Source organism: Ranitomeya imitator, chromosome 3 (assembly GCF_032444005.1).
Source record: "Ranitomeya imitator isolate aRanImi1 chromosome 3, aRanImi1.pri, whole genome shotgun sequence".
NCBI lineage: Eukaryota > Metazoa > Chordata > Amphibia > Anura > Dendrobatidae > Ranitomeya > Ranitomeya imitator.
In genome coordinates this window covers 606,004,080-606,580,795 of record NC_091284.1, presented here as the reverse complement: position 1 = coordinate 606,580,795, position 576,716 = coordinate 606,004,080, and the positions used below count along the sequence as shown (strand labels likewise).

The 576,716-nt window shown below is 43.7% G+C and overlaps 1 protein-coding gene and 1 long non-coding RNA gene across 3 annotated transcripts; both read left to right on the top strand.

Annotated features, from left to right (window-relative positions):
• Positions 1 to 94,398: 94,398 nt before the first annotated feature.
• Positions 94,399 to 102,967, top strand: LOC138671698 (uncharacterized). Its single transcript, XM_069759856.1, has 5 exons — positions 94,399 to 94,577; positions 95,041 to 95,150; positions 95,538 to 95,684; positions 96,156 to 96,441; positions 102,926 to 102,967. Exons 1-5 carry the CDS (start codon positions 94,461 to 94,463, stop codon positions 102,965 to 102,967), a joined length of 702 nt encoding a protein of 233 aa, XP_069615957.1. The 5' UTR covers positions 94,399 to 94,460.
• A 956-nt stretch (positions 102,968 to 103,923) lies between these two features.
• On the top strand, positions 103,924 to 498,576 carry LOC138672231 (uncharacterized). Of its 2 annotated transcripts, none has more exons than XR_011319658.1 (3): positions 103,924 to 104,149; positions 392,015 to 392,086; positions 498,423 to 498,576. It is a non-coding gene; the product is annotated as an uncharacterized lncRNA (long non-coding RNA). The 2 variants fall into 2 exon arrangements; XR_011319657.1 differs by lacking the exon at positions 498,423 to 498,576 and adding an exon at positions 434,554 to 434,845.
• Positions 498,577 to 576,716: the final 78,140 nt, after the last annotated feature.

Below are 576,716 nucleotides of genomic sequence, written 5' to 3'. Positions count from 1 at the left end.
CCACAACGTTTAGCATAATCCAAATCCATCAGATTCAGGGCAGCGCCTGAATCCACAAACGCCATGACAGAATATGATGACAAAGAGCACATTAAGGTAATGGACAAAAGGAATTTGGACTGTACAGTACCAATAACGGCAGAGCTATCGAACCGCCTAGTGCGTTTAGGACAATTAGAAATAGCATGAGTAGAATCACCACAATAGAAACACAGTCTGTTCAGACGTCTGTGTTCGTGCCGTTCTACTTTAGTCATAGTCCTGTCGCACTGCATAGGCTCAGGCTTACTCTCAGACAATACCGCCAGATGGTGCACAGATTTACGCTCGCGCAAGCGACGACCGATCTGAATGGCCAAGGACATAGACTCATTCAAACCAGCAGGCATAGGAAATCCCACCATTACATCCTTAAGAGCTTCAGAGAGACCCTTTCTGAACAAAGCCGCTAGTGCAGATTCATTCCACAGAGTGAGTACTGACCATTTTCTAAATTTCTGACAATATACTTCTACATCATCCTGACCCTGGCATAAAGCCAGCAGATTTTTCTCAGCTTGATCCACTGAATTAGGCTCATCGTAAAGCAATCCCAGCGCCTGGAAAAATGCATCAACATTACTCAATGCAGAATCTCCTGGTGCAAGAGAAAACGCCCAGTCCTGTGGGTCGCCGCGCAAAAAAGAAATAATAATCAAAACCTGTTGAATAGGATTACCAGAAGAATGAGGTTTCAAGGCCAAAAATAGCTTACAATTATTTCTGAAGCTCAGGAACTTAGTTCTGTCACCAAAAAACAAATCAGGAATCGGAATTCTTGGTTCTAGCATCGATTTCTGATCAATAGTATCTTGAATCTTTTGTACATTTACAACGAGATTATCCATTGAGGAGCACAGAGCCTGAATATCCATGTCCACAGCTGTGTCCTGAAGCACTCTAATGTCTAGGGGAAAAAAAAGACTGAAGACAGAGCTAAGAAAAAAAAATGATGTCAGGATTTCTTTTTTCCCTCTATTGGAAATCATTGAATGGCTCCTTGTACTGTTATGGCTGGCAATCAGGCAACACAGCGTGCAGTAATCAGCGCACATACAGAGATCTGGCAATAACCAAAAACAATAGGACGAGCTCTGAGACGTGGAATCTCTGTAGACTGCAGTACCTGATCTATCCTCACACAACTGGAAGCAGCAGTGGATTGCGCCTATCAACTACCTATGCAACTCGGCACTGCCTGAGGAGCTGACTAGCCTGAAGATAGAAATACAAGCCTGACTTACCTCAGAGAAATACCCCAAAGGAATAGGCAGCCCCCACATATAATGACTGTTAGCAAGATGAAAAGACAAACGTAGGAATGAAATAGATTCAGCAAAGTGAGGCCCGATATTCTAGACAGAGCGAGGATAGCAAAGAGAACTATGCAGTCTACAAAAAACCCTAAAACGAAAACCACGCAAAGGGGCAAAAAGACCCACCGTGCCGAACTAACAGCACGGCGGTGCACCCCTTTGCTTCTCAGAGCTTCCAGCAAAAGATAATAACAAGCTGGACAGAAAAAACAGAAAACAAACTAGAAGCACTTATCTAGCAGAGCAGCAGGCCCAAGGAAAGATGCAGTAGCTCAGATCCAACACTGGAACATTGACAAGGAGCAAGGAAGACAGACTCAGGTGGAGCTAAATAGCAAGGCAGCCAACGAGCTCACCAAAACACCTGAGGGAGGAAGCCCAGAGACTGCAATACCACTTGTGACCACAGAAGTGAACTCAGCCACAGAATTCACAACACCCATGCTGTGACTTCTCGCTTAGCATGGCCACTTAACTGCATCATCAGGAGACTAACACGCTGAACTTCACCCACAGGGAACATGTCAAAATGGGCCAGCATCTTTTCTCTGAAATCGTCAAGGGTATTAGGCTCACCTTCATACATTGGAAGCCATGGGCCACCCGGGGTATATGGCATCAGCACCGGCATGATGGGCGCCACTCCTTGCACCGCTGCGCTGCCGGACTCTCTATTGACACTCTGTCTTTCAGCTGCATTAGCGTTGCCGAGTGCTGCGGCGTCTCCGTGCTGCGACATACTGTGCCCCCTTAGTTAATCTGGACCCTTCCGGTCCTCCGCTTCCGTCGGGATAGTGTAGATTCGTTCCGCTGTGCAGCAGGATCGATTTTCCCCTTGCTCTGATGTCAGAGCGCTCAGCTTGGTGCCGCCCACAATGACACGCCCCCTGCTGCTCCCACCCACCGCGCTCTGTAATGGCGGATTCTGAAGTTTTTCAGTTAGACTGGGGCTCAGGTGATGGCGTAGCTCAATTAACAGTCTCGTGCCTAACGGTTATGAAGTGATTACCTCAGGGGATGGCGGCCATCTTTACTCCATTATAACCAATGGGGAAAAGTCACTTTCAATAGTTTTCAATGGGGAATGGATTTTTCTTTAATAAAGTCAATTTTCAAGATTTTTCATCCCAGTTTTCACAGTTTTGGGCTCCAATCACGGCACACAATACCCGGTATACGGGCTGGCTAGATCCTGTTCGTGACGCCAATTGTGACGCCCAGGAGACCGAGATACCCAGCACCGGACCAATGGAGTCTGTCTCTTGAGGGGGATGTCACGGGTGGCTTGACCCGGTGCTGTGGCCTCAGGCAATGCACAGTGTAAGGGGTATCATGAGGGGACAGGCACTTACTTGATCAGCAGCAGGTTCTCCCAGCGGTGACGATCTCGATCCTGGATAGATGGCTATTGTCCAAATGAAAGACTGAGGCACTGAAACGTTTAACCAGTTTACTTTAACATAAAAGGATTTACAACCAGTCCTGTCACCGGAGTCTGTATGGGAACTCTGAGTTACTTTGACCTTGCCGGGGTCTTCGCCTCTTATTGTGCGCAATTTCTGTGTGGCCCTGCTGCTGTATGTGAACTGGCTGCCGGCCCAATCTGTCCCCTCCGGGTCCTGGTTCGACGGGCAACCCGAGTCCTTTTATCGGTTTACCCCCTCTGGGAGTACCGCTGAACTCTGTGTCTGTTGCTGCATCCGACCCTAGTGAAGCTGATATCACCTCACGTTTTTCCGGTTGCTGTATTATATATAATGAATACAGCCACGGATCCGGTATCCGTCTTTGCGCCTGTTCTGGGTAGTGATTAATGCTACCCGGTTCTCACAATGTCCTTTTTCTCTATCCCTCTTCTCCTCAGGCCGGTGATTTAGGCCTGGTAACAGTCACAGGGCTGTTAGAGATTCAACTGTATGACCTCTCACTATCAGCTCCTTGGCCCAACTGCCCTTTCTTCTCTCAGACCAGAATGGATCAAGGGGAGTCTCTGGAGCTCCCCCTTCTGGCCGGAGGTGGTAGTGCAGTCTTGCTATTTTAGTATTTGTACTTACTGTCAGTAACTATTTTTGTGGCAAATACCCCTAGGGGTGCCACACTGTCATTGAGTGTCCCTATAGAATAGTGTCAGTAAATATCCTCCATTAATAATATCAGCCATACACTACTAAAGTTCCTCATATTTCTTACAGATATTCCATTCTAATAATGCATGCCATTAAAGAGGGGGTGTAATATAAGGGTGTCAGTGTTAGAATCTGATTATTTTGTGACTATTCGCCATTTTCAAGTGGTATTCTGGCTGCTGGTCTTTTCCCTCTGGTGCTGGGTTTGTCTTGGGTCAGGATATTGTATCACTCTTTATTAACCAGCACCTGCCTCCCAGTCCTTGCTGGACAACAGTGTTAATCAGCTTTAGTTCTGGCTTGGTGCTTTGCTTTGATTTCTGTGTGTATAATTTGTGCAGTGCTGGTACCTCTGGTTCTGCTAGTCTTAGTTTCGGTTTTCAGTTGGTATCTGCAGCCTTCTCTGTGTTTTCTGTTAGGAGGTGACCCGTTTTTGTACCCAGTCCTTAGATCTTTTAGAGAACCCTTCCCCCTATCTATAGGTCTTCGCTTAAGTATAACCTAGGATCGTCGGTGGGTCTATTCGCAAGGAATGGGTAGCCCACTCCATCGTAGGGTATCAGCCTAGTCATAATGCATGGTCAGTTTTCCCCCTTCTACCCTAGTCCTGTGTTGCAGTTCCATAACAGTCAGCTTCTGCTGGACATGTAGTACTAGTCTCCACCATTATGTTGTTGTCCATATATCTTTCTACCTCTTTTTAAATGAGTTTTTGTAAGATTTCCCTAATAAAGCCATTTATTTATTTGATATGTAAGTTGTTTTTGGTTACGCACCAGTTCAGACTAGATCTCTGTTCAGTCAGTTTATCATTATTTGCTATGTACATTTTTTTTTTCTGACTTGAACACCCCGCCCTTCACCATACTGTGATTTTTAATTACATCCAAACACAGTTGGTTCCGACCTTCCTATAAATGCAGGCTTTACCATGATATTAGCCAGAGGTAAGTGTTCACACTAGGTAGTCAGATCTGGGACCCATCCGATCCATGAGATTACCTTGACATTGGTGGATGGGCTCACATTTTTTGACCAAATATTGTGCTAAGCATCTCATGTGTTTTTTCACAGCTTTCACAAGCCATTATGCTATTCACATTTCATGCATTACACATTCCCTTGCTTTAGTGCAATTGAGTGCAGCCATTTATCTATTTGCTATGTACCTAATATATACGAGTGGTATAAACCGACCCGAGTATAAGCTGACCCCCTAATTTTGCCACAAAAAACTGGGAAAACTTAATGACTCGAGTATAAGCATAGGGTGGGAAATACAGCAGCTACTGGTAAATTTAAAAAATAAAAATAGATACCAATAAAAGTAAAATTAATTGAGACATCAGTAGGTTAAGTGTTTTTGAGTATCCATATTGAATCAGGAGCCCCATAAAATGTTCCATACAGTTCATGATGGGCCCCATAAGATGCTCCATATTAAAATAGGTCCCATAAATAGTGCTCCATATACAAATGTGCCACTAATAATGCTCCATGCAGTTCATTATGGCCCCATAAGATGCTCCATATACAAATCTGCCCCATATAATGCTCCATGCAGTTCATTATGGCCCCATAAGATGCTCCATATACAAATGTGCCACATATAATGCTTCATACAGTTCATTATGGCCCCATAAGATGCTCCATTTACAAATATGCCCCATATAATGCTCCACGCAGTTCATTGTGGCCCCATTGATGCTCCATATACAATATGCCCAATAAAATGCTCCATACAGTTAATTATGGCCCCATAAGATGCTCCATACACAATATGCCCCATATAATGCTCCATGCAGTTCATTATGGCCCCATAAGATTCTCCATATACAAATATGCCCCATATAATGCTCCTCGCAGTTCATTTTGGCCCCATAGATGCTCCATATACAATATGCCCCATATAATGCTCCATGCAGTTCATTATGGCCCCATAGATGCTCCTTATACAAATATGCCCCATATAATGCTCCATACAGTTCATTATGGCCTCATAGATGCTCCATATACAAATATGGCCCATATAATGCTCCATTCAGTTCATTATGGCCCCATAGATGCTCCATATACAAATATGCCCCATATAATGCTCCATACAGTTCAGTATGGCCCCATAGACACTCCATATAACAATGTGCCACATACAATGCTGCTGCTGCAATAAAGAAAATGACATACTCACCTCTCGTTGCTGCTCCTCAGCGTCCTGTCTCTCCGCACTGACTGTTAAGGCAGAGGGCGGCGTGCACACTAATATGTCATCGTGCCCTGTGACCTGAACAGTCACTGCAGAGGACATGGAAGACGGAGCAGCGCCGATGCTGGAACGAGGGACAGGTGAATATTTAATACTCACCTGCTCCCGCGCCGTCCCTGGCAGCTTCTCCCGGACACATGGTCTCCGGCGCCCGCAGCTTCTTCCTCTGTTCAGCGGTCACTGGTACCGCTAATTACAGTAATGAATATGCGGCTCCACCCCTATGGGAGTGGAGTCCATATTCATTACTTTAATGAGCGGTACCACAGGACCGCTGAACAGGGGAAGAAGCTGCCGGCGCCGGAGACCATGGGACATGCAGGGACCGGGTCAGGAGTGCCAGGAGCAGGTGAGTATGTGACCGTCGTCATTTTCCCTCACCCGCCGACCCCCCCCCTGCCTTCCATGACTCGAGTATAATCAGAGAGGGGCACTTTCAGCCCATTTTTTGTGGGCTGAAAATCTCGGCTTATATTCGAGTATATACGGTTAGTTGTTTTTGGTTATGCACCAGTTCAGACTAGTTCTCTGTTCAGTCAGTTTATCATTACTTGCTATGAACTATTTTTTTCTGACTTGAACACCCCGCCCTTCACCATGCTGTGATTTTTAATTACATCCAAACACATTTGGTTCTGACCTTCCTATAAATGCAGGCTTTACCTTGATATTAGCCAGAGGTAAGTGTTCACACTAGGTAGTCAGATCTGGGACCCATCCGATCCATGAGATTACCTTGACATTGGTGGATGGGCTCACATTTTTTGGCCAAATTATGTGCTAAGCATCTCATTTGTTTTTTTTCATAGATTTCACAAGCCATTATGCTATTCACATTTAATGTATTACACATTCCCTTGCTTTAGTACAATTGAGTGCAGCCATTTATCTATTTGCTATCTTTTTAAATGAGTTTTTATAGAAGTTCCCTAATGAACCAATAAATAGATGGGCAAAAATAATGAACCAATATATAGACAGGCAAAAGTAAATCAGTAGGTGCAATGGATTAAGCAGAAATTAAATGCACCCTTTTTTTACTAGTTTAAGTGTGGCTCTTAATAGAAACTAGAGTTTTAGTTAATACACTGGTGCAATTATTGGACATATTGCACCAGATGAATAAGAGTATATCAGAGCACTTTGACTCTGTTTCGTCAAGACTTCCTTGAGCAACTCCGGTTGTGTTGTATTCAGGTGCTCCTAATTCATTAAGAGGCACTCTCCTCCATCATGAATTAGACGAGCTAAGGCATCACACACCTTGTGCCCATTCCTCCTTAGCAACTCCACCCATTTTGGGAAAGATGGTGAAACTGGCATAAAAACAACAAAAGTCACCAAAGTTTAACCAACTCCACATTGCGCAAAAAGTATAGTGACTTTTCAAAGCGATTTATGCATGTCTCTGAAATAATTACTTTAATGAATCAGGGCCTCTGTGTTATCTGATGTGCCATCTGTATGTTCCCAATGCTGCTAAAAATACAAAAGTTCTGGCATCTGGATTTATTCATCTAGTTATATTCAATGTTTGGATATACTGTATCCTAACACTTACAGTGGCTGCTGTTTTCTTTTGCATATCGATAGATTGATTACAACTAAGAGATAAAGTGATTGTGCATAGCACTGACATCATCCTTATAGAAAAATAATTCAACATTTGCAAATGAATAAGTACATTTTATATTCCATAACCAGTATATCCAACTTAGTTAATCTATTTATATAATTGCCTTAAATTGTCTGTCATCCACTTCTGTCTGGACGTCCTTGAATCCCACAATCCACAGCGCCGCACCAGAAGTACGCCGACTGCCATATTGGAATACCCAAGTGATGGGTATTCCAATATGGCACCCGATGGTGGTCCCAGGCCCTTGTGCAGTACCACCAGCGGGTCATCACCAGACCTTCCGGGTCGGTGGGGGAGTGGGAGCGGCAGCTGTCCATTATACTCATCTGCCCCCGGTGCGTCTCTGCATATCCCTGCTTCTCCGGCGCCGGCAGCTTCTTCCTGTGTTCAGCAGTACGATGTGACCACTGAACATAGGAAGAAGCTGCCGGCTCCCGAAGATCATCTGTCAGTGAAAAGCTGCCAGGGACTGTGCCGGGAGCTGGTGAGTATAACGAGGGAGGGTGAGCACTCCAATATTTACCTGTCCCCGTTCCACCGCAGCGCGCTTCTCCATTTTCCGCTTCCTCTGGCTGTGACGTTCAGGTCAGGGGGCGCGATGATGTGTTTAGTGTGCGTGCTGCCCTCTGCCTGAACAGTCACTGCAGAAGACGCTGAAGACGGACCTGCGGTGGAACGGGGACAGGTGAATATCGCAAGTGGTGAGTATGTCATTTTTTTTATCGCAGTAGCAGCATATGGGGCACATGTTACTATGGAGCATCTTATGGGGCCATAATCAACCATTATGCAGCATTATACGGGGCACATGTTACTATGGAGCATCTTATGGGGCCATAATCAACCATTATGCAGCATTATACGGGGCACATTTTCTATGCAGCATCATATGGGGTCATAATCAACCTTTATGCAGCATTATGTGAGGCACATTTTCTATGGAGCATCTTATGGGGCTATAATTAACCTTTATGCAGCATTATATGGGGCACATTTTCTATGCAGCATCTTATGGGGCCATAATAAACCATTATGTAGCATTATATGGGGCACATTTTCTATGGAGCATCTTATGGGGCCTTAATCAACTTTTATGCAGCATTATATGGGGCTTGGGGACGAGAAAATCTCAGTGCTGCAAAGCCTGCCCCCATCGGGACGTCACAACCCTCCCGATGCGATAGCATTGGGCCTCCATCTAGTGTTATAAAAGTTGAAGGTGAAACATCCCATTATAAAGAACTTTGCAGTCTCATAAATGGCATTATTAGGTGATAAGATTTTCTATGACAAGTGATATAGAAGAGAAATGTAAAGCTAATAATGTTTGCAAATTAAAAATGCAAATTGCCTCTTCTGAGAAAAAGAGGACTTAAACTCTATAGCGCCACCTGTTGGAAGTAGCGATCCTACAAGTCACAATCAACCCTTTAACGAGTCATATGACTTAGGATCGCTACTTTCAACAGGTGGCGCTATAGAGTTTAAGTCCTATTTTTCTCAGAAGAGGCAATTTGCATATTTAATTTCCCAGAGGATCATTGCACGGCGAATAAGCCTCCTTACCTTGACAAGCCAGCTGGTATGTCACTCTCCTTAAGGAGAAACGTTACCCTTTAGACTGCAAATTAAAAATACATTTTTATTACTTACAGATTCTTGACTCATGTTACAATTGTATTTTTATAATATTAGCTGTTAGCTCAATAATTGAAAATAAATATACACTGTATGTACAATAACTTATATGTATATATTTTGTAAACCAAGGGTCGAGACCAAATAACTGACAGTTATAGCCATTTAAAGTACAGCTTTCTTGCTACCATGAAACGGATGTTAAATAGGGAACACCAGCCGTGGCTTTTGTAGCTTCCGGGTATCGCTCTGTTCTCATGATCTTAAGTCCACTTATGTTTTGTGTTTTTCTTTAGAGGTCACAAAACTTTGATCAATAATGAGTGATAAGGGGCTTCTCTTGTGCCTTCTGGACAACTGTGTGTGTGCTGCCATTCTCTTGGGTAAGTGTCAAAAAGGCATTTTATGATGAATGATAGATTAATTTATTGCATGGTACTAAATGTAATATTTACTGAAAACAAGAAACTTTATTGATTATTGCTATACAGTCGTTCTTAAATTCATGTCGATGCTAGCATTCATGTCAATGCTAATGTTTCTGGCCAATCTAAGAAAAAAATATAGCAGAGGTCAGATCTACCAAACCTTCTCTTTTTTATTTTAGTTGCCATTTTTATTTATTAAAAAGCCTTGTGTCATGCCTATAGATACACCTTTTTGTGGAGCTATAGACATGACAAACTCTACAAATACAATTTTACATTTCTGACAGCTCCCATGTTTTAAGAACCATTCTGGGTACTGAGTAAGTTTTAAGTGGGTTTAAAGTACAGGATCTGAAGGTCCTTTATCGTACACTTAGAGGTAAAGATTAAAAATATTTATTGACAGATTCAGTCTCTCGCATCAATACATGGCACTGCTGCCGGCACTCAGGACCGGAGTGTTCAGCTGCATTGAAATACATGCAGCCGCAAACTCCGGTCCCGAGTTCCGGTGGCAGTGCCGGGACTTGATGTGAGAGAATCGCATGAGTTTCTCACATTGAACTCGCAAGTGTGACCCTAGCCTGAGAAATAGTCTTGGGACAGTATTTCAGAAATAAAGGGAATACATCCTTTTCACAATGACATTACAGCTTGTCTGGTTACAGGACATTGGGCCAATGAGAAGAATTTAGTTTTAAGTGCCCTTTCCCATTCTGTACAGAGCAGTGCTTTAAATTTACAGAAATAACACACAAGGAAAATTAAAAGTAATATAAACAAATAAAGAAACAAAGAAAACACACCTTAAAGGGAACCTGACAGGTCCCTCATGCCCCCAAATCACCAGCATTTGTATATTCCTTTATAAATTCACAGTCTAGCAGCCTCTTTATACTGCTTGAAACTTTAACAGATTTTTAGAAAAAGTGTTTCTGAAGTCTGTTGTTAATATGCAAATTAAAGGGAACCTGTCACCCCGTTTTTTCAGATTGAGATAAAAATACTGTTAAATAGGGCCTGCGCTGTGCGTTACAATAGTGTATGTAGTGTACCCTGATTCCCCACCTATGTTGCGAAATACATTACCAAAGTCGCCGTTTTCGCCCGTCAATCAGGCTGGTCAGGTCAGGTGGGCGTGGTGACATCGCTGTTTCTTCCCCAGCTTTCCGTTGGTGGCGTAGTGGTGTGCGCATGTCCAAGTGCCGAATCCACTGTGCGCAGGTGAAGTAAAACCGCGCGATCTGCGCTATTACCCTTGTCATCGGTGGGGGCGGCCATCTTCCTGAGGCCGTGCATGCGCAGATGGAGTGCTCTGCTGCACGGGGCTTCAGGAAAATGGCCACGGGATGCCGCGCATGCGCAGATGGAGATCGCGGTGGCCATTTTCCTGAAGCCAAGATGCAAACTCGGCTTCGGGCATCAATTGCATCAATTGCAATAAAGTAGAACTGGTATAGCAGGGACCAACACTTCTTCCACAACAGCCAACTCAGCAGATGAAGACTGTAACAGGCAAGGTGGTGGAACCACTGTGCCATATGCTTCTGAAAGCCTGGAGGGGCGTAACTAGGTGGCCTACCAAATCCCAAATCGGATAAGTGGCAGCAGGCAAAAACTGCGACTCAAGGAGGGACAAGGAGGTGGCACCAGGTGCTACTCCATGGCTGACCCACAGAAGGTGGCAGCTGACCCACTACAGTGGGTAGACTGCTATGGCCAGAAGGAGGGAGGAAGAATGCAGGCAGGCACTGTAGGAACTCTGGAACCATGGGTGCAGATGGGACCAGCTGGGGAACAGAAATGCAATGGCAGGTGAGGGTTGAACTGGGTGTTAGACAGATGGGCACTGGCAGGTACAATCTGGACCAGCTGATGGACAGAAGAGTCCAGACAGGTAAGAGCAGACGGGTACAGGGTAGACAAGCAGATGGGTGGACCTGGGGAACCTGACAACTAGCAAGCATGCAAGGCAAACAAACAGGTTGAGAATACCTTAGGTTGACATGAGCATTCCCTTTAAGAGTGAGGGAGCACGTGCGCACCCTAAGTTTTGCATGGTCCTACAACTGAACCTTGGTGGACACCAATACATAGGGGGTGAGATGAGGTGGTGTGTGAGTGGGAAACACTGAATGTCATGTCTGTTAGGTAAGAGAAGATCCAACATAGCACTGTAAGTCTGTAATGTCAACAGATCAGAAAGTCTGTAGTAAGAGGAAATGGGCCATTGTTTCAAAGGCAAATGTCAGGTCCAGGAGGAGGAGGACAAACTTGCGTCACTTTCATTTGGTGGTTAGTAGGTCGTCAGTGACTTTAGTCAGGGCAGTTTCACTGGAATGGTGCGGTCCAAAGCCAGATTGTAAGCAGTCAAGGAGGGAGCAAGAGGAGAGGTAGGAGGACAGTTCAAAATGGATGTGTTGTTCCAGTACTTTGGTGGCATAGAGAAGAAATGATATGATATAGGATGATAGCTAGACACAGAGGATTGGTCAAGGGTGGGCTTTTTGAGGATGGGTGTGATCAAGGTATGTTTCAATCATGAGGGAAGACACCAGTTGTCAGTGACAGGTTGAAGAGGTGGATTTGGCCTGGGATGAAGATTGTGGTAAGGTTTGGAAAGAAGTGGAACGTTATTGTGTCAAGTTCACAGGGGGTGAGGCAAAGTCTTCAGCTGAGATGAGAAGATAGGGAGAGGAGATGGTGGATGCAGGAGTGAATTGAAAGCACTGAAAAGCTGTTTAGGGTTATGGGACAGGTATGATAAGAGGGATGAGAAGACGGTTTGTTTTGCTGCAGTGAGCAATTGTGCAGCATTTTACAACTTCTGTTACTGGATGGGCTACTCCACTCCCTTTCTTTGGCAGCCGTAAAGCTGGCAAGCTCTGCATCAAGTGGCTTCTGCTCCTTTCTCTACCTTAACATCACACACAGTACAGTCATCACAGTGCTGGCACCCCAATTACCCTTGTTTTTCCCCACATCACAACTCTCCAACTGCCCAAATGACTGCTGTGAACCACAGAAGGCTAATCTGCATATCTGTTTACACATTGTTTGCCATCTGCATCAGAAGTATACTTCAAAGATTCACAGACTGAAGAGGAGGAAGTAATCTGCACCAATGGTCAAATTTTTTCTCAGTTTGATCCATGGCAAGACGAAATTGGGTCTGAGGACAATCTAAACCCTTGTCAACAAACATTAATCCCGTTAGTCGAAGGTGATCGAAGGTGATCCATTCATGAGGAGACTCATATACTTGAGGCGCCCATGGACTGTATTGTGCTGTCAGGGCAGGAATAGGAGGAAAGTGACTCTCAGGGTGAGGATTGGGAGAACAGAGAGAATGACGATTAGGTTGTAGATCACACTTGGTGTAAACCCACAGGCATTCAGTTGAGTAGCTCAGCAGAGAAGAAGGAGATTATTTATGTACTGTAGACACTGAGTTATGCCACCACGACAACCAATGCATCCTGAGCCCAACACTGGCAGTGGACAGCAGCATTTGCAGTTCTGCAGTTGCCTAGCTTGGGTCTTTTTTCAGACTGAAAAAAATCTGAAAAATCTGTTACCTTTTCTTAAAAACTACATCGTAGATTAAAAAAATGAAATGATTTCAGTACTAATTGCATGTACTGCACATGCGCAATCAAAATGCATTAATCTGGGAATGTTAATGTGCTAAAATGCACCCCATCAACCGCATTTTCTGATTCCTCTTCCGCCATCACCGTGGCAAGTGTTGTCACACAGGTCTACAGTCGCAGAACCTCCACTTGTTTACCCTCGACAGGGTACCCTCTACTTGGGGTTGCTGACAGCCTGTCAGCTGATATGAAAGTGGACATGCCTGCTGTTTTTACTGAACTTAATTACCAAGCACACCCCATCTTTCTCAATCCACCGTAATTTCTCCATCTGCACTTCTCTCACAGTCCAGCAGCTTGTCATGTTCACCCTACTCCACCCTGTGTCAGCACAGCAGTGAGACCTCATTTGTGCAGTTGTGCTCAATTAAAAGCTTCTTTCTTTCTACACATGGCAAAGCTAACAGCTTGAATTTCACCATCTTCAATCTACTACTACTAATAACCTTTATTTATATATCGCAAACAAATTCCGCATAGCTTTACAAGTCAGCAGTTCATATAAAGCAGTCAATATTTACCAAGTTTAAGATAATCAAACAATTAAAGCAAAAATAATGGTGACTCTACTTTTCAGAGCTTACAATCTACAATTAAGGGGTTGACACAAATTACAGGTGCTTATTTACAATGATGGTACAAGCATCTTGAGGAAATGGGGGGTAGATAGAGGCTGCATGAGGCTTTTGGGTACGGTTGAGTTTGATGGTGAATTGTGTTCAGAGAAGTAGAGAATAGGCTAAATATTAAAAGAACATTGATTAGGGAACGTGATAGGCCGCCCAAAATAGATTTGTTTTTAGGGAGCACTTAAAATGTCTAAGTTGTGGTTATACTCCTAATTTCATGGGGGGTAAAGGGTAAAAGTTGAGTTGAACAGAACCAGACAAAGACAGAGTTTGAAAGTTGTTAGAGGCCACAAGAAGTTCCCAGAGATAGAAGCAGGAAGGTGGGGCTGTTGAAGTCTCCCTGGATAAGGGTTGGCAATTCTGAGGACATGAAGTGTGGCAGCAACACATAAAAGAGGTCATGGAAGTGAGTAGGTGAGACTGGGGGCTGGTATATGTCTGCTACTCTGAGGGAGAGGGGATGGAACACCCTGATAGTGTGAACCTTAAAAGAAGAGTGGCGTCCAATCGGCCTGTATTCAATTATTTGGTTAAAAACAGGATTGTTGTTCGAAGCAAGGAGTGTAGGGGTATCGTGGAGTTAGCAGTGATAGTACAGCATGATATACACATATTCCATATGTTCTAATCTGAAGGTGGATAAGTCATACGATCACTATTACTTTTCTTAGAACTAATTATTGTGAACAACCTGCAGCTTCCTCGGATGATCTTCTCCCAATTGTGTCATTGTCTGGATAATTGGGGCCAGCTGAGAGCTATGTGCTACAAAGATCATAGCGCTTGTTTTTGAATGACTCATGGCCTGTGATCGCTGTGATTATGGCATAGCCACGGAAATGCAGCCTTTCTGCATTGTGGATACAGTTTATGAAAGCTGATGGCTGTCGCAGTCCCCCAGTACCAATTGCCCAATCACCATTACTTCTCTAAGAAAAACGTGCCTGCGCTACAGCTAGTCGCAGACAACATCACCCATTCCCTGAAAAATTTTGTCTGCTAGGGTGTAGTTCAACACCTGACACCTGGACAAGCAAGCATGGATAGGGGAGATACATTTCGATGACTGGGCACTGGGTGACTCTGGTTGCTGTGAGGTCAGTCGGGGAAGGGGCTGCTCCAAATGTCTTGCAATCCCCAAGGTTTGCAAAGTGCTTGGGGATGGAGAAATACACCACTTCACACCATAAGATGGATAACTAAACTACTAGAGAACAGGGGATCGAGAACTAAGCTACTAAACTGCTAGGGCTGTAGAACTAAAGCACTACACACCATAAGATGGATAACTAAACTACTAGACAACAGAGGTTAGGGAATTAAACTACTAAACAGCTATGAATGCAGGACAAAACAAATTAACACCAGAACCTGGAGAACTATAATAATATATGACAGAGGTTGGTTAACTAAACTACTAAACAGCTATGATTGCAGAAGGAAAGAAATGCACACCAACATATGGAGAACTCAACTAATAGACAACGGAGGTTCGAGAACTAAACTACCAAACAGATTGGGTTGGAGAACCAAACAAGCACATACTAGGTGATGGAGACGTAAAGCAGACATTAAGTCTTAAAATCCCCAGGGCTTGCAGAGGAAACCTCTGTGTAACAATTCTTCCAGTGCTTCTGCCTCCTCCACCTCTTCTAGGGCCTCTACCCGCGCCCTCTACCTCTGCCTTAATGAAACACATATTCCAACAATGTAGAGAGAATTTCCCCCAGCTCCTTACTATGCAGCCAGGGTCACCGCAATCAGGCAGTGTTTACATTAATATGTTTTAGAGATCCCAGTCATACAGATCAACAGTTGGGGACAGCTATCAATGCCTAGTTTGAGCAATGGCTGTCTACACTTAACCAGGAGCCAGGGAAGGCCGTGCGCAATAATGGTGCAAACCTGGTGTCGGCCCTATGCTGGGCCAACCTTACACACATGCCTTGTATGGCTCGCATCCTCAACCTGTTGGTACAGCAATTCCTCTTCCACTGTCTTAGCCTGGATGCACTGCTGCAGAAACTACTGCTGTTGTGGGCTCACTTCCACCATTTTACTTCAGTTAGTAAAGAGATCTTTCGGACTACCAGTTATCCGGTTGATATTTGATATGACCACATTGTGGAATCAAACTCTGCATATAGTGCAGTGACTTTGGCAGCAGCAGTGAGGCCTAGTGCAGTATGGTGCAATTCAGACTTGCGTAGTGGACACAGATGAAGGACCTCTGTACCCTTCTTCACATTTTTTTATGGTTATTATGATGATTAGTGGTGACAATTATGGAAACAGGAACACATGGGCTACTTGCACAGTGAACAAGTCTGTATGATCATGTTCACACACCACCAAGAAACCTGAAGACACAAAAGAGAATAGTAAAACCAAAAACACTCAGTTTGAAAAAATGTTGCAGTAATCCGCAAGTGCTAGTAAAAAATGTAAAAAACAGGGTATTTGGTTGATACGTTTTTTGCAAAAAATGTATACTAAGCTGCTCTACCAATCTTCACGGTATACCCTTATCAGAGCAGTCCTAACTAATGTATGCAATCCCTATCTGATGTATTTAAAAACCTGATCATCTGTATATAACCTGTGTGAACAGGGTTTTCAAACTGAGTGTTTTTGGTTTTACTATTCTCTTTTGTGTCCTTAGTGGTGACAATGTCATCATCAGCATCACTATCACTGTTATTTACATGCTGGAGTACACTTTTAATAGTCTGGGTGAGAAAGTGGTGGTGGTGGTGGTGGTCTCAGTGGAAGAGGAGGAAGCAGAGGAGGATTCCATTAGTGTTAACAATATCTATTATTTCAGGTCTGTCATCTCGCAGGTGGTTGCCTTGGGAGGAACAAATGGAGAAAGAGCATGAAAAGGACAAGAAGGAAGAGGAGAGGAAGATGATAAAGATCCCCTCTATATTGTACATCGTGATCAGGAAGGGATGGAGAAAGAAAACCTGAGTGTTATCCCACCATCAACACAATGTAGAATTGGACCTCATGAAAGAGATCCACCCATGAGCGCCTTCTTACAGCACTATCTGCAACATGATTGTTACCCGTATAGTTATGATTCAAAATAGTGCTGACTACTGGGTTAGCTGTGTGTTCTATCCACAATACAAAAGTACATTTTGCCAGTTGCTCCCCCCGAAAAGCGACGCACCCATGCTGCAGTATCAAATCATACTGGAAAACAATCATGGCAGCTCACGCGACCAATCACAAGCCACGACGTCATCGAAGGTCCTTAACGCGCTCATTCTTCGGAAAGAAAGCAAGGCGGTTGCAGCGGTGACGACCAGGGCGCGTCAGAGGGTAAGTATATCAATATTTTTTATTTTTATTCTTTATTTTACACATTAATCCTAATCCCGATACCGATTCCCGATATCACAAAAATATCGGAACTCGGTATCGGAATTCCGATACCGCAAATATCGGCCGATACCCGATACTTGCGGTATCGGAATGCTCAACACTACTAGTAACAGAAGTTGTCAGTTGTCTTTGGATAGGACATCACATGGCTGGATTACTAGCGCTTTCAGAAACATTAACACCTACCCCACATACATCTTAAACCCCAAGTCTAATCCCCCCTCCACAACGACTTCTCTTTTTCCCAGTCATGTTGCTCAGATAGTATGCTAGGAGCACACTATTAGCAACTAAAAATTAGATTTTTTACTCTCACAACCTCTGAAAACAGCTGAATTTCAGCAGCACAAAATGAGGTGAAATATGGCATGATGAATTGCGTTACTCACAAAAGAAAGAATTGTTTCAATGGGGATGAAGCCTGTATGACATAGAAGATCTGCTAAAAAAATTAAAAGTGAGATGTCCTGTCTGTGAATGAGGCCTGTATAACATTTACTACATGCTCCAAACAATTTCAAAGTGAGATTCCCCTACTGTATCACGTTAGTAACAGAAAAACTTTGGGGGGCTTGTCGATGAGGCCTTAATAACATTGACTAGATGCTCAAAACTATTTCAAACTAAGATCTCCTCTTCTGTATCAAATTAGTAACATAAAAAAATAGTTTTTAGTGTGGATGAGGCCTGTAAAATCTAAAATATTGTCTGTGGCGTTGGAATGCCCTCTTTCCTACAGTTGCTGCTGGAAAGGTGCAGGTTTACCTGAAAAGATGGCCAACGTGTCGTTAGATGAACTGATCAGGAAAAAGGGCATGCTGACTGTGGGAATGGGAATGTACAACAGGATCAATAAGGGTGGCTATGGGAAGTTTGAGATCCAGGATCCAGGTTACAATGATTAGTTGTTCACCCAACACCAATTACCAGATAGCGTTTGATGCTCGTCAAAAGATAAGTGTAAGGCGAATCTCCAGCTAGCCTTAAAAGATGCCCATGAGAAATTGGATGCCAAAGATGCACATAATATAGAAGAAAGGCTCAAAACAATTTCAAACTCAGATCTCTGCTGTTGTATCATGTATGTAAAAAAATAAAAAATGAATGTGCACTGCTCTGCACACAGAGCAATTTCAATGCCACCAAATGACAAGGTTTGATATAGCTGTATCATGTTTAGCAACAGAAAAATAAAATATTTTTAATGTGCGTGGGTCTGCAGACAGCTTCATATCACCGCTATAAAATGACAACTTGGGATATGGCAGGTTGCATCATGTTTTGCAAAAGAAAAAATTATGAATTTTTTAAAATGTGTGTTATGCCTGAAGACAGCTTTATATTATCACTACAAAATTACAACATGGAATACGGCTGGCTGTATGACGTTTAACAACAGAAACAAAATATATATATTTTTATGTCCATTAGGTATGCAGACAGCTTCATATCACCACCACAAAATGACAAAGTGGGACACATCAGCCTGTATCATGTTTTGCAACAGAATGTTTTTTAATGTGCATGAGCTATGCACACTGTGGAATTTCCCTGCCACTAAATAACAAGGTGAGATATGGCATTGTGAATCACTCTAGCAGCTGCACCAAAAAAATATTTCTTCATGCACAACAGCTCAATTCACAGAACAGTGTCACAACACCACTAAATGACAAAGTGGGATATGGTATGCTATTTCACATTTAGCTAGTGAAAAAATAATTTAGAACGCTATAATTGTGCATGGCGCACAATAGAAGCAGCGTACAACACTCGTGTATGACATGTGCCCTGCTGTCTTTGTCTGTGGACCTCAGTAATGGCAAAAAATGTTTGAAGATAGATTTCACAGCCACACAGGACATTATCTAGCTAAACTATCTGAGTAAGAAACAACCGCCTAGCTAGGTACCTAAAATCTAGCTGCTAGTGCTGCCAGCATCAGGAACAGTCTTTCTACACTGTTAAAGTGTCAAAATGGTGCTAAAAGAAGATGTCCACTTTTTAAATGGAGAAAGACATGTGATTTCAGCAGCTATTGACAAAAGCTGTTGTGTCAGGATATTGTGGATGTTTCCTGCTCCCTGATTAGCGAGCCGCAATGTGCACACAATAATTTAGGAAAAAATAAATAAAATGTTTACAAGCACACCACACCTCTGAGCTCTGCAAACCCAAACCCCTCATCAAACACATGCCTTACACTCATGATGCACCACCATTATCATAGCAAAAGTGCTGAAAGTTCTTTTGTGACAATGCAAATATTGTCCCACACTTTTTATAGAATATTTCCGATTTTTCCCGATTTTATACAATTTTGCTTGTATTTCCGATCACGAATCCAAATGTGCCATATTGGTGCCAAATTCATGTTTATCGATCATTTTCCGAACAAATTTGCTCATCGCTAGTAATTGTGCCTCTGAAGCCAGGTGTGCCCCTCCTGGCTTCAGAGGTGCACGGCCCATGTCCTGAAGCACAGAAGTAGCGTGATCTTTGACTCCTCCATTGACATCAGGCTTCTTCTCTGCTACAAGACAGGCACAGTGCACGTCTGAAGCCAGGAAGCGCACTGCTGACCTCTAAGACATGGCAACTCTGATGACCAGTATGGGTACTGACTTTACCTCTGTTCAGTATCACTATCAGAGCGTAGCTGGAGCCGCCAACTCTAATGAGCAGTAACATCAGTACCTGGTGACTGTGAATAGCAGTAACATTACTTATCGCAATTCACAGTCTCCGTGGCCGGATTCGTGGGAAAGCTGGACTACATTGGACCTGCATGGGAACATTTTTTTGTAATAACTTAGTGAACAAGGGACATTGTCTTGTCTTGTGTTTTTTCTCCTTCTATATTTTCAGGTATCCATTTGTGGACTATATCAGATTCAGTGGACTATGGCAAATTCCTTTTACTATGGTGAACCTGCATGTTTTTTTGTTTGTTTTTAATAAATGGGTAAACCAGGGAAACTGTCAGAGATTGCTTTTTTCAAATAGACATAAAACTTTGTGTGTGTCTTTATTTTTTATTACTGGGTTTGTAATGGGGGAATCTGCCAAATAGCTCTCCATTGGTGACACCAATTCTTGATGCCAGCTGTGCTACCGCACCATGGAAATCGGAAGAAGGAGGCAACATGCCAAACTTGGCACATCTCCTGTCAAGTGTTGTTTCTGAGGTGGCTGCAGGCTGGTATTTTTAGACTGGGAAGGTCCCAATAACCATGGATCTTCTCAGTCTGATAATATCAGCTCACATCTGTTTGCTTTACCTTTGCTCTTTATTAAAAATAGGGTGGTTGCCACGTCATTTTTTAAAATTATTTATTTATTATCCTATATACTCGAGTATAAGCCGACCCGAGTATAAGCCGAGACCCGTAATTTTGCCACAAAAAACTGGGAAAACTTAATGACTCGAGCATAAGCCTAGGGTGACAAATACAGCAGCTACCGGTAAATGTCAAAAATACAAATAGATACCATTAAAAGTAAAATTAATTGAGACATCAGTAGGTTAAGTGTTTTTGAATACCCATATTGAATCAGGAGCCCCATATAATGCTCCATAAAGTTTGATGGGCCCCATAAGATGCTCCATATTAAAATATGCCCCATGTAATGCTACACAAATGCAGATTATGGCCCCATAAGATGCTCCATACAGACATTTGCCCCATATAATGCTGCACAAACATTGATTATGCCCCATAAGATGCTCCATGTAGACATTTGCCCCATATAAAGCTGCACAAATATTGATTATGCCCCATAAGATGCTCCATGTAGACATTTGCCCCATATAAAGCTGCACAAACATTGATTATGCCCCATAATATGCTTCATGTAGACATTTGCTCCATATAAAGCTGCAAAAACATTGATTATGGCCCCATAAGATGCTCCATGTAGACATTTATACCATATGTTGTTGCTATAATTAAAAAAAAAATTACATACTCACCTCTCGTCGCTCAGGCCCCCGGCACTTGCTATATTCACCTGCTCCCCGTTTCACTGCTGCGAGCCGCCGCTGTGTCTTCCCCATCAACTGCACTGACTGTTCAGGCAGAGGGCAGCGCGCACACTAATCGAGTCATCGCAGCCTCTTACCTGAGCATCAGCGCAGAGGACGCGGAAGACAGAGCGGCGGCCGGAAGTGGTTGAACGGGAAGCAGGTGAAAATCGCGCACTGCGTTATACTCACCTGCTCCTGGCTCAGTCCCTGGTTCCCCGGTGCCGGCAGCTTCGTCCTATATTGAGCAGGCACATGGTACTGCTCATTACAGTAATTAATATGCGGCTCCACCCCTATGGGAGTGGAGTGGGGTCCATACGCATTAGTGTAATGAGCGGTGCCATGTGACCGCTCACTACAGGAAGAAGCTGCTGGCGCCGGGGAACCAGGGACTGCGCCAGGAGCAGGTGAGTATGATTACTGTTAAGACCTGGTGGTCAGGACAATAATGGACCTGGTGGTTAAGAGCACACGGAATGACCTGATAGTTACTGATAATAAGGACGAGCTCTGGGACGTGGGAACTCTGCTGACCGCAATCCCTAATCCTATCAAACACACTAGAAATAGCCGTTGATTGCGCCTAACGCTCCCTATGCAACTCGGCACAGCCTAAGAAACTAGCTAGCCCTGAAGATAGAAAAATAAAGCCTACCTTGCCTCAGAGAAATTCCCCAAAGGAAAAGGCAGCCCCCCACATATAATGACTGTGAGTAAGATGAAAATACAAACACAGAGATGAAATAGATTAAGCAAAGTGAGGCCCGACTTACTGAACAGACCGAGGATAGGAAAGGTTACTTTGCGGTCAGCACAAAAACCTACAAAAAGACCACGCAGAGGGCGCAAAAAGACCCTCCACACCGACTCACGGTGCGGAGGTGCTCCCTCTGCGTCCCAGAGCTTCCAGCAAGCAAGACCACAATAAAAATAGCAAGCTGGACAGAAAAATAGCAAACCAAAGAAATACAAGCTGGAACTTAGCTTCTGCTGGGAAGACTGGTCACAAGAACGATCCAGGAGTGAACTAGACCAATACTGGAACATTGACAGGTGGCGTGGAGCAAAGATCTAAGTGGAGTTAAATAGAACAGCCAGCTAACGAATTAACCTCGTCACCTGCGGAAGGAAACTCAGAAACACCCACCAGAGGAAGTCCATGGACAGAACCAGCCGAAGTACCATTCATGACCACAGGAGGGAGCCTGACAACAGAATTCACAAAAGTACCCCCCCCCCTTGAGGAGGTGTCACCGAACCCTCACCAGAACCCCCAGGCCGACCAGGATGAGCCAAATGAAAGGCACGAACCAGATCGGCAGCATGAACATCAGAGGCAAAAACCCAGGAATTATCTTCCTGACCATAACCCTTCCACTTGACCAGGTACTGGAGTTTCCGTCTCGAAACACGAGAATCCAAAATCTTCTCCAACACATACTCCAACTCCCCCTCAACCAACACCGGGGCAGGAGGATCAACGGATGGAACCACAGGCGCCACGTATCTCCGCAATAACGACCTATGGAACACATTATGGATGGCAAAAGAAGCAGGAAGGGCCAAACGAAATGACACAGGATTGATAACCTCAGAAATCTTATACGGACCAATGAAACGAGGCTTAAACTTCGGAGAGGAAACCTTCATAGGAACATAACGAGATGACAACCAAACCAAATCCCCAACACGAAGTCGGGGACCCACACAGCGCCGGCGGTTAGCGAAACGTTGAGCCTTCTCCTGGAACAATGTCAAATTGTCCACCACATGAGTCCAAATCTGCTGCAACCTATCCACCACAGTATCTACACCAGGACAGTCCGAAGACTCAACCTGCCCTGAAGAGAAACGAGGATGGAAACCAGAATTGCAGAAAAACGGCGAAACCAAAGTAGCCGAGCTGGCCCGATTATTAAGGGCGAACTCAGCCAACGGCAAAAAAGACACCCAATCATCCTGATCAGCAGAAACAAAGCATCTCAGATATGTTTCCAAAGTTTGATTAGTTCGTGCGGTTTGGCCATTTGACTGAGGATGGAAAGCCGAGGAAAAAGACAAATCAATGCCCATCCTTGCACAAAATGATCGCCAAAACCTCGAAACAAACTGGGAACCTCTGTCAGAAATGATGTTCTCCGGAATACCATGTAAACGAACCACATGCTGGAAAAATAATGGCACCAAATCAGAGGAGGAAGGCAATTTAGACAAAGGTACCAAATGGACCATCTTAGAAAAGCGATCACAAACCACCCAAATGACCGACATCTTTTGAGAGACGGGGAGATCCGAAATAAAATCCATAGAAACATGCGTCCAGGGCCTCTTCGGGACCGGCAAGGGCGAAAGCAACCCACTGGCACGAGAACAGCAGGGCTTAGCCCGAGCACAAGTCCCACAGGACTGCACAAAAGAACGCACATCCCGTGACAAAGATGGCCACCAAAAGGATCTAGCCACCAAATCTTTGGTACAAAAGATTCCAGGATGACCAGCCAACACCGAACAATGAACCTCAGAGATAACTCTACTAGTCCATCTATCAGGGACAAACAGTTTCTCCGCTGGGCAACGGTCAGGTCTATCAGCCTGAAATTTTTGCAGCACCCGCCGCAAATCAGGGGAGATGGCAGACAAAATTACCCCCTCTTTGAGAATACCTGCCGGCTCAGGAGCACCCGGAGAGTCAGGCACAAAACTCCTTGACAGGGAATCAGCCTTCACATTCTTAGAGCCCGGAAGGTACGAAACCACAAAATCAAAACGGGAGAAAAATAAGGACCATCGAGCCTGTCTCGGATTCAACCGTTTGGCAGACTCAAGATAAGTCAAATTCTTGTGATCTGTCAAGACCACCACGCGATGCTTGGCTCCTTCAAGCCAATGACGCCACTCCTTGAATGCCCACTTCATGGCCAACAACTCACGATTACCAACATCATAATTACGCTCAGCAGGCGAAAACTTTCTAGAAAAGAAAGCACATGGCTTCATCACCGAGCCATCAGAGCTTCTTTGTGACAAAACAGCCCCTGCTCCAATCTCAGAAGCATCAACCTCAACCTGAAATGGGAGCGAAACGTCTGGCTGGCACAACACAGGGGCAGAAGAAAAACGATGCTTCAACTCCTGAAAAGCCTCTACAGCTGCAGAAGACCAATTGACCACATCAGCACCCTTCTTGGTCAAATCAGTCAACGGTTTAGCAACAGTAGAAAAATTAGCGATGCAGCGCCGATAAAAATTAGCAAAGCCCAGGAACTTTTGCAAGCTCTTCACAGATGTCGGCTGAGTCCAATCGTAAATGGCCTGGACTTTAACAGGGTCCATCTCGATAGTAGAAGGGGAAAAAATGAACCCCAAAAATGAAACCTTCTGAACTCCAAAGAGACACTTTGACCCCTTCACAAACAAGGAATTCACACGAAGGACCTGGAACACCATTCTGACCTGCTTCACCTGAGACTCCCAATTATCCGAAAAGATCAAAATATCATCCAAATACACAATCAGGAATTTATCCAGGTACTCTCGGAAGATGTCATGCATAAAGGACTGAAATACTGATGGAGCATTGGAAGGCCCGAATGGCATAACCAGGTACTCAAAATGGCCCTCGGGCGTATTAAATGCTGTTTTCCATTCATCGCCTTGTTTAATACGCACAAGATTATACGCCCCTCGAAGATCTATCTTGGTGAACCAACTAGCCCTTTTAATACGAGCAAACAAATCAGACAGCAACGGCAAAGGATACTGAAATTTGACTGTAATTTTATTAAGAAGGCGGTAATCAATACAAGGTCTCAAAGAACCATCCTTCTTGGCCACAAAAAAGAACCCTGCTCCTAACGGTGATGACGACGGGCGAATATGGCCTTTCTCCAAGGATTCCTTTATATAACTCCACATAGCGGTGTGTTCTGGCACAGATAAATTGAACAGTCGGCCCTTAGGAAACTTACTACCAGGAATCAAATTAATTGCACAATCGCAATCCCTATGATGAGGTAGGGCACTGGCTTTGGGCTCATCAAATACATCCCGATAATCCGCCAAAAACTCTGGAACTTCAGAAGGAGTGGAAGACGAAATAGACAAAAATGGAACATCACCATGTACCCCCTGGCAACCCCAGCTGGACACAGACATAGATTTCCAGTCCAATACTGGATTATGAACCTGTAGCCATGGCAACCCCAAAACGACCATATCATGCAGATTATGCAACACCAGAAAGCGGATATCCTCCTGATGTGCAGGAGCCATGCACATGGTCAATTGGGTCCAGTATTGAGGCTTATTCTTGGCCAAAGGCATAGCATCAATTCCTCTCAATGGAATAGGATACTGCAAGGGCTCCAAGAAAAAACCACAGCGCCTAGCATACTCCAAGTCCATCAAATTCAGGGCAGCGCCTGAATCCACAAATGCCATAACAGAATAGGATGACAAAGAGCAAATCAGAGTAACAGACAATAGAAATTTAGACTGTACTGTACCAATGGTGGCAGACCTAGCGAACCGCTTAGTGCGCTTTGGACAATCGGAGATAGCATGAGTGGAATCACCACAGTAAAAACATAGCCCATTCCGACGTCTGTGTTCTTGCCGTTCAGCTCTGGTCAAAGTCCTATCACATTGCATAGGCTCAGGCCCATGCTCAGAGAGTACCGCCAAATGGTGCACAGCTTTACGCTCACGCAAGCGTCGATCGATCTGAATGGCCAAGGACATAGACTCATTCAGACCAGCAGGCATGGGAAATCCCACCATGACATCCTTAAGGGCTTCAGAGAGACCCTTTCTGAAGAATGCTGCCAGGGCACATTCATTCCACTGAGTGAGCACAGACCACTTTCTAAACTTCTGACAATATATCTCCGCTTCATCCTGACCCTGACACAGAGCCAGCAAGATTTTCTCTGCCTGATCCACTGAATTAGGTTCGTCATAAAGCAATCCAAGCGCCAGGAAAAACGCATCAACATCACGCAATGCCGGATCTCCTGGCGCAAGGGAAAATGCCCAGTCTTGAGGGTCACCACGTAACAAAGAAATAATGATCTTTACTTGTTGAACAGGGTCACCTGAGGAGCGAGGTTTCAAGGCAAGAAACAATTTACAATTATTTTTGAAATTCAAGAACTTAGATCTATCACCAAACAACAAATCAGGAATTGGAATCCTAGGCTCTGACATCGAATTCTGAACCACAAAATCTTGAATGTTTTGTACCCTTGTAGTGAGATTATCCATCCAAGAGGACAGACCTTGAATGTCCATGTTTACACCTGTATCCTGAACCACCCAGAGGTAAAGGGGAAAATAGAGACAAAACACACTGCAAAGAAAAAAAATGGTCTCAGAACTTCTCTTATCTGTTATGAAAGGCAATTCAGTACCACAATGGACATAGCGGTCAGAGCACATACAGTGATCTGACAATAACTCAAAATCATAGAACGAGCTCTGAGACGTGGGAACTCTGCTGACCGCAATCCCTAATCCTCTCCAAACAACACTAGAGGCAGCCGTGGATTGCGCCTAACTCTGCCTATGCAACTCGGCACAGCCTGAGAAACTAACTAACCTGAAGATAGAAAATAAGCCTACCTTGCCTCAGAGAAATACCCCAAAGGAAAAGGCAGGCCCCCACATATAATGACTGTGAGTAAGATGAAAAGACAAACGTAGGGATGAAATAGATTCAGCAAAGTGAGGCCCGACTTTCTTAACAGAGCGAGGATAGGAAAGATAACTTTGCGGTCTACACAAAACCCTAAAGAATACCACGCAAAGGGGGCAAAAAGACCCTCCGTACCGAACTAACGGCACGGAGGTACACCCTTTGCGTCCCAGAGCTTCCAGCAAAACAATTAGACAAGCTGGACAGAAAAAATAGTAAACAAATAGCAAAGAAGAACTTAGCTATGCAGAGCAGCAGGCCACAGGAATGATCCAGGGAAAAACAAGTCCAACACTGGAACATTGACAGGAAGCCAGGATCAAAGCATTAGGTGGAGTTAAGTAGAGCAGTACCTAACGACCTCACCACATCACCTGAGGTAGGAAACTCAGAAGCTGCAATACCACTTTCCTCCACCAACAGAAGCTCACAGAGAGAATCAGCCGAAGTACCACTTGTGACCACAGGAGGGAGCTCTGCCACAGAATTCACAACAGTACCCCCCCCCCCCCTTGAGGAGGGGTCACCGAACCCTCACCAGAGCCCCCAGGCCGACCAAGATGAGCCACATGAAAGGCACGAACAAGATCGGGAGCATGGACATCAGAGGCAAAGACCCAGGAATTATCTTCCTGAGCATAACCCTTCCACTTAACAAGATACTGGAGTTTCCGTCTTGAAATACGAGAATCCAAAAATCTTCTCCACAATATACTCCAACTCCCCCTCCACCAAAACCGGGGCAGGAGGGTCAACAGATAGAACCATAGGTGACACGTATCTCCGCAACAATGACCTATGGAATACATTATGTATGGAAAAGGAATCTGGAAGGGTCAAACGAAAAGACACAGGATTAAGAACCTCAGAAATCCTATACGGACCAATGAAACGAGGTTTAAACTTAGGAGAGGAAACCTTCATAGGAATATGACGAGAAGATAACCAAACCAGATCCCCAACACGAAGTCGGGGACCCACACTGCGTCTGCGATTAGCAAAACTTTGAGCCCTCTCCTGGGACAAGGTCAAATTGTCCACTACATGAGTCCAAATCTGCTGCAACCTGTCCACCACAGTATCCACACCAGGACAGTCCGAAGACTCAACCTGTCCTGAAGAGAAACGAGGATGGAACCCAGAGTTGCAGAAAAATGGCGAAACAAAGGTAGCCGAGCTGGCCCGGTTATTAAGGGCGAACTCAGCCAAAGGCAAAAAGGACACCCAGTCATCCTGATCAGCAGAAACAAAACATCTCAGATATGTTTCCAAGGTCTGATTGGTTCGTTCGGTCTGGCCATTAGTCTGAGGATGGAAAGCCGAGGAAAAAGACAAGTCAATGCCCATCCTACCACAAAAGGCTCGCCAAAACCTCGAAACAAACTGGGAATCTCTGTCAGAAACGATATTCTCTGGAATACCATGTAAACGAACCACATGCTGGAAGAACAATGGCACCAAATCAGAGGAGGAAGGCAATTTAGACAAGGGTACCAGATGGACCATCTTAGAAAAGCGATCACACACCACCCAAATGACTGACATCTTTTGAGAAACGGGAAGATCTGAAATAAAATCCATAGAGATATGTGTCCAAGGTCTCTTCGGGACCGGCAAGGGCAAAAGCAACCCACTGGCACGAGAACAGCAGGGCTTAGCCCGAGCACAAATCCCACAGGACTGCACAAAAGTACGCACATCCCGCGACAGAGATGGCCACCAAAAGGATCTAGCCACTAACTCTCTGGTACCAAAGATTCCAGGATGACCAGCCAACACCGAACAATGAACCTCAGAGATAACTTTATTCGTCCACCTATCAGGGACAAACAGTTTCTCCGCTGGACAACGATCAGGTTTATTAGCCTGAAATTTTTGCAGCACCCGCCGCAAATCAGGGGAGATGGCAGACACAATTACTCCCTCCTTGAGGATACCCGCCGGCTCAGACAAACCCGGAGAGTCGGGCACAAAACTCCTAGACAGAGCATCCGCCTTCACATTTTTAGAGCCCGGAAGGTACGAAATCACAAAGTCAAAACGGGCAAAAAACAGCGACCAACGAGCCTGTCTAGGATTCAACCGCTTGGCAGACTCAAGATAAGTCAAGTTCTTATGATCAGTCAATACCACCACGCGATGCTTAGCTCCTTCAAGCCAATGACGCCACTCCTCGAATGCCCACTTCATGGCCAGCAACTCTCGGTTGCCCACATCATAATTTCGCTCAGCAGGCGAAAACTTCCTGGAAAAAAAAGCGCATGGTTTCATCACTGAGCAATCAGAACCTCTCTGCGACAAAACAGCCCCTGTTCCAATCTCAGAAGCATCAACCTCGACCTGGAACGGAAGAGAAACATCTGGTTGACACAACACAGGGGCAGAAGAAAAACGACGCTTCAACTCTTGAAATGCTTCCACTGCAGCAGAAGACCAATTGACCACATCAGCACCCTTCTTGGTCAAATCGGTCAATGGTTTAGCAATACTAGAAAAATTGCAGATGAAGCGACGATAAAAATTAGCAAAGCCCAGGAACTTTTGCAGACTTTTCAGAGACGTCGGCTGAGTCCAATCATGGATGTCTTGGACCTTAACAGGATCCATCTCGATAGTAGAAGGGGAAAAGATGAACCCCAAAAATGAAACCTTCTGCACACCAAAGAGACACTTTGATCCCTTCACAAACAAAGAATTAGCACGCAGGACCTGAAAAACCGTTCTGACCTGCTTCACATGAGACTCCCAATCATCCGAGAAGATCAAAATGTCATCCAAGTACACAATCAGGAATTTATCCAGGTACTCTCGGAAGATGTCATGCATAAAGGACTGAAACACTGATGGAGCATTGGCAAGTCCGAATGGCATCACTAGATACTCCAAATGACCCTCGGGCGTATTAAATGCAGTTTTCCATTCATCGCCTTGCTTAATTCGCACCAGATTATACGCACCACGAAGATCTATCTTGGTGAACCAACTAGCCCCCTTAATCCGAGCAAACAGATCAGATAACAATGGCAAGGGGTACTGAAATTTAACCGTGATCTTATTAAGAAGGCTGTAATCTATACAAAGTTTCAGCGAACCATCCTTCTTGGCTACAAAAAAGAACCCTGCTCCTAATGGCGACGATGACGGGCGAATATGCCCCTTCTCCAGGGATTCCTTCACATAACTGCGCATAGCGGTGTGCTCAGGCACGGATAAATTAAACAGTCGACCTTTTGGGAATTTACTACCAGGAATCAAATTGATAGCACAATCACAATCCCTATGCGGAGGTAGGGTATCGGACTTGGGCTCATCAAATACATCCCGGTAATCATACAAGAACTCCAGGACCTCAGAAGGGGTGGATGACGAAATTGACAGAAATGGAACATCACCATGTACCCCCTGACAACCCCAGCTGGACATCGACATGGATTTCCAATCCAATACTGGATTATGGACTTGTAGCCATGGCAACCCCAACACGACCACATCATGCAGATTATGCAACACCAGAAAGCGAATATCCTCCTCATGTGCAGGAGCCATGCACATGGTCAGCTGGGTCCAGTACTGAGGCTTATTCTTGGCCAAAGGTGTAGCATCAATTCCTCTCAATGGAATAGGACACTGCAAGGGCTCCAAAAAAAAACCACAACGCTTAGCATACTCCAAGTCCATCAAATTCAGGGCAGCGCCTGAATCCACAAATGCCATGACAGAATACGATGACAAAGAGCAGATCAAGGTAACGGACAGAAGAAATTTTGACTGTACCGTACCAATGATGGCAGACCTAGCGAACCGCTTAGAGCGCTTAGGACAATCAGAGATGGCATGAGTGGAATCACCACGGTAGAAACACAGACCATTCAGACGTCTGTGTTCTTGCTGTTCAACTCTGGTCAAAGTCCTATCGCACTGCATAGGCTTAGGTTTAACCTCAGGTAATACCGCCAAATGGTGCACAGATTTACGCTCACGCAAGCGTCGACCGATCTGAATGGCCAAAGACATAGATTCATTCAGACCAGCAGGCATAGGAAATCCCACCATGACATCCTTAAGGGCTTCAGAGAGACCCTTTCTGAAAATCGCTGCGAGCGCAGCTTCATTCCATTGAGTGAGTACGAACCACTTTCTAAATTTCTGACAATATACCTCTATCTCATCCTGACCCTGACACAAAGCCAGCAAATTTTTCTCTGCCTGATGCACTGAATTAGGCTCATCGTACAGCAATCCGAGCGCCAGGAAAAACGCATCAATATTACTTAATGCAGGATCTCCTGGCGCAAGGGAAAATGCCCAGTCTTGAGAGTCGCCACGCAAAAAAGAAATAATAATTCTCACTTGTTGAGCTGGGTCACCAGAGGAGTGAGGTTTCAAGGCCAGAAACAGTTTGCAATTATTTTTGAAATTCACAAACTTGACTCTATCACCATAAAATAAATCAGGAATAGGAATTCTTGGTTCAAACATAGGCTTCTGAACCACCAAATCTTGAATCTTTTGTACATTTATAACGAGATTATCCATTGAAGAGCACAGACCCTGAATGTCCATGTCCACACCTGTGTCCTGAACCACCCAAATGTCTAGGGGGAAAAAAAGGCAAAACACAGTGCAAAGAAAAAAAAATGGTCTCAGAACTTCTTTTTTCCCCTCTATTGAGAATCATTAGTACTTTGGGCTTCCTGTACTGTTATGAAAGGCAATTCAGTACCACAATGGACATAGCGGTCAGAGCACATACAGTGATCTGACAATAACTCAAAATCATAGAACGAGCTCTGAGACGTGGGAACTCTGCAGACCGCAATCCCTAATCCTCTCCAAACAACACTAGAGGCAGCCGTGGATTGCGCCTAACTCTGCCTATGCAACTCGGCACAGCCTGAGAAACTAACTAGCCTGAAGATAGAAAATAAGCCTACCTTGCCTCAGAGAAATACCCCAAAGGAAAAGGCAGCCCCCCACATATAATGACTGTGAGTAAGATGAAAAGACAAACGTAGGGATGAAATAGATTCAGCAAAGTGAGGCCCGACTTTCTTAACAGAGCGAGGATAGGAAAGATAACTTTGCGGTCTACACAAAACCCTAAAGAATACCACACAAAGGGGGCAAAAAGACCCTCCGTACCGAACTAACGGCACGGAGGTACACCCTTTGCGTCCCAGAGCTTCCAGCAAAACAATTAGACAAGCTGGACAGAAAAAATTAGTAAACAAATAGCAAAGAAGAACTTAGCTATGCAGAGCAGCAGGCCACAGGAATGATCCAGGGAAAAACAAGTCCAACACTGGAACATTGACAGGAAGCCAGGATCAAAGCATTAGGTGGAGTTAAGTAGAGCAGTACCTAACGACCTCACCACATCACCTGAGGTAGGAAACTCAGAAGCCGCAATACCACTTTCCTCCACCAACAGAAGCTCACAGAGAGAATCAGCCGAAGTACCACTTGTGACCACAGGAGGGAGCTCTGCCACAGAATTCACAACACTTATCCCTCTATTGAGATGCATTAGTACTTTGGGCCACCTGTACTGATAAGACCTGGTGGTCAGGACAATAATGGACCTGGTGGTTAAGAGCACACGGAATGACCTGATAGTTACTGATAATAAGGACGAGCTCTGGGACGTGGGAACTCTGCTGATCGCAATCCCTAATCCTATCAAACACACTAGAAATAGCCGTGGATTGCGCCTAACGCTCCCTATGCAACTCGGCACAGCCTAAGAAACTAGCTAGCCCTGAAGATAGAAAAATAAAGCCTACCTTGCCTCAGAGAAATTCCCCAAAGGAAAAGGCAGCCCCCCACATATAATGACTGTGAGTAAGATGAAAATACAAACACAGAGATGAAATAGATTAAGCAAAGTGAGACCCGACTTACTGAACAGACCGAGGATAGGAAAGGTTACTTTGCGGTCAGCACAAAAACCTACAAAAAGACCATGCAGAGGGCGCAAAAAGTCCCTCCACACCGACTCACGGTGCGGAGGTGCTCCCTCTGCGTCCCAGAGCTTCCAGCAAGCAAGACCACAATAAAAATAGCAAGCTGGACAGAAAAATAGCAAACCAAAGAAATACAAGCTGGAACTTAGCTTCTGCTGGGAAGACTGGTCACAAGAACGATCCAGGAGTGAACTAGACCAATACTGGAACATTGACAGGTGGCGTGGAGCAAAGATCTAAGTGGAGTTAAATAGAACAGCCAGCTAACGAATTAACCTCGTCACCTGCGGAAGGAAACTCAGAAACACCCACCAGAGGAAGTCCATGGACAGAACCAGCCGAAGTACCATTCATGACTAGGGTTGAGCGAAACGGGTCGTTCATTTTAAAAGTCGCCGACTTTTGGCAAAGTCGGGTTTCATGAAACCCGATCCGACCCCTGTGCGGGGTCGGCCATGCGGTACGCGACTTTCGCGCCAAAGTCGCGTTTCAATGACGCGAAAAGCACCATTTCTCAGCCAATGAAGGTAAACGCAGAGTGTGGGCAGCGTGATGACATAGGTCCTGGTCCCCACCATCTTAGAGAAGGGCATTGCAGTGATTGGCTTACTGTCTGCGGCGTCACAGGGGCTATAAAGGGGCGTTCCCGCCGACCGCCATGTTACTGCTGCTGATCTGAGCTTAGGGAGAGGTTGCTGCCGCTTCGTCAGAAGCAGGGATAGCGTTAGGCAGGGTCCATTAACCACCAAACCGCTTGTGCTGTAGCGATTTGCACTGTCCAACACCACCTTCGGTGTGCAGGGACAGTGGAAGCTACATTTTTTTTTTTTTTTCCTCAGCGCTGTAGCTCATTGGGCTGCCCTAGAAGGCTCCCTGATAGCTGCATTGCTGTGTGTACGCCGCTGTGCAAACCAACTGCTTTTTTCAAAGCACAAATCCTCTTGTTCCTTCCTTTCTGCACAGCTATCTTTTTGGTTTGTACACACTTTTTATTTAATTTGTGCATCAGTCCACTCCTTATTGCTGCCTGCCATACCTGGCTGAGATTACTGCAGGGAGATAGTAATTGAAGGACAGTTCCTTTTTTTTTTTTTTTTTTTTTTGTGGGAGATTAAGATTGGCATTTCTGCTAGAGTGCCATCCCTGTCTGTGCCATCTCTCACTCAGTGGGCCATAGAAAGCCTATTTATTTTTTTGCTTAATTTGGGTTCTAAAATCTACCTGAAAAAATCACTACATCAATCAGTGGGAGAAAAATATTGGCCTCAGGGCTTGTGTGCCACTCCTGACTCCTGTGTGTGCCATCTCTCAGTCAGTGGGCCATAGAAAGCCTATTTATTTTTTTGCTTGATTTGGGTTCTAAAATCTACCTGAAAAAAATCACTACATCAATCAGTGGGAGAAAAATATTGGCCTCAGGGCTTGTGTGCCACTCCTGACTCCTGTGTGCATCATCACTCACTCAGTGGGCCATAGAAACTGAAAGCCCATTTTTTTTTTTGCTTTATTTGGGTTCTAAATTCTACCTGAAAAAATCAATAAATCAATTAGTGGGAGATTAATATTGGCCTCTGGGCTTGTGTGCCACTCCTGACTCCTGTGTGCGTCATCTCTCACTCAGTGGGCCATAGAAAGCCTATTTTTTGTTTTATTTGGTTTCTAAATTCTTCCTGAAAAAATCATTTTTTTTTATTATTTTTTTTTTCTAAAGTCTCCCTGAAAAAAAAAAAAAAAAACAAATCAGTGGGAGATTAATATTGCCCTTTCTGCTTGTGTGCCAGTCTTGACTCCTGGGTGTGCCATCTCTCTCTCTCTCTCCAATTGTGGGCCATAGAAAGCCTATTATTTTTTTTGCTTGATTTGGGTTCCAAAATCTACCTGAAAAAATCACTACATCAATCATTGGGAGAAAAATATTGGCCTCTGGGCTTGTGTGCCACTCCTGACTCCTTTGTGTGGCATCTCTCACTCAGTGGGGCATAGAAAGCCTTTGTTTTTTTGTTTTTTTTTTATTTGGTTTCTAAATTGTCATTGGAAAAATCATTTTATGTTATTTGGTTTCTAAATTCTTCCTGAAAAAAATCATTTTATTTTATTTTGTTTCTAAAGTCTCCCTGAAAAAAAAAATAAAAAATAAAAAAAAACAGTGGGAGATTAATATTAACATTTGTGCTTCAGTGACAGTCCTGCGTGTGTGGCATCTCTCTCATTTGGTGCCACCAAAAACAGAGTGTGTAACACTGTGCCTGATTTTCGTTGTGGTCTCACCCACCTGTAAAGGGGTAGCTAAATCATACTGAAGTTATAGCTCACCGTGTAAGTTGTGTGACAGCAATAAATACCGTTAGTTTGGTTACGTTTTTAAAACAATGAGGAAGTCTGGTGGAAGAGGTCGTGGCCGGGGGCGTTCATTGTCAGCTGGTAATGAGGGTAGTGGTAGTGGTGGAGCATCAGGTGGTCGTGGGAAAAAAAATATTGCACCTAAGTCTGGAGCTGTGGAGCCAGGTTCGTCGTCTGGCTACACAAGGCCTCGAACGCTCCCTTTTCTGGGAGTAGGAAAACCGCTTTTAAAGCCAGAGCAGCAAGAGCAAGTTTTGGCTTATCTTGCTGACTCTGCCTCTAGCTCTTTTGCCTCCTCTCGTGAAACTGGTAAATGTAAAAGCAGCGCGTCGTTAGTGGATGTTCACGGTCAGGGACAAGTCGCTTCCTTGTCCTCTTCAGCAAAAACAACAACAGAGAAGAATGCAGCAGGCGACACAACGGGTTACTCCATGGAGCTCTTTACACATACCGTCCCTGGCTTAGAAAGTGAAGCAGTTAACAGTCCATGCCCATTACAAGTTGAATCTGACATGGAGTGCACTGATGCACAGCCACAGCCAGACTACTATGCTGGTCCTTTGACTCAGACCACAACATTGCCCTCGCAGGGTAATGATCAAGAATCAGACCCTGATGAGACTATGTTGCCCCATCACGAACGCTATACCACCGACCGACACGGTGACACAGACGAAGTTGCACACGAGCTACAAGAAGAGGTAATAGATGACCCAGTTCTTGACCCTGATTGGCAGCCATTGGGGGAACAGGGTGCAGGCGGCAGCAGTTCTGAAGCGGAGGAGGAGGGGCCGCAGCAGGCATCAACATCGCAACAGGTTCCATCTGCCGGGCCCGTATCTTGCCCAAAACGCGTGGCAAAGCCAAAACCTGTTGGAGGACAGCGTGGCCATCCGGTTAAAGCTCAGTCTGCAATGCCTGAAAAGGTATCCGATGCTAGAAAGAGTGCAGTCTGGCATTTTTTTAAACAACATCCAATTGATCAGCGCAAAGTCATCTGTCAAAAATGTTCAACTACCTTAAGCAGAGGGCAGAATCTGAAAAGTCTCAATACAAGTTGCATGCATAGACATTTAACCACCATGCATTTGCAAGCTTGGACTAACTACCAAACGTCCCTTAAGGTTGTAGCACCCTCGGCCAATGAAGCTAGTCATCAACGCAACATCCCTTCCGGCAGTGTAGGGCCACCATTTTCCGCACCACCTGCAGTATCTGTGCAGGTTTCTTTGCCAGGCCAAAGCAGTCAGGGTCAGGGAATCACCAGTTTCGTAGTAGGAAACACTGCATCTAGGGCACCGGCTGCAACAATACCATCTCCCACCGTCTCTCAGTCTGCCATGTCCACCGGCACCCCCGCTAGTTCCACGATCTCCAGCTCTCCAGTCCAGCTCACCCTACATGAGACTATGGTTAGAAAAAGGAAGTACTTAGCCTCGCATCCGCGTACACAGGGTTTGAACGCCCACATAGCTAGACTAATCTCGTTAGAGATGATGCCCTACCGGTTAGTTGAAAGCGAAGCTTTCAAAGCCCTGATGGACTACGCTGTACCACGCTACGAGCTACCCAGTCGACACTTTTTTTTCCAGAAAAGCCATCCCAGCCCTCCACCAGCATGTTAAAGAGCGCATCGTCCATGCACTCAGGCAATCTGTGAGCACAAAGGTGCACCTGACAACAGATGCATGGACCAGTAGGCATGGCCAGGGACGTTACGTGTCCATCACGGCACACTGGGTGAATGTTGTGGATGCAGGGTCCACAGGGGACAGCAAGTTTGGGACAGTTCTGCCTAGCCCACGGTCTAGGAAACAGTTGGCTGTAGCCGTTCGCACCCCCTCCTCCTCCTCCTCGTCCTCCTGCAGAAGCGAGAGCTCGTCCACAGACCGCAGCTGCCACTGTTGCACACCAGGTCTCCCATTATGGGGCAGCTACTGGCAAACGTCAGCAGGCTGTATTGGCTATGAAGTGTTTGGGCGACAACAGACACACCGCGGAAGTTCTGTCCGAGTTCTTGCAGACAGAAACGCAGTCGTGGCTGGGCACTGTAGATCTTGAGGCAGGCAAGGTAGTGAGTGATAACGGAAGGAATTTCATGGCTGCCATCTCCCTTTCCCAACTGAAACACATTCCTTGCCTGGCTCACACCTTAAACCTGGTGGTGCAGTGCTTCCTGAAAAGTTATCCGGGGTTATCCGACCTGCTCCTCAAAGTGCGTGGACTTTGCTCACATATCCGCCGTTCGCCCGTACACTCCTGCCGTATGCAGACCTATCAGCGTTCTTTGAACCTTCCCCAGCATCGCCTAATCATAGACGTTGCAACAAGGTGGAACTCAACACTGCACATGCTTCAGAGACTGTGCGAACAGAGGCGGGCTGTTATGTTTTTGTGGGAGGATACACATACACGGGCAGGCAGTAGGATGGCAGACATGGAGTTTTCAGGTGTGCAGTGGTCGAAGATTCAAGACATGTGTCAAGTCCTTCAGTGTTTTGAGGAATGCACACGGCTGGTTAGTGCAGACAACGCCATAATAAGCATGAGCATCCCCCTAATGCGTCTGCTGATGCAAAGTTTGACGCACATAAAGGATCAGGCGTCTGCAGCTGAGGAAGAGGAAAGCCTTGATGACAGTCAGCCATTGTCTGGCCAGGGCAGTGTACAGGACAAGGTAGCGGGCGAAGAGGAGGAGGAGGACTAGGAGGATGATGGGGATGATTATATTTTTAATGAGGAAGCTTTTCCGGGGCCACTGGAAATTGTTGGCGCGGCAAGGCCGGGTTCTGGTTTTTGGAGGGACACAAGTGACGTGGATTTGCCTGAAACTGCCCCTCAACCAAGCACAACCGCAGATTTGAGAACTGGAACTTTGGCCCACATGGCGGATTATGCCTTACGTATCCTCAAAAGGGACACACGCATTACTAAAATGATGAACGATGACGATTACTGGTTGGCCTGCCTCCTTGATCCTCGCTATAAAGGCAAATTGCAAAATATAATGCCACATGACAACTTGGAAATAATATTAGCAACCAAACAATCAACTCTTGTTGACCGTTTGCTTCTGGCATTCCCTGCACACAGCGCCCGTGATCGTTCTCACACGAGCTGCAGGGGCCAGCAGACCAGAGGTGTTAGAGGGGCAGAAATCAGAAGTGGCGCTGGCCAGAGGGGTTTTCTGACCAGGTTGTGGAGTGATTTTGCTATGACCGCAGACAGGACAGGTACTGCAGCATCAATTCAAAGTGACAGGAGACAACATTTGTCCAGTATGGTTACAAACTATTTTTCATCCCTTATCGACGTTCTCCCTCAACCGTCATTCCCATTTGATTACTGGGCATCCAAATTAGACACCTGGCCAGAATTGGCAGAATATGCATTGCAGGAGCTTGCTTGCCCAGCAACTAGTGTCCTATCAGAAAGAGTATTCAGTGCTGCAGGTTCAATACTAACAGAAAAAAGGACTCGTCTGGCTACCCAAAATGTAGATGATCTAACCTTCATTAAAATGAACCACAACTGGATTTCGAAATCTTTTGCCCCACCTTGCCCGGCTGACACCTAGCTTTCCTATGAAAAGGTCTTGCCTGTGGACTATTCTGAATGACTTTCCCAATCTCGTAATTTTCTGCACCTGATTGTCCAGCATACGACATGTTTACACCTCACTAAATGGCCAAACTCCCCACACGGGGCCGTGGTATCGCCACTTGGCGCCAGCACCCGTGAGAGTGCTGTTTTTTTTCTGAAGAGGTGGGTGTGCCCGCTTTTGGTCGACGGCACTGCCACTGGGTCCCTTATATTACAATAAAGTGTCTCTGGCGGTGGTGGTGCGCACCCAACGTCAGACACACCATTGTAATATGAGGGGCCCTGGGCCTGTACCACCGGCCACAAGACAGTTCCCCCCCCCAGCTCAAACAGTGCTCTACCACTTGCAAAATTATCTCTCACAGCTCCACCAATGTTTAGTCTAGGCGCTGACATCCTTCAATGCCTGGCACTGACAATACCATTGTTTTGACATTTTTGTTATGTTAGGCCTTCGAAGCCTGTCTGCGGTCCCTCCTTCCACTAGGCCTCCACTGACCATTGTACTGCTGCCCGTGTACCCCTGGAACCAATTTTAAATTGCCAACAGCCCTTTTTTTTATGTTAGGCCTTCGAAGCCTGTCTGCGGTCCCTCCTTCCACTAGGCCTCCACTGACCATTGTACTGCTGCCCTTGTACCACTGGAACCAATTTTAAATTGCCAACAGCCCTATTTTTTATGTTAGGCATTCGAAGCCTGTCTGCGGTCCCTCCTTCCACTAGGCCTCCACTGACCATTGTACTGCTGCCCTTGTACCACTGGAACCAATTTTAAATTGCCAACAGCCCTATTTTTTTATGTTAGGCCTTCGAAGCCTGTCTGCGGTCCCTCCTTCCACTAGGCCTCCACTGACCATTGTACTGCTGCCCGTGTACCCCTGGAACCAATTTTAAATTGCCAACAGCCCTATTTTTTTATGTTAGGCCTTCGAAGCCTGTCTGCGGTCCCTCCTTCCACTAGGCCTCCACTGACCATTGTACTGCTGCCCTTGTACCACTGGAACCAATTTTAAATTGCTAACAGCCCTATTTTTTTATGTTAGGCCTTCGAAGCCTGTCTGCGGTCCCTCCTTCCACTAGGCCTCCACTGACCACACCACTGCTGCCTGTGTACCCCTGGAACCAATTTAAAATTGCCGACAGCCAGCCCAATTTTATTATGTTAGGCCTTCGAAGCATGTCTGCGGTCCGTTCTTTCTACTACTACTACACTGACCAGGCCACTGCTGCCCGTGTTCCCCTGGAACCAATTTAAAATTGCCTACAGGCATCTGTTATTATGTTAGGCCTTCGATGCCTGTTTGCGGTCACTCCTTCCACTAGGCCTCCACTGACCACACCACTGCTGCCCTTGTACCAATGGAACCAATTTTAAATTGCCAACAGCCCTATATTTTTATGTTAGGCCTTCGAAGCCTGTCTGCGGTCCCTCCTTCCACTAGGTCTCCACTGACCACACCACTGCTGCCCGTGTACCCCTGGAACCAATTTAAAGTTGCCGACAGCCAGCCCAATTTTATTATGTTAGGCCTTCGAAGCCTGTCTGCGGTCCGTTCTTTCTACTACTACTACACTGACCAGGCCACTGCTGCCCGTGTTCCCCTGGAACCAATTTAAAATTGCCTACAGCCATCTGTTATTATGTTAGGCCTTCGATGCCTATTTGCGGTCACTCCTTCAACTAGGCCTCCACTGACCACACCACTGCTGCCCGTGTACCCTTGGAACCAATTTAAAATTGCCTACAGCCAGCCCAATTTTTTTATTTTAGGCCTTCGATGCCTGTCTGCGGTCCGTTCTTTCTACTACTACTACACTGACCAGGCCACTGCTGCCCGTGTTCCCCTGGAACCAATTTAAAATTGCCTACAGCCATGTGTTATTATGTTAGGCCTTCGATGCCTGTCTGCGGTCACTCCTTCCACTAGGCCTCCACTGACCACACCACTGCTGCCCGTGTACCCCTGGAACCAATTTAAAATTGCCTACAGCCAGCCCAATTTTATTATGTTAGGCCTTCGAAGCCTGTCTGCGGTCCGTTCTTTCTACTACTACTACACTGACCAGGCCACTGCTGCCCGTGTTCCCCTGGAACCAATTTAAAATTGCCTACAGCCATGTGTTATTATGTTAGGCCTTCGATGCCTGTCTGCGGTCACTCCTTCCACTAGGCCTCCACTGACCACACCACTGCTGCCCGTGTGCCCCTGGAACCAATTTAAAATTGCCTACAGCCAGCCCAATTTTTTTATGTTAGGCCTTCGAAGCCTGTCTGCGGTCCGTTCTTTCCACTACTACTACACTGACCAGGCCACTGCTGCCCGTGTTCCCCTGGAACCAATTTAAAATTGCCTACAGCCATCTGTTATTATGTTAGGCCTTCGATGCCTGTTTGCGGTCACTCCTTCCACTAGGCCTCCACTGACCACACCACTGCTGCCCGTGTACCCCTGGAACCAATTTAAAATTGCCTACAGCCATCTGTTATTATGTTAGGCCTTCGATGCCTGTCTGCGGTCACTCCTTCCACTAGGCCTCCACTGACCACACCACTGCTGCCCGTGTACCCCTGGAACCAATTTAAAATTGCCTACAGCCATCTGTTATTATGTTAGGCCTTCGATGCCTGTCTGCGGTCACTCCTTCCACTAGGCCTCCACTGACCACACCACTGCTGCCCGTGTACCCCTGGAACCAATTTAAAATTGCCTACAGCCATCTGTTATTATGTTAGGCCTTCGAAGCCTGTCTGCGGTCCTTCCTTCCAATAGTTCTCCACTGACCAGACCAATGCTGGCCGTGTACCCCTGGAACCCAGCTGAAAGTGCATGTAGCCTCCTTTTTTTCTTTGTTTTATATTTAGAAAGCCCAGATGAACTACGCTGTGCAACGGTTCAAGCTACCCAGTCGACATTTCTTTTGCGAAAAAAGCCATCCCAGCCCTCCAGCGGCATGAAAAAGTCTGCATTGTCATAGCACTCAGGCAATCAAACAGTAGAAAGGTGCACCTCACAAGAGACGCATGGACCAGTAGGCATGTCCACAAAAAGTTACGTGTCCATTACGGCGCACTGGGTTAATGTGTTGGATGCATGGTCCACAGGGGACAGCCTACAAAGTCTGTCTGCAGTCCCTAATTTGAATTTTCCTCCGCTGACCACACCACTGCTGCCCGTGTACCCCTGGAACCAATTTTACAGTGTCTACAGCCTAATTTTGTTATGTTAGGCCTACTACGCCTGTCTGCGGTCCCTCCTTCCAATACTCGTCCACTGACCACACCACTGCTGCCCGTGGACCCCTGGAACCTATTTTTAATTGCATAGAGCATCCTTTTTTTAATAGTAGGCGTACAAAGTCTGTCTGCGGTCCACTATTGAAATTGTCCTCCACTGCCCAGAGCACTGCTGCTTGTGTACCCCTGTAACTTTTTTAAGCTGCAGTGAGCCACATTTTTGGTTTAAGTCCTACTACCTGTGTCTGTCTGCGCCACTCAATTCAGCTGTGTTCCTTTAAAAAAAGCTGAGCGTCAATAGTCGTGTTTTCAGCCTCTAGGAATTTTAAAACTGCATTGGGGGTACAACTTTGGAAGGGCCTACTAACGGTGTCTGCCTCCCCAAGGTGTGCCCCAGGTTTCCTCGCCATTGCTTCGATCTTAATGCTCTCGTTTAGTAGTTGTTGGAAACTACACTGCATTAGGCCTACAAATTGGGTATGGGGTGTAGAGAGATGGTGTGTTCCACTCCAAGGTGTTCCCCAGGTTTCCTCTCCATTGCTTCGATCTTCATGCTCTCGTTTAGTAGTTGTTAGAAACTACACTGCATTAGGCCTACAAATTGGGTATGGGGTGTAGAGAGATGGTGTGTTCCACTCCAAGGTGTTCCCCAGGTTTCCTCTCCATTGCTTCGATCTTCATGCTCTCGTTTAGTAGTTGTTGGAAACTACACTGCATTAGGCCTACAAATTGGGTATGGGGTGTAGAGAGATGGTGTGTTCCACTCCAAGGTGTTCCCCAGGTTTCCTCGCCAATGCTTCGATCTTCATGCTCTCGTTTAGTAGTTGTTGGAAACTACACTGCATTAGGCCTACAAATTGGGTATGGGGTGTAGAGAGATGGTGTGTTCCACTTCAAGGTGTTCCCTAGGTTTCCTCTCCATTGCTTCGATCTTCATGCTCTCGTTTAGTAGTTGTTGGAAACTACACTGCATTAGGCCTACAAATTGGGTATGGGGTGTAGAGAGATGGTGTGTTACACTCCAAGGTGTTCCCCAGGTTTCCTCTCCATTGCTTCGATCTTCATGCTCTTGTTTACTAGTTGTTGGAAACTACACGGCATTAGACCTACAAATTGGGTATGGGGTGTAGAGAGATGGTGTGTTCCACTCCAAGGTGTTCCCCAGGTTTCCTCGCCAATGCTTCGATCTTCATGCTCTCGTTTAGTAGTTGTTGGAAACTACACTGCATTAGGCCTACAAATTGGGTATGGGGTGTAGAGAGATGGTGTGTTCCACTCCAAGGTGTTCCCCAGGTTTCCTCGCCAATGCTTCCATCTTCATGCTCTCGTTTAGTAGTTGTTGGAAACTACACTGCATTAGGCCTACAAATTGGGTATGGGGTGTAGAGAGATGGTGTGTTCCACTCCAAGGTGTTCTCCAGGTTGCCTTTCCTGAGCTTCGATCTTCCGGCTCTCGTTTAGTAGTTGTTGGAAACTACACTGCATTAGGCCTACAAATTGGGTATGGGGTGTAGAGAGATGGTGTGTTCCACTTCAAGGTGTTCCCTAGGTTTCCTCTCCATTGCTTCGATCTTCATGCTCTCGTTTAGTAGTTGTTGGAAACTACACTGCATTAGGCTTACAAATTGGGTATGGGGTGTAGAGAGATGGTGTGTTACACTCCAAGGTGTTCCCCAGGTTTCCTCTCCATTGCTTCGATCTTCATGCTCTTGTTTACTAGTTGTTGGAAACTACACTGCATTAGACCTACAAATTGGGTATGGGGTGTAGAGAGATGGTGTGTTCCACTCCAAGGTGTTCCCCAGGTTTCCTCGCCAATGCTTCGATCTTCATGCTCTCGTTTAGTAGTTGTTGGAAACTACACTGCATTAGGCCTACAAATTGGGTATGGGGTGTAGAGAGATGGTGTGTTCCACTCCAAGGTGTTCCCCAGGTTTCCTCGCCAATGCTTCCATCTTCATGCTCTCGTTTAGTAGTTGTTGGAAACTACGCTGCATTAGGCCTACAAATTGGGTATGGGGTGTAGAGAGATGGTGTGTTCCACTCCAAGGTGTTCTCCAGGTTGCCTTTCCTGAGCTTCGATCTTCTGGCTCTCGTTTAGTAGTTGTTGGAAACTACGCTGCATTAGGCCTACAAATTGGGTATGGGGTGTAGAGAGATGGTTTGTTCCACTCCAAGGTGTTCCCCAGGTTTCCTCTCCATTGCTTCGATCTTCATGCTCTCGTTTAGTAGTTGTTGGAAACTACACTGCATTAGGCCTACAAATTGGGTATGGGGTGTAGAGAGATGGTGTGTTCCACTCCAAGGTGTTCCCCAGGCTTCCTGTCCATTGCTTCGATCTTCATGCTCTCGTTTAGTAGTTGTTGGAAACTACACTGCATTAGGCCTACAAATTGGGTATGGGGTGTAGAGAGATGGTGTGTTACACTCCAAGGTGTTCTCCAGGTTGCCTTTCCTGAACTTCTATCTTCAGGCTCTCATTAAATTGTGGTTAAATGGAACAACTGCATTTGGCGTACTAGTTGGTTTGGGGCCTACTATCGGTGTCTGCCACTCCTTGCTGTTCTCCTGGTTTCCTGTCCTGAAATTCCATTTTCAGGCTCTCGTTAAGTAGTTGTTAATGTTAGACTGCATTTGGCCTACTAGTTGGGTTGGGGCCTACTATCGGTGTCTGCCACTCCTTGCTGTTCTCCTCCACTGAACAAAGCTGTGCCGCCGGTTTACTACGGTTGCCAATTTTGCACTGCATTTCGACTACTTACTGATTTGGGCCTACTCTCTGTGTCAGCCTCTCATTCCAGTTGTCCTCCACTGCAATGCCCCCTGGTTAGACCTGTGTTACCAATTTTGAACTGCATTTAGCCAACTTTATTCTTTGGGCCTATATCTGTGTTTCCTCCTCATCCTGCCCATTGCCCAGCCAGTGATAGATGAGTCTGCTGGTACATTGACCCATAACGCAAAATTTCCCGTGCACGCTACACAGCAAGATTGTGACCCTGCTGAAAGTCAGGTTCCTCTTCCCGCATACCATACCACCTTACACGGGGACAAAGAGGAAGGTGCAGATGAAAGTGCAGGTTCCTTCATCAGGTGGGGAGAGGAATACTAGTTGGCGACGTCACTGGCACAGGGCCTCTCATAGTACGCAAAAGTGTTGCTGCCGGTGGGAGACGCCCCCGCCGTGCAAACACACCGCTGTACTTTGAGGGGCCCTGTGCCAGTGCCAATGCCAACGAGTGGGCCCCCCCTGCTTGCTCAGGATCACAGCACTTGCAAAGTTGAAATACTTACCTCTCCCTGCTCCACTGCCGTGACGTGGTCCAGATTTACTGGGCCCACTAATTATTTGAACCAGCCCTACCCCCACAACTTTAGCCAAATGACCCCCAATTTCAAATGCCTTCCAATTATTATTAGCTAAATTACGATTGACAAGCTTCTGTAACAAGAATGGATGTTTTTGCCATTAAAATGGGCAGTGTAGGTGTTTTCCTGGCCTCCACTCACTGCCGACTATGCTCCCCCATTGACTTGCATTGGGTTTCATGTTTCGGGCGATACCCGACTTTTCGCCATAATCGGCCGATTCCACTCGACTCGACTTCTAAGATAGTCGGGTTTCGCGAAACACGACTCGACTCTAAAAAGGTCAAGGTCGCTCAACCCTATTCATGACCACAGGAGGGAGCCCGACAACAGAATTCACAACAGATTACACAGCTACTGCTCCACCTCCCCTGCCGACCCCTGGGTATGACTCGAGTATAAGCCGAGATGGGCAATTTCAGCCTAAAAGAATGGGCTGAAATTCTCGGCTTATACTTGAGTATATACGGTATGTATCTATCTATCTATTCTGAGGGTCCAAGCTGTGTTTTTATTGTAATTGTATTTATTTAACCCCTTCACCCTGAAGCCTGTTTTCAACTTCCTGACCAGGCCATTTTTTTCAAATCTGACCACTGTCATTTTATGAGGTCATCACTCTGAAACGCTTCAACGGATCCTGGTGATTCTGAGATTGTTTTCTCGTGACATATTGTAATTTATGATAGTGGTAAAATTTCTTTGATTTGGCTTGCGTTTATTTGTGAAAAAAATGGAAATTTGGCAAAAATGTTCAAAATGTTGCTATTTTTAAACTTTTAGTTTTTATGCCCTTAAATTAGAGAGTCATATCATTCAAAATAGTTAATAAATAACATTACCATATGTCTACTTTACATTAGCACAATTTTGGAAAAAAAATTTTGTTAGGAAGTTATAAGGGTTAAAAATTGACCAGCGATTTCTCATTTTTACAACAAAATTTGCAAAACCATTTTTTTTAGGGACCACCTCACACTTGAAGTGACTTTGAGGGGTCTATATGACAGAAAATGCCCCAAAGAGACACCATTCTAAAAACTGCACCCATCAAGGTACTCAAAACTACATTCAAAGTGTTTATTAACCCTTTAGGTGCTTCACAGGAATTTTTGGAATGTTTAGAAAAAATTGAACATTTAACTTTTTATCACAAAATTTTTACTTCAGATCCAATTTGTTTTATTTTACCAAGGGTAACAGGAGAAATTGGACCACAAAAGTCATTGTACAATTTGTTCTGAGTACGCTGAGTAATATGTTGGGGTAAACCATCGTTCGGGCACATGGCAGAGCTTGGAACGGAAGGAGCGCCATTTGACTTTTCAATGCAAAATTTGCTGGATTTGAGATCGGATACCATGTCGCGTTTGGAGAGCCCCTGATGTGCCTAAACAGTGGAAACCCCCACAAGTGACACCATTTTGGAAAGTAGACCACCTAAGGAACTAATCTATATGTGTGGTGAGTAGGCTTGAGCGAAACGGATCGGACAAATTCAAAAGTCGCCGACTTTTGGCAAAGTCGGGTTTCATGAAACCCGACCCGATCCTAGTGTGGGATCGGCCATGCGGTCGGCGATCTTCGCGCCAAAGTCGCGTTTCGTATGATGCATTTGGCGCCATTTTTTCAGCCAATGAAGGAGCGTGGGCAGAGTGATGACATAGGTCTTAGGGGTGTGGACGCCTATCACCATCTCGTCGCTTGTGCGCTGTAGCGATCTGCAATGTGTAACACCAGCTTTTCTGTTCAGGGACGGAGGGGGGAGCGAGAGAGAAAGAGAGAGAGAGAGAGAGAAAAAAAAAAAATAGATTTCCCATTGACTTTGCATTGGGTTTCGTGTTTCGGTCGATCCCCGACTTTTCGCCATAATCGGCCGATTTCACTCGACTCGACTTTTGAGATAGTCGGGTTTCGCGAAACCCGACTCGACCCTAAAAAAGTAAAAGTCGCTCAACCCTAGTGGTGAGCACTTTGAACCTCCAAGTGCTTCACAGAAGTTTATAATGTAGAGCCATAAAAAAATCATATTTTTTCACAAAAAAATGATATTTTTGCCCCAAATTTTTTATTTTCCCATGGGTAACAGGACAAATTGGACCCCAAAAGTTGCTGTGCAATTTGTCCTGAGTACGTTGATACCCCGTGTGTGGGGGTAAACCACTGTTTGGGCGCACGGCAGAGTTCGGAAGGGAAGGAGTGCCGTTTGACTTTTCAATGCAAAATTGGCTGGAATTGAGATCAGACACCATGTCGCGTTCGGAGAGCCCCTGATGTGCCTAAACAGTGGAAACCCCCAAAAGTGAGACCATTTTGGAAATTAGACCTTCTAGGGAACTAATCTAGATGTGTGGTGAACACTTTGAACACCCAAGTACTTCCCAGAAGTTTATAATATAGAGCCGTAAAAAAAAGTCATTTTTTTCACAAAAATGATTTTTCGCCCCAAATTGTTTATTTTCCCAAGAGTAACAAGACAAATTGGACCCCAAAAGTTGTTAATCAATTTGCCCTGAGTACGCTGATACCTGATATATGTGGGTAAACCACTGTTTGAGCGCATGGCAGAGCTCGGAAGGGAAGGAGCGCCGTTTGACTTTTCAATGCAAAATTGGCTGGAATTGAGATCGGAACCCATGTTGTGTTTGTAGAGCCCCGATGTGCCTAAACAGTAAAAAAAAAAACACAAGTGACCCCATTTTGGACAGAAGACTGCTTAAGGAACTAATCTGGATGTGTGGTGAGCACTTTTAACCCCAATTGTTTCACTAAAGTTTAGAATGTAAAGCCATGAAAATTAAAAAATCATTTTTTCTTTCCACAAAATGATCTTTTAGCCCACAATTTTTTTCCCAAGGGTAACAGGAGAAATTGGACTGCTAAAGTTGTTGTCCAAATTCTCCTGAGTACGCTGATACCCCATATGATTGGGGGAACCACTGCTTGGGCGCACGGCAGAGCTCGGAAGGGAAGGAGTGCCGTTTGGAATGCAGACTTAGATGGACTGGTCTGCAGGCGTCACTTTGCATTGGCAGAGCCCCTGATGTGCCTAAACAGTGGAAACCCCCACAAATGACCCCATTTTGGACAGATGACCCCAAAAGGAACTTATCTAGATGTGTCGTGAGCACTTTGAACCCCTAAGTGTTTCGCTAAAGTTTATAACGCAGAGCCGTGAAAATAAAAAATATATTTTTTCCACGAAAATGATATTTTAGCCCACAAATTTTTATTTTTACAAGGGTAACAGGACAAATTGTACCATAAAAGTTGTTGTCCAGTTTGTCCTGAGTATGCTGATACCCCATATGTGGGGGGAACCACGGCAGAGCTCAGAAGGGAAGTAGCGCCGTTTGGAATGCAGACTTAGATGGATTGGTCTGCAGGCGTCACGTTTTATTTGCAGAGCCCCTTATGTACCTAACCAGTAGAAACCCCCCACAAGTGACCCCATATTGGAAACTAGACCCCCAAGGAACTTTTCTAGATGTGTTGTGAGAACTTTGAGCCCCCAAGAGTTTCACTACAGTTTATAACGCAGAGCCATGAAAATAAAAAATCTTTTTTTCCCCACAAAAATGATTTTTGAGCCCCTGGTTTTGTATTTCCGAAGGGTAACAGTGCATAGCACTGTGTCAGATCAGCGAACTGACAGGCAGTGCAGGAGGCTTTCCGGCGCCTGCTCTGTGCAGGTGCCAGCTAGCCACCTCACTTCATGAACCGGAAGGAGTCCAGTGGCCATCTTGGATCCGTGGACTCCTTCCAGATCACCAGAACAGCGTGATCACATCGCGTTGCTCCAGTGGGAGAGCTCAGGGAGCCCCCATCCCTGCGTGATGCCTCTCTATTTCGCTGTCACTATTTACAGTGGCATCAGAGGGGTTAAATGCCCACGATCGGCGCTTGCATGTCAGTGTTACATGGAGGGTGGCAGGTCCTTATGTCCTTTTTTCTAAGCACTCGTGCACTTTATCTCCCAGGCAGGCAAGTCCCCTGATGAATCGGCCTGCGAAGAAACGCGTCGGGACATTCCAATAGGGAGAGTGCAGGGCATGATATTGTCCAGGGGTAGCTGTGGACTGCCTTTGTAAGGGCGGGAATCTGGGATTGTAGGTTTATGAATAGCCCCTCAGGGATTGACAGGGCATTGTCTCCCGACATCACTGATACATGGACTTTTCCACTCCAGTGAATTGTGGGCTTCACCTACTTCATCTATGGCAATTGGTGAGATCATTCCTATTTTAAATACTTTTGTTGTTGCATGATGTCCACTTTTGTTGCCTTATCCCCTCCCGCCTGTTTTATAATCTGTCTTTGATACCTGTACAAACAAGTTTACCTGGCTAAACATTTTTTGCACCCATGTGTGCTTATGTTAATAACTAGAGGTATCTTGGTAGCGTGGGACAGCACACCGTATGTGTTACGGCTGTTCTCATGAACACTCAATTTTGGTATCACCCATAAATGGTGTTTTATCATACAGGCTACACCATTTAGTACCAGTTTATTTCTTTGGGGTGACATTATTTGTTTTTTGTCGTTGTTATGTTTTAATTCCTACTACAGCTATGTTCCTCTAATATTGGTGGGATTTGTTGGATATTTTCCAATTAGATTTATTTAGATTTGCTTTTTTCGCGTTCCTTTGAGATATGACAACAGATGAATGGTCCGTGTTCCATCCTATTTTTTTCTCACACCCATTGACTTACATTGACAAGTCTAATCCGATATACATAGTCAATCGCAGGCTGCTGGGATTTTTTCCTGATGCCTATTAGGCTTAAGAAAAAATACAAAACCAAAGAAAAGACAATGTGTGCATATACTGCACACCAATAGAGAAACTATGAAGACGCTGGATCATGTAATGAATGTTAAAAAACCACGACTTTTATTATGAACAATCTAAAATACATATAAATAACATGACATACTGGTGAAACGTTACAATAAACAAATGTATTTCGTAAGTCCACTGCCACCAATGCCTTATTACATGCCACGTCATCACATCACCCCCAGACGTTTAAATCAGTACCTACGAGCCAATTTTTGCGCATTAAGCGCATTTGTTCTGATGATTACATTTTTGAGCAACAGGCTAAGATCCTCAAGAATAACCTCCAACAACGAGGATATAATCATAAAGTAATACGGGCAGGCTATAGAAGGGCTAAATTTGCGTCACGGGATACACTTTTGGCGCAAACTAGACACAAGTCCCCTAACAAACATCAGGAGCACTTACCGGTTCGATTTATAACTTCCTTCAATTCTGAGTGGAGGGAGATATCTAGTGTCTTGAGGAAGTACTGGCCAGTACTATTGGCAGATGCAGATGTGGCCTCACATATTTCTGAGTATCCGTCCGTGACGTGGCGTAGGTCTAAGAACCTAAAAGATATGTTAACTAGAAGTCACTATGTGGCACCACAAAGGTCATTTTTTTCTGAAAGGATTGGACAAAGATGGGGATCATTCCAATGTGGGGATTGCTCTGCATGTCCTTTCATGGAGAGAACCTCCACATTTGGGAACAGTAGTGGTGATAGGGTGTTCTCTGTTACCCATTTTATCAATTGTAGGACTAACAATGTGATCTACCATGCCACATGTACGTGTAATTTAATTTACATCGGTATGACTACACGTGAATTACGTGTATGGGTCTTAGAACACGTACGGGACATCAAAAATGGGGCCACGGCAGTGGACATAGAGGCTTTGAAAACCATACCCAAGCACTTCCGAACACATAACAACAGTAACCCCAAGGATTTCAAAGTGCGAGGGATTGACCGGGTGCAATTAGGCATCAGGGGGGGCAATTACAAGAAGGAGTTATTAAAAAAGGAAACTCGATGGACAGTTGTGCTGGACACTCTGGCCTCCAAAGGGTTGAATGAATATATTAGCTTCAAATCCTTCCTAGGCTAGCGCGAATTTTATTATGTCTATTTTTGTTTTGTTGTTTATATGTTTTTTATCTCTAGGTCCATGTCCCTGTTTTCTCTTCCTCACCTTTCCCCTGTTATCTTTATCTCTATGCCCATGGTGACTCATGTGCACCACTGGCGCCAGTGGTTAAAGATATAATAAACTGTGAATAACTACAACTCTTTTTCTAATTTTTGCTACAGTTGTTCTCGATACTCCCTGGTGTCTGTGGGCAAGTCTAAACCTCATCGGGGGCTATCCCATAATTATGGACGACAGGAGGGCCATTTTTGGACACTTAAGGCAGATTTAAGGATGAATGAAGAAGGCTTCTAAGATCATAACATGTTGCGTCGTAATATGAGAAATGTATGATTTGTGATCTGATTTCTATCATGTAGTATTATGTGCCCTATGTCATTCATGTCTTTATGGGTGTCCTGCAGTCTAGTAGCGGGTATGTGAGGGTGTATTTATATTCAGCCTGTATGGCATTACGTTCATATAGTATTCTCCTGTTATTATCCCCTCCTTATCCCACATAACTATATCCGGGTATAGGTTTAGCTTTGGGTGGACAGATAATCTACTCACCATAGGTTAGTATTCTCTATTTATTATTATTATTATTTATTTATATAGCACCATTGATTCCATGGTGCTGTACATGAGAAGGGGTTACATACAAGTTACAAATATCACATACAGTAAACAAACTAACAATGACGGACTGATACAGAGGGGCGAGGACCCTGCCCTTGCGGGCTTACGTTCTACAGGATTATGGGGAAGGAGACAGTAGGTTGAGGGTTGCAGGAGCTCCGGTGTTGGTGAGGCGGTAGCTCCGGTGTTGGTGAGGCGGTAGCTCCGGTGTTGGTGAGGCGGTAGCTCCGATGTCGGTGAGGCAGTAGCTCCGGTGTTGGTGAGGCGGTAGCTCCGGTGTTGGTGAGGCGGTAGCTTCGTTGGTGATGAGGCAGCAGCGGTGTCAGTGCAGGCTGTAGGCTTTCCTGAAGAGATGAGTTTTCAGGTTCCGTCTGAAGGATCCGACTGTGGTTGATAGTCGGACGTGTTGGGGCAGAGAGTTCCAGAGGATGGGGGATATTCGGGAGAAGTCTTGGAGGCGATTGGATGAGGAGCGAATAAGTGTGGAGGAGAGAAGGAGGTCTTGGAAGGACCGGAGGTCACGCGAGGGAAGATATCGAGAGATTAGTTCAGAGATATATGGAGGAGACAGGTTGTGGATGGCTTTGTAGGTCAGTATTAGCAATTTGAACTGGATACGCTGAGGGAATGGGAGCCAGTGAAGAGATTTGCAGAGGGGGGAAGCGGAGGAGTAGCGAGGAGAGAGATGGATTAGTCGGGCAGCAGAGTTAAGGATGGACTGGAGAGGTGCAAGGGTGTTAGCAGGGAGGCCACAGAAAAGGATGTTGCAGTAGTCAAGGCGGGAAATGATGAGGGCGTGCACAAGCATTTTAGTAGATTGGGGGTTGAGGAAAGGACGGATCCTGGAGATATTTATATTCTCTATTGAGGGGAGGGTTATTGTTTCGGTGGTTTTATGTTTTATGTTTATGTTTTATGTTTTATGATATTTATATTCTCTATTGAGGGGAGGGTTATTGTTTCGGTGGTTTTATGTTTTATGTATGGTTGGTATATACTCAGTCATTGGTCTTTGATCGGCACCTGTGCGCGCACGGCGGGCATGCGCTGTTGTGCCGCCGTGGGGAAGCGCTCTTGTGCTGTGCTGCGTCTCCTTGGTTACGTGTCCGGTCATGTGACCGGAACACGTGACCGGGTGACGCGCACATTGAGCGCGGTCCCCTAGGTGACGCCGCAACATGGCGCCGATGCGCCGCTATACAGGTGCTCCACATTTACACATTAGTGGTCATGATATAAGGGATTCAGTGGACATGGTATCTTACCTCCTGACAAAGCTGCTGTCGTAGCGAAACGCGCGTCGAGGTGCGCTCAGTCTGTGTGACCCCTCTCTCCCTGGTTCAAGCATGACCGCAGGTAGATATCACTCCTAACTGTTACCCATTATATCCCTGTTCGTGTTCGCACTTGCTATGGGACACTAATGGAGTGTAGTTACACGTATACTGGGGTCCTGCCTTACATGTAGTTATATCAGGGAATGGCCAGTATGTCATGACTATGTATATTGTACAGTATTTGGTATTTGACATGTGCCATTAAGTAGGGGTGCTATCAGTCTGTAGCTTCTGCTCCGATCCTGCATTTGTTTATTGTAACGTTTCACCAGTATGTCATGTTATTTATATGTATTTTAGATTGTTCATAATAAAAGTCGTGGTTTTTTAACATTCATTACATGATCCAGCGTCTTCATAGTTTCTCTATTGGTGTGCAGTATCTGCTTATGAAGGGATCCGGTTATTGGATATGAGGGTGTGTTGTAATGTGTGCATATACCCTAATGAAAATAAATAAGTAAAAATGCAAGTGCATTAAATAACATGGGGCATTTAGTAAACACTCTTATTGATCAAAAAAGCATAAAGCTTTTCCACCTCGATAAGGTATACCCAATTAGAACAGTACCTACACTCTCAATTGTTAAAACCTACCTGTTAGGACTGGCGGAACGCACCAAGACAGGTGACAAAGATGCGTTCGCAGTCCGGGGTCCACCGTGCAGGTGAGAACCTGCTGCTAGCAATTTGCAGACTATATAGCGGTACACTAAAGTAAACACGCGTGGATTAAACCTCACCCAGCGTGAGGAAAGCGATCCTGTTAATTCACAGGACCGCAATACCGCACTAGAGTGCGAGCAAGTGGCCAGCGGACTTAACCCCAGAAGGGATTGAAGCCCGATTAGGCCCTTGCTGGCACAACACCGCAACTGGGTGTGTAGAGAACCTTCAGAAATATAAGCGCACAAGTGCGCGAGCGATGCCGCACTAACGGACGCCACTAACCACCCAGACTTGGGTATGGAAAGCGCAAGGCAGGCGCACGGCGCCGTACTGGCAGGCACAGCTACAGGACGCTGTGATGTGTGTTTAGTGTAGTAAGCAAAGTCGGGCGCTAGATAGCAGCCGTACACCTTCCGCGAACAGACATTCAATAGGGAAGGGGTAACCAAGAACGACTTGCACTCACACATACACACATATCAATTGTAAGACAATACTAGCGCATGGCCGTGCGGTCATGCGCAGTTTATATAGCTGCAGCACAGGAAATGGCTATAGAACTTTTGCCCTTCTAGGACCTGCCAAGAGGACCAATGGAATGTGCCGCAGAGCCTGAGCACATGACCCTCGATCTCCAACGGGAGATCTTGCCCTGGGCATGCTCAGTGTGTGCAGATAAGGACTTAGTCCCAGAGAAGTCCGCTCGCTGCTGACCAGAATAGGCTTCAAAGGCAGAAGCTGGAGAAGCAGCAATAACTCTTCTCACAGAGTCAGACTGAGCGAGACGCTGGGATCGACGTCCCTGCTGAGCAGACTCCACTGCGGCTGGAGGGGAATGGGAGACCGCAGCGGAGACGGATCGAGATTCCCCCTGTGCAGCAGAGGAAACTCGACTCCTAACATTACCCCCCCTCCTAGGGCCCCCCCCTCCTTGGGCCTCGCTACGCTCGAAGGCAGCAATGAGCTGTGGAGCCCGAATGTTTTCAGCAGGCTCCCAAGACCTGTCCTCTGGACCATAACCCTTCCAATCCACCAAATAAAACTTTTTGCCGCGTACCACCTTGCACCCCAAAATAGCGTTCACCTCGTAATCGTCCGTAGACGAACCCGATGTCCCGGCAGATGACTCGGAAAACCGGGACATGTATACGGGTTTCAAGAGGGACACATGAAAGGTGTCGGTGATACCCAAGCGTGGAGGAAGAGCCAGGCGGTAGACCACGGGATTAACCTGCTCGAGGACCTTGAATGGGCCCAAGTAGCGAGGAGCAAACTTAGTGGACTCAACTCGCAGCCTGATGTTACGGGCGGAGAGCCACACCAAGTCGCCAGGAGCAAAGGCCGGGGCAGGGCGCCGATGTGCATCGGCGGAGGACCTCATTCTCTCCTTCGAGGCCCGAATGGCATCCTGAGTGCGGTCCCAAATGTCCCGTGCCTCCACTGCCCAGTCTGCCACCCTGGAGTCAGCAGAGGACACGGGCATAGGCACAGGAACCCGCGGATGCTGGCCGTAATTAAGGAGGAAAGGAGTCTGACCGGTGGAATCGGCAACAGCGTTATTAAGGGCGAACTCTGCCCATGGTAATAAAGATGCCCAGTCATCCTGCCTGGCAGAAACAAAATGTCGCAGATATGTGACCAGAGTCTGATTGGCCCTCTCTACCAACCCATTCGTCTCGGGATGATATGCGGAAGAGAGATTTAACTCAATGCTGAGAAGACGACAAAGCTCTCTCCAGAACCGAGACGCAAACTGGGGACCCCGGTCACTGACAATTTTGTCTGGCATGCCGTGTAGGCGGAAGATGTGTCTTATGAACAACGCTGCCAAGGCCCGTGCAGAAGGTAACCGTGGGAGCGGCACCAAGTGCACCATTTTCGAGAAATGATCGGTAATTACCCAAATGACGGTACAGCCGCGAGACTTGGGCAAACCCACTACAAAGTCCATCCCGACCATCTCCCAGGGCCTGTCTGCCACCGGCAAGGGATAGAGTAACCCAGACGGCCGTTGTCGAGGAGACTTATTTTTGGCGCATGAGACACACACCAGAACGTAATCCCTGACATCTCGCAGCATATGCGGCCACCAGTACGTCCTCGCCAGCAGCTCAGATGTCCTTTTAGTCCCAAAGTGTCCACCCACCCTGGAGGAATGAGCCCAAGAGAGAACCTCCGGTCGCAAATTTATGGGCACAAAAGTCTTGCCCGGAGGCACAGACTCAAGCGACACCGGAGCCACGGTTCTCAAGCTCTCCGAAGGAACAATAAGCCGAGGCTCTCCTTCCTCCTCCTCAGATGACACAACAGAGCGAGAAAGAGCATCAGCTCGAATGTTCTTCTCCCCAGCGACATAATGGAGGGTGAAGTGGAATCGGGAGAAGAATAAGGACCATCTGGCCTGGCGAGAATTTAGCCTCTGGGCTGTTTGCAAATATAGCAAATTTTTATGGTCTGTAAATACTTGAAAGGGAAAACGAGCCCCCTCCAAGAGATGTCTCCACTCAGAGAAAGCCAATTTCATCGCTAGCAACTCCCTGTCCCCGATGGAATAATTCCTCTCCGCTGGTGTGAAGGTCTTGGAGAAGAAAAAGCACGGATGCTTCCGACCTTGAGCATCCTTCTGGAAGAGGACTGCTCCAGCACCAACGGAAGAGGCATCCACCTCCATTATAAACGGCTTATCGACATCGGGACGATGTAGGATGGGAGCGCTAGCAAAATGAGACTTAGTAGAAGAAAAGGCCCTGGAGACCTCTTCAGACCACACTTTGGGATTTGCTCCCTTCTTGGTGAGGGCTACCAAGGGAGCTACCAAAGTTGAGAAATGAGGGATGAACTGGCGGTAATAATTAATGAACCCCATAAAGCGCTGCACCGCTTTAAGTGAATGGGGTTCTTGCCAGTCCATCACAGCCTGTAGTTTGGCAGGATCCATAGCCAATCCTTGGGCAGAGATGATATAGCCCAGGAAAGGTAAAGACTCCTGCTCAAACACACACTTCTCCAACTTTGCGTAAAGAGAGTTTGCCCGTAAGAGGTCGAAGACTCTGCCAACATCTCTCCGGTGGGAGTCAATATCTGGAGAGAAGATGAGAATATCATCCAGATAGACTACGACCGAGGTGGAAAGCATATCCCGGAAGATGTCGTTGACAAAGTCTTGGAAAACGGCTGGGGCATTACAGAGCCCGAAGGGCATCACCAGATACTCATAATGCCCATCTCTGGTGTTAAACGCCGTCTTCCATTCGTCCCCCTCACGAATGCGAATCAGGTTATAAGCTCCCCGCAGGTCTAATTTGGTAAATACCTTAGCTCCCCGTAGCCTATCAAAAAGCTCAGAAATCAGGGGCAGCGGGTACTTATTTTTAACGGTGATGGCGTTAAGACCCCTGTAGTCTATGCAAGGACGCAACTCTCCATTCTTCTTCTGTACGAAGAAGAACCCTGCCCCAGCTGGTGACACTGACTTCCTAATAAATCCTCTTGCCAAATTCTCCTGGATGTATTGGGACATAGCCTCCGTTTCCGGGAGAGAGAGGGGATAGACACGTCCCCGAGGAGGTTCTGCTCCAGGCAAGAGATCTATAGGACAGTCATAGGGACGGTGAGGCGGAAGGGTCTCCGCGGCTTTTTTGGAAAAGACGTCTGCATAAGACCAATAGTGTTTGGGGAGAGTAGAGAGATCTGCGGGTATCTCAGTGGTGGAAACCTGAACGCACTCTTTCACACATCTGCCCTTGCAGGATTCACTCCAACCCAATATCCTCCCAGAGGTCCACTCAATATGTGGGGAGTGGAAACGAAGCCAGGGCATTCCCAGCAGAATCTCATCCATTCCCTCGGGAAGGACAAGAAGGGAAATAGTCTCCTGGTGGGATGGGGACATGGCTAACGTGAAAGGGACAGTCTGATGTGTGATCTGTAATGGAAGTGTCGACCCATTCACCACTCTCACGGTTACTGGTTTGGCTAGCATAGCCAGAGGTATTGCGTGGCGCTGAGCAAAAGCAGAAGACATAAAATTTCCCTCTGCTCCTGAATCCACACAAAGCTCTACTGTAAGAGTGGATGTGCCTAACAGGATTGTCCCTTTAAAGGACAATTTTGAGGAAAATGCCGCGGTGTCCAGTGAACCTCCTCCAATGGACACTAGACGCGATCGTTTTCCCGACCGCCGTGGACATTTATTAGCGAAATGTCCCGGTTGCTGGCAATTTTTACATAGCACAGGTACTCGGGCGGTCTGAGACCTAGATCCCGCTCGAGAAACCTCCATGGCCTCATGGGAGTCGGACGCCATAACAGGAGATTCTAGAGGTTTGGCAAAGATGGGAGCCAGCCGAAACCTCTGCCTACACTGGGTCCGCTCCAACCTCCGCTCGTTAAAACGGAGATCGATGCGGGTAGCTATAGTAATAAGCTCCTCCAGTGTGGCGGGAATCTCCCTGGTGGCCAAGGCGTCCTTCACATGATCTGCCAGTCCTTTCCAGAACACCGGAATAAGGACTTTATCCGGCCATTCCAGCTCAGAAGCTAGAGTCCGGAATAGGATGGCAAACTGGCTGACCATGGACGAAGCCTGAGTAATTGCCAACAATTGGAGCGCGGTATCGTGGGTGACACGAGGTCCCAGAAAGACCTGCCTCAGAGCGTCTAGGAAGATAGGAGCACTCTGCACCACACGATCACCACGTTCCCAAAGCGGCGTTGCCCACTCCAACGCCCTGCCCGACAAGAGAGATATAATGAATCCCACTTTCGCCCGTTCCGTAGGAAAACGTGCAGCCAGCAGCTCGAGATGTATGGAGCACTGGCTCACGAATCCCCGACATGGCTTACTGTCACCAGCAAACTTGTCTGGAAGCGGGAGACGGGATAAGGTCGGAGCAGGGGTAGCAGCGGACAAACTGGCTGCAGCTGCACTTGCAGCCTGAACAGCGACAGCAGTAACGTCCACAGCTGAGGTTGTGCGCTCGAGAGCCGCCAACCTACCCTCCAGCTGCTGGATGTACTGCTGTAGACGCTGACCGTCTGCCATTTACTAGCCAGACCCTGGCGCTAGTATTATGTTAGGACTGGCGGAACGCACCAAGACAGGTGACAAAGATGCGTTCGCAGTCCGGGGTCCACCGTGCAGGTGAGAACCTGCTGCTAGCAATTTGCAGACTATATAGCGGTACACTAAAGTAAACACGCGTGGGTTAAACCTCACCCAGCGTGAGGAAAGCGATCCTGTTAATTCACAGGACCGCAATACCGCACTAGAGTGCGAGCAAGTGGCCAGCGGACTTAACCCCAGAAGGGATTGAAGCCCGATTAGGCCCTTGCTGGCACAACACCGCAACTGGGTGTGTAGAGAACCTTCAGAAATATAAGCGCACAAGTGCGCGAGCGATGCCGCACTAACGGACGCCACTAACCACCCAGACTTGGGTATGGAAAGCGCAAGGCAGGCGCACGGCGCCGTACTGGCAGGCACAGCTACAGGACGCTGTGATGTGTGTTTAGTGTAGTAAGCAAAGTCGGGCGCTAGATAGCAGCCGTACACCTTCCGCGAACAGACATTCAATAGGGAAGGGGTAACCAAGAACGACTTGCACTCACACATACACACATATCAATTGTAAGACAATACTAGCGCATGGCCGTGCGGTCATGCGCAGTTTATATAGCTGCAGCACAGGAAATGGCTATAGAACTTTTGCCCTTCTAGGACCTGCCAAGAGGACCAATGGAATGTGCCGCAGAGCCTGAGCACATGACCCTCGATCTCCAACGGGAGATCTTGCCCTGGGCATGCTCAGTGTGTGCAGATAAGGACTTAGTCCCAGAGAAGTCCGCTCGCTGCTGACCAGAATAGGCTTCAAAGGCAGAAGCTGGAGAAGCAGCAATAACTCTTCTCACAGAGTCAGACTGAGCGAGACGCTGGGATCGACGTCCCTGCTGAGCAGACTCCACTGCGGCTGGAGGGGAATGGGAGACCGCAGCGGAGACGGATCGAGATTCCCCCTGTGCAGCAGAGGAAACTCGACTCCTAACACCTACCTAGTGTGAACAGTGGCAGAGAGTCACGGGGTCCCAACCGGACATTCAGCTTTGGAGGGACTATATATGAACTGGCCAGCTCAGTGAAAAAGGGGGCCACACCTTATTTGTACTGAATACAAAAATACTGAAGAAAAACAGAAAACTGAGCCGGAGTATGACTTCAAAACAAAGCTGGGGGTCCGGATGGGACCCCGTGACTCTCTACCACTGTACATACTAGGTAGAGTTTAACATTAGAGAGTGTAGGTACTGTCCCAATTGGGAATACCTTGTTGCAGTGGGGCAGCTTTATAATAATAATAATAATCTTTATTTTTATATAGCGCTAACATATTCCGCAGCGCTTTACAGTTTGCACACATTATCATCACTGTCCCCGATGGGGCTCACAATCTAAATATCCTATCAGTATGTCTTTGGAATGTGGGAGGAAACCGGAGTACCCGGCGAAAACCCACGCAAACACAGAGAGAACATACAAACTCTTTGCAGATGTTGTCCTGGGTGGGATTAGAACCCAGGACTCCAGCGCTGCAAGGCTGCAGTGCTAACCACTGCGCCACCGTGCTGCTTTTTTTTAATCAAAAACAGTGTTTACTAAATACCCTATGTTATTTAATGTACTTGCTTTATTACTTATTTATTTTCATTAGGGTATATGCACACATTGTATTTTCTTTGGTTTTGTCTTTTTCCAGTGCAAGTGTGAACATGTGTAACATCCCTGCCAGCATCACTGCATGGCTTCTCATCTCCCATCAGACTGATATACTGACTTACTCATCACTCTGGGCCATGCTGTGAGTTCTGCCCTCCGCCTGCTCCGTGCTGTATACCATGTGTCCTCTGCTTGGTGTGTGCATACTTCCTGGCTGTATGCTTAGGGCTACAGCATTTCCTGAGTCTTAATGAGACAGTGTGCACCTTGCTAATGTGTCCCCAGCCTATTGCCAAGAGGTACTGGGTACTTAATCATCCCCACCAATAAGAAGATGCCTGAGCAACATTCTCTCTCTGTCTGTGTTCTGCTACTGAGGTGCCAGGTCCTGTCCTGTTACTGCTTTCCTCTTTGCCATCATGGGGGCTGTATACCCAGGCCTGAATCCTTCATCCTGAACTTGTTCCAGTGTGTGACCTTGTCTGAACAAAGTCCTTAGGCTGAACCTGTTTGTATCCTTGTCTGAAGCCTTTCCTACCTTCCTGTGTCTATCCCTGTGTCTGCTCCCTTTTTGCCTCTGCGGCTCTGCTCTGCTCCCATCCCACATCCTGAGGCTCTGCTCTACTCCCGTCTACCTGCCAGTACATCATCTGTGCTCGCCAGTACTTGCCAATCTAAACCTCACCAATCTACAGTACTTGCCTGCACCTGTCATTAGTGTCCTGTCCCCCTGTGGGATCAGCTGCTACTTCCAGACTCTGCCCTGGAGAGGAACCTGGCAGCTACCTGCTGCACAAGTCTGACCTCACCACTAGAGGCTCCAGTGAACACCAGGGTAGCTGCTTAGTCATGCCCCTCCAGGGTTAGTCTGGTTTGTGGCACAGTGGAGCAACTATCCTTGCTCGCACAATCCAGTCTGGGCGCGAGCATTACAGTTTGCTCAGGCCATGGTCCACACTGAGTCACATGGCTTTTTGCTCCCAGAGCGGGATAAACTTTTTTATGTAGTATAATGCACCCCCATAGAAGTATAATGAACCCCACAGTATAAAGCACCCCCTTGTCATATACAGTATAGTATAATTCATCCCCATAGTATTATGCACCCCCTTGTCATATATAGTATAATGCACCCCCATAGTAGTATAATGTACCCCATAGTATAATGCACCCTCTTGTCATATATAGTATAATGCATCCCCATAGTATAATGCACCCTCATAGTACAATGCACCCCCTTATCATACATAGTATAATGCACCCCTATAGTATAATGCACCCTCATAGTATAATGCAACCACATAGTAGTATATTGCACCCCATAGTATAAGGCACCCCCATATTATAATGCACCACCTTGTTATATATAGTATAATGCAACCCCATAGTATAATGCACCTTCTTGTCATATATAGTATGATGCACGCCCATAGTATAATGCACCCCATAGTATAATGCACTCTCTTGTCATATATAGTGAAATGCACCCTCAAAATATAATGCACTCCATAGTATAATGCACCCCCTTGTCATATATAGTATAATGCACCAACATAGTAGTATAATGTACCCCATAGTATAATGCACCCTCTTGTCATATATAGTATAATGCATCCCCATAGTATAATGCACCCTCATAGTACAATGCACCCCCTTGTCATACATAGTATAACGCACCCCTATAGTATAATGCACCCTCATAGTATAATGCAACCCCATAGTAGTATATTGCACCCCATAGTATAATGCACCCCCATATTATAATGCACCACCTTGTTATATATAGTATAATGCACCCCCATAGCATAATGCACCTTCTTGTCATATATAGTATGATGCACCCCATATTATAATGCACCCCTTGTCATATATAGTATATTGCACCCCTATAATATTATGCACCCCCATAGTAGTATAATGCACCCCCTTGTCATATATAGTGTAATGCACCCCATAGTATAATGCACCCCCTTGTCATATATAGTATAATGCACTGTTAGGGCTGGTGGAAAGCACTGAGTAAATATTGATGTTATTATTGGTGAGTTCGCAGCCCGGGGTCCACCGTGCAGGAGGAGAACCTGCTGCTAGCAAATGGCACTATATGGCGGTAAAAGCGAGCTCTGCTACTTCACAGACTCACCATGATAGAAATGCACTGTGTCCTCTTAAGCTCACAGCAGTACACAGCTAACTGCTGAGCTGATAGCAGTCAGTGGTCATGCAGTCAGAGAAGCACACAAACAATTAAACAATTCCTCACCGGAGGTGCTGGTATTCTAGTGGCTTATTTCAGCCGGGCCCTGAATACATGCAAACAAACTCCTCATCGGAGGTGCCGGTATTCTAGTGGCTTATTTCAGACGAGCCCTGACCACATTTCAGCTACATTTGAGCTCCAAATGGCACTCTTTACCTTCTAGCTGCATCAAAACAGTAATACTTGACCAACTAGAGAATTTCCATGCTCAAAAGGAATTACAAAAAAATTGTACCATTTTTTCTTCTATTATAACTTTTTTAAATGAAAAAATTGCGGCTTAAACTGCATTTTAAAGGGAAAAATTAAATTTTTTATTGACTCATTTCAATGTCTTAGATCAAATGATTCACCTGAAGGTTTACAGTCTTACTAAACATTAAATAATAATACTATTAACCACCGCGCTAAACGAGGCTAGAATATCGCTATACTTACTTATAATATAGCTGTTTCTGTGTTGTGTGGGGATCCTTATGCATAGAAGGGTGCACCCAGTTATAGTAGTTTACTGAAAGGTAAATATACAAAAGAACAATATATTATTTTATTTCATTTGGACCATGCAAATTTATTTATCAGGGGTGTAGATAGAATGCACTTACTCCTTTTGAGAGGCTGTACAATCTACACCTGAGGTGTTCCTATATGGGTTTGAATGTTTCTCTTTTCACAATGTGGTAAGTTAATACTGAAAAGTAAATTGTATAGAAAAAACAATATGTTATTTGGAACGTCCAAATGAGTAATCAAGGGAATTACCAAGGATATTAATTGGATCCACTTACTCTTTTTATAAAAATGTATAGGTTGCACCTGAAGTGTTCCTATGTGGGATTTCTTTTTTCTTTTACTTTCTTTCCACTGTGTGGCAGACTGATACTGATACATGAAAAAAAAAAAAGGGTAGAGCTCTGAATCATTCAGTGCTGCGATAGTTACAGTGGTGTTAATGACCATAAACGGGCACTCACCATATCCTGCTTGGAAGGATTCCTGTGATGAAGGTGACCAGGTAATCCGCTGGATGCGGTGCCGATTGTACCGCTAACTCTGCTTGGTGAGTTATAGTGCGGTTCAGTGCCAGAGGCTGAGGCTGACGAAGAGGGGAGCCACCCCTCGAAATGCGTTGGCAGCTTGTCTCTCTCGCGCACCCGTCCCTGCTTGTTGTGACGTCACACTAGCTCCGCCCCCTTTTCGGCGCCGCTTCCTCAGCGTCTGCTTCCGGCCGGAGCACGCGAGGTGCTGGTGCCCCCCTTCCACTTACTGGGACGTTACTGTCCAAGTTCCTCAGCCTCAGCCTCTGGCACTGAACCGCACTATAACTCACCAAGCAAAGTTAGCGGTACAATCGGCACCGCATCCAGCGGATTACCTGGTCACCTTCATCGCAGGAATCCTTCCAAGCAGGATATGGTGAGTGCCCGTTTATGGTCATTAACACCACTGTAACTATCGCAGCACTGAATGATTCAGAGTGCTGCTTGCAGCATAGCTCTACCCTTTTTTTTTTTCTTCGTGTATCAGTATCAGTCTGCCACACAGTGGAAAGAAAGTAAAAGAAAAAATAAATCCCACATAGGAACACTTCAGGTGCAACCTATACATTTTTATAAAAAGAGTACCGTAAGTGGATTCAATTAATATCCTTGGTAATTCCCTTGATTACTCATTTGGACGTTCCAAATAGCATATTGTTTTTTCTATACAATTTACTTTTCAGTATTAACTTACCACATTGTGAAAAGATAAACATTCAAACACATATAGGAACACCTCAGGTGTAGATTGTACAGCCTCTCAAAAGGAGTACCGTATACCGTATATACTCGAGTATAAGCCGACCTGAGTATAAGCCGACCCCCCTAATTTTGCCACAAAAAAACTGGGAAAACTTATTGACTCGAGTATAAGCCTAGGGTGGAAATACAGCAGCTACCGCTGAATTTCAATAATAAAAATAGATCATTATTTCCCCATAACTGTGCCATATAGTGCTCTGCACCGTTCATTATTGCCCTATAGCTCTGCCCCATATAGTGCTCTTGCACCGTTCATATTGCCCCATAGAAAGCTCTGCCCCATATAGTGCTCTTGCACCGTTCATATTGCCCCATAGAAAGCTCTGCCCCATATAGTGCTCTTGCACCGTTCATACTGCCCCATAGAAAGCTCTGCCCCATAGAGTGCTCTTGCACCGTTCATACTGCCCCATAGAAGGCTCTGCCCCATATAGTGCTCTTGGACCGTTCATACTGCCCCATAGAAAGCTCTGCCCCATATAGTGCTCTTGCACCGTTCATACTGCCCCATAGAAAGCTCTGCCCCATATAGTGCTCTTGCACCGTTCATACTGCCCCATAGAAAGCTCTGCCCCTTATAGTGCTCTTGGACCGTTCATACTGCCCCATAGAAAGCTCTGCCCCATATAGTGCTCTTGCACCGTTCATACTGCCCCATAGAAAGCTCTGCCCCATATAGTGCTCTTGCACCGTTCATACTGCCCCATAGAAAGCTCTGCCCCATATAGTGCTCTTGCACCGTTCATACTGCCCCATAGAAAGCTCTGCCCCATATAGTGCTCTTGCACCGTTCATACTGCCCCATAGAAAGCTCTGCCCCATATAGTGCTCTTGCACCGTTCATACTGCCCCATAGAAAGCTCTGCCCCATATAGTGCTCTTGCACCGTTCATACTGCCCCATAGAAAGCTCTGCCCCATATAGTGCTCTTGCACCGTTCATACTGCCCCATAGAAAGCTCTGCCCCATATAGTGCTCTTGCACCGTTCATACTGCCCCATAGAAAGCTCTGCCCCATATAGTGCTCTTGCACCGTTCATACTGCCCCATAGAAAGCTCTGCCCCATATAGTGCTCTTGCACCGTTCATACTGCCCCATAGAAAGCTCTGCCCCATATAGTGCTCTTGCACCGTTCATATTGCCCCATAGAAAGCTCTGCCCCATATAGTGCTCTTGCACCGTTCATACTGCCCCATAGAAAGCTCTGCCCCATATAGTGCTCTTGCACCGTTCATACTGCCCCATAGAAAGCTCTGCCCCATATAGTGCTCTTGCACCGTTCATACTGCCCCATAGAAAGCTCTGCCCCATATAGTGCTCTTGCACCGTTCATACTGCCCCATAGAAAGCTCTGCCCCATATAGTGCTCTTGCACCGTTCATACTGCCCCATAGAAAGCTCTGCCCCATATAGTGCTCTTGCACCGTTCATTATTGCCCCATAGAAAGCTCTGCCATTGTCGCTGCTGCTGCTGCAGTAAAAAAAAAAAACACATACTCACCTCTCTTGCTTGCAGCTCCCGGCGTCTCGTTCCGGCGTCTTGTCCCGGCGTCTCCGCTCTGACTGATCAGGCAGAGAGCGCCGCGCACACTATATGCGTCATCGCGCCCTCTGACCTGACCAGTCAGAGCGCAGACGCCGGGAAGATGGAGCGGCGCCGGGAAGATGGAGCGGCGCCCGGCGGCTGGAACGGGGACAGGTGAATATTACATACTTACCTGCTCCTGGCGTCCGGCTCCTTCTCCCGGACAGCTGTCTTCGGTGCCGCAGCTTCTTTCTCTATCAGCGGTCAACGTTACCGCTGATTAGAGAAATGAATAGGCGGCTCCACCCCTATGGGAGGTGGAGCCGCCTATTCATTTCTCTAATGAGCGGTCACACGTGACCGCTGATAGAGGAAGAACTGCAGCACCGAAGACCATGGGACGGCAGGGGGAGCGCCAGGATCGCTGGGACTAGGTAAGTATGCCTCAGCGCCCTCACCCCCTCACCCGCCGACCCCACCGCCGACCGTGACTCGAGTATAAGCCGAGAGGGGCACTTTCAGCCCAAAAATTTGGGCTGAAAATCCCGGCTTATACTCGATATATACGGTAAGTGCATTCTATCTACACCCCTGATAAATAAATTTGCATGGTCCAAATGAAATAAAATAAAATAATATATTGTTCTTTTGTATATTTACCTTTCAGTAAACTACTATAACTGGGTGCACCCTTCTATGCATAAAGATCCCCACACAACACAGAAACAGCTATATTATAAGTAAGTATAGCGATATTCTAGCCTCGTTTAGCGCGGTGGTTAATAGTATTATTATTTAGTGGATTTATTTTTTCAACAGAGTTTTGCACAGAACCTGTTTTAACCACCTGCAGCTTTTGTGGCCCCTCCATCTTATCCTTCCAGGTCATTAAGCGCCAGTGTATATACATTCTTACTAAACATTATTTTGAATGCCAGATTTTTTAATGGTGTAATGTCTAGTTTTTTTTATACATAACCCCCTCAAAGACACTTGAGAACTAAATCGGCCCTTGACAAATACATTTTTGAATGTCTTAAAAATAAAAGAAATTGCTACTAAACTTATAAGACATCTAACATACCCACCACCCCTAAAAAATAAAAAAATAATCCAACATATAGTAGACCTAAGGGAAATGTGAATGAATAACTATTTTGTGTGGTATGACTATTTGTTTTATGTTATAACACATTAAAATTTGGAAATATATATTTTTTTAAATTATGTTTTTAATTTTGTAAACAAAAAACTCATCAACCTGAATTTATTTTTAATGTAAAGTGCAATGTGTAATGAAAAAATGGTCTGAGAACCACTGGAAATTTAAGACATTCCAAAGTTACAGTGACGAGCAAAAGGGTAACCATATTTTGAACTTTTGACTTTCAGGTTCTACATCTCACCATCCACTACTGCTTCGAATGTGAGGCTACCACCAATTTTTAGACAATCATCTTGGCTAGCTCGTGCATAAATTTGGCTTGCAACTATTTAGCAAATTATTAGTTTTGCAGATTCTTGTCATGTCACTGCATTGTTAGGCTGGTTGCACATTTGCGTTTTTTTTAAAAAAAACGCATGGTACAAAAACGCATGTAAACGCATGTAAACGCTGCTTTTTTTTTACGCACGCGTTTAACGCGTGTGTCAAAAAACGCAGCGTTTACACGCGTTTACATGCGTTTTTGCATGCGTTTGCGTTTTTTTTGGGGATTTTCAAAAAAAAAAAAAAAAAGGTTACCAGACACAACCAATGGGAATAGAGAGGGCATACATGATTGGCAATCAATATATAGACCCTAGGGGAACAGAAATTTTCAGAGCTTGCTCCTGTTTCCGGTGTCATGATGGATCTTTCAATGGCGAACTATTATTTCAAACTGGAGTTCAGCTTCAAGATTTTCCTTGCCTGTGTTTTTGCTTGGGAGCAAGACCGAAACCGCCAAAGATGGAGAAGGAGACAGCGTCGGCATTTTTGGAGGCACCCCATCATTGAAGTGCGTGAGACCCGTGGAGCATATCACACACTCTATGCGGAGCTGAATGCCAACCCGGAGAAATTTCAGGATTACACCAGAGTGTCTCAGGATTCTTTCCGGGATTTACTGTCTCGTGTAGAAGGTTCCATACGGCGACAGGACACACGGCTCCGTAGAGCAATTCCACCCGAGGAACGTCTGTTAGTGACATTACGGTACGTTCCAAAACTAAACCAATGACAGTCCAAATTTTTGGTTATGACATGTATTTTGGGTTGTTTTTTTTTACCTTTTTCTTATTTAAAAACACCATTAAGAGCAGATTTTAATTTTTTTTTTGTTTCCTTTTCTTCTAGATTTCTGGCCACAGGAGAGAGTTTATCTTCCCTGCACTTCCAATACCGCCTTGGAATCTCAACCCTGTCCGGAATTGTTGTGGACACCTGTCGTGCGTTATGGAATGTACTCCGTGAGGAGTTTATACCCGTACCCACCGTGGACATGTGGCGGGAAATATCAAAAACATTTTTGAACGTGTGTGATTTTCCAAACTGTTTAGGGGCGGTGGACGGGAAGCACATCCGCATTGTTAAACCTGCCAGAACCGGATCTGAGTTTTTTAATTATAAAAAATATTTTTCGGTAGTGCTCATGGCAATAGCGGATGCGGAGTGTCGCTTCATCGCCGTGGACATTGGAGCTTTTGGCCGTGGCAATGATTCCCAGACATTCAAGAGCTCGGATATGGGCCGTCAGGTATATGGCAACAATTTTAATTTTCCCCCTCCACAGCCTCTCCCCAACACTCAAGGCCCACCGCTGCCATTTGTTATGGTTGGAGATGAGGCCTTCCAGATGTGTGAAAATCTCCTGAAGCCCTATTCTAGTAGGGACTTGGACCACACACGCAGAATATACAACTACAGACTGACCAGGGCCAGAAGAACTGTAGAGTGCAGCTTTGGCATTCTGGTTGCTAAATGGCGCATTCTTGCAACAGCCATCAATCTAAAAGTGGAAACTGTGGACGAGGTGGTCAAAGCCTGTGTGGTTCTACACAATTATATAATGGCTAAGGAGCGACCCCACATTGAAATTGATGAACCAGTTTCACACCCATTGCCAGATTTTCAGCATCACCCGATGCAGTCAACTGCAGCCGTTGGTCTTATGCGGGACCAATTTGCGGCCTATTTTGTGTCCGATATTGGACGGGTTTCATGGCAGGACAATGTTGTTTAAATGTCCTGTTGTATGTTAATGTTTACCAATTATTAAATACTGATACAAATTTTTCTAATTAATAAACTTTTTTGTGTTCACCAGGTCTCCTGTCTTTTTCCTCTCTAAAAAAAGGTTGAACAAAGATGGGCAGTAGATATGTATATCATAATTTGTAATCCAAAACCAGGAGTGGGTGATAGTTGATGAGGTAATAATTAGATTTTTTTAATCATAATTGACCTCTGTTGCACTCCCTATTTTGGTTTACAAAGAATGATATAAACACGCATACTTATAATAATGTAACCAGATTTAAATTTATTCATTGGTAATCTTCTTGACGTCATTGCGTCAAGACTGGCACGCTCTCTATACCCGTCAAGTAAAGTGTAAGAAATAATGAATTCATGATGAACATATACATGATCATGAATTCAAAATTTCTTACACCTGCCCAGGTGAGGATAGATAGTTAGCGTGTGCCAACCATTGTCCCATCAGTTTGACAAAAATTGTCACATAATGTGCTATATAGAATATGTTGAATATACAAGTCAGTAATCAACTAAACAGGTCAGGTGTCTATTTTGACATCTGACCGGTTCAGTTGAGTTCTGAACTTGATTGCCACCATTTTTTCTTTGGACAGTGACACAACACTAGTTAAAAATTAAAAATAAGAGTATGGAAATAACTGCTATTTTTTTGGCCAACTCATATACTAAAGAAACACATATAGATGTTGTCTGGTATTTTATACTACTGGAGATATGTGTAGGCCAAAAGAATAAGTGTGTGACGAACTTTATTGGTGTGTATTGAGAGCGGTGAAAGACACAATAAACCAAACATAATTGTTGCAAATAATCTTTTTTTTTTATTGAGGAAAAACAACAATTTATTTTTTGGTACCGCGCCGGGTTGAACCACGCCGGCTTGGGGTTGAGTGACGTAACTGGGGGGTATTCAGAACTGAAGCCTGGCTCACCGTGGAGAAGGCAGAGGTGGCAGGAGAATGGGCAAGAAAACTTGAAGGGTCTGGAAGTTCGGGGATGGGGCTTAAAACGTGAGGGGCTTGAGACACACTGGAAGGTTGAGACACATCGGTAGGTGATGGGGAGGAATAATCAAAGTTTTCTGTTTTTTATGAGTTTTGCCAGTTTTACGTTGGGTTTTCCGGGTTGGGGGAAGTCTTCTGGGGCTAGGTTGTAAAGTGTAGGCGGGAGACACGTCAGGACCCAGCTCCACAATTAAACAGTCAGTCTCCATTGTGGAGCGCTCGGCAATGTCTGAGTCCAATGGGGGAAAAGATAAAGTCCCGCCTGGGTCCTGGTGCCTCGTTGGGGGGGGGAAACAAAAACCCTCCCAGGATCCTGGTGCCTCGTTGGGGGGGGGGAACATAACACCCTCCCAGGTTCCTGGTGCATCGTTGGGGGGGGAACATAAAGCCATGGATGGGTCCTGCTGCATCGGGGTGGGCTGCATCGGGGTGGGTCCTGTCCGGAAAGGTATGGCTTGGTCGTGCTGCATCATGGGGGGCCCGGTGCGATACGCCATGGATGGGTCCTGCTGCATCGGGGGGTGTCCTGCCCGGAAAGCAATGCCTCGGTCCTGCTGCATCGGGGTTGGTCCGGTCCGATATGCCAGGCCTCGGTCCTGCTGCATCGGGGGTGGGCCGGTCCGATATTGCATGGATGGGTCCTGCTGCATCGGGAGGGTGCCGGGCCGATAAGCCACACCAGGGTCCTGCGTCATCGTGGTGTGAGCGGAGGAGGTCCAAGCCGGAGCAGCGGTCGTCACGGTGGTGGCGGTGGGATGTCCAACAGCACTCGTCATTGTGTTGGCGCTGTAGTGGAGTACACCTGTAGAGGGAATAGAGGTGGCCGTGCAGTGGTATGCAGCAGAGGTAGGAATAGTGTTTACTTGTGACAGTGACGGCACAGTTGGATATGCCGCCACATTACGACTCTGACTCTGCTGCATAGCCTGCACAAAAGCAACATTGCAGGCCTGCATCACACTCAGCTGGAGATCAGGGCTAAGGTGTTCCGACATGCCCTGTTCGATTTGATTAAAAAAATGATGAGCTGGCTTCTGGAGGTCGGCTTTCACTTGATCAACGCTTTTGGCGACATCCTGGATGCGGCACTCTAACAGGTTATGGGACACATCCATTCTGTCACCTAAAGCCTTGATAGCTTCATGTAAAACCGAGCTCAAGTGCAAAAACTCGGGCATGAGGGACCTATCCGAAGCCCTCTGTCGCTGCCGGGATGAGCCCGCAAAAATGGGTGCAGCGAAAGAGGACTGCGAAAGGGGAAGACCTGATGGGCCAGCCCCCTGGTCTCCAGTGAGTGTGGAAGACCCACCTGGTGCTGCGCTGCTGGATGGCTGGGACGGGTCCGTGGCTGCCGGCTGAAGGACCGCTCCAGAACCTGTGGCGACAGTCGTGCAGTGTGTGCTGTGAAAAAAGAAAACAGAAAATTAATACCAAACTATAACAAGACGGTACATCCTGTGGAATTAAAAATGACAGATTATGTCTATGCAATACAACCGGAGGCATGTGAGAAATACTTACGTTCTCATGAGAAGGACCGGTCTCAGGAAGACCAACACACGGTGGTATTTGTAGAGCCGGTGCCTTGCTCCGGAACCACTAGCTGCACTCTTCTCTGCACGCAGGTCCTTGTTGAAGCGGTCCTTCATGGAACGCCAACGTGTCCTTACTTTGTCCACTGTGAAATAACAATAAAATATAATGGTCAGAATAAGGACTTTTGGCCGTGCTCTCGTGACTGTGTGTGATGACAGAAACTACGAAAAGTTTCTTTCATCACACACAGTCAAGAGAGCATGGCCAAGGTCTGTTGCTTCACACTACCGTGCAATACTTACCAAATGCATTACGGACCCGTGGCGGGGAATTCTCCCAGCCATCCCACAACGCTTGGGCCACCTCACTCCACAAACGACGGAGAGCACTATTGACGGCGTGCTGTTGATCCCAGCTGTCCCACAACGGGACTCGCTCCTGGACCAGACTGATCAGCAGGTCATTATCAATCCGGTCGTCGTCCCGTTGTGAAACCTAAAATTAAAAGAAAATCATTTAAGTTTGCTCAACCACATTTGGAAAAAATAAGACACGAAGATGAGAAAGGGCAGGAATATGAAAGACAACTTTCAGAAAAGGATGATACAAGAAAAATGTAAAGAAAAGCAAGGGTACAGAAAAGGAAAGAATATTACAATAAGGACAGTCTGCCTGGTATACATACCCGCTGCCGTCTTCCACCTGGACCTTGACTCCGCTGCTCAGTACCTCTCTGTCCCTCAGTTGAAGTGCTCTATAAAATTAAAAAAAAAAAATTGCCTCATGTGTCGATGTGACAGTCAATACTTACCAAGCTGACGGACAAAAAAATTACCTCGCTCACGTGATCCACTTCTGATTGCCGTGGCTGGAACTCCTCATCAGATGAAGAAACCGGAGAAGACATTCTGATGCGTGTTGAAAGAAAAAAATTGAAGAAATTAGGACATGTAGATCCAAAAAATTGAAAATGAATGCATTGGCTAGGATATACTCACATTGCTCTGTGTCTTGTCCAACAATGCGTCCGGGCAGGGTGCTGTCTTCTTTGGAGTCTGATGAGAAGTGACCAGAAACTTCCCCCAACCTTCCTTTTATAACCCTGCTGCTATGGGGAGGCTTATCAGTGTCTAGACATTCTTATCTACAGTTAATTCAATGGTGCCAAAAAAAACGCGTGCGTCAAAAAAACGCATGCAAACGCATGTCCAAAAAAACGCATGCGTCCCCATTGACTCCAATGCATTTTTTTGTCCAAAAAAAAACGCATGTAAACGCATGCGTTTTTTTTGGGGAAAAAAACGCCCCTCAAAATACTACAAGTTGCATTTTAGAAAATGAACGCATGCAGTAAAAAAACGCATGCGTTCACAAACGCGTGCAAACGCGTACACCAAAAAACGCATGCGTTTTCAATGTTAAATATAGGGAAAAAAAACGCATGCGTTTTTTTGGTAAAAAACGCATGCAGACAAAAACGCAACTGTGAAACCACCCTTACTGTTTTGCTCCTGGTGGTGGAAAAATCTTTTTCTTCCTGCATACAACAAATTACAATCTGTGTTCACATTCCCTAATAGCTCAGTGTGATATTAGGTTGATTCCCAAGTGACAGGTCATTGATTGAAATCAAGATGAAGCCATGAAGAGGATTTCCCAAGAAAAGAGAAACAACATCATCCAGCATATCAATAGTGGTCTCTCGGCCAAGAAAATTGCCAAACTGCACCACATGTGAGTGCCATAACAGTTGGAAGAACATGAAATGAAGTCTGTTCATTCATTCACAAGCAAAAAAATTAATGTTCTGGCAAAATAACAGAGTCACTAAGTCAGCTCATGACAAGTTCTATCAGTTCTGGCTCAACAAACATAGCAGTGGGGGTGGCTCGTGTGTTTTGTAATAGTGATATCACAGATGTTCATGCAAGCACTGTGCGATGCATGTTACAGAAGTCTTGAAAAAAGTTGAAGAAACCTGAACTTCAATATCATTATAACAAGAGTCAGCTAGAGTTTGCAAAAAAGTACAAAAAGTGGACAGTAGATTAGAAATAGGCGATTTTGTGCAATGAGATGAAAGTCAAAAGAATAAGATCTGATAAATGCAAATTGGTCTGGAAGAAACAAGGGAAAAATAGGATAACAGATTTTGAAATTGAAGGAACTGTACAGTTCAGTTGAGGAAGCCTCATGATATGGGGTTGTTTACAGCCAAAGGCCTTATATACTTGACCAGTATTGATGGTGGTCTTATTGCTGAGCTATGTGGGTGTATCCTAGAAGACAAATTACTTCCTTCACTCCAGTTCTATGGGTATGAAAAAGACAACATATTCCTGCAGGACCACGACCTGAAGCATACGTCAAGACTGGTGAAGAAATGGTTCAATAACAATGAAGTAGAGGTGCTAGATTGGCCACCGCCATCCCCAGACCTCAACCCAATCAAATAGTTGTGAGTAGTGTTGAGCGATACCTTCCGATATTCAGAAATATTGGTATCGGATTGGATTGGCCGATATTCAAAAAATATCAGATATCGCCGATACCGATACCTGATATCAATGCAAGCCAATGGGACAAAAATATCGGAATTAAAATAAACCCTTTCTTTCCTTGTAGGTTAATTCTACATGAAGGAAAACAACTAAGAATAATGTAGGATGTATTGGGGGAGGTGGAGGAAACATTAAATGCATAGAGGTTTAGCCCAATCAAATGGAATAGCAGGAATTAATTTTTTTTTAAGACGTTTGGAGTTACAAAGATATTGACTATGTTAAGATTTTTTATATTTTGTCAGATATTTATGTTTCACTAATTCCATGCTCTTTAGGATCTTGAACTTGAAAATGTAGCAGAAGGTACAAGAGAGCTGAGGAACTGCCAAGAACCAGTTGACGGTACTGGAACCTGGATGGCTACCCAAAGGTCCAAGAGCCAATGGAACTACCGAAGACCAGCTGACGGTACTGGAACCCGGTTAATAAGCAGGAGGTACCCATGCCAGAAAGCACTACCAAGGACCACCTGACGTTGGTGGAACTCGGATACCCAGAAGGAGGCACCTAAGCCAAAGGCTCTGCCTGGAACCAGCTGACGGTACTGGAACCAGGATGGGGAGCAGAAGGTACAAGAGCAAAAGACACTGCCGAGAACCAGCTGATGGTACTGGAACCCGGATGGGTAGCAGAAGGTACAAGAGCCAATGGATATACCGAGGACCAGCTGACATTATTGGAACCCGGTTACTAAGCAGGAGGTACCCATGCCAGAAAGCACTACCAAGGACCACCAGACGTTGGTGGAACTAGGATACCCAGAAGGAGGCACCTATGCCAAAGGAACCAGCTGACGGTACTGGAACCAGGGGGATCTATTCAAGATTGTCTTCCTAAGAACCAGCTAATGGTGCTGGAATTCAGATAGGCAGCAGAAGGTCCACAGGAAAAAAAAATTGCTAAGCCGCAAGCCGGCCGTAGTTACCGAAAACCCACAGTCCTACAGGGGGAGCTTGTTCTATTGGCTCTACGGAACCAGCCTTGATTGCCAGTTCCCACAGCCCACATAGGAAGCACCTAAACTGCAGGCAACATAGAGTCGGCTAACCCGACTACAACACGACAGGACAACGTATTGGAGGCAAAGTGACCTTGACACTACCCGGAAACAGCTGCCGTGCTCTAACCAGGCTAGGCAGGAGGGAGTACCCGTGCCAAAGACACTGCCGAGAACCAGCTGACGGTACTGGTACCCCGGATGCGCTGCCGAAGGTAAAAGAGCCAATGGAACTACCGAGGACCAGCTGACATTACTGGATCCCGGTTACTAAGCAGGAAGTACCCATGCAAGAAAGCACTACCAAGGACCACCTGACGTTGGTGGAACTCGGACACCCAGAAAGAGGCACCTAAGCCAAAGGCTCTGCCCGAAACCAGCTGACGGTACTGGAACTAGGATGGCTACCCGAAGGTCCAAGAGCCAATGGAATTACCGAGGACCAGCTGATGGTACTGGAACTCGGTTAATAAGCAGGAGGTACCCGTGCCAGAAAGCACTTCCATGGACCACCTGACGTTGGTGGAACTCAGATACCCAGAAGGAGGCACCTAAGCCAATGGCTCTGCCCAGAACCAGCTGACGGTACTGGAACCAGGAAGACCTATTTAAGATTGTTTTCCTAAGAACCAGCTAATGCTGCTGGAACTCAGATAGACAGCAGAAGGTCCACAGGAAAAAAAATTGCTAGGCCGCGAGCCAGCCGTAGTTACCGAAAACCCACAGTCCTACAGGGGGTGCTTGTCCTGTTGGCACTACGGAATCAGCCTTGATTGACAGTTCCCACAGCCCACATAGGAAGCACCTAAACTGCAGGCACCATAGAGTCGGCTAACCCGACCGCAACACGACAGGACAACGTATTGGAGACAAAGTAACCTTGACACTACCCAGAAACAGCTGGCATGCTGGAACCAGGCTAGGCAGGAGGGAGAACCCGTGCCAAAGACACTTCTGAGCAGCAACTGGCGGTGTTGGAGCCCAGGGGTTACATGAGAAACAGAGTTTAGGCTGAGGCCTAATTGGAGCAAATTGAAAGGGAAACTTTAACCCCCCCAGGCGTTTGCAACTAAAAGAGCCACCTTGTGCAGCAGTAATGCTGCACAAGGAAAAGATGGCTCTTTTAATTATGCTCCTTGCAGCCGCTGTGCTAAACACTTATAAAATCCCAGATGCGGGACTTTCCTTCTGAATGAGATGCAGCACAGCCGTCATTCATACCCACTTGGCGCCGGGCGCAACCTCCTGAGCGTTGTTTGTTTCTGTCCCAGAGCCTGCTCTATTATGTTATCCCTTGGCCATGCGCAGTTAGCGCTGCCCATCTTCTGACATCATTTGATGTCAGGCTGACTGCGCCTCTGTGCCTGCGCTGCTCAAGATCCTGCCCCGCAGTGTCTTCTGATTTATTCCCACTGCGGGGCCGGTATTCATGTGCATGCGCAGTGCATATCTTCGCCTCTCACTCATCTACTTCCGCCTTCTTCAAACTGTGTGGCGTCAGCTGATCCCTAATCACATGCCACGGCCGTGATGCTGCACAGTCTGAAGAAGGCGGAAGGAGATGAGTGAGAGGTGAAGATATGCACTGCGCATGAATCCCAGCCCCGCAGTGTGAATAAATCAGAAGACACTGCGGGGCAGGATCTTGAGCAGCGCAGGCACAGAGGCGCAGTCAGCCTGACATCAAATGATGTCAGAAGATGGGCAGTGCTAACTACGCATGGCCAAGGGAAAACATAACAGTACAGGCTCTGGGACAGAAACAAACCATGGTCTGGAGGCAGTGCACGGCACCAAGGGGGTATGAATGACGGCTGTGCCACGTCTGATAAGGAAGGAAGTCCCGCCTATGGGACTTTCACGGTATGAGGGGGCACATTTTATAAGTGTTTAGTTCAGCGTGTGCAAGGAGAATAACTAAAATAGCCACCTTGTCCAAATGCAGCATTAGTGCTGCACAAGGTGGCTCTTTCAGTTACAAATTCCTGGGGGGACAGGTTCCCTTTAATTTCTGTAGTAGTGTGAGTGTGGAGGGAGCAGGAGCAATTGCTAGGTACACAGCTGGGGATCAGCTGACGTTACTGAACCCCAATAACACGGCAGCAAGTGTTGACTGTGCAGACGGCACTTCCGAGCTCCAACTGGCGGTGTTGGAGCCCAGGTCAATGCAAGAAACTGGCAGGAGAACTTGCCACACACACAGCAGGGGAGCAGCTGGCATTACTGAACCCCAATGACAGAAGAGCAACTGTTGACTGTGCGGACAGCACTTCCGGGCAGCAACTGGCGGCATTACTGAACCCCAATAACAGAGGAGCAACTGATGACTGTACGGACAGCACTTCCTGGCAGCAACTGGTGGTGTTGGAACCCAGGGTCAATGCAAGAAACTGGCAAGAGAACTTGACACATACACAGCAGGGGAGCAGCTAGCGTTACTGAACTCCAATAACAGAGGAGCAACTGATGACTGTGCGGTCAGCACTTCCGGGCAGCAACTGGCAGTGTTGGAGCCCAGGGTCAATGCAAGAAGCAGAGTGTAGGCCGAGGCCTAATTGGAGCAAATTTAATATCTGTTGGAGTCTTAGTGTGGAGGGAGCAGGAGAACTTGCCACACACACGGCAGGGGAGCAGCTGGCGTTACTGAACCCCAATAGCAGAGGAGCAACTGGTGACAGTGTGGACAGCACTTCCGGGCAGCAACTTGCAGTGTTGGAGCCCAGGGTCAATGCAAGAAACTGACAGGAGCACTTGCCACACACACACAGCAGGAGAGCAGCTGGCGTTACTGAACCCCAATAACAGAGGAGCAACTGTTGACTGTGCGGACAGCACTTCCGGGCAGCAACTGGCAGTGCTGGAGCCCAGGATCAATGCTAGAAGCAGAGTGTAGGCCGGGGCCTAATTGGAGCAAATTTAATATCTGGTGTAGTCTTAGTGTGGAGGGAGCAGGAGAACTTGCCGCACACACAGCAGGGGAACAGCTGGCGTTACTGGACCCCAATAACAGAGGAGCAACTGTTGACTGTGCGGACAGCATTTCTGGGCAGCAACTGGCGGTGTTGGAGCCCACGGTCAATGCAAGAAACTGGCAGGAGAACTTGCCGCACACACAGCAGGGGATCAGCTGGCGTTACTTAACCCCAATAACAGAGGAGCAACTGTTGACTGTGCGGACAGCACTTCTGGGCAGCAACTGGTGATATTGGAGCCCAGGGTCAATGCTAGAAGCAGAGTGTAGGCCGAGGCCTAATTGGAGCAAATTTAATATCTGTTGGAGTCTTAGTGTGGAGGGAGCAGGAGAACTTGCCACACACACAGCAGGGGAACCAGCTGGTGTAACCGAACCCCAATAGCAGAGGAGCAACTGGTGACTGTGTGGACAGCACTTCCGGGCAGCAACTGGCAGTGTTGGAGCCCAGGGTCAATGCAAGAAACTGGCAGGAGATCTTGCCGCACACACAGCAGGGGAGCAGCTGGCGTTACTGAACCCTAATGACAGAGGAACAACTGTTGACTGTGTGGACAGCACTTCCGGGCAGCATCTGGCGGTGTTGGAGCCCAGGGTCAATGCTAGAAGCAGAGTGTAGGCCGAGGCCTAATTGAAGCAAATTTAATATCTGTTGGAGTCTTAGTGTGGAGGGAGCAGGAGAACTTGCCACACACACAGCAGGGGAACCAGCTGGTGTTACCGAACCCCAATAGCAGAGGAGCAACTGGTGACTGTGTGGACAGCACATCCGGGCAGCAACTGGCAGTGTTGGAGCCCAGGGTCAATGCAAGAAACTGGCAGGAGAACTTGCCGCACACACAGCAGGGGAGCAGCTGGCGTTACTGAACCCTAATGACAGAGGAGCAACTGTTGACTGTGTGGACAGCACTTCCGGGCAGCATCTGGCGGTGTTGGAGCCCAGGGTCAATGCTAGAAGCAGAGTGTAGGCCGAGGCCTAATTGGAGCAAATTTAATATCTGTTATAGTCTTAGTGTGGAGGGAGCAGGAGAACTTGCCGCACACACAGCAAGGGAACAGCTGGTGTTACTGAACCCCAATAACAGAGGAGCAACTGTTGACTGTGCGGACAGCACTTCCGGGCAACAACTGGCGGTGTTGGAGCCCAGGGAATCCAGGGGAAGTAGAGTGTAGGCCGAGGCCTAATTGGAGCAATTTGAAAGGGAACTTTTAATGCCCCCAGGTCTTTGTAACTGAAAGAGCCTCTTTGTGCAGCAGTAATGCTGCACAATGAAAAGGTGGCCCTTTCAGTTATGCTCCTTGCACACACTAAACTAAACACTTAATAAAATGTGTCCCCTCATACCGTGAAAGTCCTGGAGGAGGGACTTTCCTTCCAAATCAGACAGGGCACAGCTGTCATTCATACCCCCTTGGCACCATGCGCCGCCTCCTGAGCATTGTTTGAATCTCTCCCAGAGCCTGTGCTGTTAGGTTATCCCTTGGGCATGCGCAGTTAGTGCTGCCCGTCTTCTAACATCATTTGTTGTCAGGCTGACTGCACCTGTGCAGGCGTGCTGCCCGAGATCGCGCCCTGCGGTGTCTTCTGATTTATTCACACAGTGGGACTGGGATTGATGTCCATGCGCAGTGCATATCTTCGCCTCTCACTCATCTCCTTCCGCCTTCTTCAGACTAGCGGCGTCACGGCGTTGCATGTGATTAGGGATCAGCTGACACCTAATTGGAGCAGGACGGAGCAGGAGAAATTGCCGGATACACAGCAGGGGATCAGCTGATGTTATTGAAACCTAATAACACTGGGTCATGTGTTGACTGTGCAGACGGCACTTCTGAGCAGCATATGGCGGTGTTGGAGCCAAGGGATTGCAGTTCAGGTGGTAGAAACATGAACACGACAGGAGACCTGGATACTGTTGCCAACCAAGTATTTATTCTGGAAGAGGAGTGCCAAATTCCTGTGAGATCCAGGCCTTTTCAGAAAAGTAAGCCGGTCAACGTTATCGGAGGATAGTCGCATGCGACGGTCTGTTAGTACACCACCTGCAGCACTAAAGACGCGTTCCGATAATACACTAGCCAGCACCTCCAATGCATACTGGCTAAGCTCTGGCCATGTATCCAGCTTAGAGACCCAAAACTTGAAGAGGGAAGTACACTGGGAGTACACTGAGAGGGCAAGACATCTAGTCTGTAACCATCTGACGGAAACATTGCCTCCTGCTGACTGGAGCCATCTGTGATGGTGTAGACATTTGTAGCGGGCACACAAAAGTTTGCCACAGATGGGCCATACTGGTCTTGCCTTGTGCTGAGGCACTGCTTCCGCTCCCTCTTTGTGCAGATCTTTCTCCACTGCCTCGACGCACCGAGCTGCTTCGTAAAGCACTAGCAGCACTGCTCTCAGTTGGACTGGAGAAGATGATAGAATGCACCAGTGTGTCTTGGTACTCCCGCATTTTACACTCCCGATTTAATGGTGTTATGAGGCTTTGTAAGTTGTTCCAGTAAAAAGAGATTGTTAGATACATAATCATGCTGAGTTACCCAAAAAGATAATAAAAACAGAATCATAGGGTAACTCAATGCATGTATATCCAGACATAAAGTCAGGAAACCAACTGCCAACCATATGGTAAACAACAAACCGCACTAGCAGCCAAAACTTCCCATAAAAATAGCTTTATTAATACAAAAATACATACTTAAAAGCTGAGAAACAGGTCATTGGACAACAGGGAAACACAGGACACGCACTACATGCCGGTACATATGCCCACAGGCTCAGAGCAGCATAGCTGCGGCGGCATTACTATAATATATTAGGTATTAATCATACATTGTGGGGCCCATACATAATAATAAACAATCTAGAAAATCAGTGCCCCCAACAGTGCATATAGTAACACGACATAGCAACATCAGTGTATAACAAGTGTAGTCTACCTGATACCGCACACAGACCAGCGCTCCTGAGCACACCAGTTGGTTTCCTGACTTTATGTCTGGATATACATGCATTGAGTTACCCTATGATTCTGTTTTTATTATCTTTTTGGGTAACTCTGCATGATTATGTATCTAACAATCTCTTTTTACATTACTATAGCTGTGTTCTGCACAGGGTCCTTGGTTGTTGATACGATGGACTACCGGGCGAGAGAACGTACCTGGCTTACTCAGCTGGATCAGGTTTTTGGTTCAGGGGAATCTGATGCACAGCAGACTGTTGATCACAGCTGGGACAACAAATTTGTCGATATTAAATCCTTATTGTTCAAGAGATCTAGACTCTGGTGGAACAAACTTTTTTTGGAGAAATATAATGCCAGTAATATGATCCCGAGGGGACTGAGGGTACGTGTTATCCCCACATTTCCAGTCGAGGATCAACAATTTATTGAGAAGTGGGAGGAGGCATGCAATGCATGTTCTAAGATATTTTTGCAGTTATTAATTAACCAGAATACTGCTAATATTGAGACACTTGATAAATCTATTGATGAAGTCCATAAAGATATACGTACGGGGTGTCCGTCCAATTTAATAGAACAATTTGAACTGGATCTGAATAAACAGTTGGACCAGCTGGTTAAGAAGATTCAAGATAATCAGATCATTAAATTCGACAGAGACAGGAAGGACTATCAGAATAAGAGGGTATATTTATGGAGAAATATGAAAAATTCCAGTATACAGAAGGCATCATCCTCCACATCTATTTCTTCCTTGAGTGGTTTTTCAGAGACATCTATTTCTTCTGCTACCTCATTGGGTGTGAATACTTCTCAGAGATTGCGTGATCATACATACCATCCCTACAGGAGACGTCCCTCTGTTTGGTGCGGGTGGCAGAGACAATAAGGTGATTAACCTTAGTAGGCATACTCTCACTGAGGTGGATGTTTCTATTCTTAGCAGAGGTCTGTCCTTCTCTCCCACACCGGGGTATGATGTTTTCTCCACAGTGAAGGATTTACACATCTTTGCTAGATCATTGTTATTTAAAAGACATTTTTATAATGATGAATTCCAACGTCTTTTCCCCACAGAAGAGGAACAGGAAGCGGTAAGAATTTTGGAGGAACTGGCGCTTGAGCACGAAAATAAAGGAGGTAAGATCCCTCCATGTATTCGGCCACGTTCTCAGAAGTTCCCCCCTTTTTCATCATGTCCCAGTATCGATCTGTTTGTGCGGGTGGTGACGGAGGACTTACAGAAAATTCCCAAATTTATGGGTGGTGGCAATTTGACTGGGGAAGAAAGAGTTCGTCTTAGGGCTCTTCAGAACCTCCCCGATGTAGTGCTGAAGCCAGCCGATAAGGGGGGCAACGTCGTGGTCTGGCCTACATCGATGTACGAGGATGAGGCGTTTCGCCAATTGAATAATGTTGTAAATTACAAAAAACTTACATATAATCCTCTATCTGCATTCGTTATGAAATTGGAGATTATTTTGAAAAGAGCCATTGACCACGATGTTGTCTCCAAGGATCTGGCTTCGGCACTACAAGTGAGGGAACCCACCATTTCCACGTTATACTTGCTACCCAAAATTCATAAAGGCGTTATCCCGCCACCCGGCAGGCCGATCGTATCTGGGAGGGGGAATTTTCTCGAAAAAGTGAATAAATGGATCGATTTTTACTTACAGCCCTTAGTATGTAATCTCCCTTCCTTCCTCAAGGATACTGGGGACTTACTGCGCAGGGTCGATGGTCTGTGTTTTGAGGGTGACACTCTTTTGACTTCCGTGGATGTTGAGTCCCTCTACACTAACATTCGTCATTCTGATGGCCTTCGTGCAGTGAGTTATTTTCTAAGCATGTCCAATTTGTCATTACCACTGAGGGACCTCATCCTGGAGTTACTTGAGTTCACCCTCACTCATAATTTTTTTGTCTTTAAAGGATCCTTCTACCTACAGCTCCAGGGCACGGCCATGGGGGCGGCTTTCGCACCCGCCTACGCTAACCTGTTCCTGGGGCTGTGGGAGAGGGATCTTTTCCTGTCGGACAAACAGGGATCAATGGAGCGTGTCCTTTTATGGACACGCTACATTGATGATATCTTCTTCGTCTGGCAGGGCACGGCCATCGACCTTGCTCAGTTTGTATCATCTTTGAATGACAATGATCTAAATATACGTCTTACCCCGGTGTGGGATAGTGAGAGGATAGGCTTCCTTGATGTAACTATCAACAGGGATGAGTTTGGCCTCCTACAGACTGATATCTTTAGGAAATTGACGGCCACTAATACTTTGTTGCATGCCTCATCCTGCCACCCGCGTCATGTGGTCAGAGCTGTCCCTGTGGGTCAGTTCCTCTGCCTTTGTCGTATCTGTTCCACTGATGTGGACTTTGAGACGAGGGCGGGGGAGCTGAAATCACGCTTTCTCGCTAGAGGATATAGTCATCGGAGTGTAAAGCGCGCATATCACCGTGCTAAACACTCTCCACGTAATAACCTGCTATACAATTGTACATCTAGACAACCCAAAGGTGGCAACAAGGTTAGGTTCGTGACATCGTATAGTCCCCAACATGTGAGGATACGTACAGCGCTTAGCAATGCTTGGCCCATATTAAAAGTTGATCCCATTATTGGAAAATTTCTTCCAGATAGCCCCGCAATTTCTTTCCGACGGGCCAAAAATCTCCGGGATTATCTTACACAAAGTCATTATGTGAGTAAACCGGTTCCTACATTTCTGGACTCCATGCGCCCTGGGGGTGGATGTGTTTCGTGCGGGAGATGTGTAGCCTGTCCTAATGTTGAGAAATGTACCTCGTTTGTTGATTCAGAGGGTTCTAGGACATTTTATATCAAACAAAATATATCGTGTCTCTCTAGGTACGTAATTTATTATGCAACGTGCCCATGTGGGCTTATTTATATTGGGCTGACGACGCGTCAGCTTAAGGTACGTATCAGAGAGCACGTTCTTGGGATTTTGGCGGCTGCCACCTGCACGGACACGTCCACCCTGAAGACAATGCCACGACATTTCAGGGAATTCCACCAGTGCAATGCCTCTGGACTCAAATTCCGGGGCATTGATCTCTTGAACATTAATATCAGAGGGGGTAATCTCAGCCAACGTCTAGCCCAGATGGAGACTAGATGGATCTGGACTCTCCAGACCATCAGTCCTAAAGGGCTTAATGAGAATATCTCCTTTGTATCCTATCTGTGATCGGCTGTCCTGTGCATTTCCGTGAGATGTGCATTGCATGTCGGTTTTTGTTTTTAATACTTTTATTCTTTGTTAATATTTAGATATTTATCTGGTTGGAGGATGTATTCGTGAGATGGAGGTTGGATCTTGTCATCATGGACATATTGGCTTTTTTCGTCTTTCATATGGAGCCCATTGTGTTTAGCACTCAAGATTTATGGACTGATGTTATTTGCAATCGTTTCGCTTGGACTCTATTGTTACAGCTATATTCTCTTAGCCATATGTTCGTGTATGTATAGCCCATTTCTTTCTATTACGGTGCATTCGTATGTTGGAGTTGTATATTAATATGCGTATATATAAGTAAGTTCTGTTTACCATTTACCGTGTTTCCTATATTATCTATGTCCTCCCTCTATCCGCGGTAATCGTGTGCTGCTGTTCTTTTCCTATGGTACTCCCCTATTCCCCTATGTTCTGTGTCTGTATTTGGACTGGCTGCCAGTCTCTTTGCCCAGAACCAATATGGCCGCGGCCGCCTCGCGCATGCGCACTATGGTGTGTTATGCGGCCCAGCGTTCCCATGGCTATGCGGTGAGCGATCACGTGGGGCCCCACGTGCTTCCTCCCGGCTGGTGATGCGGACGCTGTGCGCGGCTCTAGTGGCAATGGGCGGCGCGTCCTATGACGCACTATACCGGACACTTCCGGTTTTAGTTATATATAAGAACGGATGTTTGTGCATCTTCCACGCCCCCTGAGGAAGGAGCGGTGAGCTCCGAAACGTACGTCAAAAGGGTGTGCTCAGGAGCGCTGGTCTGTGTGCGGTATCAGGTAGTCTACACTTGTTATACACTGATGTTGCTATGTCATGTTACTATATGCACTGTTGGGGGCACTGATTTTCTAGATTGTTTATTATTATGTATGGGCCCCACAATGTATGATTTATACCTAATATATTATAGTAATGCCGCCGCAGCTATGCTGCTCTGAGCCTGTGGGCATATGTACCGGCATGTAGTGCGTGTCCTGTGTTTCCCTGTTGTCCAATGACCTGTTTCTCAGCTTTTAAGTATGTATTTTTGTATTAATAAAGCTATTTTTATGGGAAGTTTTGGCTGCTAGTGCGGTTTGTTGTTTACCAAGTTGTTCCAGTAGCACGGATCTAGGAGGGTGTATACCCAATAATCAGCCGTGTTGAGAATGTGGGCGATGCGGTGGTCGTTTCTCAGGCACTGCAGCATGAAATCAACCATGTGCTGCAGACTGCCAACTGGCCAAGAAACGCTGTCCCCTGCTTGAGGCGTGATCTCTGTCTGTTCTACATCACCCCACCCTCGCTCTACATACTGACTACTGGAAAAAAAAACACAAAATTGAGCTTAACTTAAGTTGGTACACATGCAGAGGTTAAATGCATGTTCACATTGGCCACAAAACATTAAAACCTACAAGAGAAAAAAGTAAACAAAAAACCTGATGTAACAAAGTAAAAAAGCAAAAGTGCATTTAAATAACAGAGTTTTTAGTAATACTGTTTTTTGATAAAAAAAATAGCACAGAAGCCATCCCACCTCGTCACGGTAACTCTGATCGGGACAGTCCTACACTGTCTAATATTAAAACCTTACCATGTGTCAATCTTGACCTCAGTGTGAATAAGGGCAGACGAAAGGACTGGGCCCAACCAGTGAAACACTAGACTGGGGAAGCCTTATATAGTCTCTAGCTCAGAAACAGAGAGGCCACACCCCGGGTTGCACAGAATGCAACAATACAGAGAAAAAAAAACACAACATTGAGCTTAACTTAAGTTGGTACACATGCAGAGGTTAAATGCATGTTCACATTGGCCACAAAACATTAAAACCTACAAGAAAAAAAAGTAAACGAAAACCCTGATGTAACTAAGTAAAAAAGCAAAAGTGCATTGTGCAGTTTCACCTGTCTTTCACTAGGGGGACTTGTCAGGGAGTCACAAAAACATTGAACTTTAGGAAGGCAAAGTTTGAACAGCTTAGAGATGCCCTTAATCTGGTAGACTGGGACAATATCCTCAGAAATGAGAATACAGATAATAAATGGGAAATGTTTAAGAACATCCTAAATAGGCAGTGTAAGCGGTTTATACCTTGTGGGAATAAAAGGACTAGAAATAGGAAAAACCCAATGTGGCTAAACAAAGAAGTAAGACAGGCAATTAACAGTAAAAAGAAAGCATTTGCACTACTAAAGCAGGATGGCACCATTGAAGCTCTAAAAAACTATAGGGAGAAAAATACTTTATCTAAAAAACTAATTAAAGCTGCCAAAAAGGAAACAGAGAAGCACATTGCTAAGGAGAGTAAAACTAATCCCAAACTGTTCTTCAACTATATCAATAGTAAAAGAATAAAAACTGAAAATGTAGGCCCCTTAAAAAATAGTGAGGAAAGAATGGTTGTAGATGACGAGGAAAAAGCTAACATATTAAACACCTTCTTCTCCACGGTATTCACGGTGGAAAATGAAATGCTAGGTGAAATCCCAAGAAACAATGAAAACCCTATATTAAGGGTCACCAATCTAACCCAAGAAGAGGTGCGAAACCGGCTAAATAAGATTAAAATAGATAAATCTCTGGGTCCGGATGGCATACACCCACGAGTACTAAGAGAACTAAGTAATGTAATAGATAAACCATTATTTCTTATTTTTAGGGACTCTATAGCGACAGGGTCTGTTCCGCAGGACTGGCGCATAGCAAATGTGGTGCCAATATTCAAAAAGGGCTCTAAAAGTGAACCTGGAAATTATAGGCCAGTAAGTCTAACCTCTATTGTTGGTAAAATATTTGAAGGGTTTCTGAGGGATGTTATTCTGGATTATCTCAATGAGAATAACTGTTTAACTCCATATTAGCATGGGTTTATGAGAAATCGCTCCTGTCAAACCAATCTAATCAGTTTTTATGAAGAGGTAAGCTATAGACTGGACCACGGTGAGTCATTGGACGTGGTATATCTCGATTTTTCCAAAGCGTTTGATACCGTGCCGCACAAGAGGTTGGTACACAAAATGAGAATGCTTGGTCTGGGGGAAAATGTGTGTAAATGGGTTAGTAACTGGCTTAGTGATAGAAAGCAGAGGGTGGTTATAAATGGTATAGTCTCTAACTGGGTCGCTGTGACCAGTGGGGTACCGCAGGGGTCAGTATTGGGACCTGTTCTCTTCAACATATTCATTAATGATCTGGTAGAAGGTTTACACAGTAAAATATCGATATTTGCAGATGATACAAAACTATGTAAAGCAGTTAATACAAGAGAAGATAGTATTCTGCTACAGATGGATCTGGATAAGTTGGAAACTTGGGCTGAAAGGTGGCAGATGAGGTTTAACAATGATAAATGTAAGGTTATACACATGGGAAGAGGGAATCAATATCACCATTACACACTGAACGGGAAACCACTGGGTAAATCTGACAGGGAGAAGGACTTGGGGATCCTAGTTAATGATAAACTTACCTGGAGCAGCCAGTGCCAGGCAGCAGCTGCCAAGGCAAACAGGATCATGGGGTGCATTAAAAGAGGTCTGGATACACATGATGAGAGCATTATACTGCCTCTGTACAAATCCCTAGTTAGACCGCACATGGAGTACTGTGTCCAGTTTTGGGCACCGGTGCTCAGGAAGGATATAATGGAACTAGAGAGAGTACAAAGGAGGGCAACAAAATTAATAAAGGGGATGGGAGAACTACAATACCCAGATAGATTAGCGAAATTAGGATTATTTAGTCTAGAAAAAAGACGACTGAGGGGTGATCTAATAACCATGTATAAGTATATAAGGGGACAATACAAATATCTCGCTGAGGATCTGTTTATACCAAGGAAGGTGACGGGCACAAGGGGGCATTCTTTGCGTCTGGAGGAGAGAAGGTTTTTCCACCAACATAGAAGAGGATTCTTTACTGTTAGGGCAGTGAGAATCTGGAATTGCTTGCCTGAGGAGGTGGTGATGGCGAACTCAGTCGAGGGGTTCAAGAGAGGCCTGGATGTCTTCCTGGAGCAGAACAATATTGTATCATACAATTATTAGGTTCTGTAGAAGGACGTAGATCTGGAGATTTATTATGATGGAATATAGGCTGAACTGGATGGACAAATGTCTTTTTTCGGCCTTACTAACTATGTTACTATGTTACTATGCATTTAAATAACAGAGTTTTTAGTAATACTGTTGTTAGGGGTCGAGTTCCTGCCTCTGCAGAGGGGGAATCTCGGGCCATCTCCGCTGCGGTCTCCCATTCTTCTCCTGCCGCAGTGGAGCTTGCTCAGCGGAGACGTCGATCCCAGCGTCTCGCTCAGTCTGACTCTGTGCTTAGAGTTACTGCTGCATTTCCTGCTTTTCCCATTGAAGTCAGTGCTGGGCAGCGGCGAGCGGACGCTTCTAGGACTAAATCCTGCTTTGCACTCTGAGCATGCCCAGGGCGAGATCTCTCAGTGGAGATCCAGGGTCACATGCTCAGGTGCTGCAGCACTCCATTGGTCCTTCTTTGGAAGGTCCTAAACATGCTGCAGCTATTTAAGCCTCGCATGGCCGCACGGCCATGCGCTAGTATTGTCTTTTGTAAATGTGTGTGTGTTGTGAGTGAAAGTCTTTCTTTAAAATCCCCTCCCTATTGTATGACTGCTCGCGGAAGGTGGGTGATTGCTACCTAGCGCCCGACTTAGCCATCAGCACGGTACACACATTACAGCGTCTTATTGCTGTGACCGCCAGTGCGGCGCCGTGCGCTTTCTCTGCGCTTTCCTAACCCAAGCCTGGGTGGATAGTGGCGTCCGCCAGTGCGGCACCGCACGCACTCTCGTGCCTCTAAAATATATTCTCTTGGTGCGGTACCGCGGCCCTGTGACTCAACAGGGTTCGCTTCCTTCACACTGGGTGAAGTTAACCCAAGTGTGTATTCATATTGTACCGCCATCTCGTCCATCTCTACTAGCAGCAGGGTTTTCACCTGCACGGTGGACCTCGGACGGCGAACGCACCTAATACCTTTACACCTTATACTTGGTGCGTTCCGCCAGTCCTAACACAAAAATAGCACAAAAGCCATCCCACCTCGTCATGGTAACTCTGGGATGGCTTTTGTGCTATTTTTTGATCAAAAAACAGTATTACTAAAAACTCTGTTATTTAAACGCACTTTTGCTTTTTTACTTAGTTACATCAGGGTTTTCGCTTACTTTTTTCTCTTGTAGGTTTTAATGTTTTGTGGCCAATGTGAACATGCATTTAACCTCTGCATGTGTACCAACTTAAGTTAAGCTCAATTTTGTGTTTTTTTTTCTCTGTATTATTGCATTCTGTGCAACCCGGGGTGTGGTCTCCCTGTTTCTGAGCTAGAGACTATATAAGGCTTCCCCAGTCTAGTGTTTCACTGGTTGGGCCCAGTCCTTTCGTCTGCCCTCATTCACACTGAGGTCAACATTGACACATGGTAAGGTTTTAATATTAGACAGTGTAGGACTGTCCCGATCAGAGTTACCGTGACGAGGTGGGATGGCTTTTGTGCTATTTTTTTTAATCAAAAAACAGTATTCCTAAAAACTCTGTTATTTAAATACACTTTTGCTTTTTTACTTAGTTACATCAGGGTTTTCGTTTACTTTTTTCTCTTGTAGGTTTTAATACTGACTACTGGAGCATTGTGTAACTCCCTCCTCTGGACAGATGTCTTCCTCCTCCATTGACTCCTCCTCATCCTCCTCACAAAGTGTCCCCTGCCTAGGCCTTTGTGAGGAACCATGTTGCGCAGACTGTCCAGAAGCAGATGGCATTTGTGACTCCTCATCCTCCACCTCTTCCACAACCTCATCCCTTAGCGCTTGCAGTGTTCTTTCAAGCAGGCAAATAAGGGGGACAGTCATGCTGACTAGTGCATCATCTGCACTCGCCATCCGCGTGGAATCATCGAAGGCACGCAAAACCTGGCAGATGTCCTTCATAGTGGCCCACTCAGTGGTTGTGAAGTCTGAACGGCGCGCAGTGTCACACACTACGATGCCTGGCTGGAGATTCGCTGGCACAAACCACACATCGCTCTCCTGCTTGATGGCATTCCAGTGCTCCTGCGCTGTGTGGCTTCGATTCCCCAAAGAAATTAATTTCAGTACAGCCTGTTGACGTTTGGCTATGGCTGTGCTCATATCGGTCGTAACAGGTAAGCGTTCATGGGTCCATGTGGACTGTGACGGCTCCTGCAGCGATGATTTAGAGGAACTGGAGTATGAGGAGGAGGCAATGTGTACAGACTGGATTCCTGCAATCCTTGGAGTTGGCAAAACACGTACAGCGCCACTCGCAAGATCTGTACCTGGCTCCACAACAATGACCCAATGGGCAGTGAGGGAAAGGTATCGTCCCTGTCCATGGTGACTGGTCCACGTATCGGTGGTGAGGTGGACCTTGCTACTGACGGCGTTTAGTAGCGCATATTTAATGTTTCCCTCCACATGCTTTTGCAGGGCAGGGACGGCTTGCCTGCTGAAATAAAAGTGGCTGGGCACATTCTATCGTAGGACTGCCAATGCCATCAAGTTACGGAAGGTGTCAGTCTCCACCAGCTTGAATTACAGCATTTCAAGGGACAGTAGTTTTGCAATGCCAGAATTCAGAGCCTGTGCTCGGGGGTGGTTTGCTGAGAATGGCCTCCTTTTCTCCCATGCCTATACTACCGATGGCTATAGACTGGGCTGGGAGTGTGAGGATGACTGGGAACATGGTGCTGTGGGTGGAATTACGCTGGATCTCTGGACAACAATGCCAGAGGTTCTTCCATGGCGATCCTGTGAGGAAGCCGAACCAGCTGTGTGTGAGCTGGAGGAAGAGGCTACATCACGAGCTGAAGAGGTGGTAGGTGCCGCTGTTGGTTGGCCTAGGTCTTCAGTGTGATTTTGTAACTCCACCACGTGATTGGTCCGCACATGTTTCCACATATTTGTGGTATTGAGGTTGCTGACTCTTTTCCCTCTTTTGACTTTCTGATGACACAGCTTGCATTTGACAAAGCAAATGTCATCTGCAACTGTGTCAAAAAAGGACCAGGCACGGCAAGTCTTGGGAGCACCCGTTTTGGCTTTTGGAAGAGGCACGCTCTTAATGGGTGCCGAAGTGGAGGCTACAGGCAACACAGTCTTCCCCCTCCCTCTCCCTCTTTGGGTCGTTCGGGGAATCGCTTCCTCAGAGCTGCTCCCACCACCTTCCTGTACCTCACGCCATGATGGGTCAAGGACCTCATCATCTACACTAACCTTTTCCAACAACTCCTTCTCCTGGGTAGTCTTGGCAGCACAGTACGCACCAGAAAGTGCCACCTGAGTCTCATCATCAGATTCCTACTGAGGTGCGCTAACTGAAGGCACTAGCCCACCCACCTCTTCAGATTCAGAGAGACAAAGCTGTTGGGCATCATTGCATACTGCGTCTTCTTCTATTTCTCGAATGCTGCTTGGCTGGCCCCCTCTTTCCAAGCCAAGATATTCAGTGAACAGAAATAGAGATGGCTCCTGTCCTGGGCTCTCTGACTGCCTCGGCAATTTGGCAGGTGGTGAAGAGACAGATTGGTGCTCTTCAGTGCTCTGTGCCTGAAAGGATGTGGCACTAATTGAAGTCGATGCGTTAGCTGCCATCCATCCGACAACGGCTTCAATTTGTTCATCCTGGAGCAGCGGGGTACAGCGATCTCCTACAAAGCTGTTCATGAAGGACTGTTCCCTGCTGAAACTGGGGGATGATTAGTCATGGGTGCCCGCAGCAGGCACAGAATCCCCACATCGTCTCCCTGCTCCACCCCCATGACCACGTGCCTTACTCCCTGCCTTCTTCTTCTTGGTAGACTGATAAAGATAGGCAGAAAAGTACTAAGGGCTTAGTGTGCTTATTCCTGACAGCTCCTAACAGGTATAAGAAACACAAATATTCTAAAGTGTGGACTAGACTTTGATATGAGCTAATGTGGCCTACACAACTGTAAAGTGGAGTGTTTGGTGAACTTTATTAAATTTTTGTTTTTTTCACCGAACAGACTACAGAGTGAGCTGCACTCACACACAGACCGTGCAGACAGCCGTGAACGGCGCTGCAAGGCCAAAAAAGCTCCTCTATGTAATCCTATATAGTGTTTTTCCACAATCTAGCAGGATACGGATGGAAACCCACTAATAGGATAAATTTGAAAAAATGTGCAGCAGGCAGCACTAATTGAAAAAAGATCAATGGAACAGTGTGAGGCAGTGACGCACCCTGAGCTGACTACAACTGGCTGCAGCGGCAGAACAGACTATAGAGTGAGCTGTACTTACACACAGTCCGTGCAGACAGCTGTGAACGGCGCTGCAAGGCCTAAAAAAGCTCCTCTATTTACTCCTATATAGTGTTTTTCCACAATCCCAAAATATTAGGTTAATTTTTGCTGTCACAGATTTTCTATAGCATTTCTGCACAAAAAGAAACTAAATTAGAGCACTTGTGGTTTTTCATTGCGGTTTTGAGTGTTTTTTGCATGGATTTTTATCACCTTTTTGAGCTATGGTTCTTGTCCCCTTTTGGTAAATCATGCTTTACATAAAATTGCTTTAACTTTTAAACTTTCAGCTACCGTATATACTCGAGTATAAGCCGAGATTTTCAGCCCAGTTTTTCAGGCTGAAAGTGCCCCTCTCGGCTTATACTCGAGTCATTGTCCCAGGGGTTCAGCGGGGAGGGGGAGTGGCAGGAGTGGCGGCTGTCACATCATACTCACCCCCTCCTGATGCGGTCTCTGCACTTCCCTGCTTCTTAGATGTTTTTGGGAGCCCGCAGATCTTCCTGTGTTCAGTGGTCATATGGTACAGCTCATTAAAGTAATGAATATGGACGTGTTTCCACTCCCATAGGTGTGGAGCACATATTCATTACTTTAATGAGTGGTACCACATGACCCCTGAACACAGAAACAAGATGCTGGCACTGAAGAAACCATCAGAGAAGCAGAGACCGCACCAGGAGGGAGTATGATGACGGGGGAGGGTGAGCCATGCGATATTCACCTGTCCCCATTCCACCACCGGGCAGTGTCTTCCGCATCCTCTGGCTGTGATTTTCAGGTCAGAGGGCATGGTGACGTATTTAGTGCACGCCCTCTGCCTGAACAGTCACAGCTAGAAGACCTGGAAGACAGAGCAGTGTAAGGTGGTGGAATGGGGACAGGTGAATATTGCATGTGCCGGGGCCTGAGCCTGAGCCAGCGGTGACACCTGCACCAGCCCCCATAGCGTGCCAGTGTCTCCACCTGTTCAGGACACCGGCACCTCTCCCCCAGCAACGAGAGGTGAGTATGTAATTTTTTTTAATTGTGGCAGCATATGGGGCATATCATTCTATGGAGCATCTTATGGGGCCATCAACCTTTATGGAGCAGCATATGGGGCACATTATTCTATGGAGCATCATATGGGGCCCATCATGAACTTTATGCGTTTTTTGATGCGGTTTTTAGTGCGTTTTTTGATGCAGTTTTCTCTGCAGATTGTCTGTGTTTGACACAAATAAAGCTTACTGCAGTGGGGGGGAAAAAAAAAATGATGTCATTTCCTTTTCCAACCCTTTTCTTCTTCCATCCTCCATTTTGGAACTTACACATCAAAATGAGTGGACGTGCTGAGCGTCGGCCAGATGACAGCCCACGGATCCAGCTCCGCACGCCACACCGGATTGCGATCCTGGGGTTGATGCTTCTAATTCTGAATCGACATGCACGTCAGGTAAGCAGATGTCTGTTTGTTTTATATATTGGGTTATGGGTACATGTCCACGTTCTGGAAACGCTGTATGTTTGGCGCTGCGTGTGGCCGCAGAGCCAAACATGTAGCGTCCACATGTAACAGTATAGTGGAGGTGATGTCATGAAATCACGTGTCCACTTTGTGTCATCCGTCAGCCCTGCGACTCCGGACATGCTGCGCATCTTTTATGATCACAGCATGTCCGTGTTCCTTGTTGTGAAACTGCGGCTCCGCAAGGAATAAAACAGGGCCCTATGCGTCGGGTGTGATGATGCTGGATTTGTACAATGAACACATCTGGCATCATTGCGTCCCAGAATGGGGTGGGCCTTCCTGAATGTGGACACGTACCCTTACATAATCCGCATTGTTTTCCAGGCATGTTTGATATATTTTTCTAATTGTTGTGTTTACAAAATATTTTTTAATTTTTTTATTTTAGAGGCAGCGGCGGCAGAGAAGACGTGCGCAGAAACGAATGTGGGTGCACCCGCTTGTAGCAGACCGAACTGAGAAGGGGCACTTTTATGTGCTGTACAATGATTTGAGGAGGTAAGTAGAAATATATTGAATGACTAAGGCTACGTTCAGATTAGCGTTGCGCGCCGCTGCGTCGGCGACGTTAAGCACGACGCACGAAAATGCGTTTTGCGACGCGTGCGTCGTTTTTTGACGAAAATCGGACGCAAGAAAAATGCAACTTGTTGCATTTTCTTGCGTCCGACGCTAGCGTCAAAAACGACGCACGTGTCGGAAAACGCAACAAGAAAAACGCATGCGTCCCCCATGTTAAACATAGGGGCGCATGACGCGTGCGTCGCCGCTGCGTTTCCCGACGCAGCGTCGGGAAACGCTAATCTGAACGTAGCCAAATTTACATTTTTTTGCTAGCAATACTTGTGAAGTAACCCTTTTTTGTGTTTCTTTTTCAATTTTCAGATATCCTGAAAAATTTATATCGTTTTGTCGGTTACCAATTATTGCATTTGACAGACTGCTCACCATCCTGGCACCCCATTTAACACTGCAAGACACAGTGATGAGGAAGTCCATCTCTGCAGAGGAAAGGCTGCTCATCACCTTGCGGTAAGTAACAATTTTTGGGGGGGAATGTCGTTAGGTCTCTATTTTACACGTCTCTGTGTCCAGTATATGTGATTAAACCCACCCAGTCCTCCTGTTGGACAGGGGGCACACATACACACACACACGTGAGATACGGGCGAGTGTTGCATGGTAATCACCGGCCCTGCTGCCTGCACTCTGGAGCGGAGTGTGCACCCACATACCAATACATGGAGCCGCACGCTCCACAACGGAGTGCATGCAGCAGGTCCGGGGATTACCATGCAACACTCGGTCATATCTCGCATGCGTGTGTGCACAAGTCCCATCAGGCCTTTTATTAATGTTTTTAACACCCTTTGTGTTGTGCTGGGTTTTAATACCATCATTATTGAATGGTGCTGGACGCATATTATAGCGGCCTTAACGTGTGACATGTTGTAATTACCTTTTTATGTGACATTTCTAATTTTCTTTTTTGTTTCTTTCCAGATTTTTGGCCACAGGAGAGAGCTATACATCCCTGCACCTCCAATTTAGAGTTGGTAAATCTACCATCTCTAACATTGTGAGGTGTACATGTACCGTCATCTGGCAGAAGTTGCAGCCCATGGTGATGCCTTCCCCAACCGAGGAGACTTGGCTGCAGGTTGCAGCAGGCTTTCAGTCTGTTGCCAATTTCCCAAACTGCATAGGTGCAGTCGATGGTAAACATGTAAGGGTTCAGCAGCCACCACGATCAGGATCACGCTTCTTTAATTATAAGAAGTATTTTTCAGTGGTCCTGATGGTGGTGGCTGATGCCCATTACAAATTTGTTGCCATTGACGTTGGTGCCTATGGTAGTACTGGGGATTCTCGGGTGTTGCGAACGTCACAGATTGGGATGCAAATTCTTCGAGATGGCGGCACGCTCCCAGCCCCAAGACCTTTGCCGGGTTCCACACATCCAGTGCCCTTTGTGATGGTATCGGATGAGGCGTTTCCCTTAACGACAACCCTGCTGCGCCCATACCCACGAAGGGGACTGGATGCCTGACGGAGGATTTTTAATTATCGGCTGAGTCGTGCACGCAGATATGTGGAATGCACCTTTGGGATCATGACTAGTCAGTGGAGGATCTTTCACACTGCCATTCAGTTGGACACAGACACCGTTGATGCTGTGATAAAGGCTTGCTGTGTACTCCACAACTATGCTCGTGAGTACAACACTGACGTAGATGTGGAGTACCAGCAGCCAGTATTTAATCCAGTTGACAACGGGGGTCTGGGCAGGCCGTCCAACTCTGGTGTGCGTGTGAGAGAATCCTTCACTGACTACTTCATGAGTCCAGAAGGTGCCGTGCACTGGCAATACTCCTGTGCTGGTGTTGAGCAGCCTGACCAGCAGAGAAGGATGCATCTACACTGACCCCCCCAAAAAAGTTGCCGACATCGCTGCTAACAGTTTTGAAAACATCCCGAAGAATGATAAACGACAGCAACCAACCCAAAATTTTTTTAAAAAAAAATTTTTCTTCATGTTACCCAAAAAAGTTTAAAAAAATTGGTTGTAATATAAATAAAAAATCTATTTTGATTTAATTTGGTTTTTTTTTTTTATGTCAAAAAAATGGTTGGTGTTTTCAGAAATTAACAGCAGTATGAGGTATACAATTGTTAACACATCAACCCATAAACCACTAATCGATAGCCCATAAACCCAGGACAGCGGCCTTGTCCCCATTGTCTAAAAAAGAGAATATTTTGTGTGAAATAAAATTTATTTTAAAGAACACAAATTCTTGGTAATTTTTACAAAAGATTTTTCAATTTGAAAAAAAAAAAAAAAACAGCCCCTTTCAAATCCAACAGGCAACTGGAGCTGCAAACAAAAGCACAACTTAGTGCAACTGAAAACTTTTGCCCACGTTCAATTAAGAAATGTATATTCGGGAGAATAGAGGAAATTTGTTCCCTCAGATTGATACGGTGCTCCCCCCAGATGCTGCGAACTGCCTCTGTCTCCAGAACTTCCTTGGCTGTGGGCCAAATACTGGGGTCTTGTAGCTGTTTCAGGTGTTCTGTGTCGGGGCCTGAAAAGTCCCAACACCCCCATCAGAACCTCATTGTAGGGAGAAATCGGAGCAGGGTCCTCCAGAGCAGTGAGGGACATCTGGACCATAGACATGAAAAGAGATTGTCTATCCGGTGGCAGGGAGCGTGTTTTTCTGGCGACAGTTTGTGCAAAGGAGTCGCAATGGTCATCGGTACTTGTTTTTTTTAATAAATCTAATGTGTCACAAGCAATTTGGACAGTTTGGTCATCTTGGTTCTTCTTGGTTTTTTTTTTTTTTCTCTGCTGCCACCGGATAGACAGCTCTCTTCTCCACTCTCACAGCTTCTGCGGAATCAGATGCTTCAGCAGCTGCTGAAGTAGATGTTGATGCAGCAGCTGCTGAAGTGGATGCTGATTCAGCAGAAGCTGTGGGAGTGGAGGGAGAGATGGTCCCTCCCACTCCAGAGGAACTGCCTGCTCCATCCTCTGTGTCGCTGTCCTCCAAATCAGCTACCGACATGTTTCCTTCCGTCCTGTTGGGGAAAAAAAAAACATTAATTTTTCGCACAACATATTATATATAAATAATCTTGTGGAGTGGATTTTAACTTACTTTCTCAATGTCCTGCTGGTCACAAGAAACTGCAGCTCTTCACTAAACGGGAATTTAGTTTTGCTTGGCGAAGAGCCACTCTTTGAGCATTCATTGAGGAATTTAGTAAAACGTTCTCTGATGGAGCGCCAACGTTGCCTCACATCTTTATCTACCAAAAAAAGGTTACAAAAAACAACAACAATTTTTTAGAGATCTAAACAAATTATATTTTTAATATACTCAAGGTTTACTAAATAAATGTAATTAAAATTACCGATTTTCTGCTGTGTAGCCCCAGGATATTTGTCCCAATCCGGGATCAGGTCGCGCACTATTTTTGTCCAGGCTAGCTCCCTGAAGTACTTGTCCTTATAGGACTCATCGGATGGGTCCCACAAGGCCGGATAATCACGAACCTACAATAAATACAATAGTGTCATCTCATAATCTATAGCACGACCAAGTAATGTTACACAAATGCTTGAAATATATCAAAGTAACCCCTAATAAATGAACACAAGCACAAACTGAAAACACAAACACCAATAAAAACGTTCGTGTGCAGTTGTTTTACTACTAGCTCTGGCGCCGTCAATCCTGAGCGGTGCGTGCGCCAATCAAAAACATTAAGTAAAAAACCCACTATAAACTGAAATAGTTAGGGTAGGGTTAGGGCTCATAACCCTAAGCACCCTACCCCTAAAGGGATCCTAACCCTAACCCTACCCCTACCCCTAAAGGGATCCTAACCCTAACCCTAACCCTACCCCTAAATGGATCCTAACCCTAACCCTAAAGGGATCCTAACCCTAACCCTACCCCTAAAGGGATCCTAACCCTACCCCTAACCCTAAAGGGATCCTAACCCTAACCCTACCCCTAAAGGGATCCTAACCCTACCCCTAACCCTAAAGGGATCCTAACCCTACCCCTAACCCTACCCCTAAAGGGATCCTAACCCTAACCCTAACCCTACCCCTAAATGGATCCTAACCCTAACCCTAAAGGGATCCTAACCCTAACCCTACCCCTAAAGGGATCCTAACCCTACCCCTAACCCTAAAGGGATCCTAACCCTAACCCTACCCCTAAAGGGATCCTAACCCTACCCCTAACCCTAAAGGGATCCTAACCCTACCCCTAACCCTACCCCTAAAGGGATCCTAACCCTAACCCTACCCCTAAATGGATCCTAACCCTAAAGGGATCCTAACCCTACCCCTAAAGGGATCCTAACCCTACCCCTAACCCTAAAGGGATCCTAACCCTAACCCTACCCCTAAAGGGATCCTAACCCTACCCCTAACCCTAAAGGGATCCTAACCCTACCCCTAACCCTACCCCTAAAGGGATCCTAACCCTAACTCTAAAGGGATCCTAGGGTTAATGATAGGGTTGCTATTGTAAGGTGGCATTAAGCACGGTTAATAATGGAGAGGCGTCAATAAGACGCCTATCCATTATTAATCCTATTAAGGGTTACTATAATATATGTGGACCCCCTAAAAAAAATACATAGGGTCCCCCTATATTTTTAGTCCAGAAAGGCTAGGCAGACAGCCGAGGGCCAATATTTGAGGCCCGGGAAGGGGTTAAAATACCCATGGCTGTTCCCAGGCTATGAATATTAACCCACAGCTGTCTGCGTAGCCTTTCTGGCACTAAAATATAGGGGGCCCCGAAAAAAGAAAAAGTGTTGGGGTCCCCCTATATTTTTAGGCCAGAAAGGCTAGGCAGACAGCCGTGGGCCAATATTTGAGGCCCGGGAAGGGGTTAAAATACCCCTGGCTGTTCCCAGGCCATGAATATAAGCCCACAGCTGTCTGTGTAGCCTTTCTGGCACTGAAATATAGGGGGCCCCGAAAAAAAAAAGTGTTGGGGTCCCCCTATATTTTTAGGCCAGAAAGGCTACGCAGACAGCCGTGGGCTTATATTCATAGCCTAGGAAAGGGGCCATGGATATTTGCCCCCCCCTGGCTACAAATATAAGCCCGCAGCCGCCCCGAAAAAAGGCGCATCAAAAAGATGCGCCAATTCCGGCACTTAGCCCCTCTCTTCCCACTCCCGTGTAGCGGTGGGATATGGGGTAATGAGGAGTTAATGCCACCTTGCTATTGTAAGGTGGCATTAAGCCCGGTTAATAATGGAAAGGCGTCAATGAGACGCCTATCCATTATTAAGCCAATGAAAGGGTTAAAAAAAAACACAAAGACTAGAAAAAAATATTTTAATGAAATAAAGACACACACTTTTTGACCATTTTTTATTTTACGCTTAATCCGTCCTGAAGACCCTCGACCTGAAAAAAAGGCAAAACAAAAAAACAAATTCATAATCCCTGGCCCTGTCCGCAGAAATCCATCGAGGGTCCCACGAAAATCTTCCATGGAGAACAGACACATCCAGAGATGTGTCTGCTCTCCACGGCTGCAGCAACACACTGACAGGAGCCATAGTTCCTGTCGGTGTGTCACTGCGCATGCGCGAGCGAATTTACCGGCGGTCATTGACCCCGGCACTCTCGCTTAACGGCAGTGCTGCGTGGGAAACTTCAACGCAGCTGTACTGCCGTTAACCGAGACGCCGGCGCCATTGAGCTCCGGAACAGTACGCGATACACTGCTAGGAGCTTCGCTCCTGGCAGTATATCGCCGGAGAGCAGCCGATCGTCGTGGGACAATCGTTTTATGGATTCTGCGGACAGGGAGTATGGATTTGGTTTATTATTTTTGGATTTTTTCATGGAGGATCGAGGGCTTCGCCTACAAGTGTGGTGTTGGTGAGTATATACTCTATGTTATGTGTTGTATGTACTGTACTGTGTGTCATGTTTGTGTATTGTGTGTTTGTGTTTGGTGTAAACTTTACTATTGTGCTTAGTCGCCGGACACAGGGACAACTCTCCCATCCTAATACCGGATGGGAGTAGTAGTCCCATACGGCGACTTAGCACAATGGAGGCACTACCGTCGCATGGGGACACACAGACATACCAGATCAATCAGACGCCCGACATCGATCCCCATACGACGGTATGCCTCCATGATGACAGTCTCTTCGGGAACGACACTCCGCCCACGCACTTCCGCCCACGGACTTCCTCCCGCTTCCCCGCACTTCCTGCTGCAGCGGTTCTGCACATCAAACCGCAGTAAAACCCGCAGATATATTTTTGATCTGCGGGTTTTACTGCGGTTTTGACCTCACAATGGAGGTCTATGGGTGCAGAACCGCTGCGGTTTACGAAAAAGAAGTGACATGCTCCTTCTTTTTTCCCGCAGCTATTCTGTGCGGCTTTTTAAGGGAAATTCAGGATCATGTGCACAGCGGTTCCTGTTTTCCATAGGGTTACATTGTAATGTACCCTGCATGAAAAACAGCTGCAGAACCGCAGCGGCAAAACCGCTGCGGTTCCGCAGTAAAAAACGCACTGTGTGAACATGGAACCTACTGATGTCTCAAATCATTTTACTTTTATTGGTATCTATTTTTAGTTTTGAAATTTACCAGTAGCTTCTGCATTTCCCACCCTAGGCTTATACTTGAGTCAATAAGTTTTCCCATTTTTTTGTGGCAAAATTAGGGGGGTCGCCTTATACTCGGGTCGGCTTATACTCAAATATATACGGTACTTAGCTTTGATAAAACTTTTTAGATAAAGTCTTGTGCAGATTATATGCACTTTTACTGTCTTTCTGCTGCGCTACTCTTATAAGGCAATAGCCAGCCAAATTAATATTTGTCGTAAAAGCATAAACAATTGTTAAAAAAAAAAAAAGAATGCCAGACATATATAAAAAATATAACTTTTTTGAATGAAATATAAATTAGTAAAAAATAAATACATACATAGAATAAGAAAAACCAAGGACATTAGACATTACAGTCATGGACAATTGCACTTACAGAGTGGGTAAAAAACATTACAGTGAGATAGCCAAGATACACACTAAATATAATGGCTCTATATAATATAGTAAATATAAATGGCTGAAGGAAGATAGGGAAATAAGTCAAATATTACTTTTTAGTAAACCTGCATCACAAGAAAGATAATACAAAAAAATGCAAATATAACAGAGAAACTCGTTAATAACAAGGGCTAACAAAATGGATATTTACCACTAGAGATATTGACATGTTGCAGATTGAAAGTGAGTTTACGCAGTGTTAAAGAAAAGCAAAGTGGGCATGAGATTTGGAGAAATCCCACACTCTATGTTTGAACTATAATATGCTGCGTTATTTTAGTAGCAAAAATCCGTGACATCACAAATGCACCAAATACTCATTGTGGGAACTCAGCCTAAAGCTCCTCCTAAAAGAAAATGTTATCTAACCTCAATAAAGTTCATTTATTGCTTCCTTAATGATAAGTATATCAAGGCTATATCAGATTCCTCTTGAGAGGTTATAATAAGTCAAGAATCTTGAGCAAAACTGTGATGCATATTGTGAATTATGACTGAAGTATGAAATTAAACCAAGTATCTTTTAAGTCACTTACAAGTGTTGGATTTGATGTACTCATGTATATGTATACTTATATATGTTAAAAAAATACCTTGACAAGTATTTAAATAGCAATATTACAATTTTTATAGTAACTATGCTAAATACATGTAGTGCAACGAAGAACTTAAAGAAGTACATAGAAAGAAGTTCTGAGACCCTCTTTGTTTGTACCTTTTTTACATCCTCTTCTGATCCAACATCGTTGTCTTACTGCTCAAAGTGATTTCAGTCTCATGCACAAGAATCTAAAAGAAAAAGAAAAAAATGAATCGCACAAAACAAATAAAACCCCCAAAATCTAAATAATATTTTTAGATATAAATACCTAAAATACTTGTTACATTTTAGCATATTAAATTCTATTTCTAAACAAAAATACAGCATAAAAAGAAGAAAACGGATAGATGGATACGGGAGGAATGTCACTTTGTGTGAATATAGCAGCGGCATTTTATCCCTCATACACATAAAACATATATGCCCTAGAGTTCCATGATTTAGAGCATTGACAGACGTTTCTTTTCAAGAAAAAATGACCTAACAAATTGCAGTGTTTATTTGATTCTAATATTTTTTTGTTTTTTTAGAAACTTCACTACATTGTTCAATCTAAAAATCTAATTTCATTGACAGGAAAGTATACTGCACGAGCTGGAAAGCTCATATTCACAAGGCAAACAAAGCATCATTTTTTAATGAATCTTCTGAATACATCGTTTGCAGCAGCTTGCCTAGACCTGCTTGTCATAATGGTTTCTTCAAACGTTCTTTAAAGCTTGTGATGTTCAAGGCCCTAGCCTTCCCCCTCACTTGCTTGTTTTTTTTATCTGTCACAGTTGTCAACTAAAATAGAGCACCTAGCCTTTGTTTCAAGATAGTACCTGATCAATATCATCAATCCGCTTTACTCCCATTCCTTCTCGCTCTCCCTCTCTCTCTCTTACACACTCTCTCTCCCTCTCTATAGCTGTATCCATTTCCTCCTGGCAAAAAGGGACTTTATGAATAAATGATACTGAAATGCTGAGGGTTCAGATACTAAATAATGAATTTCACCACCAAAAACACAACAACTTCTCCAATCATAAAATACTGCTCCTTCTATATTGATTGTGCTTTGGCAACCAGATGCAGTACTAGGCTTTACTCTGCAAGGTGTTTAAATAGCAATACAGGTTTACCCGGGATTTATCATATGTGGAAATATGTATTATCTAAGAGGGCTGCCTGCTAATAGATGGTATGCTATTTCTTTCCGATGATTAACCCTTTGCCTTGAGTGAAGAGCCACTGTGGCACTGTCTCGATGGGAACTCTTCTCCATGGGACATTACAGTAAGTGTGTCATCTCTTCTGTACCGGCTAAAATCTGCTGTTTGTAGAGAGAACTATTGTGCAGCAAACGTAGGGTAGGTAATAATGCAAGTCGTTGTTAGTAGGATGCTTGTGCTGTTGTACTTGTGGCTCACCAAGACTAGTAGTAGGTCAAGGATTGGTAACATTTGTTGTGTACGTGATGTAACTCGCTTCTCGTTTTCCCTCCTAAATGGTCTCTCCTGGAGCATTTCTGATGTGCCAGTGCCAGTGTCGCTATTCTAAGATGCACTTGGGGTCAGGGGGTAGAATCCTGGCAAGTGATAAGGAGAAAAAAAAACTGCCTGCTATCAACTTCCAAGCTAAAGTGTGTGACTGATATACTCAGGGTCTTTAGATGCTTTAATCCTTATTAGTGTCACAGAGGCTTCATTTTTAATTAGGAACTATGAGACTGACTTAGAGCTGATGAGGAATGTTTGTGTCCAAACTTCAAGGTTCCTTGCTATTTTAATACCAATGAGGTTAATAATCTGTATATTTTATGTCACTCGGGAAATCATGTTATTTAATTATTAATGCCACGATGCATTTTTTTTCTCTTATCTATCAAATATCAAAAATCGTATCCTCATTGTAAACAGAATTGCCATTTTATTGCAACATCAACTTTATAAGTAAGATAGGTGCATTCTTTCGCAGGAAAGAAAATCCAAATACAGAAAATAAACAATTTGTATACATATTTCACTTAAGAAGGGCAAATGTAAGACTTTGTAATAAAGACTAAACAGAACTAAAAAGTTAAGGAAAATAATCAAAATGGAAAATTAAGTATGGGTACTGTGGAAAAAGAGCTTGACATCTAGGGATTAGGAATGAAAAATGCAAAGGATTAAATATGTATTCATTTAGTGAGGATTGACTCAATGGAAAATTATATATTACAATTAACAATAATAATAATATATTTTAATACATATCTCAAAATCTCTGTATTTTTTTACTTTTTGAAAAATAGTCAGAGCTGTACTGTTTTTTAGGCCCGCCATCGATAATGACCAAAAGGTAAGTAAAAGTCTCTCCTAAGATCAATATTCAGAATGTTAATTTTTATTGGTATTTAACTTCCTAATTGAACAGTTGCAACATATAGAAAAACACAGCTGAGAATAAACCCATTCCTCCTTGCAATCTCATACTTGGAAATACAAACAGTAAGGAAACTGAGAGGGTTGTAGGATGCTGCCCACGTGTACTTAAAATGTACGATGCATAATAATAAATATATCATGTCTACTCTCTGGGTGATTCAACCCTACAATGGCACAATTAAGGTTCTCCTCGGGTACTGAAATGCATGTGATTGACATGTGCTGACAGTACAGAACAGCTATATTGGCTACTGTCTAGTATATAAGGGCTACCAGGAAAACAATAAATACTTTCACTCTTGTAAGTGACAGCACTGATTTGACTATTAATATCTGGTGGAATGAAAAGTATCACTAATTTTAATTAAAGATACTGAAATAATAGGGTTGCTTATGTCTTACACTTGCAAAGATGCTTGTAAAATCTGTAGGAAATAATAATGATAATAATAATAATAATGATCTCTTTATTTAAAAGGCGCCAACATATTCCGCAGCGCTTTACAGTTTTGCACACAGTTTTATACGTATTTGTAAATGTCATATTTAAAAGAAGCTTAAAATATAATTATTTTTTGGAAATACATTTAAAGGGTAAAAAATATTAAAATATGAATTTTCAAATAATAATATGTATTCTAATAATAACTTTCAATAATATAACATGACATATATGTATTATTTCTCTATACCACTTATAGAACGTGTCTTGAATTACTTGGCGAGAGTCAGCTCTTAAGTCATGTGGCTTCAATAACAATGCAGATAATTTATTTGTTAAATGTGCCATAAAAGTCGTACAAAATACATATAATGACAGATAAATAGACATGTGGATGTATTGATAGACAGGTGCTATGTATGAATGGAGAAATTCTATAGACAAGAGTACCTGATGTACCGTAAATCAGATTTTATCGTATGCTAGGGCATCTAATAGGTAAGGGTGATATCAGGTAGGCATATCTGTAATAATTCTGAAATAACAGCTAGCACTCTGCTAAGAATTTATAGTTTCTATATAAGAAACAAATGCATCATCTAATTGATATACTGTTTTACAAGGAATAAAACTGGGGGGCAATCATAAGAAAACGTTGGTTTGAAAGTCTTACAGAAACACCATGGCGTTACCGGCATTATTAAAATAATTTTTCATTTTGATGAAATCATGTATAACCATTAAGAAATAATGTCTGCTATCCCATTCTGCTTTCTGTGAACACAGACATACACACGCGGGCACAGGCAGACTTCAGCCCAGGTTACTGGGTAAACTATTAATGTTTCATACTAATCAAGGATACTGGGAAATAGAGCTGACAGGTGCTTTCTACTCTGCTTATTCCTGTCTTCCTGCATTAGGTAGAACTAGTTGAAAAAATACAGCTTACACATTGGCTTTGTCTCATTGTTTATTGGGAAGAAGATACTGTATGTTGGGTATTTTCTTTAAACAGAATGTAATTTTATATTAACATACAAAGCATAGAAGTATATTTTTAGTGTGTATTGTGGCACATCTTATAACAAAATATTGAATAGAAAAACTAACGTTCTACACAATGCTTAGCAAATACTTTGTATCATTTATAAAAACTAGTGAACTGCGCTGTTAACAGACAATGAATTCACATTACAAACATTCAGTGGCTTCAGTACTGTACTGTATTTCATTTCCAAAGATCTGAGCATAGAGATGACCATGAATCTTTGGAGCAACTTTAACCCCTTTAGCACCTTGGGATTTCCCATTTTTGCATTTTTGTTTTTTTTACTCCCCTTCTTCCCAGAGCCATAGCTTTTTCATTTTTCCATCAATATGGCCATGTGAGGGCTTGTGTTTTTGTGTGACGAGTTGTACTTTGGAACAAAACCACTGATTTTATCACATAGTCTACTGGAAAATGGGAAAATAATTTCAGGTGCGGTGAAATTGCAAAGAAAGTGCTAAATGCTAAAATTGACCTGCCATTATGATTCTCCAGGTCGTTACGAGTTCACAGTTACCAAACATGTATAGGTTCTTTTATATTTAAGTGGTGAAAAAAATTCAAAAATTGGTTTAAAAAAAAGGCATGATTTTCCAAGACCCATCTCCATTTTTTGCAGATCTGAGGTTGAGTGAGGGCTTATGTTTTGTGCGCTAAGCTGATGTTTTTATTGATACCATTTTGTGTAGATATCATCTTTTGATCGCCCATTATTGCATTTTATTGCAATGTACCGGCAATCAATAAATTGTAATTCTGGCCTTTGGTGTAAATATGATGTTTGGAGGGCCTATTATTGCATTTTATTGTAATGTTATAGTAAGCAAACAACATAATTCAGAATTTTAGATTTTTTTTCTCGTTTGGTTCTTTACCAATTGGATTAATTATTTTTATATTTTGATAGATGGGGAGTTTCTGAACCCGGTGATACCAAATATGTGTATCTTTGAATTTTTTAATTCTTTTACTGTTAATGGGCAATAGGGAAGTTATTTAAAATTTTATATCTTTGTATTTAAAAAAAAATGTTTTACTCGCATTAACAGTCTCCATAGGAGACTTGAAGCTGCAATCTTTTGATCGCTTGTGCTACACATAGGGCTTCAGAAATACTTATCTGCTATGAACGCCAGCCACTGGATGGCATTCATAGCAGATCGGCAATGTCAACCAAAGGGGTCTCCTGCAGACCCCAGGTTTTCATGCCAACTCATAGGTGCCCCACGATCATGCGACATGGGTGTCAATGGGCAGAGCTAGGGATGTGCTTCTGGCGTGGGCATGTTAAATGCTGCTGTCAGAGATTGACTGTGGTATTCAACATGTTAACAGCCCTGGGTGGATCGCGATTCCACCCTCGGTTGTTAGGGTCACATGACAGCTGATTGGATCAGCTGTCATGTGCCTGAAAATATGTGGGCTCAGCGGCGGAGCCCGCATCAAAGAGGGGAGGCGATCTATGACATACCTATATGTCATAGGTCATAAATGGTTTAACCTTAGTCCACAGAGTCAGTTCCTTTAGGGCCCAAATCAACCTACAAGGATGCTTCTATCACCATTACTATGAGCAGTTTAGAGGAAGCACGCAAGTTGATTTTTGATGAGTTGTGCTTGTCTTTGTTTGTAGGGCAGCCAATGTAATAATAAGTTGGGTATGCAGGAGCAGGGAAAGCTTCAAATGCTCACTTCTGAGCAGGGCTGCATACACATTAAAGAAGCATCCGCATCAATGTTTTTATCCTCTTAATATATTGAAGTCATCTTATTATATGGTACTGTGTATTTACAATTAGTTACTTTGCCTTTCTACCCAGCTAATTCTTCTGTTTTCCTTTCTAAGCTCTATGCAGAAACAGGGAGTCATTATTCCCTGTATGAGTCATACAGTGAGTCACTGCAAAATTTCATGACATGGGCAGGAGCAGAGCAGCTTGGTCAGGAGTTGAAAAAGGTGAAGATAAATGCAGGGACAAGAGACTTCATGCTTCTACATAGAGTAGAGCAAAGCAAATCATTTACTGGATAGAAAGCCAGCCAAAATGACCAATTGTAAGTACACAGTGCTATATAATATGATGACAGCAATATATTAAGAGTAGTGATGAGTAGTGTTGAGCATTCCGATACCGCAAGTATCAGGTATCGGCCGATACTTGCGGTATCGGAATTCCGATACCGAGATCCGATACTTTTGTGGTATCGGGTATCGGTATCGGATCCATAGTGAGGTGTAAAATAAAGAATTAAAATAAAAAATATTGATATATTCACCTCTCCGGCGGCCCCTGGACATCACCGCGGGTAACCGGCAGGCTTCTTTGTTTAAAATGAGCGCGTTTAGGACCTGAGGAATGACGTCGCGCCGCCCATGTGACCGCGACGCGACCAATCAGAAGCCGCGATGTCATTCCTCAGGCCCTAAATTCCTAGAATGAGCGTGTTTAGGACCTGAGGAATGACGTCGCGGCTTCTGATTGGTCGCGTCCCGCCCATGTGTATTAGGCAAGTTGTATTTTGATCACATGATACTTTTTAAATATGTTGTCCTACTCCAAGCTGCTCAGGCCTGAGAGCCAACTACTAGTTAAGTAAATCAGGTAATGTGCATCTCTGTAATGAGGAGGGGTTTTGTCTAATGACATCAAAACCCTATATAAGGTGTACTTAATTATTAGGCAACTTGCTTTCCATTGGCAATATGGGTCAGAAGAAAGATTTGACAGGCTCTGAAAAGTCCAAAATTGTGAGATGTCTTGCAGAGGGATGCAGCAGTCTTGAAATTGCCAAACTTTTGAAGCGTGATCACCGAACAATCAAGCGTTTCATGACAAATAGCCAACAGGGTCGCAAGAAGCATTTTGGGCAAAAAAGGCGCAAAATAACTACCCATGAATTGAGGAAAATCAAGCATGAAGCTGCCAAGATGTCATTTGCCACCAGTTTTGCCATATTTCAGAGGTGCAACATTACTGGAGTAACAAAAAGCACAAGGTGTGCAATACTCAGGGATATGGCCAAAGTAAGGAAGGCTGAAAAACGACCACCTTTGCACAAGAAACATAAGATAAAACGTCAAGACTGAGCCAAGAAATATCTTAAGACTGACTTTTCAAAGGTTTTATGAACTGATGAAATGAGAGTGACTCTTGATGGGCCAGATGGATGGGCCAGAGGCTGGATCAGTAAAGGGCAGAGAGCTCCACTCCGACTGACGCCAGCAAGGTGGAGGTGGGGTACTGGTATGGGCTCGTATCATCAAAGATGAACTTGTGGGACCTTTTCGGGTTGAGGATGGAGTGAAGCTCAACTCCCAGACCTACTGCCAGTTTCTGGAAGACTTCTTCAAGCAGTGGTACAGGATGAAGTCGATATCGTTCAAGAAAAACATGATTTTCATGCAGAACAATGCTCCATCACATGCCTCCAACTACTCCACAGCATGGCTGGCCAGTAAAGGTCTCAAAGAAGAAAAAATAATGACATGGCCCCCTTGTTCACCTGATCTGAACCCCATAGAGAACCTGTGGTCCCTAATAAAATGTGAGATCTACAGGGAGGAAAAACAGTCCACCTCTCGGAACAGTGTCTGGGAGGCTGTGGTGGCTGCTGCACGCAATGTTGATCGTAAACAGATCAAGAAACTGACAGAATCTATGGATGGAAGGCTGGTGAGTGTCATCAAAAAGAAAGGTGGCTATATTGGTAACTAATTTTTGGGGGTTTTGTTTTTGCATGTCAGAAATGTTTATTTCAAAATTTTGTGCAGTTATATTGGTTTACCTGGTGAAAATAAACAAGTGAGATGGGAATATATTTGGTTTTTATTATGTTGCTTAATAATTCTGCACAGTAATAGTTACCTGCACAAACAGATATCCTCCTAAGATAGCCAAATCTAAAAAAAGCACTCCAACTTCCAAAAATATTAAGCTTTGATATTTATGAGTCTTTTGTGTTGATTGAGAACATAGTTGCTGATCAATAGTAAAAATAATCCTCTAAAATACAACTTGCCTAGTAATTCTGCACATAGTGTAGAGCCTGTTAGATTTTCAACACCAACCAATCCCCAAACTGCCACCATGTATTTACTGACCCCCTTTATATATTTCCTCATAAGCACGCTTTTGTTCTCTTCTAGTTTTTTATTCCTTGTTGATTTATAGATTGTTGCAGTATGGTAATTAGTGGGTGAGTAGTTGTTTGGGGGGGTTGTTTTCCATGGAATAATCTTCCCAGTTATCATTTTATTACAACCCTGAGCAGCATCATTGCTTGCTCTTTGCATATCTCTGCCGTCCTTGCCATGCACAGATTAGTCTAGGGAAAACAATGCCCGCGAAGGCCTAGATCAGGGGTCCCCAACTCCAGGCCTCGAGGGCCGCCAACAGTGCAGGTTTTCAGGATTTCTTTAGTATTGCATCGGTGGTAATGTGATCATCTGCACAGGTGATGATTCCAACCCCTGTGCAATACTAAGGAAATCCTGAAAACCTGCACTGTTGGCGGCCCTCGAGGCCTGGAGTTGGGGACCACTGGCCTAGATACAGCTGGATCCTGGTTATCCCCATTTGGGAGTATCCCACTCCACAGGCTAGACCCCTTTGACCTATATCCATTAAACATAGCGTAAATGTCTGATGAAGGGTTTTCACCTTAAATGTTTGTGTAGTACTGTACTTACTGCGGTGTTACCAATGGACATGAAATATTGAAAATAAATCCTTTTTGTATCATTTCTAAATATCTTTATGTGTGCAGCTCCTTCACTCTGTCTATAAGTCTATGGGAGCTCAGTGGTTGGCTCCAGAGGAACTAGCACCCGTCTTAAGCTAACGTTACGTAACTGAATGTGCCACCTACCTGTTTCACCCTACACCAGCTGAATCTCAGGAAGGAGAACCTTTTAGAACATCTCACTCCTCCAACCAGTACTGTGTTCTGTATTTATAAGGGGCAACTACCTCCACATAGCTCTTTTCAGATGAGCATCTGGTTTAATTAAAGGGAACCTGTCACCCCGTTTTTTGAGATTGAGCTATAAATACTGTTAAATAGGGCCTGCGCTGTGTGTTCCTATAGTGTATGTAGTGTACCCCGATTCCCCATGTATGCTGAGAAATAACTTACCAAAGTCGCCGTTTTCGCCTGTCAATCAGGCTGGTCAGGTCGGGAGGGCGTGGTGACATCGCTGGTTCTTCCTCAGCTTTACGTTGGTGGCGTAGTGGCGTAGTGGTGAAGACACAGCGCGCGATCTGCGCTGTAATCCCTTGCATCGGTGGGGGCGGCCATCTTCCTGGGGCCGCGCGTGCGCAGATCGAGTGCTCTGCTGCACGGGGCTTCAGGAAAATGGCCGCGGGATGCCGCGCGTGCGCATTAGAGATCGCGGCGGCCATTTTCCCAAAGCCGAGTTTGCATCTCGGCTTTGGGAAAATGGCCGCCGCGATCTCTAATGCGCACGCGCGGCATCCCGCGGCCATTTTCCTGAAGCCCCGTGCAGCAGAGCACTCGATCTGCGCACGCGCGGCCCAAGGAAGATGGCCACCCCCACCGATGCAAGGGATTACAGCGCAGATCGCGCGCTGCTTGTTCACCACTACGCCACTACGCCACCAACGTAAAGCTGAGGAAGAACCACCGATGTCACCACGCCCTCCCGACCTGACCAGCCTGATTGACAGGCGAAAACGGCGACTTTGGTAAGTTATTTCTCAGCATACATGGGGAATCGGGGTACACTACATACACTATAGGAACACACAGCGCAGGCCCTATTTAACAGTATTTATAGCTCAATCTCAAAAAACGGGGTGACAGGTTCCCTTTAAAATCCCAAGTCATATTATAGGACTTACCTGGTTGTTACTTGTAGGTGGCAAGCAATTGGCATAGGAATAGAATATGAATAACTAAAATTATCTATTTTTATGAGAGCAACGTGACTATAATGGAGGCACTGTGGCTATCATAAGACTTGGAGGCTGTTATTTGGGTACTATGAATCTTAGCAGCTTTCATTCCTGTATGGTAATAGACATGACAAGATTATAATTAAAGGGATCCTGGAAGAATATAATTTATACCTGGATGGATCTAATTTAATCCTGATAGAATTTCTTTAGGCTGCAGTTTTCCAATAACACAGAAAAATGCAATTATTAAAGGAAATCTATCACCATGCTTTTGCTACCTCATCTGAAAGCAGAATGATGTGGGAGCAGAGACATTGATTCCAGCAATGTATCAGCTTATTTTACTGCCTGCTGCAATTTTTATAAAATCACTGTTTTAGCTGCTGCATATCTATCAGTTCTCTGGCTGCTATGCTCTGCATATCATTAATGTCAGTCAGTGGTGGGCGTGGAGTTATACAGAGCTCAGAAATATGGAGGACTACATGGCAGAAGGTTTTCTAGTCCTGTAATGATAATCTTCTGCAGACAAAACAGTGATTTTATCAAAACTACAGCACGAAGCTGAAAAAGTGATACATCACTGGAATCTGGGTTTATGCTCATTCATTATGCTGACAAAAGCCATATGACAGATTCTCTTGAACACATTTTCACTGAAATGGTAACAAAAACACTGCGATTTTGCGGCAAAAGCTATATATTTTTGTTCTGATATTAGAAGCTATTAGAAAACCTCAATGGAGAAGCGAACTGCAGCCACAACATGCTCCCTAAAAATTTCGAGTATGACCTTAAAGGCAAGTTAACAATTAAACAGTTCTATTTTTATTAGGCTCAATAAAACTACATGATTTGAGTTTCCAGACAATTGAGCTAATGCCAGTTTTGCTGCATTTTTGGAGTATTATGCCTCGGGTGCAGCTGGAACCACATTAGACCACCCATTTGTCAGATTCAGTAAAGACCAGTTCCTGTACATACTATTTAGTTTTCCACTGTTTGTATTTTGGGATTATAAAAGCAAAAATGGAAAAAAGAATTGGTTATGGCAGGCATTGTAGCAGGGTGACATTTTGCATGCCACATGTGGCTGTATAGTGAATATAAATGTAAATAAAATTTTAGAACACTATATTGCAATACATTTTTGGTTAATATATTGAGGAATTATATAAAATGTAAAGTCAAAAGATTTCTGTATAATTATGCACAAAAAAACAATACCAATCTGTAACATAACACTGCCTAATATTAGGGGTATGTTCACACGCTGCAGATTACTCTGCAGATTTTTTCCGGACTGTTTTTAGTAAATCCACAGGTAAACTGCACTGCGGATTTCCTGAAGAATTACCGCGGATTTACCGCATTTTTTTGCGGATTTCGTGTGGATTCCACCTGCGGTTTTACACCTGTGGATTCCTGTTATTGAGCAGGTGTGAAATCCGCACAAAGAATTGATATGCTGCGGAATAAACAACGCTACGATTCAACTTTTTTTTTCCGCAGTATGTGCACTGCAGATTTTGCTTTCCATAGGTTTATATAGTACTGTAAACTCATGGAAAACTCATGGCAGCAAAATCCGCAACGTGTGCACATACCCTTAAAGAACTAGGTAGGCCTAGTAGCTAGAAAGTAGCTTAAACACTAAAATCATATATTGTCTCACCAAAATATACTGTTTCAATAGAGATGATCTATTATATTAGTTAATACGGGCTTTTCATTGGACAGAGAGAAAATAGTTGGTTTTCTGTTCATCTTTCATATATTTTTTAATTATCTACATTTTATCTGGATATTCTTAATTAGGATTATATTTTTAGCTGGATTGATTCATTTTTCAGTCTACCAGAAATAAAATATGGGAAATATGCTTTCCAAGAATCTGTCTTAATATGTAAAAAGTGATACTTGCAATGGGCTGTTTGGGGCAATAGATTTAATGGGAAACTACTAACAAAGCAATTCAATAAAATAAGTTTTAATATATTTCCAAATTGGATTTTTCCATAATAAAGATATCTAACTATTTTAGGGTTTTACCAACCAAGACGTTCTAAATGCCTTAAATGTTTATATTTATGTTAATATTTTTTGGTCTTTTTTCACACAAGTATTTGTAACCCATTTATTGCTATTAAAGGATACAGTATACAATAACAGTTTTAGCCTAAAATACTGATATTGTTTGTATGTTTATCCATTCTCAGCATCTGCTTTGTGAAACTTAAAAATTTACTAATGGTGACAGCAATATACGTGCTTAAAGATGAAGAACGTCTTATGCTGTCAAGTCTTATGGCAAACCAACATTCTTTGCTTTACTGCTTTACTTTCACCTTCATATCATGACAGTGTACTTTATCTTGTCACAGCTGGCAGATTGCAGTACAATATAGTAAGAAAAATACAGTACAAAACTAAAAATGCAACAGTATAACAAAAGAGTGACATTTTACAATAGATAAATAATACAAGTGTTGTTTTTTTTATATTAGATTATATAATGGGCTTTATAGCTATTTATGAATGATAGTGAATCTACATACAAGTCATGTCTAAAAAATCTAAAAATGGAGACATAGTTATTATGTATTTTAGACACTTTTATTCACTGGTGGATATAGACAGAATAGGGCCCCTGTGCAACAACACTATATGGGTCTTTTAAAGTCCAAAAGCTCATTCTAATGCACAATTCCACATGTTTTGTAGGTGGAAATGGGGCCCCTTACCCCCTTAATCTCCTATGAACCTACACAGGTTGCACCATTAGATTGTCTACCCCTGCTTTTATACCTATTATATACTACCTTTAAAATTGTCTGACAAAATAAAATATATTTTTTTCTGCATAGTACTGGGATGTTTTTACAGTAATTATGAGGATGTGAAGGAAGTGTGAGAAGTTCTTTAACATGTTTAGCAAGTTGTACACAATTTAACATGTCACATGGAAGATACATTTTCACTAGTGATAAGCGAATTTGTTCGGAAAATAATCGCCAAGCATAAAATCAGCACAAATATGGCACATTCAGATTTGTGATCGGAAACAAGAGCTACTTTTATAAAATCGGAAAAAAAGGTAACGTTCAGTAAAAAATGCGGCAAAATATTTGCATTGCCACAAAAGTATTTTCAACATTTTAGCAACGATAATGGTGGTGAATCATGAGCGTTTCGCACTTGTTTTATGAGGGGAGAGGGCTTGCAGAGCTCTGACGCGGCGTTCTTGTTAACAGTAATTTTGTTTTTTACTAACTTTATGTGTGCACATTGAGGCTAGCCAGTTAAGGCGCCGGAAACACCCAAATGTCCTGACACAACGGTTTGTATCATTGGGTGCTGAAATCACACGTCCCTCTCTATATAAAGAATGGACATCTTGTCATTTTCACACTGTAACAGTGTAGAGAGGCTCCTCCTGATGCTGGCACTGTTGGCAGCAAGATTTTAGCTTGTTAACTAGGCTGTTGTATATCAATCAGACAGTGTCCGGTGTGGCTGTTAAATTTGCTTTCCAGCATTTTTTTGCCATTACTGAGGTCCACAGGCAAAGCCAGCAGGACTCATGTCCTACAAGAGTGTTATGCACTGCTTCTGTAGTGCTCCATGCATAAGTATAGTGTTCTAAATCTTATTTTTTCTCTAGCTAAATGTGAAATAGCCTGCTTTATCCCACCTTATCATTTAGTGCTATGGTGATATGAACTTGTCTGCAGGCCTAACGCGCATTAAAAAAATATATCATTTTTTCTTTTGCTGAATGTGATACAGCTCGCCGTATCCCACATTGTTATTTTGTGGCGGTGACATGAACCTGTCTGCAGACCTAACACACAATAAAATATTTAATTTTTCTGTTGATAAACATGATACAGCCCACTATATCCAACCTTTTCATTTAGTAGTATTGAAATTGTTCTGTGTGCAGAGCTGTTGCACATTAAAATTAATCTATTTTATTTTTTTACAAATGTGATACAGCAGCTGAGATCTGAGTGTTGATTTTAACCTATCTTTTAGACTATGTGCATCGTTAGCATCCAATTTCTCACAGCCATCTTTAATGCCTAGCTTTAGACACGCATCTGTTACACCTATCTTCTGATGAGCATCAAATGCTTTCTGGTAATTGGCGTTGGATAAATGAGTAATCATTGTAGCCTGGATCGTGGATCTCATACCTCTCATAGCCACCCTGTTATTGATCCTGTTGTCTGATCCCATTCCCGCCGTCATCATGGCCCTTTTACCGATCAGACCATGTAACGACATGTCGGCCATATTTCTGCTGCAAACCTGCTCCTTACCATCAGCAAATATAGGAAAGAGGGCGTTCCAATGCCACAGACAATCTAGAAGATTGAATGTGGCATTGGAACGCCCTTTTTCCTCCATTCCTACAGGCCTCATACTCACTATTGAAATTGTTTGAGCAACTAGTCTATGTTATACAGGCCTCATCGAAAGGCTCAAAAAATTATTCTGTTACTAGCGCAATACAGTAGGGGACATATCACGTACAAATTGTTTGGAACATGTACTCAAAGTTATACAGACCTCATCCACAACAAAAAAACAAAACAAAAGTCTGTTACTAATGGCAAAAAGTAGGGGACATCTCACTTTGAAAATTTTTGGAGCAGATCTTCTTTGTCATACAGGCCTCATCCACACTAGAACAATTATTTCTACTGTGAGTAATGTGATTCATCACGCCATATTTCACGTTCTAATTTTGTGCTGTTGAAATTCAGCTGTGTGCAGAGGTTGAACAGAGTAAAACTTTAATTTTTAGTTGATAACAGTGTGCTCCTAGCACACAATCTGAGCAACATGACTGGGAAAAAGTGAGGTCATAGTGGAAGGGGGATTAGGCTCAGTGTTTGAGGTGTATGTGGGGTAGGTGTTAGGGTATGTGCACATGTTGCGGATTCGTATGCGGATTTTTCAGTGCAGAATGTGAAAAATCCACAGGTAAGAAGCCCTGCGTTTTACCTGCGAATTTACTGTGGATTTACCCCGGATTTTGTGCGGTTTCCACATGCGTTTTAACACCTGCAGATTCCAATTATGGAGCAGGTGTAAAACGCTGTGGAATTCGCACAAAGAATTGAATTGAAAATAATCCGCAGCCAAATCCGCAACATGTGCACATACCCTTTGTGTTTCTGAAAGCACTAGTGAACCACTAACGTGACGTCCTATCCAAAGATGTTTTTTGATGTTGTAGTTTTTAGTGTGCTGTATTGTTCTCACGTGATTGCAGTCTCTGATATATTTAGTGGGGCTTATGGGCCTTTTGATCACAGTAATTTGTGGAAATGTGAACAGTCCTGCTTGGGTGTCCATCTGCTGGGTTGGTGTAGAGGAAAACCTTTGGATCTCTATTCTAATATTTATACTGTGCTACAACTGATGCCATTTTGTTAGTGTCTGCCATTATTTTTTAATTGTGAACAATCCTGGTTGGGTGTCCATCTGCTGGGTTCGGTGGAGTGGAAGACCTGTCAATCCCTATTAGACTATTTCTACTGTGGTGAAATTGATGTCACTTTGTTGGTGTGTGCAAATACATTTTTTTTAATGTGTAGATCCCGGGTTGGGTCTCTTTCATGTGCGTTGCCTGTAGCAGTAGGCCTCCGATACTGGCAGTCCTTCACTGTCTTTGAGTCAACTATCAGTGTTACTATCATTACATTTTTCAGACAATAGTTCTCTATGAAACTGATATGTTTTCCAACTGAGTGTGGCTGAGCATCACTTTCAATTTTTTGGGTGGGTTTATCACTTATATAGAGCCAATAATTCAACATTCGCTTTACAGACATTACTGGCATCGTCACCATTGAAACTCACAATCTAAATTTACTATCTGTATGTTTTTGTAGTGTGGGTAGAAAATTAATTACTGGGAGTAAAGCCAGGCAAACATGGGTAGAACATACAAACTTTGCAAAGCTGCTAAAGTTTTTGCGTTGACACATGAACATTTCTGTGGTTGGAAGGCTATCACTGAAATGCAAACTGTGTGCCTCACAGCTGTGTTGGTGAAAGCCACTGTGAAGATTGTCTTCTAGCATGTTTTGATAATGCAGCATGGGCGTGTCCCTTTCCGAGGTGGGAGGGAATCAACTGGCAAAATTTGTTTTGTAATGTGGATGCACCGATGCAGCACACTGGCAACCCAGTAGTCAACACTATTTGGAATCATAATTATACGGGTAACAATCATGTTGCAGATAGTGCTGCAAGAAGACGCTCATGGGTCGGTCTCATTTATGAGGTCCAACTCCACAGTGGGTTGGTGCAGCGATAACACTCAAGCTTTATTCCTCCATCCCCTCCTGACAAACACAGAAAACATAGAGGGAATCATTATCGTCTTCTCCTAACTGTTGTACGTTGATCACCAAGGATACCAAGGAAGGTGACGGGCACAAGGGGGCATTCTTTGCGTCTGGAGGAGAGAAGGTTTTTCCACCAACATAGAAGAGGATTCTTTACTGTTAGGGCAGTGAGAATCTGGAATTGCTTGCCTGAGGAGGTAGTGATGGCAAACTCAGTCGAGGGGTTCAAGAGAGGCCTGGATGTCTTCCTGGAGCAGAACAATATTGTATCATGTTACCTCTTCCTTCTCATCCATTTCATGATCCTTCTCCATTTGTTCCTCCCATGGCTAACTTCCGTGAGATGACAGACCTGAACTTATAAATATTGTTAATCAACCGTTACACCGATGCCTCTACCCTGTGCCAGTCATTACACTGGCTACCCATCCACTCCAGAATCCAGTACAAAACTACTACCCTCATCCACAAAGCACTCCATTGCTCAGCACCACCCTACATCTCCTCCCTGGTATCAGTCTACCACCCTACCCGTGCCCTCCGCTCCGCTAATGACCTCAGGTTAGAATCCTCAATAATCAGAACCTCCCACTCCCGTCGCCAAGACTTTACACGTGCTGCGCCGATTCTTTGGAATGCACTACCTAGGTTAATACGATTAATCCCCAAACCCCACAGTTTTAAGCGTACCCTAAAACCTCATTTGTGCAGACTGGCCTACCGCCTCAATGCATTAACCTAACGATCCCTGTGTGGCCTATTAATAATAAAAAAATAAAAAATAAAAAAAAAGGTTCCTCGCATCATGTTCTCATACACTTTATGCAGTATTAGCCCTCTGTGTCTGCACTGCTACATACTGGTTCATGCAGCTTTACATGAACACCTGAGCCTTACACTATAGCTGGTCCGAATAACTAAAGCAATTGTTACCATCCACCTCTCGTGTCTCCCCTTTTCCCCACAGTTTGTAAGCTTGCGAGCAGGGCCCTCACTCCTCCTGGTATCTGTTTTGAACTGTATTTGTGTTATGCTGTAATGTCTATTGTCTGTACAAGTCCCCTCTATAATTTGTAAAGCGCTGCGGAATATGTTGGCGCTATATAAATAAAAATTATTATTATAATTATTATTATAATCCTAAAGGTGTCCTCCTCTGCTTCCTCCTCTTCCCCAGGACTACCATCACCACTTCCTACCCTATACTATTTAAACTGTGTTCCAGCATGTAGATGACAGTAATAGGGATGCTGATGATGGCATCATCACCGCTAACCATCTAAGTAGCCATTAAGAAAATGTGCAGAAGGTTGCAGAGGTCCTTCATCTGTATCCACTACGCAAGTGTGAATTGCACCACGTCCGTACTACGTTGTGCCAGGCTATGAAAAATATCATACTGCACCAGGTTTCGGCGCTGTTACCAGAGTCGCTGCAACATGTGCAGAGTTTAATTCCACAGTGTGGTCATATTGAATATCAACCGATTAACCCGTAGTCCGAAAGATGTCTATACCAACTGAAGTGGAATAGTGGAAGTCAGCACGACAGTGGTTTCTGCAGCAGCACAATTAGGCTGGGACAGTGGCGGAGTAATTGCTGTACCATCAGGTTGAGAATGCAAGTCATACAAGGCACGTGTGTAAGGTTGGCCTGGCATAGGGCCGCCACCATGTTTGCACCATCATTGCGCACGGCCTTCCCTAGCTCCAGTTTTAGGGGAGACAGCCATTGCTGAAATTCGGCAAGGAGTGCTGTCCACAACTGTTGATCTGTATGACTGCGATCTCCAAGGCATAATTGTTGTGAATTCTGCTCTTGGGTTCCCTCCAGTGGTTGTAGGTGGGAATGCAGTTGTCTCTGAGTCACAGACCTGGCCAGGTGTATCGGATGATTACAATTCTGACTGGGATATTTAAGTGGGCAGGATCCTTTAGCCCTTGCCAGTAGTCAATGTTCCTTGTGAAGTGTTGGATCACTTTCTGGCTTCTCCTGCTCGCTGCCAATTTCAGCAAAGATAAGTGTTTGGTTTTTGTTTCTGTGGCACACTGTTGGTGTGCTTGTTTCAGTTTTATTCCTGCTCTGATTGTAGGATTCATTGGAGTTGCAGATTTACGCTCCTACATCTTTAGTAAGATGTAGGAAGTTTTTGTATATTCTGCTGTGGATGTTTTGAAGGGTTTTTATAGTGACCGCACAGAACTCTGTCCTATCCTGTCCTGTCTATCTAGAGTGGCCTCCTGTGCTAATCCTGTTTTTCTGCCTGTGTATGTTTTTCCTCTCTGACTCACCGCCAATATTTGTGGGGGGCTGTCTATTCTTTGGGGATTTTCTCTGAGGCAAGATAGTATTCCTATTTCCATCTTTAGGGGTATTTAGTTCTCCGGCTGTGACGAGATGTCTAGGTGTGTTAGGTACAATCCACGGCTACTTCTAGTTGCGGTGTTAAGTTCAGGATTGCGGTCAGTACAGTGGCCACTTTCTCCAGTGAAAGTTCTCATGCAGCTCCTAGGTCACCGGATCATAACACATAATAATGTAAACACTGCCTGATTATGTTGAACCCTAGCTGCGCAGTGCAGAGGTGGGGGAAGGATACATACTGCATGATTGGAATGTGTGTTTAATTAAGGCAGAAGTTGAGAGCACAAGTGGAGTGCCTATAGGAGGTGGAGGAGACAGAAGCACTGCAGGAACTGTTACATACAGAGGTTTGTTCCTTAAACCCTGGGTATTCCAAGACTTAGTAGCATAGCAACATAGTTAGCAAGGCCGAAAAAAGAAATTTGTCCATCCATTTCAGCCTATATTCTGTCAGAATAATTCCCCAGATCTACATCCTTCTAAAGAACCTAATAATAATAACTGTAAGATAGTAACATAGGTGTCTAGTGACACCTTGGTGCCTCCTGCTTTAGTTCTCCATCCCCTGGTGTGTACTAGTTTAGTTCTCCAACCCTAGCTATTTAGTAGTTTAGTTCTCCAACTCCTGTTGTCTATTAGCTTAATTCTCCATGTTTTGTTGTTAAATTCATCAGTTCTGCATTCATAGTTGTTTAGTTCTACAACCCTTGCTGTCTATTAGTTTAGTTATCCGTCGTATGGTGTGTAGTGGTTTATTTCTCCATTCCCAAGCACCGTGCAAGCCTTGGGGATTACACGACTTGTGGAGCAGCCCCTTCCCCGACTGCCTCGCAGCCACCAGAGTCACCCAGTGCCCAGTCATCGAGATGTAACTCCCCTGTCCATGGTTGCTCATCCAGGTGTCAGGTGTTGAAATACATCCAGGCAGACAGAATTTTTCAGGGAGATGTTGTCTGCAACTTGCTACTGTACCGCAGGCATGTCTTTCTTAGAGAAGTAACGGTGACTGGGCAACTGGTACTGGGAGACTGCGACGGCCATCAGCTTTTAGAAACTGTCTGTATCCACAATGCGGAAATGCTCCATTTCCATGGCCAACAGATTGGAGTGGCTATGCAATAATCACAGAGATCACTGGCCATGAGTCGAACAAAAACAAGAGGTGTGATTTTTATAGCGAATAGATCTCAGCTGGCCAGACAACGACATAATTGGGCAAAAAATCATCTGAGGAGGCAGCAAGCTTTTCACAATACTTAGTTCTCAGAAAAGTAACAGTGTGTGCACGGCTTATCCTCGTCCAGATTAAAACATATGGAATATATGTTTGTCCCGCCGTATGATCACTGCTAACTCCACAATAACCCTACACTCCTCGCTGCCAACAACAATCTTGTTTTTAACCCAATAAATAAATTCAGGCTGGTTGGATGCCATTCTTCTTTTTGAGGTTCACACCATCAAGGAGTTCGATATCCTTTTTGAGGATAGGTGTGATGGATGCTGATCTCTCCTTCAAACCACATATCCAAGCCCTTTCCTCTTCCTGCCAACTTCAACTCAAAAATATTTCACTAATCCGTACATTCCTCAACCAAGAATCTGCAAAAACCCTAGTGCATGCCCTCATCATCTCTCGCCTTGACTACTGCAATCTCCTGCTCTGTGGCCTCCCCTCTAACACTCTCGCACCCCTCCAATCTATTCTAAACTCTGCTGCCCGACTAATTCACCTGTCCCCATTGCCCAGAGACTCCAGTACAAAATCCTAACCATGATGTACAAAGCCATCCACAACCTGTCTCCTCCATACATCTGTGACCTCGTCTCCCGGTACTTACCTACATGCAACCTCCGATCCTCACAAGATCTCCTTCTCTACTCCCCTCTTATCTCCTCTTCCCACAATCGTAAACAAGATTTCTCTCGCGTATCACACCTACTTTGGAACCCTCTACCACAACACATCAGACTCTCGCCTACCATCAAAAAGAACCTGAAGACCCACCTCTTCCGACAAGCCTACAACCTGCAGTAACCATCGATCGACCAAACCGCTGCATGACCAGCTCTATCCTCACCTACTGTATGGAATAAATGGCGCTATAACAATAAATAATAATAATAATAGAGCGGCAGAGTCATCCGCATTGTGTAAGGAACTTATATCTGTGAGAGGGAGGAGGGATTCAGAGAATGAATGTAGGTCGTGTAGGTCAAGATGTTTAAGATTTCTGCGAGGATGTGAAAGTTTGTGGCGTGGGGATTGTAGACATAGAGTGGAGAGGGAAGAGAATGTGAGAAGGTTGTGGTCAGAGAGAGGAAGAGGTGAGTTAGAGAGGTTAGATAGGGAGCAGAGGCGGGTGAAGATGAGGTCCATCTTTGTGGGTGGCTGTAGAAGACCATTGAGTGAGGCCGAAGGAGGAAGTGAGAGATATAAGTTTAGTGGCAGCTGAGAGGGAAGTGTCAATGGGGATGTTGAAGTCGCCCATGATGATAGTGGGGATGTCCACGGAAAGGAAATGAAGTAGCCAGGTGGTGAAGAGGTCAAACAAGGTGGTGGCTGGCCCTGGGGGACAGTAAATGACAGCCAGTTGGAGGTTTGAGGGGGAGTAGATGCGCACAGATTGAACCTCAAAGGAAGAGAGGGTAACAGAGGGTGGCAGTGGGATTGGGGTGAAAGAGCAGTTATCTGACAGGAGAAAACCAACTCCTCTGCCATGTTTGCTGCTGGGGCAGGGTGTGTGAGAAAGGTGGAAGCTACCGTAAGAGAGTGCAGTAGGGGAGGCTGTGTCAGAAGGGGTGAGCCAGGTTTCGGTGATGGCGAGGAAGGAAAGTTTGGTAGTAACAAAAAGATCATGGATGTAAGAAAGCTTGTTGCGGACAGAGCAAGCGTTCCACAGAGCTCCTGTTAGTGGGACTGGGGAAGCGGGGACTGGGTGGAAGGGTATAAGGTTAGAGAAGTTACGGAACTTTGTGATAGAGCATGGATGGGAGGTAGAAATGACTGTGGGAATGTGGTGAGGAGGACCAGGATTTGGAGAGATTTCACCAGCAGTGAAAAGGAGCAGAGAAAGTGTTAGCAGGTGGGAGCAGGAGAGGGCATGAGGGGCCTGTCTGTGTTTGGAGGCAGAGGATTGCAGGTTAAGGAACAGTTCTGAGGAGGAGGTGAGATAGATGGGGAGGATTGAAGCAGAGATAAACAGTTCCTTACTTGGTGTGGGGATTAGGTGAGATAGCATAAAGTGAAGGATTATAGGGGTGAGAGTGAAAATAAACAGAAACATTGTTTACAGCGACTGGCCAGTTCCCTTCAGGTTCAATTCAGGTTTTAATTCTACTGTAATCTTCACACTTCTAGGACACACTTATAGGAATCACACAGCAGACTGAAGTCTATGCAGACTTGAGCTATGCAATATAAGTACAACTAAGTGCATTCAGGTGTGAAGCAGAGAGGAGTGGTCTCTGCTCATCATGGTCAGAGAATTAAGAGTGGACCAGATGCATACAATCAAGCCTGAGTAAACAAAGTCATAAATAACACAGGTGGGGTAAAGCTGGGGTTAGCTGAAAGGCATACCATGTGAATGCTAGGTGCAGAGGCGAGTCTATGTGCAAAGCTGGGTAATGCACTATGTGCACTTCATAGACAGACAGCAGGAGAGCTGGGTGGATGAACATACCATGTGAATGCTAGGTGCAGAGGCGAGTCTATGTGCAAAGCTGGGTGATGTACTATGTGCACTTCATAGACAGACAGCAGGAGAGCAGGAGAGCTGGGTGGATGAACATACCATGTGAATGCTAGGTGCAGAGGTGAGTCTATGTGCAAAGCTGGGTGATGTACTATGTGCACTTCAGACAGCAGGAGAGCATATGAATTAGTGATTCCACCACTTTGCCAGTTACAGTCTCCATCCACTGGGTTGGCTGTAGTGAAAGATGTGTCAGTCCCCGCTATACTACTTCTACTCTATTGCAATTGATGACACTTTGTAAATGTTTAGACTTCTGGTTGGGTCTCCATCATGCGTGCTGCCTTTAGCAGTAGTCCTCTAAGACCATCAGGTCTCCACTTCCTTGGAGTCAACTACCAGTGTTAATATCAGATTTTTCTAACAATAGTAGTCTGCGATATTCATATGATATTTGTGCCACCTGAGTATGGCTGAGTATGAAAGCAGGTTGCCCTGTTGCATGTGTTATCAGGGCTCCCAGCACTGGAGGCCTACACCGATTCCTTACCTACCTCGTCTTACTGTGACGTTCAATTGAAAGCTGTAAATGCTGTCCCAGACCCGATACCTCATGCCCGGCTGATTGCTGCAGTGCCATGCTACAATTAGTATTGTGGGTGAATTGAGGCCACTTTCCTGGTGTCTGCCCCTAATTTGATGTGTTTTGGCAGCATTTAGGGCTGTTATTAGGTGTTTTGCATGCATTTGTTTTTGCCTCCTATTGATATGAATGATGTTCGGTTATGTTAATTGACAAATTAATCTGCGAATATTGCAAATTTGGCGATAGTAATCTGAACCGAACATTGAAAAATTCACCCATGTCTAATTTTCATCACTTTGCAGACTGGCTAAAATATCCCTTAGCACTATTAAGTGAGCTAAAAATAGCATGACTGATCCTGATACAATTAAAAGTTTGAGATAGCACCAACACTCTGGTTGTCTGGTTCAGACACTTTTCTGCTTCTTCTTGAAATCAGTTTGGGTGTATTGGTCACAGTGAGGAAGCATCTTCAATCATTTCTTCATAACAGTTTGCAGGACCACATCTTGGGAATTCTAACAGTCACTTTCATTAACAATTATGGACAAATAATCAGTAGATTTGATTTTCAGTACCATCTCTATTTCGATGACACCCAATTCTACACCTCTACTCCTGACATTGCTCCTGTATAATTACAAAACACCAGTGACCGTCCTTCCGCTGTCTCTAACATCATGTCCTCCCTCTATCTGAAAACTTGAACCTGTCAAAACCTTTACTCCTTGTGCTTCCTCCCTTCGCTAACCTACCTATGCAATATATTTCCATTTCCATGTGTGGTTTTGCCATTACTCCACAGCAGCATGCCCGCTGCCTTGGGCTCATACTTGATTCAGATCTTTTCTTCACTCTTCACAACCAATCACTTGCCCATTCATGTCATTTACACCTTGAAAACAATTCTAGAATTTAACATTTTCTTACCTATGACTCTGAAAAAACTCTTACTAATACTCTTATTCATTCTTATTTGGACTATTAAAACTCTCTACTAATTGGTCTCCCTCTCACTAAACTCTCCCCTCTGTAATCCATCCTGAATGCAGCATCCAGGATCATATTCCGGGCCATCTGCTACTTTGATGCCTCTACCTTGTGCCAGTCATTGCATTGGCTTCCTATCCAATAAAGAGTTTAATATACAGTAAACGTATTTTCACCCACAAGGTGCTCCACACTTCAACACCAACTTACATCTCCACCCTCGTCTCAATCTACCACCCTACCCGTGCCCTCCGTTCTGTTAATGACCTAAGATTAGCATCCTCAATAATCTGAACCTCCCATTCCTGTCTCCAATACTTCTTGTGAGCTGCATCAATTATTTGTAATGCACTACCCAGGACACTTTGATAAATTCCCAATACACACAGTTTTAAGTGGGCCCTTAAAACGCATTTCTTTAGACTGCCTTATTGCCTCAACATGCTTATCTAACTATCCCTGTTTTGCCCATAAAATTTTTTCTTCAAAACCAGGACCCTTGCATCATCTGTTTTCACATCCTTCATGCACTTAATAGCCCTCTGTGTCCATACACATATTGGTTGGTGGGGCATTGTCCTTGATGGCCATCCTGCATATCCCCCCACATGGGTTAGCACTGTATGCACCTATCCTGAAAATTCTTTGTACTTTAAGAAAGAAGTTCTACTATATATTCTTTCTCCTTTCCTTTGATTCTTTGTCTCTCCCTATAGAAAATTCATCATCTAATTACCTTCTGCCCATTTCTTCTCTTTTGTATGCACATTCTTGGCACTGTCTGCAATATTTAGAATTATGTTCATATATCCAACACATGAGCAGAAGTGGTGCATTGAAGTTTATCACTAGTGTTGAGCATTCCGATACTGCAAATATCGGGTATCGGCCGATATTCGCTGTATCGGATTTCCGATACTGAGTTCCGATACTTTTAAGATATTGAATACCGGAATCGGAAGTTCCTATAGTGCAATTATGCACTATAATGGAGTGTGGGCGGTGCGTGGACAGAGATTGCGTGTCTGTGTTTGCGGGTGGGGTCTGTACTTGACCGTGGGAGGTCTGTGTGGGTCAGCCGGGGGTCTGTATGGGCCTGCTGGGGGTCTGTGCAGGCCAGTCGGGGGTCTGTACGGGCCTGCTGTGGGTCTCTGCTGGCTGCCTGGTGTCTGTGCAGGCCTGCCGGGGGTCTGTATGGGCCTGCCGGGGGTCTGTATAGGCCTGCCGGAAGTCTGTGCGGCCTGCCGGGGGTCTGTGCGGGCCTGCCGGGGGTCTGTGTTGGCTGCTGGGGGTCTGTGCGAGCCTGCCGGGGGTCTGTACATGCCTGCCGGGGGTTGTGTGTGTGTGCAGGCATCGTCCGATGGGACTACAAGTCCCATTGGGCGATGCTTGCTACAATGACAGTGATTGACACATTAGCCAATGATGGGACAGTAGTAGTCCCATCATCCGGCTAATGTGTTGAATGTAAAAAAAAGCAAAAACACAAACATACACACTACATACAACATACTACATGCATACAACATACATACTACGTACATACTACATACATACATACTACATACATACATACTACATACACACATACTACATACATACTACATACATGTTACATACATACACACATACATACAACATACATACATACTACATACATGTTACATACATACACACATACATACAACATACATACATGCATACATACATACATACATACAACATACATGGCCTCCCCGCAAACTCTCTTGCACCACTCCAGTCGGTCCTCAACTCTGTTGCCTGGCTAATCCATCTCTCTCCTCGCTACTCCCCTGCTTCTCCCCTCTGCAAATCCCTCCACTGGCTCCCAATTCCCCAATGAATCCAGTTCAAACTACTAACACTGATCTACAAAGCCATCCACAACCTGTCCCCTCCCTATATCTCTGAACTAATCTCCCAATATCTTCCCTCACGTAATCTCCGATCCTCCCAAGACCTCCTACTCTCCTCCACACTTAGTTGTTCCTCACACAACCACCTCCAAGATTTCTCCTGAATATCCCCCATCCTCTGGAATTCCATGCCTCAACACGTCCGACTATCCACCACCCTTCAGACGGAACCTGAAAACCTATCTCTTCAAGAAAGCCTACAGCCTGGAATAACCATTCTGCCGCCTCGCCATCGCCAGAGCTGCCACCTTGCCATAGCCACTGCCTCGCCATCGCCAGAGCCACCGCCTCGCCATCGCCTCGCTCCTGCCTTCTGCCTCTTCTCCACTATCCCATAGAATGTAAGTCCGCAAGGACAGGGTCCTCTCTACCAGTACCTGTCTGGTCTGTACCAGTCTTTCACTGTAAACTTGTTTACTGTAAACGATATCTATAACTCTGTATGTAACACCTTTCTTATGTACAGCACCATGGAATTAATGGTGCTATATAAATAAATAATAATAATAAATACATAATTCATACATGCTACATACATACTACATACATACTACATACATACTACATACTGTACATACATACATACAACATACATACAACATACTACATACAGTACATACTACATACAATGGCAAAAAAAGAGAAGGAAAGCACTACCGGACAGCTGTTATACGTCAAATCCAAATATCTCTAACCCTTTCCAATCCACACTAAGCCGTATTACTATAGCCCCATAAATCCTTCGGGTGCAGCTCAAAAAATGCAAGTCCATAAAACATTCTTTAACCTAAGAATCCTCCCTGTTTCCTGTTAATGTCAGGACCCGTTGAAGTGCTAGTTACCCACGAAATGGCCGTCGTCCGTCTGTCTCCACTGTTCTCCCTGCTGGATTTTTTGTATGTCCGAATAAAAGATTGATGCTTTTTACTCCGGTGAGTGCGCTCTACTTTCTTCTATCAGACTGTTTTACATACTGCATACATACTACATACATACAACATACATACAGCATACATACAACATACTAAATACATACTACATACATGCAACATACTGCATACATACTACATATATACAGTACAGACCAAAATTTGGACACACCTTCTCATTTAAAGATTTTTCTGTATTTTCATGACTATGAAAATTGTACATTCACACTGAAGGCATCAAAACTATGAATTAACACATGTGGAATTATATACGTAACAAAAAAAGTGTGAAACAACTGAAAATATGTCTCATATTCCAGGTTCTTCAAAGTAGCCACCTTTTGCTTTGATCACTGCTTTGCACACTCTTGCCATTCTCTTGATGAGCTTCAAGAGGTAGTCCCCGGGAATGGTTTTCATTTCACAGGTGTGCCCTGTCCGGTTTAATAAGTGGGATTTCTTGCCTTATAAATGGGGTTGGGACTATCAGCTGTGTTGTGCAGAAGTCTGGTGGATACACAGCTGATAGTCCTACTGAATAGATTGTTAGAATTTATGTTATGGCAAGAAAAAAGCAGCTAAGTAAAGAAAAATGAGTGGCCATCATTACTTTAAGAAATGAAGGTCAGTCAGTCTGAAAAATTGGGAAAACTTTGAAAGTGTCCCCAAGTGCAGTGGCAAAAATCATCAAGCGCTACAAAGAAACTGGCTTCAGGAAAGGAAGACCAAGAGTCACCTCTGCTTCTGAGGATAAGTTTATCCGAGTCACCAGCCTCAGAAATCGCAGGTTAACAGCAGCTCAGATTAGAGACCAGGTCAATGCCACACAGAGTTCTAGCAGCAGACAAATCTTTACAACTGTTAAGAGGAGACTTTGTGCAGCAGGCCTTCATGGTAAAACAGCTGCTAGGAAACCACTGCTAAGGGCAGGCAACAAGCAGAAGATACTTGTTTGGGCTAAAGAACACAAGGTATGGACATTAGACCAGTGGAAATCTGTGCTTTGGTCTGATGAGTCCAAATTTGAGATCTTTGGTTCCAACCCCCATGTCTTTGTGTGAGGCAGAAAAGGTGAACGGATGGACTCTACATGTCTGGTTCCCACCGTGAAGCATGGAGGAGGAGATGTGATGGTGTGCGGGTGCTTTGCTGGTGACACTGTTTGGGATTTATTCACAATTAAAGGCATACTAAACCAGCATGACTACCACAGCATCTTGCAGCGGCATGCTATTCCATTATTAATTTTTCAACAGGACAGTGACCCCAAACACACCTCCAGGCTGTGTAAGGGCTATTTGACCAAGAAGGAGAGTGATGGCGAGCTATGCCAGATGACCTGGACTCCACAATCTCCAGACCTGAACCCAATCGAGATGGTTTGGGGTGAGCTGGACCGCAGAGTGAAGGCAAAAGGGCCAACAAGTGCTAAGCATCTCTGGGAACTCTTTCATGATAGTTGGAAGACCATTCCCGGTGACTACCTCTTGAAGCTCATCAAGAGAATGCCAAGAGTGTGCAAAGCAGTCATCAAAGCAAAAGGTGGCTACTTTGAAGAACCTAGAATATAAGACATAATTTCAGTTGTTTCACACTTTTTTGTTACGTATATACTTCCACATGTGTTAATTCATAGTTTTGATGCCTTCAGTGTGAGTGTACAATTTTAATAGTCATGAAAATACAGAAAAATCTTTAAATGAGAAGGTGTGTCAAAACTTTTGCCAAACTTTTGGTCTGTACTGTACATACAACATGCATACTACATACATACTACATACAATAAATTCATACATTACATACATACATATAGACAAACAGTACATATAACATAGAGTACATACTCACCATCACTTGTCACTTTGTTCCCCGAAGCCAGTGTCATCTGTAAATAAGTTTAAATTCACAAACAACCAATATAATCCCTGATCCTCAGAAATCCACGAGTGTCCCATGATGTAGTCCCATCGGATGATGCCTGCACACAAACACAAAGACCCCCGAGAGGCCCACACAGACCCCCGGCAGGCTGCACAGACCCCGGCAAGCCGCACAGACCCCCGAGAGGCCCGTACAGACCCCTGCCAGGCCCACACAGACCCCCAGCAGCCCGGACAGATCCCCGAGAGGCCCATACAGACCCCCATCAGGCCCGCACAGACCCCCCACGGTCCCACACAGACACGCAGTCTCCGCCCACACACCGCCCACACTCTTTCCCCCTCCGGAACTGGATGTGCAAGGAAAGAAAGGGTTTATTTTCATTCCGATATTTGTGTCCCATTGACTTGCATTGGTTTCCGGTATCGGTATCGGCGATATCCAATATTTTTTGGAAATCGGCCGATCCAATCCAATCCCGATATTTCCCAATATCGGAAGGTATCACTCAACACTATTTATCACTATAAGATGTTGTATGGTATATATTGATCCAATAGGGAGATTGTACTAAAATTCTGTGCATGAACATATCTGGGTGAATTGTCACTGGTATAAACCTGATAAAATAAAGTTTTCAAGATAAATATTCATGGATATAATTATCAGCAGCGCATCCAGTGACACTTCACCCGGATATGTTCATTTTCTAAGTCCATTGGACTGGTGTCGTGCAGCAGCTGATAGACGCATTTGATACATGTTGCTTTGTTGCAACACCACCAGGTGAGCGAATCCATGTTAGTTTCTGTGTTGTTTTCACATTTAAAACCGTATTGTGAGCTCTTCCCTTTCCCTGTTTCCCTTACTATTAAAATTCTGTGCAGGCACTTTGCATTTGCTGGATGTTACCTTCAGGTTATTTTTTGTATCCTCACCTTACACTATTTTGAAATACTATATTTGTCCTTTTAGATCATGAATCATTCATGATTCAATCAAAATTTATACTGTTTCATCAATATCTTTAGTGTCTTCGACATTTATAGCATAGGGCTATATACTCTATTCTATGTAAGCTGTACATATTGGTTGGTGACCGATTCATGCAGCTTGATGTGAACACCCTGTTTATTATATTAATGGTGGACTGTACAATACAACCAATTGTTACCATCCACCTTTCGTGTCTCCCCTATTTAGATTGTAAGCTTGCGAGCAGGACCCTCACGCCCCTTGGTATCTGTTAATTTATGTGATTATTATTATTCTGTAATGTATTTTATTGTCTGCACAAGTCACCTCTAAAATGTAAAGTGCTGCGGAATGAGATGGAGCTATAAAAATAAAATTATTATTATTATTATTATTAACACAGTCTCAAAGTGTCTCCCGACTTTATACTTTTTTTGACATATTTATATTGGATGGCCCATTTGGCTCCCACCAGAAAAAGGGTGAATAATAATATACCTCTCTCTGGATCTGTTTCCATAGGTGAAAAATGAACTGACCTGTTGTGCCAGTATGACTTATTCTATGTAATTTGAGTACATTATAAAGCTGTTGGGAGGCTGCCACTGACATTTTTATTGTTTCATTTACTCTCTGTCTCCAAACATCCAATACTACGCTATAACTACTGTTTTTTCGTGGCAATTCACATAATTACAGTACATTCTCGAGTATAAGCCGACCCGAGTAAAAGCCGAGACCCCTAATTTTGCCACAAAAACTGAGAAAACTTATTGACTCGAGTATAAGCCTAGGGTGGGAAATGCAGCAGCTAATGGTAAATTTAAAAAATAAAAATAGATACCAATAAAAGTAAAATTGATTGAGACATCAGTATGTTAAATGTTTTTGAATATCCATATTGAATCAGGAGCCCCATAAGATGCTCCATACATAATACACCCCATATAATGCCCCATAAAGTTCATGATTGACCCCATAAGAAGCTCCATACAAAATACGCCCCATATAATGCTAAACAAAGGTTAATAAAGGCCCCATAAGATGCTCCACATTAAAATATATCCCCATATAATGCTGCACAAAGGTTAATGATGGCCCCATAAGATGCTCCATATAATAATATGTCAACCGATAGGTGCTAAACAAAGCAACCAAATGGTTCCTAATGTTAGCAAAATCAGGCAGTAGGAAAAATGACTCTGTCCTGTAATATAATTCAGCAGTGGATCCCAGAATAATAAAGAGGGGATTTTTTAAAGTGGATAAATATAATTTTATTAAATATTATCAATACAAAAATAGAACAACAGCATAACCGGAACAATAGGTATTCAATGGAAAAACAGCTAAAATGTAATCAATATTAGCAGGAGAAACTGCATAAGTGATAACGATAAGAGAAAAAAGAAAAGAAAAGACGTGTCCCAGCGGACGCAGCGGCAGACATACTATAAAGAAAACAATCAGGAGATACAATAGTCAGCTGATCGTAAGTGCTGGAAGGTGATGACGTTTGTCCTCCCTCCCATCTCTGACGCCGCACGCCGGGCCGCCCCGTCACGGGGCGGGGTATCGTGCGCGGAAGTGCGCCGACTTGCCAATCAGACCCCTATCCCTGCAGATAAATACTTGGAACTCATAGCCTTTCTTTACGCCTCCTGACGAAGCCATGGGCGGCGAAACGCGCGTCGAGGCAGCACGTGTCTAACGGACTCAGCGGCATAGCAGGATCACCATGTCCCAAGGTAAAAATATTATATTATGTTATTGTTAGGGCCAGACCCTGGGCTTAAACAAACTATCTATATGAGTCAGAGGCTATTGTTGGGCCACACTAGGCCACTGTGCAAAGTCAAAATATGCCCGTTATCTATGGACAACATTTATATTTGGAGGTCTTCTACTTAGCGGAGGGCCCAGCACGCTACACTTAGCCCAGGATTGTGAGACTTAGAATTCTACCCATTGCCAGTGCTATATCGTTTCCACTGTCGCGCTGTGCTAGATAATCACCTGTCATTGTGTATACTGGCGATTGACCACAACAGCGATATATAGCCCCTTATACATCATTGATAGCCAGGAGTCGGATATTTATCCCCAGCACTTACGATCAGCTGACTATTGTATCTCCTGATTGTTTTCTTTATAGTATGTCTGCCGCTGCGTCCGCTGGGACACGTCTTTTCTTTTCTTTTTTCTCTTATCGTTATCACTTATGCAGTTTCTCCTGCTAATATTGATTACATTTTAGCTGTTTTTCCATTGAATACCTATTGTTCCGGTTATGCTGTTGTTCTATTTTTGTATTGATAATATTTAATAAAATTATATTTATCCACTTAAAAAAATCGCCCCTTTATTATTCTGGGATCCACTGCTGAATTATATTACAGGACAGAGTCATTTTTCCTACTGCCTGATTTTGCTAACATTAGGATCCATTTGGTTGCTTTGTTTAGTACCTATCGGTTGAAATGATAGGCCCAAGGGGTTAATTTCCGGGTTTTTTTGCGGCGGAAAAACTTTTTAGGTTATATATAATAATATGTCCCTTGTAATGCTTCATAAAGGTTGATTGCCCTATAAGATGCTCCATAGAATAATATGCCCCATATGCTGCTCCATAAAGGTTGATGGCCCCATAAGATGCTCCATAGCATAATATGCCCCATATGCTGCTTCATAAAGGTTGATGGTCCCATAAGATGCTCCATAGTATAATATGCCCATATGCTGCTGCTGCGATTAAAAAAAAATGACATACTCACCTCTCATCGCTGGACGCCGAGTGCCGGACACTGGCGCGCTATGGGGGTCAGGTGCTGGTGTCACCACTGGCTCAGGCACTCGACACTTGCGCTATTAACCTCTCCCCGTTCCACCGCCACGCAATGCTGTTTTTTCTGGGTCTCAGCAGTGACTGTTCAGGCAGAGGGCGTGCACTAAACACATCTTCACTCCCTATGACCTGAACGTCACAGCCAGAGGACGTGGAAGACACAGCGCTGCGATGGAATTGGGACAGGTGAATATCGCATGGCTCACCTTCCCCCGTCCTACTCATCCCATCCTGGCACCGTCTCTCTTCAAGTCCCTGCTTCTCTGATGGTCTCCTGAGCGCGCCAGCAGCTTGCTTGTTCCTGTGTTCAGCAGTCACATGGTACCGCTCATTAAAGTAATGAATATGCACGCCACGCCTATTGGAGTATAGTCGCATCCATATTAATTACTTTAATGAGCGGTACCACGTGACTGCTGAACACTGGAAGAGCTGCAGGCACCAGAGACCATATGAGAAGCAGGGAGGTGTAGAGACTGCGCCGGGAGGGTGAGCATGATGTGACAGCCCCTCGCCGACCCCTGTAACAATGACTCGAGTATAAGCCAAGAGTGAAACTTTCAGTCTAAAAAAATGGGCTGAAAATCTCAGCTTATACTCGAGTATATACGGTAAATCATTTTTATTCTTTCTTCATACGGCTTACAATCTACATGAAGTATCATCCACACACTGATTTCTTCCTGCTTGCAGCCTCTATTTATATGATGCTGAAAATCCATCTATAGACAGGGAATAACTTGGCAGATATACAAAGTAGATAGAAAAGCAGCCTCAGTTCACACTACCCCTTAAAGTACCTTACTAGGGATAAGCGGACCCATGAAAGTTTGGATTCTAGTACCCAACAAGGACTATACCCGAACTTGAACGTGAACGTGAACACCATGGAAAACAATAGGGACCCGGACTTTTGAGCTGGAAAATTTTCTCTCTCTCTCTGCAACCAAATTCCCCTGGAAGTTCAAACATTGCAACAATCTTCCAGGAAAAGTCTGTGTTCAGCGCTTAGCCATACACTTATTGTCCTGTATAAACCCCAAACTTTTAAGTACCTATCTATATACCTTACCATTGTGTAAAATAAGAAGGTTCTTTTTGTGAGAACAAAGAGCGGAACTCAAACAAGCATGGTTTCTACATGGAAGAAATGTGAATTTATTCATTGTATATATTTCTAAGAACTCAATTACTCAAAATACCAGCAATGATTATTATGTCATTTATAGTACTCATGCAGGCTAGCATTCTGTTATTGAGAAGTGAAACTTCATCAACTGCAGAAAAGAAAAAGTGGGATTATCAACAAAACTGTCAGGGAAGTTTGATAAAAATAAATAAATAACATAAATTATTTAAGTGCAGTTGTAGCAGAAACTTGAAAGAATTTTCTTTTTCTACATTTGATACATCATACTGCCAATGTAGAAGTCACTCTGAATTTCTAACTAGTATGTCTCTGTCATAAGCAAAGTTGACAGATCCCATTGAAAATTCAGTTTTATTGCATTTGCATAAAAGCAAGTCAAAGTTAAACTAACAAACTATTACTAGAAATCATCCCAATATCTCAGTATTTCTCTTTTTACCCTCTTTATTTGAGAGAGTGAGCCGTTAAATTTTTAAAGTGTATAGTATTTGTCTATTTGATGATGAGGTACGTGTGTGAAAACCTCATTGATGCATCAGGCTGTGTATTGTGTTATGTTTTACAATGATGAAATTATTTATTTATATAATATTTTAACAAAGATTAAGTTTCACACCCACAGTTAACAAAATATGTCATTCTAATTGATTACATTTAAAATTACACTGTTTACATAAGAATTCACTGAAAAAAGGACATGCATCTATAAAAGGCAGAAAAAAAAGGCAGCCATACTTGTAATACCATGACCAGATTCAAATGCACTACATGACGCAACAGGCAACCATGATAAAGGCGGGGGCAGCACAGGTGCAAAATACTAATGAAACACCCACTTAATAACCCACCAAACCACCATGGGATGGCTGCCTAGTATTCTAAATTCTAAACTGTATTGCATAGCGTGTCATTCATACCATTACATGTGATGTATTTCTGCCGAGACAACAGTCTATTACCAGCACCCCTACTATTAGATCAGGCGGGCTGACCATTACCAAATGTACACTCCATAAGACAGGCACCCTTCAATGGTGACTGGATAATGAGGGGTGTTTGTCCTGTGGGGCGTACGTATGGTACTGATCAGTCCACCTGATCTACTAATACAAGAGTTAAGGTAATAGGCTGTTATCAGGGAAAGAGCCTAGAAAATAAAATGTAAAAAATGAAGAAATTTAACTGTGCATATCTGTTTTTGTAGGCCTTCTTTACTAGTCCAATTTAACAGCCATACAACTATATGACCGCCTGCAGTCACATTTTTCTTTCTGTGTGTATGCCTACTGACATAGCATTTCTTATTACATTCCTTTTGGCAAGAGTTGAATAATTGGGTTTCCAAAAAATTGTCAGACGTTAATTATAGTGTTGCACAAAATGTATGGAAAAGAAAAAATGGTAATGGTAAATCATTCCAAGGCTAAAAATGTAGGCTCCTTTAAAAGCAGAAAAAGCACAACCACCACCACTGGCACATGATGTTCTGGCACAAGTGCTACCAAATGCTGGCCACAATTTGTCTGCATTCCTTCTAATACAAAACAATCTGGAACACTTACTTCACTGTGTCCTTTCCTTTTTTCCTTCTCTACTTGTGCAGTCGCGACTCTGAGGAAGGTCATTTGAGACCAAAACGTCTATTTTTTGTACTTGTTTATATGGACTTCAATTAAAATCAAGAAATATATTTATTTTTGAGTGCCAAGTTTTCTCATATACTGACAGTAACTCAGTCACTTCCCCTAACTCTTACTCCTCCCACTGTGGACTAGCCCATTATTACCTCTATCTTAACCTACCCTATCATCACTATCTATCAAGTACTTTACATTACTAGCAAAACACAGGAACATATTACATTTCACATGGCACATTACATTACGATATATTCAAAGACGCAAAAAAATTGCTCACACTACATAATACACATAACGCAATTGGTGTCTTCAGGGGTAGGAACGCAGCAGCACAGTCCACCATCCTTATACAGATAGGGTAGGCAGAGTCAGGGAACCACCTGGGGTGCTACCTCAATGTATTATTATTAATAACTAATTGTGTCTGTCTGTGTTTAGCTTGGTGATAACCAGATCACCTGCACACAGGTGAGAATTGTCAGTGAGTCAGCAACATAGTTCACTGGCAGTCACTGATTTCGAGCACTGAGCATAACATACAAGTGCTGGGGCAAAGCACTTTCTCTTCTTATAGAGAGAGCCCATTGAATTTGAAGAGTTAGTTTAGGTCAGAGGATGACTTTCTCGTCAGGCTCTTTTCTCTCTTGCTCATTCATTATTTCATTCCCTTTCCCCAAATGTTCCAATACGATTGCACTGTTACGCAAGGCCTGTGAGGGGACTCTTTGCAGGGTTGAAGGACTAACTGCAGGTTACTTGCTTATTTAAACCTGTCACCCCCTCCACCAGCTGCTTTAAATAAAGACTGCAATAGCAGTTTGAAAACCTGTACACCTCCCAAATACAATCCCCCTTCCTGTCTTGGAGATGTTGCCGAACCTCTCTCTTTTCTAAATGAGCTTTCTAAAATATGACCACAATTCCCCAAATACAGTGAACACTAACAAGCAAACAACAAAGTAAAGTCCCCCATACACAATAGATGGCTGGTAGCTGAATGATGGTTCCACTGATTGCCTAACAGCTATCTCTCCGGACTCCTCCATACATAGGAGCGCTCGGCCGACGTTAGTACAATGTGTATATCGGAATTGAGAGAGAAGTATAAAGAATTAGATTACATACAATTTCTATGAAAAGCTGGGTATTACAGGCATTACTTTGATCTGTGCCTGTTATCAGCTCTCTCTATTAGAGATCAGGTTCAGGATTAGATATAGTGTTTCAGCAGATAGTATCACAAATGATAGTCTTCGGCTATGAGCACACATTGAGTATTTGGTGAGTTTTTAAGCTCAGTATTTTTAAGCCAAAACCAGGAGTGGGTGGAAAAATACTTTTCCTCTGATTGTTCCACTCCTGGTTCTGGCTTACAAATGCTGAGGTAAAAAACTCATATACTCAGGATACTCTTTTTCATTTATTTGTCCTACCAATATATCTTTTGCTGCATGGACATTCAATAAAGTATATTACCCCAGTTGTGCTACATGCTATGTTGTCCCGAATAGTAAGCTTTTAGTCCTCTTTGCAAAATGTTGTTATTTTTTTGGGGGGGACAATTGGTGACAGACTTTACATTTATTGCACAGGAAGAAGCCAGCATTAGTTGGAATAATATATCATTCTTTATATATTCACCAGCAGATTGCATCCGCTGTTCATAGCTCCAGACCACATGTTGCAGAGACCAAAGCAACAGGGAAATGGGGAGAGGTATTTTGTTTTTCGTCAACGCGTACATTATACTGCTTGCAGGGCATTGTGGGAGCCATTATAATATTTGGAGAACTATGTATCAGGCCATTATCCTGTGTGGGAGGACTGAGTCGAGGCCATCAAACTGTGTGTGGGGGTCTATGGGGTCATTGTGGGTGCATCATACTTGTTTGAGTCACTGAGTATACATTGCGGGGGGGGGAGCAGGTACTGAAGGATACATAATACTGTATGTGGAGAGCACTATGGTAGAATTCACTGTGGTGCGACACTGTTTGGTAGGCACTTTTATTAGCATTATACTTTATTGGAGCCATAAAAGGGGTATCTTAGTGCTTGGGAACACTAAAGGACTTGAATAGAAACATTATTTTGTAAGGGCTGCAAAGTTGAGAGATATGTTCTTTGAGCCAACCAAATGTTTTTTGTTTGTTTTGTAGGGGTTGGTAACACAATTTGGACTATTGCTATTGGGCTCCCATTATTTCTATTTACCCCCTTGCCTTTTACTAGCCACATTCCACCTGAATCAGAGCCTGACTGCACAGGTATATCTTTTAGTGAGATGCTGTGGAAGTGTCAAAAAAGTGTGCCTAGGTCCCAAAAGTAGAAATCCAGCGGGGATAAAAGTTCCCTATTCTGCCAATGAACGAGGATCTTAGAAGTTGGTCTCCTAATGATTAATAATCCTGTGGTTATGTCATAACTTGTTTTCACCAAAGAAGCCCTTTAAGTGCATCTCTAACACTGCCATACAGTATCTCATGGGAAAGAGAAAAAACAACAACTTCTCCTTATTAGTAGCAGTGAGAACCAGTTATCTACAGACACATAATCCACCATAAGAAGCCAAAATACCAATAATAACATAAGAAGGGACAGCGGAAGAGCCATACCATATATTACCACCATATAGTGACCAAATAATACTACCATACTATTCATTAAGAAAAACTGATGTATTAAGATTAATATTATCATCAGTTACAGTAAAACACAGGAGCTCTGTAGATAGGATATAATGTATAGTACAAGTGTTCAGGTAAATACATGGATTCATCCTAGATGTCTTCATATGTCACAGTGGGCCATTGATTATCCTGTACAGGTGCAATCATCTTTACCTCTCTTAGCTTGACAACCTGGCTTCCTGATGATCCATTGATTTGATGAAACACTTTGAGGTGTAAGAATTGGAGACAGACACCATGACTACACATCCAATATAACAAGTTGTTTATCCTTCATGATGTGCACATATACCCTGTATAGAATAGTACCTAAGCTGTCTAGATTAGTGATGTATCCATGTCTTCATGTCTACCAGGGAATATTAGGGCAAGTGAGAGTCAGCCTCGCTGAATTTCCAGGGTAAAAATATGTTGTTTATCTTTGTTATGACCTGAGTTATTGATTTATTCTAACAAATTGATTCATGATATCTGCATTTTGGATTTTATTTTGTTCTGGCTACCTATAGCATCTAGTTGATATCCTTATAATATTACAGACTGCTATACTGAGTGAATCAATATGAATATCAACCAAATATCTATTAACTGTTTACTAGCACAGTGCTCAGGGTTAGGTAATCATTTTAAAGCATAAATTCATGTTTTAAAGAGTTTTTTCAATGTACACCACTGAATACTCCCCCATTCCAAAATAATTTTCTAATATACCTAAATATGGATAGGAAAATTATAGAATAAAAACAAATATAAAATAATCATCTTAAACCAGGAGGCAAGCAAAACCAAAAGAGAAAGAACACCAGGATCCCTAAAATGTAACTTTTAATATATAAAGCTAAAAACTGTTCCAAATTTGGAGACAAGCAGCAAAATACAAGTATATAGATACCAATTTACATATAGATACCATAGGAAAAAATAACAAAGATGTGTCCTATTGGGCCCTATAAAAGTACTAGGTTAACCCCTGCCTGATAGTGGAGGTTGGCACCCTAAGTTTCAGCGGTAGGCAGTATCAACTGCATATATTGTGATCATGCTTTGACCCTAATAGGGGCAATTAGATTTTTTGAGCTGTTATCTCAGTGTGATCCTTAGTGCTATTATGTCTGAGGGTGACACCTTGTCTGGTGCATTCATGTGGAGTCTGACCGGTGACCCAATGGGGATAGCAAATTCCGTTCTTTTCCAGTAGATATCATTAATCAGTTGTAATATATCTTATATCAATAGATATTATTGTAATTATTGGTCCTTTAAAGAAAAGGGAAGAAAAAGAGATACACAATACAGATTTTTTTTGCTCCCTTTTGACAAATGTTGTAGAACAAATGAGACTAGTACATAATTTTTTGCACTTTATTTGCCAATAGATCTATGCAGACATTATGCTAAAAGGGACATTATTGCCCATCTGGGAGGAAAATACGGCTTATTTAGTAATGAACACAGCCTCTCCATTTATTATTTAATTTTTTTCATTTTTTCTATTTTTTCTTTCTTCGTTTTCTTTGTTTTTTTTTTCACTTGGGCAATGGGTGTATTGGGACATAATTTTATTGATTATAGGGATTCATAGGGATAGGAGGGCGAGCCGCTGGAGTGGGGGCGCCTACCGCAGAAACTTAGGGTGCCAACCTCCACTGTCAGGCAGGGGTTAACCTAGTACGTTTATAAGGCCCAATAGGACACATCTTTGTTATTTTTCCCTATGGTATCTATATGCAAATTGGCATCTACATACTTGTATTTTGCTGCTTGTCTCCAAATTTAGAACTGTTTTTAGCTTTAAATATTAAAAGTTACATTTTAGGGATCCTGGTGTTCTTTCTCTTTTGGTTTTGTTTGGAGATATAGGATCTCGATAGATTTGTTTTTGGTTGTCATAAACCAGGAGGCAGCAGTCCAAGTAGAGGAGGAGGAGGAGGTTAAGGAGGAGATGGTATTGTAGGTGGAAGAGGCGGAGGAGGAGGTAGCCAACCTTGTTTTCAGATTATTTTTTTGTGGGGGGCTGTTTTTTTTAGGGAAATGGCTTACAGCAAAAGAGAAAAAATAATCTTGAATCAAAAGGCAGAGGTCCAAGTAGAGATGGAGGTTGAGGAGGTGGGTGGACGTGGCAGTGTAGGTGGAACAAGCAGAGGAGGAGTTAGCCAACACTTGTTTTTTGTTGTATTCGTGGAGGCCCCAAAACATTGTGAAAGGAAAATAGAATGAACAAACTGCAGTGAAGTATAACAATGGATTGGTATGGCTGGTCTACTTTTCTAGTCAGAAAAAGGTACAGACAAGTCCTGTTGGATCCACACCTGGTTTATTTTATAAATGTGAGCTTGCCTACATTGGCTGTGGACAGGCTAAAGCAAATCTGTGATCACATCCCCTGCTGTTCTGAGCACATGCTCTGACAAAACACTTGCTACTGGGCAGGCGAGCACCTTTAAGGCATAAAAGGCAAGCTTAGCCCATGTATTAAATTTGGAGACCCACAAGTTAAATGGGTAGAACCATCAATCAATAAATGGAGACGTGTGGGCACATACTGTTCTACCATGTTGTAGAAACTCTGACTCCTGCTTATACAGACAGATTCAGATGGTGGTGCTGGATGGTGTGGCATGCTGAGGAAGGATTTCCATGTTTTGACAATGCTAACCCTCTTTTCCAAGGCGGTGCTGGTTCCCCAGCTGCTTTGGCAACTTCCTTCTCCTGCTATGCCTTGTTCTTCAACTGAGCACCCGAATGGTTCCTGTTCTTCCGTATCTTCCTCTTGTGCCACCACTTTATTCATCATCACCTGAAGCATTTTTTCATGCAGGCATAGAAGTGGGATCGTTGGGTCATGTTGATGGACTACTCGAAGCAGCTCAATGTGGCACACATGTCCCACATGGAAGCCGACTTATTGATCGTGAATAGAGATGAGTGAACTTTGGAAAATGTTCGCCAATCTCGATTTCGGTGCATAGCACATTCAGATTCATCTTTGGTTTCCTGAGCATTTTTCCTCAAAGTCGGCAAACTTCGGTCACAGTTCAGTAAATGATCATGTTTCCAATAATGTTTTTGTTTTGACTTTGTCTAGGATAGTGGTGCTGTATGATGAGCAGGGTGAACATGTTTTATGAGGGGAGGGGTGTGTCTAGGTCAGAGGAGTGGTAGAGTTTAATTTTTTTTCTCCTGTTCTGTAATAACTTAATTTGTTTACATTCTGGCAGCCAATCAGGGTGCAGAAGTGATCCACAATGTCATGACACAAGGTTTTGTGTGATTGGCTGCGGAAGTCCCATGTCCCTGTTGATATAAAAAGGGGAAATCTTCTTTTGCTGTCTCCGTTTTCTCAGTGTAACAGCGACCACTAGAGTTGAGCGACCTTGACCTTTTTAGAGTCGAGCCGGGTTTCGCGAAACCCGACTATCTCAAAAGTCGGGTCGAGTGAAATCGGCCGATTATGACGTAAAGTCGGGATCGACCGAAACACGAAACCCAATGCAAGTCAATGGGGCAGCATAGTCGGCAGTGAGTGGGGGCCAGGAAAACACCTAGAGTGCCCATTTTAATGTCAAAACCATCCATTCTTCTTAATGAAGCTTGTCAAGCGTAATTTACCTTATAATAATTGGAAGGCATTTGAAATTGGGGGTCATTTGGCTAAAGTTGTGGTGGGTAGGGCTGGTTCAAGTAATTAGTGGGCCCAGGAAATCTGGACCACGTCACGGCAGTGGAGCAGGGAGAGGTAAGTATTTCAACTTTGCAAGTGCTGTGAACCTGAGCAAGCAGGGGGGGCCCACTCGTTGGCATTGGCACTGGCACAGGGCCCCTCAAAGTACAGCGGTGTGTTTGCACGGCGGGGGCGCCTCCCACCGGCAGCAACACTTTTGCGTACCATGAGAGGCCCTGTGCCAGTGACATCGCCAACTAGTATTCCTCCCCCCACCTGATGAAGGAACCTGCACTTTCATCTGCACCTTCCTGTTTGTCCCCGTGTAAGGTGGTATGGTATGCGGGAAGGGGGACCTGACTTTCAGCAGGGTCACAATCTTGCAGTGTAGCGTGCACGGGAAATGTTGCGTTATGGGTCAATGTACCAGCAGACTCATCTATCACTGGCTGGGCAATGGGCAGGATGAGGAGGAAACACAGATATAGGCCCAAAGAATAAAGTGGGCTAAATGCAGTTCAAAATTGGTAACACAGGACTAATCAGGGGGCATTGCAGTGGAGGACAACTGGAATGAGAGGCTGACACAGAGAGTAGGCCCAAATCAGTAAGTAGTCGAAATGCAGTTCAAAATTGGCAACAGTAGTAAACAGGCGGCACAGCTTTGTTCAGTGGAGGAGAACAGCAAGGAGTGGCAGACACCGATAGTAGGCCCCAACCCAACTAGTAGGGCAAATGCAGTCAAACATTAACAACTACTTAACGAGCGCCTGAAAACGGAATTTCAGGACAGGAAACCAGGAGAACAGCAAGGAGCGGCAGACACCGATAGTAGGCCCCAAACCAACTAGTACGCCAAATGCAGTTGTTCCGTTTAACCACAATTTAATGAGAGCCTGAAGATAGAAGTTCAGGAAAGGCAACCTGGAGAACACCTTGGAGTGGAACACACCATCTCTCTACACCCCATACCCAATTTGTAGGCCTAATGCAGCGTAGTTTCCAACAACTACTAAACGAGAGCATGATGATCGAAGCATTGGCGAGGAAACCTGGGGAACACCTTGGAGTGGAACACACCATCTCTCTACAGTGGAACACACCATCTCTCTACACCCCATACCCAATTTGTAGGCCTAATGCAGCGTAGTTTCCAACAACTACTAAACGAGAGCCGGAAGATCGAAGCAATGGAGAGGAAACCTGGGGAACACCTTGGAGTGTAACACACCATCTCTCTACACCCCATACCCAATTTGTAGGCCTAATGCAGCGTAGTTTCCAACAACTACTAAACAAGAGCCGGAAGATCGAAGCTCAGGAAAGGCAACCTGGAGAACACCTTGGAGTGGAACACACCATCTCTCTACACCCCATACCCAATTTGTAGGCCCAATGCAGCGTAGTTTCCAACAACTACTAAACGAGAGCCGGAAGATCGAAGCAATGGAGAGGAAACCTGGGGAACACCTTGGAGTGTAACACACCATCTCTCTACACCCCATACCCAATTTGTAGGCCTAATGCAGCGTAGTTTCCAACAACTACTAAACGAGAGCCGGAAGATCGAAGAAATGGAGAGGAAACCTGGGGAACACCTTGGAGTGTAACACACCATCTCTCTACACCCCATACCCAATTTGTAGGCCTAATGCAGCGTAGTTTCCAACAACTACTAAACGAGAGCCGGAAGATCGAAGCTCAGGAAAGGCAACCTGGAGAACACCTTGGAGTGGAACACACCATCTCTCTACACCCCATACCCAATTTGTAGGCCTAATGCAGCGTAGTTTCCAACAACTACTAAACGAGAGCCGGAAGATCGAAGCAATGGAGAGGAAACCTGGGGAACACCTTGGAGTGTAACACACCATCTCTCTACACCCCATACCCAATTTGTAGGCCTAATGCAGCGTAGTTTCCAACAACTACTAAACGAGAGCCGGAAGATCGAAGCAATGGAGAGGAAACCTGGGGAACACCTTGGAGTGTAACACACCATCTCTCTACACCCCATACCCAATTTGTAGGCCTAATGCAGCGTAGTTTCCAACAACTACTAAACGAGAGCCGGAAGATCGAAGCAATGGAGACGAAACCTGGGGAACACCTTGGAGTGGAACACACCATCTCTCTACAGTGGAACACACCATCTCTCTACACCCCATACCCAATTTGTAGGCCTAATGCAGCGTAGTTTCCAACAACTACTAAACGAGAGCCGGAAGATCGAAGCTCAGGAAAGGCAACCTGGAGAACACCTTGGAGTGGAACACACCATCTCTCTACACCCCATACCCAATTTGTAGGCCCAATGCAGCGTAGTTTCCAACAACTACTAAACGAGAGCTGGAAGATCGAAGCAATGGAGAGGAAACCTGGGGAACACTTTGGAGTGTAACACACCATCTCTCTACACCCCATACCCAATTTGTAGGCCTAATGCAGCGTAGTTTCCAACAACTACTAAACGAGAGCCGGAAGATCGAAGCAATGGAGAGGAAACCTGGGGAACACCTTGGAGTGGAACACACCATCTCTCTACAGTGGAACACACCATCTCTCTACACCCCATACCCAATTTGTAGGCCTAATGCAGCGTAGTTTCCAACAACTACTAAACGAGAGCCGGAAGATCGAAGCTCAGGAAAGGCAACCTGGGGAACACCTTGGAGTGGAACACACCATCTCTCTACACCCCATACCCAATTTGTAGGCCCAATGCAGCGTAGTTTCCAACAACTACTAAACGAGAGCCGGAAGATCGAAGCTCAGGAAAGGCAACCTGGGGAACACCTTGGAGTGTAACAAACCCTCTCTCTACACCACGGAAGGGCTGATTCTTAGGAAGGAAGGCTGTCGGAAAGAAGCAGGGCGCGTCCGAGGGTGATTATATTCTTATTAGGTATATACTCACCCTCGGACGTGCCCTGCTTCTTTATTTGTAATGAATGTTTATTTGCAATGTGGTTTTGACTTACTCTATTTTTTTGGTAAATAATGATTTTATTATTTTCATTGTTTTGCATCTTCTTGGCAATAATATAAAGAAGACGCGACAGGACAACACTCGGTGGATGCCATATCTGTGTTTAAAATTGAAAAAACCTTTCAGTTAACTACTTGCAGGAGAAAGTTATTGTAGCTGGTGGCCATTTTTAGTACTGTACCAGATTTTTGTTGTATGTGTTTGTTTTTAATGTTAAAATGTCTGCATTTGATATCTCTCCAGTATTTTCTTTTTTATAAGCAAAATACTTATTTTTATATTTTCTGATGTTGGTTCCAGGGGTACACGGGCAGCAGTGGTGTGGTCAGTGGAGGCCTAGTGGAAGGAGTGACCGCAGACAGGCATCGAAGGCCTAAAATAATAACACATGGCTGTAGGCAATTTTAAATTGGTTACAGGGGTACACGGGCAGCAGTGGTGTGGTCAGTGGAGGCCTAGTGGAAGGAGTGACCGCAGACAGGCATCGAAGGCCTAAAATAATAACACATGGCTGTAGGCAATTTTAAATTGGTTCCAGGGGTACACGGGCAGCAGTGGTGTGGTCAGTGGAGGCCTAGTGGAAGGAGTGACCACAGACAGGCATCGAAGGCCTAAAATAATAACACATGGCTGTAGGCAATTTTAAATTGGTTACAGGGGTACACGGGCAGCAGTGGTGTGGTCAGTGGAGGCCTAGTGGAAGGAGTGACCGCAGACAGGCATCGAAGGCCTAAAATAATAACACATGGCTGTAGGCAATTTTAAATTGGTTCCAGGGGTACACGGGCAGCAGTGGTGTGGTCAGTGGAGGCCTAGTGGAAGGAGTCACCGCAGACAGGCATCGAAGGACTAATATAATAACACATGGCTGTAGGCAATTTTAATTTGGTTACAGGGGTACACGGGCAGCAGTGGTGTGGTCAGTGGAGGCCTAGTGGAAGGAGTGACCACAGACAGGCATCGAAGGCCTAACATAACAAAAATGTCAATACAATGGTATTGTCAGTGGCAGGCATTGAAGGATGTCAGCGCATAGACTAAACATTGGTGGAGCTGTGAGATAATTTTGCAAGTGGTAGAGCACTGTTTGAGCTGGGGTGGGGGGAAACTGTCTTGTGGCCGGCGGTACAGGCCCAGGGCCCCTCATATTACAACGGTGTGTCTGACGTTGGGTGCGCACCACCACCGCTAGAGACACTTTATTGTACTAGGAGGGACCCAGTGGCAGTGCCGTCGACCAAAAGCGGGCTCACCCACCTCTTCAGACAAACTGCACTCTCACGGGTGCTGTCGCCAAGTGTCGATACCACGGCCCCGTGTGGGGAGTTTGGCCATTTAGTGAGGTGTAAACATGTCGTATGCTGGACAATCAGGTGCAGAAAATTACGAGATTGGAAAAGGCATTCAGAATAGTCCACAGGCAAGACCTTTTCATAGGAAAGCTAGGTGTCAGCCGGGCAAGGTGGGGCAAAAGATTTCGAAATCCAGTTGTGGTTCATTTTAATGAAGGTTAGATCATCTACATTTTGGGTAGCCAGACGAGTCCTTTTTTCTGTTAGTATTGAACCTGCAGCACTGAATACTCTTTCTGATAGGACACTAGCTGCCGGGCAAGCAAGCTCCTGCAATGCATATTCTGCCAATTCTGGCCAGGTGTCTAATTTTGATGCCCAGTAATCAAATGGGAATGACGGTTGAGGGAGAACATCGATAAGGGATGAAAAATAGTTTGTAACCATACTGGACAAATGTTGTCTCCTGTCACTTTGAATTGATGCTGCAGTACCTGTCCTGTCTGCGGTCATAGCAAAATCACTCCACAACCTGGTCAGAAAACCCCTCTGGCCAACGCCACTTCTGATTTCTGCCCCTCTAACTCCTCTGGTCTGCTGGCCCCTGCAGCTCGTGTGAGAACGATCACGGGCGCTGTGTGCAGGGAATGCCAGAAGCAAACGGTCAACAAGAGTTGATTGTTTGGTTGCTAATATTAGTTCCAAGTTCTCATGTGGCATTATATTTTGCAATTTGCCTTTATAGCGAGGATCAAGGAGGCAGGCCAACCAGTAATCGTCATCATTCATCATTTTAGTTATGCGTGTGTCCCTTTTGAGGATACGTAAGGCATAATCCGCCATGTGGGCCAAAGTTCCAGTTCTCAAATCTGCGGTTGTGCTTGGTTGAGGGGCAGTTTCAGGCAAATCCACGTCACTTGTGTCCCTCAAAAAACCAGAACCCGGCCTTGCCGCGCCACCAATTTCCAGTGGCCCCGGAAAAGCTTCCTCATTAAAAATATAATCATCCCCATCATCCTCCTCGTCCTCCTCCTCCTCTTCGCCCGCTACCTCGTCCTGTACACTGCCCTGGCCAGACAATGGCTGACTGTCATCAAGGCTTTCCTCTTCCTCAGCTGCAGACGCCTGATCCTTTATGTGCGTCAAACTTTGCATCAGCAGACGCATTAGGGGGATGCTCATGCTTATTATGGCGTTGTCTGCACTAACCAGCCGTGTGCATTCCTCAAAACACTGAAGGACTTGACACATGTCTTGAATCTTCGACCACTTCACACCTGACAACTCCATGTCTGCCATCCTACTGCCTGCCCGTGTATGTGTATCCTCCCACAAAAACATAACAGCCCGCCTCTGTTCACACAGTCTCTGAAGCATGTGCAGTGTTGAGTTCCACCTTGTTGCAACGTCTATGATTAGGCGATGCTGGGGAAGGTTCAAAGAACGCTGATAGGTCTGCATACGGCTGGAGTGTACGGGCGAACGGCGGATATGTGAGCAAAGTCCACGCACTTTGAGGAGCAGGTCGGATAACCCCGGATAACTTTTCAGGAAGCACTGCACCACCAGGTTTAAGGTGTGAGCCAGGCAAGGAATGTGTTTCAGTTGGGAAAGGGAGATGGCAGCCATGAAATTCCTTCCGTTATCACTCACTACCTTGCCTGCCTCAAGATCTACAGTGCCCAGCCACGACTGCGTTTCTTTCTGCAAGAACTCGGACAGAACTTCCGCGGTGTGTCTGTTGTCGCCCAAACACTTCATAGCCAATACAGCCTGCTGACGTTTGCCAGTAGCTGCCCCATAATGGGAGACCTGGTGTGCAACAGTGGCAGCTGCGGATGGAGTGGTTGTGCGACTGCGGTCTGTGGACGAGCTCTCGCTTCTGCAGGAGGACGAAGAGGAGGAGGAGGGGGTGCGAACGGCTACAGCCAATTGTTTCCTAGACCGTGGGCTAGGCGGAACTGTCCCAAACTTGCTGTCCCCTGTGGACCCTGCATCCACCACATTTACCCAGTGTGCCGTGATGGACACGTAACGTCCCTGGCCATGCCTACTGGTCCATGCATCTGTTGTCAGGTGCACCTTTGTGCTCACAGATTGCCTGAGTGCATGGACGATGCGCTCTTTAACATACTGGTGGAGGGCTGGGATGGCATTTCTGGAAAAAAAGTGTCGACTGGGTAGCTCGTAGCGTGGTACAGCGTAGTCCATCAGGGCTTTGAAAGCTTCGCTTTCAACTAACCGGTAGGGCATCATCTCTAACGAGATTAGTCTAGCTATGTGTGCGTTCAAACCCTGTGTATGCGGATGCGAGGCTAAGTACTTCCTTTTTCTAACCATAGTCTCATGTAGGGTGAGCTGGACTGGAGAGCTGGAGATCGTGGAACTAGCGGGGGTGCCGGTGGACATGGCAGACTGAGAGACGGTGGGAGATGGTATTGTTGCCACCGGTGCCCTAGATGCAGTGTTTCCTACTACGAAACTGGTGATTCCCTGACCCTGACGGCTTTGGCCTGGCAAAGAAACCTGCACAGATACTGCAGGTGGTGCGGAAAATGGTGGCCCTACACTGCCGGAAGGGATGTTGCGTTGCTGACTAGCTTCATTGGCCGAGGGTGCTACAACCTTAAGGGACGTTTGGTAGTTAGTCCAGGCTTGCAAATGCATGGTGGTTAAATGTCTATGCATGCAACTTGTATTGAGACTTTTCAGATTCTGTCCTCTGCTTAAGGTAGTTGAACATTTTTGACAGATGACTTTGCGCTGATCAATTGGATGTTGTTTAAAATAATGCCAGACTGCACTCTTTCTAGCATCGGATACCTTTTCAGGCATTGCAGACTGAGCTTTAACCGGATGGCCACGCTGTCCTCCAACAGGTTTTAGCTTTGCCACGCGTTTTGGGCAAGATACGGGCCCGGCAGATGGAACCTGTTGCGATGTTGATGCCTGCTGCGGCCCCTCCTCCTCCGCTTCAGAACTGCTGCCGCCTGCACCCTGTTCCCCCAATGGCTGCCAATCGGGGTCAAGAACTGGGTCATCTATTACCTCTTCTTGTAGCTCGTGTGCAACTTCGTCTGTGTCACCGTGTCGGTCGGTGGTATAGCGTTCGTGATGGGGCAACATAGTCTCATCAGGGTCTGATTCTTGATCAGCACCCTGCGAGGGCAATGTTGTGGTCTGAGTCAAAGGACCAGCATAGTAGTCTGGCTGTGGCTGTGCATCAGTGCACTCCATGTCAGATTCAACTTGTAATGGGCATGGACTGTTAACTGCTTCACTTTCTAAGCCAGGGACGGTATGTGTAAAGAGCTCCATGGAGTAACCCGTTGTGTCGCCTGCTGCATTCTTCTCTGTTGTTGTTTTTGCTGAAGAGGACAAGGAAGCGACTTGTCCCTGACCGTGAACATCCACTAACGACGCGCTGCTTTGACATTTACCAGTTTCACGAGAGGAGGCAAAAGAGCTAGAGGCTGAGCAAGCAAGATAAGCCAAAACTTGCTCTTGCTGCTTCGGCTTTAAAAGCGGTTTTCCTACTCCCAGAAAAAGGGAGCGTTCGAGGCCTTGTGTAGCCAGACGACGAACCTGGCTCCACAGCTCCAGACTTAGGTGCAATATTTTTTTTCCCACGACCAGCTGATGCTCCACCACTACCACTACCCTCATTACCAGCTGACAATGAACGCCCCCGGCCACGACCTCTTCCACCATACTTCCTCATTGTTTTAAAAACATAAACAAACTAACGGTATTTGTTGCTGTCACACAAATTACACGGTGAGCTATAACTTCAGTATGATTTAGCTACCCCTTTACAGGTGAGTGAGACCACAACGAAAATCAGGCACAATGTTACACACTCTGTTGTTGGTGGCAACAAATGAGAGAGATGCCACACACGCAGGACTGTCACTGAAGCACAAATGTAAATATTAATCTCCCACTGATTTGATTTTTTTTTTTTTTTTCAGGGAGACTTTAGGAAAAAAAAAATAGAATAAAATGATTTTTTCAGGAAGAATTTAGAAACCAAAGAAAATAAAATGATTTTTTCAGGGAGAATTTAGAAAACAAATAAAACAAAAAAAGGCTTTCTATGGCCCACTGAGTGAGAGATGACGCACACAGGAGTCAGGAGTGGCACACAAGCCCAGAGGCCAATATTTATCTCCCACTGATTGATGTAGTGATTTTTTCAGGTAGATTTTGGAACCCAAATCAAGCTAAAAAAAATTATAGGCTTTCTATGGCCCACAATTGGAGAGAGAGAGAGAGATGGCACACCCAGGAGTCAAGACTGGCACACAAGCAGAAAGGGCAATATTAATCTCCCACTGATTTGTTTTTTTTTTTGTTTTTTTCAGGGAGACTTTAGGAAAAAAAAATAGAATAAAATGATTTTTTCAGGAAGAATTTAGAAACCAAATAAAATAAAATGATTTTTTCAGGGAGAATTTAGAAAACAAATAAAACAAAAAAAGGCTTTCTATGGCCCACTGAGTGAGAGATGACGCACACAGGAGTCAGGAGTGGCACACAAGCCCAGAGGCCAATATTTATCTCCCACTGATTGATGTAGTGATTTTTTCAGGTAGATTTTGGAACCCAAATCAAGCTAAAAAAATAATAGGCTTTCTATGGCCCACAATTGGAGAGAGAGAGAGAGAGATGGCACACCCAGGAGTCAAGACTGGCACACAAGCAGAAAGGGCAATATTAATCTCCCACTGATTTGTTTTTTTTTTTTTTTTTTCAGGGAGACTTTAGGAAAAAAAAATAGAATAAAATGATTTTTTCAGGAAGAATTTAGAAACCAAATAAAATAAAATGATTTTTTCAGGGAGAATTTAGAAAACAAATAAAACAAAAAAAGGCTTTCTATGGCCCACTGAGTGAGAGATGACGCACACAGGAGTCAGGAGTGGCACACAAGCCCAGAGGCCAATATTTATCTCCCACTTTTTTTTTTTTGTTCCAGGGAAAATTTATAAACCCAATAAAAAAAATAATAAATAGGCTTTCTATGGCCCACTATCTGAGAGACAGAGAGAGATGGCACGCTTAGGACTGGCACACAAGCCCAAAGGCCAATATTAATCTCCCTTTTTTTTTTAAGGGAGAATTTATAAAACCAAAAAAAAATAAATAAATAGGCTTTCTATGGCCCACTATTTGTGAGAGAGATGGCACGCTCAGGACTGGCACACAAGCTCAGAGGCCAATATTAATCTCCCACTTTTTTTTTTTTCCAGGGAAAATTTATAAACCCAATAAAAAAATAAATAAATAGGCTTTCTATGGCCCACTATCTGAGAGAGAGAGATGGCACGCTTAGGACTGGCACACAAGCCCAAAGGCCAATATTAATCTCCCACTGATTGATTTATTGATTTTTTCAGGTAGAATTTAGAACCCAAATAAAGCAAAAAAAAAAAAAAAATGGGCTTTCTATGGCCCACTGAGTGAGTGATGATGCACACAGGAGTCAGGAGTGGCACACAAGCCCTGAGGCCAATATTTTTCTCCCACTGATTGATGTAGTGATTTTTTCAGGTAGATTTTAGAACCAAAATCAAGCAAAAAAATAAATAGGCTTTCTATGGCCCACTGAGTGAGTGATGATGCACACAGGAGTCAAGAGTGGCACACAAGCCCTGAGGCCAATATTTTTCTCCCACTGATTGATGTAGTGATTTTTTCAGGTAGATTTTATAACCCAAATCAAGCAAACAAATAAATAGGCTTTCTATGGCCCACTGAGTGAGAGATGACAAAGACAGGGATGGCACTCTAGCAGAAATGTCAATCTTAATCTCCCACAAAAAAAAAAAAAAAAAACAGGGAGTGTCCTTCAATTACTATCTCCCTGCAGTAATCTCAGCCAGGTATGGCAGGCAGCAATATGGAGTGGACTGATGCACAAATTAAATAAAAAGTGTGTACAAACCAAAAAGATAGCTGTGCAGAAAGGAAGGAACAAGAGGATTTGTGCTTTGAAAAAAGCAGTTGGTTTGCACAGCGGCGTACACACAGCAATGCAGCTATCAGGGAGCCTTCTAGGGCAGTCCAATGAGCTACAGCGCTGAGGGGGAAAAAAAAAAAAATGTAGCTTCCACTGTCCCTGCACACCGAAGGTGGTGTTGGGCAGTGGAAATCGCTACAGCACAAGCGGTTTGGTGGTTAATGGACCCTGCCTAACGCTATCCCTGCTTCTGACGAAGCGGCAGCAACCTCTCCCTAAGCTCAGATCAGCAGCAGTAACATGGCGGTCGGCGGGAACTCCCCTTTATAGCCCCTGTGACGCCGCAGACAGCAAGCCAATCACTGCAATGCCCTTCTCTAAGATGGTGGGGACCAGGACCTATGTCATCACGCTGCCCACACTCTGCGTTTACCTTCATTGGCTGAGAAATGGCGCTTTTCGCGTCATTGAAACGCGACTTTGGCGCGAAAGTCGCGTACCGCATGGCCGACCCCGCACAGGGGTCGGATCGGGTTTCATGAAACCCGACTTTGCCAAAAGTCGGCGACTTTTGAAAATGAACGACCCGTTTCGCTCAACCCTAGCGACCACTCCTGCTGCTGCTGAAAGTGAGTCAGTTAGCTAGCTAGGATCCTGTCCTGTGAGAATCAATCTTCTAGCATCTGACTAGATTGTGCTAAAACTGTGTTGCAATAAGGAGGCCCCATTTGCTAATCCAATTAATTTGGGCAAAAACTATGTGAGGAATTAGTAGGCCCCGCTTCCTCTTAATAATCATTAGGCCTAATATAGGGGTTCAGCCAGGAGAGGAGGCCCTATTTGCTAATGCAAATCGTTTGGATAAAACTGTGTTGCAGTGGAGAATCAGTAGGCCCCATTTGCTTATAACAATCAATAGGTAAAAGAGTGTTGTTAAGGCACACTACAGTATCTAAGAAAAAAAATAGTGATTGTTCATTTAGTGACACGTGACTGAAAGATCTGGACCTATGTTTGTGAAACAGCAGGTTAAAAGAGGAGATGGGAACATACAACATGAGTGGGAAAAAGTGAGGTTGTGGTGGAATGGGGAATAGGCTCAGTGTTCAATATGTATGTGGGTTAGGTCTTAATGGTAATGAAGCTCAAATGAACAAAAACCATCTCGTCCCATCCAGAGACCACTGAAAACAATTGATACTGGATGAGCTACTCCACTTCCTTTCTTTGACAGCCACACAGCGGTACAACTTGTAGATGAGGGTCAGAAAGAGCATGCACTCCAGTGGATGGCAAGCACTGCATCAAGGTACTTCTCCTCCTCATCCTCCACCTTAACATCACACATAGTACAATCCTCAGAGGCGGCACACCAATCACCCTTGTTTCCCCCTGCGTCACAAATTTCCAAAAGTCCAACGGACTGAGGGGAACCACAGATGGGCCAGACTGCAGAGCTGTTCACACATTCTGTTTCTTGGAATTCAGAGTTCTGCTCCAAAGAATCACAGAATCCAGAGGAGGAAAGCATCTGTACAGATGCCCAAAATATTTTCATGTTGGATCCAGTGCCTGGCAAAATAGAGTCCACGCACAATCCAGACCCTCCTCACCACACATTAACCACCTTGGGTGGAGGTGATCCTACTGAGACTCAGATAACAGAGGTGCATGAAGAATGTATGACAGTGTCAGAGCTGGAAGAGGAGGAGGTTGACTCTCAGGGTGAGGAGTGGGAGAACAGAGAGTATGACAATGAAACTGTAGATCCCACTTGGTGTGAACCCAGAAGTACACAGCTAAGTAGATCAGCAGAGGAGGTGGAGGAGGAAGATAAAGAAATTATGTTGCGGCTTCCCGACAGACACAGAGTAATACAACCATGGCATGCACTGCATTCTCTGCCACAACTCTGTGCATGACCAGCATTGGTAGCAATTCTGCAGTTGGAAGGGGGTGGCAAGGGTTGTCTAGCCTGGGCTTTTTTTGAGACTGCAAAGGTTAACCCAACTTACATTATCTGCAAAATAATCCTCAGTAGCAGCAAAAATTGCTATAATTTGACAACTACATGCATGAACTAGCACATGCACGATCAACATGCCTTAGTCTGGGCATCTCACTGTGCTAAAATGCGGACTGACGGGCCTCACAAATCACCGGCCATTCCATCAACCACATCTGCTGCTTCTTCCTCCTCCATCACCATATCAACTGTTCTCACACAGGTCTCTGGCAGCAGAAACTCCACTTGTTCACCCCCTACAGTCGGGGTGAGGGAGAGCCCGTCAGCTGTTAAGGAAGTGGGCATGTCTGATGTTTTTGTGTCATTTATCACAACACACCTTTTCCAGTCCACCCTAACATCTCCTCCTGCACCTCACTCACAGTCCAGCAGTTTGTCATGTTCACCCCACTCCACCTCTCTCAGCACAGCAGCCAGCCCTTGGTCCCGCAGTTGTGGTCAAGTAAAAGAATGTTTCATCCTACTGGCTAAAACTAAGAGCTTGAACTCCACCATCTCCAATCTGATGGACATGGAAATGCTGCCTTTCTGCCGGTGGATACAGTCGGCTTCTGAAAGTTGGCTGCCATTGCAGTCCTCCAGTACCAGTTGCTATTACTTCTCTAAAAAAGATGTTCCTGCATGTTTCAGTCAACATCAGCCCTTCTCTGAAAAAATCTGTCTGCCAGGGTGCATTTTACCACTGACAACTGGATGACCAGACATGGCCAGGGGCACTACATCTCACTGACCAGGCACTGGGGGACTCTGGAAGCTGTGGGGGCAGGCGGTCAAGGTGCTGCTTTTCAAGTCTTGTTATCCCAAAGGTTTGCGGGACAAACCTCTGCATCTTACACTTCCTTCATTGCTTCTGGGTCCTCCACCTTTTCTATGGCCTCCACCTGCACCCTCAGCCTCTCTCTTAATGGGACAAGTGTTAATAATAATAATAATAATAATAATAATAATAATAATAGGATGGTGCAGGTATCTCAATATCAATGCCATCAGGGGGATTTTGGACCCTTTAGCATTTTGGTCTTCCAAAATTGAAGAGCGGCCTGAGCTTGTTTGTCACACCTTGAAGGTTTTGGCATGCCCGGCAGCTGTTCTTTCAGAGAGTATCTTCAGCGCTGCTGGTGGTGTTTTGACATAGAGGAGCTTCCAGCTGTCCCATAAAAGTGTAAACCGCCTAACTTTCATCAAAATTAACAAGTCATGGATCTCCAATGACTTTTGCACCCCAGTCGCAGACTGGGCAGACTAGGCGATGGTGTCATTTTTAATGTCATTCATTGATCTTCCATTATAGCAGTCTGTGACACCTTTGTCTTGACATCTGTGCCTGCTGTTGCTACTGCTGCTGATGTTACAAACATTTTTTTGAAATGTGGAGACTCCTGCATGTATTTTACCTGTTGAAGTAGGGCTCGCTGAGAGACAGGCCTGCACTTACTTTCACTCAACTATTTGTGTTACTATTAGTGATGGGTGAACCCCCTGATGGTTGGGATTGGCGGGTTCGCCCGAGGTTTTTTTGCAAAGTTCGAGCTTGGGGCCGGTTATGATTTGAACTTGCGTCCGAACCCCGAACTTGGACTTTACAGATTTGGATTGGGGAGGGGGGGCTGTAAAACAAAGAATAAAATTAATAATAAACATTACAATTATACTTACCGGTCCAGCGACGCGTCCTCCTGTCCTGCTGTCTCCCGACCACATCTGCTTCCGGGGCGCTCATTAACTTCCATAGGTATTCACTGCACTCGAATAAAACAAACACAGCCAATATATGGACACACCCAGAGAAAGTGACCACGACAAGGATATAAAAAAAATTGCCTTTATTATATCTGATTGGCAAGTAAAATAATACAACAATTGTGCGCATAAAAACGAGAATATAGTTACATAATTAATTATAATTGTTTTAATAAAATATATAAAGACTGACCCAATTATATATATGAAATTCAAAATCTAGGTTAGTGGAGCCCCCCAAAAAAAAATTTATAAAGACTATATAGTTATAAAAATTAGAGAAGACTTGGCAATATTCATCTGCAAGATGGAAAAAATGTGCAAATTGCGATATGTAAAGTGCGGGATCTCAGGTATTTACCGGTATATATATCAACCTCATATAATGTAGATCGTATTATGCCTCACATATGCCTTAATCTGTGGTATAAGTAATATATGAAGTAAAAACTAAAGTGCAAAGTGTCAAGAGGCAAGAAAATATATTGTATATAAGCCAAAAAATGTGCAACAATTAAATGCTAAATTTATAATAAACCAATATAAGGTGCATTGTGCAAAATACCAAATATTAGGAACTAGTGTAAAATAACAGAATACTGAAACCAATACTGTGCAAATATGGCAAAATTAAGAGCTGCTAATATATATGCCCTAAATATAGAGCCAATACCACAAGGCTGGATATCCACTAGTGCAAAAAACTATACTGTGCAAATATAGCAAATGAAGGCTGTCAATATATATGGGGAAGATCTAGGTCTAATAACGATACCTCAACACCAAGTTTCACATATATTGTGCAAATATCGCAAAAAGTGCCAAGGTGTAGTGCCAATACCGCAACACCTGATGTCCACAAGTGCCTAAATTGTGCTGTGCACCACAATATGTAGCGTGCTCCACAGAAGATGCAACAGGAGTCCCGCAGCAAGATAGGCAATTCACTGCACTCGGCAGTCTTTGACGCGAGGATGTGTAGCTGGACAGGTAAATATAATTATAATGTTTATTATTCATTTTATGCTACAGGCCCTCGACCCGATCTGTAACATGGGTTTCCCATGGAAACCCGTGTTCGGGACCTTGTGACCAAAAATTATGGCTTCAGTACGGGTCCAGAACTTTACAGTTCAGGTTCGCCCATCTCTAGTTACTATCCTTAAATTTTTGAACCAATAGAACTCTATTAAACTTATGTTTGTGCCTTCCAAGTCTGGCTGGGAAAAGGAACAGTTTGAGCCTTTGCATGAGGCATCAGAGCTTTCTTAACCACCAGGTCTTAATTGAAACGTAAATTCAAAGCTCTAAATGCCGGCACAGACCCTGATACACCATGCATGGCTCATGGCTGACTTCTTCTCTGCCATTCTACTGTGGGCCAATTGATCAGTCAACTACCTGTGTTACTTTCCTTACATTTTTCTACCAATAGTACTCTATGAAACTGATGAGCTGGTGCATGAGGTATCAGGGCTCCCACCAAGGACCAAAGACCAACAGGTCTTAACTGAATCTTCAATTCAAAGCTCTAAATGCTGGCCCAGACCCTGGAAAAAATTTGGAAAATTGGAGGTGTTGCATGAGGTATCAGGGCTCCAAGCCAAGAAGGCTTATACCACTCCTTTAACAACCAGGTCCTCATTGAAACTTCAATTCAAAGCTGTAAAAGCTGACCCAGACCCTGATACTTCATGTATGGCCCATGGCTGACTGCTGCTGTGCCATTAGCAAATTTCTACTGTGGATCAAGTGATGCCACTTTTCATGGTGTCTGCCACCAATTTTTTTGTTTTGGAAGCTTATTGTCACCCCTTAAGGTGTTGTGTATATGTTTTGTTTGTCCTGCCATTGAATTTAATAGGGTTTGGGTACTTGCGGGGAACATCCGGACGTTTGACGAACTGAACTGAAACTGAACCTTGAAAGGTTCACTCATCTCTAGTTGTGAAGTGGTGTTGTTCCACAGAGTAGCTCAAACGTGTGTGCTGCAACTCAAACTTCACTATTCCTGCTGCTGCCACAGTCTCTCCAGCATATGCAAGTTGGATTCCTCCTTGTATGTACCTCGCATTTGAGGAGGTGAGCGGGAAGGCAGAAGGGACCCTGCAGTGCAGACAGACAAACAGCAGCAGGTGAGAATGTCGAAAGAGCACAGATGTCCTGCACGTTTAGCAGCAGCTCTGATACATCAAGGTAAGTTTTAAGGCAGTTCTGCACCACAAAATTCAGCACATGTACCAGGCAAGGAATGTATTTCAAAATAGTAAGACCCAGAGCTGCTATCAGATTTCTCCCATTTTTGCACACCAACAGGCTGGGCTTGAGGTTCAGCGGCAACAACCACTGGCAAGGTGGATGGCCCACAGAACCACAGCCAGGTGAGTCATCAAAAATCAGAAGTGATTGCTGCATAGAGTCTTAGAGCTCAGACTGCTTGACTGATTTGAAAGGTGATGAGGTGGAAGCCAGATGACAATGGCCTGCAGGTGCCAACTCTCCACTTTCAGCAGGGATCAAGTGGAAGATATTGAAAAGGAACTGAAGGCACCCTCATCCATCCATCAAATCTAAAACCTCCTAAACATGTTCGGGTCTCATCATTTGTCCGGGCCTATGAAATTATGCAGAATGTTCTGTTTCTTGCCTGCATCAGAGGAAGGTGTTTCATTTGGGTTCGTAGCAGGCACATAACAACCACATCCTCTCCCTGCAGCAACTACACCACCACTACCTGCAGCACCATGACCATGTCACTTATTTGATGCTCTCACCACAAAAAAGTGCACTGTAGAAAATAGAAAGTGCCCAGCAGATTATTACCCTGTTAGGGTACTCTGCACCAAGCTGTTATGGCACTCTAAATCAAGCTGTTTTGACACTGCACAAAGCTGTTAGGGCATGCTTCACTAGACTTTTATAGTAGTCTTCTCCAGGCAGTTATGGCACTGTGCACCTAACTGTTAAGGCACTGTGCACTAGGCTGTTAGAGCATGCTGCACCAGGCTGTTAGAGCACGCTCAATTAGGCGCTTAGGGCAGGATGCACCAGGCTTTCATGGCACACTACACCATGCTATTATTGCATTGTGCTCTAGGATGTTATGGAAGGCTGCACCAGGCTATTTTGGCACTGTACACCAGGCTCTTATGGCACTATGGTGCACCAGGCTGTTAGGGCACCCTGCACCAGGCTGTTAGGGCACGGTGCACCGGGCTTTTTGTGAGCACTCTACTCCTGTCTCAGAGTAAAATGGTGGCACAACCCATGATCTGGAGTTTATACAGGCCGATTCATTTGTTGCGCCGGCCAATCATAGCCAAGCCAATACTTGGCATGGCTGTGATGGCTCCAGGAACACCCACAGCCTAAAAACTGGTTGTGCTTTGCAGCCTTTCAACAAACTTTATTCGGCACCGATCCCGAGCTATAAAATGGATATTTGGAAAAAAGTCTGTGTTCAGAATTTGACATTGGAAAATAGGTACATGTTCGCTCATCCCTAATGACTTCCTTTGTGAACCTATCACATGTTTAACTATACCCCTCTGTGGTCCCAATGAAGTATAATATCCCCCTTGTGAACAACATATAGCATAATTTCCTATTCTGTGACCCTGATAAAATATAATATCCCCCATTCTTACACCTATAAAGAATAATATTCCACTCTGTGGCCCACATACAGTGTGTGGCATAGCGACTGATCATGTGATTAATGGGCGGTATGTATCGCAGAGGTGGGTGGCCCTGTGATGGAAGCCTGGGTATGTTTTGCGTAGCAGATCTACTGCTGAGGGATTTGTTTTACATTGGAAAGGCTTCCAGGTGATTGGAGAGCTGGGTGGGTCCAGTCACCTACAAACCCACCCAAAGGGATGTGTCTGAATACCTAAGATGGTTGTGTGTTTGAGGACTTGTGGGGATGTCACGATCACCTGACTAGCCATGTGATAGATACCTGGGTGTGGTTACACCTATGTAATGGAGGTGTGTTTGGCACATGGGGGCGAGTGCTGGCTAGTCTGAGCCAGAGCAAGGAGGTCTGTGAGATGCCTCCAGAGTGGACGGTCTGATAACCGTGTGTGATACTGACCGGGGTCAATGAGAGACGTCTGTGGGATACCTCTGAGGATAAGAGGTATCCAGGAACCTGTATGGAACCAACAGGTAAGGCTAGGTTCACATTGCGTTAGGGCAGTCCGTCTAGCGCATAGCGCTACGGACTGCGCTAACGCAATGTCACAAAAGGATCATGTTAGCCGATCCCGCTAGCGCAGATCCCCGATCTGCACTAGCGAGGAACAGACCACGAATGCTGCAAGCAGCGTTCGCGGTCCGTCACTCAAATTACGCCACATCGCTAGCGCACACCCAATGTGGGCATGCGCTAGCTATGCGTTCGCCATTACAAGCAATGGCAGCATTAATGGACTTCGTTACACCGCATTATGCCACGGTGTAATGTATTCCGTTAAACGTACCACCATAACGCAATGGGAGCCAAGCCTAACGGAAAGGGATCCTTGTTATACTGACCAGGGTCAGAGAGAGAGAGAGAGAGAGAGACTGTGATTACTCTATGGGATACCTCTGAGGATAAGAGACATCCGGGAACCTGTGTGATGGTCTCCAACAGGTAATGGACTGTAATCCGTGTTATGCTGACCGGGACCAGTGAGGGACTGTGGTTCCACTGTAAAGCTGAATATGTACAGATGGTGTTCAGGTTGTTGCAAACTGCCAAGTTCATGAGGTTGTTGTTTTTGCTGATGTGGAAATAAACCTAAGAGACTGTTTTTGTAAGAAAATCGTGCCTGAGTGCGTTTATTCCGTTGCCAAGTGAGTGTTCCCCGAGACATGCAGTAATTGTTATCTTACAAGTGTAATGTCCCCTTTGTGGCCACCATAAAATATAACGTCTTCCTTTGTGGTCCTTCTATTTAAAAATTAACACCCTCTGTGACCCCCATGCAGTATCATGTCTCTCAATCTGGTCTCCATACAGTATTATGTTTCACATTGTGGCTTCTATACCGTATAATGTACCCTATTATGACCACAAATATAATAATAAAGTCCCCCACTGTGGCCAACATATAGTATAATGTCACATTCTGTTTTGCCTATACATTAATAAAGTTCCACTTTGTTGTCCTATACATTATAATGCCCCACATTATGGTCACCAATATAATAATACTGTTTTCATATGTAGCCTTCATGAAATATAATGTCCCCCATTTAGGCCCCCATACAGTATAATGTGCCTTCCTTTCTGTGGTAATATTGGCAATGATACAGTATATTGTATACTGTATATGATACAGTATATTTTTTAGCCATACAATATAATGTTTCCCTTTCTGATCACCAAATAATATAATGTCCTCCATTAACCCCTTAGTGACAGAGCCAATTTGGTACTTAATGACCAGGCCAATTTTTGCAATTCTGACCACTGTCACTTTATGAGGTTATAACTCTGGAACGCTTCAACGGATCCCGCTGATTCTGAGATTGTTTTTTCGTGACATATTGTACTTCATGTTAGTGGTAACATTTCTTCGATATTACTTGCGATTATTTATGAAAAAAACGGAAATATGGCGAAAATTTTTAAAATTTTGCAGTTTTCAAACTTTGTATTTTTATGCCCTTAAATCAGAGAGATATGTCATAAAAAATAGTTAATAAATAACATTTCCCACATGTCTACTTTACATCAGCACAATTTTGGAAACAAATTTTTTTTTTGTTAGGGAGTTATAAGGGTTAAAAGTTGACCAGCAATTTCTCATTTTTACAACACCATTTTTTTTTAGGGACCACATCACATTTGAAGTCATTTTGAGGGGTCTATATGATAGAAAATAATGAAGTGTGACACCATTCTAAAAACTACACCCCTCAAGGTTCTCAAAACCACATTCAAGAAGTTTATTAACCCTTTACGTGCTTCACAGGAACTGAAACAATGTGGAAGGAAAAAATGAACATTTAACTTTTTTTTGCAAACATCTTAATTCAGAACCATTTTTTTTATTTTCACAAGTGTAAAAACAGAAATGTAACCATAAATTTTGTTATGCAATTTCTCCTGAATACGCCAATACCCCATATGTGGGGGTAAACCACTGTTAGGGAGCACCGCAGAACTTAGAAGTGAAGGAGCGCCGTTTGACTTTTTCAATGCAGAATTGGCTGGAATTGAGATCGGACACCATGTCACATTTAGAGAGCCCCTGATGTACCTAAACAGTGGAAACTCCCCACAAGTGACACCATTTTGGAAACTAGACCCCTTAAGGAACTTATCTAGATGTGTGGTGAGCACTTTGAACCCCCAAGTGCTTCACAGAAGTTTATAACGTAGAGCCGTGAAAATAAAAAATCGCTTTTGTTTACACAAAAATGATCTTTTTGCCCACAAATTCTTATTTTCACAAGGGTAACAGGAGAAATTAGACCACAAAAGTTGTTGTGCAATTTCTCCTGAGTACGCTGATACCCAATATGTGGGGGTAAACAACTGTTAGGGCGCACCGCAGAGCTTGGAAGAGAAGGAGTGCCGTTTTACTTTTTCAATGTAGAATTGGCTGGAATTGAGATTGGACGCCATGTCGCGTTTGGAGAGCCCCTGATGTGCCTAAACAGTGGAAACCCCCCACAAGTGACACCATTTTGGAAACTAGACCCCTTAAGGAACTTATCTAGATGTGTGGCGAGCACTTTGAACCCCCATGTGCTTCACAGAAGTTTATAACGTAGAGCCGTGAAAAAAAAAAATTGCATTTTTTCTACAAAAATGATCTTTTTGCCCACAAATTTTTATTTTCACAAGGGTAACAGGAGAAATTAGACCACAAAAGTTGTTGTGCAATTTCTCCTGAGTACGTCGATACCCAATATGTGGGGGTAAACCACTGTTTGGGCGCACCGCAGAGCTTGGAAGAGAAAGAGTGCCGTTTTACTTTTTCAATGTAGAATTGGCTGGAATTGAGATCGGACGCCATGTCGCGTTTGGAGAGCCCCTGATGTGCCTAAACAGTAGAAATCCTCCACAAGTGACCTCATTTTGGAAACTAGACCCCCCATGGAACTTATCTAGATGTGTGGTGAGAACCTTGAATGCCCAAGTGCTTCACAGAAGTTTATAATGCAGAGCCGTGAAAATAAAAAATATTTTTTTTTTCCACAAAAAAGATTTTTTAGCCACCAAATTTTTATTTTCACAAGGGTAACAAGAGAAACTGGACCCCAAAAGTTGTTGTCCAATTTGTCCTGAGTATGCTGGTACCCCATATGTGGGGGTAAACCACTGTTTGGGCGCACGGCAGAGCTCGGAAGGAAGGAGCGCCGTTTTGGAATGCAGACTTTGATAGAATGGTCTGCGGGTATTATGTTGCGTTTGCAGAGCCCCTGATGTACCTAACCAGTAGAAACCCTCCACAAGTGACCCCATTTTGGAAACTAGACCCCCCAAGGAACTTATCTAGATGTGTGGTGAGAACTTTGAATGCCTAAGTGCTTCACAGAAGTTTAGAATGCAGAGTCGTGAAAATAAAAAATATTTTTTTTTCCACAAAAAAGATATTGTAGCCCCCAAGTTTTTATTTTCACAAGGGTAACAGGAGAAATTGGACTGCAATAGTTGTTGTCCAATTTATCCCGAGTACGCTGATGCGCCATATGTGGCGGTAAACCACTGTTTGGGCGCACGGCAGAGCTCGGAAGGGAAGGAGCGCCTTTTTGGAATGCAGACTTTGATAGAATGGTCTGTGGGCATTATGTTGCGATTGCAGAGCCCCTGATGTACCTAAACTGTAGTAACCCCCCACAAGTGACCCCATTTTGGAAACTAGACCCCCCAGGGAACTTATCTAGATGTGTGGTGAGAACTTTGAATGCCCAAGTGCTTCACAGAAGTTTAGGATGCAGAGTCGTGAAAATAAAAAATATTTTTTTTTTCACAAAAAAGATTTTGTAGCCCCCAAGTTTTTATTTTCACAAGGGTAACAAGAGAAATTGGACCCCAGAAGTTGTTGTCCAATTTATCCCGAGTACGCTGATGCCCCATATGTGGGGGTAACCCACTGTTTGGGCGCACGGCAGAGCTCAGAAGGGAGGGAGCACCATTTGACTTTTTGAGCGCAAAATTGGCTGTCGTGTTTGGAGACCCCCTGATGTACCTAAACAGTGGAAACCCCCCAATTCTAGCTCCAACCCTAACCCCAACACACCCCTAACCCTAATCCCAACCTCATCCATAATCCTAATCACTAACCCTAACCATAATCACAACCCTTACCCCAAAACAACCCTAATGTCAACCCTAACCATAACCCTAATCAAAACCCTAAATCCAACACACCCCTAATCCTAATCTCAACCCTAACCTCAAACCTAACCCTAATCCCAATACACCCCTAATCACAACCCTAACCTTAACCCTAATCCCAAACCTAACCCTAATCCCAAGCGTAACCCTAATGCCAACCCTAACCCTAATACGAACCCTAATCCAAACCCTAACCCTAATCCCAGCTCTAACCCTAACTTTAGCCCCAACCCTAGCCCTAACTTTAGCCCCAACCCTAACCCTAGCCCTAGGGCTACTTTCACACTTGCGTCGTTTGGCATTCCGTCGCAATCCGTCATTTTGGACAAGAAACGGATCCTGCAAATGTGCCCGCAGGATGCGTTTTTTGCCCATAGACTTGTATTGCCGACGGATCGTGACGGATGGCCACACGTCGCGTCCGTCGTGCACTGGATCAGTTGTGTTTTGGCGGAGCGTCGGCACAAAAAAACGTTCAATGAAACGTTTTTTTGTACGTCGCATCCGCCATTTCTGACCGCGCATGCGTGGCCGTAACTCCGCCCCCTCCTCCCCAGGACATAGATTGGGCAGCGGATGTGTTGAAAAACTACAGCTGCTGCCCACGTTGTGCACAATTTTCACAACGTGCGTCGGTATGTCGGGCCGACGCATTGCGACGGCCCCGTACCGACGTAAGTGTGAAAGAAGCCTAACCCTAAGTTTAGCCCCAACCCTAACCCTAAATTTAGCCCCAACCCTAACCCTAAATTTAGCCCCAACCCTAGCCCTACCCCTAACCTAACCCTACCCCTAACCTAACCCTACCCCTAACCCTACCCCTAACCCTACCCCTAACCTAACCCTAACCTAACACTAACCCTACCCCTAACCCTAACCTAACCCTACCCCTAACCCTACCCCTAACCTAACCCTACCCCTAACCTAACCCTAACCCTACCTCTAACCCTACCCCTAACCTAACCCTAACCTAACACTAACCCTAACCCTAACCTAACCCTACCCCTAACCCTACCCCTAACCTAACCCTACCCCTAACCTAACCCTAACCCTACCCCTAACCCTACCCCTAACCTAACCCTAACCTAACCCTAACCCTACCCCTAACCCTACCCCTAACCCTACCCCTAACCCTACCCCTAACCTAACCCTACCCCTAACCCTACCCCTAACCTAACCCTAACCCTACCCCTAACCCTACCCCTAACCTAACCCTACCCCTAACCCTACCCCTAACCCTACCCCTAACCCTACCCCTAACCTAACCCTAACCTAACCCTACCCCTAACCCTAACCCTACCCCTAACCCTACCCCTAATTTTAGCCCCAACTGCTGTTCTCCTGCCGGCCGGCAGATGGAGACAGATGGCGGGCGCACTGGGCATGCGTCCGCCATGTTCTGCTGCCGGCGGCCAGGAGGAGCAGCAAGAGGATCCAGGGACCTAGGTGAGTATGCTAGGGTCCCCGAATCCCCCTATTTCTCTGTCCTCTGATGTGCGATCACATCAGAGGACAGAGAATTACACTTTACTTTTTTTTTTTTTTTTTTTTTTTTTGCGGTCGCCGGTAGACAGTTAATTACCGGCGATCGCAAAACAGGGGTCGGTAATACCGACCCCGATCGTGCTCTTTGGGGTCTCGGCTACCCCCGGCAGCCGAGACCCCAAAGATTCTCCCGGTGCCGGCCGGCGGGCGCACTGCGCATGCGCCCGCCATTTTGAAGATGGCGGCACCCACCGGGAGACACGAGGAGCATCGGGGGAGCTAGGTGAGTATTGCGGGGCCTCCTGGGACCCCTTTTCTCTGTCCTCCGATGTGCGATCACATCGGAGGACAGAGAAATTAAAAAGAGATCGCTTTTTTTTTTTTTTTTTTGCGATCGCCGGTAAACGGTTAATTACCGGCGATCGCAAATGCGGGGTGGGTTAAAAAACCCCCGAATCATGTTCTCTGGGGTCTCGGCTACCCTCGGCAGCCGAGACCCCGAAGAAAATCGGCCTCTGGGGGGCGCTATGGACTTTTTCCACAGCGCCGTTAATTAACGACGCTGTGGTTTAAGTACCCTTAGCGGCCGCCGTTAAGAGGCGTATCGGCGGTCGCTAAGGGGTTAAGGACCATATATTGCAATGATATCCCCCATTGTAGCCCTATATTTTAGGAATTCTCTCCACTCTCATACAGTATAATGACCCCCATTATGCTCCAAAACACTATAATGTTCCTCTCTGTAGCCAGCATACAATGTAATGTCAACTTTTGTGGCTCGCATACAGCATAAATTCCAATTCTGTGACCTCAAATACAGTAAATTGTCCCCCTCTGTAGCCTTATACAGTGTAATGTACTACATTCTTTTGTGCATCTGTCACGACTGTTGTTGGGTATCCCAGGACCAGGGGCTCTTTCACTGTTCCTAACGCTAGGGTCGCCCTAGCTTAATCCCTGGATTACTTCTGATGTTCCTTGCCCGAGCTTGTGAATTTGCCTTTAGTCTTTGCCCTTCCCCCACCCAGGAAGGAGCGGAGTAGTAGTATATGGCAATACACCAACCAGACTAACAAGGTAATACAAACAGGGATAAAGAAAAATACAAACCATACAAATATACTCACACAAACAACAGAGGTAAACTCGGGGAGTGGAGAATGGGGAAAACCAAAGTAGAAGAAGGAGAGGATTAACACACAACCTAAACCATGCAACAGTTTCAGAAAAATCCACCAAAACGCCTTCTGCAACAACAACAAACCACCATCTCCTAAACCATACAGCAGTGAAACTACCTTTGGCAATGAGTGCTTAAAAGAGTTCAAAATATATAGGAGAAGGGAACAGCTAATATTGAACAGCTGGGAGCCTTAATGCAGGAAAGCTTCCAAGAGCTCTCAACTAAGTGGATTAATGCCTGCACTGCTAAAATAATCCTGTACCATTTAATATGAAGGTCAAGTCCTTCTAATCAGTATCAGTGTAGGCGTAGGAGAAACCAGACACTGCGGTCTTCTGGCTCCTCTCTGTCATGGTAAACTCATGACAGCATCCTTTTTTGGCCCCTCATACAGTATAATGTCCCCCTCTGTGGCTCTTCTACAGTAAAATGTCCCCTCTGTGACTCTCATTCCAAAATAAGGTTCCCCTTTGTGTTTTTTAACATAGTAATTATGACCAAATTCTGGTCCCATATAGTATAAGGTCCTCCATACTGTCCCACATACAGTATAATGTCCCCTTATGTGGCCCTCTTATAGTATAGTGGCCCCCACATGGTATCATAGCTCCTTTTTGGCCTCCATATAGTATAATGTCTCCCTTTCTCATTAACATATTATATAATGTCCCACCTTGTGTCCCCCATTCAGTATAAATGTTCGCCTCTTTGGCGCTTTTATCTGACAATTAAAAATAAACATGAATTTACTATCTCGTTCCCATGATAAGTGGTTCTTTCTTCCACCTCTGCCACATCTCACAAGCAGTGACGTCATTGTGCTTGTCTGCAATGTCACCAGGTACCACTCTCCAGAGAGGGTATACTGTAGCCTAGGTATTGTATATACTTTTCAATCAGATGTGCATTTGATGATACATATTCACATGAAATTAGAGCTATTATTACAGGGCGTCCTCCATCTTGGGCTCTGGTGTTGTCACACCCTTTGCGACTGCAATGGTATCAATCAAAATATAAGCGCAGCGTGCAAATTTATCAAGCCTTCCCACAGCTCCATTGATGAAAAAAAAAAACATTATGAACAAAAACCACATTTTTGTTCAAAGTCTAGATTTTTTTTTGTGCATTTAAATATATATATATATATATATATATATATATATATATATATATATATATATATCCCCTCTGTGACCTTAGACGTACTATCCCGTCGAGGTGCCCTGGGCTTATCTGACCCTGGACGGGATAGTACGTCATAGCCGATCGGCCGCGCTCACGGGGGGAGCGCGGCCGATCGCGGCCGGGTGTCAGCTGCTTATCGCAGCTGACATCCGGCACTATGTGCCAGGAGCGGTCACGGACCGCCCCCGGCACATTAACCCCTGGCACACCGCGATCAAAGATGATCGCGATGTGCCGGCGGTGCAGGGAAGCACCGCGCAGGGAGGGGGCTCCCTGCGGGCTTCCCTAAGACCCCCGGAGCAACGCGATGTGATCGCGTTGCTGCGAGGGTCTCGCCTCCCTCCCTGCTCCCTCCAGCCCCGGATCCAAGATGGCCGCGGATCCGGGTCCTGCAGGGAGGGAGGTGGCTTCACAGAGCCTGCTCAGAGCAGGCACTGTGAAGCCTGCAGCGCTGCATATCAGATCAGTGATCTGACAGAGTGCTGTGCAAACTGTCAGATCACTGATCTGTGATGTCCCCCCCTGGGACAAAGTAAAAAAGTTAAAAAAAATTTTTCCAAATGTGTAAAAAAAAAAAAAAATATTCCAAAGTAATGAAAAAAAAAAAAAAATATTATTCCCATAAATACATTTCTTCATCTAAATAAAAAAAAAAAACCAATAAAAGTACACATATTTAGTATCGCCGCGTCCGTAACGACCCGACCTATAAAACTGTCCCACTAGTTAACCCCTTCAGTAAACACCGTAAGAAAAAAAAAAAAAAAACGAGGCAAAAAACAACGCTTTATTATCATACCGCCGAACAAAAAGTGGAATAACACGCGATCAAAAGGACAGATATAAATAACCATGGTACCAATGAAAACGTCATATTGTCTCGCAAAAAACGAGCCGCCATACAGCATCATCAGCAAAAAAATAAAAAAGTTATAGTCCTGAGAATAAAGCGATGCAAAAATAATTATTTTTTCTGTAAAATAGTTTTTATCGTATAAAAGCGCCAAACCATAAAAAAATGATATAAATGAGGTATCGCTGTAATCGTACTGACCCGAAGAATAAAACTGATTTATCAATTTTACCAAACGCGGAACGGTATAAACGCCTCCCCCAATAGAAATTCATGAATAGCTGGCTTTTGGTCAATTTTCCTCACAAAAATCGGAATAAAAAGCGATCAAAAAATGTCACGTGCCTAAAAATGTTTTCAATAAAAACGTCAACTCGTCCCGCAAAAAACAAGATCTCACATGACTCTGTGGACTCAAATATGGAAAAATTATAGCTCTCAAAATGTGGTAACGCAAAAAATATTTAAAAAACTCGCTATAAAAGTAAATCAAACCCCCCTTCATCACCCCCTTTAGTTAGGGAAAAATTAAAAAAAATGTATTTATTTCCATTTTCCCATTAGGGCTAGGGTTAGGGCTAGGGCTAAGGTTAGGGCTAGGGTTAGGGCTAGGGTTAGGGCTAGGGCTAGGGCTAGGGTTAGGGCTAGGGCTAGGGTTAGGGTTAGGGCTAGGGTTAGGGCTAGGGCTAGGGTTAGGGCTAGGGTTAGGGCTAGGGTTAGGGTTAGGGTTAGGGCTAGGGTTAGGCCTAGGGCTAGGGTTAGGGCTAGGGTTAGGGCTAGGGTTAGGGTTAGGGTTAGGGCTAGGGTTAGGGCTAGGGTTAGGATTAGGGTTGGGGCTACAGTTAGGGTTGGGGCTAAAGTTAGGGTTAGGGTTTAGATTACATTTACAGTTGGGAATAGGGTTGGGATTAGGGTTAGGGGTGTGTCAGGGTTAGAGGTGTGGTTAGGGTTACCGTTGGAATTAGGGTTAGGGGTGTGTTTAGATTAGGGTTTCAGTTATAATTGGGGGGTTTCCACTGTTTCGGCACATCAGGGGCTCTCCAAACACGACATGGCGTCCGATCTCAATTCCAGCCAATTCTGCGTTGAAAAAGTAAAACAGTGCTCCTTCCCTTCCGAGCTCTCCTGTGTGCCCAAACAGGGGTTTACCCCAACATATGGGGTATCAGCGTACTCAGGACAAATTGGACAACAACTTTTGTGGACCAATTTCTCCTGTTACCCTTGGGAAGATACAAAACTGGGGGCTAAAAAATAATTTTTGTGGGAAAACAAAAAGATTTTTTATTTTCACGGCTCTGCGTTATAAACTGTAGTGAAACACTTGGGGGTTCAAAGTTCTCACAACACATCTAGATAAGTTCATTGAGGGGTCTAGTTTCCAATATGGGGTCACTTGTGGGGGGTTTCCACTGTTTAGGTACATTAGGGGCTCTGCAAACGCAATGTGACGCCTGCAGACCATTCCATCTAAGTCTGCATTCCAAATGGCGCTCCTTCCCTTCCGAGCCCTCCCATGCGCCCAAACGGTGGTTCCCCCCCACATATGGGGTATCAGCGTACTCAGGACAAATTGGACAACAACTTTTGGGGTCCAATTTCTCCTGTTACCCTAGGGAAAATACAAAACTGGGGGCTAAAAAATAATTTTTGTGGGAAAAAAATGTTGTTTTATTTTTATGGCTCTGCATTATAAACTTCTGTGAAGCCCTTGGTGGGTCAAAGTGCTCACCACACATCCAGATAAGTTCCTTAGGGGGTCTACTTTCCAAAATGGTGTCACTTGTGGGGGGTTTCAATGTTTAGGCACATCAGTGGCTCTCCAAACGCAACATGGCGTCCCATCTCAATTCCTGTCAATTTTGCATTGAAAAGTCAAACGGCGCTCCTTCCCTTCCGAGCTCTCCCATGCGCCCAAACAGTGGTTTACTGCCACATATGGGGTATCAGCGTACTCAGGACAAATTGGACAACAACTTTTGGGGTCCATTTTCTCCTGTTACCCTTGGTAAAATAAAACAAATTGGAGCTGAAGTAAATTTTTTGTGTAAAAAAGTTAAATGTTCATTTTTATTTAAACATTCCAAAAATTCCTATTAAACACCTGAAGGGTTAATAAACTTCTTGAATGTGGTTTTGAGCACCTTGAGGGGTGCAGTTTTTAGAATGGTGTCACACTTGGGCATTTTCTATCATATAGACCCCTCAAAATGACTTCAAATGAGACGTGGTCCCAAAAAAAAAATGGTGTTGTAAAAATGAGAAATTGCTGGTCAACTTTTAACCCTTATAACTCCCTAACAAAAAAAAAAATTGGTTCCAAAATTATGCTGATGTAAAGGAGACATGTGGGAAATGTTACTTATTAAGTATTTTGTGTGACATATCTCTGTGATTTAATTGCATAAAAATTCAAAGTTTGAAAATTGCAAAATATTCAAAATTTTCGCCAAATTTCCGTTTTTTTCACAAATAAACGCAGGTACTATCAAAGAAATTTTACCACTATCATGAAGTACAATATGTCACGAGAAAACAGTGTCAGAATCACCGGGATCCGTTGAAGCGTTTCGGAGTTATAACCTCATAAAGGGACAGTGGTCAGAATTGTAAAAATTGGCCTGGTCATTGACGTGCAAACCACCCTTGGGGGTAAAGGGGTTAAATATATATATATATATATATATATATATATATATATATATATATATATATATATAATGTTTTAATATAATAAAATAAATATAAATAAAAATATGTCTTTTAGGGAAGGGGAGTAAAGAATGAAAAGTGCAAAAACTGAACATTTCCTGGTTGTAAAGGGGCTTAGCAAACATTATTTTGTGTGATTTCTGTGATAAGTATGCTTGCTACAAAGTGAAAAGAAACTCATTCCGTACTTCTCCCAGGGGTTGTATGACAATGCAAGATGTCAGAATGACACTACAGAATTTGTATGCTGTTATCTTAGAGATACATGATCTGCATAAGAGCTGAAGAAACAAAGTGGTACAAAGTTTTTCCAATTGCAAAGTTGCTTTATATTTATTTTAGATTTATTCAGACAGTGAAAATGTTTGTAAAGGTGGAAATAGATTATAAGCACACACTTTAGTGCCTAAATGCGGAGAGCATACTTTCTGTATGGGACTTGCTTGTATGTAGTGACTCAATAATTCACTATCTTTAGTGTATTAGATCAGCATTATACGCTAGGTCAGTTCATTAAGGTTAATTTGTCCAAAAATATTAGAATCATTAATTTCTGGCACACAGCTAATGACTGCTCCGAGCCAGTGTCTTGTTTCATCATTAGTGTCAGTAAGATTATAACTCACACCCAACTGTTTTTACACTATGTAAAAGAATCAATTGATGCGGTGGTTGACAAGGCGCTGTTTTGCATTTTGTCATCTTCCTAATGTACATGGCTTAAAGGCATTGGAATCTATAATGCAGGACAGTTTTCTAGAAGGCATGAAATAGGCTGAAGCTGCAAGGGCCATTTTCATAAAATATTAATGAAATTGTAAAATACACTGGGGTTGAAGGCTTGTCTGCTAAATACAAGGTAAAATCTATTCTGCTTTCTGATGACTGTAATTAGCAGTCCTAATTAAAAATGCAAACCTTGTATTTATTTGAAAGCATGAATCTTAGCTCGTGCAGTGTTTATTTCCTTTAAAAAGTATTTTATTTTCCAACACTAATTGAACAGGATTCTATCTGGTTTGACAGCCACAGATGGCTGGAGCCGGTTTATACATCCAGTCTCTCCAGACTGCTCCACTTCTAAGTCATAAAACATCTTTAAAAACACGTATGTACTCTGGATAAGCGATTAACTCTGTGTCATCCACCAAGAATTCCACCATCTTCGTTGATGGCTCTCTCCTGTCTCTTTTGTAGAGCGTATGCTGCGTGAATCTTAAATAATTAATACAAAATGACTTGTGTAAAGCAGCATATGAGCAGCCAAAATGTGTCCCTGTATTCATTTCCTACAGGAATTAGTGCAAATATGGAAGGAAACGTTCACAGCCATCCATTAGTTCAAATAAAAAGCAATATTTTATGACCTGATCCATTAACATGTAGGCATTTGAAAACATGTCTGTCTCTACAGGAAACAAATGACTACAATATTGTCCCATTCACAAGAAAAATCACTTTATAAAGAATATAAATAAATGAGGATATGGGTAAATAAAGGAGATCGGTGTTACCCATGTTTTATATAAAGGGAAACTCTAAGATCAGTAGAACAGTAATATATTTGTTGTCTCTTAAAGGGGTTGTCCAACACAAGGACAACCCCTTCTCAATCTGAATGTTTGCCCCGTTAAAATAAAAACACCTATCGCCAATTCCCGTGCCATCTCTGCTAAAGCGGTGTCAGCACTCGTGTTCCCAGGACTCACGCTAGGTTGTTACGTGACATTAGCCCTGCTCCCAATCACTGCTGGCTTCACCATCCCCTCCTTCGGATGCATAAGTAGTCAAGAGGAAGTTAGCAGCCTGATTTGGCGCATGGTTCATGTGCCATAACAACCTCATTTAAGCCCCAGGAACGCGAGTACCCACACAGCTGGAATGTTGGGGTGAGTGTAGGTGTTTTTATTTTAACGGAGGCAAACATTCAGATTGAGAAGGGATTGTCCTAATAGTAGACAAACCCTTTAAAAATGAATTAGATGTGAGCACTGAAAAGCTGCAATATACTGTACATTACCCACTAATGATCATTAGAGATGAGAAAATCTTTTAAAATTTGAATTCATCAGTTTTGACCAATTTCTTCCCCCAAAAATGATGATTTTCAGCAAATAAATTTGCTACAAGTCTCAATACTACAAAGCTTATATTTGCGTGAAAAAGTTATGTACCTGTATATTTTGAGCACTTTAACCCCTATCTGACCTCGGACGGGATAGTACGTCCGAGGTCAGATCCCCTGCTTTGATGCAGGGCTCCGCGGTGAGCCCGCATCAAAGCCGGGACATGTCAGCTGTTTTGAACAGCTGACATGTGCCCGCAATAGGTGCGGGCAGAATCGCGATCTGCCCGCACCTATTAACTAGTTAAATGCCGCTGTCAATCGCAGACAGCGGCATTTAACTACCGCATCCGGCCGGGCGGCCGGAAATGACGTCATCGCCGACCCCCGTCACATGATCGGGGTCGGCGATGCGTCTCCATTGTAACCATAGAGGTCCTTGAGACCTCTATGATTACTGATCACCGGTGGCTGTGAGCACCACCCTGTGGTCGGCGCTCACAGCACACCTCAATTTCTGCTACATAGCAGCGATCAACAGATCGCTGCTATGTAGCAGAGCCGATCGCGTTGTGCCTGCTTCTAGCCTCCCATGGAGGCTATTGAAGCATGGCAAAAGTAAAAAAAAAAGTAAAAAAAAATGTGAAAAAAATAAAAAAATATAAAAGTTTAAATCACCCCCCTTTCGCCCCAATCAAAATAAATCAATAAAAAAAAAATCAAATCTACACATATTTGGTATCACCGCGCTCAGAATCGCCCGATCTATCAATTAAAAAAAAGCATTAACCTGATCGCTAAATGGCATAGCGAGAAAAAAATTCGAAACGCCAGAATTACGTTTTTCAGGTTGCCGCGACATTGCATTAAAATGCAATAACGGGCGATCAAAAGAACGTATCTGCACCAAAATGCTATCATTAAAAACGTCATCTCGGCACGCAAACAATAAGCCCTCAACCGACCCCAGATCACGAAAAATGGAGACGCTACGAGTATCGGAAAATGGCGCAATTTTTTTTTTTTTTTTTTTTTAGCAAAGTTTGGAATTTTTTTTCACCACTTAGATAAAAAATAACCTAGTCATGTTAGGTGTCTATGAACTCGTACTGACCTGGAGAATCATAATGTCAAGTCAGTTTTAGCATTTAGCGAACCTAGCAAAAAGGCCAAACAAAAAACAAGTGTGGGATTGCACTTTTTTTGCAATTTCACCGCACTTGGAATTTTTTTCCCATTTTCTAGTACACGACATGCTAAAACCAATGATGTCGTTCAAAAGTACAACTCGTCCCGCAAAAAATAAGCCCTCACATGGCCAAATTCACGGAAAAATAAAAAAGTTATGGCTCTGGGAAGGAGGGGAGTGAAAAACGAACACGGAAAAATGAAAAATCCCAGGGTCATGAAGGGGTTAAAGCAAACATAGCCTTAATAATGTCAAAATGAACTCAACATATTTTGCTAGGAGAAAATGGATGGCAACTAGTGGCAATAAACGGCACGTCTAAGTACACTGTAGTAATAAACTTTTTGGGCTATATAAATTGAAAAAATGGTAAAAAATGTTTCATTTTTGGAAGCAGAAGTCTACTTAGCTGGTGTGTATACACAGGCTGTGCAAGCAAAAGCTGTGGCTTTCTCACACAGGGTGGTGTTAAAATTCTTTGCTAAATGAAGATTCAATATCTGTTTCACAAACTGTTCAAAAATAAATTTGATTAAATAACTATCAAGGCTTTTTATTAAGCTATTCAAAAATTATTTCTTTTTCAGAAACAAGCTAGCTGTTTTCAAAGTGAAGGAGCAATGGCTTCACAACAGGATGTGAAAAAGTGATCCATAGTTTGTAAGCTGTTTAATGTTTATGTATAGTCAAGAGAGTACTAATCTAAGAGGCAGTGTATGTGTGTGTGTGTATATACATATATATATATATATATCTATATATATATAGATATATATATATCTATATCTATATAGATATAGATATATATATATATATATATATATATAGATATATATCTATATATATATAGATATATATATATCTATATATATAGATATATATATATCTAGATATATATATATCTATATATATAGATATATATATATATATATATATATATATATATATATATATATATATATATATCTATATATATAGATATATATTGTGGTGCAGTGACCAATGTTACAGGCAGGGGGCGCTGTGTGTGCACTTCAAGATGCACTTGGAGGCATAGTTGTGATGAGACAAAGTCCGGCAGAATTGTAGATGGCCGGTATGTGTGTCGCAGAGGAGGACACTCTGCGCTGTCAGTCTAAAGTTATGTTATGGTCTGGGACCTGTAGTCCCACATGTAAATGTGTAAGTTCTAATGGGAGATTGGCAGGGCTAGTCATGAGAGATGGGAGGGTCAGACTAGCCACACACACCCACACTCCCACCCAGGGGAGTGGTTACAGGTATGTAATGTGACCAGGGTGTGGGTCACATGGTTCCTGTGTTTGGATCTGAATGGTGCAAGTGCAAGGCCCTGGAAGCCTGTGTTGGATAATCCTGGGATTTCCTGAATAGCACATGGTGGGACTTTGCTACTGGTGGCCTGGGTATTGGACGGTCCCAACTGGGGATGGATGTCCTGAATAGTACCCGGACTGGCCATCCCTGAATAGCACGAGGTGAGGACCGGGATCTGCAGAGCCGGTGACGGCTACTGTTTGGGGAAGCTGCGGTCCTTCGGTGGCTCTGGACTAACTGATGTGTGCCGGCCAGGCAAGTTGGTGGACCCCGTAAGGCAGCTTTCCCGGAGGACTGACAAGGAGTCAGCAGGTGGAGTGGGAGCTCCCGTCAGGTACCTTCATAAACTGTAGGTGCTTGTTGTATCATGGAATGTATTGCAATTTATACATTATATGTATATATACTTCTCAAAAAAATAAAGGGAACACTTAAACAGCAGAATATAACTCCAAGTAAATCAAACTTCTGTGAAATCAAACTGTCCACTTAGGAAGCGACACTGTTTGACAATCAATTTCACATGATGTTGTGCAAATGGAATAGGCAACAGATGGAAATTATTGGCAATTATCAATACACACTCAATAAGGGAGTGGTTCTGCAGGTGGGGACCACAGACCACATCTCAGTACCAATGCTTTCTGGCTGATGTTTTGCTCACCTTTGAATGTTGGTTGGGATTTCACTCTTGCGGTAGCATGATACGAACTCTACAACCCACACAAGTGGCTCAGGTAGTGCAGCTTATCCAGGATGGCACATCAATGTGAGCTGTGGCAAGAAGTTTTGCTGTGTCTGTCAGCGTAGTGTCCAGAGGCTGGAGGCGCCACCAGGAGACAGGCCAGTACACCAGGAGACGTGGAGGGGGCTATAGGAGGGCAATAACCCAGCAGCAGGACCGCTACCTCAGCCTTTGTGCAAGGAGGAACAGGAGGAGCACTGCCAGAGCCCTGCAAAATGACCTCCAGCAGGCCACAAATGTGCATGCGTCTGCACAAATGGTTAGAAACCGACTCCATGAGGCTGGTCTGAGTGCCTGACGTCCACAGATGGGGGTTGTGCTCACAGCCCAACACCGTGCAGGACGCTTGACATTTGCCACAGAACACCAGGATTGGCAAATTTTCCACTGGTGCCCTGTGCACTTCACAGATGAAAGCAGGTTCACACTGAGCACATGTGACAGATGTGACAGAGTTTAGAGACACTGTGGAGAGCGATCTGCTTCCAGCAACATCCTTCAGCATAACCAGTTTGGCAGTGGGACAGTAATGGTGTGGGGTGGCATTTCTTTGGAGGGAGGCACACCCCTTCATGTGCTAGCCTGAGGTACCCTGACTGCCAGTAGGTACCAGGATGAGATCCTCAAACCCATTGTGAGACCATATCCAGGTGCAGTGGGCCTTGAGTTCCTTCTGATTCATGAGAATGCTAGCCTCATGTGGCTGAAGTGTGTCAGCAGTTCTTGCATGCTGAATGCATTGATGCTATGGAATGGCCTGCCCATTCCCCAGCACGGAATCCAATCAAGAACATCTGGGACATCATGGACACCAATGACACATTGCACTACAGACTGTCCAGGAGTTGACTGAAGCTTTATTCCAGATCTGGGAGGAGATCCCTCAGGATAACATGCACCGCCTCTTCAGGACAATGCCCAGGCATTGTAGGGTGGTCATACAGGCACGTGAAGGCCACACACACACTACTGAGCATCATTTCCTTGTCTTGGGCATTTCCACTGAAGTTGGATCAGACTGTAATTTGATTTTCCACTTTGATTTTAAGTATCATTCCAAATTTACACCTCTGTGGGATATTAATTTAGATTTTAATTGACCATTTTCATGTTCTATTGTTCTCAAAACATTCCACTATGTAGTGAATAGTTGCAACTGTAATTTTTCATTCATTGATATCTAGGATGTGTTATTTTAGTGTTCCCTTTATTTTTTTGAGTAGGTTATATACAACACACTAGATGTGCTTGCATCTAGCAGCAGTGGTAGCAGCTGAAGCTCCACAATATAGAAATATTATGGGTCAGGCAAGGAAATGTCTGGTAGTCTGGGCCAGTCCAGGGCCAACAATGGCAGATCAGGCAGCAGCAGTACAGTACAACACTTTAAAGCACAGTGTGCAGCCAGGAGATGTGTGGTTAGCGTGCCTAAGCAGTGACACTGGCAGCAGCAGTCGTAAAGTATAAATATGTGATAGCGCACACAAGGACATATTTGGCAGTGTAGGAACAGCAATGACATCTTCAGCACTACATTATTATTATTTTTATTATTATTATTATTTATTGTTATTGCGCCATTTATTCCATGGCGCTTTACATGTGAGGAGGGGTATACATAATAAAAACAAGTACAATAATCTTAACCCCTTAGCGACCGCCGATACGCCTTTTAACGGCGGCCGCTAAGGGTACTTAAACCACAGCGCCGTTAATTAACGGCGCTGTGGAAAAAGTGAATAGCGCCCCTCAGAGTCGGATTTTTAGCCGAGACCCCAGAGAACATGATTCGGGGGGTTTGTCACCGACCCCGCATTTGCGATCGCCGGTAATTAACCGTTTACCGGCGATCGCAAAAAAAAAAAAAAAACGTGATTTCTTTTTAATTTCTCTGTCCTCCGATGTGATCGCACATCAGAGGACAGAGAAAGGGGGTCCCAGATAGCCCCCCGATACTCACCTATCTCCCCCAGTGCTCCTCGTGGCTCCGGTGGGCGCCGCCATCTTCAAAATGGCGGGCGCATGTGCAGTGCGCCCGCCGGCCGGCCTCGGGAGAATCTTTGGGGTCTCGGCTACCGGGGGTAGCCGAGACCCCAAAAACATGATCGGGTTAGGGCTAGGGCTAGGGTTAGGGCTAGGATTAGGGCTAGGGTTAGGGTTAGGGCTAGGGTTAGGGCTAGGGTTAGGATTAGGGCTAGGATTAGGGTTAGGGCTAAATTTAGGGTTAGGGTTGGGGCTAAATTTAGGGTTAGGTTTGGCGCTAAATTTAGGGTTAGGCTTCTTTCACACTTACGTCGGTACGGGGCCGTCGCAATGCATCGGCCCGACATACCGACGCACGTTCTGAAAATTGTGCACAACGTGGGCAGCGGATGTAGTATTTCAACGCATCCGCTGCCCAATCTATGTCCTGGGGAGGAGGGGGCGGAGTTACGGCCACGCATGCGCGGTCAGAAATGGCGGATGTGACGTACAAAAAAACGTTACATTGAACGGTTTTTTGTGCTGACGGTCCGCCAAAACACTGATCCAGTGCACGACGGACGCGACGTGTGGCCATCCGTCACGATCCGTCGGCAATACAAGTCTATGGGCAAAAAATGCATCCTGCGGGCACATTTGCAGGATCCGTTTCTTGTCCAAAACGACAGATTGCGACGGATGCCAAACGACGCAAGTGTGAAAGTGGCCTTAGGGCTAGGGTTAGGGTTGGGGCTAAAGTTAGGGTTAGAGTTGGGATTAGGGTTAGGGTTTGGATTAGGGTTAGTATTAGGGTTAGGGTTGGCATTAGGGTTACGCTTGGGATTAGGGTTAGGTTTGGGATTAGGGTTAAGGTTAGGGTTGTGATTAGGGGTGTATTGGGATTAGGGCTAGGTTTGAGGTTAGGGTTGAGATTAGGATTAGGGGTGTGTTGGATTTAGGGTTTTGATTAGAGTTATGGTTAGGGTTGACATTAGGGTTGTTTTGGCGTAAGGGTTGTGATTATCGTTAGGGTTAGTGATTAGGATTATGGATCAGGTTCGGATTAGGGTTAGGGGTGTGTTGGGGTTAGGGTTGGAGCTAGAATTGGGGGGTTTCCACTGTTTAGGTACATCAGGGAGTCTCCAAACACGACAGCCAATTTTGCGCTCAAAAAGTCAAATGGTGCTCCCTCCCTTCTGAGCTCTGCCGTACGCCCAAACAGTGAGTTACCCCCACATATGGGGCATCAGCGTACTCGGGATAAATTAGACAACAACGTCTGGGGTCCAATTTCTCCTGTTACCCTTGTGAAAATAAAAACTTGGAGGCTACAAAATCTTTTCTGTGGAAAAAAAAATATTTTTTATTTTTTTGACTCTGCATTATAAACTTCTGTGAAGCACTTGGGCATTCAAAGTTCTCACCACACATCTATATAAGTTCCTTGAGGGGTCTCGTTTCCAAAACGGGGTCAGTTGTGGGGGGTTACTACTGTTTAGGTTCATCAGGGGCTCTGCAAACGCAACATAACGCCCACAGACCATTCTATCTAAATCTGCATTCCAAAACGGCGCTCCTTCCCTTCCGAGCTCTGCCGTGCGCCCAAACAGTGGTTTACCCCCACATATGGGGCATCAGCATACTCAGGATAAATTGGACAACAACTTTAGTGGTCCAATTTCTCCTGTTACCCTTGTGAAAATAAAAACTTGGGGGCTAAAAAATCTTTTTTTGTGGAAACAAAAATTTTTTTTATTTTCACTACTCTGCATTCTAAACTTCTGTGAAGCACTTGGGCAATCAAAGTTCTCACCACACATCTAGATAAGTTCCATGGGGGGTCTCGTTTCCAAAATGGGGTCACTTGTGGGGGATTTCTACTGTTTAGGCACATCATTGGCTCTCCAAACGCGACATGGCGTCCGATCTCAATTCCAGCCAATTCTACATTGAAAAAGTAAAACGGCACTCCTTCTCTTCCAAGCTCTGCGGTGCGCCCAAACAGTGGTTTACCCCCACATATTGGGTATCGACGTACTCAGGAGAAATCGCACAACAACTTTTGTGGTCTAATTTCTCCTGTTACCCTTGTGAAAATAGAAATTTGGGGGCAAAAAGATCATTTTTGTGTAAACAAAAGCGATTTTTTATTTTCACGGCTCTACGTTATAAACTTCCGTGAAGCACTTGGGGGTTCAAAGTGCTCACCACACATCTAGATAAGTTCCTTAAGGGGTCTAGTTTCCAAAATGGGGTCACTTGTGGGGAGTTTCCACTGTTTAGGTACATCAGGGGCTCGCTAAACGTGACATGGCGTCCGATCTCAATTCCTGCCAATTCTGCATGGAAAAAGTCAAACGGCGCTCCTTCACTTCCAAGTTCTGCGGTGCGCCCAAAAAGTAGTTTACCCCCACAAATGGGGTATTGGCGTATTATCCCCTTCATGACCCAGCCTATTTTGACCTTAAAAACCTTGCCGTTTTTGCAATTCTGGCCAGTGTCCCTTTATGAGGTAATAACTCAGGAACGCTTCAACGGATCCTAGCGGTTCTGAGATTGTTTTTTCGTGACATGTTGGGCTTCATGTTAGTGGTAAATTTAGGTCAATAAATTCTGCGTTTATTTGTGATAAAAACGGAAATTTGGCGAAAATTTTGAAAATTTCGCAATTTTCACATTTTGAATTTTTATTCTGTTAAACCAGAGAGTTATGTGACACAAAATAGTTAATAAATAACATTTCCCACATGTATACTTTACATCAGCACAATTTTGGAAACAAATTTTTTTTTTTGCTAGGAAGTTATAAGGGTTAAAATTTGACCAGCTATTTCTCTTTTTTACAACGAAATTTACAAAACCATTTTTTTTAGGGACCACCTCACATTTGAAGTCAGTTTGAGGGGTCTATATGGCTGAATATACCCAAAATTGACACCATTCTAAAAAATGCACCCCTCAAGGTACTCAAAACCACATTCAAGAAGTTTATTAACCCTTCAGGTGTTTCACAGCAGCAGAAGCAACATGGAAGGAAAAAATGAACATTTAACTTTTTAGTCACAAAAATGATCGTTTAGCAACAATTTTTTTATTTTCCCAATGGTAAAAGGAGAAACTGAACCACAAAAGTTGTTGTCCAATTTGTTCTGAGTACACTGATACTTCATATGTTGGGGTAAACCACTGTTTGGGCGCACGGCAGGGCTTGGAATGGAATTAGCGCCATTTGACTTTTTGAATGAAAAATTATCTCCAATTGTTAGCGGACACCATGTCGCGTTTGGAGAGCCCCTGTGTGCCTAAACATTGGAGATCCCCCACAAGTGACCCCATTTTGGAAACTACACCCCCCAAGGAACTTATCTAGATGCCTAGTGAGCACTTTAAACCACCAGGTGCTTCACAAATTGATCTGTAAAAATGAAAAAGTACTTTTTTTTCACAAAAAAATTCTTTTCGCCTCAATTTTTTCATTTTCACATGGGCAATAGGATAAAATGGATCACAAAATTTGTTGGGCAATTTCTCCCAAGTACGCCGATACCTCATATGTGGGGGTAAACCACTGTTTGGGCACACGGCAGGGCTCGGAAGGGAAGGTCCGCCATTTGACTTTTTGAATGGAAAATTAGCTCCAATTGTTAGCGGACACCATGTCGCGTTTGGAGAGCCCCTGTGTGGCTAAACATTGGAGCTCCCCCACAAGTGACCCCATTTTGGAAACTAGACCCCCCAAGGAACTTATCTAGATGTGTGGTGAGGACTTTGAACCCCCAAGTGCTTCACATAAGTTTATAACGCAGAGCCATGAAAATAAAAAATAAAAATTATTTTCTCAAAAATGATCTTTTAGCCTGCAATTTTTTATTTTCCCAAAGGTAACAGGAGAAATTTCACACCAAAAGTTGTTGTCCAGTTTCTCCTGAGTACACTGATACCCCATGTGTGGGGGTAAACCACTGTTTGGGCACACGCCGGGGCTCGGAAGTGAAGTAGTGACGTTTTGAAATGCAGACTTTGATGGAATGCTCTGCGGGAGTCACGTTGCGTTTGCAGAGCCCCTGGTGTGCCTAAACAGTAGAAACCCCCCACAAGTGACCCCATTTTAGAAACTAGACCCCCCAAGGAACTTATCTAGATATGTGGTGAGCACTTTGAACCCCCAAGTGCTTCACAGAAGTTTACAACGCAGAGCCGTGAAAATAATAATTACGTTTTCTTTCCTCAAAAATAATTATTTAGCCCAGAATTTTTTATTTTCCCAAGGGTTACAGGAGAAATTGGACCCCAGTAATTGTTGCACAGTTTATCCTGAGTATGCTGGTACCCCATATGTGGGGGTAAACCACTGTTTGGGCACACGTCGGGGCTCGGAATTGAGGGAGCACCATTTGAGTTTTTGAATACAAGATTGGCTGGAATCAATGGTGGCGCCATGTTGCGTTTGGAGACCCCTGATGTGCCTAAACAGTGGAAACCCCTCAATTCTAACTCCAACAATAACCCCCCCACACCCGTAACCCTAATCCCAACTGTAGCCATAACCCTAATCACAACCCTAACCACAACCCTAATTCCAACCCTAACCCTAAGGCTATGTGCCCACGTTGCGGATTCGTGTGAGATTTTTCAGCATCATTTTTGAAAAATCCGCGGGTAAAAGGCACTGTGTTTTACCTGCAGATTTTCCGCGGATTTCCAGTGTTTTTTGTGCGGATTTCATCTGCAGATTCCGCACGGTATTTTCCGCACCATGGGCACAGCGGATTTGGTTTTCCATAGGTTTACTTGGTACTGTAAACCTGATGAAACACTGCTGCGAATCCGCAGCGGACAATCCGCTGCGGATCCGCAGCCAAATCCGCACCGTGTGCGCATGGCTTAATTCTAAAGGTATATACACACGCTGCGGAAAACGCTGCGGATCCGCAGCAGTTTCCCATGAGTTTACAGTTCAGTGTAAACCTATGGGAAACAAAAATCGCTGTACACATGCTGCAGAAAAACTGCACGGAAACGCAGCGGTTTACATTCCGCAGCATGTCTCTTCTTTCTGCGGATTCCGCAGCGGTTTTACAACTGCTCCAATAGAAAACCGCAGTTGTAAAACCGCAGTGAAATGCGCAGAAAAAACATGATAAATCCGCAGCGGTTTAGCACTTCGGATTTATCAAATCCGCAGCGGTAAAATCCGCAGAGGACCAGAATACGTGTGCACATACCAAAACCCTAACCCTAGCTCTAACCCTAGCTCTAACCCTAGCCCTAACCCTAACCCTAACCCTAGCCCTAGCCCTAGCCCTACCCCTAGCCCTACCCCTACCCCTAACCCTAGCCCTAGCCCTAACCCTAACCCTATTCTAACATTAGTGGAAAAAAAAAATCTATATTTATTTATTGTCCCTACCTATGGGCGTGACAAAGGGGGGGGGTCATTTATCATTTTTTTTATTTTGATCACTGGGATAGATTATATCTCAGTGATCAAAATGCACTTTGAACGAATCTGCCGGCCGGCAGATTCGGCGGGCGCACTGCGCATGCGCCCGCCATTTTGGAAGATGGCGGCGCCCAGGGAGAAGACGGACGGACCCCGGCAGGATCGGTAAGTATGATGGGGGGGATCGGAGCATGGGGGGTGGATCGGAACGCGGGAGGGGTGGAACGGAGCACGGGGGCCGTGGAACGGAGCACGGGGGGTGGAACGGAGCACGGGGGGGTGGAACGGAGCACGGGGGGTGGATCGGAGCGCGGGGGGGTGATTGGAGCACGGGGGGGTGATTGGAGCACGGGGGTGAGCGGACAAGAGCACGGGGGGAGCGGAGCACAGGACGGAGGGGAGCGGGGCAGTGTACCGGGCAGATCGGAGGGCTGGGGGGGCGATCGGTGGGGTGGGGTGGGGGCACATTAGTATTTCCAGCCATGGCCGATGATATTGCAGCATCGGCCATGGCTGGATTGTAATATTTCACCCGTTATAATAGGGGAAATATTACAAATCGCTCTGATTGGCAGTTTCACTTTCAACAGCCAATCAGAGCGATCGTAGCCACGGGGCTAAACTACCACTCCCCCTGTCCCTGCAGATTGGGTGAAATTGGAGTTAACCCTTTCACCCGATCTGCAGGGACGCGATCTTTCCATGACGCCACATAGGCGTCATGGGTTGGATTGGCACCTACTTTCATGACGCCTACGTGGCATCATGGGTCGGGAAGGGGTTAAGGAGAAATTGCATAACAAAATGTATGGTTACATTTCTGTTTTTACACATGTGAAAATAAAAAAAAATGGTTCTGAATTAAGATGTTTGCAAAAAAAAAGTTAAATGTTCATTTTTTTCCTTCCACATTGTTTCAGTTCCTGTGAAGCACGTAAAGGGTTAATAAAGTTCTTGAATGTGGTTTTGAGAACCTTGAGGGGTGTAGTTTTTAGAATAGTGTCACACATGGTTATTTTCTATCATATAGACCCCTCAAAATGACTTCAAATGTGATGTGGTCCCTAAAAAAGAATGGTGTTGTAAAAATGAGAAATTGCTGGTTAACTTTTAACCCTTATAACTCCCTAACAAAAAAAAATTTTGTTTCCAAAATTGTGCTGATGTAAAGTAGACATGTGGGAAATGTTATTTATTAACTATTTTTCGTGACATATCTCTCTGATTTAAGGGCATAAAAATACAAACTTTGAAAATTGCAAAATTTTAAAAATTTTCGCCATATTTCCGTTTTTTCCATAAATAATCGCAAGTAATATCGAAGAAATGTTACCACTAACATGAAGTACAATATGTCACGAAAAAACAATCTCAGAATCAGCGGGATCCGTTAAAGCGTTCCAGAGTTATAACCTCATAAAGTGACAGTGGTCAGAATTGTAAAAATTGGCTCGGTCATTAAGTACCAAATTGGCTCTGTCACTAAGGGGTTAAACAATACAAGTCATAACTGGTACAGGAGGAGTGAGGACCCTGCCCGCGAAGGATCACAATCTACAAGGGATAGGTGAGAATACAGTAGGTGAGGATAGAGCTAGTCATGCAGCGGTTTGGTCGATCGGTGGTTACTGCAGGTTGTAGGCTTGTCTGAAGAGGTGGTCCTTCAGGTTCTTTTTGATGGTTTCGATGGTAGGCGAGAGTCTGTGTTGTGGTAGAGGGTTCCAGAGTAGGGGAGATACGCAAGAGAAATCTTGTATACGATTGTTGGAAGAGGAGATAAGAGAGGAGTAGAGAAGGAGATCTTGTGAGGATCGGAGGTTGCGTGTAGGTAAGTACCGGGAGACGAGATCACAGATGTATGGAGGAGACAGGTTGTGGATGGCTTTGTACGTCATGGTTAGGGTTTTGTAGTGGAGTCTCTGGGCAATGGGGAGCTAGTGAAGGGATTGACAGAGGGGAGAGGCCGGGGAATAGCGGGGGGGACAGGTGGATTAGTCGGGCAGCAGAGTTTAGAATAGATTGGAGGGGTGCGAGAGTGTTAGAGGGGAGGCCACAGAGCAGGAGGTTGCAGTAGTCAAGGCGAGAGATGATGAGGGCATGGACTAGGGTTTTGCAGATTCTTGGTTGAGGAATGAACGGATTTGTGAAATATTTTTGAGTTGAAGTCGGCAGGAAGTGGAAAGGGCTTGGATCACATTATCACATATTATCACATATCACAATATAGGTGATATGATGGTTAGAGAGTAGAGGCCTGGCTATTTGTGGTCTTTTGGTGCTATTTGCAGTAGAACCATGTAGGAGACAGTCAATGGAGCGGCAAGAAAACAGATGGTATTATTATTATGGTACGGATGAGCTGATTATTGACATCAACCATAGGTGAATAAACGTTGGCAGTGATCCATGTCTAACTCATTTTGACAAATTCAAGACTTTTTGAGTATAACCTATCATGTTTGGTTGTGACAAAGCCACCCGACATATCAAATACCATCTCTGCCAGTACACTGGAGCATTGACGTTAGCTTTTAGCAAACTGGCCTGTTCTTGCCAGTGTTCCAATCTGTTGAGCCAGAAGACCATTGTTTTAGGTCCCAGAGTAGCTGCTGGAGAAAGAAGACAGTGTAGGAACAATTGGTTAAGCAGGTGTGTATCTGCTTGCAAAAGATTGTCAGCTTGGTGCAGTGGCAAATTAAACCTTATCCAAGTAATGCACAAATATGGACTTGTGGCGCCCCTGAGGATCCAGTCACCACAGAGGTACTGCACCTCATCCAGAGGTGTGGGACTCTGCTCTCGGGTAAGGAGAGGACACTACCCAGGACCCACACACTTGCATCCAACATCACATCACTTTAGCCGGGCAAGATGGACAGACCCTAGAGAAAGGGGCGGGATCTCATTCAGGCAAGAAGAGTAGTGACAGTTGGAGGGAAAGTGGTCAGACGGCGAGAGGAAGTAGATGGAGAGAAACGTGCAGAAAGGAGCTCCTAGAGAGAGGGAGCTAGAGAAGAGTGAAGCTACAGAGAGAAGAGAAAGAAGAAGTCCTAGGGGCACGGGTAGTGAGGAATCCACCTGTGGGGCCCATATCCAAGCTGACTATAGTTGGGTGGAGGGACCAGGTCGCAGTGGGAGAACCGGCCCCCAAGATTAGTGGAGAACTACAAGGATCAGCTAGCAAGCCGGAGGCTGTGGTATCTGTATGTGCCACAGCCACATCCACACATATTCACTAAAAAGGAAGCCACATAGGACCAAAGGGACTAGAAAGACCCGACAAGATCTGGGGCTGCTGGTTTGGGACACTGTGTGTGAAGACTCATGGCAGGAGATTTGGGAGCCAGCCTAGATAGACAGCCAGGAAAGGAACATAAGAACAGGGTCCTGGCAAAGTGCACTCCAAATTACCTGATAGCTGGCTGGACCACAGACCTGGAGAAAGCATAAAGGACTGTGAGTAAAGCTGAGGAAACTGCACCTTGCTGTGCCCTCAGAATTATTTCTGCGTCACCTGCCCTGCATCACAACACCCACTATCACATTTTACACCATAACTGCAGTTGGGCCTAGCTCCACTCGTGGAGAGCTGTACCAACTCTGCTGCATCACCATCTGCCCCAGAGGACCTGAACTGCAGCGTCAGCCACCATCTAATTGCCAAATACTACGGGTGGCATCACAAACAATTCCCCCTTTCCCATAAACTTTATTTCCCCTTTAATTTCAAATTAATTTTTATTGGATGCCCAGGGCCACGGACTGGGTCACTGCTGCTGTAACACATTAAGAATCGGTCCAGTACCGAGTATCCCCATGGCCCTGGCGGTCACTCCAGACTTCCTTTTGGAGGCTGTAGCAATTCCCTCATTTTGCTTTTTAAGTGAGAGTTTATTGCATGGCTATGCTCATCAACATGACTGAGTGACTGAGGGCCTAGAAGTTCACTTTTTGCTCCGTGCTACAATAATAATAATAATTTTTATTTATATAGCGCCAACAAATTCCGCAGCACTTTACAATTAAGCGGGACATGTACAGACAATAAATTCAGTACAAGTTAAGACAATTTAAACAGTGACATTAGGGGTGAGGTCCCTGCTCGCAAGCTTACAATCTACAAGGAAATGGGGGGACACAATAGGTGAAAAGTGCTTGTTATTTCAGGACTGGCAATTATAATAAATAGGGATTTTCATATAAAGCTGCACGATCCAGTCATCAGCCCGTGTATTTAAGTGCATTAGTCAAGTATCAAGTGCAGTTATGTGCATGGAGGGTGTGGAGACAGATGAATAGTAGGGTGCAGATTCACATGCAGATAATATTTGGAAGGAGGGAACAGGACAAAATTAGTTTACTGAGTAGTTGATTTGGTAGGCTTGTTTGAAGAGATGGGTTTTTAAAGCGCGCTTGAATAGGTCGGGGCTAGGTATCAGTCTGATCGTCTGGGGAAGTGCATTCCAGAGAGCTGGCGCAGCACGAGAGAAGTCTTGAAGACGGAGGTGCGGGGTTCGGATTACGGGGGATGTTAGTCTTAGGTCATTTGTAGAACGGAGGGCACGTGTAGGGCGATAGACGGAGATGAGAGAGGAAATACAAGGGGCGGTCATCATGAGTAGCGTTGTCGTTGTTGTCATCAATTTCACTCTGTCAAGCTCCTCCTCCCCTTCATGTGCCAATTCAACAACTTAACTTCCTACCTACTTCTCCTCCTCTTCCTCCATCTTCCTCATATCTTACACCCTGTAACATGGATTATGATAGTCTTGGCAAAAGCCTAATACTGCAAAGTGTTCTACCAACAAATTTCACAGGACCCAAAAGATCATTAAATACTCTATTTATACATAAATTGAGCATTTTGGTAAAAAAAATACATTTAATGGAATAACAGGATTTTTGGTTACTAAGTTACAACAATTTTACCATTCTACTCTTCCCTGCATCTTGTACAAGGTCTAACTGGTGTAAGTCACCACAATAAATGCCATTTAAAATATCTCATACACTCCTAAGATTCTGGTAAAACAGAAACCTAAAGAAAATTGTCTACTTTGTATATGACCATAAGTTTCTCTTGATAAAGTATTATGTAGGGTCTGTGGGAGGTTGACTCATTCAGCTGCTCTCAGAGCTAGACACAGGAGCACTTGGTATTAAAGTCTGTGGCTGAATTATTGATTCATAAGCACAAGTGAAAATAAAAAGTTCGTACAAAAGTCCCTTCCACCGTGTCTCCAGCCTTTTGGAATGCCACGCACTTCAGCTCCCACTGGAGCTTGAGCCTAGAGACTTCCTTGTCTCCAAACACATAGCAGAAAAAATAAACAGTAGCTGGACATTTAACTCCCCAACCACACTCTTGAGGTGGAGATAAGGTGAATAGGCATTCCGCCGATCTCTTGCACCTACTTGCAAAAAATAAAACTCTTATAATGGTTGATTAACCACAAATAACATGCTAGAGATAAACTTCTGGGTTTCCCATCACGGAAGATAGCAACCTTCGTGACACATACAGTATCTCCCTTCACATACAGCGCCAGTGACCCCTGTCACAGGTCTTATATAGACCTTTCACCTCTTTATTTGCTGAAGTAAGAGGAAGATGGTTAAGCATATGCAAAGAAAGACAAAGTTTAGGTAGGACCAAATTCGGCTTTGTTATATTTAACAATAATATTATGGCCATGTCTCCAAGCATATTTTACCTCCCTAGCCACACGAAACAGAGAAGCAATGAATTCTCAGTTAAGAATGAAAAAAGTATCCTTTTTTAACTTGTTTGTGTACCCTTAACAAGGTACACTTTCCAGCAACTCCACAGCATGAATATACAACACAAATATCTAGTTCTGTGTCTAGCATTCGTAGCAGAAACTGCCCACTATAGAATAGAATGGGGTAGGCAAGAAGATGCAGTCCCAGTAGCAGCAGTACAGTATAGCAGTATACTATAAAAGTATACTATAAGCAGTATAAAATATAGTGGGCAACAGGAAGTATGTAGCTAGTGTGGCACCCCAGAGTCCGGTTGCCACGGTGACATTGCCTCCCTCTGAAGGGTGATGTCACTCCTGGAAGCAGGAAGAGGTCCCCATGCCAGGTAATACACAGCATGCAACACAATTCCTGCTCCAGACCAGAAAGGGGAGCTCAAGACCCGACTTCTGGGGAGCTGCTCTCTCTGGTTGGGAGAAGGAGTCAGAGTAGTCTGTGAGGGAGTTTGTGTGAGGAGAGGAGAGGAGAAAGAAGAGCAGAGACAAAGACTCTGGGGAATTGCAGCTGGGTCAGAGCTGACCCTGGAGCGAAGCGCTGACAAGAAGGATGCCAGAGTCCTTGGCTGTGCAGGTGCTTTACACCCCAACAGCCAAATCTGGAGGGCAGGGGACTGTAAGCTCACTGGCCACACCGAACACCCGGGGGCACCACAGTAGACCAAGAGCCCGGGGCTGCCAGTGAAAAGGCAGTGTCCGTAATAGGCTCATGCTGTCTGCCATACAGGACAAACATGCACGAGAGAGCCGCAACTTAGCTACAGGCAGCATGAATCCGAAAAGGGAGAGCAGCAGGAAGGCCTCCAGTCCCACCTGGTAAGGAGGACCCCCTGAATGCTTCCAGGCAGGCTACCTGGACTCTTTCTGTCATCAGTAACTTGTACCCCGGATTGCATGTTCATCTACCCAGAAGTAAAGGAAAAAAAACTGTATTTTTCTGCATCCCTTGCTTATTCTCTGCACCCCAACATTCACCACCACCTGAACCGCCTGTTTTATCTGCCCTGGGGCCGCGCACTACCCATGGGGAGCTGTACCATCTTTGCTGCATCACCATCGGCCCCAGTGGACCTGAACCGCATCGTCGGCCATCCATTGCCAAACACCATGGGTGGAGTCACGATTCAATCCCAAATAACTTTTCCCCTTGAAATTTATTACACGTCCAGGGCCACGGAGTTGGGTCACGGCCAAGTAACTTCCCCAAAGAACTGCCTGACCCGATTCCGAGTACCCCACGGCCCTGGTGGCATCGCACTAACATGGTTATGTAGTGAAATAGCCAGAAGCCGTATAGTAAAAATATATCAAGGGGCATGTAAAAAGATGTCTGGCATTGTAAGGTCAGCAAAGGCAGCCCTGGCAGAAGTACAGTAAAAGTGAAATGATGGACAAGGCATAAATGCATGGCTGGGTATGAGTGATCAGCAATGGAGGCAGCAGAACAGTATAGAATGCAACATATACGTAGACAAAAGGTATGGCAGATCTAATCATTGGCATAAGCTGTGAGCCAATGTAAGCATTTCCACACTTGCAGAACATAGCCTGGAGCACTTGGAAAAGAACAAATTTGTGGTCTCTTGGGAGCGCTGAAGATGAGGCCAGAAGGATTGAATAGATTTAAATAGCGGTAAGTCCATAGCAGCTCCAGCTGAGAGCGAAGAAACTTGCAGGTACTAAAGAACGCAGTCAAGGGAGCGCCTGAGAAATATTGCAGGGGATTATTCCTTTATTCCACGACGAGTTTCGACGGCTACAACCATCTTCATCAGGTGGCAGGTTGTTGCAGTGGCACATAAAGGATCATCTTCATAATGTTAAATATACTGTAGTTGTTGCTGCTGCTATATGTTGTAGACCTAACACTGGAAAAGGTGGGGGAGTATTGTCTCTGTGGGGAGCAGAGAGGGGTCTCCTGATAAGCCATGCATTCAGCTGATATCCACTCTGTGAAAGCTTTTGCCGAACAAGGAGTACAAGTTATTCTGGTAATACACCGATTTTGACTCCCTTTCCGAAGCCGGATAAAAAATCTCTAATTTTGCTTTTATAATGAGAACATTAAAGCATGGCTGTGCAATAGTAATGGTACTCGTGTCATCTTAATGTAATTCCAAAAATACAGTCTTCCATGCCTGCCAGCACAACCGAGGACCCCATTGGTTCACTTTTCACACCACACTGTGATGGTTGGTCATCATGACCAGCAGTGTCATTTTTATTGTCAATTTGAATGTCAACTTTGTCCCCTGACTGTGCCAACTCAATATCCCATACTGCATCCATCTGCTGCTGCTTTTTCTTCTCCTCCAAGACATGTTGCTGCATGTGACATGGAACTTGAGTCCCCATAGCAGCAATGAACATGTGCAAGATTCTGTTCTTCCTTCATTGCTTTTAGCATTCTGGTACTTCTTTCAAGATAGATATGATGACAATATTGATGACATAGTCCTACTGAAAAATTGTGTTGTCCCTTCTAAAGGCCCTTTTTTCGGCCTTACTAACTATGTTACTATATACAATTAGGTTCTGTAGAAGGACGTAGATCTGGGGATTTATTATGATGGAATATAGGCTGAACTGGATGGACAAATGTCTTTTTTCGGCCTTACTAACTATGTTACTATGTTATTATGTTAAGGTAGCTACCAATGATGGATCTCAAAGTAACCTAAACTGCAGTTTGGTCACTGCATGATATATCACTTCACCGTTTTACACTGTTGATACAAACATATGCATCATTGAATTCCAATGGGTTGCTATGTCACAAATAAGGTGGAGCTGTGGCAGACCAGTCTGTTTTTGAAAAGACAGGAAGGCATGTTTAGCCACATAATATTTCAACAAGATTAAGTGCATGACTCAATACTATAGATGCTACTGCGCATGTGCCATATCTGGCGCCATTTTGTTGTAGTGTAATTTTTTTTTCTCACTACAGCAACAAGGAGCCGGCAGAGGCGCTTGTGCAGTAGCATATATATCTCCTACCGAGAGATGCTACTGCGCAAGCGCTGCTGCCGGAGCCATTTTGTAGTAGCGTACATTTTTGGGGCTGCAGCAAAAAGGAGGCGGTGGCGCTTGCGCAGTAGCATCTATCGGAACATGATAGATGCTAATGCACAGGCACACCTGACGGCGCCATATTGATGGTGATTTTTTTTTTTTTTAAACACAGGAATTTAATAGGTACTAACCGATAAGAGAAAGTGCGCAGGGGCCGCCATTTTGATTAATTTACATGCTTTTTTTCAAATACATATTGTAAGATTACGCTACCTGAGTGTGTTGGGGGGACACTCTCTTGGCAGCAGGATAAACACTTCAGGCACGATATCTCACACATATCAGTCTTATTTGGTTTATTACACATCATAAACCACATGACGTAGAGTCCATTGTGTTACACAGTTCATAGAACATCACAAGCACCAACAGTCTGTATAGTACTTGATGGGAGCTCCTGCTCCGCCTGCTGACTCCTTGTCAGTCCACTCCTCTGGGTAAGCTGCCTCACAGGGATCACCAACTTGCCTGGCCGGCACACATTAGTCAGTCCAGACCCACCGAAGGACTGTAGCTTCCCCATACAGTAGGTGTCACTGGCTCTGCAGATCCCGGTCCTCACCTCGTGCTATTCAGGGATCCGGTCCTACTCCCAGGACCTCCCAACACCCAGGTTACACAGGATCACACAGGTGGCCAGTCTGGGTACTATTCAGGACGTCCATAGCCAGCTGGGACCGTCCAATACCCAGGCCACCAGTAGCAAAGTCCCACCATGTGCTATTCAGGATTCCTCCTCCCAGGAAATCCAATACATACGTCAGGACCTTCAGACCAACCATGTGACCCACACCCTGGTCACATTATATACCCTGAAACCACACCCCTGGGTAGGAGTGTGGATTTGTGGCTAGTTTGTCCCGCCCATCTCACACAACTAGCCTAGTAAGTCACCCTTGCCTATTATACAACACTACACCAACTGTTGAGGGACTACAGGTCCCAGAATAACCACATTACATCAGACTTACCACGCAGACTCCCTCTGCGACACATACCGTCCACCAATCACATGACCAGTCATTGTTTCAACACAATTATGTCTCCAAGTGCATCTTGAAGTGCACACGCAGCGCCCCCTGGCTGCAACATTGGTCACTGCACCACAATATATACATATTTTCATTACACAAACTAGGGGGCAGGTCACTGAGGGATCAGTGACCTGTCAGCAGTCTGCATTATGAATATATAATTAGAGCACCAAATACATGAACCTAGCTTTAGGGCACGAGAATCTCATTAACACAAAACTGAAAGTAAAGAATAAGAAACAACAACAGGATGGATTTCATCAACCAATGTATCATTTTATTCAGTATAACGGAGCCGACCTGACACCGTGTGTAGGTTACTGTGCACAACCATGCTGACAGGTTCCCTTTAATAAATGAGTGAATGTTAAAGAACATGTTCAATGTGAGTTGAGCAATGTATTCCAATTAGATAGGATGCTTCTGGATCTCCTCCCTCTGCTGGTGAATTGGGCATCTGGGACAGTGAATCAGCATTTGCGATCTAATGTCCAGCTCGATACTTGATGGTAAACTCGTAGTTGGACAATCCATCACTGCTCCAATGCACCTAATTTTGCCGTCTCCAGGTGAATCAGCAGATTGTTGTCCATGAAAACAGTGAACTTTGCTGAAGCCAGGTATTGCTTGAATCGCTCTGTTACCGCCCAGACAATTGCGAGGAACTCCAGCTAATAGGAACTGTAGTTTTCGGGGTTCCTTTCAGTGGGACGAAGATTCCTGCTGGCTTAGGCAATCACTCTTTCTATGCCTTTCTGTACTTGGGACACCACGGCTCCTAATCCCACATTGCTGGCATCTGTATAGAGCACAAACAGTTGGTCATAGTCATGGTAGACGAGGACTTCATCTCCCTTGAGAGCCAACTTCAACTGAGCAAAGGATAATTCCAGCCTGTCATTCCACTCGAATGGAATACTCTTACTCTTCGCCTTCTTGGATTGGCCCACTAACAGGTCTTGCAGGGGTGCAGCTATCTTAGTGAAGTCCTTGATAAATCTTTGGTAGTAACCTACCAACCTGAGGACCTGCCGGACTTTGTGGATGTTGCTGGCTTTCAGCCAGTCCCTGATCATGGTGACTTTGTCAGGGTCGGGTGCCACACCTTTGGCGCTTACCACATGGCCCAGGTACTGCACTTTGGGCTTTAACAGGTGGCACTTGGACTGCTATACTTTCAGGCCAAAGTTAGACAGAGCTTCAAACACCTCAGCCAGGTGCTTCAAGTGGTCTTCATAGGTCTTGGAGAAGACAATGATATCATCCAGGTACAACAGAATGGTTTCAAAGTTCTTGTGCACAAGACAGCACTGCATCTTCCTCTGGAATGTCCCAGGTGCGTTGCACAGTCCAAACGGCATGTAGTTGAATTCTGAGAGGCCCATTGGTGTCATGAAGGTGGTCTTCTCTTTATCCGCCTCTGCCACGGGAACCTGCCAATACCCACTATTGAGATCTAAGGTGGAGTAATAGCACATTTCAGAGTAGCTAAGGACTCTTCAATTCTGGGTAATGGGTAAGCATCCTTATGTGTAATGCTGTTAATCTGTCTGTAGTCCACACACATCCTCATTGTACCATCCTTCTTTCTAACGAGGACTAATGGAGCTGCCCAGGGGCTACAACTGTCTCTGATTACCCCAGCCTCCTTCATCTCTTGTAACATACTCTTGGCACATTGGTAGTGAGCTGGAGGTACAGGCCGGTACCTCTCTTTAATTGGTGGATGATCTCCAGTGGGGATATGATGTTGAACCCCTTTTACCAGCCCAAAGTCTAGTGGGTGTTTGATGAATACCCATTCATGCTCTTGGACCACCCGGTAGGCCCCATGCATTTGGTGTAAAGGAGTGGAATCAGTGCCTACGTGTAACTTTTGACATCATTCCTCCAACTGTCCTGCAGAGCCATTGTCCTCCACCTGGTGGGACGGGACCAAGGGTTCTGTTGCTTGTATTGCATTGTTACTAACAGTAAATAGTTTAGCAAGTGTGGCATATCTGGGTAAATGGACTTCTTTCTCCCCACAATTAAGGACACATACAGGTACCCTCCCCTTGCAGACATCAACCGCCCCTCAGGTTGTCAGAATGCTACTCTCGGAATACACAAGTTCTACTAGGGCCTGATAGTCTTTACCTCTGATGCTTATTGCTGCCCAACACCAGATTAACATTTCACTCCTGGGGGGTATTGCAATGGGGATCGGATCACTCACTGTGAAGCTGCCAACTTCTCCACCAGACAGTTCTACCTGTTGTCTGTGCATCAGGGCTCTGATTTCTATCTGTAGGACACACTGCTCACTGGAACCAGCAGTTTCGGCCACCAGTTGTACCAAGACAATGACCTTGCCAAGACAGTTTTCTATGACATTAGTACCTAAGGTCATCATAGGGTTACATTCTCGACGGTCAATATCTACAATCACCAGTCCTTGAGTTTTCAATTCTACCCGCCCCACATTAATGGTCACCTTCTTATACCCCACTTGTGGCAAAGGCTGACCATTGCTGGCTACTATTGTCATGTCATTATCTGGGCCACGAGTAATATCAGAGTCAGCCCAGTACTGTTTCTACAGAATGTAAGGCATAGTCATCACCTGAGAGCCGGTGTCCAGTAAAGCGTTCATCGGGATACCGTTGATCACAATGTGGAGGACCGGTCGTCCTCCGACCTACTTGGCTCAACAGCTTTGTGGACCTCCTGGTTGTCTTACTCCTGGGGGTTGGCCCTCTGCCCCAGGGGTCGCTCATTAAATGGCAGAACCTTGCGATGTGCCACGCCTGGTTGCAGCGGTGACAAATGGGTCATCAGTCCGGATTATAAGCAGTTGTTGTCTTTTCCTCTGGTCGGTGGGATCCTCTTCTGCCATGGCCAGTGGACATCATAGTCTGGAAGCCAGCTGGATCTTTTCCTTTTGGGGACTCTTGTAGTGACTACATGGTTTTGGCTAGTGCAGCTATGCTTTTAGACAGTTCCTGAACTTGGAGGCGCAGTCCTGCAGAGGGGTCATCATATAAAGTCTGTGCATCAGTCTCAATAGGGACCTGATGGAAGGATGCTTCTTCCTGATAGTAGTTGATTGCTGGGTGCCTAGGGGACGCTATGCAGCTGGGATTAGGCTCATGCAGCACCCGGATGGCCCTGTCCTTGAATTGTCCAGGTCAGAGTTTTTCAGGGCCAGGATGTGCAGTTGCGTCCGGTGGGTGCCAGACAAAAGTCCTACAAAAATTGCTCCTTTAACAGTTTTTCCCCATCCTGCACGCTGTTCGGGTCAACTTGTTTAACAGCTCGCAGCGCCTCCTGGAGATTGAGGGCATAGTCAATTACAGTGGGGCAAAAAAGTATTTAGTCAGTCAGCAATAGTGCAAGTTCCACCACTTAAAAAGATGAGAGGCGTCTGTAATTTACATCATAGGTAGACCTCAACTATGGGAGACAAACTGAGAAAAAAAAATCCAGAAAATCACATTGTCTGTTTTTTTAACATTTTATTTGCATATTATGGTGGAAAATAAGTATTTGGTCAGAAACAAAATTTCATCTCAATACTTAGTAATATATCCTTTGTTGGCAATGACAGAGGTCAAACGTTTTCTGTAAGTCTTCACAAGGTTGCCACACACTGTTGTTGGTATGTTGGCCCATTCCTCCATGCAGATCTCCTCTAGAGCAGTGATGTTTTTGGCTTTTCGCTTGGCAACACGGACTTTCAACTCCCTCCAAAGGTTTTCTATAGGGTTGAGATCTGGAGACTGGCTAGGCCACTCCAGGACCTTGAAATGCTTCTTACGAAGCCACTCCTTCATTGCCATGGCGGTGTGCTTTGGATCATTGTCATGTTGAAAGACCCAGCCACGTTTCATCTTCAATGCCCTTGCTGATGGAAGGAGGTTTGCACTCAAAATCTCACGATACATGGCCCCATTCATTCTTTCATGTACCCGGATCAGTCGTCCTGGCCCCTTTGCAGAGAAACAGCCCCAAAGCATGATGTTTCCACCAACATGCTTTACAGTAGGTATGGTGTTTGATGGATGCAACTCAGTATTCTTTTTCCTCCAAACACGACAAGTTGTGTTTCTACCAAACAGTTCCAGTTTGGTTTCATCAGACTATAGGACATTCTCCCAAAACTCCTCTGGATCATCCAAATGCTCTCTAGCAAACTTCAGACGGGCCCGGACATGTACTGGCTTAAGCAGTGGGACACGTCTGGCACTGCAGGATCTGAGTCCATGGTGGCGTAGTGTGTTACTTATGGTAGGCCTTGTTACATTGGTCCCAGCTCTCTGCAGTTCATTCACTAGGTCCCCCCGCGTGGTTCTAGGATTTTTGCTCACCGTTCTTGTGATCATTCTGACCCCACGGGGTGGGATTTTGCGTGGAGCCCCAGATCGAGGGAGATTATCAGTGGTCTTGTATGTCTTCCATTTTCTAATTATTGCTCCCACTGTTGATTTCTTCACTCCAAGCTGGTTGGCTATTGCAGATTCAGTCTTCCCAGCCTGGTGCAGGGCTACAATTTTGTTTCTGGTGTCCTTTGACAGCTCTTTGGTCTTCACCATAGTGGAGTTTGGAGTCAGACTGTTTGAGGGTGTGCACAGGTGTCTTTTTATACTGATAACAAGTTTAAACAGGTGCCATTACTACAGGTAATGAGTGGAGGAAAGAGGAGACTCTTAAAGAAGAAGTTACAGGTCTGTGAGAGCCAGAAATCTTGATTGTTTGTTTCTGACCAAATACTTATTTTCCACCATAATATGCAAAAAAAATGATAAAAAAAACAGACAATGTGATTTTCTGGATTTTTTTTCTCAGTTTGTCTCCCATAGTTAGGTCTACCTATGATGTAAATTACAGACGCCTCTCATCTTTTTAAGTGGTGGAACTTGCACTATTGCTGACTGACTAAATACTTTTTTGCCCCACTGTATATTGTCCTGTGCCTGTTGTTTGCACCCGAAAAACCTCATCTTTATTTCTGCAGCAGTGCAGGTGTCAAAAGTGTTTTTCAGTTTGGCTAATATTTGCTCAACAGTTCCTTTTTCATTATCGAGCCAGGACTATACTTCTCTTTGTGCTGCACCAATTAATTGGCCAGTTAGGATGCTGACTTTTTGTTGTTCCGACAGGGGGTACACCTGAAATAAGCTGCAGAGTCTTTCTTTAAAGTCACTGAGGGGGTGGGACTCCCTTGAATATTGTGGCAATTATGCCGCTCCCGGTATATAGGACATGGATAATGGCATTATGGGAGCTGCAGCTGCGGCTGGTTCCAGCCAGTTTATGGGCATTGCGGCCACCGTGGGGTCTGGTGGCATCATGGGGGCTGCGGCTGCCGCCGGTGCTGCGCCTTCACCCGGGCAGGACATATCCCTTCCCCTGTGCTAACCACAGCCAGGCCTGTCATCTGGTTACCGTCGTCTGCAGCTGTCTCGCCGGTGCTCTGTTCGGTGCTCCTTCCGGTTCTCCTGCCGGGGCTCCTGGTTTCTTCTCTTGCGTTTGGCTGAGCATGGAGCGCATTGTCCTTCGTGCACTTTCTTCAGGCTCCGCCAATGATGGCATGACCCTCTTTTCCTGTGCTCCTCGCAGAGCTCTTTATGGCGGCCGTTTTTTGGTGGCAATTTTGAAAATTTCATCACGCACACCGTGTGACGCAGTTATGGCGATGTTTTAAAGGCGATGTTTTAAAAGCTTAATAAAGTCTCTGGCACGCAATTTAATAAAGTATCTCTTTTATGTACATTCTCTTAGGCGCACAAGACCCATTTTAATGGGTCGGTCCATCCTGTTCGTGATGCCAAAATGGAATGCCAGCCAGGGCTGTTGATACTCGGTACCAGGTCCGGTCCTTAAAGGGATGTGTCATGGTGGCGGTGACCCGGTCCATGGCCATGGGTGCCCATATTAAAGGGACAATCTTTAAAGGGGTTAGTTGAATAATAAAAGTTCGAGACATCACCTGTGGTATTTGGTCAGGGGTGACTGACGCTGCTTAAAGAGGTCCACTGGGGTGATGCTATGGCAGCAGGGATGGTATGGCTTCCCACAGGTAAAGCTGGGCCCCCAGGGATCCCAGTGTAATAGATGAAGATGGTGATAGGTGGTGTAGTAAGAAACGGAGGACACAGGGTTGCAGTCTCTTTACCTCTTTACTTCGTTCAAGGCAGCCACAGTCTAGGGTACCGGATCACAAATGCTGGTGTGGTCTGGCCAGCTAGGAAACGAATTTCGAATCCCTCTAATCGGAATCTGGAATCGGAAGCCTTCTTTCTAACACTGTGGTGTTGTAGTCCCTTGCTATCTTAGGCCTCACACAAGGTCCTCACGTTTTCTCTCTGTCCTCTTTGTTGGTAGGACACTACCCATATGACAGGTAGCTTGAGCCTTTTTACAGGATCTCTGTCACGACCTGGGCTCTATTTGCTATTGTGTCCTCTGGCGTTAGTGGTTGACAGGTATCTTGCAATCAGCTGTCCGCTGGTGTCTGCCGTGGGGCATGAAGTTATCCCCACAACCTCTGTCTTCTTGCTACCGGTGTCTGCGCTCAGCATGGAGGAAGCCCAGTCGCAGTTTCTCTCTCCAGCTCTTCACTCTCCAGTGCATCTTTTCCCTCTCAGTCTCCTACAGACTGCACTGCTTTATTTTCCCAGCTTTCCTTCCTCTCACCTCGCTCACCTCTCACCAACTGTCTAACTCCAACTGCCAAGCAACTGCTTAGCAACTGACTCCTCCTCCCGACCAGAGAGAGCAGCTCCCCTGAAGTCCGGTGTAGAGCTCCCCCTTCTATCCTGGGGTCAGAACAGTGTTGTATGTGCTGAATACCTGTCAAAGGGACATCACTCTCACTGTGAGGAAAGCAATGCCACAGTAACAACCGTTTACCTGGGGTGTTACACTACTGTTCACATGCGGTAACACAGAGGACAGCATGTGAGCCAGCACCTGTGACCGGCAGCAAAAAGGTTAACTTTTCTGGGTCACCTACAGGGTGCGATTTTTATCTTGGCTGCTTATCAAAAATGAATTGGACTCTGTGGTGTTATTTTTTAAATTATTTAAAGAATTTTAAAAATGCTCTGGGCACCTCTATTTTTGATAACCAGCCCGCAGCTGTCAGTGTTACCTGTGCTTGTTATCAAAAATAGAGGGAACCCAACGTCTTTTTTATATTAGTTTTTTTACATGATTTGTCAGACAATCACAGCCATGCCAATACTTTACATGGCTGTGAAGGGGCCGGAAGTGCTGCAGTCTTTCACCAAGCTTTGTTCGGGCTTCTAAACCCAAAGAGTAAAATGGACTTCTGTGAGAAGTTAGATGTTTGCCAAACTTGTTCAGCAAACAGTTTGACTAAAGTACCTGAACCCCATTAAAATTAATGGGAGGCCAAACCAAATATATACATAACACCTTAAGGGGTGACAAAAAGCTTACCAAACAGCTAAAATTAGGGGCAGACACAATTAAAAGTGGCATCAATTGACCCACAGTAGAAATTTGCAAATGGCTCAGTAGCAGTCAGCCATGGGCCATGCATGAAGTATCAGGATCTGGTCCAGCATTTACAGCTTTGAATTTAAGTTTCAATGAGGACCTGGTGGTTAAAGGAGTGGTGTAAGCCTTCTTAGTTTGGAGCCCTGATACCTCATTCTACACCTCCAATTTTTTTTCCTGCCACATTCAGATTGCACAACCATCAGTTTCATATGGTATTATTGGTAGAAAAATGTCAGGATAGTAACATAGGTAGTTGAGTGCTCAATTGACCAACAGTAGAACCTTTTATAATGGCAAAGAAGCAGTCAGCCATGGGACATGCATGAGGTATGAGTGTCTGGGTCAGCATTCACTGCTTTAAAATGAAGTTTCAATGTGGACTTGATGGTTAAGGGAGTAGTGTAAGTAGTCAGCTGGGAGCCCTGATACCACACTCAGATGGCACAAACATCAGTTTCATGTAGTATTATTAGTAGAAAAATGTAAGGAAAGTAACAGGAGTAGTTGAGTGAAAGTGCAGGCCTGTCTGTCTGGGAGCCCTACTTCTGCAGCAACACACATGAAGGCGAACCAACTTGAATTCTCCACATTAAAAAAAAAATATTGTCACAGAGTATAAACAGTATAATAGACCTCTGACACACCTTCTACTACATGCAACCTACCTGATGGAGACCCAACTTAGAGTCTCCACATTTCAAAAAATTATTTCACACATCACTAAAGTGGCATAAATTTCCACTTAGCCGAAAGTGGGAACATTGTTTTCAGGAAGCCTTCCTGTAAGTCTCTTCAAAGGGGTATTGGGATGCGTCTAAATTTTGAGCAGACTTTGCATTCACTGCATAGGCAAACAGTATGGGAGAACCACTTCCTAATAATGGGAACATTGTTTTCAGGAGGCCCTCCTGTACATCTCTCAAAGGTGTATTGGGGTACGTCCTAATTTTTGCCAGACCTGCCACTCACTGCATACACAATAGCAATGTAGGAGACCCACTGTTTAATAATGGGAACAACAAAGCACAGCCGGCTGATGGATCTCTAAGAGGGGCGACTTCTGGTCCTTTAAGAATAGTAAAGGCCACCTGATGTCCTTATAAAAATAGGCTTTGTGACTTTCAAAGTCCCTCCTTCTTAAATGTAACAGGATGTGATTGGTAATGTGTCACATACCACATGGCCAGATAAGGTTGTAAAATGTTAAAATGACATTTCCCAGGGAATGTATTTGTCTTGGTTCAAAGCAATGCTAAAGTTCAAAGATGCATCAAAAACGCTACGTGTGAACATAGCCCAAGGAGTGGAGGAGCATTTTTGTTTTTGGTTATTTATTTTGTCTTATACACAAGTAATTACCTTGGAAATGATGTTCCTCAACATATTTCCCAGTCATTTGCAGACTGCCGAGGGGGCCGTCGGAAAAATGCTAGAGTTTCCCCTTGACTTACATTGGGCTCGTTGCTCGGGTCGAGCACCTGAGCATTCCAATTTGCTCAACCCGAGCAACGAGCACCCGAGCATTTTAGTGCTCGCCCATCACTATTGCTAATCCATAGAGTATTACATGTTCTTAGGTATATTTTATTGGTATATATAACACTACAAAAAAGCAGTGAGAAATTTGTCTTGATTCAACTGGTTGGATGAGGGCTTATTTTTTGCGTGCTGAGCTGACGTTTTTATTGATACCATTTTGGTGCAGATAAAAAAATATAATTTTGCATTTTGACTTTTTTTCTTGCTACGCCATTTAGTAATCAGGTTAATCCTATTTTTTTTATTGATAGATCGGGTGATTCTGAATGCGGCGATACCAAATATGTGTACAAATATGGTTGTTCAAAAATTGATTACACTGGTCTACAAAAAAAAAAAATTCTGGCATGGACTTTAAGAACAGTTTTAGACTAATTTGAGGGTGCTGAATTCAAATCTGATCTTATAATTTCTCTATCACATCATGTTTTTGCGCTACAGGTATATAGCCCATTTTCAAGAATTCCATGATAAATACAGTTAGGGCCAGAAATATTTGGACAGTGACACAAGTTTTGTTATTTTAGCTGTTTACAAAAACATGTTCAGAAATACAATTATATATATAATATGGGCTGAAAGTGCACACTCCCAGCTGCAATATGATAGTTTCCACATCCAAATCGGAGAAAGGGTTTAGGAATCATAGCTCTGTAATGCATAGCGTCCTCTTTTTCAAACGACCAAAAGTAATTGGACAATGGACTCTAAGGGCTGCAATTAACTCTGAAGGCGTCTCCCTCATTAACCTGTAATCAATGAAGTAGTTAAAAGGTCAGGGGTGGATTCCAGGTGTGTGGTATTGCATTTGGAAGCTGTTGCTGTGAGCAGACAACATGCGGTCAAAGGAACTCTCAATTGAGGTGAAGCAGAACATCCTGAGGCTGAAAAAAAAGAAAAAATCCATCAGAGAGATAGCAGACATGCTTGGAGTAGCAAAATCAACAGTTGGGTACATTCTGAGAAAAAAGGAATTGACTGGTGAGCTTGGGAACTCAAAAAAGGCCTGGGCGTCCACGGATGACAACAGTGGTGGATGATCGCCGCATACTTAATTTGGTGAAGAAGAACCCGTTCACAACATCAACTGAAGTCCAGAACACTCTCAGTGAAGTAGGTGTATCTGTCTCTAAGTCAACAGTAAAGAGAAGACTCCATGACAGTAAATACAAAGGGTTCACATCTAGATGCAAACCATTCATCAATACCAAAAATAGACAGGCCAGAGTTAAATTTGCAGAAAAACACCTCAAGAAGCCAGCTCAGTTCTGGAAAAGTATTCTATGGACAGATGAGACAAAGATCAGCCTGTACCAGAATGATGGGAAAAAAAAAGTTTGGAGAAGAAAGGGAACGGCACATGATCCAAGGCACACCACATCCTCTGTAAAACATGGTGGAGGCAACGTGATGGCATGGGCATGCATGGCTTTCAATGGCACTGGGTCACTTGTGTTTATTGATGACATAAGAGCAGACAAGAGTAGCCGGATGAATTCTGAAGTGTACCGGGATATACTTTCAGCCCAGATTCAGCCAAATGCTGCAAAGTTGATTGGACGGCGCTTCATAGTACAGATGGACAATGACCCCAAGCATACAGCCAAAGCTACCCAGGAGTTCATGAGGGCCAAAAAGTGGCACATTCTGCAATGGCCAAGTCAATCTCCAGATCTAAACCCAATTGAGCATGCATTTCACTTGCTCAAATCCAGACTTAAGACGGAAAGACCCACAAACAAGCAAGACCTGAAGGCTGAGGCTGTAAAGGCCTGGCAAAGCATTAAGAAGGAGGAAACCCAGCGTTTGGTGATGTCCATGGGTTCCAGACTTAAGGCAGTGATTGCCTCCAAAGGATTTGCAACAAAATATTGAAAATAAAAATATTTTGTTTGGGTTATGTTTATTTGTCCAATTACTTTTGACCTCCTAAAATGTGGAGTGTTTGTAAAGAAATGTGTACAATTCCTACATTTTCTATCAGATATTTTTGTTCAACCCTTCAAATTAAACGTTACAATCTGCACTTGAATTCTGTTGTAGAGGTTTCATTTCAAATCCAATGTGGTGGCATGCAGAGCCCAACTTGCGAAAATTGTGTCACTGTCCAAATATTTCTGGCCCTAACTGTATATGTAGTGTATGAAAAGTGCCGGTTTATACGGTTCACTAAGGTAAATTTAGTTTTCATTTAGTCTCCCAATAAATGTGAGAATATCTTTGTTTTCTTTGAACATGCATAATTCCCATTTGTTATGATAACACCCTTGTTTTCTGTGCTACTGGACAGTAGAGCTAGAGCAGAGCATTGGGTGAAAACTGAATGGCCTCAGCAACAGAGTTTGGCATCTGGCGATAAGAATGTCATCCATGATCCTCTAGTGAATAAGAAGAACATTGTCTTTCCTCCCTTACACATAAAACTTGGATTGATGAAGCAGTTCGTCAAAGCTCTCAATCACAGTGGAGAATGCTTTAACTATATATGTTCACCTTTTCCTGGTCTTAGTGAAGAGAAGAAAAAGGCTGGAATGTTTATGTACCTCAAATAAGAGCACTTATAAGAGACCCAAATTTTAACACATCAATGGATGAGACAGAAGGAAGAGCTTGGAATGCATTTTGTAATGTGGTGCAGAATTTTCTAGGGAATAAGAAAGCAGACAACTATTAAGAGATCGTGGAAGAGCTACTAATGAGTCTGCGAAATCTTGGATGTAGAATGAGTATCAAGATTCACTATTTACACAGCCATTTGGACTTTTTTCCAGAGAACCCTGGGGATGTGAGCGAAGAAAAACGAGGGGAGTGTTTTCATCAGGACAATAAAACAATGGAAGAACGGTATGAAGGCCGGTGGGACTCACATATGATGGCTGACTATTGCTGGAGCTTGATGAGAGACAACACAGAAGCTGTACATCACAGATCAGCCAAGAAAAGAAAGTTCAAATAACTGCCATTTGTCATCCATCTGTGTGCTATATATATATATATATATATATGTGTGTATTTTTATATTTTGTAGTTTAATTCTGCAAGTATATTTGATTTGCTGTACATGGACTTTGTAATCTTTGTTGTTCCTTGATTAAAAATATACAATGTAGTATCGAAAATCATGTGTTTTTATCATAAAACATTAGATAGGAGTAATTTTCATCAAAAATTGAAAATCTCGAAATCCTGATGTGATAGCCATAAACGGAGTTATCAGCAGCCATAATTGACTTAAAATATGTTTTAAAACCTTTTGCCAGAAAAATTGCGTTGACCAGTGTTATTATCATATATACTGTAGAACTTGGTTTGTGTGAAATTTAATTGGTCTGAAATAAAAACAAAAATTTGCCTGCTGCAGGTGTACAATTTTGGCTCCTCGTTACTAGGTCCCTAGCAGCCATTATTTCTCCAGGTGAGACATCCCTGCCCTGTAACAGCTCTTGTCTAGGAACATTACCTGTGCCCTTACCAACATGGTCACTCGGATTATCCACTTAACAATCCACACATGGAGAAGTGCTTGTGGCCAGGGATGCTACATTTCACTAATGGCACAATGGGTGAACATTTTTGATGCTGGGGCTGAATCTTACCCTGGCAGGTACATGTGCTACGGACGCCAAGGATTGCTGGCCCTACTTGTATCAGGGTTTCCTCTACCTCCTACACCAGTTCCTACACCTGCTCCTGCTCCTCCTCATCCTTCATCTCTGATGTTCTGTCATATCAGCTGGAAGCTGGAAGATCTGCAGCACTGCTCCAGAAGACAAAACGCACACCATGGCAGAGTTGTTAAAAGTAATAATAGTCCAGACAGATCAGTGGCTCTTGCCGCTTAGCCTACAACTAGGCATGGTCGTGTGTGATAATGGCCATAACCTGGAGGCGGCTGTGAAGCCTGGCAAGCTCATACACATAACATGCTTGACCCACATGCTCAACTTGGTAGTTCAGCAGTTTCTGAAACTACCCAGATTTGCCAGAGATTCTGGTCAAGATACGCCCTGTCAGCACCCATTTCCACAAGTCAGCAACAGCTGCTGACACTCTGGCAGTGCTGCACAGAGCGTGCAACGTCACCTTGCGCTGAAACTCCACACTGCTGACAAGGCTTTGTGAGGAGCAGAGGCCAGTTGTGGAATAGCAGCTCCAACACCCCCAGTCGGTATTTTGGTCAGCATCTGCACATAACAACTGAAGCATGGATGTATGACATTTGTGCAGTTTTCCAAGACTTTGAGGACTCCACAAAGATGGTGAGCAGCGATGACGACATCATCAGTGCAATGATCTCGCTTCTGTGCCTACTGAAACAGTTGCTGCTGACAATTAAACATATAGGTTTAAGGGCCAATTTCATGACACCCTCTCAGTGTCCAGGCACTGATGACTGGGTATTTTTGACAATGAGGGAATTTTTTTAACCCCTTCATGACCGAAGCTTTTTTCGTTTATGCGTTTTCATTTTTCGCTCTCCTCCTTCCCAGAGCCATAACTTTTTTACTTTTCTGTCAATATGACCATGTGGGGGCTTATTATTTGTGGGACAAGTTATACTTTTGAACAACACCATTGGTTTTAGCATGTCGTGCACTCGAAAACAGGATAAAAATTCCAAGTGCGGTGAAATTGCAAAAATAAATTCTAAAACTGACCTGCCGTTATGATTCTCCAAGTCATCATGAGTTCATATGTTTATGGAAAAACAGCCACACACATGAAGCTTGAAAGTTTATGCAAAGAATTTTCTTTTATTTGTGCGTACAGTCATCACCAGGTGCTCAATAGTATATGAAGGAATTGACAGACAATGACTTTAGGTTAACGTTTCGACCAAGGGTGGTCTTTGTCAAAACCTCTCTGAAAGAACAAATAAGTAGTATAAATATATGATACTAACATGCTGTACACAGATATATATACAAGTGGTAGTATCAACAAGATATCGAACCCCTATACCCCTATAACAATGAATAACCTCATATATACAATTATATACAACCTTGTATACCACAATATAGCGGTATGCTAGAGGGACCCCACACGGAGTCTCTGGAGATACATTTCTTAGAGAAACAGGAAAAAGCAGGACAATCATGAAGACGGACGCCACCCTGCATTAAGATACAAAATTACAAGTCCATATTCACAACTACATTCTTCCTATTGTTTTGGTTTATGGAAGGCCCTCAGAAAACTAGAAGGAAGACCAGCATAATCATATACAAAAGAGACCCCTATGTTTCATTAAGGAACCATGGAGACGGACGCCTTCCCACATTAAGATACCAAAATACATATCCATATATACAACTACATTATGAGTTCATAGATACCAAATATTTCTAGGTTCTTTCTTATCTATGTGGTGGGAGAAAATTCCAAAGTTTGCTAAAAAAAAAAAAAAAAACAGAGACCCGTAGCGTCTCAATTTTTCGTGATCTCAGGTTGGGTGATGACTTATTTTTTGTGTGCTGAGCTGACGTTTTTAATGATGCAATTTTTGTGCAGATATGATCTTTTTATCACCCATTATTGCATTTTAATGCAATGTCTCGGCGACCAAAAAAACTTAATTCTGGCGTTTTGTTTTTTTCTTACTACCCCGTTTAGCAATCAGGTTAGTCCTTATTTTTATTGATAGATAGGGTGATTCTGAATGTAGCGATACCAAATATTTGTAGGTTTGACTTTATTTTTATTGTTTTATTTTGAATGGGGCAAAAGGGGGGTGATTTAAACATTTATATATATTTTTATTATTTCACATTTTTAATCACTTTTTTTTTACCTTTGACATGCTTCAATAGCCTTCATTAGAGTGCTCTGCTACATAGAGGCAATGCTTGGTAAGCCCTATGTAGCAGAATTACTGCATTCCTATAAGCGCTGACCTCAGGGTGGCGCTGATAGCAATCTGACATCAACAACCATAGAGGCCTCTGGTTCTCATGCCGACGCACCGCTGACCCCTGATCACGTGACAGGGTCAGCGGTGTGGTATTTCCGGCCCGATGGCCGGAAGCGGGTGTTTAACAAGTTAATAGGTCCGGGCGGATAGCGATTCTACCCGCGCCTATTGCGGGCACATGTCAGCTGTTAAAAACAGCTGACATGTCGCAGCTTTGGGGTGGGCTCACTGCCGGAGCCCACTTCAAAGCGGGGCTTCTGACGTTGGACATACTATCCCATCCAACATCCAACATCAGAAAGGGGTTAAGGAAGGTCAAGCAATACTTGGCTGACCAACCAGCATACTCACTAATTCCTTCAGCTATTGGGTCTCAAAGCTGTACACCTGGCATAAGCTGTCCCTCTATGCCTTGAAGCTGTTGTGCTGCCCTGCTGCTGGAATCTTGTCTAATTGGGTTTTTATTGCCACCGGGGAGTCACGTGGAGTCATAACAGACAGGCATTTTCAACTGTCAACAGAAAGTACTGACAGGCTCACTCTGGTAAAAATAAACAAAACTTGGATTAGACCCGACTTTTCCATGCTACTAGATAACAGCATCCCACAAAGTGTTTGTAATCTTTAATATTTGATTGAGGCTCCCCAGGTGTTCCTTCAAGGTTCTATGGATGAACGGATGACCCTCCTTTTAATTTTTTCCAGTCTTTACATTGCGCGCAAAGCCTTTATGAGTGTAAAAGTGCCACAACTTCACTTTCCTAATTTTTTCTATGAGGCGCTCCAGTTGGTGCCTTGAAGGGTGTATTGATGACCCTGCATGTAATGTTTGGCAGGCTTTACACTGTGCACAGAGCTTTTATGAGTGTTGAAGTACCAGAACTACACTTTCTTAATATTTGAATGAAGTACTACAGTTGTTGCTTTGAAGGGTGCATGGATGGTCCTGCTTGTAATTTTTGGCAGGCTTTACACTGTGTGCAGAGCTTTTATGAGTGTAGAAGTGCCACAACTACACTTTGCTCACAATATTTGAATGAGGTACTACAGTTGTTGCCTTAAAGAGAGTATGGATGACCTTTCTTGCAATTTTTGGTTGGCTTTGCACTGTGTGCAAAGCTTTAATGAATGTATTCCTGAGTCTGGTTGTTTTTTTTTTTTAAAGACTCTGCCGATAACCGCAAAAAAGCTCATTTGCACCACCTGCAAGGCCAGCATCAGCAGGGCTAGCAAAAGTACCAGGCTGACCACCACCAGCATGATCAGGCACATGGCAAAGCACTCGACTTTGTGGGCTGAACCTCATGGTCCAGGAATAGTGTCAGCGGGTGACACCATTGCTTCTTCCGCTGTTGTGCATGAAGGCCAATCCCCTGTCTGTGGTGCATGCGAAGATACCTCTTGCCCTGCACCTGTCATTGCACACACTCAACTAGCACCATCAGCAACCACGTCCACGTCCTTGTCCCAGTGCAGCATTAAGTTGTCCATACCCCAATTCTTGGAACGCAAGCTCAAATACACAGCCAACACCCCACAGGACACACTATTAAATTCACACATTTCGCAACTGCTTGCTCTTGAAATGTTACATTTTAGGCTCACGGAGACAGAAACTTTCCACAACCTGATGGGGTGGCCATCCCTCGGTACTCGGTCCCCAGCCACCACTATTTCTCCCAGTGTGATGTCCCCGCATTACACAAGAACATGGCCCACATTTGTTGTGCCCTCAACATTGTAGTTACGGGGAAAGTCCACCTAACCACGAACACGTGGACAAGTGCTTGTGGGCATGGACGGTACATCTCACTGATGGCACACTGGGTTAAAATAGTGGAAGACAGGACCCAGTTGGACCTTCAAATTGAACACATCCTCCCTATGCCGAGGATTGCGGGCCCTAGATCAATCAGGGTTGCCCCACAGTCTACAGCTCCTGCATCTCATCCTCCTCCTCCTCTTCAGCCTCCTTCTCCGAAATGACCACATCAGTCACTAGCTGGAAGCACCACAGCACTGTCTCAGGCAAGCATCAACAGGCTGTACTGAAGCTAATATGCTTAGGTGACAAACCACACAATGCTGAAGAGTTGTGGACAGCTCTTAAAGAGCAGGCAGATCTGTGGCTGACACTGCTGAACCTACAGCCAGGCATAGTCGTGTGTGACAATGGCCGGAACCTGGTGGCAGCTATGAGGTAAGGCAAGCTCACACACATACCATGCCAGGCCCATGTGCTTTACCTAGTTGTTCAGCAGTTTCTCAAAACCTACCCAGATCTGCTTGTCAAAATATGCTGCCTCTGTGCCCATTTTAAAGAGTCAGCTACAGCTTGAGACGCCCTTGCCGTACTTCAGCAGCGTTGGCACCTTCTGGCTCACTGACTGGTGTGTGATGTCCACACGCCTTAGAACTCTACATTGCAAATGGTGGAAAGGATTTGTGAGCAGAAGAGGGCAGTTGCTGACTACCAGCATCAACAAGGCCATCGGTATTCAGTTCAGACTCCACACATAAGACCTCAGGAGTGGACATGGATGTCAGACATATGTACCATCTTCCAAAACTTTGAGTATTCTACCAAGATGGTGAGCGGCGATGATGTCCTAATTAGCATCACCATCCCACTTCTCCATATTCTGAAACACTCTGCACAATCAAAGAGATCGCATTGCAGGCAGAGCACAATGAGATGGAGCAAGGAACCATACAGGGTGATTACACACAGCCCATCCTTATCTCATCTCAATGTGGATTGGGTGACATACCGTCTTTTCAGTGTGTATGGCCTGAGGATAGGGAGGAGTAGAAGGAGGAGTGCATGGTCAGCCATCCTCTTGGTGAGCACATAGAAGTCTTGCCTTTTACCAGTCTGGCATGCATTGCTGAGTTTATGTTACGCTGCCTTTCCCGTGACCCTCGCATTCTCAAAATTTTGGGTGACAGTCATTACTGGTTGGTGACACTTCTAGGAGTGTCAAGGAGAACTTTCTATCTCTTATTCCCGAAGTGGACAGGCCTATTAAAATGGAGTATTACCAGAATGCTCTTGTTGCGGAATTATTAAAAAATTCCCATCTGAAAACACTGGCGGCAGAGGTCTCAGTTTATTGGACAACCAAGGAGTATTGGCGAGAGAGACACAACTCCAATCCAGCAGAGGCAGGGGAACATTGACAAAGTTCAGGGAGAGTTATCTCAGACCCTCCCATCGCAGAAGCCCTGAGGCGTCGGGTACTTTCACAAGGATTGCAAAATTTGGAAAGATGCTGAGGGAGTACCTTGCTGACCGTACCAATGTCCTCCATGACTCCTCTGTGCCTTATAATTATTTGGTATCCAAGCTGGACACGTGGCATGAACTAGCTCTCTACGCCTTAGAGGTCCTGGCCTGCCCTGCTGCTAACGTTTTGTTTTAGTGCTGCTGATGGAATTATAACTGATAAGTGCATCTGCCTGCCAACTGATAATGTTGACAGGTTGACTCTTCTAAAAAAGAGCAATTGCTGGATTGGGCCAGACTTATCAACACCACCGAATGATAGCAGCGTAACATAAACTCAAATCCAGTGTCTTTTTTTAGGAGGTCAATTCCCATGCACCTCCTCAGACCCACACATTTGTATTTTAAATACACCAAAAAGGTCTCATATCTGCGTGCGCCAAGTTTGGTCATTGTAGGCCGGTTTACTTATTTTTTGCCTGTCTGATCCTCAAATTCTATACAGCACTATCTGGCCTATCAAACCAAATAAAAGGCCACATATTTTCCGGTGTGGTATTTCCGTTTTCAGCTTCCAGCTCACCGACTGTTGTGTGATGTCCCCATGCGCTGGAACTCTACGCTGCATAAATTGGAAAGGATTTCTGAGCAGAAGAGGGCCGTTGTTGACTACCAACATGAACAAGGCCATCGAATTTCAGGTCAGACTCGACACATAAGACCTCAGGAGTGGACATGGATGTCAGACATATGTAACATCCTCCAAAACTTTGAGGACTGCACCAAGATGGTGAGCGGCGATGACGCCATAATTAGCATCATCATCCCGCTTCTCAGCATTCTGAAAAACCCTCTGCTCACAATCAAAGATGATGCGTTGCAGGCGGAGCATGAGGACATGGAGCAAGGAAACATACAGGGGGATTACACTCTGCCCAGCCTCATGTCTTCTCAACACGTATTGGTAGGCAATGAGGAGGAAGAAGAACAGGAGCTACTTTCATGCGCTATAGACAGTACTACAAACACATCTGTATTAGCTTCTGTTCAGTGGTGATGGCCTGAGGACAGGGAGGAGGATGAGGAAGAGGAGGACAGCATAGTCAGTCATCCTGTTGGTGAGGACACAGAAGTTTTGCCTGTTAGTAGTCTGGCACGCTTGGCTAACTTTATGTTGCGCTGCATTTCACGTGACCCTCGCATTATCAAAATTTTGGGTGACTCTTTTTACTGGTTGGTGACACTTCTAGACCAACGCTACAATGAGAACTTTCAATCTCTTCTGCCTGAGGCAGAGAGGTTTGCTAAAATGTTGCAGTACCAGAGGGCCCTTGTAGCGGAATTACTTAGAAAATTCCCATGTGAGAACGCTGGCAGCAGACGTCATTTTGTTGTACAACCAAGTAGTCCAAGCGAGAGAGACAGAAGTACAATCCAGCTCGGGCATGGGAACAATGGCCTAGTTCTGGGACAGTTTTCTCAGACCCTCCCATCGTGGTGGCACAGAGGCAAGGGGTGCTGTCACAAGAAGTGCAATGTTTATGAAGATGGTGAGGGAGTACCTTGAAGATAGCACAAACATCCTCCGTGATTCCTCTGTGCCTTTTAATTATTGGGTATCCAAGCTGGACACGTGGCATGAACTGGCTCTCTATGCCTTGGAGGTCCTGGCCTGCCCTGCTGCTAGCGTTCTGTCAGAGAGGGCTTTTAGTGCTGCTGGTGGAATTATACCAGATAAGCGCATCTGCTTTGAACTGAAAATGCTGACAGGTTGACTCTTATAAAAATGAGCAAGGGCTGGATGGGGAAAGACTTCTGTACACCACCAAGTGAAAACAGCGAAACATAACCTCAAATACATTCTCTCTTTGGGGAGGTGTATTCTCATGCACCTCTTCACAATCACGCATGGGTATAGGCTACAATATTTGGTCTGTTTGTTGTTATCCTCCTCCTTTTCCTCATCCTCATCATCCAGAACCATTAGATCACCAGGGTTAACTTGCTCTGTACTGTTATAGGCCAGTGAATTTAGGGAAAGGGGGCTGTGATGCCACTATTTTAATCAGTCCAAAAAGGACCCCACATTGGGGAATTGGGTATAACATTCCATTGGACCTACCTCTTAACTCTGTCACCTGCAATGTGTCCTTTAGCTGCAACTAGATCACCAGGGTGAACGTGCTCTGTACAGTGCATTTTGGGCAAGGGGGCTATGATGGCATTATTTTAATCAGTCCAAAAAGGACCCCACATTGGGGAATTGGGCATGACACTCCAATGGGCCTACCTCTTAACTCTGTTTCTTGCAATGCGTCCTTTAACTGCCACTTGATCACCAGGGTGAACTTGCTCTGTACTGTGCATTTTGGGCAAGGGGGCTGTGGTGGCTCTCTTTTATTCTTTAAAAACAGGATTCCACATTGAGGAAATGGGCAAGACATTCCATTGGGGCTACTTCTTATCTTGGTCTCCTGCAATATGTCCTGTACCTGCCAGTTGACCACCAGGGTGAACGTGCTCTGTACTGTGCATTTATGGCAAGGGGGCTGTGATGGTATTCTTTTTTTTTTTTTCAAAAAAGGATCCCACATTGGGGAAATGGGCATGACATTCCATTGGGGCTACTTCTTATCTCGGTCTCCTGCAATATGTCCTGTACCTGCCAGTTGATCACCAGGGTGAACATGCTCTGTACTGTGAATTTTGGGCAAGGGGGCTGTGATTGTACTCTTTTATTTTTTTTTTAAAAAAAAGGATCCCACATTGGGGAATTGGGCATGACAATACTTTGAGCCTACTTCTTAACTCGGTCTCCTGTAATCTGTTCTGTACCTGCCAGTAGATCACCAGGGTGAACATGCTTTGTACTGTTATAGGCTGATGATGTTTGGGCAAGGGGCCTGCAATGGCATTAGTCTATTTTTAAAAAGGTACTCCCATTGGGGAATTGTTTGGCAGATAATGCACTGCATTACAAGTCTCAGAGACACACAACACTACACTGAGCCTAGTCTTAACTCTGTCTCCTGCAATGTCTCTTGAATAACTGCCACTAGATCCTCAGGGTGAACGTGCTTTGTACTGTTATAGGCTGGTGAAGTTTGGGCAAGGGGAGCTGTGATGGCACTATTATATTTTTTAAAAAAGGTACCCAACATTGGTGAAACCACATCCTTGTTGGCAAACACTTCCTAACATTTGTGTACCTTAAAGAGCTCACTTGTTGCCTGGTTGCTAACATTGGACACAATACACTTCATATAAATTTGATAAAGCAATGCTGTTAGTTTGGCTCAGTAGTTCATTAAAATTAATTCTTTGCCCACTATATTAGTTTCTCTCCATGAGAGCCTTAACTTTGGCTGCCTCAAATGTACAAATGGCGAATAAACAAATGGCGATTTGTAACCAAGATTAAAATACTGTATACCCAATGCATTAAGACAATCACATAGCAGCATTTCTTGTAAAACATTTACAGATGTGACAGACAATGCTCATAGTGACACAATATTGATAAATGTTTGTTTATTCACTTCACAAACAGTTCTAAGACTCTATATGTTTTCTGTTTGTCATTGTAAAACATTAAGGTTTACTAAAACTATGGATGTACATTGACGTATTTCCCAGCAAAACCCGTTTTGGTTTCGTTTTCATGTGTTTTTTGTGGCATCGGGAAAAATGGCATGAATCTGGGGAAAAAATGATTAAAGCTGTGAACTAGGAGTCAGGAATGCTTCCAGGGGCGATCCCCATGATGTTCCTGTGTCATTTGAGCAGTGTTTCCATCATTTTTCAGATGTTTTTAGACCTTAAAAGGACCCCCGGGAAGGATCACGGTAAAAATACTCGGGTCTCCCATAGACTTACATTGGGCTCGTTGTTCTGGCCGAGTACACGAGTATTCCAATTTGCTCGACCCGAGCAACGAGCACCCGAGCATTTTAGTGCTCGGCCATCACTAATGCCTAGGCACCTAAATTCTTGGCTGGCCCCTTCACAGGAAAATTCATTCTCATAGAGTTTCAGGCAGCGACAGTGACAAAGATGGATCATTGTTTTGTATTTTTTTTAATTAAAAGAAACAGTAATTTGACACTGTGCTGTTTTTACAAGGGCTGCTGATTACTACCAGCTACCATCCTTTCTACATTGCGATCTGTTTGGTATTGGTATTTGTGTTAAAGAGTTTGAAAGGGTTTGGATACAGTCCTAAGAGACCTCAGAGTGTTACACCTCACTTTTCAGTGTAATTGGAGACTGCAATATTTTTGATTCACGGAAAATCGTTTCACTGCAAATCAAATTGTTTTGAAAAACTTGTCATAACCCAAATTCAAATTCCAAAAGATTTGCCGCTCTCTACCATTAAATAGTAACATTCTCATAGGAAAACCCCCTCTAGGGAAGTCTGCTACCTGCCTTTAGTCATACAGTATGTTACATAATGTACATTGAACACTAATATACAATGAACTATTAGAGTCTAATTGCTTTTATGTTAAAATTAGCAGAATAATTATCAAGTGTTTTTACAACCCTGCTAACTACAAGAAGTAGATTATGTGTGTTTGTTCTGCATTTGGTGTATGTACTTTAGTTACTTGGTATTCAGTAAACTATAAAATCACAAAGCAAACATGAAGTAAATATTTATACATTTCATCTGTGTAGCTTTTAAAAATAAATGTTTGTTTAAATGATTAAATAATAATAATTCAGCTTCTTCATTTCAGAAGGCACAGATTGTTAAAAAGGATTATGAGAGTAAACTATTTGGACAGTCAGATGGTGACAATAAGAGGAAAATTGTTTAGTAAATGTTTTATTTCTTGATTCTAAAGCTCCTATATGCTGAATTCACACGTGCAGTCTGATGTTCATCTACATCGCTGCTGGGGATGATGACATTTTCTACTTTTCTGGAGCATATTTTAGCAATAAGTTGGTGTGGCTTTGTCTACGGAATTGCCTCTCTTCTCTACTAAAAGGAGTCATACTCGGCATATTATGAATATGACATTCCTCTGTGTGGTTTTCGTGTCATAGCAAAGAGAACTGCCACAACATACTTACGGGAGCTTAACTAGAGATAAATGTTTCAAGTCAGTTTTCCATTTAGCTGCCGTTGCCATAATTTATCAAAGTCTCACATGATGATTGATCCATTTAATAAGTAAATTACCTCTTCGAAGAGGAAGACTCCTTGTACTCTAGTGCCACCTATTAGAAGCAGCTATCCTAAAAGTAAATATTGTCTGGCCTAAACCTTTTTTTTTTAACCCTAGCTAACCACATGGAAATTGTACCAACTTTTTAAAAAATAGCCAGGTTAGCATAAAATGGCAAAAAGTCACAAATATCTTCAAAACATTTTCACGTTTTTTGCAAAGCCCATGATAAATATCGCCACTAGTTTTATTGTCAGTTTCTGCCCGGGTGGATAGAAAAATAAAAGGACAAATACACAAGAAAGTCATTCTTTTCTTCCTTTAAAATTAAATCCATGCTTTAGCCTAAACAAAAGTAAAACTGCATTAGAACTCTAAATAGCTTTTTTTTATTATTATTATTTATTGAATTTGTCATTATTTTATGTTAGAAGCAAACACCCATGTTCAGAATTTATAGTTCGATTTCTTGTGTGGAGACTCCCTTTCATATATGAATAAAGCCTCATGGAGTTGGCGGTTATATTTTAACCTTCATTTTCAAAATTCCTGCAAGGTTATGTTTTATGTTAGCTTTTTTTAGGCAGCGGTGGTTAGTCCTATTTTTGCCCTAGCTTTCTCACCTGGTGACCACAATCAATGAAAGTTCTTGTTACACTGATCAGCTCCATCCTATGATTTCTCTATTATGCATAGCGTATAGATACTCAGATGTATTTCGGCTTAAGATGAACAATAGACTTTTACAGTTTTATTATGCACCATATTAACATCAGAAAATATAGTGACGTTTGCTCACTTATTCACATCCTTCTAAGGCAGCTGCAAGTATATGTCAGACGCTAATAACTATTTACATAGCATTCATTGCCATTATTTATATACATAAAATCAAGAGCACTGAGTGCTCCAATAATCCTTAACCATTTTACCTCATCTACTATGATCATAGTGTGCTGTTTACAGTGCAACTGGAATGACCCTCCAATAAATGGCGCGGGATTACCGAGGCCTATGGCAAACAGCCTCTTATTATATGCATGACATGATTTCCATAGTACATTCAATGGCTCTTTGCCTTCTGTGACACATGGAGCTCGTTTAAATTTCAGACCAAAATTTCCCTAGGTATTTCATAACTTTAAAAGGAGAACTGTGTGCAAAGTAAATTGCTGCCTAAAATTGGTATTCTTGGTATTTAATATTAATTTACATACCGTCTTTATAAATAACCACGTTTATTTTATTTTTACAGCAGTCCTGATTTTTTTCTCTATATAGAAATTTATTATAATTCACTATACCCTCTGTATTCAGAGTGAGGAAAACGGCTGTCTCTATGACTTATTATATAAATAACGCTCTTGTTTGCAAGTATATACTTAAATCGCATATTTAGATATTTTATATGTGTATTATATTTTAATTTTGTTATAATTTAAATGTGTCTTGTTGTTGTGAATAATAATAATAATTGAACAATGCAAGATTTTTTTTTTTTTTTTATAATAAATCGTAATATGGAATATTGAAAAAAATGTCAAAAATTAAAATATTTAACATAAAGACTTAGTGTAAACAATGGGTGATGATTTGATGACACATTCCCTTTAAAGAGGACTTGTTGCCAGAACAAAATGACCAGTCCTTTCTTTTAATTTGTTCATCCTGCTACCTTGAGTGTACTTTTTTTTTTTTTTTTAATTCAGCCATATACAGTTATGCTCAAAAGTTTACATACCCCGGGAACAATTTTTGCTTTCTTGGCCTTTTTTCAGAGAACATGAATGATAACACCAAAACTTTTTCTCCACTCATGGACAGTGGTTGGGTGAAGCCATTTATTGTCAAACTACTGTGGTTTCTCTTTTTAAATCATAATGACAACCCAAAACATCCAAATGACCCTGATCAAAAGTTCACATACCCCGTTTCTTAATACCATGTATTAGATGGCATCAGATGGTAAAGCTGCCCACTCTTCTTGGCAAAAAGCCTGCAGGGTAATTTCCTGGACTGTCTAGCATGAACTGCGTGCTTGAGATCTCTCCAGAGTGTTGTTTTTGGTGTTATCACTCATATTCCCTGAAAAAAAGGCCAAGAATGCAAAAATTCTGCAGGGGCATGTACACTTTTGAGCATAACTATAGGTCCAGAGATATTGACCTTTTTTATATAAAGCTAATTTTTATTGTCTTTACGAGGGGACGTTGTTCACAGGATTTTTGGAGCTAGTGTCGTTAGGATTCTTTGCACCACCACATTATGAGCAAAGTCTCCTTGGAACATAAGAATTAGCACTAGATACAAAAGCCCAGTCTCTAGAACTGTATGGTGGATTTGAAAAAGAAATAATGGTATACTCAGAAATGCAATGGGAAAAAAAAAAGGAAAAGCTAGTTACATTGACATGGTGATAGGTCATTTTAAAACAGAATTCTTCCAAAAAATTATCAAACCCAATAAACTCCTAGACTAGAGTATGCACATTATTACCACCTTTCTACTTACTTCTACTTTCTAATCCCCATGTCAGGCACAAGTCTTCTTTCTTAGCCGAAGATTAGAAGCTGTCTCCTACAACTCTAGTTTACAGAAACTATAAATCCAACAGGTACACACTTAAATCATACATTTGGCCATTTAATCCAAAGAAAGGGACAATAGATGTCAATATAATTGAGTTCCATGTGATAGACAAAGTGGCCATAAACCTACATTGTATATATGGAAACACAAGTGTACCCATTTACATGTATATAAAAAAATTTCCCTTTCCCATAATATGATGCACAAAGCATGGTTACCAAGAAAAAATTTTCTTCAACGCTCATTTTGCTCTTATCAATCTCACTTCTTGAGGGGGTATGATATACTAAATTATCTCATCTCTTTAAATGTCATGAACTGTGATCCTGTGATTGTATAAAAGCAAATGAGATCTGTTCTTGTTGGCACATGTACACCAACTGTTTTCATATGTGGAGCATTCCTGCTACACTGACGAGCAAAAGGGTAACAATGTTTTTAACTTTTGCGTTTCTGGCTCCATATCTTACCATTCACTACTGCTTAAAACATGATACTACCATCATTTTGCAAACAATCATCTTCTCTATCTCATACATAAATTTGACTTGCAACTATTTTGCATATGAAAGGCAATGCAGATTCTTGTCAAGTTACTGCATTGTTAATGTTTTGCTCCTAAAAATATAAATTTAAATTTTTATAATTTTGTTAGGCTTTTGTAAATCCTCCTTTGGCAATAAGTACTGCCTAAATCCTTCTGGGCATGCTATCAATCAGATTAAGCATGCCTCAACTGAAATCTCATCTCAGGTCTCTTGTACAAGTTCATAAAGTTGGTGCATACAACTGCATATACAGCTTTTTCTTTAACTCTACATGCAAGTATATGATTGGCTTAAGGTCTGGGGGACTGCTAGGGCCAAACCAACACCTCTACTTCACTGTCATTGAACCATTTCATTACCAATCTCAATGTATGACAAGGGCTGTCACATTGTAGAAGGATCATCTTCATTCTCATTTGCACAAGGAAAGACAAGAAGCAACGGGATGAAACTGAATGGGAGGAGACACAGATTAGATATTAAAAAAAACTTTTCAACAGGGTGATCAATGAGTTGAACAGGCTGCCACGAGAGGTGGTGAGTTTTCCTTCCTTGGAAGTCTTCAAACAGAGGCTGGAGAGACATCTGTCTGAGAGGATTTAGTGAATCCTGTTTTGAGCAGGGGGTTGGACCAGATGACCCAGGAGGTCCCTTCCAACTCTACCATTCTATGATTCTATGATTCTATGTACAGCATGCTTTGGGTTGTTGTCCTGCTGGAACACCATGTCATCTTTTTCATACCCATAGTACTTGAGTGTACAAAGCAAATCATAATGTATGATGCTCACATGTAGCTCAGCATTGAGACTACCATCAATCCTGGTCAAGTATCCAATTTCACAGAATCCGTGAAAATAAAGTTTCTTTGTTCACAAACTTGTATCTAGAGGATACTAACTTCAGCACAAACCATATGGGTTTGAATCTCAACGCGTTTCTGGAGACTAAGCTCCCTTAATCATGACAATCAACCATGTCATGATTAAGAGAGCTTAGTCTCCTGAAACGCATTAAGATTCACACCCATATGGTTTGTGCTGAAGTTTGTATCTTCAATGTTACAAGTTTGTGAATAAAGAAACTTAATTTTCATGGATTCGGTGAAGCTGGACATTTTTCTTCTTTTGGATCCTATATCCCTGGACACAGCAGATCCGTGCTCCCGAAGTTAAGCTTAAACATCCCAGGTGATCTGGTTTCTATTTCTTCTCTTCAAGTATCCAATGCCTTTAGCTGTGAGACAACCCCATATCATCAGGCTTTCTCCTGTCATGGTCTGCTGAGTTTCTGTCATGGTCTGCCGAGTTTCTGGGATTAGGTGATTTTAGGTTAAACCTGGATGGCCTCACTCTGGGATTCTGGGAGGCTTTTACAGTCTCATTGTGGGGCCATTCCCTGTCACTTATAATGTCAGGAACACCGCACTGCACTTGCTCACTGCCAGTGCGCGTGTCCTGAGTAAAACAAACTGTGCCCAAATATACCTGTGGAGCGGGGCAGCAGTGGTGAAGATGTGTGCTTTAGACAAACAGGACCTGAAGCATGTGACTGTTGGGGGCGTGGCCTAAGCTGTGGAGAGCTAATAGCTGAAGGAAAACTCCTAGAAAGGTAACTACGGGACAAAGTTACCCAGAGATTAGACAGAACGGTTAGTCAGGACATGGCCAAGGGGTCATACACAGAGAGGGCAGCGCAGTACAAGAGAAGCAGGCAGAGAGTAGTCAGGAAGTAGCCAAGGGGTCATACACTGAAAGGGCACCACAGTAAAAGAAGGGCAGACAAAACTCATAACAGGGACACAGCCAAATCAGAACCAGACAGACATAATGTAGCGCAGGCACAAAGCACAACAGGGTCAAACATACTCAGCCAAGGGTCAGAATATAAGCAACAGGGAATGGCCCCACAATGAGTCTATAGGAAGCCTCCCAGAATCTCAGAGTGAGGCCATCCAGATTCACCTGTTAATCCTTGTGTACCTGACAAATTTTCAGCAAATACAAAAATTACATTTTTATCAATAAAAAGTAATATTTCCATGTCTCAATGTTATAAAATTTTGTGAGGCACTCATGGGTTCAAAATACTCACTACACCCCTAGAAGAGTTCCTTAGGCAGTGAATTTTCCAATATGGGATCACCTGGGGGGTGTTTCTGCTGTTCTGACACCTCAAGGGCTCAGTTAATGGAGCCCACAATCTATTTAAATGAAATCTACGTTCTAAAAGCCAAGTTGTACTCTTTCCAATCTGATATCTGCCTTGTGCTCAAACAGTAGTGTACAACCACATCTGGGGTACTGTCACATTTAAAAGAAATTGCATAACAAATTGTGGGGTACAATTTTTTTCGATTACCCCTAAATTTGGTGCTAAAACAATATTTTAGCAGAAAAAAATATTTTTTTTTGTCCTCACATTTACATGTTACAAAGTTTTATGAATCACCTGTAGGGTAAATGTTATGGCTGCGACTGTTAGGTGTCAAGTTCCCGCCTCTGCACAGGGGGAATCTCGAACCATCTCTGCTGCGGTTTCCCATTCTTCTCCAGCCGCAGTGGAGTCTGCTCAACGGAGACGTTGGTCCCAGCGTCTTGCTCAGTCTCACTCTGTGCATAGAGTTACTGCTGCTTTGCCTGCTTCTGCCATTGAAGCCAGTGCTGGGCAGCGGCGAGCAGACGCTTTTGGGACTAAGTCCTGCTTTTTCCCCTTCTGAGAATGCCCAGGGCAAGATCTTCCGTTGGAGATCGAGGATCACATGCTCAGATACTGCAGCAGATCCAATTGGTCCTCCAGGAAGGTCCTGAAGATGCTCAACCTCTGTGGCAGCCTCCCATTGGCCCTTCTGGGAAGGTCATGTACACGCTGCAGCTATATAAGGTTCGCATGACCGCACGGCCATGCGCTAGTGTACATTTGTAAACATGTGTGTGTTGTGAGTGAAAGTCATTCTTTAACATCCCCTCCCTATTGGACGACTGCTTGCGGAAGGTGGATGATTGCTATCTAGCACCCGACTTAGCCACCAGCACGTAACACACCATACAGCGTCTAATTGCTGTGACCGCCAGTGCGGCGCCGTGCGCTTTCACAGTGTTCTCCTGACCCAAGCCTGGATGGTTAGTGGCGTCCGCCAGTGCGGCACCGCATGCACGCTCGTGCATCTTTAATTATTATTTTGGTTACGCTGACACCCCATTAGCGGTATCGAGTGCAAGTAGTCTAGATGGACTCGGATCCCAAGTCTTGGGACGGAGCTCGGTGACTCCTTGCTTGCGCTCTTGTGTGCGGTACCGCGGCCCTGTGACTTAACAGGGTTCGCTTCCTTCACACAGGGTGAAGTTAACCCGTGTGTGTATTCACATTGTACCGCCATATAGTCCGTCATTACTTGGCAGCAGGTTCCATGTCTGCACGGTGGACCCCGGGCTGCGAATGCACCTTATTCTACCTATCTTATTATTTGGTGCGTTCCGCTAGCCCTAACAGCGACCGCAGACATGGCTGAGCTGACGCCTCCACATTGCCTGACCATGATGACGTGGGCGAGCGTCCCAAAAAGGAATGCTATGTGGACCCACTGGACCACATAGAGTAACCTGGACCTACCCAGACTAGGGAAGGGCAGCGAGCAGGGTCTGTGGCAGCTGAGCATGTGAACAAGATGTCGATATGCAGAACTATGTGAAACAACACCGTGAGCACAACTACTAAGTGGTGCTATAGTTAGGCTCCCACGCCATATACTAAATTAACATAGAACTTAGCACTCAGCTTGGAATGCTTGAACAGAAGAACTTTATTTTGCAGTATACTCAAAACGTTTCGGTTCAACATGAACCTTCTTCAGTTACCACAAAATGCAAAAGGTGCAAATAAACGCAAGATTCCGGTTCGATACCTCTCTATAGCACTGCTACATCTAGCATTATATTTTCCATTGGCTGCAGTGATACATCACTTCTGGCCGTGGCCTTTCATCCATTGGCTGCGGGTCGATTTGTCCCACCTCTTCCCCCTTTTAGACTCTGCACAGAGTCCACATCCCCAGACAAGCGGTGGACTCCGCGTCTGGTGTTATACACGCCTGCACCTTATTCTCCTAAAGGTAAATTAACTCCCTCTTGCACGGTTAGCAAACCAACCTTTACTACACCCGCTTACCATCACTATTTTCATACTTTTATAGTACCTCTCTCCGCATATCACGGCTGCATCATAAGTAACATACCCAGTTATATGTCTCTCTCCCTCGTCCACTACCTTACCCTCTGGTATCCCCATTGTTCTCTACAGTCCCCTACATAGATTTATTCTAGCCCGTTAACTTCCGGGCACATTCATCATATGAATCCCGTATACGGTATGTTCCCTAGAAACCTCCGTCACACTGACACATACCCACCACTGGTCCTGCACTTCCTCTCCCCCCTACACCCACATTTGATTGTTGCACAGATTTTGGCCTGTATTCCCTGTCAGATTTATTTCTGCTACATATTTTGTATGATTACATTGAATTTGACCGACCTCTTTTTTTTCTTTTTTTTTTCTTCTTGTATATACTTTTGTTGCTTTGTTTCTTGCGTTTATTTGCACTTTTTGCATTTTGTAGTAACTGAAGAAGGTTCATGTTGAACCGAAACGTTTTGAGTATACTGCAAAATAAAATTCTTCTGTTCAAGCTTCCCAAGTTGAGTGCTAATTTCTATGTTAATTTTGATATGCAGAAATAGACTACACCGCACAACTTCAGGTATGAAGAAACAAAGTTTACTTAAATGAAAGTACAGTACATAACAAAACATAATGATGTCAGGATCCCGATTCCACATGTCTAGGAAGGATACACGTCTCAGACGATGGCAGGAGTCATCACGGGTTGATGCAGTCCAGGATCATCTGGCACGGGCTTACTAGAACGGCCTCTCTCTCAGGCGTAGCACAGGCTCTGCAGTAGAACATCAGACACGATCCCAGAAGGACATCATCACAGGGTGGACCTCAGGACACAGGCAGGACATCAGGGCACAGGCAGGACATCAGGACACAGGCAAGACATCAGGACATTGGACACTGGATAGACATCTAGGACACTGGCGTGGCAGCCCAGATCATCGGCTGGGACACTGGCGTGGCAGCCCAGGGCATCAGGACATCGGACACAGGAAGGACATCAGTACAAAAGCAGGACATCAGGTTATAGGACACAGGATACACATCTGGGACACTGGCGTGGCAGCAAAGGTCATTGGCTGGGACACTGGCTTGACAGCCCAGGGCATCAGGACATCGGGCACAGGAGGGACATCTGGACAAAAGCAGGACATCAGAAACATAACACAAAGGACACAGTTCAGACAGGATCAGGTACTGGAAATGCAGCCTCCAGGACAGGTGGATCTGGGTACTGTGCCCCCAGAACAGGTGGAAAACACAAAACACACACTGACTGGATATGCAGCCTCCAGGATAGGCGGATCTGGGTTCTCTGCCCCCAGAACAGGCGGAAAAAAACAAGATACAAATGGATCTGGGTATTCTGCCCCCAGTGTAGGCAGGATCTGGGTAATGTGCCCCCAGAACAGGTGGTAGACAGGTATCAGCTCTCCCAGAACAGACTGCAGACAGAACGGGAGCTGCATACCTAACTCACTAGACAAGACACAGAAACACAATGCAATGCTCTGGCCACGCCCAACATGAAAGAGGTAGTTTATATAGGAGCTGCTCCTCAGCAATAGGCTGAGGAAGCAACACAGATGCACACTCAAACCCTAATAAAAGCAGGGTAGGTGTGGCCGTGTACACCCTAAGCAGAAACAGAAACCATTACAGCACAGGAACTGTGGCTTCGGGCACCTTGCAGCGACTGCTAGCCTGGACACACGTGGAAGGTCATGCACCAGCTGCAGAGGACCTCGCAAGCCGTGGCTAGCTTCCACAGTGGCAGCCAGAGACCACACATGCGAGTGGCCATGCAGCAGAGCAAAAACATCACAGCACATGTACAGCTATGCAGTGGTGACAGGGAACTGAGCAGCGTCCATACAGGTAACAGACAACAGTATCCCTGCACATTAGGGGGGAGAGAAGCAAGGGTAAAAGCAGAGACATGCAGAGTAACGCCGAAGAAACAAGGTATAAACTCAGCGGCGTTACAGTAAAAATGTTCATTACACCCTCAGATGAATTCCTTGAGGTGTCTAGCCTTCAAAATGGACTCACTTTTGGGGAGCTTCTGCTGTTTTCTCATGTCAGAGGCTCTACAAATGCGACATGGCACTCACAATCTATTCCAGACAAATCACTCGTTCCTTTCCTAGCCCTGCCATGTGCCCAAACGGAAGTTTTTGACCTCATATGGAGAATCATCGAACTTAGGAAAAATTGTGTAACAAATTATGGGGTCCGCTTTCTACTAAAAGGAGCTAAAACAACATTTTTGTGAAAAAAACAAGAATTTTCAATATCACAACCTAATGTTATCAAATTTTTTCTTACATGTGGATTCAAAATGCTCAATATTCCCCTGATTAAAATTCTTGAAGGGTGTAGTTTCCAAAATGGGGTAACTTGTCTGGGTTTTTACTGTTTAGGCACATCAGGTGCTCTCCAAACCCGACAAGATGCCCACAGAATATTCCATCAAAGTTTGCATTAAAAAGTCACTACTTCCTTTCTGAGCCCTGACATTTGCCCAAACAATAGCTTTCCCCCACTTATGGGATATCAACGTACTCAGAGGAAATTGTACAACAAATTTTAGGGTCCATTTCCTCCTGTTTCTCTTGTAAAAATAAAAATTTGGGGGTAAAAGAACATCTTTGTGGGTAAATGTGATTTTTTTTTATTTTCACGAAACTTTTGTGAAGCACCTGGGGGTTCAAGGTGCTCACCACATATCTAGATACATTCCATGAGGGGTCTAGTTTGGAAAATTGGGTCACTTGTGGGGGTTTCCACTGTTTAGGCACATCAGGGCCTCTCCAAATGTGATTCCAGACATTTTTGAGTTGAAAAATCAAACGGTTTTTCTTCCCTTCCGAGTCCTTCTGTGTGCCCAAACAGAAGATTTCTCCCACATATGGGGAATTGGCGTACTCAAGAGAAAATGCACAACACATTTTCTGGTCCATTTTCTCCTGTTTCCCCTGTTAAAATAAAAAAATGAGGCTAAAGTAAAATTTTTGTGAAACAAGTAAAATGTTCATTTTTCCTTCCATATTGCTTAAATTACCGTATATACTCGAGTATAATCCGACCCGAGTATAAGCCGACCCCCCTAATTTTGCCACAAAAAACTGGGAAAACTTATTGACTCGAGTATAAGCCTAGGGTGGAAATGCAGCATTTACCAGTGAACTTCAAAAATAAAAATAGATCATTCTTGCCCCATAGCTGTGCCATATAGTGCTCTGCATGTTCATTATTGCCCCACACACAGCTGTGCCATATAGTGCTCTGCACCGCTCACATTTACCCATAGCTCTGCCATATAGTGCTCTGCACCGTTCATATTTCCCCATAGCTGTGCCATATAGTGCTCTGCACCGTTCATATTGCCCCATAGCTCTGCCATATAGTGCTCTGCACCGTTCATATTTCCCCATAGCTCTGCCATAGAGTGCTCTGCACCGTTCATATTTCCCCATAGCTCTGCCACATAGTGCTCTGCACCGTTCATATTGCCCCATAGCTCTGCCATATAGTGCTCTGCACCGTTCATATTTCCCCATAGCTGTGCCATATAGTGCTCTGCACCATTCATATTTCCCCATAGCTGTGCCATATAGTGCTTTGCACCTATCATATTTCCCCATAGCTCTGCCATAAAGTGCTCTGCACCGTTCATATTTCCCCATAGCTGTGCCCCATATAGTGCTCTGCACCGTTCATATTTCCCCATAGATGCTCCACATAAATCTCTGCCATTGCTGCTTCTGCTGCTGCTGCTGCAATAAAAAAAAAGCCATACTCACCTTTCTTGCTTGCAGCTCCCGGCGTCTCGTCCCGGCGTCTCTCCGCTCTGACTGATCAGGCAGAGGGCGGCGCGCACACTATATGCGTCATCGCGCCCTCTGACCTGCACAGTCAGTGCGGAGAGACGCCGGGAAGATGGAGCGGCGCCGGCAAGATGGAGCGACGCCCGGCGGCTGGAACGTGGACAGGTAAATATGCGATACTAACCTGCTCCCGGCGTCCGGCTCCTTCTCCCGGACAGCTGGTCTTCGGTGCCGCAGCTTCATCCTCTATCAGCGGTCACCGTTACCGCTGATTAGAGAAATGAATATGTGGCTCCACCCCTATGGGAGGTGGAGCCGCTTATTCATTTCTCTAATGAGCGGTCCCACGTGACCGCTGAACAGTGGAAGAACTGCAGCACCAAAGACCGTGGGACAGGTGGGGAGCGCCAGGATCGCTGGAAGCAGGTAAGCATGCCTCAGCGCCCTCTCCCCCTCACCCGCCGACCCTGCCACCCACCTTGACTCGAGTATAAGCCGAGAGGGGCACTTTCAGCCCACAAATTTGGGCTGAAAATCTCGGCTTATACTCGAGTATATACGGTAAGTACCTGAAGGGTTAGTAAACTTCTTTAATATGGTTTTGAGGACTTGAAATTGTGCAGTTTTATAATGGTGTCACTTTGGGGTATTTTCTGTCATCTAGGCCCCCAAAGTCACTTCAAATGTGATGTGGTCCCTAAAAAATTATTTTGTAAATTTTTGTTTGAAAAATTAGAAATTACTGATCAATTTCTAACTGTTTCAAAAATTATGTAGATGTAAAGTAGATATGTGGTAAACTGTTTTTTGTGGTATAACTATCTGATTTAATGACATAAGAATTAAAAGTTTGAAAATTGCAAAATCTTTTATATGTTCACAAATAAACACAAGTCATATTGCACAAATTTTACCGCTATTATGAAGTACAATACATCACAAGAAAACATTCTCAGAATGACTGGGATCCATTGAAGCGTTCCAGAGTTATTACTACATAAAATGGCTATGGTCAGATTTTTAACCCCTTTACCCTCAAGGGTGGTTTGCACGTTAATGACCGGGACAATTTTTACAATTCTGACCACTGTCCCTTTATGAGGTTATAACTCTGGAACGCTTCAACGGATCCCAGTGATTCTGACATTGTTTTCTCGTGACATATTGTACTTCATGACAATGGTAAAAATTCTTTGATAGTACCTGCGTTTATTTGTGAAAAAAACGGAAATTTGGCGAAAATTATGAAAATTTCGCAATTTTCCAAATTTGAATTTTTATGCAATTAAATCACAGAGATATGTCACACAAAATACTTAATAAGTAACATTTCCCACATGTCTACTTTACATCAGCACAATTTTGGAACCAAAATTTGTTTTTGTTAGGGAGTTATAAGGGTTAAAAGTTGACCAGCAATTTCTCATTTCTACAACACCATTTTTTTTTAGGGACCACATCTCATTTGAAGTCATTTTGAGGGGTCTATATGATAGAAAATACCCAAGTGTGACACCATTCTAAAAACTACACCCCTCGAGGTGCTCAAAACCATATTCAAGAAGTTTATTAACCCTTTTGGTGCTTCACAGGAATTTTTTGAATGTTTAAATAAAAATGAACATTTAACTTTTTTTCACAAAAAATTTAATTTAGCTCCAATTTGTTTTATTTTACCAAGGGTAACAGGAGAAAATGGACCCCAAACATTGTTGTACAGTTTGTCCTGAGTACGCCAATACCCCAAATGTGGGGGTAAACCACTGTTTGGGCGCATGGCAGAGCTCGGAAGCGAAGGAGCGCCATTTGACTTTTCAATGCAAAATTCGCTGGAATTGAGATGGGACGCCATGTTTCGTTTGGAGAGCCCCTGATGTGCCTAAACATTGAAACCTCCCATGAGTGACACCATTTTGGAAAGTAGACCCCCTAAGGAACTTATCTAGAGGTGTGGTGAGCACTTTGACCCACCAAGTGCTTCACAGAAGTTTATAATGTAGAACCGTAAAAATAAAAAATCATATTTTTTCACAAAAATTATCTTTTCGCCCCCAACTATTTATTTTCCCAAGGGTAAGAGAAGAAATTGGACCCCAAAAGTTGTTGTACAATTTGTCCTGAGTACGCTGATACACCATATGTGGGGGGAACCACTGTTTGGGCACATGGGAGGGCTCGGAAGGGAAGGAGTGCCATTTGAATGCAGACTTAGATGGAATGGTCTGCAGATGTCACATTGCGTTTGCAGAGCCCCTAATGTACCTAAACAGTAGAAACCCCCACAAGTGACACCATTTTGGAAAGTATACCACCTTAGGAACTTATCTAGATGTGTGCTGAGCACTTTGACCCACCAAGGGCTTCACAGAAGTTTATAATGGAGAGCCGTAAAAATAAAACAAAAATTTTTCCCACAAAAATTATTTTTTAGCCCCCAGTTTTGTATTTTCCCGAGGGTAACATGAGAAATTGGACCCCACAATTTGTTGTACAATTTGTCCTGAGTGCACTGATACCCCATATGTGGGGGGAACCACTGTTTGGGCGCATGGGAGGGCTCGGAAGGGAAGGAGCTCCATTTGGAATGAGGACTTAGATGGAATGGTCTGCAGGTGTCACATTGCATTTGCAGAGCCCCTGATGTGCCTAAACATTGAAACCCCCCACAAGTGACACCATTTTGGAAACTAGACCCCCTAAGGAACTCATCTAGATGTGTTGTGATAGCTTTGAGCCCCCAAGTGTTTCACTACAGTTTGTAACGCAGAGCCGTGAAAATTTAAAAAAAAAATCTTTCCCCCCAAAATTATTATTTAGCCCCCAGTTTTGTATTTTCCCGAGGGTAAGAGGAGAAATTCGACCCCAAAAGTTGTTGTCCAATTTGTCCTGAGTACGCTGATACCCCGTATGTTGGGGGGAACCACCGTTTGAGCGCATCGCAGAGCTCAGAAGGGAAGGAGCACCATTTGGAATGCAGACTTAGATGGAATGGTCTGCAGGCGTCACATTGCGTTTGCAGAACCCCTAATGTACCTAAACAGTAGAAACCCCCCACAAGTGACCCCATATTGGAAACTAGACCCCCCCCAGGGAACTAATCTAGATGTGTTGTGAGAACTTTGAACCCCCAAGTGTTTCACTACAGTTTATAACGCAGAGCCGTAAAAATAAAAAATCTTTTTTTTCCCACAAAAATTATTTTTTAGCCCCCAGTTTTGTATTTTCCCAAGTGTAACAGGAGAAATTGGACCCCAAAAGTTGTTGTCCTATTTGTCCTGAGTACGCTGATACCCCATATGTTGGGGTAAACCCCTGTTTGGGCACACGGGAGAGCTCGGAAGGGAAGAAGCACTGTTTTACTTTTTCAACGCAGAATTGGCTGGAATTGAGATCGGACGCCATGTCGCGTTTGGAGAGCCCTAGCCCTAACCCTAACCCTAGCCCTAACCCTGACCCTAGCCCTAACCCTAACCCTAGCCCTAACCCTAGCCCTAACCCTAGCCCTAACCCTAGCTCTAGCCCTAACATTAACCCTAGCCCTAACCCTAACCCTAACCCTAGCCCTAACCCTAACCCTAGCCCTAACCCTAGCCCTAACCCTAGCCCTAGCCCTAACCCTAGCCCTAACCCTAACCCTAGCCCTAATGGGAAAATGGAATACATTTTTTTAATTTTTCCCTAACTAAGGGGGTGATGAAGGGGGGTTTGATTTACTTTTATAGCGAGTTTTTTAGTGGATTTTTATGATTGGCAGCCGTCACACACAGAAAGACGCTTTTTATTGCAAAAAATATTTTTTGTGTTACCACATTTTGAGAGCTATAATTTTTCCATATTTTGGTCCACAGAGTCATGTGAGGTCTTGTTTTTTGCGGGACGAGTTGACGTTTTTAGTGGTAACATTTTCGGGCACTTGACATTTTTTGATCGCTTTTTATTCCGATTTTTGTGAGGAAGAATGACCAAAAACCAGCTATTCATGAATTTCTTTTGGGGGAGGCGTTTATACCGTTCCGCATTTGGTAAAATTGATAAAGCAGCTTTATTCTTCGGGTCAGTACGATTACAGTGACACCTCATTTATATCATTTTTTAATGTTTTGGCGCTTTTATACGATAAAAACTATTTTACAGAAAAAATAATTATTTTTGCATCGTTTTATTCTCAGGACTATAACTTTTTTATTTTTTTGCTGATGATGCTGTATGGCAGCTCGTTTTTTGCGGGACAAGATGACGTTTTCAGAGGTACCATGGTTATTTACATCTGTCTTTTTGATCACGTGTTATTCCACTTTTTGTTTGGCGGTATGATAATAAAGCGTTGTTTTTTTGCCTCGTTGTTTTTTGCCGCGTTGCTGCGGGGGGCTCAGGGAAGCCCGCAGGGAGCCCCCTCCCTGCGCGATGCTTCCCTGCACCGCCGGCACATCGCGATCATCTTTGATCGTGGTGTGCCAGGGGTTAATGTGTCGGGGGCGGTCCGTGACCGCTCCTGGCACATAGTGCCGGATGTCAGCTGCGATAGGCAGCTGACACCCAGCCGCGATCGGCGGCGCTCCCCCCGTGAGCGCCGCCGATCGCGCTGGACGTACTATCCCGTCCATGGTCATGGGGGCCCACCCCACCTCGACGGGATAGTACGTCCGATGTCAGAAAGGGGTTAAAAAATTGCCCTGGTCATTAAGGTCAAAAATGGTTTTGGCACTAAGTGGTTAAAACCTTAATGATCTAGGTGATAAAGTGGTTTGTAAACTTATTTCAGGTCATCCTCTTTGTTCATACCCTTTTGGGCATATTGACCTCATTAATTGGTTACGGTAATTTAACAATTTCCTTTCTAAAGTGCACAGCTTTGAAGCATTAATGTGAATTATTATTGGGTCAATTGGGTCTGTAGATGACTCTCTGTTAACTTTGGAACTGAGGACATTTGATTGGCAGTTGCCGCCAGGAGAACATCATTTAGAGCAGAATTGGGCGCAACCAGACAGTAGAATTTTTTTTAAATGGTATTAAATACTCATAAAGCAATTGCACACCAATAAAGTTTAAAAGCTGAAAAAAAATTAATTACTTCTGGTGGTAAAAAAGACAAAATAAATTCTCTACTTCAGTTAAATGATATTTATAACTTTTTAGAGCAATTATAGCCTTCAGAAACAGTAAATGGAAATTATAAGTGCTGTGTCTAACACCAAGTATATATAATGGGTAAATTTGGCCATCCTAGGACCCAGATGGCATGTTTAACATGACTAGTGGGCAAGTCTGGCCAACATAATGCCCAGATGGCATGAAAAATATTTCTGAAAAATAGCATCTTGCTGCTTAGCTGGTTGCCTTCAGAGGCACGCTGATGGCTTTGGCATTCATTCATATTTACAACACTTGTTAAGTTGCTTTAGGGCTGCATGAATTGTCTAATCTTCTGAAATGCCTCTTGCCTTTGGCTCAACTTTGATCTGAAGAACTTTGTCCACAATCTGTTCCTACGAAATTTTTTCCTGTGATCTTAGATTTACTCTATTAAAAGAAAAATACGTGAAACATTTTCTTTCTGTGAAATCAAACAATCACTTTACCCATCAATGAGATGAAACTATACTTTGGAAAAGACTTTGTTTAGATTAACCCTTTAATGTACTAAATATATGAGCAGTTCACTTTTCATTGAACAAAATGCAGACCATGGATTTTCTAGAAAATTCAAGTGAGCCTATCATAAAAAAAAAAAAAGTTCCTCATATCATGTTCTCATACACTTTATACAGTTAATAGCCCTCTGTGTCTGTACTGTTACATTCTTAGGCAGTTAACTGGTTCATGCAGCCTTACATGAACACCTGAGCCTTACACTATGGCTGGTCCGAATAACTAAAGCAATTGTTACCATCCACCTCTCGTGTCTCCCCTTTTCCTCATAGTTTGTAAGCTTGCGAGCAGGGCCCTCATTCCTCTTGGTATCTATTTTGAACTGTGATTTCTGTTATGCTGTAATGTCTATTGTTTGTACAAGTCCCCTCTATAATTTGTAAAGCGCCGCGGAATATGTTGGCGCTATATAAATAAAATTATTATTATTATTATTATAGTGTGCGCTTTGATGACACAAGTGGCACAGAAAAAGTACATGCTAAGATGCTCACTTATCCTGATGTATATTTCTGAGCTACCCAGACTATTTGTATACAGTGGCATGTAAAAATTTGGGCACCCCTGGTCAAAATTACTGTTATTGTGAACAGTTAAACAAGATGAAGATTAAATTATCTCCATAAGGTCTAAGGTTGAAGGAAACACATTTATTTTGTATTTTAGGTAAAAAATATATATTTTCATCTTTCACATTTTAAAAATTACAAAATGGAAAATGGGCCGATGATAAAGTTTGGCCACCCTTGGAGATTTGTGTGCTCAGATAAATTTTACCAAAGTTTCAGACCATAATTAACCTGTTAGGGTATGACTTATTCACTATCATCATTAGGAAAGGCCAGGTGATGCAAGTTTCTCAGCTTTAGAAAAACCCAGCCTCCACTAATCTTGTGCACAAAAAAAACAGCCATGGGTTCTTCTAAGCAACTGCCTAGAACTCTGAAAATTAAAATGATGGCGGCCCATAAATCAGGAGAAGGCTATAAGAAGATAGTAGAGTGTTTTCAAGTTGCCCTTTTCTCAGTTTGAAATGTAATTCAGAAATGGTAGTTAACAGGAACTATGGCAGTCAAGATAAGGTCTGGAAGACCAAGCTAACTTTCAGTGTGAGCTGCTTGTAGGACTGTTAGAGAGGCAATTCAAAACCCCAGCTTTATTGCAAAAGACGTTCAGAAAGATTTAGCAGACTCTTGAAATGCGGTACATTGTTTTACTGTTCAAAGACACCTGCATAAATATGGCCTTCATAGAAGAGGTATCAGGAGAAAACCTTTCCTGCATCCTCACCTTAAAATTCAGCACCAGAAGTATGCAAAAGAATATGTACACAAGCCTGATGCACTATGGAAACAAGTCCTATGGACCGATGAGGATAAAATATAACTCTTTGGTCACAGGATTTTAGGAAAAGAACATCTCTCCAACAATTAGCATGGGGTAGATCATTCATCATTTGGGGCTGTGTTGCAGTCAATGGTACGGGGAACATTTTACAGGTAGAGGGGAGGATGGATTCAAAGAAATTTCAGCAAATTCTTGATGCAAACAGAACACCATTAATCTGAAATTGAAAAGAGGATGGCTTCCATAAATGGATAATGATGATCCAAAACAAATGTCAAAATCCATAATAGACTACCTCAAAAGGTGCAAGTTGAAAGTTTTACAATGTCCCTCACTGTCTCCTCATATAAAGATCATTGAAAATCTGTGTCTAGATCTCAAATTAGATTGTCTTAAAATAACCACTTATGACAAAGAAGTGACACAAAACTATGGTACCACATATTATTATTATTTATTTATATAGCACCATTGATTCCATGGTGCTGTACATGCGAAGGGGTTACATACAAATTAAAGATATCACTTACAGTAACCAAACTAACAATTACAGACTGAGACAGAGGGGCGAGGACCCTGCCCTTGCGGGCTTACATTCTACAGAATGGTGGGGATGGAGACAATAGGTTGAGGGTTGCATGAGCTCCGGTCTTGGTGAGGCGGTAGCTTCCGTAGTGGTGAGGAGGAAGCGGGGTCAGTGCAGGCTGTAGGCTTTCCTGAAGAGGGGGGTTTTCAGGATCCATGTGAAGGATCCGAATGTGGTTGATAGTCAGATATGTTGGGGCAAATAATTCCAGAGGAAGGGGGATATTTGGGAGAAGTCTTGGAGGTGGTTGGGTGAGGAGCGAATAAGTGTGGAAGAGAAAAGGAAGTCTTGGGAGGACCGGAGATTACATGAGAGAAAATATCGGGAGATTAGTTAAGAGATATATGGAGGAGACAGGTTATGGATGGCTTGTAGGTTAGTATTAGTAGTTTGAACTGGATACGCTGAGGGAATGGGAGCCAGTGAAGAGATTTGCAGAGGGGGGAAGTGGAGGAGTAGCGAGGAGATAGATGAATTAGTCAGGCAGCAGAGTTAAGGATGGACTGGAGAGGTGCAAGGGTGTTAGCAGGGAGGCCACAGAAAAGGATGTTGCAGTAGTCAAGGCAGGAGATGATGAGGGCATGCACAATCATTTTAGTAGACTGACGGTTGAGGTAAGGAATAGGATGGATTCTGGAGATATTTTTGAGCTGGAGGCGACAGAAGGTGGAAAGAGCTTGGATGTGCGGTTTGAAGGACAGGGCAGAGTCAAGGGTTACTTCAAGGCAGCAGACTTCCAGGGAAAGCGTGATGTCGTTAATTGTGATAGATAGGTCAGGTAAGGAAGATCTATGAGATGGAGGAAAGATGATGAGTTCAGATTTGTCCACATTAGATTTGAGGAAGCGAGAAGAGAAAAAAGAGGATATGCTGATAGATGCTCCGGGATTCTGGGCAGTAAAGAGGTGACATCTGGGCCAGAAAGGTAGATCTGAATGTCATCCACATAAAGGTAGTACTGGAATCCATGGGACTTTAAGAGTTGTCCCAGGCCAAGTGTATAGATTGAGAAGAGTAAGGGTCCTAGAACAGAGCCTTGGAGGACTCCAACAGAGAGAGGGTGGGATGAGGAGGTAGTGTGGGAGTGGGAGACGCTAAATGTTCGGTTTGAAAGGTATGAGGAGATCCTGGATAGGGCAAGGTCATTGATGCCAAAGGAGGAGAGGATCTGTAGTAGGGGGCAGTGGTCAACTGTGTCAAAAGCAGAGAACAGGTCTAGAAGGAGGAGTACAGAGTATTGTCCGTTAGCTTTGACTGTAAGTAGGTCACTAGTCATTTTGGTCAGGGCTGTCTTAGTTGAGTGATAGGGCGGAAACCAGATTGTAGTTTGTCAAAGAGCAAGTTAGATGAGAAGTGGGAGGAAAGTTCAGCATGGATGTGCTGTTCCAGGAATTTGGAAGCGAATGAGAGCAACGATATTGGGCGATAGCTGGACATAGCAGTTGGATCGAGGGTTGGCTTTTTAAGGATAGGCACGATTGAGTCAAGTTTGAAAGCAGAAGGGAAGGTGCCAGAAGTTAGTGATAGGTTGAAGAGGTGGGTTAAGAATGGGATAAGAGTGATGGTAAGGTTGGGGAGGAGGTGGGATGAGGTCGAGCGCACAGGTGGTGAGATGCAATTTGGAGAGGAGACAGTTAAGTGATGTTGGATAGGGAGGTTATTGGGTGCTCGTGCATGCCAATGCTCGGTAAAAAATGGTTTTCAGGGGAGTTGCAAATGGAATAAGTGGGACAAAGTGAATAAATCACAGGGCCCTACAGTGGCAGGGCTGCCTTTTCTAAGGTATGTCCAATAGTGTCACTGCCCCCATGTATATGGATGATTGGGGAGGAAAAGCATAGGGAGATCTAATTCATACATCAGTGGTGTAAAGTAACCTACAGACAATGGCAGGTTGGCAGCGTTACACTGATTAAAACAATACCTGGAGGGAAGAAATCCATCTTGTGGTTCTTGTGTAATCAGTGTTAGAAGTTTGCAGCTTAATACTTGGTGGCAAAACCCTTGTTGGCAAGCACAGCAATCAGATGTTTTTTTGTAGTTGATGATGAGGTTTGCGCACATGTCAGGAGCAATTTTGGTCCACTCCTGTTTGCAGATCATCTCTAAATCATTAAGATTTTGAGGTTGTCGCTTGGCAACTCGGAGCTTCAACTCCCTCCATAGGTTTTCTATGGGATTAAGGTCTGGAGACTGGCTAGGCCACTCCATGACTTTAATGTGCTTCTTTTTGAGCCACTCTTTCTTGCCTTGGCTGTATGTTTTGGTCATTATCTTGCTGGAAGACACATCCATGACCCATTTTTAATGTCCTGGCAGACGGAAGGAGGTTGTCACTCAGGATTTTACGGTACATGGCTTCATCCATTCTCCCATTGATGCGGTGAAGTAGTCCTGTGCCCTTAGCAGAGAAACACCCCCAAAACATGTTTCCACCTCCTTGCTTGATAGTGGGGATGGTGTTCTTTGGGTCATAGGCAGAATTTCTCTTCTTTCAAACACAGCGAATTGAGCTAATGCCAATGACCTCAATTTTTGTCTCATCTGACCACAACACCTTCTCTCACTCACAGAATCATCCAGATTTTCATTGGCAAATGTGTAACCAATGGTTTTCTTGGTGACTGTGGTCCCAGCTGCCTTGAGATCATTAACAAGTTCCCCTGTGTAGTTTTAGGCTGATCTCTCGCCTTCCTCATGATCAAGGATACCCCACAAGGTGAGATTTTGCATGGTGCCCCAGATCAATGTCGATTGATAATCATTTTGTATTTCTTCCATTTTCTTACTATTGCACCAACAGTTATCTCTTTCTCACCCAGCGCATTATTTATAGTTTTGTAGCCCATTCCAGCTTTGTGCAGGTCTAAGATCTTGTCCAAGACATCCTTACAAAGCTCTTTGGTCTTGCCCATGTTGTAGAGGTTAGAGTGTGACTGATTAATTGAGTCATTGGACAGGAGTCTTTTATAAAAGTGACTATGTAATACAGCAGTCTTTAATGCAGATAATAAGTTGATTAGGATCGTGTAAGAGATAGAACTCTTAATGGTTGATAGGGGATCAAATACTTATTTCTCACTGCAAAATGCAAATACATTTATACAATTTATACAATATTGATTTTCTGTATTTTACTTTTGATATTCTATCTCTCAATGTTTAAATTAACCTACCCTTAAAATTATAGACTTTTTATGTCTTTGTCAGTGGGCAAACTTACAAAATCAGCAAGGGATCAAATACTTATTTCCCCCACTGTATGACACATATCTCCCTTCCAGGACCTGTCCTGCTGCCACCTTATAGATGCAGGAGAAGTTGATCAGAATGATATATAGGATTGTTGGAAAAGATTCTACTTATAGGTAATTCAGACATCTATTTTCCTAAGAAAAACAGAGCACTTATTTTGATCAGAGCTTGATCAGAGTGTGGTCCAAGCATCATCCATTTATCTCGTATGTGGAGAAAAAAAGAACATTTTTCCACATTGTCATTTTTGACAGTCCGTGGAAAAATGTTATCCAACTGCGGTCCAATATTTTTCACGGACCCATAGACTTGCATAGCTGATTTAGATTCGATTCTTGGATCAAAATCGAACATATCTCTGATTTTCAGCACACCAATCTGTCAGCGAAAAATCACGGATATATCAATATGTGTTAGGTACACAGAATGCAAAAAAGCAACAGTGGCAAGAAGTGTGTACATACATCAAAGTTAACTTATGAAATAAGTGTGCAAAAAAACAAGCTTGTGACATGAATATTTTGTGAGGTAGACTGTCACACATTCAAATGTCTTTATCATATTATACTTCCCTTTTTTGTATTTTTAATACACAAAAAGTAGCAGCAACAAGCCGCAGCATTGGTGTGGCATGTTAAATTTAATTAATAAACGAGTTTGCAAAAAGGCAATAGTTTGTAACACTCACACTTTGTGAGGAAGACAGTCATAAAGTTAATGACTGTATTTTTTTACTTCTTTTTTGTATTTTTTTTAACACAATTCCCACTTTCCAAAATGGAACATTCAAGAAATTCTATGTACGTGGTGTGCCCAAAATGACAACACGGCAACAGGCCTCAGTATTAGTATTTCATGTATTTGATTAATAACAGCAGAAATCTATAATTTTTTGACATACACACTTTTTGAGGCAATCAAAGTTATTTTTTTCTGCAATATTGAAGGCCTACTTCTAAATGAATAATGAAAAATAAAAGTAAAATTTAAATGCTTTGCACTGTAATCTTTATGTTCAGCTATTGCCAGCTGTCTATCAATTTCATTCCAGTATTATTCTTTTTTCTTCAGATACTATACACTAAGCTTCTTAAGTACTGTGAATTTTGTCACTGCTTTATGGCTTTCTCTCCTTACTTCAAATGGGTGGCACTAGAGTTCTAGTCCTCTTCCTCTCTGAAGAGACAATTTGCATATTTCTCAGAGAAGCATTGCGGCTTTAAGTCTCCTCACCTTGACATGCTTATCATGTCACTCTACGCAAGGAGAAATGATACTTCTTGGATCCCGGTCAGACGCCTCTCACATAGCCAAACCAGATCTCTGCTTCGCACTGATGGAGGGCAGTACCCCGAAACACAGTGTCTTCAAATTGAGATTCTGGTTTGGCTATTATTCTAAGTCATGTGACAAGGCTCAGTAAAGGGTCGACACTGACTGTTAGGATTGCTACTTCCAATAGGTGGCACTAGAGTTCTAGTCCTCTTCCTCTCTGAAGAGACAATTTGCATATCTCCTTACCTCTGTATCTAAACTGTGAGCTGTGATGTTCTCTAACTATCTGGATTCAGTCCAAGATGGCTGCTGCATTCCATGCCTCTATTTTTATACTGGCTCTGATTGCCCTTCATATTGACTGTGCAATGCCACACAGTGTGATAGCTGGAAAGGCATTATGGGGAAGCCCATTTGGCTGCACCCGAGGACAAGTAAGCCATCTCTAAGCTAATGCAACCTTCTGCAATGTAGTATAATTATAATGACTATTTAGGGGATTTGAAAAACTCTTAAAAATTATTTACACATTCTGTGTGCTTCAAATCAATTTGCTGACTTTTACATGTGATCACTAAAGCTAATTAGCAGTCCTGATTCTGCAAATTTTGGTGTCTTTATGCCAGTTTCATCCAGCTCCACTGAGATGGATGGAGCTGGGGTTTGACAGGGCGTGGTGACCGCCGCTTGGCAAATTCATGAAAAGGAGCGGCATCCACTAAGCCACAAATCTTACTTCAGCAGGGGCTTGAGTAGGATTTGCAGTGATGTGCACACAGAGGTGCATGCCGCTCGTTCAACTCTCCTGATTCATGAAGAGTCACACATCTCTTCATGAATCAGGAGCATCTCACTCCATCATGCCCCCAATCACGAATGGTGTGAACAACACAGTTTTGATGAATTGGGCCCAATATCTCTTTCAGTTCAGCTAGAACGTGAAGACTTCAGTTGATTAGTGGCTGCTTTTCTTGTAGGTCAATATATATATATATATACATGTATATATATACATACAGTGGGGCAAAAAAGTATTTAGTCAGTCAGCAATAGTGCAAGTTCCACCACTTAAAAAGATGAGAGGCGTCTGTAATTTACATCATAGGTAGACCTCAACTATGGGAGACAAACTGAGAAAAAAAAATCCAGAAAATCACATTGTCTGTTTTTTTAACATTTTATTTGCATATTATGGTGGAAAATAAGTATTTGGTCAGAAACAAAATTTCATCTCAATACTTTGTAATATATTCTTTGTTGGCAATGACGGAGGTCAAACGTTTTCTGTAAGTCTTCACAAGGTTGCCACACACTGTTGTGGGTATGTTGGCCCATTCCTCCATGCAGATCTCCTCTAGAGCAGTGATGTTTTTGGCTTTTCGCTTGGCAACACGGACTTTCAACTCCCTCCAAAGGTTTTCTATAGGGTTGAGATCTTGAGACTGGCTAGGCCACTCCAGGACCTTGAAATGCTTCTTACGAAGCCACTCCTTCGTTGCCCTGGCGGTGTGCTTTGGATCATTATCATGTTGAAAGACCCAGCCATGTTTCATCTTCAATGCCCTTTCTGATGGAAGGAGGTTTGCACTCAAAATCTCACGATATATGGCCCCATTCATTCTTTCATGTACCCGGATCAGTCGTCCTGGCCCCTTTGCAGAGAAACAGCCCCAAAGCATGATGTTTCCACCACCATGCTTTACAGTAGGTATGGTGTTTGATGGATGCAACTCAGTATTCTTTTTCCTCCAAACACGACAAGTTGTGTTTCTACCAAACAGTTCCAGTTTGGTTTCATCAGACCATAGGACATTCTCCCAAAACTCCTCTGGATCATCCAAATGCTCTCTAGCAAACTTCAGACGGGCCCGGACATGTACTGGCTTAAGCAGTGGGACACGTCTGGCACTGCAGGATCTGAGTCCATGGTGGCGTAGTGTGTTACTTATGGTAGGCCTTGTTACATTGGTCCCAGCTCTCTGCAGTTCATTCACTAGGACCCCCGCGTGGTTCTGGGATTTTTGCTCACCGTTCTTGTGATCATTCTGACCCCACGGGGAGGGATTTTGCGTGGAGCCCCAGATCGAGGGAGATTATCAGTGGTCTTGTATGTCTTCCATTTTCTAATTATTGCTCCCACTGATGATTTCTTCACTCCAAGCTGGTTGGCTATTGCAGATTCAGTCTTCCCAGCCTGGTGCAGGGCTACAATTTTGTTTCTGGTGTCCTTTGACAGCTCTTTGGTCTTCACCATAGTGGAGTTGGAGTCAGACTGTTTGAGGGTGTGCACAGGTGTCTTTTTATACTGATAACAAGTTTAAACAGGTGCCATTACTACAGGTAATGAGTGGAGGAAAGAGGAGACTCTTAAAAAAGAAGTTACAGGTCTGTGAGAGCCAGAAATCTTGATTGTTTGTTTCTGACCAAATACTTATTTTCCACCATAATATGCAAATAAAATGATAAAAAAACAGACAATGTGATTTTCTGGATTTTTTTTTCTCAGTTTGTCTCCCATAGTTGAGGTCTACCTATGATGTAAATTACAGACGCCTCTCATCTTTTTAAGTGGTGGAACTTGCACTATTGCTGACTGACTAAATACTTTTTTGCCCCACTGTATATATATATATATATATATATATATATATATATATATATATATATATATATATATATTTTACCCCTATGAGCAGCTTTTTAATACGAAAAAGTGTTGGACTTGAGCAATGAGCTAGAAATAAAGGAAGCTATTTATATTCTTAAAAATACTGTCATTCCTTTGAGTAATATATTAACGGTAACTGTGACCTCATCTGCACTCATTATTACTTCCATAATTTTAGCAAGCTGAGAGGTGTACATGTTTCAATATTTCTATCAGTACTTTGTAAGAAATGTCACAATGAGGGAAATATTATCTCTTGTTTTCCCATGGCATGTCATCTCTATTAGATTTTGTCAACTGTGTCAGTTTGAGATCTTTAACCAACCATTACTGAAAAGCATATGTTAATTGTGGCAGAGATCATGAGCAGGTCAATTAGAATGCTAAGCCTGAAACAGACTGGAACATTCAGCTGGAGGGAAAATTGAAGGCAGGTGTTGGCCAGCACTGTCCTGGCAGGCACTCCAAGCATCCAGGGTAGAGCTCATTTCATGTTTCATTCACTAAATTAGCATTTAAAATCCATTCCTAATAGACCATATAGTGAGTTTTTGTTAATGAGGATTCTGATTACGCGAAACAAAGTAATTGCTAATTAGCAGACCTACCTCATTCTCAGGCCAGAGGAAACGCTTCTAGATATAAAATATAGCCTTCCACTTAATGCACAGCAAAGCCCTATTTAATTTCGTATAATGACTATCATGTCACATCATACTTACATATTTTGAAGTGTGTTATTTTTCATAATAATGTGCACATAAAATGGGTGAAAGATTTTCAATTATTTTATCTGCATGTGATCAACATGACAAGAATGACATTGCTTAATTGAGCAGATCTGATTATATGCATATACAAGTTATGTGATCACGGTTAATCAAGCCTGAACGTATTTCCTAAGGGTTTAAATTGAAATTGTTAATCTCATATGATGGTGATTACTGCAGTATTAACAGATATTTACAGTGCTTATGACATACAGTACACACACATACAGTCATGATCAAAAGTATTGACACCCCTGCAATTCTCTCAGATAATACTCATTTTCTTCCTGAAAATGATTGCAAACACAAATTATTTGGTATTATTATCTTCATTTAATTTGTCTTAAATGAAAAAAAACACAAAAGAGAATGAAGCAAAAAGCAAAACATTGATCATTTCACACAAAACTCCAAAAATGGGCCACACAAAAGTATTGGCACCCTCAGCCTAATACTTGGTTGCACAACCTTTAGCCAAAATAACTGCGACCAACCACTTCCGGTAACCATCAATGAGTTTCTTACAATGCTCTGCTGGAATTTTAGACCATTCTTCTTTGGCAAACTGCTCCAGGTCCCTGATATTTGAAGGGTGCCTTCTCCAAACTGCCATTTTTAGATCTCTCCACAGGTGATCTATGGGATTCAGGTCTGGACTCATTTCTGGCCACCTTAGAAGTCTCCAGTGCTTTCTCTCAAACCATTTTCTAGTGCTTTTTGAAGTGTGTTTTGGGTCATTGTCCTGCTGGAAGACCCATGACCTCTGAGGGAGACCAAGCTTTTTCACACTAGGCCCTACATTATGCTGCAAAATTTGTTGGTAGTCTTCAGACTTCATAATGCGATGCACACGGTCAAAACATCAGGGAACCTCCGCCATGTTTGACTGTAGGGACCGTGTTCTTTTCTTTGAATGCCTTTTTTTTTCTCCTGTAAACTCTATGCTGATGTCTTTGCCCAAAAAGCTCTACTTTTGTCTCATCTGACCAGAGAACATTCTTCCAAAATGTTTTAGGCATTTTCAGGTAAGTTCTGGCAAACTCCAGCCTGGCTTTTTAGGTCTCAGGGTAAGAAGTGGGGTCTTCCTGGGTCTCCTACCATACAGTCCCTTTTCATTCAGATGCTGACGGATAGTACGGGTTGACACTGTTGTACCCTTGGACTGCAGGGCAGCTTGAACTTGTTTGGATGTTAGTCGAGGTTCTTTATCCAACATCCGCACAATCTTGCGTTGAAATCTCTTGTCAATTTTTCTTTTCCGTCCACATCTAGGGAGGTTAGCCACAGTGCCATGGGCTTTAAACTTCTTGATGACACTGCGCACGGTAAACACAGGAACATTCAGGTCTTTGGAGATGGACTTGTAGCCTTGAGATTGCTCATGCTTCCTCACAATTTGGTTTCTCAAGTCATCATACAGTTCTTTGGTCTTCTTTCTTTTCTGCATGCTCAATGTGGTACACACAAGGACACAGGACAGAGGTTGAGTCAACTTTAATCCATGTCAACTGGCTGCAAGTGTGATTTAGTTATTGCCAACACCTGTTAGGTGCCACAGGTAAGTTACAGGTGCTGTTAATTACACAAATTAGAGAAGCATCACATGATTTTTCGAACAGTGCCAATACTTTTGTCCACCCCCTTTTTTATGTTTGGTGTGGAATTATATCCAATTTGGCTTTAGGACAATTCTTTTTGTGTTTTTTCATTTAAGACAAATTAAATGAAAATAATAATATCAAATAATTTGTGTTTGCAATCATTTTCAGGAAGAAAATGAGTATTATCTGACAGACTTGCAGGGGTGTCAATACTTTTGGCCATGACTGTATACATTCAACACACATTACGCTTACGTTACGCATGAGGGTACCCGTTACACGTGGGGGAACACATTACACACATATATATTCTGGAAACATGCATCTACACATTATACACACATACTAACATTTATGTTGCATATATACTACATACTTCCTCATAATGTATGTTTATAAGTGTAGAGGTGCACCCTAATTCTAGTTGGTATAGTGGGTACATCTTAGGACAAAATTGTTTTTTTACTAAAGAAAAGACTGGAGATGAGCAAGCACTAAAATGCTTGGATGCTCGTTACTAGAATCGAGCAATTCTGAATGCTCATTTTAAGTAATGAGTATAATGAGAGTCAATGGGAAAGCCAAGCATTTTTCCAGCAGAGCCTGCAAATACACACATAGTCAAAATTGTTGGTACCCCTAGTTTAATGACAGAAAAACTCACAATAGTCACAGAAATAACTTGAATCAAAAGAAATAATAAATACGGCCAGGTTAATATTTGCGGTTGAGTCTGCAGCGTCTCACCCGCAAACGCATGGCAAAACGCATGCAAGTGCATAATAACGCTGCGTTTTTTATCAACTTACATATGATGGTAAAAATTCAATGTTTGCATGCTTTTGCATGCGTTTTTGCATGCGTTTGCGTTTTTTTATGCGCATGTATTCAATAGGAAAAAAGATTTTCCAGGAGAATTTCCTTGACACAAGCTAAGCCCAGTGGGCATGTCTTATGGGATTTCTGTATATAGACCCTTGTGCAAACACACAAGTGAATGCATGTCTTTGTGTTTCTATGCATTCCCATAGATTGTAATGCATTGATTTGACACACTCCTTCCGCAAGCGTCAGCATGCGTATGATGGCGGAAATTTGCTGCCTCAAAAATTCTAACATGATGCGTTAGCCGCGCCCAGATGCACACCGCAAAAATATGCATGCACGTGGGTGAACGCATGCTAATGCACGCACCTGCGCCTACAATGTTAAAGATATGGAATCAAGGCACATGCGGATGTATGCGTCAGAAATGCTAGGGACACAACTGCAAATGTGAAACCAGCCTAAAAGATCTATGAAAAAGAACAATTGAAAGTCAGACATTGCTTTTCAACCATGCTTGCACAGAATTTAAAAAAAATAAAACTAATGAAATAGACCTGGACAGAAATTATGATACCCCTGAAAATAATGGACAAAAGGGACATGTTAAATCACGGTGTGTCAACTAATTAGCATCACAGATGTCTACAATCTGGGAATCAGTGAGTGGTCTGTATATAGGGCTACAGATACTCACTGTGCTGTGTGGTGATATGGTGTGCATCACACTCAACATGAACCTGAGGAAGCGAAGGAAAGAGTTGTCTCCAGAGATTAGAAAGAAAATTATAGACAAACATGTTAAAGGTAAAAGTTATAAGACCATCTCATCTCCAAGCAGCTTGATGTTCCTGTGATTACAGTTGTACATATTATTCAGAAATTTAAGATCTAAGTAATTGTAGCCAATCAACCTGGATGTGGCTGCAGGAGGAAAATTGATGACAAATCAAAGAGAGGGATAATGTGAATGGTAACAAAAGAGCCCAGAGAAACCTTTAAACAGATTAAAGGTGAACTTCAAGTTCAAGGAACATTAGTGTCAGATTGCACCATCCGTCATTGTATGAGCCAATGTGGACTAATGTACATGTGAGACGACCAAGAAGGACAACATTGTTGAAAAAAAATCATAGAAAAGCCAGACTGGAATTTGCCAAAATACATGTTAACAAACCACAAAGCTTCTAGGAGAATGTCCTATGGACAGATGAGACAAATATGGAACTTTTTGGCAAGGCACATCAGCTCTATGTTCATAGATGGAAACATGATGCATATCAAGAAAAGAACACTATCCCTACTGTGAAACATGGAGGAGGCTCTGCTATGCTCTGGGGCTTCTCAGCATCTGGCACAGGGTGTTTAAAATCTATGCAGGGTACAATGAAATCTGCAGGGTAGAGAGAAAAGTGCTGCCCGGTGTCAGAAAGCTTGGTCTCAGTCAAAGGTCATGGGTCTTGCAACAGGATAATGACACAAAACATACAGTTAAAAACACCCCAAAATGGCAAAGAGGAAAATATTGGAATATTCTGAAGTATCCTTCTATAAGCCCTTACCTAATTCCTGTTGAGCATCTTTGGAAAGAGATGAAACATGCCATCTGGAAAAGGCATCCTTCAAACATGAGACAACTGGAGCAGTTTGCTCTTGAGAAGTGAGCCAAAATACCTGTCAAGGAGGTGCAGAAGCCTCATTGACAGATACAGGTATCGTTTGATTACAGTGACTACCTCAAAGGTTGAGCAACAAGATATTAAGTTAAGGGTACCATCATTTCTGTCGAGGCCTATTTCATGAGTTTAATTTTTTTTAAATTCTGTGGAAGCATAGTTGAAAAGCAATGTCTGACTTTCAATTGTTCATTTTCATAGATTTTTTATTTATTACTTTTGTCAGATTTAAGTTATTTCTGTGACCATTGTGGGTTTTTCTGTCATTAAACAAGGGGTACCAACAATTTTGACCCTGAGTGTAAGTCTGGGGGGCAGTGAAAATATTGAATTGGATGGAAAAAGTGCTGAATGGAAGAAGAAAAACTTGGGGAAGACCCATGGAAGCATCTCTGGCTGCTAGATCGCTGCTGAAAACAATAGTGTCACATTTTTATTCCATTTTAACCCCATTCCAACATCGGGCGTAATAGTACGCCAATATTGGACTCCCACTGTTTGGTGCAGGCTCCAGCACTGAGCCTGCACCTTTCTGGGAATATGACAGCTGATTTATATAGCTGGCATATGCCTGCAACCGCCCAGGGTGGAATCGCGATCCACCCGCTGCAGTTAACTCATTAAATGCCACTGTCAATCTCTGATAGCGGCATTAAACTCGCACTTCCAGCAAGCGTTCTGGAAATCTCGCCCATCGGTGACACCGTCACATGATCGCGAGTCACTAATGGGTTGGCATGCCATCCAGAGGTCTCCAGCAGACGTCTATGGTTGTCATAGCCAGATTGCTATGAGCGCCGCCCGGTGGCCGGTGCCCATAGCAAGTGAGCATTTCTGCTTCATATAGGCGATCTGATCTTGACCTGTATGTAGCATAACTGATCAAAGTATCAAAGCACTGCAGCTTCTTTTTTCCAATGGAGACTATTGAAGTATGTAAAAAGTTAAAAAAGTTTTAAAAAATATAAAAAAAATAAAAAAAATATAAAAGTTCAAATCACCCCCCTTTCGCCTCATTCAAAATAAAACAATAAAAAAACAAATTTACCCATATTTGGCATCGTTGAGTTCAGAATCGTCCAATCTATCAATATAAAAAAAGAATTAACCCGATCATTAAAAGGCGTAACAAGAAAAAAAGTCAAAACGCAAGAATTACTTTTTTTGGTGGCATTAAAATGCAATAAAAATCGTATCTGCACGAAAATGGTTTCATTAAAAACATCAGCTCGGTGAGCAAAAACTAAGCCCTCACCCAACACTATGAGTATCAGAAAATAGCACAATTTTTTTTAACTTTTTTAAAACAAACTTTGGAATTTTTTTTCACCACTTAAATAAAAAGAACCGAGACATGTTTGGTGTCTATGAACTCATAATGATCTGGAGAATCATAATGGCAGGTCAGTTTTAGCATTTACGGAACATGGTAAAAGAAAAAAACAACTGTGAGATTGCACTTTTATGAAATTTCACCGCACTTGGAATTTTTTTTCCCGTTTTCCAGTACATGATATGTTAAAACCAATTGTGTTGTTCAAAAGTACAACTCGTCCCACAAAAAACAAGACCTCACATGGCCATTTTGACCAAAAAATAAAAAGGTTATTTTTATGGGAAGAAGGGGAGCAAAAAATTTAAATGCAAAAAGCAAAATTCCTCTGGTCGCTAATGGGTTAAGATTAAGCAACAACCACAGATCAACCAATCACTATATGCCAAATAATAAAATCAAATATAAAATAAAACTTGAATATTAGTGCCAGTGACTAGCGTCCTGTGGAGAAAGAATGTGGAAACCACCACCGTACCAAGGAGGAACAACCACAGCCAATATAGGATAGTCCAAGAAAACCACCAAGCAGGGATAAGATATAAAAATGCCTTTATTTATACATGGTTGGCAATATATAATAAAAGAAATAATAATATATCAACAAGTGTGCGCACAACAGGACAATAATTGTAATGAATAAAATCAGTATGAGCAATGGTACAGGCTGACCCTAAAAGATTTTTTTGTGTTTTTTTTTTCAAAATAACAGGCTATTGCACCCCCCATGAAATATAGCACAATGATTGCATATGCCCAAAAAAATATATACACCCCTTGGTATAATATGTGCAAAATGTAGCATAAATAATAACCATATGTGCAAACCTACAAGAGGAAAGCTTCAGTATATAGAAAATGGCTGATATAATCTGCCAAAAAGTGTATAAATCAGAAAAAAGTGCAATGTGCAGAAATATAACACGTGGAAACTATAGTAACCACAATACGTGCATAAACCACGGTTACAACTGTTTAAGCTGGATCACAAAATACAAAAAAGTGCCTAAAAAGAAATTAATTATAGTTGGACAGTGTACATAGTACCAAGGTTTGTGTAATGATAGACATAGGTTGCCACTATATAATGCAGCCTTATAGCCACTATACGAACTGGATATATTCTTGACCCACTAGTGGGGATCAGATACTAGTCTAGCCAGCCACTAGTCTAGTCTAGCCACTATGGCTCAATGCAGGGGGATGTATCAATATTATAATATACCTGTAAGAGTAGGGTCAGCCAGGTCCCAGTAAGGCGCACCCCGACGCGCGTTTCGGATTACTATCCTTCGTCAGGGGGTGGCCACTGTGTCAAATTTACAGCCTTTTATGTCATTCCTAACCAGAGCTAATGGGTTAAGGACTAACAATAATACATTCAAAATCGACAAGAAATTTGAGGTTACAAGACAAAGAAATATTTTTTCCTGTATAATGATTTGTACCTAAAGATAATTAAAAAAGGATTTAAAAAAATACAATTTAAGTAAATCAAAATAGATTTTTTTATTTAAAAAAAATTGGAAATTTTAGTGTAATTAATGAAGTAAGCAAAAAGTGCCAAAAATTTGGGACTCAGATGCACCCTGTATTAGACATAAAGGAGGGCCTCATTCACATTCTGTTCAAATTGTCATGTAGTGGTATTCCTAGGCGTATAAAGGCTATGCACTAAGTGTAAATCCTACCAAAAAATTAAAAGTAGGGTCCTTCATACAACCTTGAATGCACCGACGGTAGTGCCTCAATCAAATATTGTGAACAAAGCGTAGTTGCAGTACTCCTACACTCAAAAAAATTCTGTACAGTGCAAAGCCTGCCCAAAATTAGAAACAGGATCATCCATATACCATTGAAGGCACAAACTGTACTACCTAATTTAAATATTGTGAGCAAACTATAGTTGTGGTAGTCCTTCACTCATAAAAATTCTGCACAGTGCAAAGCCTGACCAAAATTAGAATATATGTCATCCATACAACCTTGAAAGCACCAACTGTAGTACCTCATTGAAAAATTGTGAGCAAAGTATAGTTGTGGTACTCCTCCACGCATAAAAGTTATGCAGAGTGCAAAGCCTGCCAAAAAATTAGAAATATTGTCATGCATACAATCTTGAAGGAACCAACTGTAGTACCTTATTCAAATACGGTGAGCAAAGTATAGTTGTTGTGGTAGTCCTTCACTCATACAAGTTCTGCACAGTGCAAAGCCTGCAAAAAATTACAGGCAGGGTCATCAACACACCCTTGAAGGCAACAACTGGACGGCCTCATTAAAATATTAAGAAAGTATACACCTGAAGAAGGCCAATTTTGTTTTGTATTTCAAACCAACAAAATTTCACACAAAGCAGGTTCTACAGCATATATGATGAAGTCAATTTTTTTACTGAAATTATTTGTGAACTCTAGCAGGCCAAGCGGTTTTTAAAAATATTAACCCACCATAATTTCACACAAAGCACGTTAAACTGTATGAATGAATCATTGAATCTATGAAAAGTTTTGGAAGCTTTTTTGTAGTTTAATATACCAATGAAATGTAACAAAAACCACATTAAAATGTATAGATGAATCATTGACTCAATAAAAACATTTTGAAGGTTTTTTGGAGTTTATTATATCACAGAAATGTAACAGAAAGCACGTAATACTCTATGGATGACTAACTGAATCCATTAAAAGTTTTGGAAGGATTTTTGTTAGAGTTTAATATACTAGTGAAATGTAACAAGAACCATGTTAGCGTGCATGGATGAATCATTGAATGGATGAAATATTTATTCAAAGTTTTTCTTTAATTTTTATATTTCAACAAAATGTGACAGAAAGCACGAGATACTGTGTGGATCAGTAATTGAGTCAAGAAAAAAATATTTTTTTAGTTTTATATGACATCGAAAGTATGCAAAACTGTATGGATGAGTAATTGAATGCAGAACATTTTCACTTCTTTTTTGCGGTGTTATATACCAACAAAATGTACCATAGAGCAGGGAATACAGTATGGATCAGTAATTGATTCCAGACAAACCCCAAAACATGTAAAACTCTATGGATAAGCAATATAATAACGATAAATTTTTGAAATTTTTTTGAAGAGTTAGATACCACCTAAATAATAACCCAAGAACACGTAATACTGTATGGAAAAACAATATAATACTGAAAAAAATTTGATTAGATACCATTGAAATCTACAATACTATATAGCTGAGCATTATAATATTGAAAAAATGAAGCAACTTGTTTTGAGGATTAGATACCACCGATATCTACCCAAGAACATGTAAAACTCTACGGTTGAGCAACATAATAGCGATACAATATATTGATGGAAAATTTTTGAACAATTTTTGGGATGGTTAGATACCACCAAAATGTACCCAAGAAGACATAATATTCTATGGATGAGCAGTGCAATACCAATTAAATTTGTTAACAATTTTTATGAGGGTTAGATACCACCAAAATCTACCCAAGAACATGTAATACTCTGTGAGTGAGCAATATAATCCTGATTAATGTTTGAGCAATTTTTAAGAGGGTAAGATACCTATGAAATGTATCCAAGAAGACATAATACTCTTTGGATGAGCAAAATAATACCAATATCTTTTTGAACAATGTTTTGGAAGCCAATAAATAGTAATACAATTGGCGCACAGTAAAATGGAGCAAATCTCACAATATCAATGGGGGTGCAAGCCAAGTTGACAAAAAGCAGAAAATGGCAAAAGAAAAAAAGAAGTCACTATTCACACCACCCAATATCATTTAATCGGGATAAGACCAATTTTGATCAACGCACTGTTTTTAATTGGAAGCATTTGGGCAATCAATGCCGGGGACCCAAAAACAGGCATAATCCTACTATATCCACACGGAATACATCTGCGACTGAAGAATATACTTTGAGCGATTTTTTATCTTCCGCCGAAAGTGAGACAGAGCCAGGACCAGGCGCGGCCGCAGGAAACGTAGGACTGTTTACTCGAATAACCAGGAGCAAGAGCCACAGACTCTCACACTACAACCCACGGAAGAAACATTGCAAGTAATTCAGCCATGTTCTCAGACCAACTGTGGGTATAACATGCCTCATGAGAGTGATAATTTCCAAATTGTAAACCTATCCCAGCATAAATTGTCATCTATGGAAATTTCTTTCCTCAGTAGGAGTCTCACTTTTTCACCGACTCAACAATTGGACAAATTCATGCTGATTAAGGACCTTTTTCTCTTTTGTAGGCAAATTCTTTTACAGGTGTTACATAATCAGAAACAGGCAGCATTCTTTTCTACGTTTACAAATCAAACTGATCAAGCAGTTTTTCAAGACCTGATGGCTCTTCTATGTGAGAGTGAACCAGACACAGGTAGGCCATGTTTTCCTCATAAGAACAAATCTTTGGTCTGTCCATCTTTTTCCATTATACCAGCAATACGCATCTTTTTGGAGATGGTCAAAAGAGACATTGAGGCACTACCCACAGGGGTCAGGTCTACGATCAACCTTACATTACTTGAAAGACGCGCCCTGTCTGGCTTAAGACACTGAATTTCTAATCAGAGAAGCAGACAAGGGGGGTAATGTGGTTTTATGGCCTGGTGGGCTTTACCTGGAGGTAACTCATAGACAACTAAATAACCAACAATTCTATTGCAAATTACCTTCCGACCCCACTGGGGTGTATGCTACCAAACTAAGGGCTCTTATCGACAAGGCCTTTGATTTGGGTATCATAAATGTGGGAGAGCGAAATTTCATCTGGATTGAACAACCGATTGTTTCAACGTTCTACATGCTACCCAAAATTCATAAAGATCTGAAGAAGCCGCCAGGGTGGCCAATTGTATCCAGTATTGGTAGCTTATGCGAAAAAGTATGCATCTACATTGATTTTTCTTGCAGCCCTTAGTGTTGAAACTACCATCCTACATCAGGGATTCTTCACATTTTATCAGATCTCTCAAGGGTATCACCCTATCATCGGAGGAATTCATGGTCACGTGCGATGTGGAATCGCTTTATTCCAACATCAACCATGATGATGGAATGCAGGCGGTCCTTTTCTTTCTTGACCAACAACTCAATTCGGATAGATTGCATGACTTATTTATTGTTGATCTGCTATCTTTCGTTCTTAAACACAATTTCTTCATTTTTGATAGGGCATTTTATCTGCAAGTATCAGGTGTGGCCATGGGGGCGTGATGTGCACCGGCGTTCTCTAATTTATTCTTAGGATGGTGGGAGTCAACAGTCGTCTATACCTCTACCTGGTTTCAACGTAAGGTACAAAATTGGTCGCGCTTTATAGACGACATTTTCTTCATTTGGTCTGGCTCTCCTAAAGAGTGTTTGGTATTTTTGGACTCTCTCAACCAAAATGCTGTGAACATCTTCCTAACCCATTCTTTTTCATCTTCCACAGTTAATTTTTTGGACCTTCAGGTTAAGTGTCAAGAAGGCATGGTGTCCACATGCCTATTTCGGAAACCAACAGCGACAAACAGTTTGTTGGAATGCCAAAGTTTCCATACAACACACATCAAGCATGGTGTTCCGGTGGGGAAATTTCTGAGGGTTAGACGTAACTGCACTAGTGACCAAGACTTCCAACAAGAGGTGCTAGATCTCACCAACAGGCTCAGGAGGAGAAATTACCCCAGGAAATGTATCTCTCGGGCCTACCAGTGGGCTAAGGCAGAAACACAGGATTCTCTTCTTATTCCAAGCATGAAGAATTCTGATAATCATGTTCGCTTCATCACGAGTTTTAACACCAATTGGACACAGGTAAGAAACATCTTACAAGAACACTGGAGAATTTTGACCACTGATCTACAGAACTCCCGGGTTTTTAGTAAGTGGCCACTTTTGACCGTGAGGAGAGCCACGAATTTAAGGGACATCCTCTCGAGGAGCCACTATACGAGGCCCTCATATAGGCTTAATTGAGGTATTATCTTGAAGGGCTCATTCCCATGTGGAGATTGCAATATTTGCCAATACATGCATCCTACACGTGATGTATTTTGCAATCTAGTTGATCAAACTCAGCACAATCTGAAGACCTATATCAATTGCAAAATGAACGTCATTTATGCCATCATTTGTCCTTGCTCTCTTGTACAGGTCCTTCTCAAAAAATTAGCATATAGTGTTAAATTTCATTATTTACCATAATGTAATGATTACAATTAAACTTTCATATATTATAGATTCATTATCCACCAACTGAAATTTGTCAGGTCTTTTATTGTTTTAATACTGATGATTTTGGCATACAACTCCTGATAACCCAAAAAACCTGTCTCAATAAATTAGCATATTTCATCCATCCAATCAAATGAAAGTGTTTTTTAATAACAAACAAAAAAACCAACAAATAATAATGTTCAGTTATGCACTCAATACTTGGTCGGGAATCCTTTGGCAGAAATGACTGCTTCAATGCGGCGTGGCATGGAGGCAATCAGCCTGTGACACTGCTGAGATGTTATGGAGGCCCAGGATGCTTCTATAGCGGCCTTAAGCTCATCCAGAGTGTTGGGTCTTGCGTCTCTCAACTTTCTCTTCACAATATCCCACAGATTCTCTATGGGGTTCAGGTCAGGAGAGTTGGCAGGCCAATTGAGCACAGTAATACCATGGTCAGTAAACCATTTACCAGTGGTTTTGGCACTGTGAGCAGGTGCCAGGTCGTGCTGAAAAATGAAATCTTCATCTCCATAAAGCATTTCAGCCGATGGAAGCATGAAGTGCTCCAAAATCTCCTGATAGCTAGCTGCATTGACCCTGCCCTTGATGAAACACAGTGGACCAACACCAGCAGCTGACATGGCACCCCACACCATCACTGACTGTCGGTACTTGACACTGGACTTCAGGCATTTTGGCATTTCCTTCTCCTCAGTCTTCCTCCAGACTCTGGCACCTTGATTTCCGAATGACATGCAAAATTTGCTTTCATCAGAAAAAAGTACTTGGCTCAAAAGTGGCTTTACCTGGGGAATGCGGCACGTGTAGCCAATTTCCTGCACACGCCTGTGCACGGTGGCTCTGGATGTTTCCACACCAGACTCAGTCCACTGCTTCCTCAGGTTCCCCAAGGTCTGGAATCGGTCCTTCTCCACAATCTTCCTCAGGGTCCGGTCTCCTCTTCTCGTTGTACAGCGTTTTCTGCCACATTGTTTCCTTCCAACAGACTTACCATTGAGGTGCCTTGATACAGCACTCTGGGAACAGCCTATTTGTTGAGAAATTTCTTTCTGGGTCTTACCCTCTTGCTTGAGGGTGTCAATGATGGCCTTCTTGACATCTGTCAGGTCGCTAGTCTTACCCATGATGGGGGTTTTGAGTAATGAACCAGGCAGGGAGTTTATAAAAGCCTCAGGTATCTTTTGCATGTGTTTAGAGTTAATTAGTTGATTCAGAAGATTAGGGTAATAGGTCGTTTAGAGAACCTTTTCTTGATATGCTAATTTATTGAGACAGGTTTTTTGGGTTATCAGGAGTTGTATGCCAAAATCATCATTATTAAAACAATAAAAGACCTGACAAATTTCAGTTGGTGGATAATGAATCTATAATATATGAAAGTTTAATTGTAATCATTACATTATGGTAAATAATAAAATTTAACACTATATGCTAATTTTTTGAGAAGGACCTGTATATAGGTCAGATGTCACAGGAACTACGACGAAGGATCCAGGGACATTTTTCTACCATCATACAGCTGCCACTGATAGTCGTAAAGGTAAGATGCTTACGACAGTGGCTTCCCATTTTTTCACCCATCATGCAGGTAGCTATTACAACACCAGAATAATTGGATTAGAACACATAAGGGGTTCTACCTCTGGTAGAGGTGGCTCTCTACAAAAGAAACTTTTACAGGCTGAATCCCATTGGATTTTTTGCTGCAATCCATGGCTCCGCAGGGGATTAATGAAGACCTTCTATTCACAGGTTTCTTGGGCTGATGTATTCTCGGAATATGCCGGGTTTCACCATAGAGAACTTTGGACATGTCTGGCCTTTTGAAGAACTATCTCCGATGTTTGGATTTCCTTTGTTTTGCCCTGATGAGAACCAACACATTTACCTGAGGGTCTACGCATCATAAGGACATTTGGCTTGCCTTGGCCTTACCTGTGGCTGTGGTACTTTACATCTGGTACCCTGGTGGATACTCTGGGAATTACGGTTATACAATATGGACTATTTTCAAATTTGCATTGGCCTTGGCGTTACCTGTGTCTGCGGTACTTCACATCTGGTCCCTTGAGGGTACTCTGGGAACTTCATCTATACAAGCTGGACTATTCTCAAATGTGTATTGCCTTGGCTTTACCTGTGTCCACGGTACTTCACTTTACATCTGGCACCTTGAGAGTACTCTGGGAATTTCATTTACACAAGATGGACTATTCTTAAATGTGCATTTATCTTGCATTCTGATTATTATGTCCTTTTTTTTTCTTGCATGACTTGTATTTTTTCCTTTTAGGTATATCCTCCTGTGCCCTCCTAACATTGTGGGCTTATAGTACTCATTTGACACATTGGCATTATAGTATTTTTTGGTTTCTAGTTCGCCTGCCTTGGGCTTCAGTTTTTAATGTTTTTTTTTTTTTCACGCCGTCTAGCTTTACATTCGGGTACCTTGACACAATGGTGCCTGTCTTTGCAGGCATACTGCATACCTATATATAAGGTAATTGGAACTTATTATAGTACTTCTTGCTTTTTGGCTATGCCAGTCTGACTGCCTTGTGTTTTTACATTTTTTGTACCCTCTATAGCTCTGCACATGGACATCTTCATTTAGTGGAGCCTGACCTCTCAGGCAGACTCCATACTTTTGTGCAGGATTATGGGTGCAAATAAATATAAGTACCAACTGGTTAATTTTCTAGATAGTTTTCATTATACAGTAGCCTGGGGGCCATCCTTTTCTTTCCTCTCCCTCCCCCCCCCCCCCCCCCTCTTTTTTGCCTTGTGGGTTTTGGCTCTAAATATATATATATATATATATATATATATATATATATATATATACAGTTAAGTCCATATATATTTGGACAGAGAACAAATTTTTCTAATTTTGGTTATAGACATTACCACAGTGAATCTTAAACAAAACAATTCAGATGTAGATGAAGTTCCGACTTTCAGCTTTCATTTGAGGGTATCCACATCAAAATCGGATGAAGGGTTTAGGAGTTTCAGCTCCTTAACATGTGCCACCCTGTTTTTAAAGGGACCAAAAGTAATTGGACAATTGACTCCAAGGCTATTTCATGGACAGGTGTGGGCAATCCCTTCGTTATGTCATTCTCAATGAAGCAGATAAAAGACCTGGAGTTGATTTGAGGTGTGGTGCTTGCATTTGGAAGGTTTTGCTGTGAAGTAAACATGCGGTCAAAGGAGCTCTCCATGCAGGTGAAACAAGCCATTCTTAAGCTGCGAAAACAGAAAAAACCCATCCGAGAAATTGCTACAATATTAGGAGTGGCAAAATCTACAGTTTGGTACATCCTGAGAAAGAAAGCAAGCACTGGTGAACTCATCAATGCAAAAAGGCCTGGGCGCCCATGGAAGACAACAGTGGTGGATGATCGCAGAATAATCTCCAGGGTGAAGAGAAACCCCTTCACAACAGCCGACCAAGTGACCAACACTCTCCATGTGGTCGGCGTATCAATATCCAAATCTACCATAAAGAGAAGACTGCATGAAAGTAAATACAGAGGGTTCACTGCACGGTGCAAGCCACTCATAAGCATCAAGAATAAAAAGGCTAGACTGGACTTTGCTAAAAAACATCTAAAAAAGCCAGCACAGTTCTGGAAGAACATTTTTTGGACAGATGAAACCAAGATCAACCTCTACCAGAATGATGGAAAGAGAAAAGTATGGAGAAGGCGTGGTACAGCTCATGATCCAAAGCATACCACATCATCTGTAAAACATGGCGGAGGCAGTGTGATGGCTTGGGCATGCATAGTTGCCAGTGGCACTGGGTCACTAATGTTTATTGATGATGTGACACAGGACAGAAGCAGCCCAATGAATTCTGAGGTATTCAGAGACATACTGTATGCTCAGATCCAGCCAAATGCAGCCAAACTGATTGGTCATCATTTCATACTACAGATGTACAATGACCCAAAACATAAAGCCAAAGCAACCCAGGAAATTATTGAAGCAAAGAAGTGGAATATTCCTGAATGGCCAAGTCAGTCACCTGATCTCAACCCAATTGAGCATGCATTTCACTTGTTAAAGACTAAACTTCAGACAGAAAGGCCCACAAACAAACAGCAACTGAAAACCACTGCAGTGAAGGCCTGGCAGAGCATCAAAAAGGAGGAAACACAGCGTCTGGTGATGTCCATGAGTTCAAGACTTTGGGCAGTCATTGCCAACAAAGGGTTTTCAACCAAGTACTAGAAATGAACTTTTTTATTTAAAATTATTTAATCTGTCCAATTACTTTTGGTCCCTTTAAAAACAGGGTGGCACATGTTAAGGAGCTGAAACTCTTAAACCCTTCATCCAATTTTAATGTGGATACCCTCAAATGAAAGCTGAAAGTCTGAACTTCAACTGCATCTGAATTGTTTTGTTTAAAATTCATTGTGGTAATGTCTATAACCAAAATTAGAAAAATGTTGTCTCTGTCCAAATATATATTATTATTATTATTATTTTATTATTATATATTTTTATAGCGCCATTTATTCCATGGCCCTTTACATGTGAATACGGGGCAAATATAGACAAATACATTAAACATAAGCAGATAACAAGGCACACGAGTACATAAGGAGGGAGGACCCTGCCCGCGAGGGCTCACAGTCTGCAGGGGGTGGGTGAGGATACACTAGGAGAGGGAAGAGCTGGCTGTGCGGCTGTTCAGTAGGTTGAGGATCACTGCAGGCTGTAGGCTTGTCGGAAGAAATGAGTCTTCAGGTTCTTTTTGAAGGTTTCTATGGTAGGCGCAAGTCTGATGTGTTGGGGTAGAGAGTTCCAGAGTATGGGGGAAGCATATATGGACTTAACTGTATATATATATACATATATTTTTTTTTCCCTCTCTTGCACTTGTCATGTTCCATCTTGGTTCTCTAGTGTTCTTAGCTTCCATGTATTATTCACCTCTGTGTTCTTGCTGTCCTGACTCCCGGGAGCTGCGTACGCGCTATACTTTTTGTCTCGTGCGGCACGCTGATCATTTGAACAGCACGTGCGCATTAGACACATTTCAGCAGAGACGTCTGCTCGCATTACTCCACTAGAAGCCGCCACCTCCGCTTCCCGGCTTGCCAGCCACACACACCAGGCGTCACTTAGCATTAAGAATACAGGTATTTATACATCTTGTTGGTAGCTCTTTACCCACTTCCCCTGACGAAGATGTCCTTGTATCAGCGATACGCATTGTGAGTCCACTCCTCCACTTCCCGCTCCTGTGTCTGGCTGCCAGCATGGTAGTTCTCTTTAGGAGACTTGCCTTTTTCAGCAGTACTTTTACTTACCTGACAGGTTGGATCTTACTTTTGGATCTTAAGCACCTGTCCCCCATGTGGATCTCTACCACATTATTGTAGTTATTGGATTCAAGGTGTTTTGGGTACATTTCTTTGACTCAGTGCTGCGTATTATTCACCTCGTGGGTGTGCTGGTAGTATTATATATTTGCATACCTCCATGGGTGTATTTTCTCTGGTTGCCATTACTTATTGTTTTAGTGTATAACACTGTGTATTGCTATTTTTCACACAGGTAGGGGGGGTTCATGTGGTGGAGTGTTGCATTGTTTTTAAATGGTTTTAAAATTTTGTTACCAATAAAGTTTGCTGTTTTATATTATATGATATTGGGTGGTGTGCATACCTTATAAGTGACTTCTTTTGCCAATGTTTTTGAAGGTTACATACCGCCAAATCTGCCGAATAACATGTAATACTCAACGGATGAGCAATATAATACCGATACATTTTAGAACTATTTTTGGGAAGGTTAGATACCACCAAAATGTACCCAATAATATGTAATGCAATATAATACTGATAAATTTGTGATATTTTTTTAGGGATTGTGGCAAAACACTCTGGGATCGCCTTTGCTGGGGTCAAAGGTCACGTGGTTTGTGCATTGAATCTGAGGCGTACAGCAGGTTTCTGAGCAGGCTGACCTCAGATTAGATTTATTAACGTGAAAGCAACACAAAAAACAAAACATAAAAATATATCCTAGCCTGTCCGGCACTAACTAAACAAATACGTTGCTATCTCAACAACTGGGGGGCTTCTCCCACCCAGCTAACATCACACAATTCTTAAGCAGAGCTCTCACTCACGTTTGTCCCACACAGGCAGGCAATCTGTGTGCCCCAGGCAGACACTGGAAACACCCAGCTGGTCATCTTTTATTCCTGCAATCATTAACCCATTAGCACCCTGAAGATACTGAGTGGCCTAATTCACATAGGACAAACACCTGGGCGAGATATACCTGCCTCCAACTACCACACCAGCATGAGTCTTACATATCCCCCCCCCCTTGCTCAGACCACTCCGGTCGAGCAAGAACACTTTTGAAACAGTGCACTCGGGATAGGGCATCGGCGTTCCCCATCTGCACCCCAGGTCGGTGCTCCACCGTAAAAGAGTAAACCTGCAGGGCAAGGAACCACCGGGTTACCCGACAATTACGGTCCTTGTGGAGGTGCATCCACTTGAGAGGGGCATGGTCTGTGACCAGCCTAAACTTCCTACCAGCCAGGTAATACTTGAGGGAGTCGAGAGCCCATTTAATGGCTAGGCACTCTTTTTCAACCACCGCATACCTCTGTTCATGTACATTCAGTTTCCGACTGAGATAGAGGACCGGGTGTTCGACTCCGTCCCTCACCTGGGAAAGTACAGCTCCGACACCAGTATCAGAGGCATCAGTTTGTACCACAAACTCGCTGCTGAAATCAGGAGTCACTAGTACGGGCTGAGAGCACAAAGCCCGTTTCAGGCTGTGGAAGGCCTCTTCAGCAGCTGAGGTCCATTTTACCATGACGGAACCCTTCCCCTTGGTAAGATCCGTCAAGGGAGTAGCCATGGCTGCAAAATTGGGTATGAACCGGCGATAATAGCCGGCAATCCCCAGGAAAGCCTGCACTTGTTTCTTGTTCACTGGTTGTGGCCAGCCCTGAATTGCCTGTATTTTGTCAATCTGGGGTTTAACCACTCCTCGGCCAATCACGTAGCCCAAGTATCGGGCTTCTTCAAGCCCGATGTGGCATTTCTTGGGGTTTGCTGTTAAACCTGCATCTCGCAGGTCATCAATCACCGCTTGTACCTTCTGGAGATGAGTTTCCCAGTCCATGCTGTAAATTACGATGTCATCCAGGTAGGCAGAAGCGTACTGTCTGTGAGGCCTCAAGACTCGATCCATCAATCTCTGGAACGTTGCGGGAGCTCCGTGAAGTCCAAACGGCATATAGACATACTGGAACAGACCTTCCGGTGTAGCAAATGCCATCTTCTCTCTGGCCGCCTTGGCCAGAGGAATCTGCCAGTACCCCTTTGTTAAATCCAGGGTCGTAATGTATCGGGCTTTACCAAGCCGGTCGATCAACTCATCGACCCGGGGCATAGGGTACGCATCAAATTTAGAAACTGCATTCAGTTTCCTAAAGTCATTACAAAACCAGATGGAGCCATCCGGTTTAGGTATCAACACAATTGGACTGGACCAGGCGCTGTGCGACTCCTCAATGACTCCTAAGTCCAACATTGCCATCACTTCCCGGGAGACGGCTTCACGGCGTGCTTCCGGAATCCGGTAAGGCTTCACATGAACAGTGACACCAGGCTCTGTGACAATCTCATGTTTCACCAACTTAGTCCGGCCAGGTTTTTCGGAGAAAAACTGTCGGTTCTGTAACAAAAATTGCTTAACCTCAGATTTTTGTCGTTCTGAGAGAGTCTCAGCAACCTGCACCTCTGGTACAGTAGGTGAACAAACCGGACGGGGCAGATCCGCCGTTAGGGCAGAGCGGTCTTTCCAGGATTTTATCAGATTCACATGGTAAATCTGTTCCGGTTTTCTCTTACCCGGCTGGTACACTTTATAGTTCACTTCACCAACTCTTTCTCGGACCTCAAATGGGCCCTGCCATTTCGCCAGGAATTTACTATCCACCGTAGGGATTAGGACCAACACCCTATCGCTGGGTGCAAATGTACGGACCTTAGCGCCTCTATCATAACTTTGCCTCTGGGCTCCCTGGGCCTGTAACATATGGTCCCTAACAATGGGCATGACAGCGGCAATACGATCCTGCATTTGTGTTACATGGTCGATCACCGTTTTAAAGGGAGTGACTTGACCTTCCCAGGTTTCTTTTGCGACGTCCAGCAGTCCCCAGGGACGACGGGCGTACAACAGTTCGAAAGGCGAAAACCCTGTGGAAGACTGGGGAACTTCCCTAATGGCAAACAGCAAATAGGGTAACAAGTAATCCCAGTTCTTCCCATCTTTGTCTATCGCCTTCCGGAGCATCTGTTTTAAGGTTTTGTTGAAGCGCTCAACCAGGCCATCTGTTTGAGGGTGATAGACAGACGTACGCAACGGGTCTATTTGTAAGAGCCTGCAGAGCTCCTTCATTACCCTCGACATAAAGGGAGTCCCCTGGTCGGTGAGTATCTGTTTTGGAATTCCCACCCGACTAAACACTTGTACCAATTCCTTGGCGATCGTCTTGGTAGCTGTGTTACGCAAAGGGACGGCTTCCGGGTAACGAGTGGCATAGTCCACGATGACGAGGATATGTTGGTGCCCACGTGCGGATCGGGGAAGGGGCCCAACCAAATCCATCCCAATTCTCTCAAAAGGGACCCCGATGATAGGAAGGGGTACCATAGGGCTACGGAACTGAGATTTAGGGGCCGCGATTTGGCACTCTGGACAGGACTCACAATAGTTACGCACATCACAATGTATTCCAGGCCACACAAAACAATGCAATATCCTTTCTGTGGTTTTCTGTACCCCCAGATGTCCCCCCATTATATGTCCGTGGGCCAAATCCAGTACCTTCCGCTGATAAGGTTTGGGTACCACTAACCGTTGCACTGTGTCTTCCCCTTTTTTTTCTACCTGGTAGAGCAAATCATTTTCAAGAACCATATACGGGTACGCTAGCCTAGTGTCAGGTTCTACGGGTACCCCATCTATCATTTTTACATTTTTCCTAGCCGGAGTCAGGGTAGGATCTTTCATTTGCTCGCTGTGGAAGTCATCCACCTGGACTCCCAAATCTGGCAGGCAGGGTGCCGGATGGCTGTCTGCCTCCGCCTCTTGCTGAGGTTCCTCAGTTTCCTCTGTTTACCCCACCATGACGGAGAAGGGGTACTGAAGGTTAGATTCACTAACCTCCCCAGCAACATCTTCCTGTGGGGTCTCCTCTAGGGACTCGGGACCTCCAGATGGCATGGGAGAAGATTCACGGGTACAGCTACCGTGAAGGAGCAAATGATTCTCCCACAACTGCCAGAAATAGGGAAAATCCCTGCCCAGGATTACATCCTGTAACAATGCGGGAACGAGTCCCACTTTGTGCTGCACTGACCCATAGGGAGTAGAAATCCATATGACCGCTGTTAAGTACGAGCGGGTGTCACCATGCACACACGTCACAGAAAACTTGTCAGACGGACCAGACGGAAGTGCCACCAGACTAGCTTTCACCAGAGTCACCACACTTCCGGAGTCTAGTAATGCCACAACATTTTTCCCATCAACAGATAATTCACACAGGTGTTTCACTGTATCATTTTGACCCGCATTCACACTCACTAGCTGTGTAACCAAAGACATGCGATTTCTAGAGTCTGTAACGTCGCACTGCATGGGTTCAGCGGTAACAGGACAGTTCGCAGAAACATGACCCTTCTCATGGCAGCGGAAACACCTAACAGGTCCCCTACTGAGACCACCGTCCAATACTCTTGGTCTCGGAGTGCGAGCAGTCCCGGACTCCTCCCCCACAGTTTTAAGCGATTTTCCTTCACCCGTGGTCCCTGGAACAGTCTTACCGGTTCCACGAGGAGGAGGCACAGACCGGGGGTTGGCGGTGTCATCGGGAAGTCCTTCTGCCACGGAATAACGCTCGACCAACTCCACAAGTTGATCCGCTGTCGTGGGATTTCCTTGGCTTACCCACCTTTTCAGTGCTGGGGGTAGTACTCTCAGGTACTTGTCCAGGACAACCCGCTGGATTATTTCGGGTATTGTCAGTACCTCGGGTTGCAGCCATTTCTTTGTCAAGTAGATCAGGTCGAACATCTGAGACCGCGCCGGTTTATCTTGCTGGTATGTCCACTGATGTACCCTCTGTGCACGGACAGCCGTCGTCACACCCAGCCGGGCCAGAATCTCAGCTTTCAGCTTCTCAAAGTCCTGAGCGACCTCCGGGTCCAAATCGTGGTAAGCTTTTTGGGCCTCGCCGGAGAGAAACGGGGCAATCAAATTGGCCCATCGTGCCTTCGGCCACTTCTCTCTCAATGCCGTCCGCTCAAACGTTGTCAGGTATGCCTCGACGTCATCTTCTGCAGTCAGCTTTTGCCTGTATCGACTCACATGGATCCTTCTGGACTCTGCTTCCGGGTCAGCGTCAGGCATGCTCACCAGGCGCTGCGCCACCTGTTGGAGAAGTTGGCGGTCTGCAACCGTCATGTCCAGTAACTCCTTCAGCTGTGCGGCCATCAAGCGATTAGCTTCGTGCTGTGCGGCAGTGGCCTGCTGCTGTACGGCAGTGGACTGTACTAAGGCTTTCACCACGTCTTCCATGCTGTCGCCTGTGCCACGGTATGCCCGCGTTCTCCACCACAATGTGACAAAACACTCTGGGATCGCCTTTGCTGGGGTCAAAGGTCACGTGGTTTGTGCATTGAATCTGAGGCGTACAGCAGGTTTCTGAGCAGGCTGACCTCAGATTAGATTTATTAACGTGAAAGCAACACAAAAAACAAAACATAAAAATAAATCCTAGCCTGTCCGGCACTAACTAAACAAATACGTTGCTATCTCAACAACTGGGGGGCTTCTCCCACCCAGCTAACATCACACAATTTTTAAGCAGAGCTCTCACTCACGTTTGTCCCACACAGGCAGGCAATCTGTGTGCCCCAGGCAGACACTGGAAACACCCAGCTGGTCATCTTTTATTCCTGCAATCATTAACCCATTAGCACCCTGAAGATACTGAGTGGCCTAATTCACATAGGACAAACACCTGGGCGAGATATACCTGCCTCCAACTACCACACCAGCATGAGTCTTACAGGATATATACAACAAAATGTACCCCAGAACACATCATTCTCGATGAATGACTAATATAATCCAGATACATTTTCAAACGCTTTTTTAGAGTGTTATATACCACCAAAATGTACCACAGAGCACGTAATACTTTATGGATGAGTAATTGAATCCAGATACATGTTTAAACTCTTTTTTTGGAGGGTTAGATATCACAGAAATGTACATAACACCACAGAATTACACCAATGACAGCACGCTGTTGAGGGGATGATAGTAGCAATGACTCAAGACGCCTCAAGGAGCCTCTCCCAGGCCCATTCATTCTCAAAGAGGGACTCATCCTGCTCCCTTCTTTCTGAGATGAAACCCACTGCATACCCAAGATGTTGCCCCCTCATTTTGAGGTACTTGACCTTGGTTTCAGCCATCAGTTCTTCCAGCCTTCGAGGTAATTGTTCTGTTTCAACTGCCCAATGGTTGAACGAGATGTGATGACGGGTCCCAAACTCTTCAATGGACAACCTGCTCTGCTAGCGGTAATAAGAAATGACCATCCCTGGGATGCCAACTATTGGTACCGTGCTACTAGCGGGCTCTATAATATTTCTCTAGACCTGGTCCAGTTCACCTCCTTGTCTCTTTCAATCAACCTAGGCCCTGCAGTCCGCTCACCAATTCCTGGATCCTGTCTCTTCCATCCACAGTCCACTAGAACCCCAGTAGTAAAGGATACAGCCTGGCTTTTGGCCTTGCTGGTTCTGGGAAATGAGCCGGAACTGGGCAACAGGCTCCTGTCACCTCTGCTGTTGCACGAGCTTCCTCTGGCTTAAATATATATAAATACATACATATCATATGGTTGATAACATCAAAACTTTTTCTCCACTCATGCTTAGTGGTTGGGTGAAGCCATTTATTGTCAAACTACTGTGGTTTCTCTTTTTAAATCATAATGACAATCCAAAACATCCAAATGATCCTGATCAAAAGTTCACAGACACTGGTGATTTTGGCCTGATAACATACACAGAAATTGACACAAATGGGTTTGAATGGCTACTAAAGTAACATCCTCACCTGTGACCTGATTGCTTGTAATCAGTGTGTGTGCATAATAGCTGAGTGAGTTTCTGGGATCCAGACAGACTCTTTCATTTTTCATCCAGCCACTGATGTTTCTGGATTGTTAGTCACTGGGAAAGCAAAAGAATTGTCAATGGATCTACAGGAAAAGGTAGTTGAATTGTATAAAACAGGAAAGGGATACAAAAAGATATCCAAAGAATTGATAATGCCAGTCAGCAGCATTCAAGCTGTGATTAACAACTGGAAAATCAAGGGATCTGTAAACACAAAACCACGGTCAGGTAGACCAACAAAAATGTTGTCCACAACTGCAAGGAAAATAGTTCAGGATGCAAAGAAAAACCCACAAATAACATCAGCTGAAATACAGGACTCTCTGAAAACTAGCGGTGTGGCGGCTGTTTCAAGATGCACAATAAGGAGGCACTTGAAGAAAAATGGGCTGCATGGTCATGCAGTAACCACCGATCGACCAAACTGCTGCATAACCAGCTCTACCCTCACCTACTGTATTCTCACCCATCCCTTGTAGATTGTGAGCCTTCGCGGGCAGGGTCCTCATTCCTCCTGTACCAGTTATGACTTGTATTGTTTAAGATTATTGTACTTGTTTTTGTTATGTATACCCCTCCTCACATGTAAAGTGCCATGGAATAAATGGCGCTATAACAATAAATAATAATAATAATAAAGAAAGCGATTACTGCACAAATGCCACAAAGTACTGTATCTCTCCTACAATATGAAAAACAGCACAGAGACAAGCCTCAAAACTTCAGGAACAAGGTAATTTGGAGTGATGAGACCAAAATTAAACTTTTTGGCCACAGCCATAAACATTACATTTGGAGAGAGATCAACACCATTCTTACTGTAAAGCACGGAGGTGGATCGTTGATGTTTTGGGGATGTGTGAGCTACAAAGGCACAGGAAACTTGGTCAAAGTTGAAGGTAAGATGAATGCAGCATGCTATCAGCAAATACTGGTGTCAAATTTGCACTCATCAGCCCGAAAGCTGCGTATGGGACGTACTTGGACATTGCAAAATGACAATGATCTAAAACACAAGGCCAAGTCGACCTGTCATTGGTTAAAGCAGAACAAAATGAAGGTTCTTGAGAGGCCATCTCAGTTTCCTGACCTTAATATCATTGCGCCACTCTGGGGAGATCTCAAGCACGCAGTTCATGCTAGACAGCCCAGTAATTTACAAGAACTGGAGGCTTTTTTTGTCAAGAAGAGTGGGCAGCTTTACAATCAGAGAAAATAAAGAACCTCATCCACAACTACCACAAAAGACTTCAAATTGTCATTGATGTTAGAGGGGGCAAAACACGGTATTAAGAAATGGGGTATGTGAACTTTTGATCAGGGTCATTTGGATGTTTTGGGTTGTCATTATGATTTACAAAGAGAACCCACAGTAGATTGACAATAAATGGCTTCATCCAACCACCAACCATGAGTGGGGAAAAAGTTTTGGTGTTATCATTCATATTCTCTGAAAAAAGGCCAAGAAAGCAAAAATTATTCCGGGGTATGAAAACTTTTGATCACAACTGTATATCACAGAAATGTACACCAGAGCACAGAATACTCTATGAATGAGTAATTTCATCCAGAAAAAAATTCAAGACTTTTTTACAGTGTTATATAACACCAAAATATAACACAAAGCACATAATACTTGATCAATTACACAATATATTCAATTTTTTTACACAAAAAAATACTGCAAGGAACTGCACAGCCTTAATCCTTGTATACAGACTGTATTCTGCCACTGTCTCTGGTCCTGCCACTCTCTTTCCCTCCCTAGACTAAATCAGAATGTATGTGATACAAACAGCAAACGATTAGAAGGGATCTCATTATGATAGCTCTGCTTCAACACCAGTATCAACACTACAGGAGTCTGATTCGTTATACTGTGCACCCACACCTGGAAAAGCTCTCTCTCCCTCCAATATGAACTGTCACAGAGCTGTGAAATGGCATCAATATGCCAAGTCGGGCAGCACACATGATGTTATATGGCAGCCAGTCTCAGTATTGCCACTACTAAGTTGGCTACAGCATTGCAGTAACTCGCACGCAATCCCGCATGCTTATTGGCTGTGTAATATTTAGGACAGGGATTAGAGTTTCAAATAGAGCACTGTCCAATGCTCTCTGATAAATGGGCACATCCAAGCACCCAGATACTTGAGTGATATCCTGGTATCACTGAGCATGTTCACTCATCCCTAACCAAGACCTGTTTTTCCACCATAAAGGGATCATATAGTGATTAATACCAGTTTTGCAGACCATATAATGAACAACATTATAGGTTATAGATAGTGACTTGAAGAATATATAATTTCTGACTGAAGTTGTTTTTGCCCAATATCGCCAGTCATGACTGATCTGCAAAGCTCACAACTCAGACACATTTCACTTTACACATTTGTAGTCCCATTCCCATCTACGTCCAATCAATACAATCTTGCTATCACCCAGTTCTAAGCATGCTGCTGTCCCATTTGCCCCAATTACTGAACTTGCAGTATGACACGATGCTCTCAACTACTTAAGAAATAGTGGCATCATTGCTATATTTAACCCCAAAATATAATAACAAAAGACAACAAAAACAATAGTGCCCAGTAGATAATGCTCCCAAAAATGATATTGTGTCCTATTTAATATTGCCCCACAGAGTAGTTATGGTCTTATTAGTGCCTCTAAACAGTAATTCCACTGTCACAAACTAATAACGCCCTCTTTATGCCTCCACAGTGCCCTATACTTCTCTGTTAAATGTAATTTTGCCCCACTATTTTAAAAAGTAATACTTAACCTCTTAAAAGCGATAATTTCCCTTAGCAGTAATAGTGTAATTTCACAAAATAATAATGTCCCCTTAGTACTCTATTAACAAGTAATAATGCACTATTAGTTCCTACTTTAAAAGTAATGCCCTTTTACAAACAATTATGTTCCTTGAATGCCCAGCGAAGAATTAAATATGCCACTTTTGTGGGTTATAGGGTGTAAAAGTATTGTTACATTTTGAAACTAAACAATCCCTTATTTCAAAGTTAGAAATTTTATTCAATTACCCTCAACCTACTGTCTCCTTCCCCATAATCCAGTAGAATGTAAGCCCGCAAGGGCAGGGTCCTCGCTACTCTGTATCAGTCTGTCATTGTTAGTTTGTCTACTGTAAGTTATATCTGTAATTTGTATGTAACCCCTTCTCATGTACAGCACCATGGAATCAATGGTGCTATATAAATAATAATAATAATTATTATTATTATTATTTAAAAACATACTCAAAAGTACAGCAATCCAAAAAGTATGACCAAAAGGTAATGGGCCTGGAAATAAAGGGTTAATGTCACAAGGGGCAATTGGGGAAAATAGAGACAACATATCTGTGATGACACTGAGTTTATTCTTAATTAATGAAAGTTGCATTATTCAAAAAGGCCCACGAACATGAGTTACTGTTCATATGAGACTGAAGGTTGACTCTTGTTGTAGGTTGCAATGATTGTTGATTTGTTGAATGTCTGCTGATTACCTATTGTATTAGTCCATGCAGCTTATTGTCCTGCTATCCTTGAGGTACAATTGGTGCAGGTCAGTGCAGCCTGTTGGTCTGCAAACATTACAGGACAACATATGCAGGTTAATTTACCCCAATTCTGTGGAAAAATGTCTGAATAAGAGTTGTGAACTATAAAAGAAGATCTACCTATGTTTTCAGTCAGACTCTAGAGGACAGAATCCAAGGCATAATGGCTGCAACTGGAGAAATACAAATTTGATCCACTGCCTATCACTGAGCCCATGGAGATGTTTGTAGAACCCAGCCTGGGACAATGATACCACTTAGCCACATAGCAATGGACTCTCTTAGCATCCTAAGCTTGCCGGGACCTCCCCTCTGTGGATGCCTGCCAAAAATGGAATGCCACTGGTTTGTTTAGTTGGCCCTGGAAGCCCCAAAGTTGCAGAAGTTCAAATTTGTGGTCAGCTGTTATTTGCACAAACTTATGCACTTGATAAGACTGCACTATATGTTGTTGTCTGTTGGTGGATCAATAAAGTATTGCCACACTGTTTTACCCTCATCCTGTGTTGTCTGATTAGCACTCTACACAAAGGAAAGGAAAACGAGCCTTCAGTGGGACGAGCCCTGTTCCACCTTTCTAGACAGCCAGGCCAGCGGATGAGAGCACGCACTGACCCTCATGTCTCCACAATAGCAATTCAAATTAATACTCTAATAAGTCCCTAAGAAATTATCCCTTATTGGACCATGGAAGCTGGCACCCAAATCAGTAATTACGTTACTAGGCGATGGTTTTTCTTTATATCAGCCCTAAACAGGCCATACTAACTAATGCATAACAATAAACTGCACAAATAAAAGGGGATGAATTTATACATTTGCTGTATTTCATTCTCCCAAGATTTTAGAATTTCAACACATTTCTCCCTAAGGATAAGCAGGATTCATCAGGAGGCCAAGTTTCAATGATGAGCCAACTCACCCATATTGATCTGTGAAGCAAAGAAGTTGCAGAGTACATGTAAATTGGCATTCTGCTTAATGCCTCTGAGGTTTAAAAGCTCCCTGATTTAGAAGTATAATTTCCGGTACATCTTGTCCAGCGCCACCTATCATTAGTGCTTGTAGCAGCCCGACATCGCATGCATTCTAGCAGGATGCCATGTCTATTCCAGCCCAGAACAACACTTTCGGTGCTCCATATCCACATATCCAGCATTTCTTCAAATTCAAAGTGTGCAGTGAGAGGCTCTGGCATGCGTGTCAATGCATGCTTTCAAGCACAAAAGTAAAATTCCTATGTATGAAAACTCCCTCATCTGTTAGTATCTAGGGCAACATTCATGCTTGATAATGAAATCACATATCCCCATTATTTGCCACAAAATAATAACAGAAAAAAATTGTGGCTATTTATAGTTTATACATGGTGATTCACTTGCTACATTACCCCGAAAAATATTTGTAACTTCTAAAAGAGGCGGTATGCCTTACTGAAATTTGGACTGAACATACTTTGGCTCATGAAAAGTGAGAGTGCAATGAACCTGAGCAACAGTGACAAGAAAGATATCTGTGCCAAGTTGTCTCACCGACTTGACGCCCAGCCAGTAGTTTCAACTGCAAGATTGACTTGCTGCATGCCTTTCATTGGTAGCTTATGTGTGGTGTTTGCCAGGGGCGTACATAGAAATCATGGGGCCCATAGCAAAAGTCTGAATGGGCCCCCTCAAAAAAAAAACAAATCACCAGTCCAGCTTACCGTATTGTGTCTCCACAGAGTCTCAGCTCCTCATGCTCCGCCTCCAACAGCCGGTAGCTGCCCTTACATGTGCAAGTACTTTCTGGCTGAAAAGCTACGACAGCCAGGAGGCGTGGTGTCCTTATGCAAATCCAGCCAGAGAGAGTGCTACCGGAAGCAGTGCAGGACTAGAAAAGAGGTGTTAGGAGGAGCCAGGTACATGGTGGCGCACACATTTACTTAAAGGCACACGGCACAGCACAGCGCAGAGGCGGACACAGACAGCTTGGAGCCCCTGTGTCTGGGCCCCCTCCTTTTATAGCGACAAAGCTACATATATATCCGCACACACATACATGTTTATATATTAAATATTCTCCTTTATTATGTACTAGATTGTGGCCCGATTCTAACGCATCGGGTATTCTAGAATATGCATGTCCCCGTAGTATATGGACAATGATGATTCCAGAATTCGCGGCAGACTGTGCCCGTTGCTGATTTGTTGAGGCAACCTTTATGACATCATCATCTCCATGGCAACCATTATGACATCTACGTCGATACTGTGCCCGTCGCTGATTGGTCGAGGCGAATTCGCGGCAGACTGTGCCCGTCGCTGTTTGGTCGAGGCAACCTTTATGACATCATTGTCGCCATGCTGTGCCCGTCGGCCTCGACCAATCAGAGACACGGGATTTCCAGGACAGACAGACAGAAAAACCCTTAGACAGTTATATATATAGGCATTGCTGTCCCTTATACACTGCCCTCTCTCTTTTTATATGAACAGCACCATCCCTTATATATTGGATTATATAGAGCCCTGTTTTTTATTACATACTGTCCTCTCTTGTTAGATATATAATGTCCCAGGTAGCAAAAGAAAAAAGCAGGATGCACTCACCAATCTTTAAAGTAGCATATTTTATTGAGTCTTCACAATTAAAACTTCATGGCCGGGGGAGAAGAAAAGGAGCTCGTGCGAGCAGGGGAGACGACGGCCGTTTCGCGCGGTCCTTGCGCTTCAACGGGTCTGTAGCTACATCACCCACCAGGCAGATGCGCTTCCACACAACTCCACCAGAGCTGCCTTATGGGAACTCGGCTCTTTCTCCTCTCCTCTCCTCTTTGGCATAAGTGAGGTTTTGATAAAGACCCGCTGGGGTCGAAACGTTACCCGAATTGAATAGTCCGCCACCCATTTACCTCCTAAAAAAGCACCTGGTGATGTTTATTGTATATGTTAATAAAGAAACTACATAGTTTGCTGAACTTTCAACCATTTGAGTGCGGCTGATTTTTCCTATACTTGGACTATTTTGTCCATGCCTGCACCAACCCAGTGACAGTGTGCACATCTTTTTCCTGGATATACTAGCTCTAATCTAGGGAAACCTTAGTCTATTCTTAACTCCAGGGTAACTCCTGAAGATGGAAATGCCAGGTTTTCGTACCTCCTTGTGCAGCTATGAAATCTTACTCAGCTCCCACATTCCCCCACAGGAAAGAAAGAGGCAGGAGTAAAAGGCACAATTAAACAACAGGCACATAGTATAAAATACGAATAGAAGGTGGGAGCACAGTAACGAGGCAGAAAATCAACACGAAGGAACACCAAACAGAAGAAGGAAGAGGTATTCACAACAACAGCGTAGAGCAATCTCAAAATGACAATAGCGATTCTTCAGAACACTTTCTCCAATTCAACAATGGAACAGAATGAAGATTCTATTGCTCACTTGGAGGGAAGCCAGACACAGGTTTGCATAATGGCAGGGTGTGGTTCCAATGAGCAGCACATCCAATAGACCACGAGGAACTCTAAACCCATTCCAAGCAACAAGAAAACTGTTGGCTCATGAATGACCATGACGATTTAAAGAGGACCTGCGCAAATTGCAACAATATTCTAATCTCAGGTGTACCAAAGGCCCCAGCAGAATCTGGCACATGCATGACATAAATGTACAGTTCATATTTAAGTATGATAGATCATCTCTTTTAGACGTTACAGCATTTTTTCCAGGTATAATAGTGGCTGAATCACTCTATATGAATATAAAGATTATCTAATAAGGTATACAGAATGACATTTATGAATTTTATTATGTGTGTACTGTATATAAGGAGAAAATAAACTCCTAGAGATTGTAAACTATTGCAAATTAGTGAGAAACTGGGTAAGGTAAAATATGCCCTTCGAAAAGATGAATTCATACAAATGACAGATCAATAGCTTCTGTCAGCTCTCCTGCTCTCCTGCTGTCTGTCTATGAAGTGCACATAGTACATCATCCAGCTTTGCACATAGACTCGCCTCTGCACCTAGCATTCACATGGTATGTTCATCCACCCAGCTCTCCTGTTCTCCTGTTGTCTGTCTATGAAGTGCACATAGTACATCACCCAGCTTTGCACATAGACTTGCCTCTGCACCTAGCATTCACATGGTTTGCCTTTCAGCTAACCCCAGCTTACCCCAGCGTTATTTATGACGTTGTTTACTCAGGCTTGATTGTATGCATCTGGTCCACTCTTAATTCTCTGACCATGATGAGCAGAGACCACTCCTCTCTGCTTCACACCAGAATGCACTTAGTTGTACTTATATTGCATAGCTCAAGTCTGCATAGACTTCAGTCTGCAGTGTGATTCCTATCAGTGTGTCCTAGAAGTGTGAAGATTAAAGTAGAATTAAAACCTGAATTGAACTTGAAGGTAACTGGCCAGTCACTGTAAACAATGTTTCTGTTTATTTTCACTCTCACCCCTATAATCCTTCACTTTCTGCTACCTCCCCTAATCCCCACAGCAAGTAAGGAACTGTTTATCTCTGCTTCAATCCTCCCCATCCATCTCACCTCCTCAGAACTGTTCCTTAACATACAATCCTCTGTCTCCAAGCACAGCCACCTTCAGCCCTCTCCTGCTCCCACCTGCTAACACTTCTCTGCTCCTTCTCACTGCTGGTAATATCTCTCCAAACCCTGGTCCTCCTCACCACATTCCCACAGTCATTTCTACCTCCCATCCACGCTCTATCACAAACTTCCGTAACCTCTCGAACCTTATACCCATTCACCCAGCCCCTGCTTCCCCAGTCCCACTAACAGGGGCTCTGTGGAACGCTCGCTCTGTCTGCAACAAGCTTTCCTACATCCATGATCTTTTTGTTACTACCAAACTTTCCTTCCTCGCCATCACCGAAACCTGGCTCACCCCTTCTGACACAGCCTCCCCTGCTGCACTCTCTTACGGTGGCTTCCACCTTTCTCACACACCCCGCCCCAGCAACAAACATGGTGGAGGAGTTAGTTTTCTTCTTTAAGATAACTGCTCCTTCACCCCAATCCCACTGCCACCCTCTGTTACCCTCCCTTCCTTTGAGGTGCACTCTGTGCGCATCTACTCCCCCTCCAACCTCCAACTGGCTGTCATTTACCACCCCCCAGGGCCAGCCACCACCTTCTTTGACCACTTCACCACCTGGCTACTTCATTTCCTTTCCGCGGACATCCCCACTATCATCATGGGCGACTTCAACATCCCCATTGACACTTCCCTCTCAGCTGCCACTAAACTTCTATCTCTCACTTCCTCCTTCGGCCTCACTCAATGGTCTTCTACAGCCCACAAAGATGGTCACACACTGGACCTCATCTTCACCCACCTCTGCTCCCTATCTAACCTCTCTAACTCACCTCTTCCTCTCTCTGACCACAACCTTCTCACATTCTCTTCCCCCTTCACTTCATGTCTACAATCGCCACCCCACAAACTTTCACACCCTCGCAGAAATCTTAAACATCTTGACCTACATTCATTCTCTGAATCCCTCCTCCCTCTCAAAGATATAAGTTCCTTACACAATGCGAATGACGCTCCCGCTCTATATAACACCACAATAGCTGTAGCTTTGGAATCTGCTGCCCCACTTACACATACCAAAGCTCGCAAAATCAACAGACAGCCCTGGCACACCAGCCTGACCAAAGAACTGAGGCGAGCTTCTAGGGCTGCTGAGCGCAGATGGAAAAGATCCCACTCCAACGAGCACTTTATCGCATTCAAACAGTCCCTCACTACTTTCAAGACCACACTCGCAACAGCTAAACAAACCTACTTCTCATCTCTCATATCCCCCCTGTCTCACAACCCTAAACAGTTATTCAACACCTTCAATTCTCTCTTCCGTCCGCCAGCACCTCCTCCCTCTCCACTTATCTCAGCTGAAGACTTTGCCTCATTTTTCAAGCAGAATATTGATAAAATCAGAGACAGTTTTGGTCAACAACCCCCAGAGCCCTTCCTCCCAACTTCCCAGCGCTCCGCCTCCAAAACCAACTTCTCCACCATTACAGAAGATCAACTCTCCACTCTACTCTCAAGATCGCATCTCATCACCTGTGCACTTGACTCGCTCCCATCCCACTTCATCCCAAACCTCACCACAGTCTTCATCCCAACCCTAACCCATCTCTTCAACCTATCACTAACAACTGGTGTTTTCCCCTCAAGCTTTAAATATGCCTCCATCACACCTATCCTCAAAAAGCCTTCTCTTGACCCATCCTCTGTATCTAGCTATCGCCCTATATCACTTCTCCCCTATGCCTCCAAACTAATGGAACAACACGTCTACCTTGAACTGTCCTCCCATCTCTCTTCTTGCTCCCTCTTTGACCGCTTACAATCTGGCTTCTGGTCACACCATTCCACTGAAACTGCCCTAACTAAGGTCACCAATGACCTCTTAACCGCCAAGAGCAAGCAACACTACTCTGTCCTCCTCCTCCTCGACCTGTCGGCTGCCTTTGACACAGTGGACCATTCCCTATTATTACAGACCCTCTCATCCCTTGGGATCACAGACTTGGCCCTATCCTGGATCTCATCATACCTAACCGACCGGACATTCAGCATCTCCCACTCACACACTACCTCCTCACCTCGCCCACTATCTGTTGGAGTCCCACAAGGTTCAGTCCTAGGGCCCCTGCTCTTCTCCATTTACACCTTTGGCCTGGGACAGCTCATAGAATCTCTGTAATGTCCGCTGACATCAAGATCAGGGGCTAGTATAGGAGAGGTGTCTATCAGATACCCCCATTACTAATCCAATAGTCAAAAGAAAAAAACCCACACAAAAAGCCCTTTATTTGTAAAAAACACTCCCTGACAAATTTCCTCTTTGTTTCATTTATTAAAAAAAGAAATCCACAGGCGTAATCCAAATGGAAATCCCACGACGGTTCCCGTCTTCTTCCTCCAGTCTATAGAGCTCCATTCAGAGAATGCAGCTCCATAAACTGCCGGGTCTTGCTCTGTACTATTCAAAACTCTGCTTTTGTGAACTGACGTGACATCAGTAAGGTCACTTCAGTTCATAGTGGCTGGTTCTCACACTGCACAGCATTAGTGCCAGACTGATGAACAACTGCTCATCAGTCATGCACTAGCACTTTAATCTGCGAGACTTGGCCGCTGTGAACTAAGGTGACAGCAGTAAGATCAGTAAGGACATTTCAACAAATGACACTCTGATCAATCTCTGATCAGAGTGTGAGCATAGTGTGCTTGAATTCTCTTGGATGCGGAGAAAATGGGGAAAAATGTCTTCATCTTTAACTTTCTGTGAGGCCATAGAAATTGGATTGCACTCAGATGACATCCCATGCACTCACTGACTTGCATAGCCAAGTGCGATCTCAACATTGGATCAAACACAGGCATGCAATGAGTTATCATGAGGGGGCAGCACTTGTGTCACTCATTGCTTCTATCATCACCCCCTAATAAAAGTTCATGTTAGGGCACTGCTGGAAGCTATGGGGTGGCACTGGTATCACTCACTGCTTCTATTTATACTCCTGATGTTGTCTTCTTTCACAGAAGCTACTGCAATGGTGGAGATAGAATCAGAGAGCTGTCGCAGCACTGACATCTGCCACAGCATCCATTACCCAGCATCTAGGAAGTCTTCAGAGGGGGCAGCAATGCAAAAAACTAATAAGTAACTGCAGAGCTTTCCCAGATGATGTTGTATCCCGGGGGGAGCAAAGGACACTGCAGAGAACTGAGTGCAGCCTCAGCCTCCTGTGACATCACATTTGAGACTCCTTTCAAATGAAAAACCACAGGAAGTACAGTAAAAAAGCACATTTAGAGATACGTTAAATAGGTAGAAGTATAGGATGTTGTGCAATAAAGCAAAATTACAAAAGTGGTTATGGTGTAAGTATAGATAGTTAGAAAATACATTTTAGATGCTGGGCCACCCTTTTATGTACATAGACAAGACAAATTGTCCTGTGTAAAGCACTGAACCAGAAGCACAGCAGTAGAGACCTACGACTAGCATGGCAGTCAAAGGATTGAGGGGCACAAGAGCTACTGTAATCAAAATATACTAGGAAATTGGTAACTTATTTAGCCATAATTTTTATAGGATAGATTTGGCCTCTCAAATAGTGGCAATAATAGAACTGGCCCACATATCCCACAAATACACTACCATTCAAAAGTTTAGGGTCACTTAGAAATGTCCTTATTTTTTTAAAGAAAAGCACAGTTTTTTCCAATGAAGCTAATATTAAATGATTAAGAAATATACTCTATACATTGTTAATGTGGCAAATGACTATTCTAGCTGCAAACATCTGGTTTATAATACAATATCTTCATAGGTGTATAGAGGCCTATTTCCAACAACCATCACTCCAGTGTTCTTATGCTACATTGTATTGGCTAACTGTGTAAGAAGGCTAATGGATGGTTAGAATACCCTTGTGCAAGTATGTTAGCACAGCTGAAAACAGTTTGGCTGATTAGAGAACCTATAAACCTGATGTTCCTTTGACCTAGTTGAGAATCTGGAGCATTACATTTGTTGGTTCCATTAAACTCTCAAAATGGCCAGAAAAAAAGAACTTTCATATGAAACTCAACAGTCTATTCTTGTTCTTAGAAATGAAGGCTAATCCATGCTACAAATTGCCAAGAAACTGAAGATTTCCTACAGCGGTGTGTACTATTCCCTTCAGAAGAGAGCACAAACAGACTCTAATCAGAGTAGAAAGAGTACACAACTGAGCACCAAGATAAGTACATTAGAGTATGAAGTTTGAGAAATCGACGCCTCACAGATCCATAACTGGCAGCTACATTAAATAGTACATGCAAACTTCCAGTGTCAACGTCTGCAGTGTAGAGGCGACTCCGTGATGCTGGCCTTCAGAGCAGAGAGGCAAAGGAAAAGCCATATCTGAGACTGGTTAATAAAAGGAAAAGATTAATATGGGCAAAAGAACACAGACATTGGCCAGAGGAAGATTGGAAAAAAGTGTTATGGATAGACGAATCCAAGTTTGAGGTGTTTGGATCACACAGAAGAACATTTGTGAGACGTAGAACAAATGAAAAGATGCTGGAAGAAGCCTGACGCCATCTTTCAAGCATGGTGGAGGTGATGTGAATGTCTGGGATTGCTTTGGTGCTGGTAAAGTGGGAGACTTGCACAAGGTAAAAGGGTTGTTGAATAAGGAAGGCCATCACTCCATTTTGCAACGCCATGCCATACCCTGTGGACAGAGCTTGATTGGAGCCAATTTCATCCTACAACAGGACAATGACCCAAAGCACACCTCCACATTATGTAAGAACTATTTAGGGAAGAAGCAGACAGCTGGTATTCTATCTGTAATGGAGTGGCCAGGGCAGTCACCAGAACTCAACCCCATTGAGCTGTTGTGGGAGCAGCTTGACTGTGTGGTACGCAAAAAGTGCCCATCAAGCCAAACCAACTTGTGGGAGGGGCTTCTGGAAGCATGGGGTGAAATTTCTCCAGATTACCTCATCAAATTAAATGCTAGAATGCTAAAAGGTCTGCAATGCTGTAATTGCTTCAAAGGGAGCATACTTTGACGAAAAAATTTCTTGAAGGAGAAAATTGTTATTTAAAACAAAAATCTTTTTTCGAACCTTGTCAATGTCTGGACTAGATTTTCAACTCATTTGATTAATAAAAGCATGCATTTTCATGGAAAACACAAAATTGTCCAGGTGACCCTAAACTTTTGAACGGTAGTGTATATATGTAATAGGATAATAAGATGAGTATGATCCGAACACAGTGGAGTAAAAACAATATCCCTTATTAAAGACCTACTGTAAATTAGCTAGTTACCTAAAGAGATAAAATAAACTAAGCTTGATAGTGAAGCTTATAATTATTTACACTATGGTCAGCTACAGTCTGGCCCCAGAGCAGTTTGACAGCTAAAGTTGTAGAATACTGCTGGTGGCAGTGATTACGTAAGATATTATGTGATTCCTATACTCCATGTAAGGTAAGGGCTCATGTGTTTGCATTTGCTTTACAATAATTTAAAGGGGTTATCCAGGACAATTTTTTTCCTATGGGTCTTATTAACGAACAGGTTGGTAGTTGATAACTACTGTCTGTTGTGCTTAGCACTGATCTCTGCTGGCACACAGTGATCATAAACTCCTCCTACTAGCGATAGAACGGCTTAAGGCTGACATCATATCTACAGTGCAGTGGATTCTTTTCTGCTCTGCTCTGTTGACAGTGCATCTCTGACAATGTCTTGCTGATTGACAGCCAGCTTCCCACTGCCTGTCAGGAGCCAGCTGTCAATCACTATGACATCTACAGTCATGGCCAAAATTTTTGAGAATGACACCAAAATTATATTTTCACATGATCTGCTGCCCTCTGGTTTTTGTTAGTGTTTGTCTGATATTTATATCACATACAGAAATATAATTGCAATCATATTATGAGTACCAATAGGTTATATTGACAGTTAGAATGAGTTAATGCAGCAAGTCAATATTTGCAGTGTTGACTAGTGTTGAGCGATACCGTCCGATACTTGAAAGTATCGGTATCGGATAGTATCGGCCGATACCCGAAAAATATCGGATATCGCCGATACCGATATCCGATACCAATACAAGTCAATGGGACATCAAGTATCGGAAGGTATTCTCATGGTTCCCAGGGTCTGAAGGAGAGGAAACTCTCCTTCAGGCCCTGGGATCCATAGGGATGTGTAAAATAAAGAATTAAAATAAAAAATATTGATATATTTACCTCTCCGGCGGCCCCTGAACTCAGCGCGGGTAACCGGCAGGCTTCTTTGTTCAAAATCAGCGCTTTTAGGACCTGAGAAACACGTCCCGGCTTCTGATTGGTCGCGGGCCGCCCATGTGACCGGCACGCGACCAATCACAAGCCGCGACGTCACCGCAAGCTATTAGCGCGCTCTTTTTTGAAAAATGAGCGCGTTAATGACTTTCAAAGACGTAACGGCTTGTGATTGGTCACGGCCACGCGACCAATCACAAGCCGCGACGTCACCGCAAGCTATTAACGCGCTCATTTTTAAAAATGAGCGCGTTAATAGCTGCAGTGGCGTCGCGGCTTGTGATTGGTCGCAGCTACGCGACCAATCACAAGCCGCTACGTCTTTGAAAGCCATTAACGCGCTCATTTTTAAAAATGAGCGCGTTAATAGCTTGCGGTGACGTCGCGGCTTGTGATTGGTCGCGGCTACGCGACCAATCACAAGCCGCTACGTATTTGAAAGCCATTAACGCGCTCATTTTTAAAAATGAGCGCGTTAATAGCTTGCGGTGACGTCGCGGCTTGTGATTGGTCGCGTGGCCGCGACCAATCACAAGCCGCTACGTCTTTGAAAGTCATTAACGCGCTCATTTTTCAAAAAAGAGCGCGCTAATAGCTTGCGGTGATGTCGCGGCTTGTGATTGGTCGCGTGCCGGTCACATGGGCGGCCCGCGACCAATCAGAAGCCGGGACGTGATTCTCAGGTCCTAAAAGCGCTGATTTTGAACAAAGAAGCCTGCCGGTTACCCGCGCTGAGTTCAGGGGCCGCCGGAGAGGTAAATATATCAATATTTTTTATTTTAATTCTTTATTTTACACATCTCTATGTATCCGATACCGATACCCGATACCACAAAAGTATCGGATCTCGGTATCGGAATTCCGATACCGCAAGTATCGGCCGATACCCGATACTTGCGGTATCGGAATGCTCAACACTAGTGTTGACCCTTCTTCTTCAAGACCTCTGCAATTCTCCCTGGCATGCTCTCAATCAACTTCTGGACCAAATCCTGACTGATAGCAGTCCATTCTTGCATAATCAATGCTTGCATTTTGCCAGAATTTGTTGGTTTTTATTTGTCCACCCGTCTCTTGATGATTGACCACAAGTTCTCAATGGGATTAAGTTCTGGGGAGTTTCCAGGCCATGGACCCAAAATCTCTATGTTTTGTTCCATGAGCCATTTAGTTATCACCTTAGCTTTATGGCAAGGTGCTCCATAATGCTGGACAAGGCATTGTTGGGCGTCAAACTGCTCTTGGACGGTTGGGAGAAGTTGCTCTTGGAGGACATTCTGGTACCATTCTTTATTCATGGCTGTGTTTTTAGGCAAGACTGTGAGTGAGCTGATTCCCTTGCCTGAGAAGCAACCCCACACATGAATGGTTTCAGTATGCTTTACAGTTGGCATGAGACAAGACTGGTGGTAGCGCTCACCTCTTCTTCTCCGAATAAGCTGTTTTCCAGATGTCCCAAACAATCGAAAAGGGGATTGATCAGAGAAAATGACTTTGCCCCAGTCCTCAGCAGTCCATTCCCTGTACCTTTTGCAGAATATCAGTCGGTCCCTGATGTTTTTTCTGGAGAGAAGTGGCTTCTTTGCTGCCCTCCTTGAAACCAGGCCTTGCTCAAAGAGTCTCCGCCTCACAGTGCGTGCAGAAGCACTCACACCAGCCTGCTGCCATTCCTGAGCAAGCTCGGCACTGCTGGTAGTCTGATCCCGCAGATGAAACAGTTTTAAGATATGGTCCTGGCGCTTGCTGGTCTTTCTTGGGCGCCCTGGAGCCTTTTTGACAACAATGGAAGCTCTCTCCTTGAAGTTCTTGATGATGCGATAGATTGTTGACTAAGGTGCAATCTTTGTAGCTGCAATACTCTTCCCTGTTAGACCATTTTTGTGCAGTGCAATGATGGCTGCACGTGCTTCTTTAGAAATAACCATGGTTAACTGAAGAGAAACAATGATACCAAGCACCAGCCTCCTTTTAAAGTGTCCAGTGACGTCATTCTTACATAATCATGACTGATTGATCGCCAGCCCTGTCCTCATCAACACCCACACCTCTGTTAATGGATCAATCACTAAAACGATGTTAGCTGCTCCTTTTAAGGCAGGACTGCAATGATGTTGAAATGTGTTTTGGGGGTTAAAGTTCATTTTCTGGGCAAATATTGACTTTGCAAGTACAGTAATTGTTGTTTAGCTGATCACTCTGATATTCAGGAATATATGCAAATTGCCATTAGAAAAAATGAAGCAGTAGACTTCGGAAAAATTAATATTTGTCTCATTCTCAAAATTTTTGGCCATGACTGTACAGTCACGCAACACTGACAGAGCAACCCGGAAGAATAAGATCTGCTCTGTTGGTGTGGAGTAGTTGAGTCTCTTGCAGGAGCAATCTATGACTGCTCTGAGCCAGTGCCAACTAGAACAGGAAGATGGTTGCCTCTGTTAGGCTGGTTTCAGACTTGCATTCGGCAGGGGTGCGGATGAAAGCCTTCTTCCTCCGTTAAGCCCTGCCCATTGCCACACCTCTTCCTTCAGCTCTGCCTACGTCTGCATACATCCTACATACCCTATCTTTAACATTGGGTATGCAGGCCATGCGTATCTCTGCAGATGCCTCCACATGGGTCATTTTGATGCTGCGCTGACCTGCGCCAAACGCAACATGTTGCATTTTGCTGCTGTCAGTGCTGCTTCAAAAAGATGCACGCAGAGGCATTCGCATACATCCGCAATGTTAGGTGTCGAGTTCCCGCTGCTGTACAGGGGGGAATCTCGAAACATCTCCTCTGTGGTCTCTAATTCTCCTCCAGCCGCAGTGGAGCCTGCTCCGCAGAGACATCGGTCCCAGCATCTGGCTCAAGCTGATACTGTACAGCTGGTTAGTGCTGTCCTTCCGGGCTCAGCCATTGCAACCAGTACTGATCAGCGGTGAGCAGGTGTCCCTGGGACTAAGTCCTGCTTTTCTTCTTCTGAGCATGCCCAAGGGACAACCTCTCATTGGAGGTCGGGGTCACATGCTCAGTTCCTGTAGCAGCTCCTATTGGACTACTAGGAAGGTCCTGGAGAGCTTCCGCTATAAAAGGTTCGCATGCCCACACGGCAATGCGCTAGTATAAACTTATTATTGCGTGTGTGGATGTATGCCTGTCGATGGATAAAAGCTCCGAATCATTCCCATCCCTAGTGTTGTTGACTGTTCGTGAATGCTGGAAGCTACCTAGCACATGACAGTGCTATCCCACATAGCTAGCACATGTGTTATGACCTGGTGGTTAGGACAAAAATGGACCTGGTGGTTAAGAGCACACGGAATGACCTGATAGTTACTAATAATATAGGACGAGCTCTGAGACGTGGGAACTCTGCTGACCGCAATCCCTAATCCTATCACACACACTAGAAATAGCCGTGGATTGCTCCTAACGCTCCCTATGCAACTCGTCACAGCCTAAGAAACTAGCTAGCCCTGAAGATAGAAAAATAAAGCCTACCTTGCCTCAGAGAAATTCCCCAAAGGAAAAGGCAGCCCCCCACATATAATGACTGTGAGTAAAGATGAAAATTACAAACACAGAGATGAAATAGATTTAGCAAAGTGAGGCCCGACTTACTGAACAGACTGAGGATAGGAAAGGCAACTTTGCGGTCAGCACAAAAAACTACAAAAGACCACGCAGAGGGCACAAAAAGACCCTCCGCACCGACTCACGGTGCGGAGGCGCTCCCTCTGCGTCCCAGAGCTTCCAGCAAGCAAGACAAAAATCAAAATAGCAAGCTGGACAGAAAAACAGCAAACAAGAGAAAAAAAACAAGCAGGAACTTAGCTTCTGCTGGGAAGACAGGTCACAAGAACGATCCAGGAGTGAACAAGACCAATACTGGAACATTGACAGCTGGCATGGGGCAAAGATCTAAGTGGAGTTAAATAGAGCAGCCCACTAACGACTTAGCCTCGTCACCTGTGGAAGGAAACTCAGAAACACCCACAGCCACCAGAGGAAGTCCATGGACAGAACCAGCCGAAGTACCATTCATGACCACAGGAGGGAGCCCGACAACAGAATTCACAACAGTACCCCCCCCTTGAGGAGGGGTCACCGAACCCTCACCAGAGCCCCCAGGCCGACCAGGATGAGCCAAATGAAAGGCACGAACCAGATCGGCAGCATGAACATCAGAAGCAAAAACCCAGGAATTATCTTCCTGACCATAACCCTTCCACTTGACCAGTTACTGGAGTTTCCGTCTCGAAATACGAGAATCCAAAATCTTCTCCACCACATACTCCAACTCCCCCTCAACCAACACCGGGGCAGGAGGATCAACGGATGGAACCACAGGCGCCACGTATCTCCGCAATAACGACCTATGGAACACATTATGGATGGCAAAAGAAGCTGGGAGGGCCAAACGAAATGACACAGGATTGATAACCTCAGAAATCTTATACGGACCAATGAAACGAGGCTTAAACTTAAGAGAGGAAACCTTCATAGAAACATAACGAGACGACAACCAAACCAAATCCCCAACACGAAGTCGGGGACCCACACACGGCCGGCGGTTAGCGAAACGTTGAGCCTTCTCCTGGGATAATGTCAAATTGTCCACCACATGAGTCCACATCTGCTGCATCCTATCCACCACAGTATCTACACCAGGACAGTCCGAAGACTCAACCTGCCCTGAAGAGAAATGAGGATGGAGACCAGAATTGCAGAAAAACGGCGAAACCAAAGTAGCCAAGCTGGCCCGATTATGAAGGGCGAACTCAGCCAACGGCAAAAAGGACACCCAATATCCTGATCAGCAGAAACAAAGCATCTCAGATATGTTTCCAAAGTCTGATTAGTTCGTTCGGTTTGGCCATTTGTCTGAGGATGGAAAGCCGAGGAAAAAGACAAATCAATGCCCATCCTAGCACAAAAGGATTGCCAAAACCTCGAAACAAACTGGGAACCTCTGTCAGAAACGATGTTCTCCAGGATACCATGTAACCGAACCACATGCTGGAAAAATAATGGCACCAAATCAGAGGAGGAAGGCAATTTAGACAAGGGTACCAAATGGACCAGCTTAGAAAAGCGATCACAAACCACCCAAATGACCGACATCTTTTGAGAGATGGGGAGATCCGAAATAAAATCCATAGAAATATGCGTCCAGGGTCTCTTCGGGACCGGCAAGGGCAAAAGCAACACACTGGCACGAGAACAGCAGGGCTTAGCCCGAGCACAAGTCCCACAGGACTGCACAAAAGAACGCACATCCTGTGACAAAGACGGCCACCAAAAGGATCTAGCCACCAAATCTCTGGTACCAAAGATTCCAGGATGCCCAGCCAACACTGAACAATGAATCTCAGAGATAACTCTACTAGTCCATCTATCAGGGACAAACAGTTTCTCCGCTGGGCAACGGTCAGGTCTATCAGCCTGAAATTTTTGCAGAACCCGCCGCAAATCAGGGGAGATGGCAGACAAAATTACCCCCTCTTTGAGAATACCCGCCGGCTCAGGAACACCCGGAGAGTAAGGCACAAAACTCCTTGACAGGGCATCAGCCTTCACATTCTTAGAGCCCGGAAGGTACGAAACCACAAAATCAAAACGGGAGAAAAATAACGACCATCGAGCCTGTCTCGGATTCAACCATTTGGCAGACTCAAGATAAGTCAAATTCTTGTGATCTGTCAAGACCACCACGTGATGCTTGGCTCCTTCAAGCCAATGACGCCACTCCTCGAATGCCCACTTCATGGCCAACAACTCTCGATTACCAACATCATAATTGCGCTCAGCAGGCGAAAACTTTCTAGAAAAGAAAGCACATGGCTTCATCACCGAGCCATCAGAACTTCTTTGCGACAAAACAGCCTCTGCTCCAATCTCAGAAGCATCAACCTCAACCTGAAACGGGAGCGAAACATCTGGCTGGCACAACACAGGGGCAGAAGAAAAACGACACTTCAACTCCTGAAAAGCCTCTACAGCTGCAGAAGACCAATTGACCAAATCCGCACCCTTCTTGGTCAAATCAGTCAACGGTTTAGCAACACTAGAAAAATTAGCGATGAAGCGCCGATAAAAATTAGCAAAGCCCAGGAACCTTTGCAGGCTCTTCACAGATGTCGGCTGAGTCCAATCGTAAATGGCCTGGACTTTAACAGGGTCCATCTCAATAGTAGAAGGGGAAAAAATTAACTCCAAAAATGAAACCTTCTGAACTCCAAAGGGACACTTTGACCCCTTCACAAACAAGGAATTCGCACGAAGGACCTGGAACACCATTCTGACCTGCTTCACATGAGTCTCCCAATCATCCAAAAAGACCAAAATATCATCCAAATAAACAATCAGGAATTTATCCAGGTACTCTCGGAAGATGTCATGCATAAAGGACTGAAATACTGATGGAGCATTGGAAAGTCCGAATGGCATAACCAGGTACTCAAAATGGCCCTCGGGCGTATTAAATGCTGTTTTCCATTCATCGCCCTGTTTAATACGCACAAGATTATACGCCCCTCGAAGATCTATCTTGGTGAACCAACCAGCCCCTTTAATACGAGCAAACAAATCAGACAGCAACGACAAAGGATACTGAAATTTGACTGTAATTTTATTAAGAAGGCGGTAATCAATACAAGGTCTCAAAGAACCATCCTTCTTGGCCACAAAAAAGAACCCTGCTCCTAACGGTGATGACGACGGGCGAATATGGCCTTTCTCCAAGGATTCCGTTATATAACTCCGCATAGCAGCGTGCTCTGGCACAGATAAATTGAACAATCGGCCCTTAGGAAACTTACTACCAGGAATCAAATTAATTGCACAATCGCAATCCCTATGAGGAGGTAGGGCACTGGCTTTGGGCTCATCAAATACATCCCGATAATCCGACAAAAACTCTGGAACTTCAGAAGGAGTGGAAGATGAAACTGACAAAAATGGAACATCACCATGTACCCCCTGGCAACCCCAGCTGGACACAGACATAGATTTCCAGTCCAATACTGGATTATGAACTTGTAGCCATGGCAACCCCAAAACGACCACATCATGCAGATTATGCAACACCAAAAAGCGGATATCCTCCTGATGTGCAGGAGCCATGCACATGGTCAATTGGGTCCAGTACTGAGGCTTATTCTTGGCCAAAGGCATAGCATCAATTCCTCTCAATGGAATAGGATACTGCAAGGGATCCAAGAAAAAACCACAGCGCCTAGCATACTCCAAGTCCATCAAATTCAGGGCAGCGCCTGAATCCACAAATGCCATAACAGAATAGGATGACAAAGAGCAAATCAGAGTATTGGACAATAGAAATATAGACTGTACCGTACCAATGGTGGCAGACCTATCGAACCGCTTAGTGCGCTTAGGACAATCGGAGATAGCATGAGTGGAATCACCACAGTAAAAACATAGCCCATTCCGACATCTGTGTTCTTGCCGTTCAGCTCTGGTCAAAGTCCTATCACATTGCATAGGCTCAGGCCCATGCTCAGATAGTACCGCCAAATGGTGCACAGCTTTACGCTCACGCAAGCGTCGATCGATCTGAATGGCCAAAGACATAGACTCATTCAGACCAGCAGGCATGGGAAATCCCACCATGACGTCCTTAAGGGCTTCAGAGAGACCCTTTCTGAAGATTGCTGCCAGGGCACATTCATTCCACTGGGTGAGCACAGACTACTTTCTAAACTTCTGACAATATATCTCCGCTTAATCCTGACCCTGACACAGAGCCAGCAAGATTTTCTCTGCCTGATCCACTGAATTAGGTTCGTCATAAAGCAATCCAAGCGCCAGGAAAAACGCATCAACATCACGCAATGCTGGATCTCCTGGCGCAAGGGAAAATGCCCAGTCTTGAGGGTCACCACGTAACAAAGAAATAATGATCTTTACTTGTTGAACAGGGTCACCTGAGGAGCGAGGTTTCAAGGCAAGAAACAATTTACAATTATTTTTGAAATTCAAGAACTTAGATCTATCACCAAAAAACAAATCAGGAATAGGAATCCTAGGCTCTAACATCGGATTCTGAACCACAAAATCTTGAATGTTTTGAACCCTTGTAGTGAGATTATCCATCCAAGAGGACAGACCTTGAATGTCAATGTTTACACCTGTGTCCTGAACCACCCAGAGGTAAAGGGGAAAAGAGAGACAAAACACACTGCAAAGAAAAAAATGGTCTCAGAACTTCTCTTATCCCTCTATTGAGATGCATTAATACTTTGGGCCAGCTGTACTGTTATGACCTGGTGGTAGGACAATAATGGACTTGGTGGTTAAGAGCACACAGAATGACCTGATAGTTACTAATAATATAGGACGAGCTCTGAGACGTGGGAACTCTGCTGAACGCAATCCCTAATCCTATCACACACACTAGAAATAGCCGTGGATTGCTCCTAACGCTCCCTATGCAACTCGTCACAGCCTAAGAAACTAGCTAGCCCTGAAGATAGAAAAATAAAGCCTACCTTGCCTCAGAGAAATTCCCCAAAGGAAAAGGCAGCCCCCCACATATAATGACTGTGAGTAAAGATGAAAATTACAAACACAGAGATGAAATAGATTTAGCAAAGTGAGGCCCGACTTACTGAACAGACTGAGGATAGGAAAGGCAACTTTGCGGTCAGCACAAAAAACTACAAAAGACCACACAGAGGGCGCAAAAAGACCCTCCGCACCGACTCACAGTGCGGAGGCGCTCCCTCTGCGTCCCAGAGCTTCCAGCAAGCAATACAAAAATCAAAATAGCAAGCTGGACAGAAAAACAGCAAACAAGAGAAAAAAAACAAGCAGGAACTTAGCTTCTGCTGGGAAGACAGGTCACAAGAACGATTCAGGAGTGAACAAGACCAATACTGGAACATTGACAGCTGGCATGGGGCAAAGATCTAAGTGGAGTTAAATAGAGCAGCCCACTAACGACTTAGCCTCGTCACCTGTGGAAGGAAACTCAGAAACACCCACAGCCACCAGAGGAAGTCCATGGACAGAAGCAGCCGAAGTACCATTCATGACCACAGGAGGGAGCCCGACAACAGAATTCACAACACACATGATACAACGTCTGATAGCAGTGACCGTCAGTGCGGTGCTGTGCACTATTAGAGCGCTTTCCTGGCCCAAGTCTGGGTGGTTAGTGGCGTCCGCCAGAGTGGCACTGCAGGCACTATTGTGCAGTAAATTATTAGTTTTATATTAGTTCTATTAATCTCTAACACCCCAGTAGTGGTGTCGAGCGCAAGAGGTCTAGAGAAACTCTTTCCCTGTGTCTTGGGACAGAGTTCTGTGACTCTTTGCTTGCGCTCTTTGAGCGGTACTGCGGCCATGTGATGCAGCAGGGTTCGCTTCCTTCATACCGGGTGAGGTTAACCCGTGTGTGTATCCACATTACACCACCATGTAGTCTGTCATTACTCATCAGCAGGTTCCATCTCTGCACGGTGGACCCCGGGCTGCGAACACACCTTATACCATCCTTATTATTATTTGGTGCGTTCCGCTAGCCCTAACACGCATGGCCTGCGTACCCAATGTTAAAGATAGGGTAAGCAGGATGCATGCAGACGTAGGTGGAGCAGAAGGAAGAGGTGTGGAAGTGGGCGGGGTTTAACAGAGGAAGAAGGCTGCCATCCACAACCCTGCTGAATGCTAGTGTGAAAATAGCTTTAGTTGCTGTTAGTTTTTAGGCTCACAGTAAAAAAAATAGTCCTGGACAACCCCTGCAATGAAATTTCAGCCTTTAAAGAGTGGAGCAAGCCTGCTTGGTTTGCATGCATTACAGAAACTTTATGTAGTTTGTATTTGCCATAGACTATGTGCCTTTTATTCCATTTAATGCATCAGCAATGTTATTTGTTCTGATTTACATCTCCTCAGCTGAGTATTACATAAAACTGCAATAGTGAGAGATGCTTATCTGGTATTCCTCTTTAGATCGTGCAATGCTTTCCCTTCTGACATTGAAAGTTATCAATATGAGCACAAATCTGTAGACTCATATGCATATGTCCCTGCATATGTCCCTGCAACTATACCCACTTGTTTCTCAGGAAGAAGACACAATGAATGTTATAATTTTAATGGGGAGGGCTTGCAAGGGCAATGACATTGCATACTAAGTCATAGTATAGCTGTTATTATTTATACATGAGCAAAGATTACAAATGCAGGCTCTAGCTCAGATCTCTCGCCCCCTGGATCTGTGAAACCTGTCACTCAGTCTCCTGCGGTGTGTCTTCCTGTCTCTGAGCCATTGGACCACCTGCTGCCATGACTCTCATCTACTGCATAGCCTGAAGGCCTCGATGATAACAGCATTGATTCCAATGTACATCTAATTACTTCTCATAATCTATTCATTTCACAATAGTGCAGTGTAACATCTGTCACATCATAAACTCTTTAGTATCCATATCAAACCACTAAAACACACTAGCCTGCCAATTGGAAGCCACCTAGCTTAGCTTTTATATGTGTAAAACTGGCAAGTCTGTTTTGGTGGGGGGGAAACCTTAACTGAATTTCCCCAGTGACCAATGAAACTGAGCCATGAAAGAAGTTTTAAGATTTAATATGAGCGAACCGGATTACAGTTGTGCGTAGACGAGCTAAATGAAATATATTGGTTAATGAAATAAACTCCAAGCCAGCATGCTAGCACTTATGTCAGGTTAACAGACATCTTCTACCTCCGCTCAGTCTGCTTGATTAATTTACAAAATCAATTATTGCAGTGGTTATTGCATTACAACAAAATATCGCAGAAAATACTTTGTCACCGTGTAGGTTTTATTTTACCAGAGGGTAAACACGCTGTTACCGCTTCTTTGTAAGAAGAATTGCGTTCTATGAGGCCGCACACAAGGCTTACTTCTTAGCATTTTACACGTATTGTATCTGACCCAGTAGGATTGGCTTTTCTTTTTTTTTCTTTGCTTGCATCGAATAAAACTTATGATTAAGCACCATGTAGTAAGCATTAAACAAACTGCAAAAAAGCTGAATGCCGAGCGCTTATGACAGCTGTTTCAAGAAGTATTAAACTATTTATTTTGGAAGCTTAACTTTACATTTGGATAAACTGCATTAAGCAGTCATACAGCCATAGTGCATATTAACAATACTACTCTGTTTTATTGTGGTGTCATATTGATGACCATTACATGCTGCCGTTCTATTGTAGGCATGAGCGTGTTTTCACTATGTGTCATTCGCTTTGTATGGGATTTCCTTCTGATATCATATGTATGAATATTCAATTAGCAATATACTTGTTCATACATAATGAGCTCAAGCTGTACTGCATGCATAATATAACCCCCAGTAATGGGATTGCAGGCTCTGTGACCGCTACAACAGTTTACTGTGTCAACACTAAAATGTGGATTATTTTAATTTATGTTCTATAGCCATTTTTTTTAGCCTAAGGTGACAGTTTTTGCTATGTTTATTTGCAGATTTAATGTTGCATAATATTTAGCATTTATTCAACTGGATAAGCTTAAATACGATCAAGTTTTATATTAAATGAGTAAAGTAGAGCTCCACCAGAAACTAGCTCCAAATTACCATACATGTACTGTAACGTACAAAATAACCAACAGTTTAATGTTTTTTTTTAAACAATAGTAAACCTGAAAATATGAAACTATTCAATAAGAGAGTATCTTTTGAAATTCAAATTTACCAAATTTTCCCCCAAAATTTGATTTGCTGCAAATAAACTAGCGTGAATCTCTATATCAGAAATCTTGTAATTGCTCGGAAAATACATATGAGAGAAAGGAGAGAGAAAATCCTGCTGACCATAAGAGCTTACACTCTACTGGAGAAAAAAGAGGGAGAGAGAGGAACTCACTGCTCAAAAGAGCTTACACTCTACAGGAGAAAAAGAGAGATGACCTTGCTGATCATAAAGGTACCGTCACATTAAGCGACGCTGCAGCGATCTAGACAACGATCCCGATCGCTGCAGCGTCGCTGTGTGGTCGCTGGAGAGCATAGTAACCCAATGTTTACCCTGGTTACCAGCGTAAACGTAAAAAAAAACAAACACTACATACTTACATTCCGGCGTCTGTCCTCTCCGGCGCTCTGCTTCCTGCACTAAGCGCCGGCCGGAAAGCAGAGCACAGCGGTGACGTCACCGCTGTGATTTCCGGCCACTGCGCTTACACAGTGCAGAGAAGCAGAACGCCGGAGAGGACAGACGCCGGAATGTAAGTATGTAGTGTGCGCTTAGTAATCCGATGTTTACCCTGGTTACCAGTGAAGACATCGCTGAATCGACGTCACACACGCCGATTCAACGATGTCTGCGGGAGGTACAATGACAAAATAAAATTCTGGACTTTCTGCGCCGACCAACGATGGCACAGCAGGATCCTGATCGCTGCTGCCTGTCAAACTGAACGATATCGCTAGCCAGGACGCTGCAACGTCACGGATCGCTAGCGATATCGTTCAGTGTGACGGTACCTTAAGAGCTTTCACTCTACTCTACATGAGAGAAAGGATCCAGCTAATCATAAGAGCTGACACACTACAGGAGAGATAGAAAGTACCCCACTGACCATAAGAGCTTTTATAGAACATTTTGTAGGACAGAGAGAGATAATCTTGCTGACCAAAAGAGCTTACACTGTACAGGCAAGAGAGAGAGGACCCTGCTAATCATAAGAGCTTACACTCTACAGTAGAGAGGGAGAAAGAGGGGGACCTCACTGCTCATAAGAGTTTTCACTCTACAGGAGAGGGCATCACTTATCATAAGAGATTACACTCTATAGGAGAGCTACAGAGGACCTTGATGACCATAAGAGCTGACATTCTATAGGACAAAGAGAGAGAACCTTGCATTTGTTAGTACCCTTAAGCCCCCGTCACACATAGCGAGATCGCTAGTGAGATCGCTGCTGAGTCACAAGTTTTGTGACGCAACAGCGATCTCAGTAGCGATCTCGCTATGTGTGACACGTACCAGCGATCAGGCCCCTGCTGTGAGATCGCTGGTTGTGTCGGAATGGCCTGGGCCTTTTTTTGATCGTTGAGGTCCCGCTGACATCGCTGAATCGGCGTGTGTGACGCCGATTCAGCGATGTCTTCGCTGGTAACCAGGGTAAACATCGGGTTACTAAGCGCAGGGCCGCGCTTAGTAACCCGATGTTTACCCTGGTTACCATCCTAAAAGTAAAAAAACAAACGCTACATACTTACCTATCGCTGTCTGTCTTCGGCGCTCTGCTTCTCTGGTCTGGCTGTGAGCGCCGGTCAGCCGGAAAGCAGAGCGGTGACGTCACCTCTCTGCTTTCCGGCTGCCTGCCGCTCACAGCCAGACCAGAGAAGCAGAGCACCGAGGACAGAGCGATAGGTAAGTATGTAGCGTTTGTTTTTTTTTTACTTTAACGATGGTAACCAGGGTAAACATCGGGTTACTAAGCGCGGCCCTGCGCTTAGTTACCCGATGTTTACCCTGGTTACCGGCATCGTTGGTCGCTGGAGAGCTGTCTGTGTGACAGCTCTCCAGTGACCAAACAGCGACGCTGCAGCGATCCGGATCATTGTCGGTATCGCTGCAGCGTCGCTTAATGTGAAGGGGCCTTAACAGTGTAGTTCAGAGAAGAGTGACCAGAATGGTGACCGGTCTGCAAACCATGTCCTATGAGGAACGGTTACAGGATTTAGGTATGTTTAGCTTGCAAAAAAAAGAAGACTGAGAGGAGACTTAATAGCTGTCTACAAATATCTCAAGGGCTTTCACATTGTAGAAGGATCATCTTTATTCTCATTTGCACAAGGAAAGACTAGAAGTAATGAGATGAAACTGAATGGGAGGAGACACATTTGAAATTAGAAAAAACTTTTTGACAGTCAGTGTGATCAATGAGTGGAACAGGCTGCCACGAGACGTGATGAGTTCTCCTTCCATGGAAGTCTTCAAACAGAGGCTGGACAGACATCTGTCTGGGATGACTTAATGAATCCTGCTTTGAGCAGGGGGTTGGACCAGATGACTCAGGAGGTCCCTTCCAACTCTACCATTCTATGATTCTATAATTCTATGTATCAAATATTTCCCCACTGTAGGCCTCAGAATAAATTTGGGTACACATATAAAAAGAGTCATAATCCTAAACTGGTAAAGCCCATGGTCCAGAAAAAAATTGAAGAAGGGATTGCAATACATCATGGAAGACACATAGAGGATTATTATACATAGAGGATTATTATTACTCATTATATCACCATTTATTCTATGGCACATTACATGTGAAAAGGAATATACATAATAAAAACAAGTGCAATAACCTTAAACAATACAAGTCACCGACTGGTACAAGAGGAGAGAGGGCACACTGTTTACAAGGGATGGGTGAGGTTACAGTAGGTGAGGATAGAGCTGGTTGTGCAGTGGTATGGAGGTACGAGAGTTATTGCAAATTGTAGGCTTGTTGGAAGAGATAGGTCTTGAGATTCTTTTTGAAGGTTTCCATGGAAAGCGAGAGTCTGATATGTTGGGGTAGAGAGTTCCAGAGTAGGGGAATGCTTGGGAAAAATCTTGTATGCGATTGTGGGAAGAGGAAAAGGGAGTAGAGAAGGAGATCTTGTGAGGATCGGAGATTGCGTGCAGGTAAGTACTGGGAAACTAGGTCACAGATGTTTGAAGGAGACAGGTTGTGGATGGTTTTACATGTCATGGTTAGGGTTTTAAACTGCAATGCAGGAGCCAGTGAAGGGATTGAGAGAAAGGAGAGGCTGGTGAATAGCAAGAGGACAGGTGGATTAGTCAGGCAGCAGAGATTAGGATAGATTGGAGGGGTGCAAAAGTGTTAGAAGGGAGGCCGCAGAGCAGAAAGTTGCAATAGTCAAAGCGGGAGATGATGATGTACTAGTGTTTTTGCAGATTCTTGATTCAGGAATGTGCGGATTCAGGAAATATTTTTCAGTGTAAGTCTGCAGGAAGTGGGAAGGGCTTGGATATGTGGTTTGAGGGAGGTTACCCTGAGGTAGCAAGCTCACAGGACAGGGGAGAGCAAGCAGTCAATGACTTTGAGGGATAGTTCTTTTTGGGGGTGTTGAGTGATGTGAGGGAAAGATGATGAATTCTGTTTTATCCATGTTAAGTTTTAGAAACCTAGCAGAGAAGTAAAATGAAATAGTGGACAGACATTGTGGGATTCCGGTTGATAAGGAAGTGATATCGAGTCCAGAAAGGCAGAGGTAAATGATTTCAGAATACATTTTTAGAATTCTAAAAACAGTGGAATTCCTACAATGGTAAAGTGTATGCACTATGTGCAAGAGCTTCCAAAAAATTAGAAGGAGGGACTGCAATACCCCTTGGAAGACAGGTATTGGAGGGCCTGAGAAAAGTTTTTTTTTTCTCATTATTAACCCTTTCATCTCCGAGGCTGTTTTCACCTTCATGTCCAGGACATTTTTTTAAATTCTGACCAGTGTCTGGAATGCTTAAACGGACCCCACTGACTCTGGGACTTTTTTTTTTTGTGACATTGTACTTTATGATAGTAGTGAATATTTCTCAGATTTGACTTGTGTTTATTGGTTAAAAATTCATAAATAGGGCAAAAATTTAGCAATTTTCAGAGAGAGAGTTATGTCACACAAAAAGGTAACAAAAACCATTTCCCACATGTAAACTTCATATCAGCACAATTTTTGAAACATACATATATTTTTTTTAGGACGTCAGAAGAGTTAGAATTTGATCATCGATTTCTCATTTTTTCAACAAAATTTACTAAAAAATTTTTTAGGGACCACATCACAGTGGAAGTGACGTTAAGGAGTCTATATGACAGAAAATACACAAAAGTGACACAATTGTAAAAACTGCACCCCTTACTGTGATCAAAACCATATTGAAGAACTTTATTAACCCTTCAGGTGCTTTACAGGAACTGAAGTAATGTGAAAGGAAAAAATGTACATTACTTACTTTTTTCCACAAAAATTTTATTTAGATCCCAAAAATTTTTTCACAAGATTAACCATAGAAAATCATCCACAAAATTTGTTGTGCAATTTCTCCTGAGCTTGCCGATATCCTGTATATAGAGAAAACTACTGTTTGGACACACGGCAAGGCTCTGAAGGGAAGAAGCTCCTTTTAACTTTTTGAAAGCAGCATTTGCTGAAATCATTAGCGGACACCATATCGCATTTGGAGAGCCCCTGATGTGCCTAAACAATGGAAACTGCCCACAAGTGATGCCATTTTGGAAACTGAACACCTCAAGGAACTTATCTAGATGCGTAGTGAGCACCTTGAACTCCCAGGTGCTTAACAGAAGTTTATGACGCTGAGCCGTGAAAATAAAAAATCTAAATTTTCCCACAAAAATGTTCTTTTAGCCGCATATTTTTTTATTTTCACAATGGTTAAAAAGAGAAAATGGACAGAAAAACTTATTGTGCAATTTCACTTGAGTACGCAGATACCCTATATGAGGAAAACTGCTGTTTGGTCAAGACCAAAGAGCTGTCTAAGGACACAGGTGACAAAATTGGAGACCTGCACAAGGTTTCGACATGCTGCTGGACAATAGTCAATCAGCTTGGTGATGAGGCAACAGCTGTTGGCACAATTACCAGAATATGGAAGAAACACAAGATAACTGTCAATCCCAGTCATTGTCTGCAGGTGTCATGTCATGTTTGGAGAGCCACTGATGTATCTAAACAGTGAAAATCACCAAACGTTACACAATGTTGGAAGCTAGACCCCATCAAAGAATTTATCTAGACATGTGGTGAGCTCCTTGACTCAACAGGAACTTCACAGAATTTTACTACATTGATCTGAGACAGCTCTGACCAAAATTACTAATGACTAGTGTTGAGCATTCCGATACTGCAAGTATCGGGTATCGGCCGATATTTGCTGTATCGGAATTCCGATACCAAGTTCCGATATTTTAGTGATATCGGAAATCGGAATCGGAGTGTGCGGTGCGTGTGGTTCCCAGGGTCTGGAGGAGAGGAAACTATCCTTCAGGCCCTGGGATCCATATTAATGTAAAAAATAAAGAATAAAAATTAAAAATATGGCTATACTCACCCCTCCGGAGAACCCTGACTGTCACCGCTGCAAGCGTCCGCCTCCGTTCCTGAGAATGTAGTGAGTGAAGGACCTTCGATGACGTCGCGGTCAGGTGAGCGGTCACGTGAGCGATCAGGTGACCATGACATCATCGAAGGTCCTTCACTCTCTGCAATTCTCATGAATGGAGGCGGACGCTTGCAGCGGTGACAGCCAGGGTTCGTCGGAGGGGTGAGTATAGCCATATTTTTTATTTTTATTCTTTATTTTTTACATTAATATGGATCCCAGGGCCTGAAGGAGAGTTTCCTCTCCTCCAGACCCTGGGAACCATACAGGATACCTTCCGATATTTGTGTCCCATTGACTTGTATTGGTAACGGGTATCGGTATCGGCGAGATCCGATATTTTGCCGGTATCGGTTGATAACATCCGATACCGATGCTTTCAAATATCGGAAGGTATCGCTCAACACTACTAATGACCTACTTACAGCTAAAGCTAAAGGACAAAATTCTGTACTCCTCCTTCTTGACCTGTCCTCTGCTTTCGACACAGTTGACCACTGCCTCTTACTACAGATCCTCTCCTCCTTTGGCATCAAAGACCTCGCCCTATCCTGGATCTCCTTATACCTTTCTAACCACACATTCAGCATCTCCCACTCCCACACTACCTCCTCATCCCACCCTCACTCTGTTGGAGTCCCCCAAGGCTCTGTTCTAGGACCCCATTCTTCTCAATCTATACACTTGGCCCCATGAATTCCAGTACCACCTTTATGCTGATGACAGTCAGAACTACCTTTCTGGCCCAGATGTCACCTCTCTGCTGTCCAGAATCCAGGAATGTCGATCAGCCATATCCTCCTTCTTCTCCTCTTGCTTCCTCAAACTCAAAGTGGACCTCATCATCTTTCCTCCATCTCATAGATCTTCCTTATCTGACCTATCTATTGCAATTAACGACATCATACTTTCCCTTGTACCAGAAGTCTGCTGCCTCGGAGTAACCCTTGACTCTGCCCTGTCCTTCAACCGCACATCCAAACTCTTTCCACCTCCTGTTGCCTCCAGCTCAAAAATATCTCCAGAATCCATCCTTTCCTAAGCTGTCAATCTACTAAAATGCTTGTGCATGCCCTCATCATCTCCTGCCTTGACTACTGCAACATCCTTTTCTGTGGCCTCCCTGCTAACACCCTTGCACCTCTCCAGTCCATCCTTAACTCTGTTGCCCGACTAATTCATCTCTCTCCTCGCTACTCCTCCGCTTCCCTCCTCTGCAAATCTCTTCACTGGCTCCCAGGGAAAGGTGTTGGTTCCCTCTGTATGTAGTGAGGGTAAGAGTTTGGCGACACAGGGGGATGCCTCTGCTGTCGGTTCCTCAAAGAGTTCACCATCCTGTGGCAAACGCATGCATGGAAATAAATATTCAAGTCCGAACATTTGTGTGAATGAGTATGTGTGGATGTCCACCAAAAACATTCTGGTGGAAGTATGCTTCGGGGACCTGGAGTTCTAGGGTGATCGGGCCATATCAGGTGTTGGCCAGTCTCAGCCCGGGGACTTTGCAGCTGGAGTTACCCCCCAGTAATGCACGTACACAACGCATTGCACAGGTCGGCGCTCTGGAGATTTGTGACTCCAGAGCCTTCGTTATTGCCATCTCCGTTGGGCTGCATTTGCTGTAAACCAGAGGATCAGATGAATGCAGAAGTGAACTTTAGTAGATAGAGGCATCCTCACCGTATGTCATTTCCAGTGAGCTCCAGTGCTAAGGGTCCAGAGGCTCACATTGAAAGGGGGGTACTGTCACAATCCATTTTTGGATTTGTGGCAGCTCTGGTTCCACTCTGTTTTAAATGCAGCAGGAGTTAATGTCAGTTTCTCCCTTGCTGGCAATCTGCTGCAACTGCAGAGGTGCTGGGTCAGCTTATGTGGGTAGTGACCACTCCCACCATCCTTTAAATGGTCACTTGATGCATCAACTGACTGTTGGTGATAGAGTTTCTCTATGAAGACCAGCTGTGCAGTTACAGCTCAATGGTGTCAGATATTTCTGGAGTTTTGGAGTCCTGTTTATGTCTTATCTGTGGCGTGGTGCTTGGCAGTGGAGTCTGGAAGCTAAGTGTTGTGTTTATTCCTTGTCCCTCTCTTGTTTGTCACTGTCCCCAGTGTTTGTGACTATTTGCAGTGGTGAGACTAGCACTCTTGCCGGCCAGTGCACTAGCCAGGGCAGTGTGAATTGACAGCAAGGGACAAGGTTCCTGATAGCGGTGGGGGGAAGGACCCACATAGGGCATTAGGGGAGTGCAGGGACAGACTCAGGGAATGAGGGATGTTCACCACCTGAACTCAAACCTATCGGTAGGGCCTTTGTCTGCCCTATACCATCCCATTGTATGTGTGTCATGCCATCCACTGACCGACTCCCTGTGGGGTCATTATATATTCCATGACAAAAGCATAGTTTTTTGCCAAGTTTTTTATTTTTTTATTATATGGTGCTCACTGAAGAGGTTAAATAATGGGACAGTTTATTAGGACAGGTCATTCTGGATGCGGCGATACCAAAAATGTGTACTTTTTTACATAAATAAATGCATTTGATTAATTAATATTTTTTTTCTGTGACTTTTATTTTATGTTTTTTACAGTTTTTAATACACTGCTCAAAAAATAAAGGGAACACTTAAACAACAGAATATAACTCCAAGTAAATCAAACTTTTGTGAAATCAAACTGTCCACTTAGGAAGCAACACTGTTTGACAATCAATTTCACATGTTGTTGTGCAAATGGAATAGACAACAGATGGAAATTAGCAAAAACGAAGAACCAATGGAGTTATAGTCCAAAAACAAGTTTTATTCTCAGCAATACTTGGCAACCATAGCCAGAAATATACAAAAAACATGATTTAATTAAACATAACATATGACTAAAAAGGGAAGTGAATGGTAGCAATAGATGGAATTAAACACCACGTAGGTAATCCTGGTACCAATAAAGTATTAATAAAGTGCATAGTGCCATATAATAATTGGGAACAAGGTCCTAATAGAAAATTGGTATCCCTATAAATCTTTGCTTCACGGCTCTATTTACATATAGGTAGCCCTGCGCATAAGCTACGTGACCACTATGTCCGGTCATTCACCACCAGCCAAAGAGAAGCCAAAAAGGAAAACACCATAAAGATTAATCATTAAACCTTACCCAGAGTTGGTAACCAGGATGACCCACGTGGTGGCCCCAGATGGAAATTATTGGCAATTATCAAGACACACTCCATGGGCTCCCCAGAGGTAGCCTGACTGCCATTATGTACCGAGATGAGATCCTCAGACCCCTTGTGAGACCATATGTTGGGGCGGTTGGCCCTGGTTTCCTCCTAATGCAGGACAATTCTACACCTCATGTGGCTGGAGTGTGTCAGCAGTTCCTGCAAGATGAAGGCATTGAAGCTATGGACTGGCCTGCCCGTTCCCCAGACCTGATCCAATTGAACACATCTCGGACATCATGTCTCGCTCCAATCACCATTGTCACATTGCACCACAGACTGTACAAAAGTTGATGGATGCTTTAGTCCAGGTCTGGGAGGAGATCCCTCAGTAGTCTTATCAAGAGCATGAATAGGCATTGTAGGGAGGTCATACAGGCACGTGGAGGCCACACCCACTGCTGAGGATCATTTCCTTGTGTTGAGGCATTTGCACTGAAGTTGGATCAGCCTGTAACTTAATTTTCCATTTTGATTTTGAGCATCATTCCAACTCCAGACCTCCGTGGGATATTAGTTGTGATTTACGTTGATCATTTTTAGGTTTTATTGTTGTCAACACATTCGACTATGCAATGAATAAAGATTTACAACTGGAATATTTCATTCAGTGATATCTAGGATGTTAGAGTTCCCCTATTTTTTTGAGCAGTGTATTTTTAAAAAAACTTTTTTACATTGACCCATGATGGGACATCAACTTTGCTTGCCCTGATCGCTGATCTAATGCAGAGCATTAAATTTATTCATCGCAGGCAGGGAGGAGGCCTGTCCCTTTGTGACCTCACGTTCATCTTTCGACGCAGAGTCACCATGGAGACCATTGTCAAAGACACAGAAGTGGGATGGTTCAGCTGAGTATGGTGTTATTGCGGCTCACCATCTTGGTTGACTCCTCAAAATTTTGGAGAATCTCACAGATATAAGACATTTATGCCCACTTTTTGGTTGTTATGTGCAGAGGTTGACTGGAATACAGACGGGCATGTTGTAGCTGGTGTTCAACTACTGCACTCTGGTACTCACAAAATCTTGCCAAAATATGCAATGTGGAGTTCCAGCGCATTGTCATTTTGTACACCAGTTGATGAACTGGCACATGCAAGCGCTGCTGCAGCACTGCAAGACTGGAGGCAGCTGTTTCTAACTTGCTGAAATGGGTGCACTCATGGCATACATTCACACATAGCTCAGGCAAATCTGGTAAGGTTTTTGCAAACTACTAAGTTGAGCACATGAACCAGGCATAGTACGTGTGCAAATTTGCTAAGCATAAGAGCCACTACCAGGTTACGGCCATTATAACACATGACCATGCCTGGTTATAGGTACAGTGTCTAGTCTGGTCTTTTATACCATTCAACAACTGGGCGCAGGTGTGCTGTTTGTAGCCTAAACAAAGTTTCAGCAGAGCCTGTTGTCACTTCACCGAGGCAGTGCTGCAGTTCTTCCAGCTTGTGACTGATATAGCTGACAATTCAGAGAGGGGAAATTAGGAGGAAGTTGTGGTTGCGGAAAGCCTCAGTATTCACAACCATAAACGGCAATATTTCTATGGTAAACTGTCTGGAAAAGTGTCCGTTTTGTTCCTGTGCTGAGGCAATGAAGTGGACATGGTTGCTGATGGTACTTGTGAAGATCCAAAGACAGGTGCAGGGCAGGAAGCATCGGTGCCTGCGTTCTTATCAGGGGATTGACAAACACTTAGCAGAGGGGAAGAGGCACTGGTGTCACCAGCAGACACTGATTGTGGACTCAAGTATCCGTCCCACCTTGTCGAGTGCTTGGATGACGTGCCTGAGCAAGCTGGTTTTTATCAGGCTGGTAGTAGTCAGGCTCCTGCTCATCTTGGTACAGCTCAGGTTGCAAATGACTATTTTCAGACTGGGGAACACCTAACCTTTGGCTTGCAATCTTGCCGTGTGTGGGTGCTATGTTTTACAGTTGCCCACCTTCTCCCTTTGGAAACCCCACTGCTTCTGCCTGCCTGTTGCGGTGCTGCTAACCCCTCCCACTCTGCGCTGCTGTGCTCGCTCTGCATGGCACCTTCCATGGTTGGATTAGTAATTTCATTGTCTACAACCTTGTCTTAATATTCCACATTTTGGACCTCCTCCTGACTTTTTGACTTAGCAGTGTGACTTTTTGGCAACTGTGTCTCATCATCTTGAGACATCTCTTGAGACTCTACCTCTTGAGACACTAATTGCCATTTCCTACCTTCACCCTATCACCTTCTTCTGACTGGCTCCTGAAAAATGTGGTAATCACTATACACCATCTACTCATGTCTCTCTTGAAATGTGCAGAGCGAGAGGCTGGACATGATGGGAGGAAGGAGAATCAGGATCAGGATTATGTGGTCCTGATTCTTGGCTAGTGAGATTGGACCATATGGAAGACGGGTTGGTGCTGCCAAACATACTGGTAATATTATAATATAATTATCTGCAATCCAACTGACCACCAGTTCACACAGTTCTGGCTTCAAGAGTGGTTTCTCGTGCTCCCTTGCAAAGTGGAACTGGAAGCTAGATCTCATGGATGAGAGTATTTATTCGGCTCCCACAGCAAACACTGTTTTACCTGTCTCCCAGCCTCAGCCTCTGTATGGACCATGAGCAGCACGTTTACTTCCCCATCCCTTACCGCATGCTTTGCGCATTTTAAATTAGGTATGCAGCTAAGAGCGATATTAATAGGGACCAGAATAAAATAGATGTAGCACTGATAAAGACTGTTGTTTTTTGTTTCTGCATCAAGGCTTATAAAGTACTACTAGCCCGTCTCCATCAGCAAGCCCTACAACTAATAGTTCAGATAACAGTGGTATTAAATAGAATAGATGTAGGCCTTATAAGGAAGGTCTGTTGGTTTTTGGTTTCTGCACCAGAGCCTGCAGTGCACTACTAGCCATTCTTGAGCAGCATGCCCTACACTAAATAATTCAGCTTACAGCAGTATTGAATAGAATACTGTAGGTGTAGGCCTTATAAGGATTTTATGTTTTTGTCTTCTGCAGCAATGCCTGTAATGCACTGCTATCCCATCTCCAGCAGCGATCTATCCCTACCCTAAATAGTACAGCCAGCAGCAGATAGATAGAATAGATGTCCTGAAATGGACTCTTTGGTTGTAGGCTTTTCACCAGCAAGACCTGTAACGCTCACTTTCCCTTCTCCAGCAGCTTTGCATTCTTACACTGAATAGTACAGCTAACAGTGGTATTGAACAGAATCGATGAATCCCTGAAAAGGACTGTTTGGTTATAGGTTTTTCACCAGCAAGGCTTATAACTAGAGATGAGCGAATATGTTCAGAAAATGATCTCCAAACATAAATTTGGCACAAATATGGCACATTCAGATTTGGAATCGGTAACACAAGCATTTTTCTTAAAATCTGAAAAAGTAGCAGATCTCCTAGACTCGTAATGCCCAAACAATAAGTGCATGGGCTGATAAACATTTCCCCATGGGGGGTACATTTAAAAAAATATATTTTATGGGGATCATAGACACCCTTGCCAAAAAATTGACAGTCTGTAGCAGCACGGAACATGTTAACCCTAGTGATCTAGTGGCAGTGGATGTTGAGACGTGGAGGAAGGCCTCATTAAAAACTTGGCCCTATTTAATGGAGCAGGCCTCCTAGACTCATAATGCCCAGTATGGACTGACAAATATTTCCCCCTGAGGGAGTAAAATTTGTTTTGGTTTCAAATTAGTAGCGGGCATCATAAAGCCACCCTTGCACAATAACTGAGTGTCTTTTGCATCACGGAATATATTCACCCTGGTGTTCTAGTGGTTGTGGATGATGAGGATGAGCATAAGGAGAAGGATAATACCAAATAGACCAAATAAGGAAGCATATACCCATGTGTGGATGTGAAGAGGTGCATGGGAATACAGCACCACAAAAAAGACAATGTATTTGAGGTTATGTTTCTCTGTTTTCATTCGGTGGCGTACAGAAGTCTTGCCCAATCCCAATTTTTATAAGATTCAGCCTGTTAGCATTTTCAGTTGACAGACGGATGCGCTTATCAGTTATAATTCCAACAGTGGCACTAAAAACCCGCTCTGACAGAACGCTAGCTGCAGGGCAGGCCAGGACCTCCAAGGTGTGGAGGGCCAGTTCATGCCATGTGTCCAGCTTGGATACCCAATAATTAAAAGGCACAGAGGAATCACGGAGGACATTTGGACGATCTGAAAGGTACTCCCTCCGCATCTTCCCAAACATAGCACTTCTTGTGTCAGCACCCCTTGCCTTTGTGCCGGCATGATGGGAGGGTCTGAGAAAACTGTCCCAGAACTTTGCCATTGTTCCCCTGCCTGTGCTGGATTGTACTTCTGTCTCTCTCGCTTGTACTCCTTGGTTGTACAACAAACTCTGATGTCTTCTGCCAACATTCTCAGATGGGAATTTTTTTAGTAATTCAACTACAAGTATGACAGCTGTGCTTGTAGTACCGTCTATAGCGCAAGAAAGTAGCTTCTGTTCTTCCTCCTCCTCTTCCTCATTGTCTACCAAACCACGTTGGGACAACATGAGGCTGGGCTGAATGTAATCCCCCTGTATGGTTCCTTGGTCCATGTCCTAGTGCTCTGCCTGCAATGCATCCTCTTTAATTGTGAGCAGACAGGTTTTCAGAATACTGAGAAGCAGGATGATGATGATGCTAATTATGGCATCATCGCCGCTCACCATCTTGGTGCAGTACTTAAAGTTTTTGAGGATTGTACATATGTCTGACATCCATGTCCACTCCTGAGGTCTTATGGAATGCAAATTATGAATCGGAGCCAATTAGTAGTAGTGTGAGTGCTACAAAGATCTAAATAATAGAAGGAGAGACATGAGAAATTACAACAGTATTAGTGAAAGACTGAGAACCTGGCTCACCCCGTCTGACTCAGCCTCTCCAGTTGCACTTTAATATGGCGGATTCCACCTCTCTCACACCCCTCGCAAACTGAGATGGGCTTCCAGGGTCGCTGAGCAGAGATGGAAGAGATCCCACTCTGCCGAGCACTTCATCGCATACAGGCAGTCCCTCGCCAGCTTCAAGTCCACACTCACTGCCGCAAAACAAACTTATTTCTGATCTCTCATATCCTCCCTGTCTCACAACCCAAAAGGGCTTTTTAACACTTTCGATTCTCTATTCCATCCCCCAGCACCTCCTCCCTCCCTCCTCCTTTCTGCTGAAGACTTTGCTTCTTTCTTTAAACAGAAGTTCGATACGATCAGAGAAAGCTTTGGCCTCCAGTGCCCAATGCCCCTCTAAGCTGCTCAACCCTGTTCGTCCAAAACCAGCTTCTCCACCATGACAGAAGATCAGCTCTCCACCCTTATGTTTAGATCACATCTCACCACTTGCATGCTTGATCCACTCCCATCCCACCTCATCCCTAACCTCACCACAGTCTTCATCCCAACCCTAACACACCTCTCCAACCTCTCACTCACAACTGGTGTCTTCCCCTCATCCTTCAAACATACCAAGATTACACCCGTCCTCAAAAAGCCCTCTCTCGACCCATCCTCTGCGTCTAGCTATTGCCCGATATCTCTTCTCCCTTATGCCTCAAAACTACTGGAACAGCATGTCCATCTTGAACTGTCCTCCCACCTCTCCTCCTGCTCCCTCTTTGACCGGTTACAGTCGGGATTCCTACCCCATCCCTCAACTGAGACTGCCCTAACTATAGTCACCAATGACCTACTAACCGCCAAGAGCAAGTGACACTACTCTGTCCTCCTTCTCCTGGACCTGTCCTCTTCCTTCAACACTGTGGACCATTCCCTCCTGCTACAGATTATCTCATCTCTTGGCATCACAGACTTGGCCCTATCCTGGATCTCGTCATATCTAACAGACCAAACTTTCAGTGTCTCCCTCTCCCACACCACCTTCTCACCTTGCCCCTTGTCGGTGTCCCTCAAGGCTCAGTTCTGTGACCCCCTACTCTTCTCCATCTACACCTTCGGCCTGGGACAGCTCATAGAATCCCATGGTTTGCAGTATCAACTCTACGCCTATGACACCCAGATCTACCTATCCGTACCTGACCTCACCTCCTTACTCACCAAAATCCCACATTGTCTGTCTGCTATCTCGGCCTTCTTTTCTGCTCACTTTCAAAATCTGAACATGGACAAAACAGAATTCATCATTGCCCCATCTCACTCTACCCCTCCACCCGACCTATCCATCAATGTCAATGGCTGCTCACTTTCCCCAGTCCCACATGCTGGGTGCCTCGGGGTGATCCTCAAATCTGGCCTCTCTTTCAAGCCACATATCTAAGCCCTTGCCTTCTTCTGCCATCTCAAGCTCAAAAATATTTCCCGGATCCAGGCATTCCTCTACAACGAAACCACAAAAACACTAGTGCATGCCCTTATCATCTCACACCTTGACTACTGCAACCTCCTACTGTCTGGCCTCCCCTCTAGCACTCTGGCACCACTTCAGTCCATCTTACACTCTGCTGCCCGACTAATCTTCCTATCTCCCCGCTATTCCCCAGCCTTTCCCCTATGCCAAACCCTTCACTGGCTTCCTATCGTCCAAAGGCTACAGTTCAAAACCCTTACTATGACATACAAAGCCATCCACAACCAGTCTAATCTATACATGTGCAACATGGTCTTCTGGCACTTACCTACACACAACCTTCGATCCTCACAAGATCCCCTTCTCTACTCCCCTCTTATCTTTTCTTCCCACAACTGCATCCAAGACATCTCCCGTGCTTCCCCCACACTCTGGAACTCTCTACCCAACACATCAGACTCTCGCCTTCCATAGAAACCTTTAAAAAGAACCTGAAGACTCACCTCTTCCGACAAGCCTACAGCCTGCAGTGATCCTCAACCTACTGAAGCGCCGGACGACCAGCTCTACCCTCTCCTCGCATATAGTAACATAGTAACATAGTTAGTAAGGCCGAAAAAATACATTTGTCCATCCAGTTCAGCCTATATTCCATCATAATAAATCCCCAGATCTACGTCCTTCTACAGAACCTAATAATTGTATGATACAATATTGTTCTGCTCCAGGAAGACATCCATGCCTCTCTTGAACCCCTCGACTGAGTTCACCATCACCACCTCCTCAGGCAAGCAATTCCAGATTCTTACCGCCCTAACAGCAAAGAATCCTCTTCTATGTTGGTGGAAAAAACTTCTCTCCTCCAGACGCAAAGAATGCCCTCTTGTGCCCGTCAACTTCCTTGGTATAAACAGATCCTCAACGAGATATTTGTATTGTCCCCTTATATACTTATACATGGTTATTAGATCGCCCCTCAGTCGTCTTTTTTCTAGACTAAATAATCCTAATTTCGCTAATCTATCTGGGTATTGTAGTTCTCCCATCCCCTTTAATAATTTTGTTGTCCTCCTTTGTACTCTCTCTAGTTCCATTATATCCTTCTTGAGCACCGGTGCCCAAAACTGGACACAGTACTCCATGTGCGGTCTAACTAGGGATTTGTACAGAGGCAGTATAATGCTCTCTGTTGTGAATTCTGTGGCAGAGCTCCCTCCTGTGGTCACAAGTGGTACTTCGGCTGGTTCTCTCTGTGAGCTTCCGTTGGTGGAGGAAAGTGGTACTGCGGCTTCTGAGTTTCCTTCCTCAGGTGATGTGGTGAAGTCGTTAGGTGCTGCTCTATTTAACTCCACCTAGTGCTTTGATCCTGGCCTCCAGTCAATGTTCTAGTATTGGACCTGTTTCCTCCTGGATCGTTCCTGTGGCCTGCTGCTCTGCATAGCTAAGTTCCTCTTTGCTATTTGTTTGCTGTTTTTTTCTGTCCAGCTTGTCAATTTGTTTTTTACTGCTTGCTGGAAGCTCTGGGACGCAGAGGGTGTACCTCCGTGCCGTTAGTTCGGTACGGAGGGTCTTTTTGCCCCCTTTGCGTGGTTTTTGTAGGGTTTTGAGTTGACCGCAAAGTTACCTTTCCTATCCTCGCTCTGTTCAGAAAGTTGGGCCTCACTTTGCTAAATCTATTTCATCTCTACGTTTGTCTTTTCATCTTAACTCACAGTCATTATATGTGGGGGCTGCCTTTTCCTTTGGGGTATTTCTCTGAGGCAAGGTAGGCTTATTTTCTATCTTCAGGCTAGCTAGTTTCTCAGGCCGTGCCGAGTTGCATAGGGAGCGTTAGGCGCAATCCATGGCTGCCTTTAGTGTGTTTGGAGAGGATTAGGGATTGCGGTCAACAGAGTTCCCACGTCTCAGAGCTCGTTCTTGTTTTTTGGGTTATTGCCAGGTCACTGTATGTGCGCTGACCTCTATGTCCAATGTGGTACTGAATTACCTTTCATAAAAGCTCTCATCATGTGTATCCAGACCTCTCTTAATGCACCCCATGATCCTGTTTGCCTTGGCAGCTGCTGCCTGGCACTGGCTGCTCCAGGTAAGTTTATCATTAACTAGGATCCCCAAGTCCTTCTCCCTGTCAGATTTACCCAGTGGTTTCCCGTTCAATGTGTAATGGTGATATTGATTCCTTCTTCCCATGTGTATAACCTTACATTTATCATTGATAAACCTCATCTGCCACCTTTCAGCCCAAGTTTCCAACTTATCCAGATCCATCTGTAGCAGAATACTATCTTCTCTTGTATTAACTGCTTTACATAGTTTTGTATCATCTGCAAATATCGATATTTTACTGTATAAACCTTCTACCAGATCATTAATGAATATGTTGAAGAGAACAGGTCCCAATACCGACCCCTGCGGTACCCCACTGGTCACAGTGACCCAGTTAGAGACTATACCATTTATAACCACCCTCTGCTTTCTATCACTAAGCCAGTTACTAACCCATTTACACACATTTTCCCCCAGACCAAGCATTCTCATTTTGTGTACCAACCTCTTGTGCGGCACGGTATCAAACGCTTTGGAAAAATCGAGATATACCACGTCCAATGACTCACCCTGGTCCAGCCTATAGCTTACCTCTTCATAAAAACTGATTAGATTGGTTTGACAGGAGCGATTTCTCATAAACCCATGCTGATATGGAGTTAAACAGTTATTCTCATTGAGAAAATCCAGAATAACATCTTTCAGAAACCCTTCAAATATTTTACCAACAATAGAGGTTAGACTTACTGGCCTATAATATCCAGGTTCATTTTTAGAGCCCTTTTTGAATATTGGCACCACATTTGCTATGCGCCAGTCCTGCGGAACAGACCCCGTCGCTATAGAGTCCCTAAAAATAAGAAATAATGGTTTATCTATTACATTACTTAGTTGTCTTAGTACTCGTGGGTGTATGCCATCCGGACCCGGAGATTTATCCATTTTAATCTTATTTAGCCGGTTTTGCACCTCTTCTTGGGTTAGATTTGTGACCCTTAATATAGGGTTTTCATTGTTTCACCTAGCATTTCATTTTCCACCGTGAATACCGTGGCGAAGAAGGTGTTTAATATGTTAGCTTTTTCCTCGTCATCTACAACCATTCTTTCCTCACTATTTTTTAAGGGGCCTACATTTTCAGTTTTTATTCTTTTACTATTGATATAGTTGAAGAACAGTTTGGGATTAGTTTTACTCTCCTTAGCAATGTGCTTCTCTGTTTCCTTTTTGGCAGCTTTAATTAGTTTTTTAGATAAAGTATTTTTCTCCCTACAGTTTTTTAGAGCTTCAATGGTGCCATCCTGCTTTAGTAGTGCAAATGCTTTCTTTTTACTGTTAATTGCCTGTCTTACTTCTTTGTTTAGCCACATTGGGTTTTTCCTATTTCTAGTCCTTTTATTCCCACAAGGTATAAACCGCTTACAGTGCCTATTTAGGATGTTCTTAAACATTTTCCATTTATTATCTGTATCCTTATTTCTGAGGATATTGTCCCAGTCTACCAGATTAAGGGCATCTCTAAGCTGGTCAAACTTTGCCTTCCTAAAGTTCAGTGTTTTTGTGACTCCCTGACAAGTCCCCCTAGTGAAAGACAGGTGAAACTGTACAATATTGTGGTCGCTATTTCCTAGATGCCCGACCACCTGCAGATTTGTTATTCTGTCAGGTCTATTAGACAGTATTAGGTCTAAAAGTGCTGCTCCTCTGGTTGGATTCTGCACCAATTGTGAAAGATAATTTTTCTTGGTTATTAGCAGAAACCTGTTGCCTTTATGGGTTTCACAGGTTTCTGTTTCCCAGTTAATATCCTGGTAGTTAAAGTCCCCCATAACCAGGACCTCATAATGGGTTGCAGCTTCATCTATCTGCTTTAGAAGTAGACTTTCCATGAATTCTGTTATATTTGGGGGTTTGTAACAGACCCCAATGAGAATTTTGTTACCATTTTTCCCTCCATGAATTTCGACCCATATGGACTCGACATCCTCATTCCCTTCGCTAATATCCTCCCTTAAAGGGGACTTTAGACAAGACTTTACATAGAGACAAACCCCTCCTCCTCTCCGATTTTTACGATCCTTTCTAAACAGACTGTAACCCTGTAAGTTAACTGCCCAGTCATAGCTTTCATCTAACCATGTCTCGGTTATTCCCACTATGTCAAAGTTACCTGTAGATATTTCTGCTTCTAGTTCTTCCATCTTGTTTGTCAGGCTTCTGGCGTTTGCGAGCATGCAGTTTAGAGGATTTGGTTTTGTTCCAATCTCCTTGCTGTGGATTGTTTTAGAAATGTTCTTTCCTCCCTTCTGAGTATGTTTTCCTGGTTCTTCTTTGTTCGAGTCTAATGTTTTTCTTCCCGTCCCCTCTTCTCCTAGTTTAACGCCCTCCTGATGAGTGTAGCGAGATTTCTGGCGAATGTGTGTTTCCCACGTTTGTTGAGGTGTAGTCCGTCTCTGGCAAGGAGTCCATCGTATAAGTAATTCACACCGTGGTCCAGGAATCCGAATCCTTGTTGTCTGCACCATCGTCTTAGCCAGTTGTTCGCATCAAGGATCCTGTTCCATCTCCTGGTGCCATGCCCATCTACTGGAAGGATAGAAGAAAAAACTACCTGTGCATCCAGTTCCTTTACGTTCTTCCCCAACTCTTCAAAGTCCTTGTAGATTGTCGGTAGGTCCTTCCTTGCCGTGTCATTGGTGCCAACATGTATCAGAAGAAATGGGTGGACGTCCTTGAAGCTGAAGAGCTTCGGTATCCTATCGGTCACAGCCTTGATCATCGCACCTGGAAGGCAGCATACTTCTCTTGCGGTTATGTCCGGTCTGCAGATGGCTGCTTCTGTGCCTCTCAGTAGTGAGTCTCCCACCACCACCACTCTTCGTTGCTTCTTGGCTGTACTTTTTGCTGTCACTTGTTGCTGTGTGCCCTTTTCTTTTTTGCTTGCTGGTATTGCTTCATCCTTAGGTGTGCCATCTTCATCCTCTACAAAGATTTGATATCGGTTCTACAAAGATTTGATATCCTCACTTATCCTCTACAGACTGCAAGCCCTCGCGGGCAGGGTCCTCCTTCCTTCTGTACCTGTTAGTGCCTTGTTTTTTGCTCATGTTTATTGTATTTGTCTAAATTTGCCCCCTTTTCACATGTAAAGTGCCATGGAATAAATGGTGCTATTAAAATTTATAATCATAATAATAATAATAATTCATCAAAACTTTTATGCTAGCATGCTGGCATAAAATAAAATTGCGCTAAAATTTGTGACTTCTGGCATTCTCAAGCTATTTTTGCCAATTACGACAAAGAGGGCCTCTCTGTTGAAGGTTGGATGGAATGGATATGTAGTGGTCCGCTTTATCAAATTCATGACAAGCAGCAGCATTCACTATCACTATCACTAAGCAGGGACTGGACATCTTGTCATCAAGTTCGAAGTGAACAATGCCAGTCTTGATATATCGGGCCCTCGGTGTGCTTCAGCAGTGATAAGGTATAACTGGCATCTGTCCTGTAGCATTTCAATTACACAATTTTCCATTGTTCCTGCTCTAAAAAGCAACAAGCCACTCAGCTCAATATTTTTTTCAGAAAACAAAGACAACAGATATCAGTGTCTGTCAAAGGAAGTGGACCGCTAATCACAAGAGACTGTACTGAGTTTTCGCATTTCTTGTGCATTCACTTTTGAGGAGTGTTAGTTTGCAAGGGTTAATCACCATTTACTGTATTGGTAAAGATTTGTGATGTAATATATTATCTGGCCAGGAGAGGACAACAGCAAGAGGCCGAAGTTGGAGTGCTGGGGTTTTGGTAATTGAAGGGCAGTTGGATGCAGTCAAAGGTAAGTCTGAATGGAAGGGAAGCTGCACATCCCTGGAGAAAGTTTGGATAGAGCAGTGCGACTCTAGATCTGTTGTTGGAGATTTTTGATGTAATATATTATCTGGCTAGTAGAGGGCAGCAGCAAGAGGCTGGAGTTGGAGCTCTGGGGCTTTGGTGGTTGGAAGGTGACTGGATGGAGTCAAAGGTAAGTCGGAGTGGAAGGGATAGCCGTGCATCCTTGGGGAAAGTCTGGATAGAGTGGTGCGACTCTAGATCTGTTGTTGGTGACTCCAGGGCTGGTTTTTTGGCTTAACATGAGCCGGCTTGGTGAGGACAACCAAGCACACAACATCTTGGGCTAGGCCACATGAGGCCTTATATCTAAGAACTTAGATTGGAGAGATCAGCATTCCACAAGAGTTGCAATATGGTGTTTCTAACTCTAAGGATTTAGGGAAAACCTGCATTGGAGAGATCGGCATTCCCTAAAAGCTTCAAGATGGCATTTCTGATTATTCAGGACTCAGCCCAACAAGAACCCTTCTACTTCAGTCTCAGGACATATTAGTACCATCACACAACTGAATATATGATAGATAATATATATAAATTTCATTATAGAGGTCCAGTTAGTTAGGAGAAAAAGCCTCTTCTGTTGGAAACACTTTCAACACTGCTTACATTCGGCGAATACTAAAGTACTAGCACAACAATGCTATTTTATTGATTTATGCATAGAACGGGTTAATTGGGTTGAATTTTGCTTGCATATTACTGTTAATTCTGTTTAAGTGTACCCAGGGCCGTATTTGCCACTAAGCACTTGAGGGCATGTGCCTAGGGCGGGACGATGCGGGGGGCGGCACCTGAGCAAGGGGTTTTTTTTATTTAAGTTCTCGGTCACATCCATACCGACCGCCCCCCAGCCCCCTCCCTCCGGCCGAAACAACCCACCCTCCTTGAAGACGTCATACTCACCCTGCTCCAGCGATGCCTGCTGGTCTCAACGTCTGTAGCTCGTCCTGAGTGAGCGGTCACGTGGTACCGCTCATTAAGATCATGAATATGTGCATATATTCATGACCTTAATGAGCGGTATCACCTGACCGCTCACTCAGGAAGAAGGTGCTGCGCCGAGAGTCGGACTTGGGACAGAGACAGAGGGATGTTCAGCGCAGCCGCGTGGTGTGGGAAAGGTGAGTATGAGGGACGGGGGGATGAAGGAGGACAGTAAGCCAAGCCATGCAAGATGGGAGCAGGAGCGTTGAGAGATGAGCCATGCATACAGGAGGGGAATATGAGCCATGCATCCAGGAGGGGGGGAATATGAGCCAAGCATACAGGAGGGGGGATATGAGCCATGCATACAGGAGGGGGGAATATGAGCCATGCATACAGGGGGAATATGAGCCATGCATACAGGAGGGGGAGAGGGGAATATGAGCCATGCATAGAGGAAGGGGGAATAAGAGCCATGCATACAGGAAGGGGGGAATATGAGCCATGCATACAGGAGAGGGGGAATATGAGCCATGCATACAGGAGGGGGGAGATGAGCCATGCATACAGGAGGGGGGATATAAGCCATGCATATGGGATGGGAGGGAGATGAGCCATGCATACAGGAGGGGGGATATGAGCCATGCATACAGGATTGGGGGAGATGAGCCATGCATACAAGATGGGAGGGGGGCATTATACAGTACTGAGCATCATGTGGGGTTATTATACAGTATGGAGCATCCTGTGTGGCCATTATACACTATGGAGCATCATGTGTGGCCATTATACAGTATGGAGCATCATGTGTGGCCATAATACACTATGGAGCATAATGTGCGGCCATTATACAGTATGGAGCATCATGTGTGGCCATTATACAGTATTGAGCATCATGTGGGGCCATAATACAGTATTGAACATCATGTGAGGTCATTATTCAGCATGGAGCATCATGTGTGGCCATTATATAGTATGGAGCATCATGTGTGTCAAATAGCTATTATACAGTATTGAGCACCATGTGTGGCCATTATACAGTATGGAACATCATGTGTGGCCATTATACTGTATGGAGCATCATGTGTGGCCATTATACAGTATGGAGCATCATGTGTGGCCATTATAAACTATGGAGCATCATGTGTCGCCATTATACAGTATTGAACATCATATGGGATCATTATACAGTATGGACAACTGTGTGTGGCCATTACACAGTATGGAGCATCATGTGTGGCCATTATACAGTATGGAGCATCATGTGTGGCCATTATACACTATGGAGCATCATGTGTGGCCATTATACAGTATTGAGCATCATGTGGGATCATTATACAGTATGGAGAACTGTGTGCGGCCATTATACAGTATGGAGCACTGTGTGGCCATTATACAGTATGAAGCATCATGTGTGGCCATTATACAGTATTGAGCATTATGTGTGGCCATTATACAGTATGGAGCATCATGTGTGGCCATTATACAGTATGCAGCATCATGTGGGGCCATTATACAGTATGAAGCATCATGTGTGGCCATTATACAGTATTGAGCATCATGTGTGGCCATTATACAGTATGTAGCATTTTTTTTGGGGCTATAATTATTGTATATGAAACAGTGTGATCAGCAGTGCTAAATGGGTGTGGTTGGGACTTGGATATGGATGTAACTAGTTGTGAAATGGGTGTGGTCAGAGGCATAGCCTAAAATTTGCCGTGGCGCACTATGTGCACCGCAAACTTTACACCTCTTTCCATTCTTCAAAAGTTGGGAGGTATGGTACCGCATTTTCCAGATCACGGCAAGTGCCGCAAATCCCATAGGGAATGAATGAAGCCAAACGCAGTGTTGCCGTAAGTGATCCGTTACGCGGCAGGTGCAGAAAAACTGCCGTCTTGCTGCAAAAGGCTACTTTCACACGAGCGATTTTTGCCAAGGTCACTGCCGATAGTGTCATACTCACCAAAGGGGGAGGCAGCGCTAAAAGTGCCTAGGGCAGCAGAAACTCTAAATACGGCCCTGAGTGTACCTGCGTACACCCGTAGTCTGTAAGGCTAGGTTCACACTAGCGTTGCGCCGCCCTGCGTCGGTGACGCAACGCGCGACGCACGTAAAAACGTTTTGCGACGCGTGCGTCGTTTTTGACGAAAATCGGACGCACAGAAAATGCTACAATGTAGCGTTTTCTTGCGTCCGACGCTAGCGTCGGAAACGACGCACGTGGCGAAAAACGCCACCAAAACGACGCACGCGTCCCCTATGTTAAACATAGGGGCGCGTCGCCGCTGCGTCGCCGCTGCGTCGCCGGCGCGTCGCCGGCGCAACAGCGACGCACATTGGCGGAACGCCAATGTGAACGTAGCCTAATACTTATTGATATTCACATTTTTTATATATATTTGTATATATCTTTTTTATTAGACCACTGAATGTCAAATTGTAGACCAAAACATCTCTTCCTTATGTCTGGTAATACTACAAATAAAATGGTGTTATTGAGAGTAGCTGCTGTCTTTGTATTTGTTACTTATACACTGTATACCTACCATCCTTTCCATTGTTTTATAAACTAATTAGTAAATATTCATATTACAGTATATTATCTAATCTTTGTGCATGTCTGCTGATTGTTGCTGTCCCCCTCATCCTGTGGCCGACCCTTGTCCACGTTTCATATGGTGCTGCGAGCAGGGTGCAGCATCATAATGCAGAACGTGACCGGGGATGGTAATGTCATACAACCCGCAGTGTTTGCAGGACCACCTGTCCCAGTTATGCTCCCGCCGACTCAAAATCTGACAATGATAACATGCCAATCGAAGAATGGGCTGATCGTATGCAAAATACATACAAACTATATAACCTTGCTGAGGAGCTGCACTCTGACGTAATGCAGCACGCGCTAGAGGAAGATGCCTGGGAAACAGTGAAGCGGCTTTCCACATCAACATGAAATACATTTCTTTGTCTAGGGAGGTAGTCATTATAGTACATCAAAATGTCAGACAGAAACCTGTCCGAGAATCTTAATAGTACAGATGCCTGTGATAATGTTCAGTAGGAAACTCTCCTTCTATGACCTAGAGATAGCTTGACAGGACATAGTACAGGCTATCTCCAAGTCACAGGAGTCACACTACATATGGCAAGACAGGGTAGCTAACAGTGTGAACACCTCTTCTTACCTTAGCACCCCTAGTATCTTCAGTGTTACATCAGAAAGACAGGGAAGATAGCAGTGTTAGCAGTTTGATATCACTTCAGCATCCCTGGTATCTCTAGTGTTAAATCAGATAGACAAGGGAGATAGCAGTGTGAGCAGCCTCTTCTTACCTCAAAACCCTTGGTATCTCTAGCATTATATTGGATAGACAGGATGGACAGCAGTGTTAGCAGCCTATTATTTTCTCAGCACATTATATCTGCTCTTAGATATTAGATCAGAATATCCACTGGGAGTCCATTTTCATAAAGATGATGAGCTGTAGGGAGGGTGGAATGCTCCTAAACTTATTAAGATTATAGAACAAATTTAGTGTAACAAGACGGTGCTCATTTTATTGTTCTATAGTGATTACGTCCCTAGGCAAAACAAGTTTGATTTGCTAATTAAAAGGTATCATTAGTTTTTTTATTGGTTTCTATTGCCTTTAAGCCTGGTAGTCATCTACTGTAAGATAATACCTAGAACTCCCTATAAGCATGCTTGTCATTGCATCCTTTTGCACAAACATTTCACAGTGAATGTAAGAGCAGTATGCCCTGCAATCAATTCTATATGAGCACTTCAATTATATACACTCTTTCATTCAGTCTGAACAATGCAGAAACCCTTTAACCCCTTTCTGACCTTGGACAGAATATTATGTCCGAGGTCAGTACCCCTGCTTTGATGCGGGCTCCGGTGGTGAGCCCGAGTCAAAGCCGGGACATGTCAGCTGTTTTGAACAGCTGACATGTGCCCACAATAGGCACATGTGGAATCGCGTTCCACCCTCAACTATTAACTAGTTAAATACCGCTGTTAAACTCTGACAGCGACATTTAACAAGCGCTTCCAGCCATACGGCCGGAAATGCGTGCTCCGGTGACCCCCGTCACATGATCGGGGGTCATTGGTGCATTGGCATAACAACCAGAGGTCTGTTGCAAACCTCTATGGTTGTTTATGCCAGATTGCTGTGAGAGCCACCCTGTGGTCGGAGCTCATGGCAATGCTGTAATTTAGCTACATAGGGGCGATCTGAGAATGACTCCTATGTAGCAGAGCCGATCAGGCTATGCCAGCTTCTAGCCTCCCATGGAGGCTATTGAAGCATGGCAAAAGTAAAAAAAAAAAAAATTATAAAAAAATAAAAAAATATAAAAGTTGAAATCACCCCCCTTTTGCTCCATTCAAAATAAAACAATAAAAAAAATCAAACCTACACATATTTGGTATTACCGTGTTCAGAATAGCCTGATTTATCAATAAAAAAAAAGGATTAACTTGATCGCTTAACGGCGTAGTGAGAAAAAAATTCAAAGTGCCAGAATTACGTTTTCTTGGTCGCCACGACAATGCATTACACTGTGTTCCAAATTATTATGCAAATTGGACTTAAGTGTCATAAAGATTTAATTGTTGTGTTTTTCAAATAAACTCTTGGATGGTTTGTGTCTCAGGGCTCAATGGATCACTGAAATCAATCTTAAGCACATGTGATAATTAGTTTTCCAGGTGATTCTAATTAAAGGAAAACTACTTAAAAATTATGTTCCACATTATTAGGCAGGCCACAGGTTTCATGTAATACGTGAACTAAAAAGGATCTCTCTGCTGCTGAAAAGCATTAAATAGTGCAATGCCTTGGACAAGGTATGAAAACATTAGATATTCCACAAAAACTTAAAGAGTGGTCATCATACTGTGAAGAGATTTGTGACTGAAACAGAGCACAGACAGAGTTCTTGCAGATAAAGGCATAATGAGGAAGGTTTCTGCCAGACAAATTCATGGGATTAAGAGAGCCGCTGCCAAAATACCATTACAAAGCAGTAAACAGTTATTTGAAGCTGCTGGTGCCTCTGGAGTCCCTCGAACCTCAAGGTGTAGGATCCTTCAAAGGCTTGCTGTGGTGCAACCTAATATTCAGCCACCCTTAAACAGTGTTCACAAGCAGAAATGGTCAAAGTGGGCCCAGACCTACATGAACACTAATTTCCAAATAGTCTTGTTTACTGATGAGTGTCAAGCAACCCTGGATGGTCCAGATGGATGGAGTAGTGGATGGCTGGTGGATTGCCACCATGTCCCAACAAGGCTGCGACATCAGCAAGGAGGTGGAGGAGTCACATTGTGGGCCAGAATCACGGGGAAACAGCTGGTAGGATGGTTTAAGGTTCCTGAAGGTGTGAAAATGACCTCTGCAAAGTATTTAGAGTTTCTGACTGACAACTTTCTTCCATTGTCTAAAAAGCAGAAACGTGCATTCAGGAGCAAAATCATCTTCATGCATGACAATGCACCATCTCATGCTCCAAAGAATACCTCTGAGTCATTGACTGCTATGGGCATAATAGGAGATAAACTCATGGTGTGGCCACCATCTTCTCCTGACCTCAACCGTACAGAGAACCTTTGGAGTATCATCAAGCAAAAGATCTATGAGGGTGGGAGGCAGTTCACATCAAAACAGCTGCTCTAGGAGGCTATTCTGACTTCATGCAAAGAAATACAAGCAGAAACTCCCCAAAAACTCACAAATTCAATGGATGCAAGAATTGATTGTGAAGGTGATATCAAAGAAGGGGTCTTATGTTAACATGTAACTTGGCCTGTTAGGAGGTTTTAGAGTTAAATAGCTGTTTTGTTCAGTGAATGTGACCTCCTAATGCTGCAAATTCCACAAATGAGCATTTTCAGTTCTTTAAAACATATCAAATGTTTAGAAATTCTACTGTGCCTAATAATTTTGAACAGTGCATTTTGAGTTTTTATTTATTTTGGAGATTATACTGTTATCATTGGGAGGTTTCTTCAATAAAATTCGATGTATAATCTAACGGGTGATGACTTTTATTAGACTGACTGTCATTTGCACTGACCATTTAGGAAAATCCGAGAAAAATATCATTTGCATAATAGTTTGGAACACAGTGTAAAATGAAATAACTGGCGATCAAAAAAACATATCTGCACTGAAATGGAATAATTAAAAACGTCAGCTCGGCAAGCAAAAAATAGGCATCATCTAACCCGAGATCACAAAAAATGGAGATGCTACTGGTCTCGGAAAAATGCTCAATTTTTTTTTTACCACTTAAAAATAACCAGACATGTTTGGTGTCTATGAACTCGCAATGGCCTGGAGAATCATAATAGTAGATCAGTTATAGCATTTAGTGAACCTAGCAAAGAAGCCAAACAAAAAACAAGTGTGGGATTGCACTTTTTTTTGCAATTTCACCGCACTTGGATTTTTTTCCCATTTTCTAGTACACGACATGGTGAAACGAATGGTGTCATTCAAAAGTACAACTCATCCCACAAATAATAAGCCCTCACATGGCCAAATTCACAGAAAAATAAAAAGTTATGGCTCCAGGAAGGAGGGGAGTGAAAAACGAAAATGCAAAACCAAAAAAAGCTCTGATGGTTAAGGGGTTAAGTCCCAGGTAATTTTGTTCTTTCATTTAAAGTCACACATAGCATAGTGTAAAGCTTTTAAACACAGTATAAACTTGTAACGTGGCTAGGTAAGTGATAGTCTGGCAGCTATAAAAATGGTTACCAGGGGCAGGCTTAGAGCAAGCCACTCCATTTACCAGATCCCAGGGATTGTCCTGGCCTTTAGCCTATAACACCTATACAGGGATCTGGACTTACCTTAATTGGAGCCCCAGAGTCAGCTGCTATTCGGTGGTGCAGGCTGGCAGGAGTGGTCAGATAATTGAGTCAGAACCAGGAGAACAGAGAAGGTACAAAACCTTACGCAGTAGTCAGTAAACAGGCCAAAGTCAAAACACGGAACAAATACACTAAACAGGAGACAAGACTAGTGTTGAGCATTCTGATACTATAGGATTGCATAGAGGAGCTTTTTTTGGCCTTGCAGCGCTGTTCACGGCGTTATGCACGGTCTCTGTGTGAGTGCAGCTCATTCTGTAGTCTGTTCTACCGTCACAGCCAGTTGTAGTCAGCTCAGGGTGCATCACTGCCTCATACCATTCCATTGTCTGTTTCTCAATTAGTGCAGCCTGCTGCACATTTGTTAAAATTTATCCTATTAGTGGCTTTCCATTCGTATCCTGCTAGATTTTGGAAAAACACTATATAGGAGTACATAGAGGAGCTTTCTTGGCCATGCAGCGCCGTTCACGGCTGTCTGCACGGTCTGTGTGTGAGTGCAGCTCACTCTGTAGTCTGTTCTGCAAAAAAAAAAATACAGTTCACCAAACACACCACTTTACAGTTGTGTAGGCCACATTAGCTCACATAAAAGTCTAGTCCACACTTTTGAAAATTAGTGTTTCTAATACCTGTTAGGAGCTGCTCAGGAATAAGCACACTAAGCCCTTAGTACTTTTCTGCTTATCTTTATCAGTCTACCAAGATAAAGAAGGCAGGGAGTAAGGCACGTGGGTGTGGGCCTGGGCGTGGAGCAGGGAGAGGATGTGGGGATTCTGTGCCTGCTGCGGGCACCCATGACTCATCATCACCCAGTTTCAGCAGGGAACAGTCCTTCATGCGTAGCTTTGTAGGAGATCGCCATACCCTGCTGCTGCGGGAAGAACAAATCGAAGCCGTTGTCAGATGGATGGCAGCTAACACATCAACTTCAATTAGTGCCACATCCTCTCAGGCACAGAGCACTGGAGAGCACCCATCTGTCTCTTCACCACCTGCCAAATTGCCCAGGCAGTCAGAGAGCCCAGGACAGGAGCCATCTCTACTTCTGTTCTCTGAATCTCTTGGCTTGGAAAGAGAGGACCAGCCAAGCAGCATTGGAGAAATGGAAGAAGAGGCAGTATGCAGTGATGCCCAACAGCTTTGTCTCTCTGATTCTGAAGAGGTGGGTGGGCCAGTGCCTCCGGTCAGCACACCTCAGTACGCATCTGATGATGAGACTCAGGTGCCACTTTCAGGTGCGTACTGTGCTGCCGAGACTACACAGGAGAAATAGTTGCTGGAAGAGGGTGGTGTAGATGATGAGGTCCTTGACCCATCATGGCGTGAGGTACAGGAAGGTGGTGGGAGCAGCTCTGAGGAAGAGATTCCCCGAAGGGCCCAAAAAGGAGGGAGAGGGAGGGGGCAGACTGGGTTGCCTGTAGCCTCCACTTCAGCACCCATTAGGAGCATGCCTCTTCCAAAACCTAAAACGGGCGCTCCCGAGACTTGCAGTGCCTGGTCCTTTTTTGACACAGTTGCAGATGACATTTGCTTTGTCAAATGCAAGCTGTGTCATCAGAAAGTCAAAAGAGGGAAAAGTGTCAGCAACCTCAATACCACAAATATGTGGAAACATGTGCGGACCAAGCACGTGGTGGAATTACAAAAGCACACTGAAGAACTAGGCCAACCTACAGCGGCACCTACCACCTCTTCAGTTCATGTTGTAGCCTCTTCCTCCATCTCACACACAGCTGGTTCGGCTTCCTCCCAGGATCGCCATGGAAGAACCTCTGGCTCTGTTGTCCAGAGACCCAGTGTATTTCCACCCACAGCAACACGTTCCCAGTCATCCTCACACTCCCAGCCCACTCTACAGCCATCGGTAGCAGAGGCATGGGAGAAAAGGCGACCATTCTTGGCAAACCACCCCCGAGCACAGGCTCTGAATGCTGGCATTGCAAAACTACTGTCCCTTGAAATGCTGTCATTCAGGCTGGTGGAGACTGACACCTTCCGTAACTTGATGGCATTGGCAGTCCCACAAAACAACGTGCCCAGCCGCTTTTATTTCAGCAGGCAAGCCGTCCCTGCCCTGCAAAAGAATGTGGAGGGAAACATTAAACATGTGCTACTAAATGCTGTCAGTAGCAAGGTCCACCTCACCACCGATGCATGGACCAGTCACCATGGACAGGGACGATACCTGTCCCTCACTGCCCATTGCGTCAATGTTGTGGAGCCGGGTACAGATCTTGTGAGTGGAGCTGTACGTGTTCTGCCAACTCCAAGGATTGCAGGAATCCAGTCCGTACACATTGCCTCCTCCTCATACTCCAGTTCCACAGAATCATCACTGCAGGAGCCGTCACGGTCTACCTCCACCTTGACCTGTGAACGCTTACCTGTTACGACCGATATGAGCACAGCCGTGGCCAAACGTCAACAGGCCGTACTGAAATTAATTACTTTGGGGAATCAAAGCCACACAGTGCAGGAGCTCTGGAATGCCATCAAGCAGGAGAGCGACGTGTGGTTTGTGCCAGCGAATCTCCAGCCAGGCATGGTAGTGTGTGTCAATGTCCGAAATCTGGTGGCAGCTCTGGCCCTAGGCAACCTCACTCACATCCTATGTCTGGCACATGTGCTCAACTTGGTCGTGCAGAGTTTTTTGAGGGACTATCCGGATCTTGATGCACTGCTGCACAAGGTCCGCCTAGAGTGTGCTCACTTGCGGCGTTCCAGCATGGCAAGATCGCGCATTGCAGCTTTGCAGCGCCGATTCCACCTTCTGGAACATTGCATCATATGTGACCTACCAACCAGGTGGAATTCAACATTACATATGTTGGAGCGGTTGTGTGAGCAGCAGCCAGCAGCAATGGAGTACCAGCTGCATCAGGCGCAAAGAAGCCGCACTGCACGCCGTTCAGACTTCACAGCTGAGAAGTTGATGGAAAAAATGATGCTGCTGTGGATGATGAACAAGAAAGTGTGGTAGAAGTTAAAAAGAAGGTGAACAGCATGGAAGAAGTGAAACATAAATATCTGACAAAATATAAAAAATCTTCACATAGTCAATATCTTTGTAACTCCAAACATCTTAAAAAAAATAATTCCTGCTATTCCATTTGATTAGGTTGAACCTCTATGCCTTTAATGTCTCCACCACCTCCCCAAATACATCCTACATTATTCTTAGTTGTTTTCCTTCATGTAGAATTAACCTATAAGGAAAGAAAGGGTTTATTTTAATTCCGATATTTTGGTCCCATTGACTTGCATTGGTATCTGGTATCGGTATCGGCGATATCCGATATTTTTTGGATATCAGCCGGTCCAATCCGATACCGATACTTCTGGATATCAGAAGGTATCGCTCAACACTAGACAAGTTATAACCATAGGTGAACTAGGCTATATCTGACAGCTTCCAGCAATATTCTGAATGCTTTGGTAGTGCTGGGTGCTTTCCAATAGCCTGCTCAGACAAGAAGACCGTATGTTGCTTAGACACGCAGACCATATTTCCTACTTGCTCAGAAGAATCAGTAATAGATCAATTTGCATGTTTACACTTCCATTGTTCTCGGAAGCACATGCCCTGTTTACACAGAATGATGTGCTGCCAAGAACAATGAATTTTAAGCCTGGTTAAAAATAATTTCACCTGACAAATGAACATTTTGCTAATTTATCAGGTGACTGTCATCCTGTGTCCCCTGCCCAATTGTCAGGAAATGATCAACCAGTTTATTTCCAGCTTTAGTTGGGATCATTTTGTCTACCCTTCATTTTATCTTTTCCTTCCTTTTTCTGCTTTCTTTCTTTCTTTCTTTCTTTCCAGGGCCGCGCTTAGTAACCCGATGTTTACCCTGGTTACCGTTGTAAATGTAAAAAAACAAACACTACATACTTACATTCCCAGTGTCTGGTCAGGTCCCTCGCCTTCAGCTTCCAGCACTGACTGAGTGCTGGCCGTAAAGTACAGCGGTGACGTCGCTGCTGTGCTGTGCTTTACGGCTGGCCGGCGCTCACCAGTCAGTGCAGGAAGCTGACGGCGAGGGACCTGACCAGACACCGGGAATGTAAGTATGTAGTGTTTGTTTTTTTACATTTACAACGGTAACCAGAGTAAACATCGGGTTACTAAGCGTGGCCCTGAGCTTAGTAACCCGATGTTTACCCTGGTTACCAGTGACAACATCGCTGAATCGGCGTCACACACGCCAATTCAGCAATGTCAGCGGGAGATCCAGCGACAAAATAAAGTGCTGGACTTTCCCCAGCGACCAACGATCTCCCAGCAGGGGCCTGATCGTTGGTCGCTGTCACACATAACGATTTAATTAACGATATTGTTGCTACGTCACAAAAAGCAATGATATCGTTAACGATATCGTTATGTGTGACGGTACCCTTATTCTGAAGAACCGTGTAAAAGTGTATAATTTTAAAATAAATAGTCTTGATGACCTCTGTAAAGTATCTATGACTTGAAGAGATAAACTAGATTTTGATGATGTTAACAGATTAACACATGGGAGTTTCTAAACTTATAGAAAATCGGTAAGTCTGAAAAATAGCAATCATTACACCGACACACAATTACACTGGTTACCCATCCACTCCAGAATCCTGTACAAACTTATTACCCTAACCCACAAAGCACTCCATGGCTCAGCACCACCCTACATCTCCTCCCTCGTCTCAGTCTACCACCCTACCCGTGCTCTCCATTCTGCTAATGACCTGAGGTTAACTTCCTCAATAATCAGAAACTCCCACTCCCGTCTCCAAGATTTTTCACGTGCTGCGCCAATTTTTTGGAATGCTCAGGTTAATTTGATTAATTCCCAATACCCACAGCTTTAAGCTTGCCATAAAAACGCAATTGTTCAGACTGGCCTACCTCCTCAATACATTAATCTAACTATCCCTGTGTTGCCTATTCAAAACCAGATTCCTCATATCATGTTCTCACATGCTTTATGATTTAATGGCCCTCTGTGTCTGTACTGTTACATGCTTAGGCTGATAACTGGTTCATGCAGCATTACATGAACACTCGATTTCTTACATTGTGGCTGGTCCAAACAACGAAAGCAATTGTTACCATCCACCTTTTGTGTCTCCCCTTTTCCTCATAGATTGTAAGCTTACGAGCAGGGCCCTCATTCCTCTTGGTATCTGTTTTGATCTATGTGCTTATTGTTATGCTGTAATGTCTATTGTCTTTACAAGTCCCCTCTAAAATGAAAAGTGCTGCGGAATATGTTGGTGCTATAGAAATAAAATTATTATTGTTATTATTACATTTCAAATATACGTTTTTGTCATAGTCACTTGAGTACTTTTCTCATTTTCAATATATTTGTTGACTGTATTATATCATATTGGATTGTACGCTCATCTCTGTTTTTGTCATGGTTTGTTTTCAAAGATGGTTTCATAGAAATGTCAGTGTGTGTATATGACTGGATGAGTATTTCCACTGCTGTGAATGCATTAGATAAGGCTGATAAGGGTGTTTATAGAGCAGCCGTTTCAATATAACAGGGTGCATGACAGGGAAGAACAGCATTTTTCACTTTGCCAGGATAAAATACAGCACTTTCATGCTTTAACACATAAGCTTGCAACCACAAAAGCTTCACCCTGGTTTTTAAGAGCTTCTGTGGGCTGTCAGGCACCGTTACTGTGAATGAAGTCTGACAGTTTTGAGCTAAGCAAGAAAATGCATTTTATTGTTTAAAAGCATCCTTAACATTTACTCCTTAGACAAGATTTAAGACTGTTTTTCTTAATTAACTTTCTAAAAAGGAAACACCAGTCATATCGATGAAAGGTAAATTCCTAGGATTGATTTTTATTCACTCACCCTCGATGAAAGTTGGATCCTCTATTTTCAATTTTTCACTTCTTTCAAAGATACTTCTAGTATCCAATCATGATGAATTGTTGAAGTTTGTAAGCTACTTTTTCCTTGTTCTGAGAGCATGGTGTTAGCAGTGTGCATGAACTGCTATCTATGAAAGAAGAAAGCACCAACATTGTTGAATTCTCCACTTGTATGGACTTACTACATGGTCATGGTTTCTTCTCATTTATTAAGATCTACTCTTCCATTTCTCATTCCCTGGTAGCCTCTATGTTATCCCCGTACTATTCCGTCCATGTGGGGTGGGCCTTAATTCCCACGGACGGAAGAGTACGTCCAGCGCGATCGGCCGCGCTCCCGGGGGGAGCGCGGCCGATCGCGGCCGGGTGTCAGCTGCCTATCACAGCTGACATCCGGCACTATGTGCCAGGAGCGGTTATGGACCGCTCCCGGCACATTAACCCCCAGCACACCACAATCAAACATGATCGTGGTGTGCCGGCGGTGCAGGGAAGCATCGTGCAGGGAGGAGGCTCCCTGCCGGCTTACCTGAGACCCCCGCAGCAACGCGATGTGATCGCATTGCTGCGAGGGTCTCTTACCTTCCTCCCTGCAGCAAGGCCCGGATCCAAAATGGCCACGGCATCCGGGTCCTGCAGGGAGGGAGGTGGCTTACCAAGTGCCTGCTCAGAGCAGGCGCTTGGTAAGCCTGCAGCGCTGCAAGTCAGATCGCTGATCTGACAGAGTGCTGTGCAAACTGTCAGACCAGCGAACTGTGATGTCCCCCCCTGGGACAAAGTAAAAAAGTAAAAAAAAAAAAAAAATGTCCACATGTGTTAAAAAAATAAAAAATAAATAATTCCTAAATAAAGAAAAAAAAATATTATTCCCATAAATACTTTTTTTTATCTAAATTTAAAAAAAAACAATAAAAGTACACATACAGCATCATCAGCAAAAAAAAATAAAAAAGTTATAGTCCTGAGAATAAAGCGATGCAAAAATAATTCTTTTTTCTATAAAATAGTTTTTATCATATAAAAGCGCCAAAACATAAAAAAATGATATAAATGAGGTATCGCTCTAATCGTACTAACCCGAAGAATAAAAATGCTTTATCAATTTTACCAAACGCGGAACGGTATAAACGCCTCCCCCAAAAGAAATTTATGAATAGCTGGTTTTTGGTCATTCTGCCTCACAAAAATCGGAATAAAAAGCGATCAAAAAATGTCACGTGCCCGAAAATAATACCAATAGAAACGTCAACTCATCCCGCAAAAAAACAAGACCTCAGATGACTCTGTGGACTCAAATATGGAAAAATTATAGCTCTCAAAATGTGGTAACACAAAAAATATTTTTTGCAATAAAAAGCGTCTTTCAGTGTGTGACGGCTGCCAATCATAAAAATCCGCTAAAAAACCCGCTATAAAAGTAAATCAAACCCCCCTTCATCACCCCCTTAGTTAGGGAAAAATTAAAAAAATGTATTTATTTCCATTTTCCCATTAGGGTTAGGGCTAGGGTTAGGGTTAGGGCTAGGGTTAGGGTTAGGGTTAAGGCTAGGGTTAGGGCTAGGGTTAGGGCTAGGGTTAGGGCTAGGGTTAGGGCTAGGGTCAGGGCTAGGGTTAGGGTTGGGGCTTGGGTTAAGGCTACAGTTAGGGTTGGGGCTAAAGTTAGGGTTAGGGTTTGAATTATATTTACGGTTGGGAATAGGGTTGGGATTAGGGTTAGGGGTGTGTCTGGGTTAGAGGTGTGGTTAGGGTTACTGTTGGTATTAGGGTTAGGGGTGTGTTTGCATTAGGGTTTCAGTTATAATTGGGGGGTTCCAACTGTTTAGGCACATCAGGGGCTCTCCAAACGGGACATGGCGTCCGATCTCAATGCCAGCCAATTCTGCGTTGAAAAAGTAAAACAGTGCTCCTTCCCTTCCGAGCTCTCTCGTGTGCCCAAACAGGGGTTTACCCCAACATATGATGTATCAGCGTACTCAGGACAAATAGGACAACAACGTTTGGGGTCCAATTTCTCCTGTTACCCTTTTGAAAATACAAAACTGGCGCTAAAAAATAATGTTTGTGGGAAAAAAAATATTTTTTTTTATTTCTGCGTTATAAACTGTAGTGAAACACTTGGGGGCTCAAAGTTCTCACAACACATCTAGATAAGTTCCTTGGGGGGTCTAGTTTCCAATATGGGGTCACTTGTGGGGGGTTTCTACTGTTTAGGTACATTAGGGGCTCTGCAAAAGCAATGTGACGCCTGCAGACCATTCCATCTAAGTCTGCATTCCAAATGGAACTCCTTCCCTTCCGAGCCCTCCCATGCGCCCAAACGGTAGTTCCCCCCCACATATGTGGTATCAGCGTACTCAGGACAAATTGGAAAACAACTTTTGGGGTCCAATTTCTCTTGTTACCCTTGGGAAAATACAAAACTGCGGGCTAAAAAATTATTTTGGGGGGAAATTTTTTTTTTTTATTGTCACGGCTCTGCGTTATAAATTGTAGTGAAACACTTGGGGGCTCAAAGTTCTCACAACACATCTAGATAAGTTCCTTGGGGGGTCTAGTTTCCAATATGAGGTCACTTGTGGGGGTTTCTACTGTTTAGGTACATTAGAGGCTCTGCAAACGCAATGTGACGCCTGCAGACCAATCCATCTTAGTCTGCATTCCAAATGATGCTCCTTCCCTTCCAAGCTCTGCCATGCACTCAAACGGTGGTTCCCCCCACATATTGGGTCTCAGCTGTTATGACCTGGTGGTTAGGAGCACCCGGAATGACCTGATAGTTAAAACTCACACAGGACAAGCTCTGGGATGTGGGAGCTCTGCTGACCGCAATCCCTAATCCTATCACACACACTAGAAATAGCCGTGGAGCACTCCTGACACTCCCTAGGCGCCTTGTCACAGCCTAAGAGCTAGCTAGCCCTAGAGATAGAAAATAAAGCCTACCTTGCCTCAGAGAAATTCCCCAAAGGAAAAGGCAGCCCCCCACATATATTGACTGTGAGTAAAGATGAAAGTCACAAACGCAGAAATGAAACAGGTTTCAGCAAAGGGAGGCCAGACTTACTAAATAGACAGAGGATAGGAAAGGTAGCTTTGCGATCAGCACAAAAAACTACAAAAGGCCACGCAGAGTGTGCAAAAAGACCAGAGCTTCCAGCTAGCAAGACAAAATCATGATATCCAGCTGGACAAGAAAACAATGAACGAATTAGATACTATCAGGAACTTAACTTCTGCTGGAGTAGACTGTTGTGAATTCTGTGGCAGAGCTCCCTCCTGTGGTCACAAGTGGTACTTCAGCTGATTCTCTCTGTGAGCTTCCGTTGGTGGAGGAAAGTGGTACTGCGGCTTCTGAGTTTCCTTCCTCAGGTGATGTGGTGTAGTCGTTAGGTGCTGCTCTATTTAACTCCACCTAGTGCCTTGATCCTGGCCTCCAGTCAATGTTCTAGTATTGGACTTGTTTCCTCCTGGATCGTTCCTGTGGCCTGCTGCTCTGCATAGCTAAGTTCTGCTTTGCTATTTTGTTTGCTGTTTTTTTCTGTCCAGCTTGTCTATTTGTTTTTTTCTGCTTGCTGGAAGCTCTGGGACGCAGAGGGTGTACCTCTGTGCCGTTAGTTCGGTACGGAGGGTCTTTTTGCCCCCTTTGCGTGGTTTTTGTAGGGTTTTGTGTTGACCGCATAGTTACCTTTCCTATCCTCGCTCTGTTCAGAAAGTCGGGCCTCACTTTGCTAAATCTATTTCATCTCTACGTTTGTCTTTTCATCTTAACTCACAGTCATTACATTTGGGGGCTGCCTTTTCCTTTGGGGTATTTCTCTGAGGCAAGGTAGGCTTATTTTATTATCTTCAGGCTAGCTAGTTTCTCAGGCTGTGCCGAGTTGCATAGGGAGCGTTAGTCGCAATCCACGGCTGCCTCTAGTGTGGTTGGAGAGGATTAGGGATTGCGGTCAGCAGAGTTCCCACGTCTCAGAGCTCGTTCTATGTTTTTTGGTTATTGTCAGGTCACTGTATGTGCTCTGACCTCTATGTCCATTGTGGTACTGAATTACCTTTTCATAACAGTACTGGAGGCCCAAAGTACTAATGATTCTCAATAGAGGGAAAAAAGAAGTTCTGAGACCATTTTTTTTTCTCTGCACTGTGTTTTGCCTTTTTTTTCCCCTAGACAATTGGGTGGTTCAGGACACAGGTGTAGCGATGGACATTAAAGGTCTGTCTTCATGTGTGGATCAGCTCACGGCAAGAGTACAAAATATTCAAGACTTTGTGGTTCAGAATTCTATGTTAGAACCGAGAATTGCTATTCCTGATTTGTTTTTTGGAGATAGAACTAAATATCTGAGTTTCAAAAATAATTGTAAACTATTTCTAGCTTTGAAACCTCGCTCCTCTGGTGACCCAGTTCAACAAGATAGGATCATTATTTCTTTTTTACGTGGCGACCCTCAGGACTGGGCATTTTCTCTTGCGTCAGGAGATCCTGCATTAAGTAATATCGATGCGTTTTTCCTGGCTCTCGGATTGCTGTACGATGAACCTAATTCAGTGGATCAGGCAGAGAAAAATTTGCTGGCTCTGTGTCAGGGTCAGGATGAGATAGAGGTATATTGTCAGAAATTTAGAAAGTGGTCCGTACTCACTCAATGGAATGAAGGTGCGCTCGCAGCTATTTTCAGAAAGGTCTCTCTGAAGCCCTTAAGGATGTCATGGTGGGATTTCCTATGCCTGCTGGTCTGAATGAGTCTATGTCTTTGGCCATTCAGATCGGTCGACGCTTGCGTGAGCGTAATTCTGTGCACCATTTGGCGGTATTACCTGAGCTTAAACCTGAGCCTATGCAGTGCAATAGGACTTTGACCAGAGTTGAACGGCAAGAACACAGACGTCTGAATGGGCTGTGTTTCTACTGTGGTGATTCCACTCATGCTATCTCTGATTGTCCTAAGCGCACTAAGCGGTTCGCTAGGTCTGCCACCATTGGTACGGTACAGTCAAAATTTCTTCTGTCCGTTACCTTGATCTGCTCTTTGTCATCGTATGCTGTCATGGCATTTGTGGATTCATGCGCTGCCCTGAATTTGATGGACTTGGAGTATGCTAGGCGTTGTGGGTTTTTCTTGGAGCCCATGCAGTGTCCTATTCCATTGAGAGGAATTGATGCTACGCCTTTGGCCAAGAATAAGCCTCAGTACTGGACCCAGCTGACCATGTGCATGGCTCCTGCACATCAGGAGGTTATTCGCTTTCTGGTGTTGCATAATCTGCATGATGTGGTCGTGTTGGGGTTGCCATGGCTACAAGTCCATAATCCAGTATTAGATTGGAAATCCATGTCTGTGTCCAGCTGGGGTTGTCAGGGGGTACATGGTGATGTTCCATTTCTGACTATTTCGTCATCCACCCCTTCTGAGGTTCCAGAGTTCTTGTCTGATTACCGGGATGTATTTGATGAGCCCAAGTCCGATACCCTACCTCCGCATAGGGATTGTGATTGTGCTATCGATTTGATTCCTGGTAGTAAATTCCCAAAAGGTCGACTGTTTAATTTGTCTGTGCCTGAGGACGCCGCTATGCGGAGTTATGTGAAGGAGTCCTTGGAGAAGGGGCATATTCGCCCGTCATCGTCGCCATTGGGAGCAGGGTTCTTTTTTGTAGCCAAGAAGGATGGTTCACTGAGACCTTGTATTGATTACCGCCTTTTAAATAAGATCACGGTTAAATTTCAGTACCCCTTGCCGTTGTTATCTGATTTGTTTGCTCGGATTAAAGGGGCTAGTTGGTTCACCAAGATAGATCTTCGTGGTGCGTATAATCTTGTGCGTATTAAGCGAGGCGATGAATGGAAAACTGCATTTAATACGCGCGAGGGCCATTTTGAGTATCTAGTAATGCCATTCGGACTTGCCAATGCTCCATCAGTGTTTCAGTCCTTTATGCATGACATCTTCCGAGAGTACCTGGATAAATTCCTGATTGTGTACTTGGATGACATTTTGATCTTCTCGGATGATTGGGAGTCTCATGTGAAGCAGGTCAGAACGGTGTTTCAGGTCCTGCGTGCTAATTCTTTGTTTGTGAAGGGATCAAAGTGTCTCTTTGGTGTTCAGAAGGTTTTATTTTTGGGGTTCATCTTTTCCCCTTCTACTATCGAGATGGACCCTGTTAAGTACCAAGCCATCCATGATTGGACTCAGCCGACATCTCTGAAAAGTCTGCAAAAGTTCCTGGGCTTTGCTAATTTTTATCGTCACTTCATCAATAATTTTTCTAGTATTGCTAAACCATTGACCGATTTGACCAAGAAGGGTGCTGATGTGGTCAATTGGTCTTCTGCTGCTGTGGAAGCTTTTCAAGAGTTGAAGCGTCGTTTTTCTTCTGCCCCTGTGTTGTGTCAACCAGATGTTTCGCTTCCATTCCAGGTCGAGGTTGATGCTTCTGAGATTGGAGCAGGGGCTGTTTTGTCGCAGAGAAGTTCTGATTGCTCGGTGATGAAACCATGCGTCTTCTTTTCCAGGAAGTTTTCGCCTGCTGAGCGAAATTATGATGTGGGCAATCGAGAATTGCTGGCCATGAAGTGGGCATTCGAGGAGTGGCGTCATTGGCTTGAAGGAGCTAAGCATCGCGTGGTGGTCTTGACTGATCATAAGAACTTGACTTATCTCGAGTCTGCCAAGCGGTTAAATCCTAGACAGGCTCGTTGGTCGCTGTTTTTTGCCCGTTTTGACTTTGTGATTTCGTACCTTCCGGGCTCTAAAAATGTGAAGGCGGATGCTCTGTCTAGGAGTTTTGTGCCCGACTCTCCGGGTTTTTCTGAGCCGGCGGGTATCCTCAAAGAGGGAGTAATTTTGTCTGCCATCTCCCCTGATTTGCGGCGGGTGCTGCAAAAATTTCAGGCTAATAAACCTGATCTTTGCCCAGCGGAGAAGCTGTTTGTCCCTGATAGGTGGATGAATAAAGTTATCTCTGAGGTTCATTGTTCGGTGTTGGCTGGTCATCCTGGAATCTTTGGTACCAGAGAGTTAGTGGCTAGATCCTTTTGGTGGCCATCTCTGTCGCGGGATGTGCGTTCTTTTGTGCAGTCCTGTGGGATTTGTGCTCGGGCTAAGCCCTGCTGTTCTCGTGCCAGTGGGTTGCTTTTGCCCTTGCCGGTCCCGAAGAGGCCTTGGACACATATCTCTATGGATTTTATTTCAGATCTTCCCGTCTCTCAAAAGATGTCAGTCATTTGGGTGGTCTGTGATCGCTTTTCTAAGATGGTCCATTTGGTACCCTTGTCTAAATTACCTTCCTCCTCTGATTTGGTGCCATTGTTCTTCCAGCATGTGGTTCGTTTACATGGCATTCCAGAGAATATCGTTTCTGACAGAGGATCCCAGTTTGTTTCGAGGTTTTGGCGAGCCTTTTGTGGTAGGATGGGCATTGACTTGTCTTTTTCCTCGGCTTTCCATACTCAGACTAATGGCCAGACCGAACGAACCAATCAGACCTTGGAAACATATCTGAGATGCTTTGTTTCTGCTGATCAGGATGACTGGGTGTCCTTTTTGCCTTTGGCTGAGTTCGCCCTTAATAATCGGGCCAGCTCGGCTACCTTGGTTTCGCCGTTTTTCTGCAACTCTGGGTTCCATCCTCGTTTCTCTTCAGGGCAGGTTGAGTCTTCGGACTGTCCTGGTGTGGATACTGTGGTGGACAGGTTGCAGCAGATTTGGACTCATGTAGTGGACAATTTGACCTTGTCCCAGGAGAAGGCTCAACGTTTCGCTAATCGCAGACGCTGTGTAGGTCCCCGACTTCGTGTTGGGGATTCGGTTTGGTTATCTTCTCGTCATATTCCTATGAAGGTTTCCTCTCCTAAGTTTAAACCTCGTTTCATTGGTCCGTATAGGATTTCTGAGGTTTTTTATCCTGTGTCTTTTCGTCTGACCCTTCCAGATTCTTTTTCCATACATAACGTATTCCATAGGTCATTGTTGCGGAGATACGTGGCACCTATGGTTCCATCTGTTGATCCTCCTGCCCCGGTTTTGGTGGAGGGGGAGTTGGAGTATATTGTGGAGAAGATTTTGGATTCTCGTGTTTCAAGACGGAAACTCCAGTATCTGGTTAAGTGGAAGGGTTATGCTCAGGAAGATAATTCCTGGGTCTTTGCCTCTGATGTCCATGCCCCTGATCTTGTTCGTGCCTTTCATGTGGCTCATCCTGGTCGTCCTGGGGGCTCTGGTGAGGGATCGGTGACCCCTCCTCAAGGGGGGGTACTGTTGTGAATTCTGTGGCAGAGCTCCCTCCTGTGGTCACAAGTGGTACTTCAGCTGATTCTCTCTGTGAGCTTCCGTTGGTGGAGGAAAGTGGTACTGCGGCTTCTGAGTTTCCTTCCTCAGGTGATGTGGTGAAGTCGATAGGTGCTGCTCTATTTAACTCCACCTAGTGCCTTGATCCTGGCCTCCAGTCAATGTTCTAGTATTGGACCTGTTTCCTCCTTGATCGTTCCTGTGGCCTGCTGCTCTGCATAGCTAAGTTCTGCTTTGCTATTTTGTTTGCTGTTTTTTTCTGTCCAGCTTGTCTATTTGTTTTTTACTGCTTGCTGGAAGCTCTGGGACGCAGAGGGTGTACCTCCGTGCCGTTAGTTCGGTACGGAGGGTCTTTTTGCCCCCTTTGCGTGGTTTTTGTAGGGTTTTGTGTTGACCGCATAGTTACCTTTCCTATCCTCGCTCTGTTCAGAAAGTCGGGCCTCACTTTGCTAAATCTATTTAATCTCTACGTTTGTCTTTTTATCTTAACTCACAGTCATTACATGTGGGGGCTGCCTTTTCCTTTGGGGTATTTCTCTGAGGCAAGGTAGGCTTATTTTCTATCTTCAGGCTAGCTAGTTTCTCAGGCTGTGCCGAGTTGCATAGGGAGCGTTAGGCGCAATCCACGGCTGCCTCTAGTGTGGTTGGAGAGGATTAGGGATTGCGGTCAGCAGAGTTCCCACGTCTCAGAGCTCGTTCTATGTTTTTGGGTTATTGTCAGGTCACTGTATGTGCTCTGACCTCTATGTCCATTGTGGTACTGAATTACCTTTTCATAACAGTAGACAGGTCACCAGAAAGATCCAAGAGCGAACTGAACCAATGCAGAAACATTGACAGCTGGCATGGAGTAACGATCTAAGTGGAGTTAAATAGAGCAGCCAACCAAAGGATAAACCACATCACCTGTGTAAGGAACCTCAGAAGCAGCAGCTCCACTCACAGCCACCAGAGGGAGCCCATGGACAGAACTCACCGAAGTACCATTCACGACCACAGGAGGGAGCTCGACAACAGAATTCACAACTGTACCCCCCCTTGCGGAGGAGTCACCAAACCCTCACCAGAGCCCCCAGGCCGATCAGGATGAGCCAAATGAAAGGCACGAACTAAATTGGCAGCATGAACATCAGAGGCAAAAACACAGGAATTATCTTCCTGACCATAACCCTTCCACTTGACCAGGTACTGGAGTTTCCGTCTTGAAACACGAGAATCCAAAATCTTCTTCACCACATACTCCAACTCCCCCTCGACCAACACCGGGGCAGGAGGATCAACGGAGGGAACCATAGGCGCCACGTATCTCCGCAACAACGACCTATGGAATACATTATGGATGGCAAAAGAAGCTGGAAGGTCCAAACGAAATGACACAGGATTAAGAGCTTCAGAAACCTTATATGGCCCAATGAAACGAGGCTTAAACTTAGGAGAGGAAACCTTCATAGGAACATGATGAGATGACAACCAAACCAAATCCCCAACCCGAAGTCGGGGACCAACACAGCGCCGGCGGTTAGCGAAACGTTGAGCCTTCTCCTGGGACAATGTCAAATTGTCCACCACATGAGTCCAAATCTGCTGCAACCTGTCCACCACAGTATCCACACCAGGACAGTCTGAAGGCTCATCCTGCCCTGAAGAGAAACGAGGATGGAAACCAGAGTTGCAGAAAAAAGGAGAAACCAAAGTAGCCGAGCTGGCCCGATTATTAAGGGCAAACTCAGCCAAAGGCAAGAAGGACACCCAATCATCCTGATCAGCAGAAACAAAGCATCTCAGATATGTTTCCAAAGTCTGATTAGTTCGTTCGGTTTGGCCATTAGTCTGAGGATGGAAAGCCGAAGAAAAAGACAAATCAATGCCCATCTTAGCACAAAAGGACCGCCAAAACCTTGAAACAAACTGGGAACCTCTGTCCGAGACGATGTTCTCCGGAATGCCAAAGATTCCAGGATGACCAGCCAACACCGAACAATGAACCTCAGAGATAACTCTACTAGTCCATCTATCAGGGACAAACAGTTTCTCCGTTGGACAATGGTCAGGTCTATCAGCCTGAAACTTCTGCAGCACGCGCCGCAAATCAGGGGAGATGGCAGACAAAATGACCCCCTCTTTAAGAATACCCGCCGGCTCCGGAACACCCGGAGAGTCAGGCACAAAACTCCTTGACAGGGCATCAGCCTTCACATTCTTAGATCCTGGAAGGTATGAAACCACAAAATCAAAATGGGAGAAAAAGAGCGACCATCGAGCCTGTCTAGGATTCAACCGTTTGGCAGACTCGAGATAAGTGAAATTCTTGTGATCCGTCAAGACCACCATGCGATGTTTAGCTCCTTTAAGCCAATGTCGCCACTCCTCGAATGCCCACTTCATGGCCAACAACTCTCGATTGCCAACATCATAATTGCGCTCAGCAGGCGAGAATTTTCTAGAAAAGAAGGCACATGGTTTCATCACCGAGCCATCAGAACTTCTTTGCGACAAAACAGCCCCTGCTCCAATCTCAGAAGCATCAACCTTGACCTGAAACGGGAGCGAAACATCTGGCTGGCACAGCACAGGGGCAGAAGAAAAACGACGCTTCAACTCCTGAAAAGCCTCTACAGCCGCAGAGGACCAATTGACCACATCAGCACCTTTCTTGGTCAAATCAGTCAACGGTTTAGCAATACTAGAAAAATTAGCGATGAAGCGATGGTAAAAATTAGCAAAGCCCAGGAACTTCTGTAGGCTCTTCACAGATGTCGGCTGAGTTCAATCATAAATGGCCTGAACTTTAACAGGGTCCATCTCGATAGTAGAAGGGGAAAAAATGAAACCCAAAAATGAAACCTTCTGAACTCCAAAGAGACACTTTGACCCCTTAACAAACAAGGAATTTGCACGAAGGACTTGGAACACCATTCTGACCTGCTTCACATGAGACTCCCAATCATCCGAAAAGACCAAAATCTCATCCAAATATACAATCATGAATCTATCCAGGTACTCTCGGAAGATGTCATGCATAAAGGACTGAAACACAGATGGAGCATTAGAAAGCCCGAATGGCATAACCAGGTACTCAAAATGGCCCTCGGGCGTATTAAATGCTGTTTTCCATTCATCGCCCTGTTTAATTCGCACAAGATTATACGCCCCTCGAAGATCTATCTTGGTGAACCAACTAGCCCCCTTAATCCGAGCAAACAAATCAGACATCAGCGGCAAAGGATACTGAAATTTGACTGTGATCTTATTAAGAAGGCGGTAATCAATACAAGGTCTTAAAGAGCCATCCTTCTTGGCCACAAAAAAGAACCCTGCTCCCAATGGTGACGACGACGGGCGAATATGACCCTTCTCCAAGGATTACTTTATATAACTCCGCATAGCAGCGTGCTCTGGCACAGATAAATTAAACAGTCGGCCCTTAGGAAACTTACTACCGGGAATCAAATTAGTAGCACAATCACAATCCCTATGAGGAGGTAGGGCACCGGATTTGGGCTTCTCAAATACATCCCGGTAATCTAACATAGTAACATAGTAACATAGTAAGGCCGAAAAAAGACATTTGTCCATCCAGTTCAGCCTATATTCCATCATAATAAATCCTCAGATCTACGTCCTTCTACAGAACCTAATTGTATGATACAATATTGTTCTGCTCCAGGAAGACATCCAGGCCTCTCTTGAACCCCTCGACTGAGTTTGCCATCACCACCTCCTCAGGCAAGCAATTCCAGATTCTCACTGCCCTAACAGTAAAGAATCCTCTTCTATGTTGGTGGAAAAACCTTCTCTCCTCCAGACGCAAAGAATGCCCCCTTGTGCCCGTCACCTTCCTTGGTATAAACAGATCCTCAGCGAGATATTTGTATTGTCCCCTTATATACTTATACATGGTTATTAGATCGCCCCTCAGTCGTCTTTTTTCTAGACTAAATAATCCTAATTTCGCTAATCTATCTGGGTATTGTAGTTCTCCCATCCCCTTTATTAATTTTGTTGCCCTCCTTTGTACTCTCTCTAGTTCCATTATATCCTTCCTGAGCACCGGTGCCCAAAACTGGACACAGTACTCCATGTGCGGTCTAGCTAGGGATTTGTACAGAGGCAGTATAATGCTCTCATCATGTGTATCCAGACCTCTTTTAATGCACCCCATGATCCTGTTTGCCTTGGCAGCTGCTGCCTGGCACTGGCTGCTCCAGGTAAGTTTATCATTAACTAGGATCCCCAAGTCCTTCTCCCTGTCAGATTTACCCAGTGGTTTCCCATTCAGTGTGTAATGGTGACATTGATTCCTTCTTCCCATGTGTATAACCTTACATTTATCATTGTTAAACCTCATCTGCCACCTTTCAGCCCAAGTTTCCAACTTATCCAGATCCATCTGTAGCAGAATACTATCTTCTCTTGTATTAACTGCTTTAAATCTGATAAAAACTCAGGGACTTCAGAAGGAGTGGAAGGCGAAATTGACAACAATGGAACATCACCATGTACCCCTTGACAACCCCAGCTGGACACAGACATAGATTTCCAATCCAATACTGGATTATGGACCTGTAGCCATGGCAACCCCAAAAAGCGAATATCCTCCTGATGTGCAGGAGCCGGCCAGCTGTACTGTTATGACCTGGTGGTTAGGAGCACCCGGAATGACCTGATAGTTAAAACTCACACAGGACAAGCTCTGGGATGTGGGAGCTCTGTTGACCGCAATCCCTAATCCTATCACACACACTAGAAATAGCCGTGGAGCGCTCCTGACACTCCCTAGGCGCCTCGTCACAGCCTAAGAGCTAGCTAGCCCTAGAGATAGAAAATAAAGCCTACCTTGCCTCAGAGAAATTCCCCAAAGGAAAAGGCAGCCCCCCACATACAGTGGGGCAAAAAAGTATTTAGTCAGTCAGCAATAGTGCAAGTTCCACCACTTAAAAAGATGAGAGGCGTCTGTAATTTACATCATAGGTAGACCTCAACTATGGGAGACAAACTGAGAAAAAAAAATCCAGAAAATCACATTGTCTGTTTTTTTAACATTTTATTTGCATATTATGGTGGAAAATAAGTATTTGGTCAGAAACAAACAATCAAGATTTCTGGCTCTCACAGACCTGTAACTTCTTCTTTAAGAGTCTCCTCTTTCCTCCACTCATTACCTGTAGTAATGGCACCTTTTTAAACTTGTTATCAGTATAAAAAGACACCTGTGCACACCCTCAAACAGTCTGACTCCAAACTCCACTATGGTGAAGACCAAAGAGCTGTCAAAGGACACCAGAAACAAAATTGTAGCCCTGCACCAGGCTGGGAAGACTGAATCTGCAATAGCCAACCAGCTTGGAGTGAAAAAATCAACAGTGGGAGCAATAATTAGAAAATGGAAGACATACAAGACCACTGATAATCTCCCTCGATATGGGGCTCCACGCAAAATCCCACCCCGTGGGGTCAGAATGATCACAAGAATGGTGAGCAAAAATCCCAGAACCACACAGGGGGACCTAGTGAATGAACTGCAGAGAGCTGGGACCAATGTAACAAGGCCTACCATAAGTAACACACTACGCCACCATGGACTCAGATCCTGCAGTGCCAGACGTGTCCCACTGCTTAAGCCAGTACATGTCCGGGACCGTCTGAAGTTTGCTAGAGAGCATTTGGATGATCCAGAGGAGTTTTGGGAGAATGTCCTATGGTCTGATGAAACCAAACTGGAACTGTTTGGTAGAAACACAACTTGTCGTGTTTGGAGGAAAAAGAATACTGAGTTGCATCCATCAAAACACCATACCTACTGTAAAGCATGGTGGTGGAAACATCATGCTTTGGGGCTGTTTCTCTGCAAAGGGGCCAGGACGACTGATCCGGGTACATGAAAGAATGAATGGGGCCATGTATCGTGAGATTTTGAGTGCAAACCTCCTTCCATCAGCAAGGGCATTTAAGATGAAAAGTGGCTGGGTCTTTCAACATGACAATGATCCAAAGCACACCGCCAGGGCAACGAAGGAGTGGCTTCGTAAGAAGCATTTCAAGGTCCTGGAGTGGCCTAGCCAGTCTCCAGATCTCAACCCTATAGAAAACCTTTGGAGGGAGTTGAAAGTCCGTGTTGCCAAGCGAAAAGCCAAGAACATCACTGCTCTAGAGGAGATCTGCATGGAGGAATGGGCCAACATACCAACAACAGTGTGTGGCAACCTTGTGAAGACTTACAGAAAACGTTTGACCTCTGTCAATGCCAACAAAGGATATGTTACAAAGTATTGAGATGAAATTTTGTTTCTGACCAAATACTTATTTTCCATCATAATATGCAAATAAAATGTTAAAAAAACAGACAATGTGATTTTCTGGATTTTTTTTTCTCAGTTTGTCTACCATAGTTGAGGTCTACCTTTGATGTAAATTACAGACGCCTCTCATCTTTTTAAGTGGTGGCACTTGCACTATTGCTGACTTACTAAATACTTTTTTGCCCCACTGTATATTGACTGTGAGTAAAGATGAAAGTCACAAACGCAGAAATGAAACAGGTTTCAGCAAAGGGAGGCCAGACTTACTAAATAGACAGTGGATAGGAAAGGTAGCTTTGCGATCAGCACAAAAAACTACAAAAGGCCACGCAGAGTGTGCAAAAAGACCTCCGCACCAACTAACGGTGCGGAGATGCCACTCTGCATCCCAGAGCTTCCAGCTAGCAAGACAAAATCATGATATCCAGCTGGACAAGAAAACAATGAACGAATTAGGTACTATCAGGAACTTAGCTTCTGCTGGAGTAGACAGGTCACCAGAAAGATCCAAGAGCGAACTGAACCAATGCAGAAACATTGACAGCTGGCATGGAGTAACGATCTAAGTGGAGTTAAATAGAGCAGCCAACCAAAGGAAAAACCACATCACCTGTGTAAGGAACCTCAGAAGCAGCAGCTCCACTCACAGCCACCAGAGGGAGCCCACAGACAGAACTCACTGAAGTACCACAGGAGGGAGCTCGACAACAGAATTCACAACACTCAGCATACTCAGGACAAATTGTACAACAATATTTAGGGTCCAATTTCTCCTGTTACCCTTGGAAAAATACAAAACTGGGGGCTAAAAAAATTATTTTTGTGGAAAACAAATATTTTTTATTTGCTCGGTTCTGCGTTATAAACTGTAGTGAAGCACTTGGGGGATCAAAGTTCAAACAACACATCTAGATAAGTTCCTTAGGGGGTCCAGTTTCCAATATGGGGTCACCTTTGGGGGGTTTCTACTGTTTAGGTACATTAGGGGCTCTGCAAATGCAATGTGATGCCTGCAGACCAATCCATCTAAGTCTGCATTCCAAATGATGCTCCTTCCCTTCCGAGCTCTGCCATGTGCTCAAACGGTGGTTCCCCCCATATATCGGGTATCAGCATACTCAGGACAAATTGGAAAATAATATTTAGGGTCCAATATCTCCTGTTACCCTTGGAAAAATACAAAACCGGGGGCTAAAAAATAATTTTTGTGGAAAACAAAATATTTTTATTTGCACGGCTCTGAGTTATAAACTGTAGTGAAACACTTGGGGTTCAAAGCTCTCACAATACATCTAGATGAGTTCCTTAGGGGGTCTACTTTCCAAAATGGTGTCACTTGTGGGGAGCTTCTACTGTTTAGGTACATTAGAGGCTCTGCAAATGCAATGTGACGCCTGAAGGCCATTCCATCTAAGTCAGCATTCCAAATGGCGCTCCTTCCCTTCCGAGCCCTCCCATGCGCCCAAACGGTGGTTCCCCCCACATATGGGGTATCAGCGTACTCAGGACAAATTGGACAACAACTTTTGGGGTCCAATTTCTCCTGTTACCCTCGGGAAAATACAAAACTGGGGGCTAAAAATAATTTTTGTGGGAAAAAATTTTTGTTTTATTTTTACGGCTCTGCATTATAAACTTCTGTGAAGCCCTTGGTGGGTCAAAGTGCTCACCACACATCTAGATAAGTTCCTTAGGGGGTCTACTTTCCAAAATGGTGTCACTTGTGGGGGGTTTCAATGTTTAGGCACAACAGTGGCTCTCCAAATGCAACATGGCGTCCCATCTCAATTCCTGTCAATTTTGCCTTGAAAAGTCAAATGGCGCTCCTTCCCTTCCGAGCTCTCCCATGCAACCAAACAGTGGTTTATCCCCACATATGGGGTATCAGCATACTCATGACAAATTGTACAACAACTTTTGTAGTCCAATTTCTTCTCTTACCCTTGGGAAAATAAAAAATTGGGGGCGAAAAAATAATTTTTGTGAAAAAATCTGATTTTTTATTTTTACGGTTCTGTATTATAAACTTCTGTGAATCACTTGGTGAGTCAAAGTGCTCACCACACCTCTAGATAAGTTCCTTAGGGGGTCTATTTTCCAAAATGGTGACACTTGTGGGGGGTTTCAATGTTTAGGCACATCAGTGGCTCTCCAAACGTAACATGGTGTCCCATCTCAATTCCAGTCAATTTTGCATTGAAAAGTCAAATAGCGCTCCTTCGCTTTCGAGCTCTGTCATGCGCCCAAACAGTGGTTAACCCCCACATATGGGGTATCGGCGTACTCAGGACAAATTGTACAACAACTTTTGTGGTCCATTTTCTCCTGTTACCCTTGGTAAAATAAAACAAATTGGAGCTGAAGTAAATTTTTTGTGAAGAAAAGTTAAATCTTCATTTTTATTTAAACATTCCCAAAATTCCTGTGAAACACGTGAAGGGTTAATAAACTTCTTGAATGTGGTTTTGAGCACCTTGAGGGGTGCAGTTTTTAGAATGGTGTCACACTTGGGATTTTCTATCATATGGACCCCTCAAGATGACTTCAAATGAGAGGTGGTCCCTAAAAAAAATGGTATTGTAAAAATGAGAAATTGCTGGTCAAGTTTTAACCCTTATAACTATAAAAAACAAGAGAAAAGGAGACATACACAAGACCGGGGATCACCAAAAGAAGAACAATAATAATTATTATGATTATTATTGTTCTTCTTTTGGTGATCCCCGGTCTTGTGTATGTCTCCTTTTCTCTTGTTTTTTGACATTACTCGTGTTGGACATACCCCGGGTTGATCCCAGTTTGTTATAAGGATGATGGTGCCCTCCACCCCTTTTGTTTTGTGTTCATATATTTTGGGGTGACACTAGTTTAACCCTTATAACTCCCTAATAAAAAAAATTTTGGTTCCAAAATTGTTCTGATGTAAAGTAGACATGTGGGAAATGTTACTTATTAAGTATTTTGTGCGACATATCCCTGTGATTTAATTGCATAAAAATTCAAATTTGGAAAATTGTGACATTTTCAAAATTTTCGCCAAATTTCCGTTTTTCTCACAAATAAATGTAGGTAATATCAAAGAAATTTTACCACTATCATGAAGTACAATATTTCACGAGAAGACACTGTCAGAATCACTGGGATCCGTTGAAGCGTTCCAGAGTTATAACCTCATAAAGAGACAGTGGTCCGAATTGTAAAGGTTGGCCTGGTCATTAACGTGCAAACCACTCTTGGGGGTAAAGGGGTTAAACTGCCTATTGCTGGCTGCAGAATGAGTTACCTAAGAATCCATCAGTCAGCTCATTCTGATGGGATGGTTTGTAACTCAATTATTTGTCTTTTTCTGAATTCCTTTTTGCTGATTTATGAAGCAGATTACATCAAAGTTGAGCTGAAGTTTGTGGTCCTAAATCAGCTAAACCTACCTGTAAAGAGAAGAAAAAGGCAGGGTGCGCAACAACGCAGAAAGTCTTAATAAAATGGAGATGGTGAAGGTTAATAAAAAGGGCATATGGTAGTTGTGATGTGGAGTGAATCAGCTGCACCTGCTTAAGATAATGATACATATAATGTACCCGATAAATAGATTTAAAAAATTACAATTTAAAAAGGGAATATAAATGCTTATGAGTTATGAGTATGACATACAGGCAGATAATATCTACATAAAAAATAACCAAATGAATACAGGGCTAAGCGTTTCCAGACCAGACAGAAGTTTTCCTTAAGATGATACTAGTGTCTTCAAAAGACCAAGCAAAATGTTATAAGGTTATCTCTCATTTTTTTAAGTTTCATCATGTCACACTTACATGTTAAAAGTTCTGATTGGTTCGGGGCCAAGATCTTAAGCCCCCACAAATCACAAAAAGAAGGAACGCATGGTTTTTTTGGGAGTGCTGGGATCCTTCTGTTCTGATAGATAAGGAAGCAAGCATTGTATAGTAGGCGCTCAAAGAAAATCTATTAGCCGCTACAATGCTGACTTGACTCTCTGAAAAGACTCAAAAGAGAGGAGTAGAGACCACTTGAAGCCCAGCATTTTAAAGTCAGACAGTACCTATGGGTGTAAAATTTCTAGAACCAGGACTATTCCTATTTAGGTATTTGGGTGAGTGATAACCCAAGATAGATAAGAAAGGATGAAAGTGATGATAGTGCTTACCTGGGGTGGTGTAGGGGCACAACTGCTATAAGAGCCTTAGCCCCGTGGCTGGAGGAAAAATTCTTCCACATAGCAGTTCACTTTATTAGAGATATCACAGTACCTAGGTTGCACTTGTGGGAATGAAGAAGCCTCAATGGTATAAAATTAAGCTTTTTATTGCACCAACCCATTTCACTGCCTGATTGCCGTCTTTTAAAGGTTAAAAAAAGATACCTTGAGAAAGGCACCAGTCTAGTGCAGAAATGCATTGGTGTAATAAAAACCTTAATTTTATGCCAAAGGGGATTTTTCATTCCGGCAAGCGCTACTAGAGGTAAAATTTGAAGATGAAGTAGATACCATAACTTTAAAAATACATTTATTTCCTACATTATCCAACTTGATATGACATAAGTTAACCTTTTTCATTACTGTGCATATATAAATATAATAAAAATTCAGTTGTGTTCATCTTCCGTCAGCTTTCCATTGTTTTAGTGTTCTGCTTATTCCTCATCCACACTGATCCCAATTAAGTCATTCGATTTTTTATTGTAAACGATTTCTTCTCCCGCTGTACAGATTATGGCGCAGACAGTGGTTACAATGAACCAGCCTTGCTGTCTGGCTTTAAAACCACAATTCAGACTAACGGATTGAGAAAACAGATTACATTTCCAATCCTCTGCTAATGATTAAGTATTATCTCAGCTCCTAGTTTGACTTTTCTTTGGTACTTTTACTTTGCCTTATTTTTTTGCTTGTAATTGCAAATTTACCCCTGTCGTCTACATTCACACGGCTTAGCATTAATCATAAAGAACAATCACAACTTATTTATAAATGTTCTCTTGTTTGTGTGTTATTAATAGGCCACGTACAATGTATTCTGCTGAAAAACTCCATCAGGCATGACTAATTCAGATAATTAATTTGCTAGAACATTAACACCATCAAATGAGCCAGCTAAACCGGTAAATTTAAAGTAAATTAAACTTAATTTGCAGGTTATTGCAATTAAGTCTGTCTTGTCTTTCTGAGGGATTTCAACATCCTCAGTATTTAAGAGGCAATCATAATGCATGCAAGTAGGCGGGCTTTTTGGCTAATTAACACAAGACTCTAATCTGCTTTTCAATTAGGATAGATGTTTATTATATGCCAGCGACAGTGTTGCAATTCTGAGGAGCATAACAGGGGCACACGGCATAATTATAGCTAAAACGAAAATCTCATGCAGAGCCTGTTTAGGGGTTAATGAGACATTGGCAGTTTCCAGCTGGGGAGATCGAGCCAGTTTAGTGAGGCTTCAAGAGGAAACCACCCATAGGGGTTTCCTTTGAAGTGTCAAAAGGTCCCCTTGTTCAGGGTGGCTTATGTTTCATTTGTCTGAGTGGCATATCAAAAATTGATGAGCTTCCAGCAGCAGTCTTCATGACATTAATTCACCAATTGTGTTCCTAATAGTTTCATCTTTAAGTACATTTGGCTGACAATACTATATAAAAAGTCAATGTTTTGAAAACAATGAGATAAAACTTAATGACTCCCGTTCTATATTTATGAAACAACAAGTGTCTTTTACAAACTTGACCTCCCTACCTCACTATTACCTTTTGGCATTCATTTTGGCACTGTTTTCTCTGCACTAATTAGGCTTCCAACATAAATCCCTAAAGGTCGAGAATACTGTGTACTATAGCAAGATAAAACTATTTTCACTTTATTTTTGCAATGTAATGCTTATTTAACTCTTTAAAGACATTGAGTTAGGAACCGTAATTTCAATATATAATGACAAAATAAACATAATTAATGTAAAAATTTATTTAGATGTTCTTAAAATTAGCTAGAAATTACATGTACTGCACCTTCCATCCTGTGCAAATCTGTCTCTAATTCTTATGGTGAATTTAGATGAGATGATATTGAGCCATTAATCGACTATACATAACGGGTCTGGTTTTCATTTACTGGTCTTTTTACACAGGTTGATGAACAATGTTGGGTACAGAAACATAGCTAGCATCACGATTTTGGTAGCACATTTTTTTTTTGTTTCTATTCTCTGCCAGTTTTGTCACAAAACCAGAAGGGTTTCCTGATGCTTATTTTTTCCTTGAAGATTTTGTGTAGCATGTGAAATCTATGAGTGCTTTTGCTGCAGATTTTACCCATAGTAATGAATGGGGAAAACTCTACACCAAAAATGAATGTAAAAAAATGCAATAATAAAGTGGCAATAACATGTGTATTTCACGTTGTGTTTTTGCTGCCAAGTAGTGTTGAGCGATACCTTCCGATATCAAGAAGTATCGGTATCGGATTGGATCGGCCGATATCCAAAAAATATCGGCTATCGCCAATACTGATACCCGGTACCAATTCAAGTCAATGGGACACAAATATCGGAATGTAAATAAGCCCTTTCTGTGCTTCTACATCCTGTTCCGGAGGAGGGAAGAGTGTGGGCGGTGCGTGGGTGGACACTGTGCCACTGTGCATGTCTGTGTGTGTAGGTGGGGTCTGTGCAGGCATGCTGGGGATCTGTACGGGCATCTCAGGGGTCTGTGTGAGCTGCCAGAGGTCTGTGCGTGCCTACCAGGGCTCTGTGCAGCCTGCCGGGGCTCTGTGCGTGCCTGCCGGGGCTCTGTGTGTGCCTGCTGGGGCTCTGTGCGGCCTGCCGGGGCTCTGTGCAGGCTGCCGGGGCTCTGTGTGGCCTGCCAGGGCTCTGTGTGGCCTGCCAGGGCTCTGTGCGGCCTGCCGGGGCTCTGTGCGGGCTGCCAGGGCTCTGTGCGTGCCTGCCGGGGCTCTGTGCGGCCTGCCAGGGCTCTGTGCGGCCTGCCAGGACTCTGTGCGTGCCTGCCGGGGCTCTGTGTGGGCTGCCGGGGCTCTGTGCGGCCTGCCGGGGCTCTGTTCGTGCCTGCCTGGGCTCTGTGCAGGCTTGCCGGGGCTCTGTGTGGGCTTGTTGGGGCTCTGTGCGGCCTGCCAGGCTCTGTTTGGGCTGCCGGGGGTCTGTGGAGGCATTGTCCGATGGGACTACAAGTTCCATCGGCCGATGCCTGTGACAGTGAATGACACATTAGCCAATGATGGGACAGTAGTAGTCTCATCATCTGGCTAATGTGTTGAATGTAAAAAAAAATACAAACTACATACATTACATTCATACATTACATACTGTACAATACATACATACAGACATACAGTACATATAACATAGAGTACATTCTCACCATTACTTGTCATTTTGATCCCCGAAGCCAGTGTCACCTGTAAAAAATATTAAAATACAAACAACCAATATACTCCCTGTCCGCAGAAATCCACGAGTGTCCCACGACGATTTCCCGTGGAGAACGGCAGCATCAGCTGATGCGACCGCTCTCTAAGGGGCTCCAGGAATACAATGACGGGAGGAAGGTATCCTTCCGCACTGTATTCCTCCACCGCTGTAAAAAAATAGTCCCTAGTCTCACTTTTGGCATTGCTGTGTGAGAAATTTTCCCATGCAGCAATTGCCATAAAGTGAGACTTTGTCATAAGGTAACCTCTCAGTGATGCACTGCAGGAGCCATTGTCTCCTGTCAGTGTGTCACTGAGGGTCCTATAGAGCAGTGACATCACCCGATGTCACTGTTCTATAGGGGAGATCGTCGTGGGACACTCGTTATTAATTGGACTACGACGGACAGGTAGTAAACGGTTTATTATTTTACGTTTTTTGCAGGCGCTGAAGTATGATAAGTATAGTTAAATTAAGAATATTAAAATACTTTTTTCCTAATGTGCACGTGTTTTATTAACCCTTTATTACTATTGGAATAATAATGGATAGACGTCTTATTGACGCCTCTCCGTTATTAACCCGGCTTAATTTCACCTTACAATAGCAAGGTGACATTAACCCCTTATTACACCATATCCTACCACTACATGGGAGTGGGAAGAGATGGGCTAAGTACCAAAATTGGCGCTTCTTACAGATGTGCCATTTCTGGGGTGGCTGCAGACTGGTATTTGTAGCCAGGGGGGCCAATATCCATGGCCCCTCTCTAGGCTATGAATATCAGGCCACAGCTGTCTGCATAGCCTTTCTGGCTATAAAATATAGGGGGACCCCACATCATTTTTTGGGGGGTCCCCCTATATTAATAGCCAGTAAACGCTACGCAGACAGCTGCAGGCTGATATAGCAGGCTACAAATATTGGCCCCTGGCCGTCGGCTTTCCCCCTCTGGTGCAGAAAATTGCACGGGAGCCCACGCCATTTTTTTAATTCAACGCTCATTAAGGAAATTTGCACATGATGTGGACAGCGGATGCAGTTTTTCAACGCATCCGCTGCCCATTCTGAAGTCCGGGGAGGAGGGGGCGGAGTTTCGGCCGCGCATGCACGATAGAAAATGGCTTACACGATGGACAAAAAAACGTTCACTTGAACGTTTTTCCATGCCAACGATCCGCCAAAACATGATGGATCCATTACATGATGGATGCAACGTGTGGCTATCCGTCGCGATCCGTCGCTAATACAAGTCTATGGGTAAAAAATGCATCCTGCGAAAATGGATCCGGCGGAAAAAAAACAGATCCGGCAGAAACAAACAGATCCTGCGGAAAAAAACGGATCTGGCAAAAAAACCCCGGATCCAGTGGAAAAAAACAGATTCTGCAGAAAAAACGGATATGGTGGAAAAAACGGATCCGGTGGAAAAAAACGGATCCTGCGGAAAAAAAAACGGATCTTTTTTTTTCAACACTCGCCGGATTGTGCCTGACGGCAAAAACCTGCTGTGTGAAAGCAGCCAGATATATAGATAGATACATCTATGTATCTACAGATATATCTATAAATATATCTATAGATACATATATCCATAGATATATAATAGAAAGGCCGATGTTTCTAAAGTTACTTTCATGCTTGCGGTTTTAGCAATCCGTCGCAATCCGTCGTTTTGGGAAAAAAACAGATCCTGCAAATGTGCTCCCAGGATGCGTTTTTTACTCATAGACTTGTATTAGTGACGGATCACGACGGTTGGCCACACGTCGCGTCCGTCGTGCAACGGATCCGTCGTGTTTGATGGACCGTCAGCACAAAAAACATTGAAGCGAACTTTTTTGTCCATCGCGTCCGCCATTTTCTACCGCGCATGCACGGCTGAAACTCCGCCCCCTCCTCCCCGGACTTAAGAATGGGCAGCGGATGTGTTGAAAAACTGCATCCGCTGCCCACGTCATGCACAAATTTCACAACGTGCGTCGGGATGTCAGCCCGACGCATAGCGATGGACCTGTACCGACACAAGTGTGAAAGATTCCTTAATGAGCATTGAATTTAAAAAAATGGAAAAAAACGGCATGGGCTCCCACGTAATTTCTGCACCAAAGGGGGAAAGCCAACGGCCGGGGGCCAATATTTGTAGCCTGCTATGAATATCATGCCACAGCTGTCTGCGTAGCCTTTACTGGCTAATAAAATAGGGTACCCCCCAAAAAAATGACGTGGGGTCCCCCTATATTTTATAGCCAGAAAGGCTACGCAGACAGCTGCGGGCTGATGTTCATAGCCTAGAGAGGGGCCATGGATATTGCCCCCCCGGCTACAAATACCAGTCCGCAGTCACCCCAGAAATGGCGCATCTGTAAGATGCGCCAATTCTGGCACTTATCCCTTCTATTCCCACTCCCGTGTATTGGTGGGATATGGAGTAATAAGGGCTTAATCTTACCTTGCTATTGTAAGGTGACATTAAGCTGGGTTAATAATGGAGAGGCGTCAATAAGACACCTATCCATTATTAATCCAATAGTAGGAAAGGGTTAATAAAACACGCAAACATTAGGAAAAAAGTATTTTAAAATTCTTCATTTAACCATACTTACCATACTTCAGCACCTGCAGAAAATGTAAAATAATAAACCGTATACTACCTGTCCGCCGTAGTCAAATTAATAATGAGTGTCCCACGACAATCTCCCCTATAGAACAGTGACATCGGGTGATGTCACTGCTCTATAGGGCCATCAGAGAGACACTGACAGGAGACAATGGCTCCTGCAGTGCATCACTGAGAGGTTACCTTAGGACAAAGTCTCACTTTATGGCAATTGCTGCGTGGGAAAATTTCTCACAAAGCAATGCCAAAAGTGAGAATAGGGACTATTTTTTTACAGTGGCGGGGGAATACAGTGCGGAAGGATACCTTCCTCCCGTCATTGTATTCCTGGAGCCTCTAGAGAGCGGTCGCATCAGCTGATGCTGCCGTTCTCCACGGGAGATTGTCGTGGGACACTTGTGGATTTCTGCGGACAGGGAGTATATTGGTTGTTTGTTATTTTAATCTTTTTTACAGATGACACTGGCTTCAGGAACAAAGTGACAAGTAATGGTGAGTATGTACTCTATGTCATATGTACTGTATGTCTGTATTGTATGTAATGTATGAATGTATTGTATGTAGTGTGTATGTAGCAGGGGCGGACACAAGCAGCAATGGGCCCCTGTGCGGGAAATACATTCGGGGCCCCCCTCATGCATGTACACTGTATATAAAATACCTATAATAACATATGTGTATACACAGCAGTATACACACACATACTAGCCCTATATATACACACACAGCAGTATACACACACATACTAGCCCTATACAGTGGGGCAAAAAAGTATTTAGTCAGTCAGCAATAGTGCAAGTTCCACCATTTAAAAAGATGAGAGGCGTCTGTAATTTACATCATAGGTAGACCTCAACTATGGGAGACAAACTGAGAAAAAAAAATCCAGAAAATCACATTGTCTGTTTTTTTAACATTTTATTTGCATATTATGGTGGAAAATAAGTATTTGGTCAGAAACAAAATTTCATCTCAATACTTTGTTATATATCCTTTGTTGGCAATGACAGAGGTCAAACGTTTTCTGTAAGTCTTCACAAGGTTGCCACACACTGTTGTTGGTATGTTGGCCCATTCCTCCATGCAGATCTCCTCTAGAGCAGTGATGTTTTTGGCTTTTCGCTTGGCAACACGGACTTTCAACTCCCTCCAAAGGTTTTCTATAGGGTTGAGATCTGGAGACTGGCTAGGCCACTCCAGGACCTTGAAATGCTTCTTACGAAGCCACTCCTTCGTTGCCCTGGCGGTGTGCTTTGGATCATTGTCATGTTGAAAGACCCAGCCACATTTCATCTTCAATGCCCTTGCTGATGGAAGGAGGTTTGCACTCAAAATCTCACGATACATGGCCCCATTCATTCTTTCATGTACCCGGATCAGTCATCCTGGCCCCTTTGCAGAGAAACAGCCCCAAAGCATGATGTTTCCACCACCATGCTTTACAGTAGGTATGGTGTTTGATGGATGCAACTCAGTATTCTTTTTCCTCCAAACACGACAAGTTGTGTTTCTACCAAACAGTTCCAATTTGGTTTCATCAGACCATAGGAAATTCTCCCAAAACTCCTCTGGATCATCCAAATGCTCTCTAGCAAACTTCAGACGGGCCCGGACATGTACTGGCTTAAGCAGTGGGACACGTCTGGCACTGCAGGATCTGAGTCCATGGCGGCGTAGTGTGTTACTTATGGTAGGCCTTGTTACATTGGTCCCAGCTCTCTGCAGTTCATTCACTAGGTCCCCCCGCGTGGTTCTGGGATTTTTGCTCACCGTTCTTGTGATCTTTCTGACCCCACGGGGTGGGATTTTGCGTGGAGCCCCAGATCGAGGGAGATTATCAGTGGTCTTGTATGTCTTCCATTTTCTAATTATTGCTCCCACTGTTGATTTCTTCACTCCAAGCTGGTTGGCTATTGCAGATTCAGTCTTCCCAGCCTGGTGCAGGGCTACAATTTTGTTTCTGGTGTCCTTTGACAGCTCTTTGGTCTTCACCATAGTGGAGTTTGGAGTCAGACTGTTTGAGGGTGTGCACAGGTGTCTTTTTATACTGATAACAAGTTTAAACAGGTGCCATTACTACAGGTAATGAGTGGAGGAAAGAGGAGACTCTTAAAGAAGAAGTTACAGGTCTGTGAGAGCCAGAAATCTTGATTGTTTGTTTCTGACCAAATACTTATTTTCTACCATAATATGCAAAAAAAATGATAAAAAAACAGACAATGTGATTTTCTGGATTTTTTTTTCTCAGCTTGTCTCCCATAGTTGAGGTCTACCTATGACGTAAATTACAGACGCCTCTCATCTTTTTAAGTGGTGGAACTTGCACTATTGCTGACTGACTAAATACTTTTTTGCCCCACTGTATATACACACACAGCAGTATACACACACATACTAGCCCTATATATATATATATATACACACACACACACTAGCTATATATACAAACACACTAGCAATATATACACACTAGCTATATATACAAACACACTAGCAATATATATACACACAGCAGTACACACACACACACTAGCTATATATACACACACACTAGCGATATATATACACACAGCAGTACACACACACTAGCTAAATATACACACACACTAGCAATATATATAGACACACACACACACTAGCAATATATATACACACAGCAGTACACACACACACACTAGCTATATATACACACACACTAGCAATATATATACACACAGCAGTACACACACACACTAGCTATATATACACACACACTAGCAATATATATACACACAGCAGTACACACACTAGCTATATACACACACACTAGCTATACAGTATATACACACACACTAGCAATATATATATACACAGCAGTACACACACACACTAGCTATATATACACACACACTAGCAATATATATACACACAGCAGTACACACACACACACACTAGCTATATATACACACACACTAGCAATATATATACACACAGCAGTACACACACTAGCTATATACACACACACTAGCTATACAGTATATACACACACACTAGCAATATATACACAGCAGTACACACACACACACACACTAGCTATATATACACACACTAGCAATATATATACACACAGCAGTACACACACACACTAGCTATATATACACACACACTAGCAATATATATACACACAGCAGTACACACACACACACACTAGCTATATATACACACACACTAGCAATATATATACACACAGCAGTACACACACACACACACTAGCAATATATATACACACAGCAGTACACACACACACTAGCAATATATATACACACAGCAGTACACACACACTAGCTATATATACACACACACACTAGCAATATATATACATGTAGCAGTGTTATATACACACACTAGCAATATATATACATGTAGCAGTATACACACACACACACACACACACACACACACACTAGACAGATCAACATCCATCACATGGAATATGTACAGTACCTACAGAGAGTGCAGTTGCAGGGAGCTGGTCAGGCCCAGAACACAGGAAATGAGCAGGGGAGACATGGAGCCTGTCAGCACTCATCCCTGCAGACTCCGGCGGGCCAGGCCTTCTCCTATCCTACCTAGAGTAGTAATTCCTCCTCCCCCTCCCCCTATTTTCATGTGCATCCACTATCCCAGTCCTGCCGATCACTGGGGCTCTGGGTAGAATGTGCACCTGCACAGCAGCGAGTCAGAGACTCATCTTCAGTGACTCCCTCACTCCTCTCTTCCAGCGTCTGCCGCCCCTCACCACACTGCACCAGTGACTGCCGGACAGCAGCGTAATGACGACTAACATGTGAGGTCAGGCAGGGGGCCCCTTTTGACCGTCATATCACGTGTGCAGCAGAGCGGGGCCCCCTGCCTCTCCTGTTATCAGTAATCCTGCCGCCGGCTGTCATTCACCGCCCTGCTTTCTCAGTCCTTCAGGGGCCCCCTCCGGCTCTGGGCCCCAGTGCAGTTGCACAGGTTGAACCGGCGATATGTCCGCCCATGGTATGTAGTATGTATGTTGTATGCAGTATGTATGTATGTAGTATGTATGTTGTATGTATGTAGTATGTAGCATGTATGTAGTATGTATGTTGTATGTATGTAGTATGTATGTTGTATGTATGTAGTATGTATGTAGTATGTATGTAGTATGTATGTAGTATGTTGTATGTAGTATGTATGTAGTATGTATGTAGTATGTAGTATGTATGTAGTATGTATGTAGTATGTATGTAGTATTTTTTTTTTACATTCAACACATTAGCCGGATGATGGGACTTCTACTGTCCCATCATTGGCTAATGTGTCAATCACTGTCACTGTTGCAGGGACTTGTAGTCCCATCGGACGATGCCTGCACAGACCCCCGTCAGCCCGCACAGAGCCCCGGCAGGCACGCACAGAACCCCAGCTGGCACGCACAGAACCCCGGCAGGCTGCACAAAGCCCCGGCAGGCCACACAGGGCCCCGGCAGCCCACATAGAGCCCCGGCAGGCATGCACAGAGCCCCGGAAGGCACGCACAGAGCCCCGGCCGGCCGCACAGAGCCCCGGCAGCCCGCACAGAGCCCTGGCAGGCACGCATAGAGCCACGGCAGGCTGCACAGAGCCCTGGCAGGCCTGCACAGAGCCCCGGCAGGCATGCACAGAGCCCCAGCAGGCCACACAGAGCCCCGGCAGGCATGCACAGAGCCCCGGGAGGCACGCACAGTGCCCCGGCAGTCCGCACAGAGCCCCAGCAGGCATGCACAAAGCCCGGGCAGGCCGCACAGAGCCCGGGCAGGCATGCACAGAGCCCCAGCAGGCCGCATAGAGCCCTGGCAGGCATGCACAGAGTCCCGGCAGGCCGCACAGAGCCCCAGCAGGCACTCACAGAGCCCTGGCAGGCACGCACTGAGCCCCAGCAGGCCGCACAGAGCCCCCGCAGGCCGCACAGAGCCCCGGCAGGGCCGCACAGAACCCTGGCAGGCCGCACAGAGCCTTGGAAAGCATGCACAGAGCTCCGGCAGCCCGCACAGAGCCCCGGCAGGCATACACAGAGCCCCAGCAGGCACACACAGACCTCCACGGTCATGCAGAGACCCCGCCCGCACACACACATGCAGTCTCCACCCACGCACCGCCCACACTCCATTATAGTGCATCATTGCACTATAGGAACTTCCGATTCTGGTATCCGATATCGCAAAAAATATCGGAACTCAGTATCAGAATTCTGATACAGCGAATATAGAACAATACCCAATATTTGCAGTATCAGAATGCTCAACACTACTGCCGAGAGATGTAGGAATTATTATTATTATTTATTATTATGGCGCCATTTATTCCATGGCGCTTTACATGTGAGGAGGGGTATACATAATAAAAACAAGTACAATAATCTTAATCAATACATGTCATGACTGATACAGTAGGAGAGAGGACCCTGCCCACAAGGGTTTACAATCTACAAGGGATAGGTGAGGAATAGGATACAATGGGTGAGGGTAGAGCTGGTCATTCAGCGGTTTGGTCGATCAGTGGTTACTGCCGGTTGTAGGCTTGACAGAAGAGGTAGGTCTTCACGTTCTTTTTGAAGGTTTCAATGGTAGGCGAGAGTCTGATATGTTGTGGCAGAGAGTTCCAGAGTAGGGGTGATGCGCAAGAGAAATCTTGTATGCGATTGTGGGAAGAAGAAATAAGATTGGAATAGAGAAGGAGATCTTGTGAGAATCGGAGGTTGTGTGCAGGTAAGTATCGGGAGAAGAGGTCACAGATATATGGAGGAGACAGGTTGTGGATGGCTTTGTATGTCATGGTTAAGGTTTTGTACTGGAGTGTTTTGGTAATGGGGAGCCAGTGAAAGGATTGACAGAGGGGAGAGGCCGGGGAATAGCGGGGGGGGGACAAGTGGATTAGTCAGACAGCAGAGTTTAGAATAGATTGGAGGGGTGCGAGAGTGTTAGAGGGGAGGCAACAGAGCAGGAGGTTGCACTAGTCAAGGCGGGAGATGATGAGGGCATGGACTAGAATTTTTGCAGATTCTTGGTTTAGGAATGTACAGATCCATGAAATTTTTTTGAGTTGAAGGTGGCAGGAAGTGGAAAGGGCTTGGATATGTGGTTTGATGGAGAGATCAGTGTCAAAGCTTACCCCGAGGCAGCGAGCTTGTGGGACTGGGGAGAGTAGGCATCCATTTATTGTATTGGATAGGTTTGTCGGGGGTGTTGCGTGAAAAGGGGGAAAGATGATGAATTCTGTTTTGTCCATGTTAAGTTTTAGAAATCTAGCGGCGAAGAAGGATGAAATAGTGGACAGACATTGAGGGATTCTGGTTAGTAGGGTGGTGATATCTGGTCCAGAGATGTAGATCTGTATGTCATCAGCATAGAGGTGATACTGAAAGCCATGAGATTCTATGAGCTGTCCCAGGCAAAAATTGTAAATGGAGAAGAGCAGGGGCCCTAGGACTAAACCTTGCGGGACTCTGACAGATAGGGGGTGAGGTGAGGAGGTGGTGTGTGTGGGAGACACTAAATGTCCAGTCTGTTAGGTATGATGAGATCCAGGATAGAACCAATCCTGTGATGCCAAGGGATGAGAGGGTCTGCAGTAATAGGGAATGGTCCACTGTGTCAAAGGCAGAGGACAGGTCCAGGAGGAGGAGGACAGAGTAGTGTCGCTTGCTCTTGGCGGTTAATAGATCATTGATGCAGAAATTACAGAGAATAACAATGTGTGCACATTCCCTTGGCCAGCACTTCTGGTGAATTAATGAAAAACATATAATACAAAAACTGTATTATTTTATATGCCTCATTTTTTACAAAAGTTTTTATTTATATTTGTTACTTGCTTATATAGCGCCATTAATTTTCACAGCCTTACAGACTTCATCATCACTGTCCCCATTGTGGGTCACAATCTGAATTCCCTATAAATATGTCTTTGGAGGGTGAGAGGAATCCAACGCAAATAATGGGGATAACATACAAACTCCTTGCAGATGTTGTCTTTCGTTGGATTTGAATCCAGGATCCCAGCTTCAAAGTAAGGCCGGGGTCACACTAGCGTATGGCATCCGATGCGAGAGCATCAGATGCGATATGCTAATGACCCTCGGCTCCTGCTCTGCTGTGAGCGGAAGCCAAGTGTCATGCTACTGTGATCCGAGCCTCTCTTACAGAGGGGATCGGAGTACAGCTGCAGAGGAGGCGGAGAAAGTAATTTCTCCATCTCCTCCACTGCCGGCGTCGGCGGGAATCGCACTGCACACTTATGATGTCCGAGTGATGTGTGCTGTGTCACTCGCACCTCTAGACTTATATAGGTGCGAGTGAGCCGAGACTCGGCTGAGTCTCTTTGCCAATCGCAGCATGCTGCGATTGTTATCGCATGCCAATTCGGCATCAGAAAATAATGTGATCTGCCCTATAAATTAACACTGGTCCAAGTGTTAAGTGATGTTTACTCGCATAGCACTCGTCTGTATTCTACACTAGTGTTACCCCGGCCTAACAGTGCTAACCACTGAGCCCCAATGCTAATACCCTCTACTTTGCATATTAGGAGTAATTACCAATACTAATAATAACAAAAATAATAGTCACAGTGGTTTATAGAATTTTGCTGGGTATTTTAGAAGTAATATATTTTAAATGACCACAGTTCAAGGGAGATGATTACATTTTTGACAAACATAAATATTTGTATCCAGCTCATTAGATTTTGAATAACTTTACAATGGATTCTAGATGTTTTTGGTTACTTGGTTAGGCAATTGACAATATAGACTGACGATGATAACTAGCATTACAGGTCCTTCTCAAAAAATTAGCATATAGTGTTAAATTTCATTATTTACCATAATGTAATGATTACAATTAAACTTTCATATATTATAGATTCATTATCCACCAACTGAAATTTGTCAGGTCTATTATTGTTTTAATACTGATGATTTTGGCATACAACTCCTGATAACCCAAAAAACCTGTCTCAATAAATTAGCATATTTCACCCATCCAATCAAATAAAAGTGTTTTTTAATAACAAACAAAAAAACCAACAAATAATAATGTTCAGTTATGCACTCAATACTTGGTCGGGAATCCTTTGGCAGAAATGACTGCTTCAATGCGGCGTGGCATGGAGGCAATCAGCCTGTGACACTGCTGAGATGTTATGGAGGCCCAGGATGCATCAATAGCGGCCTTAAGCTCATCCAGAGTGTTGGGTCTTGCGTCTCTCAACTTTCTCTTCACAATATCCCACAGATTCTCTATGGGGTTCAGGTCAGGAGAGTTGGCAGGCCAATTGAGCACAGTAATACCATGGTCAGTAAACCATTTACCAGTGGTTTTGGCACTGTGAGCAGGTGCCAGGTCGTGCTGAAAAATGAAATCTTCATCTCCATAAAGCATTTCAGCCGATGGAAGCATGAAGTGCTCCAAAATCTCCTGATAGCTAGCTGCATTGACGCTGCCCTTGATGAAACACAGTGGACCAACACCAGCAGCTGACATGGCACCCCACACCATCACTGACTGTGGGTACTTGACACTGGACTTCAGGCATTTTGGCATTTCCTTCTCCCCAGTCTTCCTCCAGACTCTGGCACCTTGATTTCCGAATGACATGCAAAATTTGCTTTCATCAGAAAAAAGTACTTGGGACCACTTAGCAACAGTCCAGTGCTGCTTCTCTGTAGCTCAAAAGTGGCTTTACCTGGGGAATGCGGCACCTGTAGCCCATTTCCTGCACACGCCTGTGCACGGTGGCTCTGGATGTTTCCACACCAGACTCAGTCCACTGCTTCCTCAGGTTCCCCAAGGTCTGGAATCGGTCCTTCTCCACAATCTTCCTCAGGGCCCGGTCTCCTCTTCTCGTTGTACAGCGTTTTCTGCCACATTGTTTCCTTCCAACAGACTTACCATTGAGGTGCCTTGATACAGCACTCTGGGAACAGCCTATTTGTTGAGAAATTTCTTTCTGGGTCTTACCCTCTTGCTTGAGGGTGTCAATGATGGCCTTCTTGACATCTGTCAGGTCGCTAGTCTTACCCATGATGGGGGTTTTGAGTAATGAACCAGGCAGGGAGTTTATAAAAGCCTCAGGTATCTTTTGCATGTGTTTAGAGTTAATTAGTTGATTCAGAAGATTAGGGTAATAGGTCGTTTAGAGAACCTTTTCTTGATATGCTAATTTATTGAGACAGGTTTTTTGGGTTATCAGGAGTTGTATGCCAAAATCATCAGTATTAAAACAATAAAAGACCTGACAAATTTCAGTTGGTGGATAATGAATCTATAATATATGAAAGTTTAATTGTAATCATTACATTATGGTAAATAATGAAATTTAACACTATATGCTAATTTTTTGAGAAGGACCTGTATATTCACTTTTTATAATGAGATTTTTATTCATTGCCTTCCCTTAGGTATTAGTGTTCTGTTTCTTTTGGGCACTGGCTTCTGCATCTTAGCTGCTTGTGCTCTGTGAAAAACCCTTTGTACTGCTTACATTTCAAACTGTGAAGAGAGCAAGCTACGAAAGCCAAAATTCTTCAAAATGATTAACTCACTCCCACCAAGTAAACCTGACTTTACAGGAGCCTCAATGACTTCAATAAATCTTACAAAGCCTTTGGAAGCATTAAAATTACTTGAACAACACTATTCCTTTAAACTATCCTCAAATGAATTGCAAAAAAAATCAGTTGAATATTTTCTGAATAAAAGCAATAACTGAAGAACACAGGATTCATTTGTCCAGGAAACTTATATTTTTAATAAAGGTAATACATAAAATAAATTGTATATACCGTACTTAGCAAGTAAATTTATTAACAAGTTGTTTTTTTTTATTTCTTTGAAGGGAGGTTAGGGGTGGGGAAGAATTTACAATGGTTTTTGACATCTGAGTTCTCTTCACTATCCATTCCACCCTCGCAGCCATATTTGAGGTGTGTACAACTATATTGGTCACCATTTGTTTAGGAAAATGTTCAGGGGTTCAGGGCCGACAGCACAAATGGATGTAGGAATGCATGATCTTTTTGCTGTGGCACAAGCTGCCATAGTATGTAGACTAAAAATTTGCCTAGTGTGGCCCCAGCCGTTTAGCCAACGCAAGATGTTTTATTAAATGTTCATGTTCTCATGGATGATTGGTCCTTGGAGAATTTCAAGTTGCTATTAAAATATTAAATTTTGAGTGCCCTCAGTGATTGATGCCTTTTAATAGTTAGCAGAAAAGATGGTAACAAATAGCAAGCTGTCAAGACTACTCAGGTCTCTTCATCAGGCAAAATCTGAAGAGTCACATATTTATGCACAACAGTGCATAGAATAATGCAGTAAATGAGACAGGTGACGTGAAGCAGAACTATCAATGTGGGACTAGGATATACCTATTGTGGCCATAAATATTGGATCAGTTCATAGACAATGAGTGTGACAATTTTATTGTCCCCTGACTAAGGTCTAGTCCATGGTTGTGATGCCCCCAAACAGAGTGAGCAGCACATTCCTTCACTGATGTAAAAAGTCATTGATCAATTTATTCATTCCAACTTTGAATGTGTAAAAACTAAAGTCATCATAAGTTTGTACTCCCAGACTCTTCTGTTGCTCTGAGATTTGAAGTTACCTTTCAATACCAGATACCAGCAATTTCATGTCCATGATGCTGTGATCAGTGCTACATGTACAAGTAGCTATTAGAATTATCGAATAGGTGCAGCAAATGAAAGCAGATCAAAACATTGGAAGCTCATAAATGCCACTAAGTCTCACAGCTAACCAAGCTTAGAGTCTAAAAAATGTCCAACTGCAGTTGCCACAGACATGCCTAATGTCGCGTCTACCTATAAATTGCACCAAAATCTACCAAGATTTATGATCAGTCCTAGAAAAAACCCTGATGATCATACGATACCGTGCGTTAACTAAAATACCGTGCGTTAAAGAGCTGCTACAATGAAATTACCGTAGTTATGTTTGTTTGATGCACCCAGTTTATGCATTCTCCTTGCATATAGGATTGGGGCAATTTTCTCAGATAAATACTGAGTGCACAATTATTTCATGACCCAGTCTTAATTAGTGTTGAGCCACCTCCCTAGTGTTCGGGTTCGGTTTCTTCGAACAGGGACATGTTCAATGAAATGTTCGTCGAACGTTCGACGAACACCGTCGTACCCCATTGAAACCAATGGCAGGCAAACACAAACACATACAAACACATGGAAAACACATAGAAAACACCTTAAAAGGTGTCGAAAAGCTGACAAACTGCTCAGAAGACATAACAAACACATGGAAAAGTCAAAACTACATATAGTCATGCAAAAAGAAAAGAGGTCTAGGAGTAAAAGGAGGAGGAGACACAGATATAGGCATGTCATGCCCTTCTAAAATCAAGAAAGCCTGGAGTAAAAATGTAAACTCACTCTACCAACACCCAGACGTCTTGACAAAAAAATAAAAATAAATAAATATCTTTAGGTAGAATGGCGGCGAGTCCATTCAGAGCACTTTCCTTAGAAGACGTAGTGGTACCCCCATTGGGAGTTGTGCCAAAAAATAAACCCAATACATTCAGACTAATCCACCATTTGTCATATCCAAGGGGCAGGTCAGTAAACGACAACATCGACGCGGAACCAAGTACAGTACTATGTACTGTACCTCCTTTGACAAGGCAATCAGGCGGGTCAAGAAGTTGGTAAGGGGCACCCTAATGGAAAAAACAGACATTGACGGGGCGTTCCGGTTACTACCTGTGCTTCCGAATAGTGTCCTCCCGTTGGGCTGCTTCTGTGAAGGACCATACTACATAGATCGCTGTTTGCTCATGGGGTGCTCCATTTCCTGCTCACTATTTGAGGCGTTTAGTTGCTTCCTCGAATGTGTCATCATGGACGTTTGTAAGGCGGCACATACAGTTATATGAAAAAGTTTGGGCACCCCTATAAATCTTAAGCTTAATGTTTTATAAAAAATTGTTTTTTTTGCAAGAGCTATTTCAGTTTCATATATCTAATAACTGTTGGACACAGTAATGTTTCTGCCTTGAAATGAGGTTTATTGTACTAACAGAAAATCTGCCATCTGCATTCAAACAAAATTTGACAGGTGCATAAGTATGGGCACCCCACCAGAAAAGTGACATTAATATTTAGTAGATCCTCTTTTTGCAAAAATAACAGCCTCTAGTCACTTCCTGTAGCTTTAAATGAGTTCCTGGATCCTGGATGATGGTATTTTTGACCATTCCTCTTTACAAAACAATTCCAGTTCTGTTAAGTTTGAAGGTCGCCGAGCATGGACAACCCTCTTCAAATGATCCCACAGATGTTCAATGATATTCAGGTCTGGCGACTGGGATGGCCATTCCAGAACAGTGTAATTGTTCCTCTGCATGAATGCCTGAGTAGATTTGGAGCAGTGTTTTGGATCATTGTCTTGCTGAAAGATCCATCCCCTGCGTAACTTCAACTTTGTCACTGATTCATAAACATTATTGTCAAGAATCTGCTGATACTGAGAGGAATCTATGCGTCCCTCAACTTTAACAAGATTCCAGGTGCAGGCATTGGCCACACAGCCCCAAAGCATGATGGAACCTCCACCAAATTTTACTGTGGGTATCAAGTGTTTTTCTTGGAATGCTGTGTTTTTTGGCCGCCATGCATAACGCCTTTTTGTATGACCAAACAATTCAATCTTGGTTTCATCAGTCCACAGGACCTTCTTCCAAAAAGAAATTGCCTTCTCCAAATGTGCTTTTGCATACCTCAGCGGACTCTGTTTGTGGCGTGCTTGCAGAAACGTCTTCTTTCGCATCACTCTCCCATACAGCTTCTCCTTGTGCAAAGTGCGTTGTATAGTTGACCGATGCACAGTGACACCATCTGCAGCAAGTTGATGCTGCAGCTCTCTGGAGGTGGTCTGAGGATTGTCCTTGACTGATCTCACCATTCTTCTTCTCTGCCTTTCTGATGTTTTTCTCGGCCTGCCACTTCTGGCCTTAACAAGAACTGTACCTGTGTTCTTCCATTTCCTTACTATGTTCCTCACAGTGGAAATTGACAGGTTAAATCTCTGAGACAGCTTTTTGTATCCTTCCCCTGAACAACTATGTTGAATAATCTTTGTTTTCAGATCATTAGACAGTTGTTTTGAGGAGCCCATGATGCCACTCTTCAGAGGAGATTCAAACAGGAGAACAACTTGCAAGTGACCACTTTAAGTAGCTTTTCTCATGATTGCATACACCTGGCTATGAAGTTCAAAGCTCAATGAGGTTAGAAAACCAAAAAAAGTGCTTTAGTAAGTCAGTAAAAAGTAGGTAGGGGTATTTAAAACAAGAAAATGATAAGGGTGCCCATACTTATGCACCTGTCAAATTTTGTTTGAATACAGATTGCACATTTTCTGTACAATAAACCTCATTTCAAGGCAGAAACATTACTGTGTCCAACAGTTATTAGATACAGTGGGGCAAAAAAGTATTTAGTCAGTCAGCAATAGTGCAAGTTCCACCACTTAAAAAGATGAGAGGCGTCTGTAATTTACATCATAGGTAGACCTCAACTATGGGAGACAAACTGAGAAAAAAAAATCCAGAAAATCACATTGTCTGTTTTTTTAACATTTTATTTGCATATTATGGTGGAAAATAAGTATTTGGTCAGAAACAAAATTTCATCTCAATACTTTGTAATATATCCTTTGTTGGCAATGACAGAGGTCAAACGTTTTCTGTAAGTCTTCACAAGGTTGCCACACACTGTTGTTGGTATGTTGGCCCGTTCCTCCATGCAGATCTCCTCTAGAGCAGTGATGTTTTTGGCTTTTCGCTTGGCAACACGGACTTTCAACTCCCTCCAAAGGTTTTCTATAGGGTTGAGATCTGGAGACTGGCTAGGCCACTCCAGGACCTTGAAATGCTTCTTACGAAGCCACTCCTTCGTTGCCCTGGCGGTGTGCTTTGGATCATTGTCATGTTGAAAGACCCAGCCACGTTTCATCTTCAATGCTCTTGCTGATGGAAGGAGGTTTGCACTCAAAATCTCACGATACATGGCCCCATTCATTCTTTCATGTACCCGGATCAGTCGTCCTGGCCCCTTTGCAGAGAAACAGCCCCAAAGCATGATGTTTCCACCACCATGCTTTACAGTAGGTATGGTGTTTGATGGATGCAACTCAGTATTCTTTTTCCTCCAAACACGACAAGTTGTGTTTCTACCAAACAGTTCCAGTTTGGTTTCATCAGACCATAGGACATTCTCCCAAAACTCCTCTGGATCATCCAAATGCTCTCTAGCAAACTTCAGATGGGCCCGGACATGTACTGGCTTAAGCAGTGGGACACGTCTGGCACTGCAGGATCTGAGTCCATGGTCGCGTAGTGTGTTACTTATGGTAGGCCTTGTTACATTGGTCCCAGCTCTCTGCAGTTCATTCACTAGGTCCCCCCGTGTGGTTCTGGGATTTTTGCTCACCGTTCTTGTGATCATTCTGACCCCACGGGGTGGGATTTTGCGTGGAGCCCCAGATCGAGGGAGATTATCAGTGGTCTTGTATGTCTTACATTTTCTAATTATTGCTCCCACTGTTGATTTCTTCACTCCAAGCTGGTTGGCTATTGCAGATTCAGTCTTCCCAGCCTGGTGCAGGGCTACAATTTTGTTTCTGGTGTCCTTTGACAGCTCTTTGGTCTTCACCATAGTGGAGTTTGGAGTAAGACTGTTTGAGGGTGTGCACAGGTGTCTTTTTATACTGATAACAAGTTTAAACAGGTGCCATTACTACAGGTAATGAGTGGAGGAAAGAGGAGACTCTTAAAGAAGAAGTTACAGGTCTGTGAGAGCCAGAAATCTTGATTGTTTGTTTCTGACCAAATACTTGTTTTCCACCATAATATGCAAATAAAATGTTAAAAAAACAGACAATGTGATTTTCTGGATTTTTTTTTCGCAGTTTGTCTCCCATAGTTGAGGTCTACCTATGATGTAAATTACAGACGCCTCTCATCTTTTTAAGTGGTGGAACTTGCACTATTGCTGACTGACTAAATACTTTTTTGCCCCACTGTATATGATACTGAAATAGTTATTGCAAAAAAAAACAATTTTTATAAAACATTAAGCATAAGATTAATAGGGGTGCCCAAACTTTTTCATATAACTGTATTATCCATTACCTCGACGACTTCTTATGCCTGGGCCCAAAAGATTCGCCACAGCTTGAAAACTGGTAGTCCACCAGTGAGAAGGTGGGAGCTGGAGGGAGAGTGGACACCAAAGAGCCGAGGGGTTAGATTGAGAAAGAAAGAAGGGGGTGTAGCTTGCTTCATTGGTGGGGTACTCTGCTTAGTAGCAGAAATTGCTACTAGGCCCAAAAGGATTTCCTGGGCCAAATGCCGTTATAAAATAGTACTTAGGTAAACAAGCGGTGTAGCTTGCTTCATGGGTGGGGTACGCTGCTAGGTTGCACCAAATTCTACTAGACCCAAAATGATTTCCTGGGCTAGATGCCATTAAAAAATAGTACTTAGGTAAACAGGCGGTGTAGCTTGCTTCATGGGTGAAGTACGCTGCGGAGTAGCACCAAATTCTACTAGGCCCAAAAGGATTTCCTGGGCTAGATGCCGTTAGAAAATAGTAGTTCGATAAACAGGCGGTGTGTTGTGAATTCTGCTCTTGGGCTCCCTCCGGTGGTTATGAGTGGTAGTGCTGCTGTCTTTGGATCGCAGCATTTATCAGGTGTGTCCACTTATTGCAATTTGGACTGGGCTATTTAAGTCTTGCTTGATCCTTTAGTCAGTGCCAGTTGTCCATTGTTTTTGGAGGATTCACATCCCTACCTGGTCTCTCCCGTTTTGCTGTGCTTTTCAACAAAGATAAGTCCTGGCTTTGTTTTTGCTGTCCACATGCTGTGGGCCTTATAGTTCAGTGCATTTTCATGTTTTGTCTTGTCCAGCTTGTCTGTGTAAGGATTTTTTGCAGCCAAGCTGTATCTCTGGAGATGCAGATATACCCTCCATGTCTTTAGTCAGATGTGGAGATTTGTATTTTCTGTGGTGGATATTTTCTAGTGTTTTAATACTGACCGCATAGTTCTCTGTCCTATTCTTTCTTTTTAGCTAGAAAGGCCTCCTTTGCTAAATCCTGATTTCAGTCTGCGTATGTCATTTCCCTCTCCTCTCACAGTCAATATTTGTGGGGGACTGTCTATCCATTGGGGATTTTCTCTGAGGCAAGATAGTTTTCCCATTTCTATCTTTAGGGGAAGTTAGTTCTTAGGCTGTGTCGAGGTGTCTAGGGAGTGTTAGGTACATCCCACGGCTACTTCTAGTTGCGGTGTTAAGGGTCTGCGGTCAGTACAGGTACCACCTTCTTCAGAGTACGTCTCATGCTGCTCCTAGGCCACCAGATCATAACAGCGGTTTAGCTTGCTTCATGGGTGAAGTACGCTGCTGAGTAGCACCAAATTCTACTAGGCCTAAAAGGATTTCCTGGGCTAGATGCCATTACAAAATAGTACTTAGGTAATCAGGCGGTGTAGCTTGCTTCATGGGTGAAGTAAGCTGCGGAGTAGCACCAAATTCTACTAGGCCCAAATGGATTTTCTGGGCTAGATGCTGTTAAAATATAGTACTTAGGTAAACAGGCGGTGTAGCTTGCTTCATGGGTGGTGTACGCTGCTGAGTTGCACCAAATTCTACTAGGCCCAAAAGGATTTCCTGGGCTAGATGTCGTTAAAAAATAGTACTTAGGTAAACAGGCGGTGTAGCTTGCTTCATGGGTGAAGTACGCTGCTGAGTAGCACCAAATTCTACTAGGCCCAAAAGGATTTCCTGGGCTAGATGTCGTTAAAAAATAGTACTTAGGTAAACAGGTGGTGTAGCTTGCTTCATGGGTGGTGTACGCTGCTGAGTTGCACCAAATTCTACTAGGCCCAAAAGGATTTCCTGGGCTAGATGTTGTTAAAAAATAGTACTTAGGTAAACAGGCGGTGTAGCTTGCTTCATGGGTGAAGTACGCTGCTGAGTAGCACCAAATTCTACTAGGCCCAAAAGGATTTCCTGGGCCAGATGCCATTAAAAATATTACTTAGGTAAACAGGCGGTGGGTGGCTGGGCTACTCTGCTGACTAGCAGACACTGAAGTTTTGGAGCAGACCTCTGAATCCCAGGCCATAGTATGAGGAATCAACTCTGCAGATGACCCCACCCACCTGGAATTGACGATGGCAACGTCATGTAAAACTCAGCAAGGGGACTAAATAAGAGAGTCTCCATTTTTTCCAAAAATTTAGCCACAGACACCAATTAAGTGGCATCAATTTCGCCAGAGTTTTTTAAAACGGTTGGTGAGTAGTGTTGAGCATTCCGATACCGCAAGTATCGGGTATCGGCCGATACTTGCGGTATCGGAATTCCGATACCGAGATCCGATATTTTTGTGATATCGGGTATCGGTATCGGAAGTGTAAAATAAAGAATTAAAATAAAAAATATTGTTATATTCACCTCTCCGGCGGCCCCTGGACATCAGCGGGAGGATCCGGCGTCCGGCACGGCTTCTTTCTTCAAAATGCGCGCCTTCAGGACCTGTGGAATGACGTCCCGGCTTCTGATTGGTCGCGTGCCGCCCATGTGACCGCCACGCGACCAATCAGAAGCCGCGACGTCATTCCTCAGCTAAAGTCCTAGAATGAGCGCCTTCTAGGACCTGAGGAATGACGTCGCGGCTTCTGATTGGTCGCGTGGCGGTCACATGGGCGGCACGCGACCAATCAGAAGCCGGGACGTCATTCCACAGGTCCTGAAGGCGCGCATTTTGAAGAAAGAAGCCGTGCCGGACGCCGGATCCTCCCGCTGATGTCCAGGGGCCGCCGGAGAGGTGAATATAACAATATTTTTTATTTTAATTCTTTATTTTACACTTTAATATGGATCCCAGGGCCTGAAGGAGAGTTTCCTCTCCTTCAGACCCTGGGATCCATGAGGATACATTCCGATACTTGATGTCCCATTGACTTGTATTGGTATCGGATATCGGTATCGGCGATATCCGATATTTTTCGGGTATCGGCCGATACTATCCGATACCGATACTTTCAAGTATCGGACGGTATCGCTCAACACTATTGGTGAGGTGATTTTCAAAAATCATCAAGCTTTTAGTCTCCCCAAGATGACACAGAGGTAGAAAAGTCCTTGCGGATCGGATTTGTTCATCTTGATGAACGTTAGTCTCTGGAGAGCTGCGTGCGCTTATCTGTCAGCACACCACCAGCAGCGCTGAACACACGTTCAGAGAGGGCACGACAAGATCTCCAAGGCGTGAGTGGCGAGCTCAGGCCATTTTTCAAGATTGGAAGCCCAAAATGAGCAAGGGTCCAGTTCCACAGTCATGGCATCGATGTTAACTTGGAGATACTCTTGTACCATCCTCTCTAGGCATTGGCTGTGCGTCAGACTTCTTGTTTCCTGTGGCCTTGCAAAGGATGGCCTAAAAAAATCTTGAAACGATTGGAAAAAATTGCTGTTACCACCAGACACAATGTTACTGTTACGGTTTGAGTGATGACTCGATAGTCCCACGGTTGGCAAGTTAGAACTCAGAGATTGACTACGTGCACCACTGGTGTTTTGTGGATAAGCAGATGTTAGATTCTGTAACAGTCTCTGCTGATACTCCTGCATGCATGAATCCCTTTCTGTGACAGGAATTATTTCACCAAATTTGCTTTTGTACCGGGGATCTAAGAGTGTGGCAACCCAGTAGTCGGCATTACTTCGGATTCTGACAATCCGAGGGTCATTTTGCAGGTGGTGCAGCAAGAAGGCACTCATGTGTCTTGCGCATCCAGGAGGACCAAGTCCTTGTTGTCTTGGTGGTGGCGAGGTGAGAATCATACTTCCGTCGTTAGCCCTCTCCCCCCAACCTCGCACAACAGAAATTTGATCAAGGTCTCTCTCATTTGATGAGTCTTCCATGCCCAGTGCCAGTTCGTCCTCCACTTCTTCCTCGCCTCCTGCACCTTCCTCAACAGTTTGGCTGCTACCATGCGCCCTCGGTAATCCCTCTCCCCCAGCCTCCAATGCCAGCCGCCTTGGTGCTGCCAACCTTCTTGACCTTGGAGATATGATCCCTTCCGCATACGACTCCTCCTGTTCCTCCTCCTCCTCTTGTTCCACCACTTGACTCCAAACACTGTGTAAGGTGTTCTCCAGCATGTAAATCACCGGAATGGTCAGGCTGAAAATAGCATCGTCAGCACTAAACATCTTTGTCGCTATTTCAAAACTGTGCAGAAGGGTGCATAGGTCCCTGATCTGAGACCACTCCTGCAGCGTGATTTGCCCCACCTCTTGATCTCGTTGTCCCAGGCTATACGTCATAACGTATTGCACCAGGGCTCGTCGGTGCTGCCACAGTCGCTGCAACATGTGCAGAGTTGAATTCCACCGTGTGGGCACATCGCATTTTAGCTGGTGAACTTGCAGGTCCAATGACTTCTGTAGAGAAGCAAGTCGTCGAGCTGCGAGATGCGAACGGCGGAAGTGAGCACACAGCAACCGTGCCCTCTGCAAAAGCTCAACTAGTCCGGGATAGTGGGATAAAAATTGCTGGACAACCAGGTTCAAAATGTGAGTCATACAAGGCACGTGTGTGACATTGCCCCGGCGAAGGGCCGCACCCAGGTTTGTAGCATTGTCGCACACAGCCTTCCCTGGCTGCAGGTTGAGTGGAGACAACCATTGATGGAACTCAGTCTCCAGAGCTGACCACAACTCCTCAGCTGTGTGACTCACATTTCCCAGACATTTCAATATAAACACTGCCTGATGTCGTTGAGCCCTGGTGACAGCATAGTGAGGCGGTGTGCATCATTCCTTCTGCGCAGTTACAACGCGGGTGCCATTACCAGACAGGCTTTGGGTGCAGGTGGAGGACCGAGAGGAGGTTGAGGAGGCAGAAGCAGTGGAGGAACTTCTAGATACAGAGGATCGACGAGCAACTCGTGGCAACGGCAAGACTTGGATAGCAGCCCCTTCTCCTGATGTCCACATAGTTACCCAGTGCCCAGTCACCGACATGTAACGCCCCTGTTCATGTCTACTCGTCCAAGTGTCTGTGGTAAAATGCACCCTGTCACACACAGAGTTTCTCAATGAAGCGGTGATGTTTTGTGCGACATGCTTGTGTAGCGCAGGCACAGCTTTCTTTGAGAAGTAGTGGCGACTGGGCATCTGGTACTGGGGCACTGCGACGGACATAAGATCTCGAAAACCCTCTGTGTCCACCAGGCGGAAAGGCAGCATGTCTGTAGTCAACAGCTTGCAGATGGAGAAATTCAACCTCTTAGCTTCATCATGGCTAGGCGGAAATGGTCTTTTACTTGTCCACATCTGAGGGACTGAGGGCTGGCTGCCGTTGGCTGCAGTGCTTAGACGGAGTTGAGTAGGGTGTCCCACGGCAAACTGCTGGTCTGTGAGGAAGGTGCAGGCGGAGATGTTGAAGAGCCTGAAGAGCCACCACGACTTCCGGTCTGAGGCACAGTTGGGGTTGAGGATGCAATGGTTGACATGCTTCCAGTACTTCGTCTCTGTCCAGGAAGGCGCATTGTTACCTCGTCGTCAGACTCGTCTAAAGCATCCTCCTCCACCTCCTCTGCTGACCTCATGGACTGGCGGACTGGGGGTTGACAGTAAGTGGGGTCTACAACCTCATCATCATCATCCTGTGTGTTCTCACACCCGTCATCCTCAGAGCCAACGCTTTCCTGCCCCGACCGAAAAGTCAAGTTTTCGTTCCAATCAGGTATCTCAGTCTCATCATCATCTTCCTCATTTTCTCCACCAACAGGAGTTACAGTTTGGGAACGAGAGTCTACATTATGCTCAGAACCTTCTTCATCTCGGCCTGGATCTGACTCACAAAGATTCTGGGCAGTGCAGATCATTTCCTCGTCTGGATTCACAGAACCTCTGGAGCAGACCTCTGATTCCCAGGCTATAGTATGCGTAAACAGCTCTACAGACTCAACCATGTGTGTTACCCCATGCTTAGACGGGCAGCTGGAGACTTGGGAGCTGTGAGGAAGCAAGTGCGATTGGGGTGACAACTCTGAGGACTGGAGTAGTTGTGATGTTGAAGTTGACATGGAGGAGAGCCCACTTGAACGAGCACTTGATATCTGTTCAAGCACCTGCTGTTTTTGAGCCTCATCTGGAATTTTTGGTGATGCTTCTAGCGATGGTCGTAATAAAGGGATCATATCAGATTGTCCACAAAAAGAAGTAGACATCTTACTTTGGCTGGAAGATGGTCTTTTTTCTGCAGATGTTACTGTTGCTTTACCACCTACCCCACGGACACAACCATTTTTTCCCTTTCCAACATGCCTATTCCCCTTTCCACCAGCAGCAGACCTTTTGCCACTCATTTTAGTGCTTAACTAATTGGCAATCTGTATCTGTAGTTGTTGGCACAACAACCAATGGATGAAAATCGAGCCGAACTGAGTGGCCAAACTGTGGTACTAGGCCCAAAACTAATAACTGGATTAGATGCAGTGAAAATTGAGATACACAGGCGGTATAGTTTGTTTCACAGGCGGGCTACTCTGCTGATGTACAGACACTGTTCCTAGGCCCTAAACTATTAACTGGATTAGATGCAATGAAAATTGAGATACACAGGAGGTATAGTTTGTTTCACAGGCGGGCTACTCTGCTGACATGCAGACACTGCTCCTAGGCCAAAAACTATTAACTGGATTAGATACAGTAAAAATATAGATATACAGGCGGTGTAGTTACGGTAGTTTCACAGATGGGCTACTTTGCTGACATGCAGACACTGCTCCTAGGCCCTAAACTATTAACTTTATTAGATGCAGTGAAAATTGAGATACACAGGCGGTGTAGTTATTTTCACAGGCAGGCTACTCTGCTGACGTGCAGACACGGCTCCTACGCCCAAAACTAATAACTGGATTATATGTAGTGAAAATTGAGATACACAGGCGGTATAATTTGTTTCACAGGCGGGTTACTCTGCTGACGTGCAGAGACTGCTCCTAGGCCCTAAACTATTAACTGGATTAGATGCAGTGAAAATAGAGATACACAGGGGTGTAGTTAGTTTCACAGGTGGGCTAATCTGCTGACGTGCAGACACTGCTCCTAGACCCTAAACTAATAACTGGTTTAGATGCAGTGAAAATTGAGATACACAGGCGGTATAGTTTGTTTCACAGGCGGGCTACTCTGCTGACCTGCAGACACTGCTCCTAGGCCCAAAACTATTAACTGGATTAGATGCAGTGAAAATTGAAATACACAGGCGGTGTAGTTAGTTTCACAGGCGGGCTACTCTGCTGACGTGCAGACACTGCTCCTAGGCCCTAAACTAATAACTAGATTATATGCAGTGAAATTTGAGATACACAGGCGGTATAATTTGTTTCACAGACGGGCTACTCTGCTGACGTGCAGACACTGCTCCTAGGCCCTAAACTATTAACTGGATTAGATGCAGTGAAAATAGAGATACACAGGCGGTGTAGTTAGTTTCACAGGCGGGCTAATCTGCTGACGTGCAACACTGCTCCTAGACCCTAAACTAATAACTGGTTTAGATGCAGTGAAAATTGAGATGCACAGGCGGTATAGTTTGTTTCACAGGCGGGCTTCTTTGCTGACGTGCAGACACTGCTGCTAGGCCCTAAACTATTAACTGGATTAGATGCAGTAAAAATAGAGATACACAGGCGGTGTAGTTAATTTCACAGGCGGGCTACTCTGCTGACGTGCAGACACTGCTCCTAGGCCCTAAACTATTAACTGGATTAGATGCAGTAAAAATAGAGATACACAGGTGGTGTAGTTAGTTTCACAGGCGTGCTACTCTGCTGACGTGCAGACACTGCTCCTAGGCCCTAAACTATTAACTGGATTAGATGCAGTGAAAATAGAGATACACAGGCGGTGTAGTTTGTTTCACAGGCGGGCTAATCTGCTGACGTGCAGACACTGCTCCTAGGCCCTAAACTATTAACTGGATTAGATGCAGTGAAAATAGAGATACACAGGCGGTATAGTTTGTTTCACAGGCGGGCTACTCTGCTGATGTGCAGACACTGCTCCTAGGCCCAAAACTATTAACTGGGTTAGATGCAGTAAAAAGTGAGATACACAGGCGGTGTAGCTAGCTTCACAGACGGGCTACTCAGATGACTTTCAGACAATGCTACTAGCCCAAAAGGATTGGCTGAGCTAGATTACACCAAATGCTGTGACAAACACTTGCACAGCACTGGCACAGACCTGCCTGGCAAACAGTGCTATGAACTGTTGTAACCTACCCTGAAAAGGGCTGATATTACAACTAGTCCCGACTCCTCCCGACTCCCTAAACCAATCTGACAATTCGCTCCAAAAAAATACTCTTAGGCCGGCCTCACACTAGCGAGTTTTACGGACGTAAGAGCGCAGAAACTACGTCCGTAAAACTCGCATAAAATACGACACAATTATTCTCTATGCCCCTGCTCCTATCTGTCGTATTTTCCTGATCAGTATTATACGGCTTTCTACGGCCGTAGAAAATCGCAGCATGCTGCGTTTGTCACCGTATAGCGCAAATAAAACGTCAATGAAAGTCTATGGAAGCCCCAAAAATACGGATTACACACGAACCAGCAGTGTGACTTGCGAGGAATACGCAGCGGTGTTAGAGAGAAAAGCCGGTAATTCAGTGCGGTGTACAGTAAAATCACACTGACAGCTTACAGTAGAATAGGTAGAATAAATGTGTACACATAGAATAGGTATATATATATATATATATATATATCTCAGTGAGGCACATATATGTATATATATTATTATTTCATCCAGCGCGATATAGCAGAAAACCGGTAATTCAATTACCGGCTTTTGCTTTCTCCTTCCTAAACCCGACATGATATGAGACCTGGTTTACATACAGTAAACCATCTCATAACCCCATTTTTTTTGCATATTCCACACTACTAATGTCAGTAGTGTGTCTATGCAAAATTTGGCCATTCTAGCTAGTAAATTAAAGGGTTAAATGGCGGAAAAAATTGGCGTGGGCTCCCGCACAATTTTCTCCGCCAGAGTAGTAAAACCAGTGGCTGAGGGCAGATATTAATAGCCTGGAGAGGGTCCATGGTTATTGGCCCCCCCTGGCTAAAAACATCTGCCTCCAGCCACCCCAGAAAAGGCACATCTGGAAGATGCGCCTATTCTGGCACTCGGCCACTCTCTTCCCATTCCCGTGTAGCGGTGGGATATGGGGTAATGAAGGGTTAATGTCACCTTGCTATTGTAAGGTGACATTAAGCCAAATTAATAATGGAGAGGTGTCAATTCTGACACCTATCCATTATTAATCCAATACTAGTAAAGGGTTAAAAAAACACACACACACATTATAAAAATTAATTTAATTAAAAAAATCACAAAGGTTGTTGTATTAATTTATTCTACTCTCAATCCACTCACTGAAGACCCTCGATCTGTAAATAAAAAAAAAAAAAATAAACCAACAATATACATACCTTCCGAGGATCTGTCACGTCCAACGATGTAAATCCATCTGAAGGGGTTAAAATATTTTGCAGCCACGAGCTTTGCTAATGCAACGTTGCTCATGTCTGCAAAACCCCGGAGAATGTAGGTAAAGTAGGTCATTGACCTATATTTACCTGCATTTGGGGTGAGGCGCCCTCTGCTGGCTGTTCCTAGATCGTGGGAACTTTCCTAGAAAGCTCCCTGGCTCGAGTTCATATGAGGACAACCAGCAGAGGGCTTGGGGATGCGACAGACACCGGAATGTAAGTATGTAGTGTTTGGTTTTTTTTACATTTACACTGGTAGCCAGGGAAAATATCGGGTTACTAAGCGCGGCCCTGCGCTTAGTAACCCGATGTTTACCCTGGTTACCAGTGAAAACATCGCGGAATCGGCGTCACACACACGGGAGATCCAGCGACGAAATAAAGTTCAGGCCTTTCTGCTCCGACCAACGATGTCACAGCAGAATCCTGATCGCTGCTGCGTGTCAAACACAACGATATCGCTATCCAGGACGCTGCAATGTCACGGATCGCTAGCGATATCGTTGTTAAGTTGTTCAGTGTGAAGGTACCTTAAGGGGTTACAAAGACTGGTACATGCCCCTACCCCTTTTAGCACATCCCGGTTCTTAATGTAGTGATAGTGTGACCGCATGTAAATATGATTTGAATCTGCTATGTATATAGTGTTTTCCAACCATTTTCTGTTATATGAATGTTTTATACTACTGTGTATAATTGTTCCATAGTTGTCTAGGGACAATGTAGTACCTTAGGCCACTAAATGGGTCATGACATCTTAGTATAATTAATAGTTGATTAAAGGAGGAGTTAACTGGAGTAAGGCAGGAACAGTTTCCTAGTTAGAGTCAGAGGGGATAGGGAGCCTGTACAGCTTAGGCCAGTCTCACACGTCCAGATAATTCTGGTACCGAAAAAATCGGTACCGGAGTTATCCATGTCCGTGTGTCTGTGAGCTCACATGGGCCATCCGTGTGGCACACGAACGGCACACGTGTGCCGCCCGTGTGCCGACTGGGTACCACATGGAGCGTGCAGGAGACAGCGCTAGAGATAAGCGCTGTCCCCTGCATCTGGTGCTGAAGCCGCCATTCATATCTTCTCTCCAGCAGCGTTCGCTGGAAAGAAGATATGAAAAATCCTTTTTTTGTTTGTTTTTTCATGTTTTAAATAAAGATCCCTGTCCCCTCCCCCCTCCCACCCCCTGTATGCCCGCCCGCTGGTAATAAAATACTCACCCGGCTCCCTCGCAGTATCCTGTCCTCCCTGCAGCTTCTCCTGTATGAGCGGTCACGTGGTGCCGCCCATTACAGTCATGAATATGCGGCTCCACCCCTATGGGTACAATTTTTCCTGAGTGCGCCAATACTCTACATGTAATCTGGAAATATTTTTCAGGCACAGTGCAAAGCTCAGAAGGGAAGGAGTGCCATAATACAGTGCAGATTTTATTGTTATGGTTTGTGGGTGCCATGACCCACTGGGAGAGCCCCTGAATTGCCAGAACAACAGAACCCCCCAAAAGTGACCATATTTTACAAATTACACCTCTCAACAGCTTTATCTAGGGGTGCAGTGATCATATTGACACCATGGGTGTGCAATAGAATTTCATACCATTGGGCAGTAAAGAAAAAATAAATACATTTTTTCCACCAGATATTTTTTTTTAGCCCCAGAGTTTACATTTTCACACAAGAAGTGGATAAAAATGGCACAATAATTTGTTCTACAATTTCTACTGAACTTGGCAATATCACATTTGTGGCTGTACAGTACTGCTTAGCCATATGGAGAGACTCGGGCGGGACTGAGTGCTATTTGTTTCCTGGAGCACAATAATTTGTGGACTCCATATACAGAGCCCCTAATTGCTATAAGAGCAGAATCTCCCACTCAAGTTGCCCCATTTTGGAAATTATACCCCTTTGGGAATTTATTTACAGGTGTAGTGATGACTTTGACTCCATGGGTATTTTCCAGAAACAAGCAGCAATGAATGTTGCAGAGTGAAAATTGGAAACTGCCATTGTAGTTACCAGTATGTTATGTGAGGCGCCCGCCTAGGCCGTGGGGTACTCGGTAACGGGTCCGGTCTTAAAGGGGATGTCACGATGGCTGCGACCCGGTCCATGGCCCTGGGCGCCCAATTAAAAGAAAATTCTTTTAGGAGTTTTAAGAATAAAGTTCGTGTTCATGACGCCACCTGTGGTATTTAGTCAGTAGCGATCGACGCTGCTTAAAGGGGTTCTCTGGGGTGATGGTATGGCAGTTAGATGGTATAACTTCCCACAGGTGAAGTAGGTCCCCAGGGCTCCCGGTGTCTAGATAGAAGATGGTGAATGGTGTAGTAAAGAACGAGGACACAGGTTTGCAGTCTCTTTACCTGGTTTACTGAAGGCTTCAGGCAACCGCAGTCCAGGGTACCGGATCACAGGAAAGGCTGGGTCCAGCCGGCTTGGACGCAAATCCAGGGTCCTCTTTGCCAGGTGGAGATCAAAGCCTTCCTCCAAGTGCGGTAGTGTTGTAGTCCCTTACTGCCTAAGGCTTCCAATAAGGTCCTCACAGTTCCTCTCTACCCCCATAAAGGGGCCTTTTTACAGGGTCTCTATCATGACCCGTGCCCTATAGATATCACTTTGTCTTCTGGGTATCAATGCGGACAGTTGATGTAAAATCCAGCTGTCCTGCTGGTTTCAGCTCTGCCACTATAAAGTTTAGCATGGCCACAGTCTTCCGGCTAACGGAATCTGCACTAGCCAGGGAGGTAGCCACATCTCAGCTATGCTCCCTTGGATCTTGTTGGGCTACGTCCTCCTGGTCCCCTTGATCCTATGTGGCTGCCTTTTCAGTGAGAGTGTGGGGTTGTGGCTGTGTCACGTACAGATACCACAGCCTCCGGCTGGCTAGCTGAACCTTGTAGTTCTTCACTAGTTTGGGGGCTGGTTCCCCCACCCAACTATGGTCAGCATGGATTTGGGCCCCACGGGTGGATTCCTCATTACCTGTGCCCCTAGGACCCCTTCTCTCTCTTCTTTCTGTTAGGAACTTCTTTCTATCTTCCTTGTTCTCTCTCTATCCTCTGGTTTGGGACAAGTTCCTCATTGCTCAAGTCCCAGCTCCAACTCCCTCTGCCTCTCACTGTCCACTCCTCTTGTCACTGACTCCTCCCCTCTCTAGTTTCCATAACAACCCCTTACCACTGCCACTTTCTCCACCCACACCCTCTACCTTGTTCCCTCCAGGCCTATAGAGGTCTAGTGTTGGTGCTAGTGTGTGGGTCCTGGGCAGTGTCCCCTCCTTATCCGAGAGCGCAGTACCACACCTCGGGCTGAGGTGTAGTACCTCTATGGCAACTGAACATGCAGGGGTGCCACACACCTCCACTACTAGAAATCTGCAGTAAATACATTCATGGGAAAGCAGTTTTAACAAGGACCGTTCACTGAATTTTTCATGTTGAGCTGGACGCATGTCATAGTGGCTGCAGAGGGGAATAAAACATTTTTGCGCCTCTCCATTGTAAAGATATTAGCAATCAAAGTATTTGCCACATAATTAGTTAATTTTTATGGATGTTATCAGATACTTTTCACTGGGGGCGTTTACTTCTTCCTATATGAGTTGTTATCTGAAAACAGCTACTTGGCCTAACAAAAGTTAACTCATTTGGGGCCAATTACTTTGAATGCTAATTTCCCTGCAGTGGACACTCAAAACTAAAACAAAAAAAAATTCTGCTTTGCAACCACTATTACATTTTGTGTCCAGCTCAACCTGAAAAATTTGGTAAAGCTGTTCTTTAAAGTATTTAATAAAACAAATTTATATATATATATATATACATATATATATATATATATATATACATATATATATATACATATATATATAAATCAATATCAAGAATAATTGTGTAACATTATGAAATAGTCCACTCTGCACAATAGTTTTAAAGTACATTCTTTGGTATGCAGGTGATCCAGAAAAATCTCAAACAAATCAATTTGGACATTTCAGTTGATTACAAATGAACAGGTTGCTGATGCTAAATGGCAGAAAAACATGGAGACACTTGGATTCCCTCATCTCCCACAAATATAATTTATGTAACAGCAAAACATATTCTACTTAAAGGAAATATAGACCAGCTTTATTGCGTTGACAGATAAGACATAAAAATAATTAATGCAAATATGTTATGCCAAGGAAAATATGCATATGAGCTTGCCACTGGTTGTGCAAGCATAAACATGGATCTCTGTCAAGGAGGGATTTCCAAATGTCATAAGATGGCCTCCTAAAGGAATCTTTTAGAGTGTCTATGCAGATGAGCACTTGCTTAGAAATGCATAAAGAAAGAAGGCAGATGAAAGAAGCAAAGGCTTTTTTTCGTGCTGTGACAGAAATCATATGCAAATGGTACTCAGTTCAAGACTGTTTGTTAAGTGTCACACTGATGCACATTAAAAGTAGTACATGTAGTTAACTAATCAACATATACCACTCTGCTCATTTTATTCTCTAAGAAGCAGATCAAATATTCAGAAATTTCTTCAAAGCCCTGATATTTTCTTTGACCATTTAAATCAATTGAGTGACTTGACTTCTATCTAGAAATCCTTTTTCACTACATGCCCTTTTTTTGTTTACCAATCTCCCTAGGGCAGCTAAACAAATTGTACCGATATGTTCGCCTGCATTGCACCTGTACGGCTGATCCATGTAGCAAAAGGGTGCAGGGTGTGCACTGACATCGTATTGTTAAAATTTGCAAGTTCTATGTTATATTTCATGGAAAGTAACAATAGGATTTGTTTTGATATTTCTCAGGAGAATTTTTAGTCTTTCATCCATGCCAAAATTCTAGTTATCAGTTGAATTTAGCAAGGATGGCCAAAACAGTCATCCAGATGGGCTTTTTTTCTTTTCGAACAAATTATTAGAATTATATAATAAACATATTCTGTATTGCTATTGTTGTTTTACAACTTGTACTGTGAACGTATACATATATATTCTGAATCTATATGATTATAAAAAGTTTATGAGGTTTCAAGCTCATATTATCATAAATTAGTACTTTCTTCTCCAAATGGAAAACTGATTGGCCTAGTATGTGACCTCCTATTTACTTCTGTGCAATAGTCAATGTGATTTGCCAAACCATTAGTGAATTTCCACTTACTAAGCTTATTCAGAAATAGAAAACTCCTTAAAGATATTGTCTATGAACAACATAGAGTACCAATCCTCAAATAGGTGATAAATAAATGATCACAGGTAGTCCTGGGACAAATCATGAAAATGTAGGCCTTAAAGTCCCCCATGTGATTGGAGCTATAGTAACTAGAGAAGATTGAATCAATTGGCTGCCAGATGAGAGCTCCGCAACCACCTCTTACCTGCCGATGTCTCCAGCACCTCTTCGGATTAATAGGCACAGGGCAATGTAATGCATGCATGATGCCACAACAATGTCATTATGCCAGACCAACAAATCAGAAGAATCTCTGGGAATGCAAACAGATAGGAGATGGTACGCAGGGCTCTTTTCTGGCAGCCACACAGTATTGCATTTGCCTCTGGAGTAGGGTCTTGCAAATTGAATCTTTCATCTCTAGTAGTGACCATGTAAGACTACCTCTTCTGTAGACAGTGAATGAAGCAGTGGTTATACATGCTTACTAACTCTTCAAACATACAGTGATCTTTGGTGCCCTCATTGTTGTGATCAGTGTGGGTCCAAGCAATCAGATCCCCAATGATTATACATTTATAATCTATCTTGGTTAAAGGTGATATATCGACTTCTATGGACAACCCTTTTAATTTCAGATTTAATTTTCCTGTAAACTGCTTATTGTGACGCTAAAATATAATCTACCTTATATTAATCATAACATATAATCTACCCTATTTAATCATATCTTACCATATGAACATATTGTAATTTATAACAATGGGAAGTCCTCAGGAAGCATTTCAGTGAATATGGTCTAAATATACTGCTGTGAGCTAAAAACTAATGTAAAACATGAATTGTGCTTTAGGGCTCATTCAGTCATTGATTTTCATTGTGCCATGATTTCACAACTCATTGTGTATTTCATGCAGTGAGTGACAGTTCAACCGTCCAATCTCGGTCAGGGGTTTGCTGAGCTGTCGGTATTGTAATTGATTGCTCAGCCATCCAATTTGGGGCTGGAGCATGCTGAGCTGTCAGTGTTTTGAGTGACAATCCAGCTATCCAATCAATGCTGGGGCATGTTGGGTTTTCTCCAGGTTTCTCCCATCCTATTACTTTTACCTGAGTTTTTAGTTGCCTGTCTTTGTCTGATTGCTTCCAGTAGTAGCTTAACTCAAGTGGTGTGCATTTGCTCTGTGCTCAGAGTTCCAATATTCTGATATTTGTTACCCAACCTTGGATTTGTCTTTGACCTTCTGTTTGCCTAGCCCATATGTCTTGATTAGCTACCTTCCTGGAATTACTACCTCAGACCTACGCTTCTATCTTTACCTTTAGTTTGTGATGAGCTCTCTTGGTATCTGACCACTGACCTCTTGATTACCCTTTCTTATGGCTTGTCCATGAGTAGTGACTAGTGTCAAAGTTTCTACGCAAAAAATTGTCTGAGTTTCATCAGTGTTCTGGATCAGAGTGTCATCAGAGTTTGATCAGAGTTTCACCAGTTTTTCTCTGCTGAAAAAAACCTGATTTTTTAAACGTTTCTCCTATCAAACAGTCCATGAAAAAAGGACAGCACATAGAACACATCTGAGTGCCATCCGATTTTTTTCACACATCCATAGCGTTGCATTGGTGAATTGGATCTGACTCTCAGATCAATATCAGACAAGTCACCATGCTTTTGTGTGCAATGCTCATTTTGAGGAAATAAAACAGAAATTCGAACTACTCATAGACGAGCATAGGTAAGAGTTCTATCAATGCAAAACATGAATAGCACTTCTATGAGAAAAAATGACATTTGCATGACCCCTTACTCACCCACCCGGGTCCACCCCTGAGTCTCTGCTTCTGGTCAATGACAGACACTGGTGACAGTGGTGGAGACTCAGTGCTGCTTCAGTGTTGGGTGAGTACAGCACAGTTTGTTTGTATAACACAAACTACAATTAGGAAATAAGGAAATTCATAAAATTCTAAATACCACTAAATCGCCACTGAAAATGTTATTAAAAAATTGAAAATTTCAGTGTATTTTATGAAGGAAACAAGAACTGCTACAAATTTGATGGAAAAGGGACTCAGATGCACCCTGTATTAGACATAAAGGAGGTATTATAAACATTATTCTCAAACTGTCATGTATTGATACTCCTAGACTAATAATGGATATGCATTAAGGGCAAAGTATGCCAAAAAATTACAAGCAGGGTCATCCATATACACTTGAAGACACGATCTGGTGTGCCTCATTCAAATATTGTGCATAATGTGTAGTTGTGGTACTTCTACCCTCATAAAAGTGCTGCACACAATGCAAAGCATGCCAATAATTACAAGCAGGGTCAATGATACACTCTTGAAGGCATCAACTGTAGTGCCTCATTCAAATATTAAGAAAGTATAGTTGTGGTACTCTTACACTCATAAAGGCTATTCACATAGTGCAAAGCCAGAAAAAAATTATGAGAAAGGTCATCCATACACAATTTAAGGCATGAAATGGAGTGCCTCATGTAAAAATAAGAAAGTGTAGTTGGGGCACTTCTACACTTATAAAGGCTTTGCACAAAGTGCAAAGCTTGGAAATTGTAAGGAGAGTCATCCAGTCTTTCATGGACTGGCGGACCGCATTCAAATATTTGGAAAGTGCAGTTGATGTACTCCTACACTCATAAAGGCTTTGCACAAATCGCAAAGCCAGGAAAAAAATATAATCAGGGTCATCCAGTCATCTATAGACCCCTGAAAGGCAACAGCAGACAGGCCTCATTCAAATATATGGAACATGTAGTTGATATACTCCCACACTCATAAAGGCTTTGCTCAAAGTAGAAAGCCAGGAGAAAATGATAAGGAGAGTAATACAGTAATCATCTTCAGGTGTTTGTTTCTTCTCCTTCCACCGAAGGCTGAGGGGACTGCCTCCACTTGTTTTCTAGAGCCAGATTCCCAGGTGCCAGGGTTGTAAGTGACTTGGCTTTGGGTAGTGCTGGAGCCTCCGACATGTAAAAATAGACAATAGCCCTCTGTGTCACCTGCACCATCGCCTGCTCATGTATAGGAGATGGGGAACCCCAAAGACAGGATGATCTCTCATGGGTGGTAGTCCCATCTCAAGCCACCTCAAGGAGCATCTTCCAGGTCCATTCATTTCGCAAGAAGGGTTCATCCTGCTCCAATCCTTCTCGGATCACACCCACCACAGTGATGTCGCCCTTCCACTTTGAGTAATGTGACCCTGGTTCCTGTCATCAGCTCTTACAGCCTTCCATCTCTACTGCCCAATGGTTGGACAATATGTGATGTTGCGTCCCATACTCTACTATGGACCCCCATCTCTGCTGCCATCTCCGCTGTCCCTGTTACTTTGTAACCTTTCATAAGGTAATGTGACCAACAAATCACTGTAATGCCACTTCCAAGTTGGCTATAGCATTACAGTGACTGGCAGGCAATCCCTGCATATTTATCGGCTGTGTATCAAGCACCAAACATGCGGGGGGTGATTCGAGCTTTAAATTCAAGCACAGCCAATGATCGTCGAGTGCCGAGCATATCCAAGCACCCAGACACTCGAGTGATATCCGAGTATCACCAAGCACATTCCCTCTTCCTTAGTGAGCATCCTACAAAACGAGTTACTATGTACAATAATTGCAAGATCATTGTCTATAAATTTATGGTAGTCACACGTTCGAAGCAGTACTGGATTTTGAGATATGGAGTCTGAATGTCATAAGTTCAAAACATTGTTACCCTTTTGCTCATCAGTGTATGTTACAAATGTGTTTAATATGTACCTAATTAATGCATAAACCTTTATTGAGAAACCTATTCATGTTTTAATGCATTATAAATAGCATTTAATTGATGTTGTTACTTGGATATGTGATCTACATAAGTCATATTTACTCCCTTTAGTCTCTAATCTCATTAAACAGTATGCCAGTTAACCGATACAACTCTCTTTTTCTGCCAGTGACATCTATAACCTTAGTTGGATTAGAAGGACAAATTTTGTGAATTTGTAATTTTTGGGAAAATCTCCCATCTGTAGTAGATTGGAAATTCAGCATGCTAAATCTATTAGTTCATCAGCATTTCCATGATATTTGCAAAACACGTTATGTTCACAAAATGACATTTTACTTATAACATAGCCACTAGTGTTGAGCATTCCGATACCGCAAGTATCGGGTATCGGCCGATACTTGCGGTATCGGAATTCCGATACCGAGATCCGATATTTTTGTGATATCGGGTATCGGTATCGGAAGTGTAAAATAAAGAATTAAAATAAAAAATATTGTTATATTCACCTCTCCGGCGGCCCCTGGACATCAGCGGGAGGATCCGGCGTCCGGCACGGCTTCTTTCTTCAAAATGCGCGCCTTCAGGACCTGTGGAATGACGTCCCGGCTTCTGATTGGTCGCGTGCCGCCCATGTGACCGCCACGCGACCAATCAGAAGCCGCGACGTCATTCCTCAGGTCCTAGAAGGCGCTCATTCTAGGACTTTAGCTGAGGAATGACGTCGCGGCTTCTGATTGGTCGCGTGGCGGTCACATGGGCGGCACGCGACCAATCAGAAGCCGGGACGTCATTCCACAGGTCCTGAAGGCGCGCATTTTGAAGAAAGAAGCCGTGCCGGACGCCGGATCCTCCCGCTGATGTCCAGGGGCCGCCGGAGAGGTGAATATAACAATATTTTTTATTTTAATTCTTTATTTTACACTTTAATATGGATCCCAGGGCCTGAAGGAGAGTTTCCTCTCCTTCAGACCCTGGGATCCATGAGGATACATTCCGATACTTGATGTCCCATTGACTTGTATTGGTATCGGATATCGGTATCGGCGATATCCGATATTTTTCGGGTATCGGCCGATACTATCCGATACCGATACTTTCAAGTATCGGACGGTATCGCTCAACACTAATAGCCACATAACATAATTGCAAATGTTTCCTAATATCAAGGTTTGCTAAATCTGTAGCCCTTTTAAGAGATGAGCATAAAGCACCTTAAAGAAGTTGCTCACTACTTGGACAACTTCTTCTCATTCCCCTTAAAGCTGATACTCACCTCTTGTGTCGGCGCCGTTCCTGCAGTATCAGCACTTGGTTTCGAGGGGCTCTTGTGCAGTGTTGTGAAACTTACACCGACACCCAATCAGCACTAGTATCTCTGTCCCCGCCTCCTGTAGAATTGAATATGAAGAGGAAGTCCAGAGATCAGCTGCAGCCCAGACTTCCTCTTCATGTTCGATTTGTCCAAACTTGAGGACAGTCATGCCAGCGCTGATTGGGTGCCGGTGTCATGTGTCACAACACTGCACATGTGCCCCGGGGAGAGTGAGTGCCAATGCGGGAATGGTCCCAGCACAGGAGGTAAGTATAAGTTTTATTATTTTAAGGGTGCCAAACATTTTGAAAAGAAGTGTTTGCCATAGTGCTGTGCAAAATCTTTAAGTGTCAATAAATCTTGGGCAACCATGATCCTATTGCTTTTTCACCAGTTGTCCCTTCATATATGAGGTATTTACCAGGAACATCCAACAAGACTTGACATTTTGGAGATATTATGAACTAGTTGACTAGTTATCCCAATTTAGGCCTTGTCAGAGTGGCTCCGATTGTTACACTTCTACATTTTTCCTGCTTTCAGCAGATCATTCTCCAGAAATGATTAGTCAGTTGCTATCTAATATTTTCCACTCCTTCACATTGTCATGAGATATTCTATGTTATTCATATCATCTGTCAGTGGTTTTAATGTGTTAGCTGTTGGGTGTATACTTCACACTTTATTCATGTGGTTCCATCTAATATAGAGGGAGAACGCTCTTTATGCAAGTTATGTTGAATACATTTTTACTTACAGAGATGTCTAAATACTAAACAATCTTCACAATTGCATTTTAGGTCTCAAAACAGAAAGGACAAATTTGATAATATTGACTTTAAGAATTGATTTCAAGAGTCCTGGCTTGCTTGGTAAGCATGAAATACAATCACAATTCTATCATCAGCAATCTTTACTTACAAAACGCAGGAAGCCTTTCGTAAAGTGGAGCAAATTGTGTCAGAAATGACACTTGCTCAGGTTTATAAGATTGGTTTTGGATAATTATTATTTGAGAACTGTTTGATCTCAGTGATGAATACTTGATTAGATTTTCATGAGATCAGTCAAGCACGCCATTTAACATTGCTCATGTGAAACGATGCTGATTTAGCTGTCCACTAGCAAGTAGTCTGCATCTTAACGGGTCTGCAAAGCTGGTCTTTTGGGAAAAAAAGGTGGAAAAAGGCCAAGTTTATGGGTAATGACATTGGATTACCAGGTATTTAAGCTAAGATATGTCTCTTCTCAATTATGTTCAGTCCTTATGTTGTCGGTCGAGCTGTAATGTCTCCATAGAATCAATCTTAACTCTAGAATATTTTCTTATGCTATGAAAAAAAAGCCATCCTGCCACCATTGTCATTTCTGAAACCTCTGGAGGATTTGCTGTGATAAATAATATTTCATATGTGGAATGCTTATGTGAATTTCACGGAGAGATAATCTCGCCTCTGCCTAACTTTGATACATTGAGATTGCTCTATTTTTTTTCTAAAGTGCTCTTATCCCAGAGCTGGAAAATTAAGAGTAAGAAATGTAAAATGCAAGGCCACTTGGACTGTCTTAGAAAGCGTTTTATATTTGGATGGCTGTGAGCTTTTTTTTTTTTTATTTGAGCATATTTCGAATAAAATGGTTGTCTTCTGTAAATGAGCTATAGCATGTATAAGAGTAACAGATGGTTACACATTCTAGGAGCCTCGAGAAAAGCTATTACAACCTTTCAAAGATGGGAGAAGGATGAAACGAAAGCGTCTTCTTCTCATTTTCTTTCATAGACATTGGCATATTATTATAATACATTGTATTAATGACATTTATTTACAAGCAAAATAAACTTCATGTGAAAACCTCCAAACTGTACAAAGAACACTGCATATTACATATGTTTATAATGGTAAAATTATGAAAACATATAAAAAAAAGAGAGAAATCACAATAAAGAGGTTTTCCACTTTTGACAATCACTTGTTAGGCTGGTTCCCTGAGATTAAAGTGGTGGACCAGTCTTCTGATGAATGTCTGCAGACACTCTGTGTAACTGCAGATTTCTGAATACTTACAGCATGCAAATTAAATGCTGTCAGGATTCTCCAGTATTGTCAATGAGAGTAAATGGTCTTATGACAACAAGTAGGCGATTTGCAAACTTCCAGCAACATTCCAACTAGACATGCTCGGCCTCCCTCACATCACTTGTAGTGAGCGAGGCCGAGCAAATCTTTTTGGTATGGGACTGCATGTATGCAAATCGCCCCCTATCACTGGCCACAACAGAGAATCCTGACAGTGTGCTGGGTGCACACTGTAAGGATTCAGAAGTCTACAGTCATATGTAGTGACTGCAGACTTCATCAGAAGAATGGACAACCCATTTAATCTGATCACAAACTGTCCTATACAAGAACTGCCAGCATTTTGCCATTTTCTCTTTAACCCATTTCTGCCATCGGACAGAATTGTACATCCGATGGCAGAACTCCCGCTTTGATGAGGGCTCCAGCGATGAGCCAGCATCAAAGTCAGGACATGTCAGCTGTTTTCAACAGCTGACATGTGCCTGCAATAGGCGCGTGTGGAATCGCATTCCGCCCACACCTATTAACTAGTTAAATTCTGCTGTCAAACTCTGACAGCGGCATTTAACAAGTGCTTCCGGCCATCCGGCCGGAAATGCATGCACCGGTGACCCCGTCACATGATCGGGGGCCATCGGTGCATTTGCATAACAACCAGAGGTCTCCTGCAGACCACTATGGTTGTTGATGCCAGATTGCTGTGAGTGCCACCCTGTGGTTGGCGCTTGTAGCAATGCTGTAACTTAGCTACATAGGGGTGATCTGAGCATCGCTCCTATGCAATGGAGCTGACAAACTAAAAAAAAAGCAATGAGCATCTATGTGTAGATATTTTCCCAGCGATAACAGAGGCAGCTTGTATGTAGAACTGATTTTACTGCAGGTAATCAGGTAGATAACTATATACAGTTGTGAGGTAAACGAGTCAGCATATTCCTTACAGATGAACATTTGCAGACAGGCAGTTTCTCAGTGTGATGTTGGATGCTTTCAGGTTCTCTCTCTGTGGAGACCCTCACTCAGTTATGCCTCAGTAGCTGAGCTGTTTTCTTCCCTCTGAGGCAACTTGCCCTGCCAGAAGTGCAGTGAAAATCCTCTCACAATGGTGGCTGTCTGCTGCCTTCCCTTCTATCTCCCTGTGGCAGGGCTCAGATCCCTGTAGAGACCTGTCTCCTGTCAGAGTCTCACATACCAGTCCTTGCTGCCATCACCATCCTTTTCTGATTGACTCAAATCTTAGCACCTCATAACAGTTAGCTCCTGACTTTCCAAGAAGCAGTCATTGGTTGACTGCACTGTCAACACTCCTTCCCGTAAAACTCACTAAAACCTTTACTGATGTTGTCCATGTAAGAAAATTCACAATTAAGTAAGACAAGCAAAGAAATGGGAATAACAGGAAAAGACATGCATTGAAAATGCAGAAATAACATAATAACAAAAATACTATCTCAGAAACTTTATGTGATAGAGAAAAACTAATAATATTTTGTAATCAGCACATCAAACTCCATTAAACAGAAATATTGCCTTTGCTGATAATTTTTTGTGTTGACCAGTGTTATTTAATCTATTTGCATAGTTCTTCATTCTCTGCTTTAAAAGTCAACAAACTGGCTCCATAACACAATGCATAATTGACTCCTTGAAAAAGCCACTTAGGCGAAACGTACGTTGGAGTCGGAGTCCTTGAGGGTCACAGATCATCTTCACACTGGTACTAGTATTGCTCCAGAGGTTTTATGCACTTTTTTTTGTCTTGATTAGACTATTTATTATGAAAGCATATGCACTTTATTAAGATGGATTGTCCATTTCTTTTTTCATCCATCTTCTGCACCTTGGAGGGCTATATATTATTTTTCTAGTATATATTTTTTATTATATGGATTTGGTCTCCTCATTCGGTATACCCTTTATATGCTGTAGTATTGTTGGTTGTTTCCTTTTTTGTACTGTTTTTTTGTTTGTTATTATTTTTTGTAATAAAATTATATTTTTATACCTTATTGTGATCATTGCCTTATGTTCACTTTGACATTGGTTTATATTTGATGGTGGACATTTATTCACTTTTGTGAATTTTGTTGTTTTTACAATGCATAATTAGTATATCAGCAAAGATAAGAGCACATTATGTTATATGAAATATCAGCTTACAAGTCAATATTACAGGCTTACACAAGTAAAAGTATAGACAACCGCCTATGCTTCTTGGTTTGCTAAAAATAGTCATCTGGGTAATTACGATACAATGCCGTTATCACAGCGCCGGTCCCGCAGCCCCGCTTGCTGCCCCGCCTGCCGCTCTCTTCCCCGTTTGCCGGCATACTTACCTGCTTCAGTGCGCTCCTCCTGCAGGCATGCATCTTTCTCTCTCCTCTTCATGACTCACCGCTGGTTCCTGGATTTTGCCAGGTGCGCACATGCACCTCTCACTCTAGTTTCCTCCTGCACACGTGTACTTCCTCATTCTGATTTGCAGATGCGCCGTACCTCTACTCTGTGACCCTGGAGGATCCTGACCCGGAAGTCCTACAGCACGCCGTGTATTTAAAGTCAGCCCTCCCTCTGCTCCTTGCCTGATTGTCATTTGTGTTCCTTATGACCAAGGTCCTCCTTTGCCTCTACGCTGTCTGTCATGAGTCTCGGCTCTGTCCAGCCTGCCCCGTGTTTCCGTCATATCAAGTCTTCCATGTGTCACTCTCTGTTCCAGCCAGTCTTGTGTCTTCTTCATATCCTGTCAGTCTTGGGTCCCTGTCCAGCATAGCTACCTCTGTGTCTCTGCCATTTCCAGTTTTCCTTGTGTCTCGCTTGTATCCAGCCTATACCAGTCCATCCTGCGTCTTTTCCCACTCGGTCTGTCCAACGCTTTTCCCACTCTCATTTGAATCTCCATCTTCCTGTTCTTCCACGGCAAAAGTCTCCCTTGGGCCTGCCCCTAATGCTCCCTCTATAGGGGGTGGTCAATCAGGTTAGCTCACCCTTGGGAGGTTCGTTGTCGCGGATCTGCGGGTTCACTCTAAGAGTTCCAGAAAGATCTCACAGTACAATCAGGCCATGGACCCCGCTGGTACCATGACTCCTACTCAGAAGGAGTTACTGTTCCTTTGGGAGAATCAATCTAGGATTATGTCCTTTTTGAAGTCTATGGAGTCTCGACTCTCATCCCTGCAGTCTTCCGACCCTGGGAGTACTCCACATCTGGCAAGTCTCCAACAGGAGCTTGCTCAGCAGCGGGACACTCAAGCTCATATTCTTAATTTTATGGCTTCTGTGGATGATCGTCTTCATGCCCTTCAGTCATCTGCTCCCGTTCTTTCTCAGGCTTCTGCTCCTCACCCACCACCTCATCTGGCTAAACCTCCTCGCTACAGTGGGGATCCTAAATTGTGTAGAGGGTTTTTGAATCAATGTCAGCTTCATTTTGAATTACTCATTGTGCAGTATCCCACTGATCGTGCTATGGTGGCTTTTGTAAATTCACACTTAGAAATTGAGGCTTTAACGTGGGTAAATCCACTCTGGAATTGGGATGATCCTCTTGTTTCTCAACTCTCCATCTTTTTTGATACTTTTCGCAAAGTATTTGATGTACCGGTTTGGCCTCTACCTTCGAGTCTCTTTTTAACCTTCATCTGGGTACGCTTTCGGTGGGTCAATACGCCATCCGGTTTCGCACTCTTTCATCCGAATTAGGATGGAATAATGAGGCTTTGGAGGGAGCTTCTGGCAAGGCTTTTCTTCTCAGATCAAGGATGAATTGGCGGGTTGTGATATTCTGACTTCCTTGGAGGATCTTATCTCATTGGCGACTCGCAGTGACTTACACTTTCAAGAACATACCCAAGAGTCCACTAGAGAGAGGAGATTTCCTCATCTTCCCCCGGCTACTTCTAGTCCTTCTCGCCCTTGTCCTGAGTCGACTTGTGCTATGCCTGCCCCGGAACCCATGCAGGAGGATCGTCCAAAGCCTGTGAAGCAGCGTCGGAGGGAGAGACTTACTCAAAGTTTCTGTTTCTATTGTGGCAGTGCGTCTCATCTTTTGCGTTCCTGTCCTTTGAGGCCGGGAAACGCCTCCACCTAGGACTGGTAAGAGAGGTCTCCCTAGGTATCCCTGAACCCTCCCAACCCCTCACTCTTTCAGTTCTTTTGCATTTAGGTAATAAGCGTTTTTCTGATTTAGCTTATATAGATTCCGGGGCGGCCGGGAATTTCATCCAACTCGAGGTGGTTAGGAGATTGCGGATTCCGGTAAGATCCCTGAAAGCTCCTCGACAGATTGCGTCGGTCGATAGCCAACCTCTGCAGGAGTCCATTACATTACTTTGGTAACCGAAGAATTGGAACTCCAAGTTGGAATCCTGCACTGGGAGAAGATCGTCTTTTATGTGCTGCCTTCTTTGTCCCACACTATTCTGTTTGGACTTCCTTGGTTGATGACTCACGAGCCTTGTCTTGACTGGAGGTCTGTTGAAATCCTACGTTGGGGACGCTTCTGTCAGAGTAACTGTCTGCTTCCTGTTCTGCCAAGAAAACCTTCTCGTCCTATTTCAGGGTCCTCTAATTTACCTTCCTCATATTTGTCTTTCTCAGATGTCTTCGATAAGAAAGAAGCAGAGACTTTGCCTCCACATCAACCATAAGACTGCCCAATAGATCTTGTTCCGGGCTCTACTCCGCCTCGAGGTCGAATCTACCCATTGTCTCCTATTGAGACACAAGCCATGATAGAATATGTCTGGGAGAATTTAGCTAAAGGATTTATTCGAAAATCCTCCTCCCCTGAAGGTGCAGGTTTCTTCTTTGTTAAGAAGAAGGATGGGTCCCTTCATCTTTGCATAGACTACCAAGGTCTCAATAATCTCACGATCAAGAACAAGTATCCACTACCACTTATTCCAGAGTTGTTTGATCACCTTCGGGGAGCACGAATTTTCACGAAATTGGATCTTCGCAGATCTTGCAACCTAATCCGTATTCAATCAGAAGATGAATGGAAAACCGCCTTTAACACCCGAGATGGCCACTATGAGTATTTAGTCATGCCTTTCGGCCTGAGTAACGCTCCTGCGGTGTTCCAGGAGTTTGTGAATTATGTTTTTAGGGATCTACTTTACTCCTGTGTGATGGTATAGTTAGACGATATTCTTGTTTTCCTTGGATCTAGCTTCCCACAGAAGAGATGTCCACCATGTTCTATCTCGTCTAAGAGAGAACCATCTTTATGCCAAACTCAAGAAGTGTGTCTTTGAGTAATCTTTGTTACCGTTTCTTGGTTATATTATTTTTGACTCTTGCTTGCGGATGGATCCGGATAAAGTGTCTGCTGTGCTTAACTGGCCATGTCCTCAGGGAGTGAAGGCAAATCAATGCTTCCTTGGGTTCGCGAATTACTACTGGCAGTTTATCCCACATTTCTCCACTCTGGTCGCCACAATTTCAGCCTTGAGTAGCAAAGGGTCCAACCCTCACATCTGGACTTCTGAAGCTGAAGATGCTTTTCAGTCTCTGAAAAAAGCCTTTGCCTCGGCTCCAGTACTTTGTCATCCTGAGATCAACAAGCCCATCATTCTTGAGGTACATGCTTCTGCTATTGGCGCTGGTGCAGTACTTTCCCAGAGATCTTCTTCAGGACAACTGGCTACCTGTGGTTTCTTTTCTAAGATCTTCTCCGTCTCGGAGAGAAATTACGCCATTGTCGACAAAGACAAAGAAGATTGGCTGTTATGAACAGGTAATTCAGAACCACAATGGACCTTGAAGTTCAGAGCACACAAAGTGACCTGACAATTACCAAAAACATAGGACGAGCTCTGAGACGTGGGAACTCTGCTGACCGCAATCCCTAATCCTATCCAACCACACTAAAGGTAGCCGTGGAGCGCTCCTGACCAGACCTATGCGCCTCGAGCACAGCCTGAGAAACTAGCTAGCCCTAAGAAAGAAAAAATAAGCCTACCTTGCCTCAAAGAAATACCCCAAAGGAAAAGGCAGCCCCCCACATATAATGACTGTGAGTAGAGATGAAAATACAAACGCAGAGATGAAATAGATTTAGCAAAGTGAGGCCCAACTTACTGAACAGACCGAAGATAGGAAAGATTGCTTTGCGGTCAACACAAAACCCTACAAACAACCACGCAGAGGGGGCAAAAAGACCCTCCGCACCGACTAACGGTACGGAGGTGCTCCCTCTGCGTCCCAGAGCTTCCAGCAAGCAAGAAAAACCAATATAGCAAGCTGGACAGAAAAAATAGCAAACAAAAATAACACAAGCAAAACTTAGCTTATGCAGGAAGACAGGCCACAGGAACGATCCAGGAGAAAGCAAGACCAATACTAGAACATTGACTTGAGGCCAGGATCAAAGCACTAGGTGGAGTTAAATAGAGCAGCACCTAACGACCTAACCTCATCACCTGAGGAAGGAAACTCAGAAGCCGCAGTACCACTCTCATCCACCAAAGGAAGCTCATAGACAGAACCAGCCGAAGTACCACTCACGACCACAGGAGGGAGCTTGGCAACAGAATTTACAACAATTGGCTATCAAGTTGGCGCTGTAGGAGTGGCGGTATTTGTTGGAGGGAGCTGTTCACCCTTTCAAGATATATACAGAATACAAGAATATGGAATACATCCGCTCTGCGCAAAGACTAAACCCCCGACAGGCCAGACGGTCGTTATTCTTTGCCCGCTTTGACTTTGAGTTACATTTTCGTCCTGGCGACAAGAACTTCAAAGCTGATGTTTTGTCCAGGTCATTTCTCACATCCGATGTTGAGGGGGAACCTTCACATATCGTGGACCCTAGCAAGATCATTCTTGCAGCTCAGATCAGCATGTTTTCCTTGCCTCCAGGTAAAACCTTTGTCCAGGCGAACGAGAGATCTCGAGTTCTACGTTGGGGTCATGCCTTTAAACTGGCAGGCCATGTGGGGTACAAGAAGACACTCGCTCTCATCACGCGCTATTATTCGTGGGCATCCCTTCTACCTGATGTCCGAAGTTTTGTCGCCTCACGTCCTTTTGTGTAAAGAACAAGGCTCCTAGGCATCTGCCCTCTGGTCTCCTGCTTCCGTTTCCTGTTCCTTCGGCTCCCTGGCAACACATTGCTATGGACTTTATTACTGATCTACCTAAGTCTTCGGGACATACGGTCATTTTTGTAGTTATGCATCGATTCTCCAAGATGGCTCCTTTTGTCTCTTTGCCTGGTTTACCTTCCGCTCCTGAATTGGCAAGAATCTTCATTGCTCAAATTTTTTGGATTCACGGTTTCCCTTTACACATAGTCTCTGATAGAGGAGTCCAGTTCACCTCTCGATTCTGGCGGGCTCTATGCAAACTGATGAATGTTACTTTGGATTTCTCTACAGCTTACCATCCACAGACCAGCGGACAAGCAGAATGCACGAACCAAATATTATCTCCTTCATTTTTCCAACGGTCATCAAAATGATTGGTCTGAATTACTTCCATGGGCCGAGTTCACGTACAATAAACACATCAAAGAATCTTCTTCCAAATCTCCCTTCTTCATCATTTACGGGCAACATCCTGGTATCCCTCTGCCGGTACTCCCAAGGAGTTCTCCAGGGTCTGGCAGGAGACCAAAATCGCCCTAGAACAGGCGCAGGTAAGGATTAAGAGACATGCCGATAAGAGATGCCTGGATCCTCCGTTATATCAGCCAGGTGGTAAGGTGTGGTTGTCTTCCAGGTTCATTCATCTTAAGATCCCCTCGTATAAATTGGGTCCTCAGTAGATAGGTCCTTTCGAGGTTTTGGCTCGTATCACTGACGTTGCCTACAAATTGAAATTGCCCGCTTCACTTTGCATACCCAACTCTTTTCACATTTCCCTTCTGAAACCTGTCATTTTTAATCAGTTCCATGCTTCTCCTGTTCAAACTCCTTTGCCTGTTTCCAACCCAGATGTCTTTGAAGTTAAAGATATTCTCACCATGAAAAAGTCTAGAGGTAAGACCCTCTTTTTTTGTCGATTGGAAAGGTTTTGGTCCCGAGGAGAGGTTTTGGGAGCCCCGTGAAAACATGCAGGCCCCTCAGATTTTAGCCAGGTTTCTTTCTGGTCTTAGAAAGAGGGGGAGTAAGGAGAGGCGTACTGTCATGGTGCCACCGCTCCCACTGCCCCACTTGCCTCCCCGCCTGCCGCTCTCTCCCCCGTTCACCGGCATACTTACCCGCTCCCACGCGCTGCTCCTGCAGGCGCATGTCCTTCTCTCTCCTCTTCATGACTCACCACTGGTTCCTGGATCTCGCCGGGTGTGCGTGCGCACCTCTCACTCTAGTTTCCTCCTGCGCACGTGCACTTCCTCATTCTGATTTACAGATGCGCCGTACCTCCACTCTGTGACCCTGGAGGATCCTGACCCTGAAGTCCTACAGCACGCCATGTATTTAAGGTCAGCCCTCCCTCTGCTCCTTGCCTGATTGTCATTTGTGTTCCTTATGACCAAGGTCCTCCTTCGCCTCTATGCTGTCTGTCCTGAGTCTCGGTTCTGTCCAGTCTTCCCCGTGTTTCCGTCGTATCAAGTCTTCCCTCTGTCACTGTCCATTCCAGCAGCCCTATGTCTTCTTCGTATCCTGTCGACCTTGAGTCCCTGTCCACCCCCACTACCTCCGTGTCTCCGCCATTTCCAGTTTTCCTCATGTCTCGCTTATATCCAACCTATAGTAGTCCGTCCTGCATCTTTTCTTGCTCGGTCTGTCCAACGCTTTCCCACTCTCGATTGAATCTCCTACTTCCTGTTCCCGGGTGCCAGCTTCTGCGGCAATAGTCTCCCTCGGGCCTGCCCCTAACGCTCCCTGTATATTGGGTGGTCAATCAGGTTAGCTCACTCTTGGGAGCTTCGTTGTCGCGGATCTGCGGCTTCACTCTAGGAGTTCCAGAAAGATCTCACAGCTGTATCTTCAAAAGGAGCACTGAAAGTGGCTGGATCCAGTGATCTGGCCAGAATTAAAACAACAGTTGAAACCTGGATAGCCAATAACTTGAAGCATTTCATTCCTTGCTTAAGAGACCAATCACCTTTGCTAGTCTGCCCTTGTTTATTTTTACAGCTGAATCAATCCCTTTAAGCACCAAATAGTGTTCAAAGGACTATATAGATAAGCTGATAATCAGGAGCTGATGTTTGTCAAATGAGCTTTTAGTTAAATCTGGCCAATTACTTCATTCCAACCAAATTGTTATCTATGTATAAAAATAAGGCTGAGGATAGTTTCCAGGGTACTGACTGCTTTGTGGCCTGTAAATTTATAATTCTAGTTTTCTTGACAAAGTATATAAGTTCACATTATAGGTAGAAGTTAGGACTAGAGCAACACTATAATCGCATTATAACTAATTTACAAAATTACAAAAACAGTTAAAAGTAGCAGTAATACAACTAAATATGAATATCTGTAACTCTCTGTTCTGATCTATAACATGATTTGTTTTCCTATTCACCATAGAGTCTGATTCTGTTAATCTCAAAAATATCAATACACTAACATGAAGACATAAGGGATGCAATACAGCTATAGCACTGTATGATTTGTCACTTGATGATATCATGATATGTTGGCTCTGGTTTGACATAAGGTAGGACTGAGTACCGTTACTACATTATACTATGGTCGAACTATGACAGATCTACCGTATTTTTCAGATTATAAAAAGCATTTTTTCCCAAAAATTTTGGGGGGAAAATTGGTGTGCGTCTTATAATGTGGATGTATCTTACTGGCCGCGGTGGAGCAGTGTCCTAGGGTCTCTGCTGGAGGAGACAAGAGGGGAGCATTGCTTCAGGCCGCAGGCTGGTCTGAAGGGGTGTTCGGATGTGCCCCACTCTGAGTTTTCGGAGGTGGTACATGAACTCTGCTGACATTTTGTTAAAGCCCAGAGCCCCCCGCACTTACATGGTTTACTATGCTTCACGCCGGGAAAATGGCTGCCAGGGATGGTGCATGCGCAGATGGAGACCTCGGCACCAAGATCTCGGGAAATGCCCAGAGCCTCCGCACCACCGAAGACCCGCAGCAGCTCACATCCGAACACTTCCTCAGCCCAGCCTGCATCCTGTAGTAACTCTCCACTCTTGCCTCCTCCAACAGCGACCCTTGTACCCCGCTTCACTGCAGCCACCACCCCCGGGGAGCAATAAGAAGCATGGATTATAAGAAGCACCACCATTGTATTAAAAAAAATAGTTTTTTTTTCTATTTTTCTCCTCAAAATTTGGGGTGCGTCTTATAATCTGTTGCACCATAAAATCCGCAAAATATGGTAAATACAGAGATAAATTACAAAATCAGCTTTGCTACATCGTTAGGCAATTTGGCTGATTTTCTTCAAAATATTGTGAGCAAAACTGTTAAGAAATTGCCTAAGCTGTCTAAGGAAGTCTAATAACCTAAGAAACAAGCTTAGAAATTGATATATGGTTCCGCTAATCCTTTTCCATTGCTATGTAAGTATAGAACTATGTTTTCCTGTAAAAGCTAATAGAAAAAAATGAAGGAAAAATAATCCTGGTCATAATCATAATAATGGCCGCAGTGCAGTAAATTGACTTACTGGGGTAATTACCAGTTTTTTCTTTTCTAAAAGTATTTACTGTAAGTCTCCCAACGATAAAATGAAATCCATAGCAGAGCTCTGTTGTCTATTGTTTAGCTAATGAAAGTTCTGTATTTTACTTGGTTAAGAATGTAGCTGAAAATGACAGCAACTTTATATTTAATGCATTTAAATAAATGGCAGACTTTTATTAGTGCCAAAGAGCAGTTTATTGAGTTTTAGCTTCAATGTCCCATTTAGATATAGTGCACATGATGATATAAATTTAAGATTCACATTGTTTTCGAAGTGCAAATATCCTTATATTACTGTACATATTTAATTGGAAATCCTGGAAAATAGTGTGATTTTATGTTTATTACTTTGTGTATATAGGTATGGTTATTTTGGTTATTTAAATTAGGTTGTAACATTATTTTATACACTGTATAATAGTGTAAATGGAAGGAAGCAGACTATAGAGCCATGATAAATTGTACTCTCAGCAAAGATAACAATCTACTAAATAATATGATGTGCATGGATCTTAGTTACTGCAAGTTACTTTACTACTTTAAAGGTGGATGAAAAAGAAAAAAGAAAAGTCTACCATTATTAAAGGAGTTATTCAGGACTTTTATTATTTTTGTGTATGGGGAAAATAATTCACAGGCAGGTAGTTGCTAACTAAACCGAAGGGAAAAAAACAAATTGAGCATATGCTTCAAAAGTAGTAAGTATGTAAACAGTAATAGTACATGTAAATAACATAGGGTACTTAGTTAACACTATTTTGATCAAAAATTCATAACAGCCATCCCACCACGGTATGATGTACCCAGTCGGGGGCTCTTAGCCTGTCTCTACTACTATTAAAACCTTACCTTGTGTAAGCTCATCTCAATGTGAAAAAGGCAGAGCAGGACAGGGGCTGCGACTATTCAGCCACCTGTCCATGGAAGCTATATCAATAAATGCCTTGACCAGCAAGGCGGGCCATGCCCCTGTTTGCGCAACGTACAAGAAAATACTGCAAAACCAAAGGAATGAGTCAGAACATAAGTTGGTAGACACTAGTGATGAGCGAATAAACTCATTACTCGAGATTTCCCGAGCACGCTCGGGTGACGTTCAAGTATTTTTTAGTGCTTGGAGATTTAGTTTTTATTGCCGCAGCTGAATGATTTACATCTGTTAGCCAGCATAAGTACATGTGGGGGTGGCCTGGTTGCTAGGGAATCCCCACATGTACTTATGCTGGCTAACATAGGTAAATCATTCAGCTGCAGCAATAAAAACTAAATCTCCGAGCACTAAAAAATACTCGAACGTCAGATGAGCGTGCTCGGGAAATCTCGAGTAACGAGTATATTCGCTCATCACTAGTAGACACTCAATGCATAAAAGTACGTTCTCACTGTGGCCATTTCATAAACACAACCAAAGAAAAAAAATCAAATTGAGCTTCTACCATATAGTAACTAAATGCTAGAATCTTAGTTAATGTTATTTTGATCAAAAAAGCATAAAAGCCATCCCACAGTGACAAAGTGTGCCCACAACCCAGTTGGAAAGGTCTTAGCCTGCTTCTAGTATTAAATCGAGTTGTTAGCTACCTGCCTATTCTGCCCACCGCCAATTTCAGCCTGCTGAACGCTGTCATGGAACACTCCATTCGGCGATTCTGCTGCTTCCATTGATGTCATGCTGACATAGCAGCGCCTTCTCTTCTACTCTACTCTGTTAATGGGGCTGCTCTGCCGATGTCATGCTGATTGACAGGTAGCCCCCGCTGCCTACCTGTGGGGAGCAAACTGTCAATCATCCTGATGTCTGCAGTGATGCCCCGATGTTCTGTTGACGAGAGGTGATATGAATTAGGAAATTTGCCAGCTGAGCCAGCAGAGACCGTGCCCTTGCAGAATAGGCATATAGTTAGCAACTACCTACCTATTAGTTCTTAGCCCCATACACAAAAATATATAATAACAATAACTGCCAACAATCCCTGAGACGTAGGAAAACTGAAATTTAAACATGAGTAGTCATTTATCCTGATGTTTCATTTTTTATGATGTTGGTGGAGGTCCATCATAGGTGAGATGTAGCCCTAGCATTAGACCTCATACATTTGTTTTGATGTGGCACCACAATATAAAAATCCACTGAACTATCTGAGGCATTTAAAAAGCAAGTTAGATAGATACCTATAAAACAGCCATGAAGATAATATTGCTGTTGAGTGAATATGCATTGGATCATAAGCTACTTCTGCCAATTCTACCATTAAAATGTATGTTTAATTCTATCTGTAACACAGGATGCTTAAGACTCTTTCATCAACGGCTTATATCTCACAGAAATATAGATTTAAACATGTTAAAATTCATCATCAAGACCAATCTTCCCCCAACTGCCATGAAGGAGCAGTTTTCGGGTCCCATATATTTTTTGTCACAGGTATAGCTAGCTTAAGTGTGAAGAGGGATTTGAAAAAATAAAAAACTGTTTAGCACATGCTGGCAATAATACCTACAAAATGAAAATTTCAAAGACCTGCCTACTTGCTCACGTTCAATTAAAATGAGCTGAAAGTTGTTTAAAAAAAATCTTAGAATTTCCACTGTGAAGTCTTCATGGTACCAGAAACCAAAAGATGCTTTATTAAGATTTATTTGAACAGAAAGTGTACATTCCAAAATTATAATGACCCTAAACATTCCAGTAATTTCACGAAGCAAAACAGCTAAAATAAAATAAATGGTCAAGCTAAAGCCTATATCTAAGTCCAAGTGAGATGCTGTAGTAGATTGAAATGAACTGTACAAGGAAGAAATAACTCAAAAATATTCATACAGAGGTGGGAAAGAAATCTTCTGGCTAAAATCAGAAAATGGATACCGTATTTTTTCGAACTATAAGATGCACTTTTTCCCCAAAAAAATTTGGCAGGAAAATGGGAGGTGCGTCTTATATGCAGGCTTTCAGGAGGGTTGTGGAAGTGGTGTAGCAGCGTCCCTTCCTCAGGGAACCTGCGGCGGCAGAGGTGTGGTGATGCTGAGGCTTGGTGTCGGCGGTGGGCGGTGCGGAATGCGTCATTGGTTTCCCTGCGGCCATCCTCCTGAAGATGTGGGCCGCCGGAGGAGGCGCGTGGGTTGATTGAGATTTTAGCTGACCTCTTGCTCTCCAGTTTCCTGAGGCTGTGGGCTTGAGATCTCTGCGGCCCTCGGCTTCAGGAAAATGGCTGCCCGAGGCCACGCGTGCACAGATTGAGATCTCGGCAGCCATTTTCCTAAAGCCGAGGGCCACCCAGATATCAATTTGCACATGTGGCCTAAGGAAGATGGCCGTAGAGAAACTGGTGATGCACTCAACTCTGTTTGCTGTGGACACAGGTCCGTGGCGGCGCCACATTTCTGCTATGGAAGAGACCCTGCTCCAAGCAACGCACTCTGCTTTGTCTCACCGCCGACATTGGACCTGCAGCATTGAACTGCTGGGATACCCCAGGACTGCAGCATTGCCCCAATTCTGCTGCCACAGGGATTCAAAGTGCTCACTAGACAGCTAGATAAGTTCATTGAAGGGTCTAGTTTCCAAAATGGGGTCACTTGTTGGGGACTTCCACTGTTTAGGCACATCAAAGGCTCTTCAAACACAACATGATGCCAGCAGACCATTCCATCAAAGTCTCCAATCAAAAACTTCACTCATTCCATTCCAAGCTCTGCCATGCACCAAAGCAGTGGTTTTCCCCCACATATGGAGTATCAGTGTACTCAGGAGAAATTGCACAACAACTATAGCAGACCATTTTCTCCTGTTACCCTTGTGAAAATAAAAAAATTGTTGCTGAAAGATCATTTTTGTGGAAAAGTGATTTTTTTTTCACGGATCTACGTTCTAAACTTCTGTAAAGCACCTGGGAGTTCAATGTGCGCACTACACAACTAGATAACTTTCTTGAAGGGTCTAGTTTCCAAAATGGGATCACTTGTGTGGGTTTTCCAATGTTTAGGCACATCAGGGGCTCTTAAAATGCGACATGGCCTCAGCTCTCAATTCCAGCCAATTTTGCGCTCAAAAAGTCAAATGTGCTCCTTCCCTTCTGAGCTCTGCCATGCGCCTAAACAGTGGTTTTCCCCCACATATGAGGTACTGGCGTACTCAGGAGAAATTGCACAAAAACTATCGTTGCCCATTTTCTCCTTTCACACTAGTAAAAATAAAAAAATCGTTGCTGAAAAATCATTTTTGAGGAAAAAATTTGATTTTTTATTTTCACTGCTCTACGTTCTAAACTTCTGTGAAGCACCTGAGGGTTCAAAGTGCTCACCTCACAGCTAGATAAGTTCCTTGAAGGGAAAAGTTTCCATTATGGGGTCACTTGTGGGGGTTTTCCAATGTTTCAGAGGCTCTTCAAATTTGACATGGCATCCTCTCAATTCCAGCCAATTTTGCGCTCAAAAAGTGCTCCTTCCCTTCTGAGCCCTGCTATGCGCCCAAACAGTGGTTTTCCCCCACATATGAGGTATCGGCATACTCAGGAGAAATTGCACAACACCATTCATGGTCCATTTTCTCCTTTTACACTTGTAAAAATAAAACAATCATTGCTGAAAAATAATTTTTGTGGAAAAAATGTGATTTTTTTTATTTTCACGGCTCTATGTTCTAAACTTCTGTGAAGCACCTAGGGGTTTAAAGTGCTCACCACACAGCTAGATAAGTTCCTTGAAGGGTTTAGTTTCCAAAAATGGGGTCACTTGTGGGGGCTTTCCAATGTTTAGGCATATCAGGGGCTCTCCAACGCGACATGGTGTCCGCTCTAAATTCCAGACAATTTTGCGCTCAAAAAGTCAAAAGGTGCTCCATCCCTTTATGAGCCCCGCCGTGGCCCAAACAGTAGTTTTCCCCCACATATGAGGTATCAGCGTACTCAGGATAAATTGCACAACAACCTTAGTGGTCCATTTTCTCCTTTTACACTTATGAAAATAAAAAAAATGTTGCTAAAAAATCATTTTTGTGACTAAAAATTTAAATGTTTATTTTTTCCTTCCATGTTTCTTTAGCTGTTGTGAAGCACCTGAAGGGTTAATAAACTTCTTGAATGTGGTATTGAGCTCCTTGAGGGGTGCAGTTGTTATAATGGTGTTACTTTGGGGTATTTTGTTTCATATAGACACCTAAAAAAGAGACTTCAAATGTGATGTGGTCCCTAAAAAATGGTTTGCTAAAATTTGTTGAAAAAATCAGAAATCGCTAGTCAAATTTAAACCCTTAAAACTTCCTAACAAAAAAAAAAAATTTAGTTGCAAAATTGTGCTGATGTAGTCTTATCAAAGAAATTTTACTACTATCATAAAGTACAATATGTCACTAGAAAAAAGTGTAAGAATCACCAGGATTAGTTCAAGCGTTCCAGAGTTATAACTTCATAAATTGACAGTGGTCAGAATTGAAACAATTGAGTCAGAAAGGTAAAAACAGGCTGGGTCGCTAAGGGGTTAAATATATTAATATTTGCTTGAATGAGGATGAGATATTAATATGTTCACACATGTTGAAAGTAGATGATGTGTCCATTACTGTATGTAGTAAGACAGCTTACAAATATTTTAGAGAAAGGGAGGAAGCATCCAGTATCCATGGACTTATTAATTGGTTAAAATAGAACAAAAACAATTCATGGATCACAGTGACATATGTTGAGCCTAGATGTTTCCTCCTTCTTTCTAGTTGTTTCCTGTGAGCGAGCAGGTTTCTTGCACTGTGCATGATTAGGATGCCTAAGGAATTATACTACTGAGCTACAGTCTTTTTTCTTTAAAAAAAAAATGTTATAATACCCTTTTCCAGATTCACGTTGGAACTATACACCATATAAAAAGGCACATATGCATATTTTTCTCATTTTCTGAAATGAAATCAGAATAAATCTTCCACAAGCTTCTCACAACAGTTGTTCGGAATTTGGGCTCATTCCTCCTGACAAAACTGGTGTAACTGATCCAGGTTTCTAGTTCGCCTTGCTCGAATTTGCCTTTTCAGCTGTGCCCATACTTTTTCAATAGGATTAAGATCAGGGCTTTGGGTTGACCTCTCCAAAGCATTGACTTTGTTATCCTTAAGCCACTTTGTTACCATTTTGGCAGCTTGCGTCTGGTCATTGTCCATTTGGAAAAATAATTTCTGCCCAAGCTTTAACTCTCTGGCTGATGTCTTGAGATGTTTCTTCAGTATTGTGACATATTCTTCTTTTCTCATGATGCCATTTTGTGAAGTGCACATGTCCCTCCTGCAGCAAATCAACTCCACAACATGATGCTGCCACCCCCGTGTTTCACAGTTGGGATGGTGTTCTTAGGCTTCCAAGTTTCACCCTTTGTACTCCAAACTTATTGATTGTTATTATGCCCAAAAAGTTCTACTTTAGTTTCATAAGACCACAGGACAGAAATGAAGGTCTATGTTCTTTTGTGCATTTGCAAACATTAATCTTGCTTTGCTATGTTTATTTTGGAGTATTGGCTTCTTCCTGGCAGAGTGACCTTTCAGCCCTTGTTGATACAGTACTCGTTTCACAATCTTACCAGCTTTCACCATCAGCTTCACAAGGTATTTGGCTTTTTTCCTTGGGTTGATATGCAAATGGTGGACCAAAACAACTTCATCTGATGGACACAGAACCCATCTCCTTCCTGAGCGGTAGGATGGCTGGACATTCCCATCTTGTTTGAACTTGCATATAATTGTTCGTACAGATGAATGAGGCAAGTCCAGAATTCTCTTCCTGATATCATGGCTGATTTCCTTAGACCTTCCCATGATGCTACACAAAGAAGCAGTGTGTGCATTAAAATACATCCACAGGTGTGTCTCTATTTAACTCAGATGCTGCAAAAAAAAATCAGAAGCTTCCAAACACATGCCATCATAATATGGGTAGTCCAGAATTGTTTAAAGGCATAGTAATCTTAGTGTATGTCATTTTTGTACTTTGTACTTTCAGTAAGTAATAAAAATGCCTAAAAACATTATCTCTCTCATTATTCTGGCATTTGGCAAATATTAATAATTATGGTAATCCTAATTGAAATAAAACTGGAAAGGTTTATTCTGATTTCATGTCAGATATTGAGAAAAACATGCATATGTGTCTTTTTATATAGTGTATGAAAACTTCTGGTTTCAACTGTATGTCTGTCCACATATGCCTTCCATTTTAAATCTGTCATTGCTGGAGGTATCTGAAACAGAGGCAGAATTCTTAGTGGGCCATTTGAATGTAGGAATAAGGAGAAGCCATGGGATACAAGCGATAGTGATGTTACGGTCTCATACCCATCACCGTGAAAAAAATGTCCAATTTCAGTCCAGAAAAGTGGGACGAGTGTTATGCAAGTGTCATGCAATTTTCATGCGAGTTCAATCTGATTTTTAACACCTAGCATCCGATTTACATCCAATCTTGCCTTGCGGAGGCGTGTACTACGGAGGACAGAGAATGAACTTCAATCCAATATTGTGGCCAGCATGCAGCCAGCGTGTAAAGAAAGGGTGAATCAAACACCTGAAAACTCCGCCCATATGACAAAAACCGGTCCTGCCAAATTCAGGTGACAGGTTCCCTTTAATGAACCTACATTTACCAAAAACACTTATACTCATGTCATCCAGCAGAGACTCTTAGCTACGCGTGCTTGCCCAGCTCAGTGCATCACGGTAAACTCCTTTCACCTCAGTATAAATTCAGAAAGGTCCTAGGAGTCTAAAGACCATGAACTCAGTCCAACTCACTGATGTCAGCGTGAGCACCATGGGAAAAGTTCTAACGGGCTAGAGAGGATGGGGGAATTGAGTCCTGGTCAAATTTCCTGAATTTCGAGGTTTCATGTGAATTCTAATACTTGAAATTCCATTTGTGGTCCGCAAAAAGAGGAGTAAAACTTTCCCAGAACCATTTTCCACAGTTCTCAAGCATCAGAGATTGGGCCAATGTCTTTTTTCATGGCTGCACAGGCTTCCCAATAATGACACCAAGCAGATTTTCATAGCTTGTATAGCGGTGGTCAGTACCTGGGCCATCACAGATCAGTGGTTCCCAGTGGAGCAAAGTCTGTACAGCAGAGTCATTTTCCATCACCAGAGTCATTGGGTAAGTCTCTCTTTCCTGCAGAGTGTAAGCTCTTATGATAAGCGGGGGTTCACTTTTTATCTCTCTCCTGTAGAATGTAAGTTATTTTGATGTTCGGGGTGCTCTATCTCTCTTCAGTAAAGTGTAAGTTCTTATGGTCAGTGGGGACCTCTCTCTTCTATTATGTGTAAGATCTTATGGTCAACAGAGTCCTCACTCTCTCCTAGAAAGTGTAAGCTTTTATAGTCAATATGGTTTCTCTCTCCCCTAAGTGTACTTTCTGAGAATTGCAAGCTTTCCAGTATTGAAATTCATGTAAATTGAATTTTTTTTTAAAATTCAGCAAAGCCGGAGAATTCGAATTTCAAAAGATCCACTCACCTCTACTTGTTCATCTTTACCCTTAGCCCATCGACGTAAAGTGCACAAAATGTATAAAGGGACTTATGTCTCTAAATAATATCTAGACCATCCTAGGAATGTCTGTGTGAAAGAAATTGAAATGTATGCTAGATATGATCTGCCATGGAATTCAGCTATAAAGTCAGTTTACTGGCATACAATACAATACATTTTCATGAGATGGTCAGATGTGCTCATCCATCAAAACTCCACCATCTTTTTAAGAAAAATGCTGGAACTGGTAGAAAAAAAACCCAATACATTTTGCAACTTTTTGAATCCAGAGAACATCACAGACAGATAAATTTCACCCCTTAATCTTGCATATGAGCGGTAATGTTTCTACTTGTAGAGAGTGATATGCCTGGGATGCCAGTGTGATGAGGCTTATAATACTTGCAGGAAATTAAATATGCAAATTTCCTCTTCAGAGAGGGAGAGAACTTGAACTCTAGTGCAACACCCTGAAACACCATATGTGCAAATTGAGATTCTGGTTTGGATTTTATCCTAAGTCATATGGCAAAGCTCGTTAAAGGGTCAATATTAACTTTTAGGATTGCTACTTCCAATAGGTAGCACTAGATTTCAAGTTCTCATTCTTTCTGAAGAGTCAATTTGCATATTTTATTTCCCAGGGGAGCAATGCATGGCTTATAAGCCTCCTCACTTCAGCATGCCAGGCATGTCACTTTACACAAGAAGAAAAGTTACCCCTTAAATCCCAGTCTTAAGGGTACCGTCACACAGTGGCATTTTGATTGCTACGACGGCACGATTTGTGACGTTCCAGCGATATATCCATGACGTTCCAGCGATCTCGCTGTGTCTGACACGCTCCTGCGATCAGGGACCCCGCTGAGAATCGTACGTCGTAGCAGATCATTTGAAACTTTCTTTCGTCGTCTAGTGTCCCGCTGTGGCGGCATGATCGCATGGTGTAACAAAGGTGTGCACGATATTGTATACGATGTGCGCATAGTAACCAACGGCTTCTACATCGCACATACGTCATGAAATAATCGCTCCAGCGTCGTACATTGCAAAGTGTGACAGCAGCCTACGACGCTGGAGCGATATTGTTACGATGCTGGAGCGTCACGGATCGTGCCGTCGTAGCGATCAAAATGCCACTGTGTGACGGTACCCTAAGTCTCTCACCTAGACAAATCAGTTATCATGCTTTGTGCTGACAAAGAGCAACACCCTGCAACACCAGGCCTGCAAGCTGAGATTCTGGTTTGACATATATCCTAAGTTATACATGCCAAGCTTGTTAAAGTATTGCTTTTTCCAATAGGTGGTACTAACATTCAAGTCCTCTTCCTCTCTGAAAAAACAACTTGCACCCCTTAAACGTAAAAAAATGTGGCACATGTTAAGCCATGTCTTATTTACACGAAGCCACAGTCTTGTTGAACGCGGCACAAAACGTGTCCAAAGCAATTAATAAATGTGACACACGATGCCAGAATTCTGGCTCAATTAAAAAAATGTTTTTAAATTCTGCCCCAATTGTCCCACGCGTAGCACATTTCTGTAATTCCTACTTGCCTTTTTGATGCTGGGATCTCATATTGTAGCAGTTTCTAGGAAGCTACTTAAATTCTTCTGAAATGTACAGTATGCAAAGTCAAATGCTGGTATGTAATACATTTGACTTTTAAATCATAAATATGTATTGAAGCATTTCCTGCCCTCTCGTTAATTATATGCCATTGCCAGGAAAAACACATAAGATCGTTGTGATGTTTACAAATGTGGAATGTAAATAATTGCGGTGTTTCTGTGAAATGCAGCACTTTAAATTTGCTGACAGAGTTGCTAAGGAACAAACCTTTTGATTCTGTGGAAGTCTTGTTTGGTACAGATACATGTTCTGACAGACTAACTTACCGAACAAGAGTGAGAAATTTTTAAAAGAATATAATCTGACATTTGTTATGTTTCCATAGTCTTTTACATATTGCTGCATATTCTTTAGTGTCAATTCTACAATTCTATGGTTCGGCAATACGTTTCTTTTCTACAGATGCTCATAATTACACGGCGTTGTGTTGTTAGGACTTTTGCAAGAGAAAATACCGGCTTTGGCAGTTTCTTAACCTCCAAATGATCATCAGCACCTGCTTTAGTTATGTTGACCTACAAAACATCAAACGCTTAAGAAAGTGCCTTTGCTACTTCCCTTTCTTTGATGAGTCAAGAAACAGCAACAGTGCAAAAATATTCTTTTACCGTCTCTGGTACACAGGATAAATTACACAGTTAAAGGGCAAAGCTATAGCGATTACATCTTTTAGTAAAGTTTATTACATTGTATATGAGCACCAGGTATTATTATTATTATTTATTATTATAGCGCCATTTATTCCATGGCGCTTTACATGTGAGGGGGGGTATACATAATAAAACAAGTACAATAATCTTGAAAAATACAAGTCACAACTGGTACAGGAGGAGAGAGGACCCTGCCCGCGAGGGCTCACAATCTACAAGGGATGGGTGAGGATACAGTAGGTGAGGGTAGAGCTGGCCGTGCAGCGGGTACACATTAGGTATACATGAGATTTAGAAAAATGTGCCTATGTAACTAAAAGGCTTTGTTCATGTCATGTTATTGAGCTAAGATGATAATTATGCTTTTTTCATCTTTTTTTGTGAGATGCATAGTCAATTTGATGAAAAAAAGTCAATATATCATCAGATTTAATACATCATTCCTTAGCATCACGTCTGTCAGAGGCCACAGCTCAAAAAGACTACCTCGGACAGACTTGGCACAACTTACACTGGCAGACTCCAGGGATCTGGTCTTGCAATGGGGTCCAGCGAGTTGCTTCATGGGGAGGTCTGCTGTTCAGAGGAGTGACAACAGGGAGGAAGGGTCGACAAGCAGAGTCAAAACTAAGAAGTCATGTCAGGAACAGAATTGTAAGACAAGAGGGTGGTTGAAATGCACAACCAGGGCAATGTAAATCCCTGTTATGCCATTCTATAACATAATCCTAGGCTTAAATTGCAAATTTGTTGTGTTTTTGTTGCATTTTTTCTGCGTAAATTTCTGACAATTTCTGAAGCAAAACCCGATGCCAGCAAAGTGAATGAGAAACCTAAATGTCTTGCAAACGCTGAGTATTTTTGACTTGCTGATTTGGTGCAGAAAATAATCTGCAGCATGTCAACTCTCTGTTCAATTTTTGCCCTGAGTGCTTTACCATTGACTTCACTGAAATCAGTCAATAACGCAGGGCAAAAAAGTACCAAAATCGAGGCAAAAACGCACCAAAAGCAAGGCAAAACACAACAAAAATAAGGCAAACAGGCACATTTTTGCAGCTGAGTTTTTCCAGCCAAGAGATGCAGAAATGGTGTAGAAACTTTACTCAACATGTGCACATCGCCTAAAACTATTGTGATATTCTTTCTTCAAGGCCTTTTCATGGAGTTGCCCAGGAGTTTCCCAAACCAATCTCCAGCTATCATTGCAAAGAAGATAAAAGCGGGATTCATCGCAGAAGAGACAGACCTTCATACTAGCCTGTATTGTCATCTTGCTCTCCACTATGATAGCCTTTGAGAGCTGTGGCAAGAGGCCTGTAGCTCGTCATCTGGCTCATTGTCCAAGATTGTGCCAATGCTTTCTAATAATTTGTGTAGACATTAATGTCTGAGTCTTGATATGTGATATCCAATTTCACTTGCAGTGCAAACAGGATTAGTTATGGAACCAGTGGTACAGCTATTTCTCCAAACTGTCCTCTGCCCCTTTTCTCAACATACAGTAGCAATGCCACATCACATGTCACTCATGTAACTGTGAACAGCCTATGTGGTTTATCCATGTGGCCATTAGGGTCTCTGGACTTGCAAAGGGAGCTGCAAGTAGAGGATCTTGATGATTTGTGTGTCCAAGCTCATTAAGAGTAGTAGAACATTAACCCTATAAGTTTTCATTTTTTCCTTCCCTTATTTCAAGAGCCATGATTTTTTTCTTCTTCTCTCCACATAGACATATGATGACTAGTATTTGTGGGATGAGTTGTACTTTTGAATGACACCATCCATTTTACCATGGGAAAAAATTACAAGACTTGTGAAATTACAAAGAAACGCAATTCTGACATTTTGTTTAAATTGTTTTTACAGCTCGCATTGCTTGGTAAAAATGTGGTGGCAATATAATTTTCTTAAAGAGCACAATTATGGCAATACCAAACTTGCATGTATTTTCTACATGTTAGATACTGAATAAACAGATTAGTGATGAGCAAACACATTTGGCACATTCATTACTCGCATGAATAGTACGCTATTCGGGCTATTACAGATAAATAATATTCATCAATGCCAGCATAAAGTAACATCATTTTAAAAGCAAATTGTTAAATAATATTCCTCGCCTCCTATTGCTGAAATAGCTAATATTTATCTAGCTATTGTGCGACTGGCGCAAAACCTGCTGAGCTATTGAAAAGTCACTATTTACCATTAATTTCCCTGAGTCTGCTGTATCTCATAAAAGCAATATAAAAAATTATATTGGTTAAATAAATAGCGTATTTTCATGTAGCAGTTGTGCGACTGGCGCAAACCGTGCAGAGATACGCAAAAGTCACAATTTACCAGTGGCAATCATTTTTCTCAGTCTGCTGTTGCCATGTGTCAGAAAGGCGATATAAAAAATCTAATATTCTATTGGTTAAATAAATAGCGTATCTTTATCTAGCAGTTGTGCGACTGGCGCAAACCGTGCAGAGATACACAAATGTCACAATTTACCTGTGGCAATAATTTTCCTTAGTCTGCTATTACCGTGTGTCAGAAAAGCAATATAAAAATACTAATTTTGTATTGGTTAAATAAATAGCGTATCTTTATCTAGCAGTTGTGCGACTGATAAGATATGCAAAATGTGACTATATACCTGTAATTTTCATGACTCTGCTGTTGCTCTGTGTAATAAAGCTGATATCTGAAAAAAACACACATTGCTAGATATAGTGAATTTGTACATGACACCTTTGTGAGGGCACTTGTGAACAATAAAGCCAGGGCATTTTTTTTATCATAACGCATTCAATATGAGAAAGGGTGAAGTTAAGGGATTTGAATATGGTGGTGCCAGTCAAGGCTGTGTGACATATCAGATGGTGACTGTATCGCATTCTAGCTTCCTGTCAAAATTTGGTCAGTGCACTACATCACTGTCAAACTCAGAGAAGTGCAAAATGTTATGGGTTGGATGGCAGACAAAGGCTCAAGTGTGTTGGCAAGCAGCACCATGAAGTCTTCCACATGGTCCAGTTTCAGTAGCCAAGAGGCTGGGACTCTGAATCCTCAACCTTGTCCTCCTTCCTACCACCATCAAGAGTCCCAGGAGACATATGACACGAATGCTAGCCACTCCGAGGAACTGTTTACGTTCCCTTGTAATTATTTAGGCCTCTCAACGTGCACCATTAAAGAAGGTCATGAGGGAGTAGAGTGCAGTAGTGCCCAAATATTTGAGCACCCAGGGCCAGGAGAAAGCCAGGTTGGGGAAGATCAATTCATGTCTGAAGAGGTGGAGGATAATCATGATGCACAGTTGCCATCAGGTCAGCCTCAAATCGCAACTCAGAAGGAGGATCAGATTGATGAATGGAAGATGACGTGGTCGATGATGAGGCCACTAATCCAAACTGGCATGGTGGCACACCTAACGAGCACAGCAGTGCAGATAGTATTGGATCCATAGCACAAAAAGAGGCAAAAAGAGGTAGTAGTTTGACCAGAGGGAGATCTCGGTCAACTGTTCCACAGAGCACCCTCACTCGGCTAGATAACAGGCCAAGGGTGCATTGTTCCTCTGTAGGCAGTTTTCCTCTGAAAGTCCTTCAGGTGAAACAACTGTAATTTGCAGCATCTCCCAAACCAAGCTAAGAGGCAAGAACACTGCCAACCTGAGCACCAGCAGCATGCAAAAGCAAATGGCAGCCAAGCACCCCAGTAGGTGGGTGGAATCCCTGGGTACAATATCGGTATGTGCCTCCTGCCCACAACCTGCGGTTGCACAGACACAACAGTCTGCAACCATGTCCAGTTTGTTGTCCCAGAGCAGCATTCAGTTGACCCTGCCCCAGGCATTTTACAGGAAGCAGAAATATCAGCCTACCCAAAGGCCCAAACGCTAAATACACTCATTGCCAGATTGCTAGCCCTTGAAATGTTGCCTTTTTGGCTTGTGGAACTGAGTCTTTCCGCAACCTATTGGTGGTGGCAGCCCCATGGTAATCGATTTTCAGCCGCCGCTATTTTTCCCAATGTGCCATCCACACCTTGCATAAGCACGTGTTATACAATATCAGCCATGCTTTGGCCAAAGCAGTCACAGGGAAGGTCCACCTACCCACAGACACGTGGACAAATTTTTGTGGACAAGGATACTACATTTCCCTGAAAGCACACTGGGTGAACCTCGTGGACTCAGAAACAGAGTCAGAAGGTGGGACATTAAACCTCCTACCCAGACCAAGATTAGCAGGCCCAACTTCGATCAGTGTTTCAGTCTCCTTGCATTTCAGTTCCTGTCTCTCCTCCTCATCCTCAGCAAAACTAGCCTTCCTATCACTCCCCAGCTGGGAGGTCTGCAGCACTGCCTTTGTGAAGCGGCAACATGCTCTTCTGAAGCTCATCTGCTTAGGCGCTAAAGCTCACAATGCAGCAGAGCTGTTGAAAAGGATAAAATACCAGACTGATCAGTGGCTCTCCCTGCTGAACCTCCAACCAAGTCTGGTTGTGTGCGATAATGGGCATAACTTTATGGTGGCTTTAAAGCTCAGCAAACTGGTACACGTCCCATGCATGGCCCATGTGTTGAATATGGTTGTACAGCAGTTTTTAAAAGCATACCCTGACTTGCTGGACCTATTTGCCAAGGTTTGACACAGTTCATGTCCAGATGCCTTTCCCATGACCCTTGCATGAAACACATTTTGTTCAACATGAAATACTGGCTGTGTACCTTTCTTGACCCACACTACAAGGAGAAATTGCCTTCTCTCATGTCGGAGGCAGACGTGCCATTTTCACTGCATGCATGCCAGAGGGTCGTTGTGAAAGACTTTCTGAAAAGATTACCCCAGACAAAGTTGCTGCAGAGATACTGACTCTTTTCACTCACAAGGATTATAGGGGAGGACCAGGCCCACCAAGTGCAACTCGGGGGGGGGGGGGGGGGGGGGAGTCCACCTTCTGAGCCATTTTCATGAAACTGTCACATCAGCAAGGGCTGTCTGTGGGTGTAACTACCTATCTTTGTAACTACATAGTGACCAAGATAGTGAAGGACTACTTAAGTGACCATAAAAGCATCCTTCCTGATCCTTCAGTGCCCTTTAACTAATGGTTGTCCAAGCTGCACACTTAGCCCGACCTCTCCTTGTACGCCTTGGAGTTGCTGCCATGCCCTGCCGCAACTGTTTTGTCTGAGCTGGTTTTTAGTTCGACCGGTGCAATCATAATGAATAGGCATACACGCCTGTCAATGGAAAATGCAGACAGACTGACTCTTCTAAAATTGAACAAGAGCTGGACTTCCTCCGACATTGTAAGCCCTACGCATGACAGCAACGTAACGTGAATGCAGCCTAAATGGTTTTTTTTTTGGAAGTTGTCTTAACGTCCATGCCTTACCATCCAATCCCATTTTATTAATGAAATCACATCCTCTATGTATAACCCACGTTGGCACTGTTTTTTAATTTTTGAAAACCTTTTATACGTTGTGTAATGGTGAAACTTGTAATCTTTATCTCTACCTATTGTAGTAACTGCAAAATGTTTTGTGAGGTCCCCATCACTGTCTCTATCAGCATGTATGATACAGGGCCCTTAGGTAACTTTTGGAAAACGTTGCACATTGTGCAATAGTGAAACTTGTACGCCCTATTTCTACCTATTGCAAGCTACAACTGCAAAATGTATTGTGAGGTCCCCATCACAGTCTCTTTCAGCATGTATGATACAGACCCGTTGGGGAATTTTTGGAAAACTCTGCACATTGTGCAATGGTGAAAGTTGTACTCCCTATCTCTACCTATTGTAATAACTGCAAAATATATTGTGAGGTCCCCATCACGGTCTCTTTCAGCACGTATGATGCAGACTCCTTGGGTAATTTTGGAAAACTTTGCACATTGTGCAATGGTGAAACTTGTACTCTTTTTCTCTACCTATTGCAATAACTGTAAAGTGTATTGTGAGGTTCCAATCATGGTCTCTTTCAGCGTGTTTGATACAGACCCCTCGGGGTAAATTATGGAGACCTTTGTAATTTGAGCATTGGTCAAATTTCTACTCTCAGTCTCTATATATTATATAATTATAATTTTTTTAATTGTGTTGCCTTTCTCACGGTCTCTTTATGCATGTATCTGGAAGCCTGATGTTGATTTTCGGATCTGCACTTGGACATTGTGGAACATCAATGCATTAATGTGCTCCACACACTTCTTCAGGTTTCAGCCTTACAGAGAATAATATGAGTATTGAAACATGCTCTATATATCTTAACCACACATCCCTTTATAAAGATAAATTCAAAATATTACCTCTGTTAGCATACGTCATATACTGTTCATATATGTAGCACCCCAGTAGATGGTTAGAATGCCTGGGTACAAAATCTGTTTCTGAGGGTGAAACCACTGGCTCTTCCCCTGTGTTATGTCCTTCCCAATCTGCTATCCAGGAAGCAGGCGCTGATGTCTCTTGCCCACAACCTGCAGTTGCACAAACAAAACAGTCAGCAACCATGTCAAGTTCTTTGTCCCAGCTGAGTGTTCAGTTGTCCCTTGTTAGCATACATGTCTATTCCCAAACTGTTAGTTGGATAGGGCATACATATTCATTAGCACTTTACATTGTCTGGTGCTGGACAAAGCCCATTGCTGGCTTTTCTAGACTCCTAAATGAGACTTGTGTCTCTTTTTTAAACTGTCGCTTCCCTTAAATTTTCAAAATGTGGGTCCTAAAAAAATGGTGGTGGGGTATTGCCCAGTTTCTGTACATTTTAAGCACGTCTAAGAGACTGGGTTAATACGCTACACAGACATATTCAGGCCACAGCCTTACACATTTTGAAACATGATCATTGCCATGCTAAGGCCTTTACCTGAGCTCTGCAGCACTGCCTGTCACCTGAGTAATACACTCCAAAGACCTCGTCACTCTCTGGGACATATCCTGTAATTACTCCATTGTTGCACAAAATCATACAAAAGTTACATTCTGCCTGGTTGGGTAGTTTCCAGAAGAAGTGCATAGGCTTGTGAAAATTGGTCAATGGCACTCCTGTGTCTTTCCGTTGAGGCTGCTTCCAAGTAAAATGAGGCTTGGCCTTGTATGGCCTTGAAAGACTGTGCACAATAGAGGGCCTCACTTGCATACAAGAATTTAATTCTAATGCTTTTGGTGTCTGGTAGAATCCAATTTACTGACATTGATCATACAGCTCCCCCAACTCCTGTATTATATGCACCTTACAGCGGCATCACCCACTATGACAGTGGCTCCATTGGGATCCGGTGGCCAAAATAAACTGTAGAGCTCACAAAACTCAGGTTTCACGGCACCTGCTGGCCCTCTGAAAATATCAAGCGAGGGCAGCATAATGGTGGTGGTGGCGGGCGAAGACCAAAATTCAAATGGGCATGTTTTACCTGGCATTGTAAAGTGATGGGGAATATGTATTCCGCTATCTGGCTAACAATTTGTAATGAGGGAGTGACCTCCCAAATATAGGAGTGAGAGCTCTCCGAAATATGATAGAGGGCCACCTGATTGCCTTTCCCAAACTCAGGTTTCACAGCACCTGCTGGCCCTCTGAAAATGTCAAGCGAGGGCCACATAATGGTGGTGGTGGTCGGCGAAGCCCAAAATGCATGTTTTAGCTGGCATTGTAAAGTGATGGGAATATGTATTCCACTATCTAGCTAACAATTTGGAATGAGTGAGAGACCTTCCAAATGTAGGAGTGAAAGCTCCCCAAAATGTATGATAAAGGGCCATGTGAAGGCCTTTCACAAACTGTTTCACGGCACCCAATAGCCCTCTGAAAATGTCAATCGAGGGCCGCATAATGACATGGTGGTGGATATGATGATGGTGGGCATGGTGGTGGTGGTAGGCGAAGCCCAAAATGCAAATGGGCATGTTTGAAATGTCATTGTACAGTGATGGGAATATGTATTCCACTATTTTTCTAACAATTGAATGAGAGAGGGACCTCCCAAATGTAGGAGTGAGAGCCCTCACAAATGTTAAAGGAAAAACTAAAGCCAAAACGCTCTGTGTGAACATATGCTAAAGGGAAGGTATAATTTTTTTAACTTTGCGTTATATACATGTAATTATGAAGGAAAAAAAGTTTCTTAGCATTTTCCCTTTAAAAAAAATTAGGTTTGGTTTGGTGGTCTTTTTATAAATCCCTAAAACTGGCGCAATAGTCTGACAACATTATTCCCAGATACCATATGTGAGTCAGAAAGGCATGCAGGAATCTTCTCCATGATGTTCCCATTTAGTTTTACCTCTTTCCCATCCATTTCAGCTTTTTCCCATGCCCCCAGACCTGTTTGTTGGGTCCAGCAGAAAAATATTCAGCTTTCCATTGACTTGCATTGGATTCGTTATTCAGTGGGAATACACAGATATTAGAAAAATTTTGTACCGATTTTCCCGAATTCAAATATTTCACTTTTCGCTCATCTCTAAAAGAGATGTTTTGAAAATTTTCATAAATTTTTCATAATTTCCATAACATTAATATGCCTATTGGTCATGTAATTTCCATAATTCCACAACTTTTTTCCATCTTACTGTTACAAGTTCAATGTTAAGGAGTATATACAGTATATATATATGTGTGTGTGCAAAATACATTTTCTCACCTGTATGAAACTTCTTACATACAGTGGGGCAAAAAAGTATTTAGTCAGTCAGCAATAGTGCAAGTTCCACCACTTAAAAAGATGAGAGGCGTCTGTAATTTACATCATAGGTAGACCTCAACTATGGGAGACAAACTGAGAAAAAAAAATCCAGAAAATCACATTGTCTGTTTTTTTAACAATTTATTTGCATATTATGGTGGAAAATAAGTATTTGGTCAGAATCAAAATTTCATCTCAATACTTTGTAATATATCCTTTGTTGGCAATGACAGAGGTCAAACGTTTTCTGTAAGTCTTCACAAGGTTGCCACACACTGTTGTTGGTATGTTGGCCCATTCCTCCATGCAGTTCTCCTCTAGAGCAGTGATGTTTTTGGCTTTTCGCTTGGCAACACGGACTTTCAACTCCCTCCAAAGGTTTTCTATAGGGTTGAGATCTGGAGACTGGCTAGGCCACTCCAGGACCTTGAAATGCTTCTTACGAAGCCACTCCTTCGTTGCCCTGGCGGTGTGCTTTGGATCATTGTCATGTTGAAAGACCCAGCCACGTTTCATCTTCAATGCCCTTGCTGATGGAAGGAGGTTTGCACTCAAAATCTCACGATACATGGCCCCATTCATTCTTTCATGTACCCGGATCAGTCGTCCTGGCCCCTTTGCAGAGAAACAGCCCCAAAGCATGATGTTTCCACCACCATGCTTTACAGTAGGTATGGTGTTTGATGGATGCAACTCAGTATTCTTTTTCCTCCAAACACGACAAGTTGTGTTTCTACCAAACAGTTCCAGTTTGGTTTCATCAGACCATAGGACATTCTCCCAAAACTCCTCTAGATCATCTAAATGCTCTCTAGCAAACTTCAGACGGGCCCGGACATGTACTGGCTTAAGCAGTGGGACACGTCTGGCACTGCAGGATCTGAGTCCATGGTGGCGTAGTGTGTTACTTATGGTAGGCCTTGTTGCATTGGTCCCAGCTCTCTGCAGTTCATTCACTAGGTCCCCCCGCGTGGTTCTGCGATTTTTGCTCACCGTTCTTGTGATCATTCTGACCCCACGAGGTGGGATTTTGCGTGGAGCCCCAGATCGAGGGAGATTATCAGTGGTCTTGTATGTCTTCCATTTTCTAATTATTGCTCCCACTGTTGATTTCTTCACTCCAAGCTGTTTGGCTATTGCAGATTCAGTCTTCCCAGCCTGGTGCAGGGCTACAATTTTGTTTCTGGTGTCCTTTGACAGCTCTTTGGTCTTCACCATAGTGGAGTTTGGAGTCAGACTGTTTGAGGGTGTGCACAGGTGTCTTTTCATACAGATAACAAGTTTAAACAGGTGCCATTACTACAGGTAATGAGTGGAGGAAAGAGGAGACTCTTAAAGAAGAAGTTACAGGTCTGTGAGAGCCAGAAATCTTGATTGTTTGTTTCTGAGCAAATACTTATTTTCCACCATAATATGCAAATAAATTGTTAAAAAAACAGACAATGTGATTTTCTGGATTTTTTTTTCTCAGTTTGTCTCCCATAGTTGAGGTCTACCTATGATGTAAATTACAGACGCCTCTCATCTTTTTAAGTGGTGGAACTTGCACTATTGCTGACTGACTAAATAATTTTTTGCCCCACTGTATATACAAACGCTACAAATACAGACTTACATTTTTTCCATGAAACTGAACAGCAGGATGATGTATCATTATCTCTGAAATATGTTATGGATTGTTGTATGGACTGGAAAACCATAATGGCTTCAAATGTGGAAAGAGTTTAGAACCTATATGCGGGAGCTGTCAGCTGGTGTCTGATATCTTGTTTTCCTCTGTGTCTGGCTTAGTATCTTCACATGGTCCAAAAAGTGTAATATACAATCATTGGCAAAATAAAGTACACACACATGCACACATCTTCATTGTGAAATATCAGCAGCAAAAAAATAATTTCAGATACCAAACAAGTTGTAGATATTGTTCTCACATAAAATATATTTGTATGCAAATTTTTTGTTATGCTCACCTCCATTTCTCAAATTAGTTTTTGGGTATATTCACAGAATTTTTTTGTACATGTGGATTTTGGCTTGTATCTCTCACTGAAATTTCACCTGTCTTTCACTAGGGGGACTTGTCAGGGAGTCACAAAAACACTGAACTTTAGGAAGGCAAAGTTTGACCAGCTTAGAGATGCCCTTAACCCCTTTACCCCCAAGGGTGGTTTGCACGTTAATGACCGGGCCAATTTTTACAATTCTGACCACTGTCCCTTTATGAGGTTATAACTCTGGAACGCTTCAATGGATTCCAGTGATTCTGACATTGTTTTCTCGTGACATATTGTACTTCATGACAATGGTAAAAATTCTTTGATAGTACTTGCGTTTATTTGTGAAAAAAATGGAAATTTGGTGAAAATTATGAAAATTTCGCAATTTTCCAACTTTGAATTTTTATGCAATTAAATCACAGATATATGTCCCACAAAATACTTAATAAGTAACATTTCCCACATGTTTACTTTACATCAGCACAATTTTGGAACCAAAATTTTTTTTTGTTAGGGAGTTATAAGGGTTAAAAGTTGACAAGCAATTTCTCATTTTTACAACACCATTTTTTTTTAGGGACCACATCTCATTTGAAGTCATTTTGAGGGGTCTATATGATAGAAAATACCCAACTGTGACACCATTTTAAAAACTGAACCCCTCATGGTGCTCAAAACCATATTCAAGAAGTTTATTAACCCTTCTGGTGCTTCACAGGAATTTTTAGAATGTTTAAATAAAAATGAACATTTAACTTTTTTTCACAAAAAATTTAATTCAGCTCCAATTTGTTTTATTTTACCAAGGGTAACAGGAGAAAATGGACCGCAAAAGTTGTTGTACAATTTGTCCTGAGTACACCGATACCCCATATGTGGGGGTAAACCACTGTTTGGGCGCATGACAGAGCTCGGAAGCGAAGGAGCGCCATTTGACTTTTCAATGCAAAATTGACTGGAATCGAGATGGGACACCATGTTGCGTTTGGAGAGCCCCTGATGTGCCTAAACATTGAAACCCCCCACAAGTGACAACATTTTGGAAAGTAGACCCCCTAAGGAACTTATCTAGAGGTGTGGTGAGCACTTTGACCCACCAAGTGCTTCACAGAACTTTATAATGCAGAACCGTAAAAATAAAAAATCATATTTTTTCACAAAAATTATCTTTTCACCCCCAATTTTTTATTTTCCCAAGGGTAAGAGAAGAAATTGGACCCCAAAAGTTGTTGTACAATTTGTCCTGAGTACGCTGATACCCCATATGTGGGGGTAAACCACTGTTTGGGCACATGGGAGAGCTCGGAAGGGAAGGAGCGCCGTTTGACTTTTCAATGCAAAATTGACAGGAATTGAGATGGGACGCCATGTTGCGTTTGGAGAGCCACTGATGTGCCTAAACATTGAAACCCCCCACAAGTGACACCATTTTGGAAAGTAGACCCCCTAAGGAACTTATCTAGATGTGTGGTGAGCGCTTTGACCCACCAAGGGCTTCACAGAAGTTTATAATGCAGAGCCGTAAAAATATAACAACAATTTTTTCCCACAAAAATTATTTTTTAGCCCCCAGTTTTGTATTTTCCCGAGGGTAACAGGAGAAATTGGACCCCAAAATTTGTTGTCCAATTTGTCGTGAGTGCGCTGATACCCCATAAGTGGGGGGAAACCACTGTTTGGGCGCATGGGAGGGCTCGGAAGGGAAGGAGCTCCATTTGGAATGCAGACTTAGATGGAATGGTCTGCAGGTGTCACATTGCGTTTGCAGAGCCCCTAATGTACCTAAACAGTAGAAACCCCCCATAAGTGACACCATTTTGGAAAGTAGACCCCCTAAGGAACTTATCTAGATGTGTGGTGAGCGCTTTGACCCACCAAGGGCTTCACAGAAGTTTATAATGTAGAGCCGTAAAAATAAAACAAAAATTTTTTCCCACAAAAATTATTTTTTAGCCCCCAGTTTTGTTTTTTCCCGAGGGTAAGAGGAGAAATTCGACCCCAAAAGTTGTTGTCCAATTTGTCCTGAGTACGCTGATACCCCATATGTGGAGGGAACCACCGTTTGGGCGCATGGGAGGGCTCGGAAGGGAAGGAGTGCCATTTGGAATGCAGACTTAGATGGAATAGTCTGCAGGCGTCACATTGCGTTTGCAGAGCCCCTAATGTACCTAAACAGTAGAAACCCCCCACAAGTGACCCCATATTGGAAACTAGACCCCCCAGGGAACTCATCTAGATGTGTTGGGAGAACTTTGAACCCCCAAGTGTTTCACTACAGTTTATAACGCAGAGCCGTGAAAAAAAAAAATCTTTTTTTTTCCCACAAAAATTATTTTTTAGCCCCTAGTTTGTTTTTTCCCAAGGGTAACAGGAGAAATTGGACCCCAAAAGTTGTTGTCCTATTTGTCCTGAGTACGCTGATACCCCATATGTTGGGGCAAACCCCTGTTTGGGCACACGGGAGAGCTCGGAAGGGAAGGAGCACTGTTTTACTTTTTCAACGCAGAATTGGCTGGAATTGAGATCGGACGCCATGTCGTGTTTGGAGAGCCCCTGATGTGCCTAAACAGTGGAAACCCTCCAATTATAACTGAAGCCCTAATCCAAACACACCCCTAACCCTAATTCCAACGGTAACCCTAACCACACCCCTAACCCTGACACACCCCTAATCCCAACCCTATTCCCAACTGTAAATGTAATCTAAACCCTAACCCTAACTTTAGCCCCAACCCTAACTGTAGCCCCAACCCTAACTGTAGCCCCAACCCTAACCCTAACCCTAACCCTAGCCCTAACCCTAACCCTAGCCCTAAACCTAACCCTAGCCCTAACCCTAGCCCTAGCCCCAACCCTAACCCTAGCCCTAACCCTAACCCTAGCCCTAACCCTAGCCCTAACCCTAGCCCTAACCCTAGCCCTAACGGAAAAATGGATATAAATACATTTTTTTAATTTTTCCCTAACTAAGGGGGTGATGAAGGGGGGTTTGATTTACTTTTATAGCGGGTTTTTTAGCGGATTTTTATGATTGGCAGCCGTCACACACTGAAAGACGCTTTTTATTGCAAAATATATTTTTTGCGTTACCACATTTTGAGAGCTATAATTTTTCCATATTTTGGTCCACAGAGTCATGTGAGGCCTTGTTTTTTGCGGGACGAGTTGACGATTTTATTGGTAACATTTTCAGGCACGTGACATTTTTTGATCGCTTTTTATTCCGATTTTTGTGAGGAAGAATGACCAAAAAACAGCTATTCATGAATTTCTTTTGGGGGAGGCGTTTATATCGTTCCGCGTTTGGTAAAATTGATAAAGCACTTTTATTCTTCGGGTCAGTACGATTACAGCGACACCTCATTTATATCTTTTTTTATGTTTTGGCGCTTTTATACGATAAAAACTATTTTACGGAAAAAATAATTATTTTTGCATCGCTTTATTCTCAGGACTATTACTTTTTTATGTTTTTGCTGATGATGCTGTATGGCGGCTCGTTTTTTGCGGGACAACATGACGCTTTCAGCAGTACCATGGTTATTTATATCCATCTTTTTGATCGCGTGTTATTCCACTTTTTGTTCGGCGGTATGATAATAAAACGTTGTTTTTTGCCTCGTTTTTTTTTTTTTTTTCTTACAGTGTTTACTGAAGGGGTTAACTAGTGGGCCAGTTTTATAGGTCGGGCCGTTACGGACGCGGCGATACTAAATATGTGTACTTTTATTGTTTTTTTTTTTATTTAGATAAAGAAATATATTTATGGGAATAATATTATTTTTTTTTTTTCATTATTTTGGAATATTTTTTTTAATTTTTTTTTACACATTTGAAAAATTTTTTTTTTACTTTTTTACTTTGTCCCAGGGGGGACATCACAGATCGGTGATCTGACAGTTTGCACAGCACTCTGTCAGATCACCGATCTGATAGGAGTGCAGGCTGCTTCACAGTGCCTGCTCTGAGCAGGCTCTGTGAAGCCACCTCCCTCCCTGCAGGACCCGGATCCGCGGCCATCTTGGATCCGGGCCTGGAGCAGGGAGGGAGGGAGGTAAGACCCTCGCAGCAACGCGATCACATTGAGTTGCTGCGGGGGGCTCAGGGAAGCCCGCAGGGAGCCCCCTCCCTGCGCGGTGCTTCCCTGCACCGCCGGCACATCGCGATCATCTTTGATCGCGGTGTGCTGGGGGTTAATGTGCCGGGGGCGGTCTTTGACCGCTCCTGGCACATAGTGTCGGATGTCAGCTGCGATAGGCAGCTGACACCCGGCCGCGATCGGCGGCGCTCCCCCCGTGAGCGCTGCCGATCGCATATGACGTACTATTGCGTCCTTGGGAAGTAAAGCCCACCCCACATGGACGCAATAGTACGTCTAATGGCAGAAAGGGGTTAATCTGGTAGACTGGGACAGTATCCTCAGAAATAAGAATACAGATAATAAATGGGAAATGTTTAAGAGCATCCTAAATAGGCAGTGTAAGCGGTTTATACCTTGTGGGAATAAAAGGACTAGAAATAGGAAAAACCCAATGTGGCTAAACAAAGAAGTAAGACAGGCAATTAACAGTAAAAAGAAAGCATTTGCACTACTAAAGCAGGATGGCACCATTGAAGCTCTAAAAAACTATAGGGAGAAAAATACTTTATCTAAAAAACTAATTAAAGCTGCCAAAAAGGAAACAGAGAAGCACATTGCTAAGGAGAGTAAAACTAATCCCAAACTGTTCTTCAACTATATCAATAGTAAAAGAATAAAAACTGAAAATGTAGGCCCTTTAAAAAATAGTGAGGAAAGAATGGTTGTAGATGACGAGGAAAAAGCTAACATATTAAACACCTTCTTCTCCATGGTATTCACGGTGGAAAATGAAATGCTAGGTGAAATCCCAAGAAACAATGAAAACCCTATATTAAGGGTCACCAATCTAACCCAAGAAGAGGTGCGAAATCGGCTAAATAAGATTAAAATAGATAAATCTCCGGGTCCGGATGGCATACACCCACGAGTACTAAGGGAACTAAGTAATGTAATAGATAAACCATTATTTCTTATTTTTAGGGACTCTATAGCGACAGGATCTGTTCCGCAGGACTGGCGCATAGCAAATGTGGTGCCAATATTCAAAAAGGGCTCTAAAAGTGAACCTGGAAATTATAGGCCAGTAAGTCTAACCTCTATTGTTGGTAAAATATTTGAAGGGTTTCTGAGGGATGTTATTCTGGATTATCTCAATGAGAATAACTGTTTAACTCCATATCAGCATGGGTTTATGAGAAATCGCTCCTGTCAAACCAATCTAATCAGTTTTTATGAAGAGGTAAGCTATAGGCTGGACCACGGTGAGTCATTGGACATGGTATATCTCGATTTTTCCAAAGCGTTTGATACCGTGCCGCACAAGAGGTTGGTACACAAAATGAGAATGCTTGGTCTGGGGGAAAATGTGTGTAAATGGGTTAGTAACTGGCTTAGTGATAGAAAGCAGAGGGTGGTTATAAATAGTATAGTCTCTAACTGGGTCGCTGTGACCAGTGGGGTACCACAGGGGTCAGTATTGGGACCTGTTCTCTTCAACATATTCATTAATGATCTGGTAGAAGGTTTACACTGTAAAATATCGATATTTGCAGATGATACAAAACTATGTAAAGCAGTTAATACAAGAGAAGATAGTATTCTGCTACAGATGGATCTGGATAAGTTGGAAACTTGGGCTGAAAGGTGGCAGATGAGGTTTAACAATGATAAATGTAAGGTTATACACATGGGAAGAAGGAATCAATATCACCATTACACACTGAATGGGAAACCACTGGGTAAATCTGACAGGGAGAAGGACTTGGGGATCCTAGTTAATGATAAACTTACGTGGAGCAGCCAGTGCCAGGCAGCAGCTGCCAAGGCAAACAGGATCATGGGGTGCATTAAAAGAGGTCTGGATACACATGATGAGAGCATTATACTGCCTCTGTACAAATCACTAGTTAGACCGCACATGGAGTACTGTGTCCAGTTTTGGGCACCGGTGCTCAGGAAGGATATAATGGAACTAGAGAGAGTACAAAGGAGGGCAACAAAATTAATAAAGGGGATGGGAGAACTGCAATACCCAGATAGATTAGCGAAATTAGGATTATTTAGTCTAGAAAAAAGACGACTGAGGGGCGATCTAATAACCATGTATAAGTATATAATGGGACAATACAAATATCTCGCTGAGGATCTGTTTATACCAAGGAAGGTGACGGGCACAAGGGGGCATTCTTTGCGTCTGGAGGAGAGAAGGTTTTTCCACCAACATAGAAGAGGATTCTTTACTGTTAGGGCAGTGAGAATCTGGAATTGCTTGCCTGAGGAGGTGGTGATGGCAAACTCAGTCGAGGGGTTCAAGAGAGGCCTGGATGTCTTCCTGGAGCAGAACAATATTGTATCATACAATTATTAGGTTCTGTAGAAGGACGTAGATCTGGGGATTTATTATGATGGAATATAGGCTGAACTGGATGGACAAATGTCTTTTTTCGGCCTTACTAACTATGTTACTATGTTACTATGAAATCTTCATGAATTCTGCCTCCTATGAATATCAGTGGGAAATCCACACCCTTTTCAAATAGAACTGATTTAGTAATCCTCATTGCATAAAACAATTCAATTATTGTGGTTAATTTGGCATGTAAAAGTCACACACATATTGAAGGGACATGTCACCAGATTTTTGCTGCTGTATCTGAGACAGCGGCATTTAACTAGTTAACAGACATGGGTGGATCGCGAATCCACCCTCAGCTGTTGCGGGCACATATCAGCTGTATAGATCAGCTGTGATGTGCTCCCGCGCTGAGCCCGCACCAGAGTGCTCACTATTATGCCTGATGTCAGAAAGGGGTTAAAAACATTTTTGTTACACTTTTTATTTTCTTCAATAGTCACTCTAGGAGACTTAAAGTTGCGATCTTCCGATCCCTTGTGCTACACATAGTAGGGCTGCAGTCCTAGTAGGTGAAGCAAAAATGCTCATCTGCTATGAACGCGGGCTACTGGGTGGCACTCATAGCAGAGCGGCAATGACAACTACAGGCGTCTCCTGCAAACCCAGGATTGTCATGCCAACCCATAGGGATCCTGCGATCACGTGATAGGAGCACCGATGGGTGGAGCTCGTGACGCACTTCTGGCGCAGGCAGGTTAAATGCCGGTATCAGAGATTGACAGCGGCATTTAATATGTTAACGGCAATGGGTGGATTGTTATTCCACCTATGGCTGTTAGGGGAACATGACAGCTTATGAAATCAGCTGTCATGTTCCGGATAACACGCAGGCACAGCACCGGAGCCCGCAGCAAAGATGGGAAGGTGACCTATAAAGTACCTATACATCATAGGTCATGAATGGGGTCAATAATAATAGCCTAAAATGATTTTCCAAGAGTGATATGGCAGCTTAGACCTATTTATTTGAATAAAGCCAAGCTGTAATACCATCCACAATCTGCAGACTTTGGTAGTGCTGATTTTAGACTATAGCAACCATATTTTTTTCTAATCCTGGTCAACCCTTTTAAGGTCTTTTTAATGCGTCAGTATTTTGATCAAAATTTTGCATCAGTATTGTCAAAATCAGCAGAGGCTCCAAAACACAGGCAAAAATGAGTGTGTGTCATAAATAAAGTACATTATCCAAGCATCCCACCAATAAATCTGTATATAACCAGATTTTGAGCTGATAATTTATGTCCCCTAGTATATTATTATTCTGCAATGATGCATTGCACGTATGTGTGGTATCCATTTTTTCCATTGTTGCAACATATACTCATTATAATCTATGGTGCTATTCACATGCCTATGTTTTTTCACAGACCGTGTGTCAAGGTAAAACTCATGAAGACATGTCCGCTATTCTCCAGTATCACAGATTAAGGCCCCATTTACACGTTCAGTATTTGGTCAGTATTTTACATCGGTATTTGTAAGTCAAAATCAGGAGTGGAACAATCAGAGGAAAAGTATAATAGAAACATATGCACCACTTCTGTATTTTTCATCCATTAATGCTTTTGTCTTACAAATACTGATATCAAAAATTGAATGTGGTCTGATAAGGAGGCTCACTTTGTGAATGTAGCGCAATACTAGATTATAGTCGGGCTGAGATTGACCGCAGACTTAGTGAATGTAGCAGAGTTCAGCAGTTGTAGCAGAGCAGTATTTGCCAAGAGACTTGCTTAGTGAATATAGGAGAGTCCAGCATTTGGCAGCAAAGTTGGCTTTGTTAGCAGACTCTAGCAGTTGTAGCAGAGCCCAGTGATTGAAGCAGAGCTTGGTCTTTGGGAAGACTAACTTTGTGAATGAAGAAGAGTCCAGTGGTTGTAGCAGAGCCCAGTGATTGTGGCAGAACTTAGAGGCATTTCTGTAGCAAATGGTGGATCTCAGTGAGGTAGCAGCAGCAATAATTTTTACAACCTGAATATTCAAGTTGCAGAAAGTCTCCTGGACTTCTCTATATGGTCTTAAGGAGCGACATCAGAGGTGTAGGAGGAACAGAGAGAGCCAGTCACAGCAGGAGGAGGATGAAGGGCAAGGTGAGTAACCATTATTTCTCTGTAGGTTTGACTCCTGATTTTGGCTTACAAATACTGACAAAAATGCTGAATGTGTGAGCTGGGCCCAATTTTACTGTTGGATGCCAATATTAATTAGATTGCACCAGTGTAGACAATATACACAGATATATAGATAAGGCACTATATGCAGGTTTTTTTTATCATTATACAGTATACATGTCACTGCCTGGTCTTTGGGGGCCACACTCTTTTTGTAACTCTCTATGACAATTTGCTGTTACTTGACCTTAATTTATTGGTTGTGCCATAAAGTAAACACACAATACCAAAAGGCTGTGCAACCAGTATAACTGGCAGTAATTCTTTTAAAAATAAAAAGAGAAAGCAGAAAAGACACCTAATTTTTCTAATGCTAGAGGTGTCCGCTAATGAGTTCTCAGGGTGTGCAGGCATGTATTTGGGTGGACGGGGGAGAGAAGTAAAAATAGATGTCTGCCAACATCAGAGATTGGGGAATTGATGTCTGGCAGCAGGACCATTATTATTGTAGACATCCATATTTAAAGACAAAAAATACCAACTTATCTTATCATTCTCATCAGTTTTCTACACAGAAGCCAGGAGCAAATTAACAGAAGATACAGAGGAAGGGAAAAGAAGGGAAGAAAGGAAAGAAGAGAAAAGAAGGGAAAAGGAGGCAGAGCAACGGAAGAGATGGTGAAGAGAATTAATGCCATCTGCATGTATAAAATTTGCCAAAGATTTAACTGAAGTTGACATCATACTTATAAGCCCTTAAGCATTTTAAATGCATGCAAATCCATTAAGACATTGAAAATCAGAAGCGTAACTGTCATTTTTAGGAAACTTTTAAGAATAAGGTGTAATGTATGTATACATGAGTAATAAAATTATGTCTGGCCATTACATGAGTTGTATTCTGCATGTTTTACAAGTTTTCTGCCTGTAGACTCAATTTCTAATTTTATTTCACAGCTAATAGATGGAGATTAACTATTATGATGTCCCATCTCCACCAGGACCTGCTCACATTACATCTGCTTCTGTTACCAGGTACGCCGTATTTATTCTGCTGGGGGCACTGTTGATACAAGAGGTGTTGGAACTAGTAGCTCTGGATAGCACGGGCTCTCTCCAGCCACTAAGAGTAGGGTGACTGGGAACTGCAGTGCCATCCAGTCAAGCAGTATGTGTGTGTGTTGTCCAGCTGTAGTAATGAGCTCCCTGCTCCAGAATTGTACAGCACCACACCCTACTTAAGCTTCCAGTGTGTTGCTGGAAGCTGCCAGATATAGCCTTGTGCTCCTCTGCTATAGACCTTTAGTTCAACTCCAGTATAGTGTGTTTGTTTCCTATTTTTTTTACCTCAGCTTGTTTTAGTGACTATTCTTGCATACTTTTCATACTCTCTTGGCACTGATCAAGCTACCTGACCACTCCTGCCAGCCTGCTCTACCGTACAGCAGCTTATTCCAAGGTCCCAGTCCAAGGGCCCCATTTAAGTCCAGATCCCCATACAGGTGTTAAAGAATGAAGGCCTGAGCAACCACTGGGATCTGGTATACAGAGCGGCTTACTTTCAGACTATCAGTTGTAGGCATTTTAGAGCTACCAGGAAAATGGACAGAGGGTTCATCAGTATCAATTTTTCTCCTGTCTTGAAAAGGGCAGTGCTCAAGTGTAACTTATGAAATTGTGAAAAATTGCCCACTCAAAAAAATATAGCCCTCTCATTATCCAAGAATGTGCAGCACTCTACACAATCTTTTGAGAGGTTTTAATGGAACTGCAATGCCCCATCTAATATATAAAGCTGAATGTGTGTGTGCGTGTGTGTGCGTGTGTGTGCGTGTGTGTGTGCGTGTGTGTGTGCGTGTGTGTGTGTGTGTGTGTCATCTGCACCGTCGCAGCTACAGCCACAAAATTTTGCAGTCACACATCTAGACCCCCGAGAGCATCATAGGCTATGTTGTGAGGTGAAATTTTAACCCCGCGCGTTCCAATTCACCAAACACATAAAACTCATCTCACAAAAGTCGCTACATGCATGTTGCCACACACAACACACACAACTTGACACATGAAACACGCCCTAAAACACACACGTCTGGTATTATCCTTCAAAAATAAAAATCTGATTAATAAGCAGACAAAGTACAAGAGCAACAAATGTACCATATAGGAAATACGGCAGCTGTCAGTCACATGACCTGTCTATTATGTGTATGTGTGAGCTAATATATACTGCCAGGGGGGAGGGCTTCCTGTTGGCTGGGGATTTATCAGGCTGCCAATTTAGCTTACAATTACTGAGGTAAAAATACTGATCAAATAATGTGTGAACGAGGTCTAATACAGGAGGAGATGACACACAGATATATACTCTATACAGGAGGAGATGACACAGATATATACTATATTATTATTATTATTATTTATTTATATAGCACCATTGATTCCATGGTGCTGTACATGAGAAGGGGTTACATACAAGTTACAAATATCACATACAGTAAACAAACTAACAATGACGGACTGATACAGAGGGGCGAGGACCCTGCCCTTGCGGGCTTACATTCTACAGGATTATGGGGAAGGAGACAGTAGGTTGAGGGTTGCAGGAGCTCCGGTGTTGGTGAGGCGGTAGCTCCGGTGTTGGTGAGGCGGTAGCTCCGGTGTTGGTGAGGCGGTAGCTCCGGTGTTGGTGAGGCGGTAGCTCCAGTGTTGGTGAGGTGGTAGCTCCGGTGTTGGTGAGGCAGCAGCGGTGTCAGTGCAGGCTGTAGGCTTTCCTGAAGAGATGAGTTTTCAGGTTCCGTCTGAATGATCCGACTGTGGTTGATAGTCGGACGTGTTGGGGCAAAGAGTTCCAGAGGATGGGGGATATTCGGGAGAAGTCTTGTAGGCGATTGGATGAGGAGCGAATAAGTGTGGAGGAGAGAAGGAGGTCTTGGGAGGACCGGAGATCACGTGAGGGAAGATATCGAGAGATTAGTTCAGAGATATATGGAGGAGACAGGTTGTGGATGGCTTTGTAGGTCAGTATTAGCAATTTGAACTGGATACGCTGAGGGAATGGGAGGCAGTGAAGAGATTTGCAGAGGGGGGAAGCGGAGGAGTAGCGAGGAGAGAGATGGATTAGTCGGGCAGCAGAGTTAAGGATGGACTGGAGAGGTGCAAGGGTGTTAGCAGGGAGGCCACAGAAAAGGATGTTGCAGTAGTCAAGGCGGGAAATGATGAGGGCGTGCACAAGCATTTTAGTAGATTGGGGGTTGAGGAAAGGACAGATCCTGGAGATATTTTTGAGCTGGAGGCGACAGGAGGTGGAAAGAGCTTGGATGTGTGGTTTGAAGGACAGGGCAGAGTCGAAGGTTACTCCGAGGCAGCGGACTTCGGGTACAGGGGAAAGCATGATGTCATTGACTGCGATAGATAGGTCAAGTAAGGAAGATTTGTGGGATGGAGGAAAGATGATGAGTTCAGATTTGTCCACATTGAGTTTGAGGAAGCGAGAGGAGAAGAAGGAGGATATGGCTGATAGGCACTCTGGGATTCTGGACAGCAGAGCAGTGACGTCTGGGCCAGAGAGGTAGATCTGAGTGTCATCAGCATAGAGGTGGTACTGGAATCCATGGGACTTTATGAGTTGTCCCAAGCCAAGTGTATAGATTGAGAAGAGTAGGGGTCCTAGAACAGAGCCTTGGGGGACTCCAACAGAGAGAGGGTGGGATGAGGAGGTAGTGTGGGAGTGGGAGACGCTGAATGTGCGGTTGGAAAGGTACGAGGCGATCCAGGATAGGGCGAGGTCTTTGATGCCAAAGGAGGAGAGCATCTGCAGTAGGAGGCAGTGGTCAACTGTGTCGAAAGCAGAGGACAGGTCTAGAAGGAGGAGTACAGAGTATTGTCCAGTAGCTTTGGCGGTAAGTAGGTCGTTGGTGATTTTGGTCAGGGCAGTCTCAGTTGAGTGATGGGGCGGAAACCAGATTGTAGATTGTCGTACAACAAGTTAGATGAGAGGTGGGAGGAGAGTTCAGCATGGACGTGCTGCTCCAGGAGTTTGGAAGCAAATGGGAACAGCGATATTGGGCGATAGCTGGACATAGCAGTTGGATCGAGGGTTGGCTTTTTAAGGATAGGCGTGATTGTGGCATGTTTGAACGCAGAGGGGAAGGTGCCAGAAGTTAGTGATAGGTTGAAGAGGTGGGTTAGGGATAGGATAAGTGTGGTGGTGAGGTTGGGGAGGAGGTGGGATGGGATGGGGTTGAGCGCACAGGTGGTGAGGTGGGATTTGGAGAGGAGACAATTAAGTCCCCCTTCAGTGATGTTGGATAGGGAGGTTATGGGGTTTGGGCATTGGTCTGGTATACAAAGGGGTTGTGGTGGTTGAACAATAAAGTCTTGCCTTGTCTGGTCGATCTTATTTTTAAAGTGTGTGGCAAAGTCCTCAGCAGAGATGAGGGAGGTTGGAGGGGGCAGTGGGGGGCGGAGGAGGGAGTTGAATGTTTTGAATAACTGTTTGGGGTTGTGGGATAGGGAAGATACGAGGGTTGTGAAGTAGGCCTGTTTAGCAGAGGTGAGTGCAGATTTAAAAGCGAGTGTTGCTTGTTTGAATACAGTGAAGTCGTCTTGCGAGTGTGTTCTCTTCCAACGCCGCTCCGCAACCCTGGACACTTGCCTTAGCTTTTTGGTGGTGTTATTATGCCAAGGTTGTCTATTGATACGTCGCGCTCTGCCATGGACGAGAGGGGCAACCGTGTCAATAGCTGATGCGAGAGTGGCATTGTAGAAAGCAGCGGCACTGTCTGTGTCGTGGAGTGAGGATATGGATGCCAGTTGTAGGATGGAGTCAGAGAGTGTGTGGGTGTCTAGGTGTGCAAGGTTTCTGCGTGGGTGCGCATGTTGCTGGATATGGATGATTGGTGAGGAGGACAGGGATGAGAAGGTGAGCAGATGGTGGTCGGATAGAGGGAGAGGGGAGGTGGTGAAGTTAGATAGAGAGCAGAGACGGGTGAATACCAGGTCTAGTGTATGCCCATCCGTGTGGGTGGCTGCAGAGGACCACTGAATAAGTCCAAAGGATGAGGTAAGGGACAGAAGTTTGGAGGCTGTTGACTGAAGGGTATCAATGGGGATGTTGAAGTCACCCATGATGATGGTGGGAGTGTCAGCAGAGAGAAAGTGAAGAAGCCAGGTGGAGAATTGGTCAATAAAGGCAGTGGCCGGGCCCGGAGGTCGGTATATGACGGCCACTTGGAGGTTGGAGGGAGAGTAGATGCGGACAGAATGGACTTCAAAAGAGGGGAGGATAAGGGAGGGAAGAGGTGGGATTGGGTTAAAGGTGCAGTTTGAAGAAAGGAGAAGACCCACTCCTCCACCATGTTTGTTGCCGGGTCGAGGGGTGTGGGTGAAGTGGAGGCCTCCGTAACACAGCGCAGCAGGGGAGGCGGTGTCAGAGGGTGTTAGCCATGTTTCTGTGAGGCCAAGGAAGGCAAGATTGCGGGAGAGAAAAAGGTCGTGAATCACATGAAGCTTATTGCAGATTGAGCGGGCATTCCAGAGTGCTCCAGAGAGAGGGAGCAGGGGGGTGGGCATCAGGGGCACGGGTTTTATGTTGGAAAGATTGCGGAAGTTCATGTTGGATAGGGAGTGATAGGAGGGAGTAGTAATGGGAGGTATGAGATGTGGGGGTCCAGGGATGGGAGATATGTCTCCAGCAGTGAGGAGAAGGAGAGAGAGAGAGAGCAGGTGGGAGAAAGAGAGTGGCCGACTTGTTTTATGTGTTTGTTGGACAGATTTGAGGTTGAGGAGCAGGTCAGCAGGGGAGGACAGGTGGGGAGGTAAGAGGGAAGGGGAGATGATTATTAGGTTAGGGAGTGCTGGGATTTGTGATAGCGAAGGAGAGAGAGGATTAGTGGAGCAAACACTGTAGGTATGAAATGGTAAACATGGCGAAGTAGTAAGATGGGTTAATAGAAAAGCTAGATCCAAGTAATAAGAAGTGCTTACTCTGAAGACACATCCAGAAGAAACAGAACATAGAGTGGGGTCCTGACTCCTGCCGTGACTAACTGCCGTTGAAATAACTGCGGCGTCTGTATGCTTTGCTGCAGAGATGCGCGTGCCTGACCCCACACGCGTGCACCCCTTAAGATGCTACTAAATTTATAGGACTGACTAAAGGATCAGGTGAGAGGGATTGTGGGTCCTTATTTGGGATAAATTAGCAATTGGCCAACACCCTGGGGGAGGTTACAAGATCAAAGGCACTAGACCTGGCTGCAAACATATGCTCTAACACCCTGAACACAATAATGTCTCCTGTGACCCCAGCATGGATGGACAGCAGTAAGTAATACAATGCAACAAATGCATTTAGCATACAGTCAACAGGCACATTAAAGGGAAAGGTGCAGGATTAGAGGCCGCAGATAACAGCGAGTAGCAGAGATGTTCGTACCATTAAAGGGAAAGGTGCAGGATTAGAGGCGGCAGATAACAGCGAGTAGCAGAGATGTTCGTACCATTAAAGGGAAAGGTGCAGGATTAGAGGCGGCAGATAACAGCGAGTAGCAGAGATGTTCGTACCATTAAAGGGAAAGGTGCAGGATTAGAGGCGGCAGATAACAGCGAGTAGCAGAGATGTTCGTACCATTAAAGGGAAAGGTGCAGGATTAGAGGCGGCAGATAACAGCGAGTAGCAGAGATGTTCGTACCATTAAAGGGAAAGGTGCAGGATTAGAGGCGGCAGATAACAGCGAGTACTATATACAGGAGGAGATGACATACAGGTACATACTATATACAGGGGAGATGACACACAGGTGCATACTATATACAGGGGAGATGACATACAGGTATTATTATTATTATTATTTATTGTTATAGCGCCATTTATTCCATGGCGCTTTACATGTGAGGAGGGGTATACATAATAAAAACAAGTACAATAATCTTAAACAATACAGGTCATAACTGGTACAGGAGGAGTGAGGACCCTGCCCGCAAAGGCTCACAATCTACAAGAGATGGGTGAGAATACAGTAGGTGAGAATAGAGCTGGTCATGCAGCGGTTTGGTCGATCGGTGGTTACTGCAGGTTGTAGGCTTGTCGGAAGAGGTGGGTCTTCAGGTTTTTTTTGAAGGTTTCGATGGTAGGCGAGAGTCTGATGTGTTGTGGTAGAGGGTTCCAGAGTAGGGGTGATACGCAAGAGAAATCTTGTATACGATTGTGGGAAGAGGAGATAAGAGTGGAGTAGAGAAGGAGATCTTGTGAGGATCGGAGGTTGCGTGTAGGTAAGTACCGGGAGACGAGGTCACAGATGTATGGGGGAGACAGGTTCTGGATGGCTTTGTACGTCATGGTTAGGGTTTTGTACTGGAGTCTCTGGGCAATGGGGAGCCAGTGAAGGGATTGACAGAGGGGAGAAGCTGGGGAATAGCGGGGGGACAGGTGGATTAGTCGGGCAGCAGAGTTTAGAATAGATTGGAGGGGTGCGAGAGTGTTAGAGGGGAGGCCACAGAGCAGGAGGTTGCAGTAGTCAAGGCGAGAGATGATGAGGGCATGGACTAGGGTTTTTGCAGATTCTTGGATGAGGAATGAACGGATTCGTGAAATATTTTTGAGTTGAAGTCGGCAGGAAGTGGAAAGGGCTTGGATATGTGGTTTGAAGGAGAGATCAGTGTCAAGGATTACCCCGAGGCAGCGAGCTTGTGGGACTGGGGAGAGTGGGCAGCCATTTACTGTAATGGATAGGTTCCTTGGGGAGGTAGGAGGTGCTGGGGGATGGAGGAGAGAATTGAAGGTGTTGAATAACTGTTTAGGGTTGTGAGACAGAGAGGATATGACAGATGAGAAGTAGATTTGTTTAGCTGTGGCAAGTGTGGTCTTAAAAGTAGTGAGGGACTGTTTGAATGCAATGAAGTGCTCATTGGAGTGGGATCTTTTCCATCTGTGCTCAGCAGCCCTGGAAGCTCGCCTCAGTTCTTTGGTAAGGCTGGTGTGCCAGGGCTGTCTGTTGATTTTGCGAGCTTTGGTATGTGTAAGTGGGGCAGCAGATTCCAAAGCTACAGCTATTGTGGTGTTATATAGAGCGGCAGCATCATCCGCATTGTGTATGGAACTTATGTCTGTGAGAGGGAAGAGGGATTCAGAGAATGAATGTAGGTCAAGATGTTTAAGATTTATGCGAGTGTGTGAAAGTTTGTGGGGTGGGGATTGTAGACATGGAGTGGAGACAGATGAGAATGTGAGAAGGTTGTGGTCAGAGAGTGGAAGAGGTGAGTTAGAGTGGTTAGATAGGTAGCAGAGGCGGGTGAAGATGAGGTCCAGTGTGTGACCATCTTTGTGAGTGGCTGCAGAAGATCATTGAGTGAGGCCAAAGGAGGAAGTGAGAGATAGAAGTTTAGTGGCAGCTGAGAGGGAAGTGTCAACGGGGATGTTGAAGTCGCCCATGATGATAGTGGGGATGTCTGCAGAAGTAGCCAGGTGGTGAAGTGGTCAAAGAAGGTGGTGGCTGGCCCTGGGGGGCGGTAAATGACAGCCAGTTGGAGGTTGGAGGGGGAGTAGATGCGCACAGAGTGCACCTCAAAGGAAGGGAGGGTAACAGAGGGTGGCAGTGGGAATGGGGTGAAGGAGCAGTTATCTGACAGGAGAAAACCAACTCCTCCGCCATGCTTGCTGCTGGGGTGGGGTATGTGAGAAAGGTGGAAACCACCGTAAGAGAGTGCAGCAGGGGAGGCTGTGTCAGAAAGGGTGAGCCAGGTTTCGGTGATGGCGAGGAAGGTAGTAACAAAAAGATCATGGATGTAGGAAAGCTTGTTGCAGACAGAGCGAGCGTTCCACAGAGCTCCTGTTAGTGGGACTGGGGAAGCGGGGGCTGGGCGAATGGGTATAAGGTTAGAGAGGTTACGGAAGTTTGTGATAGAGCGTGGATGGGAGGTAGAAATGACTGTGGGAATATGGTGAGGAGGACCAGGATTTGGAGAGATATCACCAGCAGTGAGAAGGAGCAGAGAAAGTGTTAGCAGGTGGGAGCAGGAGAGGGCATGAGGTGGCTGTTTGTGTTTGGAGACAGAGGATTGTATGTTAAGGAACCGTTCAGAGGAGGAGGTGAGATGGATGGGGAGGATTGAAGAGGAGATGAACAGTTCCTTACTTGGTGTGGGGATTTGGGGAGGTAGCAGAAAGTGAAGGATTATAGGGGTGACAGTGAAAACAAACAGAAACATTGTTTACAGTGACTGGCCAGTTACCTTCAGTTCCCTTCTGGTTCAATTCAGGTTTTAATTCTACTGTAATCTTCACACTTCTAGGACACACTTCTAGGAATCACACAGCAGACTAAAGTCATTGCAGACTTTTGCTATGCAATATATGGAAAACTAAGTGCGTTCAGGTGTGAAGCAGAGAGGAGTGGTCTCTGCTCATCTTGGTCAGAGAATTAAGAGTGGACCAGATGCATACAATCAAGCCTGAGTAAACAAGGTCATAAATATCACAGGGTAAGCTGGGGTTAGCTGAAAGGCATACCATGTGAAAGCTAGGAGCAGAGGGAAGTCTATGTGCAAAGCTGGGTGATGTACTATGTGCACTTCATAGACAGACAGCAGCAGAGCTGGGTGGATGAACATGCCATGTGAAATCTAAGAGCAGAGGAAGTCTATGTGCGAAGCTGGGTAATGCACTATGTGCACTTCATAGACAGACAGCAGCAGAGATGGGTGGATGAACATACCATGTGAAAGCTAGGAGCAGAGGGAAGTTTATGTGCAAAGCTGGGTGATGTACTATGTGCACTTCATAGACAGACAGCAGCAGAGCTGGGTGGATGAACATACCGTGTGAAAGCTAGGAGCAGAGGGAAGTCTATGTGCAATATACTAAATATAGGTAGAGCTGACATACAGGTATATACTATATAGGAGAAGATGACATACAGGTATATACTATACACTGGAGGAGATGACATACAGGTATATACTATATACAGGAAGAGATGACACACAGGTATATACTATATACAGGAGGAAATGTCATACAGGTGTATACTATATAAAAGAGGAGATGACACATAGGTATATACAGGAGGAGATGAAATAAAGCAGGTGTATACTATTTACAGGGGAGATGACATACAGGTATATACTATATATTGGAGGAGATGAGATACAAGTATATACTATATACAGAAGAGATGACATTCAGGTATATACTATATACAGGAGGGGATGACACAAAGGTATATACAATATAAAGAAGGAGATGACATACAGCAGGTATATACTATATACAGAGGAGATGACATACATGTATATACTATATACTGGAGGAGATGACATACAGGTATATAATATATACAGGAGATGACATACAGGTGTATTCTATATATAAGGGAGATGACAAACGTATATACTGAGGGGAACATGAGAGGTGTGACGTGAAAATGAGAGGTGTGAAGTGAAAATGAAAAGGTGTGAGTGCAAAATGAGAGGAGTGAGGGAAAATAGTGGAGTGATCGGAAAATGACAGATGTGAGGTTGAAACTACAAGTGTTAGGGGGGAATGAGAGGAGTGAGGGGGAAAATGAGAGATGTGAGGGGGAAAATGAGAGGCGTGATGGGAAAATGAGAGAAGTGAGGTGCTATAACTAATTACAGATATTTACTATGCCCAGGCAATGCTGGGCTCTTCAGCTAGTTATGTATATTTGTCTGGACACCCCATAGATTAGGATCTAATTGATATGTTTTCCTTATCTGTAAGTACACTCCCCTGATGAGGACTCACTATTAAGACAAAAATGCTTTAGGAGGGCTATAATTTTTGGGAGGGGCAATTTCCCACAAATTTAAAGGTTATACTTGAGCACTGTCCTTCTCAGGGTGGGAGTCATACTAGGCTCGACAGGGAAAAATAGGCCAAGGATTTGATACAAAATAATATCTCCCATGCATAGCACAGATGTTCAAGAGGAATTCCGGCTCTCCTGTTTAACTATAGGACATTATACAGCAGTACTAAGCAATGTAGCTGTGAATCAAGCACACGGGTACGTTAAAATGTTTGCTAGAAGGCAGCTGCATATTTTATATTTCTATCTTTTACTCTGCTTCAGCCGCCCCCCCCCCCCCCTCCTTAGACTTAAATAAGCATGTGTAGGCCGAAACCCTCAGTGACCAAGCAGTGTGTCTTTTCCCAGTCCACAAATCCTATCTGTTTATCAGAGTATAACATATTTCTCTGATAAGATAACTTACAAAGATTCTAATATTCACTGACACCATTGATTTATTGATTTATGCATACAGTACATTTACTAATGTTTGTAGAAAAGATCATAATTAAAGTTTATACAGAATCAAAAGGATGCAGCTAAAAAAATATGCTCAGCCATCTACAAATACTTGTCTAGCGTTGATGACTGAAGGAGGCAGACAGTCTATGCATTTTGATTGATGGGTCAGAGCCTGCTTGTCCAGGTATGATTAGCTGCAATGACCATTACAGCAGATGTAAAGTGCAGAGCGGGAGAGAAAATTTTTATTTTACAATAAACTAACATGTGCTTTTTCTATTTCACATGAGCATTCAATCACCCATCCTAAGGTTCTTATATATGTGTTTAATCCCCAAAGGGAAAGAGTATGTAAGTACCCGTGTTCACAAGCTTTTCCTTATCAAATAAATGGAAAATTTTGACAATTCCCAATGGAGGGCATAACATGGAAAGCATTTATTAGGATTGACAAAGCCACATGACAGGCCCTAGATAATTCTCCAGTCAATGCACAATTGCCTTAGGAGTGAACTAAAGTCTTTTGTTCCTGTTAAGGCTGAAACAAGACAATCTGATGTAAAGTTCCAGACAGCGTTTTGTGGATATACTAAAAAAAATAGGCCAGTTTGTGAGAAAGACAAATAAACAGACACAATAACTTAATTTTGCAACTGGATTAGAAACCACATTGTATAGGAACAATTTGCATTTATCTGCAAGACTAATATTAGATTAATTCATCTGTAGAACTAATGTTTACATCTTATATTGCGGGTGACAAAATAATAGACTATAAATATATAGTGGACAAAAGGGGTAATGATATAGTTGAGAGGTGTTAATACAAATTGCATACAAGACAATCAAATAAAGTATAAAAGACTAAGGTCACAAGACTGTATTCTCTCTCATCCAACACAATCAGGCCGTTTGATTAAAGTGTAATCTGATTTTCTCTGATGAGGTGAAGATGGGATAAAAAATGTCTCCATCTTCCCCATTCTGTCAGTTCGCAAAAATCGGACTGACTCAACTTCTGCTACAAACTCAGCAAAAAACTTGGTAAGCACAGAGCCTTAGGCTATGACCCTGCAAACAATATTTCAAGTTTTTGATCTTACAACAATTCTGCACCTATTAATTCAATTAGGTTACTTGCAGTTTTTTTTTTTAAATTTCTCCCGGTAACATCTTGTCCAATAGAACCTCCGCTTTATTCTCTCCTGAGTTTTCTCTACCCCTAGATGCCTCCCCAAAACATGTCTAAAAACCCTCTGCCGGTAGGAGCCTGGAACCAACAGCTGCTCTACTATCTCACCTCTGCTAAGTTTGGTCTCTCCATGCAATACCTCATCATTGACCTCAAAGTGTGGGAACCTGGTGTCAGAACCCAGTTCTTGAGCAACCGCATTACATAAGGTATTATTTTCAAATGCCTCCTTTAAGGTAAAGTCCCTAACTTGAGCAGTCCCAAAGTTATCTTCGGGCATGTCTAACTCAGGGAAGTTGGACTTCTCTGCCACAGTCTCATCTTCCTCTCCAGGTAGGACACACAGGGAAAACTCCCCATTCTTTGATTTTGTTGGAGTCTCTTCTCAAGGGGTTTGTTTTTTGTCTGAGACACTCTGTACAGCCCCCTTTTGCTACAAGTTCCAAAATTAGGCTGGGGTCACACTTTCGTGTACAATGCGAGAAACTCGCACGAGTCTCTCGCATCAATGCCCGACACTGCTGTTGGCACTCAGGAACAGAGCATTCAGCTGCATAGAAATACATGCTGCCACAAGTTCCAGTCCGAGTGCTGGCGGCGAAGCCGGGTATTGATGCAAGAGACTCGTGCAACATTCTTTCATTGCATTTGCAAGTGTGATCCCAGCCTAAGGAAAAATCTCACCACTGTATCAAATCTTTTACTATCTCAACCTCATGTGACTTAGTACCACAGTTTGTTCTCATTGTCACTCAAGCCACATGGTAGTCCTTGGCGTCTCCGTGTATACAGTGGACACCAACAAATTTATCGGGGATCAACTTGTGGGGAAGTGCAGCACTGATCAAGGTTACCAGACTTTCAGAGACCAAAATTACCAGTACTGACATGGTACACGCCTGCAGCCCATCGCCAGGTTGACAGTCCATATTACAGATGGGATAAGCATAGTACGAGCAGCACATCCCTAGGCTGCAATCCATCTGCACGGAGGTTATAGGAAAATGGGCAGGTGTTGTGAATTCTGATATTGAACTCCCTCCTGTGGTCATGGATGGTACTTTGGCGAGTTCTGTCCATGGACTCCCTCTGGTGGCTGTGAGTGGAGCTGCTGCTTCTGAGGTTCCTTCCACAGGTGACGTAGTTTATTCGTTGGCTGACTGTTCTATTTAACTCCGCTCAGATCATTACTCCATGCCAGCTGTCAATGTTCTTGTGCTGGTTCAGTTCGCTCTTGGATCTTTCTGGTGACCTGTCTACTCCAGCAGAAGCTAAGTCCCTGCTAGTTATTTATTTGCTCATTGTTTCCTTGTCCAGCTGGCTATCATGATCTTGCCCTGCTAGCTGGAAGCTCTGGGATGCAGAGTGGCACCTCCGCACCGTGAGTTGGTGCGGAGGTCTTTTTGCACACTCTGCGTGGTCTTTTTGTAGGGTTTTGTGCTGACCGCAAAGATATCTTTCCTATCCTCAGTCTGTTTAGTAAGTCTGGCCTCCCTTTGCTAAAACCTGTTTCATTTCTGTGTTTGTGACTTTCATCTTATCTCACCATCAATATATGTGGGGGGCTGCCTTTTCCTTTGGGGAATTTCTCTGAGGCAAGGTAGGCTTTATTTTCTATCTTTAGGGCTAGTTAGCTCTTAGGCTGTGAAGAGGCGTCTAGGTCGTGTTAGGTACGCTCCACGGCTATTTCTAGTTGTGTGATAGGATCAGGGGTTGCGGTCGGCAGAGCTCCCACTTCCCAGAGCTTGTCCTGTGTGAGTTTAACCATCAGGTCGTTCCGGGTGCTCCTAACCACTAGATCATAACAGTACAGCTGGCCCTTCCAGCTTCTTTTGCCATCCATAATGTGTTCCATAGGTCGTTATTGCGGAGATACGTGGCGCCTATGGTTCCCACCGTTGATCCTCCTGCCCCGGTGTTGGTCGAGGGGGAGTTGGAGTATGTGGTGGAGAAGATTTTGGATTCTCGTATTTCGAGACGGAAACTCCAGTACCTGGTCAAGTGGAAGGGTTATGGTCAGGAAGATAATTCCTGGGTTTTTGCCTCTGATGTTCATGCTGCCGATCTAGTTCGTGCGTTTCATTTGGCTCGTGCTGATCGGCCTGGGGGCTCTGGTGAGGGTTCGGTGACCCCTCCTCAAGGGGGGGGTACTGTTGTGAATTCTGTTATCGAACTCCCTCCTGTGGTCATGGATGGTACTTTGGCGAGTTCTGTCCATGGACTCCCTCTGGTGGCTGTGAGTGGAGCTGCTGCTTCTGAGGTTCCTTCCACAGGTGACGTAGTTTATTCGTTGGCTGACTGTTCTATTTAACTCCACTCAGATCATTACTCCATGCAAGCTGTCAATGTTCTTGTGCTGGTTCAGTTCGCTCTTGGATCTTTCTGGTGACCTGTCTACTCCAGCAGAAGCTAAGTCCCTGCTAGTTATTTATTTGTTCATTGTTTCCTTGTCCAGCTGGCTATCATGATCTTGCCCTGCTAGCTGGAAGCTCTGGGATGCAGAGTGGCACCTCCGCACTGTGAGTCGGTGCGGAGGTCTTTTTGCACACTCTGCGTGGTCTTTTTGTAGGGTTTTGTGCTGACCGCAAAGATACCTTTCCTATCCTCAGTCTGTTTAGTAAGTCTGGCCTCCCTTTGCTAAAACCTGTTTCATTTCTGTGTTTGTGACTTTCATCTTATCTCACCGTCAATATATGTGGGGGGCTGCCTTTTCCTTTGGGGAATTTCTCTGCGGCAAGGTAGGCTTTATTTTCTATCTTTAGGGCTAGTTAGCTCTTAGGCTGTGAAGAGGCGTCTAGGTCGTGTTAGGTACGCTCCACGGCTATTTCTAGTTGTGTGATAGGATCAGGGGTTGCGGTCGGCAGAGCTCCCACTTCCCAGAGCTTGTCCTGTGTGAGTTTAACCATCAGGTCGTTCCGGGTGCTCCTAACCACCAGGTCATAACAGGCAGGTATGAGTCCAGGACCTGGCATCTCCAGCAGACCTGGTCATTACCAGCAGCCTTTGGCAGACCCTAAGCCACTCCTTGGGATCTCAGGAGCTCACCAGTGGTTGCTCTGCTACCCCTCTTTTGGGACTCGAGCTCAGGCTGTGTACTCCAGTAAGGGGATGCACCACCACCCCAGCTTCCCTAGGGACCTCTTGACCACCTGGTACCTTTCTACGAGGCCAAACAGATCTTCTGCATTTCAGGGGTCTCCCTGAGCAACCCAGGTCTGCACTAGTCTAGAGAGGGAGTGAATAAATCTGTCCATGACAACCCGCTTGATCATCTGGGCTGGAGTAGAAGTCTCTGGCTGTTACCATTTCTATACAAGATGCAGCAAGTCAAACATTTGATGGCGAAGGGATTGTCACCACAGTGTACCCAGTGATGAACCCTTTGGGCTCTGACTGACAAAGTCACTCCTGCACATGTCAGTATTTCAGTTTTTAGTTAGGCATACTCCTGTGCATCCTGTAATGCCAGGTCATAATAAGCCTTTTGGGGCTCCATAGTGAGATAGGCGGCCAGCACCTCCACCCACTGCTCTTGGGGCAGATTTTCCCGCTCTGCAACTGTTTGAAAACAGTCAAAAATCTTTTGCATGGCTCATCTTACCGCTTTCCGGATGTACTAGTCATCACCTGGATTTGGGGAAGGGACTGTTGGCCTTCCACAAACGGCTTCTGTGAGGAGTTCTGTATGCCGCATTAATGCCTCCTTTTGCTATTTCTGCTGTTGCTATAGCTGCCTTGCCAACAGTTTACTCATTTCATGTTGCACCAGCTGCTGAAAAGCTCCTCCATGCTGCTGGACATCTCCTGCTGGATGGCGGATTTTGCCCAGGAAATGCAGCATTCTCTGTAGCAGTTACACATGTTCCTGGAACACTGCCGGCATTTGAAACACCACCTAGGAGGGGTTGAGTCATTCAGATGCTTTCAGAGGCAGACACAGGAATGCTTCTTGGGTCAATCACCTACCAGATTATTATAGCATGGCATGAACCATGACAGGGTTTAGCAAAATAAACATGACCTTTCTGGCAACACACCAAAACAAAAGATAAAGTATAGCAAAGTCCATATTTCTGCGGTATTCGCCCGCTCAAAATACAGCAAAGTCCTTAGCTTCCCCTGGATCTACAGTCTGGAGACTTCTCTATCCAAACATACAACAGAGAAAAAAATAGTGGCTGGACATTTAACTTTCCCAACCACACCCTGGAGGTGGAGATATGGTGAGTAGGTGTCCCACCTATCTCTTACACCTACTCATAAAAACCCAAACCCCTGGAATGGCTGGTTAATCTCCTCAGAATATAGCATGCTGTAGAGGAACTTGCGAGTTTCATATCACAGAAGATAGCAACGTAAGTGACACATATCTCCCCTCACAAAAAACACAAGTGACCCTGCCACAATCTTTATAGTGTATTGTATTTTATTATTTTGTATTTTTAGCCTTTAGGTCCATATGTCTAGTCAAACCAAAAACTCAATTTTGTATTATTATTATTTTTCAGAATCCTTCACCTGTTACTTTAAGTTCCAAACAAGCAAAAAAAAAAGTGGCATAGTTCTGTTTTTCTATATTATGGATAGATTTATAGAGCTTACATTAATACTACCATTGTAAGTTATACTTCCCCAAACATGGCAGTATCCCACTCCCTTTTCTACGTACACATTTGACCATTAAATACATTTTACAGTGCACTTGCTATAAGCCCAATAATTATAATACACCAATGCTGTTGTCGGCTACTTCATAGTGCTGTGACCATAAGGATATAGATGATGTGTGATAGTGTGGTCTCATAGTCATGCAGTACCTTCAAGTTTACTCCTCGTCTGGCACAGCGGGCAGATACAGTGTCTTTAGACTGAGCACTGCCTGCCACTGTCCTAATAACAATTCCTTATCCCACACCCATCTTATTAACTTAATCAACCTAGCCCTATTTTTTTGTAATTAATACATCCTTTAGCATACATATTTTCAAAATACAACCATTACGGGGAACCTATCACCAGAAATAGCGTTTTTAACATGCAAATATGGGGGTAATCTGCCATTTAACAGCGCTCTGATGCTGTCCAGTGCTCGCATGCAGCCAAATGCAAAGGGGAGAAAATTATCTTTATTCTCCCTGCCAACATTCGGTATTCAGTCATGGGGGCGATGCCAGGGCTGGTTCAGTCACAGCTTTGAGAATACAGAACGGCCGCTGTAACCGCGCCCCCGGTCATGACTGACAGCTGCCTAAATGTATAGCCAGTGTAAGTCAAGGCCGGGGCACGGTTACAGTGGATGCTCTGTATTTCAGGAGTGACAATAAAACATTCCAAACTGACAAGAAATTGCATTTTACAGGGGAAAAAAAGTTAAGAAACATTTTTTCCAGTATAATGACTTTTATATAAGGCAAAATTTTAAAAGGATTTTTAAAAAATTATAATTTAAGTAAACCAGAACTGATTTTTTTTATTACAATCTGGGAAATTTCAGTTTAATTTATGATGGAAGCAAGAAGTGCCAAAGATTAGGGACTCATACCCCCTTTGTTAGACATAAAGGAGGGTCTCATACACATTATGTTCAAATTGTCATGTATTGGTACTCCTAGACACATAATGGCTATGTATTTTTAAGGGTTATATACCAAGAAAATGTACTCCAGACCACAAAATAGTCTGTGGGTAATCAATATAATACCAATAAGGGTAATCCAAAACAAAAAGAGAAAAAGGGGGATGAGCTGCACAGCCTAGCTCCTTCCTTGTAGATCGACAGCGGTGAATGTAATCAGCCTTCAGCGCAGGGGGTGCTCGCATGGAAGACAACTGCATGTGTAAAACAACAACGAAGAAATGCGGCAGCACTCACCCTGTAGTGGTCCAATGCTTTATTCAATGCATAACCGGTTACAGCTTCACGGCCCGAGGGAGTGCTGGTGGATGGGAGGTGAGCAGGGGAAGTCGACGGCCGTTTCGCGCTGATACAAGCGCTTCTACGGGTCTGCCCGCAGAGAGAATTGACATGCAGGAGATTATTTTCTGCATTAAATCAAAAATACTTAGGTTTCTCATTCATTTTGCTGGCATCAGGTTTTGCTTCAGGTTTGTCACAAATCCACGCATAAAAAAGTAACAAAAATGCACCAAATCTGCCACATGTGCACACAGTCTAAAATTTTGAACAAGTTTTTTGAAGATAATATACCAATGAAATGTACTCCAGACCACAGAATAGTCTATAAGTGAGCAATATAATACTGATACATTTTTTAACAAGTTTTTTGAGGCTTATATAGCAATGAAATCAACCAAAGAAAATGTAAATGTCTGTGGATGAGCAATATAATACAAATACATTTTTAACACATTTTTACAGCAAAAATATGAACCCAAGAACTTGATATATTGTGTGGATGAGCAGTATAATACCGATAAATTTTACACCCATTTTGTGGAGGGTTTTATACCAACAAAATGTACACAAAAACATGTAAAGTAACAGGCCTTTGAACCCAGGTTCTGGATGGCCACAGGAAAATACACTTCACATTATTCAGTTGGTCCTGCCATACTATTTTCTTATATATTAACAGCAAGGCCTGCCCTGCTACCAAGTCATATGCACCCCAATAAGCCTTTGAACCCAGGTACTGGATGACTACAGGAAAATACACTTCACATAATTCATTTTGTACTCCTGTACTCCTTTGTGTTACTCATTGGCAGCAAGGCCTGCTGCTTAGTCATATGCCCCCCATTATGCCTTGGAACCCACATTTTTGATGGGCCCATAAAAATCCACTCGTATTTTTTAAAGGGAACCTGTCACCCCCCAGGCGTTTGAAATTAAAAGAGGCACCTTGTGCAGCAGTAATGCTGCATTCTGACAAGGTGGCTCTTTTAGTTCCGGGTGCTGTAACTGCAGAAATAATCCATTTTGCAATTTGTCCTAAATACCTTTCTTCAGTCCTGGAGGCAGGCCTTTCCCCCCCTGCTGCAGATGACACACAGCCGTCACTCAAGTCTTCTTGGCGCCGGGCGCCGCCGCCTGAGCTCTGTTTTGAAATCATCTGGCGCCTGCGCTCTTTTGTCATGCCTTGGGCAGGCGCAGTGAGCACTGCCCGTCCTCTGTCCTCATATGCAGTCTATTGCGAAACAATGGGGAGACAAAGAGCGCAATAGGGTCTTATCCACGTTACACAGAGGCGAATATACACCAAATTTGCTCACCTGGTTAGGATGAGATTAGAGCATATAGATATAGAGGGAAATTTGTAGTTAACGTTCTGCGCTGCCGCTAAGATGAATTTCAGGAGAGTATAGTTGATTCACAGTGGTTTTATTCAACGCGTTTCAGGGGTCTCATGCCCCCTTCATCAGGAAATACCACACAGAATATACAGGCATCACAGGTATAAATAGTTTTGCTAGGTTACAAAAAAAATGAGCGCCAACAGGTCAGATGACTCAGTGTCAAAGTTCAATGAATCACACAATTAACAATTCAAGCGATTAGAGAGGTATATATAATAAAAAAATACAATGACTTCTTTTATATTGCTAGACAATAGTTAATATGCAGTCTAGCTGACTGCGCCTGTGCGGCCGCCCTGCCTATGAATCCCAGCCCCGCAGTGTTTTCTGATTTATTCAAACTGCTGGGCTAGGATTCACAGGCACCTAGACTGCATATGAGGACAGAGGACTGGCTGCGCTCACTGCGCCTGCCCAAGGCATGACAAAAGAGCGCAGGCACCAGATGTTTTCAAAACAGCGTTGAGGAGGCGGCGCCCGGCGCCAAGAAGACTTGAGTGACAGCTGTGTGGCGTCTGCAGCAGGGGGGAATGACCTGCCTCCAGGACTGAAGTAAGGTATTTAGGACCAATTGCAAAACGGATTATTTCTGCAGTTACAGCACCAATAGCTAAAAGAGCTACCTTGTCAGAATGCAGCATTACTGCTGCACAAGGTGGCTCTTTTAGTTTCAAACGCCAGGTTCCCTTTAATGGTATGATGTTTCCCTCTTTGCAGAATTATTTACAGGATAATTTGGCAATTTCATTTGCCATGTTTTTAACAACAAGGTTCAGATACGGCTTTACATAAGGCTAATACTTGCAATTAGGGTTGAGCGAAGCGGGTCGGCCACTTTCAGAAGTCGCCGACTTTTGGCAAAGTCGGGTTTCATGAAACCCGACCCGACCCCTGTGTGGGGTCGGCCATGAAGTCGGCGATCTTCTGAATGTGGTATCGGAATTCCGATCCCGATTTCCGATATGTTTGCAATATCGGAAATCGATATCGGAATCCATATTTAATGTAAAATAAAGAATTAAAATAAAAAATATCGCTATACTTACCCTCTGACGCGCCCTGGTACTAACCGGGAACCTTCCTTCCTTCGAATCAGCTACATTTCAAGCAGCCAAAGTTATGGCTCACAACAAGGAGAGAAAGTAATATAGTGGACAAAGAAATATTTTTAATGAACTACTGAGCCAAACTAACAGCATTGCTTTATCAAATTTATATGAAGTGTATTGTGTCCAATGTAAGCAACCAGGCAACACAAAAAGGAGCTTTTAAGTGAGCTCTTTAAGGTACACAAATGTTATGAAGTCTTTGCCAACAAGGATGTGGTTTCACCAAATATACTATTGCCATCACAGCCCCCCTTTCCCAAACTTCACCGGCCTATAACAGTACAAAGCACGTTCAACCTGGCGATCTTGTGGCAGTTAAAGAATAGACATTGCAGGAGACAGAGTTAAGAAGTAGGCCCAATGTAGTGGTGTGGGTGTCTGAGACTTGTAATGCAGTGCATGAGCTGCAAAACAATTCCCCAACGGTGGTGCATTTTTTCAAAATAGACTAGTGCCATCGCAGCCCCCTTGCCCCAACTTCACCGGCCTATAACAGTGCAGAGCATGTTCACCCTGGTGATTTAGTGTCAGTTAAAGGACACATTGCAGGAGACAGAGTTAAGAAGTAGGGGTGTGGGTCTCTTAGACTTTTAACGGAGTGCCTGGCCTGACAAGCATTTGCTCATAGGCGGTTAATTTTTTAAAAATGTTTCATGTGGATCCTAGACACCCTTTCCCAAAATGGACATTCTGTAGCAGCACGGAACACGTGAACCCTGGTGATCTAGTGGTGGAAAATGAGGAGATATTGCTGAAGGCCTCATTAAATCCTAGGCCCAATGTAAAGGATTGTGTCTCCTACACTTGTAATGTCCATACACTAAGTGCATGGGCTGACAAACATTTCCCCATGGGGGGGCAATTTTTTAGAAAAAATTGTTTACGGGCATCATAAAGACATTGCAAAACTGTAAAGTGGTTCCCTACACAGTTACTGCTGGGAAGGTGCAGGTTTTTAGTAAAAATATGGCGGACGAATCGTTGGATGAAGTGATCAGGAAAAGCGGCATAGTGATGACAGGAATGGGAACATACATGATTAATAACAGTGGAGGCTATGGGAGATATGAGATCCAGGATACAGCCTACAATGATTAGTCGTTTAGCCACCACCAATTACTAGAAAGTGTTTCATGCCCTCAGAAGATCGGTGTAACAGATGCGCGTGTTTGACTCGGCCTAAAAAATGCCTGTCAAAAATATGTTGCCATACCAAAGACGCACATGTCTGTCTAAAGGGCAAAGTGCAACATGTTCGTGAGATGCTGAATTAGAGAGAGCAGATCAGTGTTGGAGGAAAATTAAACAAACTGATGGATGCTTGTGAAAAACTAAGTTTAAAGAGGAGTGCACGAGGAGGGGGACAAGGCAGGTCATCTCCTTTCTAGAATAGTGGCGGCACAGAGAGACTCCACACATATAGTTGAATTGAAGGGAAAGGATGGGTCGGAGCATACTGGTTGCAGAGCAATTTTGGAGGTGATGACAGAGTATTATTCGGATCTTTCTATATCGCGGGTACAACCAACCAACAATGGAGGAGGTGGATGGTTTTTTGACAGAGGTTCAGCTTCCTAGATTTTCTATGGTTGATCAGGGACTTCTTGAAGAGCCATTTAATTTGGAGGAGCTTAAAGCCCCAGGGGTGGATGATATCCCAGGGGAGGTGTATATAAAATATAAAGAGGTATTGCTTCCCGCTTTGTTGGAGGTGTATGCTGCTGGCCTGGTAGAGGGGGAGTTGCCGCGGTCCATGCATGAGGCAATAATTGTAGTGTTGCCAAAACAGGGTAAGGATCCGATGAATCCGGCTTCTTATCGCCCAATCTTATTATTAACCATAGATATCAAAATCTTGTCCAAAATGTTGGCTAATCATCTTAAAGGGAACTTGTCACCCCGTTTTTTCAGGATGAGATAAAAATACCGTTAAATAGGGCCTGAGCTGTGCTTTATAATAGGGTATTTTTTGTCCCCTGATTCCCCACCTATGCTGCCGAAATACCTTACAAAAGTTGCCGTTTTCGCCTGTCAATCAGGCTGGTCTGGTCGAAAGGGCGTGGTCACAGCGCTGTTTCTCCCCCACATCTTGCTTATCTTCCCATTGGTGGCATAGTGCTTCTCGCATGCGCAAGTACCGAATGCACTGCGCAGCTGTAGAAAAAGCACGATCTGCACTATTCAGCGGATTATCGGTGGGTGCGGCCATCTTCCTGAGGCCGCGCGTGCGCAGATGAGGTGTTCCCGGGGCTTCAGGAAAATGGCCGTGGGATGCCGCGCGTGCGCAGATGGAGATCGCGGCGGCCATTTTCCTGAAGGAAAATTAGCAGCACTCCCGGTTGTAAAATGTAAATGCCCCCAGATATGGATTACTGCGTGGGACTTGACTGTACGGCGAACAGGTATGGGATATTGTTGCTTGTTTATTTTGCATTTTTTTATAGAAGAACAAGGGCTTCGCTTGGATTGAGTGTACAATAAAGATATTAAACCTGTGTGTTTCATTATTTCATGAAAAGACTTTATTCTTAATGTGTGTGTATTTTTAACCCTTTCAGACTTTCAGGTGTCTTATTGACACCTCTCCATTATTAATCAGGCTTAATATCACCTTACAATAGCAAGTTGACATTAACCCCTTATTACCCCATATGCCAATGCTACAGGGCAGGGGGAAGAGAGATGCTAAGTGCCGGAATAGGCGCATTTTATAGAGTGGCTGGGGGCAGATGTTTTTAGCCAGGGGGGACAATAACCACGGACCCTCTCTAGGCTATTAATATATGCCTTCAGTCAATAGCTTTCCCACTCTGGCAGACAAAATTGAGCAGGAGCCCTCGCCAGTTTTTTCCATGAATTAACCCTTTAATTTAACACCTAGAGCTCACAAATTTTACACACACACACACACACACACACACACACACACACTACTAACATTATCAGTGAGGGACATATAAAAATCTAACTGTTCTGCAATGGTTCACTGTATGTAAACCATGTCTCATATCCTGTCGGGTTCGGTAATGATTTAGCAAAAGCCGACAAATTAATTATCGGCTATTCTGCTATCTAATTCTCTATGAAATATAAAGATATATATATACAGTGGGGCAAAAAAGTATTTAGTCAGTCAGCAATAGTGCAAGTTCCACCACTTAAAAAGATGAGAGGCGTCTGTAATTTACATCATAGGTAGACCTCAACTATGGGAGACAAACTGAGAAAAAAAATCCAGAAAATCACATTGTCTGTTTTTTTATCATTTTTTTTTGCATATTATGGTGGAAAATAAGTATGTGGTCAGAAACAAACAATCAAGATTTCTGGCTCTCACAGACCTGTAACTTCTTCTTTAAGAGTCTCCTCTTTCCTCCACTCATTACCTGTAGTAATGGCACCTGTTTAAACTTGTTATCAGTATAAAAAGACACCTGTGCACACCCTCAAACAGTCTGACTCCAAACTCCACTATGGTGAAGACCAAAGAGCTGTCAAAGGACACCAGAAACAAAATTGTAGCCCTGCACCAGGCTGGGAAGACTGAATCTGCAATAGCCAACCAGCTTGGAGTGAAGAAATCAACAGTGGGAGCAATAATTAGAAAATGGAAGACATACAAGACCACTGATAATCTCCCTCGATCTGGGACTCCACGCAAAATCCCACCCCGTGGGGTCAGAATGATCACAAGAACGGTGAGCAAAAATCCCAGAACCACGCGGGAGGACCTAGTGAATGAACTGCAGAGAGCTGGGACCAATGTAACAAGGCCTACCATAGGTAACACACTACGCCACCATGGACTCAGATCCTGCAGTGCCAGACGTGTCCCACTGCTTAAGCCAGTACATGTCCGGGCCCGTCTGAAGTTTGCTAGAGAGCATTTGGATGATCCAGAGGAGTTTTGGGAGAATGTCCTATGGTCTGATGAAACCAAACTGGAACTGTTTGGTAGAAACACAACTTGTCGTGTTTGGAGGAAAAAGAATACTGAGTTGCATCCATCAAACACCATACCTACTGCAAAGCATGGTGGTGGAAACATCATGCTTTGGGGCTGTTTCTCTGCAAAGGGGCCAGGAAGACTGATCCGGGTACATGAAAGAATGAATGGGGCCATGTATCGTGAGATTTTGAGTGCAAACCTCCTTCCATCAGCAAGGGCATTGAAGATGAAACGTGGCTGGGTCTTTCAACATGACAATGATCCAAAGCACACCGCCAGGGCAACGAAGGAGTGGCTTCGTAAGAAGCATTTCAAGGTCCTGGAGTGGCCTAGCCAGTCTCCAGATCTCAACCCTATAGAAAACCTTTGGAGGGAGTTGAAAGTCCGTGTTGCCAAGCGAAAAGCCAAAAACATCACTGCTCTAGAGGAGATCTGCATGGAGGAATGGGCCAACATACCAACAACAGTGTGTGGCAACCTTGTGAAGACTTACAGAAAACGTTTGACCTCTGTCATTGCCAACAAAGGATATATTACAAAGTATTGAGATGAAATTTTGTTTCTGACCAAATACTTATTTTCCACCATAATATGCAAATAAAATGTTAAAAAAACAGACAATGTGATTTTCTGGATTTTTTTTCTCAGTTTGTCTCCCATAGTTGAGGTCTACCTATGATGTAAATTACAGACGCCTCTCATCTTTTTAAGTGGTGGAACGTGCACTATTGCTGACTGACTAAATACTTTTTTGCCCCACTGTATATATATATATATATATATACAGCATACAGTGGGGCAAATAGGTATTTAGTCAGTCAGCAATAGTGCAAGTTCCACCACTTAAAAAGATGAGAGGCGTCTGTAATTTACATCATAGGTAGACCACAACTATGGGAGACAAACTGAGAAAAAAAAATCCAGAAAATCACATTGTCTGTTTTTTTAACATTTTATTTGCATATTATGGTGGAAAATAAGTATTTGGTCAGAAACAAACAATCAAGATTTCTGGCTCTCACAGACCTGTAACTTCTTCTTTAAGAGTCTCCTCTTTCCTCCACTCATTACCTGTAGTAATGGCACCTGTTTAAACTTGTTATCAGTATAAAAAGACACCTGTGCACACCCTCAAACAGTCTGACTCCAAACTCCACTATGGTGAAGACCAAAGAGCTGTCAAAGGACACCAGAAACAAAATTGTAGCCCTGCACCAGGCTGGGAAGACTGAATCTGCAATAGCCAACCAGCTTGGAGTGAAGAAATCAACAGTGGGAGCAATAATTAGAAAATGGAAGACATACAAGACCACTGATAATCTCCCTCGATCTGGGACTCCACGCAAAATCCCACCCCGTGGGGTCAGAATGATCACAAGAACGGTGAGCAAAAATCCCAGAACCACGCGGGAGGACCTAGTGAATGAACTGCAGAGAGCTGGGACCAATGTAACAAGGCCTACCATAGGTAACACACTACGCCACCATGGACTCAGATCCTGCAGTGCCAGACGTGTCCCACTGCTTAAGCCAGTACATGTCCGGGCCCGTCTGAAGTTTGCTAGAGAGCATTTGGATGATCCAGAGGAGTTTTGGGAGAATGTCCTATGGTCTGATGAAACCAAACTGGAACTGTTTGGTAGAAACACAACTTGTCGTGTTTGGAGGAAAAAGAATACTGAGTTGCATCCATCAAACACCATACCTACTGCAAAGCATGGTGGTGGAAACATCATGCTTTGGGGCTGTTTCTCTGCAAAGGGGCCAGGAAGACTGATCCGGGTACATGAAAGAATGAATGGGGCCATGTATCGTGAGATTTTGAGTGCAAACCTCCTTCCATCAGCAAGGGCATTGAAGATGAAACGTGGCTGGGTCTTTCAACATGACAATGATCCAAAGCACACCGCCAGGGCAACGAAGGAGTGGCTTCGTAAGAAGCATTTCAAGGTCCTGGAGTGGCCTAGCCAGTCTCCAGATCTCAACCCTATAGAAAACCTTTGGAGGGAGTTGAAAGTCCGTGTTGCCAAGCGAAAAGCCAAAAACATCACTGCTCTAGAGGAGATCTGCATGGAGGAATGGGCCAACATACCAACAACAGTGTGTGGCAACCTTGTGAAGACTTACAGAAAACGTTTGACCTCTGTCATTGCCAACAAAGGATATATTACAAAGTATTGAGATGAAATTTTGTTTCTGACCAAATACTTATTTTCCACCATAATATGCAAATAAAATGTTAAAAAAACAGACAATGTGATTTTCTGGATTTTTTTTCTCAGTTTGTCTCCCATAGTTGAGGTCTACCTATGATGTAAATTACAGACGCCTCTCATCTTTTTAAGTGGTGGAACGTGCACTATTGCTGACTGACTAAATACTTTTTTGCCCCACTGTATATATATATATATATATACAGCATACAGTGGGGCAAATAGGTATTTAGTCAGTCAGCAATAGTGCAAGTTCCACCACTTAAAAAGATGAGAGGCGTCTGTAATTTACATCATAGGTAGACCACAACTATGGGAGACAAACTGAGAAAAAAAAATCCAGAAAATCACATTGTCTGTTTTTTTAACATTTTATTTGCATATTATGGTGGAAAATAAGTATTTGGTCAGAAACAAACAATCAAGATTTCTGGCTCTCACAGACCTGTAACTTCTTCTTTAAGAGTCTCCTCTTTCCTCCACTCATTACCTGTAGTAATGGCACCTGTTTAAACTTGTTATCAGTATAAAAAGACACCTGTGCACACCCTCAAACAGTCTGACTCCAAACTCCACTATGGTGAAGACCAAAGAGCTGTCAAAGGACACCAGAAACAAAATTGTAGCCCTGCACCAGGCTGGGAAGACTGAATCTGCAATAGCCAACCAGCTTGGAGTGAAGAAATCAACAGTGGGAGCAATAATTAGAAAATGGAAGACATACAAGACCACTGATAATCTCCCTCGATCTGGGGCTCCACGCAAAATCCCACCCCATGGGGTCAGAATGATCACAAGAACGGTGAGCAAAAATCCCAGAACCACGCGGGGGGACCTAGTGAATGAACTGCAGAGAGCTGGGACCAATGTAACAAGGCCTACCATAAGTAACACACTATGCCACCATGGACTCAGATCCTGCAGTGCCAGACGTGTCCCACTGCTTAAGCCAGTACATGTCCGGGCCCGTCTGAAGTTTGCTAGAGAGCATTTGGATGATCCAGAGGAGTTTTGGGAGAATGTCCTATGGTCTGATGAAACCAAACTGGAACTGTTTGGTAGATACACAACTTGTCGTGTTTGGAGGAAAAAGAATACTGAGTTGCATCCATCAAACACCATACCTACTGTAAAGCATGGTGGTGGAAACATCATGCTTTGGGGCTGTTTCTCTGCCAAGGGGCCAGGACGACTGATCCGGGTACATGAAAGAATGAATGGGGCCATGTATCGTGAGATTTTGAGTGCAAACCTCCTTCCATCAGCAAGGGCATTGAAGATGAAACGTGGCTGGGTCTTTCAACATGACAATGATCCAAAGCTCACCGCCAGGGCAACGAAGGAGTGGCTTCGTAAGAAGCATTTCAAGGTCCTGGAGTGGCTTAGCCAGTCTCCAGATCTCAACCCTATAGAAAACCTTTGGAGGGAGTTGAAAGTCCGTGTTGCCAAGCGAAAAGCCAAAAACATCACTGCTCTAGAGGAGATCTGCATGGAGGAATGGGCCAACATACCAACAACAGTGTGTGGCAACCTTGTGAAGACTTACAGAAAACGTTTGACCTCTGTCATTGCCAACAAAGGATATATTACAAAGTATTGAGATGAAATTTTGTTTCTGATCAAATACTTATTTTCCACCATAATATGCAAATAAAATGTTAAAAAAACAGACAATGTGATTTTCTGGATTTTTTTTTCTCAGTTTGTCTCCCATAGTTGAGGTCTACCTATGTTGTAAATTTCAGACGCCTCTCATCTTTTTAAGTGGTGGAACTTGCACTATTGCTGACTGACTAAATACTTTTTTGCCCCACTGTATGTGTGTCTCACTGACATTTATATCTATTTACCTATACTATGTGTAGATATTTATTTTATCTATTCTATTTCAATCTGTCAGTGTGATTTTACTGTACACCTCACTGAATTGTCAGCTTTTCTATAGAACACTGGTGTGTATTTCTCGCAAGTCACACTGATGGTCCGTGTGGTGTGCGGGTTTTTCCCGTACCAGTAGACTTTCATTGGCGATTTCTCTTGCAGGTATAATACGGGTGAGAAAACAACGGATGGTAGGAGCTGCCCCATAGATTAACATTGGTCCGAGTGCTATGCGATTTTTTATCACATAGCACTCGTCCATATTATATGGTAGTGTGACTCCGGCCTAATAAGTAACATTTTTAATCACCTTATGGATGAGTGACAATATTTGTCCAGGTATATATGTTTTTTCAGCTCTAAGAAATATGCATTGCTTCTATAAATAATTCACATGAGGTAAAAGCAGTCAGCCATAAAGGCAACATTGGGTAGGTGGTAACAATCCAATCAGTGAGGAAGGATGTTAATCGGAACAGTAAAATTTAGACTGTCCATGGGTAGGGAAAGCTATTTCATGCTTCACTATCACCTGCCTCTAAATAGTTAGTTTGAGAGGTGACTTTGCTGCAACTAAGCACGATAGATAGATAGATAGGTAGATAGATAAATAGATAGATAGATAGATAGATAGATAGATAGATAGATAGATAGAATAGTTAGATAGAATAGAATATAGAATAGATAGATAGATAGATAGATAGATAGATAGATAGATAGATAGATAGATAGATAGATAGATAGAAAATCAGCCCTGGCACACAAACCAAAGTAGCCCACATGCAAATCGCTGTTTTTAAATAGGAGTGTATCTTCCATGCAACCTTTTCTGTACAGTTTGCCGGTGAGAACACTAAGGGAGTTCAATAGGTGAAAATTGAAGTTGGCCCCATGACCCTGCTGACAATTTTTGCTTTTAGAAGGGGGAACCAGAATTAGAACTTCTTCCATGCATGTCCCTAGTTACAGGAGGACCTAACTTTCTACCAGTCTTTCATCATAAATTTGTGTACTGTAAATAATATCTATAACTCTGTATGTAACCCCTTTCTCATGTACAGCACCATGGAATTAATGGTGCTAATTAAATACCGTAAATAAATAATAATAATAATAATAATAATAACTTCAGTACATATTATAATTTATACACTTAGCCCATCCTACCACATTAATAAAGGGGTTTTCCACACAGTTCACATTTTTAGTCACCAGTGCAGCTGAATACTAGGAGTGTAATATTCAGATTCGACTTTACCAGATGGTTCAGGCAGTTGTCATGTAACAATAAGTGTGTGATTTGCCAAACCCATTCTCATTACTTCTCCAATTCTCTTAGGCTATGTGCACACGCTGCGGGATAGTGAGCAGATTTTTCTGCACTGTTTTTGGAAAATCCGCAGGTAAACCACACTGCGGATTTGCCGTGGAATTACCGTGGATTTACCGTGGTTTTTTCGCGTTTTTTGTGCTTATTCCACTTGTGGTTTTACACCTACGGAGTTCTAGTGTGGAGCAGGTGTAAACCGCTGTGGAATCCACACAAAGAATTGACATGCTGCGAAAAATAAACCGCTGCGTTTCCGTGCGTTTTTTTCTGCCTCATGTGCACTGTGGATTTTGTTTCCCATAGGTTTACATGGTACTGTAAACTCATGGAAAACTGCTGCAGATCCACAGCGTCAAATCCGCTGCATGTGCACATAGCCTTACTTTTCTTCTGATGAAAGCAGATGTTTGGCACAGCGAGGGCATGCTCACACTGGCGTATAACACAGCCAAGTAATGTGCGATGTTTGATCAGAAAGCACTCTGCCCAATGTTATACTATGGGACAGTGCAGATATGCGTTGTTTTCTACAGACCAAATAGGTCTGAAATTGCAGCATACTGCAAGTGACTTCAGAATTGAGATCACCCGTTCAAGTCTATGAAACATTGGACTGCACTCTGACGTCATTCAACTACAGTCTAAGGCCGGTTTCACATTTGCGGTTGTGCCCGCAGCGTTTCTTCCGCATATATCCGCATGCATTGTGCATTCCTATATTTAACATTAGGGACGCATGCGTCTGCGATCGTTTGCTTTTTGCCGCATTTGACGACGCATGCATCGTTTCGTCGTCTGCGGTTTTGCACGGAAATGCAACATGTAGCAATTTTTAGAGGCGTCAATTTGCTGGCTATAAGGGTATGCGGACGTTTGCGTAAGGAATGCGCCAAAAAAAACGCATTTCTGTCTATGTGAACGCATGCGTTCACAAGCACATGCGCTTGCTTGCATTCGTAAAAGCATGCGTTGCACCAGAGAAAAACATGTCTAGACTGATAAGCCACCCCCACATACAAGGTGATAAAGGGAGGTAATGGAAATATGCAGGTCACTACTCAGCAGACAGCCAAGCAGAACAGACGGACCACAGCAGACAGCCAAGCAGAGCATTCAGACCACAGCACCTTTGAGAAAACAAGCCTCTGAACAATGTGAGTATATCCTAGCCAATGCCTTTATTTTCTATTTTCTGTCTCTACATGTCCTAATTTCTGCCATTTCTTTCTGCATGCATCAGAATGTCTTCTTCTTCTAATGAGGAGCAACGTCCTGGGCCTTCTGAAGTAGAACATGTCAGTGAAGTGAGTACTCACCTACTCAGATTGGTAAGTATTCACTGTCAAATCTACACATATGACAATTTTTTGTTTTTCATTTTGTTTAGAGCACTTCTTCTACTGCGGCATAGACTGGGCAGGAGCAGCGGAGTGACGGTCGGGTGGCAAGGCGGCAGCGTGTATGTATATAAGGCTGACTGCTGTATCCTCACTGTTGTATTCTTTAATCTTCCTTTCTGTACTTTACTCTTTCTTTTTAATTCTCTTCTGGACTACTTTTGTATCTTGACTTTCCTTATTCATGCCATTTCTCAGCCTCTGTTCTCTTTCTTTTCCTTATGTTAATGTATCCAACATTAATGTCTTTATTTAATTTTTAGGTTCCAGAACGGGATGAAGACCTCATAGAAAATGACCTCCTCATCTCCCTGGTTCAGGAGCGAGTCCCGTTGTGGGACACCCGGGATCCACTTCACTCAAACAATGTGACGATCCGGCGCCTATGGAATGAGGTGGCCAAAGCGATGTGGGATGGCTGGGACAACGCCCCGACTCCGGTCCGAAATGCATTTGGTAAGTATTGCACTGCAGTGTGAAGCAGCAGACACCTTGGCCGTGCTCACTAAAATGTGTGTGATGAAAGAAACTCTCAGGAGTTGTGTAAACACAAGCAAATGTCCATTTTCTGACCATTATGTTTTTTTTTTAACAGTGGCCAAAGTCAAAACACGTTGGCGTTCGATGAAGGACTACTTCAACAAGGACCTGCGTAAGAGATGCTATACTGGAGTATCTGAAAAGGAATAACTTCATGACCCAGTATCAGCACGGGTTTACTAGGGACCGTTCATGTCAGACTAATTTGATCAGTTTCTATGAAGAGGTAAGTTCTGGATTGGACCAAGGGAACCCAGTGGATGTAGTGTATATGAACTTTTCAAAAGCTTTTGATACGGTGCCACACAAAAGGTTGATACATAAAATGAGAATAATGGGGATAGGGGAAAATATGTGTAAGTGGGTTGAGAGCTGGCTCAGGGATAGGAAACAAAGGGTGGTTATTTATGGAGCACACTCGGACTGGGTTGCGGATAGCAGTGGGGTACCACAGGGGTCAGTATTGGGCCCTCTTCTTTTTAACATATTTATTAATGACCTTGTAGGGGGCATTCAGAGTAGAATTTCAATATTTGCAGATGACACTAAACTCTGCAGGGTAATCAATACAGAGGAGGACAATTTTATATTACAGGATGATTTATGTAAACTAGAAGCTTGGGCTGATAAATGGCAAATGAGCTTTAATGGGGATAAATGTAAGGTCATGCACTTGGGTAGAAGTAATAAGAAGTATAATTATGTGCTTAATTCTAAAACTCTGGGCAAAACCGTCAATGAAAAAGACCTGGATGTATGGGTGGATGACAAACTCATATTCAGTGGCTAGTGTCAGGCAGCTGCTACAAAGGCAAATAAAATAATGGGATGCATTAAAAGAGGCATAGATGCTCATGAGGAGAACATAATTTTACCTCTATGCAAGTCACTAGTTCGACTACACTTAGAATACTGTGCACAGTTCTGGTCTCCAGTGTATAAGAAAGACAAAGCTGAACTAGAGCGGGTGCAGAGAAGAGCGACCAAGGTTATTAGAGGACTGGGGAGTCTGCAATACCAAGATAGGTTATTACACTTGGGGCTATTTAGTTTGGAAAAACGAAGACTAAGGGGTGATCTTATTTTAATGTATAAATATATGAGGGGACAGTACAAAGACCTTTCTGATGATCTTTTTAATCATAGACCTGAAACAGGGACAAGGGGGCATCCTCTGCGTTTGGAGGAAAAAAGGTTTAAGCATAATAACAGACGCGGATTCTTTACTGTAAGAGCAGTGAGACTATGGAACTCTCTGCCGTATGATGTTGTAATGAGTGACTCATTACTTAAATTTAAGAGGGGACTGGATGCCTTTCTGGAAAAGTATAATGTTACAGGGTATATACACTAGATTCCTTGATAGGGCGTTGATCCAGGGAACTAGTCTGATTGCCGTATGTGGAGTCGGGAAGGAATTTTTTTCCCCAATGTGGAGCTTACTCGTTGCCACATGGGTTTTTTTGCCTTCCTCTGGATCAACATGTTAGGGCATGTTAGGTTAGGCTATGGGTTGAACTAGATGGACTTATAGTCTTCCTTCAACCTTAATAACTATGTAACTATGTAACTATCTCATATCTATCCATTACCTATTTATCTAACCATCTATCTATTTTCTATCTATCTAATCATTTATCGATCTATTATCTATTATCTATTTATTATCTATCCTCTATCTACCTAATCTTCTATCTATTTATCTATCATCTATTTCTATCTATCTATCTATCTATCTATCTATCTATCTATCTATCTATCTATCTATCTATCTATCTAATAATCTATGTATTCATATATCAGAATATCAAGGAATCACCTGCTACATTACAAAGCTAAAGAAGAAAATAACCGGGTGCCTCTAGTAGTCACCTACAATCCAAATCTGGAGGTGCTAAGGGGAGCTGCACGGAAATTACAACCTTTACTACAAAAAGATGCCCGATTACAATCCATTTTTCCAGTCCCACCACTACTGTGTTTTAGGCAGCCCCCAAATCTAAGAAGCATCATTGTCAAGAGCTCCCTGTCCTCTCCAACAGCTGCAGGTACCTTTCCTTGCAATCAGAAAAAATGTAAAACCTGTCCATTTATAATGACCACAGACAAGATAAAGATCCCCAATTCACATCAGGACTACAAGATCCCAGGTACTTTCAGGTGTGTCACTTCTAATGTTGTGTACCTAATTATTTGTACTAAATGTCTAACTGGGGGTCTGTATGTGGGAGAGACAGGGCAAAAACTTAGAACAGGAATGAATTCTCACCGCCACATAATAAGAGAAAAAAGAATGGATCTACCTGTGGCAATACATTTTTGTCTCCCAAATCATAACATTATGGACATGAAATTACTTGTGTTAAAAGGTAGCTTCAAATCTCAGAGAGACAGAAGAGTCTGGGAATATAAACTGATGACGACCTTTGACACACTGCAGGAATGAATGTGTCGCAAGGATTTATGTCTTTTTACATCAACTAAGGAACTTGCCCCTCAGACCATGTGGGGTCATCACAACAGAAACCCTAATCACAGGACAATAAAACAATCCTTATCTAAGAATTGGCCCAATATTTATGGACGTAACTGTTTATCAGCCTTGGTAATTCTGCTTCATGTCACCTGTCTTATCCATGGTTTTTCCTATTTTTTTTCTGTGATGTGTTGTGCATAAATATGTGATTCTTCAGAATTTCTTTTAGTCTTTGCCTGATGAAGAGACCTGTGTAGTCTGGAAAGCTTGCAATTTCTTACCATCTTTTCAGTTAGCCATTAAAAGGTATCAACCACTGAGGACTTTCAATTCTAAATATTTTTATATCATTCTAATCATCTATCTTTCTATCCATCTATCTACTTACTGCTAAATCTCATGTGTATCCGATTTGTATCAATCAACCTGTTTCATATTTCGGTATTGATCTATCCCATATACTTCTATTGCAAATCTATGAATCTATTAATATAGCTAAAATACTCCTATTATCTATCACATAATGATGTTTCATGTATTTGTATGTGTTATATGTATCTATATCATTTATTTCTGTCTGTCACTGACAAGATGCCCATTATTATTGTGTACTTTTGTCATTTTTCTTTTGCCTGAAACAATCCATTTTCTGTACCTGTCAATTACGGAGCAGCATTTTGATCAGAAAGTCCGACCACTAAACATTTCTATCAATAAAGTGATAGCTGCAAAGGCCAAAGACCTCAGACAATCTTTCTGCAACATTTCAGAAATGTGAAACCCTTGACTTAGAGGGCAGGCTGTCTCCAATGAGGACTGTTTGATCACAATGCTTTTTTATTAAGATTTGACTTCACATTATAGCTAATCAATATCTTGCAGGCTTCTATGTCCCCTGTTATATACATGTCTCCCACAACCAGGTAAGGAAGACCACTAATTGAAGAAAAGTCAGCAATTCCACTACCACAGCCCTCAGGCCATCGTCCTGCTTGTACACTTTATCTTTCTTGCTATACTAGCTATAGTAGAAATAAAATTTGGAGACATGACAGGCAAAGAAAAGAAAGATCAATTTCTGTCACTTGCCACCAATGTTTACTGCTTTTCTGGGTGTTCAGATGGTGTTTTTCTTCAATAGCTTAGGGGAACTTAACCTTTTCGAAATGGAAAGCTCGAGTTTCCATGCATTTTAAAGTATTTTATCTCATAATACCACAATCTGTATCCTGTCAAATGAGGTGATATACTGCAATTGATAAACAAATGGGTATATATTTGTATATATCCTTACATTCCTGTCCCAGGTTATGAGCTAATTAACTCTTTTTAAAGGTTTGGAATGATAGCCACATATGAAAGATGAGCAGCAAATGCAACAATGTAATCATGTACGTCTCTCAGGACAATAGCTGTAATATAATATATATGACACTGATATCACAAAGGCGTAAAGTATACTAATAAGTATTCTTGCGTATTTTACACATTTATATATATACTTATCAGTATTTCTTACTCCTGGTGACATCAGTCTCATATATGTTATGTTGCAGTTATTGTTCTGTGATATATAATTTCTCATTCATACTTACTAGTTCGTTCCATACTACTATAAATGGTTTGTTAAATATGACTACAGTATGGAGGATATTGCTTCCTTTAATTATTAGGAATGTATAATAATTCATTTGTACAGAGCTGTGCATAGTGTTTACCATGGCTTTGTTCACAGGTTCCGTGATTTTACCAGCAAGAAAAAGTGCTTCACGTTGGACTGTGTTTTCTGTTAAAATGACAGACAACCTAATGGAAACCCAACAGACCCCATTATAGTTAATTGGGTCCGTTGATCTCTGTTTGTTTTTGTTATGTAATGTATCTGGTTCCTACTTGACTTAGTATATTTTATATACTGTGAAATGTAAATTAGAATTTCTTAGAAATAATATTATTGGGATATGAAAAATCATAAAAAGTATATAAAAGTATGGCACAATATGTGAAGACAGTTGAAAAAAAAATAGTATAATAAAATTGGCCATAGTAAGGCCTCATTCACATTTCCGTGTGTATTTTCATTTGGTGTGGACACCAATAAAGCTTTTGCTGTAAATGCTTAGAACAGTCCATTAGGAAATGGAGAAAAAGGGAATGTCATTTGGGAACCTGTCACCCCCAAAATCGATGGTGAGGTAAGCTCACCGTCATCAGGGGCTTATCTACAGCATTCTGTAATACTGTAGATAAGCCGCCGATGTTACCTGAAAGAGGAGAAAAAGACGTTAGATTATACTCACCCAGGGGCAGTCCCGCTGCGGTCTGGTCAAATTGGTGTCTCAGGTCCGCTCCAGCGCCTCCCATCTTCATTCCATGACGTCGGCACCTGTGATTCTACTCATGGGGGCCCAATGGTTAGATCTTTTAACCCCCGCTATGAGCCTACCTCAGAGCCATGACATGTCAGAAGACCTCTATGGTTGTTGATGACAGATTTTTTTTTTGGTGTTTAAAAAAAGATCCCTGTCCCCAAGCCCCTCCCTTTAAACACCAAAAAAAAAAAAAGATTTTTCATATCTTCTCTCCAGCGAACGCTGCTGGAGAGAAGAAATGAATGGCGGCTTCAACACCACGCTGGGGGGACAGCGCTTACTGTAGCTCTGTCTCCTGCATGGCACACGGACTGCACACGGACAGCATCCGTGTGCGGTGTGTGTTTTACACGGACCCATTGACTTTAATGGGTCCGTGTGATACGTGCGCTCCCACGAACACTGACATGTCTCCGTGTTTTTCAAACGGACACACGGTCTGTGAAAACACACTGACGTGCAGAGACACATTGATTTTAATGTGTCTACGTGAGTTAGTGTCTCCGGTACGTGAGGAAACTGTCACCACACGTACCGGAGCCACTGACGTGTGAAACCAGCCGTAATGAGATTTCCAATGTCAGAATGTGGCATGTAAGGGATTTAGGCAGTATATAGAGAATCATAGCTTCTTCATTCATCTCATGTCATCTTCTTACATGTTTACATGACCTTTTATGAAATTATGCTACATTTCTCCTTTAGTGAATAACACATATCTCTACATCCGTCTACCACTTTAAATATATCCTTTTTATTAGAAAACGTAAGCAGTCAGCATGTTATATCTACCTTTTAGTTTATTCCTGTAGGTTTTAACATGAATTAACATATAAATGTATGTAAAAATTCTCCGAACACTTGTATATGTACACATCAAAGTTTACATGAAATCTATGAAGAACTGAATGAAAAGAACGCAATAATTTCAGCCAAGCTGCGAAACCATTTTGCCCATGACTTATTTACAATTGTCAAATGTAGAATTTTGACCGTGCACAACTACTTATTTTTCAATAATTTTACATTAATTACATTTTATCCTTTCTACTTTGATATCTCATTAAAATCTTATAAGTGATCAAGCAGTGACCTTGAAAGGCATGCATAATACATGAAAGTAAACCTCTAGTAAAATGTATTTTTTTTCACTCCTCACTGACTACAGCTTGCATTTCTTTTTTTTTTCCATCCCCAATGACCCCAATATGGAGAGTTCTGCTAGAAAAGCCAAGGTATGTAGTTGTGTGCTGCAAATCTCCAGCTCCATTAGCTTCCCCTCATGATGACAGATGCAATATGTTAATGGCTTGTGTTTGGATGTGATGGCCTTGCTTCTACTTAGGGCACCATGCTAATTACCAAAAGATGGTGACAACAGGTGCAATTGTCATTTCACATCAACATCAGCCCTACGAGAAAAATAGCTAGCAGCACATGAAGCGACTAGAAAAATGTATACTTTAGTATGTAGCTTATGATTCTCTGAAGCGCTGCTCTTTAATGCTGATGATTAAAGGGTTCCCAGCAGAACTTAGATGTATTTCTGCATGTACAGTCATTTTATACTCTCTCCCCTGTCTTTCCTAAAATAAGCATTTTTGCATTAAGGTTGAATAACATCATTTATTGTTAAGTTTGGGTGAGATTTTTCGGCTTTATAATTGTTGTGAGTTTACACCCCAGTAAGCATTTTTATGACCACTTTAGAATAGTTACTGCTGAATAAAGAAAAAGAAAGCAAATCCGCGTATTTGGCAATTGTAAGCCGTTCTTTTTGTGCTGCATTATTTAATTATGTCATTCTTTATCATTCCCACCCTTGGCAATAATTGATCATTTGCATAATCAGAATCCCATGCTTGTCAATGATGTGTCTAGAAATAATGAGAGTAATTCGGGCAGCAAAAAACGCATTTATTTCTATTTCAGACTAACTATCCTCTTGTTCACTTTATTTGCCGAGATTTAAGGGAAATCTAAGAAATTTACATGAAGAAAGACTTTTTGGTACATTTTTAAAAGTGATTGCCGTCTTTATACTACTTTGTATCAAGTGACGTAACAATTGTAAAATTATGGAAACTTGATAAATGTGGCATAATAATGAAAAGCTCAAACATGGAGACAGCAATGCATCACAATTGTTATTATTTTCTTCTGTGATATGTGCGACAGAATTCAAGAGGTGAGAATAAACAACTCCAAATCATTTTGTCACATCCAGCACACTTAGCACCGTTTGTCGCATAAATATTGTCGTACATATACAACTGTGAAGTGGCATAAATACGAATGGTGTGTCTAACGTGCAGCCAAGTGTCCTTTAAGCCGGTTTCACACGTCAGTGGCTCCGGTACGTGAGGTGACATTTTCCTCACGTACCGGAGACACTGACTCACGCAGACACATTGAAATTAATGTGTCTCTGCACATGTCAGCATGTTTTCACGGACCGTGTGTCCGTGTGCAAAACACGGAGACATGTCAGTGCTCGTGGGAGCGCACGGATTGCACGGACCCATTAAAGTCAATGGGTCCGTGTAAAACACGTACCGCACACGGACGCTGTCCATGTGCAGTCCGTGTGCTGTGCAGGAGACAGCGCTACAGTAAGCGCTGTCCCCCCACAAGGTGCTGAAGCCGCCATTCATATCTTCTCTCCAGCAGTGTTCGCTGGCGAGAAGATATGAAAATTCCTTTTTTTTTCGTATTTAAAATAAATATCCCTATCCCCACCCCCCTCCCATCCACTGTGCGCCCACCTGCTGTTAATAAAATATTCACCCGACTCCCTCGCAGCGTCCTGTCCTCACAACAGCTTCTCCTGTGCCACCAATTACAGTCATGAATATGCGGCTCCACCTCCCATAGGGGTGGAGCCGCATATTCATCTCTGTAATGGGCGGCACCACGTGACCCCTCATACAGGAGAAGTTGCGGCGAGGACAGGACGCTGCGAGGGAGCCAGGTGAGTATTTTATTAACAGCGGGTGGGCGCACAGGGGGTGGGGACAGGGATCTTTACTTTAAACACGAAAAAAACAAAGGATTTTTCATATCTTCTCGCCAGCGAACGCTGCTGAAGAGAAGATATGAATGGTGGCTTCAGCACCACGTTGGGGGGACAGCGCTTATCTCTAGCGCAGTCTCCTGCATGCTCCGTGTGGTACCCAGTTGGCACACGGGCGGCACACGTGTGCCGCATGTGTGCCACACGGATGGCCTACGTGAGCTCATGGACACGGATAATTCCGGTACCGATTTTTCCGGTACCGGAATTATCTGGACGTGTGAGACTGGCCTTTATAGTTTGTTCCATCCTGATACACTTAATGCAATCTCTTTTTAAAGGCACAAGCGCACAACCGTTTAAATCAGACGACTGCTATCTGTGGTTTTGACAAATAGCACTCGTAGCCATGTCCAATTTTTTTCCTCAGATCGATTTATTCAGAGAAAAAAATCTTTTGACATGTCCATGTCGTCAATGCAAGTCTTGGTGTCAGTGGAAAACATCAGACTGCATTCAGATGAAATCCAAGTGCAGTCCAATTTTCATGGACTGACTGAATGGAGAATGTGGAGAAACTATTTTTTCCTCCACCTCCGAGAAAAACAGATCAATTTCTGATCAAACTCTTATCACAGTCTGATTAGCAAAATTGGACTGTTTTTCTAGGATGCAGATAAAATGGTCATGTGACCCTAGCCTTGTAGAGTAATTTAAATGTTTGTATTTATAAGGTGTGAAATTGTCCTTACTTTCAGTCCTACATCCACCAACCTAGGGGCAGGCAGTAAAATTTTAGCCTGGGATTATGTACAAAGCAGTGGCTCTTGAGTTGCGGGGGGCCCATCTATAGACTGCTTATCTCTGGCCACTGCATTAACCCCTTAACCCCCAAGGGTGGTTTGCACGTTAATGACCGGGCCAATTTTTACAATTCTGACCACTGTCCGTTTATGAGGTTATAACTCTGGAAAGCTTCTACCGATCCTGATGATTCTGACACTGTTTTCTCGAGACATTATGTACTTCATGACAGTGATAACATTTCTTTGATATTACCTGCGATTATTTGTGAAAAAAACGGAAATTTGGCGAAAATGTGGAAAATTTCGCAATTTTCCAACTTTGAATTTTTATGCCCTTAAATCACAGAGATATGTCACACAAAATACTTAATAAGTAACATTTCCCACATGTTTACTTTACATCAACACAATTTTGGAAGCAACAATTTTTTTGTTAGGGAGTTATAAGGGTTAAAAGTTGACCAGCAATTTCTCATTTTTACAGCACCATTTTTTTTTAGGGACCACACAAAATGTCATTTTGAGGGGTCTATATGACAGACAATAACCAAATGTGACACCATTCTAAAAACTGCAACCCTCAAGGTGCTCAAAACCACATTCAAGAAGTTTATTAACCCTTCAGGTGTTTCACAGGAATTTTTGGAATGTTTAAAAAAAAAAACGAATATTTAACTTTTTTTCACAAAAAATTTACTTCAGCTCCAATTTGTTTTATTTTACCAAGGATTACAGGAGAAAATCGACCACGAAAGTTGTTGTACGATTTGTCCTGAGTACGCATATACCCCATATGTGGGGGTAAACCAATGTTTGGGTGGATGGCAGAGCTCGAAAGTGAAGAAGCGCCGTTTGACTTTTCAATGCAAAATTGATTGGAATTGAGATGGGACGCCATGATGCGTTTGGAGAGTCCCTGATGTGCCTAAATATTGAAACCCCCACAAGTGACATCATTTTGGAAAGTAGACCCCCTAAGGAACTTATCTAGATGTGTGGTGAGCATTTTGACCCACCAAGTGCTTCACAGAAGTATATAATGCAGAGCCATAAAAAAAAATCATTTTTTTTTCACAAAAATGATCTTTTCGCCCCCAATTTTTTATTTTCCCAAGGGTAAGAGAAAAAATTGGACCACAAAAGTTGTTGTACAATTTGTCCTGAGTACGCTGATACCCTATATGTGGGGGTAAACCACTGTTTGGGCGCATGGCAGAGCTCGGAAGGGAAGGAGCGCCATTTGACTTTTCAATGCAAAATTGACTGGAATTGAGATGGGACACCATGTTGCGCTTGGAGAGCCCCTGATGTACCTAAACATTGAAAACCCCCACAAGTGACACCATTCTGGAAAGTAGACCCCCTAAGGAACTTAAATAGATGTTTGTGAGAATTTTGAACCCCCAAGTGTTTCACTACAGTTTAAAATGCAGAGCCGTGAAAATAAAAAATCTTTTTTTTCCACAAAAAATATTTTTTAGCCCTCAGTTTTGTATTTTTCCAAGGGTAACAGGAGAAATTGGACCCCCAAAGTTGTTGTCCATTTTGTCCTGAGTACGCTGATACCCCATACTTGGCAGGAACCACAGTTTGGGCGCATGACAGAGCTCGGAAGGGAAGGAGCACCGTTTGGAATGCAGACTTAGATGGATTAGTCTGCAGGCATCACATTGCATTTGCAGAGCCCCTGATGTACCTAAACAGTAGAAACCCTCCACAAGTGTCCCAGTATTAGAAACTAGACCCCCAAGGAACTTATCTAGATGTGTTGTGAGAACTTTGAATCACAAAGTGTTTCACTACAGTTTATAACGCAGAGCCGTGAAAATAAAAAATCATGTATTTCCCGCAAAAATGTTTTTTAGCCCCCCAAATTTTTATTTTCTCAAGGGTAACAAGAGAAATTGGACCCCAAAAGTTGTTGTCCAATTTGTCCTGAGTATGCTGATCCTTCATATGTTAGGGTAAACCCCTGTTTGGGCGCAAGGGAGAGCTCGGAAGGGAAGGAGCACTGTTTAACTTTTTCAACGCAGAATTGTCTGGAATTGAGATCGGACTCCATGTTGCATTTGGAGAGCCCTTGATGTGCCTAAACAGTGGAAGTCCCCAATTCAAACTGAAACCCTAACCCAAACACACCCCTAACCTGAGCATTCCCCTAACCATAACCACACCCCAAACCCCAACACACCTCTAACCCCAGCAGACCACTAACTCTAATCCCTACCCTAACCACACCCCTAACTCCAACACACCCCTAACCCTAATCCCAACCATAACCCTAACCACACCCCTAACCCTGACACACCCCTAACCCTAAACCCAACAGTAAATGTAATCCAAACCCTAACCCTAACTTTAGCCCCAAAACTAACCCTAACTTTAGCGCCAACCCTAACCCTAACCCTAATGGGAAAATGGAAATAAATACATTTTTGTTATTTTATTATTTTTCCCTAACTAAGGGGGATTTTATTTACTTTTATACCAGGGTTTTTTAGTGGATTTTTGTGATTAGCAGCAGTCACACACTAAAAGACGCTTTTTTATTGCAAAAAATAGTTTTTGCGTCTCCGACTCTCCACATTTTGAGAGCTATAATTTTTACATATTTCGGTTCACAGAGGTGAGGTCTTGCTTTTTGCGGGACGAGTTGATGTCTTTATTGGTACCATTTTCAGGCATGTGACATTTTTTGATCACTTTTTATTCCGATTTTTGTGAGGCAGAATGATCAAAAACCAGCTATTCATAAATTTCTTTTGGGGGGTGCGTTTATACTGTTCCACGTTTGGTAAAATTGAAAAAGCAGTTTTATTCTTCGGGTCAGTATGATTATACAGCGATACGTCATTTATATAATTTTTTTATGCTTTGGCGCTTTCATATGATAAAAAAATAATTATTTTTGCATTGCTTTATTTTGAGGACTATAACTTTTTTATTTTTTTGCTGATGATGCTATATGGTGGGTCGTATTTTGCGGGACAAGTTAATGATTTCAGCGGTACCATGGTTATTTATATCTGTCTTTTTGATTGCGTGTCATTCCACTTTTTGTTCGGCGGTATGATAATAATGCGTTGTTTTTTGCCTCGTTTATTTTTCATTTTACGGTGATCACTGAAGGGGTTAACTAGTGGGACAGTTTTTTAAGGTCGGGTCATTACGGACGCGGTGATACTAAATATGTGTACTTTTATTGTATTTGGGGGGGTTGATAAAGAAATGTATTTCTGGGAACAATTTTTTTTTTCTTTATTTAGGAAACTTTTTTTTTTTACTTTATATTATTGCCCCGGGGGGGCATCATGTTATAGGGTCAGATCGCTGATCTGACACTTTGCAGAGCACTTTGCAAGCCAAACTCCCTGCAGGACCCGGAAGGCCCCCTGTGGCCATTTTAGATCCGGGCCTGCAGGGAGGAGGAGGTGGGAGACCCAGCATCTCACGGAAGCACGGGCTCCTGGCACATAGTGCCGGATGTCAGCTGTGATAGACAGCTGACACCCTGCCGCAATTGGCCACGCTTTCCCCGTGAGTACGGCTGATCGCATATGACTTACTATCCCCACACTGGGAATTAAGTCCCAGGTCACCTCGACGGGATAGTATGTCATATGGGATTAAGGGGTTAAAGCAGCAAATATAACAGGTTTTAAACATAATGGTAGCTGGAACATAGATTTGTGAACAGAATGGAGCTTGCTACATAGGAACAGAAAGAAACTATGCACATATATGGGAACAGAACTGAGCCTACTGTATAAATATGGTACCAGAACCGAGATTACTGCATAAATACGAAAACAGAACGGAGATTCATGTATTGATAAGGGAAAAGAACAAAGTTTACTATTACTACATAGATATGAAAACACAAACTTACTACAAAGATACGAGAACATAACCGAGCTCAAAACCTCAATATGGAAACAGAACTGTTCATATACACAGCAACAGAACCAAGCCTACTTCATTGATATGGGAACAGAACCAAGCCTATTGCATAAATATGGTAACAGAACTGAGCTTACTACATAGATACGAATACAACCAAGCTTATTGCACAAATACAGGAATATAACTGAGTTTACTACATAGATGGGCAGCACGGTGGCAAGTCCTGGGTTCAAATCCCACTAAGGACAACATCTGCAAGGAGTTTGTATGTTCTCTCCGTGTTTGCGTGGGTTTCCTCTGGTTTCCTCCCACATTCCAAAAACATACTAATAGGGAATTTAGATTGTGAGCCCCATCGGGGACAGCGATGATAATGTGTGCAAACTGTAAAGCGCTGCAGAATATGTTAGCACTATATAAAAAATAAAGATTAAAAAATAAAGATACAGTACCAGAAGGGAGTTAACTGTATATATACAGGAGAAAAAAAACAAGCTTACTACAGAAATATGGGAACAGAACACGATGTCAGAATAAAAAGTCTGTGAACTGGAAACTGCATGCTATTCTCATTTTTTTTTCTAATTCATCAAACAGAAAGTTGTGTTCTCAAAAACTGAACCTTACAAAAGCGATATAGTGAGGCCCTTTTGCACACCACCTTTAAAAAAAAAACTCAAAACATATATTGTGATTTAGTTTTAGGATGCCGTTAGGATTTGGCTGTTTTTACACTTTCTGCGCATGTCAACTTAGCGTTCGATATGCAGTTTGCCTACTTAAAATCCCTTGACAACATCTTTCTCTTCTGTATTTCTTAATTGAACCTATGAGAGAAGAAGAGAAAGCAGGTGGCATGTTATTGTTTCTGTGCAACTAGGATATGGGCCAGTAATGTGATGAGCTCAGAGAGTTCGAAAACAGCCAAATTATAGTAGTACATTGCACTATATAAGGAGTCAGAGTGAAATTCTGCAAGTGTACTGGTCACATCTTTAAGGGTAACTTGTCACCTTGAGAAATGCTATTTATCTGCAGATGTAGGGTAAATAGCATTTAAGACCTAGTTAGCCAGCTAGCTGAAAAATCATTGAGTACAGGGAGAAAATTACACTTTTTCCTCCCTGCTGCCACTTTTTCCTCTCTGTCATAGGGTCAGGGCAAGGAGACGTTAGAGTCACCGCTAACTACAAAGTGAATGTGCTGTAATAACATTCCATCACTTTGATTGTGACATCTTCTAAGGAGCCCATCCTCAGGCTGGGCTTCATAGAAAGACCAAAATGGCAGCAACACACGATAATCTATCAGCCATCCGCAACTGCGTCACGGGGAGATGATAGGAACATGTGAGTGCATGTACCAGCCATTGTGCTATCTCAATGCCGATGTCAGTGACTGACAAAGGCATTTAAATACATAAAACATTTTTCAAAAAAACAAGACCATGTAATTAAAGCTCATCCATAGAAATGATAGTATCAATCAAAACGCAAATCGGACCATGGAGCAGTAGATAAAAGGAGAATTTTATTACCAATTATTAATAACATACATTAAAAATATTTTTTTTAAGAAAAATTTATAGACAAAAAGTAAATTAAAGGAGTAGTGACACCTAAGTGCCATGTCAAAAGGCGGTTGGTTAAATATATCAGCGGGGCATAGTTAGACCACATAAGAATATATACATGATGTTGTTTCCATCATTAATCAGTTAATTAATAAAAAGCAGCACAATAAGTATTAGGAACAGCAGTGAAATAGCAGTAAAAGTGATAATTGTGAATATTCACAAGGACTCTAATTCAAATATAAAGTGACAAGTGCAAGTGCAATACAAGGTTAGATACAGACTATCTCATAGAAGCCCAAATATTATTGCCATTTCAAGAAAGCTAAACAAGTCAAATCATGAGTGCTGTAAAGTAATGACGGATAGAAGACATACAGACATTGCTGATATAAGTGGTAAGATCAGAGCACCATTGGTAAACCAACCTCAAAGCAGGATGTGGAAGAGGAACCCCAATCCGCGTTTCGCTGTAATGCTTCTTTGGGGGGCGTGGTGTCCAAATGTAAATTGCGGGTATTTATAGAAAACAATAACAAATGATCCAAATGAGCGGCATCTTGTGGCTCATCTGATGGCAACACCCGCCACTGACATGCCAGCAAGGCGGGCAGAAACCCGAAGACATCACATGGACACGTTACCACGGCAATGGACAAACGCAGACCATGGAAAGCGCACGCTGCAGGAAAGCTCGGACATAGAAGAACAATGGAGAAAGTAATTCTGGGCAGATAAAGTAGGGCACATCAAATAATACAGGACAAAAAGACATAAAACAGCTAGATAAGAGGACACATACCTTGTGATGGGTCAGAGGGTAACATCCAAAATGTGAAAAGGAAAAAGTGCAAAGTGAGAAAATAAGTGCTGGAAGAAAAAAAAAAAATAATAATATGTGAATATAAATTAGCAAACATTAGCATATTAATACTGTAATAAACATGGCTATTCTGCAAATTGTTAACACAGCAGCAATCAAGGCGAGTTCTGATCACTGCTGATGCAGGCAGATTCTGGCTATGTATCACAGCCAAAATCTTCCCAGTATGGAGCTGGTGCAGCTAATGGACACGCTCCATACAAGCACTTCCCTATGGTGACATAGTTATGTCAAGGTTTACAAAAGGGATTCATTTCACTTATCTGTTCCTAAATGTGGAATGACAAATGGAAATCCCTATCCCATGGGAAAGAATCTTTATAGATTTAGAAAATGTACCCAAAACATGTGAATATGTTTAGACACCACAATTACATGCATGCATCTTACAAAAATACATATAATTCCAAATCCACAAACGTATACGCAGTCACGCGCAGACACGCGCACACACGCAGACTTGCACACACACGCAGACTTGAGCACACACGCAGATATCAGTACGTGTGAAGTGACTGGGGGGCCATGTGCGTGCCAGTAGGGGGCTTATAGTTACCGGGGGCCATATCCATGATGAGATAGGGGGCAGTGTGCCAGCAGCACGGGGGGCAGTGTGCCAGCAGCACAGGGGGGCAGTGTGCCAGCAGCACTGGGTGGAAATGTGCCAGTGTGCCAGCAGCACAGGGGGGCCATGTGACAGGATGTGAGTTATATAGATACCAGGATGAGGGACATATATATGATTTGTAAGACGGACACTGGCATTATAAGATCCCTATTTAACATAAAATTATATTTTTTTTTCTTCACCAAATTTGGGGGTGCGTCTTGTAATGAGGTGCGTCTTATAAAGCGAAAAATACGGTATATAAGGCACCGCCACCTGATAGGAGGTGCCTATGTAACACTAAGCTTGTTCATAACAGTCTAGTTAGTTCTCAGGTCCCAGTGTCCGTATTCCTGTATACCTGCCTGTCTATCAGCAGTGCCCGCCCGCCTGCCTATCAGCTGTGTTCACCTGTCTGTCTATCAGCCGTGCCAGCCTGCCTGTATATCAGCCATGCTTGCATGCCAGACTGTCAGCCCTGCCCATTTGCCTGTCTATTAGCTGTGCCCATCTGCCTATCAGCCATGCCAGCCTGCCTATCAGCTTTGCCCACCTGCCTGTCCATCAGCCATGCCCACCTGTGCTTGCCAAGTTTACCATCCCTGGCCATTCCTGCCTTCTGTCCCTTGGGAGTCAGCTGCCATCTACCTGAGGTCAGTCCTGTTGTAGCACCTGGTCCCACCTCCCTCATTTCTCCTTGCATCTGAGGTCGGACTTGGTGAGGCACCTACTTGTGCCCCTCCAGGCTTTCCTCGGATCACAGTACAGTGGTTCCACTACCCAGTCCACTACAATTGAATGGTTTGTTACTGACAACTGTTGAGAATTTTATGTCAATAGCACCTTTAGAAATATATTTACTTAGAAAATTGGCAATGTGTTGTATACTTATTTCATCTACAGTATGAATTTTGATTTGCATTATTGCTACACATGCTATAAATATAACTTTGAGGCTATTAGTCAAAGTGGTGAAAGCCCATCTGCCAATGACAAGGTGACCTCTTTAGATGTGCACTTAATCTAACAGCTTTATCTGTTATTTACTTTTGCTTACAAAATTAAAAGGCGGGTAAAATCCAGCCATTTCTTCATTTTACAGCCTCAATTTTGATCATGCACTATTCTCATCTGTTCTAGGCTGTTTTTATTTAGATTACCTCAAAGAAAAAAATGCTTAGGTACAAGAATAAAGGATTTATAAAAATGATTTTTATTTTTAAACATGATTAAAATTAGAATATTCCAGAACAAAATAGAAAAGTAAATGCTAAATCAGAGGCTGCAAATCCAGTCTAGGGAGACCTTAGATCATCTTATGACTCAATTAAAGTCCTAGTCCACATGGATAAATAAATACTAAATGCAAAAAAAGGTAACCATCAGCCTCTGATTTAGCACTTACTTTTCTATTTTGCTCTGGAATGTTCTAATTTTACTCATGTTTAAAAAAAAACAAAAAACTTTTTTTTATTAATCCTTTATTCTTGTACCTCATCTCTTTTTTCTTTGAGGTAATTTATACTTTAGAGTTGTGTGCATTATTGTGCTATTTGGGTATTGTATATCTGTTTTTATTTAGAACAAAGTGCAGCTGGATCCTACATGCCCTTTAATTTTTTAGGCCTAAATTCACAGGGGTTAAGCTGTTGATGTGTGGTGTCATCTGTCATCTTCAAAATATTTAACCATAGTCTGTATAGATTAATTCAATTCAAAATTCATATAATCGATGGTTTTATATATCTTCCAATGTTGCACATTTTTAATTGTATGTCATTGTGTTTATTATCACTTTTCAACAACTGCATACAATATATAGTTTCATAGTTTTACCATTGAAGAAAATTCCGTCCATTGCGTTCAATCTATACCTTAACATGGCGATACAGAGGAAGATGCTTACTGCCCCATAAAACGAAGAGAAATTCTTCACAACTTCAGATGTGACAATCAGATAAGGTCCCTGAATCAATGTCTAATCTCCAAAACCTAATATTATACTTGTAATTTATATTTCTTGCAATATTAAAATTTTCAGGAAAATCATGCAGACCCTCCTTGATCTTTTTAACTAAATTAGCCACCATAACATATTGAGGCAGAGAGTTTCATATTCTCACTGCTCTTACACTTAAGAATCTCTGTCTGTGATGATGTTTAACTGTTGTCAGCGGATTAATCTCTGTACTGTCCAGCCATTCAACATTGAATACATATTTATTCAGCAGGAACAAAGATAACAGCTTACAACTGGTATTTCTTTTGCTTAGGATCTTATCATCTTGTCTGTCAGCTTGCAAAGTGAAAGTTAAATGTGCTCCAGCTACACACACAGTGAACAGGAACTTCCTGTTTTTTTTTTTTTAACATTGCTTTACTTGCAACATATAACACTACACTATTGCTGGAGACAGAAACTCGTGCACTATTAAGCAGTAGTAAATAGTAGCTGTTGCAATATTTACAATCATATGCACTATTCCAACATTAACTACTGGCGAACTGCTCTAAGACTATAACATTCCAGGCTATCTGATTCATACTCTACATTGACATTCTAAAATGTCACTGTAGAGTATAGCAGCTGTAAATTTGTTGTCTCTGTCTTCCCAATGGCTGTATATACAACACTGACAGTGCTTCCTCCTCCGAACCCAGTGTTCATGTGATTGCTGGGTGTAGGCTGGGAGCAAGAGCTGCTGGATCCTAGGAGACACAGTCAGCTTTGCTATACAGCCAGGAGGCTTAATTTTTACTGTAACTGGGGCTAATATATCAACCCAATTTACAGGGTAAATCAGCAATAAATACAATGTATTATTATATTCAATTGCCCCTACAAGGTCTTTTATCACCGTTTAAGGGGCACAATGTGTGAAATAAATGAAATATAAATAAATAATCAATAAATAAAAAAATAGAAAAACCTAAAAAAGCTGCTGCCAATCCCAAATTCTGTTACCAGCCTCTCATCTTTTGAAAATTGTAAAATTGTATGCGATATATATATATATATATATATATATATATATATATATATATATATATATATATAGAAATAATTATTACAGAAAAGGGAACTAATTTTGCAATGTATTTCAGTGGTATTTTGTGGTAATAAAAAAAAATAAAAATGTATAATGGCAAAAAAAAATAAAAAGAGTATTACAATAATATTTTAATTTGAATATGTGGATGACAAAATTTTGAATATTAATTGAAACTGAATGTACGAAAAAAAAGTAAATTTACCTAGTATGGAACGGGAGTAAACTGACCTCAGCTAGTTAAACCTTCGTTCTTCTATCCCTAGAGAATGCCCTTTATCATTATCGCTGACCTGGGTGTAAAAAGATCATTAGAAAGGTTTCTGTATTGTCCATTCATATACTGTACAGTAATTGTACATTGTAATTAAATCGTCCGCAAGCCTTTGTTTTTTCAAGCTGAATAGCCCCAAGTTTGATGACTTGTTTTGGTATTTCACTCTATCCATTCCCTTAACAACCTTGTTCGCTCTTCTTTGCACCTCTCTAGTTCAGCTATGAGCTTATAGAATGCAGACAAAGACTGTACACAGTATTCTAAATGTGGCAGCACTAATGACTTACTTGTATTTACAATAGAACCAAAACCAAAACATTTTATTGATATAAATTAATTAAAATATTAGACATGTATATACATATCATGTGAAATTACATGTTCTATAGTTTATTGGAGGTGTTCCCCACTTTTATATACAATGTTCTTGTCATGAGCATCTATGTCTTTTTTAATCTACCCCATGATTTTATTTGCCTGGCACTAGTCACTAAATACACCCAAATCTTTTTCAGTAACAGTTAAACCCAAGGTTTTACTACTTAGTATATAGATATACAATATGTTTCTTCAGCGCTAGTGCAGACCGTACATTTATCTATGTTAAACTTCAATTGCCATTTCTTGATCAAGCCTCCAGCCTCCACAAATCCCTCTGTAATATTAAATTATCCTCCATTATTCAATAGAAGAAATTCCTTTATGCAGCTGTATTTGTTGCACATAGGATAGTGGTGGCTGAAATTCTAAATTCAGATACATATTTTAGCTTCCATAGCCTCACATACTTTAATAAAAAAAGGTTTCTAAAGCAAAAATGCGTTGATGCAACTTTCTGCAGATTCATACAATTCCTAACAAACATAGTTTACCTATCTGACCAATGTATATGTATATAAAAGAGTGCTCGTGCCCAGTCCTGTCCTCTCTTAATAGACCAGGGCAGTTTTTAGTCTTGTGGCTTCCATCCTCCGACTAGGCCCAATGATGAGAGATAATGCATATCTCCCCTTGTTTTTCTATTGGTTTCTCCTCTGGCAATCCCTTCAGTGGCTATCCATTGCCCATCAAATTCAGTTAAGCATCCTAACAGTTATAGGGCTATCCATAACCAATCCCCCATACATTTCTGACCTAATATCCTTATACCTTTCCATATTTGGTATGACTGTCCTCCCAGGGCCTTCCAATTTTCCTCTCGTCTTGTTCTCACCCAAATATCTCCTATTCTCCTCCACACTTTGGAGTTGAGTACCACAATTGATCTGACACCAACCCACCTTCAAAGCTTTCAAAATCAACCTGGAAACTCACCTGGTAAACTGCACTTTAAAAACTTATTAAAGTGAATCTGTCACAAGGTTTTTGTAACCTCATCTGAGAGCAGCATAATGTAGGAAAAGAAATCCTGAACGCAGCGATGTATCACTTAGTTTACAAGGTGCAACAGTTCTGACACAATCAGAGCTCTTACATGCAGAATGCAGCAGAGCTGAGAAAGCTAACCCCGCCCACACCAGCTATGTATGTACATTGTCTATGGACAGTGAGCTGCTTATCATAGGAGGGGCAAAGTCAGATGCCTTAGAAAGCAGCAGTTAGTCACAACAATGATAATGTCCTAGTTATAAATAAACAAGAGCACACAACCTGATAAGTGATACCTGGTTGCATTCAGTCTTTCAACCCCGTCCTTATGCAGTCCTCAGATTTCATAACAAAAACCTCCTGACAGATTCCCTTTAAAGACTACGATCATTGCCTTACATCTTAAAATATAATTTTTTTCAATGATAACTTTGAAATGCTCTCACAGATTGACTTTCATGAGGGTAAAATACTTTTAATGAGAAAAATAATTAAAAAAGAAAATTACCACGTCTAACTAGACCCGTTTAAGGCTGAGGAGAATGAGTAAAGTAGCGGCAGCTTAGCAAAACATTTATTCTTCTTATAATTAAGCATGCATCTTTATTTGACAGAAAATAATGGGTCTGATTAGCAGCAAAGATTTTAGTGTAAGTCAAAGTTGCAATCTATTGTTTTTGCTTGCAGTGGAAATTATAGTCCCATTAGCATCTAATTATGGCGACTAAACAAAGATTGCTGCCGAGGTACTTATGTTATTGATCTATTATGGAATTACAATGCTGTTCAATATCCATCCAAAGAATGGAGAGACATTGGGAAGGGACTTGAGCACATATCAGTAAACACATACTGTATGTATACTGTATATATGCATGTATATTATTTGTTGTTTGCATTTCTTGGTACACGCATAAATTAGTTCTTCGTTATCGAAATAAAAATAAATAAATGCAAATATAAAAATATTTCACAATTTTCCGTACAGACTCACAATTTAGTTTTTCCACTTCTATAAGCTATAACATAAGGCCTGATGGAATATTCTTCTGCATTCTGATTTCCCCTGTGTGTAAATGAGTATAGGAAATGCATAATTTTATTTCTTCACTGTTTTACTATTAGGATCAATATGATGTGTTTCAAATAGATTAGAGAATGAATGTGTACATGTCGAATACAGCACACAGCTAAATGATACCACTGAAGATTTGAATGCACAGTCTGCCTGCACAGAGATCCCTTCCAATCTGTGTCAATCTGCAGAGTTCATCCACACTGCCATATCTACATCTTGGACAATTTCCCTGCAGAGCATCAGGATAGAAAGCAAAGTCATTAGGGGTCCATTCATCACATTCTCCTGGCTCTAAATCTGGGGCAAACTGGAACATGAAAGACGCCACATTTATTAAAGCATAAAAAATCCCACTGAAAGCAATTGATTTTCAGTCCTTTAAAATCTACCAGTGCTTCTCCACTTTGACAGGCTCTAGACTTTGATAGTGAACCTGTAGACGTTATGTGTTGTCTATTAGCTTCTACTTAACACTAGAAAATGAGCACAGATGTCGATAAAATATTGCACGACATATGGAGCTACTAATTATTAATTATTACAACCAGAATATATGAAACTATGATTTATAGTCATATTTAAAAGCAATCCATAAATCTCTGTATATCCCTGAATATGAAATAAAAAAATCAGCTTTGACAAAATGTTACTGTTAAACAGAACCTGAAACCTTGTAAATTGCAATTTACCTGCAGTAATATACTACATGGCTGCCTCACTGTCAGTTTGGCTACAGTGTGAAAATGAATTTATTTCTTCCCAAGAGCAGCCAGCTTTCAGTCATGAGGGTGTGCAGGAAAGGCTACAGTCACTGCTCACAGGAACACATGGGCTACTTGCACAGTGAACAAGTCTGTATGATCATGTTCACACACCACCAAGAAACCTGAAGACACAAAAGAGAATAGTAAAACCAAAAACACTCAGTTTGAAAAAATGTTGCAGTAATCCGCAAGTGCTAGTAAAAGATGTAAAAAACAGGGTATTTGGTTGATACGTTTTTTGCAAAAAATGTATACTAAGCTGCTCTACCAATCTTCACGGTATACCCTTATCAGAGCAGTCCTAACTAATGTATGCAATCCCTATCTGATGTATTTAAAAACCTGATCATCTGTATATAACCTGTGTGAACAGGGTTCAGAGAGGAAAAATCCATGTGTGCATACAGGGCAGAACAGCTTTTGTGCAGATAGCCCAAGAGGAGTGGTGGAACTCCCCAGTCTTGTAAATACCCTGTTTTTTACATCTTTTACTAGCACTTGCGGATTACTGCAACATTTTTTCAAACTGAGTGTTTTTGGTTTTACTATTCTCTTTTGTGTCTTCAGGTTTCTTGGTGGTGTGTGAACATGATCATACAGACTTGTTCACTGTGCAAGTAGCCCATGTGTTCCTGTTTCCATAATTGTTCTCTTGTGTCTACAAGACTGGGGAGTTCCACCACTCCTCTTGGGCTATCTGCACAAAAGCTGTTCTACCCTGTATGCACACATGGATTTTTCCTCTCTGAACCCTGTTCACACAGGTTATATACAGATGATCAGGTTTTTAAATACATCAGATAGGGATTGCATACATTATTTAGGACTGCTCTGATAAGGGTATACCGTGAAGATTGGTAGAGCAGCTTAGTATACATTTTTTGCAAAAAACGTATCAACCAAATACCCTGTTTTTTACATCTTTTACTAGCACTTGCGGATTACTGCAACATTTTTTCAAACTGAGTGTTTTTGGTTTTACTATTCTCTTTTGTGTCTTCAGGTTTCTTGGTGGTGTGTGAACATGATCATACAGACTTGTTCACTGTGCAAGTAGCCCATGTGTTCCTGTTTCCATAATTGTTCTCTTGTGTCTACAAGACTGGGGAGTTCCACCACTCCTCTTGGGCGATCTGCACAAAAGCTGTTCTACCCTGTATGCACACATGGATTTTTCCTCTCTGAACCCTGTTCACACAGGTTATATACAGATGATCAGGTTTTTAAATACATCAGATAGGGATTGCATACATTAGTTAGGACTGCTCTGATAAGGGTATACCGTGAAGATTGGTAGAGCAGCTTAGTATACATTTTTTGCAAAAAACGTATCAACCAAATACCCTGTTTTTTACATCTTTTACTAGCACTTGCGGATTACTGCAACATTTTTTCAAACTGAGTGTTTTTGGTTTTACTATTCTCTTTTGTGTCTTCAGGTTTCTTGGTGGTGTGTGAACATGATCATACAGACTTGTTCACTGTGCAAGTAGCCCATGTGTTCCTGTTTCCATAATTGTTCTCTTGTGTCTACAAGACTGGGGAGTTCCACCACTCCTCTTGGGCTATCTGCACAAAAGCTGTTCTACCCTGTATGCACACATGGATTTTTCCTCTCTGAACCCTGTTCACACAGGTTATATACAGATGATCAGGTTTTTAAATACATCAGATAGGGATTGCATACATTAGTTAGGACTGCTCTGATAAGGGTATACCGTGAAGATTGGTAGAGCAGCTTAGTATACATTTTTTGCAAAAAACGTATCAACCAAATACCCTGTTTTTTACATCTTTTACTAGCACTTGCGGATTACTGCAACATTTTTTCAAACTGAGTGTTTTTGGTTTTACTATTCTCTTTTGTGTCTTCAGGTTTCTTGGTGGTGTGTGAACATGATCATACAGACTTGTTCACTGTGCAAGTAGCCCATGTGTTCCTGTTTCCATAATTGTTCTCTTGTGTCTACAAGACTGGGGAGTTCCACCACTCCTCTTGGGCTATCTGCACAAAAGCTGTTCTACCATGTATGCACACATGGATTTTTCCTCTCTGAACCCTGTTCACACAGGTTATATACAGATGATCAGGTTTTTAAATACATCAGATAGGGATTGCATACATTAGTTAGGACTGCTCTGATAAGGGTATACCGTGAAGATTGGTAGAGCAGCTTAGTATACATTTTTTGCAAAAAACGTATCAACCAAATACCCTGTTTTTTACATCTTTTACTAGCACTTGCGGATTACTGCAACATTTTTTCAAACTGAGTGTTTTTGGTTTTACTATTCTCTTTTGTGTTTTCAGGTTTCTTGGTGGTGTGTGAACATGATCATACAGACTTGTTCACTGTGCAAGTAGCCCATGTGTTCCTGTTTCCATAATTGTTCTCTTGTGTCTACAAGACTGGGGAGTTCCACCACTCCTCTTGGGCTATCTGCACAAAAGCTGTTCTACCCTGTATGCACACATGGATTTTTCCTCTCTGAACCCTGTTCACACAGGTTATATACAGATGATCAGGTTTTTAAATACATCAGATAGGGATTGCATACATTAGTTAGGACTGCTCTGATAAGGGTATACCGTGAAGATTGGTAGAGCAGCTTAGTATACATTTTTTGCAAAAAACGTATCAACCAAATACCCTGTTTTTTACATCTTTTACTAGCACTTGCGGATTACTGCAACATTTTTTCAAACTGAGTGTTTTTGGTTTTACTATTCTCTTTTGTGTCTTCAGGTTTCTTGGTGGTGTGTGAACATGATCATACAGACTTGTTCACTGTGCAAGTAGCCCATGTGTTCCTGTTTCCATAATTGTTCTCTTGTGTCTACAAGACTGGGGAGTTCCACCACTCCTCTTGGGCTATCTGCACAAAAGCTGTTCTACCCTGTATGCACACATGGATTTTTCCTCTCTGAACCCTGTTCACACAGGTTATATACAGATGATCAGGTTTTTAAATACATCAGATAGGGATTGCATACATTAGTTAGGACTGCTCTGATAAGGGTATACCGTGAAGATTGGTAGAGCAGCTTAGTATACATTTTTTGCAAAAAACGTATCAACCAAATACCCTGTTTTTTACATCTTTTACTAGCACTTGCGGATTACTGCAACATTTTTTCAAACTGAGTGTTTTTGGTTTTACTATTCTCTTTTGTGTCTTCAAGTCACTGCTCACAGCAGCTCTCATTATTCTGTGAGTGGTGGGTGTAAGCATGACCCAACACTTTGATTTAGGCCGGGAGTCACACTTGTGAGTTCAATGCGAGATACTGACGTAAGTCTCTCGCATCAATTTCGGGCACTGCTACCAGCAGTTCGGACCAGAGCGTTAAGCTGCATAGAAATACAGCCTCCAACTCTGGTCCTGCAGCAGTGCCAGATATTGATGGGAGAGACTTGAGTGAGTGTGACCCCGGCCTAACAGCCAGTTGGCACAGCAAGCTGGCAATCAAAGTGCTGGAGTGAGCTTACAGCCGCCACTCCCAGTATAGTGAGTGATGAGTGTAGCCACTCTGTGCACGCTCCCATGACTGAAAGCCAGCAGTTGCTGGGAGGAGATACATTTATTTCCTTCCTATAGTCCCATTGCCAGTAAGGCTGTAAGGCAGCATTGTTTCACTATTTGTCTACCGAGTAACCCTACTGTACATCTGAAGGATGATCAACTTTTTTATGATCTCTTCATAACTATATTCAAAAGATGATACTACAAATGGAAGGAGTCTTGGGGAAATGAAGGTCTACAGTATGCTCTTCCTATATGCATTGTATGTACAAAATTCACTACAATCTTCAAAACTGCTCATAAAAAAATAGTTTACAAAAAGTCCTGGTATCTTTTTTTGTATGTTCTAAAAATTAGTTAAAAAAATAATAGAATAAAATGTTCTCAAAGGTATATTAACATAATAAATTAATATAGTATGTACACAAATTATTTAGGTCATCGAGGTCAATATTGTTGGAGTTTAAAAACTAATGCAATTCCAGATCTCTAAGTAGAGGTGGCTCATACTCCTTGAAACCCAGTCAGTGACCCTTTCATTGTATAAACAGGTTAAGTAACTCAATTGTATGCAGTTAGGTCATTCTAACACTTGAAGGCAACTTTACAGCATCGTACCTGTGTACCCTGGCTGGGTTCACATTGCGTTAGTGGGTGTCTGCTGGCGCAATCCGTTACATGGCGCAACTAACGCTATGTAACGGATCCGTTAGCGCACCCATTGACCACAATGTATCTAACGCATCGCTAACGTATGCCATTTTTGGCATGCGTTAGCAATGTCCCGTTATTTTCTGACGGACCTTGAACGCTGCTTGCAGCGTTTTTGGGTCCGTTCTCGCTAGCGCAGATCGGGCATCTACGCTAGCAGGATCGCTAAACACAATCCCTTTTTGTACATTGCGTTAGCGCATTCCGTTAGCGTATGCGCTAAACGGATTGCAGTAATGCAATGTGAACCTAGCCTAAACATTGATGCGACTGCTCCATGTTGCACTAGGACCCACCATATTCTGCTGATCTGTGTGGGTCCCAATGGTTGGAACACACAAATCACCCATTCTGGGGAAAGGCATATAATACACAGCTGCACTCGAAAAGGTTCCTTCAAAATATATACTTTTTCATTATTCTGCACACAAGTTCACCACAGTGATAAATGACAGGAGTGACAAATGTTTCTTATCTAAGCGATTTCTTAACATTTCGACCCGAACTCAGGTCTTTCTCAAATTCGCAAGTTTGAGTAGTAGTAGAGATAAGCTGGAGATGAGCTGGGACCTTGTATAAACTGTGAGCTTCCAATGAGAAGGTAAGTACATAAGTTTATATATTGGTGGTAGTGGGTTGCCAGGTAGCATCAATGGGGCCTGTGTCATCAGGCTATTCGTATGATGTCCACACAGTGTGTGGAACAGTGAAAGCAGAGCACACTACGTGGACATCATACGAATTGCCTGATGACACAGGCCCCATTGATGCTACCAGGCAACCCACTACCACCAATATATTAACTTATGTGCTTACCTTCTCACCGGAAGCTCACTGCTATATACGAGGGACCAGCTTATCTCCGGCTGATCTGTACTACTACTCACACTTGCGAATCTGAGAAAGACCTGAGCTCAGGTCAAAACGTTAAAAAATCGCTCAGATAAAAAACAAATCACTCTACTGTCATTTATCACTGTGGTGAACTTGTGTGCAGAATAATAAAAAAGTATATATTTTGAAAAAACCCTCACGAGTGAGGCTGTATATTATATGCCTTACTACTTGGGTCTGATCCCAGTCTAGCCAGTACCACTACCTATTTTTTGAGTGTGCATCTCTAAGACAGGAATTCTGAGGAAAGACAGTAATGTCTTATCCCTGGAAAACCTATTCAACCCATACAATTTTAGACTTGGAGACACAAATACATTTTTTTGCTGATGTTTCAGGTAGCTTACTCTTTGCCACATGGGTTTTTTTTGCCTTCCTCTGGATCAACATGTTAGGGCATGTTAGGTTAGGCTATGGGTTGAACTAGATGGACATATAGTCTTCCTTCAACCTTAATAACTATGTAAGTATGTAACTATATCCGTGTATAGTTTGCTCTTTCATTTGTATTCACAGAAATGCAGATAGTAATTTATCCTTTCCTCACATTTTGCTTATCATATACTCACATTTTTTTATTTAAGTTTTTTCACCAAAGAAAAATATAGTAAATCAGAATAAAACAGTAAATCCGTAATTTACGATATCTTTAAAATGAATGTGCTTAATCATTATTATTATTACTTCATAAATCTTTTATATAGGGAGGATTGTATTTCTGTCGTCTCTGCTTTCCATACTTTCCTTAAAAAGAGAGCTGCAGAAAAACTAATGAAGATGTGCTAAGCATTAAAATGAATGCGATCCAATAATTTCAGTGCAGAAAGGCTAAACAGGGTTATTTTGCATCTTGATACACAACCTAATAGACAGAAGCAGATTGCCTTGGCTGCACGAGTAATATCAACATTTCAGATTAGCTTGCATAAGAAAATAGATAGAAAAATATCCCCTTTCTTAGAAGAATTGGGAACTGTATATTTGCTATTAGACAATTACAGAACTACTGTGTGTATTCATTGTAGTCCAAACTTTCCATATTTTATATATCTATTTTATTTATTGGTAATGCGTCTCATTTAAGACATACATTTTGCATACAGAATTCTGCATTATACAAATCTGCTGCAGTTGTTCCTATCTCCTTTTCTTTGGATGACTATAAATTTATCAATTCACAACAAAAATAATAATGCAGAGAGATTACTTCAACACGGAGGTATTATACATGGAATAGTCTCTGCAAGATGTTATATAAATGCTACTGGGATATTAAATGTTAATCCTGTAAATAATAGGGTTGAGCGAACATGCTCCGTGATACTCGGTTATCATTCGAGTATCACAGTGCTCGGATGTGCTCGTTATTCAAAAAGTAATGGTTGGTGCTCGATGTCTCGAATCTTTGCCTCGCATCTTTGGCACCTGTTACGCGGCCAATAAGCATTCAGGAATTGTATGTGAGTCACTCTAATGCCTTAGCCATCTTGGTTGTGGCATTACTGTGATTGGCTGGCCTTCTGACATCATCAGGGATTATAAAAGGACAGGCGCCACCCGTCTCAGCACACTGACGCATTTGCACTGCTGTGAGACACTTCATACTGGAGCAATAGAGTGCTTTTCTAAGCCTGAATACACAGTATAACGATTCAGAGGCCTATAGTGTTGATACTGGTGCTGAAGGAGGGAGAGAAAGTCGCAGGTGCAAGGAGAGTGATAGAATCCAGTCTGTTGACATGAGTTAGGCCTGTGCAGTCCGCTGGCAAATATATAGCTGCATTTTTTTGTAGGGCTGAAACATTGAAAATATTTTGATCCATCAAGTATTATGTGCTTTGAGGTTCTTTTTTATGTTATATAGCCTGAAAAAAATCTTGTAAAAATTTTGTAGACTTCCATTTCTCAGACATACAGTGTTACATGGTCTGTGAACATTATTGTGATCTCTAAAAGCATTGAAACATTTTTGTGGATTGAATTTGATTGTCATCCATACACTTTTGCATTTTTTCTGTTCCATTATGGTACGTAAACTCACAAAAACCTCTTTGATTGCTGCAAGTGACTAATTTTTTTTTCTTTAGTAATAATAAACTTGGTTTCAAGAGACCTAGCATTTACAAAATGCGTAAAGCGTGCGGTAAGGGACCGGTAAGCGGAAGTGCTGATGATGCTGATTGCAGATGCCAAAGCGGTGGGGCCCTCGTGACTACGCCTGTTGCTGGAGCACAAGAAACACTCCAATCCACAACCCCAGTTCCTGTCCCACTTTGCAGGGAGGCATGGTACACCACTTCTGAAGCCAGAGCAGTGAGAGCAGGTCATTGGTTATGGCAAAACGTAATGTTAACAAAGTGAATGAGAAACCTGAAGTGTCATGCACAAGTTGAGTATTTTTTGACTTGCAGATTTGGAGAAAAAAATAATCTACAGCATGTCAATTCTCTTTGTGTTTTTGCCCTGTGTGTTTCACCATTTACTTAACTCAAACCAATCAAAAACGCACCACAATCATGTCAAAAACATGCATTTTTGCAGCTGTGATTTTCCTGCCAAGATATGCAGAAAAGGTGAAGACATTTTCCTCAATATGTGCACATACCCTTTCGATATCATATTTCCTTGGTATATAACCCTCAAAAGTGCATAGCTTTTATGATTCTGGGAGTACCAATACATGACAATTTGAAAAGAATGTGTACAAGCTGCTTCCTTTTTAAATGAAACTGACATTTTTTAATAGAAAAAATCAATTTTCGTTTACTTAAATTATATATTTTTCTACATTTTTTTTTTAAATTTTGCCTATATACAAGTAGAGATGGGCGGACACCTGGATGTTTGGCTCTGGCGGGTTCGTCCGAAACAGTTGCAAAAAGTTCAGGTTCGGGTACCAGAAAACCACTTCTGATCGGTAGTAAAATCATCACCACCGGTCAGACAGACACGGTTCCCAGTCTGTCAAAAGACAGTGTGAGCATGCAGCTGTGATCGGAGGTATAAAGTTTACCTCTGGTCACTGGTATCAGCTGATGGGACCACTGCTCCCATTATCTGACACCCACTGCTGCTAATAATAGTGAGAGCAGGAGTACCTGATGGGAGTATTCATCAGCCGACACCTGCGCTGTAAATACATAATTTTAAAAAACGGTGTGGGGTCCCCCCCAATTTTTGACAACCAACCAAGCTAAAGCAGACAACTGGGGGCTGGTGTTCTCAGGCTGGTAAGCGGCCATAGATATTGCCCCCCCCCCCCAGCCTAAATATAGCAGCCATCAGCTTTGCCCATCTCTTCCCACTTGCCCTGTAGTGGTGGCAAGTGAGGTTCATATTTGTAGGATTGATGTCACCTTTGTGTTGTCAGGTGACATCAAGCCCATGGATTACTAATGGAGAGGTGTCTATAAGACACCTATCCATTACTAATCCTATAGGTATATGGTAAATAAAGGCACATTCAGAAAAAAAGTATTTTATTTGAAATAAAATAAAACACTTTTACTTTTTTATTTAAAAATAACAAACACAGTTTATATTCACCTAATGCTTAATTCCACTGAATCCCTTGTCTCCTATAATAAAACAAAAATGAAAAACAAAAATATACCTCACCTGTCCAACGTTCTGTCCTATGCCGTAATCCATGTCTGAGCGATAAACAGTTTTCAACCTAGACGGTGCCAAGATGCGACTGTCCAGACTGAAAACCACTGGTGAATGAGCTGATGTGGGTGCAGCATCAGTGAGCAGCGGTGGCGTCATCGAGGTTACTGCCGGTAACTGAGGCTGCATTCCCAGGCAGACTAAACTGCAGTGACCTTGGTTAAAACCCTACTAGCACCTACTAGTACTTCGCTAGAGGGATACTAAAAGAACATTACAAAAGTAAACTAAAAGTGACCCTTAGGCCATGGTCACACTATGAGTATTTGGTCAGTATTTATATCAGTATTTGTCAGCCAAAACCAGGAGAGGAACAATCAGAGGAAAAGTATAATAGAAACACATGCACCACTTCTGCATTTATCACCCACTCCAGGTTTTGGCTTACAAATACTGATGTGAAATACTGACCAAATCCTGATAGTGTGACCGTAGTCTTAGGGTGCCGTCTCACAGTGCCATTTTGATCGCTACGACGACACGATTCATGACGTTCCAGCGATATAGTTTCGATCTCGCAGTGTCTGACACGCTCCTGCGATCAGGGACCCCGCTGAGAATCGTACGTCGTAGCAGATCGTTTGAAACTTTCTTTCGTCGTCTAGTGTCCCACTGTGGCGGCATGATCGCATGGTGTAACAAAGGTGTGCACGATATTGTATACGATGTGCGCATAGTAACCAACGGCTTTTACATCGCACATACGTCATGAAATTATCGCTCCAGCGTCGTACATTGCAAAGTGTGACAGCAGTCTACGACGCTGGAGCGATATTGTTACGATGCTGGAGTGTCACGAATCGTGCCGTCGTAGCGATCAAAATGGCACTGTGAGACGGCACCCTTACTCTGTCAGCTATCCAGGACATCAATGGGCAAAACAAGAGAGCAATCACAAATTTATTTTTTATCTCTGGCACCTTGTGGTTTTAGTTCACCCTACCCTCATTGTAAGAAAAATTGTCAGCAATGTCAGGCAGGACTGTTGTGGAACTAGAGTAAGATATGTCACTTCTCCATTGCCTGCGCATAATTTTGGTCAACATAACTCCTTATCAAGAACAGAATCTCATCCTACAAATTCCAAGTTGATCAGACTCACTAACTTGCTTTGCCATTTTGAAAACCCACCCCTCCTTTCATAGGTGCAAAATTAAATCCAAAATGATCTTAACATTAAAGTGCTTTTGGCAACTGTTTTGAGTAATGAGATTCCATGATGACTCCTTGTGATTTATTTGCATACAATTGTGTATTCTCAGCAATATCCCCCACACAACTTTCGAAGATTTGCTGATGAGTTGTAAGAAGAGTAATGCACCACGGTTTGTTGTAGAAACGTAAAGGGAGAGTTTCTTCTGAATAAAGAGACGAGGAAGCAGATCTCACCATGGCTGATGACAATAAATATAACACTGTAACTGTAAGTAACCCAGTTAAGAGGGTATTCACAGTTAATTGCTGCATGCTACCCTAGAAGAACTAGATTTGGGCTAACAAAACAGGAGTGGACCTTTAAGTGTCCTAACTAATACTTTTCAATCACAGATAACTACTGTATTTTCTGGCGTATAAGACTACTTTTTAACCCTTGAAAATCTTCTCAAAAGTCGGGTAACGTCTTATACGCCAGGTGTCGTCTTATAGGGCAGGTGCGGAGTAATCTGCGGTTGCCGCATATTGTGGGGGGAGCGACCCCAATGACGAGGTGAGGGGGCATCTCACCGGGAAGGTGTAAGTGAAGCAGAGGCAGAGAAGGAGATAATACGATACAAGGGTGAGCCAGATTAGTGAAAGAGGAGTGTTTTTCTAGGCACAGCACCGCTCTCTCTCTCTTATTTGCATAACCCTGGCATCCCAGACGCTGATAGTTTGCTTCACTTACACCTTCCTGGTGAGGCGCTCCCTCACCTCGTCATCGGGACCACTCCCCCCCACTATATACGTCGACCGCAGATTGCTCCGCACCCACCCTATAAGACGACACCCGGCATATAAGACAACCCCCGACTTTTGAAAAGATTTTATATATTAACTGGAAAAGTTGGGGGTCGTCTTATATGCCCAGTCGTCTTATACGCCGGAAAATACGGTAGTTAGTATCCTGATATTTAGACTGATCACTATTCTATAAGCTATCTCCAGAAGTCTCGTAGAGAATGAATAGGGGGGTAGGGGGTGCATTTGTGCAGCTGCCCCTCCATTGTGATGAGGCATTTCAGAGCAGTGTTCTTAGGAACAGTGGAGATTCCTGGGATTGGACTCCCACCAAACACATCTTATTACCTATCCTAAACTACATGGATCGCTGAGCCATGAAGTACAACAGGCGATCTGTAGCACTTAACTACCATTTAGGAACTGTTCCGCTGCTCTGATATTCCAAAAATAACCAACAATCATTTTGACATTGTAGAAGTGTCTGTTTTGCAAAAAAAACTTTGGATCATCAGTTAGGGAACATCTGAAGCAAAGTGCTAAGCAGGTATGTTAGTCATTTGTTTTTGAAAGCTTTATAGGCCATTTAAGCCTATGTGCGAGCAATGTTGAGTGGAATATTAAGCAGGAATCGATATTTGATCACATGTATTTAATCACATTCCCTTGCTTAAACTTTCATCAACAAATCTAAATAATGTACACATAACAGAAACGTAAACTTCTCCCGGCGCATAGCAGCACTCGTTACCAGCTCCAAAGTGGATGCATAGCAGCCATTTCCTTCACAATAGCTGCATTGTCGCGTAAGCATAATAAATGAATTTAGCAATTCATGCAAGCATCACAAAGTGTTTCAAGAAAGGATAGATGGCATCTAGCCCTGAAAAGACCCATCACATAAAATGCAACTAATGTACTCTTTCTGATTCAAACTGTAGTTGCTTGTCTGCTATTTATAGCTGTAATAAAACTGTAATGTTTTCCTTGAAAATGCTTCTTGGTTACTTACATTTGCATTTATAAGGCAGTTGCAGACTCCAATAGCATTGGATCATTTTGCATAGACAAGAAGATAAAGGAATAGATATAGGTTCAAACATATCTTACCCATATATTCATATGTAACCAAAAAACAAAGGATGTGTTACAATATTTTCATTTTTTATTTATTTATGCTGCGAGCAGTGGATAATAAAGCTTAAAGGGAACCTGTCACCAGGTTTGGCCGATAAGAGATACGCCATCACCTTTCAGGGCTGATATACAGCATTCTATAATGCTGTATATCTGCCTGCCAATCTGACCTGTAAGAGAAGAAACATAACTTCCCTGCCTCCTGCCTTCCTACGATCCCTGTCTTCCTGCTTGCTTCGTGTGAATGGCGCATCCCTTTGTCATCCACACAGTCTCCTCAGCACAGCGCTCCTGCACAGGCGTACTTATCTGCCCTGCTGAGGGCAGAGCAAAGTACTGCAATGCACATGCGCTGGACCTTTCCCGGCACCTGCGCACTGCAGTACTTTGCGCTGCCCTCAACAGCGCGATGCCGAGGAGACGCATAATCCACATGAAGCAAGCAGGAGGGCGGCATCACAAGAAGAAAAGAGGCGCCAGACCAAGACCAACGATGCCCATTGCACCGGACCGCCCTGCAGGCGAGTATAATAAAAGTTATTTTTCTTCTCTTACAGGTCGGGTTGGGGGCAGATTTGCAGCATTATAGAATGCTGTATATCAGCCCTGAAAGGCAGTGGCCATAATATCACTTATCGGCCAAACCTGGTTACAGGTTCCCTTTAAAGGGTCTTTCCAATGTTAGGTAATAAGTGACTGCTTTTTTAACCAAGAACAGCTTCTCTCTTGCCCATGGGCTGTGTCCAGTATAATCAAGTCCTGTTTACTGAGGGGCAATGTCAGACACGGCCTATGGACAAGTAGCCCTGGTTAAAGGATGGCCTATAAAGCCAAGTGTCCCTTGTGTGGTTTGTACACAATAATGGATAATGAAAGAATTACAGCTGGTGAAATAAGTATTGAACACGTCACCAATTTTCTAAGTAAATATTTTTCTACAGATGCTATAGACATTAAATTATCACCAAATTTCAGTAACAACTCATCCAATCCACACAGACAGAGAAATCATAATCATAGATGTCCATAAATTAAGTTATATGTAATAATGAGAAATGACACAAGGAAAAAGTATTGAACACATGAAGAAAGAGCTGCAAAAAGCCATGGAGAGTCATGACAACAGCAGAAATCTATCAGTAATTATAAAGCAACCTTGTGACTTAGTGGAAAATATTATCAGCTGGTTCTATAAAAAGGTGTCTCATTAACAAGGTGCCACACAAGAAAAATCTCTGGATAGGTAAAAGACCTTTGCAACCTTACAAAGTTACATCATTACAAAGGTTGAAAAAAAGATCTATGTACATCAGGTTCAAGCTTTCTCCACCAATTAAACATTTTGGCACTAAATTATCTATAACTCACAATGTTATGTGTACTGAGGAAATCACCCAACCCTTTTTAAAAGATGTTATTGTGTCTGCAATTACTACCTCTTGTTGTAGGGCACTCCACAATCTGCTGTAACTGTAAAGAACCCTTTTCTATTTAAGTGTCAGAATCGCTCACTAATCCTTACTATGGTCCATGGAAGGAATAAGTCGTGTGCCAGTCCTTTGTAATGACCACACAAGTATTTATACATATAAATAAGATTTCCTTTGAGACATCGTTTTTCTAAGCTAAAAAAGTCCAACTTTTCCTACATCTCATCATATGAGAGGCCTTCCATCCCTTGTAATAATATTGTTGCCCGCCTTTTAATTTGAATCTAACTTATAAAGAGGTAACAATATGTGGAGATCATGGGATTAGAGTTGAGCGACCTTGACCTTTTTAGAGTCGAGCCGTGTTTCGCGAAACCCGACTATCTCAAAAGTAGAGTCGAGTGGAATCGGCCGATTATCGCGAAAAGTCGGGGATCGACCGAAACACGAAACCCAATGCAAGTCAATGGGGGAGCATAGTCGGCAGTGAGTAGAGGCCAGGAAAACATGTACAGAGCCCATTGTATTGGCAAAAACATCCATTCTTGCTACTGAAGCTTGTCAATCTAAATTTACCTTATAATAATTGGAAGGCATTTGAAATTGGGGGTCATTTGCTAAAGTTGTGGGGGGTAGGGCTGGTTCAAGTAATTAGTGTGCCCAGTAAATCTGGACCACGTCACGGCAGTGGAGCAGGGAGAGGTATGTATTTCAACTTTGCAAGTGCTGTGATCCTGAGCAAGCAGGGGGGGCCCACTCGTTGGCATTGGCACTGGCACAGGGCCCCTCAAAGTACAGCGGTGTGTTTGCACGGCGGGGGCGCCTCCCACCGGCAGCAACACTTTTGCGTACTATGAGGGGCCCTGTGCCAGTGACGTCGCCAACGAGTATTCCTCCCCCCACCTGATGAAGGAACCTGCACCTTCATCTGCACCTTCCTCTTTGTCCCCGTGTAAGGTGGTATGGTATGCGGGAAGGGGGACCTGACTTTCAGCAGGGTCACAATCTTGCAGTGTAGCGTGCACGGGGAATGTTGCATTATGGGTCAATGTACCAGCAGACTCATCTATCACTGGCTGGGCAATCGGCAGGATGAGGGGGAAACAGATATGGGCCCAAAGAATAAAGTGGGCTAAATGCAGTTCAAAATTGGTAACAGGACTAACCAGGGGGCATTGTTTTGTTCAGTGGAGGACAACTGGAATGAGAGGCTGACACAGAGAGTAGGCCCAAATCAGTAAGTATTCTAAATGCAGTTCAAAATTGGCAACAGTAGTAAACCGGCGGCACAGCTTTGTTCACTGTAGGAGAACAGCAAGGAGCGGCAGACACAGATAGAAGGCCCCAACCCAACTAGTAGGCCTAATTCAGTGTTGTTTTCAACAACTACTAAACGAGAGCCAGAAGATCGAAGCAATGGAGAGGAAACCTGGGGAACACCTTGGAGTGGAAGACACAGTCTCTACACCCCAGACCCAACTTGTAGGCCGAATGCAGTGCTGTTTTCAACAACTACTAAACAAGAGCTTTAAGATTGAAGCAATGGAGAGGAAACCTGGAGAACACCTTGGAGCGGAAGACACCGTCTCTACAACCCAGACCCAACTTGTAGGCCGAATGCAGTGAAGTTTTCAACAACTACTAAACGAGAGTCGGAAGACCGAAGCAATGGAGAGGAAACCTGGGGAACACCTTGGAGTGGAACACACAGTCTCTACACCCCATACCCAATGTGCAGGTCTAATGCAGTGTAGTTTTCAACAACTACTAAATGAGAGTCGGAAGACCGAAGCAATGGAGAGGAAACCTGGGGAACACTTTGGAGTGGAACACACCGTCTCTACACCCCATACCCAATTTGTAGGCCTAATGCAGTGTAGTTTTCAACAACTACTAAACGAGAGTCGGAAGATCGAAGCAATGTGGACGAAACCTGGGGAACACCTTGGAGTGGAACACACCGTCTCTACACCCCATGCCCAATGTGCAGGCCTAATGCAGTGTAGTTTTCAACAACTACTAAACGAGAGTCGGAAGACCGAAGCAATGTAGACGAAACCTGGGGAACACCTTGGAGTGGAACACACCGTCTATACACCCCATAACCAATTTGTAGGCCTAATGCAGTGTAGTTTTGAACAACTACTAAACGAGAGTCGGAAGACCGAAGCAATGGAGAGGAAACCTGGGGAACACCTTGGAGTGGAACACACCGTCTCTACACCCCATACCCAATTTGTAGGCCTAATGCAGTGTAGTTTTCAACAACTACTAAACGAGAGTCGGAAGACCGAAGCAATGGAGAGGAAACCTGGGGAACACCTTGGAGTGGAACACACCATCTCTACACCCCATACCCAATGTGCAGGCCTAATGCAGTGTAGTTTTCAACAACTACTAAACGAGAGTCGGAAGACCGAAGCAATGTAGACGAAACCTGGGGAACACCTTGGAGTGGAACACACCGTCTCTACACCCCATACCCAATATGTAGGCCTAATGCAGTGTAGTTTTCAACAACTACTAAACGAGAGTCGGAAGACCGAAGCAATGGAGAGGAAACCTGGGGAACACCTTGGAGTGGAACACACCGTCTCTACACCCCATACCCAATTTGTAGGTCTAATGCAGTGTAGTTTTCAACAACTACTAAACGAGAGTCGGAAGATCGAAGCAATGTGGACGAAACCTGGGGAACACCTTGGAGTGGAACACACCGTCTCTACACCCCATACCCAATGTGCAGGCCTAATGCAGTGTAGTTTTCAACAACTACTAAACGAGAGTTGGAAGACCGAAGCAATGTAGACGAAACCTGGGGAACACCTTGGAGTGGAACACACCGTCTCTACACGCCATACCCAATTTGTAGGCCTAATGCAGTGTAGTTTTGAACAACTACTAAACGAGAGTCGGAAGACCGAAGCAATGGAGAGGAAACCTGGGGAACACTTTGGAGTGGAACACACCGTCTCTACACCCCATACCCAATTTGTAGGCCTAATGCAGTGTAGTTTTCAACAACTACTAAACGAGAGTCGGAAGACTGAAGCAATGGAGAGGAAACCTGGGGAACACCTTGGAGTGGAACACACCATCTCTACACCCCATACCCAATGTGCAGGCCTACTGCAGTGTAGTTTTCAACAACTACTAAACGAGAGTCGGAAGACCGAAGCAATGTAGACGAAACCTGGGGAACACCTTGGAGTGGAACACACCGTCTCTACACCCCATACCCAATTTGTAGGCCTAATGCAGTGTAGTTTTCAACAACTACTAAACGAGAGTCGGAAGACCGAAGCAATGGAGAGGAAACCTGGGGAACACCTTGGAGTGGAACACACCGTCTCTACACCCCATACCCAATTTGTAGGCCTAATGCAGTGTAGTTTTCAACAACTACTAAACGAGAGTCGGAAGATCGAAGCAATGTGGACGAAACCTGGGGAACACCTTGGAGTGGAACACACCGTCTCTACACCCCATACCCAATGTGCAGGCCTAATGCAGTGTAGTTTTCAACAACTACTAAACGAGAGTCGGAAGACCGAAGCAATGTAGACGAAACCTGGGGAACACCTTGGAGTGGAACACACCGTCTCTACACGCCATACCCAATTTGTAGGCCTAATGCAGTGTAGTTTTCAACAACTACTAAACGAGAGTCGGAAGACCGAAGCAATGGAGAGGAAACCTGGGGAACACCTTGGAGTGGAACACACCGTCTATACACCCCATAACCAATTTGTAGGCCTAATGCAGTGTAGTTTTCAACAACTACTAAACGAGAGTCGGAAGACCGAAGCAATGGAGAGGAAACCTGGGGAACACCTTGGAGTGGAACACACCGTCTCTACACCCCATACCCAATCTGCAGGCCTAATGCAGTGTAGTTTTCAACAACTACTAAACGAGAGTCGGAAGACCGAAGCAATGTAGACGAAACCTGGGGAACACCTTGGAGTGGAACACACCGTCTCTACACCCCATACCCAATTTGTAGGCCTAATGCAGTGTAGTTTTCAACAACTACTAAACGAGAGTCGGAAGACCGAAGCAATGGAGAGGAAACCTGGGGAACACCTTGGAGTGGAACACACCGTCTCTACACCCCATACCCAATTTGTAGGCCTAATGCAGTGTAGTTTTCAACAACTAAACGACAGTTGGAAGACCGAAGCAATGGAGAGGAAACCTGGGGAACACCTTGGAGTGGAACACACCGTCTCTACACCCCATACCCAATTTGTAGGCCTAATGCAGTGTAGTTTCCAAGAACTATTAAACGAGAGTCGGAAGATCGAAGCAATGTGGACGAAACCTGGGGAACACCTTGGAGTGGAACACACCGTCTCTACACCCAATACCAAATTTGTAGGCCTAATGCAGTGTAGTTTTCAACAACTACTAAACGAGAGTCGGAAAATCGAAGCAATGTGAACGATACCTGGGGAACACCTTGGAGTGGATCACACCGTCTCTACACCCCATACCCAATTTGTAGGCCTAATGCAGTGTAGTTTTCAACAACTACTAAATGAGAGTCGGAAGACCGAAGCAATGTAGACGAAACCTGGGGAACACCTTGGAGTGGAACACACCGTCTCTACACCCCATACCCAATTTGTAGGCCTAATGCAGTGAAGTTTTCAACAACTACTAAACGAGAGTCGGAAGACCAAAGCAATGGAGAGGAAACCTGGGGAACACCTTGGAGTGGAACACACCTTCTCTACACCCCATACCCAATGTGCAGGCCTAATGCAGTGTAGTTTTCAACAACTACTAAACGAGAGTCGGAAGACCGAAGCAATGTAGACGAAACCTTGGGAACACCTTGGAGTGGAACACACCGTCTCTACACCCCATACCCAATGTGTAGGCCTAATGCAGTGTAGTTTTCAACAACTACTAAACGAGAGTCGGAAGACCGAAGAAATGTAGACGAAACCTGGGGAACACCTTGGAGTGGAACACACCGTCTCTACACCCCATACCCAATTTGTAGGCCTAATGCAGTGTAGTTTTCAACAACTACTAAACGAGAGTCAGAAGATCGAAGCAATGGCGAGGAAACCTGGGGAACACCTTGGAGCGGCAGACACCGTTAGTAGGCCCTACCGAAGTAGTAGCCCCAATGCAGTTTTCAAATTCCTAGAGGCTGAAAACAAGACTATTGACGCTCTGCTTTTTTCAAAGGAGGACAGCTGTATTGAGTGGCGCAGAAAGACACAGGTAGTAGGCCTTAAACCAAAAATGTGGCTCACTGCAGTTTAAAAAAGGTTACAGGGGTACACAGGCAGCATTGCTCTGGTCAGTGGAGGACAATTTCAATAGTGGACCGCAGACAGACTTTGTACGCCTACTATTAAAAAAAGGATGCTCTATGCAATTAAAAATAGGTTCCAGGGGTCCACGGGCAACAGTGGTGTGGTCAGTGGAGGAGTATTGGAAGGAGGGACCGCAGACAGGCGTAGTAGGCCTAACATAACAAAATTAGGCTGTAGGCACTTTAAAATTGGTTCCAGGGGTACACGGGCAGCAGTGGTGTGGTCAGAGGAGGATAATTTGAATTAGGGACTGCAGACAGACTTTGTAGGCTGTCCGCTGTGGACCATGCATCCAACACATTAGCCCAGTGCGCCGTAATGGACACGTAACTTTTTGTGGACATGCCTACTGGTCCATGCGTCTCTTGTCAGGTGCACCTTTCTACTGTTTGATTGCCTGAGTGCTATGACAATGCAGACTTTTACATGCCGGTGGAGAGCTGGGATGGCTTTTTTCGCAAAAGAATTGTCGACTGGGTAGCTTGAACCGTGGTACAGCGTAGTTCATCTGGGCTTTCTAAATATAAAACAAAGAAAAAAAGGAGGCTCCATGCACTTTCAGCTGGGTTCCAGGGGTACACGGGCAGCAGTAGACAGGTCAGTGGAGGCCTAGTGGAAGGAGGGACCGCAGACAGGCTTCGAAGGACTAACATAATAAAATTGGGCTGTAGGCACTTTATCATTGGTTCCAGGGGTACACGGGCAGCAGTAGACAGGTCAGTGGAGGCCTAGTGGAAGGAGGGACCGCAGACAGGCTTCGAAGGCCTAACATAATAAAATTGGGCTGTAGGCACTTTAACATTGGTTCCAGGGGTACACGGGCAGCAGTAGACAGGTCAGTGGAGGCCTAGTGGAAGGAGGGACCACAGACAGGCTTCGAAGGCCTAACATAATAAAATTGGGCTGTAGGCACTTTAACATTGGTTCCAGGGGAACACGGGCAGCAGTAGACAGGTCAGTGGAGGCCTAGTGGAAGGAGGGACCGCAGACAGGCTTCGAAGGCCTAACATAATAAAATTGGGCTGTAGGCACTTTAAAATTGGTTCCAGGGGTACACGGGCAGCAGTAGACAGGTCAATGGAGGACTAGTGGAAGGAGGGACCGCAGACAGGCTTCGAAGGCCTAACATAATAAAATTGGGCTGTAGGCACTTTAAAATTGGTTCCAGGGGTACAAGGGCAGCAGTAGACAGGTCAGTGGAGGCTTAGTGGAAGGAGGGACCGCAGACAGGCTTCGAAGGCCTAACATAATAAAATTGGGCTGTAGGCACTTTAAAATTGGTTCCAGGGGTACACGGGCAGCAGTAGACAGGTCAATGGAGGACTAGTGGAAGGAGGGACCGCAGACAGGCTTCGAAGGCCTAACATAATAAAATTGGGCTGTAGGCACTTTAAAATTGGTTCCAGGGGTACACGGGCAGCATTAGACAGGTCAGTGGAGGCCTAGTGGATGGAGGGACCGGAGACAGGCTACGAAGGCCTAACATAATAAAATTGGGCTGTAGGCACTTTAACAATGGTTCCAGGGTACACGGGCAGCAGTAGACAGGTCAGTGGAGGCCTAGTGGAAGGAGGGACCGCAGACAGGCTTCGAAGGCCTAACATAATAAAATTGGGCTGTAGGCACTTTAAAATTGGTTCCAGGGGTACACGGGCAGCAGTAGACAGGTCAGTGGAGGACTAGTGGAAGTAGGGACCGCAGACAGGCTTTGAAGGCCTAACATAATAAAATTGGGCTGTAGGCACTTTAACATTGGTTCCAGGGGTACACGGGCAGCAGTAGACAGGTCAGTGGAGGCCTAGTGGAAGGAGGGACCGCAGACAGGCTTCGAAGGCCTAACATAATAAATTTGGGCTGTAGGCACTTTAACATTGGTTCCAGGGGTACACGTGCAGCAGTAGACAGGTCAGTGGAGGCCTAGTGGAAGGAGGGACCGCAGACAGGCTTCGAAGGCCTAACATAATAAAATTGGGCTGTAGGCACTTTAACATTGGTTCCAGGGGAACACGGGCAGCAGTAGACAGGTCAGTGGAGGCCTAGTGGAAGGAGGGACCGCAGACAGGCTTCGAAGGCCTAACATAATAAAATTGGGCTGTAGGCACTTAAACATTGGTTCCAGGGGTACAAGGGAAGCAGTAGACAGGTCAGTGGAGGCCTAGTGGAAGGAGGGACCGCAGACAGGCTTCGAAGGCCTAACATAATAAAATTGGGCTGTAGGCACTTTAAAATTGGTTCCAGGGGTACACGGACAGCAGTAGACAGGTCAATGGAGGACTAGTGGAAGGAGGGACCGCAGACAGGCTTCGAAGGCCTAACATAATAAAATTGGGCTGTAGGCACTTTAAAAAAATTTTCCAGGGGTACACGGGCAGCAGTAGACAGGTCAGTGGAGGACTAGTGGAAGGGGGGACCGCAGACAGGCTTCGAAGGCCTAACATAATAAAATTGGGCTGTAGGCACTTTAACATTGGTTCCAGGGGTACACGGGCAGCAGTAGACAGGTCAGTGGAGGCCTAGTGGAAGGAGGGACCGCAGACAGGCTTCGAAGGACTAACATAATAAAATTGGGCTGTAGGCACTTTAACATTGGTTCCAGGGGTACACGGGCAGCAGTAGACAGGTCAGTGGAGGCCTAGTGGAAGGAGGGACCGCAGACAGGCTTCGAAGGCCTAACATAATAAAATTGGGCTGTAGGCACTTTAAAATTGGTTCCAGGGGTACACGGGCAGCAGTAGACAGGTCAGTGGAGGCCTAGTGGAAGGAGGGACCACAGACAGGCTTCGAAGGCCTAACATAATAAAATTGAGCTGTAGGCACTTTAAAATTGGTTCCAGGGGAACACGGGCAGCAGTAGACAGGTCAGTGGAGGACTAGTGGAAGGAGGGACCGCAGACAGGCTTCGAAGGCCTAACATAATAAAATTGGGCTGCAGGCACTTTAACATTGGTTTCAGGGGTACACGGGCAGCAGTAGACAGGTCAGTGGAGGCCTATTGGAAGGAGGGACCGCAGACAGGCTTAGAAGGCCTATCATAATAAAATTGGGCTGTAGGCACTTTAATATTGGTTCCAGGGGTACACGGGCAGCAGTAGACAGGTTAGTGGAGGCCTAGTGGAAGGAGGGACCGCAGACAGGCTTCGAAGGCCTAACATAATAAATTTGGGCTGTAGGCACTTTAACATTGGTTCCAGGGGTACACGGGCAGCAGTAGACAGGTCAGTGGAGGCCTAGTGGAAGGAGGGACCGCAGACAGGCTTCGAAGGCCTAACATAATAAAATTGGGCTGTAGGCACTTTAACATTGGTTCCAGGGGTACACGGGCAGCAGTAGACAGGTCAGTGGAGGACTAGTGGAAGGAGGGACCGCAGACAGGCTTCAAAGGCCTAACATAATAAATTTGGGCTGTAGGCACTTTAACATTGGTTCCAGGGGTAAACGGGCAGCAGTAGACAGGTCAGTGGAGGTCTAGTGGAAGGAGGGACCGCAGACAGGCTTCGAAGGCCTAACATAATAAAATTGGGCTGTAGGCACTTTAACATTGGTTCCAGGGGAACACGGGCAACAGTAGACAGGTCAGTGGAGGCCTAGTGAAAGGAGGGACCGCAGACAGGCTTCGAAGGCCTAACATAATAAAATTGGGCTGTAGGCACTTTAACATTGGTTCCAGGGGTACACGGGCAGCAGTAGACAGGTCAGTGGAGGCCTAGTGGAAGGAGGGACCGCAGACAGGCTTCGAAGGCCTAACATAATAAAATTGGGTTGTAGGCACTTTAAAATTGGTTCCAGGGGTACACGGGCAGCAGTGACAGGTCAGTGGAGGACTAGTGGAAGGAGGGACCGCAGACAGGCTTCGAAGGCCTAGCATAATAAAATTGGGCTGTAGGCACTTTAAAATTGGTTCCAGGGGTACACGGGCAGCAGTAGACAGGTCAGTGGAGGACTAGTGGAAGGAGGGACCGCAGACAGGCTTCGAAGGCCTAACATAATAAAATTGGGCTGTAGGCACTTTAAAATTGGTTCCAGGGGTACACGGGCAGCAGTAGACAGGTCAGTGGAGGCCTAGTGGAAGGAGGGACCGCAGACAGGCTTCGAAGGCCTAACATAATAAAATTGGGCTGTAGGCACTTTAAAATTGGTTCCAGAAGTACACGGGCAGCAGAAGACAGGTCAGTGGAGGACTAGTGGAAGGAGGGACCGCAGACAGGCTTCGAAGGCCTAACATAATAAAATTGGGCTGTAGGCACTTTAACATTGGTTCCAGGGGTAAACGGGCAGCAGTAGACAGGTCAGTGGAGGACTAGTGGAAGGAGGGACCGCAGACAGGCTTCGAAGGCCTAACAATAAAATTGGGCTGTAGGCACTTTAACATTGGTTCCAGGGGTACACGGGCAGCAGTAGACAGGTCAGTGGAGGCCTAGTGGAAGGAGGGACTGCAGACAGGCTTCGAAGGCCTAACATAATAAATTTGGGTTGTAGGCACTTTAACATTGGTTCCAGGGGTACACGGGCAGCAGTAGACAGGTCAGTGGAGGCCTAGTGGAAGGAGGGACCGCAGACAGGCTTCGAAGGCCTAACATAATAAAATTGGGCTGTAGGCACTTTAATATTGGTTCCAGGGGTACACACGCATCAGTAGACAGGTCAGTGGAGGCCTAGTGGAAGGAGGGACCGCAGACAGGCTTCGAAGGCCTAACATAATAAATTTGGGCTGTAGGCACTTTAACATTGGTTCCAGGGGTACATGGGCAGCAGTAGACAGGTCAGTGGAGGCCTAGTGGAAGGAGGGACCGCAGACAGGCTTCGAAGGCCTAACATAATAAAATTGGGCTGTAGGCACTTTAACATTGGTTCCAGGGGTACACGGGCAGCAGTAGACAGGTCAGTGGAGGCCTAGTGGAAGGAGGGACTGCAGACAGGCTTCGAAGGCCTAACATAATAAAATTGGGCTGTAGGCACTTTAACATTGGTTCCAGGGGTACACGGGCAGCAGTAGACAGGTCAGTGGAGGCCTAGTGGAAGGAGGGACCGCAGACAGGCTTCGAATGCCTAACATAGTAAAATTGGGCTGTAGGCACTTTAACATTGGTTCCAGGGGTACACGGGCAGCAGTAGACAGGTCAGTGGAGGCCTAGTGGAAGGAGGGACTGCAGACAGGCTTCGAAGGCCTAACATAATAAATTTGGGTTGTAGGCACTTTAACATTGGTTCCAGGGGTACACGGGCAGCAGTAGACAGGTCAGTGGAGGCCTAGTGGAAGGAGGGACCGCAGACAGGCTTCGAAGGCCTAACATAATAAAATTGGGCTGTAGGCACTTTAATATTGGTTCCAGGGGTACACAGCCATCAGTAGACAGGTCAGTGGAGGCCTAGTGGAAGGAGAGACCGCAGACAGGCTTCGAAGGCCTAACATAATAAATTTGGGCTGTAGGCACTTTAACATTGGTTCCAGGGGTACATGGGCAGCAGTAGACAGGTCAGTGGAGGCCTAGTGGAAGGAGGGACCGCAGAGAGGCTTCGAAGGCCTAACATAATAAAATTGGGCTGTAGGCACTTTAACATTGGTTCCAGGGGTACACGGGCAGCAGTAGACAGGTCAGTGGAGGCCTAGTGGAAGGAGGGACCGCAGACAGGCTTTGAAGGCCTAACATAGTAAAATTGGGCTGTAGGCACTTTAACATTGGTTCCAGGGGTACACGGGCAGCAGTAGACAGGTCAGTGGAGGCCTAGTGGAAGGAGGGACTGCAGACAGGCTTCGAAGGCCTAACATAATAAATTTGGGTTGTAAGCACTTTAACATTGGTTCCAGGGGTACACGGGCAGCAGGAGACAGGTCAGTGGAGGCCTAGTGGAAGGAGGAACCGCAGACAGGCTTCAAAGGCCTAACATAATAAATTTGGGCTGTAGGCACTTTGAATTCTCTTGCAGGGGTACACAGGCACCATTGGTGTTGTCAGCTGCGGCCGATTGTAATGAGTGTCTGCCAGTTAGTAGTCCCAAAAAATAAATACATGTTAATGTCTCGCATTACAACAAAAAGAAAACACAAAAGGGTGCAATCATTAGGTACGGGGGTGGGCTCCTCTGCGTAGTTTCAGACCTAGTAATTTGGCACAAAGTATTTACTTGGGTAAATATAGGACACTGCCCCTGACTATGTTAAGTACCATCATACATGTCAACACAATGGCATTGTCAGTGGCAGGAATTTACGGATGTCAGCGTATAGACTAAACATAGGTGGAACTGAGAGATAATTGTGCAAGTGGTAGAGCAATGTTTGAGCTGGGGGTGGGGGAACTCTCTTGTGGCCGGCGGTACATGCCCAGGGCCCCTCATGTTACAACAGTGTGTCTGACATTGGGTGCGCACCACCACCGCCAGAGACACTTTATTGTACTGTGAGGGACCCAGTGGCAGTGCCGTCGACCAAAAGCGGGCACACCCACCTCTTCAGACAAACAGCACTCTCATGGGTGCTTGCTCCAAGTGGCGATACCATGGCCCCGTGTGGAGAGTTTGGCGATTTAGGGAGGTGTAAACATGTCGTATGCTGGACAATCAGCTGCTGCAAATTACGAGATTGGCAAAGTCATTCAGAGTAGTCCACAGGCAATACCTTTTCATAGGAAAGCTAGGTGTTGGCCGGGCAAGGTGGGGCAAAAGAATTCGAAATCCAGTTGTAGTTCATTTTAATGAAGGTTAGATCATCAACATTTTGGGTAGCCAGACGAGTCCTTTTTTTGGTTAATATTGAACCTGCAGCACTGAATATTCTTTCTGATAGGACACTAGCTGCCGGGCAAGCAAGCTCCTGCAATGCATATTCTGCCAATTCTGGCCAGGTGTCTAATTTGGATGCCCAGTAATCAAATGGGAATGACAGTAGAGGTAGAACATCGATGGGATGAAAAATAGTTAGTAACCATACTGGACAAATGTTGTCTCCTGTCACTTTGAATTGATGCGGCAGTACCTGTCCTGTCTGCGGTCATAGCAAAATCACTCCACAACCTCGTCAGAAAACCCCTCTGTCCAACGCCACTTCAGATTTCTGCACCTCTAACACTTCTGGTCTGCTGCCCCCTGTTGCTCGTGTGAGAACGATCACGGGCGCTGTGTGTTGGGAATGCCTGATGCAAATGGTCAACAAGAGTTGATTGTTTGGTTGCTAATATTAGTTCCAAGTTGTCATGTGGCATAATATTTTGCAATTTGCCTTTATAGCGAGGATCAAGGAGGCAGGCCAACCAGTAATCGTCATCGTTCATCATTTTCGTAATGCGTGTGTCCCTTTTGAGGATACGTAAGGCATAATCCACCATGTGTGCCAAAGTTCCAGTTGTCAAATCTGCGGTTGTGCTTGGTTGAGGGGCAGTTTCAGGCAAATCTACGTCACTTGTGTCCCTCAGAAACCCAGAACCCGGCCTTGCCACGCCACCAATTTCCAGTGGCCCCGGAGAAGCTTCCTCATTAAAAAAATACTCATCCCCATCATCCTCCTCCTCCTCCTGTTCGTCCGCTACCTCGTCCTGCACACTGCCCTGACCAGACAATGGCTGACTGCCATCAAGGCTTTCCTCTTCCTCGGCTGCAGATGCCTGCTCCTTTATGTGCGTCAAACTTTGCATCAGCAGACGCATTAGGGGGATGCTCATGCTTATTATGGCGTTGTCTGCACTAACCAGCCGTGTGCATTCCTCAAAACACTGAAGGACTTGACACATGTCTTGTATCTTCGACCACTGCACACCTGACAACTCCATGTCTGCCATCCTACTGCCTGCCCGTGTTGTTGTGATAGGCAATTCAGTATCACAATGGACATAGCGGTCAGAGCACATTCAGTGATCTGACAATAACCCAAAATAATAGAACTAGCTCTGAGACGTGGGAACTTTGCAGACCGCAATCCCTAATCCTCTCCAAACAACACTAGAGGCAGCCGTGGATTGCGCCTAACTCTGCCTATGCAACTCGGCACAGCCTGAGAAACTAACTAGCCTGAAGAATGAAAATAAGCCTACCTTGCCTCAGAGAAATACCCCAAAGGAAAATGCAGCCCCTCACATCAGCAAAGTGAGGCCCGACTTTCTTAACAGAGCGAGGATAGGAAAGATAACTTTGCGGTCTACACAAAACCCTAAAGAAAACCACGCAAAGGGGCAAAAAGACCCTCCGTACTGAACTAACGGCACGGAGGTACACCCTTTGCGTCCCAGAGCTTCCAGCAAAACAATTAGACAAGCTGGACAGAAAAAATAGCAAACAAATAGCAAAGAAGAACTTAGCTATGCAGAGCAGCAGGCCACAGGAATGATCCAGGGAAAAACAAGTCCAACACTGGAACATTGACAGGAAGCATGGATCAAAGCATTAGGTGGAGTTAAGTAGAGAAGCACCTAACGACCTCACCAGATCACCTGAGGGAGGAAACTCAGAAGCCACAGTACCACTTTCCTCCACAAACGGAAGCTCCCAGAGAGAATCAGCCGAAGTACCACTTGTGACCACAGGAGGGAGCTCTGCCACAGAATTCACAACAGTACCCCCCCCTTGAGGAGGGGTCACCGAACCCTCACCAGAGCCCCCAGGCCGAACAGGATGAGCCACATGAAAGGCACGAACAAGATCGGGAGCATGGACATCAGAGGCAAAAACCCAGGAATTATCTTCCTGAGCATAACCCTTCCATTTAACCAGATACTGGAGTTTCCGTCTTGAAACACGAGAATCCAAAATCTTCTCCACAATATACTCCAATTCCCCCTCCACCAAAACCGGGGCAGGAGGGTCAACAGATGGAACCATAGGTGCCACGTATCTCCGCAACAATGACCTATGGAATACGTTATGTATGGAAAAAGAATCTGGGAGGGTCAGACGAAAAGACACAGGATTAAGAACCTCAGAAATCCTATACGGACCAATGAAACGAGGTTTAAACTTAAGAGAGGAAACCTTCATAGGAATATGACGAGAAGATAACCAAACCAGATCCCCAACACGAAGTCGGGGACCCACACGGCGTCTGCGATTAGCGAAACGTTGAGCCTTCTCCTGGGACAAGGTCAAATTGTCCACTACATGAGTCCAAATCTGCTGCAACCTGTCCACCACAGTATCCACACCAGGACAGTCCGAAGACTCAACCTGTCCTGAAGAGAAACGAGGATGGAACCCAGAATTGCAGAAAAATGGCGAAACCAAGGTAGCCGAGCTGGCCCAATTATTAAGGGCGAACTCAGCCAAAGGCAAAAAGGACACCCAGTCATCCTGATCGGCAGAAACAAAGCACCTCAGATAGGTTTCCAAGGTCTGATTGGTTCGTTCGGTCTGGCCATTAGTCTGAGGATGGAAAGCCGAGGAAAAAGACAAGTCAATGCCCATCCTACCACAAAAGGCTCGCCAAAACCTCGAAACAAACTGGGAACCTCTGTCAGAAACGATATTCTCTGGAATGCCATGCAAACGAACCACATGCTGGAAGAACAATGGCACCAAATCAGAGGAGGAAGGCAATTTAGACAAGGGTACCAGATGGACCATCTTAGAAAAGCGATCACAGACCACCCAAATGACTGACATCTTTTGAGAAACGGAAATATCTGAAATAAAATCCATAGAGATATGTGTCCAAGGCCTCTTCGGGACCGGCAAGGGCAAAAGCAACCCACTGGCACGAGAACAGCAGGGCTTAGCCCGAGCACAAATCCCACAGGACTGCACAAAAGTACGCACATCCCGCGACAGAGATGGCCACCAAAAGGATCTAGCCACTAACTCTCTGGTACCAAAGATTCCAGGATGACCAGCCAACACCGAACAATGAACCTCAGAGATAACTTTATTCGTCCACCTATCAGGGACAAACAGTTTCTCCGCTGGACAACGATCAGGTTTATTAGCCTGAAATTTTTGCAGCACCTGCCGCAAATCAGGGGAGATGGCAGACACCATTACTCCTTCCTTGAGGATACCCGCCGGCTCAGATAAACCCGGAGAGTCGGGCACAAAACTCCTAGACAGAGCATCCGCCTTCACATTTTTAGAGCCCGGAAGGTACGAAATCACAAAGTCAAAACGGGCAAAAAACAGCGACCAACGAGCCTGTCTAGGATTCAAACGCTTAGCAGACTCGAGATAAGTCAAGTTGTTATGATCAGTCAATACCACCACGTGATGCTTAGCTCCTTCAAGCCAATGACGCCACTCCTCGAATGCCCACTACATGGCCAGCAACTCTCGGTTGCCCACATCATAATTTCGCTCAGCAGGCGAAAACTTCCTGGAAAAAAAAGCGCATGGTTTCATCACTGAGCAATCAGAACCTCTCTGCGACAAAACAGCCCCTGCTCCAATCTCAGAAGCATCAACCTCGACCTGGAACGGAAGAGAAACATCTGGTTGACACAACACAGGGGCAGAAGAAAAACGACGCTTCAACTCTTGAAAAGCTTCCACAGCAGCAGAAGACCAATTGACCAAATCAGCACCCTTCTTGGTCAAATCGGTCAATGGTTTGGCAATGCTAGAAAAATTGCAGATGAAGCGACGATAAAAATTAGCAAAGCCCAGGAACTTTTGCAGACTTTTCAGAGATGTCGGCTGAGTCCAATCATGGATGGCTTGGACCTTAACAGGATCCATCTCGATAGTAGAAGGGGAAAAGATGAACCCCAAAAATGAAACCTTCTGCACACCAAAGAGACACTTTGATCCCTTCACAAACAAAGAATTAGCACGCAGTACCTGAAAAACCGTTCTGACCTGCTTCACATGAGACTCCCAATCATCCGAGAAGATCAAAATGTCATCCAAGTACACAATCAGGAATTTATCCAGGTACTCTCGGAAGATGTCATGCATAAAGGACTGAAACACTGATGGAGCATTGGCAAGTCCGAATGGCATCACTAGATACTCAAAATGACCATCGGGCATATTAAATGCAGTTTTCCATTCATCGCCTCGCCTGATACGCACCAGATTATACGCACCACGAAGATCTATCTTGGTGAACCAACTAGCCCCCTTAATCCGAGCAAACAAATCAGATAACAATGGCAAGGGGTACTGAAATTTAACAGTGATCTTATTAAGAAGGCGGTAATCTATACAAGGTCTCAGCGAACCATCCTTCTTGGCTACAAAAAAGAACCCTGCTCCTAATGGCGATGATGACGGGCGAATATGCCCCTTCTCCAGGGACTCCTTCACATAACTGCGCATAGCGGTGTGCTCAGGCACGGACAAATTAAACAGTCGACCTTTTGGGAATTTACTACCAGGAATCAAACTGATAGCACAATCACAATCCCTATGCGGAGGTAGGGCATCGGACTTGGGCTCATCAAATACATCCCGGTAATCAGACAAGAACTCTGGAACCTCAGAAGGGGTGGATGATGAAATTGACAGAAATGGAACATCACCATGTACCCCCTGACAACCCCAGCTGGACACCGACATGGATTTCCAATCCAATACTGGATTATGGACTTGTAGACATGGCAACCTGTTGTGAATTCTGTGGCAGAGTTCACTCCTGTGGTCACAAGTGGTATTTCGGCTGATTCTCTCTGGGATCTTCCGTTTGTGGAGGAAAGTGGTACTGCAGCTTCTGAGTTTCCTCCCTCAGGTGATCTGGTGAGCTCGTTAGCTTCTTCTCTACTTAACTCCACCTGATGCTTTGATCTATGCTTCCTGTCAATGTTTCAGTGTGGGACCTGTTTTTTCCCTGGATCATTCCTGTGGCCTGCTGCTCTGCAAAGCTAAGTTTTGCTTATGTTATTTTGTTGCTATTTTTCTGTCCAGCTTGCTTAATTGGTTTTTCTCGCCTGCTGGAAGCTCTGAGACGCAGAGGGACCACCTCCGTACCGTTAGTCGGTGCAGAGGGTCTTTTTGTCCCCTCTGCGTGGTTTTTTATAGGTTTTTGTGCTGACCGCAAAGTTATCTTCCCTATCCTCGTTCTGTTCAGCTAGTCGGGCCTCACTTTGCTAAATCTGTTTCATCTCTATGTTTGTGTTTTCATCTTACTCACAGTCATTATATGTGGGGGGCTGCCTATTCCTTTGGGGAATTTCTCTGAGGTAAGGTAGGCTTATTTTTCTATCTTCAGGATTAGCTAGTTTCTCAGGCTGTGACGAGGCGCCTAGGTTCTGGTCAGGAGCGCTCCACGGCTACCTTTAGTTGTGGTTTGATAGGCTTAGGGATTGCGGTCTGCAGAGTTCCCACGTCTCAGAGCTCGTTCTATTATTTTGGGTTATTGTCAGTTCACTGTATGTGCTCTGACCTCCATGTCCATTGTGATTCTGAATTGCCTTTCATAACAGCAACCCCAACACGACCACATCATGCAGATTATGCAACACCAGAAAGCGAATAACCTCCTGATGTGCAGGAGCCATGCACATGGTCAGCTGGGTCCAGTATTGAGGCTTATTCTTGGCCAAAGGCGTAGCATCAATTCCTCTCAATGGAATAGGACACTGCAAGGGCTCCAAGAAAAACCCACAATGCTTAGCATATTCCAAGTCCATCAAATTCAGGGCAGCGCCTGAATCCACAAACGCCATGACAGAATACGATGACAAAGAGCAGATCAAGGTAACGGACAGAAGAAATTTTGACTGTACTGTACCAATGGTGGCAGACCTAGCGAACCGCTTAGTGCGCTTAGGACAATCAGAGATAGCATGAGTGGAATCACCACAGTAGAAACACAGCCCATTCAGACGTCTGTGTTCTTGCCGTTCAACTCTGGTCATAGTCCTATCGCACTGCATAGGCTCAGGTTTAATCTCAGGTAATACCGCCAAATGGTGCACAGATTTACGCTCACGCAAGCGTCGACCGATCTGAATGGCCAAAGACATAGACTCATTCAAACCAGCAGGCATAGGAAATCCCACCATGACATCCTTAAGGGCTTCAGAGAGACCCTTTCTGAATATAGCTGCCAGCGCAGATTCATTCCATTGAGTGAGCACGGACCACTTTCTAAATTTCTGGCAATATACCTCTATCTCATCCTGAGCCTCACAAAGAGCCAGCAAATTTTTTTCTGCCTGATCCACTGAATTAGGCTCATCGTACAGCAATCCAAGCGCCAGGAAAAACGCATCGATATTACTTAATGCAGGATCTCCTGACACAAGAGAAAATGCCCAGTCCTGAGGGTCGCCACGCAAAAAAGAAATGACGATCCTAACCTGTTGAACTGGGTCACCAGAGGAGCGAGGTTTCAAAGCCAGAAATAGTTTACAATTATTTTTGAAACTCAGAAATTTAGTTCTATCTCCAAAAAACAAATCTGGAATAGGAATTCTCGGTTCTAACAAAGAATTCTGAACCACAAAATCTTGAATATTTTGAACTCTTGCCGTGAGCTGATCCACACATGAAGACAGACCTTTAATGTCCATTGCTACACCTGTGTCCTGAACCACCCAAATGTCTAGGGGAAAAAAAAGGCAAAACACAGTGCAAAGAAAAAAAAATGGTCTCAGAACTTCTTTTTTCCCTCTATTGAGAATCATTTGCACTTTTGGCTTCCTGTACTGTTGTGATAGGCAATTCAGTATCACAATGGACATAGCGGTCAGAGCACATACAGTGATCTGACAATAACCCAAAATAATAGAACGAGCTCTGAGACGTGGGAACTCTGCAGACCGCAATCCCTAATCCTCTCCAAACAACACTAGAGGCAGCCGTGGATTGCGCCTAACTCTGCCTATGCAAATCGGCACAGCCTGAGAAACTAACTAGCCTGAAGATAGAAAATAAGCCTACCTTGCCTCAGAGAAATACCCCAAAGGAAAAGGCAGCCCCCCACATATAATGACTGTGAGTTAAGATGAAAAGACAAACGTAGGGATGAAATAGATTCAGCAAAGTGAGGCCCGACTTTCTTAACAGAGCGAGGATAGGAAAGATAACTTTGCGGTCTACACAAAATCCTAAAGAAAACCACGCAAAGGGGGCAAAAAGACCCTCCGTACCGAACTAACGGCACGGAGGTACACCTTTTGCGTCCCAGAGCTTCCAGCAAAACAATTAGACAAGCTGGACAGAAAAAATAGCAAACAAATAGCAAAGAAGAACTTAGCTATGCAGAGCAGCAGGCCACAGGAATGATCCAGGGAAAAACAAGTCCAACACTGGAACATTGACAGGAAGCATGGATCAAAGCATTAGGTGGAGTTAAGTAGAGAAGCACCTAACGACCTCACCAGATCACCTGAGGGAGGAAACTCAGAAGTCGCAGTACCACTTTCCTCCACAAACGGAAGCTCCCAGAGAGAATCAGCCGAAGTACCACTTGTGACCACAGGAGGGAGCTCTGCCACAGAATTCACAACACCGTGTATGTGTATCCTCCCACAAAAACATAACAGCCCGCCTCTGTTCGCACAGTCTCTGAAGCATGTGCAGTGTTGAGTTCCACCTTGTTGCAACGTCTATGATTAGGCGATGCTGGGGAAGGTTCAAAGACCGCTGATAGGTCTGCATACGGCTGGAGTGTACAGGCGAACGGCGGATATGTGAGCAAAGTCCGCGCACTTTGAGGAGCAGGTCGGATAACACTGGATAACTTTTCAGGAAGCACTGCACCACCAGGTTTAAGGTGTGAGCCAGGCAAGGAATGTGTTTCAGTTGGGAAAGGGAGATGGCAGCCATGAAATTCCTTCCGTTATCACTCACTACCTTGCCTGCCTCAAGACCTACTGTGCCCAGCCACGACTGCGTTTCTCTCTGCAAGAACTCGGACAGAACTTCTGCGGTGTGTCTGTTGTCGCCCAAACACTTCATAGCCAATACAGCCTGATGACGCTTGCCAGTAGCTGCCCCATAATGGGACAACTGGTGTGCAACAGTGCCAGCTGCGGATGGAGTGGTTTGGCGACTGCGGTCTGTGGACGAGCTCTCGCTTCTGCAGAAGGACGAAGGGGAGGAGGAGGAGGAGGGGGTGCGAACACCTACAGCCAACTGTTTCCTAGACCGTGGGCTAGGCAGAACTGTCCCGAAATTGATGTCCCCTGTGGACCCTGCATCCACCACATTCACCCAGTGTGCCGTGATGGACACGTAACGTCCCTGGCCATGCCTACTGGTCCATGCATCTGTTGTTAGGTGCACCTTTGTACTCACAGATTGCCTGAGTGCATGGACGATGCGCTCTTTAACATGCTGGTGGAGGGCTGGGATGGCTTTTCTCGAAAAGAAGTGTCGACTGGGTAGCTCGTAGCGTGGTACAGCGTAGTCCATCAGGGCTTTGAAAGCTTCACTTTCAACTAACCGGTAGGGCATCATCTCTAACGAGATTAGTCTAGCTATGTGGGCGTTCAAACCCTGTGTACACGGATGCAAAGATAAGTACTTCCTTTTTCTAACCAGAGTCTCATGTAGGGTGAGCTGGACTGGAAAGCTGGAGATCATGGAACTAGCGGGTGTGCCGGTGGACATTGCAGACTGAGAGACGCTTGGAGACGGTATTGTTTCCGCCGGTGCCCTAGATGCAGTGTTTCCTACTACGAAACTGGTGATTCCCTGACCCTGACTGCTTTGGCCTGGCAAAGAAACCTGCACAGATACTGCAGGTGGTGCGGAAAATGATGGCCTTAGAGTGACGGCAGGGATGTAGCGTTGCTGACTAGCTTCATTGGCCGAGGGTGCTACAACCTTAAGGGACGTTTGGTAGTTAGTCCAGGCTTGCAAATGCATGGTGGTTAAATGTCTATGCATGCAACTTGTATTGAGACTTTTCAGATTCTGACCTCTGCTTAAGGTAGTTGAACATTTTTGACAGATGACTTTGCGCTGATCAATTGGATGTTGTTTAAAAAAATGCCAGACTGCACTCTTTCGAGCCTCGGATCCCTTTTCAGGCATTGCAGACTGAGCTTTAACCAGATGGCCACGCTGTCCTCCAACAGGTTTTGGCTTTGCCACGCGTTTTGTCCCATCTACGGGCCCGGCAGAGGGAACCTGTTGCGATGTTGATGCCTGCTGTGGCCCCTCCTCCTCAGCTTCAGAACTACTGCCGCCTGCACCCTGTTCCCCCAATGGCTGCCAATCGGGGTCAACAATTGGGTCATCTATAACCTCCTCTTCTAGCTCGTGCGCAACTTCGTCTGTGTCACCGTGTAAGTCGGTGGTAGAGCGTTCGTGACGGGGTAACATAGTCTCATCAGGGTCTGATTCTGGATCAGTACCCTGCGAGGGCAATGTTGTGGTCTGAGTCAAAGGACCAGCATAGTAGTCTGGCTGTGGCTGTGCATCAGTGCACTCCATGTCAGATTCAACTTGTAATGGGCATGGCCTGTTAACTGCTTCACTTTCCAAGCCAGGGACGGTATGTGTAAAGAGCTCCATGGAGTAACCCATTGTGTCGCCTGCTGCATCCTTCTCTGTTGTTGTTTTTGCTGAAGAGGACAAGGAAGCGACTTGTTCCTGACCGTGAACATCCACTAACGACGCGCTGCTTTTACATTTACAAGTTTTAAAAGAGGAGGCAAAAGAGCTAGAGGCTGAGTCAGCAAGGTAAGTCAAAACTTGCTCTTGCTGCTCCGGCTTTAAAAGCGGTTTTCTTACTCCCAGAAAAGGGAGCGTTCGAGGCCTTCTGTAGCCAGACGACGAAAATGGCTCCACAGCTCCAGACTTGGGTGCAATATTTTTTTTCCCACAACCACCTGATGCTCCACTACCACTACCATCATTACCAGCTGACAATGAACGCCCACGGCCACGACCTCTTCCACCAGACTTCCTCATTGTTTTAAAAACTTAACCAAAGTAACGGTATTTGTTGCTGTAAAACAACTTACACGGTGAGCTATAACTTCAGTATGATTTAGATATCCCTTTACACACTCTGTTTTCGGTGGCACCAAATGAGAGAGATGCCACACACGCAGGACTGTCACTCAAGCACAAATGTCAATAATGATCTCCCACTTTTTTTTTTTTTTTTCAGGGAGAATTTAGAAACCAAATAGAAAAAAAAAAAAAGGCTTTCTATGGCCCACTATTTGAGAGAGAGAGATGGCACACCCAGGAGTCAAGACTGGCACACAAGCAGAAAGGGCAATATTAATCTCCCACTATTTTTTTTATTTTTTCAGGGAGAATTTAGAAACCAAATTAAAAAAAATAGGCTTTCTATGGCCCACTATTTGAGAGAGAGAGATGGCACACCCAGGAGTCAAGACTGGCACACAAGCAGAAAGGGCAATATTAATCTCCCACTAATTTTTTTTTATTTTTTCAGGGAGACTTTAGAAACCAAATTAAAAAAAATGATTTTTTCAGGGAGAATTTAGAAACCAAATAAAAAAAATGATTTTTTCAGGGAGAATTTAGACACCAAATAAAAAAAAATAGGCTTTCTATGGCCCACTATTTGAGAGAGAGAGATGGCAAACCCAGGAGTCAAGACTGGCACACAAGCAGAAAGGGCAATATTAATCTCCCACTGATTTTTTTTTTTATTTTTTCAGGGAGACTTTAGAAACCAAATAAAAAAAAATTATTTTTTCAGGGAGAATTTAGAAACCAAGTAAAAAAAATGACTTTTTCAGGGAGAATTTAGAAACCAAGTAAAAAAAATGACTTTTTCAGGGAGAATTTAGAAACCAAATAAAAAAAATAGGCTTTCTATGGCCCACCATTTGAGAGAGAGAGATGGCAAACCCAGGAGTCAAGACTGGCACACAAGCAGAAAGACCAATATTAATCTCCCACTGATTTTTTTTTATTTTTTCAGAGAGACTTTAGAAACCAAATTGAAAAAAATGATTTTTTTTAGGGAGAATTTAGAAACCAAATAAAAAAAAATGATTTTTTCAGGGAGAATTTAGAAACCAAATAAACAAAAAATAGGCTTTCTATGGCCCACTATTTGAGAGAGAGAGATGGCACACCCAGGAGTCAAGACTGGCACACAAGCAGAAAGGGCTATATTAATCTCCCACTGTTTTTTTTTATTTTTTCAGGGAGAATTTAGAAACCAAATAAAAAAAATAGGCTTTCTATGGCCCACTATTTGAGAGAGAGAGATGGCACACCCAGGAGTCAAGACTGGCACACAAGCAGAAAGGGCAATATTAATCTCCCACTGTTTTTTTTTATTTTTTCAGGGAGAATTTAGAAACCAAATAAAAAAAATAGGCTATCTATGGCCCACTATTTGAGAGAGAGAGAGAGATGGCACACCCAGGAGTCAAGACTGGCACACAAGCAGAAAGGGCAATATTAATCTCCCACTGATTTTTTTTTATTTTTTCAGGGAGTCTTTAGAAACAAAAAAAAAATAGACTTTCTATTGCCCACTATTTGAGAGAGAGAGATGGCACACCCAGGAGTCAGGAGTGGCACACACTCAGAAAGGCCAATATTAATCTCCCACTGTTTTTTTTTTATTTTTTCAGGGAGAATTTAGAAACCAAAGAAAAAAAAATAGGCTTTCTATGGCCCACTATTTGAGAGAGAGATGGCACACCCAGGAGTCAAGACTGGCACACAAGCAGAAAGGGCAATATTAATCTCCCACTGATTTTTTTTTATTTTTTCAGGGAGACTTTAGAAACCAAATTTAAAAAAATGATTTTTTCAGGGAGAATTTAGAAGCCAAATAAAAAAAATGATTTTTTCAGGGAGAATTTAGAAACCAAATAAAAAAAATAGGCTTTCTATGGCCCACTATTTGAGAGAGAGAGATGGCAAACCCAGGAGTCAAGACTGGCACACAAGCAGAAAGGGCAATATTAATCTCCCACTGATTTTTTTTTTTATTTTTTCAGGGAGACTTTAGAAACCAAATAAAAAAAAATTATTTTTTCAGGGAGAATTTAGAAACCAAGTAAAAAAAATGACTTTTTCAGGGAGAATTTAGAAACCAAGTAAAAAAAATGACTTTTTCAGGGAGAATTTAGAAACCAAATAAAAAAAATAGGCTTTCTATGGCCCACCATTTGAGAGAGAGAGATGGCAAACCCAGGAGTCAAGACTGGCACACAAGCAGAAAGACCAATATTAATCTCCCACTGATTTTTTTTTATTTTTTCAGGGAGACTTTAGAAACCAAATAAAAAAAAATTATTTTTTCAGGGAGAATTTAGAAACCAAGTAAAAAAAATGACTTTTTCAGGGAGAATTTAGAAACCAAGTAAAAAAAATGACTTTTTCAGGGAGAATTTAGAAACCAAATAAAAAAAATAGGCTTTCTATGGCCCACCATTTGAGAGAGAGAGATGGCAAACCCAGGAGTCAAGACTGGCACACAAGCAGAAAGACCAATATTAATCTCCCACTGATTTTTTTTTATTTTTTCAGAGAGACTTTAGAAACCAAATTGAAAAAAATGATTTTTTTTAGGGAGAATTTAGAAACCAAATAAAAAAAAATGATTTTTTCAGGGAGAATTTAGAAACCAAATAAACAAAAAATAGGCTTTCTATGGCCCACTATTTGAGAGAGAGAGATGGCACACCCAGGAGTCAAGACTGGCACACAAGCAGAAAGGGCTATATTAATCTCCCACTGTTTTTTTTTATTTTTTCAGGGAGAATTTAGAAACCAAATAAAAAAAATAGGCTTTCTATGGCCCACTATTTGAGAGAGAGAGATGGCACACCCAGGAGTCAAGACTGGCACACAAGCAGAAAGGGCAATATTAATCTCCCACTGTTTTTTTTTATTTTTTCAGGGAGAATTTAGAAACCAAATAAAAAAAATAGGCTATCTATGGCCCACTATTTGAGAGAGAGAGAGAGATGGCACACCCAGGAGTCAAGACTGGCACACAAGCAGAAAGGGCAATATTAATCTCCCACTGATTTTTTTTTATTTTTTCAGGGAGTCTTTAGAAACAAAAAAAAAATAGACTTTCTATTGCCCACTATTTGAGAGAGAGAGATGGCACACCCAGGAGTCAGGAGTGGCACACACTCAGAAAGGCCAATATTAATCTCCCACTGTTTTTTTTTTATTTTTTCAGGGAGAATTTAGAAACCAAAGAAAAAAAAATAGGCTTTCTATGGCCCACTATTTGAGAGAGAGATGGCACACCCAGGAGTCAAGACTGGCACACAAGCAGAAAGGGCAATATTAATCTCCCACTGATTTTTTTTTATTTTTTCAGGGAGACTTTAGAAACCAAATTTAAAAAAATGATTTTTTCAGGGAGAATTTAGAAGCCAAATAAAAAAAATGATTTTTTCAGGGAGAATTTAGAAACCAAATAAAAAAAATAGGCTTTCTATGGCCCACTATTTGAGAGAGAGAGATGGCAAACCCAGGAGTCAAGACTGGCACACAAGCAGAAAGGGCAATATTAATCTCCCACTGATTTTTTTTTATTTTTTCAGGGAGACTTTAGAAACCAAATAAAAAAAAATTATTTTTTCAGGGAGAATTTAGAAACCAAATAAAAAAAATGACTTTTTCAGGGAGAATTTAGAAACCAAATAAAAAAAAAAATAGGCTTTCTATGGCCCACCATTTGAGAGAGAGAGATGGCACACCCAGGAGTCAGGAGTGGCACACAAGCAGAAAGGCCAATATTAATCTCCCACTGATTTTTTTGTATTTTTTCAGGGAGAATTTAGAAACCAAATAAAAAAAATAGGCTTTCTATGGCCCACTATTTGAGAGAGAGAGATGGCACACCCAGGAGTCAAGACTGGCACACAAACAGAAAGGGCAATATTATTCTCCCACTTATTTTTTTTTATTTTTTGAGGGAGACTTTAGAAACCAAATTGAAAAATGATTTTTTCAGGGAGAATTTAGAAAACAAATAAAAAAAAAATAGGCTTTCTATGGCCCACTATTTGAGAGAGAGAGATGGCACACCCAGGAGTCAAGACTGGCACACAAGCAGAAAGGGCTATATTATTCTCCCACTGTTTTTTTTTTATTTTTTCAGGGAGAATTTAGAAACCAAATAAAAAAAAAAATAGGCTTTTTATGGCCCACTATTTGAGAGAGAGAGATGGCACACCCAGGAGTCAAGACTGGCACACAAGCAGAAAGGACAATATTAATCTCCCACTGTTTTTTTTTATTTTTTCAGGGAGAATTTAGAAACCAAATAAAAAAAAAAATAGGCTATCTATGGCCCACTATTTGAGAGAGAGAGATGGCACACCCAGGAGTCAAGACTGGCACACAAGCAGAAAGGGCAATATTAATCTCCCACTGATTTTTTTTTATTTTTTCAGGGAGTCTTTAGAAACCAAATAAAAAAAAAGATTTTTTCAGGGAGAATTTAGAAACCATATAAAAAAAAGATTTTTTCAGGGAGAATTTAGAAACCAAATAAAAACAAAAAAAATAGGCTTTCTATGGCCCACTATTTGAGAGAGAGAGATGGCACACCCAGGAGTCAAGACTAGCACACAAGCAGAAAGGGCAATATTAATCTCCCACTGATTTTTTTTTATTTTTTCAGGGAGACTTTAGAAACCAAATTAAAAAAAATGATTTTTTCAGGGAGAATTTAGAAGCCAAATAAAAAAAATGATTTTTTCAGGGAGAATTTAGAAACCAAACAAAAAAAAATAGGCTTTCTATGGCCCACTATTTGAGAGAGAGAGATGGCAAACCCAGGAGTCAAGACTGGCACACAAGCAGAAAGGGCAATATTAATCTCCCACTGATTTTTTTTTATTTTTTCAGGGAGACTTTAGAAACCAAATAAAAAAAATTATTTTTTCAGGGAGAATTTAGAAACCAAATAAAAAAATGACTTTTTCAGGGAGAATTTAGAAACCAAATAAAAAAAAAAAATAGGCTTTCTATGGCCCACCATTTGAGAGAGAGAGATGGCACACCCAGGAGTCAGGAGTGGCACACAAGCAGAAAGGCCAATATTAATCTCCCACTGATTTTTTTGTATTTTTTCAGGGAGAATTTAGAAACCAAATTAAAAAAAATAGGCTTTCTATGGCCCACTATTTGAGAGAGAGAGATGGCACACCCAGGAGTCAAGACTGGCACACAAGCAGAAAGGGCAATATTAATCTCCCACTGATTTCTTTTTTATTTTTTCAGAGAGACATTAGAAACCAAATTGAAAAAAATGATTTTTTCAGGGAGAATTTAGAAACCAAATAAAAAAATGATTTTTTCAGGGAGAATTTAGAAACCAAATAAAAAAAAATAGGCTTTCTATGGCCCACTATTTGAGAGAGAGAGATGGCACACCCAGGAGTCAAGACTGGCACACAAGCAGAAAGGGCTATATTAATCTCCCACTGTTTTTTTTTTATTTTTTCAGGGAGAATTTAGAAACCAAATAAAAAAAAAAATAGGCTTTCTATGGCCCACTATTTGAGAGAGAGAGATGGCACACCCAGGAGTCAAGACTGGCACACAAGCAGAAAGGGCAATATTAATCTCCCACTGTTTTTTTTTAATTTTTTCAGGGAGAATTTAGAAACCAAATAAAAAAAAAATAGGCTATCTATGGCCCACTATTTGAGAGAGAGAGATGGCACACCCAGGAGTCAAGACTGGCACACAAGCAGAAAGGGCAATATTAATCTCCCACTGATTTTTTTTTATTTTTTCAGGGAGTCTTTAGAAACCAAATAAAAAAAAAGATTTTTTCAGGGAGAATTTAGAAACCATATAAAAAAAAGATTTTTTCAGGGAGAATTTAGAAACCAAATAAAAACAAAAAAAATAGGCTTTCTATGGCCCACTATTTGAGAGAGAGAGATGGCACACCCAGGAGTCAAGACTAGCACACAAGCAGAAAGGGCAATATTAATCTCCCACTGATTTTTTTTTATTTTTTCAGGGAGACTTTAGAAACCAAATTAAAAAAAATGATTTTTTCAGGGAGAATTTAGAAGCCAAATAAAAAAAATGATTTTTTTCAGGGAGAATTTAGAAACCAAATAAAAAAAATAGGCTTTCTATGGCCCACTATTTGAGAGAGAGAGATGGCAAACCCAGGAGTCAAGACTGGCACACAAGCAGAAAGGGCAATATTAATCTCCCACTGATTTTTTTTTATTTTTTCAGGGAGACTTTAGAAACCAAATAAAAAAAAATATTTTTTCAGGGAGAATTTAGAAACCAAATAAAAAAAATGACTTTTTCAGGGAGAATTTAGAAACCAAATAAAAAAAAAAAATAGGCTTTCTATGGCCCACCATTTGAGAGAGAGAGATGGCACACCCAGGAGTCAGGAGTGGCACACAAGCAGAAAGGCCAATATTAATCTCCCACTGATTTTTTTGTATTTTTTCAGGGAGAATTTAGAAACCAAATTAAAAAAATAGGCTTTCTATGGCCCACTATTTGAGAGAGAGAGATGGCACACCCAGGAGTCAAGACTGGCACACAAGCAGAAAGGGCAATATTAATCTCCCACTGATTTCTTTTTTATTTTTTCAGGGAGACATTAGAAACCAAAGTGAAAAAAATGATTTTTTCAGGGAGAATTTAGAAACCAAATAAAAAAATGATTTTTTCAGGGAGAATTTAGAAACCAAATAAAAAAAAAATAGGCTTTCTATGGCCCACTATTTGAGAGAGAGAGATGGCACACCCAGGAGTCAAGACTGGCACACAAGCAGAAAGGGCTATATTAATCTCCCACTGTTTTTTTTTTATTTTTTCAGGGAGAATTTAGAAACCAAATAAAAAAAAAATAGGCTTTCTATGGCCCACTATTTGAGAGAGAGAGATGGCACACCCAGGAGTCAAGACTGGCACACAAGCAGAAAGGGCAATATTAATCTCCCACTGTTTTTTTTTTATTTTTTCAGTGAGAATTTAGAAACCAAATAAAAAAAAAAATAGGCTATCTATGGCCCACTATTTGAGAGAGAGAGATGGAACACCCAGGAGTCAAGACTGGCACACAAGCAGAAAGGGCAATATTAATCTCCCACTTATTTTTTTTTATTTTTTCAGGGAGTCTTTAGAAACCAAATAAAAAAAAAGATTTTTTCAGGGAGAATTTAGAAACCATATAAAAAAAAAGATTTTTTCAGGGAGAGTTTAGAAACCAAATAAAAACAAAAAAAATAGGCTTTCTATGGCCCACTATTTGAGAGAGAGAGATGGCACACCCAGGAGTCAAGACTGGCACAGAAGCAGAAAGGGCAATATTAATCTCCCACTGTTTTTTTTTTTTTTTTTTCAGGGAGAATTTAGAAACCAAATAAAAAAAAAAATAGGCTATCTATGGCCCACTATTTGAGAGAGAGAGATGGCACACCCAGGAGTCAAGACTGGCACACAAGCAGAAAGGGCAATATTAATCTCCCACTGTTTTTTTTTATTTTTTTAGGGGGAGAATTTAGAAACCAAATAAAAAAAAATAGGCTTTCTATGGCCCACTATTTGAGAGAGAGATGGCACACCCAGGAGTCAAGACTGGCACACAAGCAGAAAGGGCAATATTAATCTCCCACTGTTTTTTTTTTTTTTTAGGGAGAATTTAGAAACCAAATAAAAAAATAGGCTTTCTATGGCCCACTATTTGAAAGAGAGAGATGGCACACCCAGGAGTCAAGACTGGCACACAAGCAGAAAGGGCAATATTAATCTCCCACTGATTTTTTTTATTTTTTCAGGGAGACTTTAGAAACCAAATTTAAAAAAATGATTTTTTCAGGGAGGATTTAGAAACCAAATAAAAAAAAAAATAGGCTTTCTATTGCCCACTATTTGAGAGAGAGAGAGATGGCACACCCAGGAGTCAAGACTGGCACACAAGCAGAAAGGGCAATATTAATCTCCCACTGTTTTTTTTTATTTTTTCAGGGAGAATTTAGAAACCAAAAAAAAATAGGCTTTCTATGGCCCACTATTTGAGAGAGAGAGATGGCACACCCAGGAGTCAAGACTGGCACACAAGCAGAAAGGGCAATATTAATCTCCCACTGTTTTTTTTTTTATTTTATCAGGGAGAATTTAGAAACCAAATAAAAAAAAAATAGGCTTTCTATGGCCCACTATTTGAGAGAGAGATGGCACACCCAGGAGTCAGGAGTGGAACACAAGCAGAAAGGCCAATATTAATCTCCCACTGATTTTTTTTTTATTTTCAGGGAGAATTTAGAAACCAAATTAAAAAAAAATAGGCTTTCTATGGCCCACTATTTGAGAGAGAGAGTGTTAGGAGTCGAGTTTCCTCTGCTGCACAGGGGGAATCTCGATCCGTGTCTGCTACGGTCTCCCATTCAGCATCGGCCGCAGTGGGGTCTGCTCAGCGGAGACGTCGCTCCCAGCGTCTCGCTGAGGCTGATTCGGTGCATAGGGTCACTACTGCCTTTTCTGGCTTTCCTATGGTACCCTGCACTGATCTGCGGCGAGCAGGCCTCTCTGGGACTAAGTCCTTATTTACACACACTGAGCATGCCCAGGGCAAGGTCTCCCATTGGAGGTCGAGGGTCACATGTTCAGTCACATGTTCAGGTACTGCAGCGCATCCCATTAGTCCTCCAGTTAGGTCCTGAAAGGGCAAAACTTTGGTAGCAGCTTCCTGTGCTGTAACTATATAAACTGCGCATGACCGCACGGCCATGCGCTAGTATCGTCTTTTGTCATATGCTTTGCACCAATGTGGTCATGCGTTTGTATGTGTTCAGGGACCCGGCTGAAATAAGCCCCTAGAATGCTGGCACCTCCGGCGAGGAGATTGTGTATAAGTGTGTTCAGGGACCCGGCTGAAATAAGCCCCTAGAATGCTGGCTCCTCCGGCGAGGAGATTGTGTATGCATGCATGACCACTCACTGCTCACATCTGGGTAGTTGGCCTGTGCCTCTGTGAAAGTCTAACAGGGCACAGAGCCTGCCTCTCGCGGTTACTCTGTGAAGCTAACAGAGTTGGTATATACCGCCATATAGAGCCGCCATTATTTAGCAGCAGGTACTTTCCTGCACGGTGGATCCCGGGTTGCGAACGCACCAATTCCATTTAATAAACAATATATTTGGTGCGTTCTGCCAACCCTAACAGTATGCTAGCGCCAGGATCTGGCTAAGTAACGGCGGATGAACAGCGATTGCAGGGGTACATCCAGCTGCTGGAGGGCCGGTTGGCGTCTCTTGAGCGTGCAACCTCGGCGGTGGATGTTACCGCAATAGCTGTTCAGGCTGCTAGCGTGGCTGCAGCAGCTTTACCCACTGCCACCTCTGTTCCGACCCTATCTCACCTTCCTTTGCCTGTGAGATACTCTGGGGACAGTAAGTCCTGCAGGGGTTTTGTGAGCCAATGTGGTATACACCTTGAGCTCCTGGCTGCACGTTTCCCTACTGAGCGGGCAAAGGTGGGATTCATAATCTCCCTCTTGTCGGACAGAGCGTTGGAGTGGGCTACGCCGCTGTGGGAGTGCAACGATCATGTGGTGCGGAGTGTTCCTCGGTTTCTGGACTCTCTGAAACAGGTCTTTTTAGGACCTTAAGTCACCCATGATACAGCGCTCCAACTGCTGGCTTTGACTCAGGGTTCAACCATGGTCAGCCATTTTGCTGTTCTCTTCCAGACATTAGTGTTATGGCTGGCAATCAGGCAACACAGCGTGCAGTAATCAGCGCACATACAGAGATCCGGCAATAACCAAAAACAATAGGACGAGCTCTGAGACGTGGAATCTCTGTAGACTGCAGTACCTGATCTATCCTCACACAACTATAAGCAGCAGTGGATTGCGCCTATCAACTACCTATGCAACTCGGCACTGCCTGAGGAGCTGACTAGCCTGAAGATAGAAATACAAGCCTGACTTACCTCAGAGAAATACCCCAAAGGAATAGGCAGCCCCCCACATATAATGACAGTTAGCAAGATGAAAAGACAAACGTAGGAATGAAATAGATTCAGCAAAGTGAGGCCCGATATTCTAGACAGAGCGAGGATAGCAAAGAGAACTATGCAGTCTACAAAAAACCCTAAAACGAAAACCACGCAAAGGGGCAAAAAAGACCCACCGTGCCGAACTAACAGCACGGCGGTGCACCCCTTTGCTTCTCAGAGCTTCCAGCAAAAGTTAATAGCAAGCTGGACAGAAAAAACAGAAAACAAACTAGAAGCACTTATCTAGCAGAGCAGCAGGCCCAAGGAAAGATGCAGTAGCTCAGATCCAACACTGGAACATTGACAAGGAGCAAGGAAGACAGACTCAGGTGGAGCTAAATAGCAAGGCAGCCAACGAGCTCACCAAAACACCTGAGGGAGGAAGCCCAGAGACTGCAATACCACTTGTGACCACAGAAGTGAACTCAGCCACAGAATTCACAACAGTACCCCCCCCTTGAGGAGGGGTCACCGAACCCTCACCAGAACCCCCAGGCCGACCAGGATGAGCCACATGAAAGGCACGAACAAGATCTGGGGCATGGACATCAGAGGCAAAAACCCAGGAATTATCTTCCTGAGCATAACCCTTCCATTTGACCAGATACTGGAGTTTCCGTCTAGAGACACGAGAATCCAAAATCTTCTCCACAATATACTCCAATTCCCCCTCCACCAAAACAGGGGCAGGAGGCTCCACAGATGGAACCATAGGTGCCACGTATCTCCTCAACAACGACCTATGGAATACATTATGTATGGAAAAGGAGTCTGGGAGGGTCAGACGAAAAGACACCGGATTGAGAATCTCAGAAATCCTATACAGACCAATAAAACGAGGCTTAAATTTAGGAGAGGAAACCTTCATAGGAATATGACGAGAAGATAACCAAACCAGATCCCCAACACGAAGTCGGGGTCCCACACGGCGTCTGCGATTAGCGAAAAGCTGAGCCTTCTCCTGGGACAAGGTCAAATTGTCCACTACCTGAATCCAGATCTGCTGCAACCTGTCCACCACATAATCCACACCAGGACAGTCCGAAGACTCAACCTGTCCTGAAGAGAAACGAGGATGGAACCCAGAATTGCAGAAAAATGGAGAGACCAAGGTAGCCGAGCTGGCCCGATTATTAAGGGCGAACTCAGCCAACGGCAAAAATGACACCCAATCATCCTGGTCAGCGGAAACAAAACATCTCCGATATGTTTCCAAGGTCTGATTGGTTCGTTCGGTCTGGCCATTAGTCTGAGGATGGAAGGCCGAGGAAAAAGATAGGTCAATGCCCATCCTACCACAAAAGGCTCGCCAGAACCTCGAGACAAACTGGGAACCTCTGTCAGAAACAATATTCTCAGGAATGCCATGTAAACGAACCACATGCTGGAAGAACAAAGGCACCAAATCAGAGGAGGAAGGCAATTTAACCAAGGGCACCAGATGGACCATTTTAGAAAAGCGATCACAGACCACCCAAATGACCGACATTTTTTGAGAAACGGGAAGGTCAGAAATGAAATCCATCGAAATATGTGTCCAAGGCCTCTTCGGGACCGGCAAGGGCAAAAGCAACCCACTGGCACGTGAACAGCAGGGCTTAGCCCTAGTACAAATTCCACAGGACTGCACAAAAGCACGCACATCCCGTGACAGAGATGGCCACCAGAAGGATCTAGCAACCAACTCCCTGGTACCAAAGATTCCTGGATGACCGGCCAGCACCGAACAATGAAGTTCAGAGATAACTTTACTAGTCCACCTATCAGGGACGAACAGTTTCTCGGCCGGACAACGATCAGGTTTATTAGCCTGAAATTTCTGCAACACTCTCCGCAAATCAGGGGAGATGGCAGACACAATGACTCCTTCCTTGAGGATACTCGCCGGCTCAGATAACCCCGGAGAGTCGGGCACAAAACTCCTAGACAGAGCATCCGCCTTCACATTTTTAGAGCCCGGAAGGTATGAAATCACAAAATCAAAACGAGCAAAAAATAACGACCAACGGGCCTGTCTAGGATTCAAGCGCTTGGCAGACTCAAGATAAGTAAGGTTCTTATGATCAGTCAAAACCACCACGCGATGCTTAGCACCCTCAAGCCAATGACGCCACTCCTCGAATGCCCACTTCATGGCCAGCAACTCTCGGTTGCCCACATCATAATTACGCTCAGCAGCAGAAAATTTCCTGGAAAAGAAAGCACATGGTTTGAACACTGAGCAACCAGAACCTCTCTGTGACAAAACCGCCCCTGCACCAATCTCAGAAGCATCAACCTCGACCTGGAACGGAAGAGAAACATCAGGTTGACACAACACAGGGGCACAGCAAAAACGACGCTTCAACTCCTGAAAAGCTTACACGGCAGCAAAAGACCAATTAACCAAATCAGCACCCTTCTTGGTCAAATCGGTCAATGGTCTGGCAATGCTAGAAAAATTACAGATGAAGCGACGATAAAAATTAGCAAAGCCCAGGAATTTCTGCAGACTTTTTAGAGATGTCGGCTGAGTCCAATCCTGGATGGCCTGAACCTTAACCGGATCCATCTCGATAGTAGAAGGGGAAAAGATGAACCCCAAAAATGAAACTTTCTGCACACCGAAGAGACACTTTGATCCCTTCACGAACAAGGAATTAGCACGCAGTACCTGGAAAACCATTCTGACTTGCTTCACATGAGACTCCCAATCATCTGAGAAGATCAAAATGTCATCCAAGTAAACAATCAAGAATTTATCCAGATACTCACGGAAAATGTCATGCATAAAAGACTGAAAAACAGATGGAGCATTGGCAAGTCCGAACGGCATCACCAGATACTCAAAATGACCCTCGGGCGTATTAAATGCCGTTTTCCATTCATCTCCCTGCCTGATTCTCACCAGATTATACGCACCACGAAGATCAATCTTAGTAAACCAACTAGCCCCCTTAATCCGAGCAAACAAGTCAGAAATCAATGGCAAGGGATACTGAAACTTAACAGTGATCTTATTAAGAAGGCGGTAATCAATACACGGTCTTAGCGAACCATCCTTCTTGGCTACAAAAAAGAACCCTGCTCCCAATGGTGACGACGATGGGCGAATATGTCCCTTCTCCAGGGACTCCTTCACATAACTGCGCATAGCGGTGTGTTCAGGTACGGACAAATTAAATAAACGACCCTTAGGGAATTTACTACCAGGAATCAAATCGATAGCACAATCACAATTCCTATGCGGAGGTAGGGCATCAGACTTGGACTCTTCAAATACATCCTGAAAGTCCGACAAGAACTCTGGGATGTCAGAAGGAATGGATGACGAAATAGACAAAAATGGAACATCACCATGTACTCCCTGACAACCCCAGCTGGTTACCGACATAGAGTTCCAATCCAATACTGGATTATGGGTTTGTAGCCATGGCAACCCCAACACGACCACATCATGCAAATTATGCAGTACCAAAAAGCGAATAACTTCCTGATGTGCAGGAGCCATGCACATGGTCAGCTGGGCCCAGTACTGAGGCTTATTCTTGGCCAAAGGTGTAGCATCAATTCCTCTCAACGGAATAGGACACCGCAAAGGCTCCAAGAAAAATCCACAACGTTTAGCATAATCCAAATCCATCAGATTCAGGGCAGCGCCTGAATCCACAAACGCCATGACAGAATATGATGACAAAGAGCACATTAAGGTAATGGACAAAAGGAATTTGGACTGTACAGTACCAATAACGGCAGAGCTATCGAACCGCCTAGTGCGTTTAGGACAATTAGAAATAGCATGAGTAGAATCACCACAATAGAAACACAGTCTGTTCAGACGTCTGTGTTCGTGCCGTTCTACTTTAGTCAAAGTCCTGTCGCACTGCATAGGCTCAGGCTTACTCTCAGACAATACCGCCAGATGGTGCACAGATTTACGCTCGCGCAAGCGACGACCGATCTGAATGGCCAAGGACATAGACTCATTCAAACCAGCAGGCATAGGAAATCCCACCATTACATCCTTAAGAGCTTCAGAGAGACCCTTTCTGAACAAAGCCGCTAGTGCAGATTCATTCCACAGAGTGAGTACTGACCATTTCCTAAATTTCTGACAATATACTTCTACATCATCCTGACCCTGGCATAAAGCCAGCAGATTTTTCTCAGCTTGATCCACTGAATTAGGCTCATCGTAAAGCAATCCCAGCGCCTGGAAAAATGCATCAACATTACTCAATGCAGAATCTCCTGGTGCAAGAGAAAACGCCCAGTCCTGTGGGTCGCCGCGCAAAAAATAAATAATAATCAAAACCTGTTGAATAGGATTACCAGAAGAATGAGGTTTCAAGGCCAAAAATAGCTTACAATTATTTCTGAAGCTCAGGAACTTAGTTCTGTCACCAAAAAACAAATCAGGAATCGGAATTCTTGGTTCTAGCATCGATTTCTGATCAATAGTATCTTGAATCTTTTGTACATTTACAACGAGATTATCCATTGAGGAGCACAGAGCCTGAATATCCATGTCCACAGCTGTGTCCTGAAGCACTCTAATGTCTAGGGGAAAAAAAAGACTGAAGACAGAGCTAAGAAAAAAAAATGATGTCAGGATTTCTTTTTTCCCTCTATTGGAAATCATTGGAGGGCTCCTTGTACTGTTATGGCTGGCAATCAGGCAACACAGCGTGCAGTAATCAGCGCACATACAGAGATCCGGCAATAACCAAAAACAATAGGACGAGCTCTGAGACGTGGAATCTCTGTAGACTGCAGTACCTGATCTATCCTCACACAACTATAAGCAGCAGTGGATTGCGCCTATCAACTACCTATGCAACTCGGCACTGCCTGAGGAGCTGACTAGCCTGAAGATAGAAATACAAGCCTGACTTACCTCAGAGAAATACCCCAAAGGAATAGGCAGCCCCCCACATATAATGACAGTTAGCAAGATGAAAAGACAAACGTAGGAATGAAATAGATTCAGCAAAGTGAGGCCCGATATTCTAGACAGAGCGAGGATAGCAAAGAGAACTATGCAGTCTACAAAAAACCCTAAAACGAAAACCACGCAAAGGGGCAAAAAAGACCCACCGTGCCGAACTAACAGCACGGCGGTGCACCCCTTTGCTTCTCAGAGCTTCCAGCAAAAGTTAATAGCAAGCTGGACAGAAAAAACAGAAAACAAACTAGAAGCACTTATCTAGCAGAGCAGCAGGCCCAAGGAAATATGCAGTAGCTCAGATCCAACACTGGAACATTGACAAGGAGCAAGGAAGACAGACTCAGGTGGAGCTAAATAGCAAGGCAGCCAACGAGCTCACCAAAACACCTGAGGGAGGAAGCCCAGAGACTGCAATACCACTTGTGACCACAGAAGTGAACTCAGCCACAGAATTCACAACACATTAGCGTCTGAGTTGGAATGGCCAGATAAAACCCTCATTCCCGTATTTTGGAGGGGGCTGGCTGACCATGTGAAGAACGCTTTGGCCACTAGGGAGATTCCCGCCACACTGGAGGAGCTCATAGCCATATCTACTCGCATAGACCTTCATTTTCACGAGCGAAGGTTGGAGCGAGCCCAGTGTAGGCAGAGGTTTCGGCTGGCTCCCACCTTCGCCAAACCTTTGGAATCTCCAGTCCAGGCATCCGAGTCACATGAGGCCTTAGAGGTGACACGAGCGGGATCCAAGTCTCAGTCCGCCCGTGCACATAAGGTCCGTCATGTTTGCCGGCAGTCAGGACATCTTGCCTCCAAGGGTCCTCAGCGGTCGGGGAACCGTCAGCATCTAGTGGCAGTTGGAGGAGGTACACTAGACACGGCGACGTTTGCCTCAAAGTTGTCCTTCAAGGGGACAATTACCATAGGCCCATCCACTCTTATGGTCGAGCTATGCGTGGATTCTGGGGCAGAGGGTAATTTTATGTCTTCCTCTTTTGCCCAGCGTCACGCAATACCCTTGGTGATGCTCGCCAAGCCTGTAACCGTTCGAGTGGTAAATGGGTCAACACTACCCTCACAGATTACCCACCAAACCATTCCTTTCACACTTTTTGTGTCTCCATCACATCAGGAGATAATCTCCCTATTAGTCATTCCTGAGGGAATTGATGAGGTCCTGTTGGGGATACCATGGCTTCGCTACCATTCTCCTCATATTGAGTGGTCCTCTGGGAGAATTTTGGGATGGAGTAAATCCTGCGAGGGTAGATGTCAGAGGGAGTGCGTTCAGGTTGCTACTACACAGGTACCCGCAGATCTTTCCTCTCTCCCCAAGCACTAATGGCCCTATGCAGACGTGTTCTCCAAGAGCTGCGGAGACCCTTCCGCCTCACCGCCCCTATGACTGTCCTATTGACCTCTTGCCTGGTGCTGAGCCTCCCCGGGGTCGAGTCTATCCGTTATCTCTCCCGGAGACGGAGGCAATGTCTCAGTACATCCAAGAAAATCTGGCAAGAGGATTCATTAGGAAGTCAGTGTCACCGGCAGGGGCTGGGTTCTTCTTCGTACAGAAGAAGACTGGAGACTTACGTCCATGCATAGACTACAGGGGTCTTAACGCCATCACCGTTAAGAACAAGTACCCATTACCCCTGATATCTGAGCTGTTTGATAGGCTACGGGGAGCGAGGGTATTTACGAAGTTAGATCTGCGGGGTGCTTATATGGCACCCCTAGGGGTATTTGCCACAAAAATAGTTACTGACACTAGACACAAATACTAAAATAGCAAAACTGCACTACCACCTCCGGCCAGAAGGGGGAGCTCCAGAGACTCCCCTTAATCCATTCTGGTCTGAGAGAAGAAATGGCAGTTGGGCTAAGGAGCTGAAAGTGAGAGGTCATACAGCTGAATTTCTAACAGCCCTATGACGGTTCCCAGGCCCAAATCACCGGCCTGAGGAGAAAAGGGACAGAGAAAAAGGACATCGTGAGAACCGGGTAGCATTAATCACTACCCAGAACAGGCGCAAAGACGGATACCAGATCCGTGGCTGTATTCATTATATATAATACAGCAACCGGAAAAACGTGAGGTGATATCAGCTTCACTAGGGCCGGACGCAGCAACAGACACAGAGTTCAGCAGTACTCCCGGAGGGGGTAAGCCGATAAAAGGACTCGGGTTGCCCGTCGAACCAGGACCCGGAGGGGACAGATTGGGCCGGCAGCCAGTTCACATACAGCAGCAGGGCCACACAGAAATTGCGCACAATAAGAGGCGAAGACCCCGGCAGGGTCAAAGTAACTCAGAGTTCCCATACAGACTCCGGTGACAGGACTGGTTGTAAATCCTTTTATGTTAAAGTAAACTGGTTAAACGTTTCAGTGCCTCAGTCTTTCATTTGGACAATAGCCATCTATCCAGGATCGGGATCATCGCCGCTGGGAGAACCTGCTGCTGATCAAGTAAGTGCCTGTCCCCTCACGATACCCCTTACACTGTGCATTGCCTGAGGCCACAGCACCGGGTCAAGCCACCCGTGACATCCCCCTCAAGAGACAGACCCCATTGGTCCGGTGCTGGGTATCCCGGTCTCTTGGGCGTCACAATTGGCGTCACGAACAGGATCTAGCCAGCCCGTATACCGGGTATTGTGTGCCGTGATTGGAGCCCAAAACTGTGAAAACTTGGATGAAAAATCTTGAAAATTGACTTTATTAAAGAAAAATCCATTCCCCATTGAAAACTATTGAAAGTGACTTTTCCCCATTGGTTATAATGGAGTAAAGATGGCCACCATCCCCTGAGGTAATCACTTCATAACCGTTAGGCACGAGACTGTTAATTGAGCTAAGCCATCACCTGAGCCCCAGTCTAACTGAAAAACTTCAGAATCCGCCATTACAGAGCGCAGTGGGTGGGAGCAGCAGGGGGCGTGTCATTGTGGGCGGCACCAAGCTGAGCGCTCTGACATCAGAGCAAGGGGAAAACCGATCCTGCTGCACAGCGGAACGAATCTACACTATCCCGACGGAAGCGGAGGACCGGAAGGGTCCAGATTAACTAAGGGGGCACAGTATGTCGCAGCACGGAGACGCCGCAGCACCCGGCGACGCTAATGCAGCTGAAAGACAGAGTGTCGATAGAGAGTCCGGTAGCGCAGCGGTGCAAGGAGTGGCGCCCATCATGCCGGTGCTGATGCCATATACCCCAGGTGGCCCGTGGCTTCCAGTGTATGAAGGTGAGCCTAATACCCTTGACGATTTCAGAGAAAGATGCTGGTCCATTTTGACATGTTCCCTGTGGGTGAAGTTCAGCGTGTTAGTCTCCTGATGATGCAGTTAAGTGGCCATGCTAAGCGAGAAGTCACAGCATGGGCAGCTGATCTAAAAGGCACTGTTGAACGCATATTTGCTGGATTAAAAGCTACATTTGAAACCACTGCCAGCAGCAAAGCTAAAATACGATTCTTTAATTGCAAACAAAAAGTTAATGAGGGCGTGAGAGACTTTGCCTTAAACCTGCAGGAAGCCCTTAAATCACTTACACTGGCTGAACCCATTTTTAACACCGGAGCGGATAAACTGCTAAGAGATCAATTTATTGAGGGACTCTACACCCCTTCTCACCGGGGGCATGTGAGCATGCTTGTTTTTAAGAACCCTGAATTGACATTTGCCCAATTAAAGGACAGCGTTATACGTCTCCAGCTGGCAGAGGCACCTCGGGATCAGGAGCCTGCGCAACTCATGGCAGAGGCTCCTCAACAACATGGAGTACCAGTGACATCAGCTATGTCCGGGGCCATTGCTAAGCCCGTGGGGCCCAGTACTAATGAGGCTCTTCAACAAAAGCTTGACTCTTTAACTGATGTTGTTGCTTCAATGGCTAAAACCATGCAGGAGATGAGAGGACCCAAGATGGAGTTGTCAAACCGTAGAGAAGGTGTTCCATGGATGAGACCCCGGAGATACCCGACATGGAGAGGACGACCCCGCGACCGCTACCAACCGGATGGACAGCCCATTTGTCTCCGTTGCCAGCAGCCAGGCCACTTTGCACGAGATTGTGATTTAAACGGGAATCCCCTGGGAATGCGGGCCGCTTCGCAGGAATGAACTTTCAAGGCCCAACACCCTGGCACGACAGGTACATCGGAGGACGACCCATTATCCCTATCGTGCTGGATGGAATGCCCCTCAACGCTTTGCTGGACACAGGTTCCCAGATTTCATCTATACCGTATATCCTTTATAAGAGGTACTGGGCTGATGCAGATATTGATAAAGGGCCCTCTGATGTTGAACTAGATATATGGGCCAGTAATGGTAAGTTGGTACCGAAACTAGGATTCAGGGAGATGACCATAAAGATTGGTAAAGTAGAATTGAAGAAACAGGGTATAATTGTTGTTGATGTTGACCGGCGGAACTGTGAACCAACTGTATTGATAGGAATGAATGTGTTAGAGAACTGCTTTTCCGAAGTCATTTCTGTCTTACAGCAAATTGCTGAAACTGCCCAATCCTGCCAGCAGAGAGTTCTCCGGAGGGAAATAAAAGTATTGATGTTAAGGCAACAGGTAGAAGTTGCAGGTGGAGAAATCGGCAGTGTGAGGGTAAGTGATTCAACGTCTATTGTAATCCCACCAAAAACAGAAATGCTGGTATGGTGTAGAGCAGCCATTGGTACTAAGGGACGAGATTATCAAGCCTTAATAGAACCAGTGTACACCGACAGCAGGCCCACTATACTCACAGCACGAGGGATAGTCGAGGTACACCGGGGACGAGTGCCGGTACGACTTTTGAACTGTGGAGAGGAAGAGGTCACTTTGCCAAGGTATGCTACAATGGCAAAGCTATATACTGTTGACAACAATGCCATCACAACCATTGAGCCCTTAGAACCAACCTGTCAGGTGGAAGGCAATGGCTCAGATGGAGAAATGGAGGATTGGTGCCAACAGCTACACGTGGGCATAAATTCAACACCTACCCATCAAAAACAAGGGGTGTATAGGCTAGTGACGGAATATGAACAAGTCTTCAGTAAACATCCATTGGACTTCGGACGGATAGAAGGGGTAGAACACACAATCCCCACAGGTGACCATCCCCCAATAAAAGAAAGATATAGACCCATACCGCCCGCTCACTATCAATGTGCAAAAGATATGCTGAGGGAAATAAAACAGGCCGGGGTAATAAGAGACAGCTGTAGCCCCTGGGCGGCCCCTCTAGTGATTGTCAAAATAAAAGATGGAACTATGAGAATGTGCGTAGACTACCGGCAGATTAATAACATCACCCATAAAGATCTCAAAATAACAAAAAATTGGAGCAAACAACCAAAGTATATAAAATATATCAAATTTTATTAAATTCCATTTAAAATAGCATATCAATACAATATACCACACAGAGCAAAAATAAAGGGTTAATGGTGCACCTTAAGTGATGGCACCCCCTGGACAAGAACATAAAGCCACTATATCATGTGTGAGTCACACAATGAAAAAAAGCCATAGAATGCCCAGTGCATTGAATAACAAAGGCTAGCTGATACAATCTCCTAGGTCACGGGTAAATGGATCCCTCCATATTAAACAGCACAGTGGCTATGCAGTAGAAAACACCCAAGACCATAAGTGGACCTTACCTATGTTCCCATCCATGGGGATACCCACGCGCCCCTACGTGCGTTTCACAACAGCTTCCTCAGGGGGCGAAGTGATAGTCTAAGTTCCCCACCTCCTTCCTTAAATAGCCACCCGGTGATCACCATATGCGGCGCATGTGGTCGAGGCAGGCGCAGCAGAGCCGCATCACTCCGGCGCCATCATGGCGCTGCGGGTCACGGGGAAAGCCCCGATGACGTCAATGACCCGCACGCGTCACTAACAGGCGCCGGCGATGATGCCGCAACCCACGACTACACCGGAGACATGCGCACTAGTATCACAGACGTTCCAACCCTCCCATAAGAACACATCAATACCTCAATGCGAAGTTTAACCCTATCCTCCGCCGATTTAAAGAATCCTGGTAGTATAATAATTCTGAACCATATTAAAACAGTTAGCAACACGTGAAAAAGTGACAGTGCATAAAGTGATATCCAGACAATACATATCACATATAATAATATGACCATTCGTGTGAGTACAGTCCAATACATAATTTGCACATACAAAAATTACAATACAACAATAGAATATTTGTTTGCCAAAATACAGAATTGCCGAATCCATATGGTGTTTCCAAAAGTGATTTAGGTTTGGTGATAATGGGAGACGTATTCCTCCAACAGTAACCATAATTCAGGTGAAAACTAGATAAATGTAAACAAATAGTATTAATACAATAACAAGAAAAAGAAAAGTAAAGAAAATACTATTGAAATTAAAAATAAAAAATAGTAAATAATAAAAATAAAAAATAAAAAATAATAAAAACAAGGGGAGGAAAAAGTCAAAGGTCTAGAGATGACGCCGAACACTACAAAAACGATGAAAAACTCAATTGCTCATTAAGGCCCGCTGGTGTCATTGTGTCTAGAGTCACAATCCAACGGCACTCTTTTTGTGTAAGAATGCGAACATAGTCCCCACCACGTGTACCCAAATGTACACAGTCAATCCCCCATACTTTCAAATCCCCCGGATTACACTTGTGTTTCAGCCTGAAATGCTTGGGGATTGTTTTCAAGGCGTCCACGTCGTCCACATCACGCGCGGCCTCAATATCTCTCACGTGTTCGCGAGTGCGAACACAGAACTCACGAGATGTTAAACCAATATATACCAGATTACAACTACATTTAGCGTAGTATACCACATGTGTGGTGGTACAGGTTATGTATTCTCTAATCTCAAATGTTCTGAGGCCGCTCGATGATGTGAAGGACGTGGACCTAACATGATTTTTGCACGCCAAGCATTTTCCACACGGGAAGAAACCTTGCCGTTTCCCCCCGGAATTGAAAATAGATGTATTTTTGGGGACATAGTGACTAGCCACAAGTTCATCCTTCAGATTTCCCCAAATCCTGGGATGGTTTAGGTTTATTGATGATGTTTTGTTTATTTGGCAGGGCTCTGCCTCTGAACTTAGTGAGTTTATGGTGGGATTGAATTGTGGGAGGTCCAACATCAGACTTACATATAATTTTGATAGGAGTAGTATCTCTTTTTTGGATGTTGAATTGAGGGTACATGACGATGGATCTATACATACGGATCTATATCGTAAAGAAACATCCGTCAATTCACTCCTACATGCGGCCTCCTCACATCCTCAGTCTACAATTAATGCCATCCCCACTGGTCAATTTCTCCGGGCACGGAGGATTTGTACATCAGATCTATTGTTTGAAAGACAGGCTATGGACCTTGGGCAGAGATTTAGAGATCGGGGATATAGTAATAGGAGTATTAGGAGAGGATATGTTAGAGCAAAAGCAACGAACCGCAGTGTCCTTTTGGCTGGGCAAAATAAGAGTAAGAACAAAAAAAGTGGAGAGGGAGCAATTCGCTTCATATCCACATATAACCAACAATGGGACACTATGAGGAGAATTCTTACTAAACATTGGCCAATCCTAATGACTGACCCTACTTTGTGTGATCAACTCTCGATTAGACCTCTAATGACATCACGTAGGGGCAGAAATCTGAAGGATGAACTTGTGGCTAGTCACTATGTCCCCAAAAATACATCTATTTTCAATTCCGGGGGGAAACGGCAAGGTTTCTTCCCGTGTGGAAAATGCTTGGCGTGCAAAAATCATGTTAGGTCCACGTCCTTCACATCATCGAGCGGCCTCAGAACATTTGAGATTAGAGAATACATAAGCTGTACCACCACACATGTGGTATACTACGCTAAATGTAGTTGTAATCTGGTATATATTGGTTTAACATCTCGTGAGTTACGTGTTCGCACTCGCGAACACGTGAGAGATATTGAGGCCGCGCGTGATGTGGACGACGTGGACGCCTTGAAAACAATCCCCAAGCATTTCAGGCTGAAACACAAGTGTAATCCGGGGGATTTGAAAGTATGGGGGATTGACTGTGTACATTTGGGTACACGTGGTGGGGACTATGTTCGCATTCTTACACAAAAAGAGTGCCGTTGGATTGTGACTCTAGACACAATGACACCAGCGGGCCTTAATGAGCAATTGAGTTTTTCATCGTTTTTGTAGTGTTCGGCGTCATCTCTAGACCTTTGACTTTTTCCTCCCCTTGTTTTTATTATTTTTTATTTTTTATTTTTATTATTTACTATTTTTTATTTTTAATTTCAATAGTATTTTCTTTACTTTTCTTTTTCTTGTTATTGTATTAATACTATCTGTTTACATTTATCTAGTTTTCACCTGAATTATGGTTACTGTTGGAGGAATACGTCTCCCATTATCACCAAACCTAAATCACTTTTGGAAACACCATATGGATTCGGCAATTCTGTATTTTGGCAAACAAATATTCTATTGTTGTATTGTAATTTTTGTATGTGCAAATTATGTATTGGACTGTACTCACACGAATGGTCATATTATTATATGTGATATGTATTGTCTGGATATCACTTTATGCACTGTCACTTTTTCACGTGTTGCTAACTGTTTTAATATGGTTCAGAATTATTATACTACCAGGATTCTTTAAATCGGCGGAGGATAGGGTTAAACTTCGCATTGAGGTATTGATGTGTTCTTATGGGAGGGTTGGAACGTCTGTGATACTAGTGCGCATGTCTCCGGTGTAGTCGTGGGTTGCGGCATCATCGCCGGCGCCTGTTAGTGACGCGTGCGGGTCATTGACGTCATCGGGGCTTTCCCCGTGACCCGCAGCGCCATGATGGCGCCGGAGTGATGCGGCTCTGCTGCGCCTGCCTCAGCCACATGCGCCGCATATGGTGATCACCGGGTGGCTATTTAAGGAAGGAGGTGGGGAACTTGGACTATCACTTCGCCCCCTGAGGAAGCTGTTGTGAAACGCGCGTAGGGGCGCGTGGGTATCCCCATGGACGGGAACATAGGTAAGGTCCACTTATGGTCTTGGGTGTTTTCTACTGCATAGCCACTGTGCTGTTTAATATGGAGGGATCCATTTACCCATGACCTAGGAGATTGTATCAGCTAGCCTTTGTTATTCAATGCACTGGGCATTCTATGGCTTTTGTTTCATTGTGTGACTCACACATGATATAGTGGCTTTATGTTCTTGTCCAGGGGGTGCCATCACTTAAGGTGCACCATTAACCCTTTATTTTTGCTCTGTGTGGTATATTGTATTGATATGCTATTTTAAATGGAATTTAATAAAATTTGATATATTTTATATACTTTGGTTGTTTGCTCCAATTTTTTGTTATTTTGAGACGTTTTAGGAGCTCCAGACGATACCATTCATCTTGGTTCCGGGCACTTTTTCTGGGCCTGTTGTGTGGTATCATAATATGATATCTGCATTTGAGATATTGTTTCTATCACCCATAAAGATGCCTACCCTTTGCCTAGGATAGAAGAGTCCTTGACTGCTTTGAAATCTGCTAATTATTTTTCCACCTTAGACTTAACAAGCGGGTATTGGCAAGTCCCTGTGGCTGAGAGAGATAAGGAAAAGACGGCATTCACCACACCAATGGGTCTAAGTGAATTTAGTCGCATGCCGTTCGGACTCTGCAATGCATCCGGTACCTTCCAGCGGCTGATGGAATGCTGCCTCGGACACAAGAACTTCGAGACCGTCCTCCTGTACCTAGATGATGTGATCGTCTACTCAAAGACTTACGAACAACACTTAAAAGACTTGGCAGAAGTGTTTGAAGCCTTATCCAGGTATGGCATGAAAATCAAGCCATCCAAATGTCACCTTCTCAAAGGTACAGTACCTGGGACATATCGTGAGTTCGGAGGGAGTAGCACCGGATCCCGAGAAAATAACCGCCATAAGGGATTGGCCGAGACCTACCAGCGCAAAAGAAGTGAGGCAATTCCTGGGATTGGTGGGTTACTATCGCAGATTTATAAAAGGATTTACCAAGTTGGCAGCACCCTTGCAAGACGCCTTGGTAGGGCAGACGAAGAAACCTTCAAACCGAAACCCTCCTTTCCAGTGGAACGACGAAAGGGAAGACTCCTTTGAACAACTAAAGAAGGCACTAACCGGAGAAGAGGTTCTGGCATACCCAGATTACCATCAACCTTTCATCCTCTACACTGATGCCAGTAATGTGGGACTAGGAGCGGTGCTGTCACAAAAGCAAGAAGGTCGGGAGAAAGTCATCGCCTTTGCAAGTAGAAAGCTCCGGCCTACTGAAAGAAATCCAGAAAATTATAGCTCCTTCAAATTGGAACTACTGGCAGTAGTTTGGGCTGTGACGGAACGTTTCAAACACTATCTGGCCGCTGCAGAATTTATTGTCTATACTGACAACAATCCGTTGACCCACCTGGACACAGCCAAATTAGGTGCGTTAGAACAGCGATGGATAGCCCGGTTATCTAATTACAACTTCAAGATCAAGTATCAAGCAGGTCGCAAGAATGGAAATGCCGATGCCCTATCCCGGATGCCACACTTGAGAGATGTAGAAGAAGAAACGGGGGAGCTTGAAGAAATTGAACTACCAGCCTTCCATCATCCCAAGGCAAAACATCATCAGTCAAGTACCTATCAGAAACAACAAGAGGTGGATTTTAATCCGTTAGCACACCATAGATGGGCTGACACCCAAGACAGCAATCCGGCTGTGAAGTTGGTGAAGGAACTGTTAACTGAGCAAAGTGCATATCCTGATGAGGATGCCCCAGAAGAGACGCATCAACTCTGGAAAGAGAGAGGCAAAATGTTCCTGTATCAAGGGAAGCTCTGTAGAAGGTACACCAATCCGAAAACACATGAATTGGTTTGGCAGATTATCGTGCCTAAACAAGATGTCAAGATGGTCCTCGAAGCTTACCATAATGGTGCTGGTCACTTTGGTTGGAAAAAGTTAGAAGTACTTCTAAGAGAAAGATTTTATTGGGTCGGGATGAGAAAATCAATCGAACAGTGGTGCAGAAATTGTGGCCCGTGCAACCTCAGAAGAAACGATCAAAAGAACCAAAGAGCACCACTGCAGCCCATAATCACCAAACAACCACTTGAACTTGTAGCCATAGACCACGTGAAGTTAATACCAAGCCGGTCCGGCTATGTCTATGCCTTGACCATCGTGGACCATTATTCACGCTTCTTGGTAGTAGTACCCGTAAAAGATCTGACAGCAAAAACAGCAGCCAAAGCGTTCCAAACGTACTTTTGTAGACCCCATGGATATCCGGAACAGGTTCTCACCGACCAAGGTACAGCCTTTGAATCAGAGATCTTCAGAGAATTCTGTAATATGTATGGTTGCAAAAAGATCAGGACGACGGCCTATTATCCACAAACAAACGGCTTATGCGAGAAGATGAACCATATTGTAATAGACCTACTAAAGACTTTACCTGAGACAGAAAGGAATCAATGGCCAGAGAAATTGCCTGACTTGGTGGATCTGTACAATCATGTCCCGGTGAGCTCCACCAACTGCACCCCAGCTTATCTTATGCGTGCAAGACCCGGCCAATTACCAATCGATCTAGAAATGGGAATTCTGAAACCAGACGCAGAAGTTCAAGACTCCAATTGGGATATCATACGGCAAAAGCAGTATCGCCAAGTGCAAGAGAGTGTGGAAAGAAGCCTTCAGCAAACTAGAGAAAGACAAGAGCGAACTTTCAACCAGAATGCTCTAGCGACCCCATTAAGACCGGGTGACCAATTGCTCAAGAGAAATCGTCGAACCAATAAACTGGACAATCAGTGGGAAGCCGTACCCTACACAGTTTTACCAACAAGAGTGGATAATCCTAAAATGTGTCTCATTAGCAAAAACGGAGGCTTAACATCTGTACTAGTGTCAAGAGACAATCTTAAATTATGTCCGGAAGCATTGAAAGAGCCAGACGTTGTCCAGCCAGAACCAGAAGTTATTCAACCCATCCAGGTTCAACCAGTAAAGGAAAAAGAAGAGGAAGTGTATCACACCTGTATAGGAGACTTTCCCAAAACCCTACTAACATACCATGGTGCAGTAGTGGTTCCCATGGTGGCCTTTTATCCAACACCGAACCCAATACCAGAAGTCCCAAGACAGGAAGAGGCTGACCCCGTACTACAGGAGGTTCCAGGCCAGGAAGAACAGATTCCTGAAAAGAGTAATCCCATTCACGGTGGACTTGCCAACTCCATAGCTATGGAATTATCTTTAGCAGAGCGGGCAGATACTACATCCGCAGTAGACAGTAGTACTCCACATGAAGAGATACCGCTATTACGTAGATCACAGCGTAGTACCCAGGGTCAATTACCGGCCAGGTATGCAGATTACCAACTATAAAGCTCATAATGTGAATTGTATATATGTTATGCCGTATATAGTTAAACAGAAAATGTAGTATAGTCATTGTCATCAGTCTGCAACGTTTAAGCCCAGTACCTACAGAGACTTGTCTGTATGAACTTCTTGCATATTCTTGAACTTGTTATCAGCCAGGAGGCACTAAATCAAAGCTCCAGAAAGACTGCTTTTTGAACTTTGCTTTTTGCTCTTTTTGAACTTTCTTTAGACTTTATATTGAGTACCTTCAAGGGTAGAACTGTATTAATGGACGATATTTGAAGTGACTTTTTACAGAACTCTATTTTTGTTTCCTTGAGTGGATTTTGTAACTTTTCATTTTTAAGACTCTGTACATATTAATTGTTATTTCAAAATGTTATCGTCCCACAGTCCCGGAGTACTGTTCTTAACCCCTTAATCCCATATGACGTACTATCCCGTCCAGGTGACCTGGGACTTAATTCCCAGGGACGGGATAGTACGTCATATGCGATCGGCCGCGCTCACGGGGGGAGCGCGGCCGATCGCGGCCGGGTGTCAGCTGCCTATCGCAGCTGACATCCGGCATTATGTGCCAGGAGCGGTCACGGACCGCTCCCGGCACATTAACCCCCGGCACACCGCGATCAAAGATGATCGCGGTGTGCCGGTGGTGCAGGGAAGCATCGCGCAGGGAGGGGGCTCCCTGCGGGCTTCCCTGAGACGATCGGTACACGGTGATGTACTCACCGTGTACCGAGCGTCTTCTCCCTGCAGTCCCCGGATCCAAAATGGCGGCGGGGCTGCATCCGGGTCCTGCAGGGAGCACTTCCGGGTCAGGATCAGGCTGCAGCTGCAGCTCTAATCCTGCCCGGCTGTATGTCAGATCACCGATCTAACAGAGTGCTGTGCACACTGTCAGATCGGTGATCTGTGATGTCCCCCCCTGGGACAAAGTGAAAAAGTAAAAAAAAAAATTTCCACACTTGTAAAAAAAAAAAAAAAAAATTCCTAAATAAAGCAGAAAAAAAAAAAATATTATTCCCATAAATACATTTCTTTACCTAAAAAAAAACAAAAAAACAATAAAAGTACACATATTTAGTATCGCCGCGTCCGTAACGACCCAACCTATAAAACTGGCCCACTAGTTAACCCCTTCAGTGAACACCGTAAGAAAAAAAAAAAAAAACGAGCCAAAAAACAACGCTTTATTATCATAATGCTGAACAAAAAGTGGAATAACACGCAATCAAAAAGACGGATATAAATAACCATGGTAACTCTGAAAGCGTCATCTTGTCCCGCAAAAAACGAGCTGCCATATAGCATCATAACCAAAAAAATAAAAAAGTTATAGTCCTCAGAATAAAGCGATGCCAAAATAATTATTTTTTCTATAAAATAGCTTTTATCGTATAAAAGCGCCAAAACATAAAAAAAATGATATAAATGAGATATCGCTGTAATCGTACTGACCCGAAGAATAAAACTGCTTCATCAATTTTACCAAACGCGGAACGGTATAAACGCCTCCCCCAAAAGAAATTCATGAATAGCTGGTTTTTGGTCATTCTGCCTCACAAAAAATCGGAATAAAAAGCGATCAAAAACTGTCACGTGTCCGAAAATGTAACCAATAAAAACGTCAACTCGTCCCGCAAAAAACAAGACCTCACATGACTCTGTGGACCCAAATATGGAAAAATTATAGGTCTCAAAATGTGGAGACGCAAAAACTTTTTTGCTATAAAAAGCATCTTTTAGTGTGTGACGGCTGCCAATCATAAAAATCCGATATAAAAAACGCTATAAAAGTAAATCAAACCCCCCTTCATCACCCCCTTAGTTAGGCTAGGTTCACATTGCGTTAATGGGTTAACGCTAACGGACAGCGTTGCACGGCGAAAATGTCACAATTAACGCCGTGCAACGGGTCCGTTAGCACAACCATTGACAGCAATGTGATTTTCGGGTGTAGCGCATCGCTAGAGCGTGCCATTTTCGGCTCGCGCTAGCAAGGTGCCATTCTTTTGTGGCGCGCCTCAGACGCTGCTTGCAGCGTCCGCGTCGCTCCCGAGGTCCGATCCCCGATCTTCCAGAGCGGGGACGTTAACGCGACCACTAAACACGACACCTAAAAAGACATTGCATTAGCGCAATCCGCTAGCGCTAAACGGATTTCCCTAACGCAATGTGAACCTAGCCTTAGGGAGAAATAATAAAATTAAAAAAAATGTATTTATTTCCATTTTCCCATTAGGGTTAGGGCTAGGGTTAGGGTTGGGGTTAGGGCTAGGGTTAGGGTTTGGATTACATTTACGGTTGGGATTAGGGTTGGGATTAGAATTAGGGGTGTGTCAGGGTTAGGTGTGTGGTTAGGGTTACAGTTGGGATTAGGGTTAGGGGTGCGTTTGGATTAGGGTTTCATTTATAATTGGGGGGTTTCCACTGTTTAGGCACATCAGGGGCTCTCCAAACGCGACATGGCGTCCGATCTCAATTCCAGCCAATTCTGCATTGAAAAAGTAAAACAGTGCTCCTTCACTTCCGAGCTCTCCCGTGCGCCCAAACAGGGGTTTACCCCAACATATGGGGTATCATCGTACTCGAGACAAATTGGACAACAACTTTTTGGGTCCAAGTTCTCTTGTTATCCTTGGGAAAATAAAAATTTGGGGGGCTAAAAATCATTTTTGTGGGAAAAAAAAGGTTTTTATTTTCACGGCTCTGCGTTGTAAACTGTAGTGAAACACTTGGGGGTTCAAAGTTTTCACAACACATCTAGATAAGTTCCGTGGGAGGTCTAGTTTCCAATATGAGGTCACTTGTGGGTGGTTTCTACTGTTTGGGTACATCAGGGGCTCTGCAAATGCAACGTGACGCCTGCAGACCAATCCATCTAAGTCTGCATTCCAAATGGCGCTCCTTCCCTTCCGAGCTCTGCCATGCGCCCAAACAGTGGTTCCCCCCCACATATGGGGTATCAGCGTACTCAGGACAAATTGAACAACAACTTTTGGGGTCCAATTCATTCTGTTACCCTTGTAAAAATACAAAGCTGGGGGCTAAAAAATCATTTTTGTGAAAAAAAAAAAGAATTTTTATTTTTACGGCTCTGCGTTATAAACTGTAGTGAAACACTTAGGGGTTCAAAGTTCTCACAACACATCTAGATAAGTTTCTTGGGAGGTCTAGTTTCTAATATGGGGTCACTTGTGGGGGGTTTGTACTGTTTGGGTACATCAGGGGCTCTGCAAATGCAACGTGACTCCTGCAGAACAATCCATCTAAGTCTGCATTCCAAATGGCGCTCCTTCCCTTCCGAGCTCTGCCATGCGCCCAAACAGTGGTTCCCCCCCACATATGGGGTATCAGCGTACTCAGGACAAATTGGACAACAACTTTTGGGGTCCAATTTATTCTGTTACCCTTGTGAAAATACAAAACTGGGGGCTAAAAAATAATTTTTGCGAAAAAAAAAAAAAATTATTTTAACGGCTCTGCGTTATAAACTGTAGTGAAACACTTGGGGGTTCAAAGCTCTCAAAACACATCTAGATAAGTTCTTTAGGGGGTCTAGTTTCCAAAATGGTGTCACTTGTGAGGGGTTCCAATGTTTAGGCACATCAGGGGCTCTCCAAACGCAACATGGCGTCCCATCTCAATTCCAGTCAATTTTGCATTGAAAAGTCAAATGGCGCTCCTTTCCTTCCGAGCTCTGCCATGCGCCCAAACAGTGGTTTACCCCCACATATGGGGTATCGTCGCACTCAGGACAAATTGCACAACAACTTTTGTGGTCTAATTTCTTCTCTTACCCTTGGGAAAATAAAAAATTAGTGGCGAAAAGATTATTTTTGTGAAAAAATATGATTTTTTATTTTTACGGCTCTGCATTATAAACTTCTGTGAAGCACGTGTTGGGTCAAAGTGCTCACCACACCTCTAGATAAGTTCCTTAAGGGGTCTACTTTCCAAAATGGTGTCACTTGTGGGGATTTCAATGTTTAGGCACATCAGGGGCTCTCCAAACGCAACATGGCATCATATCTCAATTCCAGTCAATTTTGCATTGAAAAGTAAAATGGCGCTCCTTCCCTTCCGAGCTCTGCCATACGCCCAAACAATGGTTTACACCCATATATGGGGTATCAGCGTACTCAGGACAAATTGGCCAACAATTTTTGAGGTCCAATTTCTTCTCTTACTCTTGGGAAAATAAAAAATGGGGGGCGAAAAGATCATTTTTGTGAAAAAATATGATTTTTTATTTTTACGGCTCTGCATTATAAACTTCTGTGAAGCAATTGGTGGGCCAAAGTGGTCACCACACATCTAGATAAGTTCCTTAGGGTGTCTACTTTCCAAAATGGTGTCACTTGTGGGGGGTTTCAATGTTTAGGCACATGAGGGGCTCTCCAAACGCAACATGGCGTCCCATCTCAATTCCTGTCAATTTTGCATTGAAAAGTCAAATGGCGCTCCTTTCCTTCCAAACTCTGCCATGCGCCCAAACAGTGGTTTACCCCCACATATGGGGTATCAGCGTACTCAGTACAGATTGTACAACAATGTTTGGCATCCATTTTATCCTGTTACCCTTGGTAAAATAAAACAAATTGGAGCTGAAATAAATTTTGTGTGAAAAAAAGTTAAATATTCATTTTTATTTAAACATTCCAAAAATTCCTGTGAAACCCCTGAAGGGTTAATAAACTTCTTGAATGTGGTTTTGAGCACCTTGAGGGGTGCAGTTTTTAGAATGGTGTCACACTTGGGTATTTTCTATCATATAGACCCCTCAAAATGACATCAAATGAGATGTGGTCCCTAAAATAAAATGGTGTTGTAAAAATGAGAAATTGCTGGTCAACTTTTAACCCTTATAACTCCCTAACAAAAAAAAATTTTGGTTCCAAAATTGTGCTGATGTAAAGTAGACATGTGGGAAAGGTTACTTATTAAGTATTTTGCGTGACATATCTCTGTGATTTAAGGGCATAAAAATTTAAAGTTGGAAAATTGCGAAATTTTCGCCAAATTTCCGTTTTTTTTCACAAATAAACGCAAGTTATATCGAATAAATGTTACCACTAAAATGAAGTACAATATGTCACGAGAAAACAATGTCAGAATCGCCAAGATCCGTTGAAGCGTTCCAGAGTTATAACCTCATAAAGGGACAGTGGTCAGAATTGTAAAAATTGGCCCGGTCATTAACGTGCAAACCACCCTCGGGGCTTAAGGGGTTAACTAAGGGGGAATGTGGCACCCCTAGGGGTATTTGCCACAAAAATAGTTACTGACACTAGACACAAATATTAAAATAGCAAAACTGCACTACCACCTCCGGCCAGAAGGGGGAGCTCCAGAGACTCCCCTTAATCCATTCTGGTCTGAGAGAAGAAATGGCAGTTGGGCTAAGAAGCTGAAAGTGAGAGGTCATACAGCTGAATTTCTAACAGCCCTATGACGGTTTCCAGGCCCAAATCACCGGCCTGAGGAGAAAAGGGACAGAGAAAAAGGACATCGTGAGAACCGGGTACATTAATCACTACCCAGAACAGGCGCAAAGACGGATACCGGATCCGTGGCTGTATTCATTACATATAATACAGCAACCGGAAAAACGTGAGGTGATATCAGCTTCACTAGGGCCGGACGCAGCAACAGACACAGAGTTCAGCGGTACTCCCGGAGGGGGTAAGCCGATAAAAGGACTCGGGTTGCCCGTCGAACCAGGACCCGGAGGGGACAGATTGGGCCGGCAGCCAGTTCACATACAGCAGCAGGGCCACACAGAAATTGCGCACAATAAGAGGCGAAGACCCCGGCAGGGTCAAAGTAACTCAGAGTTCCCATACAGACTCCGGTGACAGGAATGGTTGTAAATCCTTTTATGTTAAAGTAAACTGGTTAAACGTTTCAGTGCCTCAGTCTTTCATTTGGACAATAGCCATCTATCCAGGATCGGGATCATCGCCGCTGGGAGAACCTGCTGCTGATCAAGTAAGTGCCTGTCCCCTCACGATACCCCTTACACTGTGCATTGCCTGAGGCCACAGCATCGGGTCAAGCCACCCGTGACATCCCCCTCAAGAGACAGACCCCATTGGTCCGGTGCTGGGTATCCCGGTCTCTTGGGCGTCACACTTACAACCTGATTCGCATCCGTGAGGGGGATGAATGGAAGACGGCTTTTAACACCAGGGATGGGCACTATGAATATCTGGTGATGCCCTTTGGGCTCTGTAATGCCCCAGCCGTTTTCCAAGACTTTGTGAACGACATCTTCCGGGATATGCTCACCACCTCGGTCGTAGTCTATCTGGATGATATTCTCATCTTCTCTCCAGATATTGACTCCTATCGGAGAGATGTTCGCAAAGTCTTCGACCTCTTACGGGCAAACTCCCTCTACGCCAAGTTGGAGAAGTGTGTGTTTGAGCAGGAGTCCTTGCCTTTCCTTGGTTACATTATCTCTGCCCAGGGTTTGGCTATGGATCCTGCCAAGCTACAGGCTGTAATGGACTGGCAGGAACCCCATTCTCTTAAAGCGGTGCAGCGCTTTATGGGGTTCATTAATTACTATCGCCAGTTCATTCCACACTTCTCAACTTTGGTAGCTCCCTTGGTTGCCCTCACAAAAAAGGGAGCAAATCCCAAGTTGTGGTCAGAGGAGGTCTCCAAAGCCTTTCTCTCGATCAAGTCACACTTCGCTAGCGCTCCCATCCTACATCGCCCCGATGTTGATAAACCATTTATCTTGGAGGTGGATGCCTCATCCGTTGGTGCTGGAGCAGTCCTTTTCCAAAAGGATGCTCAAGGTCGGAAGCATCCTTGCTTCTTCTTCTGCAAGACCTTCACACCAGCAGAGAGGAATTATTCCATCGGGGACAGGGAGTTGCTGGCCATGAAGTTGGCTTTTTCAGAGTGGAGACATCTCTTGGAGGGAGCTCGCTTTCCCTTCCAAGTCTTCACTGACCACAAGAACCTGGTATATCTACAAACGGCCCAGCGGCTGAATTCTCGCCAGGCTAGATGGTCCCTGTTCTTCTCCCAGTTCCATTTTACTCTCCATTTCCTCTCCGGGGAGAAGAACGTTCGTGCTGGCGCTCTCTCCCGCTCCGTAGTGTCATCGGAGGAGGAGGAGGAGGAGCCTCGGCTTATTGTCCCTTCTGAGAGCCTGAGAACTGTAGCTCCGGTTTCGCTTGAGTCTGTGCCCCCGGGCAAGACTTTCGTACCAGCTAACTTGCAACCGGAGGTTCTCTCTTGGGCTCACTCCTCCAGAGTGGGTGGGCATTTTGGGACCAAGAGGACATCTGAGCTTTTGGCAAGAACATACTGGTGGCCGCATATGGCCCGAGATGTCAGGGACTATATTCAGGCGTGCGTTTCTTGCGCCCAGAATCGGTCTCCTCGGCAACGGCCTGCTGGGTTGCTTTACCCTCTACCGGTGGCTGACAGGCCCTGGGAGATGGTCGGGATGGACTTTGTGGTGGGCCTACCCAAGTCGCGTGGCTGCTCCATTATTTGGGTTGTCACCGACCATTTCTCTAAGATGGTGCATTTGGTGCCGCTTCCTCGGTTACCCTCAGCACGGGCCTTAGCGGTGTTGTTCATTAAGCACGTTTTCCGATTGCATGGTATGCCTGATAAGATTGTCAGCGATCGGGGTCCCCAGTTCGCGTCTCGGTTTTGGAGAGAGCTCTGCCGTTTACTCAGCATAGAGTTAAACCTCTCCTCTGCATACCATCCCGAGACGAATGGGTTGCTGGAGAGAACCAACCAGACTCTGGTGACATATTTGCGACATTTTGTCTCTGCTAGGCAGGATGACTGGGCATCTTTGCTACCTTGGGCGGAATTTGCCTTGAACAACGCCGTAGCCGATTCCACTGGTCAAACTCCTTTTCTCCTTAATTTCGGCCAGCATCCGCGTGTCCCTGTGCCCATGCCCGTGTCATCCACTGATTCTAGGGTGGCAGACTGGGCGGTGGAGGCACGTGACATCTGGGACCGCACACAGGATGCCATCCGGGCCTCCAAGGAGAGAATGAGGGTTTCGGCCGACATTGGTAGCTTGACGAAACAGCCCAAACAGAGATTCATTGGCTCTAAACGGGTAGGGACATACCCATGTCTAAGTTGTGCATGTTGCTCTAATGTCATTAAAGGCGAGGATATTGTCCACCCCCATTCCGGTAAGCGATACAAGGTGAAGGATTTTTTCACATGCGAATCGAATTTTGTGGTATATGTGGTTAAATGTCCCTGCGGTTTAGTTTACGTAGGTGAAACGACACAACACATCCGTGACCGCATATCGAACCATAAATCCACAATTAGGTGCAAAAAGACATGGTTACCCATACCGGATCACTTCATAACAGCCAAACACTCCATTTCACAACTAAGATTCCAAGTTGTGGAACAGGTAGAAAGACCCAGGAGGGGCGGCAATCACGTCAAGCTACTTAAAGAGAGGGAGGCCTACTGGATACACACACTACAAACCCTCACACCAAAGGGCCTCAACAGGGAATTGGATCTCGTGACTTAGGACCCCTGGTTGAACTGCTGAGTCAGTCATATTTTGCTATAATATTATTTCCGTGCAAACATGTTGTCTATATGTATAATTGTACATGTGTTATAACTTAGTGGTGATTATTATTTGTTTCTTCAGATCTAACCTTGTATTAATTCTTATAGATGCACTGAGCCAACTATCTATTTCTTACACCTGCCATGGGTAAGTTACAAAGTCTCCCGGTTTTATTATTTTTTATTTTTTATTTTTATTTTTTTATTTTTATTTTTTCTTTATTTTTATTTTTCTTTATTTTTATTTTTACGTCTAGTTTCATTTCATTTTATTTTTTTATTTATTTTTTTTTTTTTTTCCAATTCGACATTTTTTTTCCAATTCGACATTTATTTCTGGCTCAAGTTGGCTCCCTGCAGTTTTACTAATTGTTCTACGCTTTCTCCCCATTATTCTCACTGATATGCTTCTTTTACAAAAGACACTCTTGCATCTTATACTCTTTCCACTCCTCTCTTTTCTCCCCCCATTCGCCACACCTCCTCCCAGATGACAGGCAGGGAGTGTTCCACACCTCCCTTGAGATACCTAGCAACTGCACAGCACATGACAGAGACTCCAAGCCTCTCTCTCATTCCCCAGTGTGCTGGCACTATTCATTAAGGGCTCACATACAGCATTTCACACCTCCCTTTGGGAGCTGAAGCCTCAGTTTGAATAGGTGCTATAAATAGAGGCACTATTTCCCATGCAGACACACACGCCCACAGAAGCAGGAAGACCTGACACCACAACAATAGGAGGTTGGTGACTCATCTGTTTTTTCTACCAGGACCCCACTACTTTTAATCTTGTATCTTCTCACAAGGAACCCTCTCTCCTCTTTATTTGCAGCCCTTAAAGGGACCACACTTCTTATTTTTCACACTATCTAGAAAACGCAGGTCAGTGCTTCTCCATATCATGTCCACCACTGGGTATAACGTTACTTAATTTTGTACCTAATTTTGTACCTATTTTGTCAGCTTCATTGGTCAGACTGGACCTTGTTTCCAGTCTCTACAATAGAACCTTATGTTAGCGACAGCACCCCTAATGGACCTTGTTTAGGTTATCTATTTTGACAGCGCTATCTCATACAGATACTTTTCAGATGGGATCCTTATTGTATATAGTTTTCTGTAAATAATGATTATGTTCATCTGGTTTTGTCTTTATGTAAAGCACCCCATATGTATATAACACTAATTGTTATTTGTGTTTGATTACAGTTTGAGAAAGACCCGAGGCAGGGTCGAAACGTTACTACTTCGTTTATACTCCCTGCTGTGTGTGTATATACAGGTCCTTCTCAAAAAATTAGCATATAGTGTTAAATTTCATTATTTACCATAATGTAATGATTACAATTAAACTTTCATATATTATAGATTCATTATCCACCAACTGAAATTTGTCAGGTCTTTTATTGTTTTAATACTGATGATTTTGGCATACAACTCCTGATAACCCAAAAAACCTGTCTCAATAAATTAGCATATTTCACCCATTCAATCAAATAAAAGTGTTTTTTAATAACAAACAAAAAAACCAACAAATAATAATGTTCAGTTATGCACTCAATGCTTGGTCGGGAATCCTTTGGCAGAAATGACTGCTTCAATGCGGCGTGGCATGGAGGCAATCAGCCTGTGACACTGCTGAGATGTTATGGAGGCCCAGGATGCTTCAATAGCGGCCTTAAGCTCATCCAGAGTGTTGGGTCTTGCGTCTCTCAACTTTCTCTTCACAATATCCCACAGATTCTGTATGGGGTTCAGGTCAGGAGAGTTGGCAGGCCAATTGAGCACAGTAATACCATGGTCAGTAAACCATTTACCAGTGGTTTTGGCACTGTGAGCAGGTGCCAGGTCGTGCTGAAAAATGAAATCTTCATCTCCATAAAGCATTTCAGCCGATGGAAGCATGAAGTGCTCCAAAATCTCCTGATAGCTAGCTGCATTGACCCTGCCCTTGATGAAACACAGTGGACCAACACCAGCAGCTGACATGGCACCCCACACCATCACTGACTGTGGGTACTTGACACTGGACTTCAGGCATTTTGGCATTTCCTTCTCCCCAGTCTTCCTCCAGACTCTGGCACCTTGATTTCCGAATGACATGCAAAATTTGCTTTCATCAGAAAAAAGTACTTGGGACCACTTAGCAACAGTCCAGTGCTGCTTCTCTGTAGCTCAAAAGTGGCTTTACCTGGGGAATGCGGCACCTGTAGCCCATTTCCTGCACACGCCTGTGCACGGTGGCTCTGGATGTTTCCACACCAGACTCAGTCCAGTGCTTCCTCAGGTTCCCCAAGGTCTGGAATCGGTCCTTCTCCACAATCTTCCTCAGGGTCCGGTCTCCTCTTCTCGTTGTACAGCGTTTTCTGCCACATTGTTTCCTTCCAACAGACTTACCATTGAGGTGCCTTGATACAGCACTCTGGGAACAGCCTATTTGTTGAGAAATTTCTTTCTGGGTCTTACCCTCTTGCTTGAGGGTGTCAATGATGGCCTTCTTGACATCTGTCAGGTCGCTAGTCTTACCCATGATGGGGGTTTTGAGTAATGAACCAGGCAGGGAGTTTATAAAAGCCTCAGGTATCTTTTGCATGTGTTTAGAGTTAATTAGTTGATTCAGAAGATTAGGGTAATAGGTCGTTTAGAGAACCTTTTCTTGATATGCTAATTTATTGAGACAGGTTTTTTGGGTTATCAGGAGTTGTATGCCAAAATCATCAGTATTAAAACAATAAAAGACCTGACAAATTTCAGTTGGTGGATAATGAATCTATAATATATGAAAGTTTAATTGTAATCATTACATTATGGTAAATAATGAAATTTAACACTATATGCTAATTTTTTGAGAAGGACCTGTATATGAAAATTTTGTTTCAACACATGTGAATAAATACATCACATTTTTGCAAAGATATACCATAAGAGTGCGGCTGATTTTTCTATATTGGACTTGTTGTTGGGTTTTTCCCAAGTACAGCCAGCACCAACCTAAGATAGCTGAGTGCGCTCCTTTTTTCTTAATAGATACACACCGGCACCCCGCTCCGGTTTTTGCTCCTGGCGACTTAGTGTGGCTCTCCGCCCGTAACATCAGGCTGCGAGTTGAGTCCACTAAGTTTGCTCCTCGCTACATTGGCCCGTTTAAGGTTCTGGAACAGGTCAACCCTGTGGTCTACCGTTTGGTTATTCCTCCACGCCTTGGTATCACCGATACTTTTCACGTTTCCCTCTTAAAGCCCGTTCATTTGTCCCGGTTTTCTGAGTCATCTGCTGGGACATCGGGCTCATCCACGGATGAGTTTGAGGTGAATTCTATTGTGGGGTGCAAGGTCGTACATGGCAAGAAATTTTATCTGGTGGACTGGAAGGGTCATGGCCCAGAGGATAGAACCTGGGAGCCTGTGGAGCACATTCGGGCTCCGCTGCTTATTGCAGCTTTTGAGCGTAGTGAGGCTCAAGGAGGGGGGGCCCTAGGAGGGGGGGGTAAAGTTAGGAGTCGAGTTTCCTCTGCTGCACAGGGGGAATCTCGATCCTTGTCTGCTGCGGTCTCCCATTCAGCATCGGCCGCAGTGGGGTCTGCTCAGTGGAGACATCGCTCCCAGCGTCTCGCTGAGGCTGATTCGGTGCATAGGGTCACTACTGCCTTTTCTGGCTTTCCTATGGTACCCTGCACTTATCTACGGCGAGCAGGCCTCTCTGGGACTAAGTCCTTATTTGCACACACTGAGCATGCCCAGGGCAAGGTCTCCCATTGGAGGTCGAGGTTCACATGTTCGGTCACATGTTCAGGTACTGCAGCGCATCCCATTGGTCCTCCAGGAAGGTCCTCAAAGGGCAAAACTTTGGTAGCAGCTTCCTGTGCTGTAACTATATAAACTGCGCATGACCGCACGGCCATGCGCTAGTATCGTCTTTTGTCATATGCTTTGCGCCAATGTGGTCATGCGTTTGTATGTGTTCAGGGACCCGGCTGAAATAAGCCCCTAGAATGCTGGCACCTCCGGCGAGGAGATTGTGTATAAGTGTGTTCAGGGACCCGGCTGAAATAAGCCCCTAGAATGCTGGCTCCTCCGGCGAGGAGATTGTGTATGCATGCATGACCACTCACTGCTCACATCTGGGTAGTTGGCCTGTGCCTCTGTGAAAGTCTAACAGGGCACAGAGCCTGCCTCTCGCGGTTACTCTGTGAAGCTAACAGAGTTGGTATATACCGCCATATAGAGCCGTCATTATTTAGCAGCAGGTACTTTCCTGCACGGTGGATCCCGGGTTGCGAACGCACCAATTCCATTTAATAAACAATATATTTGGTGCATTCCGCCAACCCTAACAGAGAGATGGCACACCCAGGAGTCAGGAGTGGCACACAAGCAGAAAGGCCAATAATAATCTCCCACTGATTTTTTTTTTATTTTTTCTGGGAGAATTTAAAAACCAAAAAAAAGAAAAAATAGGCTTTCTATGGCCCACTATTTGAGAGAGAGAGAGAGAGAGAGAGATGGCACACTCAGGAGTCAGGAGTGGCACACAAGCAGAAAGGCCAATATTAATCTCCCACTGATTTTTTTTTTTATTTTTTCAGGGAGAATTTAGAAACCAAAAAAAAAAAAAAAATTAATAGGCTTTCTATGGCCCACTATTTGAGAGAGAGATGGCACACTCAGGACTGGCACGCAAGCCCAAAGGCCAATATTAATCTCCCACTGTTTTTTTTTTTTTTAAGGGAGAATTTATAAACCCCACAAAAAAAAACAGAAAAATAAAAAGGCTTTCTATGGCCCACTATGTGAGAGAGATGGCACACACAGGGATGGCACTCTAGCAGAAATGCCAATCTTAATCTCCCACAACTTATTTTTTTAGGGAGAATTAAAAAAAAAAAAAATAAAAACAGGGACTGTCCTACAATTACTATCTCCCTGCAGTAATCTCAGCCAGGTATGGCAGGCAGCAATAAGGAGTGGACTGATGCACAAATTAAATAAATAGTGTAGACAAACAAACAAGATAGCTGTGCAGAAAGGAAGGAACAACAGGATTTGTGCTTTGAAAAAAGCAGTTGGTTTGCACAGCGGCGTACACACAGCAATGCAGCTATCAGGGAGCCTTCTAGGGCAGCCCAATGAGCTACAGCGCTGAGGAAAAAAAAATGTAGCTTCCACTGTCCCTGCAAACAAAAGGTGGTGTTGGACAGTGGAAATCGCTACAGCACAAGTGGTTTGGTGGTTAATGGACCCTGCCTAACGCTATCCCTGCTTCTTACGAAGCGGCAGCAACCTCTCCCTAGGCTCACATCAGCAGCAGTAAGATGGTGGTCGGCGGAAACGCCTCTTTATAGCCCCTGTGACGCCGCAGACAGCAAGCCAATCACTGCAATGCCCTTCTCTAAGATGGTGGGGACCAGGACCTATGTCATCACGCTGCCCACACTCTGCGTTCACCTTCATTGGCTGAGAAATGGCGCTTTTAGCGTCATTGAAACGCGACTTTGGCGCGAAAGTCGCGTACCGCATAGCCGACCCCACACAGGGGTCGGGTCGGGTTTCATGAAACCCGACTTTGCCAAAAGTCGGCGACTTTTGAAAATGAACGATCCGTTTCGCTCAACCCTACATGGGATTTTATCACTGTTTTTTACAACCTAAAATCTTGTTTGCTTTTACAGCTGCTGCTTGACATTGAATATTGCTGCTCAGCTTACTTGCAACTAGAATACCTAAGTCTTTTACCTTATTGTTGCAAAACATACTGATGGCATTAGTTACAGAAGAATTTCAAAACTCCTGAAGACTTCATTGAGCACTGTTGGAGCCATAATCTGGAAAGAACATCATTTCACCATGAAGCGGCCACGACCACGTGCTCCTCACAAGATTTCAGAGAAGTGGAAAGAATTATCAGAAGCATTGTCCAAGAGACAGAGCTACAGAAACTCCTAGAATCAGCAGGTATAATTGTTTCAATGAAAACAGTAAGAAATGCACTTGAGCTCATGGCATGTATGCATGCTCACCAAAAAGCATGGTCAAGTGCATTTTAAGTTTGCTCAACAACATTTAGACAAGCATGTGAAATACTGGGAGAATATAGCCAGGTCAGATGAGACCAAAATTGAACTCTTTGGATGCCACAATACACAGCATGTTTGGAGGCCAAGAGGTATTGCATATCATCTCAAAAACTCCATACACTCATTGCAGTTTGGAGGTGGAAACATCATGGTCTGGGGCTGTTTTTCAATAAATGACACTGGCGAACTTCATATAATTGAAGGAAGGATGGATTGACAAAAGTACCGAGACATTCTTGATAAAAATTTACTGCCATGTATCAGGATGATGAAGTTGAAATGAGGGTGAACATTTCAGTAAGACTTTGATCCCAAACACACAGCCAAGAAAACTCCCAATTGATTTCAGAGAAAGAAAATAAAGCTGCTAGATGACCAAGCCAATCACTTGACCTGAATCCAATAGAATATTTTTGGAAAAAACTAAAGATCAGAATTCATAGAAGGAGCCCATGGGACATTCAGGATTTGAAGACTGTTTGTGTGGAAGGATGGGCAAAAATTATACCTAAGCAATGCATGTGACTAGTTTCTCCATACAGGAAGCATATTGAATTACTATCATTTTAATTTCAGTAAGCATGTTCAGTTCTATTTCCTTGTGTCATTTCTCATTATTACACATACTGTAACTTACCCTATATGCTCGAGTATAAGCCGAGAATTTCAGCCCATTTTTTTAGGCTGAAATTGTCCCTCTCGGCTTATACTCGAGTCATTCCCAGGGGTCGGCAGGGAAGGGGCAGCGGCAGCTGTCTAATAATACTCACCTGCCCCTGGCACGGCCCCTGCAGGTCCCTGGTTCTCCGGGCGCTGACAGCTTCTTCCTGTATTGTCACATGGTACCGCTCATTACAGTAATGAATATTGACCCGACTCCACTCCCATAGGGGTGGAGCCGCATATTCATTACTGTAATGAGTGATGCCATGTGACCGCTCAATACAGGAAGAAGCTGTCAGCGCCTGGAGAACCAGGAACCGCGCCAGAAGCAGGTGAATATAAGGGGGGCAAATTCACCTGTCCCACGTTCCACCGTCGGCGCCGCTCCGTCTTCCACGTCCTCTGCAGTGATGCTCAGGTCAGAGGGCGCAATGACGCGATTAGTGTGCATGCCGCCCTCTGCCTGGACAGTCTGTGCAGAAGATGCGGAAGACGCAGCGGCGCTCAGCGGTGGAACGGGAAAGGTGAGTATAGCAAGTGCCGGGGGCCTGAGCGATGAGAGGTGAGTATGTTACTTTTTTTTATCGCAGAAACAGCATATGGGGCAAATATCTCTATGGAGCATCTTAGGCTACTTTCATACTAGCGTTTTCTGCAATCTGTCACAATGCGTCATTTTGCAGAAAAAAACGCATTCTGCAAAAGTGCTTGCAGGATGCGTTTTTTCCCCATAGACTTGTATTGACGACGCATTTGCGACGGATTGCCACACGTCGCATCCGTCGAGCGACGGATGCGTCGTGCTTTTGCGGACCGTCGGGAGCAAAAAACGCTACATGTAACGTTTTTTGCTCCTGACGGACCGCTTTTTCCGACCGCGCCCCACCTCCCCGCACCTTACAATGGGGCAGCGGATGCGCCAGAGAAATGCATCCGCTGCCTCCGTTGTGCAGTACGTTAAACGCTAGCGTCGGAATCTCTGCCCGACACATTGCGACGGGGAGATTCCGACGCTAGTGTGAAAGTAGCCTTATGGGGCCATGTGCAGCATTATATGGGGCAAATGTTTCTATGGAGCATCTTATGGGACCATGTGCAGCCTTATATGGGGCAAATATCTCTATGGAGCATCTTATGGGGCCATGTGCAGCGTTATATGGGGGCAAGTATCTCTATGGAACATCTTATGGGGCCATGTGCAGCATTATATGGGAGCAAATATCTCTATGGAGCATCCTATGGGGTCATAATCAGAATTTGTGCATCATTATATGGGGCAAATGTGTCTGTGGAGCATCATATGGGGCCATAATCAGCATTTGTGCAGCATTGTATGGGGGCAACTATCTCTATGGAGGATCTTATGGGACCATAATCAGCATTTGTGCAGCATTGTATGGGACAAATGTCTCTATGGAGCATCTTATGGGGTTTATAATCAACATTTGTGCAGCATTATATGGGGCATATATTAATATGGAGCATCTTATGGGGCCCATTATAAACTGTATGGAGCATTATACGGGGCGTAATTTGCATGGAGCATTATATGGGGTCCATCATGAACTGTATGGAGCATTATGTGGGGCTCCTGATTCAATATGGATATTCAAAAACACTTAACCTACTGATGTCTCAATTAATTTTACTTTTATTGGTCCCTATTTTTATTTTTGACATTTACCGATAGCTGCTGCATTTTCCACCCTAGGCTTATACTCGAGTCATTAAGTTTTCCCAGTTTTTTGTGGCAAAATTAGGGGGGTCAGCTTATACTCGGGTCGGCTTATCCTCGAGTATATACGGTAATTTATGAATGTCTTTGGTTTTATTTCTTTTTATTCTGTGTGAATTTGATAAGCAGCTACCAACGTCTGGTGAGAATTTCATCTCAATAGCATCTTTATAAATATATTTACTTAGACAATTGGTGACATGTTCAATCCTTATTTCACCTGCTGTGTATGTGTCGATTTTTCTCTGTAGAAGTCAATAGACTATGCAAAATAAATTCCATACGTATGGAAACATGTAAAAATCTATTGGCATAAGTAAGAAACATCAGCTTTTTCACTTGTATTGCTTGAAAGTATGACTGGTTTGAAGCACTATATTCATTGTAATTTATAAGTGACTTGTTAGGAACAACATATGACTCATATAAAAGACATTTCTTAAGTATAGAGTTTGTCATCTTTTCCTTTGATTATATTGGGAAAATAGTTTTCAGTAATTGTCCTTGGGAATATTTTGTGTGTTCCATTGAGAAATTTGGCATATATCAAAGTACTTGTTCTTTGCCAATTATTTCATTAATATATTTTCAGCGTTTTTCTTTTAATTCAGCTTTCAGAGAGTATAGAAAATATATTTTTTTAAAAGCTATTTCTTATTGCACAGTACTTTGGATTTCTTTTTTCTAAGTAAATACATTTGGGAGCAGTAACATGTCAATAGTGGCAAAGAAAAAAAAACTGAATTAGTCACACTGGTGCACAGGGCACTGCATCAATAAGTAGTGCTGCAGAGGACCATTGAATGGAAGCCCATTTGCCTCTTAATCCAGATGAATAATTAATGATAATTATCATGCTGCCTTTATTATATGTGATAACAATATATCCTTAAGGTGAATAAATTCAATCTGCTTTCATCCGGAAACTGCAGTTCATAATCCTGGCAAAAATATTGATATAATTATTTGCAATAATGGTCAGGAAAAGCTTTAACGGTGAAATGGAAATTCAGAAATGTGGATGAATGAGCATACATTTCACTGTATCATATAATAATTGCTTTGTCCTTGCGTAAGAACTGAGCACATTGTTACACATTTCTTAGAATTTGTAAGATTTAATATCAACAAATTTTATCATGTTCTTTTATGAGGAAAAAGCAACACAGATAAAATATTTTTTTAAGTTTAAGATTAATCATCATTTACTCTGATAAACAGAAGAGAACTTAAAAGTGTCTTCTCTGCTCTGCTAGTGAATTTTTCCCAATATATACAGTGCATTGCGAAAGTTTTCGCCCCCCTGGAACTTTCAACCTTTTCCCACATATCATGCTTCAAACATAAAGATACCAAATGTAAATTTTTGGTGAAGAATCAACAACAATTGGAACACAATTGTGAAGTTGAACAAAATTTATTGTTTATTTTACAGTTTTGTGGAAAATCAAAAACTGAAAAGTGGGGCGTGCAATATTATTTGGCCCCTTTACTTTCAGTGCAGCAAACTCACTCCAGAAGTTAATTGTGGATCTCTGAATGATCCAATATTGTCCTAAATGCCTAATGATGATAAAAATATAATCCACCTGTGTGTAATCAAGTCTCCGTATAAATGCACCTGCTCTGTGATAGTCTCAGGGTTCTGTTTGAAGCACATAGAGCATCATGAAGACCAATAATCCAACAGGCAGGTCCGTGATACTGTTGTGGAGAAGTTTAAAGCCGGATTTGGATACAAAATGATTTCCAAAACTTTAAACATCCCAAGGAGCATTGTGCAAGCGATCATATTGAAATGGAAGGAGTATCATACCACTGCAAATCTACCAAGACTCCGCCGTCCCTCTAAACTTTCATCTCATACAAGGAGAAGAATGATCAGAGATGCAGCCAAGAGGCCCATGATCACTCTGGATGAACTGCAGAGATCTACAGCTGAGGTGCGACAGTTTGTCCATAGGACAACAATCAGTCGTACACTGCACAAATCTGGCCTTTATAGAAGAGTGGCAAGAAGAAAGCCATTTCTCAAAGATATCCATAAAAAGTGTAATTTTAAGTTTGCAACAAGCCACCTGGGAGACACACCAAACATGTGGAAGAAAGTGCTCTGGTAAGATGAAACCAAAATCAAACTTTTTGGCAGCAATGCCAAACGATATTTTTGCCACAAAGGCAACACAGCTCATCACCCTTAACACACCATCCCCACTGTCAAACATAGTGGTGGCAGCATTATGGTTTGGGCTTGCTTTTATTCAGCAGGGGCAGGGAAGATGTTTGAAATTGATGGGAAGATGGATGGTGCCAAATACAGGACCATTCTTGAAGAAAACCTGTTGGAGTCTGCAAAAGACCTGAGACTGGGACTGAGATTTGTCTTCCAACAAGACAATGATCCCAAACATAAAGCAAAATCTACAATGGAATGGTTCACAAATAAATGTATCCTGGTGTTAGAATGGCCAAGTCAAAGTCCAGACCTCAATCAAATCGAGAATCTGTGGAAAGAGCTGAAAACTGCTGTTCACAAACGATCTCTATCAAACCTCACTGAGCTCGAGCTGTTTGCCAAGGAAGAATGGGCAAGAATTTCAGTCTCTCAATGTACAAAACTGATAGAGACATACCCCAAGCGACTTGCAGCTGTAATCGCAGCAAAAGGTGGAGCAACAAAGTATTAAGTTAATCTATACATATATATCTATGTATATACATAGACATATACAGTACAGACCAAAACTTTGGACATACCTTCTCATTTAAAGATTTTCCTGTATTTTCATGACTATGAAAATTTTACATGAAATGACAAAAAAAAAATGACTGGCACATCCAAACTAGTGTGAATAGGTGCATACCAGGAGCAGCTACCTTAGCACTATTGTTATCTCCCTTATCCAGCAACTCAGCACGGATTAGATCTCCACCACGCACGGAGCACCTGCTTTCTGGATAGATTCATCTCTCTGACACATGTTCCTTTAACCAGATGGAGCATCACGTATATATTTTTGTAACATAGTAACATAGTAACATAGTTAGTAAGGCCGAAAAAAGACATTTGTCCATCCAGTTCAGCCTATATTCCATCATAATAAATCTCCAGATCTATGTCCTTCTACAGAACCTAATAATTGTATGATACAATATTGTTCTGCTCCAGGAAGACATCCAGGCCTCTCTTGAACCCCTCGACTGAGTTCACCATCACCACCTCCTCAGGCAAGCAATTCCAGATTCTCAATGCTACACTAGTATATATCACTCTTGTTTGCATTATTTGACATGTTCTTCTGCATCATGTGATACTATGTTTATTTATATATTTCATAGTCAATGTCAAAGAAACGCTCTGACGAAGGTCCGGTGTGGACCGAAAACGTTTAGCAGTTTTGTTTGTCTGGATGCATCAATAAATTAAGAAGCTTTTTCTTCACACTTTGAGTGCCAAGTTTTATTCATCTTTATTCGACGGGGTGAATACCCTACTTGAGCACCTCCAATCTCTACATCTATCGAGTGCCGTGTTTTCTAATAGTAATAGAGGAAGCTAAATATTTGGGCTATGTCGCAGACAGAGGTGAAATAAAGCCCAAGATAAATAAAGTTGAGGCGATCCAGAGTTGGCCACAACCCCTCTCAAAGAAGCAGGTCAGAGCGTTCCTGGGCATTGTGGGCTATTACTGCCGGGTTATCCCTAACTTTGCCATGATAGCTGCCTCTCTGAGGGACCTCATTAAAGGGACAAAGTCGGCTATGGCTAAGTGGTCTCCAGAAGCTGAAACGGCTTTCCAGGAACTGAAGCTAGCCCTGTGTATACAGCCAGTGCTGGCTGGGAGTTTGTGGTCCAGATGGACTTTTCAGATGTTGGGCTGGTTGCTGTGTTATCACAAGATGTGAATGGGGAAGAGCACCCCATAATATATTTGAGTCGGACGTTGTCATCCTGCAAGAAGAATTACTCCATAGTGGAGAAGGAATGTTTGGCCATCAAGTGGGTGTTGGACACTCTAAGGAACTACCTCTTGGGCAGGAAGGTCTGGCTAGTGTCAGACCATGCCTCACTGAAGTGGATGAGGGAGGGGGAGGGAGGGAGAAGAAGGGGAACAATGCCCGAGTGATCAGGTGGTTCCTACCACTTCAGGATTTTAACTTTCATGTGGAGCATAGACCAGGGAAATTGCATGGCAATGCTGACGCTTTGTCGAGAGTCCACTCTTTGATGGCAGAAGGTGCCAATCCCACCGGTTTTGGTTTGGGGAGAGTAAGGTATGTAAGAGTACCGCCGAATGGGTTCTGTAGGAGAGATATGTGTCATTGCAGTTATTAGCTGATGTGATGTGAGCTTGGAAGCATGCTCCAGCACATATAGTGCTGAGAGAGTTATTAGGCCATTCCAGGGCTGGGTTCTATGAGCAGTCATAGGAGATGGGTGGGAATGACTGCTCAAATATCCCTACCCCGGTCGCGTGATATGGCAGATAAAATGGAGACCGAGTGTCTCATTCAGTGTCTGTGGCTGGGGGTGTGGCAGCCTCCAGTGTGTTTTGCTAAAGACAAGGACCTGAGCGGGCAGACCCGCAGCATTATATGGACTGATTATTTTCTGTTTGTTTTCACTTTGTGACGGAAAACGCTAACTTTTGTTTGCTTAAGTTAAAGAAGGTTTATCGAGCTAGTAATAAACCGAACTGGACATTTTTAATGAAAATCGTTTCCTGTGCCTACCTCAAACCGCAGCTGAGTGAGTAAAACCTGTACAATATATACAGTGTGTGTATATATATATATATACTAGATTGTGGCCCGATTCTAACGCATCGGGTATTCTAGAATATGCATGTCCCCGTAGTATATGAACAATGATGATTCCAGAATTCGCGGCAGACTGTGCCCGTCACTGATTGGTCGAGGCAACCTTTATGACATCATCGTCGCCATGGCAACCATTATGACATCATCGTCGCCGTGCCCATTGCTGATTGGTCGAGGCCTGGCGGCCTCGACCAATCAGAGACGCGGGATATCTACGTCCTTTATGACATCATCGTCGCTGTGCTCGTTGCTGATTGGTCGAGGCCTTGCGGCCTCGACCAATCAGAGAGCCGGGATTTCCAGGACAGACAGACAGACAGACCCTGCATGTCCCTGTAATATATGGACAATGATGATTCCAGAATTCGCGGCAGACTGTGCCCGTCGCTGATTGGTCGAGGCAACCTTTATGACGTCATTGTCGCCATGGCAACTATTATGATATCTACGTCGATACTGTGCCCGTCGCTGAATCAGAAACGTGAGATGTCTACGTCCTTTATGACATCATCGTCGCTGTGCCCGTTGCTGATTGGTCGAGGCCTGGCGGCCTCGACCAATCAGACGCAGGATGTCTACGTCCTTTATGACATCATCGTCGCTGTGCCCGTTGCTGATTGGTCGAGGCCTGGCGGCCTCGACCAATCAGAGACACGGGATTTCTACGTCGATGCTGTGCCGGTCTCTGATTGGTCGAGGCCTGACGGCCTCGACCAATCAGAGAGCCGGGATTTCCAGGACAGACAGACAGACAGACAGACAGACAGACAGACGGAAAAACCCTTAGACAATTATATATATAGATATAAATATATATAGAGAGCGGGTAAATATATTTCAAAAAGTGCTATTGTCATAAAATTCTTACCTGGTGTTTGTAACAACCCATCAAGTCTATGCAGGTGAATAAATCAAACCATAGACATCCATAAATTAAGTTATGTGTAGGAATAAGAAATGAAACAGAGAATAAGTATTGAACACGATTACGATTACTGAAATTTATTAAGTCAAAAAAGCCTTTGTTGGTGATGACAGCTTCAGTATGCCTCTTGTATGGAGAAACTAGTCACATGCATTGCTCAGGTGTGACGTTGACCTAATCTTCCACACAACACTATTCAAATTCTGAAGGTCCCAGGGGCTCCGTCTGTGATCTCTGAGCTTTAGTTCTTTCCATACATTTTTTATTGGATTCCTGTCAGGTGATTGGCTGGGCTTTTATAGCAGCTTTATTTTTCTTTCTCTGAAACCAACTGAGAGTTTCCTTGACTATTTGTTTGGGATTGTTGTCTTGCTGAAATGTCCACCCTCATCTCATCCCCATCATCCTGGAAGAAGGCAGCATATTTTAACCAAGAATGTCTCAGTACATTTGTCCATACGCCATGGCGTGTATTATGGTATCCAAAGAGTCTAACTTTGGTCTCATTTGACCAGACTATACTCTTCCAGTATTTCACAGGTTGGTCTAATTGTTGTTGAGAAAAGATGCTTTTTGTCCAGCAATGAAGTATTGCGTCATGAGCGTGCATATAGGCTATGGAAGATGAGTGCATTACTTATAGTTTTCTTTGAAACAATTGTTCCAGCTGATTCCAGGTCTTTCTATAGCTCTCCTCAGGTGGTTCTTGGTCTTGGACAACTGTTCTACAGTTCATTTCACTCCTCTGTCTGAAATCTTGCAGGGACCACCTGGTTGCAGACATTTTATGGTGAAATGTTCTTTCAACTTCCGGATTATGGCCCCAACAGTGCTCACTGGAACCTTCAGTGGTTTAGAAATTCTTCTGTAACCAATGCCATCAGTATGCTTTGCAACAATATAATTGGAAAGGTCTTCAGACAGCTCACTAGTTTTACCCATTATGAGATGTTTCTTGTGTGGTACCTTGGTAATGAGATACCTTTTTACAGACCATCAGTTGAACCAGCTGATATTATTTTTCACTAAGTGACTGGATTACTTTCTAATTACTGATAGATTTGAGCTACTGTCATGACTCTTCATGGTTTTCTGTACTTCTCTTTCTTAATGTGTTCAATATACTTTTTCCCTGGGATATTTCTCATAATTACACATAATTTTTGGACATCTATGGTATGATTTCTTTTCCTGTGTGGATTGGATGAGTTGTTACCGACATCTGGTGAGAATTTCACGTCTATAGTACCTTTAGAAATATATTTACTTGTGTAAACAGGGCCCACCAAAAATGGCAATAATTTTTTCGAATTTTAAAAGTGAAAACAAGTTATCACCTATCCACAGGATGTATCAAAATTAGATGTAAATCAATCCATAGGTAAGTTCTTAGAAAAACATACTACTGTAGAAACATTTTACAAACTGCCCAGCTGAGGACTGAGATGTTTTTCACCAGATTAATCTTGGTTGTTACAAAGAAAATATAATAAGTCCAGGTGCATACATTCAGTAATTCTTGAGTTTTTTAATTTTTTACTTCAATATTTGTAAACAAATTGAGGAGTGGAACAATAACAGGAAAAGTATATTAGAAACACGTCACCACTTCTGCATTTTTCACTTACTCCTGGTTTTGGTTTACAAATATTGCCGTAAAAACTCACCAAACACTCAATGTGTGCACATTGCCTAAAATAAGAGTAATGAAGCAATTAGAGATGGGCGAACCCGAACAGTAAAGTTTGGCGTCTGTACCGAACACCGTACATGGACTTCACCAGGAAGTCCGTGTTACTGTTTGGGTTCACCCCCCAGACAGCGGGTGTTTGCCGCCATGTCATGTGCATGACAGCGCAGCAAACACTGCTTCTAATTGGCGGTAAAATTATCACCGCCGGTCAGACAGCTGTGGTTCCCATGCTGTCAAAAAGACAGCATGAGCACACAGCTGTGATCAGAGGTATAAAGTTTAACAGCGAGAGAAGAAGAGGCTGATGGGAGTATTCATCAGCTGCCGCCTGCGCTGTAAATAAATCATTTTAAAAAAAAGCCGGCGTGTATTCCCCTGTATTTTTGATAACCAGCCAGGCTAAACTCACAGCTGGGGCTTCAGCAAGGCTGATTATCAAGAATAGAGGGGTCCCACGCTGTGGTTTTAATTATTTATTTGATTATTTGATAACCAGCCTTGCTAACTCTGACAGCTGAGGGTTGCAGCTCCCAGCTGTGAGTTTTGCCTGGCTGGTTATCAAAAATACAGGGGAACCCATGCACTTTTTTTTATTATTATTTGTTTACAGCTCATGTGGCGGCTGATAAATACTCCCATCATCCGCTCCTGCTCTTACTGTTATTAGCAGCAACAGGCGTCGGCTGATGGGAGCAGTAATCATCAGCTCTCACCAGTGATGGGAGATAAACTTTATACCTCCAAAAACAGCTGTGTGCTCACGCTGTCTTTTTGACAGCATGGGAGCCATGGCTGTCTGACCAGCGGTGATGATTTTACATCCGATCAGAAGTGGTGTTTGCCGAGCGGTCATGCACATGACAGCATGGCAAACACTGGATGTTTGGGCCCCCCAGTCAAATGAATGGGGTCCGGATTTGGGTTCAGATCCGGGTGCTATTCTGGTACCCAAACCCAAACTTTACTTTTTGTAACTGTTTGGCTTATCCCAGCCAGAGCATGCAGGTGCCCGCTCATCTCT

Coding starts and splice junctions, on each gene's coding strand:
- LOC138671698 (XM_069759856.1), top strand. CDS start 94,461: ATGAGTGGACGTGCTGAGCGTCGGCCAGATGACAGCCCACGGATCCAG. Junction 94,578..95,040: donor TGAATCGACATGCACGTCAG/GTAAGCAGATGT, acceptor TTTTTATTTTAG/AGGCAGCGGCGGCAGAGAAG. Junction 95,685..96,155: donor AGGCTGCTCATCACCTTGCG/GTAAGTAACAAT, acceptor GTTTCTTTCCAG/ATTTTTGGCCACAGGAGAGA.